Below are 559,683 nucleotides of genomic sequence, written 5' to 3'. Positions count from 1 at the left end.
GGAGAGCTGTTTTCACAGGAAACATCTCACGCAGCTAGATGCCAGCTAGATGGTTGTGAGAACACATGGTGTTAGATGATACGGGTTTGAAATCCTTGCAGATCTGGTGTACAGATCAGTATTTGCATGGTAAATAGTTTCAGTAGCAATACTAATTAGATTCAGGTTTAGATTTATTTATCACGTCTACATGGAAACATACAATGAAGTGTGTCGTTAACAACCAACATAACCTAAGAATGAGCTGGGGGGAGGTTGGGGACTGCAAATGTCACTACACATTCCGGCACCAACACAGCATGCCCACAATGCTTGGCGTTGTTAGAAATGATGTTTCTTTCCAACTGTGTTTTTAAAAGATTAATATTAATAATTTTACAGGTTTTCTGAAATGCTTCATTTATATCAACCTCTCTGTTATACTTTAATACCAAGCAGATTTAATATCACCAGCATATGTCATGAAATTTGTTATGGCAACAGTACAATGAAATATCTGATAAATGATTATTGAGAAAAAGACTGAGTTACGTTAAGTATATGTATGTCTACTAAATAGTTAAGTTGAAATAAGCTGAGCAAAATAACAGAAATAAACAAGTAGCGAGGTAGTGTTCCTGAATCGCTAAATGTGTGCCTTCAGGCTTCTGTACTAATTTGCAAGGGGGATGGAGCGATGGAGCAGTGAAAGAAGTGCATGGAGTAAAGCCAGATCTAACATACAGAGAGGCTTTGAGGAAAGAGAAGCAGAATAAAGGGTGTAAAGGTAGAAGAGCTAAAGTGTGTGTACTTCAATGCAAGAAGTACAGGAACAAAGGTGATGAACTGAGAGCTTGGATACATACATGGAATTATGATGTAGTGGCCATTACAGAGACTTGGCTGGCACCAGGGCAGGAATGGATTCTCAATATTCTTGAATTTCAGTGCTTTAAAAGTGATAGAGAGGGAGGAAAAGGGGAGGAGGGGTGGCATTACTGGTCAGGGATACTATTACAGCTACAGAAAGGGTGGGTAATGTAGCAGGATCCTCTTTTGAGTCAGTATAGGTGGAAGTCAGGAACAAGAAGGGAGCAGTTACTCTATTGGGAGTATTCTATAGACCCCCTGGTAGCAGCAGAGATACCGAGGAGCAGATTGGGAGGCAGATTTTGGAAAGGTGCAAAAATAACAGGGTTGTTATCATGGGTGACTTTAACTTCCCTAATAGCGATTGGCACCTGATTAGTTCCAAGGGTTTAGATGGGGCAGAGTTTGTTAAGTGTGTCCAGGACAGATTCCTGTCACAGTATGTTGACAGGCCGACTAGGGGGAATGCCATACTAGATCTAGTATTAGGTAATGAACCGGGTCAGGTCACAGATCTCTCAGTGGGTGAACATCTGGGGGACAGTGACCACCGCTCCCTGGCCTTCAGCATTATCATGGAAAAGGATAGAATCAGAAAGGAAAGAAAATTTTTTAATTGGGGAAGGGCAAATTATGAGGCTATAAGGCTAGAAGTTGCGGGTGTGAATTGGGATGATGCTTTTGCAGGGAAATGTACTATGGACATGTGGTCGATGTTTAGGGATCTCTTGCAGGATGTGAGGGATAAATTTGTCCTGGTGAGGAAGATAGAGAATGGTACGGTGAAGGAACCATGGGTGACAAGTGAGGTGGAAAATCTAGTCAGGTGGAAGAAGGCAGCATACATGAGGTTTAGGAAGCAAGGATCAGGTAGGTCTACTGAGGAATATAGGGAAGCAAGAAAGGACCTTAAGAAGGGGCTGAGAAGAGCAAGAAGGGGGCATGAGAAGGCCTTGGCGAGTAGGGTAAAGGAAAACCCCAAGGCGTTCTTCAATTATGTGAAGAACAAAAGGATGACAGGAGTGAAGGTAGGACCGATTAGAGATAAAGGTGGGAGGATGTACCCCGAGGCTGTGGAAGTAAGCGAGGCCCTCAATGAATATCTCTCTTCAGTATTCACCAATGAGAGGGAACTTGATGACGATGAGGACAATATAAATGAGGTTGATGTTCTGGAACATGTTGATATTAAGGGAGAGGAGGTGTTGGAGTTGTTAAAATACATTAGGATGGATAAGTCCCCGGGGCCTGAGGGAATATTCCCCAGGCTGCTCCACGAGGCGAGGGAAGTGATTGCTGAGCCTCTGGCTAGGGTCTTTATGTCCTCGTTGTCTACGGGAATGGTACTGGAGGATTGGAGGGAGGCCAATGTTGTTCCCTTGTTCAAAAAAGGTAGTAGGGATAGTTCGGGTAATTATAGACCAGTGAGCCTTACATCTGTGGTGGGAAAGCTGTTGAAAAAGATTCTTAGAGATATGATCTATGGGCATTTAGAGAATCATGGTCTGATCAGGGACAGTCAGCATGGCTTTGTGAAGGGCGGATCGTGTCTAACAAGCCTGATAGAGTTCTTTGAGGAGGTGACCAGGCATATAGATGAGGGTAGTGCAGGCCTATGGAGAAAGAAAAGGGGGAGGAGAGAAGCCCAGAGGATGGGCAAGGGTTATAGTGAGAGGGACAGAGGGAGAAAAAGGAGAGAGAGAAAAAGAATGTGTGTATAAAAATAAATAAATAACGGATGGGGTACGGGGGGGGGAGGTGGGGCATTAGCAGAAGTTTGAGAAGTAAAGATGAAGCCACACTCAGGTTGGAGGAATGACACCTTATATTCCATCTGGGTAGCCTCCAACCTGATGGCATGAACATTGACTTCTCAAACTTCCGCTAATGCCCCACCTCCCCCTCGTACCCCATTCGTTATTTATTTATATACACACATTCTTTCTCTCTCTCTCTCTCCTTTTTCTCCCTCTGTCCCTCTGACTATACCCCTTGCCCATCCTCTGGGTTTTCCCCCCTCCCCCTTTGCCTTTTTCATGGGCCTCCTATCCCATGATCTTCTCATATCCTTTTTGCCAATCACCTGTCCAGCTCTTGGCTCCATCCCTCCCCCTCCTGTCTTCTCCTATCATTTTGGATCTCCCCCTCCCCCTCCCACTTTCAAATCTCTTACTAACTCTTCCTTCAGTTAGTCCTGATAAAGGGTCTCGGCCCGAAATGTCGACTGTACCTCTTCCTAGAGATGCTGCCTGGCCTGCTGCGTTCACCAGCAACTTTGATGTGTGTTGCTTGAGGTAAGGAGGCCCAGGTTTTGAAGCTTGTTGATTATTACTGATGGTGTTGAATACTGAGCTGTAATCAATAAATAGCAGCCTGTCATACGTAGGTATTGCAATTGTGCAGATGATCCAAGGCCATGTGGAGAACCAATAAAATTACATCTGCTATTGGGCTATTACAGTGATAGGCAAATTGCAGCAGGTCCAGGTCCTGGCTTAGGCAGGTATTGATCAACTTTATCATAGCAGGTGTGAGTGCAAGTGTGCAATAGTCATTAGGGTAACTCACGCTGCTCATCTTGGGCACGGGTATGATTGTTGCTCTTTCGAAGCGGGTTGGAAACTCCTACTGCAACACTGAAAGATTGAAGATGTCCTTGAAAATGCCTGTTAGAGCGAGTTTGGGTAGATGATTCATTTGCACTTAAATGACTTTGGCCACCAGTCTTCTGTTTCACAAGTACTGTGGACTGAGTTCACAACAATGCATTTCCTAAAAGCTGTACGTACCAGGATACTCGCCCAGACACTGCGGATGGAAGTGTGAAGTTTACAGGTAGTTTTGAAGACAGCCTTATCTATAACTTTATAAATATGAATTGTCCTCTATGTTAGCAGGTTATTTTACAAATAAATATATTGTGGATTTAACTTGCATTCCTAAAGGCTGTGAGTACCAACCCAGACATGCGGGCGTCAGGAGGAAAGGATGAAGTCAGAAGGTGTGATGTTTTGTATGTGGCTTCAAAAGAAAGCATTGTCTATAACTTTGTAATTAGGGATTGCCCTTTGTGTTTAGCAAATAAATATCCAGCCCACATTGGGCTAGCAGCCCTTTCCGCCAAAGGGTCTCTGTCCGTATGATGCCTGCTGTACCTTGTTGTGTCGAATAAAGAAGCTGCTTTGTATCTACCAGTAACTCTGTCTCTCTGGTGATTTCATCCACGCCACAACAACACCTACTACTTGGTTGGCACAGGTTTTCAGTGCCATTCCAGGTACGTCAGCAGGGCCCGATGCCTTGCACGGGTTCAATCTCCTGAAAGATATTCTGACATTGGTCTCTGAGACAGAGATCGTGGGGTCACCAAATGCTGTAGTGATTTGCACAGGTAATTTTATTCTCCCTTTCAAAGTGTGCTTAAAAGGCATTAGCTCATCTGGGAGTGAAGCATCACAGCTATTCATGATGTTAGGTTTCACCTCGTAGGAAGTAATGGCCTGCAAACTCTGCCAAAGCATCTGACATAATCAAAGACCCCACCCACGATGGACCTTCTCTCTTCTCTCCCCTCCCATTGGGCAGAAGATACAAAAGCCTGAAGCAGCTATAACAGCTTCTATCCTGCTATTATACGACAATTGAGCAATCCCCTAATACAATGAGATGGACACTTGAGCTTGTTATGACCTTGCACCTTATTGTTTAGGTGCAGTACACTTACTCTGTAACTGTAACACTTTATTCTGCATTTTGTTATTGTTTTACTTTGATCTAACTCAGAGCACTGTTATAATGAATTGATCTGTACTGATGGTATGCAAGCTAAGTTTTCCACTGTATTTTGGTTCATGTGACAATTACAAACCAATTTACCAATATAACATCCTTGGTGAGTCCACACTTGGGATATTATGCTCAGTTCTGGTTACGTCATTATAGGAAGCATGTGGAAGCTTTAGAGAGGGTGCAGAGGAGGTTTACCGGGATGCTGCCTGGATAAGGGGGTATGTCTTATGAAGACAGCCTGGGTGAGTTAGGACTTTTCTCTGTGGAGTGAAGGAGGATGGGAAGTGACTTGATAGAGTGTAGAAGATGATAATAGGCACAGATAGAATGGATAGCCAGAGGCTTTTTCCCAGGGTGGAAAGGGAGACAGTAATACAAGGGGATATAATTTTAATGTGATTTGAGGAAAGTATTTGGGGGAAGTGAGAAGTAAGATTTTTACACAAAGATTGGTGGGTGTATAGAAATTGCTGCCCGAGGTGGTGGTAGAGGCAGATACACTGGGGACATTTAAGAGACTCATAGATAGGCATGTGGATGATAGTAAAATAGAGGTTTATGTTGGAGGGGAGTGTTAGATTGATCGGAGAGAAGGTTAAAAGGTTTGTACACTGTGCTGTCCTGTTCTAGGTTTTATGTTCTAACATGTATGATGATATGGAGAATGAGCAGGGACTCATACATGGGATGTAATACATGTCATAACTGAGAGATAAAAACATGCATCTACATAAAGCTTTTAATATAGTAACTCATTTTCAATGTATAGTCAACCATGGTCTCTTCAAGATTGAGAAAGATGTATAAGCGAAATCTGATCCATCATTAAGGACTCCAATCGCCCAGAGGATGCCCTCTTTTCATTGCTACCACCAGGGAGGAGGTATAGGAGCCTGGAGGCACACGCGCAACGTTTCAGGAACAGCTTCTTTCCCTCAGATTTCTGAAAGGACATTGAACCCATGAACACAATTTCACTACATTTTTTCTTCTCTTTCTGCACTACTTATTTAACTTTTCAATATATATATTTACTCTAATTTATTTTTATTATGTATTGCAATGTATTGCTGCCACAAGATAACACATTTCACAACATATGCCAGTGATAATAAACCTGATTCTGATTGCTCTGCTCGCTCTTAATGACCTGACGTATTTTCTGATGAGTGGCAGAAAACACAAGGAATTTTCTCCCCGTCCCACTTTTCTCTTTATCCCCTCCCTGTTCTGGCTCCCCTCTTATCCCTTCTCTTCTTTTCACCTGCCTATCACCTCCCTCTGGTGCTCCCTGCACGTTCCTTTCTCCCACGGTCCACTCCCCTCTCCTATCAGATTCCTTCTTCAGCCCTTCACCTTTGTCCATCACCACAATAGGTGTGAGTTGATGCAAGCCCAATGGCTCTTCACGTGGCTTTGGAGCACCTGGACAATACAGGGTGCTGTTAATTGATTATAGCTCAGCGTTTAATACCACCATTCCTACAATCCTGATTGATAAGCTACAGAACCTGGGGCTCTGAACCTTCCTCTGCCATTGGATCCTTGACTTGCTAACCAGAGGACCACAATTTGTGTGAATTAGCAATAACATCTCCTCTTTGCTGATGAGCAATAGTGACCCAACTCAGGGGTATGTGCTTAGCCCACTGATCTATTCTCTCTATACCCATAACTGTGTGGCTAGGTATAGCTCAAATGCCATCTACAAATTTGTTGATGACACCACCTTTGTTGGCAGAATCTCAGATGAAGACAAGAGGGCGTACAGGAGTGAAATATATCAGACATTTGAGTGCTGTTGCAGCAACTACCTTACACTCAATGTCAAGAAGACCAAAGAGCTAATAGTGGAGTTCAGAAAGAATAAAATGAGGGAATATGAACCAGTCCTCAAAGAGGGATCAGAAATGGAGAGAGTGAGCAATTTCAAGTTCCAACATATCAATGTAGCTATCGAGAAGGCAAGACAGTGACTATACTTCACTAGGAGTTTAAGGAAATTTGGTTTGTCACCTAAAACACTCAGATGTAACGTGGAGAGCATTCAGACAGGCTGCATCATTGTCCAGTAAGGGGCCGGGGGCAACTGCAAAAGATCAAAAGAAGCTACAGAAAGTTGTAAAATACTTAGCTCCATCATGGGTACAAGTCATCTTCAAGGAGTGGTGTCTCAGAAAGATGACATCTGTTATTAAGGACCACCATCGCCCAGGGCATGCACTCTTCTCACTGTTACCTCAGGAAGGAGGTACGGAAGCCTGAAGGCACACACTCAGCAATTCAGGAATAGCTTCTTCCCCTCTGCCATCTGATTTCTGAATGGACATTGAACCCATGACACTACCTCATTTTTTAAATTTCTGTTTTTGTACTATTTGTATATTAACTATTTAATACACATACTTATTGTAATTTATTTACAGTATTTATTTTTCTATCTTAATCATGTAGTACATGTACTGCTGTCGCTAAGTTAACAAACTTCACAACACATGCCGGTGATATGAAACCTAATTCTGATTCTGACCTGTCACCTCCCAGCATTCTACTTCATTTCCTCTTCCCCCCACCCACCCACCTTCCCCCTCACCTGCCTTCACCTATCACCTGCCAGCTGGTACTCCTTCACCTCCCCACACCTTCTTATTCTGGCTTCTGCCCCCTTCCTTTCCAGTCCTAAAGAAGGTTCTCAGCCCGAAATGTCGAGTGTTTATGTACCTCCATAGATGCTGCCTGACCTGATGAGATCCTCCAGCATTTTGAGTGTCACTCTGGATTTCAAGCTTCTGCAGAATCTGTGTTTATTTATAAAGGGAGAAATTCTGAAAGGAAAATCGAGGCTACCAAGAGGAGAGCATTAAATTTGCAGTGTTATTGAACCAAGAATCAATGGAAGTCACCCAGATTCACGAAGGGACAGGAATGAGTGGAAGTTTGGATGAGTTTAATTTTTAAAAAATTTTTTTTATTTGGAAATGCAGGGCGTAATAGGACCTTCCGGCCCTTCAAGCACAACACCCAGCAATACTGATTTAACCCGAGCCCAATCATGGGATAATTTACTATAAACAATTCCAGCCCGAAACGTCGACCAATCTTTTCCACGGATGCTGCCTGACCTGCTGAGTTCCTCCAGCGTGTTGTGAGTGAAACAATTAACCTACTAATCAGCATTCCACGGGGAGGATCTACAGACTCCTTACAGATACCAAATTACCAAACAACCACTGGCAGACCTTTCATCAAGTATGATCAGCAAAGACCATCAGAACAAAATAGCAAATAAATAATATATTACTGATCAGACCAGTTGTACCACTCATTTGCTCTACTGTTGTATGTTTATTCTTAATATTATATTATTATTCAAAATCTCCATTGATAATTATGCAAAATTACCAAAGGTTCTAAACATAGACCCTATAGGTTCTGCAGATGCTTAACTCCAGAATAACACACACCCGTGTTTTACTCAGCAGTTTAGCCATGGAGAAGGATGAAGTTTAGGCCGAGACCCTTCATATGCCGCGTTTCACAAATTGAACTCGTCAGTGTACTGCTCTGGAGATATGCCGCTTCGCCCCAGAAATTATGTTCTGCTGCCACTGCTGTTATGCCCAATAGATCATAAGACCATAAGTTATAGGGGAAGAATTTGGCCCGTCGAGACTGCTTCGCCCTTTCCTTCAGCCCCCAATCTCCTGCCTTCTCTCAGTTTCACCTCGTGTCCTAACGAATCAAGAATCTATCAACCTCTCCCTTAATACATAGTAAAGACTTGGCCTCCACGGCCGCCTGTGGCAAAGAATTTCAGATTCACCACTCCCCAGTGAAAGAAATTCCTCCTCATTTCCATTCTAAAAGGACGCCCCTGTATTATAAGGCTGTGCCCCTCTGGTCTTAAAACTCCCCCGCTGTAGGAGGAAACATCCTCTCCACATCCACTCTGTCCAGGCCTTCCAAGCCTGGTAAAATTGGATTTAAAAATATCACCCATTCAATCTGGAATTGCAAAACCCCCCACAATGTTTGAGTCTTGGTGATCTCCCAGTCCGGCTGCAGAGCGCGGCTGACGTGTTCCCCGGAGCTGAGGGCAGACCCGAGGTGCGTCTCGGATTGGGTTCGAGGAGCTGGGCGGGGCTGGGGGCTGGAGCGGAGTGGAGCGGACCGCTGCGAGTTCGGGTGTAAATAGAGCTGAGAAACTTTCATCGGAGACCGACACCGAGAGCAAGCGAGGGAACTGGAGGGCTGCGAGCACGTTTTCCTTTCCGTGACAGAACGTAAGAAAGCGAGGCAGCGCTTCGAGATTGAGCGGCATAACGCAATGCTTGTTTTTTAGAAAAGCTGGCTTTAGATAGGGGGGCGAAAAAGGAGGATTGTATTTGTTTTTCAAAGGCATCGCTGTGGAAAAAAATGAAGAGATTTAGAAAACATAATATTTACGTCAGGATCAAGCGGTGCTATGGAATTTATAGCTTGATAGCAGAGTTAAACGTAAGATTCAGTGAATTATGCATGAAATCTTGAAGAGAGTGCTCTTCAGGGGCTGTGTTGTGTTGTGTGCGCGCTGGATTTATTGTGTTTCGGGTCGGCATCGGGTCAGGAATTCTATTAACATTCCTGCCGATGTTTGAACGGAGGTTCAATGCAGCAAGGATTGAACGTCAAAACAGAACACCGGCATGTCTTAACGAGCCGCGCTGCACAAAACCTTATTTGTATCAGGGTTAATAAAGAACGGGAGTGATTATATCGACAGCGAATATTTGATTTGGGGGTTTAATTGAGATTTGGCGAAGGGCCACGCGGTGTGCGATTCCGTAGCCCTGTCTATGGAATTGCGTTCTGTTGAGAGAGACATTGTATTTAAGCAAAATAATCGCTGAGATACTATCTGGCAATTCCATGCGAGGTGTTTGGTGTCGGCGTTGTAACTTATTGTGGCTGTTGGCGATGAGGGCTTTCTCGTCTCTTCGCCAGGAAATCCTCCCATGCTGGGGCATATCAACTCGTTTTTTTCCCCCTTCCTTTTCCTTCCCCACAAGGCGCAGCAATCGGTCCCGGAGACTTCCTCGAAATGGAAGGAGCTGGCAACGCGGTGCAGAAGAAAACTGCTGATCTGGAGCACATGGCCGAGGTTTTAATCACTGGCGAGCAATTAAGGTAAGGGGCATCCAGCCACAGTCAGGCCTGTGGAAAGCGTCGGTATCACTTCCCTCTTCTAAAAAGAAAATAAGGAAAAGATTTTGGTTTTGACTTGACAAACTTCTATTTATACACAAGCTGATTTTTTTTTTGGCTGCGTGAGTTTGGCCAGTTCGGTTAGGCTCAGAGCCGCAGTGTCCTTTTGTGGGGCGCGCTTGCGGTTCTTGGTGAAATTGTTGACTACCGTTCTCTGATTTTAACAGCGCTATTTCAATGGGGCTTAGCTTTCAACTACCGAACGATTTTCACGTCGCAATTAATTTATAGGAAGGATTTACGAAGGATTTATCTTTGCAAAACAGAGTGCTATTAATGTAAAGTAACACACAAAATGCTGGAAGAACTCAGCAGGTCAGGCAGTATCTATAGAGTCGACCCTTAAACGATATGAATATAAATATTTGAGTACTACTTTGACAATAATTTTCATCGTGTGGAAATGATTATCTCTTGAACCTGGCTCTTCTAATCAGAATGGAACGTTCTTTCCTTAATTAGTGGAAATGCTTGATGCCAACTATTGCAGTTTTTACAAGTTCGTGAAAATTGTATTTTGGCCCCTTTCAGTAATTCCAGAATTGCTGGAAACTAGTGTTACTTGCAGCTGAATTCTAAAATTTGACCCTTAAAAATTGTACTTAAGCTGATGTAAAGTGAATGATTAAATATCTATCTAATTGGACAGTGCCACAGATTCTAAACACAAAATACTCTGCAGATGCTGGGCTCAAAGTAACACTGACAACACGCTGAAGGAACTCAGCAGGTCAGGCAGCATCCGTGGAAAAGATCTTTTCCACGGATGCTGCCTGACCTGCTGAGTTCTTCCAGCGTGTTGTGAGTGTTGCCAGAGATTCTAGTCTTGTTTCATGTTCAACACACACAAAATCCTGGAGGAACTCAGCAGGTCAGGCAGCATCAATGGAAATGAATAAACAATCGACATTTGGCTCAACACATTTATGCAGTTACAAGGCAGGCATGGCAGGAGTTTGAGGAGTCTTGGTATGTCACCAGAGGCACTCACAAATTTCTACAGGTGTACTGTGGAGAGCATTCGAACTAACTGCATCCCTGTCTGGTGTGGGGTTTGGCCATTGCACAGGATCAAAACAAGCTGCAGAAAGTTGTGAACTCAGTCAGCTCCATCATAGGCACTAGTCTCCCCAGCATCCAGTACACTTTCAAGGAGTGAAGCCTCAGAAAGGCAGTATCCACCACTAAGGACCCCCATCACCCAGGACATGCCATCTTCTCATTGCTACCATCAAGGAGGTGGTACAGGAGCTTGAAGACACACAATCATTGATTGAGGAACCCACCACTGTCAGATTACTGAATGGACAATGAACCCATTACTACCTCATTATTTCTTAAAAATCTGTTTGCACTGCTTATTTAATTTAACTTTGAGAAATATATATATGCTTATGTAATTTACAGTTTTTGTTATTATGTATTGCACTGTACTGCTGCAGCATTACAACAAATTTCATGACATATGCCAGTGATATAAAGCCTGATTCTGATTCTGACATTTCAGACTGAGACCCTTCATCAGGATTGGAAAGGAGGGGGGGAAACACCAGAATAAAACGGTGGGGGAAGGAAGGGAGGACAAGGTGTCAGGTGAAGCCAGGTGGGTGGGAAAGGTAAAGGACAGGAGAGGAAGGAATCTGATAGGAGAGGAGAGTGGACTATTGGAGAAAGGGGAGGAGGAGGGTCACCAGTGGGGTGGTGATAGGTATTTGAGGAGAAGGGGTAAGAGGTCTGTTGCGTATGTGGCCGTTTACACAACAATATCATTAATAAAAACGCTGGAAACTGGAGTTATGTGAACAGAGTTCTTTACTAACTGAACACACATATATACAGATCTATACACACATGCTCAATACGATGTATTACTACAACATAAAGTAGTCCTCTATTATGCAGTAGGCTATATGGTACACTCCTCCTCTTTTATTTTAATAGTGTATCAACTTTTTTTCCTGGGGGCACTACGCTAAACAAATATGTGTACCCTTAACATACAACACTTACCAATTATTTACTTTGTAATTTAATATCAAATTATAATAAAGTAACATAATAATAATTATAATTACAACTCAAGTCTCTGGGGGGGGTCTTCTCTGCCTCTCCAGGTAACATCTGCCCTGAAACATTTGCTTTGGGGGATTAGTCTCCACAGGTACATCAGGTGGGTCCTCAGCACTGATGACAGGCTTATCTGTGGATGAGGCTGATGTGGTCACATCAGGAGTGTTTGTTTCTATGTCCAGGGAGTCAGGGCAAGGTGTTGTGTTTTTCACCTGAGCATCCAGGATTTGATCCACATGACGTCTCCATACGTTCTGTCCCACCTGTATTCTATACATCAGTGGCCCGTCTATGGCGGAAATTGTACCCGGCTGCCACTTTTCAGTCCGGTAATCACGTGCAAGAACTGACTGTCCCACACTGAACCTTCGTGTTGACTTAGCATTCAAGTGTTTGAACTGTCTGTTCTCCATATCACGCTGTACATCTGGTTTGAGAAGATCCATGAGGGACCTCAGGTTCCTGTTCAGAAACATCACCGCTGGAGTCTGATTAGTGGTTGCATGTACTGCATTATGATGAGCAAGGAGAAATTTGTCTATCTTGTGTTGCAGTGGTCGATTTTCGCTGTCCATTGCCTTGATGGCTTTCTTGAATGTCTGTACAAATTTTTCTGCCAAGCCATTTGTGGATGGATGATAAGGGGCAGATGATGTAAAGTGCTTGATTCCATTGTTCTTCCTAAAATTTTGGAATTCTTTAGAGACAACTTGTCGTCCATTTTCTGTGCAGACTTGTTCTGGTATGCCATTCCTGGCGAACATGGTCCTCAGAACTGTAATGGTCTATTCTGATGTGGTTGACTTCATTTTGATAACCTCTGGCCATTTGTGCATCGACAGCGATTAAAAAAATAGAGTCCATGAATTGTCCAGCAAAGTCGATGTGCACTCGTTGCCATGGTGATGAGGGCCACTCCCATGGATGGAGGGGGGCTTGTGGTGGTGTGTTCTGGATCTTTTGACATCCAGAGCAGTTCTTGGTCAAGTCCTCAATCTGTTTATCGATTCCTGGCCACCACACATAGGCACGGGCAAGACCTTTCATCTTCACGGTACCCAGGTGCCCCTCATGTAGTTCCTCCCGCACTCTGGTGCGTAGCTTGGGAGGAATCACAACTCGTGAGCCACACATTAGTGTTCCCCGACGCACTGACAACTGCTCCTTCCTCGTTGAAAAGGCTGGAAACAGTGTGTTACCCCGCGCTGGACTTCCCTTTACCGTGATGTCATACACTTTTGACAACATAAGGTCATTGTGTGTTTCCCTTTCAGTAAGGCTATTTGTTACTGGTAATTGTTCAACTATTGTTGTGTGAAAGACCTCTGCTGAATCCGTTTGTGTAGTTACCTTGGAAGTGGGCAATGGTAAACATGACAACACATCTGCATTGCCATGTTGCTTGGTCCCCTTGTGTTCAATATCATACCTGTGACCTCCTAAGAAAAGAGACCATTGCTGTAGCCTTTGTGCTGTCATCACTGGAACACCTTTCCTTGGGTTCAAGATTGACATGAGAGGCTGATGGTCAGTCAACAGAGTAAACTTTTGGCCTTACAGGTATTGACTCCCCACATGGGGCTCTGTCAATCTGTGCGTAGTTGCGTTCAGCTGAAGTTAGCATTCTTGAGGCAAAGGCTATTGGTCTTTCTGAGCCATCTGGAAACTTGTGCGATAATGCAGCTCCTATCCCATGGGGTGAGGCATCACAAGATAGTCAGATAGGTAAGGAGAGGTCAAAATGCGCGAGCACCCCTTGTGAAGTTATGAGTCTTTTAGTTTCTTGAAATGTTTTCTCACAGCTCTCAGTCCACTTCCATTGTGTCCCTGCCTGTAATAATGCATTTAATGGGTGTAGGACTGTGGATAGGTTAGGCAAGAACTTGTGGTAGTAGTTCACTAGACCAAGATAGGCTCTCAGCTGAGACACATTTTCAGGTGGTGGTGCCTTAAGCACTGCTTCTATCTTGTCTTGAGACATGTGTAAGCCATCCTTGTTGATCACATGCCCACAGTATGAAGTTTCCTTTTTGAAAAACTCACATTTCTGTCGATTAGCTCTGAGCCCATATTCTCGTAACCTGGTGAGCACTTGTTTTAGGTTAGAAAGATGTTCATCGTCATCCTTGCCGGTGACAATGATGTCATCCGGGTAACACTGAGTCCCTGGAATCCCCTGCAGGACTGGTCCATTGCCCTTTGCCAGATTGCAGGAGCTGATGCTATCCCAAACACCAACCTGTTGTACTGGTAAAGTCCTTTGTGTGTATTTATTGTCAGGTATTTCTTGGATGCTTCCTCGATTTCCATTTGGAGGTAAGCCTGGGCCAAATCAATTTTTGTGAAATGTTCCCCTCCTGACAGGGAAGCAAAGGTGTCCTCAATACGAGGTAGAGGACACTGTACTGTGAGGAGAACTGGGTTAACAGTCACTTTAAAGTCATCACATATGTGCACCTTGCTTGGTGTTCCTGGTTTTGTGCTGGGGGTTTTCTTCATCACTGGAACAATAGGCGTGGCCCATTAACTCCAATCCACCTTTGACAGGACCCCAGTCTGCTCCAGATTTTTCAGCTCTGCCTCTACCGTTGGATAGATTGCATATGGCACTGGTCTGGCTTTGTAAAATTTTGGACATGCATTTTCCTCAATCTCAGTCTTTGCCTTCATGCCCTGATGTGCTCTATTCCTTTCATGAATACTTCTTCAGAGCCAGCAAGTATTTGTGACAGATGTAGCCTTGCTGCCCTCCTTTGCTGACCCATTTAGTGCCTTGATGGTGTGCCAATCCGACTGAATTTTCCTGAGCCATTTACGTCCCAGCAACGGTGGTCCTCCAATTTTCAGTACATAGAGTGTTTTGTCTCCATAGGTCACTGTCACATTAATTTTACCTTTGGGACGCGCTTTCTGTCCTGTGTAAGTCTTTAGCGGTAGTTTAGTTCATTTCAGAGGTATGTGAGAAAACAGTCGATTGTAGTCGTGTACAGAGATCACTGTTAAAGCTCAACCTGTGTCCAACTCCATTTTCAGGCTACGTCCACTAGACCAGATAATTTTGAAAACGGCGGTTTTGCGTAAAAACAATAGGCGTCCACACCAAGCATTTTTGAAAATACCTCTGAACATATTAAAATGGGTATTTGGGTGAATCTCCTCCTACTGGGCATGCGTAGGACACATCTACAGAATTCACCTGCCTCGACGAGTACGCCTGACTCCGACAGTTTGGACCAAGCAACAGGTGATGGCTGCGACATGTTTGGTGTCAAATCTCACAGTGAAAGACTTGGGGCGTGATTGTCCAGTTACAGACTAGAAAAACTTAAAAGGAAATTGCCAAACGACGGGACAGCTGTTGGCTCTCGCACAGGAGGACTTAAAATTAAAAAAACAAATACTCCAGCATATGGAGGCAACCGACAGGGAGTTCACGGCTGACGACGAACATTGAAAAACTGACTAACTCTGTCGCAGAGGGATTTGGAATATGATGGCTCCCCCCCAGTACTTTTCACCGCCACAATACCAGCCTCACAGCCACTACAATAGCGACACATACGGACACACAGACCCCCGGGTGGCCCCACCAACATCTTCCCCACTCCCACAGAGGGATCACCCTGGAAACATTTCCTACAGCCATAGTCTCTTCACCGATGAAAGGGCGACAGCTACAACTAAATGCAATAAGGCTTGTTACTGAGCAAAAGTGATATTTGCTGTTACCTCATTTGTTTGCCTTTACTTTTGCCATGTCTTTCTGTATTATTTTGCTGTATTTAACATAAACGAGTTACTGGGCAAAAGTGATTTTATTTTTACCTGAGTAAAAGTGAAACTTACAATTTTCCTTTTTTGGCCTTAACATTTCACGTCTATGCCAAACATAAGCTACTACTCAAAAATGACATTTTGGAAGTAGTGACAATTGCATCTATTGAATGTTTGCACAAGCAATACATTAATAAAACACCTCGTTAAATGTATAAAACATGTCTGCATCAGTGTTATCTTGTATTTCCATACAATGTTACATTAGGCTGTTACACATCTATTGTCAGAGAAGTACTTGCATAAATACGTAAACCACCTTCATACAAGCAAGGACAGAAAACAGGGCAAAGTGAGTATACTTATTTATTCAGTATTCAGTAAGTTATGGGTCAGAGTATTTGGTGAGTATATTTCTGACTCTTCTGGCTTAACCTCATTGCTGTCTGTCCTGAAATCGTTAGCTTATGTGGGGGAGGGGGGGGTTTGAAATTAGCGTAGACAATAAAGTGAACAACACATGCATGAAGCCATTCTTGTTGTGGTGTTGGAGGTTGTGTTCAAGAAAACAATGAAATGCAGCGCTGCCGCCACCATCTGTTCCGGCATGTCATGACGGCGGTTTTAAAAAGAGCCGGTTACCCCGTACACACTACACCGGCCGTTAGGCATTTTCAGATTTATTCACTTTTGGAGAGCGTTTCTGAAAAGCTTCGTTTTTGGGGGAGGAAAACGCCGTTTCAGTGCGGACGGAGGGTGAAAACGAAAAGAAAAAGCTTTGGTTACGGATTTATCCGGTCTAGTGTGGACGTAGCCTGAATCTCACGCCAGCCACTTGTGGAGTGATCCATATTTCTCTTCAATCATCTGTGTCTTTCACGTTGTGAAGTTGCAGACAAGACAACTCACTTTTGTCTGAGTAGTTTTCATCAGCATTGTTTTCTTTCATTTTGTGCACATTGTCGTATTTTCCTTTCTGGGGTTTCTTGTTTCTCTGTATTTTGTCCTTTTTCTGCTTTGCATACTCTGCCAATGTGGCCCTGTTTGCCACAGTTTCTGCATTCTTTATCTTTAAATCAACAATCATCAGGGTCATGTGACCTGTTTCTTTCCTTCATTTCTGTTCAGTGACATTTTATTTGTGGCATATTCCATAGATTTTTGTTGTGTCTTGGAAGCGTATCATGCTGCTGTTTCCGTTGATATTGAGATGTTTAGCACTTTCTCGAATGTAAGGTCTTTTTCACACAGGAGCTTCTTCTGTGTGGTTTCACAGTGCATGCCACACACTAACCTGTCCCTCAATGTGTCTGATAGACCAGCTCCAAACTAACAGTGTTCTGATAATCTGTGCAGTTCAGCACAATATTCTAGACAATATTCAGAAATGCTTTTATTTTTGCTCTGATTCTGTTTATGGAATTTAAATCTTTCAGCAATGACCAGCAGTTTGGGGTTTAAATGCTGTTGGAGAGTGTCTACTGTTGGCTTGAATGTTTTGTCAGCTGGCTTTTCAGGGGTTAACAAGCTCCGTAGCAGGACGTATGTTTTCGCGCCCATTACACTATGAAAGACGCTGGCTTTCTTTTCTTCATTGATTCATTAGCATCACAATATAACTCTATTCTTTCAATATAAATTGCCCAGTCTTCAATGCGACTATCAAATGCTGTAATGTTTCCAATTAACACCATCCTTGTTATGTTAATTTAGCCCCAGGCCCTTGTTTTCTTTTTGACTCACGTGACCTTTTTTTTTGCTAGCATTGCAAGTGTACTCTGGCTAGATGTGTGTGTCGCTCCTTTTTTTTTATCTCCGTTCTGGGGCAGGCAGACCCTCAGCCCCTGGGGTCAGTGCTGGCTGTGGTCTCTTGGTCTCCCGATGTGCGGCCGCTCTGACTGTGTCTCCAATTCCTTTCGGACTCATGGCCTCCTGCTCCTTGGCTTGTACCTTGCTCTCTTCTTCCAAGTGTTGTTATCACTTACAACGCGGCATTCCGATACGGTGTAGGTTCATTAACCTCATCGCCAATTTGTTGTGCATGTGGCTGTTCACACAACAATATCATTAATAAGAATGCTGGAGACTGGAGCTACATTAACAGGGTTCTTTACTAACTGAAACCGAACTGAACACACATATATACAGATCCATACGCGCCCAATAGTGCATGCTCAATACGATGTATTACTACAACATAAAGTAGTCCTATATTATACAGTAGGCTATATGGTACAAGATCAGAGTGGGGAATTGAAGAAGAGGGAAGGGAAAAGAAAAAAGAATAACTGGAAGAAGAGATTAATATTCATGCCATCCTGGCATTTCCATGGATGCTGCCTGACCTGCTGAGTTCCTCCAACATTTTGTGTGGGTAGCTTTGGATTTCCAGCTCAGCAGAACCTCTTGTATTTCTGCATCTTGTTTGTGCTCTCCATTCCTAGGTTCCATTCGGTCAGCAGCTCCCCCAGCTAGGTGGCAGCTCTTTGGTAAACTGTTATAAATCGCAACAGCACAGGAACAGGCCCTTCAGCCCATCTAGTCTGTGCCAAACTATTATTCTGCCTAGTCCCATCGACCTGCACCCAGACCATAGCCCTCCATACCCCTTCCAACCATGTACTTATCCAAATTTCCCTTAGATGTTCAAATCGATCCCACATCCACTATTTCCTCCATTAGCTCATGCCACACTCACCACCTAATGAGTGAAGAATTTTCCCCTCGTTCCCCTTAGACATTTTACCTTTCACCCTTAACTCCTGACCTCTAGTTCTAGTTTCATCCAACCTCAGTAGACAAGGTTAAATCTCAAATAAAGAGTATGAATACAGGTGATCATGAAATTAATGGAGCATTGCAGGAACCTTTCTGGTTGACCAAAGGCTGGAGGAACTCAGCAGGTCAGACGGCATCTCTGGAAATGATAAAGGTCAATGGTTTGGGCTGACACCTTCCTCTAGACTGGAAAGAAAGGGGGAAGAAGCCAGAGTAGATAAGTGAAGGAGCAGAAGCTGCCAAAGATTTGGCTGAATTTCGGTGGGGATAATGTTGGTTGGAGTTATTTAATTATTTAGAGATGCAATGCAGAACGGGCCTTTCTGGTCCTTTGAGCCACGCCACCCAGTAACCCACCTATTTAAAACTAGCTTAATCACAGGAAATTTTACAAAGATCAATTAACCTACTAACTGGTATATTGTCGGTCTCTGGGAGGAAACCAGAGCACTGGGAGGACACTCATGCGGTCACGGGGAGAACGTACAACCTCCTCACAGACAGTGTCAGATCTGACAGACTACATCATTGTCTGATATGGTGAGGGGCATGACCGAAAGAAGCTGCAGATGATTGTAAATTTAGTCAGCTCCACCTTGGGTACATCCATCTTCACTGAGAAGTCAGAGGACATGAAAAGATGGCAAGAACACTTCCACGAGCAGCTGAACAGACCAGGAACCATCACCGATGAAGCACTGGGCAGAGTACACCCTCGACCCATACTGTTCGAGCTAGATACTCCCCCTACTCTTCATGAGGTCATCAAAGCCATCAAACAGCTAAAGCCCAACAAAGCACCAGGGCCTGACGGTATCACAGCTGAGATCTACCCATATGGTGGGCACACACTGACATCATGCCTGCACCAGCTGTTCACAAAGTTGTGGAGAGCTGCAGAACTACCACAAGACTTCAAAGACGCATCAATCGTGACCATCTACGAGACAAGAGAGACTGCAACAATTACCGTGGCATCTCTCTTCTGTCAGTTGCGGGAAAATGCCTCACAGAGATCATCCTTAGACACTTGATGTCCAACATCAGTGACAACATCCTTCCAGAAAGCCAGTGTGGTTTCGAACAGGCTGTAGCACAGTGGACATGATCTTTTCACTGAGGCAGCTCCAAGAGAAATGTGTTGAGCAGCAGAGAAGTCTCTATGTCACATTTGTTGATCTAACCAAAGCATTTGACACTTGGTAGAGATGGCCTGTGGGAGCTCCTACCAAAATTCGGTTGCCCCCCACGACTGAGCATCTGTCAGTTCCACGAAGGTATAGAAGGCTGCATCAACATGTGTGGTGAGTTGTCAGATCCATTTTCCATCAGCAACGGCGTAAAACAGGGTTGTGTTCTGGCTCCTGCTTTGTTTGAACTATTCTTCGCTGCTGTTCTTCAGGATGCCACATCAGACCTGAAGTTAGGGGTCTTCCTACAAACGAGGGCTGATGGCGGGCTCCTCAACCTCGCAAGACTGAGACCAAAAACAAAAGTCAGGGACATTGTGGTGCATGAGCTACAGTTTGCTGATGACTGTGCACTGGTTGCCCACTCTCTCGAAGACTTATGGGAGATCACCAGTCGTTTTGCCAGTGCAGCCAAAAGCTTCGGACTGACAATCAGCCTGAAAAGGACGGAAGTTTTGTATCCACCGGCTCCTGGCTCAAGCTATGAAGAACCAACTGTCCTCATTGATGACACTCGTCTCAATGCTGTCAACAAGTTTTGCTACCTGGGCAGCATAATAACATCCTCAGCTTCTCTGGATGTAGAGATTGAGTCGAGAACCAGTAAAGCCTGCGTTGCCTTTGGTCAGCTGAAAGATCGAGTTTGGTCACAGAACGTCAGGTTGGCCATCTAATACAGGGTATACAGGGCCGTTGTCGTATCAACCTTGTTATACGGATGTGAGACATGGTGCCCATATCAGAGTCACTTACGCCAGCTTGACCAACTGCAGCAGCGTCACCTACATTCTCTGATGAAGATCACCTGGCGAGACAAGGTCTCCAATACCGAGGTCCTCTCTCGAGCCGGAATGCCAGCGTTTCAACCTTGGTGATGTCAGCCCAAATGCGCCAGGCAGGACATGTTGTCAGAATGCCTGACGGAAGACTGCCCAAGGACATCTTGTACGGCCAACTGTCCAGCGGTACCTGAAGACGAGGAGGCCAGTTGCCCCATCAACATGGGAGGATCTGGCTCAAGATTGCTCACAGTGGAGGGACGCCATCAGAAAAAGTGTGGACGCTGCTGAGAACAAGCTGAACGAGGCAACAGAGGAAAGGCACAGGAAGCGCCACAACAGAGCTTCTACCCCCTCTGTCCCTCCAGGCCTCACCTGCCAAGTATGTGGCAAGCAGTGGCTGTCAAGGATCGGCCTGTACAGTCACTCCAGAACAAACATATCAAACCCCACTAAATGACTGAAAGGAACCATCATCATCCTACGGGATGGATAGCCAGAGAGAGAGGGTACTAGCCTACAAAGTATCCAGGACATCTTTAAGGAACAGTGTCTCAGAAAGGCAGTGTCCTTTATTAAGGACCTCCAGCACCCAGGACATGCCCTTTTCTCACTGTTACTATCAGGTTGAAGATACAGAAGCCTGAAGGCACACACTCAGCGATTCAGGAACAGCTTCTTCCCCTCTGCCATCCGATTCCTAAATGGTCTTTGACCCCTTGGACACCACCTCGCTTATTTAATAGATAGTATTTCTGTTTTTTTGCATGTTTTTAAATCTATTCAATATATGTATACTGTAACTGATTTACTTTTTCACAACACATGCTGGTGATAATAAATCTGATTCTGTAGTCGAATCTGCAATGCCCGGGTTGTAACAGTGTCGCAGTAACTGCTATGCTACCATGATACCCTCTGGGTAGTATTAATAACCAATACAACAGGAATTCTGCAGATGCTGGAAATTCAAGCAACACACATCAAAGTTGTTGGTGAACGCAGCAGGCCAGGCAGCATCTCTAGGAAGAGGTACAGTCGACGTTTCAGGCCGAGACCCTTCGTCAGGACTAACTGAAGGAAGAGTGAGTAAGAGATTTGAAAGTGGGAGGGGGAGGGGGAGATCCAAAATGATAGGAGAAGACAGGAGGGGGAGGGATGGAGCCAAAAGCTGATGGTGATTGGCAAAAAGGATATGAATGGAGCATGGGACAGGAGGTCCGGGGAGAAAGACGGGGGGGGGGGGAGAACCAGAGGATGGTCAAGGGGTATAATCAGAGGGACAGAGGGAGAAAAAGGAGAGAGAGATATAGTCAGAGGGACCAATAGTAAGGTTAACTGTCTGTCATGTTTGCTGTTGTGTGCTGGGGCTGCAGGCTGAGGGTAGCAGACACCAACAGAATCAACAAACTCATTCGTAAGGCCAGTGATGTTGTGGGGATGGAACTGGACACTCTGATGGTGGTGTCTGAAAAGAGGATGCTGTCCAAGTTGCATGCCATCTTGGACAATGTCTCCCATCCACTACATAATGGACTGGTTGGGCACAGGAGTACATTCAGCCAGAGACTCATTCCACCGAGATGCAGCACAGAGCGTCATAGGAAGTCATTCCTGCCTGTGGCCATCAAACTTTACAACTCCTCCCTTGGAGGGTCAGACACCCTGAGCCAATAGGCTGGTCCTGGACTTATTTCCTGGCATAATTTACATATTACTATTTAACTGTTTATGGTTTTATTACTATTTATTATTTATGATGCAACTGTAACAAAACCAATTTCCCCTGGGATCAATAAAGTATGACTATGACTATGAAATGTCAAGAAAGCACATTATTTTGAATCAAAAGTTGGTTTATTTTCACAGACAAATGTGAAATCTGTTGTCTTGTGGCAGCAGTACAGTGAAAATTTACAATGATGTTGCCGGGACTTGTCCTGAATTATGAGGAAAGATTGAATTAGTCAGGACTTTATTCCTTGGAACGTAGAAGATGAAGAGGAAATTTTATACGGGTATAGAAAATTATGAGGGCTATAGATAGGGTAAATGCGAGCAGGCTTTTTCCACTGAGGTTGGGTGGGACTACAGTCAGAAGTCATGGGTAAAAGGTGAAATGTTTAAGGGGAACATGGTGGTGAGAGTGTGGAACGAGCTGCCAGCACAAGTGGTTTGATTTTAACATTTAAGAGAAGTCTGGATAGTTGTGGAGGGTTATGGTCTGCATGCACTTCACTGGGAATAGACAGCTTAAATGGTTTGGAATGGACTAGAAGGACCTGATTCTGTGCTGTACTTTTCTATGACTCTATGTCTTGGATGGTGAAGGACTTTAATGATGAATGCCGCCTTCTTGGGGTTAATTGAGGAACAGGCAGTGGATTGATTAAGATATTTGTTCGTGAATGGGTCAGGGTTTATTTATTTATTGAGAGATATAGCATGGTAACAGGCCCTTCTGGCTCAACTAACCCACGCTGCTCATTTGCACCCATGTGCCATTAACCTACTAGCCCAAGCATTAACCTCCTAGCCCAGACGTTAACCTACTAGCCCAGACGTTAACCTACTAACCCAAACGTTTACAAAGTAGCCCAAACGTTTTTGGAAAGTGGGAGGAAACCCATGCAGTCTCAGGGAGACTGTGTAAATCCTAACAGACAGCAAGCACCTGGAGGTCATGGTGAGGGTGTACGAACTCCTTGCAGATGGTGCTGGAAGTGAAGTCTGAACACCGACCCTGAACTGTTATTGAACCTGGGTCAGTGGTGCTGTAATAATGCTACGCCAACCAGTACGCTACAGTGCCACCCCAAGGTCCGAGTAATGTTGTTGACAGAATGATTGTTGGCTCAATGAGTTTCTAGAAGGAAATCTGCTAACTCGCCCTCTCTAGTTCATATATCGCTCCAGACTCTCACACAGATACAGTCTGGGAATAGGCCCTTCGGGCCATCAGGTCCATACTGGGAGTCAATCATACAGATGCACCAATTCTACGCTAATCCCATTATTCTCATTTTCCCAGCAGTTCTTCCCAGATTCTACCCCTCACCCACACACTAGGGCAGGGGATCCCAACCTTTTTTTGTGCCATGGACCACTACCATTAACCAACGGCCTGTGGACCCCAGGTTGGGAACTCCTGCACTAATTGGAATTTACCCACTGACCAGCAGTGGTGCTTGATTACCACTCCTGAATCCCCTATCCAATGGATCCAGACTTTGCTTTGTCAGTTCAGTGTGGCAGGCATCCCTTGTTCAAAAGAGTTTGTGTTTGAACAACCCCTGGTCTTCAGGAGTGGAGTGAGACCAAGCCATTGACCCTTTTGTGCTGCCCAAGAAAGAAGCAGAACTGTAACCAAATGGATCACACACAAAGTGCTGGAGAAACCCTGGAGATCAGGCAGCCTCTGGAGGGGAATAAGCAGTCCATGTTTCATTCTGAGACCCTTCACCAGGACTCGGCCCGAAATCTCAACTGTGTATTCCTCTCTTTCAATGCTGCTTAGCCTGCTGAGTTCCTTCAGCATTTTGTATGTGTTGCTGTGGATTTCCAGCATCTGCAGAACATCTTGTGTTTGCAACCAATGGCAAAAGTTTTTTTATCCATGCAAACTTTTTTAAAGTTAACAACAGAAGATTGCAATGGCATTTTTAATACAGAGTGGTGGAGGAACTCAGCAGGTCAGACAGCATCTACGGAGGCGAATAAACAGTTGATATTTTGGGCCGAGACCCTTTAGGACTGGAAACAAAGGGGGGAAGAAACAGGAATTAGAAGGTGGGGGGGAGGGGAGGCATGCAAGTTGGCAGGTGATTGGTGAAACCAGGTTAGGGGGAAGGTATGCGTGGGGATGAAGTAAGAAGCTGGGAGGTGATAGAAGGAAGAGGTCAAAGGCTGAAGAAGAAGGAATCTAACAGGAGAGGAGAATGGACCATGGGAGAAAGGGAAGGAGCAGGGGAACCAGAAGGAGATGATGAGCAGGTAAGAGAAGGGGTAATAGGGGAAACCGGAATGGGGAATGGAAAAAGAGAGAAAGGGGACGGAATACCACAAGTTAGAGAAATCAATTTCCATGCAATCTGGTTGGAGACTACCCAGATGAAGTATGAGGTGTTGCTCCTCCAACCTGAGAACACTCCTTCTTATCATCAGAATTGGAATTGGAAGTCAAATTGAAATGGTTGGCCATGGGCACATCTTGCCTTTTGCAGCATTCGGAGCAGAGGTGCTCGACGAAGCGGTCTCCCAATCTATGTTGGGTCTCACCGATGTAGAGCAGGTCACACATGTTTCTAATGTAGAATTTGCTTTGAGATGTTCATCGTTGACAACTAGAGATGTTCTGCCATTAGACAATGTTGCTTATGTTCAACCTGGCTCTGTCACTGTGTAATTCAAGTGATGTTGCTCCGGACTGCAACAGAGTATCCTGTGGCTTGCACTGAAAAGTGCCTCATTTTGCAGGAGAATGTTGAGAGTGAAAATATTCCTGTCAGATTGGTGGTTATAAGAACCTGCAGACTAGCTTCACGTACTTTCAGATGGTCTATGGATAACGATCATTTGACCGTACAGTACGTGAATGGGTGCAGACATGCGCTGACAATGGCATTAAATTTAGATGTGAGGCCATTGGAAATTAGCAGCTTCTCTGCCAAGTTGGTGTTTGTATTTTACCCGCAACATTAACATTCTGAAAATGACATTGTAAATCAAGTAAGGATCACTGGGCTGTTAGTCAGAGCAAGAAGCAACAAACTGTCAGCAATGCAAATTGTGTCACTCACCACTTGTAATTTATTGGTATGTTCCGAAGAAGACAGTCATAATCACCGTTCACTTTGAGCAGCCACACAGTAACTGAAATGCTCCCGTACATGTAGCCTTTGTGGTCACGCAGCTGGAATAAAACCTGACGAGAAAAAGTTGTGCTGTATTTCATTGTACTCTTTATAGCCGCGAGGTACAGCTATATATCAGACCCTACTTGGAGAGCTGTGTTCAGTTCTGGTCACCTCACTACAGGAAGGTTGTGGATACTATAGAAAGAGTGAAGAGGATGTTGCCTGCATTCGCGAGCGTGCCTTATGAGAATAGGTTGAGTGAACTTGGCCTTTTCTGCTTGGAACAACGAAGGATGAGAGGTGACCTGATAGAGGGGCATTGATCGTGTGGATAGTCAGAGGCTTTTCCCCAGGGCTGAAATGGCTAACACGAGGGGGCATAGTTTTAAGGTGGTTGGAAGTAGGTACAGGGGGATGTCAGAGGTAAGTTTTTCACACAGAGGTTGGTCGGTGCGGGGAATTGACATGGAGCTACAAATAGAGGGCTATGTGGTAGGGAAGTTTTAGGCAGTTTCTAGAGTAGGTTAAATGGTCAGCACAACATTACGGGCCAATGTGCTGTAGATTTCTGTGTTCTATGTTCCTTCAATTAGTAAGTAAAATCAGAAGTATGTAATTCTTCAATTTTTATTCTAAATATTCATAGCATGAATATTACAAGAAAACATTTAAAGTGCCACACAGTTTTCGGGCTATGTAAAAAAAAAGAGAAGAATAAATAAATAAATAAACAAACAAACATTTAAATGAATAAATTGCTGTTCAGAGCAGTGGTTGGTCTACACAGCAGTAAAGACAAATTAGGGGGAATGTTGGATAACTTATCCTTACTTACCTCTTGGCACAATAAGTCTCTACCAATACAACAAGGTCTTCCTGTAATGTAGCGATCAGAGTTACAGTATTTGAGCTGTGGTTTGAATAGCAGTCCACAGAGCTCCTAAATAGCATAGTGGATAGCATGACAACTCTGGGTGTTGGAGTTCAATTCCAGCGCCGTCTGTAAGGAATTAGTATATCCACTCTGTGAATGTGTGTTTCCTCCGGGTGCTTTGGTTTCCTATTCCGAGGGTATACCAATTTTCCCTGGGATCAATAAAGTATGACTATGACTATAACAGTTAGTAGATTAATTGGCGATTGTAAATTGTCCTGTGAATAGGCTAAGGTTGCTGGGCGGTGCAGCCAATTGGTCCAGACGGGCCTGTTCAGCGCTGTGCTTTTAAAATAACAAAGGCCAATGTAAAATAATCTTGCTGCTCTTGTATTCTTTGTTTTGGCTAAGATTTTTCACAAAAGCTTCTTGCATTTTTAAAATGATCTTATTATCTGTTATCTTTTTGTGGCAGAAGCTCCTAAATCTCTTTCTTCCTCCACACCATGCAATACATCCCATTTATCGTATATTCCCATGTCTCCCCACATGCATTAGTTCACAGTTCTTGAAACTAAATTCCATTTGCCACTTTTTTTGCACAACCGATCTGTATCTTCTGTAGATTAAAGCTTTCCAATAGGACAGTAGCGTAGCAGTTAGCGCAATGCTTTGGGATGGGGGCTCAATTTCCACCACTGTCCATAAGGAGTTTGCAATCTCTCCTTGTGACCGCGTGGGTTCCTTTCAGGCACTCTTTCTTCCCCACCCCCCATATTCCAAAGATGTAAGGGTTAGGGTTAGTGGATTGTGGGTATGCTATGTGATGGCACGTGGCCAAGTGGTTAAGGCGTTCATCTAGTGATCTGAAGGTCGCTAGTTTGAGTCTTGGCTAAGGCAGCGTGTTGTATCCTTGAGCAAGGCACTTAACCACACATTGCTCTGCAACGACACTGGTGCCAAGCTGTGTGGGTCCTAGTGTCCTTCCCATGGACAACATCTGTGTCGTGGAGAGGGGAGACTTGCAGCATGGGCAACTGCTGGTCTTCCATACAACCTTGCCCAGGCCTGCGCCCTGGAAACCTTCCAAGGCGCAAATCCATGGTCTCATGAGACTAACGGATGCCTATATAAATATATATTTTGGTTCCAGAATCATGATGACACTTGTGATCTGCCGTCAGCACAATCGTCGCTGATTTGAATCAACACAGATAATGCATTTTATCGTACATGTTAATGTGTATGTGAGAAATAAAACAAACTTTTAAATCTTTTCCTGACATCCGTACTACAGTGAGGCAATGTGTGAAACATTGTATGGGGAGAAACATAGCCAGAGAAGAGCTGTGCATCAGTTTAGCCCCTGAGAAATGTGCCAGGTTGTTAAAAGCAGAAATGGAAGGAATTATGGAGACAATTATTTGTCAATTTTCCTGGTTGAAGGATTGATGCCAGTATTGTATCCTTTAAAAAGGAAAGAACAGCCCAATTAGAATAACTTCAGTGGTTGCTGACCATAGAGCTCTAGCAACCCAGGTTCAATCCTGGTAAACATGTAGATTCATTAGATTAGATTATTGTCGTTTAGACATGCATGCATTAAAAAATGATACAATGTTCCTCCAGTATGATATCACAGAAACACAAGACAGACCAAGACTAAAGCTGACAAAAAACACATAATTATAACATATAGTTACAACAGTGCAAAGCAATACCGTAATTTGATAAGAGTAGACCATGGGCACGGTTAAAAAAACGTCTCAAAGTCCCGATAGCCTCATCATCTCACGCAGACGGTAGAAGGGAGAAAACTCTCGCTGCCATGAGCTTCCAGCACCGCAAACTTGCCGATGCAGCATCCTGGAAACACCCGACCACAGTCCGACTTTGAGTCTGTCTGAAAACTTCGAGCCTCTGACCAGCCCTCTGACACCGAGCACCGGGCACCATCTCTGCCAAGCGCTTTGACCTCGGCCCCGGCTGCCTTCCCCTCCGGAGATTTCGGATCATACAGTAGCGGCGGCAGCGAAACAGGCATTTCAGAAGTTTCACAAGATGTTCCTCCATGCTCTCGCGTCTGCCTCCATCAAATCAGGATTGTGCACGGCACCCTACTTGACAGATAACAGATATTCATCACTGGAGAGGCTGCGTGCGCTGCGTTGCGCCGCCATCTTCTCCTCCTGTAATATGTAATAATTACATATTACTCATTATGTAATTAAAGTTGAATTGCTCCTGGCTATGAATCTCAGGGTTGTATGTTGTGAAATATATGTACTTTGGTAATAAATTTACTTTGAACTTTGAATTCTTCAGTCATATGCAAAACTCCTTCATGCATGTGTGGATGTTGTAGGGATTAAATACCAAGCCCCATGGAACCTACTGGTCAGGATCATAATCACCAGCATATGTCATGAAACCTGTTAACTTTACAGCAGCAGTAAGATGAAATACATGATAGATATAGAGGATAAAAACCTGAGTTACATTAAGTGTATATATGTGTGTGTGTCTATATAATAAACAAAAAGACCAGAAATAAAAATGTAGTGAGGTAGTGTTCATGGCTACAATGTCCATTTAGGAATTGGATGGCAGAGGGGAAGAAGCTGTTCCTGAATCACTGAGTGTGTGCCTTCAGGCTTCTGTACCTCCTACCTGATGGTAACAAGGAGAAGAGGGCATGTCCTGCATGGTAGTGGTCCTTAATGATGGGCGCTGTCTTCCTAAGGTACCGCTCCTTGAAGATGTCTCAGATATTCATGATGGAGCTAACTCATTTTACAACTGTCTGCCGCTTACTTTGATCTTGTGCAGTATCCCCCTTGTACCAGATAGTGATGTAGCCAGTCAGAATGCTCTCTATAGTACATTTGTAGAAGTTTTCAAGTGTTTTAGTTGACAAACCAAATCTCCTCAAACTCCTGATGAAATATAGCCGTAGTCTTGCCTTCCTTATAGCTGCATCAAAATGTTGAGCTCAGGTTAGGTCCCTCAGAGATATTGACAGCCGGGAACTTGAAATTGCTCACTCTTTCCACTTCTGATCCCACTATGAGGGTTGGTTCGTGTTCCCTCGTCTTGCCCTTTCTGAACTCCACAATCAACTCTTTGCTCTGCTGATGTTACGTTATTGCTGTGACACCACTCAACTAGCTGGTATATCTCACTCCTGTACGCCCTTTTATCGCCATCTGAAATTCTGCCAATAATGGTTGTAACATCAGCAAATTTATAGATGGCATCTGAGCTGTACCTAGCCATACAGTACTCCAGAAAGGTTAGACTAGAAGAACACTATGGGTACATGAAGGACAAGGAGGATGACTAAAGAACTAGTAAGGTGTGTCAGAGGCCAAAATGGTATCATGGAAGTATGTGGAGACAAATAATATAGATAAGATTCTTTCTGAATGGCCAACTGAAAATCATAAGATGGAAAAATACTAGCAACAGAGGCATATAGGACCCTAGCAACTTTTTAAAAAGTTCAAAGTAAATTGTAGAAGACATCAGGTTTATGGAAAATATACCCCAAGTTTGTTCACAGTAAAAAATGAAACAAAACTGGAGAATTGTTTTTCCACTTTTCCTGATTAAAGGAGTGGTGCTAAAGGATTGGAGAATAGATATCGACCTTACAAAAAGGGTATACTTAAAAACAAAAGGACAGGCCAGTCAGACTGATACATTTAAAATGCTGGAGGAACTGAGCAGGTCGGGCAGCATCTATGGAGAGGAACAAACATTTGATATTTCAGGCCAAAAACCTTCATCAAAACAGTCAGGCTAATTTCAGAGGGAGACTAGTAATCTTGACCTTGCATGTTGTCTGAGAAAGAGAATGAACATAGATTGCAGTGAAATAAAGGTGGAAAATGGTGAAAGGCTTTGACAGAGTGGATGTGGGGAGGACATTTCCTGTGGTGAGAGAGTCTAAGACCAGTGGATCCAGCTTCAGAATGGTTGGGCATTCTTTTAGAACAGAGATGAGGAAGATTTTTTTTAGCCAGAGAGTGGTGAATCTGGACTTCTTTGCCACAGGCAGCTGTGGAAGCCAACTCTTTATGTATATTGATGGAAGGCGGGAGATTGGGGCTGAGGGAAAAATTAGATCGGTCCTGAAATGGTGGAGCAGACTTGATGGGGCAAGTGGTCTAATTCTGCTCCTATAGCTTATGATCTTACAGTCTCATAATTCACACAGACCGTAATTGAGTTGTGTTCACGTTAAGAGATGATCAGTGTAAAGTGACCTCTTTTGTTGGAAATGGAAGTAAAGGGATCCAGCTTTTGTTAAGCACATAACATGACTCTCAGATGTTTTATTCACAAAATCCAACAGTGTAACTGACTTTCTTTGATAATTTGAACGAGCCTACTAAAATGGTTTGAACAGGAAAATAAAAGTTCTGACCAGTGAAGCAATTGAATTTGAAAACCGGTGTTCGGCTGGAGTGAGTTCTTATTTTGGATCAGAAATATTTCTACCGTTGTATTCTAAGTGCTATGTACCGTAGATGTATCAGAATGAGGTTTAATTTCACTGATATGAAATTTATTGAATTATGGCAGCAGTACAGTGCAATACATAAAAATACTATAAATTGCAAAAAAAAAATCATGTGCTGGGTCGGTATGATGTGGTTGATCACGATCTTCTACCTGTCTTTAATCAGAGAAGTTCTGAGAAGTTCCTCAAAACTTCAGAAAAGGAAATAAGCTGCAGACAGTTATAAAATTAGTCAGCTCCGTCATGGATCCCCACCACCCAGAACATGCCCTCTTCTCATTGCTACCGTCAGGAAGGAGACACAGGAGCCTAAAGGCACACACTCCCTGATTCAGGAACAACTCCTTCCCCTCTACCACCTGATTTTTGAATGGACATTGAACCCTTGACTACTTTTTAAAATTTTGTTTTTGCACTACTTATTGTAATTTAACTATTTAATATACATATGTACTTACTGTAATTCAGTTTTTCTCCTCTATTCATCGTGTATTGCAATGCCTTGCTGCTGCAAAGGCACCAATTTCACGGTAAATGATGGTGATATTGAAACTGATTCTGACTTTTTTTTTCCTGTCCATCCCTTGATGTAACTCATGAATGTCATGCACTGTCGACCACAACTTTCTCGGTCATCAGTTCTACAGACAGACAGACACACACACACACACACTTTTATAACTCAATAAGAATTGCAAAAAGAGGGTAAAAGTAATGAGCTAGCGTTCATATGTTGGTTCATTGTCTATTCATCTGTTGGCGAAGGAGAAAAAAATCTGTTCCTAAAATGTTGGGTGTGTGCCTTCAAGCTCCTGTACCTCCTCCTTAGTGAGAAGAGGGCATAAACTTTGTGATGGGGGTTCTTATTTGTGGAGGCCGCATTCTTGAAGCATCACCATTTGAAGATGTCCTGTATTTTGGAGAGGCTAGTGCCCTGGATGCAACTGGCTGAATTTGTAACCCCCTTCCACTTTTTCTGGTCCCGTCCGGGATCCCTCCATTCTAGACATTGATGCAACCAATCAGAATTCTGTCCACAGTACATTGGTAGAAATTTGCTCGAGTCTTTGGTGACATATCTGTGCAATAAGTGAATGACTTGTGTGTTCTTTGACATGAGGTGCCCATTTGTGGTACTGATATACACATACCCTGATATATCTCTTTGTGGATAATTATTTTTAAAGGAAGTGCTGGTAATTGATGTAATATTGCAGAAGAGTGAATAACCACGATGACATTGGAATATCAGTAACGATGATCATAATTCACTGTTACAACTCTCAAAATAATCTTAAAATCAATTTTCTTTAAAAATAACTCTGTGTATAATGTGAATGCTCTTTCCTCTTCGTGCCCAAAGAGGGATGAAGAAATATTGTGGATCCTATCTGGAGAATGTTTTAGTGGGGAAGTGTTTAGGGAAGTTATCTCATAGTCATAGTCATACTTCATTGATCCCGGGGGAAATTGGTCCATAATATCAAAAGATTTGGAAGGAGAATTTTTCCCAGAAGAAGCTTTAAAATTGTCCTTTTTTATTTCTGATGAATACATTAATGCTCAGGTTTATAGGAAAGGCATGGTTAAACTGGCAAAAGTGCAGAAAAATATTATGAGGATGTTGCCAGGGCTAGAGGGCTTGCGTTTTAGGGAGAGCTATCTTACTTACATCTTTTCCTCATGAGATTGAAAGAGTACAGAGAAAATTTACAAGGATGTTGCCGGAACCTGAGGACCTGAGTTATAAGGAAAGATTGAATAGGTTGGAATTTTATTCCTTGGAATGTAGAAGATTGAGATGAGATTTGATAGAGGTATACAAAATAATGAGGGGTATAGATGGGGTAAATGCAAGCAGGCATTTTCCACTGAGGCTGGGTGAGACTACAACTAAGGTTGAAAGCTGAAAAGATTTAAGGGGAGCAAAAGGGGAAACTGCTGCACTGAGAGTGGTGAAAGTGTGGAATGAGCTCCCATTGGGAGTGGAGGGATCCAATTCGATTTCAACATTTGAGAGAGGTTTGGAGAGCTACATGGATGGCAGGGGTATGGAGGGCCATGGTTTGGGTGCAGGTAGATAGGACTAGGCAGAAAACTGGACCAATATGAATTAACTGAACTAAAGGACCTGTTTTTGTGCTGTAGTGCTCTATGACTCTTAAGATGCATACAGGATATTGTAGCCTTCTACGACCATTCATTCACTCACTTCTCCACTGTTGCTTAGCAAAAGCAGTTTTTTGGCAGTGGTATTGAGTTATGATTAGTCGGATGTACCAAGATACAGTGAACAGATTGTCTTGTATACTGTTCGTACAGATCAAATGATTAGACAGTTCATTGAGGTAGAACAAAGTAAAACAATAACAATGTGGAAATAAGGTTGTAAAAAGCTACCAAAAAAGTGCAGTACAGGCAAACAATATAAAATGCAACATCATATCGAGGTAGATTGTGAGGCCAAGAGTCCATCTTATCATAGGAGGTCCATTGAAGAGTCTGATAACATCCTCGAGCCTGGTGGTATGTGCTTTCAAGCATTTGTATCTTCTGCTTGATGGGGTGGGGGGGGAGAGAAATGTCCAGGGCGGGTGGGGGCTGTGATTACGCTGGTTGCCTTACTGAGGCAGTGAGATGTATAGGCAAAGTCCATAGAAAGGAGGCTGGTTCCTATATACAATTTTGACTGGCTAGAGCAGCAATTCATCACCATTCCCTCCAGAGCACCTTCCAAACCCACAAACACTACCAGCTAGAAAGCAAAGGGTGGAAAAAGCATGAGGGACCACTAGCCCCTGGAGGTTTCCCTCCAAGCCACACACCAAGCTGAGTTGAAAGTATAATGCTGTTCCTTCGCCATCGCTGGGTCAGGGTTCTGTGTCTCCCTCAACAGCAGCATGGTTGTACACACAGCTCAGGAGCTACAGTGGTTGGAGTAGAAAGCTCACCACTACCACTACCTTCCCAAGGGCAGTCGTATGCTGGTTCAGCATGAGAAGGCACATCCATTGAATGAATATATACGTACAGTACAGTGTAAAATATATAAAGGGATATATGACTTCCGCAAAGTAGGCAAAAGCCATTTGGTTCCAAGCAGCTGGTTTATTGATCAATACAGAATAGAACATAGAGTAGTACAGCACAGTACAGGCCCTTCGGCCCACAATGTTGTGCTGACTCTCAAACCCTGCCTCCCATATATCCCCCCACCTTAAATTCCTCCATATACCTGTCTAGTAGTCTCTTAAACTTCACTAGTGTATCTGCCTCCACCACTGACTCAGGCAGTGCATTCCACGCACCAACCACTCTCTGAGTAAAAAACCTTCCTCTAATATCCCCCTTGCACTTCCCACCCCTTACCTTAAAGCCATGTCGTCTTGTATTGAGTAGTGGTGCCCTGGGGAAGAGGCGCTGGCTATCCACTCTATCTATTCCTCTTATTATCTTGTACACCTCTATCATGTCTCCTCTCATCCTCCTTCTCTCCAGATGTCTTTCTGTTACTTCCTGCTCCCTCCCCTCTCCCTTCCCCTTTTCCCAACCACGATTCCCCTCTCCCTGCCCCCTTCCCACTCTCAGTCCACGATATAGACCCATATCAGAATCAGGTTTATCGTCACTCACATCTGTCATGAAATTTTGTTTTTTTTTTGTGGCAGCAGTACAATGCAATACATAAAATTACTACAGTACTCTGCAAAAGTCTTAGGCACCCTAGCTATATATATGTGCCCGAGACTTTTGCACAGTATCGTATATTCAGTATTTATGCAGTACAGAGCAAAGACAGAAAATTACTTTTACTTTCAAATCCCTCTCCTCCTGGAGTAGGGGACTGCCCAATGTTCTGGTACTCGAGTGTTGCTCTGAAGGAAGTTATCTGATTGGTCTGCGAGTCCACTGGAGGCACAGCCTCAGGATAGAGGGTCGTCCATTTAAAACAGAGATGTGGAGAAATTTCTTTAGCCAGAGGGTGGTGAAGTTGTTACCGCAGGCAGCTGTGGAGGCGTGAGTTTCAGGCAGAACTTGAAAGGTTCATGCTGCTGCTCTACCTTGTGCCCACTGTTGGAGTGGGAGGGCTGACTGCCTGTGTATGTGAGCAGGTGGGTGGTCGGCAGGAAGAAAGGGATTTGTTTTGCTGTAGTTGTTTTGTTGCTTGATGTGTTCTGTGTTGTTTTGCTGAGCATTGCTATGTTGGTGCTGGGATGTGCGGTTACACTTGCGAGCTGCCCCCAGCACATTCTTAGGCTGTACAGGTTGTTAATACAGATGATGCATTTCACTGTATGTTTTGATGTTAGTTACTGCATGTTACACAGCTGGCATTTTTTAGATTTTTAGATTATGAGAACACTCAGTTGTCTTTTATTGTCATTTAGAAATGCATACATGCATTAAGAAATGATACAATGTTTCTCCGGAGTGATATCACAGAAAACAGGACAAACCAAAGACTAACACTGACAGAACCTCATAACTATAACATATAGTTACAGCAGTGCAAAGCAATACCATAATTTGATGAAGAACAAACCATGGGCACAGTAAAAAAAGTCTCAAAGTCCCCGAGTCGATTGGCTCCCGAGTCCCCGATAGCAGGCGGCAAAAGGGAGAAACTCCCTGCCATAAACCTCCAGGCACCGTCAACTTGCCGATGCCTTGAAAGCAGCCGACACTGAGTCCGTCTGTCCGAAAACTTCGAGCCTCCGACCAGCCCCTCCGATACAGCCTCCCGAGCGCCATCCTCTGCCGAGCGCTTTCGATCTCGCTCTGGCTGCTGAAACAAGCAAAGTTGCTGCCTTTAGTCTGCCAGACCCTGTCCACCTGCTTTCACTGATGCCCAGTATATGAAGCTTGCCAGTGTTGTACATAGTTGGTACATTTCAAAAAACAGTTTTGGTCTTGGTCTTGGCCGGTACATTCCTCTCTGTTTTCACTACTGTCAGTCATCCAAGTCCTAGATGGAGACTCAGAAATACCGTCACACACAGATATAAAAGGATTCTTCATTGCTGTTTCTGTAACAATGTTTTTTTGACCAGTCTGGTTTGTTAGCCATGAATTGAACCACCGAACCTGAAAGACCAGTGGACACACTCTTCGTTTGGCCTCTACCCTTTGACCCTACCATGAGTCAAAGCACAAGGCCCCGACTCGAGCCATCATAGCTCTCCGGGTCATTGAGGCACGCGGCCTCCAGCCCCCACGACATGGTTGTGGAGGATGTTTTGATGTACCTGTGATAAATAACTCTGAATCTGAATTTTGTGGGGAGATGATGAGCAGGGATGTGATGCTGAGGCTTTATAATGCACTGGGGAGGCCTGACCTTGAGTATTGTGTACAGTTTTGGGCTCCTCATCTAAGAAAAGATGGGTTGGCATTGGAGAGGGTTCAGAGAAGTTTCACAAGAATGATTCCCGAAATGAAAGGGTTATCATATAAGGAACGTTTGCTAGCTCTGAATCTGTACTTGCTGGAATTTAGAAGGATGAGGGGGTTCTCACTGAAACCTTTCGAATGTTGAAACGACTAGACAGAGTAGTTGTGGAAAGGATGTTTCCCATGGTGGGAGAGTCTCGGGCAAGAGGGCACACCCTCAGGATAGAGGGGCACCCTTTCAAAACAGAGATGTGTAGAAAGTTCTTTAGCCAGTGGGTGGTGAATTTGTGGAATTTGTTACTACGTGCAACTGTAGAGGCCAGGTCATTGGGTGTATTTAAGGCAGAGATTAATAGGTTCTTGATTGGACATGGCATCAAAGGTTACGGGGAGAAGGCTGGAAAATGAGGTTGAGAAGGAGGGAAAAATGGATCAGCCATGATTGAATGGTGAAGCAGACTCGATGGGCCAAATGGCCTAATTCTGCTCCTATATCTTTTGGTCGTATAGGTATTGTGAGTGGATGGTGTGTGACCTTTCCTGGGATGAGTTGGTGCATGATTCACTATTTCTCTGAGTCAGCTATAAACACAGAACGTTAACACACAGTGGAACCCTGCTGATCAAGGAACACAGGTAGAACATAGAACATAGAACAATACAGCACAGTACAAGCCCTTTGGCCCACAATGTTGTGCCGACCCTCAAACCCTGCCTCCCATATAAGCCCCCACCTTAAATTCCTCCATATACCTGTCTAGTAGTCTCTTAAACTTCACTAGTGTATCTGCCTCCACCACTGACTCAGGCAGTGCATTCCACGCACCAACCACTCTCTGAGTAAAAAACCTTCCTCTAATATCCCCCTTGAACTTCCCACCCCTTACCTTAAAGCCATGTTCTCTTGTATTGAGCAGTGGTGCCCTGGGGAAGAGGTGCTGGCTATCCACTCTATCTATTCCTCTTATTATCTTGTACACCTCTATCATGTCTCCTCTCATCCTCCTTCTCTCCAAAGAGTAAAGCCCTAGCTCCCTTGATCTCTGATCATAATGCATACTTTCTAAACCAGGCAGCATCCTGGTAAATCTCCTCTGTACCCTTTCCAATGCTTCCACATCCTTCCTAGCGTGAGGTGACCAGAACTGGACACAGTACTCCAAGTGTGGCCTAACCAGAGTTTTATAGAGCTGCATCATTACATCGCGACTCTTAAACTCTTATCCCTCGACTTATGAAAGCTAACACCCCATAAGCTTTCTTAACTACCCTATCCACCTGTGAGGCAACTTTCAGGGATCTGTGGACATGTACCCCGAGATCCCTCTGCTCCTCCACACTACCAAATATCCTGCCATTTACTTTGTACTCTGCCTTGGAGTTTGTCCTTCCAAAGTGTACCACCTCACACTTCTCCGGGTTGAACTCCATCTGCCACTTCTCAGCCCACTTCGGCATCCTATCAATGTCTCTCTGCAATCTTCGACAATCCTCTACACTATCTACAACACCACCAACCTTTGTGTCGTCTGCAAACTTGCCAACCCATCCTTCTACCCCCACATCCAGGTCGTTAATAAAAATCACGAAAAGTAGAGGTCCCAGAACAGATCCTTGTGGGACACCACTAGTCACAATCCTCCAATATGAATGTACTCCCTCCACCACCACCCTCTGCCTTCTGCAGGCAAGCCAATTCTGAATCCACCTGGCCAAACTTCCCTGGATCCCATGCCTTCTAACTTTCTGAATAAGCCTACCGTGTGGAACCTTGTCAAATGCCTTACTGAAATCCATATAGATCACATCCACTGCACTACCCTCATCTATATGCCTGGTCACCTCCTCAAAGAACTCTATCAGGCTTGTTAGACACGATCTGCCCTTCACAAAGCCATGCTGACTGTCCATGCTCAGACCATGATTCTCTAAATGCCCTGAGATCCTATCTCTAAGAATCTTTTCCAACAGCTCTCCCACCACAGACATAAGGCTCACTGGTCTATAATTACCCGGACTATCCGTACTACCTTTTTTGAACAAGGGGACAACATTTGCCTCCCTCCAATCCTCCGGTACCATTCCCGTGGACAACGAGGACATAAAGATCCTAGCCAGAGGCTCAGCAATCTCTTCTCTCGCCTCGTGCAGCAGCCTGGGGAATATTCTGTCAGGCCCCGGGGACTTATCTGTCCTAATGTATTTTAACAACTCCAACACCTCCTCTCCCTTAATATCAACATGCTCCAGAACATCAACCTCACTCATATTGTCCTCACCATCATTAAGTTCCCTCTCATTGGTGAATACCGAAGAGAAGTATTCATTGAGGACCTCGCTCACTTCCACAGTCTCCAGGCACATCTTCCCACCTTTATCTCTAATCGGTCCTACCTTCACTCCTGTCATCCTTTTTTTCTTCACTTAATTAGTGCATGACTGACATCCCTGGGCATGTGTGTACAAAGGCAATATGCAAATCCTTATTGCATTGGCAACATTTACGGTCAATGTCTAATTAACACAAAATAACTTGACTGAAATAGGGGCATAGATATGTTACTGATTATCAGTGATGAGAACTGAAAGACAGGAGCACTTCATTCGGAATCAGCTTTATTATCACTGGTATATGTTGTGAAATCTGTTGTCTTGCAGCAGCAATATAAGTACAAGACAAGAAATTAAAGTTGAAGGTAAATTTTAATATCAAAGTACATGTATGTCACCATTTACAACCCTGGGATTCATTTTCTTGGAGGCATACTAGGTAAATCCAGAGAATAATAACCATAACAGAATTGATGAGAAACTTCCCAACTAGGGTTTTATAGATGACTACAAACTCTACAAATACAAAAGAAAGAAGACTAATAATAATAAATAAGTAAGCAATAAATATCGAGGAGATGAGTTAAAGGGCCCTGGAAAGTGAGTCCGTAGGCTGTGGGAGCATTTCAATGATGGGGCAAGTGAAGTTGAGTGAAATTATCCCCTCTGGTTCAAGATCCTGATGGCTGAGGGGTAATAACTGTTCCTGAACCTGGTAATGAGAAGCGAGCGTGTTCCGGAGAGTGAAGGTGTGTAATGATTGAAGCTGTCTTTTTGAAGCATCGCCTTTTGAAGAAGTCCTCAGTAGTGGGGATGCTAGTGCCCATGATGGAGCTGTCTGGGTTTACAACTTTCCTGTACCTACGTTTCAGTCAGGCAACTGGTGCTTGTGTTTGTTCTGCTGTCTTTTCAACACTTCCTTGATTTAAAAAAAAAATCTTTTTACAGTGGTCTCATTTCATCATGAAGGCATGTCAAGAACAGGGGGGCATAGGTTTATTAATGAGTTTGGTTGACATCTGAAACGGGCTTTTAGAGGAGGTGGCAGAATCAGATGGCTATTCTGATTTAAATCGGCAGAGTCAAAAAAGGATAATGTGTCAATGCAGGGAAAATCAGAAACAAGTTTAGTATCACTGGAATATATATCATGAAGTTTGTTGTTTTGCAGCAGCAGACACAGTGCAATATAAATTACTGCTAGTTTCAGTAAGAAATATATAAAAATTAAACACGTAGTGCAAAAAGTGAGGGAGTGTTCATGGACCATTCAGAAACCTGATGGCAGAGGGGAAGAAGCTGTTCCTACATTATTGTGTGTGTCTTCAGGCTCCTGTACCTCCTCCCTGATGGTCATAATGAGAAGAGGGCATGTCCTGGGTGATGGGGGTTGTTAACGATGGGTCATTAATGATAGATGCCCACCTTTTTTGAGGTGTTGCCATTTGTAGATGGCAAAAGGGGTGAGTGTAGATGGGCAAAACTAAAATATCAGAACCGATTATAATGGGCTGAAGGGCCTGTTTCTGTGTTGTATAACATTCCTCCTGGAGAGATTTTTTTCTCCTTTCTCTCTCCCTTTTACGTGTTCCATATGTTAATTTTGCAGTAAGTTTATCAATCCGAGATGGCAGTTCTTCAGATTCTGTCTGATCTGCGGTCACTTAAAGCATTTTCTGCTTTGATTTAGCTGTTGTTAGTGTTATGTCTTGTAACTCCAAAACAAAACTAATCGTAAGAAAAACAAAGGGAGCCGGGGAAGGATGTCCACTTGGTTTTCACTTTTGTAGGGTTTTGTGAATAAAACATGTGTGAGTTATTTTATATGCTGAACAAAAGCTGCAGCCTTCTACTTCCATCACGAACAAACCAAATTCAGTCACCTTACACTGACGTCATTATGTCAGACACTGTCACTTAAAGTGAACACAACAACCTCAGTGATGGTGTTTGTGAATTATGTAGAACAGTTTCTATTATGAACAGTATGTGTCATCAGTTACCCCTCACATTACCCTGCACTTCAGTGAGGCACTCAAGTATGATTTGTGGTGTAATGACGTACTTCTCACATATAACCCATAACGATTTGCGCACACAAACAAGGAACATTTAATCAAATGATACATTTACAATATTAAAGTTAGCCTCCATAACGTGAAAAACCTGTATGCTTATAAGAGAGTTTCACTGTATGTATTGAATTCTATAAAACATCTGTGTGTCTTAGCCTCTATCTGTCCTGTGTTGTCAGAGCCAAGACTGCTGTTTGAAAACGCTGTGCACTGGGCTTCTGTGGTTGCACAAATTCTGGCCATTCAGAAGCCAAGTCTGACCACGTTTGGTTTCTTGAAACCATGTTGTTAAGGCTTATTGTGTAACACTGTATTGTCTGTACTGTGCTTTTGAAGTGACAGACTTCCTCTGGGCAATGTACGTGCATAGACATGCTCGGCAGAAGACTATTAACCAGCATATTGAACTGGACGCAATTTATGAACCTATGCGTCTGTGGGATCAGGGCTGAGAGGAGAGCCATGGACACCCAATGCTCACAATGACTGATAACCAGGGATACGGGCCAGTGGAGATCACTTAGCTCTCTGGTTGACTAGGACCCAGTGGAGACTAGCGCCCATTGCGATGGCCAACTAATCAGAATGAATCAGACCAACATAAACCCGAGTGCCTGCGAAATCAACACTCAATTGTGCACTGATAATGCCACCTCGACTGGTGATGAAATGTTCGTGACCTAACCTCCAGGCTTAGTGAGCAACTCTACAAACATGCATGTGTAGCAGTTAGCGCCCTGCTTTGCAGTGCCAGTGGTAAAATTGAGGTACGATTCCCACAACTGCCTGTAAGCAAGTTGTGTGGGTTTCCTCACGGTGCTCCAGTTTCCTCCCACATTCCAAAAAAAGATGTACGGTTAGAGTTAATGAGTTGTGATCATCCTATGTTGGTGCCAGAAGTGTGGCAACACTAGCAGAATCCTCATAGACACATTTCCCTATATGGTCCAATGTATGTGAGAAAATAAATCTGAATCAGACAATTAAAACTAAACTTCTTTATTTTCTCCCTGAGCCAGGAGGAACTATTTCATGAATTCCTGACACATGTGTTTCTGTGCAGAAACAAGTGATGGTAATAGACAGACATTTGTGGTATCGCTGGACAATGTTGCAATGGGAGCATATGTTTTGTGACTAATTGGATTTTCCCTTTGGTAATAAATTTTCTTCGAACTTTGAAAACCCTTCAGATATCCAAAGTACAAATATGTCACCGTATACAACCCTGAGATTCATTTTCTTGGGGACGTAATAAAAATCAAAGCAAGATTGCACCGACTTGGCCGTTCAACCAGTGTGCTAAAGACAACAAACTGTGCAAATACAAAGAGAAAGAAATAATAATAAATAAATAGGCAATAAATATCGAGAACAGGAGATAGAGTTCCTGAAAGTGAGTTCATAAGTTGTGGGAACATTTCAATAATGGGGCAGGTGAAGAGTTGAACCCTTTGGTTCAAGAACCTGATGGTTAAAGATTACTGTGAGTTATCACCAGGAATACTTTACTTTATATTTTATTGTCACCAAACAATTGATACTAGAACGTACAATCATCACAGCGATATTTGATTCTGCGCTTCGCGCTCCCCGGAATACAAATTGATAGTAAATATTAAAAATTTAAATTATAAATCATAAATAGAAAATAGAAAAGGGAAAGTAAGGTAGTGAAAAAAAAACCGAGAGACAGGTCCAGATATTTGGAGGGTATGGCCGAGTTCCAGGTCAGGATCTGTTCAGCAGTCTTATCACAGTTGGAAAGAAGCTGTTCCCAAATTTGGCCGTACGAGTCTTCAAGCTCCTGAGCCTTCTCCCGGAGGGAAGAGGGACGAAAAGTGTGTTGGCTGGGTGGGTCGTGTCTTTGATTATCCTGGCAGCACTGCTCCGCCAGCGTGCGGTGTAAAGTGAGTCCACGGACAGAAGATTGGTTTGTGTGATGTGCTAGGAATATAAATACATAATGTGAGCAAACTAGTGACATAGTGTTCATGTGTTTATGGATTGTTCGGAAATCTGATGGCAGAGGGGAGGAAGCTGTCCCTAAAATGTTGAGCCACAAACAAGAGAAAATCTGCAGATGCTGGAAATCCGAGCAACACACACAATATGCTACTAAAGGGTTTCGGCCCGAAACGTCAACTGTACTTTTTTCTATAGATACTGCCTGGCCTGCTGAGTTCCTCCAACATTTTGTGTGTGTTCCTAAAATGTTGAGTGGTGTGACTTCAGTCTCCTGTACCTCATCTTTGATGGTAGCAATGAGAAGAGGGCACATACTGGGTGATGGGGGTCCTGAATGATGGATGCCATCTTCTTGAGTCACCGCCTTTTGAAGGTGCCCTCAGTGGTGAGCAGGCTAGTGCCCATGATGGAGCTGGCTGAGTTTACAACTTTCTGCAGCTTTTTCCACATCCTGTGCAGTTGCCCCTCCACACCAGATGCTGGTGCAGCCAGTTATAAAGCTCTCCGCGGTACATCTGTAGAAATTCGCTGTTGTCTTTGGTGATATACCAAATTGCCTGAAAATCTGAATGAAATATAGCTGTTGTTTTGCATCAGTATGTTGGGACTAGGATAGATCCTCTGAGATTTTAACACCCAGGGAATAAATCTCAGGGTGACATATATGTAGTTTGATAATAAATTGACCTTGAGCTTTGAACTCTTCCTACAGACACTTCCTGACCTCCCTGAGCATCTAGCATCTCCTGATCTTACTTCATACTTCCAAAATCCTGCAATTGATTTTTTAAAAAAAATTAGTAAATGATATCTTAGTTACAAGGGAACTTGTGCTTTCATGTGTGCGGTAATTTGGGAGAGGATGTGGCTGAGATGGATGACGGAGGTAGTTAGCGTAAGGGTGGGGGAGGGTACGTGCTTGAAAACGGAACAAATCAGGAGCACCTGGAGAGAAAAGGGTGCTTTGGTGGCATAGTGCTTAGAGTGATGCGATCACAACTTGGGACATCGGAGTTCAGATCTGGTGTCATCTGTAAGGTGTTTGTTCCTTCTCCCCGTGTGTGTGTGTGTGTGTGTGTATGTTTCCTCCGGGTGCTCTGGTTTCCTCCCACATTCGAAAGGTGTGCTGATTAGTAGGTTAATTGGTCGTTGTAAATTATCCTGTGGTTAGGCAAGGATTAAATTGGGGGATTGCTGGGCAGCGGGGGTCGAAGAGATGAAAAGCCTGTTCCCCACTGTATCTCTAAATGAAAAAGATAAACTGAAGTACATTTTTAAAAAAGAAGTCCTGGTGAGAATGTGCTTGTTCTACACAGGCACTGCCTACAGTCAGAATTGAACCTGGATCTCCGGTGATGTGAGGCACTGCTGCTCATATAACTTTGCGCAACACAGTCTGATTTCCATTTTGTCCAGGATCCACTTGCTATTGGGTCATGACCATGTGGCTGTTGGTGTGTAACAGCCACCTGGCATTACAGGAATTTGTGCACAGGCATCTTCCATTCCTCTTAACTGGAATGGAATTAATTTATCCTTCACCCTGATGGACTGCTGGAGAATAAAGGTAACATCTATATTATCTTTACTTCCTACTGTGCAAAAGTTTTAGCTATATACAGGTGCACAATCCCTTATCCGAAATCCTTGGGGCCAGTTGCATCTCAGAATTCAGAATTTTTTGGATTTCAGACCCCCCTCCCCCGATACCGAAAAACACGTCTGCTCAAGTCCCTTGTTTAACCTGACTCAGTGCAGTAGACTTTAGGACTCGGTGCACCAAACGTACGCACATCCTCCTGTATACTTTAAATCATCTCTAGATTACTTATAATACCTAATACAATGTAAATGCTGTGTAAATAGTTTTTAGCAACACACATAAAAGTTGCTGGTGAACGCAGCAGGCCAGGCAGCATCTCTAGGAAGAGCTACAGTCGACGTTTTGGGCCGAGACCCTTTGTCAGGACCCTTCTGCAGATTTCCTCGTGTTTACGTTTTTAAATAGTTGTTACACTGTATTGTTTAGGGAATAATGACAAGAAAAAAATTATTTCCAACAAAAACAGTCAATAAAACATAAAAATTTACAGCTTGAAACGAACCGAATCAAACACATGGTAAATGACTTATTGGAATAAATGTAGAACGTCACAGTCACTGTCACTATAAAACTTCAGTGACTTGTCTTTCTGTTTATTTAAATCATATACAGTGGTAGTTCCGACACTATTTTCTTCAGTAAGACGCCGCACAGACACACCACGATCAAGTTTCTGCAATAACTCCACTTTCTGTGTTATTGATAATGATAGATGCTTCCTTCTCTTTTTCTCATTGTTACCCATAGGGGTATCTGCAGCTCTTTTTGACATTTTCACAGTGAAATTAAACACAAAGTCAGCAGTATCAGGGAACAGCAAATGCACGTGTAACCAGTACAAGCGCTGAGCCACAACTGATGTCTGGCGGCCTCTGCAAGTGCTGCCACGTCACACCTGAGTGACGTCAGCTGTCGGCGAAAAAACTTCGGTTTTCGGAGCTTTTTGGATTTCAGAATTTCGGATAAAGGAATGTGCACCAGACATTTGCACAGTACTGTAGTATCTTATGTGTATTGCACTGTCCTGCTGCAGCAAAAGTAAACAAATTCATGACATGTGAGTGATGATAAATCTGATTCCGACGTGGATCTCTATTGTGGACTGAGAGTGAGAAGGGGGCAGGGAGTGGGGAATCATGGTTGGGGAGGGGGGAGGGAGCGGGAAGCACCAGAGAGACATTCTGTGATGATCAATAAGTCAATTGTTTGGAATCAAATGACCTTGCCCAGTGACTCAGGGCTGGGTGTGTCTGCACACTTGCCATCCCCCTGTCCCTGGCACTCCTCTGCCACCTGTCCCACACCCCTTCCATGGTGCTCCACCAGACTTACCAACATCCTTTGCTTCCATCAGATATACAAGCTTGCTCTTTGCTTCATGGTGACAAATACAGAACTGTGCAAAAGCCTTATGCACTCTAGCTACATACATATATCTAAGACTTTTGCACAGTACTGCATATTGGTAGTATCATGTAGAGATGTAAAGATAATTGTTCTTTTACTCATTTATTTTCCCTCTCAACCTCATTCTCCAGCCTTCTCCCCATAACCTTTGACAACCTTACTAATCGAGAACCTATCAGCCACTGCTTCAAATATACCTAATGAACTGACCTCCGTATCAGTGTGGTAAGTCCTCCAATCACTTTAAAATTATGACCCCTTGTCTTCGCCATTTCCCCCAGGGGGAAAAGTCTCCGGCTGTCTTTACGATCTGTGCCTCTTATCATCTAGCTCCGCTCTATCAAGTCACCTCTTACCCTCTTCTCCAAAGTGAAAATGCCCAGGCTCACTCACCCTTTCCTGACAAGGCATTGTTGAACAATAGTGTAAACAGAACCAGAGGTACGATGGAAGAGAACATGATGGAAAGCTCCTGAAGTAGAGTCTTGCTCGGAAACATCGACTGTTTATTCATTTCCATAGATGCTGCCTGACCTGCTGAGTTCCTCCAGTGCTTATTTAGAACCTCAGAACACTACAGCACAGAAAACAGTCCATTCGGCCCTTCTAGTCTGTGCTGGAACTTTATTCCGCTAGTCCCATTGACCTGCACCCAGTCCGTAACCCTCCAGACCTCTCCCATCCATGTGTCTATCCAATTTATTCTTAAAACTTAAGAGTGAGCCCGCACTTACCACGTCAGGTGGCAGCTCGTTCCACACTCCTACCACTCTCTGAGTGAAGAAGTTTCCCCTAAACCTTTTCCCTTTCACCCTAAAGCCATGTCCTCTCGTATTTATCTCTCCTAATCTAAGTGGAAGAAGCGTACTCGCACCTACTCTGTCTATACCCCTCATAATCTTGTAAACCTCTATCAAATCTCCCCTCATTCTTCTACGCTCCAAGGAATAAAGTCCTAACCTGTTCAATCTTTCCCTGTAACTCAACTCCTGAAGACCCGGCAACATCCTAGTAAACCTTCTCTGCACTCTTTCAATCTTACTGATATCCTTCCTATAGTTAGGTGACCAGAACTGTACACAATACTCCAAATTTGGCTTCACCAATACAACATCCCCATAATATCCCAACTCCTATACTCAGTACTTTGATTTATGAATGCCAGGATGCCAAAAGCCTTCGTTACAACCCTGTCTACCTGTGACACCACTTTCAGGGATTTATTGGGCTACAGCACGGTATCAATCCCTCTGCTCCTTGGAGCTACGCTGCCCAGCGATTCCCCCCCCCCCCCAATTTAATCCTCAGCCTATTCATAAGACATTTTACAATGACCAACTAACCAGTATGTCTTTGGACTGTGAGAGGAAACCCACGCAGTCATGGGGAGAAGGCACAAACTCCTTACAGACAATGGTGAGCATTGAACCTGGTTGCCCATACTGTAAAGCGTTGTATTAACCACTGCACGACTGTGTTGCCCCATTTTGTGTGTGTTGCTTTTGTGATCACAGAGTTTGCTTGCCACTGCTATATTTATGATTTATACCTAAAATATAATACACTTCAAGGAATTGGATTGACCCATGGGTCTGTCTTAGTTTCTCATTTTAGTGAGAACACAGTTAAAGCTGTGGAAAAATGGGCTAACCAGAGCAAAGCTGACCTGTTAAAATGCATGGTCTAAGAATGCAGGATAAAGGAAAAGGAAGTTGTGACAGCACCTTGGGGCGCCCTGAAGTGCTCAGCAGCCAAAAATAAAGGTTTATTTTTATACGGTCATTGGTGTGAAAGGAAATCGGCCATTAATTCATGTTGTGTTAGTTATTTGCAAATACCATTGAAGGGGTTAGCTATCTCAGCTGTGATGTGACTCAGGTGTAAATGTTGGATCGAACACGTGATTGTCTGCAAAGCACAGAAACGAAGACAAAGAAGAGTTGGAATGAAGTTCAAGTTCCAAGTTCAATGTAAATTTATTATCAAAGCACATAACTGCCGCCATATACAACCCTGAGATTAATTTTCTTGCGGGCATTCACAGTATATCCAATATCCATAATAGAATCAATGAAATACAACACCAACTGGACGGACTTACAACCAATATGCCATTGAGAACAAACTGCACAAAAACAAAGGAAAAAAGGGATAATAATAATAATAATAATAATAATAAAATAAGCAATAAATATTGAGAACATGGGATGAAGAGTCCTTGAAAGTGAGTCCATAGGTTGTTGGAACAGTTCAGTGTTGCGGTGAGTGAAGTTATCCCCTCTGGTTCAAGAGCCTGATGGTTGAGGGGTAATAACTGTTCCTGGACCTGGTGCTGTGAGTCCTGAGGCTCCTGTACCTCATTCCTGTTGGCAGCAGCGAGAAAAGAAAATGGCCTGAGTGGTGGGGGTCCCTGATGATGGATGCTGCTCCATGTAGATGCGCTCAGTGGCGGGAGGGGCTTTACCCGTGATAAACTGGGCCAAATCCACTACTTTTTGTAAGGTTTTCTGTACAATGGCATTGTTGTTTCCATACCGGATAGTGATGCAGCCGGTCTATATACTCTCCACTAAACATCTTTAAAAGTTTGTTAAAGTTTTAGCAGTCATGCTGAATCTTTGCAGACTTCTAAGGAAGTAGTGCATTGCTGTGCACTAAAAGGCGGGGAGCAGAATTATGTCATTCAGCACATAAAGTCTACTCTGCCATTCCATCAGGCTGACTTATTTTCAGCTCAACCACATTCTCCTGCCTTCTTGTATTCAAGAACCTATCAGCCTCTGAAATAAAAACAACCTTTTACAACAGCTGGTGAACTTTCTCTAAGGGTGCTTGATACCCAGTGTGCTGTCACCTTGAATCTTTCAGTGGTGAGTATACTCTGTACCCACGAGCTTTGTGGATGAAGGAGAGTTCTGGTTCATTCATTCGTTGCGTTGAGTTCTATCAATAAGATGCAACTGAGCAAAGGAGAAAAAAAGTCACCGGTTCTAGTTTGGCATTTTCTGGAAAGTGAATTAAGCAACATATGGATGGCAGGCAAGATGCTGCTTTGGCATTGATTCCTGTACAGTAATAGAAGCTGTATTGTTGTCAATTGGACACACTTTCAGAATGTTTCTGAAAGTGAGGCTCGTGCCATGTGCACTGTGGCCATTGAGTACATCCCCAGTGTTCCAAAGATCTTCTCGTTAATCATTTTGAAATAAAGTTTGTACAGACCAAGCAAACCGTTTGCATGTGTGAGATCTCACCAACAGATGTTATGAATAGTGTGATTAATCTATTCTTTATGGATTTAAGGAATTTGTTGGTTGTGATATCGGGATAAGTTTAAATATTAGCATTAGTTTGCCAATATCTATTTGAACTGAGAACAAGACCATAAGACATAGAAGCAGAATTAGCCCATTTGACCCATCGAGTCTGCTCCGCCATTCAAATATAATCCCTCTCAACCCCATTCTCCTACCTCTTCCCCCCGTAAGTTTGATGCCCTGACTGATCAAGAGTCTATCAACCTGCGACTTGAATAGACCCAATGGTTTGGCCAACACAGCCGCCTGTGGCAAAGAACCCCACAGATTCACTACCCTCTGACTAAGAAGGTCCTCCTCATCTCTGTTCTAAATGGGCATCCCCCTATGTTCTGAAGCTGTGCCCTCTGGTCATGGGCTCACCTGCTATAGGAAACATCCTATCCATATCTACACTATCTAGACCTTTCAATATTTGATCGATTTCAATGAGATCCCCTCCTTATTCTTCGAAACTCTAGTGAGTACAGGATAACTCCTTTAAGAAAGTAGCACCCCGGACTAGCATCTGACCCTTTTTTTTCAGGCTTTGATTTCTGGTTGTTGTCACCACTGCCAGGAAAAACTTCAACTCTGAATATTTCCTGTCAAGTGCTGCAAAAATTTCATGTACTTCATTGTTCACCTCATTTCTTCTTCTCTGATTTATATAGGCCCTGTCTACTTAATCACTCGTTGTTTGACCATGCTGTCCTGTAGAAGTTGTGGCAAGGCAAGGGTTAAGAATGTTCAAGCAAAGATAGTTTACAGATAGTGTGCAGTCAGCCCTGGCAAGCGCATCTTTGAAGAACAGGAGACTGGAGCAATGTGGCATACCAAGACAAGATAAGGATGCAAACAGAGGATACTAGGGTGACAGTTACTGTTGGTCAGTACTTTGCTAATTTTGAAGTATCATTGGTCTTTGACATATAGATTCTAATGGCTGTTAACAGCAGTATTATCAAATACGGTAAGGGACCCAACCGACTCTCGGGTGAAGTGTCGCCTCATCTGGAAGGACTTTTTGGGGCCATGAATGGTGGTGAGGGAGAAGGTGTCGGGACAGATGTAGCACTGGTCCCCCTTGCAGGGGTAAGTGCCAGGAGGGAGGTCAGAGACCAGATCTAATTCTGATAAGTCTGTCTGTGTCTCCTCTACTGCTTCAATGAGGTTGGAGGAGCAATACCTGATGCTCTGTTTAGATAGCCTCCTATCTGATGACATGAACACTGATTTTTCTAACTTCCAGTAATTTCTCCCCCCCGCCCCTTTTCTCCTCTTTTTTTTTGCAGTCCCCAGTCTGGCTTACCTCGTGTCCCTTCTCCTCATCTGCCCATCACTTCCCTCTGGTGCCTGTCCCGTTTCCCTTTCTCCCAAGGCCCATTCTTCTCCGCAGTAAGATTCCTTCTCCTTCCGCCCTTTACCTCTTCCACCTGTCACGTCCCAGCTTGTTACTTCATCCCCATCACCTGGTTTCACCTGTCATCTTCTAGCTAGCCTCCTTCCTCTCCACGCACCTTATTCTGGCTTCTTCCCCCTTCCATTCCAGTCCTGATGAAGTGTCTTGGTCTGAAACGTTGATTATTTATTCCTCACCATGGATGCTCTCTGACCTGCTGAATTCCTCCAGCATTTGTGTTACTAAATACTAGCTTTATTTGTCATATATACATCAACACATCAAAACAAAATACCGTAGGACATAGGAACAGAATTAGGCTAGTTGGCCCATTGAGTCTGCTCTGCCATTCAATCCTAGCTGGTCCTTTCACCCCCCTCTTCAAACCCACTCCCCGGCCTTCTCCCGGTAACCTTTGATGCCATGTCCAATCAAGAACCTTATCAAGCTCTGCCTTAAATACACCCAATGACCTGGCCTCCACAACTACCTGTGGTAACAAATTCACCACCCATCCTTTCCACATCGACTCTGTCTAGGACTTCCAACGTTCAAAAGGTTTCAATGAAATTCCCCCCCACCACCAATCTTTCTAAATTCCAGTGAGTACAGACCCAGAGCTATCAAACATTTCTCGTGTGATAACCCTTTAATTCCCAGAATCATCCTTGTGAATCTCCTCTGGACCCTCTCCAATGCCAGCACATCTTTTCTAAGATGAGGAGCCCAAAACTGATCACAATCCTCAAGGTGAGGCCTCACCAGCACCTTATAAAGCCTCAGCATCACATCCTTGCTCTTATATTCTAGACCTCTTGAAATGAATGCTCACATTGCATTTGCTTTCCTCACCACTGACTCAACCTGCAAGTTAACCTTCAGGGTGTTCTGCACAAGGACTCTCAAGTCCCTCTGCATCTCAGATTCCTGGATTTTCTCCCCGTTTAGAAAATAGTCCACACATTTATTTCTACTACCAAAGTGCATGACCATGCATTTTCCAACATAGTATTTCATTTGCCACTTTCTTGCCCATTCTCCTAATCTGTCTAAGTCCTCCTGCAGCCTACCTGTTTCCTCAGCACTGCCTGCCCTTCCACCAGCCTTCAGATCATCTGCAAACTTGGCAACAAAGCCATCCATTCCATCATCTAAGTCATTTACATATAGCATATAAAGAAGCTGTCTCAACACTGTTTCTTGTGGAACACCACTAGCCATTGGCAGCCAACCAGAAAAAGATCCTTTTATTCCTACTCGCTGCCTCCTACCAATAGGCCAATGCTCTATAACCATGTTACTAGCTTTCCTGTAATACCATGGGCTCTTAACTTGGTAAGCAGTCTCATGTGTGGCACCTTGTCAAAGGCCTTCTGAAAGTCCAAATATACAACATCCACTGCATTCCTTTTATCTATCCTACTTGTAGTCTATATGACCATATAACCATATAACAATTACAGCACAGAAACAGGCCATCTCGGCTCTTCTAGTCCGTGCCGAACGCTTACTCTCACCTAGTCCCAACGACCTGCACTCAGCCCATAACCCTCCATTCCTTTCCTGTCCATATAGCTGTCCAATTTTACTTTAAATGACAACATCAAACCTGCCTCAAGCACTTCTGCTGGAAGCTCGTTCCACACAGCTACCACTCTCTGAGTAAAAAGTTCCCCCTCATGTTGCCCCCAAACTTTTGCCCTTTAACTCTCAACTCATGTCCTCTTGTTTGAATCTGCCCCACTCTCAATGGAAAATGCCTATCCACGTCAACGCTATCTATCCCCCTCATAATTTTAAACACCTCTATCAAGTCCCCCCTCAACCTTCTACGTTCCAAGGAATGAAGTCCCAACTTATTCAGCCTTTCTCTGTAACTTAGGAGATGAAACCCAGGTAACATTCTTGTAAATCTTCTCTGTACTCTCTCAATAATCGCCTCAAAGAATTCCAACAGGTTGGTCAGGCAAGATTTTCCCTGAAGGAAACCATGTTGACTTTGTCCTATCTTGTCCTATGCCACCAAGTACTCCATCACCTCATCCTTAACAATTGACTCCAACATCTTCCCAACCACTGAGGTCAGAATCAGAATCAGAATCAGGTTTATTATCACCGGCATGTGACGTGAAATTTGTTAACTTAGCAGCAGCAGTTCAAAACATAATCTGACAGGGAGAGAGAAAATAAATAAAATAATAAATTAAATAAATAAATTATGTATATGAATAGATTATTAAAAATGTGCAAAAACAAGAATACTGTATATTAAAAAAGTGAGGTGTCCAAAGCTTCAATGTCCATTCAGAAATCAGATGGCAGAGGGGAAGAAGCTGTTCCTGAATCACTGAGTGTGTGCCTTCAGGCTTCTGTACCTCCTACCTGATGGTAACAGTGAGAAAAGGGCATGCCCTGGGTGCTGGAGGTCCTTAATAATGGACGCTGCCTTTCTGAGACACCGCTTCCTAAAGATGTCCTGGGTACTTTGTAGGCTAGTGCCCAAGATGGAGCTGACTAGATTTACAACTTACTGCAGCTTCTTTCGGTCCTGTGCAGTAGCCCCTCCATAGCAGATAGTGATGCAGCCTGTCAGAACGCTCTCCATGATACAATTTTCTTAAAGAGTAGAGTGACATTTGTAATTTTCCAGTCCTCTGGCACCATGCCAGAGTCCGGTGATTTTTGAAAGATCATTACTAACGCATCCATGATCTCTAACGCTACCTCTTTCGGAACCCTAGGGTGCAGTTCATCTGGTCTGGGTGACTTATGTACCCTTAGGTCTTTCAGCTTTTTGAGCACCTTCTTCCTTGTAATTGTAACCACACTCACTTCTCTTCTTTCACACACTACAACATCTGGCACACTGCTAGTGTCTTCCACAGTGAAGACTGATGCCAAATACTCTCCTTGTCCCCCGTTATCATTTCTCCATCTTCATTTTCTAGTGGTCCTATAACCACTCTCATCTCTCTTTTATTTTCTTAACATACTTACAAAAGCTTTTACTATCTGCTTTGATATTGTTTGCTTGAAACAATATATCACATACATCGATACAGTGAAATGCATCCTTCACGTAATGACCAACACAGTTCAAGGATGCGTTAAGACAGTCCCGGAATTGTTGCTGTGCTTCCAGTCCCAACATACCTACAACTTAGTAATCCTAACCGTACATCTTTGGAATGTGGGAGAAAACCAGTCATGAGGAGAATGTACAAGCCCCTTATAGACAGTGCCAGGAATTGAACCCAGACTGCTGATGCTATAAATCATTGCTCTAACTGCTTCACTACTGTGCCAACCCATGCCATGTTATGCTTTAGATGTGATACTAGGTGATTGTCCAGCCATCAGCTTTGAAGTTGGGCGTTGAGTTGGGCATAACCCCCGCCCAGTTGGTCCAGTGATGCGGTTACCTATATCAGACACTGAAAAGCAATGAGAAATTATGAAAAATTACTAAACTTTTAGAAGGATAGTAAAGTTGAAAGAGAACACTTGTTTATTTGTCACATGTAGAGTGCTGTGCAAAGGTTCTGTGGACAGATGAGACAAAAGTTGAACTTTTTGGCGGAAATGCACATTGCAATGTTCGGAGGAAAAAGGGCACTGCACACCAATGCCAAAACCTCATCCAATGGTGAAGCATGGTGGAAGGACCTGGACAGCTTGCAATCACTGAGGGAACAATGAATTCAAAATTGTATCAAGACATTTTACAGGAGAATGTCAGGGTAGTGGTCCATCACCTGAAGCTTATTAGAAGTTGGATAATGCAACAAGACAATGATCCAAAACACAAGAGTAAATCAACAACAGAATAGTTTAAAAAGAAAAAAGAATTGTTTTGGAGGGGGTCAATCTGACCGTAACCCAATAGGAATGTGGGGAAGGACCTGAAGCAAGAGGTTCATGCAAGGAAGCCCAACAAGCCCAACAGTTGAAGTAGTTTAGTAAGAAGGAACGGCCTAAAATTCCTCCAAGCCGATTTGCAGGACTGATCAACAATTACCAGAAATGTGTGGTTGAAGTTATTGCTGTTCGGGGGTCACACCAGTTATTTAAAGCAAAGGTTCACCTACTTTTTCCAACAAATACATGTAATAGTGGATCAATTTCCTCAATAAATAAATGAACAAGTTTAATGTTTGTATGTTTAATGTAACTGGGTTCTCTTTATCTAGTTTTAGGACTTGCATGAAGATCTAATCATTTTAGATCATTTTAAAGGAGAAATATATAAAACTCTCCAGGGTTCACAAACTTTCTAGCACCGCTGTAGCTAGGGTGCAGAGTACTGTATTTGTCAATGTGGAGTAGGGAGAGTGAGCTTGTAAATCTGGTGGGAGCAAAGGATTTTGGGAATGGCGAGGCTGGAGGCTGTGGGAGGGGTGTGGGACAGGTGGCAGGGAAGGAGTGCTAGGGGTGGGGGTGGTGCAGGAGCAGACACACCCAGCCCTGAGACACCAGGCAAGGTCATTTGATTCTAAACAATTGGTTTATTGATTATTACAGAATGTCTCTCTGGTGCTTCCCACTCCCTTCCCTCTCCCTTCCCCTTTTCCCAACCATGATTCCCCTCTCCCTGCCCCCTTCCCACTCCCAGTCCACAATAGAGACCCATATCAGAATCAGGTTTATCATCACTCACAGATGTCATGAAATTTGATTTTTTTTTACCGCAGCAGTACAGGGCAGTATATAAAATTACTACAGTACTGTGCAAGAGTCTTAGGCAAGTTAGCTATATATGCCTAAATCTTTTTCACAGTAGTGTACATGGAAATATTGAAGCATACAGTGAAATGCGTTGTTTGCGTCAATGATGAGTGCATATCAAGGATCTTCTGGGTGTAACCCACAAGTGTCAACCATGCTTCCAGTACCAACGTAACTGTTACTGCGCCAACAACCCGGGTTCAATATCCACCACTGTCTGCAAGGAGTTTGTACGTTCTCCCCGTGAATGTGTGGGTTTCCTCCAGATGCTCTGATCTCCTCCCACAGTCCAAAGGTGTACCTGGTTAGTAGGTTAATTGGTCATCTGGGTGTAATTGGGCAGAACGGACTGATTGTGTCTGAAGGGCCTGACAGTTGAAAGAATAGCATGCACACGACCTAATAACCAACCCTCTCCAATACGTCTTTGGAACGTGGGAGTAAACCAGAGCACCTGGCGGAAACACATGCGGTAATACTACTTATAAAACTATATACCATGAACGTCACCTGCGAATCTGCTGCGGTCCTCTATTGTGCCTGGTGCTCCCGACGTGGCCTACTCTGCATTGATAATACCCGTCGTAAATTGGGAGACATCTTTCTTGAGCACCTCTGGTCCATTCACCAAAACCACTATTTCCCCGTTGTCAAACGTTTTAATTCCAATTCCCATTCCCATTCCAACACGACTGTCCATGGCGTCCTCTTGTGCCAAGATGAGGCCACCCTCAGGGCGGAGGAGCAACAGCTTACAATCCGTCTGGGTACCCTCCAACTTGATGGCGTGAAAATAGATTTCTCCTTCCGGTGAACAAGTTATAGCCCACCCCTTCCTCTATTTCCCACTCTGACATTTTACCTTTTCTCACCTGCCAATTACTTTCCCCTGGGTCCTCTCCTCCTTCCCTTTCTTCCATGGTCCACCCTCCTCTCCTATCAAATTCCTTCTTCTCTATCCCTTGACCTTTCCTACCCTCCTGGCTTCACCTATCACCTTCCAGCTGTCCTCTTTCCCCACCCCCCCCCCCACATTTTTATTCTGGCGTTTTCCCCCCTTTCTTAGTCCTGATGAAGGGTTTCTGCCTGAAATGTCAACTGTTTATTCTTTTCCATAGATGCTGCCTGGCCTGCTGAGTTCCTTCAGCATTTTGTGTGTGTTCCTTTAACCATGGGAAACGGTTGTAATAATTTTATGACAATTCCAGAATGTAAAATAAACCCGGAATAGTTTCCAATGGCAATGTAGGATGCAATTTGTGACTAAAATTGATTCCTTTTGAGGAGATGTGAGGGGATGGAAGGGTTAATCAGCTCATGAGAAATGATGGGAAAGGATGTTGGGTTATCGAAAATATTTGGTGAGAACAAGAGCTGGTCTTTGGGGACAATCACCTTCAAGGGGGCCTGAGGGAAGATCCGTGAAACGAGTGTCCTGGTATGAAGTTACTCTTTGTGCAGTAAAAATTGAAATTCAAATTACAGCCCGTCCAATTTGCAAGGTTTTGTGAAATGTCAAATAAAGTCACCCTTATATAGGCTGGAATGAATATAAAGTGCTCATTATGGAAATGGCACTCAACAGTGAGTAATGAATGCGAGATTGTGTTACGATCTTGGGATGTAAGGGAGGTACAACAGACAACTTTATCCATTGCACAAGAGATTCCGCAGACCCTGGAAATCCAAAGCAACACACTCACAAAATGCTGGAGGAACTCAGCAGGCCAGGCTGTATCAATGGAAAAGAGTTAATAGTCAGGACCCTTCATCAGGACTGGAAAGGGGGGGGCGGGAGAGTCAGAATAAGACGGTGGAGGTAGGGGGAGGAAGAAATACGATGTGGTGGGTGACAGGTGAAACCGGGAGAGGGGGAGGGGTTGAAGAGAAGATCTGTGGTTGATTAGTGAAAGAGATAAAGGAGGAATCTGTTGGGGGAGGGGCACCTGAGAGAGGTGATATGAGACAAGGACACAGGAACGGGGAATGGTGAAAGAGAGGATGGGGGTTTGGGGGGGGGAAGGTTGTGAGTAACTACCAGAAGTTTGAGAAATCATGTCATCAGGTTGGAGGCTTCCCGGATGGAATATAAAGTGTTACTCTGCCAGCCGGAGTGTGGCCCCATCGTGGCAGGAGAGGAGGACAGCCACGGACTGACATGTCGGAATGGGAACCAGTATTGAAATAAATGGCGACCGGGAGATCCTGCTTTTTGTGCCAGACTGTCCCTTGACCTCGCCCATTTCTGTCTGGAGATTGTTTTCGCTGTTGGAAGTTGCCGTCCATTTGATCTTGCTTCAAATTAGTTTATCAAGTTTTCAAGCAACGATTGGAACGGAGTGTATACTAACTGCCCCATCCTCTAACCTAAGCGGAGAATGGCTGTGTGTTACTTGGTTTAACATGGGGAGGCTGATGCACAGGCAGCGACCACGCAGTCATTGACAGATCAGGGTCAAGACTCAATGGTATGGAATGCAAGACTGGGGGCCCTTCACTGCCATTGTGATGTGTCATCATCCTCCACCAGCTCCACTGTCAAGGTCTTGATTGGATCACTCTTTGTTTGGAACCTCCCCCCTTGACCTTACCAGCAGGGGTGACCCTACCAGGATCTAATTTCCAGACTGCCGAGCTCTCGGGATCTGAGGAACACACAAGCCTCTTCAAGGTGATGATCCTCAAAGTAGTATCCTCTGACCCATCACCAGAGTGATGGGGCATTTGGTATACCGGTAGCTCCAGTGTGTAGAGAGACGGTGAGGAAGGATGGGTAGCTGATTGGGCAAAAGTGCAGTCAGTGGGATGAGTTAGAAATGCACGAAGTATCAGCGGCAAGGCTTATGAACTTGGGAACATTGGTCAATACATGGAATGGTGATTCCTGATCTGTTCTGGGATATAGCAAGCAAGACATTTAATTGCTTAAATAAACACCAAGTATCTTACTTCATGAAATGTTTGTAAATGATATGTAGCTTTCTAAACAGGACTACATTTTGTCAATTGCCTTTTGGGTAGTTTTGAAGTTGCAATTACTACAAATAATAAATTATTCATACACTCAATCTTTCTAATGTTTTAGAGTCATAGAAAAGTACAGCACAGAAACAGACTCTTTGGCCATCTAGTCCATGCTGAACCATTTCACCTGCCTACTCCCATCAACCTTCACTGGGACCATAGCCCTCCATATCCCTTGCATCCATGGACCTATCCAAACTTCTCTTAAACATTGAAATTGAGCTTGCATGCTCCACACTCTCGCCCCTCTGAATGAAGAAGTTTCCCCCATGTTCCCCTTAAACTTTTCATCTTTCACCCTTAATCCATGACCTCTAGTTGTATTCCCTCTAGTTTGTGGACCTCTGGTTGTACTAAATTGTTCCTAATTTTTCATTTATTACTGTTTATTTTTATCTATTCTATGCTTTTTGGATCATGAGAACCTCTGCCTAGATGGACTAAAGTTAACTTGTCTATATATTTATTTATTTATTGAGCTATAGTGTGGAGTAAACTTTTCCAGCCCTTTGAGCCACACTGCCCAGCAATCCCCCAATTTAACCCTAGCCTAATCGCAAGACCATTTACAGTGACCAGTTAATCTACTGACTGGCACATCTTTGGAAGGTGGGAGGAAACCGGAGCACCTGAAGGAAACCCATGCGATCACATGGAGAACGTATAAACTCCTTACAGACAGAGGTGGAAATTGGACTCAGTTCATCTGTATTGTAAAGCATTGTGCTAAGCACTACACTAACGTGCTTTTGTCAATATGAATACATGTTGCCCAATTCTAGTGTGTAGCTGTCTCTATCTGTTAGGATACATTTAAGAATCTTGAAAGCTGTACTCAATGTTATTTTTCCCCCAAAAGCAAACGTGGAGTTAGTTGCAGGAAAACAAAGCAAGTGTTCATATGTACATCGAAACATACAGTGAAATGTGTCATTTGTGTTAACCACCAACACAACCTCAGAATGTGCTGGGGGGGGCGCAGCCCGCAAGGGTCGCCACACGTTGCAGTGGCAACAAAGCGTGTCCACAATGCTCAGTAGAACAACGCACGTGTACGCGCACGCAGTCCTCAGGATAGGCCACCCAGTGGGGTCGCAGACTTGCTCTTATTTGGCCCCTGACTTCCCCAGTAATCTCAGGGCTTCAACCATCAGGCCTCGTCTTCCGGATCGAGCATTTGAGTGGGGATCTCGTTTATAGATGAAAGAATTTGAGCCTGGGGTTTCCACTTTCTACCCTGCTGCTAGTGCTTCAAGAGCAGAATTCTAGGTAGACTTGACTCTTACAAACTTGACTCTCTCTTACTCGAGTACTTGACAGTACTCCTTGGAGTCTGATTTGTCACCGGGGATTTCCCCACTATTTCTGGCTGGATGTTTCCTGATCTGATAAACTTTAATGAGTCTGCAAATTGCATCAAAATCTCTTGTCGCCCAGAGTCATTAATTGTATTTGCCTTGCCAGTATTCTCCTTGTGTACCTTCCCATATTACTTATGTGTTCCTTTTCCCATTTATTTAGCCTTTCTTTCTACTGATTTGAAACTTGCCCTCCTTCCCCAACTTGACTGTTTCCTTGCTCAACAATCATTTACGTGCAAGTAAAATGCTATCCTGCTGCATTCCCCCAAATGTTTCTCTGAATTCCCAGTGTTTGCTCAGTGTCAGCTAGATTTCAGTAAACTTAGAAATTAGTCAAATTCATGATTTGCTGCAACCTTTTTTTTGATGCCTTACTGCAATCTAAACATTATAGCCAACCAGCTGTTGGCAACCAGCTCCATTGATTCCTGAATAAATTGTAGAAAACTTTATTAAACATGACTTTATAGCCAAGGCAGACCTTGTTTCCTTTAAAACCTGTTTTTGTTTATTGTGGTAGCTCAGCCTCTGTCGTGCAGATTCTGCACACAGCCTTCTCTCTGAAATGGGAAGGAAGAATTCAAGTTTTTGTATTTAAATTTGCTGGGCTGTATAAGAGGGCAGCACCATAGTGTAGTAGTTAGTGTAGCACTTTACAACAGCCAGCTGGAAGGTTGTAGTTCGATTCCCACCGCTGTCTGTGAAGAGTTTGTTCGCTCTCTCCGTGACCCAATGGGTTTCCTCCGCGTGCTCCAGTTTCCTCCCAAACTGTACGGTTGGGGTTTGTGAGTTGTGGGCATACTTTGTTGGCGCTGAAAGCTTGGCGATACTTCCACCATCCTCGCCGATTAGATTTCATGCAAAATGACACTATGCTTTGAGTTTTCTTGCTGTGACTGTACGAGGGGTGATAAGTTCATAGCCTAAGATACAAGGAGTCAATCTTAGAAAACCTAGCACATTTATTTTTCAACATACTTAGTCCAGCAGTCGTGGAGCATACGGATCCCTTATTTGTAGAAGTGGTCCACAGCAGGGGTGATTTGTAACTTTGTGGCCTAAGGTACAAGGAGATGAGTTATTAACTTCAAACTTTCTGCATTATCACTCAAAGAATTGAACTGCACGTGCATGTAACGAGAGCGTCTTGGCCCTCCAGGTGGTCCAGAGCAGGGGTGATTGATAAGTTTGTGGCCTAAGGTAGAAGAAGATGAGTTATACAGCTCTTGTTACGTGCACGTGCAGTTCAACTCTTTGAGTGAAAATGCAAAAAGTTTGAAGTTAATAACTCATCTCCTCCTACCTTAGGCCACAAACTTATCAATCACCCCTGCTGTGGACCACTCCTGGAGGTCCAAGACGCCGACTTCTACAAAGAAGGGATCCGTATGCTCCACGACCGCTGGACTATGTGTGTAAATGTAGGAAAAATAAATGTGCTAGGTTTTCTAAAATTGACTCCTTCCACCGTAGGCCACGAACTTATCAATCACCCCTTGTTTTTGTTTAACTATCTCTAACTAATCCATTCGTACTGAATGAGCCAGAGAGGATCAGTTTATTTTCTCTTGTTCTATGATTTCTTTAGGTAGCTCTGGTGACTGCTCAGTCCAGAAAATATTGTTTAAAATCTTCATTAAACTGTTGCAATTCTGCTTTCAGGCTGCGACTTCACGAGGAAAAGATTATCAAGGATCGACGATATCACCTTCGAACTTATCCAAATTGTTTTGTTGCGAAGGAGTTAATTGATTGGCTTCTCGATCACAAAGATGCGACTGACAGGGAAACTGCAATCAAGTTGGTACAGAAGCTGCTAGATCACGGAGTGATCCATCATGGTAAGCTCACAAACGTTTAATCATTTTACTGGGTTCTTGTTACTTCGTTATTCATGGTGACCAGGTGGAAATGTGTCTGTACCAAAAAAGGTGTAAAGGTGCTCCTTCCTCTGCTAGCCTGCAGGTCATCCTAGGGCAAATTATAACACCTGTCCCCCGATCAGGGTCACGTGAAGCCACAGGAGGAGGTGGTGGATGGTCGTATGAGCAGCGGGTGCATGTCACAAGTCCTGGTTATGTGACCACTGATGCCAGGCAGACAATCACGGACGAGTATTGATAACGGCTGGGGTCACCGATCTTGTAAAGACACTGCCCAGAAGAAGGCAATGGCAAACCACTTCTGTAGAAAAAAAATGCCAAGAACAATCATGGTCGTGGAACAACCATGATCAACCACGTCATGCAACCCGTGTGACACTTCGGCTCGTTAGGAAAAGTGAAGCAGTGATGGAATGGAGTTACAGGGAGGTGGTCATCCCAAGGCTATAGGAGACAGATAATTGGGTGACTGTCAGGGGAGGGAAGGGAGAACGTCAGAGAGTTTAGAGCACCCCTGTGGCTGTCCCCCTCAACAATAAGTGCCCCATTTTGAGTACTGTTGGGTGGGGGACGCCCTACCTGGGAGAAGTAACAGCAGCTGTGCCTGTGTCACTGAGTCTGGTCCTGTGGCTCAGAAGGGTAGGGAACGGAAGAGGATGGGACAGATAGGCGATTCTGTGGATGTGAAAAGGAAAAACTGATGGTAATTTATCTCCCAGGTGCCAGGGTCTGAGATGTTGCTGAATGCGTCCACGAAATCCTAAAAAGGGAGGGTGAGCAACCAGAAGTCGTGGTACATATTGGTACCAACAACATAGGTAGTAAAAAGGAGGAGGTCCTGAAAAAAGAATACCGGGAATTAAGAAGGAAGCTGAAATGCAGGACCTTAAGGGTAGTAATCTCGGGATTGCTGCCTGTGCCACGCGACAATGAGTATAGGAATAGAAGAGGTGACAGGTAAATGCATGGCGGAAGAATTGGAGCAGGGGACAGAGGTTCAGATTTCTGGATAATTGGGACCTCTTCTGGGGCAGGTGGGACCTGTACAAAAGGAATGGGTTGCACTTGAATTCAAGGGGGACCAATATTCTTGTGGCAGGTTTATTAGAGCTTTTGGGAGCGATTTAAACTAATATGGCAGGGGGCTGGGAACCAGTATGATGGAGCTGAGAAAGAGCCAGCAGGTTTACAAGTAGATGATGGGTGTAACATGAATGTAAGGAAGGACAAGCCAATGACTGGGTACAAATGCAGACAGAGCAAAGCGTTCAATTGTACCACAGAGGCAAAATTCAAAAGGGTGAAGAATGCAGGGCTGAAGGTGCTGTATTTAAATGCACGTAGCATTCGGAATAAGGTGGACGAAATTATGGTGCAATTAGAGGTTGGTCGGTATGATGCTGTGGGTATCACTGAGTCGTGGCTGAAAGAAGACCATAGCTGGGAGGTTAACAACAAAGGATACACTTGGTATTGAAAGGCCAGTCAGGAAGGCATAGACAGTGGTGTGGTTGTGTTGGTAAGAGATGGAATTACATCTTTAGAAAGAGGCAGTATAGGGTCAGAGAATGTTGAATCTTTGTGGGTAGAGTTAAGAAACTGCAAGGGTAAAAACACCATTATGGGAATCATATAAACCTCCAAGTAGTAACCGAGATGTGGGGTTGAGATTGCTAAAGGAACTGGAAAAGGCATGTAAGAAGGGTAACGTCACAATTGTAATGGGGGACTTCAGTATGCAAGGGAATTAGGAAAATCAGGTTGCTGTCGGATCGCAAGAGAGAGAATTTGTTGAATGCGTATGAGATGGCTTTTTAGAGCAACTTGTGCTTGAGCCTTCTCAGTGAAAGGTATTGTGTAATAACCCAGATCTTATTAGTGAACTTAATGTAAAGGAACCTTTAGGAGGTAGTGATTGAATTCATACTGCAATTTGAGAGGGAGAAGCGTAAGTCACACTGGAATAAAGGGAATTACAGAGGCATGAGAGAGGAGCTTGCCCAGATGGATTGGAGGAAAATACTGGCGGGAATGACAGCAGAGCAGAGATGGCTGAAGTTTCTGGGAATAGTTCACAAGGCGCAGCATAGATATGCCCCACAGAGGAAGTTCTCAAATGGCAGGGATAGGCAACCATGGCTGACAAGAGAAGTTAAGGACTGCATAAAGGCCAAGGAAAGGGCATATCAAGTAGCAAAAGTGAGTGGGGAGTTGGATGATTGGGAAGCTTTTAAAATCCAACAAAAGGCAACTAAAAAGCGATAATGGAATTGATGACTTTGTGGCAAAGTTTGTGGATGATAGGAAGTTAAGGGGAGAGGTAGGTAGTGCTGAGGAAGTAATATGCTTGCAGCTGGACTTGGGCAAATTGGAAGAACGGACAAAAAAGTGGTAGATGGAATACAGTGTTGGGAAATGTATGATAATGAGATTCCCCCTCATTTTTCTGAATTTCAGTGAGTATAGGCCCAGTGCCATCAATTGGTCCTTATATGTAACCCTTTCGGTCCTGGAATCATTCTCATGAACTTCCTCTGAACACTCTCAAATGTCAGCATATCCTTTCTTAGATAATGGGCCCAATACTCCAAGTGAGCCCTTACCAGTATTGTATAAAGCCTCAACATTACATCCTTGCTTTTATATCCTCTCAAAATGAATGCTAACATCGCATGACCCTTCCTTACCACAGACTATCCCACTCATTTAACTTGCTGCCTGTTACGCCACTGTCCAAGGCAGCATGTGACAGCCCTCCACTTGTCTGGTCTTGGCCATCTTCTGATACCATCGTGCACAGGTATAGAAGGGTTCTTCATTTGCTATTTCCGTAACAGTTTTGTTTGGTTAGCTCTGAGCCGAACCCCAAAACATGGGGGACTAGTGGATCACTCTTAGTTTGGCCTCCACTCTTGGACCTGTTTGGCATGGGTGACCCTACTAAGAGCCAAAGCACAAGGCCCTGACTCCAGCCAGAATAGATCACTGGGTCATTCAGGCACTCACTGCCCATTATGCCACTGGCAGTTTAGTGCAGCAATGAAAGTTCTTCATCTCTGGCAGTGTGCATGGCTTCCTTCGTCACGTCTGTAGCTACCTCTTGGTTTTCACGACTGTCAGCTGTGCAAGTCCCAGGTGGAGACTCAGGAATATCATCACAATCAGATGTAGAAGGATTCTTCATTGCTGTTTCTGCAACAATTTTGTTTGACCAGTCAGGGTTGTTAACGCTGAGCTGAACTTCTAAACCTGGAGGATCGGTGGACCACTCTTAGTCTGGCCTCTACCCTTTGACCTGTTTGGTATGGGTGACCCTACCAAGAGCCGAAGCCTACGGCCCTGACTCCAGCCAGCATATCTCTCCAGGTCATTGAGGCACGCAAACCTCTAAATCCTACAAATTGTTGTGGAGGGTGCAAGTTTAAACTATTTTGAAATCATTATGGTAGAAACGAATACATTAGTTTTCTGATTTGTCATTAATTACACTCAAGTGGTCATTAATCGAGTACATGTTTTTGGTTAGTTTGAATGTGGATAAACTGCAGGGTTGATTGAAAATCTCCAGTACATTCACATGGTCTGTCAATTGTGTAAATACAACACTTTTTATGACCTCAAGCAAACCGTTCCTGTAACAGCCTGGCAGTACTGGCTCATTCTGTCTCCACAAAGTAGACCACTTCTTTTTTCTGTGCTTTCTTTTTAGTTTGCGATGAACACAAGGAATTTAAGGATGCCAAACTTTTCTACCGCTTCAGAAAAGACGATGGCACTTTCCCATTGGATAGTGACGTGAAGGTTTTCACCAAGGGCCAAAGGATATATGAAAAGTAGGTAAATTCTATTTGTTTTAATGTCTTCATCTTCAGCCTATTCCTTACTGGAGCATTGGCCGCTGACGTTGGCTCGCCGGAGTCCTCTGTCTTTCAACTTGTCCCAGGTGTGGCCTATTGAAGATCCTTCCTCTCCCAGGGAAGAGCTCTTTGGAGCTTCTGTTGGTGTTTCTGTAGCTCTGGGTTGTTACGGGATGGGGTCGCTAGCTCCACGCCCAATCCTCCATCAATCAGTTCCAAGCATGGGACTGTGCTTGACGGAGTTATTGTTGTAAGACGGAGAGACAATACAGTTGGCCCTCATCCGCGGGGGATTGGTTCCAGGACCCCCTGTGGATACCAAAAAAATGCGGATGCTCAAGTCCCGTATATAAAATGGCGTAGTATTTGCATGTAACCTATGTACATCCTCCCATACACTTTAAGTCATCTCTAGATTACTTATAACAGTGGTCCCCAACCTCCAGGCCGCGGACTGGTACATTGCCGCAACGAATGCAGGGGTGCAGCAGTGGCCGGAACACACCCAGCACATCTTTTAAGCCGAAATAAACAAGGTAATTAATTAGGTGCCGCCCGGCACGTAAATGTCGGCCCAGATCAGAGGATCTGATTAATCTTGAGCAGCACCTAATTAATTAGCTTGTTTATTTCAGCTATTTTCTTAAAGATGTGCTGGGTGTGTTCCAGCCACCGCTGCACCGCTGCATTCTTCGTGGCAATGTATCAGTCCGTGGCCCGGAGGTTGGGGACCACTGACTTAAAATACCTAATACAATGTAAATACTATGTAAAATAGTTATTATACTGTATTGTTTAGGGAATAATGACAAGAAAAAATGCTCAAACAACGAGCGCTGGAGAGAGAGCTTCTGGGTTTTCCCGATCCGCGGTTGGTTGAATCCGCGCATGCAAAAACCCGCGGGTAAGGAGGGTCGACTGTATATGTGAATTGTGGTAATCTTTATCGACTTAATAATGCAGGAAATGATGGTACAGGGGTCAAGTTGCTTCAATGCCAGCAGCCAGATCTTAATTACTGTTTTAAACGTTGCTACAAAGGTTATAAGTATTACATATCGACAGCCCTATATCCTACATGTTACTTTTACATTATTTGAGCTATCTTCTGGGAGTATCTACAGCAGGGATTCCACAGACTCCCTCTGTTATTAGCATAAAAAGAGGATGGGAACCCCTGATTGGAAGAAAGAAGTGAGAGAATATGTTAAAATTCAACTTTAAAGTAGATGGTGGAACACTAGTGTGCTGGGGACAATAGAGTGTTGTTTTCTTAACCCAGCCTCTGCAGTAGCAATCAAATCAAATCAGGTTTAATTATCATTCAAACCATACATTGGTACAGCTGAATGAGAGAGCATCCCTCTGGAGCCAAGGTGCAAGACATTCAAAGTAGCAAGCAAACAATTCCAAATAGCAAGTAACATTCAAAATAGCGAGTAACACAATTCAAAATTTCAAGCAAAGAAGCATACTCACTTGAGGAAAAAAAAACATATAGTCTAATACCCTGAGTGACAACGTCTGGCAATCGATGATACAGTCTCCCAGCAGTGCACAGGTGCACACAATCCAGCCCGTCCTTCCACCACTCGAACACAGGAAGGCAGCGCCAAAGGGAGACACCAGGCCCCAGCCGAGCTCAGTCATGCTGTAGCACTTCCATGCCACTCACCTGGTCTGCAGCAGCAGGCAAACCCAAGGCTTGAGGCCTAGTTCTTGCTGCACCTGAGGCTACATAGCTCCCATACCTTCTGTCCCTCCACCGACAAGGGTAACAGGGCTTCAGCGGCTTACAGTGCCTATAGAAAGTATTGACCCCCCCCCCCCGGAGGTTTTCGTGTTTTATTGTTTTACAGCATTGAATCACAGTGGCTTTTTATTGACTCCAATCAACAGAAAAAGACTCTTTCGGGTCAGAGTGAAAACAGATCTCCAAAAACTGATCAAAATTAATTACAAATATATAACACAAATTATTTGTTTGTTTAAGTATTCACTCCCTTTAATATGACACACCAAATCATCACTGGTGTAGCCGATTGGTTTTAGAAGTCACATAATTAGTTAAATGGAGATCACCTGTGTGCAGTCAAGGTGTTTTGAATTGATTGTAGTAAAAATACCCCTGTATCTGGAAGGTCCAACTTACCCCATCTTCTTCCAATGACTTCAGTCAATTTTAGGTTAATGACGTCCAAGGATCCTGATATGCCTAAGAGTCCATTGGTTCATCAATATTGTGAGGAAAATTATTGTGATATGCTAATCATTTAAACTGGTGGATCAAAGATAATTTAATAAAGAATATTGGTGTTACTGTTTTTGTGCCTGAATTACAGGTAACAATACAGAAACTTCTTGTGAACCATTTATCAATATATACAGCAGATTTGGTTGCCATCATTTTGTGCTTATAGTGGGAGGAGGAAATTTGTCCTTGCAAAGTTATAATTTGTTCAGCTTTTTTGGTTTTGATTAATCTTAAAGCAGGTCATTCTAGCAATGGTCAGGTTTGCTGTTGGAAGCTCTTCAAATTTTATTTCATATTCAAAGCAATGGTCTACATGTCCTCTGCTTATGGGTCCCTGAATGGGAATGAGTGGGTTCATCGTTCAGCCAAAAAAGGCTGTTAAGATTCAACTGTTTCAAGATATTGACCTTCCACTTAGCAAATCAGAAGCAAAGGGGCTGGCCAGGCTAAGAATAACAGGATTATGGCAAGACCTGAGGGGTAATAGACAAAAGGGGTGACCCCTTTACAGAATACATAAAACTGTTGGGTTGATGGGAGAAGGAAGTAAGACAAGAAGGGAAGGAATTGTATTGACTCGACTTAGAATTGGGCATACTATGCTTAATTATTCCCTGTATCTTGTTGAAAACATCACTCTGGGGTATGTAGTTTCTGTCATCATAATGAAACAGTTGACATACTTCCTCCCTTACCACCATTCAGGGCCCCAGACAGTCCTTCCAGGTGAGGTGACACTTCACCTGTGAGTCGGCTGGGGTGATATACTGCGTCCAGTGCTCCCGATGTGGCCTTCTATATATTGGCGAGACTCGACGCAGACTGGGAGATCGTTTCGCTGAACACCTACCCTCTGTCCGCCAGAAAAAGCAGGATCTCCCAATGGCCACACATTTTAATTCCACATCCCATTCCCATTCTGATATGTCTATCCACGGCCTCCTCTACTGTAAAGATGAAGCCACACTCAGGTTGGAGGAACAACACCTTATATTCCGTCTGGGTAGCCTCCAACCTGATGGCATGAACATTGACTTCTCTAACTTCCGTTAATGCCCTTCCTCCCCCTCATACCCCATCCGTTATTTATTTATATACACACATTCTTTCCTTCTCTCTCCTTTTTCTCCCTTTGTCCCTTTGACTATACCCCTTTCCCATCCTCTGAGTTCCCCCCTCCCCCTTTTCCTTCTCCCTGGGCCTCCCGTCCCATGGTCTTCTCAAATCCCCTTTGCCAATCACCTGTCCAGCTCTTGGCTCCATCCCTCCCCCTCCTGTCTTCTCCTATCATTTTGGATCTCCCCCTCCCCCTCCCACTTTCAAATCTCTTACTAGCTCTTCCTTCAGTTAGTCCTGACGAAGGGTCTCGGCCTGAAACATCGACTGTACCTCTTCTTAGAGATGCTGCCTGGCCTGCTGCGTTCACCAGCAACTTTTATGTGTGTAGCACATTCTTCTACAATGTTTGCGTATAAGGTTGAAAGAAAAAAAATGTAGGCTTCACAACTATCTTTGGGGGCTGATAGTTTACATTTAAAAACTTATGGAAGTGACATTAATTTAATTCACAATATTGTCTTTCATTATTTACAATCTATGGGGCATTTTGGGGTAATTTAGTTTTCATTCGATAAAGAACTAGTAGGGGTTTTATTTCCCAACTCTCTACACCACAATCCAGTCCGGTTGGTGGGTGTAATACACCTTTACGTCGGACTGCCAACCATCATTAAAACTCAGAAGAAGCTCCAACTGCTGATGAGTCAGTATCCTGGCAAAAACCACACCATGAAGACAAAAGAATGCCCCAGGCAACTTTGTGAAAGGTTATTGAAAAGCACAAGTCAGGAGATGGATGCAAGGAAATTTCCAAGTTACTGAATATTCCTTGAAGTACGGATAAGTCAAGAAATGGAAAGAGTATGGCACAGCTGTAAATCAGTCTAGAGCAGGCCGTCCTCAAAAACTGAGTGACCGTGCAGGAAAGGGACTAGAGGGGGAGACCACCAAGGAAACCTTTGACAACTCTGGAGGAGTTACCAACTTCAGTGGCTGAGATGGGAGAGGCTGCACATACAACAACTGTTGCCCAGGTGCTCCACCAGTCGCAGCTTTATGGAAGAATGGCAAAGAGAAGGCCTTTGTTTGAAAAAAAAAACTCGCATGATATCTTAGCTAGAGTTTGTGGGATACTCTAAAGTCAGCTGGAAGAAGGTTCTATGGTCTGATGAAACCAAAATTGATCTTGTTGGCCATGAGATTATAAACGCTATGTTTGGCGTTAGCCAAACACCGCACAACATCAAAAACACACCATCCCTACTCTGAGCACGGTGGTGGCTGCATCGTGCTGTGGGGATGCTTCACTGCAGCAGACCCTGGAAGGCTTGTGAAGGTAGAGGGTAAAGTTAATCTAAAATACAGGGAGATCCTGAAGGAAAACCTGATGCAGTCTGGTCTGCAAGAGAACTTGGGAGAAGATTTGCTTTCCGGCAAGATAATGACCGCATACATAAAGCGAAAGCTACACAGGAATAACTTAAAAACAACAAAGTTAATGTCCTGGAGCGGCCAAGTCAAAGTCCAGACCTCAATCCATAGAAACATAGAAAACCTACAGCACAATACAGGCCCTTTGGCTCACAATGCTGTGTTGAACATGTACTTTAGAAATTACCTCAGGTTACCCATAGCCCCCTATTTTTCTAAGCTCCATGTACCTATCCAGGAGTCTCTTAAAAGACCCTATTGTATCTGCCCTCACGACCATTGCCGGCAGCCCATTCCATGCACTCACCACTCTGTGTAAAAAAACTTACCCCTGACATCTCCTCTGTACCTACTTCCAAGCACCTTAAAACCGTGCCCTCTTGTGTTAGCCATTTCAGCCCTGGGAAAAAGCCTCTGACTATCCACACGATCAATGCCTCTCGGCATCTTATACACCTCTATCAGGTCACCTCCCATCCTCTACCGCTCCAAGGAGAAAAGGCCGAGTTCACTGAACGAATTCTCATAAGGCATGCTCCCCAATCCAGGCAACATCCTTGTAAATCTCCTCTGCACCCTTTCAATAGTTTGCACATCCTATTGAGAATTTGTGGCTGGACTTGAAAAGGGCTGTTGACTCATGATCCCCATGTAATCTGACAGAGCTTGAGCAGTTTTGAGCAGAATGGGGAAAATTGCAGTGTCCAGATGTGCAAAGCTGATAGAAACATATCCACACAGACTCAAGGCTGTAACTGCTGCCAGAGGTGCATCTGCTAAATACTGACCTGAAGGGGTGACTAATTATGCAATCAATTTTTTTGTGTTTAATAATTGGCATAAATTTAGACCAATTTGTAGAAATTTGTTTTCAGTTTGACAGGAAAGAGTCTTTTCTGTTGATCAGTGTCAAAAAAGCCAAATTAAATCCACTGTGATTCAGTGTTGTAAAACAATTAGACATGAAAACTTCCAATGGGGGTGATACTTTTTGTAGTCACTGTACATTATCAATGTCCAGCAGAGCCTTGCGATCGCAAGTGTAACGTCGGCAACAATCTCCCACGGTTACACTGCCCCAACTCTGATGCTTCTGAGTAACAGGCAGCAACATGGTCTGCAGCCAGGTCAGCTAATTCGCTCCCAAACCGACTCCTCCAACACACTGGCGGGCTGCTTCGATATCCTGACCGGCTCCTCTGTTATCCCGACCAGCTGCTCTGTTATCCCGACCGGTTCCTCCGACACACTGGTGGGCTGCTTCGATATCCTGACCGGCTCCTCTGTTATCCCGACCAGCTGCTCTGTTATCCCGACCGGTTCCTCCGACATACTGGTGGGCTGCTTCGATATCCTGACCGGCTCCTCTGTTATCCCGACCAGCTGCTCTGTTATCCCGACCGGCTCCTCCGACACACTGGTGGGCTGCTTCACTATCCTGACCGGCTCCTCTGTTATCCCGACCAGCTGCTCTGTTATCCTGACCAGCTCTTCCGACACACTGGCGGGCTGCTTCGCTACCCTGACCGGCTGCTCCGTCGACACCAGTCCAGCTACTCTGATCAACGAGCAGCTCGTTGATGGAGAAGCCCTGCAGTACCTGATGTTCTTGGAGTGGAAATTTCTTGTGATCATGAAAAAACAAGTTTTACAAAGGGAAAATCAGCTTTGGTAGGCCCCCGCGAGGCTGCTGAGTTTGCAAGTGCTGCCATCCAGAAGTACTTGCATTTCCTGAGCTGTTCAGTTGAATTAGTTTTGTGATTAGTTTTTTGAATTAGTTTTAGCATCCAAGTTACCTCTGCATTTCAGTGGGTCTAAGAGAAAGATTAAAGATGAGTTTTATTATATATCAAAACATACCATGAAATGCAGTGTTGTAATAATAGCTAATACAGTCTGAGGATTGTGCCGGGGGCAGCCCGCGAGTATGAAGCCAGGGAGATGTAGAGGAACCTTTGGCAAGTTGGTGAAGGCAGTGCGATGGAAGGTAAAGCTAAAACAGCTGAGAAGAATTCCCTGACTGAGTGCGGAAAAAAAAGTTCAAAGTACATTTATCATCAAAGAATGCACACTATATACACCCTTGAGAATTGTCTCCTTACAGGCGGCCACAAAACAAAGAAACCCAAAAGGACCCATGAAGGAAAATGTCGAACACCCAATGTGTAGAGAGAAAAAAAGCAAATCGTGCAAACAATAAAAGTAAGCAAATGGCATTCAGAAGTGAAGTTGACCAAAGTGAGACTGTCCGTAGACACCAAGCCACACCCTCAGTTCAGTGCAGAGCTGAGTAAGTGTCGAAGAGCAGCGAGCTGAACTAGTCCATCCCTCACCCCTGGCCCCGACGCTCTGACCTTTTCAATCCAGACCACCATTTAACTCATCCAAACATTGGGTTGTTCCTCGCTGTTGGACCAGGCCTTGCCGCTCCGATATGGGCCTGTCTTTGAGTGAGGAAAGAGCTGAGGTTTGAGCGCCGGGCTGAATTGGAAATACAAGAACATCTGGGTCTTTATACAGTTAGGCCACAGATAGAATACTGAAGAATGCCCATTGAGTCACTGTCAAAGGAAGTTTGTGATTGGATGAGAGTCCATATAAAAAATGGAATTGTAAAGATGTTGCCAAGTTGAGAGGTTTTGTCTCTGATGATTGGGTAGGCCAGAATTTATTTCTTTGGAACAGATGGGATTTAGTTAAAATAGATCACAAAAATAAATTTATTATCAAAGTATGTGTATGTCACTACAGTGGCTTTGCTTTGGGCCCTCTTCCTTTTTTTGTTATTTTGAAACTGTAAAAGATGGAAATAAAACAAGTTTTCTTGCTTAAAATATTAAAGAAATGTGTCATCTTTAACTTTATACCTTTTGGAAATCAGTTCATCTTTTACTGGCTTAGCTGTTCACAGTAACAGAAATTTTGACAAAGGGTGCCCAAACTTTTGCTTGCCACTGTGTATATATAATCCTGAGATTCATTTTCTTGAAGGCGTTCAAAGAAACACAATAGAATCAATGAGAACCCACACACAAGACTGACAAAAGACTGTGCAAAAGACAAATTGTGGAAATTCTAAGGAAAAATAATCAAACAAAATAATAATAAATCAATAAGCAATAAATATCGATAACATGAGATGAAGAGTCCTTGAAAGTAAGTCCAAAGGTTGTGGGAACAGTTCAGTATTGGGCTGAGTGAAGTTTTTCCATCTGGTTCAGGAGCCTGATGGTTGAGGGTTAATAGCTGTTTTTGAATCTGGTGGTGTGGGTCCTGTGGCTCCTGTACCTCTTTCCTGATGGCAGCAGCGAGAAGACAGCATGGTCTGGGTGGTGGGGGTTTCTGATGATGGATACTACTTTCCTGTGACAATGCTCCGTGTAGATGTGCTCAGTCATGGGGAGGGTTTTACCTGTGAGGGACAGAGCCGTAACCACTACTTTTTGTAGGATTTTCCATTCAAGGGCATTGTCATTTCCATATCCCTCTGAATCCCATTTCTTCTACCTGTAACCTTTCAAGAACCTATCATTCTCAGTTTTAAATATACCCAATGACCTAGCCTCCTCAGCTGTCTGTGCAATAAATTCCACAGATTTGCCACCCTCTGGCCTCGTCTCTGTTCTAAAGGGACATTCTTCTATTCTGATGCTGTGCCCTCTGGTCCTCGACTTCCCTCACTATTGGAAACAACCTCTCCTCATCCACTCTCTGTAATACTTGATAGGTTTCAATGAGATGCCCTTAACCGACAGTTGGTTGAAAGTAATTTAAATAACACTGGACAACAAATATTTTGCTTCCTGAATAATTTGGGTGTATCTTATGGATTTTGGGCTGTTGATCATGAAAATCACCATGAAATTTACCTATCACACTCCTTTTTTTTAAAATTGACTAGATTTGTTATTTCTATTCATAATACATGTCTATTAAAATGTTGCTCACAATGTAAGCTGAAAAGTTTTCTATCTTGTCCAGACATGCCTGGGCGTGTTTAGGCAGGGCGGATGCTGCATGACAGGACAGGTTTTAAAAAGGCTATAAAAGCACCATGCACACACTGTTCTATGTGTTGTGCTTACATGTTTATCAGTTTGCGATCGCATTGATGTGCATGTACTTATTATAATAAAGCAATTGTATTTTCAGCAGTATTTGTGATAGCAAAATGTTTCACCAATATTGCAATAGCAGCAATACCTCCTTTATATTTGGGGCGAGTAGACACTTAAATCTCAAAGATGGAGCATGACTCATGGAGCATAAGAAAGCCTATGAGCTCAACTTTGTGTGTAAAGTTGGTGACCTAGACAAAGCTTGGGCTCCTTACATTTGTTGCATAACATGTGCTGCCGATCTCAGAGCTTGGCTCAGAGGTACTCGGAAGTCAATGATATTTGCTGTCCCGATGATATAGAAAGAGTCGAATGATCATGTGATGGACAGCTACTTCTGTCTGATCAGTATGTCTGGATTCTCTGTGAAAAATAAGAAATCCATTCAGTACCCCAGTCTTCCTTTAGCCATGAGACCTGCGGCGCATGATGATAGCCTTCCAGTACTGAAGCCACCAGAGACATGGAGTCTAGAGGAGGCAGACGAAGATGCCGTGAATTACGAGCCAGGAGTGGAGAAGAACACTGATACTGATACAGATTTTGAACCCCTTATGTTGAGTGAATCTCATCTGATAACTCAGTCTGAGTTAAATAGCGTGGTCAGAGACTTGGGTTTGCCAAAGGCAAAAGCAGAATTACTGGGTTCAAGACTACAAAGAGGGTATTTGCTGTCATCAGGCACAAGAATTTCAGTGAAAGGTTTTGATATTTAAGACAAGTGTTACCCAGAATAACTAATTAAGGAAGACATTTTTGTTGATCCACAAATCAAAGAGGTCATCAAAGACAGGCAATTTGAAGAACTTGTAGTGGGATCGGAGAAAATCACATGGATGGCATTCAAGTATGTTATTGAAAGTTTTCTTGGCAACCACAGAGCACCAAACTATGTGCAGCTGGTTGACAACATGCTTCAAGCATTCAAAACCATGAAGTATAAAATGTCACTAAAGATTCATTTTTTACATTCCCATTTAGACTTCCTCCCTGCAAATCTTGTTGCTGTCAGTGACAAGCATGGTGAAAGATTTCACCAGGATATTGCAGTAATGGAGAAATGGTATCAGGGCAACTGGAATCTACCAATGCTGGCAAGAAGCCTCAGACACTGAGTACAAATGAAAAGAGTTAACAAAACACTTTTAGCTTGGTTAAACTATTGCAGAGGATCACTGCTATTATGCAGTTAAACACATTATATTAAACAATAGAACCATAGAACACTACAGCACAGAAAACAGGCCATTCGGCCCTTCTAGTCTGTACCAAAATTTATTCCGCTAGGCCCATTGACCTGCATCCAGTCCATAACCCTCCAGACCTCTCCCATCCATGTAGCTATCCAATTTATTCTTAGAACTTAAGAGTGATTTACCACGTCAGATGGCTGCTCATTCCACACTCCCACCATTCTCTGAGTGAAGAAGTTCCCCCTAAACCTTTCCCTTTTCACCCTAAAGCCATGTCCTCTCATATTTATCTCTCCTAATCTAAGTGGAAAGAGCCTATTCACATTTACTCTCTCCATATCCCTCAAAATTTTGTAAACCTTTATCAAATCTCCCCTCATTCTTCTAAGCTCCAAGGAACAAAATATAAGTTCTTGCTTCTCCAAATTCCTACGTTCTACAAGTAATCTGAAATTGTATTTGTGTTCAGCTTCAGGTGGTCTATCATAGCCAAAAAACAAAATTGAGGAAGCAACACTTTTGGAGAAAAGTGTTATGCTTGGAGAAAAGTGTTAAGTGAAATGCTAACCAGTGTAATCTTTCTGAAATGGTGAAATGAAAAAGACACCTTTAAATTCCAGTCATGATGAAGGGTCTCAGCCTCAAACATCTGCTGCTCATTTCCCTCCATAGATGCTGCCTGAGTTCCTCTGGGATTTTGTGTGTCTAGTTGCAGCTTTCCAGCATCTGCAGTGGCAGTCTCTTTTGTATCTATATTCAAGGTTTTAGATGTGTTCGAAAAGAAGTGGAGTTTTTCTTCAACGTAGAAACACAATTGATCCAGTGGCTTCCTAATTACGTAATGAGTTCTGATTACGACAGGGCTACTGCACGGGATCGAAGTAAGCTGCAGAAATTTGAAAAATTTGTTAGCTCGATCATGAGTACTAGCCTCCATAGTATCCAAGACATCTTCAAGTAGTGGAACTTCAGGGGGGTGGCGTCCATCATTAAGGACCCTTGTCACCGAGGACATGCCCTCTTCTCACTGTTACCATCAGAAAAGAGGTACAGAAGCCTTAAGGCACACACTCAGCGATTCAAGAACAGCTTCTTCCCCTCTGCCAGCCGATTCCTAAATGAACATTGAACCCATGAGCACTATCTCATTAGTTTTTAAAATTTATTTCTGTTTTTGCACTACTTCATTTCAATTTAACTATTTAATATACACGTACTTACTGTATGTACTGCTCATCTAGGAGAAGGAAAACTCTGATCTCAAACCTCAGTTGCCTTGCGGCTATGCCCACTCATGGGGAAGGCTTCAGGAGTAAACCCCGAGGGGAAAAATCCAGAGTTGCAGCCCCTAAGGCAGTTCTGCGTTGAGTTCAACGCTGACTGGCAACTCCTGTGACGCTGCTAGTACCAAACTGTATCGGTTTCTCCTGTGGGTTCATCAGACGCATACAGAGGGGGAGCCTGATGCAAGGGCAACAGCTTCCCTCTCCATATCGTACTGCCCAGCGTTGTATATCTCGACAGCTAGGACACCTTATCTTTGGTCACTCTGACCGACAGAGACCCTCAATATACTTACTGTAATTCAGTTTTTTCCTATATTTATCATGAGCTGCTTTGTACTGCCTCCACAAAGTTAACAAATTTCACAACAAATGCTGGTGATATTAAATCAGATTTTGATTCAGTGAACTGTGCATGTCACACATACATTTATTCATCATGTGTACATCAAAACATACAGTGGAATTCATCGTTTGAGTTAACAATACAACCAAAGATGTGCTGGGGGCAGCTGCAAGAGTTGCTACATATTCCAGCGTCAACATAGCATGTCCACAATGTTCATCAGAACACAACAAGTAACAAAACAACAAAACTAGATGCTTTCCTCCATACACACGGTATTCAACCAATATGTGTTTATTGATTAACTTGGGCAATGGAGACTCTTGAATAAAAGGATTAACTTATAAAGAGCATTTAATGACTGTGCGATGTTTTTCTGTAGTGGGGGAGTCTTGGAGCCGAGGGCACTGTGTCAGAATAGAGGTATGTCCATTGGGAACAGGGATGAGGAAGAATTTCTTCAGCCAGAGGGTAGTGACAATGAATCTGTGGGTACACAGTGGCATACAGTTGCAAGAAAATGTTTATGAACCGTTTGCAATTACCCATTTTTCTGCATTAATTACTCAAAAAATCAGGTCTGATCTTCATCTAAGTCACAATAATGGGCATAAAAAATAACACACAAACAATTGTATTTTTCATGTCTTTATTGAAATTATTGTTTCACTATTCACAGTCCAGGCTGGAAGAAGTATGTGAACCCTTGCACTTAATAACTGGTAGAAACTTCTTTAGCAGAAATAACCTCTGCCGAGTGTTTCCTGTAGTTGCTGATCAGACTTGCACAACACCATTCCTCCATACAAAACTCTTTCAGTTCATCAATATTTCTGGGATACCATGCATGAACAGCTCTTTTCAGGTCATGCTACAGCATCTCAATTGGGTTAAGGTCTGGACTCTGACTTGGCCATTCTAAAACACATCTGTTTTTTCTTTTTAAACTATTCTGTTGTTGATGTACTCTTGTATTTTGGATCATTGTCTTGTTGCATCATCCAACTTCTATTGAACTTCAGGTGATGAACCGCTACTCTGACATTCTCCTGTAAAATGTCTTGATTCAATTTTGAATCTGTGGCTCCCTCAAGCTGCCGTGAGGCAGCATGTTCTCCCAAATCATGATGCTTTTTCCACCATGCTTCACAGTTGGGATTGAGGTTTTGGTGTAGGTGTGCAGTGCCCTTTTTCCTCCAAAAATGGCACTGTGCATTTCTGCCAAAAAGTTCAACTTTTGTCTCATCTGCCCACAGAACATTGTCCCTGGAGCATTGTGGAACATCCAGGTGGTCGTTTGCAAACCTGAGATGTGCAGCAATTCTTTTTTGGAGAGCAGTGGTTTTCTCTGTGGTGTCCTTCCATGAACACCATTCTTGTTCGTGTTTTTCTTATAGTGGACACATGAAAAGAGACTTCTGCAAGTTCTGGAGATTTCTGCAGGCCTTTTGCTGTTACCCTTGGGTTCTTTTCACCTCCTTCAGTATTGTACATTGTGCTCTTGGTGTGATCTTTGCAGGATGCCCACTCCCCGAGGAAGAGCAGCAACCATATTGAATTTCCTCCATTTGTAGACATTTTCTCATACTGTGGACTGATGAATATTCAGGTCTTCAGGAATGGTTTTGTAGCCTTTTCCAGCTTCATGCATCTCTACAATTCTTCATCGGAGGTCCTCTGAAAGTTGTCTTGATCAAGGCATGGTGCACATAAACTGATCTTTCTTGAGAAGAGCAGACTCCATCAGTAACCTGACCTTGTGTGTCTTTTTTATAGGGCAGGTCACCTCTACAATCCACACTCCAATCTCATCTTACTGATTGGAACACCTGATTCCAAATAGCTTTTGTAGAAGGCATTACCCCAGAGGTTCACATACTTTTTTGAACCTAGACTGTGATTGTTAAATGGTGTACTCAGTATTAACGAGATGAAGTACAATTGTTTGTGTGTTATTAGTTTAGGCAGATTTTGTTTATCTATTATGGTGACTTAGATGAAGATCAGACCATATTTTATGATTAATGCAGAAAACCAGGTAATTGCAAAGGGTTCGCAAAATTTTTCTTGCAACTGAATAAGTACTTTGATAATAAAATTAACTTTGAACTTTGAAATTGAGTGAATCTGTGGAATTCATTGCCACAGACAGGCCCCCAACAAGCTTCCAGGCATCCAGTCTCCAGTCAGTATTCTCACAGTTAAGATTACTCAGATGTACTTGTTTCTAAAGTTTTTAAGGTTAGTTTTCGGGTCAGGGAGGGGGGTTAGTGGTCAAGTTAAGGTTTAGGGACAGGACTGTGGGGGATCTAGAGGTCAGTTTGGGGATTAGGGATAGGGAGCAGCCCCTCCTCCTGTCCCACCTGTTCTCAATCACACAGGCCAACGAGTTAAGGCTGATTTATACTTCTGCGTCAAATGGACGCCGTAACCTACACAAGTTACCTACGCGCGTTGTGAGCATTTATTCTTGTGCGTTGGTGTGTCTGTGTCGCTCTGCAATTCAGGCACGTCGTGCATGCGCACACACCTGCCCACGCAAGGCTTCATGGTCATGGTAGTCTTTCTTGAGGTAAACAAATTTAAAGCAAGCGTCTTTTTTCGTAAAAGCGAAATGAGTCCTCCATAATTTCGGAGGTATGGAAAGCATTGCAGCCAGAGTTCCTTCCCTGCCCTTCAGTCGCCCAATGGGAAGCTATTGCAGCGTAGGAGGAAATGCAATGCTACCAAGTAGACCAATCACAGTTGTTGCAGTCTGCATTGCTGCGACGCGTACATTTTGGGAGAGGTGCGCATTAGGCTACGGTGTAGGGATCCGTGTAGGCTCTGTGTAGGGTTCGCGGTGACGCCGTACCTACGGCGTCGATTTGATGCAGAAGTATTAATCAGCCTTCAGATTCATCCCACTTACTGTGGCCAGATCTCTTGCAGAAGTACCTTTATTTGAGTTTCATTCATTGAAGGAAATATCGTCTAAAATGTATTTGAAAACTGTCTTCACTTTGGGTCAAGTACCTCATTAATTTAAATGTTACAGTTGGCTGACTTTCAAATTCAGTGACAATAGATTTGTGCAGAGCTTTAACTAGGAATTGAGTTACTTTGGTCTGTTCTTTGGCCAAGTCTTCGCACAGAAATCAAAAGGATTGTTGGCAGGGAGGTGAATATGATAGATACGGGGAAAATCCAGCAGGAGCTGCTGATTAAAATAACTTGACCTCACTCAGCTGATAAAACACTCAACATTGTGAAACCCACAACCAAGTTGGAACTCAAGGACTCTGACAGTTTGCTTACTAATTATCTGACAATTATTATGAATACTATGAAATGCTTATCCCATTTAAAAGTTGCTCACTTCCATTTTGTTAGTGATCAAGATAATTGGGATCTGTTTCTAAGTGAATTATGGTGAGGCCTTTAATTTGTTTACTGATTTTTATTTAGTTCAGGGGTTCCCAACCTCGGGTCCATAGACCCCTCGGTTAATGGTAAGGCTCCACCGCATAAAAATGGTTGGGAACCCCTGGTTTGGCCCTTTAAACCGCATCACTCAGCAACCAGCTATTTAACACTAGGCTAATCATGGGGCAATTTACGATGACCAGTGATCCTACTAACCGGTACGTCTTTAGATTGTAGGAGGAAACTGGAGTACCCGGAAGAAATCCACACAGAAACAGGAAGGATGTACAAATTTTCTTCAGAGGACGCTGGAATTGAACTCTGAACTCCAATGCCCTGAGCTGGGGTGGTACTGTAGTGTAGTGGTTTGCAGAGTGCTTTACAGTACCAGCGACCCAGGTTCATTTCCCACCGCTGCCTGGAAAGAGTTGGTATATTCTCTATAGACAATAGGTACAGGAGTAGGCCATTCAGCCCTTCGAGCCAGCACCGCCATTCACTGTGATCATGGCTGATCATCCACAGTCAGTACCCTTTTCCTGCCTTCTCCCCATATCCCCTCACTCCGCTATCTTTAAGAGCTCTATCTAACTCTTTTTTGAAAGAATCCAGAGAATTGGCCTCCACTGCCTTCTGAGGCAGAGCATTCCACAGAACCACAACCCTCTGTGTGAAAAAGTTGTTTTTCCTCAACTCGGTTCTAAATTGTCTACCCCTTATTCTTAAACTGTGGCCTCTGGTTCTGAACTCCCCCAACATCGGGAACACGTTTCCTGCCTCTAGTGTGTCCAATCCCTTAATAATCTTATATGTTTCAATCAGATCCCCTCTCATCCTTCTAAATTCCAGAGTATACAAGCCCAGTCGCTCCAATCTTTCAACATATGACAGTCCCTCCATCCCAGGAATTAACTTTGTGAACCTACGCTGCACTTCCTCAATACCTAGAATGTCCTTCCTCAAATTTGGAGACCAAAACTGTACACAATACTCCAGGTGTGGTCTCACCAGGGCCCTGTACAACTGCAGAAGGACCTCTTTGCTCCTATACTCAACTCCCCTTGTTATGAAGGCCAGCATGCCATTAGCTTTCTTCACTGCCTGCTGTACCTGCATGCTTACTTTCCGTGACTGATGAACAAGGACACCGAGATCTCGTTGTACTTCCCCTTTTCCTAACTTGACACCATTCAGATAGTAATCTGCCTTCCTGTTCTTGCTACCAAAGTGGATAACCTCACATTTATCCACACTAAACTGCATCTGCCATGCATCTGCCCACTCACCCAACCTGTCCAAGTCACCCGCATTCTCATAACATCTTCCTCACATTTCACACTGCCACCCAACTTTGTGTCATCTGCAAATTTGCTAATGTTACTTTTAATCCCTTCATCTAAATCATTAATGTATATTGTAAATGGCTGCGGTCCCAGCACCGAGCCTTGCGGTACCCACTAGTCACTGCCTGCCATTCTGAAAGGGACCCATTAATCCCTACTCTTTGTGTTCTGTCAGCCAACCAACTTTCTATCCATGTCAGTACCCTACCCCCAATACCATGTGCTCCAATTTTGCCCACTAATCTCCGATGTGGGACCTTATCAAAGGCTTTCTGGAAGTCCAGGTACACTACATCCACTGGCTCTCCCTTGTCTATTCTCATAGTTATATCCTCAAAAAATTCCAGAAGATTAGTCAGGCATGATTTCCCCTTCGTAAATCCATGCTGACTCGGACCGATCCTGTTACTACTACCCAAATGTGCCGCTATTTCATCTTTTATAATTGACACCAGCATCTTCCCCACCACTGATGTCAGGCTAACTGGTCTGTTTTCTCTCTCCCTCCTCTCTTAAAAAGTAGGATAACATTAGCTACCCTCCAATCCTCAGGAACTGATCCTGAATCTATAGAACATTGGAAAATGATTACCAATGAGTCCACGATTTCTAGAGCCACCTCCTTAAGTACCATGGGATGCAGACCATCAGGCCCTAGGGATTTATCAGCCTTCAGTCCCATCAGTCTACCCAACACCATTTTCTGCCTAATGTGAATTTCCTTCAGTTTCTCCATTACCCTAGGTCCTCCGGCCACTATTACATCTGGGAGATTGTTTGTGTCTTCCCTGGTGAAGACAGATCCAAAGTACCTGTTCAACTCGTCTGCCATTTCCTTGTTCCCCATAATAAATTCACTCGTTTCTGTCTTCAAGGGCCCAACTTTGGTCTTAATTAATTTTTTCCTCTTCACATACCTAAAGAAGCTTTTACTATCCTCCTTTATATTCTTGGCTAGCTTACCTTCATTTCTCATCTTTTCTCCCTGTATTGCCTTTTTAGTTAGCTTCTGTTGCCTTTTAAAAGTTTCCCAATCCTCTGGCTTCCCGCTCATCTTTGCTACGTTATACTTCTTCTCTTTTATTTACAGGAAAGATTCTAGCATGGATAAAGCTGTGGCTTATTGCCAGGAGGCAAAGAGTGGGAATAAAGGGAGCAGGGAGGTACTACTGCAGTTGTACAAGGCCTTGGTGAGACCACATCTGGAGTATTGTGTGCAGTTTTGGTCCCCTAATCTGAAGAAAGACATCCTTGCCATAGAGGGAGTACAAAGAAGGTTCACCAGATTGATTCCTGGGATGGCAGGACTTTCATATGATGAAAGACTGGATGAACTAGGCTTATACTCGTTGGAATTTAGAAGATTCAGGAGGGATCTGATTGAAACGTATAAAATCTTAAAGGGATTGGACAGGCTAGATGCAGGAAGATTGTTCCCGATGTTGGGGAAGTCCAGAATGAGGGGTCACAGTTTGAGGATAAAGGGGAAGCCTTTTAGGACCGAGATTAGGAAAAACTTCTTCACATAGAGAGTGGTGAATCTGTGGAATTCTCTGCCACAGGAAACAGTTGAGGCCAGTTCATTGGCTATATTTAAGAGGGAGTTAGATATGGTCCTTGTGGCTAAAGGGGGTATAGAGGGAAGGCTGGTACAGGGTTCTGAGTTGGATGATCAGCCATGATCATACTGAATGGCGGTGCAGGCTCGAAGGGCCGAATGGCCTACTCCTGCACCTATTTTCTATGTTGCTATGTTTTCTCATCAGCTGCCAGTGACTAGTGGTGTTCCACAGGAGTCCATTGGGACTGATTTTTTTATGTTATATGTGAATGATTTGGATGATGGAATTGATGTCTGTTGCAAAGTTTGTTGAAGATAGTTGGAGGGAAGGTAGTTTTGAGGAAATAGGGAGACAAGGGAAAGACTTGTAAAATGGGCAAAGAATTGGCAGATGAAATACAGTGTCAGGGAGTGTATGGTCATGCACTTTAGTAGATGAAGGGGCTGAGTATTTCTAAATGGAGAGAAAATACAATGATTGAAGGTGCAAATGGATTTGGGAGTCCTTGTGCAGGATTCCCTAAAGGCTAATTTGTAAGTTGAGTCTGTGGTGAGGAAGGCAAATATGATGTTAGCATTCATTTTAAGATGACTAGAATATAAAATCAAGGATGAAATGTTGAGACTTCATAAAGTACTGGTGAGGCCTCATTTGGAGTATTGTGAATAGGTTTGGTCCCCTTATCTTAGAAAGGATGTGCTGAAACTGGAGAGGGTTCAAAGGAGGTTCACAAAAATGATTCCAGAATTGAATGGCTCGTCATATGAAGAGCGTTTGATGGCTCTGGGCCTGTATGCACTGGAATTCAGAAGAATGAGGGGTGACCTCATTGAAACCTATCAAATGGTGAAAGGCCTTGATAGAGTGGATGTGGAGAGGACAATCAAAATAGAGGGATGTCCTTTTAGAACAGAGATGAGGAAGAATTTCTTTAATCAGAGAGTGGTGAGTCTGTGGAATTCTTTGCCACAGGTAGCTGTGGAGGCCAAGTCTTTATGTATATTTAAGGCAGAAGTTGATAGATTCTTGATTGGTCAGGGCATGGGGGATATGGGGAGGACACAGGAGATTGGGGATGAGAGGGAAAATGAGTCAGCTATGATGAAATGGTGGAGCAGATGTGATGGCCTAATTCTATTCCTATATCTTACGGTCTTATGTGACAAATAAATCCAATTTTTTATCTTTAAAATCATTTTCTTTTTCTCCATCCCCTTCCCTCAATCTTGGTTACGTCAGTTGCTAAGCTGACGTGGTGAATAATGTGATTCTTGTCTGGATGTTGATAAGTTTGTTTGGAGGAGTCACTGACCTCAACAATGTTGATTATTTCATTGACACTGTCTCCTCATCGGTAACATTCTTGCAAGAAATAGAAAAAGAAATCTTACTTTTCTACTTCTAGGAATTCCCAAGATTTTATTCCTAAAATTCCATATATTGTTCCTCGTAATGCTGGGCTCCACTGTTGGGAAAATGACTGCTGAGTGCATTTTGAAAGCCATTGGCTGTTCTGTGGCAGATTAGGGGACTGCTTTTGCTGTTAGATGCAGTTATCCGCTATCTCTTGTACACAGTTGATAAAAGTTTACTTTATGATGTACATGCAGGAAGCAAAGTCTGTTGAGAAGTTTCCCGTTTTGAAGATATTGTTTTCACTGATTTTACAGTATTGGCTTTGTTCGTAGTGACGTCTAGAACAATAAATAGAGCACTGAGTCAGCTGACCAAATTATTAACAATCAATAAAACGTTATCAGGTGGCATAAGTCAATATTAGGAGCCTCTTTGGATTCTGTTTTGCTATATGAATACACAATTTAACTGAAAATTCATTCCTAATGTGGAGTTTATGAAAAAGACATGCAAATTATTCCCTCCAAAACCCATTGTGTAAGAGTTTCAAAACTGTACCACCCTAAGTAAAAAGATATTACCTTGTCTTAGATGAGTGACTTTTGTTTTAAACAGCAAGCCAGAAGTTCTAGGTTCCCCTACAAGAAGGAAGAACCATCCTCTCCATATCCACCTAGTCAAGATCTTGTATGTTTTCACCAAGTGCCCTCCAGCAGATATAGGGTTGGTTTGCTCATGAGACAAGTCACCCATTCCTGATATTACTTCGGTATGGTCAGTCTCTGAACTACTCCCAATGCGTTGACAAGGTTCAGGTACAGATATTACTCCACAACCTTCAAGCTGCTGAATGGGTGTGGATAAATTCACTCACCTCAACACCAAACCGATTCAATGGCCTTTCGACTCACTTTCAAGAACTCTTTGCAACTCATGTTCTCAGTATTTTATGTGCACAGATTGTCTTCCTTTGCACATTGGGTGTTTGTCAGTCTTTGTTTATGCATAGTTTTTAGTAAATCCTGTTGTGTCCAACACACAAAATGCTGGAGGAACTCAGCAGGTCAGGAGGGGAATAAACAGTCAACGTTCTGGGCTGTTACTAACCTGTCTTTGCAAAGGCATACTTGCCTGTGTTCTTTTTACTTGGGTGTACGTGTATAAAAGTCCACTGGCTGCGCAGAAATGAGTAAATTGAAGCTTTAACTTTTATGCTTTTCTATGTTACTCATTAAGTGGGTATTTTCTGGAATTTGGTCATCACCTTATTGTTCATTTCCTTCCATGTAAAACTTGCATGCCAATTTCAGGTGATGGTTAACACAACAGTTTAGAGTACCAGCGACCTGAGTTCATTTCCCACCCGCTGCCCGTAAAGAGTTTGTATGTTCTCCGTGTGACCGTGTGGGTTTCCTCCAGGTGCTCCAGTTTCCTCCCACAGTCCGAAGGCGTATCTTAGGTAGGTTAATTGGTCATTGTAAATTGTCTTGTGAGCAGGCGAGGGTTAAATCAGGAGGTTGCTGGGTGTTGCGACTCAAAGGGCCATAAGGGCCTGTTCCGTGAACCTGGTTGCCTTTGTAAAAGCTTCTATGCCAGGTTTTCCCAACCTGGGGTGCCATGGACCCCTCGGTTAATGATAAAGGCTCGTGGAATGAAAAAGGTTGAAGTGCCCTGTTCTATGCCAACTCGTGTATGGTTAAATTCAAGAATAATTGGCTGAGGAAGCCTGAAAGCTCTCCTGTATTGTGGCTTAGATTTAAGAGTACTGCTGCTACATTCTCTTTTGTGAAGACCCTTTCTTCGTAAGACAGCTGCTGTTTAAACTGTTTGGCTTTCCTCCAGGTGCTCTGGTTCCTCCCACATTCCAAAGGGTTATGGCTTAGAGCTGGTAAATTGCTGCAGGGTGCCCGGCCCAATCCTCTGGTTTCATTCAACGCAGACGATGCAGTTGACTGTTCAACGTTTTAAACACAGTCAATGTTTTAGAAACAACATCTTTTCCCCTGCCATGCCACTGTGACAAAACAACAAATTTCACAACTTATGTCAGTAACCTAATACTGATGTTTCGGGTGTTGGGGTGAGATACGTCTCTACCGAAGGAGGTGTAAGATGCTCCTCCTCTCCGCTGCCCTGCAGTCACCCTCCGGCGAGGTGTAGCTCCAGCGTTATCCCCCCCTTCCCAATCAGGGTCATGTCAATCCATGGGAGCAGGTGCTGGATGGTGGTATGAGCAGCTGGTATAGATCACAAGTCCTGGTTATGCGACCATTGACACCAGGCAGACAATCTCTCAAGAGTATTGATAATGGCTGGGATCACCCGTCTTGTAAAGACACTGCCCAGAAGTCAATGACAAACCAATTCTGCAGAAAAATTTGCCAAAGACAATCACGGTCCAAGACCGTGATCACCTCATGTCATATGACACGGTGCATGATGATGATGATGCTTTGAGGTACATGTGCCAAATAAAACTAAACTTTATAAACTGTTTTAAGTTGATTGTTGTATTTTTATCTTTATTGTGATAGGTTGCTGAGTACTGAAAACTCCCTGATGCAGACAAGGGAGGAGGAAGGGGTGAAGTACCAGCGGGCATTCGTGGCACGTGAATTTATTGACTGGCTGGTACAAGAAGGGGAGGTTACCATGAGGAGCGAAGGGGAACAGCTCAGTTGCAGACTGCTTGAGTATGCCATCATTCAACATGGTGAGAGCTTGGTTATGTTTTTACCTTTTGTAGTGCTATGTGCTGTGGTTTTATCTGCTGAAGTTGTAATTAGATTTTAAATACCGAAATGTTAGCTGGCTTTCTGCTCCCTGGTCAGCTGTTGAATTTATGGCCTACCTTTGACTGTGTATTTGTCTATAATAGCTTCTTTGTGCTAGATGTTGATGTCAAAGTAAATTTATTATCAAAGTATCCCTTTAGAACAGTGAGGAGGAGGAATTTCTTTCAGCCTGAGGTGGTAAATCTATGTAATTTATTACCACAGATGGCTATGGAGGCCAAGTCATTGGGTATATTTAAAGCAGAGATTTATAGGTTCTTGATTAGTCAGGGTGACAGAGATTACGGGGAGAAGGCAGGAGAATGGGGTTAAGCGGGGCTTATGAATCAGCCATGAAGGAATGGTGGGGCAGACCCGATGGGTCGACTGGCCTAATTCCACACCTATGTTTCTTCACTTAGACTTCACAATGCTAACAACACATGTCACCACACACGCCCTTGAAATACATTTTCTTGCAGACAAGCACAGGGAAGTAATGACACCCTCAAGAATCAAGAGCCTATTGACCTCCACTTTAAATATAGTGAATGACTTGGCCTCCTCAGCCACCTGTGGCAATGAATTCCATAGATTAACCACCCTCTGGCTAAAGAAATTCCTCCACATCTTTGTTCTGAAGGGATATAGAACTTAGAGCAAACTATTGCAAAACAAAGACTGACAAAGTGCAAAACCAGACGAACTGTGCAACTAAAAACTAAATAAATAAAACTGAGAACATGAGTTGTTGGGTCTTTGAAAGTGAGTCTGTGGGTTGTGGAATCAGTTCATAGTTGAGATGAGTGAAGTTATCCATGTTGGTTCAGGAGCCTGTTGTTTGTAGGGTCATGACTGTTTCTGAAATTGGTGGTGTGGGACCCAAGTACCTCCTGCTCGATGGTAGTAGTGACAAGAGAGCATGGCCTGGGTGGTGGACATCCTTGATGATGGATGCTGCTTTCTTGTGGTCGTGCTCCATGTAAGTGGGCTCAGAGGTGGCGATAACAAGCAAGCTTTTGGTTTAATCTGGTCAGGAGTACATAGCACACTTCAATTAGAGGAGCTACATTCTGGATTCCTGCCCCTAATTTATGTTCTTTATGGCCCGAAAGGGATGACTTGGGGTTGATTGAAAGTGGGTTGTTTGCAAATGTGACACCCATTACTCTTTCTGCAGAAAATCGAGAGCACGCTTGTGCATGGCTGCTAGCCTGTTAAGAACTTCAGTAACAATTTTAAAGATTCAAAGACTCTTTATCTTTAAACACACAGATGCAGGAGATCCAGAACAACACACACAGAACGTTGGAGGAACTCAGCAGGGCAGGCAGCATTTATGGAAAATGAATAGCAGAAAGGTGGTAGGCAATTTATAGGAATAGTCCAATTTTACCAATTTTCTAGAGCTATGAAGTTCAATCTAGTCAAAATCAAATAACCAGAACAACTTCTATTGAATGGTCTTTCCTGATTGTGCTTCTGTGCCTTTTGCTCTGGATTGGCTGTCCATTCAGTGTTCAGTTTCTGTTGTATTGCTTTGACAAGCAGTTTCTGTAAATAGTTCAAACTGTATCACCAGTCAAATGATCCTCTTCCCGTACTGCACACACAGTGGCCAACAAACATCACTTTGTGGACGGTAACCTCTTGTATCAGTTCCGCATGAACTTCCGCAGAAGGCGACGGCTGGTGGAGCTGCTGAATGAAAACCCACCTTTGGTGCCTGACAGCCATGAGAGCCCATTTTGCTTACGCAAACAGAATCCTGACAACAGCAGCTCCAACTTTCTGTCAGGTAAGGATGACTTGCTCTGTCATTTATGGTCTATTTCAATGCTATTCACTGTCGTTTCTCATCACTATTCCTCTAAGCTGCACGGATGCATGGCCGCGCAGTAACTAAAATGCTCCCGTGCACATAGCCTTTGTTGCTGCATAGCTGGGATTTTATTTTGTATAAATTTAATATAATTTTGAAATCTATGTTAATATAATTGTGTAATACCCTGTAATTATGTATTGAATATAATCCATAAATTTTCTAAATAATAATTGTACCATAACTTTTACTTTGAAACATTTTAGAGCTTCATTTACATTTTCAAGTTACAACACTGTTACAAATTGTAACAATAAACACAGAATGGAAGTCAATATCTGATTAATAAACCGACGGCTTGCTGAACACTGACGCCATCTAGTCAAAACATTTACATTTGCCATTGCGCCTGTCAGTTATTTTGGCTGCCTGATGTCGTTTACTTGTGTTGTGAGTTGTGGTTTGTGTTTGTCTTGATACGCATATTACAAAAAAAATGTTTAAAGTGCTGCGCAGCTTTCAGGCTGTGTAAAAATTTCCTGCTCAGAGCAATGGTTGATCCATGCAACTGTAAAAAAAAACACAGGGAACATTATTTCTCATGATGTCTTATCTCTTTTGACTGACCTGGCTTGGTTTAACATTTGTCCTCTGTCATGCTTTATAATCAGAAAGCTTGTTTCTGTATCTAACATTGCTTATACAGTAATTCCCTCTGTATTCCATCTTTGAATTGTACAAACAAATTCTACTGACGAGTTTGAGTATTATTTTCTTACTGCTCTCAACACCAAATGACGTAGGAGCACAATTAGGCTATTCAGCTCATAGAGTCTGCCCCGCCATTCATCATGACTGATTTATTGTCCCTCTCAACACTTTTCTCCTGCCTTCTCCCTGTAGCATTTAATGCTCTTCCTAATCAAAAGCCAATCAACCTCCACTTTAAATATGCTCAATGATTTACCTTCGCAGCTGTCCGTGGCAATGGATTCTACAGATTCAGCATTCTCTGGCTGAAGAAATTCCTCCTCATCTCAGTTTCAAATATTCCCTCACTGTAGGAAATGTCCTCTCTACATCCACTCTTTCTAAGGTTGTCAATCTTCGGATAGGTTTCAATGAGATCCATACCACCTCTTCCCAAGATCCCTCTGATCCATTCTTCTAAATGCCATTGAGTACAGGACCAGAGCCTCAAACGCGCCTTGTACATTAACTCTTTCCTTCCCAGGATAATTCTTATGAACCTCTGCTGGACCAGACCTTCTGCAATGTCAGCACAGTCTTTCTGAGATAAGACGCCCAAAGCTGCTCACAATACTCCAGGTGTGGTCTGACAAATTTAGAGAGCCAAACATGGCTGATTTATAGAAACATAGAAAACATAGAAAACCTACAGCACAATGCAGGCCCTTCGGCCCACAAAGTTGTGTCGAACATGTCCCTACCTTAGAAATTACCAGGCTTACCCATAGCCCTCTATTTTTCTAAGCTCCATGTACCTACCCAAAAGTCTCTTAAAAGACCCTATCGTATCCACCTCCACCACCGTTGCTGGCAGCCCATTCCACGCACTCACCACTCTCTGCGTAAAAAACTTACCCCTGACATCTCCTCTGTACCTTAAACCTGTGTCCTCTTGTGGCAACCATTTCAGCCCTGGGAAAAAGCCTCTGACTATCCACATGATTAATGCCTCTCGTCATCTTATACACCACTATCAGGTCACCTCTCATCCGCTGTCACCCCAAGGAGAAAATGCCGAGTTCACTCAATCTGTTTTCATAAGGCATGCTCCCCAATCCAGGCAGCATCCCTGTAAATCTCCTCTGCACCCTTTCAATGGCTTCCACATCCGTCCTGTAGTGAGGTGACCAGAACTGAGCACAGTACTCCAAATGGGGTCTGACCAGGGTCCTATATAGTTGCAACATTACCTCTCGGCTCCTAAATTCAATTCCACGATTGATGAAGGCCAATACACGGTATGCCTTCTTAACCACAGTGTCAACCTACGCAGCTGCTTTGAGCGTCCTATGAACTCAGACACCAAGATCCCACTGATCCTCCACACTGTCAAGAGTCTTACCATTAATACTATATTCTGCCATCATATTTGACCTACCAAAATGAACCACTTCGCACTTATCTGGGTTGAACTCCATCTGCTACTTCTCAGCCCAGTTTTGCATCCTATCAGTATCCTGCTGTAACCTCTGACAACCCTCCACACTATCCATAACACCTCCAAACTTTGTGTCATCAGCAAACTTACAAACCCATCCCTCCACTTCCTCATCCAGGAAGAGGTGGTAAATTGGATTAGTCATTGGCTCAATGGAAGAAGCCAAAGAGTGGTAGTAGAGAATTGCTTCTCCGAGTGGAGGCCTGTGACTAGTGGTGTGCCACAGGGATCAGTGCTGGGTCCATTGTTATTTGTCATCTATATCAATGATCTGGATGATAATGTGGTAAATTGGATCAGCAAATTTGCTGATGATACCAAGATTGGCGGTGTGGTAGACAGTGAGGAAGGTTTTCAGAGCCTGCAGAGGGACTTGGACGAGCTGGAAAAATGGGCTGAAAAATGGCAGATGGAGTTTAATACTGACAAGTGTGAGCTATTGCACGTTAGAAGGACAAACCAAGGTAGAACATACAGGGTTAATAGTAAGGCACTGAGGAGTGCAGTGGAACAGAGGGATCTGGGAATACAGATACAGAATTCCCTAAAAGTGTCATCACAGGTAGATAGGGTCGTAAAGAGAGCTTTTGGTACATTGGCCTTTATTAATCAAAGTATTGAGTATAAGAGCTGGAATGTTATGATGAGGTTGTATAAGGCATTGGTGAGGCCAAATCTGGAGTATTGTGTTCAGTTTTGGTCACCAAATTACAGGAAGGATATAAATAAGGTTGAAAGAGTGCAGAGAAGGTTTACAAGGATGTTGCCGGGACTTGAGAAACTCAGTTACAGAGAAAGGTTGAATAGGTTAGGACTTTATTCCCTGGAGCGTAGAAGAATGAGGGGAGATTTGATAGAGGTATATAAAATTATGATGGGTATAGATAGAGTGAATGCAAGCAGGCTTTTTCCACTGAGGCAAGGGGAGAAAAAAACCAGAGGACAGGGGTTAAGGGTGAGGGGGGAAAAGTTTAAAGGGAAGATTAGGGGGGGCTTCTTCACGCAGAGAGTGGTGGGAGTATGGAATGAACTGCCAGACGAGGTGGTAAATGCGGGTTCTTTTTTAACATTTAAGAATAAATTGGACAGATACATGGATGGGAGGTGTATGGAGGGATATGGTCCGTGTGCAGGTCAGTGGGACTGGGCAGAAAATGGTTTGGCACAGCCAAGAAGGGCCAAAAGGCCTCTTTCTGTTCTGTAGTTTTTCTATAGTTTCTATGGTTTTCTTTCTATTATAAAAATCACGAAGAGTAAGGGTCCCAGACAGATCCCTGAGGCACACCACTGGTCACCAACCTCCATGCAGAATATGACCTGTCTACAACCACTCATTGTCTTCTGTGGGCAAGCCAGTTCTGGATCCACAAAGAAATGTCTCCTGGGATCCCATGCCTCCTTACTTTCTCAATAAGCTTTGCATGGGTTACATAATCAAATGCCTTGCTGAAATCCATATACACTACATCTACTGTTCTTCCTACATCAAAGTGTTTTATCACATCCTCAAAAAATTCAGGCTCGTAAGGCACGACCTGCCCTTGACAAAGCCATGCTGACTATTCCTAATCATATTATATATCTTCAAATGTTCATAAATCCTGCCTCTCAGGATCTCCTCTATCAACTTACCAACCTCTGAAATAAGACTCACTGGTCTATAATTTCCTGGGCTATCTATACTCCCTTTCTTGAATAAAGGAACAACATCTGCAACCTTCCAATCCTCCGGAACCTCTCTTGTCCCCATTGATGATTCAAAGATCATTGCCAGAGGCTCAGCAGTCTCCTCCCTCACCTCCCACAGTAGCCTGGGGTACATCTCATCCAGTCCTGGTGACTTATCTAACTTGATGCTTTCCAAAACCCAGCAAATCCTCTTTCTTAACATCTACATGCTGAAGCTTTTCAGACTGCTGCAAGTCATCACTACAATCACCAAGATCCTTTTCCATAGTGAATACTGAAGTAAAGTATTCATTAAGTACCTCTGCTGTTTCCTCCGGTTCCATACCTACTTTCCCACTGTCACACTTGATAGGTCCTATTCTTTTACGTCTTACCCTCTTGCTCTTCACGTACTTGTAGAATGCCTTGGGGTTTTCTTTAATCCTGCCCGCCAAGGCCTTCTGATGGTTCCTTCTGGCTCTCCTGATTTCCTTTTTAAGCTTCTTTCTGTTAGCCTTATAATCTAGATATCTAACATTACCTAGCTCTCTGAACCTTTTGTAAGCTTTTCTTTTCTTCTTGATGAGATTTATAACAGCCTTTGTACACCACGGTTCGTGTACCCTACCATAACTTCCCTGTCTCATTGGAACATACCTATGCAGAACTCCACACAAATATCCCTTGAACATTTGACACATTTCTTTCGTACTTTTCCCTGAGGACACCTGTTCCCAATTTAAGCTTTCAATTTCCTGCCTGACTGCCTCATAGTTCCCCTTGCTCCAATTAAACACTTTTCTAACATGTCTGTTCCTCTCTCTCTCCGATGCTGTTGTAAAGGAGATAGAATTATGATCACTATCTCCAAAATGCTCTCCCACTGAGAGATCTGACACCTGACCAGATTCATTTCCTAATACCAAATCAAGTACCAGTCTCTCCTCTTGTTGGCTTACCTACATATTGTGTCAAGTAACCTTCCTGAATGCAACTAACAAACTCCACCCCATCTAAACCCCTTGCTCTAGGGTGATGCCAATCGATATTTGGGAAATTAAAATCTCCCATCATGACAACTCTGTTATTATTACACCTTTCCAGGATCTGTTTCCCTATCTGCTCCTCGCTATCCCTGTTACTATTGGGCAGCCTATATAAAGCACCCAGTAAAGTTATTGACCCCTTCCTGTTCCTAACCTCCACCCACAGAGACTCCGTAGACAATCCCTCCATGACACCACCTTTTCTGCAGCCGTGACACTATCTCTGATCAACAGTGCCACGCCCCCACCTCTTTTGCCTCCCTCCCTGTCCTTTCTGAAACATCTAAAACCCGACACTTGAAGTAATCTTTCCTGTCCCTGAGCCATCCAAATCTTTGTAATGACCACAACATCACAGTTCCAAGTACTGATCCACGCTCTAAGCTCATCCACTTTGTTCACAACACTCCTTGTGTTAAAATAGACACATCTCAAACCGTCGCTCTGAGCTTGTCCCTTCTCTATCACCTGCCTATCCTCCCTCTCACACTGTCACTCAGCTTTCTCTATTTGTGAGCCAACCGCCTCTTCCCCAGTCTCTACAGTTCGGTTTCCACCACCACCCCCCCAATAATTCTAGTTTAAACTCTCCCCAGTAGCCTTAGCAAACCTCCCTGCCAGGATTAGATTAGATTAAATTATGAGGACACACAGTCCTCTTTTATTGTCATATAGTAATGCATGCATTAAGAAATGATACAATATTCCTCCGGTGTGATATCACAAAACACAGGACAGACCAAGACTGAAAAACTGACAAAAAACACATAATTATAACATATAGTTACAACAGTGCAACAATACAATAACTTGATGAAGAACGGGCCATGGCACAGTAAAAAAAAGTTCAAAGTCTCTCGAAAGTCCCACATCTCACGCAGACGGGAGAAGGAAGAAAACTCTCTCTGCCATACCCGACCACAGTCCGACTCTGAATCGTCCGAAAACTTCAAGCCTCTGATCAGCCCTCCGAAACCAAGTACCGAGCACCATCTCTATTCAAACGCTTCGACCTCAGCCTCGGTCGCCAGCAGCAGGCAAAGCCGGGGATTTTGGGGCTTTCCCTCCGGAAGATTCTCGGTCGCACAGTAGCAGCGGCAGCAAACCGGCATTTCAGAAATTTCTCCAGATGTTCCTGTGTGCTTTCACATCTGTCTCCATCAAATCAGTATTGTCCACGGCCCCTATTTAACAGATACGATATCACTTCACCGGAGAGCTGCGCGCGCTGCGTCGCACTGCCATCTTCTCCTCCCGCCTCCCCCGGGATTCAAGTGCAACCCATCCTTTTTGTACAGGTCACACCTGCCCCAAAAGAGGTCTCAATGATCCAGAAATCTGAATCCCTGCCCCCTACTCCAATTCCTCAGTCACGCATTTATCCTCCACCTCATTTTATTCCTATACTCACTGTCACATGGTACAAGCAGTAATCCCGAGATTACTACCTTTGTGGTCCTGCTTCTCAACTTTCTTCCTAACTCCCTGTAGTCTGTTTTCAGGACCTCTTTCCTTTTCTTACTTATGTCATTGGTACCAATATGTATCACAACCTCTGGCTGTTATCCTTCCCACTGCAGGATAACTTGGACGCGATCTGAAACATCCCGAACCCTGGCACCTGGGAGGCAAACTACCATCTGAGTTTCTTTCCTGTGTCCATAGAATCGCCTGTTTGAACCCCTAACTATAGAGTCCCCTATCACTACTGCCTTTCTCTTCCTTTCCCTACCTTTCTGAGCCACAGAGACACAGCCACTGTTGCTTCCCCCAGGGTAGGCTGTCTCCCCCCCCCCCACCCCCGCCAAGAGTACTCAAACAGGAATACTTATTGTTCAGGGGGACAGCCATAGGGGTACTCTCTAGTACCTGACTCTTCCCCTTCCCTCTCCTGACTGTGACCCACTTGTGTGCCTCCCGTGGCCCCGGTGTGACCTCCTGACTATAACTCCTTTCTATCACCTCCTCGCTCTCCCTGACCATACGAAGGTCATCGAGCTGCATCTCCAGTTTCCTAATGTGGTCCCTTAGGAGCTGCAGCTTGACACACCGGGTGCAGTTATGGCCATCCGGGAGGGTGGGAGACTCCAGGACTTCCCACATTTGACACTGAGCACAGAACACCGGCCTCACACACATACTGCTTCCTTTCTGTAATTAACACAGGTAAACCTACCTCGCCTCATTACCGCCTGAGCCTGTGGAGCCAAAGCCCTATCACTCTGCTACCCTCACTACGCTGCCCGCTGGATATGGCGGTCTTCTTTTTAAACTTTTCCTGCTCTACTGTCTGACATCACGCGCCTGCTCAGTCTTGCCTCTCTTTTACCCCGAGTAGTAAAATGCCTTCGCTCCGGAAACCCTGAGCCATTCCATTCGCAGCTTTCTTGCTCCGAATTCAAAATAAATAACATGAATTTCTCTTTTTTTAAATTTTATTTTTATTTGGATAAGGAATTCACAATTATCATGTACTTTTTTCACACATATAACCTTTTCCATTTTTTTGTATGTATAAAACTACAATTATTTATACATTCTTAAGTACACATTGAGATGATATAAAAGCAAAATAAACATTTAAATAGATAATTATGTACTGTGGTAAATCTAACCTATTAGGCTAAGTAATGAAATTAGTTGTTAAGAAAAATGGTAATAATAGTTTCCATACAACCCTTCTGGACCATTTCCACTGGTCCAAAATGTTGCATACAAGCCTATATACCAACCATTGGAGGTGTTTATATCCCAATTTGTTCATGCTTGTTCCTGCCTGCAGACATAATTATCCAATCCCTATGTACTTATTTACTTAATTTTTTCATTTTTTTTATCCCTTTCCCAAATCTTTCCCTTGTGTTAATTCTCTATTTTCTAAAAAAAAACAACAAACATTTAGACTAGGGGTGCTTACGTTAGCAATATTACTGTGTTGATGAGAAGAGCAATATAAATCATTAGGAGAGTCATCTAAAGTCTGCTCGCATTGGGGTTATATATTCAATCCATTTATTCCAGATTTGATAAAATGTTTCTTTTTGAGTTCTCAGGGAGTAGGTCAACTTTTCCATTTTAAATATTTCCAAGATAATTTCGTACCAATCTTCTAATGTAGGTGGTATTGGATTTAGCCATTTTCTAGTGATTGATTTCTTACTTGCCGCTAAGAGGGCCTGCAGCAACTTTATATCTTCCTTCTGTTCAAGGAACAATACATGCCCCAAATAGAGCGTCTCAAAGTTCAGAGGTATCTGGGACCTAAGTACCTTAACTAATATTCTATGAATACCTTCCCAAAATAGACTTAATTTAGGGCAATCCCAGAAAATATGAAAATGATTTGCCTCCTTGGAGCCGCACCTTCTCCAACACATCACATTTGTATCTTTATATTTTTCCTGATATGGGATCTTGAAGTATCTTATAATGTTTTTCCAACAATGTTCTCTCCAAGTCAAAGAATTAGTCGAGGACCATTGAAAGCTGCAGGTTTTCCCCCAAGCCTCCTCTGAAAGTACCAACCCCGCTTCTTTCTCCCACTTCTCTTTAATATACAGTGTATTTACATTTTTAGCATGGGAGAGTGCATTATATAGGCGAGAAACTGATTTACTAGGTATTGAACTGCAAGCTGAATTCAGAATCTTGAAAAATTCTAATTCTACTGTTGATAGGTCTGTATATCTACAACTCTGGTTAACATAGTTTCGTATTTGAAGGTACCTAAAAAAGTCATTATGTTCTAGGCCATGTTTGTCCTGCAGGATTTGGAAACTTTGTAATACTCTTTTATCTATAAATGAGAGGTAGGTTGTAAGACCTTTCTTTATCCATAGCTCAAATCTTTTATCTCCTCTGTTGGGAAGGAATTCGGTATCATATGCACACCATCTAAAGAGTTTTAACATGTTATTAATTCCACATGAATTAACCACCTTCTGCCATACTTTTAATGTAAGATTTATCCAAGCATTATTAAATTTTTCCAACTGGGCCATCAATCCTTTGTCAGCTATTGAGGCCTGAAGAGGAAAACTGTCAACTAATCCAAATTCTATTTCCTTCCATCAAGCCTTATATTCCCTATTACACCAATATAACAGAGGGGTTATCTGTGAGGCATAAAAATAATTTCTCAGGCAAGGAAGAACCATACCTCCTCCTTCCTTCCCTAACTGTAAGGTGTTATATCGAATTCTAGGTTTCCTTCCTTGCCAAATGAAGCAGGAAATCCATTTGTCCCATTCCCTGAATTGATTATCATCCACCTCCACTGGTAAAGTACGGAAAAGATATAATAACCGAGGAAGAATATTCATTTTTATAGTATTTATCCTTGAATTTAAACTTAAAAAGGGGATAAGATTCCATCTATGCATATCTGCTTTTATCTCTGAGATTAATGGCCCATAATTTACCTGTGACAGTGTTGAAAGATCCTTCGGCAGGGTTATTCCTAAATATTTTAATGATTTAGCTTCCCACTTAAGATCGTATGTATCCTGCAATTTTTTGGATGGTGTATAATTTAGGGACATAACCTGCGTTTTCTTTACATTTGTTTTATAACCTGATATTTTCCCAAAGTCATCCAACAGTGTAAACAATCCTATAAATGATTTTTCTGGTTCACTCAGATAGACCAAAACATCATCTGCGAATAACGCCACTTTCTGTTCAAATAACATGAATTTCAGTACTGAGAAGTGACAGTAATACACCAAATTGCCAATAAATTACCAATCATCTCTGAACTTCAATGCTTCCTGTAGTTGGGCAGTTTAGGACTAGAGGGAAATCCTAAGTAAAACACAACATGCTGGAGGGAAATCCTGCCTGTTTCACATGTAGTCAAGTCAAGTCATTTATTGTCATTTAACTATATACATGTATCTAACCATATAATGCATATGGAAGCGAGACAACATTTCTCTGAACCAGGGACTAAAGCACAGTGGTACACATAATTCACATCGCACTCGATAACTTACAAAGGTAAGGAAAAATCTACAGGTGAATTACACACAAATAACATACCAAAGTGCATTAATATTAAATATTGTAAGGTATGGAACAGATTAACCAGTGACACTTTGAATACAATGAGGCAGAGAATTCAGAAGCCTAATGGTCTGGGGGAAGAAACCGTTTCTCACCCTGACCGTTCTAGCTCCTATGCATCATGGTCTCCTGCCTGATGGTAAAAAGTCAAAGAGGATGCTGGATGGATGGGTGGGATCCTTGATAATACTCAGGGTCCTGCGTATGCAGTGCTCCTGATAAATGTCCCTGATGGATGGAAGGGAGACCCACATGATCCTCTCGGCTGTTCTCACAGTCCTTTGTAGCGACTTCTGCTCCAATGCTTGTTGTGTTCTTTACACTAACCGTGGGTTACTAAGAACAAACCATATCCTGGAAGAATTGAAACTAGAACATTTATTTACAACAACAAACAGCAAGCATGTCTTTAACATACAGTTTCTGGATCATTCTGTAATTTCTGAGCATACTCCCGACTCTATCCAATCACATTCTTACACGTGACAGGTGATATCACCACATCTTCCTTTCCTTAAAATGAAAAACAATTAGCAACATTACACAAACATGCATAATTTAACATGTCTCTATCAGTCTCTCTGGGGGTTTACGAACACGAGGAGACATTCTAAGTGGTTCACACAGTTCTTGTGTTTGGTTGTTATTTCCTTGTTTTGTCTGGCCTGCATCAGTTAACTAAAACTCTGAAGTTGGCTCTTTCTTAAGGTCTTTGCGAAGAAATCACAATTCATTCATTAACTGTGTAATCTTTTTTATGCTGAGACTTCATCATTTCAATAAACTTCTCAATTCCTTCACTTGTGCTTTCACTTCTTCAATTGGATCCTGATTCTTGTCACTGTTTCGCTTCAGATCCATATTGTACTGTTCCGGCAAGTCTGGCCTCTGTCCACTGTATTCTGACTCTGTACACTCTCCAGGACTAAGACTCTTTTCCAGTTTTCAGCTATGTTTCCAGTCAGCTGAAGCGATGATGGGGGTTGCAAAACTTCCATTTTTAAAGCTGTTAGCAAACAACGAAAACATTTGTGCTCTTTTTTTTCGATTATCTTCGCTTTTCCCGTGTTTGTGAAACAAATTATTCTTCCAGACCGACTTCCGACACCATGTTGTGTTCTTTACATGTACCGTGGGTTACTAAGAACAAACCATGTTCTGGAAGAATTAAAACTAGAACGTTTATCTGCAACAGCAAACAGCAAGCACGTCTTTAACAGGTAGTTTCTAGATCATTCTGCCATTTCTGCTCATGCTCCCGACTCTGTCCAATCATGTCCTTACACGTGACACCTGATATCACCCCAATGCTCACTTGCTCCCATACCAGATGGAGATGCAACTTGTCAGGATGCTCTCAATGGTGCTCTTGTAAAACGCATTTAAGATGGAGGAGGGGAGACTTGCTTGCCTTAATCTTCTTAAGAAATGGAGGCGCTTCTGTGCTTTCTTGTTCCGGGAGGTGATATTAAGGGACCAGGTGAGGTCATCTGTGATGTAAACTCCCAGGATCCTGGTACACCTACCTCTCTCTACGGAGGAGCCATGTATTTGCAGAGGGGGATGGTTCATCTGCACCTTCCTGAAGTCCACAATGATGTCATTTGTCTTCTCCGCGTTCAGGCCTGTGTTGTTCTTCTCACAACTATTCACCAGCCGCTCCACTTCCTCTCTATACTCCATCTCGTCACCGTCCTTGATAAGGTCAACCACTGTTGTGTCATCCACAAACTCGATGACAGAGTTTGTGCTGGATCCTGCGACAGTCATGCATCAGCAGTGTGAATAATTGTGGGCTGAGCACACAGCCTTGGGGAGTGCCAGTGCTCAGCGTAATGGGACGAGAAACATTGCTGCCCACACAGACTGAATGAGGCCTCACTGTTAAGAAGTATCCAATTGCAGAGGGAGGTGTTCAGACCCAGCGAGGACAGTTTCCCCACCAGTTTCTGGGATATGATATATGCAAAGGTGATAGTAACCTGCCCAAATGACTATCGTCTGGTGCCATTTATATTAACCATTATGAAAGGCTTTGAACGGCTAGTCATGGAGCACATTAAAACCTTTCTCCTGACTACACTGGACCCTTTCCAGATCATTCATTGCTCAAATTGATCCACTGACGATGCAATATTCTTTGCCTTCCACTCTGTCCTGTCCCACCCGGAAAATGGGGTCTAATATGCCAAACCGCTGTTTATAGACTTCAGTTCACCGTTCAACACCATCATACCTCAGAAATTGGTGGAGAAACTGTCCTCACTGGGTCTGAACGCCTCCCTCTGTAACTGGATACTGGACTTCTTAACAGTGAGGCCTCATTCAGTCCGTGTGGGCAGCAATGTTTCTCGTCCCATTACGCTGAGCACTGCACTCCCCAAGGCCGTGTGCTCAGCCCACAATTATTCACACTGCTGATCCATGACTGTCGCAGGATCCAGCTCAAACTCTGTCATCGAGTTTGTGGATGACACAACAGTGGTTGACCTTATCAAGGATGGTGACGAGATGGAGTATAGAGAGGAAGTGGAGTGGCTAGTGGATAGTTGTGAGAAGAACAACCTAAGCCTGAACGTGCAGAAGCAAAGGAAATCATTGTGGACTTCAGGAGGGTGCAGATGAACCATCCCCCTCTACAAATACATGGCTCCTCCATAGAGAGAGGTAGGTGTACCAGGATCCTGGGAGTTTACATCACAGATGACCTCACCTGGTCCCATAATATCACCTCCCTGAACAAGAAGGCACAAAAGCACCTCCACTTCCTAAGAAGATTGAGACAATAGTCATAGTCATACTTTATTGATCCCGGGGGAAATTGGTTTTCGTTACAGTTGCACCATAAATAATATATAGTAATAAAACCATAAATAGTTAAATAGTAATATGTAAATTGTGTCAGGAAATAAGTCCAGGACCAGCCTACTGGCTCAGGGTGTCTGACCCTCCAAGGGAGGAGTTGTAAAGTTTGATGGCCACAGGCAGGGATGACTTCCTATGACGCTCTGTGCTGCATCTCGGTGGAATGAGTCTCTGGCTGAATGTACTCCTGTGCCCAACCAGTACATTATGTAGTGGATGGGAGACATTGTCCAAGATGGCACGCAACTTGGACAGTATCCTCTTTTCAGACACCACCGTGAGAGAGTCCAGTTCCGTTCCCACAACATCACTGGCCTTACGAATGAGTTTGTTGATTCTTTTGATGTCTGCTACCCTCAGCCTGCTGCTCCAGCACACAACAGCAAACATGATCGCACTGGCCACCACAGACTCGTAGAACATCCTCAGCATCGTCCGGCAGATGTTAAAGGACCTCCTTTCCCAAGCAAGGATCGCCTCTCCCATCAGAACTGTGTTTTACAGGAGCACCATTGAGAGCATCCTGACAAGTTGCATCTCCATCTGTTCTGGGAGCATCGGACCAGAAGTCCCTACAGAGGACTGTGAGAACAGCTGAGAGGATCATAGGGGTCTCCCTACCATCCATCGGGAACATTTATCAGGCGTGCTACGTAGACAGGGCCCTTATTAAGGATCCCACCCATCCATCCAGCATCCTCTTTGACTTTTTACCATCAGGCAGGAGACTACGATGCATAAAAGTAAGAATGGTCAGGAGGAGAAACAGTTTCTTCTGCCTGGCTATTAGGTTTCTGAACTCCCGGCCGCATTGTATTTGAAATGTCACTAGTTAATCTGTTCCGTACCTTATAGTATTTAACATTAATGCAATTTAATTTGTTATTTATGTGTGATTCATCTGTAGATTTTAGTGGCACCAGAAGGTGTATTCTACAACTACTATCCTTAACTTCATAACATACTGTGTATTATGTGTACCTCTACTGTGCTTTATCCCTGGTTTGAAGAAACATCTCATTTCTATATACATTATATGGTTATATACATGTATGTAGTTAAATGACAGTAAACTTGACTTGACTTGAAAAGCAGCCCCCAGCCTACTTCGGGTCTCACCAATATTGAGAGCGCAACTGTTTATTCCTCTCCATGGAATCTGCTTGACCTGCTGAGTTCCTCCAGCATTTTGTGTGTTGTTCTGCATTTCCAGCATCTGCAGAATCCCTTGTGTTTGTGGCTAATCTTTTATCTCACTGCCATCCTTCTGCAAGTACCCTATTCCTTGATTTTCCTAAAGCTCTAAAATTCTGTCAGCCTCAGTCTCCAATATACTTGGCCACTGAGCCCCGAAACTCTCACTCTTCATTTTCCTTTAAGTTTATACACTTCTGCTTTAAGTTTTGTTCTAGTTCTGAGATGTGTTGCTGTATCTGTGGTTGAAGGGTTGATCTGTCAATGCAGCATCCGGCAGGACTTCTCTCAGTGATAAAACAATGCTTTGTTAGCTCGACTGAAAATGTAGCAGCTGGTTTCTTCCTGTCAAGCAGGATTAAAAGTAGGAATGGTCTTCTGAAAATTAGACAGATTCTAATTCAATGTAGAGAGCAGCAGGGACTGAACGTTTGTATCTGAGGCAGGGGTTCCCAACCTGGGGTCCATGGACCCCTCGGTCAGTGGTAGGGGTCTATGGCGTAAAAACGTTGGGAACCCCTGGTCTAAAACATTAGTATTCTGTGCTGTATCTCTAAATCAGGAGTTCCCAGCCTTGAGTCCATGGACCCCTTGGTTAATAGTAGGGGTCCATGACATAAAAAAGGTTGGGAGCCCCTGATCTTAGGCATATCCACTTTTCAGTACTTAAATTTCAGCGCTGGTAGAACATAGAAAACCTACAGCACAGTACAGGCCTTTCGGCCCACAATGCCGTGCCGAACATGTACTTATTTTAGAAATTACCTAGGGTTACCCATAGCCCTCTGTTTTTCTCAGCTCCAGTAGTCTCTTAAAAGACCCTATCCGCCTCCAGCGCTGTCACCGGCAGCCCATTCCACGCACTCACCACTTTCTGTGTAAAACAAGTCACTGCTGACATCTCCTCTGTACCTACTTCGAAGCACCTTAAAACTGTGCCGTCTCGTGTTAGCCACTTCAGCCCTGGAAAAAGTCTCTTGAGGTATTTAATGAATACTTTACTTCAGTATTCGCTACAGAAAAGGATCTTGGTGATTTTGTAGTGATGACTTGCAGCGGACTGAAAAGCTTGAGCATGTAGATATTAAGGTAGAGGATGTTCTGGAGCTTTTGGAAGGCATCAAGTTGGATATGTCACCAGTACCGGACTGGGTGTACCCCAGGCTACTTTGGATAGTGAGGAAGGAGATTGCTGAGCCTCTGGCAATGATCTTTGCATCATTAATGAGGTTGGGAGAGGTTCCGGGAGATTGGAAGGTTGCAGATGTTGTTCCCTTATTCAAGAAAGGGAGTAGGGATAGCCCAGGAAATTATAGGTCAGTGAGTCTTACTTCAGTGGTTGGTAAGCTGATGGAGAAGATCCTGAGAGGCAGGATCTATGAACATTTGGAGAGGCATAATATGATTTGGAATAGTCAGCATGGCTTTGTCAAAGGCAGGTCGTGCCTTATGAGCCTGATTGAATTTTCTGTGGATGTGACTAAACATGTTGATGAAGGTAGAGCAGCAGATGTAGTGTATATGGATTTCAGCAAGGCATTTGATAAGGTACCCCATGCCAGGCTTATCGAAAAAATAAGGAAGCATGGAATCCAAGAGGACATTGCAAGGGGACATGATCGATGCCTCTCATCATCTTATACACCTCTATCAGGTACCTCTCATCCTCCGTCGCTCCAAGGAGAAAAGGCCGAGTTCACTTAACCTATTCTCATCAGGCATGCTCTCCAATCCAGGCAACATCCTTGTAAATCTCCTCTGCACCCTTTCTATGGTTTCCACATCCTTCCCGTAGTGAGGCGACCAGAACTTAGCATAGTACACCAAGTGGGGTTTGACCACGGTCCAATATAGCTGCAACATTACCTCTTGGCACCTAAACTTAATCCCACGGTTGATGAAGGACAATGCACAGTATGCCTTCTTAACCACAGAGTAATGGAGTTTTATTACTAAAGTTGGATTTTTCTTTTGATTGCATTGTATTTTAAGACCATAAGACAAAGGAGCAGAAGTGGGCCATCCAGCCCATCGAGTCTGCTCCGCCATTTTATCATGAGCTGATCCATTCTCCCATTTAGTCCCACTCCCTCGCCTTCTCACCATAACCTTTGATGCCCTGGCTACTCAGATACCTATCAATCTCTGCCTTAAATACACCCAATGACTTGGCCTCCACTGCTGCCTGTGGCAACAAATTCCATAGATTCACCACCCTCTGACTAAAAAAATTTCTTTGCATTTCTGTTCTGAATGGGCGCCCTTCAATCCTTAAGTCATGCCCTCTTGTACTAGACTCCCCCATCATGGGAAACAACTTTGCCACATCCACTCTGTCCATGCCTTTCAACATTCGAAATGTTTCTATGAGGTCTCCCCTCATTCTTCTAAACTCCAAGGAATACAGTCCAAGAGCGGACAAACGTTCCTCATATGTTAACCCTCTCATTCCCGGAATCATTCTAGTGAATCTTCTCTGTACCCTCTCCAACGTCAGCACATCCTTTCTTAAATAAGGAGACCAAAACTGCCCACGGTACTCCAAGTGAGGTCTCACCAGCGCCTTATAGAGCCTCAACATCACATCCCTGCTCCTATACTCTATTCCTCTAGAAATGAATGCCAACATTGCATTCGCCTTCTTCACCACCGACTCAACCTAGAGGTTAACCTTAAGGTTATCCTGTACGAGGACTCCCAAGTCCTGTTGCATCTCAGAACTTTGAATTCTTTCCCCATTTAAATAATAGGCTGCCCATTTATTTCTTCTGCCAAAGTGCATAACCATACTCCTTCCATCATTGTATTTCATTTGCCACTTCTTTGCCCATTCTTCCAATCTATCCAAGTCTCTCTGCAGACTCTCTGTTTCCTCAGCACTACTGGCCCCTCCACCTATCTTCGTATCGTCAGCAAACTTAGCGACAAAGCCATCTATTCCATTCCATAATCCAAATCGTTGATGTACAATGTAAAAAGAAGCGGCCCCAACTCGGACCCCTGTGGAACACTACTGGTAACCGGCAGGCAACCAGAATAGGATCCCTTTATTCCCACTCTCTGTTTCCTGCCAATCAGCCAACGCTCAATCCACGTATGTAACTTTCCCATAATTCCATGGGCTCTTGTTAAGTAGCCTCATGTGTGGCACCTTGTCAAAGGCCTTCTGAAAACCCAAATATACAACATCCACTGCATCTCCCTTGTCTAGCCTACTGGTAATTTCCTCAAAAAATTGTAATAGGTTTGTCAGGCAGGATTTTCCTTTAAGGAATCCATGCTGAGTTCTGCCTATCTTGTCACATGCCTCCAGGTACTCTGTAACCTCATCCTTGACAATCGATTCCAACAACTTCCCAACCATCGATGTCAAGCTAACAGGTCTATAATTTCCTTTTTGCTTCCTTGCCCCCTTCTTAAATAGCGGAGTGACATTTGCAATCTTCCAGTCCTCCGGAACCATGCCAGAATCTATCGACTTTTGAAAGATCATCGCTAATGCCTCGGCAATTTCCACAGCTACTTCCTTCAGAACACGAGGGTGCATCCCATCTGGTCCGGGAGATTTATCTACCTTTAGACTATTCAGCTTCCTGAGTACTTTCTCTGTCGTAATTGTGACTACGCTCACTTCTCTTCCCTGCCACCCTTGAGTGTCCGGTATACTGCTGATGTCTTCCTCAGTGAAGACTGATGGAAAATACTCGTTCAGTTCCACTGCCATCTCCTTATCTCCCATTACAATTTCTCCAGCATCATTTGCTATCACTCCTATATCTACTCTCACCTGTCTTTTACTCTTTATATACTTGAAAAAGCTTTTAGTATCCTCTTTGATATTATTTGCTAGCTTCCTTTCATTGTTAATCTTTTCCCTCTTAATGACCTTCTTAGTTTCCTTTTCTATTTCCAGTTGTAATTTGTAGTCCACATCCCTGCAGCTGTTTGGAGGCCTATAAATAATTGCCATCAGGATCCTTCTACCCCTGCGATTTCTTAGCTCAACCCATAAAGATTCTGCACCTTCCGATCCTATATCACCTCTTTCTAATGATTTAATATCATTTCTTACCAATAAAGCCACACCTCCCCCTCTGCCTACCTTCCTATCCTTTCGATACATTGTGTATCCTTGGACGTTCAGCTCCCAGAGACATGCATCCTTTAGCCACGTCTCAGTGATGGTCACAATATCATACCTGCCAATCTGTAGCTGTACAACAAGATCATCCACCTTATTCCTTATGCTGCGTGCATTGAAGTATAACACTTTAAGACCGGTACTTGGTACATTTCACTTTGATTTCACTGCAACTTTATTGCACTGCAACTCATCCCAATGGCTACAAATCTGCCCCATCACCTGCCTGTCTTTCCTGACATCTTTACTGCTGACTATCTTAGATTTATTTCTGTTTTCCCCTTCCTCTGCTCTGTCATTCCGGTTCCCATCCCCCTGCAAATAAACCCTCCCTAACAGCTCTATTAAACTTTCCCGCCAGGATATTAGTCCCCTTCGGGTTCGGGTGTAACCTGTCCTTTTTGAACAGGTCATACTTCCCCCAGAGGAGATCCCAATTATCCAAGAATCTGAAGCCCTGCCCCCTGCACCAGTCTCTTAGCCACGCATTCATCTGCTTGATCCTACTATTCTTGCCCTTGCTAGCACGTGGCACAGGTAGCAATCCTGAGATTACTACCCTGGAGGTCCTGCTTCTCAGCTTCCTTCCTAACTCCCAGAAATCTCTCTTCAGGACCTCCTCCTTTGTCCTATCTTATGTCATTGGTACCAACATGTACCAAGGCAACTGGCTGCTCGCCCTCTCCCTTCAGAATATTTAGGACCCGATCCAAGACATCCCGTACCCTGGCACCTGGGAGGCAACACACCATGCAGGTATCTCTATCAGGCTCACAGAATCTCCTGTCCGTTCCCCTGACTATGGAATCCCCCATGACTACCGCATTTCTCTTCTCCCTCCTTCCTTCCTGCACAACAGCGCCAGGCTCAGTGCCAGAGACCTGGTCGCCGTGGACATCCCCTGTCAGGTCATCCCCCTCAACAGCATCTAGAACAAGGTATTTGTTGCTGAGGGGGACAGCCACAGGGGTGCTCTCCACTATCCAGGCATTTCCCTTCCCTCTCTTGACAGTCACCCAGTTTTCTGACCCCTGTAGCCTCGGGATGACTACTGACTCCTGTAGCCTAGGAATGTCTACCTCCCTGTAGCTCCTGTCTATCACCTCTTCACTTTCCCTGATAAGCAGTAGGTCATCAAGCTGCAGCTCCAGATCCCTAACACGGTCTCTGAGGAGCTGCATCTCGGTGCACCTGGCGCAGATGTGGCCATCAGGGAGGCTGGAGGTCTCCCAGGATTCCCACATCTGACACCCGGAACAAAGCACTAACCCTGCAGGCATGCTACCTAATTCTACAGGAATGAAACAGGAAAAATAAGTCTACTCACCCACTTACCTCACCAAACAGACGAACTTTTTAAACCATTAGCTTTGAGAGCCCTGCTGTTCCTGTCTGTCGGGGCTGATTCGCGAAAGGGCGGGGGGAGAAAAAAAGAGTTGGCGCTTTGCTCTCGCCTCTTCCCGTTTACCGCCAAAGCCCTACACTCTGCTACCACTCATTGCGCTGCCCTCTCCGACAGCTGCCCACTGTATAGGGTGGTCTCCTTATTAAACTCTCCGCGCTGTCCTGTTGACGTCACGCGCCTGTGCAGTCTCGTCCTTCTTGCACTCGAAGAAGTTTTTTTTAAAAACTGCCTTACTTCAGAATTCAGCTCCCACGACGCTCTGTAGTCCAGATCTTTTGTGTGCAAGATGATAAGAGGCATAGATTGAGTGGACAGCCAGAGACTTTTTCCCACAGTGGAAGTGGTTAACTGGATGGAGCATAACTTTAAGGTGATTGGAGGAAAGTATAGGCGGGATGTCAGAGGTAGGCTTTTTACTCAGTAGTGAGTGTACTGGAATGTTCTGCCAGCGTGGTGGTTGAGACAGATACATTAGGGGCTTTTAAGACACGTTTAGATAGGCACATGGATGATAGAAAAATGGGGGGGCTATGTCAGAGGGAAGAGTTAGATCAGGGCAGGGGTCTGGTTAATGGCAGGGGTCCTTGGATAAAAAAATCTGGAACCTCTGGGCTAGATTGATCTTAGGATCAAGACTAAGAGTCTGTACCAGCTGTAGTGTTCTAATATTCTATTCCAAAATGAACAGTTTTTCATGTTTACTTTAAAACATGTAAAAATAGTTTTCTCAATTGCAGTTTATAGAGCTGAACAGCCTTTATTCTTGCAGACATACATCTGACAGTATTTTGCCTCGAGAATGTGTAGCACAAGCATATGGGAACCCTCTGTTTACCCAGCCGGTAGCATGCCCTTCTGGAAATTCCATGCCTGTGTTGTCATTACAATGCTAACTGAACAGAGCTCTGCAGTGAAACATCTGTAGTTTCCCTGACACTAAATATTTGGTAATAGTTGTGAATTCAAAACCAAGATTCAAGATAGTGTATTGTCATTCTTCAGCACACAAGTGGAAAGGAGAATGAAATGATTGCTAGTCTGGATCTGTTGGCAGCATTAAAGAAACACAATAAGCATAAAGTATACATTAATAAAAATTACAATAAATATAAATATATAAGATTAGCTTTTATTCGTAGACTGATTTCTGTGTACAGAAGTGTTGCCACATGAGGTGACTCTGACATGGGTGGTGTGGAGAGGGGAGACTTGCTGCATAGGCAGTTGCAGCTCTTCCATACAACCTTCACCATTTTATTAATGTGTACTTTATGCTTATTGTGTTTTTTTAATGCTGCCACCAGATAAGGTAGTGGTGGGTGGGTTAATGTGTGTAGTTGTTGATCAGCCTTACTGCTTGGGGAAAGTAACTGCTTTTGAGTTTTTGTGTCTCGCGTTCCTAGCGTGGAAGGCGAGTTGCCTTCCCCCTGATGGGAGTGGGAGTGCGGATGAAGAGTACAGACAGGGTAAATGCAAGTAGGCATTTTCCACTGAGCTTGGGTGAGACCAGAGCTAGGGGTCATGGGTTAAGAGTGAAAAGTCAAATACTGAGTTGGGGGGGGGAGATTTCTTTACTTGAGGGTGGTGAGAGTGTGGAATGAGCTGTCAACAGAAGTGGTGGATGCAGGATTGATTTCAACGTTTAAGCAAAGTTTGGATGGGTACATGGATGGGAGGGGTATGGTCGGGGTGCAGGTCTGTGAGACTAGGCCAGAGAAAGTTGTCTGAACGAGTGTGATGCTGTTGAGGAGAAATATTAAGTAATGATCGTGAATATATTCTTTATCTCAAACTTCCCCCTGCCCCACCAGCCGGACGGTATGAAAACTGAAAGGGAGCAAGTGAAAAACCTGCCTGTGCGTACATTAACGGTGTGACCAGGTTCCGGTTCAGATTCGGATGTATTTGTCTCTTCTACATCAAAGCCTACAGTGAAATGTGGCATTTGTGTTACCAGCCAACAAACAGCCCTTGTTCAAACCATTGCAAAGGAAGAACCCACAGATACGGAAGTCCTGAAATAAACGCTTTAGGTACACAGCAGGTCGGGCAGTATCTGTGGAGAGGGCACACTTCAGCATTTTCCAGAACATTGACTTCATTAACCAAAGGCAAATTTAGTATGATTAAGCTTTTTTTTTGCTCTTGGATTTTACTGTACAGAAGGGTAATGCTGTAGATGGTAACGCCATGGATTTTTAGAAGGGCTATGATGAAAGGGCAGAGTAGAGATACATCTCTACCAAAGGAGGTGGAAGGTATCCCTTCCCTCTGCTAGCCTGCAGCTCACCCTTGGGCGAAGTGTAGCACCTGTTTAGCACCCCGCTTCCCCTCCCCCCCCCCATCAGGGTCATATGGGGCCTTGGGAGCAGGTGGTGGATGGTCGTATGAGTAGCCGGTGCATATCACAGGTCCTGGTTGTACGACCACTGACACCAGGCAGGCAATCTCTGAAGAGTATTGATAATGGCTGGCGTCACTCGTCTTGTGAAGACACTGCCCAGAAGATTTTCCAATTCTGTGGAAAACTTTGCCAAGGACAATCATGGTCATGGAAAGACCATCATACAGCATGGCACATGATGATGATCTGGCTGCCAGAATTATGGCTGATGGCATTAGAAGGTCTGTTGGAACCTGCTCTCCATGAGTAAACCCTGGATTATAGTTAGCATTCCCTCTGTGTTATTTAAAAATGCAAAGGAAGGGGCTTCCCTTCCTCCACCATCAACTCTGCTCTCAAACGCATCTCTCCCATTTCACGCACATCTGCTCTCACCCCATCCTTCTGCCACCCCACTAGGGATAGGGTTCCCCTTGTGCTCACCTACAACCCCACCAGCCTCAGTGTCCAACATATAATTCTCCGTAACTTCCGCCACCTCCAATGGGATCCCACCACCAAGCACGTCTTTCCCTCCGCCGCCTCTTTCTGCTTTCTGCAGGGATCACTCCCTACATGACTCCCTTGTCCATTCGTTCCCCCCCCCCCCCAATCCCTCCCCATGGATCTCCCTCCTGGCACTTATCCTTGTAAATGGAACAAGTGTTACACCTGCACTTACACTTCCTCCCTCACCACCATTCAGGGCTCCAGACAGCCCTTCCAGGTGAGGCGACACTTCACCTGTGAGTCGGCTGGGGTGATATACTGTGTCCTGCTCCTGGTGCGGCCTTTTTATATTGGTGAGACCCAACGCAGACTGGGAGACCGTTTCGCTGAAAAATAAATCAGCTATGAAGCAATAATGGGGTAGACTTGATGGACTGAATGGCCTTTGGTTTATTATTTTGTTTAGCATCACAGCGAAAAGAAAGCTAAATATTGAAGCTTCCAAAGGTGTGACGAAGTTTTTCAGTACCATTTAGCCATGTAAAGGTAATCATTACAGCATGAATTTACTCTTACCATCCATCTTGACATTGCCTCACTGATGGGATTGAATTGACTTTTGCTCTGATCGTATAGTGAGCCCGACAAAGGAAATCAAGATTATCTCAGCCGTCCGACGATGTAGTTTGAGCAGTAGCGGGGGCAGCAGTGGTTACTACAGCAGTAGCCCCACGTCCAACAACAGCCCTCCGGTCCTCTCCAATCCAAAGTCAGGTAAGGCTGCAGATCTTCATGCCATCTTCTCAGATTCCTCACAACGCTGCAAACTGGAATAAAGGAAAGAATCATCTGACTGGGGTTTACACGTGTCACTGACATATGTTGTGAAACTTGTTGTTGTGCAGCAGCAGTGCAGTGGAAGGAATAAATTTACTGTAAGTTACAATAAGCCATAGTGCAAAGTAGTGAAGTGGTGTTCATGGGTTCATTGTCCATTCAGAAATCTGATAACAGAGGGGGAAGAAGCTGGTCCTAAAACATTGACTGTGTGTCTTTGGGCTCCTGTACCTCCCTGATTGTAGTGATGAGAAGATGGCATGTCCTGGATGGTGAGTGTTCTCAATGATGAATCTTGAGGCGTCACCTCTCAGAGATGTCTGTCCTCGGTGGGGACATGGGACCATGATGGAGCCGGCTGAGTTCACAACCCTCTACAGCCTTTTCTGATCCTGCGCACTGGCCTCCCCACACCAGGCAGCATGCTCTCTGCTGTACATCTGTACAAACTTGCTGGAGTCTTTGGTGACGTACCAGATCTCATCGAACTTCTGATGAAGTATAATTACCGTCATGCCTTCTTTGTAATTTCATCAATACGCTGGGCCTGGGTAGATCCTCAGAGATGCTGGCACACAGGAACTTGAAACTGTTCACCCTTTCCACTGCTGATCCCTCAATGAGGACTGGTGTGTCTTCCCTCGACTTCCCCTTCCTGAAGTCCACAATCAGTTCCATGGTCTTACGCTGAGTGCAAGGTTGTAGCAACACCACTCGACCAGCTAGTCTGTCTCACTCCAGATCTTCACCATCTGAAACACTGCCAACAATAGCTGTATCAGAGGCAAATCAAATTAGTTTGATCAAAACAGATTCTTCACTGTGTATTTGGACAAAGGCCCAACAATTGTTATTTATTTATTTATTTAACAATGCAGCTCACGGTAGGCCCTCCCAGCCCTTCAAGCCAGACCGCCCCAGCTATTTAATGTCCAGTTCGGATGGTCCCAACTGTTTTTCAGCTAATAATACTGAATTATGGAATGCACAACCCTTAATTTTCACATAGCAGACTTCCACAAGAGCACTGTGAGAATGATTAACTGTTTTTATGAAGTGTATTCACCAGGGAAAAGTACCTTGGCAATTGTGGGGATGACTAACAGCCGACTGAAAAGCTTGAGCATATAGACATGAAGAAAGAGGATGTACTGGAGCTTTTGAAAAACATTAAGTTAGATAAGTCACTGAGACCGGACGAGATATACCCCAGGCTACTGTGGGAAGTGAGGGAGGAGATTGCTGAGCCTCTGGCGATGAGCTTTGCATCATCAATGGGGATGGAAGAAGTACTGGAGGATCGGAGGGTTGCAAATTTGTTCCCTTGTTCAAGAAAGGGAGCAGGGATAACCCAGGAAATTATAGACCAGTGAGTCTGACTTCAGTAGTGGGCAAGTTTTTGGAGACGATCCTGAGAGGCAGGACTTATGAGCATTTGGAGAGACATTATATGATTAGTCATAGTCAGCACATCTTTGTCAAGGGCAGGTTGTGCCTTACAAGCCTGATTAAAGTTTTTGAGGATGTAACAACAGAATTGGCTTGCCCACAGAAGGCAAAGGGTGGTTGTAAATGGTTTGTATTATGCATGGAGATCGGTGACCAGTAGTGTTCCACAAGGATCTGTCTTGGGACCTCTCCTTCTTGTGATTTTTATAAATGGCCTGGATGAAGTAGAAGGGTGGGTTAGTAAGTCTGCTGATGACACAGAAGTTGGGGGTGTTGTAGATAGTCTGGAGGGCTGTCAGAGGTTATAGCAGGACATTGATAGGATGCAGAACTGGGCTGAGAAGTGGCAGATAGATTTCAATCCAGATAAGTGTGAAGTGGTTCACTTTGGTAGGTCAAATACGATGGCAGAATATAGTATTAATGGTAAGACTCTTGGCAGTGTGGAGGATCAGAGGGATCTTGGGGTCTGAGTCCATAGGACACTCAAAGCTGCTGCACAGATTGACAGTGTTGTTCAGAACGTGTATGGTATGATCGTCTTCATCAACCATGGGACTGAGTTCAAGAGCCGTGAAGTAATGTTACAGCTATATAAGACCTTGGTCAGACCCCAGTTGGAATACCATGTTCAATTCTGGTCATCGCACTACAGGAAGGATATGGATACTATAGAGAGAGTGCAAAGGAGATTTACAAGGATGTTGCCTGGATTGGGGTGCATGCCTTATGAGAATAGTTGAGTGTACTTGGCCTTTTCTCCTTGGAGTGGTGGAGGATGAGAGGTGACCTGATAGAGGTGTATACGATGATGAGAGGCATTGATCATGTGGATAGTCAGAGGCTTTTTCCCAGGGCTGAAATGGGTAACGCGAGGGGGCACTTAAGGTGCTTGAAAGTAGGTGCAGAGCGGATGTCAGGGGTAAGTTTTTCACACAGAGAGGTGGGTATATGGAGTGGGCTGCCAGCGACGGTGGTGGAAGCAGATATAATAGGGTCTTGGAGACTCTTAGATGGGCACATGGAGCTTAGAGAAACAGAGGGCTCTGCAATAGGGTGATTCTAGGCAGATTCTAGAGTAGGTTACATGGTCAGCACAATCTGGTGGGCTGAAGGGCCTGTAATGTGCTGTAGATTTCTATGTTCTATGTTCTAGGGATAAATATCCGGTAGCGTGTCAGGGATAAATTTTTTGCTGTTTATTTAATGCCTTGGGATCTTGTCCCATCCATGGGAGTTGTACTACTCCATAAACCAATGTATGAATTTAGGAAGGTCACAGTGCAAAGTGTATGTATGTGTGTGTGTGTGTGTGTCTGTTTCTAAATACAACCATCACAGGGAGTGCTAGCAACGACCCAGATGCAAGGAACGACAGACTCCCATTTAGACGTGGAAACAAGAGGTTATACTTAGGAATACTAACAGAGCATCGGCGGCTCGACTGAGCAACATTGGGAGACGAATCACTGTCAACACAAGGACCCCGTGGTGAGTGCTATACGGGGCCCTGCATTAAATAATAAAAATAATAAACATTAAATAAATGTGCCAGTCACAGTTAACTTGGCAAGATTAAACCAAAAGCACAAGGGCTGAATGATTCTAGTGAAGACAACAATTAGTAAATACAGGTGCTTGAGAAACCTAACAGCCCACACTCTACGGTTTGTCACAGAGGCCTGCAGGGCTCATGACAACAACATCACCTGAGTAAAAATAACTACAAAATTAGTTAGGTTTATTAATTATGTTGAAAGGAATAGTTTTTGAATTTCTACTTACTTGATAGGTGATAAACGGTTTCTGTTTCCACAGATGTTTTCTGACCTGCCATTTGTGGGTTCTCTCGTTTATTTATTTATTATGATGAACCATAATAGAATCAGTTAAAGACCGCACCAACTTGGGCATTCGACCAGTGTGCAAAAGGCAACAAACTATGGAAACACAAGAAGAAAGAAAGAAAGAAATAATTAATTAATAAACAAACAAACAAATAAATAAATAAGCAAGCAAGCGATAAATATCGAGAACATGAGATGAAGAATCCTTGAAAGTGAGTCCATATGTTGTAGGAAAATTTCAATGATGGGGCAAATGAAGTTGAGTGAAGTTATCCCCTTTGCTTCTATAGCCTGATGGTTGAGGGGTAATAACTGTTCCTGAACCTGGTGGTGTCAATCTGAGACTTCGATACTTTCTTTGTGATGGCAACAGCAAGAAGAGGTCATGCCCTGGGAGGTGCTAGTCCCTTTAATATTTTCACTGTCTTAGAAGTTGAAGTGAGCAGTTAAATTGAAGACCTTGCTTTAGTATTCCTGGTGGCATGGTGCGAAGACAATAACCTATCCCTCAACGTCAGCAAGGTGAAGGAATTGGTTGTTGACTTCAGAAGGAGTAGCGACCGCACGACCCCATTTACATCGGTGGTGCACAAGTGGAACAGGTCAAAAGCTTTAAGTTCCTCGGGGTCAATATCACAAATGACCTGACTTGGTCCAACCAAGCAGAGTCCACTGCCAAGAAGGCCCACCAGTGCCTTTACTTCCTGAGGAAACTAAAGAAATTTGGCCTGTCCCCTAAAACACTCACTAATTTTTATAGATGCACTGTAGAAAGCATTCTTCTAGGGTGCATCACAACCTGGTATGGAAGTTGTCCTGTCCAAGACCGAAAGAAGCTGCAGAAGATCGTGAACACGGCGCAGCACATCACACAAACCAATCTTCCGTCCTTGGACTCACTTTACACCGCACGCTGTCGGAGCAGTGCTGCCAGGATAATCAAGGACACAACTCACCCAGCCAACACACTTTTCGTCCCTCTTCCCTCTGGGAGAAGGCTCAGGAGCTTGAAGACTCGTACGGCCAGATTTGGGAACAGCTTCTTTCCAACTGTGATAAGACTGCTGAATGGATCCTGACCCGGATCTGGGCCGTACCCTCCAAATATCCGGACCTGCCTCTCGGTTTTTTTGCACTCCCTTACTTCCCATTTTTCTATTTTCTATTTATGATTAATAATTTAAAATTTTTAATATTTACTAATTTTAACTATTTTAATATCTTTAATATTTAATATTTGTAATCCAGGGAGTGTGAAGCGCAGAATCAAATATCGCTGTGATGATTGTACATTCTAGTACCAATTGTCTAACGACAATAAAGTATAAAGTATTGTTTGTTTCAGTGCTGAAGAGGCCGGTAACTATAGAAGAACTTTTAGCCCCTGGAGCACCCTATACAAAGAAGACACTGACAGTAAGTAATGTTACATAATTTATATACGATACTCTATTTAATTTTAGCCAACTATAAGTACTCTCTGTAACTCTACAAGACTTTCAACTTTGGCAGTTGAACAAACCTTAAGATTCTGATGCATGTAGAACAAATTGTGTGGGTAGCATTGTGATTAGTGTAATTGTATTACTGAACCATAATGGATTGATTGTCAGTTTGATCATTGGGGAGGACTGTCTCTCTTTTTCGTCTTGGCAAAGCTGGTGCCCAGAGTGTTTCTGAGAGTGTGCATGTTTTTGTCTTGGTGGGCCCAGCTTGCAGCTCTCACACGTGGTGTGTACTAACATGACTCAGCAACAATGTTTAATCATTCTACTCCTAAGTTACCCAACGTGCACTAACATGACTCAGTAAAAACGTTCAGCCATACTACTCCAGTGTTGCTCTCACTGCCCGTATATAACAATTACGGTGCCAGACACCTACGCGAGTTCAGTTCCACCGCTGTCGGTGGAGTTTGTATCTTCTCCCCGTGACTGCATGGGTTTCCGCCGGCGACTCCAGTTTCCACCCACAATCCAAAGATTTAAGGTTAATTGGCCACAAAGGTGTAAATGGGCAGCTTGACCTCATTTGGCCAGAAGGGCCTGTATCTCGAAATATTGCTTTGAATCTATTAAGAAGCATCCGCAAGCCTTATTTTAAACATGTTTGTTGTGACTGTCGGAAGATGTGGTGACTGTGTGCATTTGGAAAATCTTCCTGAGGAGCACAGAAGCTGGTTTAAACAACAGGAATCTAAAGATGACCTTTGGTTAAGGACTTAATGTTTATTTTTTTAAAATGTGGCTGTTTTTCAGATTGTGGGAGATGCAGTTGGCTGGGGATTTGTTGTACGTGGAAATAAACCATGTCATATTCAGGCCGTGGATCCCACTGGCCCTGCTGCTGTAGCTGGAATGAAGGTAATGCTTTTTCCCTGGCACGCACAACAGACAGATGGCTCAGTGCTGAGAGTTCGAGCGTTCCCAGTTTGCACCATAGTTTAGACCACAAGTGTGGCTACATACACTCAGTGGCCACTGTGTGTACCGCCTGTACCTAATAAAGTGACCACTGAGTTTATGTTCATGGTCTTCTGCTGCTGTAAACCATCCATTTCAAGCTTCGGTGTGTTGTGTATTCAGAGATGCTCTTCTGCCCACCACTGTTATAACGTGTGGTTATTTGAGTTACTGTCACCTTCCTGTCAGCTTAAACCAGTCTGGCCATTCTCCTCTGACCTCTCTCATTAACGAGGGGTTTTCGCCCACAGAACTGCCACAGATTTCCACTAATGTCCCACCTCCCCCTCGTACCCCATCCGTTATTTATTTATATACACACATTCTTTCTCTCTCTCTCTCTCTCCTTTTTCTCCCTCTGTCCCTCTGACTATACCCCTTGCCCATCCTCTGGGTTTTTCCCCCCTCCCCCACTTGTCTTTCTCCCTGGGCCTCCTGTCCCATGATCCTCTCATGTCCCTTTTGCCAATCACCTGTCCAGCTCTTGGCTCCATCCCTCCCCCTCCTGTCTTCTCCTATCATTTTGGATCTCCCCCTCCTCCTCCCACTTTCAAATCTCTTACTCACTCTTCCTTCAGTTAGTCCTGACGAAGGGTCTCGGCCCGAAACGTTGACTGTACCTCTTCTTAGAGATGCTGCCTGGCCTGCTGCGTTCACCAGCAACTTTGATGTGTGTTGCTTGAAATTCCAGCATCTGCAGAATTCCTCGTGTTTACATTTTTAAACTCACTGGATGTTTTATGTTTCTCAGAATCAGGTTTATTATCACCGGTGTGTGTCGTGAAGTTTGTTAACTTAGCAGCAGCAGTTCTATGCAATACATTATTATAGAAGAAGACAGATAAATAAGTAAATAAATAAATAAATTTATTTTAAACGTCGTGCAAAAACAGGAATAATATATATTTTTTAAAAGTGAGATGGTGTTCATGAGTTCATATCCAAATCATTCACACCATTCTCTGTAAACTCTAGGAGATTGTTGTGTTTCAAAATCCCACAAAATCAGGAATCTGATAGGAGAGGACAGAAGGCCATAGAAGAAAGGAAATGGGGAGGAGCACCAGTGGGAGGTGATTTGAGGTACCAAGGATCATTCCTCGGTCAAAGTCACTTAGATCACATTTCTTCCCCTTTCTGATGTTTGGGCTGAACAACAACTGAACCTCTTGACCATGTCTGCATGCTTTTGTTCATTGAGTTGCCACAACGTGATTGGCTGGTTATATATTTGCATTAATGAGGTGTACAGGTGTACCTAATAAATTGGCCACTGAGTCTACAAATTAATGGTACCACTTAAAGAGCATTTTGAACCAATTGCGAACACAGCGATCCCCATTTATATAGTTATATGTTTACGGTTTTCAGGATCAACACGGATATTCAGGTAAACGATCTTTGGTTGGAATTCTTAAATGTCGAATAACAGAGGTCCCCCCCTCCCCCTCCTGTTCTGTGATGGCTCTGGGCCTGTACTCACTGGAGTTTAGAAGAGTGGGGGGGGATCTCATTGACGCTTCGTGAGTATTGAAAGGCTGAGATAGAGTGGATGTGGAGATGATGCTCCTATAGCACAGTACAACAGAGATGGGGAGGATTTTATTTATTCAGAGGATGGTGAATCTCTGGAATTCATTGCCACAGATGGCTGTGGAGCCCAAGTTATTGGGTATGTTTCAAGTGGTGGTTGATAGGTTTTTGATTAGACAGGGCATCAGAGGATATGGGGAGAAGACGGGCAAATGGGGTTGACAGCCGAGGTGGAGCAGAATGGCCTAATTTGCTTCTGTCTTTTGGTCTTCTGGTCTGAAACAAATGGTGTTTTTCCACCAGAGTGTCAGAAGTCCTGAAAAACACAAAATAGTTTTTGAAAACCGTACAGCCAGCTGATAAGATTTATTAGTGAACACTGTATTGACAGATACATAAAAAACACTGCTTGCAGGGATTTGTAAGTAAATAATGGATACTAAAATTCTAAAAAGAAATTGCCAGACGTTCTGGCACTAATGTATTTCTGTGGAATTTTTTGTAGGCTTTTGTTGCTACATAAAAATGGTAAACAATTAAAGCTAGGGATCTTTCTCTGAAAATAATGTGGGTTTCCCCATAACATTTCTGCACATCGAGATGGTTCATCATCATCATCAGGTGCCGTGCCCAGTTTGAGCTTTGACTGCCATGGCCCACACACTCCTGTTTCGGGTCAAGTGGGTCAATTCATTGCTATTCATTTCCAGTTCTCTGGCTGCAGTCTCCATCATCATTTGCCTTTGTCTTCCTCTTGCTTTCTTCCCTTCAATCTTCCCCATAGTTACCGCGAATTCTAACTCTTCTTTCCTAATCACATGTACAGTGAAGTTACGTTGCCTTTTCATGATCTCATACATTATTTCTCTTTTTGTGTTTGCTCTGTTCATGACATTCTCGTTAGATATTCGTTTTGTCCATGATATTCTTTGCATCCCCCTCAAAAACCACATCTCTGCTGCTTCAATTCGTTTCCTCATATTACTAGATATTGTCCAACATTCGTGATGGTTAATGTGTCAGTTTATGGTTTGCAGTGTTGCCAAGAAAGGCTAGCTTAAGGACTGGGAATGTTTCAGAATTTGGCAAAGAAGAATAGAGACATTGATAAGGCAAATTACAAATCAGGTGTCTCTCAGAGGAACACAGGCTGCATGATCATCTACAGAACGGTAAACAGGAAAAGTGTAGCAAAACTTACTGTGGGTTCCTTAAAGACTAAACTATGAAAAACTACACTCAGCAGCCACTTTATTAGGTACAGCTGTGCACCTGCTTTTTGATGCTAATGTCTAATCAGCCAATCATGTGGCAGCAACTCTTGGTTGACATGGTTGAGAAGTTCAGTTGTTCAGACCAAACATCAGAATGGAGATGAAATGGGATCCAATTGACTTTGACTTTGGAACGATTGTTGGTGCCAGAGGGACTGGTTTGAGTATCTCAGAAACTGCTGATCTCCTGGGATTTTCACACATAACAACCTCTAGAGTTTACAAGGCATTGTGTTAAAAATAGAAAAAAAAACATTCAGTGAGCAGCAGTTCTGTGAGTATAAACACCTTGTGTTAATGACAGAGGTCAGAGGAGAACGGCCAGACTGGTTGAAGCTGACAGGAAGGCGACAGTAACTCAAATAACCTCACATCACAACAGTGGTGTGCAGAAGAGCATCTCTGAATGCACAACACATCAAAACTTGAATTGGATGGGCTATGGCAGCAGAAGACCTCAACGAGTTCCACTCCTCTACATAATAAAGTGGCTACTGGATATATATTGAGGGAGAAGGAAATGCAGAGCCATTGAATAGATCGGCTTTCTCAGAAGTTGAGACAAAAAGACAAAGGTGATGCTTCCCCATTTCATACTGTGTCACAATATCAAGTCTCTGCTCAAGTATGATCACGCATTTTGGTATAATTGCAACAGCAAAAAATGAAATAGTTTCAAGTGGACCATCAGTAATCAAGTTGAATATTCCTTGTCTTGATGAGTTTCAATTTCAAAGATTTTCAGGAAACACGACGCCTGGCAGCTGAACAGACTGGCATCCAATCTACCAACACTAACATGCTTTTCTCTGCCACCCGTACTCATGGCAGCGGTATGTTCTGCCTATACAGAGCAGTGTATCAACCCGCCATGGCTGCTTGAGTAGCACCGAGCAGGCCCACAGCCAGGAACTGCTCATTCCTTTATTGAGATTCACTGTGGAACAGACCCTTCCCCCGCTTCGAGTTGCACCACCCAGCAGCCCCCAGCTTAACCCTCGCCTAATGACGGGACAATTTACTTTGACAACAACCAGCACATCTTTGGAACGAGAGCACCCAGAGGAAACCCATGTGGTCACAGGGAGAATGTACAAACTCCTTACAGGCAGTGGCGGGAATTGACCCCGGGTTAGCGGTCCTGTAAGGCATTGTGCTGACCATTAGACCATAAGATACTTGTATAGGAGCAGAATTAGGCCAGTTGGCTCATCGAATCTGCTCCGCCATTTCATAATGGATGTTCCAGTTTTCCTCTATGCTTCTCCCTGTCTCACTTCAAGCCCTGACCAGTCAAGCATCTATCAACCTCTGCCTTAAATAAACATAGAGACTTGGCCTCCACAGCTACCTGTGGCAAAGAATTCCACAGATTCACCACTCTCTGACTCTCTGGCTAAAGAAATTCCACCTCATCTCTATTCTAAATGGATACCCCTTTATTCTGAGGCTGTGTCCTCTGGTCTTAGATTCTCCCACCATAGGAAACATCCTTTCCACATTCGCTCTGTCAAGGCCCTTCACCATTCAATATATTTCAATGACGTCACCCCTCATTCTTCTGAATTCAGGTGAATACCGGTCCAGAGGCATCAAACTTTCTTCATATGACAAGCCATTCAATCCTGGAATCATTTTCGTGAACCTCCTTTGAACCCTCTCCAGTTCCAGCACATCCTTTCTAACCTGCTCACAATACTCCAAGTGAGGTCTCACCAGTGCTTTATAAAACATCAACATTACATTCCTGCTTTTCTATTCAAGTCCTCTTGAAATGAGTGCTAACATTGCATTTGCCTTCCTCACCACAGACTCAACCTGCAAGTTAACCTTTACGGAAACCTGCACAAGGACTCCCAAGTCCCTTTGCATCTCAGTGTTTTGTACTTCCTCTCCGTTTAGAAAATAGTTAACTCTTTTGTTTCTTCTACCAAACTACATGACCATACACTTCCCGACATTGTATTCCATCTGCCATTTTTTGCCCATTCTCCTAATCTGTCTTAAGTCCTTTTGTAGCCTCTCTACTTCTTCAAAACCACTTGCCCCTTCACTTACATATTGTACGCAAGCTTTGCAATAAATATCAATTCCATCATCCAAATCATTGATATATAACGTAAGAAGAAATTAATCCCAACACAAGCCCTTGTAGAACACCAGAAAAGGCTCCCTTTATTCCCATTCTTTGCATCCTCCCATTCAGCCACTGCTTTACCCACACTAGAATCTTTCCTGTAATACCATGGGCTCGTAGCTTGTTAAGCAGCCTCATGTGTGGCACCTTGTCAAAGGCCTTCTGAAAATCCAAGTGCACAAAATCAACTAATTCTCCTTTGTCAACCCTGCTTGTTATTTCTTCAAAGTTTTCCAACAGATTTGCCAAACAAGATTTTCCCTTGAGGAAACATGCTGTCTATGGCCTATTTTATCATGTGCCTCCAAGTACCCTGAGACGTCATCCTTAATAATAGACTCCAACATCTTCCCAACCACTGAAGTCAGACTAACTGGTCTATAATTTCCTTTCTTCTGCTTTTCTCCCTTAAAGAGTGGAGTGACTTTTGCAATTTTCCAGTCTTCTGGAACCATACCAAAATATAGTCATTCTTGAAAGATCATTACTAATGCCTCCACAATCTCTTCAGCCACCTCTTTCAGAACCCTGGGGTGTACACCATCTGGTCCAGGTGACTTATCTACTTTCAGACCTTTCAGTTTTCCGACCGTGCTACACTGCCACGCTCCTTGCAGCAGGCACAGAAAACACAAAACGCGGGAGGAATTCGACAGGCCAGGTTGCATCTATGGAGGGGAATAAGCAGTCGACGTTTCAGGCTGTGGCCTTTTATTAGGATGGAAAGGAAGGAGAAGAAACCAGGACTGGAACGTGGTGATGGTGTTGGGGGTGGGAGCGGGGGCGAGTACAAGCCGGCAGGTGATAGGTGAAGCCAGGTGAGGGGGATGTTGGGTGGTGGAGGGGTGATGAGGTAAAATGACAGGATGGGACAGGTGGAGGTAAAGGGCTGAAGAAGGAGGAATCTGATAGGAGAGGAGAGCGTTCTATGGAAGAAAAGGAAGGAAGGGGGCACCAGAGGGAGGAGAGGGACAGGAGAAGAGAAGAGAAAGTGTGAGAGAATAAGTAGAATGGTGAATGGAGACGTGTTACCTCACCTGGAATGATTTTTTTTTGGAGCCCTGAATGGAGGAGAATGGGCAGGTGTGGCAGTTCTGCTTGCAGGGATAAATACCAGGACGGAGATCTGAGGGAGGGGATGGATGCTCCTTAAGGGTGAAAGGTGAAATATTTAAAGGGAATCTGAGGGGGAGTTTCTTCACTCAGAGGGTGGTGCGAGTGTGGAACGAGCTGCCAGCAGAAGTGGTGGATAAGGGTTTGATTGCAGTATAAAAAAAGAAGTTTGGATAAGTACATGGATGAGAGGGGTATGGAGGACTATGTGGGCCGATGTGACTAGGCAAAATAACTTCAGCATGGACTAGATGGGTCAAAGGGCCTTTTTTCTTGCTGTCATGCTACGAGAGTTTGACTGAAAACATCACTATTAAATATAAATATGCACAGGGTTCCTGTCAACTGTAATGTTAAAATTCACTTTACAGAATTTCTTATTCATTTTAATTATTTTATGTAGCGATACAGTGCAGTGTAGCCTCTCCAGCAACGTCCCACAACCCCTGACAACCTCGATTTAACCCGAACCTAATCACGGGACGATTTACAATGACCAGTTAACCTACTTGGTAAACCTTTGGACTGTGGGAGGAAAAGGAGGACCCGGGGAAAACTCTGCATTCCACAGAGAGGACGTACAGAGACTCGTTACTGAAGATCGCCGGAAATAAACTCCGAAGCCTGAAACGCCCCGAGCTGTAATAGCATCATGCTGACCGCTACACTGCCGTGGGGCCCAGTAAGTCAGGGTCTTTCTGTGTAGAGACGTCTGGCACTCGCACCAAGTGTTAAAGCTGAAGTTGTGCAGGGGTCAGTGTCTATGTGGAAAGCAGCCAAGCAGGTATACTGCCCGACTGGAGATAGAAAATGAACAAATGTTTAACCTGATCCCCGTATGATCGAGTTTCATTGCAATAGTTTTGTTCAATCAAAACTTGAGCCTGCAATAAAAGCTGAGGCTTGCCCATGAGCAGCGGCCTTTGAGGCGAAGCACCAGATGGTATCTGGAATAAATAGAATCAATGCCTTCTGCTTGGTGGGGGGAGAGATGATATTGATTTTTCTCTCTGCAGGAAGTTTGCAATTCCACTTTAATTAAAGTCTGAATCCAAACAAGTGATTGGAAATTATGCTGTATAACCAGGGTTCACTTCTGTTTTGTGCTCTTTCTCGAAGGTTGATTTATGCTTTCTTTTTGAATAATATGCTTGTGATTAATCTATTTTGGAAGATTAGCCTCTCTCATGTTCAGGCCAAGAGTATTGTTGATGTCCAGCATCTAACAGCAGGTGCTGATTTGTCACGGCAGTGCAATAGGTCAAAATGGGTCATGTCAACAGTGTTGGATCCTGCCTGTGGACCTGCACTGATCTCGCACAGTAATCACAGAGTATTGAACAGTACAGGCCCTTCGGCCCACAATGTTACACTGACCTACTAACCTACTGTAAGATCAATCTAACCCTTCTCTCCTATATTGCCCTCCATTTCCCTATCAGCTCTGTACCTACCTTAGAAACTTACAGACTTAGAAACTCACTCAATCTATCCTCATAACACGTGCTCTCTAATCCAGGCAGCACCCTGGTAAATCTCCTCTGCACCCTGTCGAAAGCTTCCACAGCCTTCCTATATTGAGGCGACCAGAACTGAAGACTATCCCAAGTGTGATCAGTGTAACCAGGGTTTTATGGAGCGGCAATATTACTTTGTGGCAGTTAAAAATTGGGAGAGTATTAAAAATGGGAATCACGGTTCCAATTGTTGATGCTCTCCACTTGCATCATTTATCCTTTGCTGTTGTACCTGGCAGGTCTGGTTAAACGTGGTGGTGGTCCATCATGTCCAGTGATAACGGGAAGCCTGTGCGGGAGAGTTTTAAAGTGGAGACGCCGTTGCAATGGGGCAGTTCCACTCTCTCAACTTCAGAAGTCCGGGTCTAGGGTATGAGGAAGCTTCACAAACTGAGGTCTTCCTTGGTTGCAGTGGATGACCTTGATTTCTCCTGTGCCTCGTCATGTCTTTCGATTTCCACAGAGTGCCTTCCTAGCCAGTAGATCTCATCCGCCCAGTCCGCCGGAGTTAACTTCCCATCCTAGGAAAGGCATGTCCCTATCTCACTGGGGTGTGGCTCCTGTACCCATTTATCACCACAAGGATTTAGAATACTTTCAGTGGGTTGGTGCCCCAGTCAGTTTAAATTGTTTTTCACCTTCCAGAAGACATTGGAGCTGAATTAGGCCATTCAGCCCATCAAGTCCACTCTGCCACTTATCTATCTATCTATTTACAGTGGCTATGAAAAGTATTCAACCACCTTGGAAGTTTTCATGTTTTCATGTTTTGCAACATTGAATTTCAGTGGATTTAATTTGGCTGTTTTTTACATTGATCGACAGAAAAAGACTTGTGTCAAAGTAAAAACAGATCTCTACACAGTGATCTGAATTAATTACAAATATAAAACACAAAATAATTGATTGCATAAATATTCAGCCCCTTCAAGTCACTATTTAGTAGATACTCCGTTGGCAGCAATTACAGCCTTGAGTCTGTGTGGGAAGGTCTTTATCACCTTTACACATCTGGATACTGCATTTTTTTTGAATTCTTTACAGAGCTACTCAAGTTCTGTCAAATTGCATGGGGATCATGAGTGAACAGCCTTTTCAAGATGCTGGAAATCCAAGCAACGCACACACAAAATGCTGGAGGAACTCAGCAGGCCAGGTATCAGTGCTGGCTCTGGATCTTTTCATTGCCAGCTGCTGACGGGACATCAATCGTCTCAATTTCACCGCCCCCCTCTCCAGTTCCAACCTCACTCTCCAGCCTCTCTGAACTAATTCTTACCTCACCATCAAACACGCAGATAGGAGGGGTGCTGTAGTAGTCTGGTGGACTGACCTCTACCTTGCTGGGGCCCAGCAACAACTGTCAGATACTTCCCCTTACTTACCCCTTGAACTGGATCCCACCAGGCAATTATCTCCCACACCATCACTGACCTTATTAGCTCGGGGGATCTCCCATCCACCTCATAGTTCCCTCATCCAGCACCTCCCATTTCCACCTCTTACCCAAGATCCACAAACCTGCCTTTCCAGGTAGACCCACTGTTTCAGTTTGTTTCTGCCCCACTGAACTCATCTGTATTGTTCAACTCAGTTTTATCCCCCCAGTTCCGTCCCTCCCAGCCTACATCCATGACAAATTTCATGATTCAAGCCCCTGAGCATCTTATTTTCACCATGAATGTCCAGTCCCTATACACCTCCATCTCCCACCAGGAAGGCCTCAAAGCTCTCAGTTTCAGTTTCTTTCTAGACACCAGACAAGTTCCCCTCCACCACCACTCTCCTCTGTCTGGCGGAACTTATCCTCACTCTCAATATTTTTTCCTTTGGCTCCTCCCACTTCCTCCAAACTCTCGCATGGGCCCCAGCTATGCCTGCCTTTTTGTCAGCTATGTGGAGCAGTCTATGTTCCAAGCCTACACTGGTGTCACTCCCTTTTCATATACTACATCGACGACTGCATTGGTGCTTCTTCCTGCACCCATGCAGAGATCGTCAATTTCATCAACTTTGCCTCCAACTTTCACCCTGTCCTCAAATTTACCTGGTCCATTTCCGACACCTCCCTCCCCTTTCTCAATCTTCTCCATCTCTCTGTCTCGATCTCTGGAGACAGCTTATCTACTGATGTCTATTATAAACCCATGGACTCTCACAGTTACCTGGACTAGACCTCTTCCCACCTTATTTGTAAAAACGCCATCCCCTTCTCTCAATTCCTCCGACTCTGTCACATCTGCTCTCAGGGTGAGGCTTTTCATTCCAGAATGAAGGAGATACCCTCCTTTTCTAGAGAAACGGGCTTCCCTTCTGTTACCATCAACACTGCCCTCAACCACAGCTCTACCATTTCGCACATGTCTGCCCTCAACCAATCCTCCCATCACCCCAGCAAGGGTTCCCCTTGTCCTCACCTACACTCACTAGCCTCCACGTCCAGCACGTAATGCTCTGGAATTTCCACCATCTGCAGTGGGATCCCACCCCCAAGCACATCTTTCCCTCCGCCCCACTTTCTGCTTTCTGCAGGAATCGATCCCTATGCAACTCCTTTGTCCATTTGTCCCTCCCCACTGATCTCCCTCCTGGCACTTATCCTTGCAAGCGGAACAAGTGCTACACCTGTCCCTACACCTCCTCCCTCACTACCAGTCAGAGGCCCAAACTGTCCTTCCAGATGAGGCGACACTTCACCTGTGAGTCTGCTGGGGTCATATACTGTGTCCGGTGCTCCCCGTGTGGCCTCCTGTATATACCCGACGTAGATTGGGAGATCACCTCACCGAGCACCTGCACTCCGTCCACCAGAAAAAGCGTTATCTCCCAGTAGCCACCCATATTAATTCCCATTCCCATTCCAACATGCCAGTCCATGGCTTCCTACAGTCGCGATGAGGCCACACTCAGGGTGGAAGAGCAGCACTTGCAACCTGATAGCATGAACATCAATTTTTCAAACTTCTGGTAATAGTCCCCCCATTCCCTTAACCATTCCCCATTCCTCTCTCACCTTACCTCCTTACCTGCCCATCGCGTCCCTCTGGTGCTCCTCCCCCTTTTCTTTCTTCCATGGCCTTCTGTCCTCTCCTCTCAGATTCCTCTTCTCCAGCCCTGTGTGCCTTTTGCCAATCAACCTCCCAGCTCTCTACAATGCACAAAAAGTGCTGCAGTATCCATGGAAAAGAGTACAGTCGATGTTTTGGCAGAGGCCCTTCATCAGGCCTTGGAGAAGAAAAGATGAGGAGTCAGAGTTAGAAGGTGGGAAGAGGGGAGGGAGAACCACAAGCTGATAGATGAAACTGGGAGGTGGGGAGGGTCAAAGTAAAGAGCTGGGAAGTTGATTGCTGAATGAGATACAGGGATGGAGAAGGGGGAATCTGATAGAGGACAGAAGACCATGAAGGAAAGAAAAGGGGGAGGAGCACCAGAGGGATGGGGAATTGCAAAGGGGGGACATTACCAGAATTTCAAAAGGTCAATGTTCATGCCATCGGGTTGGAGGCTATACAGACGGTACAAGGTGTTGCTCCTCCAACCTGAGTGTGGCCTCATCGTGACAGTAGAGGAGGCCATGGACTGACATGTCCCAGCTCTTCATTTCACCCCTCCCCCCCCATCTTCTCACTCTGACTCTCTGACTCCCCATGTTTTTTTCTCCAGTGCTGATGGAAGGTTTTGGCCCGAAATATCGGCTGTACTCTTTTCCATAGATGCCGCTTGGCCTGCCGAGTTCCTCCAGCATTTTGTGTGCCTTGCACTTTTCAAATCCAGACACAAATTCTCAATTGGATTGAGGTCTGGACTCTGACTTGACCACTCCAAGGCATTAACTTTGTTGTTTTTAAGCCATTCCTGTGTAGCTTTGGATTTATGCTTGGGGTCATCCTCCTTCTGGAAAACAAATCTTCTCCCAAGTCACAGCTCTCTTGCAGACTGCATCAGATTTTCCTCCAAGATTTCCCTGTATTATGCTGCATTCATATTACCCTCTACCTTAATAAGCCTTCCTGGGCCTGCTGCAGTGAAGCATCCCCACTGCATGATGCAGCCACCACCGTGCTTCATGGTGGGGTTGGTGTGTTTTCGATTATGTGCGGTGTTTGGCTTATGCCAAAGATAATGTTTAGTCTGATGGCGAGAAAGCTCAATTTTGGTTTCATCAGGCCACACAACCTTCTTCCGGCTGACTTCCAAGTATCCCATAAACTCTAGCTGAGATTTCATGTGAGTTTTTTTCAGAGGCTTTCTCTTTGTTTAAGGATTAAAGTCTGTCACGAGCCTTGTGGCCATCAGGCCGGTGCTTATGCCGGTTTCCATGGCGTGAAGTGAATGAGGGTTTGAGACTCCCCCCCGGATAGGACGCCGGTCTATCGCGAGGTTAACCCCCAGCATTTTTGCTGGTACCCATTCTCAGTAGGGTAGACTGGAACATTGTGTGGTTAAATGCCTTTTTCAAGGACACACATGCTGCCTCAGCCGAGGCTCGAACCCACGACCTTCAGATCGCTAGTCCAATGCCCTAACCACTTGGCCACGTGTCACAGCTTTCTCTTTGTCACTCTCCATAAAGCTGCAATTGGTGAAGCACCCAGGCAACAGTTATTGTACGTGCAGTCTCTCCCATCTCAGCCACTGAAGCTCGTAACTCCTCAGAGTTGTCATAGGTCCCTTCATGGTCTCCCTCACTAGTCCCCTTCTTGTACAGTCACTCAGTTTTTGAGGATGGCTTGCTCTAGGCAGATTTCTAGCTGTACCATATTCCTTCCATTTCTTGATGATTGACTTTGCTGAACGCCAAGGGATATTCAGTGACTTGAAAATGTTCTTGTATCCATCTCCTGGCTTGTGCTTTTCAATAAACTTTTTGTCAAGTTTGTTGGAGTGTTCTTGTCTTCATGGTGTCATTTTTCGCCAGGATACTGACTCACCAGCAATTGGCACAGGTGAGACACATTTAACTCATTATGTGACTGCTGAAACCAGTTGGCTGCATCAGTGATGATTTGGTGTGTCATATTAAAGGGGGTAAATACTTACGCAATCAATTATTTTATGCTTTATATTTGTAATTAATTTAGATCACTTGGTAGCGATCTGTTTTCACTGACACAAAAGTGTATTTTTCTGTTGACCAATGTCAATAAGCCCAAATTAAGTCATAATCATAGTCATAGTCATACTTTATTGATCCCGGGGGAAATTGGTTAATTTCAGAGTCCATTTTGTGAAATTCAGTCCACTGTGATTCAATGTTGTTAAACAATAAAACATGAAAACTTCCAAGGGGAGTGAATACTTTTTAGAGACACTGTATATACCTTTACACAGAGAGTGAAAGGGCATTTAAGATGCTTGTAGATCAGCACATGGGTGAAAGGGAAAAAACAGAGGGCTACGTTAGAGTGATCTTAGAGTAACACACAGAAAATGCTGGAGGAACTCAGCACGTCAGGCAGCATGTATGGAGAGGAATAAAGCGTTGACGTTTTGTGTGGAGACCTTTCATCAGGCGTCCTAATGAAGGGTCTTAGCCCGTAATTCCTCTCCATAGATGCTGCCTGACCTGCTGAGCTCCTCCAGCATTTTGCGTGTGCTGCTCTGGATTTCCAGCATCTGCAGAGGCTCGTTTCAATTGATCTTGTGTAGGTTAAAGATGTCCGCATGACATCATGGCCCAAAGGGCCATGCACTGTGCTGCAGTCATCTACGTTTCTGTGAAATAACTGCTGGAATGATATTGTTTGTTTCTCAACTTTGTTTTAGATTCGGCAATTTGTTGTTTCTGTGAATGGTCTAAATGTCCTTCACCTGGACTACAGAACTATCAGCAACCTCATCCTCACTGGCCAGCGCACCGTCGTAATGGAGATCATGGAGGAAGTGAACTCTGAATAGGAGAAGTTGCCAGTCATGAAGTGTGATGGGAATATTGTGTGAAACTGGAAGAAGGGAACGTATACTGTAGCTTTTTAGGGTTATAACATTGCCTTGTTTAAAAAACTTCATTTTTGTTGAGAACTGCCTCATTTGAATGTTTAAAGTTTTCTAAACACTGGAACTAGGATATGCTTTACATGAAATCTGTTGTCGTAGTAATATATTAGAAACTTAGAAGCATGTTTTGTACATAATTATTTTGTCTTTTGTTTACATTAGGGTGTAGGATGTAACACGGTGTTTTATTTTACATGCAGAAGAAATACCTCAACTCTGGAATAAATGATTTGTTTGTTTTACCACCAAAAGCAAAGGGCTTGCACTCTGAGCTCGCTCCCTCTGGGGTCACTATCACTTTAACAGTATTTGTGCAGTGAAGTAAGTGAGAATATGCAGTCTTGTTATGGTATACTGGATGGGGCTTTAAGAGCTGATGGCATCAGCCTCCCTGAAATTGGAACTCCTGCTGACCTTAATACCAAATACTCTCTTCTCTGAAAAAGAAGAAACTAAGAGTTGCAATCTCTTAAGTTGTGAATATAAAACTGATTTTTGTTTTCTTCCTCTTTGAAAAATTTACCCCATTTTTATTTGGGAAAAGCTGGTAAATAAAATTTCAGTTGAAATAAGCAGCTGGACTTTTAACATATTGGGAGTTAATTCCAAACTCTGTGGCTGACTGTGTTTGTCCTTTGCCCAGTCCACCTGCAAGTCCCTCCCCAGCCCCCCCCCCCCACCGACTTCCCTCTCCACCCTCCCACCCCCTCTGGCACCATGTGGATTAAGCTACAGCTTGCCTGATCAAAGATGAAGCAAGCAGCTACCAGCATTTGAACTCTGAGGGTTTATTTGACAGCAGGATCACTCGTTGATTGTCATTGAAATGTTCGATTCTATCAGTGTTTCTCCGTTTAGTGTTTTTAGTTTTAACTGTATTTTGTTTTCTTGAGCTGTGACTTAAATTTTCTAGAAACTTAATTCATTGAAAAAGATGGTGCACCTTGTAGCCTGTATTTACCTCAGTCATAACACTTCATGCAGGCACATTTTGAGGCTTTGAATAAATTTGATCTTGTATGTATTTTTAGAATTGGTGTTTGGTTCTTAGTAGTCAACCAGGCTATGATACAGATTTGCAAAAGCGCAGGAGTTCCTGCAGATGCTGCAAATCAAGATTAACACAATAACACACAGAGTGCTGGAGGGGCTCAGTAGGTCAGACGGCATTGCGCAGAGAAATAAAGTGCCAACGTTTTGAACTGAGATGCTTCATCAGGACTTTCAAGTCTCTTCTGTGGTAACGGAAGTTCTAAATGAACAGTGGACATGCTGGCGGACTTGTTAGAGTTAATATAGCAAATCAATTTTGTTGTACAAATCTATTTATTTTTTGAGATACATCGCAGATTAGGCCCTTCGAGCTGCTCCGTCCAGCAATCCCCCGATTTAATCCTAGCCTACTTACAGGATCTTTTACAATGAGCAACTGGCCTATCAACCAGTACATTGTTGGAATGTGGGAGGAAACCGGAGCACCCGGAGGAAACACACGCGGTCACGGGGAGAACGTACAAACTCCTCACAGGCAGCGGTGGGAAATGAACCCCATGCCACCCCAAAAAACAGGAACAGGTACAAAGAAGCCATTTAGTCTGTCAAAAGCTTTTGGCCACTAGCTGTGTTTCATCCTGCGGGTTATTAGGTTTCAAAAAATATTAAAATATAATCCCGTTGATTAAAAAAAAAGTCACACTTTAATAGGTATCACAGTACTTCAAGAACTTAACAATGTTCACAATCTTCTGCTGTGCTCATTTGGTTTTGTTGTAAAGACAAAGTTTGACAATGACATACAGTGTTGATGACTGTAGAGATTGTTCTGGGAGGGGTGCTGATCAGGCCAGGTTGCTGGGACAACATTACTCTTTTAAATTGGCTTGGAGTTATGAAGCAGAGAGTGGTAGCACTGGAAATCAAAGCGTTTGTTTCCTGAATACTTTTAGGTGGATTTTGGACTGCTGATCATGAAAATCACCACGAAATTTACGTATCATGCACCATTTTTAAAAATTGCCCATATTTGTTATTTCAATACATAACTCAAGTTATTTAAAATGCCCACAATGTAAGCTGAAAAGTTTTCTAACTTGTCCAGGCATGCTTAGGCAGGGTGGATGCTGCATGGCAGACAGGTTTTAGAAAGGCTATACATTTTCGTGAAGGATTTCAATATTTGAGACAGATGTTTCCCAGAATAACTGATGCCAAGATTAAGGAAGGTGTTTTTGTTGGTCCACAAATCAAACAGGTCATCAATGACAGGCTATTTGAAGAACTTCTGGTGGGACTGGAGAAAACAGCATGGAAGGCATTCAAAGATGTTGTTGGAAGTTTTCTTGGCAACTACAGAGCACTAAGTTTAATGCAGCTGGTTGACAACATGCTTCAAGCATACAAACCCATGAAGTGCAACATGTCACTAAAGATTAATTTTCTGCATTCCCATTTAGACTTCTTCCCTGCAAATCTTGGCGATGTCAGTGATGATCATAGTCATAGTCATACTTTATTGATCCCAAGGGAAATTTGGTTTTGTTACAGTTGCATCAACCAAGAACAGAGTATAAATATAGCAATATAAAACCATAAATAATTAAATAATAATATGTAAATTATGCCAGGAAATAAGTCCAGGACCAGCCTATTTGCTCCGGGTGTCTGACCCTCCAAGGGAGGAGTTGTAAAGTTTGATGGTCACAGGCAGGAATGACTTTCTATGACGCTCTGTGCTGTATCTCGGTGGAATGAGTCTCTGGCTGAATGTACTCCTGTGCCCAACCAGTACATTATGTAGTGGATGGGAGACATTGACCAAGATGGCATGCAACTTGGACAGCATCCTCTTTTCAGACACCACCGTCAGAGAGTCCAGTCCCATCCCCACAACATCACTGGCCTTACGAATGAGTTTGTTGATTCTGTTGGTGTCTGCTACCCTCAGCCTGCTGCCCCAGCACACAACAGCAAACATGATCGCACTGGCCACCACAGACTTGTAGAACATCCTCAGCATCGTCCGACAGATGTTAAAGGACCTCAGTCTCCTCAGGAAATAGAGACGGCTCTGACCCTTTTTGTAGACAGCCTCAGTGTTCTTCATGGTGAAAGATTTCACCAGGACATTGCAGTCATGGAGAAACGGTATCAGGGTAACTGGAATCCATCAGTGCTGGCTGATTAGTGTTGGACATTTAAGTCAGAAGCCTCAGACACAAAATACAAATGAAAATCATCAAAACATTTTTAACTTAGTTGAACTATTGCAAGGCATCAACACCATTATAGTCATACTTTATTGATCCCGGGGGAAATTGGTTTTCGTTACAGTTGCACCATAAATAATTAAATAGTAATAAAACCATAAATAGTTAAATAGTAATATGTAAATTATGCCAGGAAATAAGTCTAGGACCAGCCTATTTGCTCCGGGTGTCTGACCCTCCAAGGGAGGAGTTGTAAAGTTTGATGGCCACAGGCAGGAATGACTTCCTATGACGCTCTGTGTTGCATCTCGGAGGAATGAATCTCTGGCTGAATGTACTCCTGTGCCCACCCAGTACATAATGTAGTGGATGGGAGACATTGTCCAAGATGGCATGCAACTTAAACACATATGCAATTAATCACATTCAAAAAACTTAGTGTTTCTCCAAATTCCTACATGATACAAATAGTCTGAAATTATATTTGTTCAGCTTCAAATGGTCTATCATTATTTATATTAATGTCTTGGACACAAAATTCACAATAAATTTATTATCACCATATACTGCCCATTCAGTTTCTTGTGGGAATTCATAGTAGATACAAAGAAATACGATGCAATCAATAAAATTTACACACCAACATAAATGGACAAATAGCCAATGTGCAAAAGACAGACAGTGTAAATACAGAATAAAAGGTTAGCGCAACACTATTACAGCTCAAAGCATCTGAGTTTAGTTCCGTCATCCTCTGTTGACAGTTTGTATTTCCTCCCCATGTGCTTGTGGGTTTTCTCCCACGGTCCAAAGGTACACTGGTTAGGTTATTGATCATTGTAAATTGTCCTGTGATTAGGCTAGGGTGACATTGGTGGGTTGCTGGGCAGCATGGCTTGATGAGCTGCGAGGGCCAGTTCTGTATCTCTGAATAAATAAACTAAATAACAAGTAACATTGAGAACGCAAGTTGTAGTGTCCTCGAAAGCGAGTCACTGCACGGGGTTTGATCAGCAAGTTCAGAAATGACGTGAAATTCGAAGGTGGTTATTGTGGATTACAGGGGGGGTCTTTGATCAGTTAGAGAATTGGGCTGAGGGGCGGCACGTGGGTAAGTGAAAAGTATTGCACTTTGGGAAGTCCAACCAGCACAGGACTTGTGGTAGAGCGCAAGGGAACAGAGGGACCAAGAAGTACAAGTGTGTCATTTGTTGAAAGTAGTGTCACAGGTTGACTGGTTGGTGAAAAAAGCCATTTTGCATAAACACAAGAGATTCTGCAGATGCCGTAAAGCCAGAACAACACACACAAAATGCTGGAGGAGCTCAGCAGGTCAGGCAGCGTCCAGAGGAATGAATAAACAGTTGGCGCTTTGGGCCGAGACCCTTCTTCAGGCTGCATGCTGGTTGTCGTCAGTCAGGGCATTGGGTATTTGAGATGGGAGATTATGTTGCTGTTGTATAAGTCACTAGTGAGGCTGCACTTGAAGTACTGTGCATGGTTCTGGCCACTTTAATGTTGGAAAGATGTGGTTAAACTGGAAAGAGTGGAAAAGATTCACAAGGGTGTTGCCAGGATTAGAAAGGAACGGTTCACAGACTAGGCCTTCATTCCCTGGAGCATAACGAGTGAGGGGTAGTCTTATTCACCAAGGTTTATAAATTATGAGGGCATAGATAAGATGGATGGTAACTATTTTCCCCAGGGTAGAGGAGTCCAAATCTAAGGGGTCTTAATTTAGAGTCAGGTTTATTAACCTTTGGGTTTTGATCTTCAATATCAAACCCTCGCCATGGCTGTGATTTCCTCTCACTGCCGCCAGCAGGAAGAAGGTACAGGAGCTTCAGGATCCACACCACCAGGCTCAGCAACAATTACTACCCCTCAACCATCGGGCCCTTGAACTAGAGGGGATAACTTCTCTCAACTTCACTCATCCGATCATTGAACTGCTCCCACAAACTATAGACTCACTTTCAAAGACTCTTCATCTCACGTTCTTGATTTATTTTGCTTATTTATTCATTTACCTTTTTCCACTATTGTGTGCTTTGTACATTGGTCGTCTGTCCATCCTGTCGGGTGCGGTCTTTTATTGAATCTATTATATTTCTTGTGTATACTGTGTATGCCTACAAAAAATGAATCTCAGGGTTGTATATGGTGACATATATGTACTTTGATAATAAATTTACCTAGAACTTTGGACTGGCCGATGACGGAACCTCGACTGCCGAGCTCACTGACTCACCCATCCTCATGCCCCCTACTCAGACAACCAGTAGTGGCAACACTTGCCAGCTGCCCCCAGCATACCTTTGGACTGTGTTGGTTGTTAACGCAAACGACACATTTCACTGTATTTTTTGATGTACATGTGATAAATAAATGAATCTCAATTGTTTTTTGTGAGTTTGTGTGTAAACTGACGCAGTTTTTGGGGTAATCTCACTGGGAGGGGGCACACAGTTAAGAAAGATGAAGTGACAAATGTTAGACAATTGAAGGATGCCGGAAGTACAGGGCAGGAACAGGAAGCAATGAGATTTGTTGATTATGCTCTTGCTGTGATGGTACAAGTCAGATCTCAGCCATATGACCGTAGTTCTGTCCAAATCAGAAACAGAATAGGGTTTATTATCATTGTCTGATGAGGTGTGACCTCCAAGCAGACTACAATCTTGTCGAGGTATGGAGATTTGTGTGCCTCAATGACCCGGAGAGCTATGCTGGCTGGAGTCAGGGCTTTATGCTTTGGCTCTTGGTAGGGTCACCCGTGCCAAAGAGGTCAAAGGGTAGGGTCACCGGTCTTCCAGGTTCGGAGGCTCAGCTCGGGGCTAACAACCCTGACTGGTCAAACAAAACTGTTATGGGAACAGCAGTGAAGGATCTTTCTATATCTGTGTCCGACGATATTCCTGAGCCTCCACCCAGGACCTGCATGACTGACAGTAGTGAAACAAAGAGGCAACTACTGGCATGATAAAGCCCCTGAAGGGCAGAGAAAACGCAGGCGACCAAATGCAACTTGGTGCCAGACTGTAGAGGCTGAAATGAGGACCCGGAACCACATCCGGGTCACAATAGAGAAGATGGCCAAGGACAGACAGAGACGGAGGATCTTCATTGCTGCCCTAAATGCCAGCAGTGTCACAGGCAGCAAGTTAGTAAGTAATATAACATGATTTTTCTTGTTGAACTCCTGCAGTCGTGTTGGTTGTTATCACAAATCACACATTTCACTGTAAGTTTTGATGTACACATGACAAATGAATCTGAAACCACACACATCAAAGTTGCTGGTGAACGCAGCAGGCCAGGCAGCATCTCTAGGAGGAGGTACAGTCAACGTTTCGGGCCAAGACCCTTCGTCAGGACTAACTGAAGGAAGAGTTAGTAAGAGATATGAAAGTGGGAGAGGGAGGGGGAGATCCAAAATGATAGGAGAAGACAGGAGGGGGAGGGATGGAGCCAAGAGCTGGAGAGGTGATAGGCAAAAGGGATATGAGAGGATCATGGGACAGGAGGCCCAGGGAGAAGGAAGAGGTGGGGGGGGGTGGGGAATGAATTTGAATCTATTTTGCAGTCATGGAAAAGTCGAGTAGTTAACCATCTTTAAAAGCTACATATGTGCACGAGGGGAAAGAGCCATAAAGATAAGAAATTATTTATAAAGAAAGTTTGAAAGTTAGGTCTTTAATCCCTGGAATGTAGAAGAATGAGGGGAGATTTGACAGGGGTATACAAAATTATGAAGGGTATAGATAGGGTAAATGCAAACAGGCTTTTTCCACTGAGATTAGGTGGGACTAGAGGTCTTGGGTTAAGGGTGAAAAGTGAGATGTTTAGCAGGAAGATGAGGAGGAACTTCACCCTGGGTGGTGATGGTGTGGAACGAGCTGCTGGCGCAAGTGCTGCATGCGATGTTGATTTCAATGTTTGAGAAGTTTGGATAGTTACATGGATGGGATGGTAAGGAGGGCTATGGTCTGGGTGCAGATCGATGGGAGTAGACAGTTTAAATGGTTCGGCATGGACTGGATGGGCAGAATGGCCTGTTTCTGTGCTGTAATTGTTTATAACGATGAGATACAGAAACAGCCCCTTCGGCCAACTCGGCCATGCTGACTAATAAATTAATTACTTGAGCCAGCCCCACTTGCCTGCATTTGAACGGCCTCCATTCCCACCCCTGTTATGTACATGTAACCATCTAAATCTCTTTTAAATATTTTAAATTCTCCCTGCCTTAGCCACTTCTTCTGGCAGCTCATTCTGTGGCCTCACCTTCCACTGCCTGGAAAACATGCCCCTCAAGACCCCTTTACATTCTCCTGTCTGACCTTAAACCTGTGTCCTAACCAGATTTAGACTCCCTTATCCCGGAGAAAAAGACTGTGACCTCTTATCGTTTAGTCCTGCCCAAGCAAGGACCTGGACTCTCTGCAGCTTGCCCACCACCACTTCAGGTTGACAGCGAATAAAACTTCAAAACTCTGACATGGTACTCCTGCCACTGAAGCTCATTGTCATTCTACTGTACACACATGTACGGCCAAATGAAGCACCGTTCCTCCGGACCAGGGAGCAGAGTACACTACGTATAACTCACACACAACATGTAAAGCAAAATTACCACAAATAACACAAGTAAAGAACCCTTGTGAGAAACCGATTTTGGGAAGCCCTTGGAAGACATTTTAATCACACTCACATATTTGCAATTTGAAGTAAATATTAGAGGGGTCCAAACATGGAATTCTTGACAAGCATAACAGGGCGGCAACAGCAGAGTAAGAGAAGGGGAAGTGGGGGGTGGGGTTGAGGATTGAATGGTAGATGAGTCTTCTGCGAGGACATTGTCACGGTGGAGAGACTTGTAAGTTCCTGACATCCTGAAAACGATGCCTCCTGGAGTTTAACTCCTGGTGAGGTTAAGGAGGAGGTTCCAGACAAGGAGCACTCTAACTAAGACCTCAACGATGGAGCTGGCGGAAGATAATCATAGTCATACTTTATAGATCCCGGGGGAAATTGGTATACATTATGATGATGATGACACATCACAACAGCAATGAAGATGGAGGAAGGCCACAGCAATGAAGTGTCCCCAGTCCTCTTGCATTCCATGTCACTGGACCCTGACCCCGATCTGTCAAGGACCGTGTGGTGGCTGCCCGTACATCAGACGCCCCACGTTAAACAAAGCCTTGCACAGGTGTTCTCCATTTAGGGAATCCACACTCACAACCCGGTTATCTGAACCCCAGACTGGCCTCTACAGCCACCAATAGACAACCCTTTGGAGAACATCCCACCCAAGTGATCGCAGTACTCAGAGGTTGAGTACATTGGGTTTGATTTTAAAGAGAAAATTTCTAATTCAGCTGAAGTGGAAACTAGGAAGGGAAGCTGAGTAGTTAGAATGGCAGTGGGAATAAATCCATGGTGCTCAAAGATGGAACAATGCAGATGAGGGGAGAAAGTGGAGAAAACTGAGTAGATAGAGTTGCAAAGAGAGCTTTTGGCACGTTGGCCTTCATAAATCAAAGTACCGAGTAGAGGAGACGGGATGGTATGATGAAGTTGTATAAAATGTTGGTGAGGCCCTAATGAATGCAGTTCTGTACACTTTTTGATAGGAAAGTTGGAAAAATGCCAATAAGGTGGAAAGAGCAGATAGAAAGTTTACAAGGATGTTGCTGGCACTGGAGGAACTGAGTGACAAGGGAAGGCTGGATAGGTTGGGACTTCGTTCCGTACAGTGTAGGAGAATGAGGGGAGATTTGATAGAAGTATACAAAATTATAGGGTAAATGCAAGCAGGCATTTTCCAGTGAGTTTGGATGAGACTAGAACTAGTGGGTTAAGGGTTCCAGGGGAACATGAGAAGGACCTTCTTTTCTCAGAGAGTGGTAGTGTGTGAAACAAGCTGCCACTGGAAATGGTAGATGTGAGTGTAATTGCAATACTTCTACGGATGTTGGATCGGTACATGGATGGGAGGGGTATGGACGGCTGTGGTCCGGGTGCAGGTCAGTGAGACTAGGCAAAATAAGGGTCCAGCATGGACTAGATGGGCAGAAGGGCCTACTTAGAGCTGTAGTACCATAACAGTCCCTTCAGGCCAAGTGAGTCCTTGCGGCTCAGCTGCACTTGTGACCTGTTAAACTACTAACCGGAATGTCTTCGGAATGGGGGAGGAAACCGGAGCACCAGGCGGAAACCCACCGGTCACGTGGAGAACGTGCTCCTTCAGAAAGGTTAATGTGATCAGTTCATCTCACATGAGACAAAGTTGTAAAATTATGTTCCAACACAACTAATGTATTCTGAAATGTAACTATACAACAAACAATTGGGGCAAAAGTAATCAACTTGGTTAGCACTTTCTTCCCTCAAACATAGGAGATTGAGGGGAGATCTGATGGTGGTGTATAAAATTAAGGTGTATAGATGGGGTGAATGCATGCAGACTGCTCCCCCTCTGGTTGGGTGAGACGAGAACTCAATGTCATACGTTTAAAGTGAATCTGAGGTAAACATCTTTGCTCAGAGGATGGTGCGAATGGGGAAGGAGCTGCCAGCAGATGAGTGGATGCAGGCTTGTTAACAATGTTTATATTTTTATTTTTTAATTTAGCGATTCAGCCCAGGATAAGCCCTTCTGACCCTTAGAGTTACACTGCCCCATCAACCCTGACAACCCTGACTTAACCATAACCTAATCACAATGACCAATTCACCTACCAAGTAAATCTCTGGGACGTCATGGAGGGAAACCAGGGGAAACCCACGTATCGCCCAGGGAGGACGTACAGAGACTCCTTACAGTGGACACCGGAATTCAACTCTGAACTCCAACGCCTTGAGCTGTAATAGTGTTGTGCTGACCGCTACATCACCATAGGAGAGGTTTGGATAGGTATATGGATGGGAGGGGTTAGGCGAGATATGATCCAGGTACAGGACGATGTGACTAGGCAGAAGGTCAGGTCAGCATGGACCAGATGGACCAAAGGGCCTGATTCTGTGGGGTAGTGCTCTTTAACTATTACGGCTAAGGTAGAGACACAAAGTGTGAACAAATCAGGAGTGATGGTCAGTTACTTGGCCCTTCAATATAAATTAATAAAATAACATTTCAGCTGTCGGAGCCTGAAATAATATTGTTCCTCAAGGGTAATCTGTCTAAACTAAGCTCTGCTTTCTCATCTATCCACTGTTATCTCACTATATTAAGCCTCTGTCTTAAAAATATGGTGGATTCCAGTTAATTGAGACACATCAGGACCAGTACATTTTGGCCTAATTAAGTGACTGCCCCAATTAGCTGAAGTTTCATGGAAATAGTTAAAAAGGTAACAAAAATATAAATTACTACTTAACTGAGTAACAATTTATGTATTTAAATGAAATACAGAACAAATTAGAACACTATCAATATACCACATTACGATAAAACTGTATTAGATCCCAATAGTTATTGACAGAGGAATTCATCTATCATATCCTTATGATTGACTGTAAATGAACAAAATCAGTGCAGACACCTAGTGCAAATAATGGAATGTCTTCATACAATGCTTTAGATGATTGCATCATTCAAATTTTCATTTTTAATGTAACATTCAAGATGATTTTTGCTACCTTCAAATTCTTCATAGTTCGTAGTTTGTTGAAGTAGTGGAATAGTTTCCTTTCCACTCCCAGCCATTTCTGGTACAGTATATCCAAGCTTGAATGCTTGCAACTGCAGTGAGCAAAACAGTTCTGAATTGTCTTATTGCTTATTACTCACCAACTATCAGTGACAAAAATAATTGGTTTTTTTGAACACAAGCAAACATAACTAAATCATTCGTAAGGCCAGTGATGTTGTGGGGATGGAACTGGACTCTCTGACGGTGGTGTCCGAAAAGAGGATGCTGTCCAAGTTGCATGCCATCTTGGGCAATGTCTCCCATCCACTACAAAATGTACTGGGTGGGCACAGGAGTACATTCAGCCAGAGACTCATTCCACCGAGATGCAACACAGAGCGTCATAGGAAGTCATTCCTGCCTGTGGCCATCAAACTTTACAACTCCTCCCTTGGAGGGTCAGACACCCTGAGCCAATAGGCTGGTCCTGGACTTATTTCCTGGCACAATTTACATATTACTATTTAACTATTTATGGTTTTATTACCATTTATTATTTATGGTGCAACTGTAACAAAAACCAGTTTCCCCCGGGATCAATAAAGTATGACTATGACTATGACTATCTGTTTAAAAACTAATCACTCAATGCACTGTGTAGCATCTAATGGCCACACAAGTGCATGCAGCTGAAGCAAGGTTGAAACTGTTTGGCAACAGTCTCCTGCCCCAGTTAAGTGTATAGTGTCCTAAACAAATGAAGGGAATTTATTTTTATTCTTTAAGAGTGTCCTAAATAAGGAACTGCCCTGATTAACCAATGGCTCAATTAACAGGAATCCACTATATTACAAGTCTTCTCCCACTCTGACGTGGACAAGCAAGGACGAATCTCTCAGAACAATGAAGAAAAAATTTTATATCCACAACGGAGACAAATACAATCATTAACATACCATGAGTATTGCTGATGAACAACCTACCAATCTGGTCCAATAGTTCCTTGTTTTTCTCTCAGCACCCTGCACATCAGTCAAGATGGGTGGTCTCTACTTCTTTCAACTGGGACTTTTCGTCGCGTCCACTGGTGGAGTGTAGCCTGCGCTGAGCTAATGGCTCCCCTGTGCCTGATCTTCTGAAAAGCTGAGGGGGAAGAACCTGCATGCATTGCCCCTATGTATACCCCTCATTATTTTATACACCTCTGTAAGATCTCCCCGCTTCTCCTGTACTCCAGGGAATAAAGTCCTAACCTGTTCAATTCCTGATAATACTTTTTGTCCCAGGTGTTTACTGTGTAGTTACGTTTCAGAACACTTTAGTCCTGGTGAAGTTGAACATAATTGTATAACTTTGCCTCATGTGAGATCCCCTACAGACTGTTCACAGTAGCTATCCCAAAGTAGCAAGTTTGCTTTACTTTATTTTATTTTTTATTGATTGAGATACAGCGCAGAATAGGACCTTCTGGCCCTTCGAGTCACGCTAGCCCAGCAACCCCAACAACCCCAATTCAACACTAACCTAATCATGGGACAACATACAATGGCTAATTAACCAACCTGGTACTTTGTTTGGCTGTGGCAGGAAACTGGAGCACCTGGGGAAAACATGGGAGCACGTGACCACGATTGCTACAGTAAATTCTGCAGTGAAACGTGGTGAGAGCCAAGGATGCACTGAGACCAAGGGTCCTCAGTGAGTCCTGGAGCAGAGAAGAGATCCAAACCCTGGTGAGTCTCGGATGAGTTTCAAGAGTTGTGTGGGCCTCAGAGAGTGTTCGGGGAGAGCGGCAACCACCCATGGGTCAATGGTGTAAAACTCTGTCGGCTAATCCAATAACCACAGCACTACCATATCATGTCTGAAGGGACCACAGCACTACCATATCCTATCTGTGCTGACACTTCCTACTGAAGAGACCGTTAATCTTGCAAGACCATGGATCTGCGCCTGGAAAGTCTTCACCCTCCAGGGCGCAGGCCTGGGCAAGGTTGTATGGAAGACCAGCAGTTGCCCATGATGCAAGTTTCCCCTCTCCAGAACACCAATGTTGTCCAAGGGAAGGGCATTAGGACCCATACAGCTTGGCACCGGTGTCGTCGCAGAGCAATGTGTGGTTAGGTGCCTTGCTCAAGGACACAACTCGTTGCCTCAGCTGCGGCTCGAACTCACGACCTTCAGGTCGCTAGTCCAATGCCTTAACCACCTGGCCACATGCCCACAGCACTACCATATCCTGTCTGAAGGGACCACAGCACTACCATATCCTGTCTGTGCTGACACTTCCTACTGAAGGGACGCGGCCCGAAACGTCAACTGTTTATAGATGCTGCCTGACCTGCTGATTTCCTCCAGCATTTGGTGTGCCTTGTTCCGATTTTCCAGCATCTGCAAAATCTTTGTTGCCTTAGGCACATGGAAGACAAAGAAATATCGGGCTATACTGGAGGGAATTGTTAGGTTGATACTGGAGCAAGTTAAAAAGTAGGCACAACATTGATTCAGATTAAGATCATTTATTTATCATGTGTACATCGAAATTTACAGGGGTGGGGAATATGTGGCAGGTGCCACAAAGTGCCTTTCAAAACAAGAGCCAGTTTTCTGTTCTGGGTGTCAGATGTGGGATGTCCGGGAGACTCCCAGCCTCCCTGATGGCCACAACTGTACTGGGTGCGTCGAGCTGCAGCTCCTTAGAGACCGAGTTAGGGAACTGGAGCTGCAGCTCGATGACCTTCAACTTGTTAGGGAAAGTGAAGAGGTGATAGACAGGAGCTACAGGGAGGTAGTCACCCCGAGGTTACAGGAGACAGATGAATGGGTGACTGTCAGGAAAAGGGAAGGGAGAATGTCAGATAGTGAAGAACACACCTACGGCTGTCCCACTCAACAATAAGTGCTGCATTTTGAGTACTGTTGGGGGAAGCAACAGCGGCCGCGCCTCTGGCACGAAGTCTGGCCAGAAGGGTAGGGAACTGAAGACGATGGCAGCAGTAATAGGGGACTCTATAGTTAGGGGGACAGATAGTCCACTTTGTAGATGCGATAAAGAAACACGGATGGTAGTTTGCCTCCCAGGTGCCAGGGTCCACGATGTTTCTGATCAGGCCCACAATATCCTGAAATGGGATGGTGAGCAGCCAGAAGTCATGGTACATTTTGGTACCAATGACATGGAAAGAAAAAGAGAGGAGGTATGAAAACAGACTACAGGGAGTTAGGAAGGAAGCTGAGAAGCAGGACCTCAAAGGTAGTAATCTCAGGACTGCTGCCTGTGCCACGCGACAGTGAGGATAGGAATAGAATGAGGAGGCAGATAAATGTGTGGCTGAAGAATTGGAGCAGGGGGAAGGATTCAAATTTCTAGATAATTGAGACTGGTTCTCGGGCAGGTGAGACCTGTACAAATTGGACGGGTTGCACATGAATCTGAGGGGGACCAATATTCTTGCTGGCAGATTTACTAGAGCTGTTGGGAGTGGTTTAAACTAATATAGCAGGGGATGGGAACCAGTATGATAGAGCTGAGGACGAGCCAGCGGGTTTACAAGTACTGTAGATGATGGGTGTAATCTGAACGTAAGGAAGGACAAACCAATGATTGGGTACAAATGCAGACAGAGCAAAGAGTTAAATTGTACCACAGATGTAAAATTCAAAATGGCGAAGAATACAGGACTGAAGGTGCTGTATTTAAATGTATGTAGCATTCGGAATAAGGTGGACGATCCCATAAGGTGGACGATGTCTGCATTTGTACCCAATCATTGGTTTGTCCTTCCTTACGTTCAGATTACACCCATCATCTACAGTACTTGTAAACCCGCTGGCTCGTCCTCAGCTCTATCATACTGGTTCCCATCCCCTGCTATATTAGTTTAAACCACTCCCAACAGCTCTAGTAAATCTGCCAGCAAGAATATTGGTCCCCCTCAGATTCATGTGCAACCCGTCCAATTTGTACAGGTCTCACCTGCCCGAGAACCAGTCTCAATTATCTAGAAATTAGTATGACATTGTGGGCATCACTGAGTCGACTGAAAGAAGGCTACTGTTGGGAGCTTAACGTCAAAGAATATGCTTCGTATCGAACGGACAGGCAGGAAGGCTTAGGTGGTGGTGTGGCTCTGTTGGTAAGAGATGGAATTACATCTCTAGAAAGAGGTGACACAGGGTCAGAGAATGTTGAATCTTTGTGGGTGGAGTTAAGAAACTGCAAGGGTAAAAATACATTACGGTAATCATATATTGGCCTCCAAATAGTAGCCAAGATGTGGGGTTAAGATTGCAAGGGGAGCTGGAAAATGCATGTAATAAGGGTAATGTCACAATTGTAACGGGGGACTTCAATATGCAAGGAGATTGGAAAAATCAGGTTGGTGTTGGATCTCGAGAGAGAATTTGTTTAATGCGTACGTGATGGCTTTTTATAGCAGCTTGTGCTTGAGCCTACTCGGGGAAAGGCTATCTTAGATTGGGTGTTGTGTAATAACCCAGATCTTATTAGGGAGCTTAACATCACGGAACCCTTAAGAGGCAGTGCTCTTAATATGATTGAATTCTTACTACAATTTGAGCGGGAGAAGCACAAGTCACATGTATCAGTATCGCAATGGAATAAAGGGAATCACAGAGGCATGAAGAGGAGTTTGTCCAGGTGGATTGGAGGAGGATATGGGTGGAGGTGACAGCAGAGCAGAGATGAGTGGGAAGTTTTTAGAATTCAACAAAAGGCAACGAAAAAAACTGTAAGAAGAGGAAAGATGAAATATGAGGGCAATCTAGTCCATAATATAAAGCAGGATACCAGAAGTTTTTCACTTATATAAAGAATAAAAGGAGGTGAGAGTTGATATTGGACCATTGGAAAATGATGCTGGTGAGGTAGTAATGGGGGCAAAGAAATGGCAGATGAATTTAATGCAGCACATGCAAACTGCTGGAGGAACTCAGCAGACCAGGCAGAATCTACAGAAAAGAGTACAGTCAACATTTCGGGCAGAGACCCTTCATCAGGACTGGAAAAGAAGCTGAGGTGTAGATTTAAGAGGTTGGGGAGAGGGGGAGAGGGAAACACAAGGTGATGGGTGAAACCAGGAGAGGGAGGGGTGAAGTAAAGAGCTGGGAAGTTGATTGATGAAAGAGATACAGGGCTGGAGATTGGGGAATCTGACAGGAGAGGACAGAAGGCCATGGAAGAAAGAAAAGGGCAGAGGAGCACCAGAGGGAGACGATGGGCAGTCGAGGAGATAAGGTGAGAGAGGGAAAAGGGGATGAAGAATGGTGAAGGTAGAGGGCGGGCCATTAGCGGAAGTTCGAAAAATCAATGTTCATTTCATCAGGTTGGAGGCTACCCAGATGGAATACAAGGTGTTGTTCCTCCAACCTGAGTGTGGCCTCATCATGACAGTAGAGGAGACCATGGATAGACATATTGAAATGGGAATGGAGAGTGGAATTAAAATGGGTGGCCACTGGGAAATCCCACTCTTGGCAGATGGAGCATAGATACTTTGCAAGACGGTTTCCCAGTCTAGGTCAGGTCTCACCGATATACAGGAGACCACACTGGGAGCACTGGTTACAGTAGATGACCCCAACAGACTCCCTGGAATGGTAGTGAGGCAGGAGGTGTAGCACTTGATCCGCTTGCAAGTTAAAGTGCCAGGAGTGAGATCAGTGGGGAGGGACGAATGGACAACAGAGTTGTGTAGGGAGCAATCCCTGCAGAAAACAGAAAATCGGGGGGTGGGGGGATGAGGGAAAGATGTGCTTGGTGGTGGGGTTCCATTGCACATGGCGGAAGTTACGAAGAATTATATGCTGGGTGCAGAAGCTGGCAGGGTGTTATCTATGTCCCATCTGTCAGTATCTCCCAGTGCCACCCGTTTTGGTAAAAGGAACAATAGTGCAGACTATTACCTAGATGGGAGGAAAATTCAGACATCAGAGATGCAGAAGGACTTAGGAGTCCTGGGACAGGATTCCCAGAAGGTTAATTTACAGGTTGAGTCTGTGGTAAAGAAGGCAAATGACATGTTGGCATCAATTTCAAGGAGGAATGGAATAAAGAAAAAACGAGTCCTGTCAAAGGATTTCAGCCGGAATTGTCCCCAGTACTTCTCTCCACAGATGCTGCCTGGCCTGCTGAGTTCCTCCAGCATTTTGTGTGTGTTGCTTTGGATTTCCAGCATCTGCAGATTTTCTCTTGTTTGTGAAAGTAAGGAGATAATGCTGAGGCTTTATAAGACACTGGTCAGGCCACACTTGGAGTATTGTCAACAGTTTTGGGCCCCTTATCTCAGAAAGGACATGTTGTCATTGGAGAGAGTCCAGAGGAGGTTGGCAAGGATGATTCCAGGAACGAAGGGGTTAACATATGAGGAGCATTTGGCAGCTTTGAGCCTGTACTCACTGGAATTTAGAAGAATGTGGGTGAGGGTGGGGGGAAGGATCTCATTGAAACTTACCAAAAGTTGAAAGGAGTGGATAGGGTTGGTGTGGAGAGGATGTTTCCTATAGTGCAGTAACCCAGAAATAGAGGGCACAGCCTCAAAATTGAGGGGTGACCCTTTAGAACAGAAGTAAGGATGGATTTTTTTAGCCAGAGTAGTGAGTCTATGGAATGGTCTGCACAGATGACAGTGGGGGCCAAGTCTTTGAGTATATTTAAGGCAGAAGTTGATAGTTTCCTGATTGTAAAACGCAGATGACAGGAATTCTGCAGATGCTGGAAATTCAAGCAACACACATAAAAGTTGCTGGTGAACGCAGCAGGCCAGGCAGCATCTGTAGGAAGAGGTACAGTCGACATTTCAGGCCGAGGATTCACCAGCAACTTTTATGTGTGTTGCTTGAGTTTCCTGATTGGTCAGGGTATCAAAGGATATAAGACCGTAAGAGATAGGAACAGAAGTAGGCTATTTGGCCCGTCAAGTCTGCTCCGTCATTCTATCATGGGCTGATCCAATTCTTCCAGTCATCCCCACTCCTCTGCCCTTTCCCCATTTCCTTTGATGCCCTGGCGAATCAAGAACCTATCTATCTCTGCCTTAAATGCACCCAGCTGCTCGCGGCAACAAATTCCACAGATTTACCACCCTCTGACTAAAGTAATTTCTCTGCATCTCTCTTCTAAATGGACATCCTTCAATCCTGAAATTGTGCCCTCTTGTCCTAGACTCCCCTACCATGGGAAATAATTTTGCCATATCTAATCTATTCAGGCCTTTTAATATTTGGAATGTTTCTATGAGATCCTCCCTTATTCTCCTGATCTCCAGGGAATATAGCCCAAGAGCTGGCAGACGATCCTCATATAACGAGAGGATTCGAGTACAGGAGCAGGGAGGTACTACTGCAGTTGTACAAGGCCTTGGTGAGACCACACCTGGAGTATTGTGTGCAGTTTTGGTCCCCTAATCTGAGGAAAGACATTCTTGCCATAGAGGGAGTACAAAGAAGGTTCACCAGATTGATTCCTGGGATGGCAGGACTTTCATATGAAGAAAGACTGGATGAACTGGGCTTGTACTCGTTGGAATTTAGAAGATTGAGGGGGGATCTGATTGAAACGTATAAAATCCTAAAGGGATTGGACAGGCTAGATGCAGGAAGATTGTTCCCGATGTTGGGGAAGTCCAGAACGAGGGGTCACAGTTTGAGGATAGAGGGGAAGCCTTTTAGGACCGAGATTAGGAAAAACTTCTTCACGCAGAGAGTGGTGACTCTGTGGCATTCTCTGCCACAGGAAACAGTTGAGGCCAGTTTATTGGCTATATTTAAGAGGGAGTTAGATATGGCCCTTGTGGCTACGGGGATCAGGGGGTATGGAGGGAAGGCTGGTGCAGGGTTCTGAGTTGGATGATCAGCCATGATCATACTGAATGGTGGTGCAGGCTCGAAGGGCCAAATGGCCTACTCCTGCACCTATTTTCTATGTTTCTATGTTTCTATATGGTAACCCTTTCACTCCTGGAATAATTCTCATGAATCTTCTCTGAACCCTCTCCAATGTCAGTATATCCTTCCTAAAATAAGGAACCCAAAACTGCACAGAATACTCCAAGTGTGGTCTCACGAGTGCCTTATAGAGCCTCAACATCACATCCCTGCTCTTATATTCTATACCTCTAGAAAAGAATGCCAAAATTGCATTCATCTTCTTCACCACTGACTCAACCTGGAGGTTAACCTTTAGGGTATCTTGCACAAGGACTCCCAAGTCCCTTTGCATCTCTGCATTTTGAATTCTCTCCCCATCTAAATAATAGTCTGCCCGTTTATTTCTTCCACCAAAGTACATGACTATACACTTTCCAACATTGTATTTCATTTGCCACATCTTTGCCCATTTCTCTAAACTTTATAAGTCTCTCTGCAGTCTCTCTGTTTCTTTAACACTACCTGCTCCTCCACCTACCTTTGTATCATCGGCAAATTTAGCCACAAATCCATTAATCCCATAGTCCAAATCATTGACAGACATCGTAAAAAGCAGCGGTCCCAACACCCACCCCTGTGGAACTCTACTGGTAACCAGCAGCCATCCAAAATAGGATCCCTTTATTCCCACTCTCTGTTTTCTGCCGACCAGCCAATGCTCCACCCTCGCTACTAACTCCCCTGTAATTCCATGGGCTCTTATCTTGCTAAGCAGCCTCATGTGTGGCACCTTGTCAAAGGCCTTCTGAAAATCCAAAAACACCACATCTACTACATCTCCTTTGTCTACCCTGCTTGTAATTTCCTCAAAAAATTGCAGTAGGTTTGTCAGGCGGGATTCTTCTTTCAGGAAACCATGCTGGCTTTGGCCTATCTTGTCATGTGCCTCCAGGTACTCTGTTAACTCATCCCTAACAATTGATTCCAACAACTTCCCAACCACTGATGACAGGCTAACAGGTCTATAGTTTCCTTTCTGCTGCCTCCCACCTTCCTTAAATAGTGGAGTAACATTTACGATTTTCCAGTCATCCGGTACAATGCCAGAATCTATTGATTCTTGAAAGATCATTGTGAATGCCTCCACAATCTCTCCAGGTTCTTCCTTCAGAACCCAAGGGTGCATTCCATCAGGTCCAGCAGATTTATCCACCCTCAGACCATGAAGCTTCCTGAGCACCTTCTCAGTTGTAATTTTCACTGCACATACTTCACTTCCCTGACACTCTTGAATATCTGGTATACTGCAGATATCTTCCACTGTGAAGACTGATGCAAAATATGTATTCATGTCCTCTGCCATCCCTGTGTCTCTTATTACAATATCTCCGGCGTCATTTTCTATCGGTCCTATATCTACCCTCAACTCTTTTACCCTTTATATACTTAAAAAAGCTTTAAGTATCTTCTTTGATATTAGTCACCAATTTCCTTTAATTATTCATCTTTTCCTTCCTAATGACCTTCTTAGTTTCCTTCTGAAAGTTTTAAAAAGTTTCCCAATCCTCTATCTTCCCACTAGCTTTGGCTTCCTTGTATGCCCTCTCTTTAGCTTTGGCTCTGACTTCACTTGTCAGCCACAGTAGTGTCCTTTCTCCATTTGAAAATTTCTTCTTATTTGGAATATATCTGTCTCGCACTTCCCTCATTTTTTTGCAGAAACTCCAGCCATTGCTGCTCTGCTGTCCTTCCTGCTAATCACCCTTTCCAGTCAATTTTGGCCAGTTCCCCTCTTATGCCATTGTAATTTCCTTTATTCCACTGAAATACTGACACATTGGATTTTATTTTTTCCCTCTCAAATTTCAATGTGAACTCAATAATATTGTGATCACTGTTCCCGAAGGGTTCTTTAACCTTAAGCTGTCTTATCCCCTCCGGATCATTGCACAACACCCAATCCAGTACAACTGATTTCCGCTAGTGGGCTCAACAACAAGCTGTTCTAAAAGGCCATCCCTTAGACACTCTACAAATTCTCTCTCGAGGTCCAGTACTGGCCTGGTTTTCCCAATCCACTTTCATGTTAAAATCCTCAATGATTATCATGACATTGACCTTCTGACACGCCTTTTCTATCTCCTGCTGTAATTTGTAATCCACACCCCGGCTGCTGTTTGGAGGCCTGTATACAACTGCCATTAGGGTCCTTTTACCCTTGCCATTTCTTAACTCAACCCATAGAGTCTACACTTTAATCCTATGTCATCTCTTTCTAATGATTTAATATTATTTCTTATACAGAGGAACACACCACCCCCTCTGCCTACTAACCTATCTTTCCAATACACTGTATATCCTTGGACGTTCAGCTCCTAATGGCAGCCATCCTTTAGCCAAGTTTGATATGGCAAGAAGGCAGGTGTATGGGGGTTGAGTAAGATCCGGGATCAGCCACGATGAAATGGCGAAGCGGACTCGATGGGCTGGATGGCCTACTTCTGCTCCCATGTCTTGTGGTCTTTTGGTCTACTGCACTCTACTGTTCTATGTTCTATGTTTTAATATCTCGTTCAAGATTCAAATTTATTTCTCAAATGTACATCAAAACATGCAGAGAAATTTGCGTTAAAAGCCAACACTCGCAAGGATGTACTGGGGCAGCCCGCAATTGTCGCCAAACATTCTGGCGCCAACAGAGCTTTCCCACAATGCTTGGCAGAACCACACAGAAAGCAACAAGCAACAACACAACAACAGCAAAACGAGTAACGTTCCTCACTCCCATCAAAGCCCTTTATCTATTTAAAGACACAACTACTGGACAAAAGGCATTTCAAGTCTGTTTTTTTTTGTGGGGCTTGTTGAAATTTAAAGACCAGGGCCGCCCTCTGGGCTCTGCCACCATAACATCTTTCAAACTGACATCAGAAACAAAGTCAGATCAAAGTTCCAAGTAAATTCATTGTCAAATACATATCAACACTGAGATTCTTTTTTTTTGTGGGCATACACAGTAAATCCAATAGAATCAATGAAAGACCACACCCAACAGCATGGACAAACAACCAATGTGCAATGTCTGGGTGTCAGGCCACTTCCTCTGGGAAGGAGGGTTACTGGTGATGAGGACACACACTGCATAAACAATTCACAGAGGGGCTCATATCTGCCTTCTCCTATTCACCATGAATGCATGAGTTCATTAGCTAACAGTTTAACCTGTTTGAGCTCTTTTGTCAAATCCTCATCTTTCTTCTCAATGCATGTTGGAATGTTGTTTGCTTTGCTTTCATTGTTCTCCCTGCAGAAGGAATTCTAATCTGGAGGCCACCATTGAAGAATGTGTCTTCTGCACAGCTGCTGCACAAAAAACAGAGACATTCTGTATTTTTTTAACAAAATGAACTTTATTCACAATACACATTTTTTTAACGAGAATAAACAGTTCAATACCTTTCCATTCTTTACAGACTATTTTCTAAATGGGGAGAAAATCCAAAAATCTGAGATGCAAAGGGACATGGGAGTTCTTGTGCAGAACACCCTGAAGGTTAACTCGCAGGTGGAGTCAGTGGTGAGGAAGGTAAGAGCCACGTTAGCATTCATTTCAAGAGCTTAGAAGACAAGAGAAAGGATGCAAAAAACAAGACTGTTTTTTTGCACACAGACTGGGACATATTCAAAACAGCAGCCTCCTATGATGACCGTACAGACATTGAGGAGTATGCGGGGGCAGTAATCAGCTACATAGCCAAATGCACGGAAGATGTCACTGTGATGAAAACCTTCACTGCACGTGGTTATAAAAAGCCATGGATGACAACAGCGGTGCGTTCACTACTGTCGGCCCGTGACAGCCTACAGATCGGGGGACAGGAGTGCGCTTCGCTCAGCCAGGTCTGCACTTTCACTAGGGATCAGGAAAGCGAAAAGGGCCTACGCGGGCAAAATACATGGACACTTCTGTGACACAGGTGACACCAGACGGATGTGGCAGGGAATTAAAACTCTGACAGACTACAAGATCAGGCAGAAAACTGATGACAGTGACGCCTTTCTACCAGACAGGCTTAACAATTTCTTTGCCGCTTCGAAGCATCAAACACTACAGCAAGGGGGAGAGCCAGTCCCTTTTTACCATCTGACCAGCCGGCTCCAATCATTGATCCAGAGCAAACACGGAGGAACCTTGACAGGGTCAACCCACGAAAAGCGGGAGTTCCAGACAACATCCCTGGACATGTGCTCAAGGAATGTGCTGATGTATTAGCAGATGTCCTGACAGACATTTTCAACATCTCCTTTAGTCAAGCTATTGTCCCCAGATGTTTCAAAACCGCCACAATCATCCCTGTAGCAAAGAAATCAGTTGTAGCCTGTCTGAATGATTACCGTCCCATTGCCCTGATCCCCATAGTGATGAAATGTTTTGAACGGCTTGTCAAGCCTCATATCACAGCCAGCCTCCCCTCCTCACTGGATCCTCTACAGTTTGCTTATCATCCAAATCGCTCTACGGAGGACCCAATATCCACCACACTGCACACAGTTCTCTCTCACTTGGACAACAAAGACACTTATGCCAGAATCCTGTACATTGATTCCGTTCAGCGTTTAATACCATCATCCCGCAGAGACTAGTGGAGAAACTGTCGCTGCTTGGCCTTAACACTGCCATGTGTCGCTGGATTCTGGATTTCTTGACAGAGAGACCACAGTCAGTCCGTGTTGGCAGGAACATCTCTGACTCCATCACACTGAGCACTGGATCCCCACAAGGCTGTGTGCTTAGCCCATTGCTGTTTACACTGCTAACACATGACTGTGCAGCCAGATTCAAGGAGAACCTGATCATTAAATTTGCACAGTGGTGGGACTCATCAGCAAAAATGATGAAACTTGATGCTTAATGTCACCAAAACCAAGGAGATGATCGTCGATTTCAGACAGTCTCAGCCTGAACACACACCCCTCAGCATCAGCGGCTCCACAGTGGAGAGAGTGGAAAACATCAAGTTCCTTGGGGTGCAGATCTCGGACAATCTCACCTGGTCCAGGAACACCACTGGGATTGTGAAACAGGCCCAGCAGAGATTGCACTTTCTGAGGAAGCTTAAACAAACATCACTCCCACTAACATCTTAACTACATTCTACAGAGGCGTGGTTGAGAGTGTGCTGACCTTTTGCATCACAACCTGGTACTCCAGCTGCAGTGCTGTCGACAAAAAAGCCTTGCAGAGGGTGGTTAGGGAAGCAGAGAAGGTTATTGGGGTCTCCCTACCTTCTGTCCAAGACCTCTTTCAGAGTCGATGCCTCCAGAAGACACGGTACATCATTAAAGACCCCTCACACCCTCTCCATGAACTGTTTGTTCTTCTGCCATCAGGCAAATGTTACAGGAGCATCAAAACTAAAACCACAAGGCTACTAAACAGCTTCCTCCCACAGGCAGTCAGACTGCTAAATAGCTGCTCTACCTGGCTCTGCTTTGGACACTTTTAACTTGCACTGGATACTTATAACTGATTTTAACTGACATGTGGCTGTTGTGTTTTACTATTTATTGTTAAGTTTATTATTTAGTGTTGCGTTATGTTATGTTATGATTGCACTGCTCCTGGGAAACGCTGGCTCATTCTGCCCTGCAGAGCTGATGTACGGTTAGAATGACAATAAAGTTTTTTGAATCTTGAATCTTTGAATCTTGATGCTGAGGCTTTATAAGGCACTCACCTTGAGTATTGTGACCAATTTTAGGCACCTCATCTTAGAAAAGATGTGCTGTCATTAGAGAAGGTCCAGAGGACATTCACTAGGATGGTACTGGGAATGAAAGGGTTATCATACGAGAAATGTTTGATGGCTCTGGGTCTGTACTTGCTGGAATTTAGAGGGGGGGGGCGGGAAGATCTCATTGAAACCTTTTAAATGTTGAAAGGCCTAGACAGAGTAGATGTGGAAAGGGTGTTTCCCCTGGTGGGGGAGTTTAGGACAAGAGGGGACAGCCTCAAGATAGAGGGGCATCCATTTAAAACAGAGATGTGGAGAAATTTCTTAGCCAGAGGGTGGTGAATTTGTGGAATTTGTTGCCACGTGCAGCTGTGGAGGCCAGGTCGTTGGGTGTATTTAAGGCAGAGATTGATAGGTTCTTGATTGGACACGGCATCAAAGGTTACGGGGAGTGGGGCTGAGGAGGGGAAAATGGATCAGCCATGATTGAATGGTGGAGGAGACTTGATGGGCCAAATGGCCTAATTCTGGTCCTATACCTTACGGTCGAATGGTCTCGCATGGTAAATTCTATCCATGTGATTCTTACACAGCCGCCACTCATGTGGTACCCTGGGGTTTTCTATTAAATATTACAATAAATGAGGGGCTTCCTCTCCCCACCTGGCCCTCCCTCTCCCATAGGTGAAGAATCCTATATCATGGTCCTTCCCCGCCGAGCCCTTGTGGAGGCTGTACCAAGCTTCAGTGCGCCCCTCAGCACGTATCAGAGCCGTACTGTATAATACAGATTAGTTTTCATTTTGGGATGAAACGTCGCATAATTGTGGGGTAGCATAGTAGCGTAGTGGTTAGCACAATGCTTTGTCGTACAAATTCCCGCCACCGCCCGTGAGGAGTTTGTACCTTTTCCCCGTGACCCTGTGGGTTTCCTCCGGGTGCTCCCGTTTCTTACCACAGTCCAAAGATGTACCGGTTGGTGGGTTAGTTGGTCATTGTAAATTCTCCCGTGACAAGGCTAGGGTTAAATTGTTGGGTTACTGGAAGAGCTGGAAGGTCCTGTTCTGCTCTGTATCTCAATAATATAAAAAAGTAGGACTATGATTCTATCACTATTCCATGGCTGCCCTGCTCTTGCAAAATGACAAGTCTGAAAAATCCTGATTTGTAAGTTAATACAGGCAGGTCTTGAAATAATCTCGTGCAATATTAGCATCTCATATTTTAACATGCCTATCGGAAATATTTCTCCTCATTAATTCAGCATGTGTTCTAAACGAGATAATGACAATGTTTATGCAGTGCAGAGAGAAAGATTTCAACAAATACAATAAGCATTTGTACACATTGAAATGATTAATGACTCTGACTCCGAGAGTGACATTTCAGATGCATAGATCAAGTACTTTAAAGGGGGAGCTCACTGGCTTAGTTTCACAACCTCAGTGCATTAACCACTGATTGATTCATTTTTGTTGTTCATCATAGATTCAAAGAATCGTAGAAAAGTACAGCCCAGAAACAGGCCCTTTGGCCCATCTAGTCAGTACCAAACCATTTAGACTGCCTACTCCCATTGATCTGCCCCGGACCATAGCCCTCTATACCATCCCATTCGTGTAACTCTCCAAACTTCTCTTGAAGGTTGAAATCAAACCTGCACCCACCACTTGCGCTGGCAGCTTGTTCCACACTCCCAGCAGCCTCTGAGTGAGGAAGTTCCCCCTTAGGTTCTCTTAAACGTTTCACCTTTCACCCTTAACCCAAGCCCTTAACACTTAATTCTCAGGGGAGAGGTGAGGACTCTAGCTCATCTTCCAATAAGAGACAACCTTTCTGGCAGCAAAGAGGACAATTTATAACTCATGTTTTCAGTATTTATTTATTATCATTAATGTTGTATTTTTATTTTTCCTCGGCCAAAGCTGGTGAAACCCGAGGCACGGGCATAGCCAAGCACACTCATTTCTCAATTGCTAGGAACTTTCTGACTATTCTAGTGGTGTTTAGTATTGTGCCTTTCTGATAAGTATTATGCGTAGGCCTGAATTGTTTAGCGCTATTGTGTAGTGCCTTTTGGATGATACCAGTGGCTATTGGGACAAATTATACCCTGTTCATGTTCCATAGTCTTTCAATTTCCTCTTTTAATTCAACACATTTCTACTATTTTTCACTTACTGATTTCTGTATGTTATGTGTGTTTGGAATGGTTTTAGCTATCAAGTAAATTGTTCTTGCTTGTTTATCCTGTATTATTATATCCAGACGGTTATTATGGATTGTCGTATCTGTAATAATGGATGGGTTGTAATATAATTTATAGCACTCTGACTCTAAGACTGGATCAGGCTTATATTTATATGAAGTTATGGTGTCTTTTATGAGTTTGTATTCTAAGGCAATATTTTGATGAATGATGTTTGCCACTTGATTTTGCCTGTATAAATAATCAGATTGAGTTAAACTGCTACAGGATCCTGTAATGGGTTGAATTCTTTCTGGTTTCTCTTGGCATTTTCTGCATTCATCATTTGAATTTGTTGGTCTTTTATTATGTATTTTTGATCATTTTTGTGTTAACCACCTGGTCCTGTATTGCCACAAGGAATCCCCCTGTTTCTGGGAAGGGGCCTCCCAATCTGAGCTGGGTGTTCAACACTTCCTTGTCAACATCTAGTCTGTTCAGATCATGAGGATGTCTTCCGTGGAGGGTCATGATCTTCCTCTGGTTAACTTTTTCTTCAATAGTGATAATGTCTTCATTTTTCTAGGCTGTACTCTCATTTAAGTTTAGTGGTATGCACTTCTTATCAGAATTGCATATGCTGAATCCTGTTTTCACTGATGAAAATATATTATTATCGTTTTTTGTGTTTGCACAGATTTTGTATATTGGTTATTTGTCAGTCTTTGTGTGAGGATTTTCACTGATTCTATTTCAATTCTTTGTTCTATTGTGAATGCCTGCAAGAAAATTAATCTCAGGGTTGGAAATGGTGGCACATATACTTTGATATTAAATTTACTTTGAACCTAGAATCTATTATAAAAAATTAACTTGGAGGCATGTGAGAAAAGTACAAAAAAAAAACCAAAAACCCTGAACCTTCCTCCTGCAAGAAAAGATTTATGTGTTTCTCTTTTTGCCTAGGGGGAACATCGACTCAGACCATGAGAGGTCTGCGTCGGGCATTTTTATGCCTTACAAGGTGCCTAGAGGTACTAAATATACGTAGAAATTGGCCGAATTATTATGACAGCTGAATCTGAGGAGGGGACTCCACAGGTTCTTGCAGTTCATGAAGTCAAAGTCTTCAGTGAACTCATTGGGCCATTTATTGCGGTTGGTGTTTGTTATAAGTGTTTACTACTCAATAACACTGATCAGATATGGAATACTTGCTTTTATTAGTCGAGGCATTGAGTTCAAAAGTCAAGAGGTTATGTTGCAACTTTATAGAACTTAATAGTTTTTCACATCTGCATACAGTTCTGGTTGCCCCACTATAGGAAGGATGTTGAGGCTTTGGAGAGGGTGCAGAAGAGGTTTACCAGGATGCTGCCTGGTTTAGAGAGTATGTGTCATCATGAGAGGCTGGATAAACTTGGGTTGTTTACTCTGCAGTGTCGGAGGCGGAGGGGAGATCTGATAGAGGTTTATAAGATTATAGATAGAGTGGACAGAGAGTATCTGTTTCCCAGAGATACCAGAGAGCATGCATTGAAGGAGAGAGGAGGGAGGCTCAAGGGGGATGTGAGGGGCAGGTTTTACACTCAGAGTCATGGACGCCTGCAATGCGCTGCCTGCTATGGCGGTAGAGGCAAATACATCAGAGGCTTTTCAGAGACATTGGATAGGTACATGGATTCAAGGAAGACGGAGGGATATCAGAATCAGGTTTATTATCACTGGCGTGTGGCGTGAAATTTGTTAACTTAGCAGCAGCAGTTCAATACAATACATAATCTAGCAGAGAGAGACAAAAAAAACATAATAAATAAACAAGTAAATCAATTATGTTTATTGAATAGATTATTAAAATGTGCAAACAGAAATACTGTATATTAAAAAAAATTGAGTTAGCGTCCAAAGCTTCAAAGTCCATTTTGGAATCGGATGGCAGAGGGGAAGAAGCTGTTCCTGAATCGTTGAGTGTGTGCCTTCAGGCTTCTGTATCTCCTACCTGATGGTAACAGTGAGAAAAGGGCATGCCCTGGGTGCTGGAGGTCCTTAATAATGGACGCTGCCTTTCGGAGACACCGCTCCCTAAAGATGTCCTGGGTACTTTGTAGGCCAGTGCCCAAGATGGAGCTGACTAGATTTACAACCTTCTGCAGCTTCTTTCGGTCCTGTGCAGTAGCCCCTCCATACCAGACAGTGATGCAGCCTGTCAGAATGCTCTCCACAGTACATCTATAAAAGTTTGTGAGTGTATTTGTTGACATGCCAAAATCACTTCAAACTCCTAATAAAGTATAGCTGCTGTCTTGCCTTCTTTATAACTACATTGATGTGTTGGGACCAGGTTAGATCCTCAGAGATCTTGACACACAGGAACTTGAAGATGCTCACTCTCTCCACTTCTGATCCCTCTATGAGGATTGGTATGTGTTCCTTCATCTTTCCCTTCCTGAAGTCCACAATCAGCTCTTTCATCTTACTGACGTTGAGTGCCAGGTTGTTGCTGCGGCACCATTCCACTAGTTGGCATATCTCAGTCCTGTACACCCTCTCATCACCATCTGAGATTCTGCCAACAATGGTTGTATCGTCAGCAAATTTGAACATGGTGTTTGAGCTATGCCTAGCCACACAGTCATGTGTATACAGAGAGTAGAGCAGTGGGCTAAGCACACATCCCTGAGGTGCACCAGTATTGATTGTCAGCGAGGAGGAGATGTTATCACCAATCCACACAGATTGTGGTCTTCTGGTTAAGAAGTCGAGGATCCAATTGCAGAGGGAGGTACAGAGGCCCAGGTTCTGCAACTTCTCAATCAGGATTGTCGGAATGATGGTATTAAATTCTGAGCTACAGTTGATGAACAGCATCCTGATGTAGGTGTTTGTGTTGTCTAGGTGGTCTAAAGCTGTGTGGAGAGCCATTGAGATTGCATCTGCCGTTGACCTATTGTGGTGATAGGCAAATTGCAATGGGTCCAGGTCCTTGCTGAGGCAGGAGTTCAGTCTAGTCATTACCAACCTCTCAAAGCATTTCACATGCACATGGTGTATTTTTGTTTTTTTTTGATCTGATCTGCTTTTTCACTGGCTAGGTATAACATTGTGGGCCGAATGGCCTGTTCCTGAGCTGTACTCTTCTATGATCTATGTTCTAGAGTGGCACAGAGAGAATCTGTATTTAGCAACAAGTACCTTTATTGTCCCAACTAAAAACCACATGAATTTACACAACCAAATACGTATGTGCGAAACTATCAAGTTACCCCAACCCTCCGTGAGCAAAGCATAGAAACGGTAATACCCAGGAAAGGAGTCAGCATTTGGTCAGATATGTCTCGTTTCCAGTTGAATCTCCATGTGTCCATGGGTACTCCACGTTTGCGCTGGTTGGTCTCTGGATAGTTGTTGCTACTTTGAATTCAAAACTCCTTACTTGAAAAATTCTTATCAGCAAATGTTGTGCCTCCATCCCTTTAGCTCAAGGTCACCTGACCTACCCCGGTCACCTTCTTTTTGGTTCTAGTGCAGGGCTACAAGCAGCATTGATCTATGTTCTTTGCCCTCAGCCTTATGCCTTTTGTTCTTTTGAACTCTAATTGCTACAAATCAGTTAAACCAGGTGACCCAGACACTGAGCATCCTCCTGTAAGCCTGACACTTTATATAGAAACATAGAAACATAGAAAAATAGGTGCAGGAGTAGGCCATTCGGCCCTTCGAGCCTGCACCGCCATTTATTATGATCATGGCTGATCATCCAACTCAGAACCCCACCCCAGCCTTCCCTCCATACCCCCTGACCCCCGTAGCCACAAGGGCCATATCTAACTCCCTCTTAAATATAGCCAATGAACTGGCCTCAACAGTTTCCTGTGGCAGAGAATTCCACAGATTCACCACTCTCTGTGTGAAGAAGTTTTTCCTAATCTCGGTCCTAAAAGGCTTCCCCTCTATCCTCAAACTGTGACCCCTCGTTCTGGACTTCCCCAACATCGGGAACAATCTTCCTGCATCTAGCCTGTCCAATCCCTTTAGGATCTTATACGTTTCAATCAGATCCCCCCTCAATCTTCTAAATTTCAATGAGTACAAGCCCAATTCATCCAGTCTTTCTTCATATGAAAGTCCCGCCATCCAATCAATCTGGTGAACCTTCTTTGTACTCCCTCTATGGCAAAGATGTCTTTCCTCAGATTGGGAGACCAAAACTGCACACAATACTCCAGGTGTGGTCTCACCAAGGCCTTGTACAACTGCAGTAGTACGTCCCTGCTCCTGTACTCGAATCCTCTCACTATAAATGCCAGCATACCATTCGCCTTTTTCACCGCCTGTTGTACCTGCATGCCCACTTTCAATGACTGGTGTATAATGACACCCAGGTCTCATTGCACCTCCCCTTTTCCTAATCGGCCACCATTCAGATAATAATCTGTTTTCCTATTTTTGCCACCAAAGTGGATAACTTCACATTTATCCACATTAAATTGCATCTGCCATGAATTTGCCCACTTCTCAGGTTTAGCAGGTCATTTGCAGAAACCTCCCTGTGTTCACATTCCAGTGCTCTGGTTTAATTAACCCAGAGCAAGAAATCAGTTCAAGCCGTTCACAAAATGGGGGCGACAAGGAAAGCTTCGCAAAATGGCCACTGCCATATCTGTTCACCCATTGTCATTGCTTCTGGCCAACAGTGCTGCTCCCTCCATTTCTCTTGAAGGCAGTACAGTATTATTAAGCCTTAAAATGGGAATATACAAGAATGCCACCCTGTACTCCAGCCAGCAATTATTTTTTATTTTGCTTGTTAATTCCTGAAGGTATTCCAACAGATTTGTTGGGAAGATTTCCCCTGAAGGAAACCATGCTGACTTTAACCAATTTTCTCACATGTCTCCAAGTACACTGAGATGTCATCCTTAATAAAGGACACCAACATCTTCCCAGCCACTGAAGATGGAACAATTAGATCATTTCTTCTGCCTCCCTTACTTCTTAAAGAGTGGGGTGACTTTTGCAATTTTCTAGTCCTCAAGAGCCATTCTAGAAACAAGTGATTCTTGAAAGATCATTGCAAATGTCTACACAATTTTTTTTGGCTACCTCTTTCAGAAATTTGGGATGTAGTCCATCTGGTCCAGTGACTTGACTACCTTCAGACTTTTCAACTTCCCAGGCACCTTCTTCTTAGTAATAGCAACTATACTCGTTTCTGTCCCCCCACAGCCTCAAATTTCTGGCATACTGCTACTGTCTTCCATAGTGAAGACTGATGTAAAATACTTATTAAGTTTATCTGCTATTTCCTTATCCCCCATTACTGCTTCTCCTGTGTCATTTTTTTGCAGTCTGATATCCACTCTTGCTTCTCTCTTACTCTTTATATATAGTTGAAAAACTTTTGGCATAATCTTTTATATTATTGGATAGCTTACCTTCATATTTCATCCTTTCTCTCCTTATGGCTTTGTAGTTGCCTTCTGTTGGTGTAACAAGAGTCCTTGACGAGGATGATTTAGACCCAAAGGCTGGGGTATCTGAAGCAAGGTTTGAAACACGGTATCAAACTGGATCTGAGCACAAGACGAATGCTAGACAATATCACTAGTAGGCTTGTGACTGAGCATCAAGCTGCAGCTCAGGTGTTCCTTAAATACTTGATTCTTCACGCCCAAAACATGATTACCGATTAGTGGGACCTTCCTGAACCCTTAAAGGGGCCGGGTCTGATATTGGTACTCCAGGGAGTTTGAGCGTCTAAATCCCAGAATCTGGCGAGGTTGGGGGGCACATCATTACAGGGGCCCCTCCCCTACGGCCAAATCCTGATGGCCCTGGCTGCTGGGAGAGGTGGTGATGATAAATCGAGGATGAGAGCTGGATCCAAGATGTCTCTTTCAGGCACCCAGCACCTCTCTTCAGTTCCAAATCCTTCCCAGTCCACCAGTGTTGCTAAACCCCTCGAACAGTACGTGAGTCTGAAAGTTCTTTTACCATGAAGACCTGTTACCCCTCAATAAACCTGGGTGTTGGCGGGGCTGATGGTGGTGGGGCCAAGGAGCTGGTGCGGGCAGCTTTTAATTTGGAAATGTGGAAGCTGGGATTGATCTTTAGGGTCTAGGGCAGCTTCAAGGTGTAAAACACCAGGTTTAATTTCCTCAGGATTGTAAAGTGAACTCGGGCACCAACTTTCTAGATTCCACTGGGAGAGGCAAATCATGAACGTGCACCCAGACCTATTGCCCCGGCTGTAAAGCAGGTCCCTGACTTCTCTCGCGGTTCACCTTCATCTCCGCTTGCTGGGTACAGCCCAGGATAATCTCTCTTGCCCAAATCCACTTTTTGCTTGCAGTGCTGGATGAAATCTTCGGCTGTAGAGACCCCAACCTCGGCCTCTTGTTCCGGAAAGAGAGGCGGAGGATAATGAAACTGGCAGGCGAACGGTAACATCTCGTGCGCCGAATGCTGTAAGGTGTTTGGGTGACCTCTGCCCACATCAAATGGTCACACCACCCTTCCGGTCTTTCTGAAGTCAGGCATCTTCTAAATCCTGGTTAGTCTGCTCCGCCTGGCTGTGGACTGTGGGTGAAAGGCGGTGGAAAGCCTTGCTATTGCCCCTGTCAGAACACCTTCCAGAAATGTGATGTGAATTATGGACCACGATCCGAGACAATGTTCAACGGGAATCCGTAGATCTTGAAGACCTCGTCCAGGACAATTTGGACTGACTCCACCACAGGTGGTAGTTTTTCCAAGGCAATGAACTTGCTGTCTTTCAAAAACTGATTGAGAATTACCATGTTGACCAAATTCCCCATAGATAGCTGGAAACCCATGACAAAGTCTGTGGAGATGAGTGCCCAAGGTCATTCCGGAACAGGAAGGGAATGAAGGATATGGGGTTCCTTGTTCTAGGTGCACACCTCACATTCCTGCACATACTGCTGAACCTCTTTTGTCATTCTGGGCCACCAGTATCTCCTCATAATAAACTCGAGGGCCCTGGCTATCCTGGCGTGCCGTCATTCTTGATGAATGTCCCCACTGGAGTAGCTGAGACCTGACAGAACCTGGGATGAACAGCTGACCTGGAGGACCATTCCTCGGAATCTCCCCTTGCACATGGGCCTTGAGAACAAGAGTGTCAATTCCCCAAAGAATTGGCACTACCAGTCTGGCCTGGAGCAAAATAGTGGTATGCTGCTCCTCTCACTTCGGAACATCCGGGAGAGGGCATCCTTTGATTCTCGTCAATAGGTCAGGATGAATTCAAAGCGATAAAGAACAAAGACCACCTGGCCTGCCTGGAATTCAGCCTCTTGGCCTCCTGAATATGTCAGGTTCTTGCGGTCAGTCAAAATGGTGAAATGTTCTTGGCCCTCTCTAGCCGGTGATGCCATTCCTCCAAGGCTAACTTAACCGCAAGAAGCTCCCAGTTTCCGATATCATAGTTCCTCTCTGCTGGAGATAGTCAACTGGAGAAGAATGCACAGAGATAAAGAGGAATTTTTTTTTTTTAGCCAGAGAGTAGTGAATCTGTGGAATACTTTCCCATAGACTTCAATGGAGGCCAAGTCCGTAGGTATATTTAAAGTAAAAATTGATAGTTTCCTGAATGGTCAGATTATCAAAAGCTATGGCAAGAAGGCAGGTGTATGGGGTTGAGTGGGATCTGGGATCAGCCACGATGGAATGGTGGAGCAGTTTTGATGGGCTGAATGGCTAATTCTGCTCCAATATTTTCTGGTTTTATGGTCTAGATCCAATGATTACTACTGCAGAGGTCCTGCTTTTCAGCTTCCTACCTAAAGAATAGTCCTGACGATGGGTCTCAGCCTAAAAAAATCTATTATTTATTGATTTCCATAGATGCTGCCTGACCTGCCGATTTCCCCCAGTATCTTGTGTTTGTAACTCCCCATATCCCCTCTTCTGCACCTCCTCCCTTTACCTTCCTGCTGCCTTTGGTAGTAATTTGTACGACTTCTGGATACTCCCCCACCACCTTAGAGTGCTGTGCACCCAATCTGAGTCATCTGTTAACCTGGCCCCTTGCGAGGCAAAGTACCACCTGGGTTTCCTTTTCATGCCCACAGGATCTCCTGTCTGCTCCTTGAATCATGGAATCCCCTATCACTATTGCAGTCCTCTCCTCCCCACTTCCCTTCTGAGCCACAGAGCCAGAGACCTGCTTGCTGTGGCTTCTCCCTCTCGGCCATTCCTCCCCAACGGTATCTAAGGCGGTCTACTTATTATTGAGGAGAAGGGCCCTAATACTAATTGGGCTGGTTTCCAACCTTCCACTGTACAATCATCTGACCAAATCTTCCAAAGATGGTTTCTTATTAAATTATTATTTGAGTGCCAACACCTTGCCTTGTGTGTTTCTGATATCCCGAGAGCAAAGCTGTCTTTCGCTTAGCTCCTGGTAGGGTCACCCATGGCGGTAAGGTCAAGGGAAGTTTCCAAAGGGTGTCCAATCAGGACTTCAATGGTGGAGCTGGCAGAAGATGATGACACATCACAACAGCAGTGAAGACAGAGAAAACCTGCAGCAGAGAAGGGTCCCCAGTCACCTTACACTCCATCCCACTAGATTCTGACTCCAGTCTGTCACCCACTGTGTGATGGCTGCCCATACATCTGACGCCCCATGTTTAACAAAGTAACACACAGGCATTAAGGGACTAACCCCTTAGGAGAACATCATACTCAACTTAAGTGATCACACTAGTACTAGAATTATTTGTTTTGCATTTTTTTTAAGCTGCTAAATGGAATCATTTCCTTTGGGTGTTAAGCACGGGACAGGGAACCAGCTGCTGACCAGAGAAAATATGCCTTGCCCTGTTCAAAATCTTGGCAATGAAACGGCTGACGTACTCTGCTGTTTTGCTGGCTGGGCAGATTGAATACCAGAATGCTGCTGCCAAGTATCAATCTTGTTTTTCACACTTCTTGAGCACTCTGAGATCTGAACTGTACTGCAGCCTGGCAAGCAGGGAGGATGTTTCCAATAGTGGGTGAGTTCAGGACCAGAGGGCACAGCCTCGGACAAGAGGGGCATCTACTAAAAGTGAAGGTGAGGAGGAAATTCTCTGGTCAGAGGGTGGTGAATCTATGGAGTTTATTACCACAGGTGTCTGCGGAGGCTAAGTCATTGCATATATTTAAAGCAGAGCACGAAAGGTTCTTGATTTTTCAGGGCAGAAGGCAGGAGAAAATGGGGTTGAGTGGGATAAGAAATCAGCCATGATAGAATGGCGGAGCAGACTCGACAAACCAAATGGCCTAATTCTGATCCTATGTCTTATCATCTTAAGATTTAAATTTTTGAGCTTGGCCCCAGCAAATCTGAGACAGTGCTGGATGACAGATGAATAACTCCTGTTTCCCACAGCTGGTGAACATGTTAGCAGAAGCTGTTAGCGATCGCGGTCTCCAGTGTGGCTCAAGATGACATAATTTGGCTCTGGACTGTACTGCAGTTGTGAACTCTTCACACATTGAACTCATTATGAGAAGGCCAGTGTGAAGGGAGGCACAAGACAAATGACAAGGCACTCGAGAGCAAAAAAAATTAGATCTGTTTTCATGCACTTACTTAATGCTGCTCTTATATTCTGTGTTGTGAAAATAGGCTGTAAAAAATCAAAGTGAAATTAAATTTATTATTAAAGTACCTACATATGTCACTACCAGCTACCTTGAGAGCTAATATCCTGCAGGCATTCACATGAAAATAAAGGAATATGGTAGCATTTATGAAAAACTACACATGAGTAAAGACTGCCCCTTAAAACTGACAGGACTGACAATGATTCTGAATGGGCAATGACACAAAATGCTGGAGGAACTCAGCAGGTCAGGCAGCATTGATGGAGAGGAATAAACAGTGAATAGGTGCAGTTAATGTCAGAGAAATGAATACAATATACATCCTGAATTTTTTTTCTTAGCAGACATCCATAAAAACAGAGGAGTGTCCTAAAGAATGAATGACAGTTAAACGTTAGAACTCCAAAACTCCCCAGCTCCCCCCTCCTATGCACATGCATCAGCAAAGCAATGATTGCCCCCTCTCCCACCAGCAAAAAAGCATCACGGCACGTCCCCACCGAGCACTCAAGCACGCAGCAAAGCATCATTAAAGACACAGGCTTGTAGTACCCAAAAGACTACTCGTTCACCTGGTAACTTGATATACCACAGGCTCTCTCTCTCCTTAATAAGGGAGAAAGAGCTGTTCCCGTTTCACAGCGAGAGGGGAGACATAACAAACAACTCGCTGGTTTACGATGTTAAAAGTCCATTGCAGCACTTTTTCCGAGCACTGTGGGCACCAAGAAGGTGCAGCAACCCCCGGCAGCTATCCCGCTGCTCCCGATGTTCCATGTTCTCCCGCGATGCTTCAGTCAGGGGCACCGGCCTAGAATCAGCCCTTCTCCAGAGCCAGGAAATCCTGCAACCCTGAAGGCACATCCTTGGGATATAAAAAAAGGTGGCCGGTCGTGAGGCCCTGAGAGCGAGTCCCATTCCCATGAAGAACCAAACTCAGAGTGTAACGCCAAGTCAGAGTCTTCAGAAGAACCCCCTGCACCCTGAAAATGAAAAAAAAAGAGTTGTCAAAGATAGCTCTAAAGCTATTTCCGAAGATGAATGTAAAGGAGTTGCCATTTCTCCCGGGAGCGGGGAGAAGATGACGGCGCGGCAACAGCACGTATCTGTCCACATATCTGTTATTTGTCAAGTAGGGGATCATGAACAATTCTGATTTGATGGAGACAGACGTGAGAGCACAGCAGAACATCTGGAAAACTTCTGAAATGACTGCTTTGCTACTGCTGTTACTGTGTGGTAACCGGAATCTCTGGAGCTGAAGGCCCCGAAATCCTCGGCTTTGCGTGTTTCAGCGGCCGGGGAGAGGTCGAAGGCGCTCGCAGAGGATGGCGCTCGGGAGGCTGCTCGGAAGCTCGGAGTTTTCGGATGGATGGACTCAGGGTCGGCTGTGGTCAGCTGCTTCCAAGGCATCGGCAAGCTGACTGTGCCTGGAGGTTTATGGCAGGGAGTTTCTCCCTTTTGCCACCTGCTATCGGGGACTCGGGAGTCGATCGACTCGGGACTTTGAGAATTTTGTTTTACTGTGCCTATGGTCTGTTCTTCATCAAATTATGGTACTGCTTTGCACTGCTGTAACTATATGTTATAATTATGTGGTTCTGTCAGTGTTAGTCTTTGGTTTGTCCTGTTTTCTGTGATATCACTCCGGAGGAACATTGTATCATTTCTTAATGCATGTATGCATTTCTAAATGACAATAAAAGAGGACTCAGTATTCTCATAATCTAAAAAATTTAGCACCATCTTAACTTAACAGTCAACATTTCAGGCTGAGACCCTTCATCGGGACTGGAAAGGAAGAGAGCAAAAGCCAAAATAAGAGGATGGAGGGAGTGGGGGAGTGCAAGCTGGCAGGTGAGGGTGAAGGTAGGTGGGTGGGGAGGAGGATGATGTAAGAAGCTGGGAGGTGATAGGTGAGAAAGATAAACGGCTGAAGAAGAAGGAAGCTGATTGGAGAGGAGAGTGGACGATGGGAGAAAGGGAAGGTGGAGGGGCACCAGAGGGAGGTAACAGGCAGGTGAGGAGAAGAGAAGGGGTGAGATTGGAACCAATGGGGAATGGAAAAAGAGAGGGAGAGGGAGGGTGAGGAATTACTAGAATTTAATTAAATCGACGTTCATGCCATCAGGTTGGAGGCTACCCAAATGGAATATGAGCTGTTGCTGCTGCAACCTGATGATAGCAGTGGAGGAGGCCATGGACAGGCACGACGAATGGGAATGGAAAGTCAGATTGAAATGGGTGGCCATTTGTGGTGGGCCAAGCAGATGGAGTGAAAGAGCGGCCCCTCAGTCTGTATCGGAGCTCACTGGTGTCGAGGGGGCCGAACCGCGAGCACTGGATCCAGTAAATGACCCTGATAGCCAGTCCTGACGAAGGGTCTCGGTCCAAAAAGTCAACTGTTTACTCTTTTCCATAGATGCTGCCTGACCTGCTGAGTTCCTCCAGCATTTTGTGCGTGTTGATCTGGATTTCCAGCATCTGCAGTATCTCCTGAGCCTTATCATCGTCACCACCATTATATACCATGTTGAAAGACAAGGGCAACCGTGGTCTTGCTGCAAATTTCTCTACAGAAGTGGTCTGCCATTGCCTTCTTCTGGGCAGTGTCTTTACAAGACGGTCTCTTCAGAGATTGTCTGCCTGGTGTCAGTGGTCGCATAACCAGGACTTGCGATATGCACCAGCTGCTCATACGACCATCCAACACCTGCTCCCGTGACTTCCCGTGACCCCGATCGGGTGGGGGAGGCTCAGCAGGTGCTGCACCCTGTTCAAGGGTGACCTGCGGTCTCGAAAGGAAGGAGCACTTTACACTTCCTTTGATAGAGACATACCTCCACCCTGCCTCAAGTATTTACTCTTCCGATTTCTCTTTATTTTGACGTGGGCTCGTGAGCACAGATTTGGAGTGATTAGGTGAGGAGTGAGAATTCAGCGTAATCTTTGAAGGTAACTCGTGTACGGACTAGGTTACAGACACGGTTGTATGAAATGCTACATGCTAGATCAAAAATTGATTGTAAATTTGAATTCACCAGCCACAAGGTATGGTTGCAGCTCTCTAAAGCCCTTGATAGACCACACTTGGTACATTGTGTTCAGTTCTGGTCACCAATTTACATCGGTGGTGCGCAAGTGGAACAGGCCAAAAGCTTTAAGTTCCTCGGGGTCAATATCACAAATGACCTGACTTGGTCCAACCAAGCAGAGTTCACTGCCAAGAAGGCCCACCAGCGCCTTTACTTCCTGAGAAAACTAAAGAAATTTGGCCTGTCCCTTAAAACTCTCACTAATTTTTATAGATGCACCGTAGAAAGCATTCTTCTAGGGTGCATCACAACCTGGTATGGAAGTTGTCCTGTCTAAGACCAAAAGAAGCTGCAGAAGATCGTGAACACGGCCCAGCACATCAGACAAACCAATCTTCCATCCTTGGACTCACTTTACACCGCACGCTGTCGGATCAGTGCTGCCAGGATAATCAAGGACACGACCCACCCAGCCAACAGACTTTTCGTCCCTCTTCCCTCCGGGAGAAGGTTCAGGAGTTTGAAGACTCGTACGGCCAGATTTGGGAACAGCTTCTTTCCAACTGTGATAAGAATACTGAATGGATCCTGACCCAGATCTGGGCCATACCTTCCAAATATCTGGACCTGCCTCTCGGTTTTTTTGCACTACCTTACTTCCCAATTTTCTATTTTCTATTTATGATTTATAATTTAAATGTTTAATATTTACTAACTTTAACTCTTTTTAATATATTTAATATTTGTAATCCAGGGAGTGGGAAGCGCAGAATCAAATATCGCTGTGATGATCGTACGTTCTAGTACCAATTGTTTGGCGACAATAAAGTATTATAGGAAGAATGCAGAGGAGATTTATCAGGATGCTGCCTGGATTAGAGAGCGTGTTTTATAAGGATAGTTCAGTGAGTTAGGGCTTTTCTCTTTGGAATGAAGGATGAGAGGTGACTTGATCGAGGTGTACAAGATGATAAGATCAAGTGGACACACAAAAGACTTTTTCCCAAGGTAGAAATGGCTAATACTGGGAGGAAAGTATAGGGGAGGGGGAATGTGAAAGGTAGTTTTTTTACAGAGAGTAGTGGCTGCATAGAACCCACTGCCAGGGGTACTGGTAGAGGCAAATACATTAAAGGCATTGAAGAGACTCTTAGGCAGGCATATAGATGATAGAAAAATGGAGGGTTATGCAGGAGGGAAGGGTTAGATTGATCTCTGACTAGGTTAAAAGGTCAGCTGTGAGCAGAAGGGCTAAAATATTCTGTGTCCTACATTCTGATTGTCCATTTTGACCTGCTGCTACGAAGGTAAATCGGATTTCTTCTGACAGTTTAAGTCCATCTTCTCCTGCCTGTCACAGCTCCTGCTGTCTTCCCCGCTGCACGAACAGGATATACCCAGGGATTGTCGTGAGGCAACCTGTCTAGGATGACTGCATCCATGATGGAATATAAAATAGAGAAGTGCATGGTTATGCAGTTTGGCAGAAGGAATAAAGGTGTGGACTATTTTCTAAATGGAGATAAAATTCAAAAATCAGAGGTTCAACGGCACTTAGGAACCCTCGTGTAGGATTCCTTAAAGGCTTCCTTGCAGGTTGAGTCAGTGGTGAGGAAGGCAAATGCAATATCAGCATTCATTTTGAGAGAATTAGAATATAAAAGCATGGATGTAATGCTGAGGCTTTATAAGGCATCGGTCAGTCTGCCCTTGGGGCATTGTGAGCGGTTTTGGCCTTCTTATTGAAGAAAAGACGTGCTGGCATTGGAGAGGATCCAGAGGAGGCTCATGAGAAAGATCCCCGGAATGAAAGGGTTAACATATGATGAGCATTTGATGGCTCTGGCTCTGTACTTGCTGGAATTTAGAAGAATGAGGGAGGATCTCATTGAAGCCTATTGAATTCTGAAAGGCCTAGATAGAGTGGAAGTGGAGAGGACGTTTCCAATAGTGGGAGAGTCTAGGATCAGAGGGCACAGCCTCAGAACTGAGGGACGTCCACTTAAAACAGAGATGAGGAGGAACTTCTTCAGCCAGAGGGTGGTGAGTCTGTGGAATTCGTTGCCACAGACAGCTGTGGAGACCAAGTCATTGGGTATATTTAAAGCAGAGATTGACAGGCTCTTGATTAATCAGGGTGTCAAAGGTCATGGAGAGCAGACTAGAGAACTGGGTTGAGAAGGATAATAAATCAGCCATGATGGAATGACAGAGCAGACGCAATGGGCCTAACTCTGCTCTTATGGTCTGATGTTAAGTTGTTGCTTGACTCGTCTCCTGCAGATATCCCAGTTTAGCCATTCATGCTCAGGTTTCAGTCAGCGAACCACAGCACAGAGAGGCCGTGACCAGCAACCTCAGGCTCAGCACTGATGCCGATAGGGGCTCAGTTCTAATTCTCCTATTGCTAAGTGATGCCTTCAACACAACTGACCGCAACATTCTCCTTCTGGTAGTGCCCTTAATTGGTTTTGCTCATATCATGTGTGCGGTCGAATGACAATGAACTGTGGTTGACACTGAACTTGAGCTTGAAATCTGCCATTTGCATTAACAACCCACACAACCCAAGGATGTGCTGGGACAACCCGCAAGTGTCGCCACACATTCCAGCAGCAACATAACGTGCTCACGGTGCTCAGCAGAGCAACCCAGAACACAGCAAAAGAGAGTACAACAAGCAAACAAACAACAGCAAAACAAGCCCCATTCCTCCCTCCTCCCACCCACTCACAGACGGTCCTCCAAACCCAGTACAGTACAGGTCTTCGGGCCTCCTGCCTCCAGTGCACTCACAGACAATGAGCTAACTTCCCCAGCGGACTCAAAGCTGTGGACCCACACGTTGGCCATTGGGTTTCAATGTCCTGACCTCGTCAACCTTCAGGCCTCAAAAAATGGTGGAACTTTTGGCATGATTTATACTGTTTTGTGATGGTAGATACCACCATCATATTAACAGATTGCAGATGACGTGGTGTCAAGAAAACAACCTCTCCCTCAATGTCACAAAAACAAAGGAGCTGGTTGTGGACTAGAGGAGCAATGGAGACAACATAGTCCCTATTGACATCAATGGATCTGGGGTTGAGAGGGTGAACAGCTTTAAGTTCCTCAGCATAAACATCACCAAGGATCACACGTGGTCTGTACATACCGGCTGTGGGGTGAAAAAGGCACAACAGCGCCTTTCACCTCAGACGGTTGAAGAAGTTTGTTATGGGCTCCCAAATCCTAAGAACTTTCTACAGGGGCACGACTGAGAGCATCCTGACTGGCTGCATCACTGCCTGGTATGGGAACTGTACTTCACTCAATCGCAGGACTCCGCAGAGAGTGGTGCGGACAGCCCAGCACATCTGTAGATGTGAACTTCCCACTGTTCAGGACATTTACAAAGACAGGTGTGTAAAAAGGGCCCAAAGGATCACTGGGGATCTGAGTCACCCCGACCACAAACTGTTCCAGCTGCTACCATCCGGGAAACGGTACCGCAGCATAAAAGCCAGGACCAACAGTCTCCAGGACATCTTATTCCACCAGGCCATCAGACTGATTAATTCATGCTGACACAACTGTATTTCTATGTTATATTGACTATCCTGTTGTACATACTATTCATTATAAATTACTATAAATTGCATATTGCACATTTAGATGGAGATGTAATGTAAAGATTTTTACTCCTCATGTATATGAAGGGTGTAAGAAATAAGGTCAATCCAATTCAATGATCTGGTGTGGTGATTTTGTTTCTCTGATTTGATTCGTGGTCAAGTCCTGAACGTTTTAAAACTTCATTAGGCATATGGAATCGAAGACCTCAGTGCCATCCTGAATGTTTCCTCACTTCAACTTTTCATGGACCAGAAATCCACCTGAATTACGGTGATTTTCCTGAAGAAATCCTTGAATCTCTTCCTCTGTCCTTCTCGTCATCTTTTGAGTTAGGACCTAGAATGTAGTGATTTGCTTCGGAGTGTCTGGCGTCTGGTGTCAACCACTTACCCTGATCAATGTGTCTGACTGAATGAAATTAGGGCCTCAAAGTGTGGATGTTAGCCAAGGTGTACTTATCCTTTCAGTGGATCAGTTGGATTTGGCAGAGACAGCATTGGTGGCATCCTTCCAATGTCTTGAGGTGCCTGTTGTAAATGGTCCCTGTCTCAGAAATATACAGAGAATCAGATTTAATATCACTGACGTATTTTGTGAAATTTATTGTTTTGTGGTAGCAGGATAATGCAATACCTTTAAAAAGTATATCACTGTACCACCTCCTTGATGATAATAATGAGAAGAGGGGCTTGTCCTGGGTGATGGGGTTCTTACTGATAGACATCACCTTCTTGAGGCATCGTTGTTTGAAGATGTCCTCGATCATGACGAGGTTAGTGTCAGTGATGGAGCTGGCTGAGTTTACAACTCTCTGAAGCTTTCTCCGATCCTGGGCAGTGGCCCCTCCATTGCAGTGATGCAACCAGCTAAAATGCTCCCCACAGTACACCTGTAGAAAATAACAATCTCCTCAAACGCTCAATTAAATATAGCTGCTGACGTGTCTTGTTTGTAATTGTATCCATATGTTGGGCCCAGGATAGATCTTCAGAGATGTTGATACTGAGGAACTTGAAATGGCTTAGCCTTTCCGGAGGAGAGTTCTCTGCTGCTAAGAACACCGGGAGCTTCCTGCCAAATCTAAAATACACATCTTTAAATCGGAGGTTGAGTGGGTGTCTTGGCGTTATGGTGGAATGGTGGAGCAGATCCAATGGGCTGAATGGCCTAAATATGCTACTATGTTTTGTGGTTTTACCATATCAGAGGTTATGTACCTGGACCAGCATGTGAGTGTCATCGTAAAGAAGGCATGACAGCGCCTCTACTCTCTTACAAGTTCGCGTAGATTTGGCATGCCAACAAACTTCTATAGACGTGCAGTGGAGAGTGTCCTGATGGCTGCATCATGGCCTGGTATGGAAACACCCATGTCCAGGAATGGAAAAGCCCAGAAAAATCGGGTGGACACAACTCAGTCCGTCTTGGGTAAAGCCCTCCCCAACAGTAAGTCCATCTACAAGGAGAGCTGTCACAGGGAATGAACGTCCATCGTCAAGGAGCCCCGTCACCCAGGCCATGCTCTCTTCCTGCTGCTGCAATTGGGAAGGAGGTACTGCATTCTTAGGTCCTACACCTGCACGTTCAGGAACAGTTGTTATCCCTCAGCCATGAGGCTTTTGAATCAGAGGGGTAACTTCACTCAGCTCAACACTGACCTGATTCCACAGCCTATGGACAAACATTCAATGACTCTAGAACACATATTCTCAGTATTATTTATTTATTTATATTTATTTTCACCCTTTTATCTTTATTTTGCACATTGGTTATTTGTCGGTCCTTGTTTGGGTGTAGATTTTCATTGAATCTATTGTATTTAGACCATAAGACCATAATTAGAGTTAGCCATTTGGCCCATCGACTCTTCTCTGTCATTTCATCATGGCTGATTCAATTCCCCCTCGTCCCCAATCTCCTACATTCTCTCCATATCCTTTCATGCCCTGACTAATTAAGAATCTATCAACCTCTGCCTTAAATATACGCAGTGACTTGGCCTCCTCTATTCTGGGGCTGTGCCCTCTGGTCCTAGACTCCCACACCATAGGAGCCAATCACTCCACATACACACATCCACTCTATCGAGGCCTTTCACCATTCGATAGGTTTCAATAGATCCCAGCAACACACACAAAATACTGGAGGAACTCAGCAGGTCAGGCAGCTTCTATGGAAAAAGGTAAACAGTCGACATTTTGGGCCAAGACCCTCATCAAGATTCAGTGAAATTCCCTTTCATTCTTCTGAATTCCAGTGAGTACAGACCTAGAGCCATCAATTAGTCCTCATATGGTAACCCTTTCACTCCCGGAATCATTCTTGTGAATCTCCTCTGAACCCTCTCCAATGTCAGCACATCTTTTCTAAGATAAGGGGCCCAAACCTGCTCACAATACTCCAAGTGAGGCACTACCAGTGCTTTATAAAGTTTCAACATTACATCCTTGTTCTTATATTCTAGTTCTCTTGAAATTAATGCTAACATTGCATTTGCCTTCCTCACCACAGACTCAACCTGCAATTTAACCTTTAGTACTTCTAAAATATTCCATTGCCTTTTCTGTACATCGAACACTTCAGCACAAGAACAGGTTTTTCTTCCCACAATGTCTGAACCAGCCAAAATGACAAATTAAACAAACTTCTCTGCCACAATAAAATACAGATTGCTTCGATCCCTTGTTTTCATTCACCTGTCTAAATGCCTCTTAAATGCCACTGTCTGCTGCCATTGCACACACCTCCTTTAAATTTCCCTGTCTCTTATCTTAAGGCTATGTTTGCTGGTAATACCATTTCTGCCCTAGGAAAAGGACCCTATATACCCTATCTACACATCTGATTATTTTATAAACCTCCATCAAGTCTCCTGTCAGTCTCCAGTGCTGCAGAGAAATTAATTTAAGTTTGATCTACATTTCCTTACAGTTAATACTCTATAATCCAGGCAGCATACTGGCGAATCTCTTCAGTTGCTCTCTGACGACTCCACATATTCCTGCTAAGGGGTGATCAGAATGCATACCATACTCCAGTGTGGCTTAATCAGTCATACAGAGCTGCACATTGACTTCCTGGCTCCTAGACACAATGCCCCCACCACTGAAGCTTCTTCACTATCCTGTCTAGTTGTAATGCTACTTTCAAGGAGCTCCTGAAGTCTACAATCAATTCTTTGATCTTATTGACATTGAGTCAGAGGTTGTTGTTATTACACCACTCAGCCAAGTTGTCAGTCTCTGTTTCATCACCCCGTTTGATACAACCCACAACAGTGTGTCATCAGCAGACTTGTATATATTGTTGGAGCTGTACAGTCATAGGTGTAAGGTGAGTAGAGCAGAGGACTGAGTATACATCCCTGCAGTGCTCCCATCGATAAAGTGGTTAAGAAGGCTTATGAAATGCTTGTTTTTAATAGTTGAGGCATTGAGTTCAAAAGTCAGGAAGTTATGTTACAACTTTATAAACCTCTGGTTAACTCTAGAGTATTGTCAGTCCTGATGAAGGGTCCTGGCCCTTTACGCTTACTTGAATGTTTACTCACTTAGACCTTAAGATCAGAACACGTTAGAAGTAGAATTAATCCATTTGGCCTATCGAGTTTGCTCTGCCAGTTAATCATGGGCAGATTCTTTTTTCTCCCCTCCTCAGCTCCTCTTCCCGTAATCAAGAATCTATCAAGCTCTACCTTAAATACACTCAACAACCTGGCCTCTACAGCTGTCTGCGGTAATAAATTCCACAAATTCACCACCCTCTGGGTAAAGAAATTTCTCCATATCTTTGTTTTAAATGGATGTCCGTCCATTTTGAAGCTGTGCCCTCTTGTCCTAGATTCCTCCACCATGGGAAACATCCTTTCCACATCAACATCTGAAAGGTTTCAATGAGATCCCCACTCATCCCTCTAATTTCCAGTGAGTACTGACCCAGAGCCATCAAATGTTCCTCGTATGATAACCCTTTCATTCCCGGAATCATCCATGTGAACCTCCTCTGGACCCTCTCCAATGCCAACACATCTTTTCTTAGATGAGGAGCCCAAGACTGTTCACAGTACTCAAAGTGAGGCCTCACCAGTGCCTTATAAGTCCTCAGCATCACATCCTTGCTCTTGTACTCTTTGAATGCTAACATTGCATTTGCCTTCCTCACCACCAACTCAACCTGCAATTAACCTTTAGGGAATCCTACACAAGGACTCCCATACACTTTGCACCTCTGATTTTTGAATTTTCTCTGCACTTAAAACAATTCTTTGTTCCTCTGTGAATGCCTGCAAGTAAATGAATCTCAAGGTAGCATATAATGAGTTGATGCACTGGCATTTCCCATTCCTCATAACTGGAGTGGAATTAATTTATCCACGACCCGGATTGACTGCTGAAAGATAAAGATAATAAGATAGCCACTTTATTAGGTACAACCTGTACTCCTGCTTGTTACTGCAAATATCTAATCAGCTAATCATGTGACAGCAACTCAATCCATGAAAGCATGCAGACATGGTCAAAAGGTTCATTTATTGTCCAGACTAAACACCAGAATGGGGAAGAAATGTGATCTAAATGACTTTGATTGTTGGTGCCACATGGGTGGTTTGAGTATCCCAGAATCTGCTGATCTCCTGGGATTTTCATGCACAACCGTTTCTAGAGTTTACAGTGAAAGGTGTGAAAAAAAACATACAGTGAGTGGCAGTTCTGTGGATGAAAATGCCCTGTTCATGTGAGAGGTCAGAGGAGAATGGCCAGAATGGTTCAAGCTGACAGAGAAGGAGACAGTAACTCAAATAACCACAGGTTACAACAGTGGTGTGCAGAAGAGCATCCTTGCACCTTGAAGTGGACGGGCTACAGCAGCAGACGACCACAAACATACACTCAGTGGCCACTTTATTAGGTACAGGAAATATCTATTTTACTTTGGAATTTGAAAATGAAACTTTTTACCTTCCCTCCCACCCCCAAATTCATTCTGGCTTCGCTCTCCTTCCTTACCAGTCCTGATAAGTGGTCTGAAAAAGCTTGCCTTCATTTATAGTAATCTGTAGTAATCTCTGGATTGCAGTGGCAGTGAGGGTGAGAATAGGATGATTTGGCAGGTGAATGCATGGCCAAGGAATTGGTGTAGGAGGCAGAGTTGCAGATCTCTGGAGTATTCGGATCCCTTCTGGGGAAGGTATGTCCTGTACAAAAAAAAATGGTCATACCTGAACCCAAGAGGGTCCAATATCTGTGCGGACAGGTTGGCTGGAGCTGTTGGGGAGGGTTTAAACTAATTTGGCAAGAGGAACCGGAATGACAGAGCAGAGGATGGGGCAATTGTCATACAGGAAGATGCAGTGTGTAGTGAGACTGTGAGGAAGGACAGGCAGATGATGGGGAAAATTACAGTCAGCGGGATGAGACGCAGTGTGACGTGGGGGCAAAATCAACAAGGGTGATGAATACAGGACCGAAGGTGTTGTTATTTGAATGCTTGCAGGTGGTTTTTGTAGCACAGTTAGAGATTGGCAGGTATGATGTTGTAGGGATCACTGAGTCATGGATGAAAGAAGATCACAGTTGGGAGCTTAACATCCAAGGGTACACATTACGTTGAAAGGACACACAGGTAGGCAGAGAGGGGTGGCGTGGCTCTGTTAGTAAAAAACGAAAACAAATCCTTAGAAAGAGATGACATGGGATCAGAAGTGTAGAATCCTTGTGAGCAGAGTTAAGAGGTTGCAATGGGTAAAAAGAGTTATACACAGCTCCTGAATAATAGTCCAAATGTGGGATACAGATCAGAAAGGGAGATAGAAAAGCTGTGGGGGATTTCAATATGCAGGTAGCTTGGGAAAATCAGTTTGGTGTTGGGTCCCAAGAAGGGGAATTTGTAGAATGCCTGCAAGATGGCTTTTTAGAGCAGCTTGTGGTTGAGCACAAAGGGAATTCCGGATTGGGTGGTATGTAATGACCCAGATTTGATCAGGGAGCTGAAGGCAAAGGAACTCTTGGGAGGCAGTTGTCATGATATGACAGAATTCACTTTACAGTTTGAGAGGGAAAAGATAAAGTCAAATGTTTCAGTAACACAGTGGAGTAAAGGCATGTACAGAGGCATGAGGGAGGAGCTGGCCAAAGTTGGTTGGAAGGGGACACTAGCAAGGATGATGGCAGAAGAACATGACTGGAGTTTCTGGGAGCAGGATAGATACATCCCAAAGAAGAGGTACTCTAAAGGCAGGATGATGCAACCGTGGCTGAGAAGGGAAGTCAAAGACAGCATAAAAGCAAAAGATAGGGCATAAAATATGACAAAAAGTTAGATGATTGGGCAGCCTTTAAAAATCAACAGAAGACAACTAAAAAAGTCATAGGGAGAGAAAGATGAAATATGAAGGTAAGCTAGCCAATAATATAAAAGAGGATTCCAAATGTTATTTTTTTCAAATATAGGAAGAGTAAAAGAGAGGTGAGAGTGGGTATCGGACCACTGGAAAATGACATTGAAGAGGTATTAATAGGGGACAATAAAATGGATGAGGAACATAATATGTGTTTTGTGTCAGTCTTCACTGTGCAAGATACCAGCAGTATGCCAGAAATTAGAGAGCATCACAGGGCAGTGTTGGCACATAGCCAAGTGGTTAAGGTATCAGTCTAGTGATCTGAAGGTCGCTAGTTCGAGCCTCAGCTGAGGCAGCGTGTTGTGTCCTTGAGCAAGGCACTTAACCACACATTGCTCTGCGACGACACCTGTGCCAAGCTGTGTGGGTCCTAGTGCCCTTCCCTTGGACAACATCGGTGGCATGGAGAGGGGAGACTTGCAGCATGGGCAACTGCCAGTCTTCCATACAATCTTGCCCAACCTGTGCCCTGTAAACTTTCCAAGGCACAAATCCATGGTCTCATGAGACTAATGGATGCCTATAACACAGGGCAGAAGTAAGTTCAGTTGCTATTATTAAGGAGAAGATGCTTGGGAAGCTGAAATGTCTGAAGGTTGATAAGTCACCTGGACCAGATGTTGTACACCCCAGAGTTCTGAAGGAGGTGGCTGAAGAGATCATGAAGGCATTAGTAATGATCGTTCAAGAATCACTAGATTCTGGAATGGTTCTGGAGGACTGAAAAATTGCAAATGTGACTCTACTCTTCAAGAAGGGAGAGAAGCAGAGGAAAGGAAATTATAGGCCAGTTAATCTGACCTCAGTTGGGAAGATGAAATCAAGAGGAATTCTGCAGATGCTGGAAATTCAAGCAACCCACATCAAAGTTGCTGGTGAACGTAGCAGGCCAGGCAGCATCTCTAGGAAGAGGTACAGTCGGTGTTTCAAGCCGCGACCCTTCGTCAGGACTAACTGAAGGAAGAGTTAGTAAGAGATTTGAAAGTGGGAGATCCAAAAGGATAGGAGAAGACAGGAGGGGGAGGGATGGAGCCAAGAGTTGGACAGGTGATTGGCAAAGGGGGTATGAGAGGATCATGGGACAGGAGGCCCAGGGGAAGGAAAACGGGGAGGGGGGGAAAACCCAGAGGATGGGCAAGGGGTATAGTCAGAGGGACAGAGGGAGAAAAAGGAGAGAGAAAGAAAGAATGTGTGTATATAAATAAATAATGGATGGAGTACAAGGGGGAGGTGGGGCATTAGCGGAAGTTTGAGAAGTCAATGTTCATGCCATCAGGTTGGAGGCTACCCAGACGGAATATAAGGAGTTGTTCCTCCAACCTAAGTGTGGCTTCATCTTTACAGTAGAGGAGGCCGTGGATAGACATGTCAGAATCAGTTCCCCTCTACCACCACTCTGCTCCGTCTAGCGGAATTAGTCCTTACACTTAATAATTTCTCCTTTGACTCCTCCCACTTCCTCCAAACTAAAGGTGTAGCTATGGGCACCCGTATGGGTCCTAGCTATGCCTGCCTTTTTGTTGGCTTTGTGGAACAATCTATGTTCCGAACCTATTCTGGTATCTGTCCCCCACTTTTCTTTCGCTACATCAATGACTGCATTGGCGCTGCTTCCTGCACGCATGCTGAGCTCGTTGACTTTATTAACTTTGCCTCCAACTTTCACCCTGCCCTCAAGTTTAACTGGTCATTTCCGACACCTCCCTCCCCTTTCTAGATCTTTCTGTCTCTATCTCTGGAGACAGCTTATCCACTGATGTCTATAAGCCTATAAGCCTACTGACTGTCACAGCTATCTGGACTATCCCTCTTCTCACCCTGTCTCTTGCAAAAATGCCATCCCCTTCTCGCAATTCCTTCGTCTCTGCCGCATCTGCTCTCAGGATGAGGCTTTTCATTCCAGGAAGAGGGAGATGTCATTCTTTTTAAGGAAAGGGGCTTCCCTTCCTCCACCATCAACTCTGCTCTCAAACGCATCTCCCCCATTTCACGCACATCTGCTCTCACTCCATCCTCCCGCCACCCCACTAGGAATAGGTCTCCCCTGGTCCTCACCTACCACCCCATCAGCCTCCAGGTCCAACATATTATTCTCCGCAACTTCCTTCACCTCCAACGGGATCCCACCACTAAGCACATCTTTCGCTCCCCCCGCCAGCTTTGCGCAGGGATCGCTCCCTACGCGACTCCCTTGTCCATTCGTCGCCCCCATCCCTCCCCACTGATGTCCCTCCTGGCACTTATCCGTGTAAGCGGAACAAGTGCTACACATGCCCTTACACTTCCTCCCTTACCACCATTCAGGGCCCCAGACAGTTCTTTCCAGGTGAGGCGACACTTCACCTGTGAGTCGGCTGGGGTGATATACTGCGTCCGGTGCTCCCGATGTGGCCTTCTATATATTGGTGAGACCTGAAGCAGACTAGGAGATCGTTTTGCTGAACACCTACGCTCTGTCCGCCAGAGAAAGCAGGATCTCCCAGTGGCCACACATTTTAATTCCACATCCCATTCCCATTCTGACATGTCTATCCACGGCCTCCTCTACTGTAAAGATGAAGCCACACTCAGGTTGGAGGAAGAACACCTTATATTCCGTCTGGGCAGCCTCCAACCTCATGGCATGAACATTGACTTCTCAAACTTCCGCTAATGCCCCATCTCCCCCTCGTACCCCATCCATTATTTATTTATATACACACATTCTTTCTCTCACTCTCCTTTTTCTCCCTCTGTCCCTTTGACTATACCCCTTGCCCATCCTCTGGGTTTTCCCCCGCTTCCCCTTTTCCTTCTCCCTAGGCCTCCTGTCCCATGATTCTCTCACATCCCTTTTGCCAATCACCTGTCCAGCTCTTGGCTCCATCCCTCCCCCTCCTGTCTTCTCCTATCATTTCGGATCTCCCCCTCCTCCTCCCACTTTCAAATCTCTTACTAACTCTTCCTTCAGTTAGTCCTGACGAAGGGTCTCGGCCTGAAACGTCGACTGTACCTCTTCCTAGAGATGCTGCCTGGCCTGCTGCGTTCACCAGCAACTTTGATGTGTCAGTTGGGAAGATGTTGAATTTGATTGTTGAGGATGAAATTTCAGAGTCCTTGGAGGCACATGATGAAATAGGCCGTAGTCAGCATGGTTTCCTTCAGGGGAAATCTTGCCGGACAAATCTGTTGGAATTCTTTGAGGAAATAACAGGCAGGAATGACAAAGGAGAATTGGTTGATGTTGAATACTTGGATTTTCAGAAGGCCTTTGACAAGGTGGCACACATAAGGCTGCTTAACAAGTTAAGAGCCTGCGATAGATTCTAGCGTGGATTGAGCTGTGGCTGATTGGCAGGGGGTAAAGAGTGAGAATACAGAAAACCTTTTCTGGTGGCTGCCGGAGAATGGAGGTGTTCGCAGGATTTGGTGTTGGGACTGCTTCTTTTCACGTTATACGCAAATTATTTGAACGATGGAATTGATGGTTTTGTGACCAAGTTTGTGGATGGTATGAAGGTAGGTGGAGGGGCAGAAAGTGTTGAGGAAACAGGGAGACTGCAGAAGGACTTAGACAGATCAGGAGAATGGGCAAAGAAGTGTATAAAGGTTATTATAAATCATAGTAATTTGGTGGGAGTGTAACTGTCTCAGAGACATGTTTCATTGAGATGTTTATTTTATATGTTTCTGTCATAAATTCATGATTATTTGAGTTCATATAGCCGTAAAAAAAGATTTAAAATGTAATAAATAAGATGTTAAAAAGGTAACATCGATAAAAAATTTGTTTAAAACATATCACCTTAAAATATTGTTTGATTAAGAATTTTGTGCTCTTTATGTAAGGTTTTATTTAATGTAGAGTGTAATGGGTCACATGACCAGAAAGCATTACTGTGGCATTATGGGTCAGAACCAATATGAATGCAGAGAAAGATGTGGCCAAAATAACCGTATTCTGCATGTGGTCCAAGAGCCGCACACGGTAATTGTTTTCATTTGTTTTATATTGTGTATAATGTTGTTGATGTGCCTTTACATGGACAGTGTGATACGTTTTCAGTGTTTTTATATGACTTCAGCACACATCTGTTGTACTAACGTGTTTTGGGCCTGTTTATCTGGAGTAATTAGATGAGGCGTGAAAATTCATAGAAACATAGAAACATAGAAACCCTACAGCACGATACAGGCCCCTCGGCCCACAGGATTGTGCCGAACATGTCCCTACCTTAGAAATTACTAGGCTTACCCATAGCCCTCAATTTTTCTAAGCTCCATGTACCTATCCAAAAGTCTCTTAAAAGACCCTATCATATCCGCCTCCACCACTGCTGCCGGTAGCCCATTCCACGCACTCACTACTCTCTATGAGTTAAAAACTTACCCCTGACATCTCCTCTGTACCTACTCCCCAGCACCTTAAACCTGTGTCCTCTTGTGGCAACCATTTCAGCCCTGGGAAAAAGCCTCTGACTATCCACACGATCAATGTGTCTCATCATCTTATACACCTCTGTCAGGTCACCTCTCATCCTCCGTCGCTCCAAGAAGAAAAGGCCGAGTTCACTCAACCTATTCTCATAAGGCATGCTCCCCAATCCAGGCAACATCCTTGTAAATCTCCTCTGCACCCTTTCTATGGCTTCCACTTCCTTCCTGTAGTGAGGCGACCAGAACTGAGCACAGTATTCCAAGTGGGGTCTGACCAGGGTCCTATATAGCTGCAACATTACCTCTCAGCTCCTAAATTCAATTCCACGATTGATGAAGGCCAATACACCGTACGCCTTCTTAGCCACAGGGTCAATATGTGCAGCAGCTTTGAGTGTCCTATGGACTCAGACCCCAAGATCCCTCTGATCCTCCACACTGCCAAAAGTCTTACCATTAATACTATATTCTGCTATCATATTTGAGCTACCAAAATGAACCACTTCGCACTTATCTGGGTTGAACTCCATCTGCCACTTCTCAGTCCAGTTTTGCATCTCTCAATTTCCCACTGTAATTTCAGCCCTCCACATTACCCACAACACCTCCAACCTTTGTGTCATCAGCAAAATTACTAACCCACCCCTCCACTTCCTCATCCAGGTCATTTATAAAAATCACAAAGAGTAAAGGTTCCAGAACAGATCCCTGAGGCACTCCACCATCTCTACTCCCTTTCTTGAATAAAGGAACAACATCCGCAACCCTCCAAACCTCCGGAACCTCACCAGAGGCTCAGCAATCTCCTTCCTTGACTCCCACAGTAGCCTGGGTTACATCTCATTCGGTCCTTGATGCTTTCCAAAAGCTCCAGCACATCCTCTTTTTTAATATCTACATGCTCAAGCTTTTCAGTCTGCTGCAAGTCATCTCTACAATCACCAAAATCCTTTTCCATAGTAAATACTGAAGAAAAGTATTCATTAGGTACCTCGGTTTTCATGCATACTTTTCCACTGTCACACTTGATAGGTCCTATTCTTTCATGTCTTATCCTCTTGCTCTTCACATAATTGTAGAATGCCTTGGGGTTTTCCTTAATCCTGCCCACCAAAGCCTTCTCATGGCTCCTTCTGGCTCTCCTAATTTCCTTCTTAAACTCCTTCCTGTTAGCCTTATAATCTTCTAGATCTCAAACATTACTTATTCTCTGAACCTTTTGAAATCTTTTCTTTTCATCTTGACTAGATTCATACACCACACCTTGGTACACCACAGTTCCTGTACCCTACCATAACTTCCCTGTCTCATTGGAATGTACCTATGCAGAACTCCACACAAATATCCCCTGAATATTTGCCATGTTTCTTCTGTACTTTTCCCTGAGAACATCTGTTTCCAATTAAAGCCTCCAATTTCCTGCCTGATAGACTCGTAATTCCCCTTGCTCCAATTAAAAGCTTTTCTAACTATGGCCAAGTGAAATAGGAACTGATATGGGAGGTCAGGGGAGTAATGAATTAAAAGTATTGTATATGAATGCACGGAGTATAAGAAATAGAGTGGATGGGCTTGAGGCTCAGTTGGAAATTGATAAGTATGATGTTGTGGGAATAACAGAGACATGGCTTCAAGTGGACAGGGCCTGGGGAATGAATATTCAAGGGTATACGTCCTATCAAAAGGACAGACTGATGGGCAGAGGGAGTGGGGTGGCTCTGTTGGTGAGGAATGATATTCAGTCCCTTGCGAGGGGGGACATAGAATCAGGAGATGTAGAGTCAGTATGGATAGAACCGAGAAATTCTAAGGGTAGAAAGACCCTAATGGGAGTTATCTACAGGCCCCCAAACAGTCGTCTGCATGTAGGGTGTAAGTTGAATCAAGAGTTAAAATTGGCATGTCGCAAAGGTAATGCTACAGTTGTTATGGGGGATTTCAACATGCAGGTAGACTGGAGGAATCAGGTTGGTACTGGACCCCAAGAAAGGGAGTTTGTGGAGTCCCTCCGAGATGGATTCTTAGAACAGCTTGTACTGGAGCCTACCAGAGAGAACGCAATTCTAGATTTAGTGTTGTGCAATGAACTGGATTTGATCAGGGACCTCGAGGTAAAGGAGCCATTAGGAGGTAGTGACCATCATATAAGTTTTAATCTACAATTTGAGAGGGAGAAGGGAAACTCAGAAGTGTCAGTATTACAGTTGAACAAAGGGAACTATGGTGCTATGAGGGAGGAGCTGGCCAAAGTTCAATGGAACAATACCCTAGCAGGGACGACAGTGGAACAACAATGGCAAATGTTTCTGGGAATAATGCAGAAGGTGCAGGATCAGTTCGTTCCAAGGAGGAAGAAAGATCCTAAGGGGAGTAAGGGGAGGCCGTGGCTGACAAGGGAAGTAATCGACAGTATAAAAATAAAAGAAAAGAAATATAACATAGCAAAGACGAGTGGGAAGCCGGTGGATTGGGAAACTTTTAAAGAACAACAGAAGGTAACTAAAAAGGCAAGGCGCGGAGAAAAAATGAGTTATGAAGGTAAACTAGCCAAGAATATAAAGGAGGATAATAAAAGCTTCTTTAGGTATGTGAAAAGGAAAAAAATAGTTAAGACCAAAATTGGTCTTTGAAGATAGAAGCGGGTAAATTTATTATGGGGAACAAGGAAATGGCAGACAAGTTGAACAGGTACTTTGGATCTGTCTTCACTAGGGAAGACACAAACAATCTCCCAGATGTAATAGTGGCCAAAGGACCTAGGGTAATGGATGAATTGAAGGAAATTTATATTAGGCAGCAAATGGTGTTGGATACGCTGTTGGGTCTGAAGGTTGGTAAGTCCCCCGGACCTGATGGTCTGCATCCCAGGGTACTTAAGGAGGTGGCTTTAGAAATCGTGGATGCGTTGGTAATCATTTTGCAATGTTCTATAGATTCAGGATCATTTCCTGTGGATTGAAGGGTGGCTAATGTTGTCCCTCTCTTCAAGAAGGGAGGAAGAGAGAAAACAGGGAATTATAGACCGGTTAGCCTGACGTCGGTGGTGGGAAAGATGCTGGAGTCAATTATAAAAGATGAAATTACGACACATCTGGATAGTAGTAACAGGCTTGGTCCGAGTCAGCATGGATTTATGAAGGGGAAATCATGCTTGACTAATCTTCTGGAATTTTTTGAGGATGTAACTATAAAAATGGACAAGGGAGAACCAGTGGATGTAGTGTACCTGGACTTTCAGAAAGTCTTTGATAAAGTCCCACATAGGAGATTAGCGGGCAAAATTAGGGCACATGGTATTGGGGGCAGAGTATTGACGTGGATTCAAAATTGGCTGGCTGACAGAAAACAAAGAGTAGCGATTGGCGGGTCCCTTTCGGAATGGCAGGCGGTGACCAGTGGGGTACCGCAGGGTTCAGTGCTGGGACCGCAGCTGTTTACAATATATATTAATGATTTAGATGAGGGAATTAAAAGTAACATTAGCAAATTTGCCGATGACACAAAGATGGGTGGCAGTGTGAAATGTGAGGAGGATGTTATGAGAATGCAGGGTGACTTGGACAGGCTGGGTGAGTGGGCAGATGCATGGCAGATGCAGTTTAATGTGGATAAATGTGAGGTTATCCACTTTGGTGGTAAGAACGGGAAGGCAGATTATTATCTAAATAGAGTCAAGTTAGGAAAAGGGGAAGCACAACGAGATCTAGGTGTTCTTGTACATCAGTCACTGAAAGCAAACATGCAAGTACAGCAGGCAGTGAAGAAAGCTAATGGCATGCTGGCCTTCATAACAAGGGGAATTGAGTATAAGAGCGAAGAGGTCCTTCTGCAGCTGTACAGGGCCCTGGTGAGACCACACCTGGAGTACTGTGTGCAGTTTTGGTCTCCAAATTTGAGGAAGGACATTCTTGCTATTGAGGGAGTGCAGCGTAGGTTCACAAGGTTAATTCCCGGGATGGCGGGACTGTCATATGTCGAAAGATTGGAGCGACTGGGCTTGTATACTCTGGAATTTAGAAGGCTGAGAGGGGATCTTATTGAAACATATAAGATTATTAAGGGAATGGACACGCTGCAGGTAGGAAGCATGTTCCGGTTTATGAGTGAGTCCAGAACCAGAGGCCACAGTTTAAGAATAAGGGGTAGGCCATTTAGAACAGAGTTGAGGAAAAACTTTTTCACCCAGAGAGTGGTGGATATATGGAACGCTTCGCCCCAGAAGGCTGTGGAGACCAAGTCTCTGGATGCTTTCAAAAAAGGGATGGATAGAGCTCTTAAAGACAACGGAATCAAAGGTTATGGGGATAAGGCAGGAACTGGATACTGATTGTGGATGATCAGCCATGATCACAGTGAATTGTGGTGCTGGCTCAAAGGGCCGAATGGCCTACTCCTGCACCTATTGTCTATTGTCTATTGTCTAACTTGTCTGTTCCTATCTCCCTCCAATGCTATTGTAAAGGAGATAGAATTATGATCACTATCTCCTAAATGCTCTCCCACTGAAAGATCTGACACCTGACCAGGTTCATTTTCCAATAACAAATCAAGTACAATCTCTCCTCAGCACACAGCTTTTCCCCACAAGTCTGTGTGCTTAGCCCCCTGCTAAGAATCAGCATACAGGACGGAGATTGAAAATCTGGCTGAGTGGTGCCACACAAACAACCTCACACTCACTGTAGCAAGACCAAGGAGCTGATTATTGACTTCAGGAGGAGGAAAACGGAGGTCCATGAGCCAGTCCTCATCGGGAGATTAGAGTTGGAGAGGGTCAGCAACTTTAAATCCCTCGATGTTATAATTTCAGAGGATCTGTCTTGCATTCAGCACAGAAGTGCCTTCACAAAAAAGCATGGCATTGCCTCTACTTTCGTAGAAGTTTGTGAAAATTGAGCATCTAAAACTTTGTCAAACTTCTGTAGATGTGTGGTGGAGAGTACGTTGACTGGTTGCATCATGGCCTGGTATGGAAACACCATTGCTCTTGAATGGAAAATCACTCAAAAAGTAGTTCAAAATTCAAAATTCAAAGTAGTGGATACAGCCCAGTCTATCACGAGTAAAGTCCTCCCCACCATTGAGCACATCTACACAGAGCGCTGTCGCAGGAACGTAGCATCCATCATCAGGGACCCCCACCACCCAGAACATGCTCTCTTCTCTCTGCTGCCATCAGGAAGGAGGTACAGGAGCCTCAGGACCCCCACTACCAGGTTACTATCCCTCAACCATCAGGCTCTTGAACCGGAGGGGATAACTTCACTCACCCCAACACTGAACTGTTCCGACAAACTATAGACTCACTTTTAAGGACTCCTCATCTCATGTTCTCGATATTTATTGCTTATTTATTTATTATTATTAATTTGTTTCTTTGTTTTCTTTTTGTATTTGCAGTTTGTTATCTTTTGCACATTGGTTGTTTGTCCTTCTAGTGTGTAATTTTTTATTGATTTTATTGTTTCTTTGTGAATAACAAGAAAATGAATCTCAGTGTCATATGTGGTGACATATATGTACTTTGATAATAAATTTACTTTGAACTTTTGAATTTACATTTCCTTGTTTACCTGCACTGATATTTTTTGGTAACCTTTACACTTTATTCTGCATTGTTATTGTTTTACTTTGTTCTACCTCAGTGCACTGTGTGATGAATTGATCTGTTTGCACAGTAAGCAAGGCAAACTTATCACCGTATCTTGGTACTGGTGACAATAATAAACCAATGCCAAAATCTGCCACGTTCAAATATTCAAAAGCCAGTGGACTGACTAAAACATGAACTGCGCTGCCCAACGTGAGACTGGCTCCTGTAGTTCAGAAGGATGTTTGCATTCCCAGAGAACGCACACAAAATGCTGGAGGAACTCAGCTGGTCAGGCAGCATCTATGGAAAAGAGTAAACATTTTGACATTTGGGGCCAAGACCGTTCGTCAGGACATCCTCGCATTTCCTTGCACTTTGTCTGGTTGACGCAGAGCTGCCTGTTTCTGGTTTGTTTAGATATCAGCTGTCTCCTGATTTTAGAAGGTAGGAAATGAGTCATTCTCAGCTCCCACTCCAGGTCACTGGCTGGTGTTTCCTGCTGGAAAATCTCTTTGCTGATATCGTCTGAAGAAACGGTTGGGCACAGTTGTGATGTTCAGACAGAGCGTTTGTCACTATCTCCAAAGATGAACGGCTAAAGTCACCAACTGGCAATGATGCTCATTTCCTTCAGAAAGAGAGGTGAAAAAAGGTGCAATATGGCAACCAAACCTGTTCATCTCTTAATTGTGACACAACTATAGAACATAGAACAGTAAAACACAAGCAATTGTCCAAATCAGGGTAAAATATTATATTGCACCTAGTTTAAATATTTCATCATAAGTCATAGAACATTACAGTACAGTACAGGCCCTTCAGCCCACAACGTTGTGCTGACCCATTAACCTACTCCAAGACCAATCTAACCCTTCCCTCCTACCTAGCTTTCCATTTCACTATCATCCATGTGCCACAGTTTCTTAAATTCCTCTACCACCACTGCGGGCAGCACGATCCACACACTCTGTAAAAACACACACCTTCCTCTGACATCTCTCCTGTACTTTCCTCCAATTACCTTAAAATTATGCCCCCACGTACTGCGTTAGCCACTTCTGCCCTGGGGCCCTCACTGGATCTATGCTTCATCATCTTGTACACCTCCATTAAGTCACCTCCCATCCTTCTTCGCTCCAAAGACCTATCCTCATAATGCATGCTCTCTAATCCAGGTAGCATCCTGGTAAATCTTCTCTGCATCATTTTGAAAGCTTCCACATTGTTGCTATAATGTGAGATGAAGAGAACCGGTAATGTACACAATAGCTTGTGTGTGGTCTCACTAGGGTTTTATAGAGCTGTAACATTTCCTTGTGGCTTTTGAACTCGATCTCCTACTAACGATGGCCAACACACCATACTGCTTCATATCAACTGTATCAACTTGATTGGCAGCTTTGAGGGATCTATGCACGTGGACTCCAAGATCCCTCTGTTCTTCCACATTGCTAAGAGCGCTATCGTTAATCCTGTATTCTGCCTGTAAATTTGACCTTCCAATGTGAATCATCGCACACTTCTCCCAGATGAACTCTATCTGCCGCTTCTCAGCCCAGGATTACTACCTTGAGAATTTCAGAAACCTTTTCAATGAACTTGCAGTTGCTGTTGTCCATGTTATTTTTATTGTACAGCATATCCAATGTTCCTGTGTGTCCATGTGTGGTACAGAAGGGATAATTCTCCAAGGATTGCCACCTTGTGGAGAGGCTTGTGAGTTCCTGAGATCCCAGGACTGATGACGTCTGCTGCTCAACTCCGGGTAGAGTCAGCCTTGGTCGTAAGATCAAAGGTGAGGTTCCAGACAAGGAGTGATCCAATCAAGACTTCAACGGTGGAGCTGGTGGATGACGAGAACACATCACAACATCAGTGAAGGTGATGTCAATGGTCTCACTTGACTACAACTGCCCTTTGCCCGGATGTTGTCTTTAACCCTTGTCTTACCGCAACTCCCACACTCCCTTTTCTTTGTTCTGTAGAGGACAACATCGATCTGACTGAATTTCAATGGTGCAGAGTCTCTGAAAGTCTGTGACAGTTCCATCAAGGACAGTTGGCTGCTCGTATCAGGGATGCACGTACAACACTCCTGGATGATAATGGCACAAGTATCACCTCTCTCAGACAACAGAAAATCCAGTGCTAGTCGAAGGGCTGCCCAGCGATGTAGTGGCATTTGCACTGGACATTGAGTGAGTGGTCATGGGTTCGAATCTGGCCAGTTCCTTGCACGCATTCCATCTGTGCTGGGCTGAGCATCAAGCAAGTAACTCGGCTTCATAAAACAGACAAACACGAAATAAATAGCAAAGTTGCTGCCCGATGCGCCAGTGAGGCACGGAAGGATGTGTTGTTATTGTTGCATTTTTATTTTTTCTCAGCTCAGGCTGGTAAAACCTGAGGAACGGGCATAGACAAGCACACTCATTTCTCAATCGCTAGGAACTTTCTGACTATTCTAGTGGTGTTTAGTATTGTGGCTTTCTGGAGGTTTATATAGATATTATTGTGTAAGCCTAATTGTTTAATGCTATTGTGTAGTGCCTTTGGGATGACATCAGTTGTAGATATTACTATCGGGACAATGTATACCCTGTTCATGTTCCATAGTCTTTCAATTTCCTCTTTTAATTCAGCATATTTCTGGTGTTTTTCACTTATTGATTTCTGTAAGTTTTAAGTGTTTGGAATGGCTACATCTACTTAAGTAAGTTGTTCTTGCTTGTTTATCCTGTATTATTGTATCCAGACAGTTATTACGGATTGTCCTATCTGTAATAACTGAACTGTCATAATATAATTTGTGGTATATAACTTGATCAATCTTGTGTTTATAGAAAGGTGTGATTGCATTTATGAGTTTGTATTTTAAAGCAAGATTTTGATGAATGATGTTTGCCCCTTGATTGTGCCTGTATAAGTAATCAGATTGAGTTAAACTGCCACAGGACCCTATAATGTGTTGGATTGTTTCTGGTTTTTCTTGGCACTTTCGACATTTATCATCTTGAATTTATTGGTCTGGCCCCATATTGCCACATGGAACCCTTCTGTCTCTGGGAAGAAGTCTCCAGTTCTGAGCCAGGTGTTCGATGCTTCCTTGTCAACATCTAGTCCGCTTAGATCATGGGAACGTTTTCCATGGAGAGTCACGCTCTTCCATTGGTTATCTTTTTCTTCAATAGTGATAACTTCTTAATTTTTCTGTGTTGTGCTCTTCTTTAAGTTTAGTGGTGTGTACTTATCAGAATTGCAAATGCTTATTATTATTATTATTATTATTACTACTACTTTGTGGATTGCCAATATTTAGGCAGTAATTTTCTGACAGCCTGCCCTGTACCATGTAGTGCTAAGGCTGTCACTATCATTAGCTGATCTCTCTAACAGTGTTGCGTCCATGTTAATGCCTTTGCCAGCCAGTCTGGTGGGCTCCCAGAACAGGAATGTTACAATCTAGAAACACTCAGTCTCCATAGTGCTTCGATAGCAGCTGCACACAGTGGGATTAGAGAGAGAGAGAGAGGGTAGGCAGGTACTACATGGGCCAGATAACAACAATCCCTCCATGGATTCGGTTCAAGCCAAAGATCCCATTTTAGAAGACAGCCAGTAATGGGCCTGTCGGCCACATAAGTATCATTACCAGTAGTACAGACATTGCACGTACTGTTACCCACATTTAGTCCTGTCCCTTGATGGTCACAGTTGGATACTTCACCCCATCCGCTTGAAGCAGCTCCAGAGCGACCGGGTTAGGCAAGGTAGCTGTTCCACTTCAGCTGGTAGATGTGACACTGGCAAGGATAGAGCAGTGGCTGGCTGGCAGCAGGCAGCGAGTGGGAATAAAGGGGGCCTTTTCTGGTTGGTTGTGGTGTTCCACAGGGGTCAGTGATGGGACCGTTTCTTCTTACATTATATGTGAGTGATTTGGATGACGAAATTGATGGCATTGTGACCAAGTTTGCAGACAACATGAAGATAGGTGGAAGGGCAGATAGTGTGGAGGAAACAGGGGATCTACAGAAGGATCTAAACAAATTAGGAGAATGGGCAAAGAAGTGGCAGATGGAATGCAGAGTCAGGAAGTGTATGGTCATGCACTTTAGGAGAAGGAATAAAAGGGTAGACTGTCTTCTAAATGGAGAGAAAACACAAAAATCAAATGTGAAAAAGGACGTGGGATGTGGGAGTGGTGAGGACGGCAAATGCAATGCCAGTATTCATTTCTAGAGGACTAGAATTTAAAAGCAAGGGTGTAATGCTGAGCCACTTTTGTAATAAATCTTTTTATTGATTTAAAAGAAACATAAATACAAGTGAGGAGAATTATCTCAAATATATATATATCAATAACAATACAAACCAAGATTGAGATAGACTTTATCAAATTCATACATAGTGTTAAGCTAGTGTATAATATATAATAAAAAAGAAAACAGCAATTCTCCTCTTATCAGTTCGTAAAGAGGAAAGAAAAAACTTTGAATTTTAAACGAAGAAAAAAAAACCACTACACTATACAAAAAAAAGAAACAAAAAAAAAAAGGGACTGGGCAGTCCATTCTGTGCATACGACCAAAAAAAAAAGAAAGACTTTCTGGTCAAATCTAAAACTTCAAGAAAAAAATAATTGGAAGAGTAATAAATCAAATTAAATGAAAATATTAAATAAAAGGTCACCAGATTTGCTCAAATTTAAAGGATGTATCAAATATCCCGCTTCTTATTTTCTCTAAACTTAAACAGGACATAATGGAGGAGAGCCATACGTGGATTAGAATCCTTCCACTTCAATAAAATGGCTCTCCTAGCCAGTAAAGTCGAAAAGGCTATCATAGGTTGAGCGGAAACAGGAATGTTTCCTGCTTCCGATGGGATAATCCCAAAAATTGCCATAAGCAAATTAGGTTGTAGATCCAGATTCAAAACTTTTGATAGTGATTTAAAAACATCTCTCCAAAAGTTATCTAGCTTTATACAAGACCAATACATGTGAGTTAAAGTGGCCACCTCAATATTACATCTGTCACAAATAAGATTGATATTGGAAAAAATATGCGCTAGTTTATCCTTTGACATATGGCCCGATGCACTACCTTGAACTGCTGAGGCATTATAAGACACTGGTGAGGCCTCACTTGGAGTATTGTGAGCAATTCTGGGCCCCTCATCTTTAAAAAGATGTGCTGAAACTGGAGTAGTTCCTGAGGGTGTCCGTGAGAATGATTCCAGAATGAAAGGGTTCATGCATGTGGCACGTTTGACGATCTGGACCTGTACTTGAAAGAGTTTAGAAGAATGAGGTGGGAATCTCATTGTAACCTATCAAATATTGAAAAGTCTGGATAGAGTGGATGTGGAGAGGATGTTTCCTACAGTGCAATCCATGTTCAAGTCTGACGATTGGTTGGTGAAGTTAATATTTGCTAAATCCGTTAACTCCAGAATATGCCCTAACAAAGATCATAACGAGGCAGACTGAGAGGGCAAGAGACTGTCCAATTTCTCTTGTCTATCTAGTTTGAGCTAGCTTTCAGTATAAAGATCGAGAATGAGGCGAGGTTCTTTGTTCTCTCCTCCCTCCCTGAACTGGAGGGAGAACTTCACTCACCCAACACTGAACCGATCCACAACCCATGGACTACTTTCAAAGACTCCACAACTCGTGTTCTTTGTATTTATTGCTTTATTATTATTATTATTATTGAGGCCTTCCATTGGTCAGGATCAATGAGACCCCACCCCTTATTCTTCTAAACTCCAGCGATTACAGGCCCAGAGCCAAACGCTCCTCGTGTTAACCCTTTCGATCCCAGAATCATTCTTGTAAACCTCTCTCAACCTTTCCATTGCCAGCACATCTTTTCTTAGATAAGGGGCCCAAAACTGCTCACAACACTCCAAGTGTGATCTGACCAATGTTTTATAACGTCTCAACATTGCATCCTTGCTCTTTTATTCTCATCCTCTCCAAATGAATGCTAACATCGCATTTGCCTTCCTTACCACTGATCAACCTGCAAGTTAACTTCTAGGGAATCCTGCACAAGGACTTCCAAACACTTAGCACCTCTGATTTTTGAATTTCTCCCCACTTAGAAAGTAGTCTACGCCTTTACACCTTCTACCAAAGTGCATGACTACACACTTTCCTACACTATATTCCATCTGCCACTTGTTTGCCCGTTCTCCTAATCTGTCCAAGTCCTTCTGCAGACTCCTTACTTCCTCAACACTACCTCCCCCTCCACCTATCTTTGTATCGTCTGTAAACCTGGCCACTTAGCCATCAATTCCATCATGCAAATGGTTGATATATAATGTGATAAGAAGCCACCCCAATATCCACCCCTGTGGAACAGCACAAGTCACCATACAGAAAAGGCTCCTTTTATTCCCACTCTTTGCCTCCTGTCATTCAGCCAACTATCTATCCATGCTAATAACTCTCTTGTAATACCAAAGGCTCTTAACTTGTTAAGCAGCCTCATGTTTGGCACATCGTCAAAAGCCTTCTGAAATTCACAAGTACACAACATCCACTGATTCTCCTTTGACTATCCTGCTTGTTATTTTCTCAAAGAATTCCAACAGATTTGTCAGGCAAGGTTTCCCCTGAAGGAAACCATGCCAACCATACCAGGCCTATTTTATCATGTGCCTCCAAGTAGCCCGAAACCTCATCCTTAATAATGGGCCGCAACATCTTTCCAACCACTGAAGTCAGGCTAATGGACCTATAATCTCCTTTCTTCTGCCTCTCTCCCTGCTTAAAGAGTGGAGTGACATTTGCAATTTTACATTCGTCCGGAACCATTTTAGAATCTAGTGATTCTTGAAAGATCATTACGAATGCCTCCATTATCTCTTCAAACACCTCTTCCAGAACCCTGGCATGTAGTCCATCCGGCAGCTCGTGGGAGGTGAAAATGTAGCAATGACCTTGACCACATGTGATCTCTGAACTCCTTTCTGCCCTGGGGGCTGGACTCCAGCATTCTCCAGCTTTCTTTCTGACCTGTCCACAATTTTCTCATATGCTGTGTCAGAGGAATGGGGTCGGAGGGAGGGGGTGGGGGGGGTGGGAGGGACGAGGAAATATCCAAAAAAAAATTCCTTCTCTAATTCCTGATGCCTGAAACTTCAGATGCATATTCTTTTCCATAGATGCTGCCTGAACGGCTCGTTACAAACCGGCAGTTTGTGTGTGTAGCTTCCATCAGTCATTTGAACATTTTAATTCAAACTCTCATAGCCCATAAGACATAGGAGCAGAAGTAGGCCATTCGGCCCATCCAGTCTATTCAATCATATATTGACTACGACTGTCAAAACATGGAAGGACCTTCATAACCTCCCTGAGCCCCCAGTGACCCTGTGGTTTCAGTCTAAGGCCAGCGTGCAAGGAGCCTTCTGGAGGGTGAATCCAAGGAAAGTATCCGGCCCAGGCGGGGTACCTGGCCAAACACTGAAGGCCTGTGCTGACCAACTGGCTGGAATGTTCACCGATGCCCTTAACCCCTTCCTTCGGCAATCTGAGGTACCCACTAACTCAAGCGGCTTCAGTTACACCGGTAGCCAAGAAGAACATGACAAGCCACCTCAATGACTAACGTCCAGTAGCACTTACGTCCACTGTGATGAGGTGCTTTGAGGGGTTGGTGAGGAAACACATTAACTCCTGCCTGAGAAGTGACTTGGATCCTCTCCAATTTGCCTACCGGCCCAATAGGTCCAATGCAGATGTCATTTCATTGGCTCTTCACTCAATCCGGACAGCAAAGATGCATACATTAGGATGCTCTTTATTGACTACAGCTCGGAATTCAACACTTTCATCCCCTCAGAACTAATCAATAAGCTCCAAGAAGGCCTCAATACCTCCCCGTGCAATTGGATCCTCGATTTCCTCACTTGCAGTCCCCAGCCAGTTCGGATTGGCAACAACATCCCTACGATTTCCCTCAGCACGGATGCATCACAAGGCTGCGTGGTTAGCCCCCTGCCCTACTGGCTTTATGACTCTGAGACTACGCACAGCTCCAATGCCATATTTAATTTTGCTGACAACACCTCTTTCATAGGCCAAATCAAAGTCGGTGGCAAATCAGCATACAGGAGGGAGAGTGAAAATCTGGCTGAGGGGTGCCACAGCAACAACCTCTCACTCGGTGTCAGCAAGACCAAGGAGCAGATTATTGAGTTCAGGAGGAGGAAACCGGACATCTGTGAGCCAGTCCTCATCAGGAATCAGAGGTGGAGAGGGTCAGCAACTTTCAATTCCTCCATCTTATCATCTCACAGGACCTGTCCTGGGCCCAGCACGTAAATGCCTTTATGAATAAAGTGTGACAGACTCCTCTATTTCCTTAGAAGTTTGACATGACATCTAAAACTTCAACAAGCTTCAGTAGATGTGTAGTGGAGAGTATGCTGCATTGCAGCCTGGTATGGAAACACCAAAGCCTTTGAACTGAAAATCCTACAAAGACAGTGGATATGGCCCAGTCCTTCATGGTAAAACTCTCCCCACCACTGAGCACATCTACCCGGAGCGCTGTCACAGGAAAGCAGCATCTATCATCAAGGATCCCCACCGCCTAGACCATGCTGTCTTCTCACTATCGGCATTCGGAAGGAGGTACAGGAGCCTCAGGACCAACAACACCACATCTAGGAACAGTTATTACCCCTCATTAGGCTCTTGAACCAACTTCACTTGCCTCATCACTGAACTGTTCCACCACATAATGAGCCCTCCACAAACTATGGATGCATTCTCAAGGACGTTTCTCCTCAGGTTCTCAATATTTATTGCTTATTCATTATTATTATTCCTACTACTTTTCTTTTGTACTTGCACAGTTTGATATCTTTTGCAGATTGATTGTTTGCCCATCCTGTGGGGTGCTGTCTTTTATTGATTTTATTGTGTTTCTTGGATTTACTGTGAATGGCCGCAAGGAAAAGAATCTCAGGATTTAATATTGTGACATATATGTACTTATACATATATGATAATAAATTTACTTTGAGCTTTGATATATCCACAGTTACCTCACGATTAAATTACCACATTTTAAAATAGATGAGGGATTTTTGTGTAGGTTTGACAAAATCTTTCTTGTGGTGCTAAACCTTGCATATTTAAAAGCTCAGCATTTAATACCATCATTCCCACAATCCTGATTGAGAAATTGCAGAACCTGGGCCTCTATACCTCCTTCTGCAATTGGATTCTTGACTTCCTAACCACAGTCTGGATGGATTAGTGATAATATTTCCTCTTTGCTGACAATCAACACTGGCGCACCTCAGGGCTGTGTGCTTAGCCCACTGCTCTACTCTCTGTATACACATGACTGTGGGGCCAGGCATAGCTCAAATACCACCTATACATTTGTTGATGATACGACCATAGTTGGTAGAATCTCAGATGGAGACGAGAGGGCGTACAGGAGTGAGATATGCCAACTAGTGGAGTGGTGTCACAGCAGCAACCTGGCACTCAATGTCAGTGAGACAAAAGAGCTGATTGTGGACTTCAGGAAGGGTAAGACGAAGGAACACATACCAATCCTCAGAGGGATCAGAAGTGGAGAGAGTGAGCAGTTTCAAGTTCCTGGGTGTCAAGATCTCTGAGGATCTAACCTGGTCCCAACATATCGATGTAGTCATAAAGAAGGCAAGACAGTGGTTATACTTTATTAGGAGTTTGAAGCGATTTGGCATGTCAACAAATACAGTCAAAAACTTCTATAGTTGTACGGTGGAGAGCATTCTGACAGGCTGCATCACTGTCTGGTATGGAAGGGCTGCTGAACAGGACCGAAAGAAGCTGCAGAAGATTGTGAATCTAGCCAGCTCCATCTTGGGCACTAGCCTACAAAGTACCCAGGACATCTTCAGGGAGCAGTGTCTCAGAAAGGCAGCACCCATTATGAAGGACCTCCAGCACCCAGGACATGCCCTTTTCTCACTGTTACCATCAGGAAGGAGATACAGAAACCTGAAGGCACACACTCAGCGATTCAGGAACAGCTTCTTCCCCTCTGCCATCCGATTCCTAAATGGACATTGAAGCTTTGAACACTACCTCACTTTTTTTAATATACAGAATTTCAGTTTTTGCACATTTTCTTTAATAATCTATTCAACATACATAATTGATTCACTTGTTTATTTATTATGTTTTATTTTATTTATTATTTTTTTCTCTCTCTCTGTTAGATTATGTATTACATTGAACTGCTGCTGCTAAACTAGCAAAATTCACGTCACATGCCGGTGAGAATAAACCTGAGTCTGATATTTAATCGAACGTCTTGAAACGTTTACGCAATGCATTGGCGCCACCTAGTGGCATCTAATCAGTGCAGCAGCTCGCCACAGTTTTTTATACATTACCGAAAGATCAGGATCAGAATCAGATTGATTATCACCGGCATGTGACGTGAAATTTGTTAACTTAACAGCAGCAGTTCAATGCAATACATAATCTAGCAGAAAATAATAATAATAATAATAAATAAACAAGTAAATCAATTATGTATATTTTAAAAGTGCAAAAACAGAAATACTATATATTAAAAAAAGTGAGGTAGTGTCCAAACATTCAATTCCATTTATGAATCAGATGGCAGAGGGGAAGAAGCTGTTCCTGAATCGCTGAGTGTGTGCCTTCAGGCTTCTGTACCTCCTCTCTGATGGTAACGGTGAGAAAAGGGCATGCCCTGGGTGCTGGAGGTCCTTAATAATGGACGCTGCCTTTCTGAGACACCGCTCCCTAAAGATGTCCTGGGTACTTTGTAGGCTAGTGCCCAAGATGGAGCTGACTAGATTTACAATCTTCTGCAGCTTCTTTCAGTTCTGTGCAGTGGCCCCTCCATACCAGACAGAGTTGGACAGAGTTGGTTTGATCATAAAATAAAGGAATTCCAGTTGTAGTGGCTTAAGTTGCAGTTGAAAATCTCATTGCTGCTGGCAATTGAAAGATGAAAATGAGATAAGCAAAACAAAAAATTAAATACATAAACAAGGGAAAATCTGCAGATGCTGGAAATTCAAGCAACACACACAAAATGCTGGAGGAACTCAGCAGGCTATCTGTCAGGCTATATCAGGCTATAGTCATAAGATATTGGAGCTGAATTAAGCCTTTCAAAGTTCAAAGTAAAATTTATTATCATACATATGACCACATACAACCCTGAGATTCTTTTTCTGTGGGCATACTCAGCAAAACTATTGAACAGTAACTGTAAACATCAGGAACTGTCAACTGTAAATTGTGCAAATGCAGATATAAATAAATAGCAATAAATAACGAGCATGAAATAGCAATGCAATAGGGTTCTTAAACGAGTGTAGCTATCCCCGTCTGTTCAAGAGCCCGATGGTTGAGGAGTAGTAACTGTTTCTGAACCTGGTGGTCTAAGTCCTGAGGCTTCTGTACCTTCTACCTGATGGCAGCAGCGAGGAGAGAGCATGGCCTGGATCGTGAGGATCTTTGATGACAGATGCTGCTTTTCTACGGCAATGTTTCATGTAGATGTTCTCAATGGCTGGGAGGGTTTTCAAGTCTGGCAACCCAGGTCTGTATCGGAAAACCATGTAAGGCTTGCAAAGGGCTTTTTCAAGGGCGAAAAGACAATTTCGAATGAGGTTGGAGGCAACATTGGATGTATGACAACCCTGGCAGGGTTTGCAGGACATTACTTCCTACAAAGCAAAACCCAATAGCATGAATGGCAGCGATGCTTCACTACCAGATGAACTCATCGCCTTCTACGCGTGCTTTGAAAGGGAGAACACAACTACAGCTGTGAAGATCCCTGCTGCACCCGGTGACCCTGTGATCTCTGTCTCAGAGGCCGATGTTAGACTGTATTTAAAGAGAGTGAACCCTTGCAAGGTGGAAGGTCCCGATGGAGTACCTGGTCAGGCTCTGAAAACCTGTGCCAACCAACTGGCAGGAGTATTCAAGGACATTTTCAACCTCTCACTGCTACGATCCAGGCCATGCTCTCTTCTCGCTGCTGCCATCAGGTAGAAGGTACTTGCCTCAGGACTTACACCACCAGGTTCAGAAACAGTTACTACTCCTCAACCATCGGGCTCTTGAACAGACGGGGATAGCTACACTCGTTTAAGAACCCTATTGCATTGCTATTTCATGCTCGTTATTTATTGCTATTTATTTATATCCGTATTTGCACAATTTACAGTTGACAGAGATTTGATAGAGGTATATAAAATTATGATGGGTATAGATAGAGTGAATGCAAGCAGGCTTTTTCCACTGAGGCAAGGGGAGAAAAAAACCAGAGGACACGGGTTAAGGGTGAGGGGGGAAAAGTTTAAAGGAAACATTGGGGGGGCTTCTTCACACAGACAGTGGTGGGAGTATGGAATGAGCTGCCAGACGAGGTGGTAAATGCTGGTTCTTTTTTAACATTTAAGAATAAATTGGACAGATACATGGATGGGAGGTGTATGGAGGGATATGGTCCGTGTGCAGGTCTAGGCAGAAAATGGTTCGGCACAGCCAAGAAGGGCCAAAGGGCCTGTTTCTGTGCTGTAGTTTCTATGGTTATATGGTTTCTATGGTTCCCACTTGCTTCAAAAATGCAACAATTATACCAGTGCCTAAGAAGAATAATGTTATTTCTTCAAAGAATTCTAATAGGTTTATCAGGCAAGATTTTCCCTTCAGGAAGTCATGCTAACTACAGCCTATTTTATCATGTACCTTCAAGTACACCGAAACCACATCCTTGACAATCGATTCCAACATCTTCCCAACTACTCAGGTCAGACTAACTGGCCGATCATTTCCATTCTTCTGCCTCTCTCTCTTTAGCCACCTCTTTCAGAACTCTGGGGTGTACACCATCTGGTCCAGATGACTTATCTACCTTCAGACCTTTCAGTTTCCCAAGAACCTACTCCCTAGTAGTGGTAATTTCATACACGTCATGACCCCTGACACCGGGAACTTTCATCATACTGCTGATGTCTTCCACAGTGAAGCCTGATGCAAAATACTTATTCAGTTTGTCTGCTGTAATGTATGGATCTATTTCTTTTAGAGTAATGACTCCCCTTATCACTACGTATGATCTGTTGTCTACACACACACATTGTTTCTCTCTCTCTCTCTCTCTCACACACACGCACACGCACACACTCATTCATGAGCAGGAATCGGAGATCTTGCATAGACCTCCTGAAACCAGATCTATGGAGGGAAGTGCAGTTCAGCCAGTTGTCAAGCGAATCAGCAAGCAGCTTTGAGGGTGGGCAGGAAGTACGTGATTACCAAGAAGACAAGTGGACACCCAGTAGGATAGATCACAAACAAGAGAAAATCTGCAGATGCTGGAAATCTGAGCAACACACACAAAATGCTGGAGGAACTCAGCATTTTGGCCCAAAATGTTGACTGTGCTTTTATCCATAGATGCTGCCTGGCCTGCGGAGTTCCTCCCCCATTTTGTGTGTGTTACCCAGTAGGATAACTACAAGAACTGGGCTACTGACGTACACACTTCTTCCTCTTTGGGATGTGGATATCCCATGCCTTTATGAATTGCTTCCGGAAATTCCAGCCATTGTTGTTCTGCCATCATCCCTGCCAGTGTTCTTTTCCAATCAATTCTGACCAACTCCTTTCTTATGCCTCTGTAGTTCCCTTCACTCCACTGTAATACTGATACATATGACTTTAGCTTCTCCTTCTCAAATTTCAGAGTGAATTCAATCATATTATGATGACTTACCCTTAGGGGTTTCTTTACCTGAAGCTCTCTAATCAATTCTGGTTCATTGCACAATACCTAATCCAGAATAGTTGATCCCCTAGTGGACTCAACCACAAGCTGCTCTAAAATGTCAACTCATAGGCTTTCTAGAAATACCAACTCTTGGAATTCAACACCAACCTGATTTTCCCAATCTACCTGCAGATTGAAATTTCCCATGACTGTTGTGACATTGCCCTTTTAGCTTGCATTTTCTATCTCCCATTGTAATTTGTAGACCACATCCTTACTGCTGTTTGGGGGTCTGTATATAACTCCCATCAGGGTCTTTTTATCCTTGCAGTTCCTTAATTTTATCCACAACGATTCAACACCTTCCGACGCTATGTTATCTCTTTTTAATTTCATATTTTTACCAACAGAGCCACACCAACTCTTGACTTCCTGCTGTCCTTTTGATACAATTTGTATCTTTGGACATTAAGCTGCCAGCTATAATCTTTTTTCGGCCATGATTCTGTGATAGCTACAACATCATACACGCCGATCTGTAACTGTGCTACAAGTTCATCTCCTTTAGTCCGTATACTGCATACATTCAAATATAACACCTTCAGTCCAGCATGCACCCTTTTTGATTTTGTCCATCTTTCACGTTGCAACTCATCCTGTTGACTCAATTTTGCCCTCTCATCAGCCTCTCCTTGCTAGAAGCGTCACTACCCATTGCCTCTGTTTGTAAACCAACTACCTCATCTTCAACACTGTCACTCCAGTTCCCATCCCCATGCCAAATTAGTGTAAACCCACCCAAACAACTCCAGCCAACCTGCCTGCAAGGATATTGGTCCCCCTCGGGTTGAGGTGTAACCCATCCCCTTTGTACAGGTCACACCTTCCTCAGAAGCGATCCCAATGATCCAGAAATCTGAACCCCTGCCCCATGCGCCCTTTCCTCAGCCACGCATTCACCTACCAACACATGCTATTCTCATCCTCACTGACATGTGGCACAGTCAGCAATCCAGCGATTACTATCCTGAAGGTCCTGTTTCTCAGCTGTCTGCCTGCCTCCCCAAACAACTGAACCTCTTGACCATGTCGGCGTGCTTTTGTGCATTGAGTTGCTACTACACGACTGGTTGATTAGATATTTGCATTAATGAGCAGGTGTACTGGTGTACCTGATAAAGTGTATGTTTGCATAATCCCCGGTAAATATTCAGTGCAGGAGACTCGGAATCTCGGATCAGAGGGCACAGCCTGAGAAGAGAAGGATGTCCCGTTAGAACAGAGATGAGGTGGAATTTCTTTAGCTAGACGACAGTAAATTTCTGGAATTCATTACTATAGATGGCTGTGGAGCCTAATTCATTTGGTACCACAGTAGCATGGTAGTTGGTGTGCTCAGGGCATTGAAGTTCGGAGTTCAAATCTGACACCATCTGTAGGGAGTCTATACATCCTCCCCATGGGATGCATGTGTTTTCTCTAGGTGCTCTGATTTCCTCCCACAGTCGAAAGGCATACTGGTCAGTAGGTCAATTGGTCATTGTAAATCACCACTTGATTTAAAATTTAAAGGCATCCATTAGTCTTGTGAGACCATGGATCTGCGCCTGGAAAGTCTTCACTCTCCAGGGCGCAAGCCTGGGCAAGGTTGTATGGAAGACCAGCAGTTGCCCATGCTGCAAGTCTCCCCTCTCCACGACACCAATGTTGTCCAAGGGAAGGGCACTAGGACCTGTACAGCTTGGCACCAGCGTCGTCACAGAGCAATGTGTGATTAAGTGCCTTGCTCAAGGACACAACATGTTTGCTCGGCTGGGGCTTGAACTCACGACCTTCAGGTCACTAGTCCAATGCCTTAACCACTTGGCCGCGTGCTCACACACCACTTGATTAGGCTAGGGTTAAATTGGAGCTGCTGGGCTACATGGCATGAAGGGCCAGAAGGGTCTATTCTCAATCAATATATAAATTAAATAAACAGAGAGATAGATAAATAAATAAATAAACAAGTAGAGAGATAGCTAGAAAAGTAAATAAATTCAAAGCAGAATTTGATAGGGCATCAAAGGATATGGGGAGTAGGGAGTTGAGAGGGATAATAAGTCAGCCATGAGTGAATGGTGGAGCAGCCTCAATGGGCCGAGTGGTCTCATTCTGCTCCTGGGCCATGTGGTACATGAGTAACAGAGTGGAAAATCAATTCGAGTATCAGGTGAAGGAAAGCTGCTCTCACCATGTTCAGTTCTCAGCACGAGCTACATGCCCAAATCTCAAAGGGGTTTGGAGACGACAGTGTTATCACGAAGCCAAGGCAATTTGCCTGAGAGTCACATGACTTGAGTCATTTCTTAGAACTTTCCGTTTTGGGATTTCCTATGATTATTGCCTCGTCGTCAGACAGCACTGAGATCAAAGAAAGTAACAAAGAACCACAAGGCAGCTTATCTGCAAACAATTGTTAGGGAATGCTGGGATCCATTACTGAAGAAGAGTCAACAGGTCGCTCCAAATCACGAAGTAAACAGGCAGAGTGTCAGAAGGAAGCAAAGTCTTTTTGACAGATCGCATATGCAGCAGCTTGTGGTAGACTTTCAGTAAGATGCCTCCCTGCGTCCAATCAATTGTGCATTCTTCTCGTTGTTTTTACAATCACAAAGTCACTGCTGGGTACTAAGCACATTAAATGCTGGACGACTATTCCACCAGCACATGGAGCTGGACTTATCGATGTGTTATTACCTGAACTTGTTACATACTGTTGTGCTGAGACGGCATGCAGTCCAACAAACACAGCGAGTGATTATCTTGAATTTTTTATTGTGATCGCAAGACCCATTTAGGCATTGGTAACGTGGAATCCTGCAAGCCCACTTCACTGGTTCATTGGAGAGACCAACATCAGGGAAGCTGTGTTGCTGTGGGTTTTGCCATCAGGTAGAAGGAACAGGAGTCCGAGGACTCACACCACCAAGTTCAGGAACAGTTATTACCCCTCAATCATCAGGCTCTCGAACCAATCTTCACTCATCTTCACTCGCCCCAACACTGAACTGTTCCCACAACCTATGGACTCACTTTCAAGGAATCTTCACCTCATGTTCTCCATATATATTGCTTATATATTATTATTATTTCTTTTTTTTCTTTTTGTATTTGCATTGCTTGTTGTCTTTTGCACACCGGTCCTCTGCCCTGTTGGTGTTGTCTCTCACTGATTCTAATATGGTTATTGCATTTTCTGAGTATGCCTCCAAGAGAATAAATCTCGGGGTTGTTCATGGCGACATATATCTACTTTGAACTTTGAGCTTTTGAAATTTGACAACCAACTGCACAGTGCACATAGCACAAAGCAACACTCACAACACGCTGGAGGAACTCAGCAAGTCGAGCAGCATTCCAACTTTCAGTAATTCCCTCCCCCTCCCTTGCTCTATCCCTATTTCACTCTGCACCCTCCCCCAGCTGCCTATCACCTCCCTCATGGTTCCGCCTCCTTCTACTACCCATTGTGTTTTCCCCTATTCTTTCTTCACCTTTCCTGCCTATCCCCTCCCTGCTTCCCCTCCACCACCCCTTTATCTTTCCCCTTACTGGTTTTTCACCTGGAACCTACCAGCCTTCTCCTTCCCACCCTCCCCCCACCTTCTTTATAGGGCCTCTGCCCCTTCCCTCTACAGTCCTGACGAAGGGTTCTGGCCTGAAACGTTGACTGATTGTTTCCACGGATGCTGCCTGACCTGCTGAGTTCCTCCAGCGTGTTGTGAGTGTTACTTTGACCTCAGCATCTGCAGATTATTTTGTGTGCACATAGCACACATGTGTGCTATAGTTACGATAGTAGAACAACATATAATCACAAGGAAATAAATAATATAGCCCAAGTTCCTGAGTAGCATGACTGTGTATTGACGGTAAATTGTCCTAGTCCAGATTGTTCTTTCACTGAGCAAACACTGGAGGGCAGCACTGAGCAAACACACACACACACACACACACACACACACACACACACACACACACTTCGGAGGGCAGCACCCACAGGAGGGGCCAGACCTCCCAACCCAGTACAGATTCCACAGAGGTGCCTGCTCTCTCCTGCACCTCCCTGGCATCTCCTTCCCTGAGCATGCCGTGGTGTCGCCTGTTGGAGCTGCCCAAGGGAGGAGATGCCAAGGTGGAAAATAAAATGTGAAATATTTAAGGGGAACCTGAGGGCGAGCTTCTTCGATCAGAGGGCGGTGAGAGTGTGAAACAAGCTGCCAATGGAAGAGATGTGTGTGGGTTCGATTTTAACACTTAAGAGCGAGTTGCATAGGTATAGTTACAAGAAAAAGTTTGTGAAGACTTTGCATTGGGGTTGACGATGGTGTCATCTTCCTGCAGAACAGAGCCTACTCCTGTCTGGATAAGCAAGGCAGCACATTGAGGATTATGTTTTCTGATTTCTCAAATGCCATCAATACCATACAAGCCTCATGGCTGGGGAAAAGCTCTGTTCAGTGCAGTCTGGGACTTCCATTGTATCCTGGAGAATGGACAACCAGACCACAGTTTGTGCGGCTTCAGAGCTGTGGGTCAGACATGGCGATTAGCAGCACTGGGGACCCACAGGGGACTGTACTGACCCCCTTCCTGTTTACCCTCACCCGGACGAATGCTGAGGATTTGATCTCAGGTATCCCAGACTCTGGCACCTGGGAGGCAACATACCGTCCCGGAATTTTGTTCTCATCCACCAGGACCTCCTGCCCATTCCCCTAACCAACAAATCCCCTATCGCCACAGCACGCCTCTTCTTCCCCCTTGCTACCTGAGTCACAAAGGCAGACTAAGTGCCAGAGACCCGACTACTGTGACTTTCCTCTGTTAGCTCATTCCCCATGACAGTATCCACAGTGATATGCCTGTTGTTGAGAGGGATGGCCACAGGGGTACTTGCACTGGGTTCTTAACCCATTTCCCCTTCCTGACTGTCACCCAGTCTCCTGTGTCCTGCACCTTGGGTGTAACCACCTCTCTGTATATCCTGTCTGTCAGCCCTTCAACCCCCCCACTGATCCAGAGTTCATCCGGTTCCAGCTCCAACGCCTTTACAGATTGTTAGAAGCTGCAGCTGGATGCATCTCTCACGGTTGTAGTGGTCAGGGACACTGAAGGGCTCCCTGCCTTCCCACATCCCGCAAGAGGAACATTGCACTATCCTGACTGACATCTCTACCTAGCTGAGCAGATATAAAGAAGAGAATGAAAGATGAACATTTCTTTCCTTTACTTTCTCTAAGCCTTGAAGAACTAAATCCACTCTGACAGTGTCTGCTGCACGTGCCCCTGCCTTCCTTTAATTCGCCCTCACTAATTAATCCCAAATGCAGATCGGCTGCTTGTCGAAGCTTTATTACACTGCCAAGGACCGCTCCTGCCTTTTACACTCAGGCAGAGGACCTGATTGAAATCCCCTCCTCTCCAAACCTCCACTGTCCAGATTGGCTGCTGCTCAAAGCTCCATGTCTTATGGTACTTTGTATGTGCCAGAGGATCCTAAGACACTTAATGGCATGAAGACATCATTCCTTTTGTACTGTGCCTTCCCAGCAGAAGGAATCCCCAATGCCATGTTCTCCTGCCTGTTGTGTCCCACTTGGTCAACATCAATTTGAATTGCCTGGTTATAGTCGTAGAGCATTACAACACATAAACAGGCTCTTTGGCCCATCTATTCTGTGATGTATTGTTATCCTGCCTGGTTCCATTATCTTGCACCTGAACCATAGCCTTCCATACCGCTCCCATCCATGTACAGTTGAAAGAAAAAGTTTGTGAACCCTTTGCAATTACCCGGTTTTCTACATTAATTACTTACAAAAGGTTGTCTGATCTTCATCTAAGTCACAATAATAGACAAATACAATCTGCCTAAACTAATAACACACAAACATTTGCACTTCTCATGTCTTTACTGAACACATTGTTTAATCATTCATAGTCCAGGTTGGAAAAGGTCTGTGTATTTAATAACTGGTAGAACCTCCAACAAACATTTCCTGAAGCTGCTGATCAGGCTTGCACAGCGGCAAGAAAAAATTTGAGACCATTCCTCCTTACAAAACTGTTTCATTTCGTCAATATTTTTGGGATACCTTGCATGAAAAGCCTTCTTCAGGCCATGCCACAGCATCTCAATTGGTTTAAGGTCAGGGCTTGGACTTGGCCATTCCAAAACACAAATTTTCTTGTTTTTAAACCATTCTGTTGTTGATTTACTCTGTCGGATCATTGTCTTGTTCCATCATCCAACTTGTATTAAGCTTTAGGTGACAGATTGCTACCTCAACATTCTCTTGTAAATAGTTTCGATACAATTTTGAATTCATTGTTTCCTCAACAATCGCGAACTCTCCAGGCCCTGAGGCAGCAAAGTAGTCCCAAATCAAGATGCTCCTTCCACCAGGCTTCACAGTTGGATGAGGTTTTGGAGTTAGTATGCAGTGCCCTTTTTCCTTCAAGCATGGCAATGTGCATTTCTGCCAAAAAGTCTCATCTGTCCAGAGAACAATTTACTAGAAGCATTGTGGAACATCCTGGACTCCGGGTGGGTGGGGGGGGGGTGGGTAGGGGGTGGCGTGGAATTTCTAGGGTGCCTACGAGATGGCTTTTTAGAGCAGCTCATGGTTGAGCCTACTAGGGGATCGGCTATTCTGGATTGGGTGTTGTGCAATGAACTGGAATTGATTAGAGAACTAAAGGTAGAAGAAACCTTAAGGGCAAGTGATCATAATATGATCAAATTCACACTGAAATTTGAGAAGCGGAAGCTAAAGTCAGCTGTACCAGTATTACAGTGGAGTAAAGGGAATTACAGAGGCATGAGGGAGGAGTTGGCTAGAATTGATTGGAAAAGAACACTGGCAGGGATGACAGCAGAGCAGCAATGGCTGGAATTTCTGGAAGTGATCTGGAAGGCACAGGATATATACTTCCCAAAGAGGCAGCAATATTCTAAAGGAAAGGTGACACAACTATGGCTAACAAGAGAAGTCAAAGCCAAAGAGATGGCAGACATAATAAAAGATTAACACATAGAACATAGAAATCTACAGCACATTCAGCTCACAATGTTGTGCTGATCATGTAACCTACTTTGGAAACTACCTAGAATTTCCCTACTGCACAGCCCTCTATTTTTCTAAGCTCCATGTACCTACCTAAGAGTCTCTTAAAAGATCTTATTGTATCCGCTTCCACCACCATCGCTGGCAGTACATTCCACGCACCCACCACTCTCTGTGTGGAAAACTTACCCCTGACATCTCCTCTGCACCAACAGAAGACAACTAAAAAAGTCGTCAAGAAGGTAAAGGTAGAATAATAAGGTGGAATAAGCTGGCCAGTAATATTAACAAGGATACTAAAAGTTTCTTCAGTTAGATAAAGTGTAAAAGAGAGGTAAGTGTGGATATTGGACCACTAGAAAACAATGCTGGAGAGATACAGTAGTAATGGGGGATGAGGAATTAACAGACAAACTGAATGAGTATTTTGCATCAGTCTTCACTGTGGAAGACACTAGTAGTATGGTGGAAGTTCCAGGTGTCAGGGGGCATGAAGTGTGTGAAGTTACCATAACTAGAGAGAAGGGTCTTGGGAAACTGAAAGGTCTGAAGGTAGATAAGTCACTTGGAACAGATGGTGTACATCCCAGAGTTCTGAAAGAGATGGCTGCAGAGATTGTGGAGGCGTTAGTAATGATATTTCAAGAATCACTAGATTCTGGAATGGTTCCAGAAGACTGAAATTTATAAATGTCACTCCACACTTCAAGAAGGGAGAGAGGCAGAAGAAAGGAAACTATAGGCCAGTTAGTCTGACCTCAGTGGTTAGGAACATGTTGAAGTCGATTATTAAGGATGAGGTGTCAGTTTACTTGGAAGCACATGATAAAATAGGCTGTGGTCAGCATAGTTTCCTCCAGGGAAAAACTTTCCTGACAAATCTGTTGGAATTCTTTGAAAACATAACGAGTAGGATAGACAAAGGAGAGTCAGTTGATGTTGTGTATTTGGATTTTCAGAGCGCCTTTGACAAGGGGTCACATGTGAGGCTGGTTAACAAGCTATGAGCCCATGGTATTACAGGAAAGATTCTAGCACAGATAAAGCAGTGGCAGATTGACAGGAGGCAAAGAGTGGGAATAAAGGGAGCCTTTTCTAGTTGGCTGCCGGTGACTAGTGTTGGGACCAATTATTTTTACATTATATGTCAATGATTTGGATGATGGAATTGATGGTTTTGTTACAAAGTTTGCAGACAATATGAAGATAGCTGGAGGAGCAGGTAGTTTTGAGGAAGTAGAGAGGCTACAGAAGGACTTAGATTAGGAGACTGGGAAATGAAATGGCAGATGGAAAACAGTGTTGGGAAGTGTGTGATCATGCACTTTGCTAGAAGAAACAAAAGGGTTGACTATTTGCTGGATGGAGAGAAAATACAAAAAACTGACGTGCAAAGGGACTTGGGAGCTCTTGTGCAGGATTCCCTAAAAGTTAATTTGCAGGTTGAGTCTGTGGTGAGGAAGGCAAATGTAATGTTCCCATTTATTTCAAGAGAACTAGAATATAAAAGCAAAGATGTAATGTTGAAATTTTATAAAGTGCTAGTGAGGCCTCACTTGGAGTATTGTGAGCAAGTTTGAGCCCGTTATCTTGGAAAGGGTCTGCTGAAACTAGAGAGGGTTCAAAGAAGGTTCACAAAAATATTTCCAGGATTGAATAGCTTGTCATATGAAGAGCTTGTGATGGCTCTTGGCCTGTCTTCACTAGAATTCAGAAGAATGAGGGGTGACCTCATTGAAACCTATCAAATGGTGAAAGGCCTTGAAAGAATGGATGAGGAGAGGATGTTTCTTGTGGTGGGAGGGTCTAAAACCAGAGGACACAGGCTCAGAATAGAGGCATGTCAATTTAGAATGGAGATGAAGAGGAATTTATTTAGCCAGAGAGTGGTGAATCAGTGGAATTCATTTCCACAGGCAGCTGTGGAGGCCAAGTCTTTATGTATATTTAAAGCAGAGGTAGATAGATTCTTGATTGGTCAGGGTGTGAAAGAATTGAGGGAGAAGGTTGAAGATTGGAGCTGAGAAGAAAATTGGATCAGCTGTGATGAAATGGTGGAGCAGACTCGATAGGGCCAAATGGCCGAATTCTGCTCCTTTATCTTAAGGTGTTATGGAAGCAAAATTAGGCCACTCAGCCGATAGCGCCTGCGCCACCGTTCAGTTGTGGCTGATTTATTTTCCAGCTCAACCCCAGTCTCCTGCCTTCTCCCTGTAATCTTTGATGCCCTGGCTAATCAAGAACCTATCAACCTCTGCTTGAAATACTGTATCCCCAATGACTTGTCAGTGGCAACTAATTCCTTAGATTCACCACCCTCTGGATAAAGAAATTCCTCCCCATCTCCATTCTAAATGGATGTCCCTCTATTCTGAGGTGGTTCCCTTGCAGGCTAATTGACCTCTCTTCTCTTTCTGGAAACCTCCTTAATATCTGCTCCTCCTCTATTACATACCACTCTCCTTTTGCTTCCGACACACTTTAATGTCCTACCTGTTCAATTTTCTTTCCCTTTTTCTCAGAAGAGTGTGAGACCACTGGAACTGGTTCCTCCAGTTCAGTGTTTCTGCTTCCTGCTCCACCTCTGGGACTCCTATCAGACCATAAGAACAGAATTAGATGACTCAACCCATCGAGTCTGCTTATGGCTAGTTTGTTATTCCTTCCCAAGCCCATTCTCGTCTTCTCCATAACCTTTAACACACTTACGTATCAATTTCTGCTCCAAATGCACCCAATGACTTGGCCCGCACAGCCATCTGTGGACTGAATTCCGCAGATTCACAATCCTCTGGATAAAGAAAATCTCTGTTCTAAAGGGACGTCATTCTATTCTAAGGTTGTGCCCTCTGGCCCTGGACTATTGGAAACATGATGGAGCTTAATGTGGAATGTGTGTGTTCACACACTTTAGTAAATGGTTAAAAGGCAGATTATTATTTAAATGTTCGAGTTCCTAGGTGTCAACATCTCTGAGGATCTAACCTGGGCCCAGCATATCGATGCAATTACAGAGAAGGCATGCCAGTGTCTATATTTCATTAGGAGTTTCAGGAGATTTGGTATGTCACCAAAGACACTCGCAAATTTCTACGGATCTACTGTGGAGAGCATTCTAAATGGCTGCATTACCATTTGGTATGGGGAAGGGTGACTGCACAGGATTGAAATAAGCTGCAGAAAGTTGTGAACTCAGTCAGCTCCATTATTGTCACAAGCCTCCCCAGCATCCAGGGTATCTTCAAAGAGTGATGTCTCAAAAAGGTGGCACCCATTAGTAAAGATCCCCACCATCCGGGACATGCCCCCTTCTCATTGCTACCATCAGGGAGGAGGTGCAGGGGTCTGAAGGCACACACTCAATGATTCAAGAACAGCTTCTTCACCTCTACCATCAGATTTCTGAATGGACATTGAACCCATGAACTACTATTCCTTTTTCTTTTTTTGCACTATTTATTTAACTTTTTTAATATATACACAGTGCCTATAAAAAGTATTCACCCACTTGGAAGTTTTCATGTTTTATTGTTTTACAACATTGAATCACAATGGATTTAATTTGGCTTTCTTTGACACTGATCTACAGAAAAAGACTCTTCCATGTCAAAGTGAAAACAGATCTCTACAAAGTGATCTAAATTAATTACAAACACAAAACACAAAATAATTGATTGCATCCCCTTCAAGCCAGTATTTAGTAGATGCACCTTTGGCAGCAATTACAGCTTTGAATCTGTGTGGATAGGTCTCCATCAACTTTGCACATCTGGACACTGTAATTTTTCTGCAATACAAAACTGCTCAAGCTCTGTCAGATTGCATGGGGATCGTGAGTGAACAGCCCTTTTACAGCTGTTCCATATCTTTCCATTTCTTGATGTTTGACTTAACTGTACTCCAAGGGATATTCAATGAATTGGAAATTTTCTTGTATCCAATTCCTGACTTGTGCTTTCCAATAACCTTTTTGTGGAGTTGCTTGGGGTGTTCTTTTGTCTTCGGGGTGTAGTTTTTGCCGGGATACTGACTCACCAGCAGTTGGACCTTCCAGATACAGGGGTATTTTTACTACAATCAATCGAAACACCTTGACTGCACACAGGTGATCTCCATTTAATTAATTATGTGAATTCTAAAACCATTTGTCTGCACAAGTGTTGATTTGGTGTGTCATATTAAAGGAGGTGAATACTTATGCAATGAATTATTCTGTGTTTTACGGTTGTAATTAATTGAGATCACTTTGTGAAGATTTGTTTTCACGTTGACACAAAAGAGTCTTTTTCTGTTGACCAGTGTCAAAAAAGCCATCGTGATTCAATGTTGTAAAACAATAAAACATGAAAACTTCTGGGGGGGGGGCGCGGTGTGATACCTTTTATAGGCACTGAATAGATAACTACTGTAATTTACAATTTTTTAGTGTGCATTGTAAAGTATTGCTGCCACATAACAATAAATTTCATGACATATTGTATGCCAGTGATGTTGAACCTGATTTGATTCTGAAATGAAGAGGGACTGTAGATAAGAGGAGTTTCAGGGCTTTGGACACATGGACACAACACAGTGGCAGTAATGCAGAAACAGGCCATTAGTGCGTTTGCTCCCAACCCTGGAAGCTCAGGCGATGCCAAGGAGAAATTCTATTTGTCCCTTTAAGGAAACCCTGGCCCAGGATGCCGAGGAAGACAAGCTGCGGGCCAGCGTACCTCAGCTTGGTGAGTTGCTGCCTCACTACTCCAGAGACCAGTGTTAATCCTGACCTCAGGTGCTCTCTGTATGGAGTTGGTACGTCATCCCGATAAATCATTTGATATTCCTGTGGGGACGCTGGTTTACTCCCACACACTGTTCCCTCGAAGCTGCATGGGTGCAGGGCCTTGCAGTATCTGAAATGCTCCCACACACATAACCATTATTGCTGTGGGGCTGGAATTAGACGCAGCCTGGAAAAGCTCACGAAACGTGAAAGACTTTCTTTGTTGTCCTCTCATTATATCCTTCAATTAACAAACTGAATGAATGGATGCCACTGTGGCATAGTGGTTAGTGCGACATGGGGCATTCCGGAGTACAGAGTTCAATTCCGGTGCCATCCTGTGAGGAGTCTGTATGTCCTCCCTGTGGAATGTGTGAGTTTTCCCTGTCCAAAGATGGACTGGTCAGGTTAACTGTCCCGTGATTAGGTTAGATTTAATCAGGTTTGTCAGGGGTTGTAGGATGAAGGACTGGTTTGACCATAAGACATAGGAGCAGAAGTAGGCCACTCGGCCCATTGAGTCTGCTCCACCATTCAATCATGGGCTGATCCAATTCTTCCAGTCATCCCCACTCCTCTGCCTTCTCCCCATACCCTTTGATGCCCTGGCTAATCAAGAACCTATCTATCTCTGCCTTAAATGCACCCAGTGACTTGGTCTCCACAGCTGCTTGCGGCAACAAAATCCACAGATTTACCACCCTCTGACTAAAGTAATTTCTCTACGTCTCGCTTCTAAATGGACGTCCTTCAATCCTGATGTCGTGCCCTCTTGTCCTAGACTCCCCTACCATGGGAAATAACTTTGCCATATCTAATCTGTTCAGGCCTTTTAACATTTGGAATGTTTCTATGAGATCCCCCCATTCTCCTTTTTCAAGTGTGTCGCACCAGACAGTCAGCCATTCTTGTCTGGCGCGTGGTGTCAGGATTGGTCAGGATTAACCGGGTCACAATATGAACATTCCTCACTCAGCCCCTGTTTTTTATGAGGTTGAGTGGCTAGCTCGACGCTCAACCCGGCACGGATGGAAAGCGTGCTCGAGGGGTGGCCTGACTTGGATTCGAACACGGGAGCCTTCGCTCCGGAGTCCGGCGCTGATGCCATTGCGCCACCAGCCAGCCCTCATTCTCCTGAACTCCAGGGAATACAGCCCAAAAGCTGCCAGACGTTCCTCATAAGTAACCCTTTCATTCCTGGAATCATTCTGGTTAATCTTCTCTGAACCCTCTCCAACGTCAGTGTATCCTTTCTAAATTAAGGAGCCCAGAACTGCACACAATACTCCATGTGGTCTCACGAGTGCCTTATAGAGTCTCAACATCACGTCCCTGCTCTTACATTCTGTACCTCTAGAAATGAATGCCAACATTGCATTCACCTTCTTCACCACTGACTCAACCTGGAGGTTAACCTTTAGGGTATCCTGCACAAGGGCCCCCAAGTCCCTTTGCATCTTTGCATTTTGAATTCTCTCCCCATCTAAATCATAGTCTGCTCATTTACTTCTTCCACCAAAGTGCATGATCATACACTTTGCAACATTGTATTTTATTTGCCACTTCTTTACCCATTCCCCTGAACTATCTAAGTCTCTCTGCAGGCTCTCTGTTTCCTCAGCACTACCCACTCCTCCACCTATCTTTGTACCATTGGCATACTTAGCCACAAATCCATTAATACCATAGTCCAAATCATTGAACTATCTCGTAAAAAGCAGCGGTTCCAACACCGACCCCTGTGGAACTCCACTGGTAACTGGCAGCCAGCCAGAATAGGATCCCTTTATTCCCACTCTCTGTTTTCTGCCGACCAGCCAATGTTCCACCCTTGCTACCCTGTGATTCCACGGGCTCTTATCTTGCTAGGCAGCCTCATGTGCGGCACTTAGTCAAAGGCCTTCCGGTTGGGTCTAATCTGTGCTGCATTCTGAATAAATATGTGATTATTCACTTTTCATTCTAAATATTCATGGTGTGCATATTACAAAAAAAACATTTGAAGTCCCATACAGTTTTCAGGCCATGTAAATATTTTCTGCTCCATGCAATGGTTGGTCTGCGCAGCAGTGAAGAAAATTAGAGGGAACCTGGCTCCCACATCTCAAAAATGTATGGGTTGGTAGGTTAGACAGGCACTTTTCAAATTGTATAGGTGAATGGTAGAATCTAAGGGAAGTGGATGGGAATATGTGAGGAACAAAATTGGGCTAGGATAGGATTAGTGTAAAAATGGATGCTTGGTGGATAGCGTGAAGTAGATGGGCCAAATAGCCTTTTTGCATGCTGCACCCTCTTGGTAATCCTGCTGGATGAATTCAATACAAACCTCTGGAATGATCAGTGAGCAGAGAGATCAAACCGACTTCACTGGAGTCCTCCTGCAGACAAAATAGTTGGAACATGGCTTGTCATATCCAACACTCAAGTACAAGTACAAAGCTGATGGTAATGTCTTTCATGCAGGCACCGGCACTTGTTAAGTAAAGTCTATGTCTCGGGGTCTTGCTGAAGTGAGATAGAACACCCGGCTGAGTGCTGTCACAGCAACATCTCGCTGAATGTCAGTTGGACTATCGATTTGTAATGCAGGGAGCGTGAAGCGTAGAATCAAATATCGCTGTGATGATTGTACGCTCTAGTATCAATTGTTTGGCGACAATAAGGTCATAAAGTAATAAAAGTAATAAAGTAATAGTGTTGTTTGGTTGATGTTGAGCAGGTCAGTGTCAGCTAAATCAGGTGAGAGTGGGCAGTTGCGCAGAACGTGTTTAACGTTCTGCACCCTTTCACAGGATTCGCTGGTCTTTAAACCCCACTTCACCATATTGTTTCCCGTCCTACAAACTCCCGCTCTCGCTCTGTTGAGAGTGCCCCACTTCCGTCTGTCAAGCAGTGCCCCGTCTGTTAACATTTCTGTGGGGTCTTGCACTGTATTGTTTGGTGGGATTCTGGCTTCTGTTTGTTGCCAGAGGTCAATCCTGTATGTTTGGGGGGATGTTCCGTGCGGTAGTTCCTCCACTGTAGCAAAGCTTTTCCTCGATTTTAGGCGGCTGGAAACTGGCACATGATGATGTAGTGGGTGCCGTGGATCCGAGTTCTGTTTACCTTTTTCAATTTTTGTTGTAGTGTGTCTTTGGATCTCTGGGGGAGCAATGCCTGCAAGTCTGTAAATGATGTTAGTGGGTGTGGGGCGCAGTGTGCCCGTGATTATTCGGCAGGCTTCGTTAAACAATGGGTCTATTTTCTTCGCATGGGCTGATCCGCCCCACACAGATGCACAGTACTCTGCAGGTGCATAGCAGAGCGCTAGGGCAGTTGATCTAAGTGTGTGAGCATTAGCTCCCCATTTCGTGCCTACAAGAGAGAACTGCGAGAGCCAACCTTCCCTCAGAGTTTTTGGATATGGGTGGCAAATGAGAGCGTCCTATCCAGTGTTACGCCCAGGTAAATTGGAGTCGGATGGTGTTCGAGCTCCTTCTCACACCAGAAGATCTTGAGTTTCCGAGCTGCTTCTCGATTCCTCAGGTGGAATGCACACACCTGAGTTTTTGATGGATCTGGGTTCAGAGACCATTTTTCATAATACTGCTTCATTGCTTCGAGGACTGCTGTAAGTCGTACTTCAACTTCTTGGAAGGAGTTAGCTTGTGTTGCTATGCATAGGTCGTCTGCGTAGATAAACCTGCGCGTGTTAGGAAAGGTTGGTTGGTCATTTGTGTAAACATTAAATAGTAGAGGTGACAGGACTGATCCCTGTGGTAGTCCGTTCTTTTGTGGACGCCATCTGCTCTTAATTTCATTCATTTCTACATAAAATCTACGATTTTCTAGGAGGCTTCTTATTACTTTGACTGTGGTTTCATTCTTTAACATTTTAGATAATTTCAGTAGAAGGCCTCTGTGATTCACAATGTCGTATGCTGCTGTTAACTCAATGAATACTGCCCCTGTAATTTGTCACATTTCAAAGCCATCCTCAATACACTGGGTTAAGTTCAGGACTTGACCTCAGCAAGAGCGGCCTGGCCTGAACCCGGCTTGGTCTGGTGTTAGGAGATCTTTGACTAAGGGGGATATTCTTTTCAGTATGAGTCTCTCGTAGAGTTTATAGAGGGTGCAAAGCAAGGAAATCGGTCTGTAATTTTTTGGAATGTTGGGGTCTTTATTGGGTTTTAGGAGAGCAACAACTTTGGCTCTTCTCTACTTTTTAGGTATTTTTAATGATCTTCGGCAACAGTTAAAAAGGGACAGAAGCCAGTGGAGTGCTTTTAGAACCATAGAACCATAGAAACTGCAGCACAGAAACAGGCCTTTTGGCCCTTCTTGGCTGTGCCGAACCATTTTCTGCCTAGTCCCACTGACCTGCACACGGACCATATCCCTCCATACACCTCCCATCCATGTATCTGTCCAATTTATTCTTAAATATTAAAAAAGAACCCGCATTTACCACCTCGTCTGGCAGCTCATTCCATACTCCCACCACTCTCTGTGTGAAGAAGCCCCCCCCTAATGTTCCCTTTAAACTTTTCCCCCCTCACCCTTAACCCATGTCCTCTGGTTTTTTTATCCCCTTGCCTCAGTGGAAAAAGCCTGCTTGCATTCACTCTATCTATACCCATCATAATTTTATATACCTCTATCAAATCTCCCCTCATTCTTCTACACTCCAGGGAATAAAGTCCTAACCTATTCAACCTTTCTCTGTAACTGAGTTTCTCAAGTCCCGGCAACATCCTTGTAAACCTTCTCTGCACTCTTTCAACCTTATTTATATCCTTCCTGTAATTTGGTGACCAAAACTGAACACAATACTCCAGATTCGTCCTCACCAATGCCTTATACAACCTCATCATAACATTCCAGCTCTTATACTCAATACTTCGATTAATAAAGGCCAATGTACCAAAAGCTCTCTTTACGACCCTATCTACCTGTGACGACACTTTTAGGGAATTTTGTATCTGTATTCCCAGATCCCTCTGTTCCACTGCACTCCTCAGTGCCTTACCATTAACCCTGTATGTTCTACCTTGGTTTGTCCTTCCAACGTGTAATACCTCACACTTGTCAGTATTAAACTCCATCTGCCATTTTTCAGCCCATTTTTCCAGCTGGTCCAAGTCCCTCTGCAGGCTCTGAAAACCTTCCTGACTGTCTACTAGACCTCCAATCTTTGTATCATCAGCAAACTTGCTGATCCAATTTACCACATTATCATCCAGATCATTGATATAGATGACAAATAACAATGGACCCAGCACTGATCCCTGTGGCACACCACTAGTCACAGGCCTCCACTCAGAGAAGCAATTCTCTACCACCACTCTCTGGCTTCTTCCATTGAGCCAATGTCTAATCCAATTTACCACCTCTCCATGCATACCTAGCGACTGAATTTTCCTAACTAACCTCCCATGCGGGACCTTGTCAAAGGCCTTACTGAAGTCCATGTAGACAATATCCACTGCCTTCCCTTCATCCACTTTCCTGGTAACCTCCTCGAAAAACTCCAATAGATTGGTCAAACATGACCTACCACGCACAAAGCCGTGTTGACTCTCCCTAATAAGTCCCTGTCTATCCAAATGCTTGTAGATTCTGTCTCTTAGTACTCCCTCCAATAACTTACCTACTACCGACGTTAAATTTACTGGCCTATAATTTCCTGGATTACTTTTCGATCCTTTTTTAAACAACGGAACAACATGAGCCACTCTCCAATCCTCTGGCACCTCACCTGTAGACAGCGACATTTTAAATATTTCAGCCAAGGCCCCTGCAATTTCAACACTAGTCTCCTTCAAGGTCCGAGGGAACACCCTGTCAGGTCCCGGGGATTTATCCACTTTAATTTTCCTCAAGACAGCAAGGACCTCCTCCTTTTCGATCTGTACAGTTTCCATGATCTCACTACTTGTTTCCCTTAATTCCATAGACTTCATGCCAGTTTCCTTAGTAAATACAGACGCAAAAAACCTATTTAAGATCTCCTCCTTAGTAAAGGTCCAAGATGTTTAAGGAATTCATTAAGAATCCCATCTATGCCAGCAGCTTTGGTGGATTTTAGCTGTGATACTTCATCCTTTAATTCTTCTAGGGTGAGAGGTGAGAAGTTGTTACTCCCGTTTGAGAGAGCTGATTCCATCTCCTGATGTTGCTTTTTCTTTTGCCTCCATTCCTTGTTATTTGGTCGACCATTTAGTATTAGTTGGTGGGCAACCTGATTGGGTGTTACAACAGCAATTCTCTGTGGTGGTCTATTGTCTGAGTTGAGTTTCTGAACGGTTGCCCATGCCTTCTTACTGTTCTTGGACATGTCTGTGTTTTCTATCAGTTGCTGCCAACGCTGTTGTCTCTTTTGGCTCAGTAGGGACGGAACTGACTCTCCCATTTCAATTGTATCTTGATAGTATAAGTTGACATACTCATCATAACTTTGCTTGATATCACGAGTCAATCCCTGAATATATTTGGTTCTGTAGCCTCGAGGTATGTTCTGCTGCGCTGCTTTCCAAATTAGTCAGATAATTTCATCAGAACGATCAGGTTCTGTTGGTATAGTATCGATAAGTTGATTAAGGGATTCTGTGAAAGATGTCCAATTCGCTTTTCTCGGGTTAAGTCTTGGTTGGTACTTTGATGGTACAGGTCTCAGAGCGGCAAGGGATTCTACCTCGACAGGACAGTGTTGGGATTTGGGTATATGTTGGAGGACTGTTCGTGCGAAGAGGTTGGAGCTTGCCGAGGTAACAAAGGCAAGGTCTGGGTTGTATCCTTTGCTCCATCTGGCACTTGTGAAGGTAGGGGTGTTCTTTGACTCACTCAAGGCTGTTGTTTAGAGCCCATGGTACAACTTCTCCATTTACATCATCATCTTCATATCCCCATTTGGTGCTATGGCTATTAAAGTCACCAATAATGAGGTACATTTTGTCCTGGAGATCTAGGTTAGGTGGCCACATGAATGATTCATTAGGGGATTTGTAGACCGAGATGATACTTATGTGTTTTGTTTCAACTTTCAGAAGTTCCATTGAGCCAGCTTGGATGTTTGCTGTGCTCATTACTATAGATTTATCTTTTACAAACATTGCCCTTCTACAAGCTTGGCTCGGGGTGTCAATAGCCAAGTGCATTCCTGGCACATAGTTGGATGCATCAGCAAGGGAGATGAGGCTGAGTACAGGGCTACGGTAGGAAACTTTGTCACATGGTGTGAGCAGAATTATCTGCAGCTTAATGTGAAAAAGACTAAGGAGCTGGTGGTAGACCTGAGGAGAGCTAAGGTACCGGTGACCCCTGTTTCCATCCAGGGGGTCAGTGTGGACATGGTGGAGGATTACAAATACCTGGGGATACGAATTGACAATAAACTGGACTGGTCTAAGAACACTGAGGCTATCTACAAGAAGGGTCAGAGCCGTCTCTATTTCCTGAGGAGACTGAGGTCCTTTAACATCTGCCGGACAATGCTGAGGATGTTCTACGAGTCTGTGGTGGCCAGTGCTATCATGTTTGCTGTTGTGTGCTGGGGCAGCAGGCTGAGGGTAGCAGACACCAACAGAATCAACAAACTCATTCGTAAGGCCAGTGATGTTGTGGGGATGGAACTGGACTCTCTGACGGTGGTGTCTGAAAAGAGGATGCTGTCCAAGTTGCATGCCATCTTGGACAATGTCTCCCATCCACTACCTAATGTACTGGGTGGGCACAGGAGTACATTCAGCCAGAGACTCATTCCTCCGAGATGCAGCACAGAGCGTCATAGGAAGTCATTCCTGCCTGTGGCCATCAAACTTCACAACTCCTCCCTTGGAGGGTCAGACACCCTGAGCCGATAGGCTGGTCCTGGACTTATTTCATAATTTACTGGCATAATTTACATATTACTATTTAACTATTTATGGTTCTATTACTATTTATTATTTATGGTGCATCTGTAATGAAAACCAATTTCCCCCCGGGATTAATAAAGTATGACTATGACTATGACATAGGGTCGGTTGTTCAGCCTATGAGTTTCTTGCATGCACGAGATGTCCAGTTTTAAGTTTCCCAGGATTTCTGCTTTACTGTGGCTGAAGCCTTCGATGTTGTGGCTAACGATTTTCATGATTTCCAGTGGGCAGAGGGTTTATCCTTTTACCACCCACTGGATCACTTGGTCTGGCACATAATGTCAGGATTAGTCTCCTTTTGGATTAACAGGGTCACGGTGTGAACATTCCTGACTGGTCAGGAGCTACAGAGGCCTGAGGTCCCACACCACACAGTTAAGGATAGCAATTTCCCTTCAAGCAACTGGCAAATCCCTAATCAATAAAGTTTAGTGATACTAAGGCTAGTTTGATCACTTTGCAATGAAATGGACTAGTTCTGTTCTGATTGTGCTCTTCCTTGTAAACGTTAAGTATAATTTATGTTACCTGTGAATATTTATTTATTTATTAAGATACAGCATGGTCCTTCCAGCCACACCATGCAGAGATCCCCTGATTTCTTCCCAGCATCATCACAGGACAATTTACAATGGTCAATTATCCTACCAACCGGTGGAAGGAAACCGGAGCACTCAAAGGAAGCCCACACGGCGATGGGGAGAAAGTTAAAACTCCTTACAGACTAACTGCTACTTTACTGTGCAGCCCCATATTGCTTATGTACCTGTGTTGCACCTGCTGTAAGGAAAGCTCTTCATAGCATCTGTGCAAAGATATACTTCTGCAAGTTCAAGTTTGTGTTTATTTTCGTCTGACTATACAGCCATTCTCTGGACTACAGTGCACCCACAAAACATATATCTGTGTGACTGCACATAAAACACTACCACAAATAAGTTAAAATCTAATTCAAAATACACGTGAAGTGCGCAGCACAGGTAAACAGTAAACAGCAAAAAGCTCGCTGTCCTAGTAACGAGACCTCTGTGGTGACAGGGCATTCGTTAGTCTCACAGCCTGAGGGAAGAAGCTGCTGCCCAATCTGGCAGCCCTAGTCCTGATGCTCTTGCAAGAGGTTGGAGCTTGGAGAGAGGTGGGAGAGAGGCTGGAGAGTGGTTGGAGAGAGGCTGGGGGTTGGAGAGTGGTGGGAGGGAGTTTGGAGAAAGGTGGGATGTTGGAAAGAGGGGGAGGTTGGAGAAATAGGGGGATTAGGAGAGAAGGAGAAGGGAAGGGGAGAAAGGGGAGAAGGAGGAGGGGGGAGAAGGGAGGGAGAGGGGAGAGACAGGAGACGGTTGGAAAGGAAGGGAGTGGAGGGGGAATGACAGGAGGTGGGTGGGGAGGGAGGGAGAGGGGAAGGACAGGAGATGGTTGGAAAGGAAGGGAGTGGAGGGGGAATGAAGGAGGTGGGAGGGGAGGGAGACGGGGGCAGGAGACGGTTGGAAAGGAAGGATGTGGAGGGGGAATGAGAGGAGAGGGGAGGAAGGGGAGGGAGGGAGAGGGGAGTGGAGGGGGAATGACAGGAGGTGGGAGGGGAGGGAGACGGTTGGAAAGGAAGGGAGTGGAGGGGGAATGACAGGAGGTGGGTGGGGAGGGAGGGAGAGGGGAAGGACAGGAGATGGTTGGAAAGGAAGGGAGTGGAGGGGGAATGAAGGAGGTGGGGGTGAAGGGAGAGGGGGCAGGAGATGGTTGGAAAGGAAGGGGGAATGAGAGGAGGGGAAAGGGGAGGAAGGGGAGGGAGGGAGAGGGGAGTGGAGGGGGAATGACAGGAGGTGGGTGGGGAGGGAGAGGGGGGCAGGAGACGGTTGGAAAGGAAGGAGGTGGAGGGGGAATGAGAGGAGGGGAGAGGGGAGAGGGGAGGGAGGGAGAGGGGAGAGGGGAGGGGAGGGAGAGGGGAGAGGGGAGAGGGGAGGGAGAGGGGAGAGGGGAGAGGGGAGAGGGGAGGGAGGGAGAGGGGAGAGGGGAGGGGGGGAGAGGGGAGAGGGGAGGGGGGAGAGGGGAGAGGGGAGGGGGGAGAGGGGAGAGGGGAGGGAGGGAGAGGGGAGGGAGGGAGAGGGGAGAGGGGAGAGGGGAGAGGGGAGGGGGGAGAGGGGAGGGGGGAGAGGGGAGAGGGGAGGGAGGGAGAGGGGAGAGGGGAGAGGGGAGAGGGGAGGGAGGGAGGGGGAGTGGAGGGGGAATGACAGGAGGTGGGTGGGGAGGTAGGGAGAAGAGGTTGATTGATTCTGCGTGATGACGAAAGCAGTCGAGCGCAGACGCGCTGCGCGAGTGTTACGTGGTGACGTTGCACCGCCGCCCGCAAAGTTTGTGCTGGAGCCGGGGAGAGGGGGATCTGCCGGTGGGAGCGGGAGAGTGGCCGTCACCGCTCCAGCAGGTAGGAGGCCTCCGGGCCGGGGAGCTCTGGTACTTCTGGCGGACTGCCGAGGAACACACGGCGCCCGCAGTGAATAGAGGTCGGGGACGAGAGGGGAGGAAAGACCTCAGTGAGGAGGAGCGGAGAATTGGAGGGTAACGCCGGCTTTGCCCCCATCCGCATCCCCTCCTCACCCCCGTATTTCTTCCTGTGTGTCTCCTTACTGCTCTTCTTTGTACCATTGCCCCATCTGATGTGCTAAAGGCTAACTTTTTGCATGCCCCATTCTATAACTCCTCGATCCTGAAGTCAGTCATTTCAAGTTGTCATCTTCAAGTATCAGGCTCGGGTGTTCTTAATTACGAACGAGCAGGACACAGGGACACATGGAATTAATGCAGATGGGTGGGATCAGTCTAGACGACTGTGATGGCTTGCATAGAGATAACGGGCCAAATGGCATAACTGTATATCTACTTTTAACCCCAAGCAAGTCTTTATCTGCCCGCCCTCCAATAACCTCCATCCCCTTGATCTCATCACACCCTTGATCTCATCATAACCTCGAGGTTGAGTCAGTAGTGAAGAAGGCGAATGCAGTGTTGGCATTCATTTCCAGAGGAATAGAGTATAGGAGCAGTGATGTGATGATGAGGCTCTATAAGGTGCTGGTGAGACCCCACTTGGAGTACTGTGGGCAGTTTTGGTCTCCTTATTTAAGAAAGGATGTGCTGACGGAGAGGGTACAGAGAAGATTCACTAGATTGATTCCGGGAATGAGAGGGTTAACATATGAGGAACGTTTGTCCGCTCTTGGACTGTATTCCTTGGAGTTTAGAAGAATGAGGGGAGACCTCAAAGAAACATTTCGAATGTTGGAAGGCATTCACAGAGTGGATGTGGTAAAGTTGTTTCCCATGATGGGGGAGTCTAGTACAAGAGGGCATGACTTAAAGATTGAAGGGCGCCCATTCAGAACAGAAATGCGAGAAATTTTTTTAGTTGGAGGGTGGTGGATCTATGGAATTTGTTGCCACAGGCAGCAGTGGAGGCCAAGTCATTGGGTGTATTTAAGGCAGAGATTGATAGGTATCTGAGTAGCCAGGGCATCAAAGGTTAAGGTGAGAAGGCGGGGGAGTGGGACTAAATGGGAGAATGGATCAGCTCATGATAAAATGGCGGAGCAGACTGGATGGGCCGAATGGCTGACTTCTGCTCCTTTGTCTTTACAGTGGACAGATGATCTCAGAATCAGGTTTAATATCACCAGTATATGTTGTTACTGTGCAAGCAGTACAATGCAATACATAATAAATCTGTGAATTACTGTATGCATGTGTATGTATGTGTGTATCTCACTGTGCTTGGGATCCTAGGGGGGAGTGGAGCAGATACTCCAGAGGTTGAAATACTGGGAAGGGGACAGCCTCTCCTTCAGGCACCTCTACCTCCCTCCTGATGGTAGCAATGAGAAGAGGGCATGTCTTGGGTAATGGGGTGGGGGGGGGGTCCTTCGTGATGGATGCCTCCTTTGTCAAGCATCGCTCCTTGAAGATGTCCTGGATGCTATGGAGGCTGGTGGCCATGATGAAGTTGACGGAGTTTACAATTCTCTGCAGCCTCTTTCAATCCTCTGCAGTAGCCACCCCTGCCCCATACCAGACGGTGGTACAGCCAGCTAAATTGCTCTCCACGGTACATCAGTAGAAATTTGTGAGTGTCTTTGGTGACATACCAAATCTGCCCAACTCTCTAAGAGATATAGCTGCTGTTGTGCCACTTTCTCTATCCTAGGAATTTTTAAATGAAATAAGGGAAAGCTGTTTCAAGAATTGTAGGGCTAGGTAGAGCCAGAAGGAGGAATTATTCCCTGTGCAGATGGTTGTCCTGGGATTTGCATGCCATTATGTTTCTCTGCAGTTGCCTCATTGCAGAGTCTCACAATGTTTAGGCATGGAACATCAAGAAAACAGTGGAAAAATACTTTTCCCCCCAAAAGTCCAAATTGATTTTGGGAATACAATGTTTGGGAGCAATTTTTTAACAGGAACAATAGGTCTGTTGCCTCAGTTTTCACATTTCTGGATACGAGTAACATTGCAAATTCTAGGATCTTGAAAGAATTGGTTTGTAGATTGTTAACACAAAAGGTTCTGCAGCTGCTGGAAATCCAGAGCTTGTAGATTGCTGATACATTGAGTTTAATGTTCTAGAATTTATTAAGGTTCCATTGGTTTGGAGAATAGAGACTAGCTCCTCGATTTTTTTAAAAAAAGAGCAGAAGTGGGAAGCTACAGCCAAGTTGGCTAAATGTGTTGCAGAGAAAGGGATGCAAAAAAAAAGATTTGTTTTATTTAGAGCAGGGGTTCCTAACCTTTTTATCCCTTGGACTCAGACCATTAACCAAAGGATCTGTGGAACCCGGGTTCAGAGCCCCTGATTTAGAGGTACAGCGCAGAATAGATCCTTACAGCCCTTCGAACCGTACCACCCAGCAACGCCAGACAACCCCGATTTCATCCCAATGTAATCATGGGACAATTTACAATGGCCAGTTAACCTACCTGGTACATCTTTGGACCGTGGGAGGAAACCGAAGCACTCGGAGAAAACCCATGCATTCCATTTGGAGAACGTAGAAAGACTCCTTGCAGAGGATGCCAGCAATGAACAAAGTCTGATGCCCCCGAGCTATAATAACATTGCACTAACTGCTGTGCTACTGTGGTGCCCTGAAATTGCCAGTAAAACAGGGCCATTAGAAATATTAAAAGTTGTTAGGCTAAGTCGACATCGTTTTGTGCAAAGGAGATTGACACATTGATTGCACTTCTTTTGAGAAGTGATATGTGGTGTAACTAAAGAGCATATAAAGGGTCATAGAGCATTACAACACAGAAAAAGACCATCTAGTCCATGCCGAAATATTTTTGCACGAGTATGTGATGCAGAAGGGAAAAGGGGAGAAGAGGGGAGCAGTAACGATAGGGGACTCAGTAGTCAGAGGAGCAGACAGGAGATTCTGTGGACGTGAGCAGGGCACCCGGATAGTATGTTGCCTCCTAGGTGCCAGAGTCAGGGATGCCTCGGATCGTGTCCACAGCATTTTGGAGGGGGAGGGGGAGGGAAAGCCGCCAGGTGACTTGGTACGTGTTGGTATCAGTGACATAGGGAGGAAAAGCAAAGAGATTCTAAAGAGAGAATTCAGAGAGCTAGGCAGAAAGCTGAGAAGCAGGACCACCAGGGTAGTAATTTCTGGATTGCTACCTGTGCCGCACACCAGTGAGGGTAGAAACAGGATAATTTGGCAGATAAATGCATGGCTGAGAAGCTGGTGCAGAGGGCAGGGCTTCAGGTTCTTAGATTATTGGGATCTCTTCTGGGGGAGGTATGTGTTTGCTCATCGTCGACGTCAATGAGGAAGGACCTCGACACCATTATGATGATGATGGTATCGAGACTAGCGCGTGATTTGGATTTAAGTGAGGGAGAGTTGCGCAGCATCAGCCTCACTCTCTCTTCCCAATTCCCATCTGGATCCAGTGGCAAGACAGAGTCGAGACGGCTGGAGATGGGACTAGGCGCAGTGGATGACCAGGACGTCTTCTGTGTCTTGTCCTGCTCTACACGTTCCACCACGCTTGCAGAGACCGCCTTCTTGACCGTTGGACCTTCCATGGGTCTCGTCCGCTCAATCCGCCGGAGTCTGTCTTCACATGCTGGGATAGACAACTCCCTATCTCACCGAGGGTTTGAGACCCGTCGGCTACCCTCACCTGGTTTAGCCGGCTTGTCGAAGCCGTTGCCCGCGGTGTGGCCGCTGTCGCATGGGAGGTATGACCTGTACAAAAAGGACATGTTGCACCTGAACCCGAGGGGGACTGATATTCTTGTGGGCAGGTTTGTGAGAGCTGTTGGCGAGGGTTTAAACTAATTTGGTTGGGGGTTGGGAACTGTAGTGAAGGGACTCGGGATAGGACGGATGGTAAAAAAGCAAAGATAGCATGCATTCAGACTGTCAGGAAGGGCAGGCAGGTGACGGGATGTAATTGCAGCCAGCAGGGTGAGTATCAGAGCATTAGAGATGCAGAATCAAGAAAGTATTCAAAGTGTTATATCTCAATGCACAGAGTATAAGAAATAAGGTGGATGATCTTGTTGCACTATTACAGATTGCCAGGTAGGATGTTGTGGCCATCACTGAATCATGGCTGAAGGATGGTTGTAGCTGGGAGCTGAATGTCCAAGGTTACACATTGTATCGGAGGGATAGGAAGGTAGGCAGAATGGGTGACGTGGCTCTGTTGGTAAAGAATGGCATCAAATCAGTGGAAAGATGTGACATAGGATTGGAAGACATTGAATCCTGGTGGGTTGAGTTAAGGAACTGCAAGGGTAAAAGGACCCTAATGGCAGTTATATACAGGCCTCCCAACAGTAGCTAGGAGGTGGACCACAGATTACAAAGGGAAATAGAAAAGGCGTGTCAAAAGGGCAATGTTATGATAGTCATGGGAGACTTTAACATGTAGATCGATTGGGAAGGTCAGCTTGGTAATGGATCTCAAGAGAATAAGTTTGTTGAATACCTACGAAATGGCTTTTTAAAGCAATTTGTCATTGAGCCTACTGGGGATCAGCTATATTGGATTGGGTGTTATGTCATAAACCGGATGTGATTAGAGAGCTTAAGGTAAAAGAACCCTTAGGAGGTATTGATCACAATATGATTGGGTTCAACATGAAATTTTATAGTGAGAAAGTAAAGTCTGACATAGCAGTATTTCAGTAGAGTAAAGGAAATTACAGTGGTATGAGAGAGGAGTTGGCCAAAGTAAATTGGAAGGAGATGCTGGCAGGGATGACAGCAGAGCAACAATGGATTGAGTTTCTGGGAAAAGTGAGGAAGGTGCAGGATAGATGTATTTCAAAAACAAAGTGAAGTTTAAGAGACTACTAGACAGGTATATGGAGGAATTTAAGGTGGGGTTATATGGGAGGCAGGGTTTGAGGGTCGGCACAACATTGTGGGCCGAAGGGCCTGTACTGTGCTGTACTATTCTATGTTATATTAATAACAAAGAAATATTCAAATGGCAAAATAGTACAACTGGGGTGACAAGGGAAGTCAAAGCTAATGTAAAAGCAAAAGAGAGGACATACAGCAAAGCAAAAATTAGTGGGAAGATGGAGGATTGAGAAGCTTTTCAAAACCTACAGAGAGCAACTAAAAGAGTCATTAGGGAATAGCTGAAATATGAAAGCAAGCTAGCAAACAATATCAAAGTTGACAATAAAATCTTTTTCAAGTGTGTAAAAAATAGAAGAGAGATAAGAGTGGATATAGGGCTGCTAGAAAATAAGGCTGGATAAATAATAATGGGGGACAAGGAGATGGCAGATGAACTAAATGAGTGTTTTGCATCAGTCTTTGCTGTGGAAGACAATAACAGTATGCCAGATGTTGAAGGGTGTGAGGGACGAGAAGTGAGTGCAGTTATTATTACAAGGGAGAATGTGCTCAAAAAGCTGAAATACCTGAGGGTACATAAGTTACCCGGACCAGATGAACTGCACCCTAGGGTTCTGAAAGAGGTAGCATTGGAGATTGTAGAAGCGTTAATAATGATCTTTCAAAAATCATTGGACTCTGGCATGGTGCCAGACGACTGGAAAATTGCAAATGTCACTCCACTCTTTAAGCAAGGAGGAAGGCAGCAGAAAGGAAATTGTACTGATTAGCCTGACTTCAGTGGTTGGGAAGATGTTGGAGTCAATTGTTAAGGATGAGATTATGCAGTGCTTGGCGACACAAGACTAGATAGGACAAAGTCAGCATGGTTACCTTAAGGGAAAATCTTGCCTGACGAACCGGTTGGAATTTTTTGAGGAGATTACAAGTGGGATAGATAAAGGGGATGCAGTGGATGTTGTATATTTGGACTTTCAGAAGGTCTTTGACAAGGTGCCACACATGAGGCTGTTTACCAAGTTAAGAGCCCATGGTATTACAAGAAAACTACTAGCACGGTTGGATCGTTGGCTGGTTGGCAGGAGGCGGCAAGTGGGAATAAAAGGATCCTTTTCTGGCTGGCTGCCAGTGACTAGTAGTGTTCTACAGGGGTCGGTGTTGGGACCACTTCTTTTTATGCTGTATTTCAGTGATTTAGATGATGGCTTTGTTGCCAAGTTTGCAGATGATATGAAGATTGGTGGAGGAGCAAATAGTGGGATGTAAGGAAGAACACTAGCAGAATGCTTTTTATTGCTGGAGGAACTATATAGAAAAGTAGGGGGGGTTCAAAGTAAATATCAAATTAAGTATACCTTCAGATTAAATTTTTTGCAGGTGTTCACAGTAGAACAGAGAAATACAAAAGAAGCAATGAAAAACTACACAGAAACAAACTGACAGGCAACCAAAGTGCAAAAGAAGAGAAACAGTGCAAATAAATTTAAAAAAAGTAAATAATACTGAGCAACACACATAAAAGTTGCTGGTGAATGCTGCAGGCCAGGCAGCACCTCTAGGAAGAGGCGCCTGGCCTGCTGCGTTCACCAGCAACTTTTATGTGTGTTGCTTGAATTTCCAGCATCTGCAGAATTCCTGTTGTTTGCGTTTTTAAATAATACTGAGGTTATGTTTCAATATAGAAGCAATTGGTGAGGTAATCTAGAATACTTTATACTTTATTGTCACCAAACAATTAGTACTAGAACGTACAATCATCACAGCGATATTTGATTCTGCACTTCACACTCCCTGGATTACAAATATTAAATATTAAAAATATTAAAAATAGTTAAAATTAGTAAATATTAAAAATTTAAATTATAAATCATAGGAAATAGCAAAATGGAAAGTAAGGTACTGCAAAAAAACCGAGAGGCAGGTCCGGATATTTGGAGGGTACGGCCCAGATCCAGGTCAGGATCCGTTCAGCAGTCTTATCACAGTTGGAAAGAAGCTGTTCCCAAATCTGGCTGTACGAGTCTTCAAGCTCCTGAGCCTTCTCCCGGAGGGAAGAGGGACAAAAAGTCTGTTTGCTGGGTATAATATAATATTATACAATATACAAGACTGTTCTCTTCATTTGAAAAGGTGTGTTAATGTTTCAGAAGATGTTTAAGAGGTTTACTCAATGATATCTGGAACTGGTTGGTTGTTAGATGACCATGCCAGCCTTGTGTATGTGTGAGTTTAACAGAGTGAAAGGTGACCTGATTGAAGCGCATGTCCTGGGCTGTCTTGAGAAGATTAATGCTGGGAGGATGTTTCCTCTGGGAGAACCTGTATCTAGAGTTCACTGTTTTAAAAGGACTTGCCCATGCAAGACAAAGGTGAAGCAACTTTTTTTCCCCTGAGAGCCTAGTATTTGTAGCTCTAAGAGAGGGAAGTGTGTTGCAGAATCTGCTTATTTTTAAGACAGAGGTAGATTGATTCTTTGTGAGCAAAGGGGTGACCAATTCCTGGGGACAGGCAGGGATATGGAGCTGAGATTGGATTTGATCAGATCAATAGCTTTTAGAATCATAGATACAACATGGATACAGGCCCTGAAGCTTATCAAATCTGCATGGACCTTCAACCACCCATTACACTAATTATACGTTAATCCCATTCTCCTGGCATTTATCAATTCCCTTATACTGCCGTTCATATTCCCAGGGGGCAGTATGCAATGGCTAATTAACTGGCACTTCTTTGGCATGGAGGAGGAAACCAGAACATTTTGGAGGAAACCTTTGTGTTCGCAGGAAGAACGTGCAAACTGTACACAGACAATACCTGAGGTCAGGAGTGAGCCTGGCTCTCCAGCTCTGTGAGGCAGTGACTCTGCCAGCTGCACCACTTGAGCCCTGAGCACCCTGTCGCTGTGTGGCAGAGCAGGCTTGGAGGGCTGAGTAGCCTAATCCTTGATTATTTGATTGCTCGTAGTCATGGTTTGAAGTTAAAGCTACAATCTGACTAAAGAAAAACTATAGAGGAAGGCTATCCATCTATCCCTCTCCACCTCTCTTTCCCTTATCCCTTCTGGCCCCACGTTACCCCAGAAATCCCCTGATTTAATCCTAGCCTAATCATGGGAGAATTTACAAAGACCAACAAACCTATCAATAGGTCTGTCTTTGGACCATGGGATGAAACCGGAGCACGCGGAAGAAACCCACGCAGTCACAGGGAGAACTTATAAACTGCTTCCAGGCAGTGGTGGGAATTGAACCTGGGTTGCTGGTACTGTGAAGAGTTAGGACAACTGCTATGCTACCGTGGGAGATCCTTCTTCTTCAGCCCACCCCTACTGGGGCAGAGACTGCCAACAGCAGATCGCTGTCCTGGGCTGAAGGTTGGTCAGCCCTGTGGCTTCTGCTTTCACCACACAACATCATATGTCTTCAGGGTGAAGATCCTTCCTCCCACAGGTTTGGGGTCTTGGGAGTTTCTGTAGCACTGGGCATTAAGGAATGGGGTTGCTGGCCCCATGCCCCATCCTCCTTTCACAGTTGGGCTTGGGACTGTCCATGGCAGATTTATTATAAGATACTGCAAACTTAATCTTTGGAACATAGAAGACTGAATGAGATTTGATAGCGGTATAGAAAATTATGAAGGGTATAGATAGGATAAGTGCAAGCAGGCCTTTTCCAATGAGGTTGGGTGGGACTGCAACTAGAGGTTATGGGTTAAGGGTGAAAGGTGAAAAGTTTAAGTGGAACATAAGGGGAAACTTCACTCAGTGGGTCGTGAGAGTGTGGAATGAATTGTCAGAGCAAGTCGCCCATGCAAACTCAATTTTAATGTTTAAGAGAAGTTTGAATAGGTATATGGATAGTAGGGATATGGAGGGCTGTGGAGTTGGTGCAGGTCACTGGGAGTAGGCAGTTTAAATGGTTCAGCATGGACTAGATGGGCCAAAGGGCCTGTTCCTGTGCAGTACTTTAATAATTTTGTAATGCTGCTGTGAATTGGTATTTGTGTCCCTAAAGGAGAAGTTCATAGCAAGTATTGGCTTGATGTACTTTTGAGATATGCAAACAAAATGATTCTCTCGTGAGGGAAGATTGGCTGGGGATGAGACAGTTTTGTTTTTGAAATGTTCGTGTTTGATTATTATTTGCCAAGTGTCCTCTTTTCTGAGTTTGTAACACTTCTGTGGTTTTGCCTGGTCACAACCAGAATTTGTTTATGCCCCTTCATGTGGGAACGGTTCGAATCACAGAATTGGCAGAGACATTTTTGTTTTAATTTCTGTTTACCATACAACTAAATCCACAGAGGAAAGTGAAAAGCTAATACTTAGTGATCTAAAGTTTTCCATTAATTAACATTTTTAACATTGCAGAGTCTCACAGTGTGTGTTCTGTGTTGCTCTCTCGAGCATTGTGGCCATGCTATGTTGGTGCCAGAATGTGTGGTGACAATTGTGGGCTGCCCCAGCACATCCCGGTCATGTTTTTGTTAGCATAAACAACACTTTTCACTGCATGTTTTGATGTGATTAATAAATCTGAATCTGATTCTAAGGGCAACAGTGGGTATCAGCGTGCAGGTAGAGGATTGACCAAGCATTTATCTAGTGAATGTCTTAAACTCTGCATTTGAATGTTATACTTTTGAAGTATGCAATATTTGAAATCCCCTTTTTGCCGAAATCCTTCTTCACAGTGTCTTTATGTAGATTCATATAATTTGATTCCTTTCCTCTTCTCATCTGCCCATAACTCCCCACCCCCCCCCACGTCCCTTTCTCCCATGGTCCACTCTCCTCTCCTATCATATTTCTTCTTCAGCCCTTAACCTTCCTCACCCACCTGGCTTCACCTATCACCTTCTTCTCAACTCCCCACCTTTTTATTCTGGCATCTTCCAACTTTCTTCTCAGTCCTGAAGAAGGGTCTCGGGTCCAAAAGGAAGACTATCTTTTCTTTTCCATAGACGCTGTCTGACCTGCTGAGTTCATCCAGCATTTTGTGTGTTGCATTGGATTTCCGGCATCTGCAGACTTTCTTGTGTTTATAGTATGCTCTGAGTTTAAATAGTATACCAAGCTGAAGTTATATGAATTGATATGCTTATAATATTTCTGAAAATTCTCGAGGCACTTGCACACAAGAATGTCAGAACCTTTGGCACTCTGAGTCTGTCCTACTGTTGAATTATGACTGATCTACTGTTCAATTTCATTTACTTAAATTTACTGCATTTTGATTTTGTGAGGTGTGGGTAAGCCCTACTCACAAATCCCTTTGACAGCTGGCGAACCCCCATCCTTGTTGTTTGCTAATACTGTCAAGGATTTCCTTCTGAATATGTGGGATTCAGAAAAAGAAGTTTTTTTTGCAAACTGGGACGCCGTGGTAGCGTAGCAGCCTGGAAGAACTGTTTGGGGCCCTGGCTGGCAGTGAGGGCATTGGTGTGGCACTTGTTGCAAGGATAAGTACCAGGAAGGCGATCAGTGGGGAAGGACCAGTTTGAAGGTTAATTGGTCATTGTACAAACGTAAATGGTCCTGTGATTAGGCTTGGGTTAAATTGATGGGTTGCTGCGTAGTGCGGTTTGGTGGGTCTGTTCTGTGCTGTATCTCTAAACAAATAAAGTAAACATTATCAAATTAAAGAAAGTAAAGCTACAATGTTAGAAAATATTAATTAAGAATCAATAATTCGCTGCTGTTGTTACTGCGCGATCGGGAATCTTTCGGAGGGAAGGCCTCAAAATCCCCCGCTTTGCCTGCTGTTGGTGACTCAGATTGAGGTCGAATCGTTCGGATAGAGATGGCGCTCAGTAATCGGTGTCGGAGAGCTGATCGGAGGCTCAAAGTTTTCGGACGACTCAGAGTTGGACTGTGGTCAGGCATGGCAGGGAGAGTTTTTCTTCCTTCTCCCGTCTGCGTGAGATGTGGGACATTTGAGAGACTTTGAACTTTTTACTGTGCTGATGGACTTCTTCATCAAGTTATGGTATTGTTGCACTGTTGTAACTATATGTTATAATTATGTGGTTTTGTTAGTTTTTTTCAGTCTTGGTCTGTCCTGCGTTTTGTGATATCACACCGGAAGAAATATTGTATCATTTCTTAATGCATGCATTACTAAATGACAATAAAAGAGGATTGTGTGAATTTAATAATCTAATTAAGAACAGTAGCGTAGCAGTTAGCGTAATACTATCACAGTGCTAGCAAGCCAGATTCAATCTTGCTGCAGTCCGTAAGGAGTTTGTACGTTCTCCCTGTGACCATGTAGGTTTCCACTGGGTGCTCCAGCTTCCTCCCAGTTCCAAGGACTGCGGCTTAGTTTTTTTATTTGTTGGGATACAGTGCGGAACAGGCTCTTCCAGCCCTTCGAGTGGCTCTGGCCAGCAATCCCTGATTTAACCCCAGCCTAATCATGGGACAACTTACCCGGAGGAAACCCACGCATTCCACGGGGAGAACGTACAAACTGCTTACAGACAGTCGTGGGAAAATTGGTCACATCAGTGTAATTGGGCAGCGCAGGCTCGTTGGGGCAGAAGGACCTGTTACCTTGCTTAATCTTTTTTTGAAAAAAGCTATAAAATCAATCATTAATAATAAAAATACGGCAAGTTCCATTTTTTTGTGGCCTGATGATAATTACTTTTGAAATCAGTGGCCTTTAAAATCCATTCCTGGCACAAGCTCTGAGGATGAAAACTGCCACAATTTACGCTGAGAAATACAGATTTCTTTTAAGATTACACGGTCATGCTGTGGAATAGTTTCTCTATATCTGTCAAATCCTGCTGGCATTTGAAATTAAATCCCCACTTAACCAGCTACGTTCAAGTTAGTACATTAAATTTAAACCTGTCCTTGTTATTCAAGTCAGCCCTGGTGAATTTGTGCTGTTCTTCCACTAAGAGCAATATTTTGTCCCTTGAGTGTGGTGCCCAGAAATCTCTAATAACTGAAGCAAGCTTCCTCAGTTTCCAGTCTCCTTGTGATAATAGCTAACTTGTCACTTGGGCTTTTTCTTCTGTGCATTAACTTGGAAATTAGTGGAATTGGGCATACAGATTTTTTTCTCTCTCACTCTTTTTTTGCCATTATGCAAAGCGAATTGAAGTCTCCGTTAATTGTCTTTTCTCTGTTCCAAATAACAATGGATTAGTGAATTGCTAAATGCTCCATTATCTCTTTTGGTGTTGATGTTTTGTTAGTTCAGATAGCTACCTTCAACTTTCTAATGTTTTTTAGTTGAGGTAGTTGTCTGTTTATGATAAAAGTGCAACTTAGCTTCCTGCTTCTTGGTTATGACCAAAGAAGAAAATTGGATGTTGATAGTACATCTTACTGTTTATCACATTAAACCAATTGACACTTAAGTTGAGAATCAGGTTTAATATTACTGGCACATATTGTGAAATTTGTTTTTGTGGCTCACTTTGTTTATGTTTTATACTGCTCACTGCTGTGCTGCCCACTTAACACACACTTGTCCTCCTCCCACAGTCCTGCAAAATGTGTTTTTCATGTACTTGCTTCTCTTCAAGCATTGGGACTGAATCTGCGTCAACAAAACTTTCTGCAGAATATTTAAAATCCTAACATTGTGGGCCGAAGGGCCTGTACTGTGCTGTACTATTCTATGTTCGATGTTCTAACCATGATGAATATTATTTGTTATGTTGTTTTTCACATTTGAGTTTTGCCCATCACCTCCTAGGTCTCCTGCAGCTCTTTTCATCTCAAGTTTGCTCTGAACTCCTCATGGGGGATAAAATCAGACGAGCTTCACAGAGCAATACTGCTCTTAACTCTCAAACAGTTCACTAAAACTTGACCAAATGACACAAACACATAATAAAAGTATTACACATGATAATACATGAAATTCCTGAAGGTTTGAGATAAAATATTACAAATTCTTGCAGTCTAACAGGACCCTTGCTTTAACCTTTGAATGCAACTGGTGGTCCATCCCACCCTGTTTGCTGTTGTGTTGCAAGCTGCACTTTTAATATAATTGATTTTCTAACACTGGATATAAGACCATAAGATGTGGGAGCAGAATTAGGCTATTTGACCCATCGAGTCTGCTCTGGCATTTCATCGTGACTGATCCAATATTCCTCTCAGCCCCAACCTCCTGCCTTCTCTCCGTATCCCTTCATGCCCTGATCAATCAAGAAACTATCAAATTCTGCCTTGAATATACATAGAGTTGGCCTCCACAGCTGCTTGTGGCAAAGAATTCCACAGATTCACCACTATACAGATAATGTTCACTACGATACATCTGTAGATATGATATATCTGTAGATAAAACATATCATGCCCACCAGTCAGGTTGTTCTCCCCCTGACTTTGTAAGATGTCCCTTACAACACTTTAACTTTTAATTGTAGCTGCTTCTTTCTCAATAAACACTTTTATAATCCGAAAATCACCCTTGCAATAACTTAATTTAACACATTTTTTATATTCTATGACCTCCTTTCTATTTGTCCATTGTGAGAAGTTTGATATGCTCCCGTTAAGACAACGAAGTTACTTAGGTGGATAAAAGTTTTATTTTGAGTCAACGGTCTAAAACTTGTTTGTTTCAACATGCAAACACTCGATAAGCACAAAGCTAGAAACTGAAGACAGAGCATGGAACATGGAAAAGTATAGGCCCTTCAGCCCACAATGTTGTGCTGACCCATTTACCTGCTCTAAGGATTTATCTATCTTTCCTCCAACAAAGCCCTCCTTTATCTTCTATCATCCATGAGTCTTTTAAATTCACTAAATGTACCTGCCTCTAACTCAGCCCTGATAGCCCATTCCACGTACCCACCACTCTCCATGTAGAATAAAACTCAGCCCTGACATTTCCCCCATACTTTCCTCCAATCGCCTTAAAATTATGCCTCTTTTTTTAACCCACTTCTGCCCTGGAAAAAAGTCTCTGGTTGCCCACTCTATTTGTTCCTCTTACTATCATGTACACATCTATCAAATCACCTTCCATTCTCCTTCGCTCCAAAGAGAAACTCCCCAGCTTGCTTAGACTTTCTTCGTAAGACAAGCTCTCCAACCCGGGCAGCATCCTGGTAATGTCCTCTGCACCCTCTCTGAAGTTCCTTGTTATTTTAAACAGTAGGTTTTTGCTTTGGTGGCATTGTCACGGCATGCAAGTCCAGCCGAAAAATTGGCTTTTTAAACTAACAGATACCGAAGGATTTCTTTTCAGTTCAGTCTCTTTTAAATGCTCAGCTCTGACACTGGGACCTTGGGATAGCAATTTCAGTCAACATTGGTCATTTTTTTGGTTCAACATGGGTTATACATTCTTACTACACCTCCATTCTTTGTCCTTCAGTTTTGACCCTTCTGCCAATTTCCATTTACTCCCTGCAAACTTCATGATCAGATTGTTTCATGAAGTATAGTTGCATCTTCCGTCGCTCCTGATAACAAGACTGTCATCCCTATCAATGGTTTCATATCTTTCAATACTTGTTTGAATATCTTGCTCTGATAAGACGATAAGATTCAGGAGCAGAATTGGGCCATTTGATCCATCAAATCTGCTCCACCATTTCGTCATGGCTGATCTATTTTTGATCCATTCATGGGTAAGAAGTATTCTTGTGTCGTAGTTACAGTTGCAAGAAAATGTTTGTTAACTCCTTGCAGTTATCTGTTTTTTCTGCATTAATTACTCATAAAATGTGGTCTGATTTTTATTTAAGACTCAGTAATAACCAAACACAATTTGGCCAAACTAATAAAACAGACAATTGTGGTTCCTATCAACACTGAGTACACCATTTAAACAATCACAATCTAGGTTCAGAATATGTGGGGTAATGCCTTCGACAAAAGCTATTTGGAGTCAGGTGTTCCAATCAGTGAGTTAAGATTGGAGGTGTGGGTTGTAGAGATGCACTATTCTATAAAAAAGACACACAAATTCAGGTTCCTGACAGAGCCCGTTCTTCTCAAGAAAGATTTGTTTATGTGCACCATGCCTCGATTAAAACAACTTTCAGGGGACCTTAGGAGAAGAATTGTAGAGCTGCATGAAGCTGGAAAAGGCTGCATAACCATTTCTAAAGGCCTGCGTGTTCATCAGTCCACAGTAAGAGAAATTGTCTACAAATGGAGGAAATTCAGTACTGCAAAGATCACACCAAGAGCACAACATGCAATGTTGAAGGAGGTGAAAAAGGACCCAAGGGTAACAGCAAAAGACTTGCTAAAATGTCCAGAACTTGCTAAAGTTCTGTTGATGTGTCCACTGAACAAGGATGATGTTCATGGAAGGACACAATGGAAGAAACAACTGCTCTCCAAAAAAAAAATTGCTGCACGTCTCAAGTTTGCAAAAGAACTCCTGGATGTTCCACAATGCTCCTGGGACAATGTTTTTTTGGACAGATGAGACAAAAGTTGAACTTTTTGGCAGAAATGTACACGCAATGTTCGGAGGGAAAAGGGCACTGCACACCAACACCAAAGCCTCATCCCAATTGTGAAGCATGGTGGAAGGAGCATCTTGGTTTGGAGCTGCTTTGCTACCTTGGCCTGAACAGCTTGCAATCATTGAGGAAAAAATGAATTCAAAATTGTATCAAGACATTTTACAGGAGAATGTCTGCGTAGGCCTCAATCACCTGAAGCTTATTAGAAGTTGGATGATGCAACAAGACGATCTGAAACACAAGGGTAAATCAACAACAGAATGGTTTAAAAAGAAGAAACTTTGTGTTTTGGAATGGCCAAGTCAGAGTCCAGACCTTAACCCAATTGAGATGCTGTAGCAAGACCTCAAGAGGGCTGTTCATGCAAGGTATCCCAGAAATACTGATGAACTGAAAGATTTTTGCATGGAGGAATGGTCTAAAATTCCTCCTCACCATTGTACAAGTCTGATCAGCAGCTTCAGGAAATCTTTGATAGATAGAGGTTATTGCTGCTAAAGGAGGTTATACAGAAGACCCACAGCACAATGCTGTGCCCAACATGAACATACTTTAGAAATTACCCAGGGTTACCCATAGCCCTCTGTTTTTCTAAGCTCCATGCACCCAATACAGGAGTCTCTTAAAAGACCCTATTGTATCTGCCTCCACCACAGTTGCCGGCAGCCCATTCCAGGCACTCACCACTCTCTGCGTAAATACAACAACAACAACAACAACAACTACTTAACCCCTGACATCTCCTGTGTACCTACTTCCTAGCACCTTAAAACTCTGCCCTCTCGTAAGCCATTTCAGCCCTGGGAGAAAGCTTCTGACTATCCACATGATCAGTGCCCCTCATCATCTTATACACCTCTATCAGGTTCTACTGGTTATTAAAAATAAAGGTTCACAAATTTTTTTCTGGACCGTGAATGATGAAACAATATGTTCATTAAAGATATGAAAAGTACAATTGTCTGTGTGCTACTAATTTAGGTGGTTTGTGATTGTCTATTATTGTGACTTAGATGAAGATCGGAACACATTTTGAGGAATTAATGAAGAAAACTAGGTAATTGCAAAGGGTTTACAAACTTTTTTTTGCAACTGTGTAAGAGCATTGACATGGGAACAGGTAATTTGGCCACTTGAGTGGCTTCATACAGGAAGGTATTGGCGGATTTATTATCTCAATGTCACTTTTCTACTCTAACCTTGTATCCCTTGATTCACATAAGAAAGGTATATTTGACATCAGTGACTGAATTCCTACACTCTTTTGAGTGGAGAATTCCAAAGACTCACCAGCCTTGGTGAAAAACTATTCCAACTCCTATGGATAATAAATAATGCTATTACAATTCAGGATGTTGGAGTTCGGAATTAAATTCCAGCGCTGACTCGGGGAGTTTGTACTTTCTCCCCATGGCTGCATGGGTTTCCTTTCATAGTCCAAAAATGCACTGGTTAGTAGGTTAACACGAGGAAATCTGCAGATGCTGGAATTTCAAGCAACACACATAAAAGTTGCTGGTGAACGCAGCAGACCGGGCAGCATCTCTAGGAAGAGGGGCTTCCCTTCCTCCACCATCAACTGTGCTCTCAAACGCATCTCTCCCATTTCACGCACATCTGCTCTCACCCCATCCTCCCGCCACCCGACTAGGAATAGGGTTCCCCTGGTCCTCACCTACCACTCCACCAGCCTCTGGGTCCAACATGTAATTCAACGTAACTTCCGCCACCTCCAACGGGATCCCACTACTAAGCACATCTTTCCCTCCCCACCTCTGCTTTCCACAGGGATCGCTCCCTACGCGACTCCCTTGTCCATTCGTCCCCACCGATCTCCCTCCCGGCACTTATCCTTGTAAGTGGAACAAGCGCTACACATGCCCTTACACTTCCTCCCTCATTACCGTTTAGGGCCCCAGACGGTCCTTCCAGGTGAGGCGACACTTCACCTGTGAGTCGGCTGGGGTGACATACAGCATCCGGTGCTCCCGATGTGGCCTTCTATACATTGGCGAGACCTGGCGCAGACTGGGAGACCATTTTGCTGAACACCTACGCTCTGTCTGCCAGAGAAAGCCGGACCTCTCAGTGGCCACACATTTTAATTCCACGTCCCATTCCCATTCTGATATATCTATCCACGGCCTCCTCTACTGTAAAGATGAAGCCACACTCAGGTTGGAGGAACAACACCTTATATTCCGTCTGGGTAGCCTCCAACCTGATGGCATGAACATCGACTTCTCTAACTTCCGCTAAAGCCCCACCTCCCCCTTGTACCCTATCCGTTATTTTTATATATATATATATATATATATATATATATGTGTGTGTGTGTGTATGTATATATATGTATTCTTCTTTTCTCTCTCTCTCCTTTTTCTCCCTCTGTCCCTCTGACTATACTCCTTGCCCATCCTCTGGGCTTCACCCTTCCCCTTTTCTTTCTCCCTGGGCCTCCTGTCCCATGATCGTCTCATATCCCTTTTGCCAATCACCTGTCCAGCTCTTGGCTCCATCCCTCCCCCTCCTGTCTTCTCCTATCATTTTGGATCTCCCCCTCCCCCTCCCACTTTCAAATCTCTTACTAGCTCTTCCTTCAGTTAGTCCTGATGAAGGGTCTCGGCCCGAAATGTCGACTGTACCTCTTCCTATAGACGCTGCCTGGCCTGCTGCGTTCACCAGCAACTTTTATGTGTGTGATTAGTAGGTTATTGTATATTGTCCTGTGGTTAGGCTAAGGTTAAATGGTGGGTTGCTGGATGGCGCGGTTCTTTGTGCGGGTTCCATACCATACCTCGAAATAAGTAATTAAAAAATATATAATCTCAACCCTGGATGGCTCACACTTAATTTGTTTTTCTTCCAGCAGAGGGAAAAAAAATATCATTGCATCTCTCCTGTCAAACCTAAATGAATTTTGTATGTTTTAAACGGATTGCCTTTCATTCTTCTGATCAGGAAAAAGCTGGTAGTCTGCTTAATCTTTGTAAGCAAACCATGATTTGAGATTCCAGATTGTTTAATGCCAGTTGGGGTGGTGTGGTAGCGTACTGGCTAGCACAATGCCTTACAGTGCCAGTGACACAGATTCGATTCCCCCTGCTGCCTGTTTGTATGTTCTCCTCGTGACCACTTGGGTTTCCTACAGGTGCTCTGGTTTCCTCCCACAATCCAAAGACCTACTAGTTGGTAGCTTAATTGGTCCTTGTCAACTGTCCCATGATTAGGCTAGGATTAAATGGGGGGTTGCTGGGAGGCTTGGCTCAAATGCCCAGAAGGACTTGTTCTGTGCTGTATCTCAATAAATAAATAAATTCAGTACAAGTGTAACAGAGAACAAAATAAATGCAGCTCAAAAAAACACAATAAATATCAATACATAAGTAAACTTATATACATTGATATGCTAGGCATAGGAATGTTCTGACAGGAAATGATAAAATAGTGGTGCTGGGGGTGTGTGCAGTAGTGGGTTTGTGGGTGGGGGTGTTGATCAGTCTTACTACTTGGGGAAGTAACTCTTTTTGAATCTCGCAAACACGAGGAATTCTGCAGATGCTGGAAATTCAAGCAACACACATCACAGTTGCTGGTGAACACAGCAGGCCAGGCAGCATCTCTAGGAAGAGGTACAGTTAATGTTTCAGGCTGAGACCCTTCGTCAGGACTAACTGAAGGAAGAGCTAGTAAGAGATTTGAAAGTGGGATGGGGAGGGGGAGGTCCAAAATGATAGGAGAAGACAGGAGGGGGGGGGGATGGAGCCAAGAGCTGGACAGGTGATTGGCAAAAGGGATATGAGAGGATCATGGGACAGGAGGCCCAGGGAGAAGGAAAAGGTGGGGGGGAACCCAGAGGATGGGCAAGGGGTATAGTGAGAGGGACAGAGGGAGAAAAAGGAGAGAGAGAGAAAGAATGTGTGTATAAAAATAAATAATGGATGGAGTACGAGGGGGAGGTGGGGCATTAGCGGAAGTTAGAGAAATCAGTGTTCGTGCCATCAGGTTGGAGGCTACCCAGACGGAATATGAGGTACTCCAACCTGAGTGTGGCTTCATCTTGACAGTAGAGGAGGCTGTGGATAGACACGTCAGAATGGGAATGGGATGTGGAATTAAAATGTGTGGCCACTGGGAGATCCTGCTTTCTCTGGCGGACAGAGCATAGGTGTTCAGCAAAACAATCTCCCAGTCTGCGTCGGGTCTCGCCAATATATAGAAGGCCACATCGGGAGCACTGGACGCAGTATATCACCCCAGCCGGCTCACAGGTGAAGTGTCACCTCACCTGGAAGGACTGTCTGGGGCCCTGAATGGTGGTAAGGGAGGAAGTGTAAGGGCATGTGTAGCACTTGTTCTGCTTACAAGGATAAGTGCCAGGAGGGAGATCAGTGGGGAGGAACGAATGGACAAGGGAGTCGCGTAGGGAGCGATCCCTGCGGAAAGCGGGGGTGGGGGAGAGGGAAAGATGTGCTTAGTGGTGGGATCCTGTTGGAGGTGGCAGTTACGAAGAATTATATGTTGGACCCAGAGGCTGGTGGGGTGGTAGGTGAGGACCAGGGGAACCCTATTCCTAGTGGGGTGGCGGGAGGATGGAGTGAGCGCAGATGTGCATGAAATGGGGGAGATGCGTTTGAGAGCAGAGTTGATGGTGGAGGAAAGGAAGCCCCTTTCTTTAAAAAAGGAGGACATCTCGGTCGTCCTGGAATGAAAAGCCTCATCCTGAGAGCAGATGCGGCGGAGACGGAGGAATTGTGAGAAGGGGATGGCATTTTTGCAAGAGACAGGGTGAGAAGAGGGATAGTCCAGATAGCTGTGAGAGTCAGTAGGCTTATAGTAGACATCAGTAGATAAACTGTCTCCAGAGATAGACAGAAAGATCTAGAAAGGGAAGGGAGTTGTCGGAAATGGACCAGGTAAACTTGAGGGCAGGGTGAAAGTTGGAGGCAAAGTTAATTAAGTCAACGAGCTCTGCATGCGTGCAGGAAGCAGTGCCAATGCAGTCGTCGATGTAGCGAAGGAAAAGTGGGGGACAGATACCAGAATAGGTTCGGAACATAGATTGTTCCACAAAGCCAGCAAAAAGTCAGGCAGAGCTCGGACCCACGCGGGTGCCCATAGCTATAACTTTAGTTTGGAGGAAGTGGGAGGAGCCAAAGGAGAAATTATTAAGAGTAAGGACTTTTCCTTCTCCCTGGGTCTCCTGTCCCATGATCCTCTCATATCCCTTTTGCCAATTACCTGTCCAGCTCTTGGCTCCATCCCTCCCCCTCCTGTCTTCTCCTATCATTTCGGATCTCCCCCTCCCCCTCCCCCTCCCCCTCCCCCTCCCACTTTCAAATCTCTTACTAGCTCTTCCTTCAGTTAGTCCTGACGAAGGGTCTCGGCCTGAAACTTCGACTGTACCTCTTCCTATAGATGCTGCCTGGCCTGCTGCGTTCACCAGCAACTTTGATGTGTGTTGACTTTTTGAATCTGGTGTTTCGGTCGTGGATGCCACGCAGCCGCCTCCTGTTGGGAATGGTACAAATGGCAGGAATGGTGAGATCCTTTATGACATGACTGGACCTTTTCTGGCAGCTTTCTGCACATACAGTGCCTATAAAAAGTATTCATCCCCTCTTTGGAAGTTTTCATGTTTTACTGTTTTACAGCATTGAGGGATTTAATTTGGCCTTTTCTGACACTGACAAACAGAAAAAGACTCGTGTCAAAGTGAAAACGGATCTCTACAAAGTGATATAATCACAAATATAAAACAAAATAATTGATTGCATAAGTATTCATCCCCTTCAATACAACACACAAAATCATCACTGGTGCAGCCAATTGATTTTAGAAGTCATAAGTTAGTTAAATGGAGATCACCTGTGAGCAGTCAAGGAGTTCCAATTGATTGTAGTAAAAATACCCCTGTTTCTGGAAGGTCCAGCCGATGGTGAGTCAGTATCCTGGCAAAAACTGCACCATGAAGACAAAAGCAGCTCCACGAAAAGGTTATTGAAAAGCACGTCAGAAGATGTATACAAGAAAATTTCCAGGTCACTGAATATCCCTTGGAGTTTAGCTAAGCAATCATCAAGAAATAGAAAAAATATGGCACAGCTGTAAATCTGCCTAGAGCTAGGCCGTAGTCAAAAACTGTGTGACTGTGCAAGAAAGGGACTAGTGAGACCTATAACAACTGGAGGAGTCACTAGTTTCAGTGGCTGAGATGGGAGAGACTGCACATACAACAACTGTTGACTGGGTACTTCACCAGTCTCAACTTTATGGGAGAGTGGCAAAGAGAAAGCCACTGTTGAAAGAAACTCACATGAAATCTTGGCTAGGGTTTGCCAGAAGGCATGTGGGAGACCTCTGAAATCAGCTGGAAGGATGTTCTATGGTCTGATGAAACCAAAATCTAGCTTTTTGACTAATAGACTAAACACTGCACATTATCAAAAACAAACCATCTGTACGGTGAAGCTTGGTAATGGCTGCATCATGCTGTGGGGATGATTCACTGCAGCAGGCCATGGAAGGCTTGTGAAGGTAGAGGGTAAAATGAATACTGCAAAATACAGGGAAATCCTGAAGGAAAACCTGATGTAGTCTGCAAGAGAATTGTGACTTGGGAGAAGATTTGTTTTCCAGCAAGATAATGACCCCAAGCATAAAGCCTGGATGGCCAAGACAGAGTCCAGACCTCAATCCAAATGAGAATTTGTGTCTGGACTTGAAAAAGGCTGTTCATTCACGATCCCCATGCAATATGACAGAACTTGAGCAGCTTTCTGAAGAAGAACGGGGCAAAATTGCAGTGTTTAGATGTGTGAAGCTGCCAGAGACCTATCCACACAGGCCCAAAACTGTAATTGCTGCCAAAGTTGCAGCTACTAAATACTGACTTGATGTGGGTGAGTAATTATGCAATTGATTATTTTGTTTAATAATTGTAATAAATTTAGATCAATTTGCAGAAATTTGTTTTCACTTTGACAGAAAAGAGTCTTTTTCTGTTGATCAGTGTTAGAAAAACCAAATTAAATCCAATGCTGTAAAACAATAAACTTGCCTTGGGGGTGAATACTTTTTTATAGGCTCTGTATGTCCTTGATGGGAAGTGAGCTGATGCCAGTGATGTGTTGGGCAGGTAGAGCCTTTCTGTCCACCAGCATGCAGTTTCCATACCATGCAATGATGCAGCCTGTTAGGGTGTTCTGTAATGCATATCTGTAGAAGGGCGTGAGTATAGAGATTCATAGTCCAGCTCTCTTTATCTTCCTCAGAAAGTAGAGGTGCTGAGTTTTCCTGATTGTGTGTGATATGTTCTCGGACCATGAGAGATTGGCAAGATATGCGCTCCTGAATATCTGACAGTTTTGTATGCAATATTTCAAATAAGTTTCACCAGAACCCATTTGTAAATGGGTCAAGGCATCTCTACTCGTATTGCCAATTACTTATTCATTGTTGGATGTGAATGTTGGCTGGCAGTGATTAGTGTGTAAGTACCCTGATCACACTGTGGATCAACATGACAGGGTAGCATAGTGGTTAAGTAACTGTTTAGTATTTGGGACATAGCACTGGTGACAATTTCAAATCCTACCTCAGCAACTGAGACGAGGGTTAATCAGGGATGTGGATATCCTCCAGTACTTTTGTCTTTTGTGAACACACATCAAATATTTGTGAAATTTTGTTGGCAGTTACATATTCTGTAAGTAATTTCTCCTTTCTAGGTATGCAAGTGATGAAAGTAACTTTTAATTACACTGAACAGTTATTTCTTCAGTGGTTTGATCGGGGCATGACTGCGCAAGTGCGTGGACATCAGCCAGTGAGAACAGCGAGAAGAGTTTAAAAGGAGACGGCATTATAGAGCGGGCGCCAGAGTAGAGGAAGGGAGAGTAGGAAGGCTTTGTCTCAACAGGGCTTTGGCAATAACGGGTCGAGACAAGTTAGGTTGCCTGTGTAGAATACAGACTGGAAGAATGTGTGTGAGGCTAGTGTTTTGTGCTCAGTGTCAGATGTGGGAAGTCTGGGAGTCTCCCAGCCTCTCGGATGGCCACATCTGTACCAGGTGCGTCGAGCTGCAGCTCCTTAGGGACCGGGTTAGGGAACTGGAGATGCAGCTCGATGATCTTCGTCTGGTTAAGGAGAGTGAGGAGATGATAGAGAGGAGCTATAGGCAGGTAGTCACACCGGGGCCTGGGGAGACAGATAAATGGGTAACAGTCAGGAGAGGGAAGGGTAAGAGTCAGATACTAGAGAGCACCCCGTGGCTGTACCCCTTGACAATAAATACTCCTGTTTGTGTACTGTTGGGGGGGGGGGAAACGGCCTGCCTGGGGGAAGCAACAGTGGCCACACCTCTGGCACAGTGTCAGAAGGGTAGGGAAAGGAAGAGGATGGCAACAGTGATTGGGGACTCTATAGTTAGGGGGTCAGACAGGCGATTCTGTGGATGCAGGAAAGAAGCATGGATGGTAGTTTGCCTCCCAGGTGCCAGGGTCCGGGATGTTTCGGATCGCGTCCACATTATCCTGAAGTGGGAAGGTGAACAGCCAGAGGTCATGGTACATATTGGTACCAACGACATAGGCAGGAAAAGGGAGGAGGTCCTGAAAGCAGACTACAGGGAGTGAGGAAGGAAGTTGAGAAGCAGGATCACAAAAGTAGTAATCGCAGGATTACTGCCTGTGCCACAAGGCAGTGAGTATAGGAATGGAGTGATAATACGTAGCTGAGAAATTGGAGCAGGGGGCAGGGATTCAGATTTCTGAATCATTGGGACCTCTTTTGGGGCAGGAGTGACCTGTACAAAAAGGACAGGTTGCACTTGAATCCCAGAGTGACCAATATCCTGGCGGGGAGATTTGCTAAGGCTATTGGGGAGAGTCTAAACTAGGATTGCTGGAGGGTGGGAACCAAACTGAAGAGATGGAGGAAGAGGCGGTTGGCTCACAAATAGAGAAAGCTTGTAGACAGTGCGAGAGGGAGGATAGGCAGGTGGTAGAGAAGGGATGGGCTCAGACCGATGGTTTGAGGTCTGTCTAATGCAAAGAGCATTATGAACAAAGCGGATGAGCGTAGAGTGTGGATCAGTGCTTGGAACTATGATGTTCTGGCCATTACAGATACTTGGATGGCTCAGGGGCAGGAATGGTTACTTCGAGTGCCAGGCTTTAGATGTCTCAGAAAGGACAGGGAGGGAGGCAAAAGAGGCACTGTTGATCAGAGATAGTGTCACGGCTACAGAAAAGGAGGAAGATATGCAGGGATTGTCTACGGAGTCTCTGTGGATGGAAGTTAGGAACAGGAAGGGGTCAATAACCCTACTGGGTGTTTTTTATAGACCATCCAATAGTAACAGGGACAGCGAGGAGCAGATAGGGAGACAGATTCTGGAAAGATGTAATAATAACACGGTTGTTGTGGGAGATTTTAATTTCCCAAATATCGATTGGCATGTCGCTAGAACAAGGGGTTTAGATGGGGTGGAGTTTGTTAGGTGTGTTCAGGAAGGCTTCTTGACACAATATGTAGATATCCCTACAAGAGGAGAGGCTGTGCTTGATCTGGTATTGGGAAATGAACCTGGTCAGGTGTCAGATCTCGTAGTGGGAGAGCATTTTGGAGATAGTGATCATAATGCTATCTCCTTTACTATAGCATTGGAGAGGGATAGGAAAAGACAAGCTAGGAACGCGTTTTAACTGGAGTAAGGGGAAATATGAGGTTTTCAGGCAGGAACTTGGAAGTATAAAATGGGAACAGATGTTCTCGGGGAAATACCGTTTATGGAAGAAATGTGGCAAATGTTCAGGGGATATTTGTGTGGAGTTCCACATAGGTACATTCTAATGAGACAGGGAAAGGATGGTAGGGTTCAGGAACTGTGGTGTACAAAGGCTGTTGTAAATCTAGTTAAGAAGAAAAGAGGAGCTTATGAAAGGTTCAAAAAACTAGGTTATGATGGAGATCTAGAAAATTATAAGGCTAGCAGGAAGGAAGTTAAGAGAGAAATTAGGAGAGCCAGAAGGGGCCATGAGAAGGCCTTGGCGGACAGGATTAAGGAAAACCCCAAGACATTGTACAAATATGTGAAGAGCAAGAGGATAAGATGTGAGACAATAGCACCAATCAAATGTGACAGTAAAAAAGTGTGTATGGAACCGGAGGAGACAGCAGAGGTACTTAATGAATACTTTGCTTCAGTATTCACTACAGCAAAGGATATTGGCGATCGTAGGGATGACTTGCAGCAAACTGAAAAGCTTCAGCATGTAGATGTAGCCCCCCTGACCAGCCTCAGGGTCGCTCGGCTCGCTGTCATCTAGGGAAACAGCCCTCGGCCCTGGCAAACTGGGTAATAAGTTTGTGTGGATGCTGTGTGATGTACCCCACCCCACCCAAATAACAGACAATACACCAGATATGATTAAATGATTTACAGTTTATAGATATTACTGGAACTATATAATTAATAGAGAATAAAATATAAAAAGAAAATGAAAGGTGCCACACTTATCAAAGTTCAATCTCTTCGTGCACAAACAGTAGGAGCTCAGGACCCCTCTTCACCCTGCGACCCCTCGGACCACCTCGACCGTCCGACTGGGATCAACAACAGTGGTCGACCAGACGCTCTACATGAGTCCGTCTCCGTCTCCTCTCCTCTCCTCGCCGGACGCCTTGCTTGGGGTCCGACCCTGTACAGCACCTGGTCCATCCTCTCTCTCTCTCTCTCTCTCTCCCGCCTTCTCCCCCAAAACCCCGCGCATACAATATCTTCAAATACACCAAAAACATAGCAACTATCCCAATTGGTTCGTAACGTATTCTTATCACACTCTAACCCAAAACAAGCTGCTAGCGCAAGAACTTTCTCAGCGTTTAACGTAACAAAGAAGCATTCCCAAGTTAACATAACAAAGAAGCCATTTTAATTGGCCTACGCAGTAACATAAAAGACGAAACCCCCTTACATAGATATTAAGGAAGAGGATGTGCTGGAGCTTTTGGAAAGCATCAAGTTGGATAAGTCACCAGGACTGGACAAGATGTACCCCAGGCTACTGTGGGAGGTGAGGGTGGAGATTGCTGAGCCTCTGGTGATGATCTTTGTATCATCAATGGGGTTGGGAGAGGTTCCAGAGGATTGGAGGGTTGCGAATGTTGTTCCATTATTCAAGAAAGGGAGTAGAGATAATGGAATAGATGGCTTCGTAGTGAAGTTTACAGATGATACAAAGATTGGTGGAGGGGCAGGTAGTGTTGAGGAAACAGGCTGCAGAAGGACTTAGACAGATGAGGAGGATGGGCAAGAAAGTGGCAAATGAAATGCAATATTCTCCGTTCCCTCTTTTGACAGACACCCATTTATCTGTCTCCTGTAGCCTTGGGGTGACTACGTCTCTGTAGCTGCTGTCTATCATCTCCTCACTTCTCCTAACAAGTTAAAGGTCATCAAGCTGCCCCTCCAGTTCCTTAACACCATCTCTAAGGAGTTGCATCTCGATGTACCTGCTACAGATGTGGCCTTTGGGGAGGCTGGTAGTCTTCTGGAAATCACACACCTGACACCTAAAACAGAATACTGGCTCTGTAGATCTGCCCCCTATTCTCTCAAAAGCTAAATCAGAAAAACAAAATAAGGAATGAACTTGCCTGCTTTTCTTGCCTCCCCTGTAGTCGCTGAAGCCCTCTTGTGCCAAAGCCTTACCACTCCGACACAGACCACTCCCACGATGACCGCTCTGCCAAATGGTACCCCTCTTTAATGGAGACTGAGTTTTTAAAGCTCTTCGGCAGGCTTGCATGGGACACTTCTACTGTGTCTGTGCAGTACTCTAATTAAAGACTGCGCGTCGATCTTAGAGCTTGGCTCAGAGGTACTTGGAAGTCAATGCCGTTCACTGTCTGGATGATAAGGTGAGAGCAGAAGGATCATGTGGCAGACTGATGCTTCTGCCTGACCAGTGTGTTTGGTTTATCTGCTAAAAACAAGAAATCCAGTGAATACCCCATCTCCCTTCGGCCATGGGATCTGCACCACATGATGATAGTCTTCCAGTATTGAAGCCACCAGAGAGAGACCTGGTGTCTACTGGAGGGAGATGAAGATGCCAGGATGCACAAGCCAAGAATGAAAAATGGTACTGGCAGACTTTGAACCCATTATGTTGAGTGTGCCTCATCTGATCGTGCAATCCGAGTTAAATGAGTTTGGGTTTGGGTTTAAATAAGTTTGCGTTTGTCAAAGGCAAAAGCAGAATTACTGGGTTCAAGACTGCAAGGATATCACCAGGCACAAAAATTTCAGTGAAGAATTTTGATATTTGAAACAGATGTTTCCCAGAATAACTGATGCCAAGATTAAGGAAGGTGTATTTGTTGGTTCATGAATCAAATAGGTCATCAATCACAGGCAATTTGAAGAACTTCTAGGGGGACTGGAGAAAATCACACAGAAAGCATTTAAGGATGTTGAAGTCCAATCACAAACAAGAGAAAATTTTCAGATGTTGGAAATCCAAGCAACACACGCAAAATATTGGAGCAACTCAGCAGGCCAGGCAGCATCTATGGGGGATAAAAAAAGTACAGTCAACATTTTGGCAGGACTGGAGAAAAAACGCTGAGGAGTAGATTTAAAAGGTGGGGGAGGGAAAGAGAAACACAAGGTGTTAGGTGAAACCAGAAGTGGGAGGGATGAAGTAAAGAGCTGGGGAAGTGATTGGTGAAAGAGATACAGGGCTGGAGAAGGGGGAGTCTGATAGAAGAGAACAGAAGGCCATGGAAGAAAGAAAAGAGGGGTAGGAGCATCAGACAGAGGTGATGGGTGGGCAAGGAGATAAAGTGAGAGAGGGAAAAGAGGATGGAGAAAGGTGAAGTGGGGGCATTACTAGAAGTTCAAGAAATCAATATTCATGCTATCAGGTTGGAAGCTACCCAGACGGAATATAAGTGAAGTGGTCTCCCAATCTACATCAGGTCTCACCGATATACAGGAGGCTGCACCGGGAGCACCAGACACAGTATATGGGGCTCTGAATGGCAGTTAGGGAGGAGGTGTAGAGGCAGGAGGGAGATCAATGGGGAGGGAGGAATGGACAAGGGAGTCACCTAGGGAATGATTCCTGTGGAAAGCAGGAAGTGGGGGTGTAGGGAATGATGTGCTTGGTGGTGGTATCCCGTTGGAAATGGCGGAATTTGCCTAGAATCATGTGCTGGATGTGGAGGTGGGTGGGGTGGTAGGTGAGGACAAGAGGAACCCTATCCCTGGGAGGGTGGCGGGAGAGTGGGGTGAGAGCAGATGTGCGTGAAATGGAAGAGATGCGGTTGAGGGCAGCGTTGATGGTGGAGGAAGGGAAGTCCCTTTCTTTGAAGAGAATGAAAAGCCTCATCCTGACCCTGCCCTCAGTTTAACCTGGTCCATTTCAAACACCTCTCTCCTCTTTCTTGATCTCTTGGTCTCCCTCTCTCTCTAGAGACAGTTTATCTACTGATACCTATTACAAACCCACGAACTCTCACAGCTAGCTGGGCTATACCTCTTCCCATCTTTGTAAAAACGCCAACCCCTTCTCTCAATTCCTCCATCTGTGCTGCATCTGCTCTTAGGATGAGTCTGTTGGGGTCATGTACTGTGTCCGGTGCTCCCGGTGTGGCCTTCTGTATTTTGGTGCCTTGCCAAGTGCCTATGCTCTGTCCGCCAGAAGAATTGGGATCTCCCAGTGGCTACCCATTCTCATTCCCATTCTGATATGTCTATCCATGGACTCCTCAACTGTTGTGATGAGGCCACACAACACACACAAAATGCTGGAGGAGTTCAACAGTTACCCTGCCGAAGGGTTTTGGCCCGAATCGTCATCCTAGATGCTGCTGTCCTGCTGAGTTCCTCCAGCATTTTGTGTGTGTGGCAAGGATGTAAGTTTTCTGGCAGCTACTTGCAGCTGGTTGACAACATGCTTCAAGCATACAAAACCATGAAGCGCAACATATCACGAAAGAGTCACTTTTTGCATTCCCATTTAGATGACTTCCCTGCAAATCCTATTTACACAGAAGCTTTTGCAGTTTTTTCTTTCGTCACCAGATTTCTCTCATATTCTACATTCTGTGCCAGGGTCTTCCAAAAGTTTTGGAGTGCTTTGTTTGGCAGCATTACAAGTATTTTCCTTTGATGTAATACTGTTGTTTATTTCTGTTGATAACCAAAGCTGGACCATTTTTCCAGCTTTTGCCTTGGAGATTTAATTTCTTTGTACTTCATATTCTAGTCATTGTTTGCTTATCATCATATCTTTTAATGAAGTTTCCCAGTGTACCATAGCTAGGCAGTAACTCATGTATTGGTAGTTTGCTTAATTGATTTCAAGTCTTTGGTTTTGGGTTTGACTAAATTGCTTTTGAGTTTCATATGGAATTCTGTCATCTGTTGATGACTCTTCAAAGTTCAAAGTAAATTTATTATCAAAGTATATACACAGTGGACACTTTATTAGGAGTGCATGTTTGTGGTCTCCTGTTGCTGTAGCCCATCCACTTCAAGATTCAAGTGCAGAGAGGCAGAGGGGTGTAAAGTGAGGGTAGAAGCAAAAAGTAGTAAGGTGAAAAGTAAAAGTGGCAGGCAGGCATATCCAGGGCAAAAATCAAAAAGGGCCACTTTTCAGCATAATTGTATAAGGGCTAAGAGTGTTGTAAAAGCGAGCCTGAAGGCTTTGTGTGTCAATGCAAGGAGCATTGGTAACAAGGTGGATGAATTAAAAGTGCAGATTGTTATTAATTTATATGATATAGTTGGGATCACAGAGACATGGCTCCAGGGTAACCAAGGATGGGAGCTCAACATTCAGGGATATTCAATATTCAGGAGGGATAGACAGGAAAGAAAAGGAGTTGGGGTAGCATTGCTGGTTAGAGAGGAGATTAACGCAATAGAAAGGAAGGACATTAGCCGGGAGGATGTGAAATCGATATGGGTAGAGCTGCATAACACTAGGGGGCAGAAAACACTGTTGGGAGTTGTGTACAGGTCACCTAACAGTAGTAGTGAGGTTGGGGATGGTATTAAACAGGAAATTAGAAATGCGTGCAATAAAGGAACAGCAGTTATAATGGGTGACTTCAATCTACATATAGATTGGGTGAATGAAATTGGTAAGGGTGCTGAGGAAGAGGATTTCTTGGAATGTATGCGGGATGGTTTTTTGAACCAACATGTCGAGGAACCAACTAGAGAGCAGGCTATTCTAGACTGGGTATTGAGCAATGAGGAAGGGTTAATTAGCAATCTTGTCATGAGAGGCCCCTTGGGTAAGAGTGACCATAATATGGTGGAATTCTTTATTAAGATGGAGAGTGACATAGTTAATTCAGAAACAAAGGTTCTGAACTTAAAGAAGGGTAACTTTGAAGGTATGAGATGTGAATTAGCTAAGATAGACTGGCAAATGACACTTAAAGGGTTGATGGTGGATATGCAATGGCAAGCATTTAAAGATCGCATGGATGAACTACAACAATTGTTCATCCCAGTTTGGCAAAAGAATAAATCAGGGAAGGTAGTGCACCCATGGCTGACAAGGGAAATTAGGGATAGTATCAATTCCAAAGAAGAAGCATATAAATTAGCCAGAAAAAGTGGCTCACCTGACGACTGGGAGAAATTCAGAGTCCAGCAGAGGAGGACAAACGGCTTAATTAGGAAAGGGAAAAAAGATTGAGAGAAAACTGGCAGGGAACATAAAAACTGACTGTAAAAGCTTTTATAGATATGTGAAAAGAAAAAGATTGGTTAAGACAAATGTAGGTCCCCTATAGACAGAAACAGGTGAATTGATTATGGGGAGCAAGGACATGGCAGACCAATTGAATAACTACTTTGGTTCTGTCTTCACTAAGGAGGACATAAATAATCTTCTGGAAATAGTAGGGGACAGAGGGTCCAGTGAGATGGAGGAACTGAGGGAAATACATGTTAGTAGGGAAGTGGTGTTAGGTAAATTGAAGGGATTAAAGGTAGATAAATCCCCAGGGCCAGATGGTCTGCATCCCAGAGTGCTTAAGGAAGTAGCCCAAGAAATAGTGGATGCATTAGTGATAATTTTTCAAAACTGTTTAGATTCTGGACTAGTTCCTGAGGATTGGAGGGTGGCTAATGTAACCTCACTTTTTAAAAAAAGGGAGAGAGAAACCGGGGAATTATAGACTGGTTAGCCTAACATCGGTGGTGGGGAAACTGCTGGAGTCAGTTATCAAAGATGTGATAACAGCACATTTGGAAAGCGGTGAAATCATCACAAAGTCAGCATGGATTTGTGAAAGGAAAATCATGTCTGACGAATCTCATAGAATTTGTTTTGAGGATGTAACTAGTAGAGTGGATAGGGGAGAACCAGTGGATGTGGTATATTTGGATTTTCAAAAGGCTTTTGACAAGGTCCCACACGGGAGATTAGTGTGCAAACTTAAAGCACATGGTATTGGGGGTAAGGTATTGGTGTGGGTGGAGAATTGGTTAGCAGACAGGAAGCAAAGAGTGGGAATAAACGGGACCTTTTCAGAATGGCAGGCGGTGACTAGTGGGGTACCGCAAGGCTCAGTGCTGGGACCCCAGTTGTTTACAATATATATTAGTGACTTAGATGAGGGAAGTAAATGTAGCATCTCCAAGTTTGCAGATGACAAGAAGCTGGGCGGGAGTGTTGGCTGTGATGAGGATGCTCAGAGGATGCAGGGTGACTTGGATAGGTTGGGTGAGTGGGCAAATTCATGGCAGATGCAATTTAATGTGGCTAAATGTGAGGTTATCCACTTTGGTGGCAAAAACAGGAAAACAGATTATTATCTGAATGGTGTCTGATTAGGAAAAGGGGAGGTGCAACGAGACCTGGGTGTCATATACCAGTCATTGAAAGTGGGCATGCAGGTACAGCAGGCGGTGAAAAAGGCGAATGGTATATTGGCATTCATAGCAAGAAGATTCGAGTATAGGAGCAGTTGTACAAGGCCTTGATGAGACCACACCTGGAGTATTGTGTGCAGTTTTGGTCCCCTAATCTGAGGAAAGACATCCTTGCCTTAGAGGGAGTACAAAGAAGGTTCACCAGATTGATTCCTGGGATGGCAGGACTTTCATATGATGAAAGACTGGATCGACTAGGCTTATACTCGTTGGAATTTAGAAGATTGAGGGGGATCTTATTGAAATGTATAAAATCCTAAAGGGCTTGGGCAGGCTAGATGCAGGAAGATTGTTCCCGATGTTGGGGAAGTCCAGAACGAGGGGTCACAGTTTGAGGATAAAGGGGAAGCCTTTTAGGACTGAGATGAGGAAAAACTTCTTCACACAGAGAGTGGTGAATCTGTGGAATTCTCTGCCACAGGAAACAATTGAGGCCAGTTCATTGGCTATATTTAAGAGGGAGTTAGATATGGCCCTTGTGGCTAAAGGGATCGGGGGTATGGAGGGAAGGCTGGTACAGGGTTCTGAGTTGGATGATCAGCCATGATCATACTGATTGGTGGTGCAGGCTCAAAGGGCTGAATGGCCTACTCCTGCACCTATTTTCTATGTTTCCATGTAAGATTCAATGTGCTGTGCATTCACAGATGCTCTTCTGCACACACTGTTATAATGCGTGGTTATTTGAGTTATTGTTGCCTTCCTGTCACTTTGAACCAGTAGGCCATCCTCCTCTGACCTCTTTCATTAGTCATAGTCATACTTTATTGATCCCAGGGGAAACTGGTTTTCATTACAGTTGCACCATAAATAATAAATAGTAATAAAACCATAAATAGTTAAATAGTAATATGTAAATTATGCCAGGAAATTATGAAATAAGTCCAGGACCAGCCTATTGGCTGAGGGTGTCTGACCCTCCAAGGGAGGAGTTGTAAGGTTTGATGGCCACAGACAGGAATCACTTCCTATGACGCTCTGTGTTGCATCTCGGTAGAATGAGTCTCTGGCTGAATGTACATTAACAAGGCATTTTTGCCCACAGAACTACTGCTCACTGGGTGATTTTTTGTTTTTTGACTATTTATAAACTCTAGAGATTGTTGCAGGTGAAAATCCCGGGAGATCAACAGTTTCTGAGACACTCAAACCACTCCATTTGGCACCAACAATCATTCCATGGTCAAAGTCACTTCTTTCATGTTTCTTCCCCATTCTGATGTTTGGACTGAACAACAACTGAACCACTTGACCATGTCGACATTGATTGGCTATCATGGCTTGTGGGGGGATCTTAACCAGCTGGAAAAATTGGCTGAAAAATGGCAAATGAAATTTAATGCCGACAAGTGCAAGGTGTTGCACTTCGGTAGGACCAACCAGGGTCGGACTTGCACAGTGAGTGGTAGGGCACTGAGGAGTAGAACAAAGGGATCTGGGAATACATTTTGAAAGTGGCTTCACAGTTTGATAGGTTTGTAAAGAAAGCTTTTGGCTCATAAATCAAAGTATTGAGTACAGGAGATGGGATGTTATGTTGAAGTTGTATAAGACATTGGTGGTGCCGAATTTGGAGTATTATGTGCGGTTTTGGACTCCTACTTGCAGGAGAGATGTAAATAAGGTTGAAGGTGTACAGAGAAAATTTACAAGAATGTTGCTGGGTTTGGGGGACTTGAGTTACATGGAAAGATTGAATAAGTTAGGACTTTATTCCTTGGAATGTGGAAGATTGAGAGGAGATTTGAGATAGAAGTATACAAAATTATGATGGGTATAGAAAAGGTAAATGCAAGCTGGCTTTTTTCACTGATGTTGGGTGGGACTATTACTAGAAGTCATGGGTTGAGGAGAATATGAGGAGAACCATTTTCACTCAGAGGGTTGTGAGAGTGTGGAATGAGCTGCCAGCTGAAGTGGTACATGCAAGCTTGATTTCATTGTTTAAGAGATGTTTGGATAGGTATATGGACGGTACGGGTATGGAGGGGTAAGGTCCTGCTGCAGGCCGATGGGAGTAGGCAGTTTAAATGGTTTGGTATGGACTAGATAGGCCAAAGGGCCTGCTTCAGAATCAGGTTTATTATCACCAGCATGTGTCGTTAAATTTGTTAACTCAGCAGCAGCAGTTCAATGCAATACATAATATAGAAGAAGAGGAAAAAAATAATATAAGTAAATCAATTACAGTATATGTATATCGAATCATGCAAAAAAGGGATATAATATATATATTTAAAAACGTGAGGTAGTGGTCACATGTTCAATGTCCACTTAGGAATCAGATGGCAGAGGGGAAGAAACTGTTGTGTGTGTGCCTTCAGGCTTCTGTACCTCCTACCTGATGGTAACCTACAGACAGCCCAGCACATCTGTAGTTGTGAACTTCCCATGATTCAGGACATTTACAAGGACAGGTGTGTAAAAAGGACCCATCGGATCATTGGGGACCCGAGTCAACCCAACCACAATCTATTCCAGCTGCTACAATCTGGGAAGTGATACTGCAGCATAAAAGCCAGGACCAACAGTCTCCGGGACAGCTTCTTATACCAAGCCATCAGACTGATGAACTCACGCTGATTTGAGTATACTCTATATAACATTGACTGTTTATTTATTATAAATTACTATGATTGCACATTTAGATGGAGATGTAACATAAAGATTTTTACTCCTCATGTATGTGAAGGATGTAAGAAATAAAGTCAATTCATTTCAACAGTGAGGAAAGGGTATGCCGTGGGTGCTGGAGGTCCTTAATAATGGACACTGCCTTTCTGAGACACAGCTCCTTGAAGATGTCCTGGGTACTTTTGTAGGCTAGTACTCAAGATGGAGCCAATTAAATTTACAACCCTCTGCAGATTCTTTTGGTCCTGTGCAGTAGCACCCCACCCATACCAGACAGTGATGCAGCCTGTCAGAATGCTCTCCACAGTACGTCTATTTAAGTTTTTGAGTGTATTTGTTGACATATCAAATCTCTTCAATCTCCTAATGAAGTATAATCGCTGTCTTGCCTTATTTATAACAGTGTCGATATCTTGCGACCAGGTTTGGTCCTCAGAGATCTTGACACCCAGGAGCTTGAAACTGCTTACTATCTCCACTTCTGGTCCCTCTATGAGGAGTGGTATGTGTTCCTTCGTCTTGCCCTTCTTGAAGTCCACAATCAGCTCTTTGCCTTACTCACATTGAGTGCCAGGTTGTTGCTGTGACACCACTCCACTAGTTGGCATATCTCACTCCTGTACACTCTCTCATCACCACTTGAGATTCTACCAACAATGGTTGTATCGTCAGCAAATTTATAGATGGTATTTGAGCTATGCCTAGCCACATAGTCATGGGTATAGTGAGAGTAGAGCAGTGGGCTAAGCACACACCCCTGAGGTGCGCCAGTGTTGATTGTCAGTGAGGAGATGATGTAATCACTCATCCACACAGATTGTGGCCTTTTGGTTAGGAAGTCGAGGATTCAATTGCAGACGGAGGTACAGAGGCCCAGGTTCTGTAACTTTTCAATCAGGATTGTGGGAATGGTGTTGAATGCTGAGCTATAGTCGATGAACTGCATCCTGACATAGGTGTTTGTATTGTCCAGGTGGTCCGAGGCTGTGTAACGAGCCACTGAGATTGCATCTATGGTTATCCTATTGTGGCGATAGGCAAATTGCAATGGGTCCAGGTCCTTGCTGAGGCAGGAGTTCAGTCTAGTCATGACCAACCTCTCAAAGCATTTCAACACTGTAGATATGAGTGCTGCCGGTTGATAGTCATTAAGGCAGCTCATGTTATTCCTCTTAGGCACTGGTGTAGTTGTCTTTTTGAAGCAAGTATTGTGCTTTTCTATCACTACTCTAATAGGCCCTTCGAGCCATGCACCTAGCTATCTCTCAATTTAACCCTAGCCTAATCACGTGACAATTTATGATGACCAGTTAACCTCCCAACCTGAACGTCTTGGGACCGTGGGAAGAAATTGGAGCACCTGTAGGAGATCCACACCATCACGAGAAGAATGTACAAACTCCTCACAGGCAATGGCCAGAATTGAACCTGGGTCACTGCAAGTCGTTGTGCCACTGCAAACTGAAGGTAATATCAGAAGGAACACACACAAAATGCTGGAGGAACTCAGCAGGCCAGGCAGCATCTATGGAAAAGAGTAAGGATTGACATTTCGGGCTGAGACTCCAGCAGGACCGGGAGTTCCTCCAGCATTTTGTGTTGCCAGCCACAATTGATGAGCCCCAACTGCTTGAAGCAACTGGTTTTAAAGGTGCCAGCACTACAGCTTTAACGACTTCAAATGACCACCAATGTTGTGTAACTTCTCTCTTCCTTCTGCCAAAAATTCTTAGATGTTGGTAGCTTTTTCTTCTGCATTGTGTTCTCTTGTTTTACTTGTGCAAATTCCTTAAGGTTGTCATATACAGGGTGGGTGGGTGGGGGAGGCCTGGTAGTAGGGGTATTGCTTATTACAATGGTGTGTGTCTCAAATAGCCTCTAACAACCAAGTCGTGCTCCTGGCCTTCACATGTGGCTTAGCTACTAAGCCTGGCAAAACTGTTTCTACTAACAGGAGAAGAGGCAAAGGTGGGTTACTGGCACCTTTAAAATCAGTTGCTTCAAGCATTTGGGGGTCATCAGTTGTGGTTGCAGTTTATTTAGGAGAAGGAAAACTCTGATCTCAAATATATTACAAATACTGGTATATTACAAATATATTACAAATACCTGGGGATACGAATTGACAATAAACTGGACTGGTCAAAGAACACTGAGGCTGTCTACAAGAAGGGTCAGAGCCGTCTATTTCCTGAGGAGACTGAGGTCCTTTAACATCTGCCGGACGATGCTGAGGATGTTCTACGAGTCTGTGGTGGCCAGTGCAATCATGTTTGCTGTTGTGTGCTGGGGCAGCAGGCTGAGGGTAGCAGACACCAACAGAATCAACAAACTCATTTCTAAGGCCAGTAATGTTGTGGGGATGGAACTGGACTCTCTGACGGTGGTGTCTGAAAAGAGGATGCTGTCCAAGTTGCATGCCATCTTGGACAATGTCTCCCATCCACTACCTAATGTACTGGTTGGGCACAGGAGTACATTCAGCCAGAGGCTCATTCCTCCGAGATACAGCGCAGAGCGTCATAGAAAGTCATTCCTGCCTGTGGCCATCAAACTTTACAACTCCTCCCTTGGAGGGTCAGACACCCTGAGCCAATAGGCTGGTCCTGGACTTATTTCCTGGCATAATTTACATATTACTATTTAACTATTTATGGTTTTATTGCTATTTAATTATTTATGGTGCAACTGTAACGAAAACCAATTTCCCCCGGGATCAATAAAGTACAACTATGACTATGACTAAACCTCCACTGCCCTGTGGCTACATCTACTCATGGGGAAGGCTTTTGTAATAAGCCTCAAGGAAAATCCAGAGCTGGAGTCCTGAAGGAAGTCCTATGTTGAGTTCAGTGCTGACTGGCAACTCCTGAGATGCTGCTGATCTCTGCCCATTCCTTTGTATTCATCAGCTGCGAGGAGAGGGGAAGCCTGTTACATGGCTCACAGCTTGCTCTCCATATCGTACTGTCCTGGCTTGCGTATCGACTGAATATAGTTAGCTAGGATGCAACATCCATGGTCAACCCCGACCAAAGGAGGGACTCAACTTGCTGTGCATTAAATTCTTTTTTCCCTTTCCATTTGTATTTGCACCTTTCTAATCTGTAGTCTCTTGTCTACCTAGGAAACGGTGTGCTGCAGAAATGTGCTGATTAGTGAGGGATTTGAGGGAAACATAACGGAGATGTTGTATATTTACGGAAATTTGCAGCATATACTGCAATTACTTGGTGCATTGCGTCCGTGTCAGTTAGATATACACTCAGTGTCATTTCCCTTCCCAGTTATTGATTTATAGGACCAGGCTCCTCCGGTTTTCTTGGAGTATTTGTAAAATGCCCTCTTGGATAGTGAATTTTTGCCTCCCCATCACTTGCTAAGTGAAATCCTTTCTTATGCTTAGACTAATTAACTGAGATCTGTTTCTGTAGTTACCAGCCTTTGTGCTAAGCAAATACAGGCTTTCTGGTTTCCTTTCTAGTTGGTGTAGTTCAACCTCTCGTCAGTTTCTGTTGTGCATAAGAAAACATTCTCAGCCAAGTTACCCTATCTTCATAATCAACACACACACAATGCTATGGGAACTCAGCAAAGTGGCATCTATGGAGAGGAATAAATAGTCAACACTTTGGGCCTTTATTAGGACTCTCTTCTTAATTATAGTTTATCTCTTGATTTTGGAGCATTCTTGTAAATTTCACCTTTGCATCCTCTCCAATACCATCATATCCTTTCAATTGTATGTCACCATATAAGACCATAAGACATAGGAGCAGAATTATCCATTTGGCCCACCAAGCCTGCTCTGCCATTCAATCATGGCTACTCCTTTTTTTTTCAATCCTCTCCTTAGCTCCACTCCCCAGCCTTCTCCATGTAACCTTTGATGCCGTGTCCAATCAAGAACCTATCAAGCTCTGCCTTAAATGTATCCAACAACCTGGCCTCCACAGCTGCCTGTGATGCTAAATACCTTAGTTCACCACTCTCTGGCTAAAGAAATTTCTATGTATCTCTGTTTTAAATGGAAGCCCTCTATCCTGAGACTGTGCCCTCTTGTCCTAGATTCCCCGACCATGGGGAACATCTCCACATCTACCATGTCTAGGTCTTTCAACATTCGAAAGACTTCAATGAGATACTCACTCATTCTTCTAAATTCCAGTGAGTACTGACCCAGAGCTATCAAACGTTCCTCGTATGATAACCCTTTCATTCCCAAAATCATCCTTGTGAACCTAAAGGTTCATAGAACCATGAGATTCATTTTCCTGTGGGCATACTCAGTAAATCCAATAAACAATAGAATCAATGAAAAACTACACTCACCAGGACAGACAAAAAACTATTGTGCAAAAGCCATCTGTGCATGTACAAAAGCAAGAGAAAAATAAATAAGCAATAAATATCAATTCTGATTTGATGGAGAATGGACGTGATGAAAGCACAGAGGAACATCTGGAGAAATTTCTGAAACACCCATTCGCTGCTGTCATTACTGTGTGGTTGGGAATCTTTCGGAGGGTAGGCCTCAAAATCCCCGGCCTTGCCTGGTTTTGGCGACTGAGAAGGAAGTCGAATCGTTCGGACAGAGATGGTGCTCAGTACTCGGTGTCAGAGAGCTGATCAGAGCTCGAAGTTTTCGGATGACTCAGAGTTGGACTGTGGTCGGCATGGCAGGGAGAGGTTTTCTTCCTTCTCCCATCTGCGTGAGATGTGGGACATTTGAGAAACTTTGAACTTTACTGTGCTCATAGGCTTCTTCATCAAGTGATGGTATTATTGCACTGTTGTAACTATATGTTATAATTATGTGGTTTTGTCAGTTTTTTCACTCTTGGTCTGTCCTGTGTTTTGTGATATCACACCGGAGGAAATAATGTATCATTTCTTAATGCATGCATTACTAAATGACAATAAAAGAGGACTACGTGTCTTCATAATCATATTGAGAACATGAGATGAAGAATCATTGAAAATAAGAACATAGGTTATGGGAACATTTCAGTGATGGGGCTGTTCAACAGCCTGATGGTTGAGGGGTAATAACTGTTCCTGAACCTAGTGGTGTGGGTCTTGAGGCTCCTGGACCTCCTTCCTGCTGGCAGCAGTGAGAAGAGAGCATGTCCTGGGTCCTGGGTGGTGGACACTGCTTTGCTGCAGCACACTCCGTGAAGATGTGCGGAGTGGTGGGGAGAGCTTTACCCGTGATGGACTGGGCTGTATCCACTACTACTTGTTAGATTTTCAGTACAAGGGCAATGGTATTTCCATTCTAGGTTGTGATGCAAATAGTCTGCTGATGGAGATTGTGAAGGAGATGTTGTTGCCAGACTGAACTGACTGGGGTCTGCAAGTGAGGAAATCGAGGATCCAATTGCACAAGGAGGTATTGAGGCCAAGGTCTTTGAGCTTATTGATTAGTTTTGAGTGGATGATAGTATTGAATGCTGAGCTGTAGTTGATAAGGAGCATCTTGATGTATGCATCTTTGCTGTTCAGATGTTCCAAGGTTGTAACTTGAAACACTGATGATGTAAGTACATTGAAGCTCTAAAATATCTCAAAGTAAAGGTTATGGTATGTTTATTATTTTAAAAAAAATTATGGATTACGTTCATTAACACGTAATTAATTATAGGGTATTTCACAATTATATTAACCTAGAATTCAAAATTATATTTCCATAATTTCAGAATTATGTTAACCTAATTTGAAAAGTAGGTTAATAGTATATAAGAGAAAATTCCAGCTGTGCGGTAACAAAGACTATGTGTGCGGGAGCATTTCAGTTACTTTGCAGCCACACATCTGAGCAACTTAGAGGGAATAGTGATCCTGATGTATGCATCTTTGCTATCCGGATGTTCCAGGGTTGAGTGAACAGCCTGCTGTCTCTGTAGGCAAATTAGAGTGAATCCAAGTTTCTTCTCAGGCAGGAGTTGATAACTTTCATCACCAGGTTCATCACAGTGGATGTAAGTGCTACTGGATGGTAGTCATTGAGGCCAGTCACCATGTTCTTCTTAGACACCAGTATAATTGAAGCCTGCTTGAAGCAGATGGGTAGCTTGGACTGCCGAAATATAAAGATATATGTAGCATCATAGGTAACTAGGAGTATCTGCACCCTCTGATACCATCATAACCTTCCTGTTGTGTGCATTTACACCTTTTCCAATGCCAGCGTACCCTTCCTGTTGTATTTTGTATAGATTATACAACACTAATAACTGTATAAAGCAGTAGTTATGCCACAGCTATACACCTTCTAGTTGTGGCATAATAATCCTTTCTGCAGTTCTAGCATGATTGTTCTGCTGACGTTTCAAAGTTCAAAGTAAGTTTATTATCAAGGTACATGTATGACCGTATACAACACTGAGATTTATTTTCTTGCGGGCATACTCAATGGATTCAGTAACCACAATAGAATCAATGAAAGACTGTACTCAGACAGCCAGTGTGCAGAATAAAACAAACTGTGCAAATACAAAAAAGAAAAAAAGAAATAATAATATATAAGCTATCAATCTCGAGCATGAGATAAAAGTGAGTCCATAGGTTGTGGGAGCAGTTCAGTGATGGGGTGAGTGAAGTTATCTCCTCTGGTTCACCTGTGGCCATTCCCCTCAAAAAACAAGTGTACTGCTTTGGATACTTCTGTGGGGGATGACCTCCTGGGAGAATGCCATGGCGACTGGGTTATAGGCACTGAGCATGGGTCTGTGGTGCAGAGGGGAAAGAGAGAGAAGAGGGGAGTGGTAGTGATAGGGGACTCAGGAGTGAGGGAAACAAAACAGGAGATGCTGTGGATGTGAACGGGATACCCAGATGGTATGTTGCTTCTCAGGTGCCAGGGTCAGGACATCTTAGATCACGTACACAACATTTTGGAGAGGGAAGGGGAACCCTCAGATGTCTTGGTACATATTGGCACCAATGACATAGGAAGGAAAAGCAAAAAGGTTCTGAAGAGAGTTTAGAGAGCTCAGTAGAAAGCTGAGAAGCAGGACCTCCAGGGTAGTACCTTCTGGATTGCGACCTGTGTCACCCACCAGTGAGGGTAGAAACAGGATAATTTGGCAGATAAATGCATGGCTGAGAAGCTAGTGCAGGGGGCAGGGCTTCAGGTGCTTGGATAACTGGGATCTGTTCTGGGGGAGGTGTGACCTGTTCAAAAGTGATGGGTTGTACCTGAACCCAAGTGGGACCAATATTCTCCCGGGCAGGTTTGTTGGAGCTGTTGGGGAGGGTTTAAACTAACTTGGCAGGGGGGTGGGAACCAAAATGAAGTGACTCAGGATAGGACGGATGATAAAAAAGTAAAGATAGCGTGCAGTCAGACTGTCAGGAAGGGCAGGCAGGTGATGGGACTTAGTTGCAGCCAACAGGGTGAGTATCAGTACTTTAGGGATATAGAATCAAAAAGGGTAGCAAATACGGTACTCAGGGTGTTGTATCTCAATGCGTGTAGTATAAGAAATAAGGTGGATGATCTTGTTGCACTATTACAGATTACCAGGTATGATGTTGTGGCTGAAGGATGGTTGTAGTTGGGAACTGATTGTCCAAGGTTACACATTGTATCAGAGTGATAGGAAGGTAGGCAGAGGGTGTGGTGTGGCTGTACTGGTAAAGAATGGCATCAAATCAGTAGAAAGATGTGACATAGGATTGGAAGATGTTGACTCCTTGTGGGTTGAGTTAAGAAACTGCAAGGGTAAAAGGACCCTGATGGCAGTTATATACAGGCCTTCTAACAGTGACGGGAGGTGGACCACAGATTACAAAAGGAAGTAGAAAAGGCAAGTCAAAAGGACAATATTATGATAGTCACGGGAGATTTTAACATGCAGGTCAATTGGAAAAATCAGGTTGGTAATGGATCACAGGAGAGGGGGTTTGTTGAATGCCTGGTGTAACAGAATTAAAATGAAGAAATCAACCAAGTAATTTATTCCGAACACAAAGTTAGACTTCATTGTTAGAGAAATTGCTGCACAGTAAATGTCCATGGATCCTGTATCTAGTTATTTGGAAATCACACTGATTTACCATAAGACATAGGAGCAGAATTAGATCAATGAAATGCCCCCGCATTCTTCTAAATTCTAGTGAGTACAGGCCCAAAGCTGCCAAATGTTCCTCGTGTGTTAACCCCTTAATTCCTGGAATCATCCTCATGAACCTCCTCTGGACTCTCTCCACATAACAATACATCCTTTCTGAGATACGGGGCCCAAAACTGTTGACAATATTCGAAGTGCGTCCTGCTTAGTGTCCAATAAAGTCTCAACATTATCTCCTTGTTTTTCTATTCTATTCCCCTTGAAATAAATGCCAACATTGCATTTGCTACCTTCAGCACAGACTCAACCTGCAAATTAATCTTCTGGGAATCTTGCACGAGGACTTCTAAGGCCCTCTGCACCTATGGTGTTTGAACCTTCTTCCCATTTAGGTAATAGCCTGCACTATTTACCAAAATCCATTATCATACATTTCCCAACACTGTGTTCCATCTGCCATTTTTTGCCCATTCTTCCAATTTGTCTATGTTCTGCTGCAATCGCATTACGTTATGGTGTAATCTCTTGAACAGTAATGCATAATATCCAGTGGTCTGTAAAATCTGCCAAACCAGCACCTCCGAGGCTCTTGTAATTTTACTGTAAGTGTGGGAAAATTTTTAGATTTGTGCATTTAAAACATGATAAAACTATGCTCAGTATGCAATAGGATCCAGAGATTACCATTATTTTTTAGCTGATGCATGATCTCTCTCTGCTAGACAACTCTCTGAAAGACCCCTCTTGTAGGCCTCTCTTTCTGGTTTGTACTTGCTACATTTTTACGTTAAATCAGAGACTCCTCAGGAAACTAGGTTGAATGATATGCAACACACAAAATGCTGGAGGAACTCAGCAGGTCAGGCAGCATCAATGGAACTGAATAAACAGTCGCTGAAACCTTCCTTCAGGACTGAGAAGGAAGGGAGAAGGTGCCAGAATAAAAAGTTGGGGGCAGGGGAAGGAGAATAACTGGAAGGTGATAGATGAAGCCAGGTGGTTTGGAAAGGGCAAGGGTTAGAGAAGAATGAATCTGATAGGAGAAGAGAGTGGACTATTGGAGAAAGGGAAGGAGGTGAGACCCAGGGGTAATAAGTAGGTAAGAAGAAGTAAAATGTTAGAGTGAGGAATAGAGGAAGGTATGGAAATTTGTTTACTGGAAGGAGAAATCAATTCATGCCATCTGAACGGAATATAAAGTGTTGCTCTCCCACCTCATCTTGGCACAAAAGGCCATAAACTGACATGTCGAAATGGGATTTAAAATACTTGGCCACCGGGGAAGTCCCGCTTGTAAAGAAAGGTGCAGTGCTGCTCGAAGAAGTGGTCCCCTAATTTATGGCAGGTCTCACCAATATAGAGCTTTTTGTCCCAGTCCTGCTGAAGGGTCTCGGCCCAAAATGTCGACTGTACTCTTTTCCATAGATGCTGCCTGGCCTGCTGAGTTCCTCCAGCATTTTGTGTGTTGCTAAAGTACGTTTGGTGGTAGAATTCCTCTGGAGATGACAGAAGTTGTGGAGGATTATGGGGTAGTAGGTTAGGACAAGAGGGTCGCTATCACTTTTAAGGCGGCGGGAGATGGAGTGAGCATGGATGTTTGGGAAATGGAGGAGATGCAGATGAGGGCAGCATCAATAGCAGAGGGAAGGAAACCCCATCCTTTAAAGAAGGATGGAAAGCCGCATCTGGGAACAGATGTGGCAGAGGCGAAGAAACTTGAGAGAAGGGAACAGCATTTTTACCGGAGAGAGGATGGGAAGAGGTATAGTTGAGATAACCATGGGAGTGAGTAGGTTTATAAAATATGTCAGTTGACAGTTTGTCTCGAGAGATGGAGGCAGAGATTGAGAAAGGGGAGGGAGGTGTCAGAGATGGAGCAGTTGAATGTAAGGGCCATCCTGACCAGTGGAGGGTCTCTGTCTGCTTTCAAAGTGCATTCTGCATGCAAGGTGACAGACCTTTCTAATGTATGTATCTTTCCTCACACAGGTAAATATTCTCAACTAAGTTCAGATGGAACGGCTTGTGTAGACTTCTGTGAATATTTCTAACAGGGAATCAAGTTAATAAGTTATTGATTGTAAGGATTTTTTCTTTTATTTTGCTATAGTTTTCTCATTAATATTTTCCTTTACTCTTTGAACATTAAGTGGGAAAGAAAGATTTGAAAATATTAACGATGATCTAACCCCCTAAAGCTGCACGAAGAAATTAGATGGATGAACTTGAATAGACATATTCATTCACATTTGCATGTTTTTTTTGCTAGTTCTCCTTTGGACCTTGTTTGTTTTACAGATAGCTGTTAGTAACATGGGAACATCTTGAAAGCGAATGAAATGTACAATAAAATAACAGTTCATGCTATTATCAGCTGTCTTCATTTGCAAGCATTTGTTAATGCATGACTGAGTTGCGAGAAAGTCAAAAGACAACATTTGGAACCACAGGTAACTCTGATGGGGGGGGTTGAGACTCCTTCAGAGTGTTGTTGGAGCCAGGGAAAGTTCCTATTCGTAATGGATCAGGGAATAGAGAAGTGTCACGAGTCTGCACCTGGATGTTTGGGTCTTGCTATGACAATGGAGCTTGTTAAGAACTCTGTGGGTACATCTCGGGCTTGTCTGGTTAAATGAATTCACCAGAAGACTGTGAGATATTGAAGCACAGTTAGGTAATTCGGTCAATAGAGTCGTGGCTGATCTATTATCTCTCTTAACCCCATTCTCCTGTCTTCTCTCCGTAACTTTTGATGCCCTGACTAATCAAGAATCTATCGACCTCTGCATAAAATATGCTGAATGACTTGACCTCCACAGCCATCTGTGGCACAGAATTCCACAGCTTCACCACTCTGGCTAAAGAAATTCCTCCTCGTCTCTGTCCTAAATGTTCTGTTCTGAGGCTGTGCCTTCTGGTTGTAGACTCCCCACTATAGGAAATGTCCTCCCCACATCCACTCTATCGAGACCTTTCAATGAGATTTCATCCCCCACCCCCATTTTTCTAAACTCCAGTGAGTCAGGCCCAGAGCCGTCAAATGCTCCTCGTACATTAACCCTTTCATTCCTGGAATCATTCAACAGGATATAGTCATAGTCAGTATTCGGGTTACTGTCTCTGATTATTCTCTGCACCCATGTAAAGCTATGTATCTGGATCTAGTTGGTAAAGAATTTTATTACTGTTTTGTCCATATGCACATCATTTGTAGTTGAATTTTTTTTTTGAATAATTAGATTCGAGTAATTTAATTTCTACTTTATACTATATTGTCGCCAAACAATTGGTACTAGAACGTACAATCATCACAGCGATATTTGATTCTGCACTTCCCACTCCCTGGATTACAAATATTAAATATTAAAAATAATCAAAATTAGTAAATATTAAAAATTTAAGTTATAAATCATAAATAGAAAAATGGGAAGTAAGAGTGCAAAAAAACCGAGAGGCAGGTCCGGATATTTGGAGGGTACGGCCCAGATCCGGGTCAGAATCCGTTCAGCAGTCTTATGGTTAATATACCTCATGGAAACAATGATGTCTTGATTCCAGAAATGTGAGGATCATGCCATTTTGTATAACTGGCAACTTTTTATTTAGTTTAATTATGATATCCCTCTAAATCAGAGTATTTTTCTTCCAGCAGAATATTATACTTTATAAATCACTGCGGTGGAGGTACACCTTCAGCAAAGTAGGTATAAGGCACTCCTCACCTCCGCTAGTCTGTAGACCACCATTGGGCAAAGTGTAGTACCTGCTTAGTAACCCTCCCCTCCAGTTAGGGTCATGTGAAGCCACGGGAGCAGGCAGTGGGTGGTCATATGAGCAGCTGGTGCACATCACAAGTCCTGGTTATGCAACCACTGATGGACTCCAGGCAGACAATCCCTGAAAAGTTACATCAGTGGTGCTACAATTGCAACCGAAATTGTTGATTATGGACTGATCTGCCAATCTGATTTAAATGTGGCACCAGAGTTTATGTGCAAACTGTGCACAGGAATAGGCCACCTAGTTCATCAGCAAAATTTAAAAAATGTTATTGTCGGGTCACACCCTACAGAAGGAGGTCACTTAATTCATTGAACCTCTGCCAACCCTTTCAAAGTTCATCTCACTCCATGGCACTTTCATATGCACGGAGCAGATTTTGTCCTTCAACTATTTATCACATTCACTTCTAAGAACAGTTATTGAAAATTTCTCTGTTCCAACAGGCATTGCATTCCAAATTCCCATTCAAAGAAAGTTACTGGGGAAAAAATATTGAGCTGCTGCTGCAATATGCTGTAGCTGGACTCCCGCAGTTATGAACACTTTCAAACATGTGGCTTTAATTTTAGCTTTGAAGGACTTCTTTTTAGAAAAGGAACAATTAACTACTTATTGTGCTTGTTGGAAATTTCCCAAGCGTTTTGATTGCATGAGAAATGGATTAACCCATTCAGCCAGTTAGAGGGAGCCTTCCAGATTTACACTTCTCAATATGAGGGGCAAAAATTACTGATTCCCAAGTAGCTTGCTTTCAGATTTTGACATATTTTGTTCTAAAAATAATATGTTGTAAATGCATGATTGGTTACAAATATTTTTATGAAAAATGCCAAAAGATTGTGCTTTGTAATCACACAGCCGAGCATCTTGATTGATATGCTGTTTCAATGTCCACTTACTGGTGACAAACTTCGATTTTATTTTTTAATTTTATTTAGAGATATAGCATAGCAATCAGCCCAACATCCCAGCATTGCCCAATTGCAGTTATGTGACCAATTAACTTACTAACCTGTATGTCTTTGAACTGTGGGAGGAAACCCATGCAGTCACAGGGAGAATGTACGAGCTCTTCACGGGAGGGGGGGGGGGGTTGGGTGATGTTGTAGCAACTACTTGAATACAAACTAAAAGTCTCTGAGAGGCTAAGTGAAGGAGTATCACACTGTATGAAGTGCTTTCAATTAACACAATTCCAAATTGAAGAAGTACATTTAATCCTTTATTACAAACCAACAATAAAATCATTTGACTTCTGTAATTCATGTAAAGCAAAAGTGAACATAATTGGATCAAATTCAAACAAGGATGAGCAGTCAACAAAAAACACACTCTCTACTTGTCTCCTCTCTATATGCCACCCTGCAGGTGAGCGGGGACTGTTTATTTCTACCACCACCCAAAGCGACGCAACAAACCCACATGACAAATTACCTTAGCTCAGTGAGGATAAGCAACACAAATCCAATAGAGATGGGCAATAAGTCGATATGTGGCTCCTACAGTGGGAATTGAGCCCAATTTCTAGCGCTGCAATTGTGTTATGCTAACCTCTATGCTGCTGGATGGTTCATGAATTCTCTTTAGTGTGGAATTTAAAAGGATATGTTGTTGAAATGGGTTTGGGAAAAAAAAGTGCAAGGAAATGGACAAGTCATGCTGCCAAGTTTTAAATCTCTCCTGTGAGTGATTGTCCAGTGATTGAAAAATGGTACGGGGTACTTTGCGTTGCAAAATATCAGAGAATGATAAATGTTTGCACAGCGGATTAAAATAACAAACATGAAGGGTACAAAGTGAAAGAGTGTGGTTGGTATTGAAGTATGAAAGAGGAAGAAAAGTATTTAACAAGTTCTCTTTTTCTGTATTACAGAGCAAGAGGGTAAATGGGACCCTCCGGGAGATGCTACCTTCTACAACCATCATTGGTAAATTTACAAAATAGCTGTGTCCTTTGTCTGCAACTGAAAGATGGTGATAATTTAATTGATCATAATTCTAATTTATTTGTACTATCTTTGTGTCTCGATCATATAACATTTCTAATGTTGTTTTATTTAATCAAAATCATGAACCTGGTGGGTGGTAGAAGTCTCCTGTGTAAAACAAAGTCCAGTTGAAATCTCATCTGAATGATGTGAGTAGCAAAACTCTGGAATATAAAAGAGCATCTATCATCTTACCCAAATCATTGTTAAACAAAATCAACTGATACCCAAGCTTAACCAATCCTAATCCCATGGTTAGGTTGGGGTTAAATAGGGTATGTCGGGGGTCGCTCGGGTGGCATGGTTCAAAGGGCCAGAAGAGCCTACACCGTGCTGTGTCGCTAAATAAAATACAACACCGTTGGTGATTGCACTTATTTATCATGTATTTCATTGTTCTACTGCTGTAAAGTTACAAATGTCATTACATAAGAAGAAGAAAGCCTTAACTCTGAGTGGAGTCAGCGGGACACCGTCATGACGGCGGTTTTTTAGCAGGCTTTCTTATTTTTACAAGGCTGAATTGCTAGCTTGACGCTCAGCCCAGCACGGATGGAAAGCGTGCAAGGGAGCCGGCTGGATTCGAACTCGAGAACCTTTGCTCTGAAGTCCGGCGCTGATACCACTGCGCCACCAGCCGGCCTATGTCATTACATATTCCGGTGATATTAAATCTGATTCTGACTTAAATATGCAAACCAGCCCCTCCACTTCCACTCTCTGACTTCCGGCACCAAGCCAATTTTGTATCCATTTTGTTCTCTCAACCATCTAACCTTGCAATCCAGACGACCTTGCAAAAGTCCTTGTTAAAGTCCAAGGTAGATAATACCTGTACCCCTTTCCTCATTAATGCTCCCAGTCACCTCTGCAAGAGAAAAGGTTCAAATTTGTGGACATGATTTCCCACAAAACGAGTTAGAAGCAGGTTTATTATCACTGACGTATGTTGTGAAACTGGTTGTTTTGTGGGACCAGTACAGTACAATGTAAGTTACAATAGCAAATGTATAAAAAAATAAATAGAACAACAAGAGAGCAAAATGGTGAGTCATGTTCATGGGACCAGTCAGAAATCTGATGGCGGAGGGGAAGAAGCTGTTCTAAAAATGTTGAGTGAACATCTTCAGGCTCCTACACTACCTCCCTGATGTCTGTAATGAGAAGAGGGCATGCCCTGGATCTTGAAGGTAATGAAAGCCACCTTCCTGAGGCTCCACCTTTTGAAAGTCAATCCTTGCCTACCTAATTGCAAAGAAGTCCTGGCCCTCAGGACCCCTTCTAGTAACTTTTACCCCACTGTCTCATTTGTAGTTTCCTTTTTTTTTGCATGCAGCTCTCCTTAAATAAAGGCACTATGTATATGAACCCCCCCCCCCCCCATCTTCTGGTACCTCACTTTGGAGGTACAAAAATCCTTGTTTCAGTTCTGGCAATCACCTGCCTTGCTTTCCACGTCTCCCAGGATACAACTAGTCAGTCTCTGGGCATTGTCCACCTTTATGTACGTAAAGACCATCAGCACCACCTCCATGATGTTGATATGTTTTCTTCCCTCCATGTCCTTTGTGGTAGGTACAAAAGTGAAATATTCATTTAAGACTTCACTCATCTCCTGTGGCTCCACACTTAGATTGCCACGTTGATCTGAGTGTACATTCTATCTCCGTAGTTACTCTAACATAATTGAATGTATTAGCATTTTGTCTCCCAACAATGTCTCTTGTCCCTCCTAATCCTTCCTTATTTCCTTCATCTGTTCTACTTCCCAAAGAACTTGCTGATCCCAGTTCCTATGCATAACACATGCCTCTTTTTTTTCCTGACTAGAGCCTCAATAACAGTTAGCCTAACGCTTTACAGTGCCAGTGACCCGTATTTAATTCCCTGCACTCTCTGTAAGGAATTTGTATGCTCTCCTGGTGACCAGGTGGGTTTCCTTTGGGTGCTCCCAAGGTGCCAGGTTAGTAAGCTTTGTGCATGATGTGTCAGCACCAGGAGCATGGTGACCCATGTGCTGCCCCTGCATATCTTTTCACTCTGGCCGTTGGCTCAAGCAAAGCGTATCAGAAGTACCGGCATGTGTCGTGAAATTTGTTAACTTAGCAGCGGCAGTACAATGCAATACATGATAATATAGAAAGAAAAATAAGTAAATCAATTACAGTAAGTGTATATGTGTATAATGAATAGATTAAAAATAGAGCAAAAACAGAAATAATATATATATATTTTTTAAAAAGTGAGGTAGTATCCAGGGGTGCAATTTCCATTTAGGAATCATATGTCAGAGGGGAAGAAGCTATTCCTGAATTGCTGAGTATGTGGCTTCTGGCTTCTGTACCTCCTTTATGATGGTAACAATAAGAAGAGGGCATGCCCTGGGTGATGGGGGTCCTTAATTATGGACGTCATCTTTGGACCATAAGAAAAGGGAGCAGAATTAGGCTGTTTGGCGCATTGAGTCTGCACCGCCATTCAATCATGGCTGATCCTTTTTTCCCCTCCACTCCTCAGCCCGCTCCCCGGCCTTCTCCCAGTAACCTTTGATGCCATGTCCAATCAAGAACCTATCAATCTGTGCCTTAAATACATCCAATGACCTGGCCTCCACAGCTGACTTAGTAGCAAATTCCACAAATTCCCCACCAGTTTTAAATGAATGCCCCTCTATCCTGAGGCTGTGCCCTCTTGTCCTAGACTCTCCCACCATGGGAAACATCCTTTCCACATCTACTCTTTCTAGGCCATTTGATTTGTTTCAATGAGATCACCCCTCATCCTTCTGAATTCCAGCGAGTACAGACCCAGAGCCATCAAACATCGCTCATATGATAACCCTTTCGTTCCTAAAATTTGTTCACTGTACTCAAGGTGAGGCCTTGCCAGTGACTTGTAAAGCTTCAACATCACATCCCTGCTCTTGTATTCTCGACTTCTTGAAATGAATGCAAACATTGCATTTGCCTTCCTCACCACCAACTACCTGTAAGTTAACCCTTGTGATGTTCTGCACAAGGACTTCTAAGTCCCATTGCATTCAGGTTTTTGGATTTTCTCCCCATTTAGAAAACAGTCTGCACATTTATTTCTACTCCTGAAGTGCATGACCGTGCATCTTCCAACATTGTATTTCATTTGCCACTCTCTTACCCATTCTCCTAATCTGTCTAAGTCCTTCTGCGACCTTCTTGTTTCCTTAACACTGCCTGCCCCTCCACCAATCTTTGTATCATCTGCAGACTTGGCACCAAAGCTATCTATTCCATCATCATAACTCATTTATATAAAGCATAAAAAGAAGTGATCCTGATACCGACCCAAGCGGAACACCACTAGTCACTGGCAGCCAGTCAGAAAAGGATTCTTTAATTCCCACTCGCTGCCTCCTACCAATCAGCCAATGCTCTAACCATGCTTGTAACTTTCCTGTAATGCCATGGGCTCTTAACTTGGTAAGCTGCCTCATGTGTGGCACCTTGTCAAAGGCCTTCTGAAAGTCCAAATATACAACATTCATTGCATCCCCCTTATCTATCCTACTTGTAATCTCCTCAAAGATTTATAACATGTTCGTCAGGCAAGATTTTCTCTTAAGGAAACCATGCTGACTTTGTCTTTCCTTGCCCCATATCACCAAGTACTCCATAACTTAATCCTTAACAATTGACTTCAAGGTCAGGCTAACTGGTCTACAATTTCCTTTCTGCTGTCTCCCTCTGTTCTTAGGGTAGAATGACACTTGCAATTTTTCCAGCCCGCTGGCATCATGCCCGAGTCCAATGATGCTTGAAAGATCATTACTAATGCCTCCACAATCTCTACTGCTATCTCCTTCAGAGCCAAAGAATGCAGTTCATCTGGTCTGGGTGACTTGTGTATCTTTAGGTCTTTCAGCTTTTTGAGCACCTTCTCCCTTGTAATAGTAACTACACTTACTTCTCTTCCCTCGCACCCTTCAACACCAGGCACACTACTAGTGTCTTCCACAGGGAAGACGGATGCAAAATAATCATTTAGTTCATCTGTTATCTCCTTGTCCCCCGTTGTTATTTCTCCAGCCTCATTTTCTCACAGCCCTCTAACCACTCTCATCTTTCTTTCATTTTTTACATACTGGAAAAAGCTTTTACTATCCACTTTGATATTGTTTGCTAGCTTGCATCTTTTTATCTTTTCCCTCATAATGGTTCTTGATGGTCTAATGCTGAGCTATATTCAATGAATAGCATTGTGACGTAGGGGTTTGTATTGTCCAGTTGATCCAAGGCCTTGTGAAGAACCATTGAGATTAAGAACTTGCAGGTTCAATTTCAACATTAAAGAGAAATTTGGATAAGTAAATGGGTGGAGGGATATGGAGAGTGCGGGTCGAGGCACAATAACAGTTTGGCACAGACTAGACGGACTGAAGGCCTATTTCTGTGCTATAATACTCTGACGCCATGGCTCTGCTGTCATGCAGTCAATGCATCATGAAGAATCAGCGCTATTACTTCCTTCATAATTATTTTATCAGATTTATTCATAGAAACATAGAAACATAGAAAATAGGTGCAGGAGTAGGCCATTTGGCCCTTCGAGCCTGCACCTCCATTCAGTATGATTATGGCTGATCATCCAACTCAGAACCCTGTACCAGCCTTCTCTCCATACCCCATGATCCCTTTACCCACAAGGGCCATATTTAACTCCCTCTTAAATATAGCCAATGAACTGGCTTCAACTGTTTCCTGTGGCAGAGAACTCCGCAGATTCACCACTCTCTGTGTGAAGAAGTTTTTCCTAATCTTGGTCCTAAAAGGCTTCCCCTTTATCCTCAAACTGTGACCCCTCGTTCTGGACTTCCCCAACATCAGGAACAATCTTCCTGCATCTAGCCTGTCCAATCCCTTTAGGAGTTTATATGTTTCAATAAGATCCCCCCTCAATCTTCTAAATTCCAGCAAGTATAAGCCTAGTTGATCCAGTCTTTCATCATATGAAAGTCCTGCCATCCCAGGAATCAATCTGATGAACCTTCTTTGTATTCCCTCTGTGGCAAGGATGTCTTTCCTTAGATCAGGGGATCAAAACTGCACACAATACTCCAGTTGTGGTCTCACCAAGGCCTTGTACAACTGCAATAGTACCTCCCTGCTCCTGTACTCGAATCCTCTTGCTATGAATGCCAGCATACCATTCGCCTTTTTCACCACCTGCTGTACCTGCATGCCCACTTTCAATGACTGGTGTATAATGACACCCAGGTCTCGTTGCACCTCCCCTTTTCCTAATCGGCCACCATTCAGACAGTAATCTGTTTTTGCCACCAAAGTGGATAACCTCATATTTATCCACATTAAATTGCATCTGACATGAATTTGCCCACTCACCTAACCTATCCAAGTCACCCTGCATCCTCTTAGCATCCTCCTCACAGCTAACACTGCCACCCAGCTTCGTGTCATCCGCAAACTTGGAGATGCTGCATTTAATTCCCTCGTCTAAGTCATTAATATATATTGTAAACAACTGGGGTCCCTGCGCTGAGCCTTGCGGTACCCCACTAGTCACTGCCTGCATTCTGAAAAGGTTCCGTTTATTCCCACTCTTTACTTCCTGTCTGCCAGCCAATTCTCTATCCACATCAATACCTTACCCCCAATACCGTGTGCTTTAAGTTTGCACACTAATCTCCTGTGTGGGACCTTGTCAAAAGCCTTTTGAAAATCGAAATATACTACATCCACTGGTTCTCCCCTATCCACTCTACTAGTTACATCCTCAAAAAATTCTATGAGATTCGTCAGACATGATTTTCCTTTCACAAATCCATGCTGACTTTGTCCGATGATTTCACCGCTTTCCAAATGTGCTGTTATCACATCTTTGATAACTGACTGTAGCATTTTCCCCACCACTGATGTTAGGCTAACCGGTCTATAATTCCCCGGTTTCTCTCTCCCTCCTTTTTTAAAAAGTGAGGTTACATTAGCCACCCTCCAATCCTCAGGAACTAGTCCAGAATCTAAAGAGTTTTGAAAAATTATCACTAATGCATTCAGTTTATTGTTGGGTAAGGAAAGTAGTTTTGGACATCTGTTAGTATCTCGTACTATTTAATGTGTTTGGTTTAACACAAACCTGTTTTGACTTCCCTTTTGAATGGGTCTTCAATCTGAAATATTAGTTCTTTTCTCTCCCTGCAGATGCTGCCTGACCTGAGTAGTTACAGCGACATCATTGTTCCACCACATACCTCAGTGGTGAGTTGAGTGAAGAAGTTTGCTCAGATGTGTCCACAAATGAGCTTCAGCTTGTCTCTGACTGCTGTATTTTAATTCAGAAGATGGAAAAATCAGAGACAAGCTGATCTATAAAGAGGATGTTACTGCCAGTAGTACTTTACTGAACTGCAGCCAGAGTTAAATACATTTGGCCTGATCTTTTGACAGAATTGCATGCCTCAGCCTTAATCTGAGAACGACTGCCACACGTCAGCCTGCCTGTTTCTCTGATTTACAGAAATCAAATGCTAACTTGTGCTTAGTTATTTTATTCACATTAGTAATTAAAATTTCTGCTCTTAAAGAAACAGGCAACACTAAACAGAGCCGTGTTTTAGCAGTAAGTTTTTGCACGATCACAAAATTGAGTTTTCTTGTTGGTTACAAAGCAACGTGATATCACTGTTTTGAAAGGAGAGTGTGAGTGAGATTCTCGAGTACAAGGGTTCCCAACCCGGGGTCCATGGATCCCTTGCTTAATGGTATTGGTCCATGGCATAAAAAATGTTGGGAACACCTGCTCTAGCGATCTCGTGACTGTGTTTAAGAAATGCAAACTGTTGATTACTGATGAATTGTTTCCTTGTTTTGCAGTAGCCTTTTCCTCATGGCCTACAGCAGCAGGCTAGCAGTTTCGTTACTATTTTTGGTGCTGATGATCTTCAGATGTGGAGCTGAAGGTACGTTATTTTCCTGTGCAGAGCAGTCAACTTTAATCCCTCTTTGTTCATATCTTTCACAAATGCCCAGAAAATAAAAAGGAGTCATCAATTGGCACATTTTGAGAAATCCTACAAGTTACAAAACGCTTCATATTATCTTGTTAAAAGTCTTGTTTTTAGGTTATTTGTCTAGAATTGTTAAAACTCTTGTTTTTAGGTTATTTGTCTAGAATTGCAAGAAGTTGTATCTCCAATCAGTTGAACTTCGTTGAGGAAAATGGCATTTAAATTAAATGCCATCGGTGGCAGATTTGCACAAGGTAGAATGGAAAGACAAAGCTTGTCTTTGTGGCTTTAATTGGGGAGTTATAAATTTGGTTGAAAATTTTTGAAGTAACAAAAGATATTAATATTTATTTTTGATTGATTGAGATACAGTGTGGAATAGGCCCTTCTAGCCATTTGAGCCGTCCTACCTAGCAATCCCCTGATTTAATCCGAGTCTAATCTTGGGACAATTTACAATGACCAATAAACTTACCAACCGGAATGAATTTAGAGCACCTGGAGGAAACCAACACAGTCAGGGAGGGAATGTGCAAACTCCTAGTGGGCAGTGGCGGGAATTGAACCCAGGTCACTGGTACAGTAAAGCATTCTGCTAACCACTGTGCTATTGTGCTGCCTATGGTTGCCTGGGTCAGTATGGCTAATGTACTAAACACGAACTTCAGCAGGACCTTTGTTAAAGTCTCAGATGGCAGACCTGGGCTGGAGGGAACGTTGGCAAATTGGATCTAAAATTGGCATGGTAATAGGAGAGAGAATGATGGTGGAGAGTTTTTTGTGATTGGAAGTCTACAATACCACAGGGTCTTGCTGTTATGTACATTATCAATTTGGATGTGAATGTAGTAGCCCTCTGTAAGTCAAGGTTGACCATGGATGTTGTGTCCTAACTGTCTATATATACAAGCCAGGGCAGTACAATGTGGAGAGCAAGCTGTGCAGCAAGCACCCCATCTTCACACATCTGATGAACCCAAAGGAGTAATAGAGACCGATACAGTTTGGCAGCAGAGGTGCGCAGGAGTTGTCAGTCACATTGAACTCAATATAGGCAACACACATCAAAGTTGCTGGTGAACACAGCAGGCCAGGCAGCATCTCTAGGAAGAGGTACAGTCGACGTTTTGGGCCGAGACCCTTTGTCAGGACTAACTGAAAGAAGAGCTAATAAGAGATTTGAAAGGGGGAGGGGGAGATCCGAAATGATAGGAGAAGACAGGAGGGGGAGGGATGGAGCCAAGAGCTAGACAGTTGATTGGCAAAAGGGATATGAGAGGATCATGGGACAGGAGGCCTAGGGAGAAAGGAAAGGGGGAGGGGGGAAGCCCAGAGGATGGGCAAGGGGTATAGTGAGAGGAACAGAGGGAGAAAAAGGAGAGAAGGAAAAAGAATGTGTGTGTATATAAATAAATAAATAACGGATGGGGTACAAGGGGGAGGTGGAGCATTAGCGGAAGTTTGAGAAGTCGATGTTCATGCCATCAGGTTGGAGGCTACCCAGACGGAACATAAGGTGTTGTTCCTCCAACCTGAGTGTGGCTTCATCTTTACAGTAGAGGAGGCGGTGGATAGACATATCAGAATGGGATGTGGAATTAAAATGTGTGGCCACTGGGAGATCCTGCTTTCTCTGGCAGACAGAGCAAAGGTGTTCAGTGAAACGGTCTCCCAGTCTGCATTGGGTCTCGCCAATATATAGAAGGCCGCATCAGGAACGCCGGACGCAGTATGTCACCCCAGCTGACTCGCAGGTGAAGTGTCGCCTCACCTGGAAGGACTGTCTGGGGCCCTGAATGGTAGCATCTGCAGATTTCCTCGTGTTTGCAAACTCAATATAGGTCTCCCTTAGATAGATAGATATACTTTATTGATCCTGAGGGAAATTGTGTTTCGCTACAGCCACACCAACCAAGAATAGAGCATAAATATAGCAATACAAAAACCACAAACAATCAAACAACAAAATGCAAAATATGCCGGATGGAAAAAAGTCCAGGACCAGTCTATTGGCTCAGGGTGTCTGACTCTCCATGGGAGGAGCTGTAAGTTCGATGGCCACAGGCAGGAACAATCTCCTGTGCCGCCCAGTGTTGAATCTCGGTGGAATATGGCCGAAGTCCAACAGTAAAAAGTTCAATATCTGGTCTACAAACACGTTCCTCGATCGTAATATGACCCAGATTGCACCATCCGTTGTTAACCAGAACAGTAAACACCCAACTGCTTTACGCTTACTGCTCTCAATGCACTTCCAGTCAGCCGGAACGGTCTGGAAACGGTCCATGGAGAAGTGGGCTCCAGCTCCAGATTTTTCCTCAGGGTTTTAAGGCTACAGTAACCTGCCTTTGCCCCTTCTCCTGTTAGTAGAACCGGTTCCGTTGGGTTTAGTAGCTAAGCCACATGTGAAGGCAGGAGCTGGACTTGTTTATCAGAGGGTACTTGAAATCCTTGCCATTGGGAGCATTTAATAAATAGTGGGACCTTATCGCTATTACCACCCCCGGCTATAACAATCTTGAGGAACTGGATGTGAACGTAGATTTGCAATAACATGAAAACTGGTGTCGATAAGTGTGAAGGATTATATTAAGGTATCTAAATGTCACTCCACTCTTCAAGAAGGGAGAGAGGCAGAAGAAAGGAAACTATAGGCCTGGTAGTCTGACCTCAGTGGTTGGGAAGGTGTTGGAGTTGATTATTAGATTAGATTTGATTATGAGGACATGTATTAAGGAAGAGATCTCAGGGTACTTGGAGCCATGTGAAAAATCAGGCCATAGTCAGCTTGGCTTTCTCAAGAGAAAATCTTTCCTGACAAATCTATCAGAATTCTTTGAAGAAATAACAAGCAAGGTAAACGAAAGCGGAATCGGTTGATGTTGTGTATTTGATTTTTTTTTAAGAAGGCTTTTGACCAGGTGCCACACATGAGGCTGCTTAACAAGCTATGAGCCCATGGTATTACAGGAAAGATTCTAGCATAGATAAAGCAGTGGCTGACTGGCAGGAGGCAAAGAGTGGGAATAAAGGGAGACTTTTCTGGCTGGCTGCCGGTGACTTGTGGTGTTCCATAGAGGTCTGTGTTGGGATCGATTCATATTACATTATATGTCAATGATTTGGATGATGGAATTGATGCTTTTGTTACAAAGTTTGTAAACAATATGAAGATAGGTGGAGGACAGGTAGTTTTGACGAAGTAGAGGGGCTACAGAAGGAATTGGATTAGGAAAATGGGCAAAGAAATGGCAGGTGGAATAAAGTGTCAGAAAGTGTATGGTCGTGCACTTTGGTAGAAGAAATTAAAGGGTTGACTATTTTCTAAATGGAGAGAAAACACAAAAAAACTGATGTGCAAAGGGACCATAAGACCATAAGATACAGGAGCAGAAGTAGGCCATTTGGCCCATTGAGTCTGCTCCGCCATTCCATCATGGGCTGATCCAATTCTTCCAGTCATCCCCACTCCTGTGCCTTTTCCCCATACCCTTTGATGCCCTGGCTAATCAAGAACCTATCTATCTCTGCCTTAAATACACCCAATAACTTGGCCTCCACAACCACTTGTGGCAATAAATTCCACAGATTTACACCCTCTGGCTAAAGTAATTTCTCCGCATCTCAGTTCTAAATGGACGTCCTTCAATCCCTGAGGTGGTGCCCTCATGTCCTAGACTCCCCTAGCATGGGAAATAACTTTGCCATATCTAATCTGTTCAGGCCTTTTAACATTTTGGAATGTTTCTATGAGATCCGCCCCCTCATTCTCCTGAACTCCAGGGAATACAGCCCAAGAGCTGCCTGATGTTCCTCATACAGTAACCCTTTCATTCCTGGAATCATTCTTGTGACACTTTTCTGAACCCTCTCCAATGTCAGTTTATCCTTTCTAAAATAAGGAGCCCATAACTGCACACAATACTCCAAGTATGATCTCACGAGTGCCTTATAGAGCCTCAACATCACATCCTTGCTCTTATATTCTATACCTTTAGAAATGAATGCCGACATGATATTCGCCTTCTTCACCACCAACTCAACCTGGAGGTTAACCTTTAGGGTATCTTGCACAAGGACTCTCAATTCTTTTTCCCTCTCTGCATTTTGAATTCTCTCCCAATCTGAATAATAGTCTGCCTGTTTATTTCTTCCACCAAGGTGCATGATCATACACTTTCCAACATTCCCCTAAACTTTCTAAGTGTCTCCGCAGGCTCTCTGTTTCCTCAACACTACCCTTTCTAAACCTCCTGCCCATGCCTTAAACCCATCTCCTCTGGTTTTCTACACTTGCTAAGGATCATACTATCCATCCTATTCAGCTCTCTCAAGTTTGTATACACTTCCATCAGGTCCCCTCTCGGACTCCCCTGCTGCAAGGAAAACAAACCAATTCAGTCCCTCCTCACAAATGAAACTTTCTTTTCCCAAGTATGTATGATGCAAGCAGGTATGACGTGGCCATCTCTGAAACTTGGCTAAAGGATGGCTGCCATTGGGAGCTGAACATCCAAGGATATACAGTGTATTGGAAAGATAGGTTAGTAGGCAGAAGGGGTGGTGTGGCCCTGTGTATAAGAAATAATACTGAATCATTAAAATGGAATGATATAGGATCGGAAGGTGTAGAGTCTCTATGGGTTGAGTTAGGAAATGGCAAGGGTAAAAAGACCCGAATGGCAGTTGTATACAGGCCTCCAAACAGCAGCTGGATGTGGATTACAAATTACAGCAGGAGATAGAAAAGGCGCGTCAGAAGGTCAATGTCATGATAATCGTTGGGGATTTTAACATGAAAGTGGATTGGGAAAACCAGGGCAGTACTGGGCCTCGAGAGAATTTGTAGAATGTCTAAGGGATGGCTTTTTAGAACAGCTTGTTGTTGAGCCCACTTGGGGAAATCAGCTGTGCTGGATTGGGTGTTGTGCAATGATCCGGAGGTGATAAGAGAGCTTAAGGTTAAGGAACCCTTCGGGAACAGTGATCACAATATCATCGAGTTCACTTTGAAATTTGAGAAGGAGAAACTAAATTCCAATGTGTTGGAATTTCACTGGAATAAAGGAAATTACAATGGCATGAGAGGGGAACTGACTAAGGTTGAATGGAAAGGGACACTAGCAGGAAGGACAGCAGAGCAGCAGTGGCTGGAGCTTTTGCAAAAAGTGAGGGAAGTGCAAGACAGATATATTCTAAATAAGAAATTTTCAAATGGGAGAAGGACACTACCGTGGCTGACAAGTGTAGTCAGAGCCAAAGTAAAAGCAAAAGTGAATGCATACAAGGAATCCAAAGCTAGTGGGAAGATAGAGGATTGGGAAGCTTTTCAAAACTTGCAGAAGGAAACTAAGGAAGGTCAGTAGGGAAGGAAAAGATGAACTATTAAAGAAAGCTGGTGACAAATACCAAAGAAGATACTGAAAACTTTTTTGACTATATAAAAAGCAAAAGAGAGTTGAGGGTAGATATAGGACCAATAAAAAATGACGCTGGAGATATTGTAATGAGAGATGCAGGGATGGCAGAGGAACTGAACGCGTACTTTGCATCAGTCTTCACAGTGGAAGACATCTGCAGTATACCGGACATTCAAGAGTGTCAGGGAAGTGGAGTATGTGCAGTGAAAATTACGACTGAGAAGGTGCTCAGGAAGCTTCATGGTCTGAGGGTGGATAAATCTCCTGGACCTGATGGAATGCACCCTTGGGTTCTGAAGGAAGAACCTGGAGAGATTGTGGAGGCATTCACAATGATCTTTCAAGAATCAATAGATTCTGGCATTGTACCGGATGACTGGAAAATTGCAAATGGTACTCCACTATTTAAGAAGGGTGGGAGGTGTCAGAAAGGAAACTATAGAACTGTTAGCCTGACATCAGTGGTTGGGAAATTGTTGGAATCGATTGTTAGGGATGAGATTACAAAATACCTGGAGGCACATGACAAGATAGGCCAAAGCCAGCATGGTTTCCTGAAAGGAAAATCCTGCTTGACTAACGTACTGCAATTTTTTGAGGAAATTACAAGCAGGATCGACAAAGGAGATGTAGTAGATGTTGTGTACTTGGATTTTCAGAAGGCCTTTGACAAGGTGCCGCACATGAGGCTGCTTAGCAAGATAAGAGCCCATGAATTACAGGGAAGTTAGTAGCAAGGGTGGAGCATTGGCTGATCGCAGAAAACAGAGAGTGGGAATAAAGGGATCCTATTTTGGCTGGCTGCTGGTTACCAGTGGAGTTTCACAGGGCTCGGTGTTGGGGCCGCAGCTTTTGACGATGTATGTCAATGATTTGGACTATGGGATTAATGGATTTGTGGCTAATTTTGCTGATGATACAAAGGTAGATGGAAGAAGAACACCTTATATTCCGTCCGGTTACCCTCCAAACTGATGGCATGAATATCGATTTCTCCTTCTAATGAACAAATATCTCCCATTTCTCCCCTCCCCCGCCATTCCCTACTCCGACCGTTCACTTCTCATCTGCCTGTTGCTTTCCTTTGGGTGCCTTCCTTCCCTTCTCTATATATCCACTCTCCTCTCCTATCATATTCTTTCTTCTCCAGTCCTTGACCTTTTCCACCCACCTGGCTTCATCTATCACCTCCAGTTAGCCTCTTTCCTTTCTCCCCCACCTTTTTATTCTGGAATCTTCCCCCCCCCCCCAGTCCTGAAGAAGACACTGGACCGAAACGTCGACTATTTACTCTTTTCCATAGCTGCTGCCTGATGTGCTGTGTTCCTCTAGCGTTCTATATATGTTGCTAAGAATTTTATCTGTCAGTGAGTGGTTGGAATCTGGAACTCTGCCTGAGGGGATGAAGGTGGCAGTGATTCTCATAATATTTAATTATTTAGGTATCTACTTAAATTGCTGAGGCAGGCCAAGTGCTGGAAAGTTGGAGTACCCTATATGTGTGCAAGGCTTACTTCTGTGCAGTATGACTCTGGCTCTGCTTCTGGATACTAGTCTACAATGTACAGTAGTAGTACTATCTAACCTTTTAGGATTCAGGGTTTATTGATAACTATTTCTAGCCTTTGCTATTGACTTTATTGTTCAAAATTGGAGATTTCAGAATTTTCTATTCAGAAAGTTAAAACTTCCCTTTTCTCCATCCTGATTCGCCAACATAACCATGCCCACAATACTCAGCAGAGCAACAAAGAACACAGCAAAATAAACCCCCTTCCTTCCGCCCTCGCACCTGCATGGGATGTCCTCCAACTCTAGCGAGGCACTAGAAAGGGCCACGGCCTGTAAGGAGTTTGTACGTTCTCCCTATGACTGCGTGGGTATCCTCTGGGCACTCTGGTTTCTTAATATAGTCCAAAGACATATCGGTTGGCATTGTAACTTGTCCCGTGATTTGGCTAGGGTTTCATTCGGGGATTGTTCGGTGGCGCAGCTCAGAAGGATGGAAGGGACTATTCCGCACTGTATCTAAATAAATAAACAATCAGACAAACTCAAATTCATGCTTTCATGACCAGAATGCTCTATTAATTGTTGCTTTCAGATGCCCTTTCCCACATAAAATTTCTGCATCTGTTATTCGTGACAGCAAATTTCCACTGAGAATATTATCCAGTTTTTAAATCAGAGCTTTGATCCATTCTAATTGACTTATTTCTTTGAGCTGACTTGTTTGTTTATTTCCTCACTGTTGGATCCAACCAAGAATGTCCATCTCGCACAATTTCATTGCATCCACCTGTTATTGGACTATTTGTTGTTTATTATTCTGTTGTAGAATTCTGTCTTTGAAACTGCTTGACATCTGTCTCCCACAGATCTTCAAAAGCCTGGAACACTTATTTTTAACCATACCTTCATTTGGTCCAAAGATTTTTGTGTTCTTCCTTTTAAAGCACTTTTGTCTTGACTAGTAGTTTGTGTGAGGAATTCTTATGCAATGTATGTTTTTGCCCTCAGCCCATTTTTTAGTTGAAAGCAACTGTTGTTACTATGGTGTGTGTTGGTCAAGGATCAAAGTATGTCTCGTTGCCAAAGTTTGCATTGTCTGTTTGCTTGATTGGCATGAACATCACCATTACGAATTTGCACAGGCAAGGTTCGTCTCAAAGTACATTATTGGTCAGAGCTCAATGTGAAGTCTATTTAAAACATCAGTTACTATTAACAATAAAAACCTTTTGCTTCAGTGATGCCACTTGAATTTATATAATCGCATACTGGTTAAAATTAGTGAGTCCAAAAGCACTTTGCAGGTAAGTTTTGCACAACAGATACTAAATTTAGAGATGAAAATGTCTGAATGAGATTGAAAGTTTCAAAGTACTTTATTATCAAAGAATGTATTATTTATATAACCTTGAAGTTTGTTTGCTTACAAATGCCAAAGGCAAAGGCCCCGAAAGAACCCAATTAAAAAAAATAAGACCAACCCACCCCCCCCGCCCATGCCCACAGAGGAGGGTAAAAAACACGAAACAAATCATATAAACAATAGAAGCTAACACCATCAACAGCATTCTGAAGCAAATTGAGTCCTTGGACCCAAATCCCCGGCGTAGGCCCAAAGCCGATGTACTGAGTTCATCATATTAGCAGGGCAAATCACCGCGAAGTTCGCAGACGCGAAGCACAGCGGCCTGGGGGTTGGGGGGGGGGGGAGTCTCACAGCCTTGGCGTCGTGGAGAGACTGTCTTGGCTGGCGTTTAAATTGTCTGAACCTGGCACTAGGGTCTGGGCCTGCCGCCGGCGAATTGCTCTGGGCCTAGATTTCGCTGTCGAAGGAGCCGTTCTCGACCTCTCCAAATCAGATTGGTGCTCAGAGCAATCCATCTTTCCCTTGTTGAAGTAGTGAAATCATTTCAGTTTTACTCCTGGCCAATTCTGGCATCTCCAAGCCTGAATGTTTGAAACTGCAGTGAGCAAAACAGTTTGGAATTACCTTACTGCTTATTTCTCACTAACTATCAGTGACAAAATATCATAGCTGTTTGAGCACAAGCATATGCAACTGACGCTATTTAAAAACTGTTCTCTGTAAGTACAGTGTAGGGTCTAACAGCCACACAAGTGCATGCTGCTGATGTTGCTTCCAGTTGAGTGGCAAGGTGTCCCAATAAACTAAGGGAATCTCGGCAATTTTCTTTATTAGTTTTTGTTTTTTTAAGAATTGTCCCAAATAAGCGGCTGTGCTGATTAACCAATAGCCCAATGAACTGAAATCCATTGTATTGTCAAGTTGTTATTTTTTTTAATTGTTGATTTATCTTGGAGCATAATGTTAATTGCTTTGTTCTAACAGGGTCATCTACCCAAAACATTCAGCTCTTTCTATGAAAGCAAAAAAAAAAAAATCCCTGCAAAGTACTTGAAACCTTAAACTAAATGGTGGACGTATTCGGTAGATTTGGTAACAGATGTGGAAGGAGAAAGATCAATATTGTTTAGAAACATAGAAAACCTACAGCACAATACCACAGGCCCTTTGTGCCAAATGCTGTGCTGAACATGTACTTACTTTAGAAATTACCTAGGGTTACCCATAGCCCTCTATTTTTCTAAGCTCCATATACCTATCCTGGTGTCTCTTAAAAGACCCTATCGTATCTGCCTCCACCACTGTTGCTGGAAGCCCATTCCACGCACTCACCACTCTCTGCGTAAAAAAACAAACAAACAAACAAACGACTTACCCCTGACATCTCCTCTGTACCTGCTTCCAAGCACCTTAAAGCTGTCCCCTCTATTGTAAACACGAAGAATTCTGCAGTTGCTGGAAATTCAGGCAACACACATCAAAGTTGCTGGTGAATGCAGCAGGCCAGGCAACCTGATGGCATGAGCATTGATTTCTCAAACTTCCGCTAATGCCCCACCTCCCCCTCGTACCTCATCCATTATTTATTTATATACACACATTCTTTCTCTCTCTCTCCTTTTTCTCCCTCTGTCCCTCTGACTATACCCCTTGCCCATCCTCTGGGTTCCCCCCCCCCTTTCCTTCTCCCTGGGCCTCCTGTCCCATGATCCTCTCATATCCCTTTTGCCAATCACCTGTCCAGCTCTTGGCTCCATCCCTCCCCCTCCTGTCTTCTCCTATCATTTTGGATCTCCCCCTCCCCCTCCCACTTTCAAATCTCTTACTAGCTCTTCTTTCAAATCTCTTACTAGCTCTTCTTTCAGTTAGACCTGACAAAGAGTCTCGGCCCGAAACGTCGACTGTACCTCTTCCTAGAGATGCTGCCTGGCCTGCTGCGTTCACCAGCAACTTTGATGTGTGTCCCCTCTATTGTAAGCCATTTCAGCCCTAGGAAAAAGCTTCTGGCTATCCACACGATCAATGCCTCTCATCATCTTCTATGCCTCTGTCAGGTCATTTCTCATCCTCTGCCGCTCCAAGGAGAAAAGGCTGAGTTCACTCAACCTGTCCTCATAAGGCATGCTCCCTAATCCAGGCAACATCCTTGTAAATCTCCTCTGCACCCTTTCAATGGTTTCCACGTACTTCCTATACGGAGGCGAACAGAACTGAGCACAGTAGTCCAAGTGGGGTCTGAACAGGGTCCTGTATAGCTGCAACATCACCTCTTGGCTCTTAAACTCAATCCCACGTTTGTTGAAGGCAAATGCACCATAAGCCTTCTTAGCCACACAGTCAACCTATGTAGCTGCCTTGAGTGTCCTATGGACTCGGAAACCAAGGTCCCTCTGATCCTCCACACTGCCAAGAGCCTTATCAGTAATGCTATATTCTGCCATCATATTTAACCTACCAAAATGAACCACCTCACATTTAACTGGGTTGAACTCCACATTCCACTTCTCAGCCCAGTTTTGCATCCTATCGATGTCCCGCTGTAACCTCTGACAGCCCTCCACGCTATCCACAACACCCCCAACCTTTGTGCTGAAAAAACAAGACAGAAACAAGTATTTTCCCTCTTTCATTCTCATTTTGCTGTTTCAGAGCGGAAGAGGTGTTGTTGCCAAGCACTAATTTAAAAAAAAACACATAAACACGAAACCATATCTGATAAAGGAAAGCTCTTTGTTGGTGGGATGAGCTTTGACACAGACAAACAATCACTGGAGCAGTTATTTTCCAAGTATGGTGAAGTTTGTGATGTCCTTGTGATCAAAGATAAAGAGACAGACAAATCTAGAGGGCTTGGTTTTATTACTTTTGAAAATCCTAATGATGCAAGGGATGCCATGGCCTTGAATGGAAAGTCAGTTAATGGTCGGCAAATTCGTGTAGACCAAGCAGGAAAAGGCTCTGGAGAGCGAGGACGTAGTTAACAAGGTGGTTACTCATGAAGTTATGGATTCCGTGGTGTGAGAAGTAGCCGTGAATTTTAGAGATGATGACAGAAATGGATGAAACAGTTATGGAAGTTATTATTATAGGAGCCGAAGCTCAAGCATGTATGGCTATAACAGTTCAGCTGGAAGGTCTTATTGGGATGACTACGACAGTTATGCTACAAATGAGTTGTTTGTTTTCCTCAGAACTAGAACAAAGAGAACACAGGCATGGTTGAGATATAGAGAAGAGGGAAGGGAGACTTTTACTTTGTATTTGTTAAGCTTTAATTTTAGATCTCTAATATGCACTAATCTCCTCGGTACTTTGATGTCCAAAGGAATTTATTATGTTGAAAAGTTGCATGATTAAAGGAACAGTCAAATTATAAAATATAAACTGTTAGTTTGAAAGGAGAGGGGCTTTGTTGCCTTTTTATGAGGTGGCACTCAAAATCAGTTAAGCAAATTGTGCATCGAGTTAGTCAGATTCTAATGCCATACTTGCAGATTGTGTGCTGTGTTGGAACATGAACAAAGTCACAGGAGAGAAGTAGGTGGTGGGCATGAAGTAGTCTTTTATTCAACAAAGTGAGACACAGATATCATATTGAGACACTTGCAGAGGAAGAGGCCTGCTCCACCCTGCATCACGTGTCATTTTATATGCTAAAAATCAAAGGACAATTCTATATTGCTATGTATTTACAATCCTTTCTTTGAATTACATATAACTTTCACACCACCTCCTTATCACCACACTATAGCCACTCAAAGTAGATTAGATTAGATTCAACTTTATTGTCATTGTGCCGAGTAGAGATACAAAGCCAATGAATGCAGTTAGTATCTAACCAGAAATGCAAAGAACAGTGTTACTTACAAAATAACTGCAAATAAAAAGTAAATGCTACAGCACACAAATATAAAAGAACTGAGACAATATGGGTGCAGTACTGCTTAGCGCTGCGATGTGAGGTTCAGCAGGGTCACAGCCTCAGGGAAGAAGCTCTTCCTGTGCCTGCTGGTGTGGGAGTGTTAAATTGGCATTGTCTGGTCTTCCAATTAAGTGTGGTCCACGGCTCTTAGGAGCCTATTGTCCAGAGTGGCATTTTAAATATTCATATCTGAAGATCGGTGGCTGAAGTTAAATTTTTGCACTACAGCCCAAGTCCAGAATATGCTCCAACATGCTGAAGGACATTAGTATAAAATGTAAACAACAAACTAGCATAGCAGTTAGCACAATGCTATTACAGCTTAGGGCATTGGAGTTCAATCCCACTGTTCCCTGTAAAGAGTTTATGTGTCCTCCCGTGGGTTTCCTCTGGGTGCTCCGGTCTCCATACCTGGTAAGTTAATTGGTCATTGTAAATTGGCCAGTGATTAGGCAAAGGTTGAATTGAGGAGTCGCTGGTGGCGTAACTCCAAGGGTTCCATGCTGTATCTCCAGATAAAATAAAATCTGCTGGAGGAACTCAGAAGATCGAGCACCTAGTGGGTGTGGGGTGGTGGAGGGACGGGTGTGGAGGGGAGAGGAATTGGCAACATTTCTGGTCAAGACCCTGCATCGAGACTGTATGTATGTCAGTGGTGGGTATTCTGATTTTGACTGAATGCATCCTGTAAAACTGAAGTTAATGTGTTGGTATTGATTTATTACTGTCACATGTATCAACATACGGTGAAAAGCTTGTCTTGTATATTGTTTATACAGATTAAAACACTACACATTGAGGCAAAACAATAACAATGTAGAATAAGATATAAAAGCTACCAAGAAAGTACAGTGCAGGTAAACAAAGTGCATGATTGTGATGAGAGGAGACCAAAAGTCCATCTTATCTTACAGGAGTTGGATAATGCTGGGATAGAAGTTGTTCTTGAGCCTGGTAATCCATCCGATTGGAGAGAAGAGAGAATGTCTGGGTTGGGTGGGATCTTTGATTAATGTGCATCAGAAGGAAAAACACCTGAGTAGTTCAGGGGTTTCCAACCTGGGGTCCAGGTTGGGAACCATGGCTTAATGGTATTGGTCTGTGATATAGAAAAGGTTTGGAACCCCTGGAGTAGTTTTAGTCATAGAAACTATGACTGTTAATTGGGGTGCGACCTCTGAATGGCCTTTATGTACTTATCAATCAGCTGATTGGTCATCACTTCGGAAAGACAATTGGTGATTAAATGTTTGCAAGTAAATTGCCAAGGTTGGAGAACAACTCAACCCAACTAACTTTGTCTTTTAGAATGTGTGAGCAAACCAGAGCACCTGCAGGAAACTCATGCAGTCAAAGGGGCATGTCTTACAGCCAGTGATGGGAATTGAACTCCAATTGGAGTATCGTGAACAGTTTTGGGTACCTTTTCTGGAAAATGATGCACTGGCATTGGAGAGGATCCAGAGCAGGTTTACATGAGTGACCCCAGGAATGAACGGGTTACTGTACAAGGAGAGTTTGACAGCTATGAGTCTGTACTTGCTGGAATTTAAAAGAATGAAGGGGAATCTCATTGAAACCTACCGAATATTCAAAAGCTCAGATGGGCAGGACTTGGAGAGGATGTTTCCAATAATGAGTATGGGACCAGAGGGCACAGTCTCAGAATAGAAGTACAGAAAGAGGGACATGCATTTAGAACAGTGACAAGGAGGATCTTGGCTGGAAACATTGACTGTACTCTTCCGTAGATGCTCATTGGCCTACTGAGTTCCTCTGACATTGTGTGTGTTGCCAGAAATTTCTTTAGACAGAGTGTGGTGAATCTGTGGAAATCATTGCCACATGTGGCTGTTGAAGCCAAGTCATTGAGTATATTTAAAATGGAGGTTGAGAAATTCTTGATTAGTAAGGGTGTCAGCAGTTATGTGGAGAAGGCAGGAGAATGGAGGTTGAGAAGGATAATAAGTCATCCATGGTAGAATGGCAGAGCAGGCTTGATTCTGCTCCTATGTCTTATGGTGTTATGGCATTCGACAGGAACAATACCAGCTTCAGGTCTCTCTGGGTTATGGAATACTTGCCCTATGGAAATCTGACTTTATATATTTGCCCATAAATTTAAAACAGTAATAAAATATTTTGTTATTCATCATCAATTGGTAAAAAATGTGCATTCTGTTACTTAAAGTATGGATTGTATTAGGGTAAATAATGAAATGCAGGTATTATTGGAAGTGTATGCAGAACAATGCAATATGGGTAGATACTAGAAAGCAGACATTTCTGACTTGTGGGAAAACTGGCTTGCATACAGTTCTCAGAAAGGAAACTCTTAAGTAACCTGGTGTCTGCCTGTTGTAGCTTGAAGAAGAAATAATGAAAACCTAACATTTGATGTTCTGTTCTTAATTCTACAGAAGCATCATGTTGTTACCAAGCAAGAGAATATCCAATTTGCAGAGATGTCTGTGATCAGGTATGACATTTGATAATCTTTATACAAATGCTGTTTAATTAATAGAAGTTGAAATAATATGCCAATGGTTATCTACTGTTTTTCTCGTCAGTAACTCTGATTTTCTCCCTTGTGTTACATTAGCCTTAACATCTCACCCTTCTGACATGCATGTAAATTAGTAGAACTTTGTGAGACTTCCTCATGTTCTTGGAGCAACACAGCAGCATAGTGGTTAGTGCAATTGCTTTACAAAACCAGCAATCACCGGTCGGGGTTCAATTTCCATTGCTGCCTATGAAGAGCCTGTATGCTCTCCCTATGACAGAGTGTGTTTCCTCTTGAGTGCTCCAGTGTCCTGCCACATTGCAAAGACGTATGAATTAGGGTTAATAAGTTGTGGGCGTGCTATATTGGCACCGGAATATGTGGTGACTCTTGCAGTCTGCCCTCAGCACAATCCTGGGACTGTGTTGGCATTTCACTCTTTGTTTCGACCTTTTGATGTTCATATGAAAGTTGATGCTGATCTTTGGGTGCTATGGTGGCGCAGCGGTTAGTGTGACGCCATTACACCTCGGGGTGTTCTGGAATTTGGAGTTCGATTCTGGCGCCCTTCTGTAGGGAGTCTTTGTTTGTCCTCTCTGTGGAATGTGTGGGTTTTCTCGGGGTCCTCTGGGTTCCTCCCACAGTCCAAAGATGTCCCGGCTTGGTTAATTGGTCATTGTAAATTGTCCCATGGTTAGGGTTAGGGTTAATCAGGGTTGTGGATTTGCTGGAGTAGCATGGCTCGAAGGGCCAGAAGGGCCTATTCCGCGATGTATCACTAAATAAGTAAATAAAATAAAATTCACCAGGTGTCTTGGAATGTCAGCCTCACAGACCTATGTGCCCTGTTTATGAGCCTCTGCATACTTTTCACAACCTTAAAACATCTTGTCTCTCTGGAATCTAACCTTCCTTAAATTGCCCTGTCATCTCTTTCTTCTCCTGTACCTCAATCTTTCCTAATGAAGTTTGTCAAGAGTGCTATATTTTGATTTTTCTGTAGCAAGCTAATTATAGCGATGGTCTAAGAAGCAACTTTCATGTGAGATTGAATCTAGTAAGTGATAACTTGTCACTCACCTGATCTGTGAGCATGTGAAGATTTTGTGATTAGAAAACAGAAATTATACTTGTTTACAATCTCTTCAGGATGGAAGAATGTCTTGTCTGTTGTCCTTTGGAGCAATGTGGAAGTGACTCACTGGTACCAGTAGAAAATGACTTTGTTCCCACTTAGCTGACTGTCAAACTTGGCCTCCCTGTTCCGTTACAGCTGACCATAAGTGCTGCTGTCTCAGAAGCAGTTCATAAAACTCAACCTCTAGTTCCCTGAAACTCTCAGTGCATTTTTAACCGTTCCTCAAGCATGCTACTGCAATTCCGTTTGAATGTCACCAATCATGGACATGCTCCATCCTAGTCTTTCCTGGCCTTGCTGCGCCCACTGACACGATTGTTAATGACATCCATTTCCAATTTTGCCTATCCATAACCAGTCATAATCAGAAGATTTTGTGAAATGGCTTCTCCTCCTGTCCTGAATCTCTACCCCATGTAAGTACACTTAACCCCTTCCCCCACACAGTACTTCGACCAGAATCAGGCTATTTGGCTCATTGACTTTGCTCTGCCATTCAATCTTGGCTGATTTAGATTCCCTTTCAACCCTATACTCCTGCCTTCTCTCTGTAACCGTTGATGCCCTTACTAATCAAGAACTTACCAAACTGCTTTAAATATACTCATTGACTTGGCCTCTGCAGATGTCTGTGGCAATGAATTCCACAGGTTCACCACTCTCTGGTTAAAGAAATTCCTCCTCATCTTTGTTCTAAATGGACATCTCACTATTTTGAAGCTGAGATTTCTGGACCTAAACTCACCCACTATAGGAAATTTCCTCTCTGCATCCACTTTAACAGGGCCTTCCAATATTTGATATGTTTTAAGAAGATCTTTTCTCATTCTTCTGAACTCCAGCAAGTACAAGCCCGGAGTCATCAAATGCTCCTCCTACATTAACCCCTTCATTCGTGGGATTTGTATTAACATGATCCAGCAATATGATGCTCCATCCAAAGTGTGTTGTGATGACTCTGGCACCTCACAATGGTATCCATTTTCCTTTATTTAAAGGTGTGAATGCTAAAACTGTTGTATCTGGTTGCCACCACATAGTTTATGCCTTCATTGATTCCACCTTTCCCCTTTGACCATTTCTCAGAATCCTCTGAACTAGTTGTAGAATAGTTGCCACATTTGAATCAGAGCATCCACTAACACCATTTATCATCAGATTAAGATATACCTCCTTGACTCAACCTTCACAGATGGATTTGAAGAGCTGTTACTTCTTTAGAATTAAGGGTCAAAATAAACTGCCCCCAATTTAAGACAAAAAAAGAGGTTGAGTTTTTTCGAAGTCTTTGTCCAGAGCTGTGGAAGCAGAGTTGGTGAACGTTTCTTAGGTAGAGGCTGGTGGGTATCTGATAAACAAACCAGCAAAAAGTGACTGCAAATAGGTATTAGTTGCAGAGTTGAGTTTATAATCAGATCAGCAATGACCTTAAATGATATCTCTTTTTATCAAGCCTTAAAGATATTTGCTTAGTGCGCATGCACCGGTCGTGCATGCAGCCTGGTACAGCCATTCCGATCTATTCTTTCTTCTTCTTACTTTTTAATTTACGTTATTTTTTGTATTTTTTTTTCTCACGGTAACACGTTGAAGCTGCACCCTCTCTAACATGCTGGTAGAGAGAGTTTTATTTGGGTTTTCTTTAGCGCTGGAAATGGTTACATCCCGACATGCGGGACAGAAGCAAGGTCGCATTGTGTATTCCACGGAACAGCAAATACCGGCCAGTTTAGCGAACAGAACGGCGGACACCCCTGCTGAAATCCGGAGGAAAACACACAGAGGATGCAAAGGGGGATCACAAAGCCGAGGAAAGAGGACCGGGTCGAGACAACAGAGACTTTTGGAGAAGGGGAGTTCAGTGGGTAATACCGTTCCGGCCGACCGGAAGTGCACTGAGAGCGGTAAGCGTAAAGGAATTGGGTGCTTACTGATCTGGTTAACAACAGATGGTGCAATCCGGGGCATATTGCGATCGAGGAGCGTGTTTGCAGACTGGATATTGAACTTTTTACTGTTGGACTTCGGCCACATTCCACCGAGATACAACACTGGGCGGCACGGGAGGTCGTTCCTGCTTGTGGCCATCGAACATGCAGCTCCTCTGTGGAGGGTCAGACACCCTGAGCCAATAAACTGGTCCTGGACTTATTTTCCATCTTGCATAGTTTGCATTTTGTTGTTTGATTGTTGGGGGGTTTTGTATTGCTATATTTACGCTCTATTCTTGGTTGGTGCGGCTGTAACAAAACCAAATTTCCCTCGGGATTAATGAAGTATATCTATCTATCTATCTTATGTGTTTACATGTGCTAGGAATTTGCTCTGGTGTGTTGGTCAGGATGTGATATGCAACAAAAAACAACATTCAACGTATAAAGAAATATATAAATAAAAGTTAGAGGTTCAAGTACGGATATGGAATAAAATTCATAATGGAATGGCAGAACAGCCTCCATGGGCCAAATGGCTTACTTCTGTTCCGATATGCATCTATGACTCTCGGAGGAGGAGAAGGTGGCGGCGCGACGCAGCGTGCTTGGCCTCTCCGGTGATGAATATCTGTTATCTGTCAAGGAGGAGGCCGTGCACAATTCTGATTTGATGGAGGCAGACATGAGAGCACGGAGGAACATCTGGTGAAACTTCCGAAATGCCTGCTTTGCTGCCGCTGCCACTGTGTGTTCCGAAATCTCCGGAGGGGAAGGCCCTGAATCCTCGGCTTTGGCTGTTGCTTGGCGGCCGGGGTGAGGGTCGAAGCGCTTGGCAGAAATGGTGCTCAGTGTCGAAGGGCTGGTCGGAGGCTCAAAGTTTTCAGACGGACTCAGAGTCGGACTGTGGTTGGGTGCTTCCAGGATGCTGCATCAGCAAGTTTGCGGCACTGGAAGCTCGTGGCAGGGAGAGTTTCTCCCTTCTACTGTCTGTGTGAGATGTTGGGCCTAGCAGGACTTTGAGACTTTTTTTTTACTGTGCCCATGGTCTGCTCTTATCAAATTACGGTATTGCTTTGCACTGTTGTAACTATATATTATAATTATGTGGTTTTTGTCAGTTTTAGTCTTGGTCTGTCTTGTGTTTCTGTGATGTCTTACTGGAGGAACATTGTATCATTTTTTAATGCATGCATTTCTAAATGACAATAAACGAGGACTGAGTGTCCTCATAATGTAATCAAATATCTTGTTTTTAAAATGTGCATAAATACATTAAGTGCCGGCATATTCACTTGACAGCAACTGATAGGAATGCATGCATGTTTCCTGAGTTTACCTGGTTCTGCTTGATGTTTTTGCCGACCAGTTCTATACGTAACTTCTGAGATCAGGATAGTAAGAAAGTCTGTTTCAGAAGATTTTTTCAACTTGTTTTGGAATCTGCGTTTTTGTTTAGTATATCCATTCTAATGCCCGTAAATGGGTACACTGAGTCTGGTGCTGTGGCTCATAAGAGCAGAGTGTTGAAGAGGACTGCAGTGGTGATAGGAGATTCATAGCCAGAGGAACAAAGGCAATGTTTTGTGAGGGTGATAGAGACACCGAAGGCGGCATGTTGCTTCCCAGGTGCCAAAGTCAGGGATGTCTTGGGTTGGTTCCACAATATTCTAAAGGGGGAGGATGAGCAGGTGTAAATCTTGGTGCATAATGGCACCAATGACATAGGTAGAAGAGGTGAGAAGATCCTGAAGAGAGATTTTGGAGCTAGGTCGAAAGCTGAAAACCAGGACCTCCAGGATAGAAACATAGAAAATAGGTGCAGGAGTGGGCCATTCAGCCCTTTGAGCCTGCACCGCCATGCATTATGATCATGGCTGATCATCCAACTCAGAACCCTGTACCAGCCTTCCCTCCATACCCCCTGATCCCTTTAGCCACAAGGGCCATATCTAACTCCCTCTTAAATATAGCCAATGAACTGGCCTCAACTGTTTCCTGTGGCAGAGGATTCCACAGATTCACCACTCTCTGTGTGAAGAAGTTTTTCCTAATCTCGGTCCTAAAAGGCTTCCCCTTTATTCTCAAACTGTGACCCCTCGTTCTGGACTTCCCCAACACCGGGAACAATCTTCCTGCATCTAGCCTGTCTAATCCCTTTAGGATTTTATACGTTTCAATAAGATCCCCCTTCAATCTTCTAAATTCCAATGAGTATAAGTGTAGTCAATCCAGTCTTTCATCATATGAAAGTCCTGCCATCCCAGGAATCAATCTGGTGAACCTTCTTTGTACTCCCTCAATGGCAAGGATGTCTTTCCTCAGATTAGGGGACCAAAACTGCACACAATACTCCAGGTGTGGTCTCACCAAGGCCTTGTACTACTGCAGTAGTACCTCCCTGCTCCTGTACTCGAATCCTCTTGCTATAAATGCCAGCATACCATTCGCCTTTTTCACCGCCTGCTGTACCTGCATGCCCACTTTCAATGACTGGTGTATAATGACACCCAGGTCTCGTTGCACCTCCCCTTTTCCTAATTGGCCACCATTCCGATAATAATCTGTTTTCCTGGTTTGCCACCAAAGTGGATAACCTCACATTTATCCACATTAAATTGCATCTGCCATGAATTTGCCCACTCACCTAACCTATCCAAGTCACCCTGCATCCACTTAGCATCCTCCTCACAGCTAACACTGCCGCCCAGCTTTGTGTCATCCGCAAACTTGGAGATGCTGCATTTAGTTCCCTCATCCAAGTCATTAATATATATTGTAAACAACTGGGGTCCCAGCACTGAGCCTTGTGGTACCCCACTAGTCACTGCCTGCCATTCTGAAAAGGTCCCGTTTATTCCCACTCTTTACTTCCTGTCTGCCAACCAATTCTCTATCCACATCAATACCTTACCCCCAATACCATGTGCTTTAAGTTTGCACACTAATCTCCTGTGTGGGACCTTGTCAAAAGCCTTTTGAAAATCCAAATATACCACATCCACTGGTTCTCCCCTATCCACTCTACTAGTTACATCCTCAAAAAATTCTATGAGATTCGTCAGACATGATTTTCCTTTCACAAATCCATGCTGACTTTCTCCGATGATTTCACCGCTTTCCAAATGTGCTGTTATCACATCTTTGATAACTGACTCCAGCAGTTTCCCCACCACTGACGTTAGGCTAACCGGTCTATAATTCCCCGGTTTCTCTCTCCCTCCTTTTTTAAAAAGTGGGGTTACATTAGCCACTCTCCAATCCTCAGGAATGAGTCCAGAATCTAAAGAGTTTTGAAAAATTATCACTAATGCATCCACTATTTCTTGGGCTACTTCCTTAAGCACTCTGGGATGCAGACCATCTGGCCCTGGGGATTTATCTGCCTTTAATCCCTTCAATTTACCTAACACCACTTCCCTACTAACATGTATTTCCCTCAGTTCCTCCATCTCACTGGACCCTCTGTCCCCTACTATTTCCAGAAGATTATTTATGTCCTCCTTAGTGAAGACAGAACCAAAGTAATTATTCAATTGGTCTGCCATGTTCTTGCTCCCCATAATCAATTCACCTGTTTCTGTCTGTAGGGGACCTACATTTGTCTTAACCAATCTTTTTCTTTTCACATATCTATAAAAGCTTTTACAGTCAGTTTTTATGTTCCCTGCCAGTTTTCTCTCATAATCTTTTTTCCCCTTCCTAATTAAGCCCTTTGTCCTCCTCTGCTGAACTCCGAATTTCTCCCAGTCCTCAGGTGAGCCGCTTTTTCTGGCTAATTTGTATGTTTCTTCTTTGGAATTGATACTATCCCTAATTTCCCTTGTCAGCCACGGGTGCACTACCTTTCTTGATTTATTCTTTTGCCAAACTGGGATGAACAATTGTTGTAGTTCATCCATGCGATTTTTAAATGCTTGCCATTGCATATCCACCGTCAACCCTTTAAGTGTCATTTGCCAGTCTATCTTAGCTAATTCACGTATCATACCTTCAAAGTTACCCTTCTTTAAGTTCAGAACCATTGTTTCTGAATTAACTATGTCACTCTCCATCTTAATGAAGAATTCCCCCATATTATGGTCACTCTTATCCAAGGGGCCTCTCACGAGAAGATTGCTAATTAACTCTTCCTCATTGCTGAATACCCAGTCTAGAATAGCCTGCTGTCTAGTTGGTTCCTCGACATGTTGGTTCAAAAAACCATCCCGCATACATTCCAAGAAATCCTCTTCCTCAGCACCTTTACCAATTTGGTTCACCCAATCTATATGTAGATTGAAGTCACCCATTATAACTGCTGTTCCTTTATAGTAATCTCTAGATTGCCACGTGCCAGCGAGGGTAAGAGTAGCATGATTTGGCAGGTGAGTGCGTGGCTGAGGAACTGGTGCAGGGGATCGTGGGTCAGATTTATGGATTGTTGTGACCTCTTCTGGGGAAGGTACAAAAGGGATAGGTTACACCTGAAGCCAAGGGTTGCTAGAGCTTTTCAGGAGGGTTTAAACTAATTTTTTAGGGGGATGAGAATCAAAATGATAGTGCTGAGGTTGAGGTAGTTGGTTCACAGACAGAGTTGGTGTGTGGTGAGACTGCTAGCAAGGGGAGGCTGATGAAAGGGGAAAATTGCAGTCAACAGGATGAGTTGCAACATAGATGGTGGACAAGATCAGAAAGGGTGAATGCAGGACTGAAGGTGTTATATCTGAATGCACGCAGTGTATGGAATAAGATAGATTAACTTGAAGCACAGTTACAGATTGGCATGTATGATGTGGACATCACTGAATCATGGCTGACGGAAGGTTATAGCTGGGAGCTTTAACATCCAAGCATACACGTTGTATCAAAAGGACAGGCAGGTAAGCAGAAGAAGTGGCTTGGTTCTGTTGTTTTAAAAAAAAATGAATTTAAATCGTTACAAAGAGATGACATGGGTCGGAGGGTGAGTCGTTGTGGGTAGATTTGAGGAACTGCAAGGGTAAAAAAGACCCTGATGGGAGTTATATACAGACCCCCAAACAATAGTGACGATTTGGTCTACAAATTACAATGGGAGATGAAAAATGCATGCCAAAAGGGTGATGTTATGATCGTCATGGGGAATTTCAGTATGCAGGTAGATTGGGGAAAATCAGGTAGGTGCGGGATCCCAAGAGGGGGAATTTCTAGAATGTCTATGAGATGGCTTTTTATAGCAGTTCATGGTTGAGCCCACTAAGGGGTCAGCTATTCTGGATTGGATGTTGTGCAATGAACCGGAATTGATTAGAGAGCTTAAGGTAAAGGAACCCCGAGGAGGCAATGATCATATTGATCAAATTCAGCATGCAATTCAGAAGGAGAAGCTAAAGTTAGATATATTAGTATAAAAGTGGAATTACAGAACCATGAGAGAGGAGCTGGCCAAGATTGATTGAAAAGGAATACTAGCAGGTATTATGGCAGAGCTGCAGTGGCTGGAATTTCTGGGAGCAATTTGGAAGGCACATGTTATATACATCCTAAAGAGGAAGAAGTATTTTAAAAGCACAATGACACAACCGTGGCTGACAAAAGTCAAAACTTCCATAAAAGTCAAAGTACAACACAGCGAAAATTAGTGGGAAGTTTGAGGATTGAGAAGCTTTTAAAAACCACAGAAGGCAACTTAAAAAGTAATAAAAGAGGAAAAGATGGATACAAATTTAAACTAGCCAATAATATTAAAGAGGACACTAAATTTTCTTCAGATAGTAAAAGAGAGGCAAGAGTAGATATTGCATTGCTAGAAAATGATGCTGGAATGGTAGTAATGGGGGACAAGGAAATGGCATCTGAGCTGAATAAGCATTTTGTATCAGTCTTCAGACAGACGTGCAAGCCAAGACATTGGGTGAACTAAAGGTGGAGATTGATAGGTTTTTGATTTACTAGGGCATCAAAGGAGCACAGGTTCACCACCCTCTGTCTAAATATTTGTTCTTCATTTCTGTTCTAAATGGTCGTCCCTCAAGTCTGAGGCTGTGTCCTCTGGTCCTAGACTCCCCCAATATAGGAAACGTCTCTCTACATCCACACAATCTAGGCCTTCCAATATTCGATAGGTTTCAATGAGATCCCCTCTCATTCTTCTGAGCTTCAGTGAGTACAGGCCCAGAGCCATCAGAAGCTCCTCGTGTATTAACCCTTTCATTCCTGGGATAATTCTCATGAGCCTCCTCCGGACCCTCTCCAGTGCCAGCGTTATATAACTTGCTTTTTCCAGCACACTGAGCTCTGCTGCCCCTCAGGGTTGTGTGCTCAGTCTGCTGTTGTTAACACTGCTGACTCACGAGTGCGCTACCAGATTCAGCTCAAACTGCATCATCCAGTTCGCTGATGGTCCTCCAGTGGTTGGCCTCATAAGCAACAACGATGAGTCGGTAGCGAGGCTTGTCAAATGGTGTGAGAACAACAACCCCAGTCTCAGTGTTGACAAGACAAAAGAGATAGTTGTGGACTTCAGGAAGGCACAGCTCCATTCTTCAATGCACATCAGTGGCTCTGCTGTGGAGAGAATGAAGAGCACAAAGTTCCTTGGTGTGCACATAATATACAATCTAACCCGGACCCGCAACATCTCACCAGTCAGGAAGGCACAGCTAGATAGAATGCCATCTTAAAAGTGCATTGCTAAATCTTCATTTTATGTGCCCTACACCGAGGCTTTTTTCCAGCTATAGAAAACTAAAGCAAAGATCATTCTCCCATTATGCATCACCCTTGTAGATAGTATTGTATATAGTTCTGGTCACCGAATTGTAGGAAAGATGTCAACAAAATAGAGAGAATACAGAGAAGATTTACTAGAATGTTACCTGGGTTTCATCTCCTAAGTTACAGAGAAAGGTTGAACAAGTTAGGTCTTTATTCTTTGGAGCATAGAAGGTTGAGGGGGGACTTGATAGAGGTGTTTAAAATTATGAGGGGGATTGATAGAGTTGATGTGGATAGGCTTTTTCCATTGAGAGTGGGGAAGATTCAAACAAGAGGACATGAGTTGAGAGTTAAAAGGCAAAAGTTTAGGGGTGACATGAGGGGGAACTTCTTTACTCAGAGAGTGGTAGCTGTGTGGAACGAGCTTCCAGCAGAAATGGTTGAGGCAGGTTCAATGTTGTCGTTTGAAGTTAAATTGGATAGATATATGGACAGGAAAGGAATGGAGGGTTATGGGCTGAGTGCAGGTCAGTGGGACTAGGATAGGATAAGAGTTCGGCATGGACTAGAAGGGCCGAGATGGCCTGTTTCCGTGCTGTGATTGTTATATGGTTATATAGTTCTATTTTGCAAGTTAAAAGATGTAAACAGGTTGAGGAACACAGCATTTGCTGCTTATGGCAGAGTATAGTGTCACAGATTGTAGTGTTATTGGTTCTGATAAAAGGTAAAGGGTCCTGGGCCTGAATCAAGCTGTTCCAATTTCCACAGAAGGCTATTGATTGAGATAGAATGCAGAATAGGCCCTTCGAGCTACGCCGTCGAGTTGTCTGGCCTGCTGACTGTTTCTGGCATTTTGTCTTTGTTGTATCAGATTTTTCGCATCTTCATCATTTGTTTTTACTTTCATATTTTGTTGCAAGTTTCTTGTATTTATTGCCACAGACGGTTGCAGGCCAAGTCATTGGGTATATTTAAAGCTGTCATTGATTGGTTATTGATTTATCAGGGCATCAAAGGTTACAGGGAGAAGGCAGCAGAATGGGGTTGAGAGGTCTAATAAATCAGACATGATAGAATGGCAGAGTAGACTGGATAGGCCAAACGGCCTAATTCTGCTCCTTTGTCTTATGGTCTGTTACGTTTATAACAATTGTAAAGCTATACAACCTGTCCTGAAGAAGAGGCTCGGCCTGCAATGTCGACTGTCTATTAATTTCCATAGATGCTGCCAGACCTGCTGAGCTCCTCTAGCATTTTGTGTGTGATGCTTTGGATTTTGAACAACTGCAGAATTTCTTGTGTTTATTATAGGCTGTCCTCACAATGAAATCAGGACCTTGTTTCATTTTGTGGTTAGTCTGTCAGTGACAGATGCATCCTCCACAGATAAATTGGTAAGTATGAGGTCTAGTAGACTTATCTACTGTTATTGTTCAGCACTACTAGCCGTTGACCCAGGCTGACAGTTACGTTAATGAGGACTGGGTCAGTGCTGATGCTATTAAGCCAGCATTACTGATGGACAGTGAGTTCCAGCATCCAGTGCATCATCAAACCATTGCTTGTTATAAGGAACACTGGTGTTTAGGCCAAAGAAGGAGAGCAGTTAGTCATCTGGAGGTTGCCCATGCTTGATGATGTTTTAAGACCTCTAATGTCAATACTTGGTGGTCTGTCATGTTGGATGTTGTGGTTTGAATGTAGGGCTGATGGTGAAATTGAGTTACTGTGGATGCTTGTGTATCTATTTCAGAGCAACACACACTCACAAAATGCTGGAGGAACACCAGGCCAGGCAGCATCTATAAAAATGACTCGGGCTCTTGGCCCGAAACATTGACTTTATTTATTTCCACAGATGCTGCCTGACCTGTTAATGATGAGATGATCCAATAGGTTCTCTTTTCCAAACCAGATTTAGAATTGGCTTTAAATTCCATTTGAATTTGAGTGTCTGGATTGTTGGTCCAGGCATCTGGAGAATGACTGTAGCAATCTATCACCTCCCGGCTTCTTACTTCATCCCCACTTCCCCACTTCCCCAATCACTTACCCACCTTCCCTCTCACCTGGTTTCACCAATCTCCTTCCATCTTGTCCTCCTTCCCCTAACCCCACCTTACTCTGACTCCCTCCTTTCTTTCCAGTCCTGATGAAGTCTTGGCCTGAAACTCTGACTGTGTATTACTTTGTACGTTTTGCTCAAGATTTCCTGCATTTACAGAATCTGTTGTTTGTCTAATAAATGGCCTTGTTGGCCTGGATCCTGAAAAAGGAATGAATAGAAAATAATGGCATAGAAGGAAAAGTATTAAACTAATAATTTAAAAAGAAACCTTATTGCTGGCTCGTCTGCGGGCCTGGAATCTCCATTATCATCTGTTAGGTCTCTGATCCTGTGCCAAGCCTGGGCTGTCAGAGGATTGGAGAAGCACTTTCCATGTGGACTCGATTAGTGGAATGTGGTGACAGATGTAATGCCATCTGTCACACAGTGAGCTTCAGATTTCTGTTTGGAAGTGCAGCAGCGGAAGCTGGAGACTAAAATTATACTGAGACCTTGAACGGCTCAGGAGTGTAGCAGTTAATGTAGCACTTTACTGAGCCAGTGACCCTGACCCGGGGTCAATTCTCCCCACTGTCTGAAAGGAGTTTGTACGTTCTCCCCGTGACAGCGTGGATTTCCTCCAGGTGCTCCGGTTTCCTTCCAGTTCCAAAGATGTACGGGTTAGAGGGTGAATTGGCCATATGGATGTAATAGGTGGCATGGGCTTGCTGGGGTGGAAGAGCCTATTTCTGTGCTGTATCTCTAAATAAATAAGTAAATAAAAGAATCACTGCAGCGCTTTTAATTTTCAGAGGTTGAGAACGGATTTGGGTCAGGTGTATTATTTTGAAGGTGTTTGTGGATGAATATTTCATTTGCAACTACACAGAAGATATACGGCTCCGAAACCTGGGTCTTGTACTGCAAGCAAATCCGGTTGCTCGAGAGCTTCCATCCTCGCTGTCTCCGCTCCATCGTGGGTATCGGCTGGCAGGATCGTGTCTCCAACAACGAGGTCCTGGAGAGGGCTCAACTTCTAAGCACTGAAGGCACTTTGTTGCTCAACCAGCTCCGCTGGTCGGGCTGTGTGTCTCACACCGACAGCTCCAGGTTACCGAAAGCAGTACCCTATGGAGAACTCTGTCAGGGCAAGAGAGATCCTGGTGCCCTGCGCAAGAGGTACAAAGACCAACTTAAGCAGTAGCACTTTCAGGCAAATATCGAGGTCAGCGAGTGGCAGCAGCTGGCTTGTGGCAGAGAATCTGATCCAGGGAGCAGACAAAAGTTTTGAGGAAGACAGAAGAGGAGACCCAGGGAATGATCCTACGACCCAAATGCCTGCAACCTGGCCCTTTCTGTGTCCCTACTCATCCAGAGTCTGCAGATCCAGAACTGGCCTCTACAGCCGTAGCTCTTGAGCAGCGGTCCCCAACCACCGGGCCGCAAAGCATGCGCTGCCGGGCCACGAGGAAACGATATGATTTGGTGATATGAGTCGGCTGCACCTTTCCTCATTCCCTGTCATGCCCACTGTTGAGCTTGAACGCACGCGAGGTCATTACCCGCGCGTCATCCATGTTAGCGTGGGAAGATCAACTCCTCGAGCTTGCAAATGACGGCGGGCTGAAAGGTATATTTGACATAGCATCCCTGCCGGCATTCCGAATCAAAGCCAAGGCTAAATATCCTGAGATAGCCACGAAAGCACTGAAAACGTTGCTTCCATTTCCAACATATCTCTGCAATGAATGCAACGAAAACTAAATTGCGGAATAGACTGGACATAAGGAACCCCCTTTGAGTATCGCTGTCTCCCATCACCCCTCGATAGGACCATCTTGTTGCAGGGAAACAAGCCCAGGGCTCCCACTGATTCAGCGATATTGGTGTGTTGCAATGATTTTATATGTTCATAAGGGGAAAATATGTGCCGTGTGTTTAATATCCAAATGTTACTTAAAATGTTATGATGCTATTGACTTACTTATATAACCATATAACAATTACAGCACGGAAAAAGGCCATCTCTGCCCTTCTAGTCCGTGCCGAACGCTACTATCACCTAGTCCCACCGACCTGCACTCAACCCATAAGCCTCCATTCCTTTCCTGTCCATATACCTATCCAATTTTTCGTTAAATGATATCGAACCTGCCTCTACCACTTCTACTGGAAGTTCGTTCAACGCTTACTTCAAGCTCCCCTGTCCTCCCCTGATAATTGACTTATCACTCCTCGTGAGGAAAATATGCGCTGTGTGTTTAATATTAAATTCGTTAGATAAACCCTTTTAGAAATGAAATTGAGTGTATTAGCCACTTATCACCTATATTCCGGTCATGATTAGCACCCCCCTCCCCCGAACAGAATCGCCAAAAACGATTTGTAGAAAAAAATCGGCACGAACACGCATGCGCAAATCACACATGCGCACTGGTGTCCGCGCAGGGCTTCATGGTCATTGTAGTCTCTAGGGGTAAACAACGTATTTGACTGCTACTCTTGTCCGTTGGCAACCCTACCACCCCCCCGCCCCCCGGTCGGCCGGTCCGCAGTGCAAAAAAGGTTGGGGACCCCTGCTGTTGAGGACTCTTCTTCCTCTCCTGATCTTCGCAAGAGGAGAACCAGCCATCATCATCATACAGAAGACGGAGCTGGTCCTTCAGTCATTTTTTAACGACAACCTGTAAGCCTTTTCCTGTCCATAAAGGACTTTTCATTGAATGTGTGTTAAACTTTTATTGTTGATCTGTGGATTTCCATTCTCTGTATTTGTAGCCCAGACAGCTCCTGAGATCTGTGTGTCCTCCATTTTGCGTGTCTTATGCAAATATCCCCCTCCCCACAACAACTTTTGCCCTTTTCTTGGGCAGCACTTTGCTTCCATTATTTGTCTTTGCTAGTTTCAATTTCTTCACAAAATTGAATTTAGAATGAAAAAATACTGTGTGGTATATATGTGTGTATCCCTTCTAAGGTAAGGGGCCTAAACCTGCTCACAATACTCCCAAGTGAGGCCTCAGCACTGCTTTATAAAGTTTCAACATTACATCTTTGTTTTTATATTCTAGTCCTTTTGAAATGAATGTTAACATTGCATTTGCCTTCCTCACCATAGACTCAACCTGCAAATTAACCCTTAGGGAATCCTGCATAAGGACTCTCAAGTCCCTTTGCAAATAAGTTTTTGTATTTTCTCTCAATTTAGAAAGTAGTCAACCCTTTCATTTCTTCTACCAAAATACATAAACATACACTTCCCAACACTGTATTCCATCTGCCATTTCTTTGCCCATTCTCCTAATCTAAGTCCTTCTGTAGCCTCTGTACTTCCTCAAAACAACCTGCCCTTCCACCTATATTCATATTGTCTGTAAACTTTGATTCAAAGCCATCAATTCCGTCATCCAAATCGTTGACAAATGATGTAAAAAGAATCGGTCCCAACACAGACTTTTGTGGAACACTACTAGTCGCTGGCAGCCAGTCAGAAAAGGCTGCTTTTATTTCCAGTTTTTGCCTCCTGCCAATCAGCCACTGTTTTATCCATGCTGGAATCTTTCCTGTAATACCATGGGCTCATTGCTTGTTAAGTAGCCTCGTGTGACACCTTGTCAAAGGCCTTCTGAAAATCCAAATACACAAAATCATCCAATTTTCCTTGGTCTATCTTGCTTGTTAGACCATAAGACATGGGAGCAGAATTATGCCATTCAGCCCATCTCATCATGGCTGATCCCTGATCCCACTCAACCTCATACACCTGCTGTCTCACCATATCTTTTGATGCCCTGACAGACCAGGAAATGATGAACCTTAAATCTACACATGGACTTGGCCTCCATTGCAGTCTGTGGCGGAGCATTTCACAGATTCACTACTCTCCAGTTTAAAAAAAATCCTCCTTACCCCTCAAGGTTGCTCCTCAATTCTGAGGCTGTGCCCTCAAGTTCTGGATAGCTGCACGTTCACCTGGTCTAGACCTTTCAACATTCGGTAGGTTTCAATGAGATCCCCCCCACATTCTTCGAAATTCCAGTGAGTACAGGCCTAAAGCTGCCAAACACTCCTCATATGTTAACCCCCTTCATTCCCAGAATCATCCTCATGAACTTCCTCTGGACTCTCTCCAATGATGACACATCCTTTCTGAGATACGGGGCCCAAAACTGTTGACAATACTCCAAGTGTGGCTTGACTTGTGTCTTACAAAGCCTAGCATTATCTCCTTCTATTTTCCTTGAAATAAATGCCAACATTGCATTTGCCTTCTTTACCACAGACTCAACCTGTAAATTAACCTTCTAGAAGTTTTACACGAGGACTCCCAAGTCCCTCTGCACCCCTCTGATGTTTGAATTTTCTTCCCATTTAGATAATAATCCACACTATTGTTCCTTTTACCAAAATGCATTATCATAGACTTCCCAACACCATTCATTCTCCCACTTTTTTGCCCATTTTTCCATTTTGTCCAAGTCCTGTTTCAATCGCATTGCTTCATTGGCACTATCTACCCATCCACATAGCTTCGTAGCATCCACAAACCTATCAATTCCATTATCTATATCATTGACAAAGAATGTGAAAAGTAGCGGTCCCAATACTGACCCCTGAGGACCCCTAGTCACTGGCAGCCAACCGGAAAAGGCTTCCTTTATTCCCTCTCACTGCCTCCTGCCTGTCAGCCATTCCTCTATCCATGCCAGTGTAGGATTTTATCATGTGAGGCACCTTATCAAACGCCTTCTGAAAATCCAAGTAAATGACATCCACTGCCTCTCCTTTGTCCACCCTGCTTGTTACTTCCTAGAAGAACTCTTAACAGATTTGTCAGGTAAGATTTCCCTTTACACAAACCATGCTGACTCTGGTTTATTTTATCATTCGTCTCCAAGTATCTGCAAAATGTCATCCTTAATAGTAGACTCCAACACTTTCCCAACCAACCACTGAGGTTAGGCTAATTGGTCTATAATTGTCTTTCTTTTGCCTTCCTCCCTTCTTAAAGAATGGTGTGACATTTGCCACCAGTACCTCCTCCAGTTGACCTGGGCAAGCTCCTCTCTCATGCCTCTGTAATTCCCTTTTTTTTCATTGCAATACTGATACATGTGACTTATTCTTCTCCTCCTCAAATTGCAGTATGAATTCACTCGTATTATGATCACTGCCTCCCAAGGGTTCCTTTACATTAAGTTCCCTAATAAGATCTAGGTTATTACACAACACCCAATCTAAGATAGCTTTTTCCCTAGTAGGCTCAAGCACAAGCAGCTCCAAAAAGCCATCTCGTAGGCATTCAACAAATTCCCTCTCTTGCAATTGATACCAACCTGACTTTCCCAATCTCCTTGCATATTAAAGTCCCTGTTACAATTGTGACATTACCCTTATTACATGTCTTTTCCAGCTCCCTTTGCAATCTCAACCCCACATCTTGGCTACAATTTGGAGGCCTATATATGATTCCCAAATGGTTTCTTTACCCTTGTAGTTTCTTCACTCCACCCACAAAGATTCAACATTCTGTGATCCTATGGCACCTCTTTCTAAAGTATATCCTTTGATGTTAGGTTCCCAACTGTGGCCTCCTTTCAGCCACGACTCAGTGATGCTCACAATGTCATACTGACCAATCTCTAATTGTGCCGTGAGTTTGTCCACGTTATTCCGAATGCTACGTGCATTTAAATATAGCACCTTCAGTCCTGTATTCTTCGCCCTTTTGAAATTTACCTCTGTGGTACAATTTAACTCTTTGCTGTGTCTGCCTTTGTTTCAATAGGTTTCAATAGGTACAATTAATGTCACAGAAATGTATACAATATACATCCTAAAATTCTTTTGATGTGTACTATAGGCCAGTCATCTGTACCCAATCATTTGCTTGTATGTGTTTACATTCATGTTACACCCATCATCTACTTGTAAACCTGCTGGCTCATCCTCAGCTCTTTCATACTGGTTCCCATAACCCTGCCATATTAGTTTAAACCACTCCCAACAGCTGTAGTATACCTGCCGCCGAGAATATATCGGCCTCCCTCGGATTCAAGTGCAACCCATCCTTTTTGTACAGATCACACCTGCCCCAGAAGAGGTCCCAATTATTCAGAAATCTGAATCCTTGCTCCCTCTTCAATTCTTCACCCACACATTTATCTGCCACCTCACTCTATTCCTATCCTCACTATCACATAGCACAGGCAGCAACACTGAGATTACTATCCTTGAGGTTCTGATTCTCAACTTCCTTCCTAATTTCCTGTATTCTTTTTTCAGGACCTCCTCCCTTTTTCTGCCTATGTCATTGGTACCGATATGTAACATGACTTCTGGCTGCTCACCTTCCCTTTTTCAGGATATTGTGGATGTGTTCAGAAACATCGCAGACCTTGGTACCTGGGAGGCAAACTGCCATCCATGTTTCTTTTTTCCATCGAAACAATTGCCTATCTGTTCTGCTAACTATAGAGTCCCCTATTAATGCTGCCATCCTCTTTGGTTCCCTACCCTTCTGAGCTACAGGGCCAGACTCTGTGCCAGAGGTATGGCCGCTGTTACTTCCCCCAGGTAGGGCGTTCTTTGTTTCTTCAAAGAATTCCAACAGATTTGTCAGGCATGATTTTCCCTTGAGGAAACCATGCTGACTATTGCCTATTTTGTCATGTGCCTCCAAGTACCCTGAGACCTCATCCTCAATAATCGACTCCAACATCTTCCCAACCACTGAGGTCAGACTGACTGGCCTATAGTTACCTTTCTTCTGCTTCTCTCCCTTTTTGAAGAGTGGAGTGACATTTACAATTTTCCAGTCTTCCGGAACCATTCCAGAATCTAGTGATTCTTGAAAGATCATTATTAATGCCATCACAATCTCTTCAGACACCTTTTTCAGAACTCTGTGGTGTACACAATCAGGTGCAGGTGACTTATCTACCTTCAGACCTTTCAGTTTCCAAAGAACCGTCTCTCTAGTTATATAACTTCACACACTTCATACCCCCTGACATCTGGAACTTCCACCATACTGCTTGTGTCTTCCACAGTGAAGACTGATGCAAAATACTTATTCAGTTCATCTGCCATTTTGTTGTTCCTGAGTACTACCTCTCCAGCTTCATTTTCCAGTTGTCCATTATCTGCTCTCGCCTCCCTTTTACACTTTATGTTTCTGAAGAAACTTTTGGTATCCTCTTTATAATATCGGCAGGCTTACTTACGTGTTCCATCTTTATCTTAATAACTTTTTTTAGTTGCCTTCTGTTGGTTTTTAAAAAAAAACTTCCCAATTTTTTTTTAGATTATGAGAACACTCAGTCCTCTTTTATTGTCATTTAGAAATGCATACATGCGTTAAGAAATGATACACTGTTTCTCCGGAGTGGTATCACAGAAAACAGGACAAACCAAAGACTAACACTGACAGAAGCACATAATTATAACATATAGTTACAGCAGTGCAAAGCAATACCATAATTTGATAAAGAACAGACCATGGGCACGGTAAATAAAGTCTCAAAATTCCCCGAGTTGATCGACTCCTGAGTCCCCGATAGCAGGCGGCAAAAGGGAGAAACTCCCTGCCATAAACCTCCAGGCACCGTCAACTTGCTGATGCCTTGGAAGCAGCCGACCACAGCCGACACTGAGTCCATCCGTCCAAAAACTTTGAGCTTCCGACCAGCCTCTCCGATACAGCCTCCCGAGCGCCATCCTCTGCCGAGCGCCTTCGACCTCGCTCAGGCCGCTGAAACACGCAAAGCCGAGGATTTCGGGGCTTCTGCTAATTCTCCAACTTCCACTAATTTTTGCTCTATTTTCTACCCTCTCTTTGGCTTTTAACTTCTCTTGTTAGCCACGGTTGTGTCCTCTTTTCTTTAGTATACTACTTCTTCTTTGGGATGTATATATCCTGTGCCATGCAAATTGCTTCCAGAAATTCCAACCTTTGATGCTCTGCTGTCTTCTCTGCCAGTGTTCTTTTCCAATCAATACTGGCCAACTCCTCTCTCATGCCTCTGTAATTCCCTTTGCTCTACAGTAATACTGATGCAGGTTTCCCCTGCTATCCGAGGGTAGAACTTGCCTATGAAATGGTTCGTAAGCTGGAATGTCGTAAAGTGAATAAGCAATTACCATTTATTAATATGGGAAAAATTTTTGAGCGTTCCCAGACCCAAAAAATAACCTACCAAATCATACCAAATACCACATAAAACTTAACAGTAACATATAGTAAAAGCAGGAATGATATGATAAATACACAGCCTATATAAAGTAGAAATACTTTTCTGCAGCACTGTCCAGCGCAGCGAAAATCTCACGGCGGCACTCTCGGTGGAAGCGCTCTTGGCAGAAACTCTCTCTCCAGTAACCTTTAAGCTATGAAGCTGCCAAATCATACCAAATAACAGATAAAAATACACAGCCTATACAAAGTAGAAATAATGTATGCAGTGTAGTTTCACTTACTGCAATCAAGAAGACTCCAATAAATTGCAGTTTCGTCACTTGCTTATACGCGTAACCACTTTCTGTAATTATTTTCTTCATTTCTGCTGGGAACTTTTCGGCAGCTTCAGTATCAGCGGAAGCACTCTCTCTGGTAAACGTTAAACTATGAAGCTGCCCTTGCCTCAGAAACCGATCAAACCACCTATGACTACCTTTAAATTCCACTTTCACAACACTTTCATCACCATCGTCCATTGCTTTCTGTTTCAGCTTGTTAAAAAGACTGACTGATTTCTCCTTAAGTATAAGAAACCTTAACGGAACACCACGGTTTCGACACCCATCAATCCATTCAAGCAATAGACTTTCCATTTTATCCATTATTGGATGCCGACTAAGAGAGACCACTTTGCTACGAGCAGAACCAACAGTAACATCGGCAGCTTTCAAAATTCTTTCTCTCTGCGTATAAATAGTGCGAATGGTGGACGCAGGCAAGTTCAACGCGTGGACAATTTCCTTACTTCGTTCACCACGATTGAAGCGCTTAATTATGTCTAGTTTCATGCTAAGTGTAACACCCTTACGAGCTCTTTTAGGATTTTCCGATGCCTTAGAACTCACCTTGCTAACGGATGCACAAAATAAATCGGGATAAAGCACGTGTTTAAGCAATGGCGGCTCGAATCCGTTCTGGGGGAGGAGCTTGGCTGTTCAGGCGCATGCTGCCTTTTTTCGTAACCGTGAAAACACCTGTTAGCGAAAACAGCTAACTAATGAATGTAGGCCTTTCGTAACAGCAAGGTGTTGTAAAGCGAATGTTCGGAAATTGGGGGCCACCTGTACACCTGATTTACGGACAGCACAGCTATTCAAAAATTCACGTTGAGCTTATTTTTTATTAAAATAAATCTTTGCTCTCAGGATAAGAATTTAGAATATGTAAATGTTGGATAAAGAAGGGTGTACTATAGTGGTTGCGTGGCAGCGTGGAGATATGTCTCTACCAAAGGAGGTGTAAGTTGCTCCTTCCTTCCTCTAGCCTGCAGGTCACCCTTGGGCAAAGTGTAGCACCTGCTTTGCTCCCTGATCAGGGTCACGTGAAGCCATGGGAGCAGGTGGTAAATGGTCATATGAGCAGCCGGTGCAGATCACAATTCCTGTTATGCGACCACTGACACCAGGCAGACAATCTCTGAAGAGTATTGATAATGGCTGGGGGTCACCCACCTTGTAAAGACACTGCCCAGAAGAATGCAGTTTGCCAAGAACAATCATGGTCATGGCCATGATCACCCATGCTATACAACATGGCACATAATGATGATGGCTAGGATGGTAGATATGTTGGGTAGTATGGTGCAGTAATCGTTGCATTGCTGCTTTGCAACTTTAGGGTCCTGTATTCGATCCTGTCCTCAGGTGCTGTCTGTGTGGCGTTTACATGTTCTTTGCAGGACCATGTGGGTTTTCACAGGTTGCTTCTCTTTTCTCCCACATTCAAAATATATCGGCTCATTTTCTACTGTAATTTGCCCCTTAGAGCAGGTAGGTGGCAAAAGCATTAATGAAGGTGGTCATGGGCGTGTGAGGGAGGAAGAATCATTTGTGAGATCATAAAGAAATGAGGAATTGGATTGATGGGATTGCTGTGCTGGCAACCAACATGGATTTGATGGGCTACATGGCACCAGTGTCGTAATAAATAAAAAAATAAAATCTTATGCTTAAGTTCAAAGTAAATTTATTATCAAGGTACTTGTATGTTACTATATACAACTTTGAGATTCATTCTTTGCAGCCATTTAAAATATAGAAGTGCAATAGAGTTTATGAAAAACTACATAAATACTGACATTCAATGTGCAAATGAAGACAAATCGTGCAAGTAAGAAAAGTAGAAATAAGTAGTAAACAATTAATACTGAGAGCATCAGTTGCTGAGTACTTGAAAATGAGTCCATGGGTTGTAGAATCAGTTCATTGTTGAGTGAGTCATCCACGCTGGTTCAGAGCCTGATGGTTGAGGGGTAATAACTGTGGTATGGAACCTAAGGCTCCTGTACCTCCTGCCTGATAGCAGTAGTGAGAAGAGGGCATTCCCTGGATGGGGGGGGGGGTGTCTTTGATGACAGATTCTGGTGGGGAGGCCTTTGCCTCTAATGAACGGGGCTGTACCCACTGTACTCGACTGGGGCAGCAGGCTGAGGGTAGCAGACACCAACAGAATCAACAAACTCATTCGTAAGGCCAGTGATGTTGTGGGGATGGAACTGGACTCTCTCACGGTGGTGTTTGAAAAGAGGATGCTGTCCAAGTTGCATGCCACCTTGGTCAATGTCTCCCATCCACTACATAATGTACTGGTTGGGCACAGGAGTACATTCAGCCAGAGACTCATTCCACCGAGATGCAGCACAGGGCGTCATAGGAAGTCATTCCTGCCTGTGGCCATCAAACTTTACAACTCCTCCCTTGGAGGGTCAGACACCCCGAGCCAATAGGCTGGTCCTGGACTTACTTCATAATTTACTGGCATAATTTACATATTACTTTTTAACTATTTATGGTTCTATTACTATTATTTATGGTGCAACTGTAACGAAAACCAATTTCCCCCAGGATCAATGAAGTATGACTATGACTCTACATGGAGTGTACATTTAATCCAGTCTGTGTTTAATTTTATGTCACCAGCTTACATCCACAAAAAGTGAAGATCGATTGAAGTATCTGCTGCAGCGGTTGCCTGGCTACTGTCCCGAGTCAATGGTAAGAAGGATGTAGTCCATTGCAATTCATTTTGTATTTCTAATTTACTTGCTGCATATCATTGTCAGTACTGAAAAGCTGAAATTAAGAGGAATGAATAGAGTGGATAGCCAGCGCCTCTTCCCCAGGGCACCACTTCTCAATGCAAGGTGACATAGCTTTCAGATAAGGGGTGGGAAGTTCAAGGGAGATATTAGAGGAAGGTTTTTTTACTCAGAGAGTGGTTGGTGTGTGGAATGCACTGCCTGAGTCAGTGGTGGAGGCAGATACACTAGTGAAGTTTAAGAGACTACTAGACAGGTATATGGAGGAATTTAAGGTGGGGGGTTATATGGGAGGCAGGGTTTGAAGGTCGGCACAACATTGTGGGCTGAAGGGCCTGTACTGTGCTGTACTATTCTATGTTCTATGAAACTAAAAGTCTGAGATGTTTTCTGGTTAGACGATGATGGAAAGTGAGCCCCGTGTTGTCTTTCGTTTGTGAAAGTGCATAAAGTCATTTTTATCTGGAATGATTTAAAGAATGAGATGAAAATATTTTAATGCTCTTTATATGTGTTGTTTTTCAGCTTGATTTCTGGGTTTGCATCAACGCTTCTTTGCCTGGTAAGTCATGTTGATTGTAACTGAGAAACATGAGCCAGTGAACTTTGCAGATTAAAGGAATTTAACTTGAAGTAAATGCATATGTTGGGGCCAAGTTCAATAGATTGTACATTCTTGACTTTAACCAATTTGATGTTGGAAATCCAGAGCAACGCATACAAGGGTGGCAAGGTGGCCTAGCGGTTAGCATAACGCAATTACAGCACCAGTGACCATGGCCCATCTGATGTTGGTCTCAGTTCCATTTTCTTGCCTGTTTTCGTCAAAGCCTGGAGGACTGTTCGTGTCAGTGGATGAGTGGGTTTCATTGAGGAAGAGGTCTTGTTTTGTTGCTGTTGTTTTGTTATTTGTTGTGTTCTGTGTTCTGTGAGCGTTGTCAGCATGCTATGTTCGTGCTGGAATGTGTGGCATCATTTGCAGGCTGTCCCAGCATATCTCTAAGTTGTTTTGGTTGTTTACACAAGTGATACACTTTATTATCACAGCTTTGTGGGCCAAAGAGCCTGTATTGTGCTGTAGGTTTTCAATGTTTTATGTTCTATTATATGTTTCAATATATATGTGATAAAAACGAATCTTGTATGTTAACCTGTTTTCTTATAACTGGTACTGTTCTTATCTTGTCTTTGACTTTATTTTTTAAAAAATCTGTATTTCTTTCCCATGCATTATCATCTTTGTCTTTTTAAATAGAGAAGTGCTTTAATCTTTTTCTAGCAAAAGAAATCTGTAGTGTTTTTGTTTTTACAAATGCTGTTAATTTATTGTTATATAGGCAATTCCCATTTTATGGGAGGGTTGGTGTTCTGCTCCTTAAAAACTCTCCATATTGTGATTTTCTGTAATGTGAATCCATGTTGACTGTACATGCATCAAGAAATATAAATTCTCTTATTGACTTCTTTTGCACAGATAGTGGCAATGCTGGGTTTGAATTTAGAGATACAGAATGATGACAGACACTACCAGCCCAGCAAGCCTGTGCCACAGAGACTAATTTGCATTCCTGTTTCAGCGATAGAAGGATACTAGCTCCTGCTTAAGGAATTTGTGTCAGTGCTATATTTATGATTTCTCCTCCTCTGTATCCTATCACCTCTTGTAAAGTTAAATCAAACAACAAGGGCGATAGCAGGCTTTGCCTCCAGATGAGCTCAATGCCTCCTCTGCTTACTTTGAGTCTCAAAGCATGGATCATGAACTCCCATGGCCCTCGGCGACCCCGTGATTTCAGTCTCTGAGGCTGACATGTGAACCCACAAAAAGCATACAGCCCAGATGGGGTTCCTGGCCAAGTACTGAAGACCTGTGCTGATCAACTGACTGGAGTGTTCACCCAGACCATTAACCTCTAGCTTTAGCAGTGTGTGGTACCTAACTACTCCAAGCAGGCTTCAATTATACCGGTGTCTAAGAAAAAAGTGGTAACTTGCCTCAGTGACTATCATCCAGTAGCATGTACATCCACAGTGATGAAGTGTATTGAGAGTTTGATGATGAAACACATCATCTCCTGCCTGAGAGGTGACTTGGATCTGCTCCAATTTGCCTACCTGCACAACAGGTCCACAGCAGATGCCATTTCATTGGCTTTTCACTCAACCCTGGAACGTCTGGACAGTAAAGGTGCATAACAGGATGTTTTTTTTATATCAACAACAGCTCAGCATTCAATACCATCATTCCTCAAAACTAATCAATAATCTGCAAGACCTTGGCTTCAATTGTGCAACTGGACCCTCGTTGTGGAATTGGATCCTATTTTTATCAATTGCAGACACCAATCAGTTTAGATTGCCGCAACATTTCCTCCATAATCTCCATCAGCACAGGTGCACCACAAGGCTGTGTGCTTAGTCCCCTGCTCTACTCGCTTTATACTTGTGACTAAGCACAACTCCAATGCCGTGATTAAGTTTGCTGATGACACCACTATTATTGGCTGAATCAAAGGTGGTGACAAATCAGCATATAGGAGGGAGGTTGAAAAGCTGGTTTCATAATAATGACCCCTTCCTCAGTGTCATCAAGACCAAGGGGCTTATTATTGATTTCAGAAGGAGGAAACAGGAGGTCTTTGAGCCAGTCCACAGTTATTGTTTTGGAGGACCTGGCCTGGGAAAGCATGCCAACTCCTCAACTTGAGTTTGCGAAGATTTGGCAGGACATCTAAAACTTTGACAAATTTCTATAGCTATGTATTGGAGAATACTTTGGTTGCATCACAGTCTGGTGTGGAAACACCAATGGCCTTGAATGGAAAATTCACCAAAAAGTAGTGGATATGGCCCAACACCATCACAAGCAAAGCCTTCCCCACCAATGAACACATCAACACAAAGCGTTGTCGCAGGAAAACAGCATCCCTCATCAGGGACCCCCACCACCCAATTCATGCTCTCTTCTCATTGCTGCCATCAGGAAGAAGGTATAGGAGCCTTAGGGCTCTCACCACCAGTTCAGCAACAGTTATTATCCCTCAACCAAAGGGGACAACTTCATTCAACTTCACTTGCCCCATCACTGAAATGTTCCATCATTGAAGGAATCAATTTCAAGGACTCTTCATCTCATGTTCTCAATATCTATTGCTTTATTTATTTATCTTTTTCTTTTTGTATTGGCACAGTTTGTTGTTTGTTGCACATTGGTAGGACGTCCGAGTTGGTGCGGTTTTTTAGAGGTGGAGGAGGTAGAGTATGTTTTCTGATTCACTCATTGTGCTGCTCAAACGTGGCGGTTCTGTCTCAGTCCTGCTCACTGGACCTGGAAAATCTAGTGGTCCAATGTTGTCCATTGTATCTACCGAAGAGTTTTCTGCCATCACGTTGATAGTGGTGTACATCCCTCCTCAGGCCGATATTGGGCAGGCACCGGAGGAGCTGAGCAACATAATTATCAGGCACGAAACTGCGCACTCTGATGCCTTTCCTATCATTGTAGGGGATTTCAACCAGGCCAGCTTGAAGAAGTCTCTGAATAACTACCACCAACTTATCACCAGTGGAATCAGAGGAGGCAACGCCCTTGACCCCTGTTAAAAGACCATCAAGAACACTTAACATGCCATTGGAAAGTCTGATCACCTGGCACTATTTCTACTGTCAGCATATAGGCTGCAAAATCAGTGGTAAGAACCAATAAGGTATGGTCAGGGTTTGCTTTGAGTTGGTGGACTGGATTCAGGGATTCATCTTCAAGTCTGAATGAACAAGTCATAGTTGTTGCTGACTTCATCAAGACCTGTGTGAATGAGTGTGTGCCTTTGAGAACGTACTGGACATACCCAAGCCAAAAGTTGTGGATGAACCAGGAGATTCGTTGTCTGCTGAAGGCTGGATCTGTGGCATTCGAGATCGATGATCCAGTAATATATAAGAAACCCAGATATGACTTACAGAAGACTATTTTAAGGGGATTAAAAACAATTCTGATTGAGGTTAGAGATGGAATCAGATGCACATTAGTCCTAGTAGGGGTTGCAGGACATTACTACCTGCAAAGTGAAACTTAACATCATGAATGGCTGTCATGCTTCACTCCCAGATGAGCTCAACACCTTTACTTCATGCTTTGAAAAGGAGAATAAAACTATACTTGTGCGAATCCTTGTAGCATCTGGTGACCCTGTGATCTCTGTCTTGGTGGCTGAGGTGAGAGCATTGCCCTCTTCTCATTGCTATCATCAGGAAGGAGGTACAGGAGCCTGAAGACACACACTCAACATTTCAGGAATAGCTTCTTCCCCTCTGCCATCAGATTTCTGAATGGACGTGGAACCCATGAACACTACCTTGGTATAATTTTCCCCCCTCTTTTTGCACTACCTATTTAATTTTATTTTTATGTCTATTTACTGTAATTTATAGTTTTATTATTATGCATTACAATATACTGCTGTCACAAAACAACAAACTTCACAACATGTGATATTAAACTGGATTCTGATTCTGAGAGTGGTGGTGCTGTGGAGGTTGGGGGGGGCGGAGGTGGCAGGGCATTCAGAGAGAGTGCACAGTACATGTGTGCTGGGGGTAGCAGGGTGTTAAGATGTCTAAACTTCAACTTGCATATGGAACTAAGTAAGACCATATTTTCCTTCAGTGATTGGATAGCATCTTGATTGGGTGATAACCAGAATGCACATCAAAGAACGATGATCAAGAACTCTGTCATTCAAGTTGGCATTAAGCATTAGTGTGTTTTTGATCTTGTACAAAACATTAAAACAGGTGTTTAAAATATGTCGAACACGAGATTCCGCAGATGCTGGAAATCCAGAGCACGCACACAAAATGTTGGAGGAATATCAGAGGTCAGGCAGCATCTGTGGAAATGAATGAACAGTTGACATTTCGGGCAGAGACCATTCATCAGGACTCTTCATCTAAAATATGAAAATGTTACATGCTGAAATATTTAAACAGAGTGGGATAGAACCACAAGGTATCAGATTTGTACTAGATGTCGAGTTTTAAAAATAGTCACTGGAAGGCCAATTACAAGAGCCAGACTGCAGCCACATTAAAAATCACCACACAGACTAGTACTTTATTCAACTACCAGATGGACTGTGTTCAACAGGTCTGCATTGAAAGTATATCGACATAATCAGAAGGGTATGCGCAATGTTTTTTTTTCGCTATCTGGTCTGTGTGTAGTTACAATAGTCAAAATACAAAAATACGTAAGGAGAAAAATGATGAATAATAAGGAAAGCTAATCAATAATATAAAAGAGGATGCCAAAAGTTCTCCAGATATATAAAAAGAGAGGTGAGAGTGGATATTGGACCACTGGAAAGATAGTAATGAGGGACAAAGAAATGCCAGACAAACTTAATAAGTATTTTGCGTCATTCTTCACTGTGAAAAACACTAGCACAATGCCAGATATGCGAGAGTGTCAGGGGATGGAAGTGAGTGTCATTTTTATTACTAAGGAGGAGGTGTTTGAGAAGCTAAAAAGTATGAAGGTAGATAAGTCACGTGGACCAGATAGACTACACCTCCCTCAGAGTTCTGAAAGAGGTAGTTGAAGAGATTGAGGAGGCATTAGTAATGATCTTTCAATAATCACTAGATTCTGGAATGTTAACCATATAACAATTACAGCACGGAAACAGGCCATCTCGGCCCTTCTAGTCCGTGCTGAACTCTTACTCTCACCCAGTCCCACTGACCTGCACTCAACCCATAACCCTCCATTCCTTTCCTGTCCATATAGCTGTCCAATTTAACTTTAAATGACAACATCAAACCTGCCTCAACCACTTCTGCTGGAAGCTCATTCCACACAGCCACCACTCTCCGAGTAAAGAAGTTCCCCCTCATGTTACCCCTAAACTTTTGTCCTTTAACTCTCAACTCATGTCCTCTTGTTTGAATCTCCCCCACTCTCAATGGAAAAAGCCTATCCACGTCAACTCTATCTATCCCCCTCATAATTTTAAATACCTCTATCAAGTCCCCCCTGAATCTTCTACGCTCCAAAGAATAAAGACCCAACTTGTTCAACCTTTCTCTGTAACTTGGGAGATGAAACGCAGGGAACATTCTAGTAAATCTTTTCTGTACTCTCTCAATTTTGTTGACATCTTTCCTATAATTCATAGAACGTAGAATAGTACTGCACAGTACAGGCCCTTCGGCCAACAATGTTGTGCCGACCCTCAAGCCCTGCCTCCCATATAAGCCCCCACCTTAGATTCCTCCATATACCTGTCTAGTAGTCTCTTAAACTTCACTAGTGTATCTGCCTCCAGCACTGACTCAGGCAGTGCATTCCACGCACCAACCACTCTCTTGAGTAAAAAACCTTCCTCTAATATCCCCCTTGAACTTCCCACCCCTTACCTTAAAGCCATGTCCTCTTGTATTGAGCAGTGGTGCCCTGGGGAAGAGGCACTGGCTATCCACTCTATCTATTCCTCTTATTATCTTGTACACCTCTATCATGTCTCGTCTCATCCTCCTTCTCTCCAAAGAGTAAAGCCCTAGCTCCCTTAATCTCTGATCATAATGCATACTCTCTAAACCAGGCAGCATCCTGGTAAATCTCCTTTGTACCCTTTCCAATGCTTCCACATCCTTCCTATATTGAGGTGACCAGAACTGGACACAGTACTCCAAGTGTGGCCTAACCAGAGTTTTATAGAGCTGCATCATTACATCACGACTCTTAAACTCTATCCCTTGACTTATGAAAGCTAACACCCCATAAGCTTTCTTAACTACCCTATCCAGCTGTGAGGCAACTTTCAGGGATCTGTGGACATGTACCCCCAGATCCCTCTGCTCCTCCATACTACCAAGTATCCTGCCATTTACTTTGTACTCTGCCTTGGAGTTTATCCTTCCGAAGTGTACCACATCACACTTCTCCGGGTTGAACTCCATCTGCCACTTCTCAGCCCACTTCTGCATCCTGTCAATGTGTCTCTGCAATCTTTGACAATCTTCTACACTATCTACAACACCACCAACCTTTGTGTCGTCTTCAAACTTGCCAACCCACCCTTCTACCCCCACATCCAGGTCGTTAATAAAAATCACAAAAAGTAGAGGTCCCAGAACAGATCCTTGTGGGACACCACTAGTCACAATCCTCCAGTCTGAATGTACTCCCTCCACCACGACCCTCTGCCTTCTGCAGGCAAGCCAATTCTGAATCCACCTGGCCAAACTTCCCTGGATCCCATGCATTCTGACTTTCTGAATAAGCCTACCATTCGGTGACCAGAACTGTACACAATACTCCAAGTTTGGCTTTACCAATGCCTTGTACAATTTCAGCATTACATCCCAACTCCTATACTCTATGCTCTGATTTATAAAGGCCAGCATACCAAAAGCTTTCTTCACCACCCTATCCACATGAGATTCCACCTTCAGGGAACTATGCACCATTATTCCTAGATCCCTTTGTTCTACTGCATTCTTCAATGCCCTACCATTTACCATGTATGTTCTATTTTGATTAGTCCTACCGAAATGTAGCACCTCACATTTATCAGCATTAAACTCCATCTGCCATCTTTCAGCCCACGCTTCTAACTGGCCTAAATCTCTCTGCAAGCTTTGAAAAACTACTTCATTATCCACAACTATCTTACTATCATCTGCATACTTACTAATCCAATTTACCACCCCATCATCCAGATCATTAATATATATGACAAACAACATTGGACCCAGTACAGATCCCCGAGGCACACCACTAGTCACCGGCCTCCAATCTGACAAAGAGTTATCCACCACTACTCTCTGGTGTTTCCCACCCAGCCACTGCTGAATCCATTTTACTACTTCAATATTAATACCTAACGATTGAACCTTCCTAACTAACCTTCCGTGTTGAACCTTGTCAAAGGCCTTACTGAAGTCCATATAGACAACAACCGCCGCTTTACCCTTGTCAACTTTCCTAGTAACCTCTTCAAAAAATTCAATAAGATTTGTCAACCATGACTTTCCACGCACAAATCCATGTTGACTGTTCCTAATCAGACCCTGTCTATCCAGATAATTATATATACCATCTCTAAGAATACTTTCCATCAATTTACCCACCACTGACGTAAAACTCACAGGCCGATAATTGCTAGGTTTATTCTTAGAACCCTTTTTAAACAGTGGAACAACATGAGCAATACACCAATCCTCCAGCACCATCTCCGTTTCGAATGACATTTGAAATATTTCTGTCAGAGCCCCTGCTATTTCCACACTAATTTCCCTCAAGGTCCTGGGGAATATCTTGTCAGGACCCGGAGATTTATCCACTTTTATATTCCTTAAGAGCGCCAATACTTCCTCTTCTTTAATCATCATAGTTTCCATAACTACCCTACTTGTTTCCCTTACCTTACACAATGCAATATCCTTCTCCTTAGTGAATACCGAAGGAAAGAAATTGTTCAAAATCTCCCCCATCTGTTCTGGCTCTGCACATATCTGTCCACTCTGATTCTCTAAGGGACCAATTTTATCCCTCACTATCCTTTTGCTATTAATATAACTGTAGAAACCCTTTGGATTTATTTTCACTTTACTTGCCAAAGTAACCTCGTATCTTCTTTTAGCTTTTCTAATGTCATTCTTAAGATTCTTTTTACATTTTTTATATTCCTCGAGCACCTCATTTACTCCAGGCTGCCTATATTTATTGTAGATCTCTCTCTTTTTCCGAACCAAGTTTCCAGTATCCCTTGAAAACCATGGCTCTCTCAAACTTTTAACCTTTCCTTTCAAACTAACAGGAACATAAAGATTCTGTACCCTCAAAATTTCACCTTTAAATGAGCTCCATTTCTCTATTACATCCTTCCCATAAAACAAACTGTCCCAATCCACTCCTTCGAAATCCTTTCGCATCTCCTCAAAGTTAGCCTTTGTCTAATCAAAAATCTCAACCCTGGTTCCAGTCCTATCCTTCTCCATAATTATATTGAAACTAATGGCATTGTGATCACTGGACCCGAAGTTCTCCCCAACACATACCTCTGTCACCTGACCTATCTCATTCCCTAACGGGAGATCCAACACTGCCCCTTCTCTAGTTGGTACCTCACAACCTTCCGAACCAAATTGAGTCCTCAGATCTGAATCCCAGAGCATATTAAAGTTTCACATTTCAGAAGTCAAAATACAAAAATTCATTGCTTTATGGTTTTAAAGCAGACTGTTTTCGTCAGGTTGTGATGTTTAAAACCCATTTTTATAAACTTTTTATGAAAACCTTTATTTTGTTAGATTCCTTTGCAGTTTTGTTCTATCAAGCAATTCATCATCAGATACAAATCTCTCCTGTATTCACATTGTAGGAGCACCAAGAAAGTCAGAAGGCTGGGTTGGCCTGGGGTGTTGTGAACTCGCCATTTCCTTGGACTGTCGACGTGCATGTAAGCAGGTAATGCACCTCAGCTGTGTGTGGCTTTCAGATGGCTCTGTACTGAAATATACAATGTTTTTAAAGTTTATTATTTCTTTTTATTTATTGAGCCAAGCCGCCCAGTAATCCCCAATGTAATCCTAGCCTAATCACCAGACAATTTACGATGACCAATGAACCTACCAATCAGTACATCACTGGACTGTGGGAGGAAACTGAAGCATCTGGAGGAGATCCACTTAGTTACGGGGAGAACGTTCAGACTCCTGACAGACAGCAGCGGGAATTGAACCCGGGTCACTGGTTTGTAAAGTGGTGTGCCAACCACCACACTATCGTGCCGCCCCCTCGTTATTAAGATGGCAGAAGTTGCTTTTATTTACAAAAGCAGTAAAAGCATTTTATAATGTGCTGAGGATGCTCATGTTGATGGTTAATTACTTTTGGCAGCAGTTAGTGTTCACATGTAGGCAGATGTAGAGAATGGGACTGACACCACTGCTCTACAAAAGTCAGGCTTAGACATTATGAGCTAAATGAGGATTGTTTAAAAGATCTAAAGATTAGCTTTATTTGTCATGTGCACATCAAAACATAAAGTGAAGTACGGTGTTTTGCATCAGTGACCAGCACAGTCAGAGGTTGTGCTGGGGGTGGCGGGGGGGGGGGGGGGGCGCAGCTCGCAAGTGTCGCTACACTTCAGGTGCCATCATAGAATGGCCACAACTTACTGACCCGAACCTGTATGTTTTTGGAATGTGGGAGGAAACTGGAGCACCCAGAGGAAACCCACGTGCTCAAGGGGAGAATGTGTTTTTAACTCCTTACATACAGTGGCAGGAATCAAAGCCCGATCAGTGATCGCTGGCACCATAAAGGGATTGCACAAACTAGAACATAGCCTCACATAATCCATTTTATTTTATTTAAAGATAGAGTAGGCTGTTCCAGCCCTTTGAGCCGCACCATCCCGCAAGCCCTGACCACCCCGATTTCACCCTAACCCTTACCTAATGGTGGGACCATTTACAGTGACCAGTCTTTGGATGTACAGGCTCCTTAAAGATGATTTCCCTTTTAATTTCACACATCTCAAAATCACAAATCAGCAAATACCCAGTTTACTTTTCTGATATTACACGTTGAAGGATAATTGTTGATCTGGTCATTTCACGATGCTTTGGACATTACATGGGAACATGTGATCTAATGCATTTTGATATGCTGCCATTTTAGGACTGACAGCAGAAGATATCAAAGTGCTTTCATTGACACATTACAACAGATATTAGTTAATGGCCTATATTAGTCAATTGGTCTCAGCCTGCAACATCAAGACCATAAGACATGGGAGCAGAATTAGGCCATTTGACCCATCAAGTCTGCTCCGCCATTCAATCATGCTGATCCTTTTTTCCCCCTTCAGCCCCACTCCCCGGCCTTCTCCCCATAACCTTTGATGCTGTGTCCATTCAAGAATGTATCAAGCTCTGCTGTAAATACATCCAATCACCTGGCCCGCACAGCTGCCTGTGGTAATAAGTTCCACAAATTCACCACTCTCTAGCTAAAGAAATTTCTCTGCATCTCTGTTTTAAATGGACGCCCCTCTATGCCCTCTTGTCATAGACTCTCCCACCACGGGAAACATTCTTTCTACATCAACTCTGTCTAGGCCTTTCAGCATTTGAAAGGTTTCAAGGAGATCCCCCCTCATCCTTCTGAATTCCAGCGAGTACAGACCCAGAGCCATCAAATGTTCCTCGTATGATAACCCTTTACTTTCCAGAATCATCCTTGTGTACCTCCTCTGAACCCTCTCCGATGCCAGCACATCTGATGTTAGATGAGGAGCCCAGAACTGTTAACAATACTCATTGCATCTGTAGATGTGAACTTCCCACCATTCAGGACAATTACAAAGACAGGTGTGTAAAAAGGGCCCAAAGGATCATTGGGGACCCGAGTCACCCCAACCACAAACTTGTTCCAGCTCCGGGACAGTTTCTTCCACCAGGCCATCAGACTGATTAATTCATGCTGATACAATTGTATTTCTATGTTATATTGACTGACCTGTTGTACATACTGTTTCTTATAAATTGCACATTGCACATTTAGATGGAGACGTAACGTAAAGATTTTTACTCCCCATGAGACTTTATAAGGCACTGGTGAGGCCTCGCCTTGAGAATTGTGAACAGTTTTGGGCTCCTCATCTTAGAAAAGAAGCACTGGCATTGGAGAGGGTCCAGAGGAGGTTGACGAGGATGATTCCAGGAATGAAAGGGTTATCATACGAGGAACGTTTGATGACACTGGGTGGAATTCAGAAGGATGAGGGAGGATCTCATTGAAACCTTTTGATTGTTGCAAGGCCTAGACGGACTAGATGTGGAAAGGATGTTTCCCATGGTGGGGGAGTCTCGGACAAGAGGACATAGTCTCAGGATAGAGGGGCACCCTTTCAAAACAAACATGCGGAGAAATTTCTTCAGCTGAAGGGTGGTGAATTTGTGGAATTTGTTACAATGATCCGAAAATCTTATGCCCTGCCAACTCCTTAGCCACGTATTGAACTGTACAATCTTCCAAGTTCTAGCCCCACTAGCATGTGGCATTGGGTAGCAATCCTGAGATCACAACCTTGGAGGTCCTGCCCTTTAACTCCCTATGCAGAACCTTGTCACTCGTCCTACCCATGTCATTCATACCTACGTAGATCACGACTTCTGTCTGTTCACCCTCATACTTAATGCTGTGGACTCGATCTGAGATGTCCTGGACCCTGGCACCCAGCAGGCAACGTACCATCCGGGAATCTCGTTCTTGCCCTCAGTACTTCCTGTCCATTCCCTAACTAACGTTTACCACAGCGAACCACAGTGTGTTTCCGGTTCCCCGTTCCCCCCCACTTTCTGTCTGAGTCAAAGAGGCAGGCTCAGTGCCAGAGACCTGACCACTGTGACTTTCCTCTGTTAGGTCATCCCAGTCGACCCTATCTGAAGTGATTTAGCTGTTGTTGAGGCGGATGGCCACAGGGGAACTCAACGCTGGTACCTCAAGACCTTTCCCCTTCTTGACTGTCACCCAGTTTCCTTGGGTGTAACTACCTCTCACTAGGTCCTATCTGTCATCTCTTCAGCCTCACAAACGACCCGGTGCTCATCCAGTTCCAGCTCTAACTCCTTAACGCTGTTTGTAGAAGCTGCAGCCGGATGCACTTCTCGCGGTTGTAGTTGTCAGGGACACTGGAGGTCTCCCTGTCTTCCCACATCCTGCAAGAGGAACATTGCACAATCCCACCTGTCATCCCTGAGTAGATATAAAGAAGAGGGGAAATGGAGCTTTTTTTTCCTTTGCTTTCTCTGACCGAAGCCTTTCTTTGCTGAATCCTTGAACAACTTAAAGCCTTAAGATCACCACTATATTTTATGGTCTTCTGGTCTCAGGTCTTTGTAATTCATTCCCTAACCTTATTTGTTTCTACCTACACCTCCTCAATAGTTCCATTTAATATCAGAGAATGTATGCAATATACAACCGGAAATTTTTGTTCTTTGCAGATATCCACAAAAACAGAAGAGTGCCCCAATGAATGAGTGACAGTAAAAAAACATTAGAATCCCAAAGCCCCCTCCCTCACTCAAGAAGCAGCAAAGCATCGACCCTCCACCTTCCCCCTTACTTCCACAAAAACAGTCAGCACTCCCCACCCACCAAGCAAACCATAGCATAGCCCCGAATAAAGACCACGATCTGCAGTGCAATGAGAACTAAATATTCGCTCAATAACTCGACATGCCACAGACTCTATCTGTCCCTAATGATGAGGCAGTGGTGTCACTTGAAAGCATTCCTTAAAATTCATCTCTGATCAACTATTCATAGTCATAGTCATAGTCATACTTTATTGATCCCAAGGGAAATTGGTTTTCGTTACAGTTGCATCATAAATAAATAATAATATGTAAATTATGCCAGGAAATAAGTCCAGGACCAGCCTTTTGGCTCAGGGTGTCTGACCCTCCAAGGGAGGAGTTGTAAAGTTTGATGGCCACAGGCAGGAATGACTTCCTATGATTCAAGTACAAAGTGAAAATTTTGGAGAGAAATAAAATAATTAAAACCTGTTCTGGATATTTGAATTTTTATTATGGATTTACTGTGATTACCCACAAGAAAATGAATTGCAGGATTGTACATAGTGACATATGTGCTTTGATAATAAATTTACTTCGAACTTTAAATATTGCTGAGGTTTAATTTCTCATACGAGCTGTAGTACAAAATGAGTTGCAAATATCAAACTGTCAAAGTTATTCCTTGCATAAACTTTAAAACCATGTTCATGGAACAGCAAAATCAAACACTGTGTTGTGTACAGTGAACTTAGAGATACCTGCATAATATCGAGACCCATAGCAACAAACAAGTGAATCTATTGTTTATTGAATAAAGAAAAACTTACATTTAACTTATGACTTCTGTGACGCAAGAACACCCAAATGTTTTTCGGTTGGTAAAGTACCACTTCTGTCAAAAGTAATCACAACATCCAATATGTTCATGGAAGTGTTATCATTTCTGTTACTGTTTTGATTACATGTGTGTTAATTTGTTTCTTTTAGGCTTCTTCAAAGAATGATCTTAAGGACTGTCGAAAGGAATTTGAGGTCAGTGTAGCCAAATATTAATAAATGTAGCACAATATTGAAATTAAACAATTTCTCGCTGTAAAAGGGGGAATAAAAGAGACTGTGGCTAAAGAAGGCAGGTGGTGGTTCACAGCTTGTGAACCAGAAGGAAATGGACTGCTCTCTCCAGGTCCTCAAGGAAACTTCACTCTACCAATCACTGTAGTTCCCTCCCCATCACAAAACTCTTTCCTCCTCAATCCAGGCCCTGAATATGTTATTCATTTTTAGCCACAAATTGCAATATACTGTGTATGTACAGTATATATAATATGTAGTACTCTGCAAAAGTCTTTTTTTCTCTCTTGTATTTGCACATTTTGTTGTCTTGCACATGGGTTGCTTGTCCATTCTGGTGGGTGTGATCCTTCATTGATTCTATTGTGGTTCATGGATTGACTCAGTACAGTACTGTGCGAAAGTCTTTGCCAGATATATAGTGCCTAAGACTGTTGTACAATACTGTACTTGTCTGTGGATAAAGGGCAAGTTTGTAAATCTGGCAGGCGCAAAAGATGCTGTGAATGGTGTGGTGGAGCACTGTGGGAGGGTTGTGGGACAGGTGGCAGAGGAGGAGTGCCAGGGGTGGGGTGTGATACAGGGTCTGCTCCTCTATCTTATAAGGAAAAACAATTACTTAAAGTGGAGAGAGAGACTAGCTCTGCCATTATTAGAATTGTGTATGTACATCAGACATTTGAATATAATAATATTATGGGAGCTCATTCATATGTAGGGGAGTCATTAATTTGGTCATTCAACACACAGGTGTGGCTGTATATGTGAGATAGCATAATATGAAGGTGCAAAAAAAATCCAGAGGTACAGGTCGCTTTTTAAATATACATACGTAGCTATATATTGAGATGATCATTGAAGGTCAGATAGTAGTGGAAGAAATTCTCACATTTGAAAGTAGTATTTTCTCATGAGTAATTTGCAATTCTGATAACACACGTCAAAGTTGCTGGTGAACGCAGCAGGCCAGGCAGAATTCCTCGTGTTTACGTTTTTAAATTTAGATGCTGTCTGGCCTGCTGCGTTCACCAGCAACTTTGATGTGTGTTGCTTGAATTTCCAGCATCTGCAGAATTGTCGTATTTACATTTGCAATTCTGATGTTCTCTTTTAATATTTGTTTTTCAATTGGTGGCTGATGACTTAAAGACTGAATAAAATGATCACAGATGAGGGGAAAAAAGGAAAACTAACATCATTGAGAATTGTAATGACTTGTAATTGCAACTGCTATTTCAGCTTTCTGATACGAACTTTATACTTAGTTTAAAGTGTGTAACATTCTTGTGCTAGCACATTGTCATGAAATGTAAACTAACCTCTTAGAGGGCTCTTAATCCTTCAGCTATATTTATTTTAATCCTTTAAGCATTGCATTTTTGAGAATACTTGTTTACCATTAAATCGGGTGAAATTGTTTTAGGGCATTAACTTTAAATTGTCAATCATCAGGATAAGTACATGCATTTACATGGATTTAAACTGGCTGTATTTTTTATAGGTCTTGCTGTGACTGCTTCAAGATTTCCTCTCTCTCCCCGAGGTCTTTAATCACTACTTTTTTCTTTACTGCAGTCCTGTCTGTAAATACCCACTATAATTTCCACTGCTTTGTTCTTACTGTCCACACATCTTTTGACACTTCATGGTCTACACCAACTACATCTAAAATTTTGGTTCTTGTATAGTTGTGACCAGACCATCCAGTTTGTCTTATTTCTTTACACATTGCATTGACATTTGGCTCCAATGTTTTCAGGAAAAAAAAATGGAAATTTGTTTCTTTTGGTTTTGTTTTGGGTATGGGGTTTATGTGGCTTTAATAAGTGTCTTCTTGCAGCATAATATGTGGTAATATAATGTTAACTATGCAGGAAATATTTTTAGCCTAGAACATTTAAAGTTTGTGTTGTTATTTGACCACTGACAGAACAAAGTTCAGTTCTTAGCTAAAGGCTAATATAGGAATGCTTCAGATTTGGGGCACATGGGGAGAAGGGCGAGTAGCAGATGACAAAATGAAAGTATTCTGCAAAATTACTGCAGTGCCTGACTGGAAATATAATTGTTAATGGCATGGCACGCATTCATGTTGAAGGAGGTTGTGGTAGCATGGTTTTGTGGGATACTTGTGGTATAAAATGTTTTTTTTTCAAATTCCTTGTCTCACTGTTACTAATCTAAGTGTTGTTCTTTGTTTTTATTTCAGACTGCATTTTTCAGTTGCGTCAACAGAAATGAGAGTAAGTTTCCTTCTCCTAAAACTAGGAAATTATGCTGTGTTCTATTAAATGTATTGACACGGAACATGAGCTAATTGACTTTTTGTGGCGGGGTGGAGACCTGTCTGTACCGAAGGAGGTGTAAGGTGCTACGCCCCTCCGCTAGGCGGCAGGACTCCTTGGACAAGGTGAAGCACCTTCTCAGACCCCCCTCCCTATCCACCCCCAATCAGGGTCCTGTGAAGCCATGGGAGCAAGTGGTGGGTGGTTGTATGAGCAGCCGGTGCAAATCACAAGTCCTGGTTATGTGACCACTGACGCCAGGCAGACAGTCTCTGAGGCGTGATTGTAAGTGATCACAATTCTATCTCCTTTACCATAGCATTGCAGAGGGATAGGAACAGACAAGTTAGGGAAACGTTTAATTGGAGTAAGGAGAAATACGAGGCTATCAGGCAGGAACTTGGAAGCATAAATTGGAAACAGAATGTTCTCAGGGAAACGTACAGAAGAAATGTGGCAAATGTTCAGGGGATATTTGCGTGAGGTTCTGAGTAGGTATGTTCCAATGAGACATGGAAAGGATGGTAGGGTAGAAGATCCGTGGTGTACAAAGGTTGTTGTAAATCTAGTCAAGAAGAAAAGGAGCTTACGAAGGGTTCAAAAAAACTAGGTAATGATATAAATCTAAAAGATTATAAAGCTTAACAGGAAGGAGTATAAGAATGAAATTAGGAGAGCCAGAAGGGGCCATGAGAAGGCCTTGGTGGACAGGATTAAGGAAAACCCTAAGGCATTCTACAAGTATGTGAAGAGCAAGAGGATAAGATGTGAGAGAATAGGACCAATCAAGTGTGACAATAAAAGAGTGTGTATGGAACCGGAGGAAACGGCAGAGGTACTTAATGAATACTTTGCTTCAGTATTCACTATGGAAAATGATCTTGGTGATTGGAGGGATGACTTGCAGTGGACTGAAAAGCTTGAAAATGTAGATATTAAGAAAGGGGATGTGCTGGAGCTTTTGGAAAGCGTCAAGTTGAATAAGTTACCGGAACAGGACGGGATGTACCCCAGGCTACTGTGGGAAGCGAGGGAGGAGATTGCTGAGCCTCTGGCAATGATCTTTGCATCAGCAATGAGGATGGGAGAGGTTCCAGAGGATTGGAACCTCTGGAGGATGCAGATGTTGGTCCCTTATTCAAGAAAGGGAGTAGGGATAGCCCAGGAAATTATAGGCCAATGAGTCTTACTTCAGTGGTTGGTAAGTTGATGGAGAAGTTCCTGAGAGGCAAGATTTATAAACATTTGGAGAGGCATAATATGATTAGGAATAGTCAGCATGGCTTTGTCAAAGGCAGGTCATGCCTTACGAGCCTGATTGAATTTTTGATTTGAATTTATGATAAACGCATTGATGAAGGTAGAGCAGTAGATGTAGTGTATATGGATTTCAGCAAGGCATTTGATATTGTACCCCATGCAAGGCTTATTGAGAAAGTAAGGAGGCATGGGATCCAAAGGGACATTGCTTTGTGGATCCAGAACTGGCTTGCCCACAGAAGGCAAAGAGTGGTTGTAGATGGGTCATATTCTGCATGGAAGCCGGTGACCAGTGGTGTGCCTCAGGGAGCTGTTCTGGGACCCCTACTCTTTGTGATTGTTATAAATGACCTGGATGAGGAAGTGGATGGATGGGTTAGTAAATTTGCTGATGACACAAAGGTTGGAGGTGTTGTGGATAGTGTGGAGGGCTGTCAGAGGTTACAACGGGACATTGATTGGATGCAAAACTGGGCTAAGAAATGGCAGATGGAGTTCAACCCAGATAAGTGTGAGGTGGTTCATTTTGGTAGGTCAAATATGATGGCAGAATACAGCATTAATGATAAGACTCTTGGCAGTGTGGAAGATCATAGGGATCTTGGGGTCCGAGTCCATAGGACGCTCAAAGCAGCTATGCAGGTTGACTCTGTGGTTCAGAAAGCATACGGTGCATTGGCCTTCATCAATCGTGGGATTGAGTTTAAGAGCCGAGAGGTGATGTTGCAGCAATATAGGACCCTGGTCAGACCCCATTTGGAGTACAGTGCTCAATTCTGGTTGCCTCACTATAGGAAGGACATGGAAACCATAGAAAGATTGCAGAGGAGATTTACAAGGAAGTTGCCTGGATTGGGGAGCATGCCTTATGAGAATAGGTTGTGAACTTGGCCTTTTCTCCTTGGAGCGATGGAGGATGGGAGGTGACCTGATAGAGGTGTACAAGATGATGAGAGGCAATGATCATGTGGATAGTCAGAGGCTTTTGCCTAGAGCTGAAATGGCTAGCACGAGAGGGCATAGTTTTGAGGTGTTTGGATGTAGGTACAGAGGAGATGTCAGGGGTAAGTTTTTTCACACAGAGAGTGGTGAGTACGTGGAATGGTCTGCTGGTGGCGGCGGTGGAGGCGGAAACGATAGGGTCTTTTAAGGGACTCCCAGGTGGCTACATGGAGCTTAGAAAAATAGAGGTCTCTGGGCGAAGCCTAGGTAGTTCTAACATGGGACATGTTTGGCACAGCTTTGTGGGCCAAAGGGCCTGTATTGTGCTGTATGTTTTCTATGAGTATTGATAATGACTGGGGTCACCTGCGTTGTGAAGACACAGCCCAGAAGAAGGCAATGTCAAACCACTTCTGTAGAAACATTTGCCAAGAACAATCATGGTCATGAGACCATGATCCCCCATGTCATACGACAAGGACACTGCATATAATGATGATGATGCCTGGAATGGGCCTCCAGGGTAGTTATGGAAGCAGATTGAATAGTGGCTGGAAGAATGTGCAGGAATTGGATCATGGTGTAGGTGTAAAAGATTGGTTGAATTTGTCATTGTGGTTGCAACAGACATTGTAAGCTGAAAGGCCTGTTCCTGAGTTGTACGTTTCAATGTTCCATTCTGAGACTCTGTTTTAAGTCATCACTGACCACTTCACTGAAGTGTACAAGAGGATAGATTTTGTACTGAACTTTCACTGCCACACAGAACTGCCCCCAACAATCAAGATCCCTAGAAAAACCCTGGAAGATGTTCCTTTCCAAATCCAATAAAATGTTGGAAATCTTCCCATGGCTCTCTAAGGGCAATGTCACCATTGTGGAGACTGATCACGTGGAGGTGGTCCCTATAATGGTTGACATTATTGGCATTGTGGGCACCTGAGTCAAACACTCTACTTCAAAGTCTGTTCCAGCAGGAGACCTTAAGGACAGAAAATACTTTAAGAACCTTCTGCAAGTTTCGAAAGAGGAAAAAATTGTAACATCTCTAAAGTTCCATGGCCGCTCAAAATGGGCAAGGAGCATCGGGAAGTTCAAAAGCCACATGTCTTTCAATAATAGGCTCATCGAATAAACAGCAATATATGCACACTAACATCCCCGACTACCCGCCCACACCCTTCTTTATCCACCACCCTGTACTCCACCTACATCAGAGTTTTTGGATTTTCCTTTGGCCTCCAGCCACCTCAGAAGTCACAAAGTCATCAGTCCTCGGAAGCAGCATCTGAGAAAAAAGATGGGGGGGGTGTTGGCTGCGGGTAGAGCAGGGGTTCCAACTGCCTTATGCCATGGACCCCTACCATTCACCGAGGGATCCATGGACCCCAGGTAGGCAACTCTTGAGGTAGAAGTTGATGTTGTGGTGTACTGCCAAGCGTTGTGGGCATGCCATGTTGGCACTGGCATGGTGGTGACTTCTGTGGACTGCCTCCTGCACACTGTCGGGTGTGTTAGTTGTTAACTCAAATGACACATTTCACTGTATGTTTTGATGTACTTGTGACAATCTTGAATCTTGAAATGGTCATTCGGTGTTTTCAAAGTGAGAAATTGTCAGATTTTCTGAAGTATGTCAGAAAAAGATCTATATGCTCAATGAACAAATAGGGATCTTTAAACTGATGAATGAATTACAATCTGCTTTTGTTAAATTACAGTGGGATCTTTATGCTGCAGCTATGCGGGTCGGCATACAAACTGTCGAGAATACTGCCACGCTATTTTCCGGACAGATTCTTCTCCCACACAATCGCAGATTAAAGCTGTGGAAAACTATTGTGCCTCCATCAGCCCACAGCTTATTCAATGTGTTGACAATTACACTCGCTCGTATCCAATGAAAAATCCTGTTGATAGTAAGTATGAATCCTTCAAACTATTCCAGTGATTCTCACAGGAAATGCCCTCTCCTCATTGTCTATTTTACCCGTCTCTGTTACGGTCGACAGCATGCGCGTTGCAGCTTTGTGATATGGTGTCACAGAAAACTACAGCACAGAAGCAAACCCTTTGGACGATCTAGTTCATGCTGAACCATTTGAAATGCCTATATGAGTCCTAATGAAGGATGTCGGCCTGAAATGTTGACTCCTCCTTACATGCTGCCTGCCTTGCTGAGTTTCTCCAGTGTTGTGTGTGTGTGTGTGTGTGTGTGTGTGTGTGTGTGTTGTTCTGGATTTCCAGCATCTGCAGAATCTCTTATGTTTATGTGTCATGGTTATTAATATCATATTAAGCACTGAACTGTCATTGCTGTTTTTGCCTTGATTTTTATGCCAAGTCTGAGCATTCTCTTGTTTCATTTTTGTTTTTTTTTTAGCTGAGTTCCTGCTTATCTATTAATTTCTCTCTTGTCTGCCAATATCCTTATCAGATTTCTTGTGTGGGATAATGGATAACATCTCTGTAGTTTGTGCTCATGACCTGTTGTGCAATAGGGCTATTCTTCCAAACTATTTCCATTTTTATAAAATAGTTTGAAATGTTTGACTGCAAGTGACTTTTACTGGCAGCTGTAATTGTCTTTTTTTTTATCAGTTGTAGAGTCATAGTAAAGTACAGCACAGAAACAGGCTCTTCGGCCCATCTAGTCTGTGCTGAGCCATTTAAACTGCCTACTTCCATTGACCTGCACTGGGATCATAGCCTTCCAAACCTCTCCCGTTCTTGTACCTATCTAAACTTCTCTTTAACGTTGAAATTGAGCTTGCAATGCACCACTTGTGCTGGCAGCTCATTCCACACACACAAGACACTATGAGTGAAGAAATTTCCCCTCGTGCTCCCCTTAATCATTTTGCCTTTCACCCTTAACCCATGACCTCTAGTTGTAGTCTCACCTAGCCTCAGTGGAAAAAGCCTGCTTGCATTTACCCTATCTATACCCCTCATAATTTTGTATACCTCTATCAAATCTCCCTTGAATCTCCTACGTTCTATGGAATAAAGTCCTAACCTATTCAACCTTTAATTTGTATGTATTTGATGCTCATTAATGAAATACTGTGGAGGCATGTGCATTTTATGCATTGGTGCATGAGCATGGTTATGCATTTTCCACCTTCTGGACAAAGTATTGTGTTCACTTCTGGTTGCCTCATTATAGGAAAGAAGTGGAAGGTTTAGAGAGGGTACAGAGGAGACTTGTAGGATGATACGTGGGTTGGAGAACATGTCTTATGAGGATAGGTTGAATGAGCTTGATCTTTTCCCTCTGGGGCAAAGGAGGGTGAGAGAAGTTTACAAGATGATAAGGGGCATAGAGTGAATAAACAGCCAGAGACTTTTTTTTCCCTCCATGCCGAGCACAAGAAAGCCAAACTTTAAGGTGTTGGGAGGAAAATATGGAGTATCTTCAATATCCCATACATAGGTCAGAGGTGGGTTTTCTACAGAGGGGTGGGTGTGTGGAATGTGCTGCCAGTGGTGGTTGCAGAGGCAGATACATTAGGTACTTTCAGATAGACATATCAATGAGGGAAAATGGAGGGTTGTGTGCGAGTTAACGGTTGGATTGATTTTAGAGTGGGTTAAAGTGTTGGCACAACATTGCAAGCAGAATGGCCTGTACTGTTCCACGTTCTAAAATAAACTCATGGCAAAATTGCCTTATGGATGTTTGAAAATGAACCGGTCCATCGTCCCGGGATAACCCATATTGTACAGATCCAAATACTGTTGAGGGCCGTGTGGGGTATGTATCTCCCCAAATGGAGATATTGTACAGATCCAAATTCTGCTGAGGGCCTTGTGGCATATGTTTTGGTTTGTACTTAAAATCTAAGCAAATCAGGGTTTTGATATTTTGTTTTTAAATCCAAGCTTGGCTCTTGCTGTTGGTTGATTTATATTTATTCTCTCTTATATTTTTCAATCTACCATGCGCTGGGATGTGTCTCAGGCAGGTGTCCCCAAACTTTGTATGCCATGCAGCCCTACCATTAACTGAAGGGTCTGTGGACCCCAGGTTTTGACCCCCTGATCCCTAGCTTCTCTGTTTAGTGGAAGAATCCTTTCGTGTTCATCTAAAGGCAATATGTGAATGCATTTACTCGTGAAGTCCCACAACAAGCTTTTTGTCGCAAAAGCCATTGGAAAATTTAAATTACCGTAAACAAAAGGAACATTGCAGCACAGTACAGGCCATTCGGTTCACAATGTTGGGCCAACCTTTTAACCTGCTCTACGATTAAATAACCCTTCCCTCCCACATCATCTCCATTTTTCTATCATTCTTGTGCCTGTCCTGGACTTCCTTAGATACCCCCAATGTATATGTATGTCTCGCAACAGGCACCCACCACTCTTTTTTTTAAAAAAAAGTAAACACAAAACAGCAGCTAACTAATGATTATAGATTCTTGACTAACTTTCTTGTGCGTTCTACTTGGCTGTCACTTTCCTTTATCAAAGGCAGTGCAATATTTGCTAATTCAAAAAATCTAGCATGAATGACAATTCCAGTTTAAGTGTGGAGTAAATCTAATTAGTACTGTTAAATTTCCCAATTCTTCAGGTTTATACTGCTGTGACAGAGCAGAAGACTTTGCTTGTCAGACCACATGTCGAAAAGTACTGATGACAAAGTCCACTGATCAAGAAATTGTTGATGGACTTATCGAAGGCTGTAAGAAAATGCCTCTGCCTCAGGATCCACTGTGGCAATGCTTTTTAGAAAGTTCCGGATCAAGTAATCCAGATAACAGCACGAATGGATTGCCTGCCACAGCTGTTGATGGTGCCAAATTGCACTGTTGTTCCAAAGCAAATACTTCCATCTGCAGGTTGGAAAAATTGTTTCTCTGAACTTAATATTTGAAAGTAATTCCTTCCCAGAAAGCGTGCAATTGGATTGACTCCTGTTATTAATTCGGATTTGTGGAACTGTGCAGTTTCACTAGGAATTTTGTAGACAGTGAGGTATTTGATGTTTTCATACTATGTTCTTTCAGAAGTCAGAAAAGGGACACAAAACTTGTTTCATGATCATTTTATTAAGTGTTAATGCAACAAAGAGAAAATTGATAGAGGTCTACTAAGTGAAAGGAGAGATAAAGAACTAAGTTGGCACCCGGCATGGAGCAGCTATTTTTAATACCCATAGATGAGGAAAATTCCATTCTATTTCTTAAGAGTCAACACTTAAGAGAAAACACTTGTTCAATTAATACAGTACTGAGAGAAGCTAACGTAATTATACTTTGTATAATCACTAGAGCAGGGGTTCCCAGCCCTTCTTTTGCTATGGGCCCCTGCATTAACTGAGAGGTTCATGGACCCCAGGTTGGGTGCCCCTGCATTGGGGAACAAGTTGAAGTTGCATATACATATTGTGACCACCAGGAAGCATAATAAACAGTTACATGCATATAAAAGCTACTTAAAATAGGAGCAGATAATTAATTGTTACACTGCAAAGAAAATAACAATGAACAGTCAGATCCAACAGTAGTCAGCAGACCAGAGAAATCGGTGGGGAGAGAAATCAGATGAATAGTTCACACTGAAAAGTTAACTTTGTTTCTTTCTTGACTCCTTTCTGCTTTACGTAGGAATCGTTCTCTCCATGACTCCCTTGTACACTGGCCCCTCCCTACCCCAGAACTCTCCCTTGTCACCTTGAGGTGTAACACTCATCCCTACCCCTCCTCCCTAACCGCCATCCTTTCTTTACTTGTAGAAACGTAGAAACATAGAAAATAGGTGCAGGAGTAGGCCATTCGGCCCTTCAAGCCTGCACCGCCATTCAGTGTGATCATGGCTGATCATCCAACTCAGAACCCTGTACCAGCCTTCCCTCCATACCCCCTGATCCCTTTAGCCACAAGGGCCATATCTAACTCCCTCTTAAATATCGCCAATGAACTGGCCTCAACTGTTTCCTGTGGCAGAGAATTCCGCAGATTCACCACTCTCTGTGTGAAGAAGTTTTTCCTAATCTCGGTCCTAAAAGGCTTCCCCTTTATCCTCAAACTGTCATCCAAAAACATTGAGATCATCATGGTGCTCCAGCTCTTTTTTATTATTTAGAGATAAATAGTCATTAAAAAAATTACAGCACAGAACAAATCCTTCAGCTCACCTAGTTCATGCCAAACCATTTTAACTGCCTACTCCCATTGACCGACACTGGGACCATAGCCCTCCTTACCATCCCATCTATGTACCTATCCAAACTTTTCTTAAACGTTGATATCAAAATCACATCCACCACTTGAGCTGGTAGCTCGTTCCACACTCTCACCACCCTCTGAGTCGAGAGGTTTCCCCTCGTGTTCCCCTTAAACATTTCACCTTTCACCCTTAACCCATGACATCTAGTTATAACCCAACCTCCCTGGAAAAACCTGGAATTGTTTTAATGGTTCTTGGAAAGCTTTCTAGAACCACCTGTTTTCTCTTCTGATCCTCTGTAAATGTGACTAAAGTAAGTGACTCCAATATTCATTCATTCAGTTGTTATGTGTCGTGTCATATGACATAGGCGATCATGTCCTTTCCATGGCCATGATTGTTGTTGGCAAATTTTTCTACAGAAGTGGTTTGCCATTGTCTTCTTCTGGGCAGTGTCTTTACAAGACGTGTGATCCCAGCCATTATCAATACTCTTCTGAGATTGTCTGCCTGGTGTCAGTGGTCACATAACCAGGACTTGTGATCTGCACCAGCTGCTCATACGACCATCCACCACCTGCTCCCATGGCTTCATGTGATACTGATCGGGGAGTGGGGGGAAGCAGGGGGCTAAGCAGGTGCTACACCTTACTCAAGGGTGACCTGCAGGCTAGTGGAGGGAAGAAGCACCTTGCATCTCCTTTGGTTGAGATGTATCTCCATTCTCACACCCCAGACTATAGAGGCAGTACAACTGTGTACATTCCTATGCTGTCATATCTGGCAATATACTTTGTCCAAGTTGTCTGTCGAGTTGAATGTGTCAAGATTATTCCCATTTCGCTTGTGAACTTCACTAGCTGGAAACGGATCAGACTTGGTTTCTGAATATCATCTGTCTGCATCTTATGTGTGGGGAACTGGCTAGAAGTCCATTGGAACACTATACACATGTTTCTCATTAATTTAAGCAGCGCACATCACTGTATGTCTTGACAAATAAAACAAATAGCTTTGTAACCATATTTGTGGATGAAATGAAGGTAGGTGGGTGGAAGGTAGTGTTGAAGGAGCAGGGAGAATTCAGAAGGACTTAGGCAGGAGTGAACCCTTGCAAGGCGGCAGGCCCAGATGGAGTACCTGGGAACGCTCTGAAAACTTGCGCCAAGCAACTGGCAGGACATTTTCAACCTCTCACTGCTACAGTTGGAAGTTCCTACCTGCTTCAAAAATACCAGTGAAATACCATCAGTAATTTACTGATGATACCACTGTTACTGGTGGAATCTCAGATGGAGATGAGAATGCATACAGGAATGAGATATTCCTGTCAGTTGAATGTTTCTCAGCAGCAACCTCACACTCAGTGTCAGTAAGATGAAAGAGCTGATTGTGGACATCAGGAAGGGTAAGACGAGGGAACACAAATCTATCCTTATAGGATAGTGGAGTGAGTGAGCAATTTCAAGCTCCTTGGTGTCAAGATCTCTGAGGATCTAACCCAGTCCCAACTTATCGATGCAGAAATAAAGAAGGCAAGACAGTGGCTATATTTCATTAGGAGTTTGAAGAGATTGGTTTGTCACCTAAAACACGTGAAACTTCTATAGATGTACCGTGGAGAGCATTCTGACATGCTTCATCACTGTCTGGTATGGGGTGGGGGGGGGGCCTACTGCACAGGCATCTTCAAGGGTGCCTCAGAAAGGTGGTGTCCATCAGTAAGGACCCCCAGCACCCAGGACATGCCCTCTTCTCATTGCTACCATCAGGGAGGAGGTACAGAAGCCTGAAGGCACACACTCAGTGATTCAGGAACAGTTTCTTCCCCTCTGCCATCCGATTCCTAAATGGACATTGAACCTGTGAACACCACCTCACTTTTTATTTATATTTTACTTCTATTTTACACTATTTTTAATCTACCTAATGTGCATAATATGCTTACTGTAATTGATTTACTTATTTATTTTTTCTTTCTATATTATGTATTGCATTGAACTGCTGCTGCTACATTAACAAATTTCACGACACATGCTGGTGATAATAAATCTGATTCTGATTAGGGAATGGGCAAAGAAGTGGCAGATGGAATACAGTGTCAAGAAGTGTATGGTCATACACTCTGGGTAGTAGGAATAAAAGTGTAGACTATTTTCTAATTAGACCATAAGACAAAGGAGCAGAAGTCGGCCATTCGGCCCATCGACTCTGCTCCACCATTTTATCATGAGCTGATCCATTCTCCCATTTAATCCCACTCCCCCGCCTTCTCACCATAACCTTTGATGCCCTGGCTGCTCAGACACCTATCAATCTCTGCCTTAAATACACCCAATGACTTGGCTTCCACTGCTGCCCGTGGCAACAAATTCCATAGATTCACCACCCTCTGACTAAAAAAATTTCTTTGCATTTCTGTTCTGAATGGGCGCCCTTCAATCCTTAAGTCATGCCCTCTCATATTAGACTCCCCCATCACGGGAAACAACTTTGCCACATCCACTCTGTCCATGCCTATCAACATTCGAAATGTTTCTATGAGGTGTCCAAGGAATACAGTTCAAGAGCAGACAAACGTTCCTCATATGTTAACCCTCTCATTCCCGGAATCATTCTAGTGAATCTTCTCTGTACCCTCTCCAATGTCAGCACATCCTTTCTTAAATAAGGAGACCAAAACTGCCCACAGTACTCCAAGTGAGGTCTCACCAGTGCCTTATAGAGCCTCAACATCACATCCCTGCTCCTATACTCTGTTCCTCTAGAAATGAATGCCAACATTGCATTCGCCTTCTTCACTACTGACTCAACCTGGAGGTTAACTTTAAGGGTATCCTGTACGAGGACTCCCAAGTCCCGTTGCATCTCCGAACTTTGAATTCTTTCCCCATTTAAATAATATTAAGTAATTGGGGAGAAAATTCAGAAATCTGTGGTGCAAAGGGACTTGGGAGTCTCGTGCAGGATTCCCTAAGAGTTAATTTGTAGTTGAGTCAGTGGAGAGGAAGGCATTTGGTGAAGACTAGAATATAAAAGCAAGGATGTAATGCTGAGGCTTGATAAGACACTGGTGAGTCCTCACTTGGCATATTGTGAGCAGTTTTGGGTTCCTTATCTAAGAAAGGATGTGCTGACGTTGGAGAGGGTTCAAAGGAGGTTCACAAAAATGATTCCAGGCATGAAAGACTTACTGTATGTGGAGTGTTTGATGGTTCTGGGCTTGTAGTTCCTGAAATATAGAAGAATACAGGGGGATCTCGTTGAAATCCATTGAATGTTGAAAGGACCAAATACAGTGGATAAGGAGAGGATCTTTCCAATGAAAGGTGAGTGTAGAACCAGAGGGCACAACCTCAGAATAAAGGGAATTCCATTTAAAATGGAGATGAGGAATTCCTTTAGCCAGAGATTTGGTGAATCTGTGGAATTTGTTACCAGAGGTGTCTGTGGAGGCCAGGTTATTTGGTGTATTTAAGGTGGAGGTTGATAGATCAGGATATGAAGGGTTACAGGGAGAAGGCAAGAGCAAAGGGTTCAAAGGGAAATGGATCCATCATGATGGAGCAGGCTGAATGGGCTGAATGGAGTAATTGTGCTCGTATGTCTTATGGTCTAATCTTTATCTTTTATCTTTTGAAATGTCTTAAGAAGGGCAAAAATAATGGAAGTGCAATAATTTTTATGCTCACATATAAGATACCAGGAAAATCAAATATCAGCTGATAGCTTTTGCATTACAGCACAGAGTTCTGGCACAAGGCAAACAAACGTTTTCAAGGAGCAGCACACTAAAAGTTGTCATTCCATTGTACACACGTTTATCACTAAACAAAACTACATTCCTTCGGACAAAGGTACACAACCCATAAAGTAATATTACCACAAATAAATTATAAACAATAAGGTGCACTTCTGACTCAAGTTTAAAAAAAATTAACAGTATAATGCTACTGGTATTTGTACCTGGTGCTGGCAGGGCCTGAGGAAGAAGCTGTTTCCTAACAGTTCTTGTCCTAATGATATGGTATCTCCTGCCTGAGGGTAGGAGATCAAAGAGGCTGTTGGACAGATAGGAGGGGCTCTTGACAATCCTAAGGCCCTGTGTACACAGCACTCCTGATAAATATCTGAGATGTGGGGGAGAGAGACCCTGATGGTCCTCTCAGCAGACCTCGGAAAGCTGGACAAACTGAGTAGTTCAGATTGCTTCTGTTTTCTGTACTGTGGAATTGAATTGTAGAATAAAATTGAGCACTAAGTGTGATTGTCACCATGCTGTATCAGGCGGTTTGGTAAAAACGATTGGTGTAATAAAAGCCCATCAGCTCTTCCTCTGTAGAATTGCTATGTTTAAGAGCAATGCTTGTTCATTATTGGGCACGAGCTGGATGGCAGAAACCAGCCTTGCATCTGCCCTTTTGAGACGATGCTTAACTACCTGAATGTAAATTGTCTGGTGATTAGGTCAATGTTAAATTGGTGGGTTGCTGGGCGGTGGGGGCTCTTTGGATCGGGAGGACCTGTTCTGCACACTACCTCTAAATAAAAATAAATAAAGAAAAATGATTGTTTTTCTGTTTGTAGTGAAGGAGGATGAGAGGCAACTTGAAACAGGCGTACAATATTAGAGGCTGATACATTAGAGATATTTAAGAGACTCTTGGATAGGAACATGGATGATATAGAAATGGAGAGCTGAGAGCTATGTAGGAGGCAAGGGTTAGATTGATCTTAGAGTAAGTTAAAAATTCAGCACAACATCGTGAGCCGAAGGGCCTGTACTGTGCTATAGTGTTCTATGTTCTATATTAATTGTGTGTAGTTGTTAAAGGCAACCATTCAGAACTTTGCAACAACAGTGATTTCTGACATTAGCAGTGAAGCCATCTGGTTGTGCCTGTGCCTCCTCCATGACAGGGATCAAATTCAAAGCCTCCCTCAGAGAAAGAGCAAATCTGGAGGAGGAATGGGGTTTTGACCTGGCCAAGTGGAGACCCATTAATCAAATGCCTGCAGTACAAACGGCACAGTTGTCAACCTAGTGGATAACAGTCTTATTGACACAGCTGCACCCTGTGGCCTAGGGGTTAGATACCATTCACTGTTACACTATCATTGTGGGGTATGGTAGAAAAGAGGGGAGTTATACAGTACGGAATCAGGTCCTTTTTGATTACTGGTAATAGTTTCTACTAATTCCAGCGGTATTTCCTCCTCCTCCCCCCTTCCCACCCATTCCTGAACACTGTCTCCCCTCCCCCTCCTCCAATCCCTACCCCTGCCCCCTCATCTCCGAATCCCCTTCCTCCTCCCCCTCCCCCCTTCATAAGATCAAAAGTGTGCAATTGGTCGCACACTGTCAATTCTAAAGAGGGAAGACTTCATGTTTGCATGCAGCAAAGTCAAAGCAACATTAAGATATCAGCCACTAAACCACAAGGCAATAATTGCCTGTAGCATTCTCATTCCAACATGCCAGTCCATGGCCTCCTCTACTGCCGTGATGAGGCCACACTCAGGTTGGAGGAGCAACATCTTATATTCAGTCTGGGTAGCCTCCAACCTGATGGCATCAACATTGATTTCTCAAACTTCTGGTAATCGCCCTGCCCCTCTCCTTCACCATTCCTCATTCCCATTTCCCTCTCTCAGCTTATCTCCTTACCTGCCCATCGCCTCCCTCTGGTGCGCCTCTTCTTTCCCTTTCTTCCATGGCCTTCTGTCCTCTCCTATCAAATTCCCCCTTCTCCAGCCCTCTGTCTCTTTCACCAACCGACTCCCCAGCTGTTTGCTTCACCCCTCCCTTTCTTCTGGTTTCACCTATCACCAACTACCTTGTACTTCCCTCCACCTCCCCCCACCAACCTTCTTACTCTGACCTCACCTCTTTTTTTCCAGTCCTGATGAAGGGTCTCGGCCTGAAATGTTGTTTGTCCTTTTCCATAGATGCTGCCTGGCCCAGTGAGTTCCTCCCTTCATTCCCAGAATCATTCTTGTGAACCTCCTTTGAACCCTTTCCAGTGTCAGCACATCCGTTCTAAGCTAAGGGCCCGAAACCATTCACAATGCTCCAAGGCCAAAGCAGTGCCATATAAAGCCACAATTTCTTTGAAGAGGTTACAATGAAAAGAAACAGGATAATTTAGGGATATAAGAAGTATTTCAGTGTCTGGGATAATTCAAACAAGCTTCAGAAAACTGCAAGAATCGATGTTACTATTCATAATTATCCTTCTCTAATTAAAGACAGCAATTTGCACTAATTAGACTTATTATTAAATGAATTTTATAGTTTATAGAAGGAATTGCTGTGCGTATTCCTGGTTTATGTTCTAATCTTAAGACTATTTCCTCTTTGAAATGTTTTCTCTCTCAATTTGGCAGAGATCTGTGTATCAAGTTGTACAGCACCAGATGGGGGAGCACAACTCACTGGCAAGAATTTGACAGAATCTGTGAATATAACCGTCTGGAAGCCGCCATGTTTACATGTCTGGCTGATATACGAGAGCCGTGTCAACTGGGTTGTCAAAATCTCAAATACTGCACTAATTTTAATAACAGGTAAAGCTTTCCTTAGTGATTTAACAATTTGCAAACACTAGCCATGTTTAGAAACAAAAGATAAACACAAGAGATTCTGCAGAGGCTGGAAATCTGGAGTACCACGCACAAAATACTTGAGGAACTCAGTAGGTAGGGCAGCATCAATGGAAAGGAATAAACAGTTGATGTTTTAGGTTGAGACCCTTTGAGTCTGAAATGTCGATTGTTTGTTCATTTCCATAGATGCTGCCTGACCTGTTGAGTTCCTCCAGCATTTTGTACTTGTTACTTCAGAGACAAAAGACACTGTGGATAATGGAATCTGAGCCAAACAAAAAGCCCTGGAGGAACTTGTGTAATTAATATTTGAGCAATCTTGTAAATATATTGTTTGATGAAGCATTCTTTGTTATTTATATAATTCATTATAGTTATATGTAAAAATACGTGAATTGCATATGTCATGACACTACCACGTGTGCACCTTGCTTAGGTAAACACAAAGTTAGACTCACATTCAGACTCCCATGTCTTCCTTGAATTAGTTTTTGAAGTTACACAACATAACAGAACTCAGTAGATCAGAGAACATCTATGGAGGGATCCCACCACTAAGCATATCTTTCCCTCCCCGCCTCTCTCTGCATTCCGCAGGGATCGCTCCCTACACAACTCCCTTGTCCATTCGTCCCCCCCATCCCTCCCCACTGATCTCCCTCCTGGCACTTATCCGTGTAAGCGGAACAAGTGCTACACATGCCCTTACACTTCCTCCCTTACCACCATTCAGGGCCCCAAACAGTCCTTCCAGGTGAGGCATCACTTCACCTGTGAGTCGACTGGGGTGATATACTGCGTCCGGTGCTCCCGATGTGGCCTTTTATATATTGGTGAGACCCGACGCAGACTGGGAGACCGCTTTGCTGAACATCTACGCTCTGTCCGCCAGAGAAAGCAGGATCTCCCAGTGGCCACACATTTTAATTCCACATCCCATTCCCATTCTGACATGTCTATCCACGGCCTCCTCTACTGTAAAGATGAAGCCACACTCAGGTTGGAGGAACAACACCTTATATTCCGTCTGGGTAGCCTCCAACCTGATGGCATGAACATTGACTTCTCTAACTTCCGCTAGGCCCCACCTCCCCCTCGTACCCCATCTGTTACTCTTTTTAATGCACACATTCTTTCTCTCACTCTCCTTTTTCTCCCTCTGTCCCTCTGAATATACCTCTTGCCCATCCTCTGGGTCACCCCCCCCCCGTCTTTCTTCCCGGACCTCCTGTCCCATGATCCTCTCGTATCCCCTTCTGCCTATCACCTGTCCAGCTCTCAGCTCCATCCCTCCCCCTCCTGTCTTCTCCTATCATTTTGGATCTCCCCCTCCCCCTCCAGCTTTCAAATCCCTTACTCACTCTTCCTTCAGTTAGTCCTGACGAAGGGTCTCGGCCTGAAACGTCGACTGCGCCTCTTCCTATAGATGCTGCCTGGCCTGCTGCGTTCACCAGCAACTTTGATGTATGTTGCTTGAATTTCCAGCATCTGCAGAATTCCTGTTGTTTATGGAGGGAAATTGTTAGTTAATGTTTCGGGTCGAGACTCTTTGCCTGGACTGAACGATGGGGGGAGATGGCCAGTGTAAAAAGATGGAGTGAATGGGTTGAACAAGAGATTGTGGGTGGATCCAGGTGAGGTAATAAACAGATGGGGAGAGTAGGAACGGCATCCGAAGCGTGGAATGCACTGCCTGAGTCAGTGGTGGAGGCAGATACACTAGTGAAGTTTAAGAGACTACTAGACAGGTATATGGAGGAATCTAAGGTGGGGGCTTATATGGGAGGCAGGGTTTGAGGGTCGGCACAACATTGTGGGCCGAAGGGCCTGTACTGTGCTGTACTATTCTATGTTCTATGTGATTGGTAGAAATGACAAAGAGCTGAAGATGATGGAATCTGTTAAGATCAGAATCAAATTTATTATCACAGACATATGTCATGCTGTTTTGCGGCAGTACTATAAGTTCAATAGGAAATGTAAAAATAAATAATTAAAAGAATATAAATAAGTAATGCTTTAGAAGAACAACATAGTGAGGTAGTGTTCATAGGTTCGTGGATCTTTCATTAATCTGATGCCTGAGATAAAATTAAATTAATGATTAACTTTATTTGTCACTTGTCATCAAACGTGCAGTGAAATGCATCGTTTACATCAAATCAGAGGATTATGCTGGGGGCAGCCTGCATGTGTCGCCAGGTTTCCAGGGAACATGGGAGGAAACTGGAGCATCTGGAGGAACCCACACCGTCATGGGGAAAATGTACTAGGTCCTTATTGACAGTGGCAGGAATTGAACACTAATCTTACTGCTGGCAGGTGTAAAGTGTTACTCCAACTGTTTCGCTACTGTACCAGGTGGAGGGGAAGGTGCTGTTCCTAAAATGTTTAGTGTTTCTTCAGGCTCCTACGCCTCCTCTCCAATGGTAGTAACGAACTGGGCAAGTCCACGGTGAGGCTCCATTTGAAGATGTCCTCTATACTGGAGAAGCTTGTGCCCACGATGGAGCTGGCTGAGTTGCCAACTTCCTACAGTTTTATCCGAATCTGTTGCAGTGGAATACAGGAAAGGAAGCCGGAGCATGGATTATGACATCAGTCACTGAAAGCAAGCATGCAAGTACAGCAGGCAGTGAAGAAAGCTAATAGCATGCTGGCCTTCATAACAAGGGGAATTGAGTATAAGAGCAAAGGGGTCCTTCTGCAGCGGTACAGGGCCCTGGTGAGACCACACCTGGAGTACTGTGTGCAGTTTTGGTCTCCAAATTTGAGGAAGGACATTCTTGCTATGGAGGGAGTGCAGTGTAGGTTCACAAGGTTAATTCCCGGGATGGCAGGACTGTCATATGTCGAAAGATTGGAACGACTGGGCTTGTATACTCTGGAATTTAGAAGGCTGAGAGGGGATCTTATTGAAACATACAAGATTATTAAGGGATTGGACACGCTGGAGGCAGGAAGCATGTTCCCGCTGATGGGTGAGTCCAGAACCAGAGGCCACAGTTTAAGGATTAGGGGTAGGCCATTTAGAACGGAGTTGAGGAAAAACTTTTTCACCCGGAGAGTGGTGGATATATGGAATGCTCTGCCCCAGAAGGCTGTGGAGGCCAAGTCTCTGGATGCTTTCAATAAAGAGATGGATAGAGCTCTTAAAGATAGCGGAATCAAAGGTTATGGGGAGAAGGCAGGAACTGGATACTGATCGTGGATGATCAGCCATGATCACAGTGAATGGCGGTGCTGGCTCGAAAGGCCGAATGGCCTACTCCTGCACCTATTGTCTATTGAGTAGGAAGGGGGGGAGAGGAGAACCTGGTTTACTCTTCTGTGAAGGTTTATAAAGTCAGTGACCTATCAGAGTGTCAGAAAGTTAGTTTCTGTAATTGATAGGGTGTCTGGAATATCAGAAAGAGCAGAGGAAATTCCATAATTTAGTGATATATCTTTTAAAAGCTATTTTAAAGCTCCCAAAGCTTGGGCGCAGTCGTGTAGCAATTAGTGCAATGCTTTACAGCCCCAGTAATCACCAACTGTGGTTCGATTCCTGCCACTGGCCTGTAAGGAGTTTGTACGTTCTCCCCGTGACTGTGTGGGTTTCCTCTGGGTGCCCCAGTCTACTCCTACATTCCAAAGACATCCAGTTGGGGTTTGATATTTGTGGGCGTGCCATGTCGGCACTGGAGCCGTGGTGACACTTGCGAGCTGCCCGAACACAATCTTTGGACTCTGTTGGTTGTTGACGTAAACAACATTTCACTGTGTGTTTTGGTATACACCTGACTAATAAAGTTAATCTTTTCATGAGGGGAAAAAAAGATGTACCCTAGTAACTCTGACTTCAGTCGGCCTCTTTCTGCTTAACTGGGCTGCTTTGGGAAGTTCGAGGCAGATGAGAGTGAACTAGAAACATTAATCTTGACACAAGAAGTGTATTTGTTCATGGATGTGGTTGTGGATAGGAATTCTGGCACTTCTGGCAATCCTAATTGCTCCTAAACTAAGGAAGTAGTGTAGAGTAATACATATCAGCAGGTCTGTGGTCATGCATGGATGGGACAGGTAAGGAGAGCCTATTTTCTTCCCTGGAGGATAGTAGCAAACAGCTGGGTTGTATGATAACCTGTAGTTGCATGCACATCATGAGGAAGTTTAGCTTTTTATAACATTTCAGATCTAATTATTTGAATTTAAATTTTCCAGAATTTGACTTGGTTAGTGATACTTATTACAGAATTTAATGCCACTGTTCCGTTTAAGCAGGTCAGTAGTACAGGTCAAAGCCTGTATAAGCTGACGTGCTGATAAAGCTGTGATGGATATTTTTACTGTTAAATGTTTCTCTCTCTAAAAATGAATCTCTCTTGTAATACAAAAGAGATTCTGCAGATGTTGGAAATCAAGGGAAACACACAAAATGCTGGAGGAACTCCGCAGGTCAGGCAGCGTCTATGGAAAAGAATAAGCAACCCATGTTTCAAATTGAGACCCTTAATTCTCTGTTATAATAACTGTTGTCCAATACATTTTTGAATAATTTTTATTTGACCTTGAAGGTTCTGTCCACTGGTTTCAATTGATAAATTTAGCAGTTCTTTTAAAAAAAAATTACTTTTACAGTAATGTAAATTTATTGTATAAAATGAATGTGTGAATGAAATTATATATTTATACAGTTCTTTGATCACTGTCTCAAATTGCATTAAGGCTTCATTCTTACTGAATTCTTTTCAAAAGCCTAGAGACATAAAGTTGATAATTTATGGAGAGCTGAAATGCAGTGAGCTAGATTTGATTTTATCCAATTCAATTTATGTCTAATCTTGTGGAATGTACTGGTACAATTTAATTAGCACTCCTGAAGAGAGAAAATACTAAAGGAGGCCAGGTCAATAAGGAACACAGTAATTGACCTTTTATTACAGAATGAAGTATGGCACTATTTCACTTCCAGTTCAATAGTGGGTGAAGGATATTTGAGAAATGGACTTCCTTTACAGCCTAGGAGGAGGCTATTCAGCCCATTGAATCTCTGCTGACTCAGACCAAAGATGTTGCAATACTAATTTTCCTTTCATTCCTATTAATCTTACCACCCATACTATTACCATGGGCAATAGCAGAGGGCAGGCCCTTAAGGTGAGAGGGCAGTAATTTCAAAGGAGATGTGAGGGGCAACTTTTTTACACAGAGGGTGGTGGGTGCTTGGAATGGTGGTAGAGTTAGATACATTAGAGACTTTTAAGAGATGTTTTAGATAGGCACATGAATGTGAGGAAAATGGAAGGATGTGGATATTGTGTAGGTATTAGGGATTAGATTAGTTGGCCATTTGATTGCTAATTTATTTGGTTTGGCACAACATTGTGGGCCGAAGGGCCTGTTCTATGTTGTAATTTACAGTGACCAGTTAATGTAGCACTTTGTGTGTCTTTGGAATGTGGAAGGAAACTGGAGAGCCCGGGAGGAACCCACGAAGTCACAGGAAAGTGTTTCCAGACAGCACTGGACGTCAAGATTGCTGGAGTGTCAGGGAGCAGCTGTGATAACAGCACCTCATTGTGGGCATGCCTTGTCGATGCCAGAACGTCTTACAACAGTTGTGGGCTGCCTCCTGCACATCCTCAGATTGTGTTAATGTTAACGCAAATGATGCATTTCACTGTACGTTCTGGTGTTTATGTGATTTAAAAAATAAGTCCCAGTAAATTTATTTTCAAAGTATGTCTGTGTCACCATTTACTACCCTGAGCTTTATTTTCTTGTAGGCATTTGCAGGGAAAAAAAGAAGTAGAATAGAATAGAGAAACTATACATAAACAAAGACTGTCAGGCAGTATACAGTACTGTGCAAAAGTCTTGGGCACCCTAGCTCTGTGTGTGTGTGTGTATGTATGTACCTGCACTCACTGAAATTCAGAAGAATAAGGGGAAATCTCGTTGAAACCTATTGAAAAAAGAAATCCAATGTTGAAAGGCCTCAAAATAGTGGATGTGGAGAGGATGTTTTATGGTGGGGAAGTCTAAGACCAGAGGCGACAGCCTCTGTTAGAGGGGTGTCCTTTTAGAACGGGGATGAGAAAGAATTTCTTTAGCCAGAGGGTGGTGAATCTATGGAATTCATTGCCACAGGCAGCTGTGGAGGCCAAGTCATAGAACCATAGAACACTACAGCACAGAAAACAGGCCATTCGGCCCTTCTAGTCTGTGCTGAAACTTTATTCCGCTAGTCCCATTGACCTGCACCCAGTCCATAACCCTCCAGACCTCTCCCATCCATGTACCTATCCAATTTATTCTTAACATTTAAGAGTGAGCCCGCATTTACCATATCAGTTGGCAGCTCATCCCACACTCCCACCGCTCTGAGTGAAGAAGTTCCCCCTAATGTTCCCCCTAAACCTTTCCCCTTTCACTCTAAAGCCATGTCCTCTCGTGTGTATCTCTCCTAATCTAAGTGGAAAGAGCCTACTTGTTATAGCAGGTTTCCCCCGCCATCCGAAGGTAGAGCGTTCCTATGAAGTGGTTCGTAAGCCGGAATGTTGTAAAGCAAAGAAACAATACTATTTATTTATATGGGAAAATTTTGTGAGCGTTCACAGACCCAAAAATAACCTACCAAATCATGCCAAAATAACACATAAAACCTAAAATAACAGTAACATATAGTAAAAGCAGGAATGATATGATAAATACACAGCCTATATAAAGTAGAAATACTTTTCCACAAACATTGCTGGCACTGTCTGCCGTAGCGAAAATCTCACGCAAGCGCTCTCGGCAGAAAATCTCACGCAAGTGCTGGCAGCAAAAACGCTCTCTCCAGTAACCTTTAAGCTATGATGCTGCCAAATCATACCAAATAACACGTAAAAATACACAGCCTATATAAAGTAGAAATAATGTATGTACAGTGTAGTATCACTTATGGGAATCGGGAAGACAGCGCAGAGCACACTGGTGATGGTGTGTTAGGCTGAGTCGTCGCAGGTTGGGGTGATGCAGTGGCCCCCACCCTCCAGGCAGCGACCTGATACCGATCCACGAAGCATGCAGTGGTGCAGCGGTAGCCGGGAGGCACACAGCACATCTTTAAGAAAAAAGCCGAAATAAACAAGCTAATTAATTAGGTGCCGCCCGGCACGTAATTGTCGGCCCAGATCAGAGACGATTGCCGATTACATCGCCTCTGATCTGGGCCGACATTTACGTGCCAGGCGGCACCTAATTAATTAGCTTGTTTATTTCAGTTTTTTTCTTAAAGATGTGCTGTGTGCCTCCCGGCTACCGCTGCATTCTCCACGAATCGGTATCTGTCCGCGGCCTGGGGGTTGGGGTGGTGGGACGCTGGGGTGTCATCTCATTGTCGATCAGGGCAGGCAGCTCATCTTCTCCTATGACTGCCCGCCTCGATGTTGAAGGTCGAGGTTCATCGTCTGCTGTGGCTGATGTGGAAGGCTTGCTTGACTGCTGAACCTCATGCATTTTTCTATCATACAGTTCTTTGTAAGCACTCAAACCATCTTGCAAATATCCGCTAAACCTACGTACCCTTTCAAAATTAAAGTCGTACTTTATCATTGCAGCGAAAATCTCACGCAGTTGCTTCACGTTCAGTTCGCTACTGCATTCGGTTTCAATTGTTATCCTTTCCTCTTCCAATTGCATCAGCTCTTCATCTTTCAGTTCTTGGTCATGGGATGCCAAAATCTCTTCAACATCATCTTCGTCAGCTTCCACAAGCCAAACTCACGTTGTCCTTACTTTGTTCACCATGATCAAAAAGCTTAATTATGTCTAATTTTACGCTAAGTGTAACACCCTTACGAGTTCTTTTAGGCTTTTCTGATACCTTAGAACTCTTGCAAATGGCTGCTCACAGGCACGTGTTTAAGCAATGCCGGCGAGAATGCCGTTCTGAATCCGGGGGAGAGTGGCTGCTCGGGGTGTGCGGCGCGCTGCCTTTTATCGCGCGCTGTTTTTTTCATGCGCTGATTTTTTTCATAACAGTGGAAACATCTGTTAGCGAAAACAGGGAACTAATGTAGATCTTTCGTAACAGTGAGGTTTCATAAAGTGAACGTTCGAAAAGCGGGGGACACCTGTACCCTGTCTATACCCCTCATAATTTTGTAAACCTATATCAAATCACCCCTCATTCTTTTATGCTCTAAGGAATAAAGTCCTACCTGTTCAGTCTTTCCCTGTAACTCAACTCCTGAAAACCTGGCAGCATCCTAGTAAATCCTCTCTGCACTCTTTCAATCTTACTGATATCCTTCCTATAGTTAGGTGACCAGAACTGCACACAGTTCATTCCACAGTTCTGCCTTTATGTATATTTAAGACAGAGGTTGATAGATTCTTGATTAGTCAGGGAATGAAGGGATACGGGGAGAAGACAGGAGATTGGGGCTGAGAGGGAAATGGTTCAGCCATGAGGAAATGGTGGAGTAGACTCGATGGGCCAAATGGCCTAATTCTGCTCTTATATCTTACGGTCTTATACAGAGAAAGGAGGATATCACATGAAGAGGACATCGATGAAGTTTGATACAATGAGAGTAAAATTATTTTAATATGAAGAAAGTTGCTGCATGAATATTTAGTTGTAAACATACTTTATGCCAATTAAAATTTCTGCTGTGATCCCTTTATCACCTCTGTGTGGATCCTGCCTTAACATTGCACGGAAGACAGCAGTGTATTTCTATTTTCTGTAGGTGTATTGATTATAATTATACCTGCATTTATTTAGAATCAACTGAATTTAATATAATTATTCATTGAGGGCAGTGAGTGGAGCTGCTGTCTCACAGGCCCAGTGACCCAGGATTAGCTCTGGCCTCCCGTGTTGTCTGTGTGGAGTTTGGTTTCCACGTCTCCCTGTACTGCATGGGATCCCTCCCCCTTCCCAAACACACAGACGGTCTGGTTAATTAATTGCCTGATTGTTCTGGTGATTGGCAGAATGTGGGAGAGAGTGTCGGATTAATGTAAGCAGATGGCTGAGAGTCGGTGTGGACAGAGTGGGCCGAAGGCTCCATACTTTATGATTAAGTATCAGTAAAAGTGACAAATCATTTCTGATTATTGGAAATAGATTTGAGATTCAGAATCAGGATTAATATTATTAATATTGCCGGCATATGTCGTGAAATTTGTTAACAGTGGCAGCAGTACAATGCAATGTATATTATAGAAAAAAACTATTTGTTACAGTATATATATATATATATATAATAAGTAAATAATTGGAAATAAGAAAGTAGTGAGATAGTGTTGGTGGTTTCAATGTCCATTCAGATGGCAGAGGGGAAAAAGCTTCTCCTGAGTCATTGAGTGTGTGCCTTCAGACTTGTCTCCTTCCTTCATGATGATAGCAATGAGAAGAGGGCATGACCTGGGTGATGGGGGGGTGGGTGCGCGGGACAGGGTCCTTAATGATGGATGCCACGTTTTTGAGGCATCGTCCTGGATACTACAGAGGCTAGAGCCCATGATGGAGCTGACTAAGTTTATAACTCTGCAATTTGCAGTACAGTACTTCCCTCCTGTGCAGTAGTGCCCCCCCACCCCGTATCAAATGGTAATGCAGCCTGTTGGAAAGCTCCCCAACGTACATCTGCAGAAACCTGCAAGTGTTTTTGCTGGCATACTAAATCTCCTCAAACTGCTACTGAAATAAAGCCGCTGTCTTGCTTTCCTTATGGCTGCTTTGATGTGTTGGGTCCGGGTTAGGTTTTCAGATATTCAAATCAAGGTTATTTGATGTCATTTCATTACACAAGTGTAAAGGAGAACAAAGTAATTGTTACTCCGGATCCAATACAGCACCAAAAAAATCACAATAAGATAAAGAACACAATAAAAAAAAACAGAATAAATATAAGTACATAAGATAATTTATATACATTGTATGTTTATAAAATGACACTAGGTACAGGAGTGTCTGTACTGAAGGTGACAGACAGGAAATGATAAAGTAGTGGTGGCTGGCGGTGTGGAGGGGTGGGTTAGTGGGTAGTGGTGTTGGTCAGCCTTGCTGCTTGAGGAGAGTAACTATTTTTGAGTCTATGTAGCCTCCTCCCTGATGGGAGTGGGACAAAACAGTCCGTGAGCAGAGTGGGTGGGATCCTTCATGATGTTACTGGCCCTTTTTAGACACCTCTCTGTATATATGTCCTTGATGATGGTTTAGGCTGGTGCCTGTGATGTACTGGGCAGTTTTGACCACCCATTGAAGTTCCGGTCCACTGCAGTGCAGTTTCCATACCATATAATGATGTAGCATGTTAGGACGCTCTCTAATGTGCATCTGTAGAATGACGTAAGTATAGATGTGCACTGTCCAGCTGTTTTCAGTTTCCTCAGAAATCAGAGGCATTGATGAGCTTTTCTGATTGTGCTGGATGTGTTCTGGGACCACGAGAGGTTGTATGTGATGTGTACTCCCCGGAGATTGAAACTGCTTACAGTTTCCAGTGCTGCGCCCCTGATGCACAGAGGGATGTGAGTAGTGTGAGTTCGCCTCACTATAGGAAGGGTGTGGAAGCACTGGAAAGGGTACAGAGGAGATTTACCAGGATGCTGCCTGCTTTAGAAAGTATGCATTATGATCAGAGATTAAGGGAGCTAGGGCTTTACTCTTTGGAGAGAAGGAGGTTGAGAGGAGACATGATAGAGGTGTACAAGATAATAAGAGGAATAGATAGAGTGGATAGCCAGCGCCTCTTCCCCAGGGCACCACTGCTCAATACAAGAGGACATGGCTTTAAGGTAAGGGGTGGGAAGTTCAAGGGGGATATTAGAGGAAGGTTTTTTACTCAGAGAGTGGTTGGTTTATGGAATGCACTGCCTGAGTCAGTGGTGGAGGCAGATACACTAGTGAACTTTAACAAACTACTAGACAGGTATATGGGGGAATTTAAGGTGGGGGCTTATATGGGAGGCAGGGTTTGAGGGTCGGCACAACATTGTGGGCCGAAGGGCCTGTACTGTGCTGTACTGTTCTATGTTCTCCTGAAGCCGATGACCATCTCCTTTACCTTGTTGACAGTGAAGAAGAGAAATATAAGTTCAGTGTAGTATAACAGGAACAACTTGATCAAAGAATTCTCAGCAACATTGGTAATGTGCTGTTCTGTGTGAACATGTTCTGTTGTTCAGACCCACAGAGTTGTTTCGAAGTTGCAATGCTCAGTCAGATCAAGGAGCCAAGAATGACATGAAACTGTGGGAGAAAGGGACCATCAAAATGCCATTTATGAATATTCCTGTACAAGATATTAAGACCTGCCAGCCGGAAATGTGGAAAGCTATTGCCTGTTCCTTACAGATCAAGCCATGCTACAGCAAGTCTGGAGGAAGCATCTGCAAGTAAGTTCAGTTTTACTGGGCCATGAAACCACTTCAAGAAAATTGTTGGTATCTGTTAATGACTTGTATTTTTACACCCCTTTCTCTCTTGTCTTTTATATGATTTTACTAAGTTGTATGCATCGTTTCATTTTTTAAAGAAGCTAATCTTTTCCATCAAAATGGCTCATCTTTCCTCACAAATGAACTCCTAGCATCTTGAGGAGCAGTTGGTACTTTGGATTACTGGTTGGATAAAATTACTAAGGCTGGTAGAATATGCACAGCTGTTTGATTTTATTGATTTTGGAGCCTTTTAGAGTTGTGTGTGTTTTGTCACTTTAATTGAAAACAAAAGTTGAATTATTTTTATGCATATATACAATATTTTAACAGCATGGGCATGATGGCCTTTAGTACTGTATATTTCTATGACTTCAAGTTAGTGGCATGTTAGTTGAAAAATTGGGACACTCGTCTCTTAGGTTCTTAATTCTCTTAAGAACATACAAAATAGGAGCAGTAGGCCATCTGACCAGTCGAGCCTGCTCTGTCATTCAATAAGATAGTGGCTGATCTGGCCACGGACTCATGTCCACCTACCTGCCTTTTCCCCATAAACCCTTAATTCCCCTGCTCTGCAAAAATCTATCAAACCTTGTCTTAAATATGTTTATTGAGGTAGCCTCCACTGCTTCACTGGGGACAGATTCACCATTCTGTGGGAAAAGCAGTTCCTCCTCATCTCTGTCCTCCCCTGAATATTGAGGCTGTATCCTGTAGTTGTAGTCTCACCTACCAGTGGAAACAGCTTTCCTGCCTCTATCTTATCTATCCCTTTCATAATTTTATGTTTCTATAAGATCTCCTCTCATTCTTTTACAGTCCCAGGCAACTCAATCTCTCCTCATAGTCTAACCCCCTCATCTCTGGAATGAACCTGGTGAACCTCTTCTGCACCACTTCCAAAGCCAGTATATTCTTCCTCAAGTAAGGAGACCAGAACTGCACACAGTACTCCAGGTGTGGCCTCACCAGTACCCTGAACAGTTGCAGCATAACCTCCCTGCTCTTAAACTCAATCCCTCTAGCAATGAAGGCCAACATCCCATTTGCCTTCTTGATAGCCTGCTGTACCTGCAAAGCAACCTTTTGTGATTCATGCACAAGTACTTCCAAGTCCCTCTGCACAGCAGCGTGCTGCAATATTTTACCATTTAAATAATAATCTGCTCTTCCATTTTTTCTTCCAAAGTGGATGACCTCATATTTACCAACAGTGTACTCCATCTTCCAGACCCTTGCCCACTCACTTAACTTATCTATATCTCTCTGCAGACTCTCCATATCTTGTGCGCAATTAGCTTTTCCACTCAATTTAGTATCATCAGCAATCTTAGATACACTATACTTGGTCCCCTCTTCCAGATCTTAGATAAGAAAACGTACATTAGAGGGCACTACGGTAGTGTAGTGGTTACACCTTGAGACATTCCAGAGTTTGGAGTTCAATTCCAACACCATCTGTGAGGAGTTTGTACGTTCGTTCTACCTGTGTGCTTCAGTTTCCTCCCACAGTCCAAAGATGTACTGGTTAGTAGGTTAATAGGTCATTGTAAATTGTCCCGTGAATTGGTTTGGGTAAGTGGGTGGGTTACTGGGTGGCACATCTCAGTGAGCCGGAAGGGTCTATTCTGTGCTGTATCTCTAAATAAAAATAAAATACTGGCCAGTTTTTTGATATTGATAATATTGGCTTTGTGACTCAATATTTGCAAGTTAAATTTGTATTGTTTTAATTGTGAATAATTTAATCACACAGTTCCTTGTAAATAGACTTTGTAGAATCAGTGTGGTACAGGGATTACTTGCTTCATCATCTACATGCCAGGCAAAGGTTGCTCAGTTAATTCCACATCCCGGCTCTTGGTCCTCATGACCACATAGACTAGAATCCAGGACATCACTGTACCCCTCAAACTTGTGTCATTCTGTATCATTGTGGCTGATCTCATGGTAATCTCACCTGATATCTGTGACAACCTTTCACAACCTTGCTTACCAAGAATATATTTTAATTTATCCTTTCATTTCTTTAACTATCTACCTGTCTGCCTATCTAGTCATCTACCTGGCTATCTAACTATCTACCTATCCTGATGAAGGGTCTTGGCCTGAAACATCGACTGTTTACTTTTTTTCATAGATGCTGCCTAGCCTGTTGAGTTCTTCCAGCATTTTGTGTGTGTTGCTTGGATTTCCAGCATCTGCAGAATTTCTCGTGTCTAACTATCTAGTGATCTGTATGTTTGGCGACCTGCCTGCCTGGCTGGCTGGCTGGCTGCCTGGCGACCTGCCTGTCTGGCTGGCTGCCTGGCGACCTGCCTGCCTGGCTGGCTGCCTGGCGACCTGCCTGCCTGGCTGGCTGCCTGGCGACCTGCCTGCCTGGCTGGCTGCCTGGCGACCTGCCTGCCTGGCTGGCTGCCTGGCGACCTGCCTGCCTGGCTGGCTGCCTGGCGACCTGCCTGCCTGGCTGGCTGCCTGGCGACCTGCCTGCCTGGCTGGCTGCCTGGCGACCTGCCTGCCTGGCTGGCTGCCTGGCGACCTGCCTGCCTGGCTGGCTGCCTGGCGACCTGCCTGCCTGGCTGGCTGCCTGGCGACCTGCCTGCCTGGCTGGCTGCCTGGCGACCTGCCTGCCTGGCTGGCTGCCTGGCGACCTGCCTGCCTGGCTGGCTGGCTGCCTGGCGACCTGCCTGCCTGGCTGGCTGCCTGGCGACCTGCCTGCCTGGCTGGCTGGCTGCCTGGCGACCTGCCTGCCTGGCTGGCTGGCTGCCTGGCGACCTGCCTGCCTGGCTGGCTGCCTGGCGACCTGCCTGCCTGGCTGGCTGGCTGCCTGGCGACCTGCCTGCCTGGCTGGCTGCCTGGCGACCTGCCTGCCTGGCTGGCTGCCTGGCGACCTGCCTGCCTGGCTGGCTGCCTGGCGACCTGCCTGCCTGGCTGGCTGCCTGGCGACCTGCCTGCCTGGCTGGCTGCCTGGCGACCTGCCTGTCTGGCTGTCTGCCTGCCTGCCTGCCTGCCTGGCGACCTGCCTGCCTGCCTATCTGGCGTTCTGTCTGGCGACCTGCCTGCCTGCCTGCCTGGCTGGCTGCCCGTCTGGCTGGCTGCCTGGTGACCTGCCCGTCTGGCTGGCTGCCTGGCGACCTGCCCGTCTGGCTGGCTGCCTGGCGTTCTGTCTGGCAACCTGCCTGCCTGCCTGCCTGGCGACCTGCCTACCTGCCTGCCTGCCGACCTGCCTGGTAACCTGCCGACCTGCCTGCCTGCCTGCCTGTCTGCCTGGCGACCTGCCAGCCTGGCTGGCTGGCTGCCTGGCGACCTGCCTGGCTGGCTGGCTGCCTGGCGACCTGCCTGGCTGGCTGGCTGCCTGGCGACCTGCCTGTCTGGCTGGCTGCCTGGCGACCTGCCTGTCTGGCTGGCTGCCTGGCGACCTGCCTGTCTGGCTGGCTGCCTGGCGACCTGCCTGTCTGGCTGGCTGCCTGGCGACCTGCCTGTCTGGCTGGCTGCCTGGCGACCTGCCTGTCTGGCTGTCTGCCTGCCTGCCTGGCGACCTGCCTGCCTGCCTATCTGGCGTTCTGTCTGGCGACCTGCCTGCCTGCCTGCCTGGCTGGCTGCCCGTCTGGCTGGCTGCCTGGCGACCTGCCTGTCTGGCTGGCTGCCTGGCGTTCTGTCTGGCGACCTGCCTGCCTGCCTGCCTGGCGACCTGCCTGCCTGCCTGCCGACCTGCCTGCCTGCCTGTCTGCCTGGCGACCTGCCAGCCTGGCTGGCTGGCTGGCTGGCTGCCTGGCGACCTGCCTGGCTGGCTGGCTGCCTGGCGACCTGCCTGTCTGGCTGGCTGCCTGGCGACCTGCCTGTCTGGCTGGCTGCCTGGCGATCTGGCTGGCTGCCTGGCGACCTGCCTGTCTGGCTGGCTGCCTGGCGACCTGCCTGTCTGGCTGTCTGCCTGGCGACCTGCCTGTCTGGCTGTCTGCCTGCCTGCCTGGCGACCTGCCTGGCGACCTGCCTGCCTGCCTGCCTGGCTGGCTGCCCGTCTGGCTGGCTGCCTGGCGACCTGCCCGTCTGGCTGGCTGCCTGGCGTTCTGTCTGGCGACCTGCCTGCCTGCCTGCCTGGCGACCTGCCTGCCTGCCTGCCTGGCGACCTGCCTGCCTGCCTGCCGACCTGCCTGCCTGCCTGCCTGTCTGCCTGGCGACCTGCCGACCTGCCTGCCTGCCTGCCTGTCTGCCTGGCGACCTGCCAGCCTGGCTGGCTGGCTGGCTGGCTGCCTGGCTGCCCTGCCTGGCTGGCTGGCTGGCTGCCTGGCGACCTGCCTGTCTGGCTGGCTGCCTGGCGACCTGCCTGTCTGGCTGGCTGCCTGGCGACCTGCCTGTCTGGCTGGCTGCCTGGCGACCTGCCTGTCTGGCTGGCTGCCTGGCGACCTGCCTGTCTGGCTGGCTGCCTGGCGACCTGCCTGTCTGGCTGGCTGCCTGGCGACCTGCCTGCCTGCCTATCTGGCGTTCTGTCTGGCGACCTGCCTGCCTGCCTGCCTGGCTGGCTGCCCGTCTGGCTGGCTGCCTGGCGACCTGCCCGTCTGGCTGGCTGGCTGGCGTTCTGTCTGGCGACCTGCCTGCCTGCCTGCCTGGCGACCTGCCTGCCTGCCTGTCTGTCTGCCTGGCGACCTGCCGACCTGCCTGCCTGCCTGCCTGTCTGCCTGGCGACCTGGCTGGCTGGCTGCCTGGCGACCTGTCTGGCTGGCTGCCTGGCGACCTGCCTGTCTGGCTGGCTGCCTGGCGACCTGCCTGTCTGGCTGGCTGCCTGGCGACCTGCCTGTCTGGCTGGCTGCCTGGCGACCTGCCTGTCTGGCTGGCTGCCTGGCGACCTGCCTGTCTGGCTGGCTGCCTGGCGACCTGCCTGTCTGGCTGGCTGCCTGGCGACCTGCGTGCCTGGCTGGCTGCCTGGCGACCTGCCTGCCTGGCTGCCTGCCTGCCTGCCTGCCTGGCGACCTGCCTGCCTGTCCGGTGACCCGTCTCTCTAGTGATTTATTTAGCAAAATAGGGCGGAGTAGGCCCTTCTGGCCCTTTGAGCCATGCCACTCCAGTAGTCCCCGACCACCCTGATTTCACCCTAACCTAATCACGGGACCATTTACAGTGACCAGTTAGCCTCCCCAGTATGTCTTTTGGACTGTGGGAGGAAACCAAAGGACCCGGAGGAAACCCACACATTCCATGGGGAGGACACACAGAGACTCCTTACAGAATGGCGCCAGAATTAAACTCTGGAAGTTCCTCTCATAAGTGGATGAAGATTATTTTTCAGCAATGATCCCTGGTTTTTCATTCAACCCCAATCTTGCAGCCGGCGCTGGAAGGTGTTGCACTTGCCGTTCGGCTGCCATATTGTTCCTTGACAACATTACACATGGTGTGGATAGAGTGGTGTTGGTGGATATACTTCTGTACTTGCCAGAAGGCTGCAGTGTAAAAGGTTATTGAGAGAAAATAAAATCTCTTAGCATCAGACGTGCTGTGTTAGTGTACTGGCAGGAAACAGTGCGTAATTTTCTGCAATGTGACTGCATAGGTTTCCTCCGGGTGCTCTGGTTTCCTCCCACATTCCAAAGGCGTAGATTAATTGTCACATGAGTGTAATTGGGCAGATTGGGCATGTTGGCTTGGAAAGGCCTGTTACCTTGTTTGGGTCTCTCAATAAAAGAAAAGTGAAAATAAGTTCCACAATTGTCAGATAAATGGTGTGCAATTGATCTGTTGTCCTGTGGAAATTCCTGTCCTTCTAATGCTAACAATTGAATCATTGGATGCGATGTGGATCTGGGTTTAATATTTCAACTCACTGATTAATATTGCTCCCCTGGCAATGTCATGTGAACAAGGAATCAGTTCAGTGTTGGGATGAGCGAAGTTAGCCACACTGGTTCAGGAGTCTGATGGTTGAGGGTTAATAACTGTTCCTGAACCTGGTGGTGAGGGACCTGAGGCTCCTGTTTCTCCTTCCCAATGGCAGCAGTGAGAAGAGAGCATAATCTGGGATGGTGGGGATCCTTGATGATGGATGCTGCTTTCTTGTGGCAGCACTCCTTGTAGATGAGCTCAAAGGTGGAGATGGGCTTTGCCTGTGATGGACTGGGCTGTGGCCATCACTTTTTCGGATTTTCCATTCAAGGGCATTGGTGTTTCCATACCAGGCTGTAATGCAACCAGTCAATATACTCTCCACTGCACATAATAGAAGTTTGTTAAAGTTTTAGATGACATTCCAAATTTGTACAAACTTTTAAGAAAGTAGAGGCACAGCCATACTTCTTTGAAATGGTACTTGCCTGCTGGTCCCGCACAATGCCGCCATATATATTGACAAGCCATCTTTTGCTAGGGACAATGTTGAAGCCCCACTCTCAGAAAAGGAGTTTAGTTATAATGAAATCTGAGTGAGGCTTGAACATTCTGCTTCGCATCCTCAGCTTGCGTGTTCCCGTGACAGTTATGGATGTTGTCTCAGTTGACAGCTGAGCCTACATCATCCCATAGCATTTTGTGGATTGATGTCAACAAATGTACGGAGAAATATGGTAGCTTTTAACACACAGTTAGAATTGCAATTGCTCAATAATTGATCTGGTACACATTTCCCTAGCGTCTCAGTTTTTCAATGTCACGAGTATAATCTCAAGCTTTGACACTTTTTTGCTTACAAAATCTGTGCTCCAACTTTAGGTCAGACTGCGTAGAAATTCTTACAAATTGCGGAGATCACAGTAAATTTCCAGCTGGACAAACTGCCGAAACCATCTGCAATCAATTATCCCCAAATGATGACCACAAGAATTGCATCCCGCTGAAAAATTACCTTGGTATGTTTGCTGCACAATCATTGAGCGGTTATGGTTATTTCCAATTTTTTTCTTTGAAAAGTAGGTGTTGAGAAGCGAAGGATCAATTTAGATTTAATGTAAGTACATTGTGATATCCTTGGGATGTCTCAAAGAGCCAAGTTACCAAGCACCAAGTTACATTTTGAATTGCTTTTCCTTTAGATGTGTACTTTATTCACACAATTTACAAATATTAAGCATTCATAGGCCATCATTGACAGCACAAAACATTGTTCCATTACATCAGGTTGATCTCAGTCTTTCCCTCATGGATTCCATGTACAACAAGTGCTGGTCCTCGAGATTCCAGGCCCTGGCTGTGCATTGTTGAGAGGGTTTTAATCTTGACCCTGACCCTGCACACTGTTTCTTGATGTTGCACTGAGTTGCAGTGTGTCTCTTGCAATGCAGTAACCTAGCGAGCTCCTTGCTCTGAATGACGTAATCTTTCCGCAGCAGTTGTTTCAGTGTGCACCATGAGAACCACGCATGCAGTCTCTGATGTTGTGTAGCAGCCACTTGTGAAGGTAGCAAGGTCATGTGAACAGTAAATGAGGTAAATAACTACTTCTTTTTGGTGGTAGTGATTAAAGGATGTACAATCAGTGGCCACTGAGTGTATATTCATGGTCTTCTGCTGCTGTAGCCCATCCACTTCAAGGTTCAATGTGTTGAGATAGTGATGTACAGAAGAGATCATTTGTACTGTACCCTACAATATTTAATCTATGCTCTTTATTTTGATTTTATCTAATTATTGAGGGACAGTACGAAATTGGCCCTTCTGGCCCCTTGAGCTGCACCACCCAGCAAGTCCCCAATTTAACCGTAGCCTAATCACAGGACAATTACAATGCCCAATGAACCTACCAACTGGTACATCTTTGAACTGTGGGTGGAAACTGGAGCACCCGGAGGAAACCCACACGGTCACGGAGAGAACGTACAGACTCCTTACAGATAGCAGCAGGAATCAAACCTGGGTTGCTGGTATTGTAATCCAATCACAAACAAGAGCAAATCGGCAGATGCTGGAAATCCAAACAACAACAACACACACAAAATGCTGGAGGAACTCAGCAGGCCAGGCAGCACCCACGGGAAAGAGCGTATCTGTGTGTAATTCATTTGTAGATTTTACTCTAAGTTATTGTGTGTCATGTGTACACCTGTGCTTTACACTCTGGCCTGGAGAAGCATTGTCTTGTTTGACGGTATACATGTATATAGTTAAATGACAATAAACTTGACTTGACTTGAGTTGACTTTTACACATGACTATTGTGGCATGTGTTTATTTGTGTTACTGTCGTCTTCCTGTCGGTTTGACCCGATCTGACCATTCTCCTCTGACCTCTCATTATCAAGGTATTTTTGCCCACAGAACTGCCGCTCACTGGACCTCTTCCTATAGATGCTGCCTGGCCTGCTGCGTTCACCAGCATGTTTTGTGTGTGTTGCTCACTGGATGTTTTTTGTTTTCTGCACCATTCTCTGTAAACAGCAGAGACGGTTGTGCGTGAAAATCCCGGGGATCAGCAGTTTCTGAGGACTGAAACCAGCCTGTCTGGCACCAACAGTCATTCATATTTCTTCACCATTCTCGTGTTTGGTCTGAAAAACAACTGAACCTCTTGACATGTCTGCATGCTTTTATCCATTGCGTTGCTGTTGAATGATTGCATTAATGAGCAGGTGTACGGGTGCAACTTACGAAGTGGGCACTGAGTGTATATTGACAAGAACACTCAGATTTAATACTCTTTGATTAATGGTAGAGGGTCACAGAATTCTACATCTTCTGTTTCTAGATGCCTTTCATGTAGTTAAACAACCTCGGCACAAATGCGTAATGTGGTGATGCGTAATGTTTTCCACATTATTAAGACAAGTGAATGGAATCAATGAGGCACATTCTCAGGAGATGGGAAAGAGAAGTTGATGACAAAAATATGAATAAAGATTAACAAACAACGCTGAAAGAACTCAGCAGGTCAGGCAGCATCCCTGAGGGTGCGGGGGAATATATGTTTGCTAATGGTGGAATAATAGACAAGTCTATTGAATATGGTGGACAGTAGGATGAATGGTGAGGACAATGAGAATTCTTTCCTTGTTTTGCCTGAGGAGGGGTGGGGGGGGGAAGTGAGTGATGTGTTTGAAAGTTCTGTCAAAGGGAAAATTAAGGAAAATGGAAGGCACCTCAAAAACAAGACCAACTCCAACGTCATCATAAAACTTGCTGATCAGGATGGTGTTATTGGGGTTTGGCAAAGTTCGAGTTTAATTGTCATTCATCCATACAGGAACAGAGCCAAATGAAACAGCATTCCTCCAGGGCCACATTGCAAAACGTATTGCCTACAGCACACTGCACATGGCACATATCACGTATGGTTATGATTTCATAAAAACATAGTCACAAAATAAAATATAGCCCAAGTCTTTAAGTGGCAAGACTGTAGATTGTTCTGGTCCAGCTTGTTTATCCACCAATCAGACACTGGATGGCCAAACATCAGCTTTCAGATAGCTCCCCATACATCTCTCTGATGCTGCCATTGAATCACAGACCATTAAATCTTCTAGAAACATTGTTGCTGCCTGCTCGTGACCCATGTAATATATTTCCTGTTGCCATGAATTTAATCTCTCTTCCTTTGTCCTGTTCTATTCCACTCGTCTTTATCATTGATGATCATACCACATGAGCTTGTTCTGAAGGTCCTGTACTACTATCTTAAATCAAGGCTGAACTCCTTCAGTCATTGCTGCCTGGTAGCAGAACTTACTCTTGCATTGAACAACTTCTTCAATTGCACCCAGTTCCTTCAAGTCAAAGTTAAAGTCAAGAGAACTTGCATGTGCCAAAGCTGTCAGACCCTATGTAGAATATGTGAATCAGTCCATGTTTCGGTTTCTTTAGCCACTACCCTATCTATTTCTCCACAATAGTGATGACTGTCCTCCTTTAAGATTCTGGTACGTGTTGTTATTTGCCTGAGCTACTCTGAAAGAATTTACTAAACTCATGACCTTGACCACTAAGATTAATTTGGGATTAATGTGGATTTTTCAATGAAAAGATTAACATTTGAGGAGCATTGGATGGCTCTGGCCAGTACTCACTGCAGTTTAGAAGAAAAAGGATGGGGGGTGGGGAGAATCTAATTGAAATTTACTGAATATTGAAAGGCTGTAAGAGATGGGACCTGGAGAGTTTGTCCGCCATTTTGTTGTCCCCCATTAATACCTCTCCAGCATTGTATTCCAGCGGTCCAATATTGACTCTTGCCTCTCTTTTACACTTTATGTATCTGAAAAATCTTTTGGTATCTGTAGAAGTTTTTGAGTGTTTTAGGTGGCAAACCAAATCTCCTCAAACTCTGAATGAAATATAGCCACTGTCTTGCCTTCTTTATAGCTGTATCGATATATTGGGACCAGGTTAGATCCTCAGAGATCTTGACACCCAGGAACTGAAATTGCTCACTCTCTCTGCTTCTGATCCCTCTGAGGATTGATTCATGTTCCCTCATCTTACCTTTCCTGAAGTCCAGAGTCCACAATTTGGTCTTACTGATGTTAAGTGCAAGGTTCTTGCTGCGACACCACTCAGTTAGCTGGCATATCTCACTCCTGTACGCCCTCTCGTCTCCATCTGAGATTCTGCCAACAGTGGCTGTATCATCAGCAAATTTATAGATGGCATTTGAGCTATGCCTAGTCCCACAGTCATGGATATAGAGAGGAGTAGAGCACACATACTTGAGTTGCACCAGTGATGATCGTCATCGGCAAGGAGCTATTACCAATCCGCACAGACTGCGGTCTCCTGGATCCAATTGCAGAGGGAGGTTCTGTAGCCTATCGATCAGGACTGTAGGGATGATAGAGCTATAGTCAACAAACAGCATCCTGACAAAGGTGTTTGTATTGTCCAGGTGATCTAGGACCTTAGGGATATAGGAGCAGAAATATGCCATTCAGTCCATTGAGTCTCCTCTGCCTAATCATGGCTAATTAATTATCCCTCCTAACCCCATTCTCCTGGCTTCTCCCCATAACCTTCAGCACCCTATTAATCACAAAGTTATTAATCTCCGCTTTAAATACACCCATTGACTCGGCCTCTGCATCTGTCAATGGAAATGCATTCTGCAGATTCATGACCTTCTGGCTCAAGAAATTCCTCCTCATCTCTGTTCTAAAGTTGCAAAGTAGAGTAATAGTTGTACCTTAAACATAACTTTATACAGGATATAATAAATACAAGAGATTCTGCAGATGCTGGAAATCCAGAGCAACACACACAAAATGCTGGAGGAACTCAGCAGGTCAGGCAGTTTCTATACTGAGGAATAAACAGTCAACATTTCGGGCCTAGACCCTTCAAAAGGACTCAAAAGTATGAAAGCGCTTATCCCTTAAAGTGGAAGAAGTGCTACGCCCACCTGTTCATCTTAAAATGAACGTAGTGTGCCGCGTTGTGGCACACCAGGCAGCATCTTACGAGGCTGAGTTGCTCGCTTGTTCAACCCAGCACCGATGAAAAGTGTGCAGGTGGCCAGCCGGATTTGAACCAAGGACTACTTGCCTCATAGTCCAGTGCTAATGCCACTAAACTGTTGGCAGCTAAACAGTAAACATTAAACAGCTCTCTGTCCTTGTGATGAGACCTTGGTGGTGGCAGGGTAGTCTCACAGTCTGTGTTGCACTTTATACAGGATGACATTTTAATTCTAATTTTCCAGTGATATATTTGAAAAATATTAGCTATATAGTGCTTGGAGTCACTCTCAAGTCATGAGTACCATTTATCACGTTAAAAATTGTGTTTTAATCATGGAACTGTTGTGATTTGATTTGTCCATCACGTACAAAATAACATGCTGGATGCCAAAATCCAGTTTCAACTGGTGCACTGATTTTGTGTTTGTGGGTAAATTTGGAATACTTCCAAGATTTAATCTTAATCTGTCAAATAGATGACAAAATTTGGTAGGTAATTCTCAGCCATTTTTCCATTACGTGTTTTTGACAGCTCCTAGTCCATTCCACAGTACTGTGGCAGAGGTGATACATCCATGTAATCCAAACGCCTGTCCCAACAACTATGTGTGTGAAGTAAATCGAAAGGGTTGCCAGGCTGGACAAGATTGTCTTCCCTATTTGTGTGTCCCAGGTGAGTAGTTCCAGTGAGAAAGGTAAAATGGTTCCTTTCTTCAGTTCTAGTTTTGGAAGATGACTCTCGTGTACAATGTCAATATCGCTAAAAAAACAAAGATATTGTCATTATCTAATGAATATTTATGGGAATTTTGTATGTCAATTATCTCCTGTACTTCATTGATTGCAGAGTACCTTGGGTTATGCTGAAGTTTAGTGCATGTAAATCTTCTGGACCTCCGTGCTATGCTGCTGTATGACTCTTTAACCTGTTGACCTAAGCTTTGAAAGCAGTGGCTTTGAAGAATGTCAAAGTATATTTGTGATCCTCTAAAATAGATTCAAGGCTCAAAGTAAATGTATTATTGAAGTACGTATATCACCATGTGCAACCCTGAGATTTATATTGTCACAAGCAATTTCAGTAAATTCAAGAAACACAATAGAATTAGTGAAAGATAGCATCAACAAACAATGTGCAAAACAACAAACTGCAAATACAGAAAGTGTTTGTGGGTACTACTTGGTCTGAGAAGAATGTAAATTAATTTTGAAAGGACATGAAAAGATATGTGGTTGGACTGTCAAGACGACCACATCAAAGACTATTGAACAAAATTACTGTGTGTGGGATTATGGTAATTTGCTGACATGGATTGAGAATTGATTCAGGGATTGAAATCAAGGGGTCAGTTTCAGTTATGGAGGCTGTGATTACTGGGGAGCCACAGGAATTGGGCAAACAGTGTCTTGATCATTCTTGCCAGAGTATTCGACTTTTATTTAGCACTACTCAACATCAATGGATTGCAATGAAGGTTCACCAGGTTGATTCCCAGGATATTAAAGGTGGTTCGTAGACAGGGTCTTTGTTCTCTTGAAGATAGAAAAATGAGCTCCCGATCTGGCAAAGCTGGCAGAGAGATTGTCAGGACTGACTGACTGACCAGCTGACTTGGATTAACAGTTTGAGGAGATTTGGTATGTTACCAAAGACTCTAGCAAATTTCTACAGATGTACCATGGAGAGCGTTCTGACTGACTGGTCTGGAGACTGAACAGTTGGATAAAAGAAATTTGCAAGTTCCTCATACTGATTTCAATTTGGGGCCTCCTTTCAAGATTTTCTGTTCAATGAGCAAACGTGCTTGATTAGAATGCTAGAATTTAGACTGCATACCGGTTTTCTTCCCCAAAGTCTCTGCGAAAATGAGCAAAGCAGAACTGAGCAAGACCATCCTAAAATCTGGCACTTTGCATGTGAATCCATTGGGATCATTTATTGTACAGGTTTCCCCCGCCATCCGAAGGTAGAGCGTTCCTATGAAACAGTTCGTAAGCCGAAATGTCGTAAAGCGAAGAAGCAATTACCATTTATTTATATGGGAAAATTTTGAGCATTCGCAGACCCAAAAATAACCTACCAAATCATGCCAAATAACACATAAAACCTAAAATAACAGTAACATATAGTAAAAGCAGGATTGATATGATAAATACACAGCCTATATAAAGTAGAAATACTTCTCTACAACAATTGCCTGCACAGATCTCCGTAGCGAAAATCTCACGCAAGCGCTGTTGGCATAAACGCGCTCTCCAGTAACCTTTAAACTATGAAGCTGCCAAATCTACCAAATAACACGTTAAAATACACAGCCTATATAAAGTAGAAATAATGTATGTACAGTGTAGTATCACTTACCGGAATTGGGAAGACATCAAGCACACTGATGATGGTGTGTTAGACTGAGTCGTTGCAGGCTGCGTGATGCAGTGGTCTCCACCCTCTGGGCCGCCGACCAGATACATTGCCGCAAAGCACGCAGGGGTAGCTGGGAGGCACACAGCAGATCGTTAAGAAAAAAGTCAAAATAAACGTGCTAATTAATTAGGTGCTGCCCAGCACGTAAATGTCGGCGCAGATCAGAGGGGATTGCCAATTGCATCGGCACTGACCGGGCCGACAATTACATGCTAGTCAGCACCTAATTAATTAGCATGTTTATTTCAGCTTTTTTCTTAAAGATATGCTGTGTGCCTCCTGGCTACCGCTGCATTCTCCACGAATCGGTACAGTACCTGTCCGGGGCCCGGGGGTTGGGGTGGTGGGACGCGGGGGTGTCATCTCATTGTCGATCAGGGCGGGCAGCTCATCTTCTCCTATGACTGCCTGCCTCGATGTCGAAGGTCGAGGTTCGTCATCTGCTGTGGCTGATGTGGAAGGCTTGCTTGACTGCTGAGCCTCGAGCATTTTTATATCATACAGTTCTTTGTAAGGACTCAAAACATCCTCCAAATATCCCCTAAACCTACGTACCCTTTCAAAATTAAAGTCGTACTTTATCATTGCAGCGAAAATCTCACGCAGTTGCTTCACTTTCTGCATTTGGTTGAATTCAGTTTGGATTGTTATTCTTTCCTCTTCCAATTGCATCAGCTCTTCATCTATCAGTTCTTGGTCATGGGATGCCAAAACCTCTTCAACATCATCTTCGTCAACTTCCACAAGCCAAACTCACTTTGTCCTTGCTTCGTTCACCATGATCGAAATGCTTAATTATGTCTAGTTTTACCGTAAGTGTAACACCCTTACGAGCTCTATCAGGCTTTTCCGACACCATAGAACTCATCTTGCAAACGGCTGCTCACAGGCTTGTGTTTAAGCAATGTCGTTCCGAATCCGGGGGCGAGCGGCTGCTCGGGGCGCGCTGCCTTTTATCGTGCGCTGCCTTTCTTCGTAACAGTGAAAACACCTTCTGAGAGCGAAAACAGGGTACTAATGTAGGTCTTTCGTAACAGTGAGGTTTCGTAAAGCGAACGTTCGAAAAGCGGGGGATACCTGTATTTGATGCTCCCGGTGCAGCCTCCTCTTCAGTAGTGAGACCTGACGCTGATTAGGGGACTGCTTTGTCGAGCATTTTTGCTCAGTTCGCTGACACAACCAGGCTCTCCTGGTGGCCAGCTATTTTAATTCCTCTTCCCATTCCTACACTGACATGTCCCTCTATGGCTTGTTCCACTACCACGTTGAGGCCAGACACAGATTGGAGGAGCAACACCTCATATTGCATTCTGGTCATCTCCATCTTGACATCGTCAACATTGATTTCCCTAACTTTGGTTAACTACTCACCTCTGTCTCTTCCTCTCCCCTTTCTTTTCCTTTATCTCTCTAGCCCCCTTAACCCTTCTGTTTTCCCTCCCCCACCCTGCCCATTACCTACACCTTCTTCCATCTGGTTCCCATGTTCTTTCCTATAATTCCATGGTCTACTGCCCTATCCTCTCTGATTTCATCTTCAGTCCTTTACCTCTTGCACCTATCATCTCCCAGCTTCTCACATCATTCACTTTCCCCACCTTCCAACCTATCCTGCTCACCGGGATTCACCGGTCACCCACCAGCTCACGTCTACGAAGGAGCTGGCTGAGTTTACAACCCTCTGTAGCTTTTTCCGATCCTGTGCATTGACTCCTCCGTACCGGATGATATGCAATCAATCAGAACGCTCGCCACAGTGCATCTGTAGAAATATGCCAGAGTCTTTGGTGACATACCAAGACTCCTCAAACTCTGAATGAGATGTGGTTGCTGGCGTGACTTCTTAGTAATTGCATCCGTATGTTTGGCCCAGAGATGTTGACACCCGGGACCTAGGTGCTGCTCACCCTTTCCACTGCTGACCCCTCGATGACTTCCCCTTCCTGAAGTCCACAATCAGTTTCTTGTGTATCATAACGTTAAGTACAAGGTTGTTGTTGGGACACCACTCGACCAGTTGTGGCTATCCCTCAAGGTCGAGGATGATGGTCTTCGTTCTGTTGATCTACTTATGGGCTCTCACGTGGCTTATCTCACTCCTGTTTGCCGCCGTCTCCTTTGCTGTGCTGTAACTGCTATAGGTTTCAGTATATTTTCAAATACAGCATCAAACAAGCTCTCATTTGAAATTTTAAGTTTATTTCATGAATGGTGTTTATTACTGTCTACATTAAATAGGGTGTTTTGCTTTGTTAAAGGATGCAAGCTGGGGGAAGCTTCGGATTTCCTGGTGCGGCAAGGCACCGTCATTCAGCTACCTGTCACGAGCGGAGAAATGGGTTGTTACAGAGTGTGCACGTGTGGCCCAAGTGGACGGCTGGAAAACTGTTTGGAGATGCCCTGTATTGATGTGCAAAAGACTTGCATAGTTGGAGGCCAGAGGAAAAGTATGTTTTTAAAAAAGTGTGTATTATTTAGTACTTGTAAAAAATATATATTAAGTATAAGCAAACAACAGGAATTCTGCAGATGCTGGAAATTCAAGCAACATACATCAAAGTTGCTGGTGAACGCAGCAGGCCAGGCAGCATCTATAGGAAGAGGCGCAGTCGACGTTTCAGGCTGAGACCCTTCGTCAGGACTAACTGAAGGAAGAGTGAGTAAGGGATTTGAAAGTTGGAGGGGGAGGGGGAGATGCAAAATGATAGGAGAAGACAGGAGGGGGAGGGATAGAGCCGAGAGCTGGACAGGTGATAGGCAGAAGGGGATACGAGAGGATCATGGGACAGGAGGTCCGGGAAGAAAGACGGGGGGGGGGGGTGACCCAGAGGATGGGCAAGAGGTATATTCAGAGGGACAGAGGGAGAAAAAGGAGAGTGAGAGAAAGAATGTGTGCATTAAAAAGAGTAACAGATGGGGTACGAGGGGGAGGTGGGGCCTAGCGGAAGTTAGAGAAGTCAATGTTCATGCCATCAGGTTGGAGGCTACCCAGACGGAATATAAGGTGTTGTTCCTCCAACCTGAGTGTGGCTTCATCTTTACAGTAGAGGAGGCCGTGGATAGACATGTCAGAATGGGAATGGGATGTGGAATTAAAATGTGTGGCCACTGGGAGATCCTGCTTTCTCTGGCGGACAGAGCGTAGATGTTCAGCAAAGCGGTCTCCCAGTCTGCGTCGGGTCTCACCAATATATAAAAGGCCACATCGGGAGCACCGGACGCAGTATATCACCCCAGTCGACTCACAGGTGAAGTGATGCCTCACCTGGAAGGACTGTTTGGGGCCCTGAATGGTGGTAAGGGAGGAAGTGTAAGGGCATGTGTAGCACTTGTTCCGCTTACACGGATAAGTGCCAGCAGGGAGATCAGTGGGGAGGGATGGGGGGGACGAATGGACAAGGGAGTTGTGTAGGGAGCGATCCCTGCGGAATGCAGAGAGAGGCGGGGAGGGAAAGATATGCTTAGTGGTGGGATCCCGTTGGAGGTGGCGGAAGTTACGGAGAATAATATGTTGGACCCGGAGGCTGGTGGGGTGGTAGGTGAGGACCAGGGGAACCCTATTCCTAGTGGGGTGGTGGGAGGATGGAGTGAGAGCAGATGTACGTGAAATGGGGGAGATGCATTTAAGAGCAGAGTTGATAGTGGAGGAAGGGAAGCCCCTTTCTTTAAAAAATGAAGACATCTCCCTCGTCCTAGAATGAAAAGCCTCATCCTGAGAGCAGATGCGGCGGAGACGGAGGAATTGCGAGAAGGGGATGGCGTTTTTGCAAGAGACAGGGTGAGAAGAGGAATAGTCCAGATAGTTGTGAGAGTCAGTAGGCTTATAGTAGACATCAGTGGATAAGCTGTCTCCAGAGACAGAGACAGAAAGATCTAGAAAGGGGAGGGAGGTGTCAGAAATGGACCAGGTAAACTTGAGGGCAGGGTGAAAGTTGGAGGCAAAGTTAATAAAGTCAACGAGTTCTGCATGCGTGCAGGAAGCAGCGCCAATGCAGTCGTCGATGTAGCGAAGGAAAAGTGGGGGACAGATACCAGAATAGGCACGGAACATAAGATTGTTCCACAAACCCAACAAAAAGGCAGGCATAGCTAGGACCCATACGGGTGCCCATAGCTACACCTTTAGTTTGGAGGAAATGGGAGGAGCAAAAGGAGAAATTATTAAGAGTAAGGACTAATTCTGCTAGACGGAGCAGAGTGGTGGTAGAGGGGAACTGATTAGGTCTGGAATCCAAAAAGAAGCGTAGAGCTTTGAGACCTTCCTGATGGGGGATGGAAGTATATAAGGACTGGACATCCAAGGTGAAAATAAAGCGGTGGGGGCCAGGGAACTTAAAATCATCGAAAAGTTTAAGAGCGTGAGAAGTGTCATGAACATAGGTCGGAAGGGATTGAACAAGGGGTGATAAAACAGTGTCGAGGTATGTTGGTGAGACCCGACGCAGACTGGGAGACCGCTTTGCTGAACATCTACGCTCTGTCCGCCAGAGAAAGCAGGATCTCCCAGTGGCCACACATTTTAATTCCACATCCCATTCCCATTCTGACATGTCTATCCACGGCCTCCTCTACTGTAAAGATGAAGCCACACTCAGGTTGGAGGAACAACACCTTATATTCCATCTGGGTAGCCTCCAACCTGATGGCATGAACATTGACTTCTCTAACTTCCGCTAGGCCCCACCTCCCCCTCGTACCCCATCTGTTACTCTTTTTAATGCACACATTCTTTCTCTCACTCTCCTTTTTCTCCCTCTGTCCCTCTGAATATACCTCTTGCCCATCCTCTGGGTCACCCCCCCCCCCCGTCTTTCTTCCCGGACCTCCTGTCCCATGATCCTCTCGTATCCCCTTTTGCCTATCACCTGTCCAGCTCTTGGCTCCATCCCTCCCCCTCCTGTCTTCTCCTATCATTTTGCATCTCCCCCTCCCCCTCCAGCTTACTCACTCTTCCTTCAGTTAGTCCTGACGAAGGGTCTCGGCCTGAAACGTCGACTGCGCCTCTTCCTATAGATGCTGCCTGGCCTGCTGCGTTCACCAGCAACTTTGATGTATGTTATTAAGTATAAGCCTTGTGATTTTGAAATATTACATTAATTTCCTCGGGATTAATAAATAGCTTTTGACCTGGGACTTGTTAAGCTCAAGCACTCCCAGCAAGCTGGACTGAAGTTATGAATGTCCATGTTACTTTTACGATTTATTTTGTGAACAGCACTAACCAGTATTTCTCTTGCTTCTAAACTACAGTATCAGAGTCTGCTTTATGTATAATTCCAATGGAAAAGAATGAAAATTTAAACCGTTGATTTGGACGTTGATGGCATTTAACCAATTTGCTGTTTTTAAATTGTATTCAGATGCTTGAAGAGTATTTGTTAAAGTTTCATAATTTCCACAAACTGCTACAAAATTCTACCACCTCCTTCCTTTCAGCATTTTGAACATAGGCCATAGAGCATTATGTCACAGTACAGGCCCTTTGGCCTACAATGTTGTGCTAATCTTAATTAAAGGTCAGTCTAATTCTTCCCTCCTGCATAACCCTTCATTTTTCCATCATGCATTGCCTATCCCAGAGTTTCTTAAATGCCGGTAATGTACCCGCCTCTACCACCATCCCTGGCAGGGCATTCCATGCATCCACCACTCGGTGTTTAAAAAAACACTTGTCCTGGGCAAAAGTTGCTGGCTGTCCATTTGATCTGTGCCTCTTATTATCTTATACACCTTTATCAAGTCACCTCTCAACCTCATTTGCTCCAAAGAGTGAGCTTGAGCTCACTCGTCTTTGCTCAGAAGACATGCTCTCTAGTCCTAGTAGAGTCCTGGTAAACTTCCTCTGCACAATCTCTAAAGCATCCACATCCTTCTCATAATGAGCTGACCAGAACTGAACACAATGTTCCAGGTGTGGTCTAACTTGGGTTTTATAGAACTGCAACATTACCTCATGGCTCATGAAATCAAATCCCCAAGCTGTCAAGGCCAACACACCATACACATTCTTAACAACCTTATCAACTGTATTGATAGGATTTCTCATTTGCAACTCTCTGGTCTACTCTTTCATCCCTTCCAACCACCCTCTGTCAGATGGTAAATCCCCAGGCAACTGCAGGCCTTGTGGCGTCTTTTCCCTTGCCGTCATTTAGCTATTGCTTTTCCGGATAGCACAAATGAGATACTAATTCTAAAAACTAATTCTAAACTTATTATTGAAGGGTAGAATTTTGATCAGCACAAATAAAAACTTGCTGCTGTTCAGTCAGTGCCTTGGGATATAAGACATAGTATGTTAGACAGGAGCTTGGATTAGATCGGGTATGATGAGCTGTAGAAGAGTCATCAACCTCAAATATCAATTCTTTTCTCTGTACAGATACTAACTACCTGACTTGCCAAATATTTCCAGCATTTTCTTACTTTGTTTTATTCCAAGTTTCCTGTACCTGCAAATTTGCTTCTTGATTATAGTTTGTAAATGATCCCTTTGAAGTTCTTGTTGATTGAAACGTCAAGCTTTTTCTGAACATATTAATCCTCTTTTTGTTCCTGTATCCCGCAGGCCATGGGACATCTTTTAAAGTGGACTGCAACACGTGCTCATGTTTTGCAGGGGTGCTGATCTGTTCAAACCGTCAGTGTTTGACTGAATACAGTTCTCTAATTGATCGGACAATGTTCACAGGTCAGAATTTAATACAGTACTATGCAGAAGTCTGAGGCATGGTTGTACAACTAGGGTGCCTAAGAGCTTAGCACAGTTTGTTTGTTTGTTATGTGCCATTTTGTATGATGTAGGCAATCGCGGTCTTTCCATGACCATGATTGTTCTTGGCAAATTTTTCTACAGAAGTGGTTTGCCATTGCTGCCTTCTGGGCAGTATCTTTACAAGATGGGTGACCCCAGCCGTTATCAATACTCTTCAGAGATTGTTTGCCTGGTATCAGTGGTTATATAACCAGGATGTGATGTGTACCAGCTGCTCACATGACCATCCAGCACCTGCTCCCATGGTTTCACGTGACCCAGATCAGGGGCTACACCTTGCCCAAGGGTGACCTGCAGGCCAGCAGAGGGAAGTAGTACCTTACATCTCCTTTGGTAGAGATGTATCTCCACCCCGTCACCTAATTTTTCACAGCACTGTAGCAATTTTATGTATTACGCTGTACTGCCTCAACAAAAAAACAAGAACAAGTTTCATGATGTACGTAAGTGATGATAAACCTGAATCTGATACGGGTCTCTGGTGTGGACTAAGAGTGGGAAGGGGGCAGACGGATGGGAATTATGTTTGGGAAAAGGGGAAGGGAGAGGGGAGGGAGTGGGAAGCACCAGAGAGACATTTTGTAATCATCAATAAACCAATTCTTTGGAATCAAATGACCTTACCTGGTTTCTCAGGGTTGGGTGTGTCTGCACCCACACCACCACCTGCCCCTGGCACTCCTTCTCTACTACCTGTCTCACACCCCTTCCGCGGCACTCCACCCTCACTATTCCCAATATCCTATGCTCCCACCAGATTTATAAACTCGCTCTCCGCTCCATGTTGACAAATACAGTACTGTGCAAAAGTCTTAGGCTTTCTAGCTATGTACAGTATATGTGTCTAAGACTTCTGAACAATGCTATATGTATAGCATGCTTTCTGAAAATGAAGGTTGTAGAACAAAATTCTTAATTACTCATACAGGGATCTCTTGGGGAAATTTAAATGCTGGATTCAAATCTTTCTAACTTTCCACAGTGGAAGAAGCAACCAGCTTGATGCCAGCACACATTACAGAATCAGGTTCAAGGTTAAGTTTTGGCCGAGACCCTTCGTCAGTCCGAGTGAAGGGTTTCAGTCTGAAACGTTGATGGTTTGCTCTTTTCCAAAGATGCTGCCTGACCTGCTGAGTTCCTCCAGTGTTTTGGGTGTATTCCTGCAGATCTCCAGCACCTGCAGACTGTCTCATGTCAACCATACAGACATATAGCTAAACGAAACATTATTCCTCTGGGGCCAAGGCGCAAAACACAGTCATACAGTCACACACAGCACATATAGTTACAATCCATACAGTCACACACAGCACATATAGTTACAATCCATACAGTCACACACAGCACATATAGTTACAATCCATACAGTCACACACAGCGCACATAGTTACAATCCATAGTCACACACAGCACATATAGTTACAATCCATACAGTCACACACAGCACATATAGTTACAATCCATACAGTCACACACAGCACATATAGTTACAATCCATACAGTCACACACAGCACATATAGTTACAATCCGGTACATACAGTCACAAAACAGTATCAACACAACTCCGTGAGTGACATGGCCTGAATATTGACATGTTGACATAAAGTGTGAGGTGCCGGTTTATGTAAGACAAGGTAGTATTACTGGCACTATTATAATAAAACAGACAATTGTATAAAACAGCAGCAATAAGAGATGAAAAGTGACCAATGCAGGATGAGAGTTTGGGAGTGGGGGAGGAGGGGGCAGGGCATTCAGACAGGGTGTACAAGAGTGCTGGGTGGCAGCAGGGTGCAAGTTAAGTCCAGCAGCCTGGGAAAGAAGCTGTTACACAGCCTGAAAGTTCTGATTCTTGTGCTGCGTTACCTCCTGCCTAACGGCAAGACGTCACAGAGATTGTGGGAAGGATGGGAGGGGTTTTTGGCATTGATGTCGGCGTTGCGTATGCAGTGCTTTTGATACATGTCCTGAATGGGGGATGGAGAGCGACCCCGGTGATGTTTGCTGCGGTCCTCACTATACATTGCAGGGTCTTGTGCTGCATTGCAATTTCATACCAGATGGTGGTGCATTCAGAGTCAGAGCACGGCACACTGATGGGCCTGAGCACTAACAACTGAAATGAGATTCGCAGCACTGCTGTTTCTTCCAGAGTCTGTAATTTAAAAGCACTTGGTAAATCCAATGGATCATCATGATGTGTAAGGCAAAGTCTCCCCAATTCCAACCAGGATTCTTTAAATCATTGACATTTACTTACCAGCACATTTGCCAAAGGCAGGAATATTATCTTGTCTACCCCAATAAGAGCATTTTGTCCATTAACCTTCTTAACTCAAAGAAGTATAATCCCAGTTTCTCTTGTCCTGCCAAAAGGAGCCATAAATAGAAGCTAGTTAAAGACATTTGCCTTGTTATATTTGCAAGTATTAAGCCACCAGGCTCAAGGACAGCTTCTATCCCAGTGTAATCAGACCCTTAGATGGACCTCTTCTATGATGAGGTGTATTCTCGGCCTCACAATCCACTTTGTTATAACCTTGCACTTTGGATCTTAAACTGGATATTTTAGACCCCAGTTCAAGATTTTAGCTAAGTTAACTTGCATGACTGAAAACTGGGTGATAGATTTTATAACAATGAACAGAAAGAAAATGCTAATCTGTTTATTTTGTGCTGTGAATGAATGTGATTTTCAGTATGAATATTCCCAAGTAAATTATTCATCCCTTGTCTTCTATAGGTCTACCATGTAATTGTGCTGACCAGTTCGTTCCTGTTTGTGCCCACAATGGACGTACTTACCCAAGTGCCTGTATCGCACGATGTGTTGGATTGCAGGATAGTCAGTTTGAATTTGGATCCTGTGCATCCAAAGACCCGTGCATCTCTCATCGATGTTCCAAAAGTCAAAGGTGCCAATGTTTTTATGTTCAAATATATTTCACTCTTCAGAGAAAGTGGGTATGGATCTTAACAGTTACAGATTGGTATGGGTTTATCATTTTGCACTGCCTGCCTATTATGAATAATATAGGTCTTTGTGCTCAGTATCAGCTACCAGACTTGTGCTTCATAATCGTCAGTCATCGGACTTCTTGGTGCTAATGCTGCACTTTTCTGATCTGTTGTCATCAGCTAACTGGATGGGATTAGATTTATTAAACACATGTACATCGAAGCATTCGGTGGAATGTGTCATTTTAACGTCAACAACCAGCACGGTTTGAGGGGTGTGCTGGGGGCAGTCCGCAGGTGTCGCCGTGCTTCCAGCGCCAGCGTAGCAATCGCACAATTTTCAGCTCAACAACATACAAAAAGACACACGCAACAGCAGCAGGACAAACACCTTCTTACCTCTTCTCCAGGCCAGGACACCATGATCTCCGGAATAGTTGCTCTCACAGTATTACCTGGCTGTCCCAATGACACAGGTATCTGCAGTAATAAACAAATGAAGTCCCTCGATCTGGGCATGCAGACACAAAGATTTAGTACCTCAGTTCTTTTCCGTGGGCCTAGCAACGCTGCGTATCACAGTCTGTAAACAGAAAAGGAGTGCATTCTTCCTCACTTCTATTTTGCTTTGAAGTCAGTCAGAGCAACTTGGCAATACTAGCCTCCTTCCTCCTTTTCTGTTTCATTCTTCAATTTATTTTTGACATTGTTAGGGAAAACATTAACATTCTCACATTATTCCTACTTCCCCTCACTCCCCCACCATCCCATCTTCTTTTCCTCCCCTAGATTCACCTATCACCCACCAACTTGTGCTCCACTCCTCCACCTTTTTATTTTGGCTTCTGCCCTATTACTTTCAAGTCTGATGAAGGGTCTTAGCCCAAAGTATTGATATTAATTTCCCTCTGCAGCAGTTACTTGAAAGCAAACCAAAACAGCTGAGAGAATGAGTATTGGAGTATTGAACACTGTATGATGCGCTTCCAAAATAATTAAGCTCCAAAATCTAAGAAGTACCATTTAAATAGCTGTGGTGTGTTCTTCGACCCAGAGTCTCCCAGGGAACTATATCTGCGTGAAGTGCATCCAGCTACAGCTCCTTGAAGACCGCGTTAGGGATCTGGAGCAGCAGATGGATGGCCTACGGCTTGTACGGGAGAGCGAGGATATAATTGATCAAAGTTACAGGGAAGTAGTCACACCGAAGTTGCAGGAGGTGAGTAGCTGGGTGACTGTCAGGAGAAATGGAAATAGGCAGTTAGAGCGGAGTACCCCTGTGGCCATTCCCCTCAAAAAAGAAGTATACCACTTTGGATGCTTTTGTGGGGGATGACCTCCCAGGAAAATGCCACGGGGACTTGGTTACAGGCACCGAGCATGGGACCGTGGTGCAGAAAGGAAAGAGCGAGAACAAAGGGGTGGTAGTGATAGGGGACTCGATAGTGAGGGGAACAGACAGGAGATTTTGTAGACGCGAATGGGACACCCGGATAGTATGTCGCCTCCCAGGTACCAGGGTCAGGGATGTCTCAGATCGTGTTCACAAAATTTTGGAGCGGGAGAGGGAGCAGCCAGTTGTCTTGATACGTATTGGTACCAATAACATAGGAAGGAAAAGCAAAGAGGTCCTGGAACGAGAATTTAGAGACCTAGGTAGAAAGCTGAGAAACAGAACCTCCCAGGTAGTAATTTCTGGATTGCTACCAGTGCCACACGCCAGTGAGGGTAGAAACAGGATGATTTGGCAGATAATTGCGTGGCTGAGAAGCTGGTGCAGGGGGCAGGGCTTCAGGTTCTTGGATAACTGGGATCTCTTCTGGGGGAGGTATGACCTGTTCAGAAGTGATGGGTTGCACCCGAACCCGAGGGTTTAAGCTAACTTGGCAGTGGGGTGGGAACTGGAGTGAAGGGACTCAGATTAGGACGGATGATAAAAAAGTAAAGATAGCGTGCAGTCAGACTGTCAGGAAAGGCAGGCAGGTGATGGGACTTAGTTGCAGCCAACAGGCTGAGTATCAATTCATTAGGGATGCAGAGTCAGAAAGGATAGCAAATATGATACTCAAGGTGTTGTACCTAAATGTGCGTAGTATGAGAAATAAGGTGGATGATCTTGTTGCAATATTACAGATTGCCAGGAATGATGTTGTGGCCATCACTGAATCGCGGCTGAAGGATGGTTGTAGTTGGGAGCTGAATGTCCAAGGTTAAACATTTTATTGGAGGGATAGGAAGGTAGGCAGAGGGGGTGGTGTGGCTTTACTGGTAAAGAATGACATCAAGTCAGTAGAAAGATGTGACGTAGGATCGAAAGATGTTGAATTCTTGTGGGTTGAGTTAAGAAACTGCAAGGGTAAAAGGACGTTAATGACAGTTATCTACAGGTCTCCCAACAGTGACTGGGAGGTTGCCCACAGGTTACAACAGGAAATAGAAAAGGCTAGTCAAAATGGCAATGTTATGGTAGTCATGGGAAATTTTCGGAAAATTAGGTTGGTAATGGATCTCAAGAGAGTGAGTTTGTTGAATGCCTAAGAGGTGGATTTTTAGAGCAGTTTGTCGTTGAGCCTACGAGGGGATCAGCTGTACTGGATTGGGTATTATGTAATGAACCAGAGGCGATTAGGGAGCTTAAAGTAAAAGAACCCTTAGGAAAGAGTGATCACAATATGATTGTGTTCAACATGAAATTTGATGAGGGAGAAAGTAAAGTCTGATGTAGCAGTATTTCAGTGGAGTAAGGGAAATTACAGTGGTATGAGAGAGGAGTTGGCCAAAGTAAATTGGAAGGAGCTGTTGGCAGGGATGTCAGCAGAGCAGTAATGGTGTGCGTTTCTTGGAAAAATGAGGAAGGTGCAGGACATGAGTATTCCAAAAATGAAGAAATACTCAAATGGTAAAATAGTACAACCATGGCTAACAAAGGAAGTCAAAGCTATTGTAAAAGCAAAACAAAAGGACATACAACAAAGCAAAAATTAGTGGGCAGATAAAGGATTGGGAAGTTTTTAAAACCTACAGAGAGCAACTAAAAAATCATTAGAAGGGAACAGATGAAATATGAAAGCAAGCTAACAAATAATATCGAAGTGGAATGTTTTTTCAAGTATATTAGAAATGAAAGAGAGATGAGAGTGGATCTTGGACTGTTAGAAAATGAGACAGGAGAAATAATAATGGGGGACAGGAACATGGGTGATGAACTACAGTCTGTAAATGAGTATTTTACGTCAGTCTTCACTGTGGAAGACACTAGCAGTATGCCTGATGTGTGTGAAGGAAGAAAAGTTGGTGCAGTTAGTTACAATAGAGAAGGTGCTCAAAAAGCTGAAAGACCTAAAGGTACATAAGTCACCTGGACCAGAGGAACTGCACCCTAGGGTTCTAAAAGAGATAGCGTTAGAGATTGTGGTGGCACTAGAAGTGATCTTTCAAAAAATCATTGGACTCTGGCACGGTGCCAGAGGACTGGAAAATTGCAAATTTTACACCACTATTAAAGAAATGAGAAAGGCAGCAGAAAGGAAATTATAGACCAGTTAGCCTGACCTCAATGGTTGGGAAGATGTTAGAGTCAATTGTGATGGAGGTGACGGAGTACTTGGTGACACAGGACAAGATAGTACAAAGTCAGCATGGTTTCCTTCAGGGAGAATCCTGCCTGATGAATCTGTTGGAATTCTTTGAGGAGATTACAAGTGGGATAGATAAAGGGGAAGCAATGGATGTTGAATATTTGGATTTTCAGAAGGCCTGTGACAAGGTGTCACGCATGAGGCTGCTTTCCAAGTTAAGAGCCCATGGTATTACAGCAGGGATGTCAAACTACCGGCCCGCGGGATGATTTGGGGAGAAAAAATGTATATTCATGACTATTTATTATGTATCTGTACGGCAGCCACTCTCTCTCCCACCGCTGTCTGTGCTGCCTGCTGCGCCAGCAGCTTGCTGTGTGTACTTAGAAAACAATAGGCGGCAGTTAACCACCCGCCGTGCATAAACAACTACCAACCCCGCACTGAAGACCACGGGGGCCCCACTTACATCGTCAGACAACACACAGAGTACTCAGGTAAGTAACACCTGTAGCAAGGCTGAGACTATTTGCTGCTGTGGTTCAAATAGAAAAGAAAAGTTGACATCGAAGGTTGGATATTCAATGATATTTGGAAAGATCTTTTTTTCTTCTGTGAGGTCAACGGCAAACCTGTGTGTCTGATATGCTGGCAACAAGTGACTGTGGCAAAAGAATACAATATCAAACGACACTGAGATGTCACACGGAGAAAAACATGACAAGTACGCAGGACGATTCAGAATGCAAAAGGTAAATGAGCTTGAAGCAGCTCTGAAAAAACAGCAATCAGTGTTCACCAAAAGTCGAGAGACTCATGATGGAGCTGTCAAGGCCAGCTATATTATTGCCAACAAAATAGCTGCTGCACCAAAGCCATACTCAGAGGGAGAATTCATCAAAGCATGCATGCTGACGGCGGCTGAGCTGGTATGCCCTGAGAAGAGACAGACTTTTGGTAATATCAGCTTGTCAAGAAATACTGTGGCAGAGAGAATCGGGGACCTTGCAGGAGATTTGAACAGTCAACTAAAAGACAAAGTGAAGTCATTTATTGCCTTCTCTATTGCAATTGATGAGAGCACCAACATGGCTGATGTAGCTCAATTGGGAATATTTTTTCGTGGTGTTGATGCATCTTTGACCGTCACCGAGGAGTTTGTGGAGATGGTGCCCATGACAAACACCACAACGGCAAACGACGTTTTCTCCAGCCTCGTCGAGGCCTTGGACAGACTGGGGATTGACTGGAGTCACACTGTCAGCGTGGTCGTGAAAAAGACAGGTGTTGTTGCGAAACTCAGAGAGAAAGTTCCGACAGAGAATCCAGAGCAGAAATTCTGGATTTTTTATTGTATTATACACCAAGAGGCGTTATGTAGCAGGAGCCTGAAAATGGACTATGTCATGGATGTAGTAATCAAAACAGTTAATTTATTAGAGCCAAGGGATTCAACCATCGGCAATTTGACACTCTTTTGTCCGAAAATAATATTGGGCACGGCCTACCCTACCACACTGAAGTCCGCTGGTTGAGCAGAGGGATTGTGCTCAAACGTTTTTTTCAATTACGTGCGGAAATTGGACTATTCATGAACGAGAAAGGGAAGTCAGTGGCAGAGTTGGATGACCCAGACTGGCTTCATGATCTGGCATTTTTGGTGGATATAACAGAGCACTTATATGTACTTAATGTTAACATGCAAGGCTGCAACAAACTTGTTACGGAATACTACGACAGCATTCTTGCCTTTCAAATTAAATTAGGCCTGTGAGAGATGCAACTACCCTGGAACAACCCAGCTCATTTCCCCTCTTTGCAGTCTGTGCGTGTCACTGATGGGAATAATGACAACATGGACAGGTACAAGGTCAAAATATCACAGCTGAAAAGTGAGTTTCAGAATCGTTTCCAAGTCTTCACTCAGCTTGAGAAGGAATTCTCACTATTTTGCTCGCCGTTTGCTGTCAACACAGCATCAGATGTGCTGGAGGAACTCCAAATGGAACTAATTGAAATTCAGTGTAACTCGGCTTGGAAATATAAATTTGAGACTGTGGGTCTGGACTCATTCTATCAATACCTGGGACCGATGTACCCCAAGATGACAGACTTTGTCTCAAAGAACCTTTGCATGTTCGGGACAACATATCTCTGTGAGTAGGCGTTCTCCATAATGAACATTAACAAATCCAAACTGTGCTCGCAGCTGACACACAGACATCTAAATGATATGAAAATCATAGCTGCCCAGAAACTGGTCCCTGATGTTGGCAGGCTGGTTAAAGCCAAGAGATGTCAGGTGTCTGGAAGCAGCAAGTGAAAAATGAGTGACACTGGTCAATGCACTGCGACATGTAAGCAAAATGCATTATGAAATATTCAGTGTCATAATATTGTGATTCATTTTCTGACTATTCTATTATAGTAAATATGGTCACTTAAATAAAAATTAGAGGCTAACTGTGTTCACTGTCTGGGTTTGATTGCTGGAAGCAGGCTAATAAAAATTAGGTGCAATTGTGTAGCCTACATTTACAATTTGTTTCGTTAGGTCTACATTTGTGTCTGCTAATGTTCGATTTCAAATGGTTTATTAATGGAAAGGGTGTGGCTCCCAAAACAATCTTAGCCAAAATAGCATAGTTTTTTCTCTCTCTCATCACAACTTTCTTGTAGCCTACGACTGTAAGTTAATACCAATCATAAAAATAAAGCAAAACACTTTGTAGTTATAGCAGAGACTGAGACACATGAGAGCAGGTTGAAAAAACAAAGGCAACGAAAGCTGTGGGAGCATGCGCGCGCACAACTGATCCGGCCCGCATGAAGTCGCATTTTGCCCAATCCGACCCGTGACCTAAAATGAGTTTGACACCCCTGTATTACAGGAAAGTTACTAACATGGTAACACAAGGATGATTCCAGGAATGAAAGGGTTATCATACGAGGAACATTTGATTGGTCTGGGTCTGTACTCGCTGGAATTCAGAAGGATGAGGGGCGATCTCATTGAAACCTATCGAATGTTGAAAGGCCTAGACAGAGTAGATGTGGAAAGGATGATTCCCATGGTGGGGGAGTCTAGGTTAAGAGGGCATAGCCACAGGATAGAGGGGTGCCCTTTCAACACAGATATGCAGACATTTTTCTTTAGCCAGATGGTAGTGAATTTGTGGAATTTGTTGCCACATGCAGCTGTGGAGGCCAGGTTGTTGGGTGTATTTAAGGCAGAGATTGATAGGTTCTTGATTGGACATGGCATCAAAGGTTACAGGGAGAAGGCCAGGAACTGGGGTTGAGGAGGAGATTTAAAAAAAAACGGATCAGCCATGATTGAATGGTGGAGCAGACTTGATGGGCCAGATGGCCTGATTTTGTTCCTATGTCTTATGGTGTTATTGTCCGTTCAATCCTTTATTACGAAACCAGCAAAGACGAGTGACCTTATCGCTATAAAAAAACTAACAAAACCAAATTACTGATATAACAAAATTAACGAAATAACAAAGTTAGCAATCTCAACTATACAATAGTTCTGATTAGCGTAACTGAGCAAAGTTAGTGTTCCAACTATCTGTCAACAAAAAAAAATCACCCCCTTTCAGAACTAGACTAAACTCACCTAAGACGGAGTGAAGATGTAACTGTACTGTACTTATTTGCTCCAGCACACCTCCACCCACGTGACAAATTATCCATAATAAATGCACAATAGCAAATAAAATATGGACAGTCAGAAAATAGATACGTCTCATGTGTTCGTCCATCATTGACGTCGATGAGGACCTCGATACCATTATGATGGTGTCGAGACTAGCGCGTGATTTTGATTTAAGTGAGGGAGAGTTGCGCAGTGTTGGCCTCACTCTCTCTTCCCAATTCCCATATGGATCCAGTGGCAAGACAGAGCTGAGATAGCTAGAGATGGGACTAGGCGCAGTGGATGACCAGGACGTCTTCTGTGTCTTGTCCTGCTCTACACGTTCCATGCCGCTTGCAGAGACCGCCTTCTTGACTGTTGGACCTTCCATTGGTCTCGTCCGCTCAATCCGCTGGAGTCTGTCTTCACATGCTGGGATAGGCAACTCCCTATCTCACCGAGGGTTTGAGACCCGTCGGCTACCCTCACCTGGTTTAGCCGGCTTGTCGAGGCCGTTGCCCGGGGTGTGGCCGCTGTCGCATGCAAACAGCTACGGGCAGCCACAGGTGAGAGCTGAGTGCCAGGTGGGGACCAAAGGTGGACTAACCGCCTTGAAAAGGACACAACATGTTCCCCCACCAAAGGTGTTACCCCTCCCTGACACCCCTACACGTCTCATACACCCTTCATAGATGTTGCTTGATCCAGTCCATAACACCAGGGCAGAATTAGGCCATTTGGCCCGTCTGCTTTAACATTCTAACATTTTTTTTTATCCCTCTCAACCCTATTTTCCCGCCTTCTTCCTGAACTGAAAGGTTGACTATTTTCGAAGTGGAGAGAAAATACAAAAACCTAAGGCGCAAAGGGACTTGGAAGTCCTTATGCGGATTTCCTAAAGGTTAATTTGCAGGTTGAGTCTGTGGTGAGGAAGACAAATGTGATGCTATCGTTCATTTTAAGAGGACTGGAACATAAAAGCAAGGATGTAATGCTGAGACTTTATAAAGCACTGGTGAGGCCTCACTTCGAGTATTATGAGCAGTTTTAGGTACCTTATCTCAAAATGTGCTGAAATTGGAGAGGGTTCAAAGGAGATTCACGGAAATGATTCCAGGATTGAATGGTTGTTATAGGAAGAGCATCTGATGGCTCTGGGCTTCTTTTCACTAAAATTCAGAATAATGAGTAGTGTCCTCATTGACACCTATCAAATGGAGAAAGGCGTTGAAAGAGTGGATGTGGAGAGGATGTTTTCTATGGTGGGAGAATCTAAGACAAAAGGACACAGCCTCAGAATAGAGGGGCATCTTTTAGAATTGAAATGAGGAGGAATTTCTTTAGCTCGAGAGTGGCAAGTCTGTGGAATTCTTTGCCACAGGCAGCTGTGGAGACCAAGTCTTCATGTACATTCAAGGCAGAGGTTGGTAGATTCTGGATTGGTCAGGGCATGAAGGGATACGGGAAGAAGGCAAGAGATTGGGACTGGGAGGAAAATTGGATCAACCATGATGAAATGGCAGAGCAGACTCGATGGGCCTAATGGCCTAATTCTGCTCCAATATCTTATGGTAACCTTTGATGCCCTTACTAATCAAGAACTTCTCAACTTCTGTTTAAAATGTACCCAGTGACTTGGTATACACACAGTGACCAACTGTTGCAATAAAGTCTATGGATTTGCCACTCTGGATAAAGAAATTGCTCCTCATCTGTTATAAAGAAACATCCTTGTATTCTGAGACTGTTCCCTCTGGTCCTAGAGTCCTCCGCGATAAGAAACACCCTCTGCATGCACACTATTATCTAGTTCTTTCAATATTCAGTTTGCTGAGTTCTCCCAACATTTTGCTCCAGACTTCTAGCATTTACTATGATTATTTGCTGTTCAATTCTTTAGAAGATCCCCAAGTATTTAATAAAGCACTTTTGAAGGATGGCCATTTTTGGAAGAATTGAAAAAAAAAATTGGGAATATGTTGCCACAATGACTTCGTAATCTGTCCTGGTTGATCTTTGCTAAGATGCTGGAAAGATGGTCCTGCTCAGAAATGTGGAATTTCTTATGCATCTCAGAGAGCCAATGTAAATGTGGATTAATATTTCAGTTGAAAGCCATTATTTGCACTAGTTCACACTGATTCAGAGCTGACTTACAAAGATACCCCAGCTTAAGTGCTTACGTGTAGCAGTGGGGATTCATTCCTTGATCTTTTGATTTGGGAATGAGGGTTCAACTCTGCAGCTTGAAGTAGATGTGCAAATGATAATTGAAACTCTCTGTATATCCATCATTACTTCGTTTCTCCAGGAGAATGAGCTGTCTTTGAAAATCCATGAAGAGTTCAAGCAGAACAACTGCTGGATAATAACTGTAGTCTAATTTACAATGATAGAATGTAGACTATTATAGCCCTTTGGTCCACAATGTGCTCCCTTTTAACCCACTCAAAGATCAATCCAGCCCTTCCCTCCTACATACCCCTCCATTTTCTTTCATCCATGTGCCTATCTAAGAGCTTTTTAAATGCCCCTGATATTTTTAAATGCCTCTACCACCACCCTGGCAGGTGCTCCACACACTCACCACTCTCTGTGTTATTTTTTAAAACAATTCCCTCTGACATCCCCCCCATATACTTTCCTCCAATCACCTTAAAATTATGCCCCCTTGTACTAGCCATTTGATGCTGGGGAAAAGTCGAAAGACTGGTTGGTAGGTTATTGTAGGTTGTCCTGTGATTCGGCTAGGATTAAATAGTGGGTTACTGGGGTACAGCTTGAAGGGTCAGTAGGACTGATTCTGCACTGTATCTCAATCAATCAATTAATTGAGTATTTTGTTTTCAAAGGTGTATTCCAAAGCCAAAAGTTTGTCTGACCAGCATTGAACTATTTGAATGTGATCAGTACGAGTGTATCTCAAAATTAGTGAACTGTGAGCTGCTTCCTGTTGAACCGGTTTGTGATACAGAAAATATAGAACACTCCAATCGATGTGCCTTGTACCAAAGATCCAAATCTTTGTCCTATGTGGGCCCATGCCAGGTATGAACACACACATTTCACATTCTAAAAATATACTGTTACTAAAACTGTGAATTTGAAGACTAATTCTGTATTGTTTCCTACTGTGACTGGGGAGAGGTGGGGTTTTGGAGAACTAATTATTTGGATTTATTGTAAAGTAATACACACAAAATACTGGAGGAACTCAGCAGGTCAGAAAGCATCCATGAAAGGAATGAACAGTTGACCTTTCAGGCCAAGACCTTCATCTCCCACCTATCAACTCCCAGCTTCATACTTCATCCCCCCTGCCCCAGTTAGCCACCCAGTCTCACCTCTCACCTGCTAGCTTGTACACCTCCCTCTCCCTCCATCTTCTTATTCTGGCTTCTGCCCGCTTCCGTTTCAGCACTGATGAAGCATCTTGGCAGTTTACTCCTCTCCGTAGATGCTGCCTTTGTGCATGTTGTTCAGGATTTACAGCACTTGCAGAATTTCATGTCTTTATTATTCCCCTTTTTGTCTCTTTAGATCAGAGGCTCCCAATCTATTTTATGCCATAGACCAATACCATTAAGCAAGGGGTCCGTGGAGCACAAGTTGGGAACTTTAGATGGTAATTTGGCCCCACTCACCATCAATTAACGGCACCCTTCAAAACCTAGCATCTCTCTTTTTCTAAACTAGACCATCTCTCACACCCCCCCCCCACCCCAAATGTCCCATTATAGTTATCTGCATGAACTGAGCTCAGCAATTCCTGCAAGGTCTGTTTCCACCACACCTCGTGAGCTTATTGCTTTGCACACAATGATCCTGAGACTCCCCGTGCTGGGATTACTTGTATCAGGAGATTTTCAAAAATGGGATCGCACTGTCTGAATAAGCATACTTATAGAAGCCTTGTCACAAAAGGTAATTTCAAGTCTGAACATCATAATTATTCCTATTCTGAGGTGTCGATCAATGGCCTCCTCTTGTGCCAAGATGAGGCCACCCTCGGTGGAGGAGTAACACCTTATATTCCATTTGGCTGGACTCTAACCTGATGACATGAATATCGATTTCCCCTTCCAGTTAGCAAATATCTTCCCCCACCACTCCACTTCCTCTATTCCCCACTCTGACCTTTACCACCTTCTCACCTGCCTATTATTTCCCCCTAGGGTCCCCTCCTTTTTCCTTTTCTCCTATGGTCCACTCTGCTCTTCTATCAGATTCTTTCTTCTCCAGCCCTTGACCTTTCCCACCCAGCTGGCTTCACCAATCACCTTCCAGCCATCCTCCTTCCCCTCCCCCAGCCTTTTTATTCTGGCCCGAAACATCAACAGCCTGTTCATTGCCATAGATGCTGCCTGACCTGCTGAGTTCCTCCGGCATTTTGTGTGTGTTGCTTTGGATTTCCAGCATTTGCAGACCTTCTTGTGTTTACCATAATTTATTTACTTAGTATTACTTTCTGTTATTTAACATGTCCAGAGCATTAAATATTACACCACAATAACTGGCCCTGCAGCCTATAATGTTGAGCCGACCCTTTAACCTACTTCGTCATCAATCAAAGCCTTCCCTCCTACGTAGTTCTCCATTTTTCCATCATCCATGTGCCTTTCTAGGAGTCTGCTAAATCTCCGTAACGTATCTGCTTCTCCCACCACCCCGGCAGTGTATTCCACGTACCACACCCACCACTCTCTAATAAAGCATACCTCTGACGTTCACCCTCTGCTTTCCCCCAATCACCATAACATTATGTCCGCTCACATTAGCCATTTCCAACTTGGGAAGGAGTTTCTGGCTGTCCACTCAATCTGTGTCTCTTATCATCTTGTATCAAGTCACATCTTCTCCTCCTTCACTCCCAAGAGAAAAGCCCCAGTTCGCTCAACCTCATAAGACATGCAATGAAAATTAAAATTTTCATTTGGAAGGGTCTATTTTGCTCAACTGCAATCAATGGAATAATGTGGAACTGCAGTGGAACTCAGTTGAAATGATGTGTATGTGAATAAAGGGGCCGAATCTGCTTGGCTGCCTGTTCGACAGGGGTCAGTATTTTCACATGATATGTCTGTGATTTGGGTGATGGAATTGGTGGTTTGTAGGCAAGTTTGCAGACATTACGAAGATGGAGGGGCACAGTTTGTGCAGAAGGACTTGGACAGATTGGGAGAATGGGTAAAGAAGTGATGGACTATCATGTCAGGAAGTGTATGGTCATGCACTTTGGTAGAAAGAATAAGGGACTATTTTCTAAACGGGAGAAAATTCAAAAATCAGAGGGACTTAAGAGTCCTCATGCAGGATTCCCTAAAGGTTAATTTACAGGCTGAGTTAGTGGTGAGGAAGGCAAGTGCAATGTTAGCATTTATTTGACAGGACTAGGATATAACAGCAAGGATGCAATGCTGAGACTTTATGAGACCACAGTATTGTGAACAGTTTTGGGCCCTTTATCTAAGAAAAAAGTGTTGGCATTGGGGGACCCAGAAGTATGATTCTAGGTATTAAAGAGTTAACATATAAGGAGCATTTGACGGCTCTGGGCCTATACTTGTTGAAATTTAGAAGAATGGGGGGGGCAGATCTCATTGAAACTGATGGAATATTGAAAGGCCTCAATAGAGTGAATATGGAGAATGTTTCCTATAATGGGGGAGTCTAGGACCAGAGTGCACAACCTCAGAATAGAGGAACGTTCATTTAGAACAGTGATGAGGAGGAACTGCTTTCACTAGAGGGTGATGAATCTGTGAAACTCGTTGCTACAGAGAGCTGTGGAGGCCAAGTGGTAGAGTATATTTAAAGTGGAGGTTGATAGGTTCTTGATTAATAAGGGTGTCAAAGGTTACAGGAAGAAGGCAGGGGAATGGGTTTGAGAGGGAGAGTAAATCAGCCGTGATGGAATGGTGCTGCAGACTGGATGGGCTGAATAACCTAATTCTGCTCCCATGTCCTGCAGTCTTGTGGTATTTGAGGGAGAAAGTGCAAGGCGAGTTTTTCACCAGAGTGGTAGGTAGTACCTTGGGACTGCTGGAAGCAGATATGATAGTGGCATCTAGGAGTCTGTTTGATAGGCACATAAGTATGGAGAGGATACAGTAGAATAAAATTTGGTTTAATTTGGCATCATGTTCGCTGCAGACATCTTGGGCCCAAGTGCCTCCTCCTGTGCTGTACTGTTGTATGCTCTAAGTATGATATCTTAATACATCTCCATCTGCCGTTATCTTTTCAAATCCGTCTTTCTCTATCTTTGTTTCTTTTCCATGATAAAGTGTTGCATTCTGCCTTGCCCTACATTTAAGCCTTGTGCTGTTCATTCAATACCCATTCAGCCGACTTGATTAAAGGTTTAACACACACAAAATGCTGGAGGAACTCAGCAGGCCAGGCAGCATGTATGAAAGAGAGTAAATATTGACTGTTTATTCATTTCCATAGATGCTGCCTAGCTGAGTTCCTCCAGCGTTTTGTGTGTGTTGCTTTGGATCTCCAGCATCTGCAGATTTTATTTCTTTTAAATTGTTTGATCAGTGAGATTGTGGATGCCCTGTAGGGGGCAGTTATGTCACTAGAGAGGTTGAATACTGAGACTGCTCTCTGGAGTTTGGAGGAATGGGAGGAGATTTCATTGAAACAGACAACATTATTACAGATATGGGAAGGCTACATAGACAGAACTTCAGTGTTTGAAAGTTTTTCTCTTGGATGTCTGAAGGGCTCGTCATTGATTTCTGAACGTAGCACAGTACAGGCCCTTCGGCCCACAGTGTTATGCTATCCTTTCCTAGGATCACAAACAAGAAAATCTGCAGGTGCTGGAAATATGAGCAACACACACAAAATGCTGGAGGAACTCAGCAGGCCAGGCAGCATCTATGGAAAAGAATGGTATCAACTTTATTTGCTATATATATATTTACATTTACAGGTATTAGGAGTTTGCATGTCAGGACATGACATGCAACAAAAAACTTGCAACATTCAACAATTATAAAAAATTATAAAAAAAATAAATTTAGAGGTTAAAGTACAGATATAGAATTAAATGTGCATAAGCATTATCCTCCTTCCTCCTCCCCACCTTTTTATTCTGGCATTTTACCCCTTCCTTTCTTGTCCTGATAAAGGGTCTGAGTACAAAACATCGACTGTTTATTCATTTCCATAGATGCTGCCTGACCTGCTGAGTTCTTCCAGCATTTTGGTCTGTTACAAAAAGTGGTTTAAAGTGTTTGCAATGCCGCGATGGGGGTAACAGATAGACGGGGTAGGGGCAGCTAACTAAAATGGTTGATGAGATTAAGTGCCTTGGAAGGAACTAACAACATGGTGTGATTTTTTTTGTGTTTAAATAGTCCTATAATAGCCTTTTAACGTACTCTAAGATCAAACTAACCCTTCCCTCCCACGTAGCCCTCCATTATTCTTTCGTTCATAAACATTAACATAAAACATAAAACATAGAATAGTACAGTACAGGCCCTTCGGCCCACAATGTTGTGCCGACCCTCAAACCCTGCCTCCCATATAAGCCCCCACCTTAAATTCCTCCATATACCTGTCTAGTAGTCTCTTAAACTTCACTAGTGTATCTGCCTCCACCACTGACTCAGGCAGTGCATTCCATAAACCAACCACTCTCTGAGTAAAAAACCTTCCTCTGATATCCCCCTTGAACTTCCCACCCCTTACCTTAAAGCCATGTCCTCTTGTATTGAGCAGTGGTGCCCTGGGGAAGAGGCGCTGGCTATCCACTCTATCTATTCCTCTTATTATCTTGTACACCTCTATCATATCTCCTCTCATCCTCCTTCTCTCCAAAGAGTAAAGCCCTAGCTCCCTTAATCTCTGATCATAATGCATACTTTCTAAACCAGGCAGCATCCTGGTAAATCTCCTCTGTACCCTTTCCAATACTTCCACATCCTTCCTATAGTGAGGTGACCAGAACTGGACACAGTACTCCAAGTGTGGCCTAACCAGAGTTTTATAGAGCTGCATCATTACAACGCGACTCTTAAACTCTATCCCTCAACTTATGAAAGCTAACACCCCATAAGCTTTCTTAACTACCCTATCCACCTGTGAGGCAACTTTCAGGGATCTGTGGACATGTACCCCGAGATCCCTCTGCTCCTCCACACTACCAAGTATCCTGCCATTTACTTTGTACTCTGCCTTGGAGTTTGTCCTTCCAAAGTGTACCACCTCACACTTCTCCGGGTTGAACTCCATCTGCCACTTCTCAGCCCACTCCTGCATCCTATCAATGTCTCTCTGCAATCTTTGACAATCCTCTACACTATCTACAACACCACCAACCTTTGTGTCGTCTGCAAACTTGCCAACCCACCCTTCTACCCCCACATCCAGGTCGTTAATAAAAATTACGAAAAGTAGAGATCCCAGAACAGATCCTTGTGGGACACCACTAGTCACAATCCTCCAATCTGAATGTACTCCCTCCACCACCACCCTCTGCCTTCTGCAGGCAAGCCAATTCTGAATCCACCTGGCCAAACTTCCCTGGATCCTATGTCTTCTAACTTTCTGAATAAGCCTACCGTGTGGAACTTTGTCAAATGCTTTACTAAAATCCATATAGATCACATCCACTGCACTACCCTCATTTATATGCCTGGTCACCTCCTCAAAGAACTCTATCAGGTTTGTTAGACACGATCTGCCCTTCACAAAGCCATGCTGACTGTCCCTGATCAGACCATGATTCTCTAAATGCCCAGAGATCCTATCTCTAAGAATCTTTTCCAACAGCTTTCCCACCACAGATGTAAGGCTCACTGGTCTATAATTACCCGGACTATACCTACTACCTTTTTAGAACAAGGGGACAACATTCGCCTCCCTCCAATCCTCCGGTACCATTCCCGTGGACAACGAGGACATAAAGATCCTAGCCAGAGGCTCAGCAATCTCTTCTCTCGCCTCGTGGAGCAACCTGGGGAATATTCCGTCAGGCCCCGGGGACTTACCTGTCCTAATATATTTTAACAACTCCAACACCTCCTCTCCCTTAATATCAACATGCTCCAGAACATCAACCTCACTGATATTGTCCTCACCATCATCGAGTTCCCTCTCATTGGTGAATACCGAAGAGAAGTATTCATTGAGGACCTCGCTCACTTCCACAGTCTCCAGGCACAACTTCCCACCTTTATCTCTAATCGGTCCTACCTTCACTCCTGTCATCCTTTTTTTCTTCACATAATTGAAGAATGCCTTGGGGTTTTCCTTTACCCTACTTGCCAAGGCCTTCTCATGCCCCCTTCTTGCTCTTCTCAGCCCCTTCTTAAGCTCCTTTCTTGCTTCCCTATATTCCTCAATAGACCCATCTGATCCTTGCTTCCTAAACCTCATGTATGCTGCCTTCTTCCACCTGACTAGATTTTTCACCTCACTTGTCACCCATGGTTCCTTCACCCTACCATACTTTATCTTCCTCACCGGAACAAATTTATCCCTTACATCCCTCAAGAGATCTCTAAACATCGACCACATGTCCATAGTACATTTCCCTGCAAAAACATCATCCCAATTTACACCTGCAAGTTCCAGCCTTATAGACTCATAATTTGCCTTTCCCCAATTAAAAATTTTCCTGTCCTCTGATTCTATCCTTTTCCATGATAATGCTAAAGGCCAGGGAGCGGTGGTCACTGTCCCCCAGATGCTCACCCACTGAGAGATCTGTGACCTGACCCGGTTCATTACCTAGTACTAGATCTAGTATGACATTCCCCCTGGTCGGCCTGTCCACATACTGTGACAGGAATCTGTCCTGGACACACTTAACAAACTCTGCCCCATCTAAACCCTTGGAACTAATCAGGTGCCAATCAATATTCGGGAAGTTAAAGTCACCCATGATAACAACCCTGTTATTTTTGCACCTTTCCAAAATCTGCCTCCCAATCTGCTCCTCTGTATCTCTGCTGCTACCAGGGGGCCTATAGAATACCCCCAATAGAGTAACTGCTCCCTTCCTGTTCCTGACTTCCACCAATATTGACTCAAAAGAGGATCCTGCTACATTACCCACCCTTTCTGTAGCGGTAATAGTATCCCTGACCAGTAATGTCACCCTTCCTCCCCTTTTCCCGCCCTCTCTATCCCTTTTAAAGCACTGAAATCCAGGAATATTGAGAACCCAACCTGCCCTGGTGCCAGCCAAGTCTCTGTAATGGCCACTACATCATAATTCCATGTATGTATCCAAGCTCTCAGTTCATCACCTTTGTTCCTGATGCTTCTTGCATTGAGGTACACACATTTGAGCCCTTCTACCTTACTGTCTTTCCACCGTTTATTCTGCTTCTCTTTCCTCAAAACCTCTCTGTATGTTAGATCTGGCTTTACTCCATGCACTTCTTTCACTGCTCTATCGCTCTGGGTCCCATCTCCCTCGCAAATTAGTGTAAACCCTCCCGAACCACGCTAGCAAACTTACCTACAAGGATATTGCTCCCCCTCGAGTTCAGGTGCAACCCATCCAATCTGTACAGGTCCCACCTTCCCCAGAAGAGATCCCAATGATCTAAAAATCTAAAACCCTACTCCCTGCACCAACTCCTCAGCCACGCATTCAACTGCCATCTCCTCCAATTCTTCCCATCGCTGTCACGTAGCACTGGCAGCAATCCTGAGAACGCCACCCTTGAGGTCCTGTTCTTCAGCCTTCTGCCTAGTTCCTGAAACTCACACTTCAGGACCTCATCCCTCTTCCTGTCTATGTCGTTGGTCCCAACATGTAACACGACTTCTGGTTGCTTTCCCTCTCGTTCTAGGATGTCGTGCAGCTGGTCAGAGACATCCCGGACCCTGGCACCCGGGAGGCAACAAACATGCGGGTGTCCTTCTCGCATCCACAAAATATCCTGTCTGCTCCCCTGACTATAGAGTCTCCAATGACGATAGCTCTCCTCTTCTCCGTCCCACCCTTCTGCACCACAGGATCAGACTCAGTGCCGGAGGCCCTGCCACCGTGGCTCACACCTGGTCGGTCGTCCCGCCAACAGTATCCAGGGCGGTAAACTTATTATTCAGGGGAATGGCTACAGGGGTGCTCTGCACTACCTGTCTGCTCACCTTCGCTTTCCCCCCTCTGACTGTCACCCAACAACCTGCCTCCGACAGCCTAGGTGTGACTACCTCCCTGTAGCTCTCATCTATGACTGCCTCATTCTCCCTTATGAGTCGAAGGTCATCCAGCTGCTACTCCAGATTCCTTACACTGTCTTCCAGATCGCCCAGCCGTATGCACTTCTGGCTGATGTGACTCTGCGGGAGAGGGGAGTTCCCCCAAGACTGCCACATCTCACATGAGAGGCACATCACCGTCTCAGGAGACATTGTAGAAACTAACTGCGAGCTAGCTTGTCCTCCGCCTCTTCTCGTCGAAGCTTCTCGAGTCAAAGCCTCAAAGCTCCACTCCTTCACTGGCCCACTCACACACTGGCCGCTTTCCACTAGAAAGGGGATGAAGGAACTTTTAGATATTTTACCAGTGAAAAGATTAAAGTGAACGGGAAGCCATGCCAAACAGCATACTCCTGCTCTTATTTCTTATGATTTAAACACTTCCAGTACCAACCCATAAAATATCAGGAAGATTAAGCACACCAGTTTCAGTAAATGTGGGTTCCTTTCATTTGTCAGTTCAGCCAGGGTTTCATCAGTTGTGTTAACTCAATGAATTCACTTAAAGTGAATCAGAATCAGGTTTAATATCACCAGCATATGTTGTGATGTTTGTTAGAACATTAGAACATAAGAACATAAGAAATAGGAGCAGGAGTCGGCCATCCGGCCCATCGAGCCTGCCCTGACATTCAATAAGATCATGGCTGATTTGTCCGTAAACTCAGCTCCATCTACCTGCCTTTTCCCCATAACCCTTAATTCCCTTACTGTGTAAAAACTTATCTAACTGTATCTTAAATATATTTAGTGAAGAAGCCTCAACTGCTTCCCTGGGCAGAGAATTCCACAGATTCACCACTCTCTGGGAAAAACAGTTTCTCCTCATCTCCGTCCTAAATCTTCTCCCCTGAATCTTGAGCCAATGTCCCCCAGTTCTAGTCTCACCTACCAATGGAAACAACTCTCCTACTTCTATCTTATCTGTCCCTTTCAAAATTTTGTATGTTTCTATAAGATCCCCTCTCATTCTTCTGAATTCCAGACAGTATAGTCCCAGGCAGCTCAATCTCTCCTCATAGGTTAACCCCTTCATCTCTGGAATCAACCTGGTGAACCTCCTCTGCACTGCCTCCAAAGCCAGTATATCCTTCCTCAAGTATGGAGACCAGAACTGCACACAGTACTCCAGGTGCAGTCTCACCAGTACCCTGTATAGTTGCAGTGTGACCTCCCTGTTCTTGAATTCAAGGGAGAGCCAGTGGATGTAGTGTACCTGGACTTTCAGAAAGCCTTTGATAAGGTCCCACATAGGAGATTAGTGGGCCAAATTAGAGCACATGGTATTGGGGGTAGGGTACTGACATGGATAGAAAATTGGTTGGCGAACAGGAAACAAAGAGTAGAGATTAACGGGTCCCTTTCAGTGACTAGTGGGCTACTGCAAGGCTCGGTGCTGGGACCGTAGCTATTTACAATATACATAAATGATTTCGATGAAGGGATTAAAAGTAACATCAGCAAATTTGCAGATGACACAAAGCTGGGTGGCAGTGTGAAATGTGAGGAGGATGTTGTGATAACGCAGGATGACTTGGACAGGTTGGGAGAGTGGGCAAATGCTTGGCAGATGCAGTTTAATGTGGATAAATGTGAGGTTATCCACTTTGGTGGCAAGAACAGGAAGGCAGATTACTATTTGAATGGTGTCAAGTTAGGAAAAGGGGAAGTACAATGAGATCTAGGTGTCCTTGTTCATCAGTCACTGAAAGTAAGCATGCAGGTACAGCAGGCAGTGAAGAAAGCTAATGGCATGTTGGCCTTCATAACAAGGGGAGTTGCGTACAGGAGCAAAGAGGTCCTTCTGCAGTTGTACAGGGCCCTGGTGAGGCCATACCTGGAGTATTGTGTACAGCTTTGGTCACCAAATTTGAGGAAGGACATTCTTGCTATTGAGGGAGTGCAGCATAGGTTCATGAGGTTAATTCCCGAGATGGCGGGACTGTCATATGTTGAAAGAATGGAGCGACTGGGCTTGTATACACTGGAATTTAGAAGGATGAGAGGGATCTGATTGAAACATATAAGATTATTAAGGGATTGGACACGCTAGAGGCAGAAAACATGTTCCCGACGTTGGGGGAGTCCAGAACCAGAGGCCACAATTTGAGAATAAGGGGTAGGCCGTTTAGAATGGCGTTGAGGAAAAACTTTTTCACCCAGAGAGTTGTGGATCTGTGGAATGCTCTGCCTCAGAAGGCAGTGGAGGCCAATTCTCTGGATGCTTTCAAGAAAGAGTTAGATAGAGCTCTTAATGAAAGCGAAGTCAAGGGATATGGGGAGAAGTCAGGAACGGGGTACTGATTGTGGATGATCAGCCATGATCACAGTGAATGGCAGTGCTGGCTCGAAGGGCCGAATGGCCTACTCCTGCACCTATATCTGTTGTCTATTGTCCCTCTAGCAATGAAGGACAATATTCTGTTTTCCTGCTTACTAACCTGTTGTACCTGCAAGCCAACTTTCCGGCAGCAGTACAATTAAATACATAGTAAGTAAATATCGAGAGAAAAACAGTTATACAAAGTATGTATATGTCTATTAAATAGTTAAATTAAAAAAGTACTGCAAAAAAAAAACAGAAATAAAAACAGTAGTGAGGTAGTGTTCATGGGTTCATTGTCCCTTCAGAAATCAGATGGCAGAGGGGAAGAAGCTGTTCCTGAATCGCTGAGTGTGTGCCTTCAGGCTTCTGTACCTCCTCCCTGATGGTAGCAATGAGAAGAGGGCATGTCCTGGGTTGCGGGGGTCACCTTCCTAAGGCAGCATCCTTGAAGGTGTCTTGGATACTATAGAGGCTAGCACACATGATGGAGCTGACCAATTTTATAAGAACTTCCAGCTTACTTCAATCTTGTGCTGTTGCCCCCCCCCCCCCAATACCAGATGGTGATGCAGCTGGTCAGAATGCTCTCCATGGTACATTTGTAAAGGTTTTTGAGTGGTTTAGTTGACAAACCAAATCTCCTCAAACTCCTGATGAAATATAGCTGCTGTCTTGTTGCATTGATATGTTGCAACCAGTATAGTTCATCAGAGATATTGACAGTCAGGAACTTGAAATTGCTCACTCTCTCCAATTCTGATCCATCTATGAAGATTGGTGTATGTTCCCTCGTCTTACCCTTCCTGAAGTCCACAATCAGCTCGTTGGTCTTGCTGACGTTGAGTGCCAGGTTGTTGCTACGATAATCTAACAGTATATATCAAATAAATGATGCACTGGTTTTGTATTTTCTTGGAAGGATATGTGTGGAAAGCAACCAGTTTGTGGCCACAACGGTGAGACCTACGATAACGTGTGTGCTGCCTACTCGGATCGTGTGGCAGTGGACTATATCGGACTTTGCCAAGCTGTGGGCATTCGTCCCGAATATAATTCTCACCCCGAGTGCTCAAATGTCATCTGTTCACCACTGCCTAGCAATGGATGCAAGCCCGTCACTCCACCTGGTATGGGGACAAAGTCTTTTCTGACAACTTTTAATCTGATTTTGGTTTTTTTTTGTTTAACTTTGCTGACCGTGTTCCTTTGCTCAAACTCATAATATCCTCAGCTGGTTTATTTTACATAGTTAATTTGTAATGCTTGCTTGAAGGAATCCCCTCAGGTGGAACACATAGACAGAAACCATGTCAGCACAATCGCATGCTGAATCCAAGTCTGGGGCTGGTTGTTTTTCTTTTTTGAATATTCCAAACCCCCCCCCCCCCACCTCTCCATATTCAGGCAATCTTTAATATGATAAAGGATCTGGTGCTTGCCCGGTTATATGACGAATAAACTCTTTTCGGGCTTCTAGCCAAGTGCAGGTATCGATTACAACTGATGTTTTGATGACAAACTCTCCCATCTTCATCAGGAATGATGCCTGGGCATGTCTAGTCCCGTGGTATTTATCTCCCCATAGTCCTTCTCTCCTGATTGATTAGTCCTTATCTAATCAGGTTCTCTGCTCTTCCACCTTGTTTACAATCGAATTCCAGTTCTTCCTTGGAGCGAAACATTTGAATATCGGTCACATGGGACGCACGGTGGAAACCCACGTCAAGGAGCACAGGAGGCGTATCTATTTGAATTACGTGGAGAAACTGGTGGCAGCAGAACATTGCATTCACAATGACCGTAGGAATGACTTTGATGGCATAAAATTACTGTTTCTCACCAGCGGCTTTTGGAACCACCTGGTAAAGGAAGCCATTGAAATAAAACTAGAGGAAAAGTATTTTAACAAAGTTGAATGTCTCACTCTAAGTAAGAACTGGAATTCGATTGTAAACAAGGTGGGAGAGTGGAAACCTGATTGGATGAGAACTAACCAATCAGGATGGATGGACTACAGGGGTATAAATTCTGCCAGACTAGAGATGCCCAGGCGTCATCCCTGATGAAGATGGCAGAGTTTGTCATCGGGACATCAGTTATAATCGATACTTGTGCCTGGCTGGAAGCCCAAGAAGAGTTTATTAATCCTTAATATTTGAACGGGAACTTATGAGACTATAAATTCAAAGTAAATTTATTATCAAAGTACATAAATGTCACCATATACAACCCTGAGATTCATTTTCTTTTGGATATACTCAACAAACCTATAGAGTACTAACCATAATAGAATCAATGTAAGGTTGCCCAACTAGGACATTCAGCCAGAATGCAGAAGACGACAAACTCTGTAAATACAAAAAGAAGAAATAATAATAAATCAATAAGCAATAAATATCAACAACATGAGATGAAGAGTCCTTGAAAGTGAGAACATTGGTTGTGGAAAAAATTCAATAATGGGGCATAATGATGAGACTATAAGACATAGGAGCAGAATTAGGCCATTCGACCCATTGAGTTTGCTCTATCATTCCAACATTGCCCCTCTCAACCCCCATTCTCTTGCCTTCTCCCAATTATCTTTGACTGTTCTGACTAATCAAAAACATATTAACCTCCGCTTTAAATGTACCCAATGACTTGGCCTCCACAGCCTTCTATGGCAATGAATTCCACAGATTCACCACCCTCTGGCTAAAGAAATTTATGTAAGTGAATCGCTTCAGTTCACTTCAGTAATCCCTTAAACAGTTTACCATAAAAGCTGAACACAAGGCTGCGTTAAAATATATTACTTGCCTAACACTGGTCCATAGGTGTAATGCTTGTCTCTGCAATTTAGGTGCCTGCTGTCCATTATGTGCTGGAATGCTGCGGGTATTATGGAGCAAGGACCAGCTGGACAGCCTTGCCAAGGTAGGTCCTAAATACAGGGTCAAAACAAATAGCTTTTGTATAATTCGGAATAAAATTAACCAAGTGATGACCTTTAATACAATTAATTTCAGACACGACTGTTTAGGAGAAACACTTCAATTATTTTCTGACCTAACTTGCCACCAGCGTTTAGGGCAGCAAATAAAGTCTTCCATCTCTGTCTGTCCTTGGCCACCTGGATATAGAAAGATTCTTCATTGCTGTTTCTGTAACAGTTTTGTTCTACCAGCCAGGGTTGTTAACCCTGAGCCAAACCCTCGGTGGACCTCTCTTAGTCTGGCCTCTACCATTTGACCTGTTTGGCATGGGTGACCCTACCAAGAGCCAAAGCATAAAGCCCTGACTCCAGCCAACATAGCTCTCTGGATCATTGAGGCACACAAGCCTCCAAACCACAATGAGAAGCAACTGAGACAGAATATAGTTTTATTACCTATTCTTCAGATGCACATCCTTGGCTGTGTTAATTGTTGGTGCAAATGACTTATTTTACTGTATGACGTAAATAAATCTGAATCTTTATTCTTAAAGATTTTCAGATTGGCTGATATATCCTGAAATCCAAATGAATTTCCATTAGCTTTATTCCCAAGGAACATATTGGGTGGAAAAATAAGCCCATTCACAATTTCTGGGCAAATAATTTTTGGAATAGACTAACTGGTTTCTCAGTTTCAGGTTTGGCTGCTGCTTGGGCTATAGTTGAAAATTTCTGGATGATAATAGGACATACACTCAGTGGCCAATTTATTATGTACACCTGTACATCTGCTTGCTAATGCATATATCTAAGGATCGTTGGAAAATTAATTTGTAGTCCATTATGAGAATAATGGTCTTACTTGGCATTTCTTTGTCCTTGTAGTTAAATGGAGGAAGACCAGTTTCTGTACACGACATCCTTTACACTTTACGAATCCACGTATCGGTGCCTCAGTGTGATGTCTTTGGATACCTAAGTATAGAATCAGACCTTGTCATCCTCATCATTCCAGTTGACCAAGGTCCAACAACACTACAGGTATGTTTCAAACACTGCCTTTCATTTTTGGACTGACAGAGAAATGCAGAGGAAAACGTTTTAAAGTGAAATCAGTTGCATTTGACATTCACCAAAAGACTTGCATCTGATGCACATTCTTTGTCACACCTTACTTAAAGTGTGATCTGCACAGTGATGGGTGCATGAAATCCTCTCCCTGGGGTGGTGGTAGAGGCAGATACATTAGGGACATTTAAGAAACTCTTAGGTATGTCAATGGTAGAAAAATGGAGGGTGTTTGCAAGAATGTAAGGTTAGATTGATATAAGAGTAGGTTAAAAAGTCAACACAACATCATGGGCTGAAGGTCTGTAGTGTTCTGCGTTTTAACTGTCACACCTAGGAACGTAGGACAACCTGACCTTTTGTTTGCTCTACCATTGTTACCTGCACATCACATAGCCATATGAACATTATTTGGTTGAAATTACTGCTTACCTGTCAGTTACCAATCCAATATTTGATTGACAGTATATAAGTGAACTAAAAACAATTTGTTGGAACTGGGATAAATATTGGGCAAGTGACCAAGACGAGGTCAAAGCACAGAGTGTAAAGGAAGCTTTTGTAAATGTGAAGACATCCTGGTGCATGGATTGTCTCTGCCACAGATCACAGAGCAGGACTCTGCAGTGTAATTCATGTAATCCAGTTGTTGAAGAGGATCTGACCAGCGGCTGTGGATTACAGGAGATTATCAAGGCCATCAAGGGATTTCTGAACTTGGACGGACATTTTAAAATGGTTTTGTTAAAGGATTGACAGCAAGTGAATGTCAATCAAGACACCAGTAATGGTTTGATCAATTTTGAAGTTCTGATAGTGGGATTAATCTCAGAATAAGTAAAATTGGAGGTATCATTATGTGCTGAGTTGTATGATGTGGGTGATCATTGTCTCAGGACCATGATTGTTCTTTGCAAATTTTTCTACAGAAGTGGTTTGCTATTGCCACCTTCTGGGCAGTGTCATTACCAGACGGGTGACCTCAGCCATTATTAATACTCTTCAGAGATTGTCTGCCTGGTGTCAGTGGTCGCATAACCAGGACTTGTGATATGCACCAGCTGCTCATACCACCATCCATCATCTGCTCCCATGGCTTCACGTGACCCTGATCAGGGGAGGGGTTCTAAACAGGTGCCACACCTTGCCCAGGGGTGACCTACAGGCAAGTGGAGGGAAGGAGTGTCCTTTACCACCTTTGGTAGAGACATATCTCCACCCTGCCACTTTAGGACTGCTGGTTGTGCAGATATTTCAGAGGATTGAAGGAGATGGAGATTGCAGATGATGGCTTCAGTTCTTCCATTATTTAGTTGGAGCATTCTTCCTACTTTTGCACTGGATGGTGGTCAGGCAATCTTTCTTTATTACTTATTTACTGCTTGTTACATCTGCTAGCATTTAGGTGCTCCATCTCTCTCTGTCCTCGGCCATTGATCTTGGCGGTGTTCAGGGCTTCCTTTATCACTCCAGCACCTTCCTCTCGGTTTTCACTACTATCGACAATGCAAGTCCTGGGTGGAGACTCAGGAATACTGTCGCACTTGGATGTGGAAGGATTCTTCATTGCTGTTTCCATAACAGTTTTGTTGGTGCGAGCCCCCAGAATGTGCATGCACTCAAATCCTTTTGTTCTCCAGACCTGCTGTGCAGACCCTACTGGCTGCCTAGGGAGTTCACGGCTGTTATCATCACAGCGGTGTACATTCCACCACAGGCTGATACCGACCTGGCTCTCAAGGAACTGTACGAGACCATCAGCATCCTGGAGACTGTACACCCAGAGGCTGCTTTCATCGTTGCCAAAGACTTTAATAGAGTGTCGCAGTCTAAAGTCTCCCCGCCACCTTCCTCACCACTGACTCTACTTTCAAGTTAACCTTTGGGGAATCCTGCATGAGGACTCCCAAGTCCCCTTGCATCTCAGATTTTTGATTTTCTCCCTGTTTAAAAAATAGTCTGCTTATTTATTTCTTCAACCAAAGTGCATGACCATGCATTTCCCAACATTGTATTTCCTTTGCCACTTTCTTGCCTATTCTCTTAATCTGTCTAAGTCCTTCTGCGGCCTATCTGTTTTCTCAACACTACCTGCCCCACCGCCAATCTTTGTATCATCTGCAAACTTGGCAACAAATCTATCTATTCCATCATCATAATCATTGCTAAAGAGCACAAAAAGAAGTGGTCCCAACACTGACCCCTGCAGAACACCATTAGTCACTGGCAGCCAACCAGAAAATGACCTTTTTATTCCCACTTGCTGTCTCCAACTAATCAGCCAATGCTCTATCCATTCCAGTAGCTTTCCTATAATACCATGGGCTCTTAACTTGGTCACCAGCCTCATGTGTGGCATGTTGTCAAAGGCCTTCTGAAAGTCCAAATATACAACATTCACTGCATCCCTTTTTTAAAAAAAATCCTATTTGTAATCTCCTCAAAGAATTCCAATAGGTTTGTTAGGCAAGATTTTCCCGTAAGGAAACCACACTGACTTTGTCCCATCTTGCCGTGTGTCACCAAATGCTTCATAACCTCATCCTTAATAATTGACTCCAACATCTTCCCAACTGCTGAGGTCAGGCCAACTAGTCCATAATTTCCTTTCTGCTGCTTTCCTCCTTTCTTAAAGAGTGGAATGGCATTTGCAATTTTCCAGTCCTTTGGCACCATGCCAGAGTCCAATGATTTTCTTAAACAAGGGCTTCAATTACCTATAATACACCCACCTAAAGGTGCCTGAACTTTTCATGAATGACTGAAGTCAGTTCTAATTTTCAAGTTCAAGTTTAATTGTCGTTCAACCATACATGAATATAGCCAAAGTAGTGTGCCTTTAGGGCCAACGTGCAAAACACATTACCATCAGCACACAACACACTACAAACAGCGCATAGCACAAATAGCACATACAGTGCCTATAAAAAGGTATTCACCACCCCTTGGAAGTTTTCATGTTTTACAACATTGAATCACAGCGGATTTAATTTGGCTTTTTTGAAACTGATCAACAGAAAAAGACTCTTTCGTGTCAAAGTGAGAACAGGTCTCTACAAAGTGATCTAAATTAATTACAAATATAAAGCACAAAATAATTTTGCACAAGTATTCAACCCCTTCAAGTCAGTATTTGGTGGATGTGCCTTTGGCAGCAATTACAGCCTTGAGCCTGTGTGAATAGGTCTCTATCAGCTTTGCATATCTGGACACTGCAGTTTCTCCCCATTGTTCTTTACAAAACTGCTCAAGTTCTGTCAGATTGCATGGGGATCATGAGTGAACAGCCCTTTTCAAGTCCAGCCAGAAATTCTCAATTGGATCAAGGTCTGGACTCTGACTTAGCTGCTCCAGGACATTAACTTTGTTGTTTTTAAAGCCATTCCTGCGCAGCCTTGTCTGGCTTAATGCTTGGGGTCATTGTTTTGCTGGAAAACAAATCTTCTTCACAGTTTCAGTTCTCTCGCAGACTGCATCAGGGTTTCTGCCGGGATTTCCTTGTATTTTGCTACATTCATTTTACCCTCTATTTTCATAATCCTTCCAGGGCCTGCTGCAGTGAAGCACCCCCACAGCATTATGCAGCCACTATCATGCTTCACGGTAGGGATGGTGTGTTTTTGATGATGTGTGGTGTTTAGCTTATGCCAAACATAGCGTTTAGTCTGATGGCCAAAAAGTTCAATTTTGCTTTCATCAGACCATTGAACTTAAAGTTTCCTACATGCCTTCTGGTAAACTCTAGTCTAGATTTCATGTGAGTTTTTTTTCAACGGTGACTTTCTCTTTGCCACTCTCCCATAAGCAATGACTGGTGAAGCACCCGGGCAACAGTTGTTGTATGCGCACTCTCTCCCATCTTGGCCACTGAAGCTTGAAAGTCCTCTGGAGTTGTCTTAGGTCTCTTGGTGGCCTCCTTCAGCAGTCCCGTTCTTGCACAGTCACTCAGTCTTTGAGGATGACCTGCTCCTGGCAGGTTTACAGCTGTGCCATATTCTTTCCATTTCTTGATGATTGACAACTGTACTCCAAGGGATAATCAGTGACTTGGAAATTTTCTTGTATCCATCTCCTGCCTTGTGCTTTTCGATAACCTTTCCACAGAGTTGCTTGGGGTGTTCTTTTGTCTTCATGATGTGCTTTTTGCCAGGATACCAGCAGTTGGACCTTCCAAATACAGGACTATATTTTTACTACGATCATTTGAAACACCATGACTGCACACAGGTCTCAAAAAACAGATCTCCATTGAACTAATTATGTGACTTCTAAAACCAAGTGGCTGCACCAGTGATGATTTGGTTTATCATATTAAAGGGGGTGAATACCTATGCAATCAATTATTTTATGTTTTATATTTGTAATTAATTTAGATCACTTTGAAGAGATCTGTTTTCACTTTGACACAAATGAATTTTTTCTGTTGATCAGTGTCAAAAAAAGCCGTATTAAATCCAATGTGATTCAATGTTGTAAAACAATAAAACATGAAAACTTCCAAGGGAGGTGAATACTTTTTATAGGTACTGTACGGTTACAATTTCAGAAAAACATACAGTCACGAAAAAATATTCCCCAAGTCCCTGATTGTCCTGGTCCAGCTTGTTCTACCACTGAGCGAATACTGGAGGGCAGCACTGAGAGGAAGGGCTAGCCTCCAACATAGCACGATTCCAGCACGGCCCACAGAAGCCCCTTCTCTCTCTCCTCGGGGCAGCTGCAACAGGCTGCTGTGTCCTCACCACTACCGAGGCAATGCAGCCACCCCAGCATTGGTTATAGAGTCATAGAGATGTACAGCACAGAAACAGACCCTTCAACCCATCTAACATGTGCTGAAGCCACTTAAACTGCCCACTCCCATCGACCTGCACTGGGACCATAGGCCTCCGTGCCCCTGCTATCCATATACCTATCCAACTTCTCTTAAACGTTGAAATCGAGCTCACATGCAACACTTGTGTTGGCATGTCATTCCATGCTCTGACGACTCTATGAGGTCCTACCAATGAATGGACGGACTTGCAGTATTGTATGTTACCAGTGTCTAACAGGGTCTTGCAATCCCAATAAAAACTTCGAAGGCTGACTCACACTGACAACCGTCTCGGCACAATGGTACACAGCAAGTCCAGGTGATGACACGATGACACACAAAAAGTCCAGTTCAGTCGCTATCGAGTGATTTGCTGATGGGATCGTCCTGCAGTACTCAATGTTCTTGTAATTCAGCCGTGGCTTGCATCATAAGAAAAGACATACAAGACGAACGAATGCACCTTTGATTGGACCCTGAGTGGCCGCCGCATCTGAGCGTGCTGTGATCCTACAGGAAGTCAATGATTGACTGCCTCTTTCTATATTTACTTGAGTTACGCAGTGATCGTTGTCCTTTCTTTGACCTTGAGTCTCAGATAAGACACTTTCTAACCACTTAGAGTCACAGTATCACAGGACACTACAGCACAGAAACAGGTCCTTCAGCCCACCAAGTACATGCCAAACTATTTTACTGCCTAGACCTATCGACCTGCACCCGGACCATAGCCCTGCATACCCCTCCCAACCACATACCAATTCAGATTTCTCTTAAGTGCTGAAATCGAACTCCTCATCCACCACTTCTGCTGGCAGCTCATTCCACATTCTCTCCATCCTCATGATGAAATTCTCCCTCGTGTTCCCCTTAAACATTTCACCTTTCACCCGTAGACCATGAGCTCTAGTTCCAGTCTCATCCAACCTCAATTGAGAAAGTCTGCTTGCAGTTACCCTATCTATATCCCTCATAATTTTGTATACCTCTATCATCTCCTCTCATTCTCTCACACTCCTAACGTACAGTACTGTCGAACAGTCTTGGGCACATATATGTAGCTATCGTGCCTAAGACTTTTGCACAGTACTGTATTTGTCATATTTGTCAACATAGAGTGGAGAGTGAGTTTATAAATCTGGTAGGAGTAAAGGATATTGGGAATAGCGAGGGTAGAGCAGTGTGGGAGGGGACTGGGACAAGTAGCAGAGAAAGTGTGCCAAGGGTGGGAGGTGGCACCAGTGCAGACACACCCAGCCCTGAGACACCAGGCAAGGTAATTTGATTTCAAACAATTGGTTTATTGATCATTACAGAATGTCTCTCTGGTGCTTCCCATTCCAACATATCATTCTCCAAAGGTTCTGCCATCTCCAAAGGGACCCTACCACCAAATGTACCTTTACCTCCTCCCCCACCTCCACCTTCCACAGGGATCACTTCCTTTGTCCATTTGTCCCTCCAGGCACTTATCCCAATGAGCGGCCTATGTGCTACATCTGCCCATTCATCTCTTCCCTGACTTCCATTCAGGCCCCAAACAGGCCTTCCAGGTGAGGCAACACTTCACCTGTGAATCTGCTGGGGCCAACTATTGTGTCCAGTGCACTCAATGTGGCCTCCTCTACATCGGTGGGACCCATCATAAATTGGGGGACTGCTTCATTGAGCACCTCCGCTCTATCCAACAAAAGCAGAACATCCGGTGGCCAAACATTTTAATTCCCATTCCCATGTCGGTCCGTGGCCCCCTCTTGTGCCACGATGAGGCTACTCACAGGTATGTATATGTACTCGATATGTATGTCAATTTCTTCCTCTGCTTTAAAAAAAAATCCTCTTTTTTTTTCTTCCCCACTCTGTCCCTTTACCTCTCCTATCACCTGTCTAACACCTCCCCTGGGTCCTTCCTCCTTCCCTTTCTCCCATGGTCCACTCTCCTCTCCTATCAGATTCCTTTCTCTCCAGCCCTTTACCTTTCCCACTCACCGGGCTTCACCAATCACCTTCTAGCTATGCTCTTTCACCTCCCCCACCTTTTTATTCTGGTGTCTCCCCGCTTCCTTTCCGGCCGTGAAGGGGGTCTTGGCCTGAAACGTCATTCACATAGATGCTGCCTGACCTGCCTGCTGAGTTTTGTGTGTGTTGCTTTGGATTTCCAGCTTCTGCAGATTTCTCGTGTTTGAAGTTTTAGCTTGCTTTAGCTTTCTTGGTGACGTTTACATTGAAACACACACTGAAATAACCAACACAGTCGGAGGATTGTGCTAGGGGCAGCCCACAAGTGCCAACGTAGCATGCCTGCTACTTACTAACCCTCACCCATACACCTTTGGAATGTGGGAGGAAACTAGAGCAACTGTAGGTGTCAGGGGAAACCTACAAACTTGTAGATATTGATAGGAATCGATCCCCAAATGCTGTAATCATTTTCAGTGAAAGTCTGGCCAGTCTTTTACCTTCGTTCCCTGGCATTGCAATAACTTGGTCAATCTGATTCCCTTCAGATTTAAAAATCTCTCTTGAATATACAGCACCATGTCTCCACAGCCCTATTTGGTCAAAGGATACTAAATCTACCCAAATAGATTGAATCTGGAAATGTTTTCTCTGTAAAATTGTAATATTATCCTTGGCCAATATTCTGGTCATTAACCAAATACAGATTTTAAAAGAAAGTATACAAAATAACCAGTCAGGAAGGCTAAGAGGACAAGGGTAAATATTTGTATTAAAAGAGGGCTCATAGTGGATATAGAGCATTCAAAAATGAGAGATTTGGGGAAATTGCAGCCAAGGCTCAGTTTGTAGCCAAAGACGCTTCTGAATCATAAAGGTGTAGATTCAGGCCCCAGTCCAGAGACGTGAGTCATGCAGTCACGGAGTCATACGGCCTGGAAACAGGTCCTCTGGGCCAACTGGTCCTTACCAACCATGATGCCCTGAGAGCTATCCCATTCACCCATGTTTAGTGCACATCCCTACTTATCAGGTGCTCCCAACCTGCAGGGCACAGACCCTGTGGTTAATGGTAGGGGTCCATGACATTAAAAAAGGGTTGGGAATCCCTGCTCTGTATCCTTCCTATCTGTATACTTATCCACATGTCTTCTGTATGTTGTTATGGGTCCTGTCTCAACCACCTTCTCCGGCTGCTCACTTCACATATAGAAAAACGTAGAAAATAGGTGCAGGAGTAGGCCATTCGGCCCTTTGAGCCTGCACCGCCATTTATTATGATCATGGCTGATCATCCAACTCAGAACCCCGCCCTAGCCTTCCCTCCATACCCCCTGATCCCCGTAGCCACAAGGGCCATATCTAACTCCCTCTTAAATATAGCCAATGAACTGGCCTCAACTGTTTCCTGTGGCAGAGAATTCCACAGATTCACCACTCTCTGTGTGAAGAAGTTTTTCCTAATCTCGGTCCTAAAAGGCTTCCCCTCTATCCTCAAATTGTGACCCCTTGTTCTGGACTTCCCCAACATCGGGAACAATCTTCCTGCATCTAGCCTGTCCAATCCCTTTAGGATTTTATACGTTTCATTCAGATCCCCCCTCAATCTTCTAAATTCCAACAAGTACAAGCCCAGTTCATCCAGTCTTTCTTCATATGAAAGTCCTGCCGTCCCAGGTATCAATCTGGTGAACCTTCTTTGTACTCCCTCTATGGCAAAGATGTCTTTCCTCAGATTAGGGGACCAAAACTGCACACAATACTCTAGGTGTGGTCTCACCAAGGCCTTGTACAACTGCAGTAGTACCTCCCTGCTCCTGTACTCGAATCCTCTTGCTATAAATGCCAGCATACCATTCGCCTTTTTCACCGCCTGCTCTACCTGGATGCCCACTTTCAATGACTGGTGTATAATGACACCCAGGTCTCGTTGCACCTCCCCTTTTCCTAATCGGCCACCATTCAAATAATAACCTGTTTTCCTATTTTTGCCACCATTCAGATAATAACCTGTTTTCCTATTTTTGCCACCAAACTGGATAACTTCACATTTATCCACATTAAATTGCATCTGCCATGAATTTGCCCACTCACCCAACCTATCCAAGTCACTCTGCATCCTCTTAGCATCCTCCTCACAGCTAACACTGCCACCCAGCTTCGTGTCATCCGCAAACTTGGAGATGCTGCATTTAATTCCCTCATCCAAGTCATTAATATATATTGTAAACAACTGGGGTCCCAGCACTGAGCCTTGCGGTACCCCAGTAGTCACTGCCTGCCATTCTGAAAAGGTCCCGTTTATTCCCATTCTTTGCTTCCTGTCTGCCAACCAATTCTCCATCCACATCAATACCTTACCCCCAATACCGTGTGCTTTAAGTTTGTATACTAATCTCCTGTGTGGGACCTTGTCAAAAGCCTTTTGAAAATCCAAATATACCACATCCACTGGTTCTCCCCTATCCACTCTACTAGTTACATCCTCAAAAAATTCTATGAGATTCGTCAGACATGATTTTCCTTTCATAAATCCATGCTGACTTTGTCCGATGATTTCACCGCTTTCCAAATGTGCTGTTATCACATCTTTGATAACTGACTCCAGCAGTTTCCCCACCACCGATGTTAGGCTAACCAGTCTATAATATGCACCACCTTCTGCATGAAGAAGATTCTGAATCAAGTTTTATCTTCACTGATATTTATTGTGTGTGGCAGCAGCACAGTGCAAAACATAATTACAGTAAAAATTAAATAGTGCAAAAGAGGAATAGTGAAGTAGTGTTCATGGTTTCATGAACTGTTCAGAAATCTGATGACGGATAATGTTTGTGTGTTTGTAGACTGTTCAGAAATCTGATTCTTGAAGAGAAGAAGCCATTCCTAATATGTTGAGTGTAGGTCTTCAGGCCCGTGTACCCCCTCCTTGATGTTAGTAATGAGAAGAAGGCATGTCCAGCATGGGGAGTGTTCTTAATGATGGAAGATTTCAAACGTCTCACTTCCCATCTTAAACCTTTGCCCTCTAGCTTTTAGTCACCTTTCCTGGAGAAAAGACCCAGTATGATTTCATACCACTCAATCTCCTACACGCTGTTATGCCATCCCTCATCAGAAAGGCAACTACCCCTCTTCCCTTACCTGCACTTCTATCACACCTGCAGCAGGCATACTGGAACATTGAGCTGCCAGTTGTGCCCTTCTGACACACATGGTCTAGGCTGCTACTCTATGGCAGCCTTAAGAGTGTGCTGCACTCTCAGTGGTAGCTTCTCTCAGACAAGAAAGCTAAGACTAAATCTGCTTTCTTGAGTGGATGTAAGATTCCACAGCACTATTTCGAATAGATCAATGGAGTTTCCTTCAATGTCCTGAAAAAGCCTTAATTTACTAAAATTTACGATTCCAGTTGCAAAGTAAGAATGCAGTAGCTGACGCCATTCTCCTTGGAGCACAGATGGTTGAGAGTCCTGATGAAAGGACTCGGCCCGAAACGTCAACTGTTTACTCTTTTCCATAGACGCTCCCTGGCCTGCTGAGCTCCTCCAGCATCTTGTGTGCTGGTTGAGAGGGATTTGACAGAGCTGGACAGGTTTTCATGGGCTAACCAGACAAAAACTACTTATTATTTTATATAGAGACGCAGTGCGGAATAGGCCATTCCATCCCTTCCAGCAAGTTGCTTTGAACTTTGAGAAGTTGTGAAATTTGTTGTTTTGCGGCAGCAGTGCAATGCAATACATAGTAGTAAAAACTATAAATTACAATAAGTATATATAAAAATTATATTAAATAAGTGCCAAAAGAGAGGGGAAAAGTACTGATGAAGTGTGTCTTTGGACACACCTTTTGAAGGTGTCCTCAGTATTGGGGAAGATGGAGCTGGCTGGGTTTACAACTTTCTGCAGCTTTTCTTGATGATGTGCGATGGTCCCTCCATACCAGACGGTGATGTAGCCAGTTGGAATACCCTCCAAGGTGCTTCTGTAGAAACTTGTGACTGTCTTCGGTGATGTTTACGTTCTTTACAGATAGTGATGGGAATTGAACCTGGATTGTCAGTGCTGTAAAGTGTTACATTAACCACTATGCTGCCATGAAACCTATTACACCATGCCACCTATTTACAGTAATTAAGGAAAAGTAGTACACTTTGATTGAAAAGGACTCTTATCAATAAATCTAATGGAAAAATAATGTGACATGATTTTAAAAGAGTACATTGCTGTATGTCTAGAAAAGTGAATGCAGGGCAGAAACCAAACGCTATGGCTAGGTTTGATCGGCTGGAAAGATGTTGGTGGTGTTTTGCTTTGTCAATTGAGATCATATACGTTGGATGCACGATGACGTTGACCCTCATTCTGAAACAAGTGTATCATTTGTTTTAAGATCCCAACATTAAGGGTAGCTGCACCTGGAATGTGAGGAAGACTTGCCTTAGCTATCTAGCCACAAAAGTAGGAGTATAGAAACAGTGCTGAGATTTATTTTACATTAAAATACACATTGATTGCTTAAGGATATATATTGAAAGGGATCTATGAGCCACTAGGATTCCCTGACACTAGGTGGAAACAACTTCCATTTATTGGAAGCGGGATTTTGGAGGTAGAGGTCAGGAGAAGAAGGAATCTGATAGGAGAGGAGAGTGGACCATAGGAGAAAGGGAAGGAGAAGGGGACTCAAGGGGAGGTGGTCAGCAGATGAGAAGAAATAAAAGGCCAGAGTGGGGAATAGAAAAAGAGGAGAGGTGAAGGGAAGGATTTTTTTACTGGATTAATGCCATCGTGTTGGAGGCTATGCAAGCAAAATATAAGGTGCTTCTCCTCCACCCCGAGGGTGGCCTTATCTTGACCCAAAGGGCCATGCACTGACATGTCGGAATGGGGCTTGGAATTAAAATGTTTGGCCACTGAGAAATTATGCTTTAGGCAGATGGAACAGAGTTGCTTGATGAAGCTATCCCCCAATTTATGACAGGTCTCACCAATGTAGAGGAGGACACATCGGGAGCACAGGACACAATAGACAACCCCAGCAGATTTGCAGGTGAAGTGTTGCCTCACCTGGAAGGACTGTTTGGAGCCCTAAGTGGAGGTGAGGGAGGAGGTGTGGGCAGGTGGAGCACTTAGGTAGCTTGCAGAGACGTGCCAGGAGGGAGATCAGTGGGAGGGATGAATGGACAAGGGAATCGAGGAGGGAGTGATCCCCATGGAAAATGGGAGATAAAGGTATGTATAGTGGCAGGATCCCTTTGGAGTATGCAGAAATTACAGAGGATATGTGTTTGATGCAGAGGTTTATGGGGTGGCAGGTAAGGACAAGAGGAACTCGATCCTTGTTAAGACAACAGGAAGATGGGTGAGCGCGGATGTTCAGGAAATGGAGGAGATGCAAGTGAGGGCACCATCAACGGTGGAGGAAACAAAACCCCAACCTTTTAAGAAGGAAGACATCTGTGATGTTTTGGAAAGGAAGCCACATCCTGGGAACAGATGCGGTGGAGACAAAGGAACTGGGAAAAGGGAATAGCATTTTTACTGGAGACGGGGTGGAAGAGGTCTCGTCAAGATGTGGGAATTAGTAGGTTTATAAAGGCTGCTGGTTGACAATTTGTTTACAGTGGTGCTATGTAACTGATGCTATGTAAAAACTGTTCACTCTAAGCATGGTGTAGCATCTAATGGCCACACGAGTGTGCATGACTGACGCTAGTTAGAAACTATGTGGCAAGTCTCTTGCCCCAATTAAGCAGCATAGTGTCCCAAATAAATTAAAGGAATCCCGTTGATTTTCTCAATTTTTAAAAAATTTTTTACGAGTTGTCCCAAATAAGTGGCTGCCTTGATTAATTGGAATCCACGGTATTCATGTTTATTGAAACAAAATTTCACTCGCCTGAATCCAGTCGTCCATGTTACAGATTATATTGTAGGGCAAATGTGAGTTTTTGTCAGATTTGGGAACAGCTTCTTTCCAACTGTGAATAAGACTGCTGAACGGATCCTGACCCGGATCTGGGCCGTACCCTCTAAATATCCGGACCTGCCTCTCGGTTTTTTGCACTACCTTATTTTCCCTTTTCTATTTATGATTGATAATTTAAATTTTTAATATTTACTATCGATTTGTACTCCAGGGAGCGCTAAGCGCAGAATCAAATATCGCTGTGATGATTGTACGCTCTAGTATCAATTGTTTGACGACAATAAAGTAAAGTATAAATTCCATTCACTTTTATTGTGATCCAAACTCTTCCATAAGATCTGCTTGAGGATTTTTAAACTATTCCCACTAAGCCCTGTCCATCATGATTAAAGCCCTCCCCCACTCTTGAGCAGATCTATATGGAGTGCTGTCACAAGAAAGCAGCATCCATCATCAAAGAGCCTCAGGACCCACACCATCAAGTTCAGGAACAGTTAGTAGCCCCCAACCATCAGGTTCTTGAACCAAAGGGGATAACTTCTTTCACCCCACCACTGAAATCTTCCCACAACCTATGGAATCTCTTTCAAGGACTCTTCATCACATGCTCTCAATATTTATTGCTAATCTATTATTATTATTTTTGTTTCCTTGTATTTAGTGCAAATGCCTGCAAGAAAATGAATCTCAGGGTTGTGTAAAGTGATATACAGTATATGTACTTTGATAATAAATTTACTTTGAGCTTTGAGATACTTCTAACTGCGTTGGTTTTGAATTGCAGATTGAAGCTTGCAATAAAGAGGCTGAAAAGATAGACTCTCTGATCCAATCTGCCAGTCCAGCTCTAATGGCCCACGTCCCGCTGTCAGCACTCACTACCTCACAGGTGCAAGTTTCGTCAACAGACTCGTCTGACACTGCAGTGACAATCCTCTCCTCAGCTGCACTTTTACTAAACCTAATTGTTGCTTTGTCGGGGTTATTATAATTCCAGTTGTTTTCCTACCCGAGCAAGGCTACATTCACTTTGCCTTTGAACTACAACCAGAAGGTGTACTTTAATGACTGAGCTACAAATCTCAACATAGAAACAAAAGAGGTAAAAAAAAAAGAAAGCCAATGAGATACACAAAGCTTAAACTTCAGTACTTTTTAAGTAGTAGTCCAAAATATATCTTTATACAAACCTTTTAATGAAGGGTGTGTCTATTGTATTTAAAATGAAAGCTGTTCAAGATAGCTAATAATTTTAATGTGTTTATTTTTGTGAGAAGTTTGAAAGAATTTGCATCTTAGTGTACAGCAATTTGCAAGTGCAGAGTGCAACAGGGAATTGGGCCTAAAGTAAGAAATAACCGAGCTCACTACCTTTACTAATTTATCAATTCTACCAGCAGATCTGTCAAGCACATTGAAACTTTAACGGAGGTACACTCAGTGGCTACTTTATTAGGTACAGAAGTGGAACCTGGTTTGGTCTTCTGCTGCTGTAGCCCATGCACTTCAAGGTTCAATGTGTTGTGTGTTCAGAGATGGTGTTCTGTTGTAATAGACATTGTTATTTCGGTTTCTGTCGCCTTCCTGTCAGCCTGAACCAGTCTGGCCATTCTTCTCTAACCTTTCTCATTGACAAGGTGTTTTTGGCCACAGAACTGCCACTCACTGGATTTTTTTTGTTTTTTGCACCACTGTCTGGAAACTCTAGACACTGTTGTGTGTGAAAATCCCAGGAGATCAGCAGTTTGAGATACTCAAACCACTGCGTCTGGCACCAACAATCATTCCACGGTCAAAGTCACTTAGATCACTTTTCTTCCCCATTCTGATGTTTGATCTGTACAACAACTGAACCTCTTCACCATGTCTGCATTGAGTTGCTGCCACATGATTGGCTGATTAGATTTTTGCAGTAATGAGCAGGTGTACTGATGTAACTAATAAAGTGGCCACTGTGTGTAGTTTATACTTTCAGACCCACAGTTACGTAGAATATACAGCATAGAAACTGACCATGTGGGCTAACCGGTCTGCGTCGTGTTTAAACTTCACATGAACTTCCTGCTATCCTGCCTGCTGTCTTGTCTATTCTTTACATCTGTTACTGGTTTCTACTTCAGAGTTCCCTATTCTCAACACTTTGTTAAAGGTCACATAAATTGGAAAAAAAAATTTTAAAAATATTTAATTTTATTCCACCAAGTAAAAAAATATACTTTTCCATCATATATTTTGACCATTACCAGAATTTCTTTCAAAACAAATATGATTAATTCTCCTGGAATAAGCCATATTACTAATCAGTTAATGTACAAGGATACCACATGCTCTATGGTAACCTCTTCCAATGCAGTACAATCCAATGTATGTTCTGTACAGAACTCCACTTATAAGCTACCTTCTTTATTTGACTTCAACCTATTTATTTTACTTTTTTTGTTTTGAATTTGTATTTAAATCATCAAAACTTCTTCACAGTATTAATTCCATTTTACTGGCTGCTTTCCACTTTCTTTCAATTGATTGCATTCAGCATTCACTGCCTTTACTATGAGTTTTTCTTGAAAATTGTTTTTTACTGTTAATTTTAATATCCTTCTCTTGGCCTTATCGTATTGATCCTCGTGCTATAATTGCTTTAGCTGGTGTTCCTCCTGTATCATGTTTAATCGTTATAAAACTCTAAAACTGCGTTTTTTAGAGTCTCTTGTTTAGAAATTCCGATGGTTCGGCATCAGGCTCTCCTGGTTGTTCCCCATGTGTGTATCTCGTACTTCCTTTAAAATCTCCATGAACACTGGAAAAGTTCTTATACTTAAAAAAAAATGAATTTGGGTATTTTGTGAAACTTTTCTAATAGGGAATTAACCTTTCCTCAGGAAGTAGAACTAGGTTAAATCAATTGTGATATCCGGTCCTCCAAAAAATCTCCAAAGTCCTGAGGGTTCAAAGTAAATTTATTTGGGTGTCAGATTGTTGGAGTTTTCCTTAAATCTTCATATTAGCTATTTTGTTTTAAACTATCAATTTTGCTGTGCCATTAGGTCACCGCTACTGTTTGTCCGACTGTCTCTTTGGTCTACCCTATCTCTTTTAAAAGACATTACTTTTCAGCTTTCAAAATACACGTCCACTTTCCTTTTGTATTTATTATTCAAAACTCGAAGTTCCCAATGAATTTCATAAATGCTGCACATAGCCTTCAACCACACAAAATGCTCGAGGAATTCAGCAGGTCAGGCAGCAACTATGGAGGGAAAATGAACAGTTGAAGTTTCAGGCTGAGACCCGTCATCAAGGCTGAAGAAGGATCTCGGCCCAAAATATCAACCGTTCATTTCCCTCCATTAATGCTGCCTCACCTGAGTTCCTCCAGCATGTTGTGTGTGCTGCTCAAGATTTCTAACATCTGCAGAATCTCTTCTATCTGTGTAGTTATAAAGATTTCTTTTAAATCTTGACTTTGAAATAAATAATGATTGAATGAATAATTCTGTTTCTAAGTGTGCTTCTACAATCTATAGACAAATCTGGCTATCTGCATCTAGAATAAGGAGTTATAGTAATCTGAAATATGCTGCTGAAAAGCAGATGGATTAATATTTAAATGGGAAACGGATAAACATTTAAAGAAAAATATTTGTTGGATTGTAAGGAAAGTGCAGAGGGACGAGTTTAAGTACATGTAATAAATTGGAACAGATTCAGGTTGTGCAAATCATAAACAGGAGATTCTGCAGATGCTCAGCAGGTCAAGCAGCATCTATGGAGGGGAATAAACAAGTTAACGTTTTGAGCCGAGATGCTTCGTGACTGTTTATCCCTCCCCCTTAGATGCTGCCTGACCTCCTGAGTTCCTCCAACATTTTGTGTCTGTTACTCTGGGTGTGCATTATACTTTTATTGCCAGGATAGAAAGGATAAATTTCATTTTTGACTCACAAGAAGGTTAAAAAAATTGTGGCTTGGGTGGAAGTTTATTTAGGGTCAATGGAGAGTAGAACATCTATTAAAGCAGAATTCTTTGGAACCAAATTGCTAACTTTTGGCAGATAAACCATTAATGGAATTTAAGAAATTTGACATCAATCTGACTACTCTTTGTTTCAGTAGCTAATTCCGTTAATTCTTCACTGACGTGGGCTCTGTGTAAGTTCAGTGTTTTCAACACTACCTGTCGTCACTCAACCACAACTCAGTAATTTTGTGCTCTCTTTAACTTTATGTAGTTTTTCCTAGAAATATATATATGTTTATTATCATTGTACTAAAGAGTTTACATCCTAATCAGTATTACAAGCGAAGTTATGTTTGAAGGAAATGGTAGCACTTTTATTGTAAAGAGCATGAACAAGTTTATTATTAATGACTGTGTATGTATATCCTCATAGTCATCGCCACCTGATCCCTGAAATAGCAAAACTCATATGAAATAGAACACTACCGATGAGTTCCGATCTTTAACTGGTGCCATTTTTACCTTGCGTTTAATTTGGACAAAATCCTTACAATGTGGATTGATTTTTAAGAGCTGTTACTTCCTTGACTCAATATGCCCCAGGTCATTGTGAGCAGAGTAGGCCGTAAGGGTTCGTGTGATGTGCTGTGATAAATGAAGTAAAATGCAACCCAAATAACTATCTCACTTGCTTCCTCGTCAGGACATGAGTTCAGAATCCAGGCGCATTGATATAGTTGCAGCACTAAAAAAATGTTAGTGTTGTCTTGCAAAAAAGGACTTAAAATTTGAACATTTTTGTTGAAGTTAATGTAAGAAATAAATTGGCACTATTCCAAAAGACATAGTTTCAGAATTAGGCCATTTGGCCCATCGAGTCTGTTCCACCATTCCATCATGGCTGATTTACTATCCCACTCAACTGCATTCTCCTGCCTTCTCCCTGTAACCTTTGACACCCTTATTAGTAAGTAGTAATTGAGAGCCTATGGACCTCTGTTTTAAATATACTCAATGACTTGGCCTCCACGCCTGTCTGTGACAATGAATTCCACAGATTCATTATCTGGCTAAAGAAATTCCTCCTCGTCTCAGCCCTAAATGGACATTCTGAGGCTGTGACTTCTCATCGTAGACTCACCCACCATAGGAAACATTGTCTCCACATCCACTCTGTCTAGCCCTTTCAGTATTTGACAGGTTTCATTCTTCTAAGCTCCAGTGAGTACAGCATCAAATACGTACTAAAAGCAAACTAATTTAGTTCCTCATGATTCTGATCAACTTTTTTTCCCTAAACCAATACAGACGGAAAAACTATCTGGCTATTTATATCATTACTGTTCACTAAACAAAGTGCAACTTACCACATCATTCACCAGTATGACAGCAGTCATTATCATTAAGTGCCATGTCGTATGACATGGGCAATCATAATCTTCCATTTGTCTTTAATCTTAGAGGTTCTAATAAGTTCCTCAAGAGTTCTTGCCCGTCCATCCCTTGATGTAACTCACAACTTTTTCTTCCATTAGTAACAGTAGTAACATTTGTAAAATATTTTCACTACCTGGAGAGTGCTTTAAATTGACTTAAGCATGTATAAAGTGCTACATTAATTCAAGTTCTTTCCTGGATGTTCTCTTTCCAGAGAAGTGTTCTAAATTACAGACAGGAATTGTAAGCAATGCTCCAATCCCTAGCCATAATCCTCAGAATCTTCAACCATAACAATACGTTTAAACACAAAGTACAATTGCACTACAGCTTTGAATTGCGTAACAATGTTAATACCTTTCTGTTTACTACAGATAACTGTGCTTAGGCTATCTTTTAATTATTTACAACATGATGAAATAATTTAATTTTTATTTGAAACAGATAGAAAGTATAATTACCATTTCCCTAGTGTGTAGTCACAGCAGTGGACTTGAAAGCACTACAATGAAGTTGCGAAAACACCACTATCTAATGTAGTTATTAAGAATTAAGGTTAGGAATATCAAACCCATCTAACTATCTTCAAAACTGATCATATTTTCTATGAATTATATTCATAGGAGCAGTGTTAATTGTGTTTCATATCTCTCTGTGCTTTTAAAGCAGAGGTTCCCAACCTTTTTTTTAAGCCAAGGACCCCTTGGGGTCTGTGGACCAGACCGCAGGCTGGGAATCCTTGATTTAAAGGTTGTTCTGAGGACCAGAAAGTTTCACGCACTCTACAGACTCTGGTGGGTTTCACAAAAGACAGAAATTCGAGTATGTTCAGGCAATGTAACCCAACCTTTCCCAAATCCTACATCTAACAGCTTGAGCACCTCGTGTAAAATTATCAGAAGCCAATTCCATTCCATACCCATGATTGGTTTTGATAATCTATGCAATGTGCAGCTATCATACTTTGAGTCTGCACATAACTCCCAAATATGACCAAAATAATACTTCAGAAATTTAGTATTAATCCTTCCCATTGTAGAGTTTCAAAATGTCCTAAATCGGGTAAGACTCTTATAATCTTGGTATTGAAACCCTGATGGTTCAAGCATTACCCCAGTAATGTCTGTCATTATTGAGAATCACCAGGTGCACTCACTGAGGCCTCTGCTCCCTTCTCTCTCACTGGGGCCCCAGATTCCATTCTCCTTTCCCAACCACAGAGACCCTGGTTTCCATGAGCCCTTCAACATACCAGAGTTACCTTTATTACACTGCTGCCCTAGTTCTCACATTCCCTTGCCCTCAATGGAATCATGATGTCCACACTCTCAGAGGCCACAGTTCCCAAGCTCTCTTCAGTCCTGCTCATGCTTCCCCCTGCTGCCCTCCAACTTAACTGGTCCATTAGAAAATTTATCCTTCTCTGTAATGTCTTAAAAATGGTTAAAATGATTTCCACTAGTCCAGAAAATCTGTCAGTCTGGTGCCACCGAGGTCCCCACATGCCAGATTATTGGAGTTTAACTGTATTGGAATGTAATAACTACTCTGGTTTACCGTGATTAAATGTGAACTTCTGTGAAATGTCAGTAGGCACTATGTCAATATTTTCACCCAAATATCCCTTAATGAAAGCAAATCACTTAAATTATTTAATTAAAAATCAACATTAACAGCTCAACAGATCACTAGTGTGTCCGGATGAAGGGTCATGGCTCAAAATTTCAACTGTTTATTCCCCTCTATAGATGCCCCCTGATCTACTGAGTTCCTCCTGCATTGTGTGTGTGTTGCTGTAGATTTCCAGCATCTGTAGAATCTTTTGAGTTTATCAGTTTCCTGATTTATCTGCATAGCAATAAGTTATGAAACTTCAAAATGCAAATTCAGGTTTACTGCGGTGCCCGCCCTTTTCTAGAGTTCACAAAATTTGGAGGAAGTCATACACAGCTTTTAAACTTCTTACGTAAAACTACACCTCACATGGTTCCATTGTTTTCTCCTGATGTGAGGCAGCTAAAGTAATCTTCATGCAAATTGCAGTGCATTTGTAGCAAATCAATTCAACTGTCAGCCACACAGAACCAAATCATTCCTTCTAAACTCGGGCCACCTATTCCTGACAACATCCTCTTTTGTGCACTTTCCCGTACACTCTTTCATTGAGAGCATTTCGGTTTTCTGTTTTCTTGCAAAATCTCACTATTAGACCATAAGACTTTAAGACATTGGAGCAGAATTGGGCCATTTGTCCCATTAAGTCTGCTCTGCCATTCCATTGTGGCTGATTTATATATGACATTAATTCAATCCATCTAAGGATTTTGTACAAAATCAAGTTTTATTTGAAATAAGATTTAGGTGCTTCTTCTTAAGAAAAAAGATTTGTTCATGCTCCTTTAAGTGATACCAAAAAAAGAAAATAAATTAAACCATGAAATTTGATTAGAATGGAATACATTTTCTGCAAATATTTGAAATGAAATATATTGAAGTTTAAGAAGACTTGTAATGAAGGAGAGTTTTGCACAGTAATTCACCAGTGTTGCCTTTTTAAAAGTTTTAATTGATATTTGTACATTGCAGAAAATGTATTTTAAATGGTTGCTTTTTCAGTTAAAGGGGAAGGAATGCAGGGAGGGTGGGAGATATTAAATATATATATATAGAAAATTTTGAATATGTAACTTTCCTTCCCCTTTAAGAATTACAATTTTTACTCAAGTAGTGAGTTTTGAAGGTGTGAAAATATTTTTTTGCTGTATTTTAAGGCCATTATATATCTATAACAGCACACAAATGCAGGATCTAGCAAATTTCCAGATTCTTGCTTCATTTTAAATGAATTTTTCCAAGTTTATCAGAAAGCGTCCCTCTCTTTGAGTAACAGAATTGCTCTCTACTTTTGCTCAGAGCCATGGCTATAGTATGACAATCATTTAAATGTATAAAATAAGCTGGAATTTATTATTTTAATTATCCTTGAAAGGTAAAAAAAATGAAGTGTTAATTAATGGGCTGGAGCTGAAATATTTATAGTGTATATGATATTTAAATTCTTATGAAGGTTTTGAGATACAACTTTATGAAGTGCCATATGAAAGTATTAATGCGTGCTAACTGATGGAGCATTTTCAACTTCAATCCATTTCTAAAATGAGTGACATTGTACTGTCAAGCTGAATGTTGTGCACCATCTTCACCTCTACCTTTTGCTCTTTATTTTTGTACCTGGTGCGCACACGAGCCTGTCTTTTATATGAAGTCAGTTTTATATCTTCAGTATTATTTCATAAGTACCTTCCAGAAAATTTGTTTTCAAATGGAAGATGTGCAAAAAAAAAGATTTTTGTCTATTTTTAGATTTTGTGAACTTGTAGGCACTTAATGTAGACAATGTATCACAGTACAAGGACTAGTTTTCCTTGGAAAAATACCAGTATTTATGTTATATATGTTAATTCTAATAAAGAGGTATTTTAAATAATTGAAATGATTTTTGTTTTGATGTGGATTCTTAATAGTTATTCAGAATACTCCTGTAACTTCTCTAACCATAGCTGATTGTTACATTACTGTTACAGATATGATGAAACTTTCCTGGAGTTTGCATTTCCACACGTACTTTATTGCTGATGTTGACATTATTTTGTGTAGGACTCCTAACATTGGTTGTCTCAATTAAGTGCTTACATTCTCCCCTCCTCCTTCCCTTTCTCCCAAGGACCTATCATCTTTCCCTTTCTCCATGGTCCACTCTCATCTCCTGTTAGGATCCACTTTCAGCCCTTTACTTCTTCCATCTCACTTCTCACTTCATCCTCCTTCCCTCATCCCCATCTTCCCCCTCACCTGGTCTCATCGACCAGCTTATAATCCTTTCCCTCCCCCCCACCTTCTTCCCCCTTTCCTCTCCAGACTTGATGAAGGGTCTTGGCCCAAAACATCTCCATAGATGCTGCCTGACCTGCAGAGTACCTCCAGCATTTTCTGTGTGTTGCTCTGGATTTCCAGCATCTGCAGAACCTCTTGCATTTATATTCTCAAAAGCGTGAATAATGCGGTATTGAAAATTATGGCCCTCGTATTAAGCTGGAGCTCGTAATATTGTGTGAGGATGAAACTACAGCATTAAACAGTGTCTGGGTCTGGTTGATTTTAAATGAGGCTTTCAGTTGGATGTGCCTATGGGAATGTATTGTTATTCTTCTCAAGCCCATTGCCCCCTCTTGGGGCATAGGGTGCCGACAAGCTGCTCACCAGTCCTCTGACCTGGGCCTGTAGAAGGTTGATTGGCCCTGTTGGCTCCTGCTGTCATCACACAACTTCGTGTCATCTTGGCAAAGCCCCTTCCTGTCCCAGGTGTGAAGACTTTGGATTTTCTATTTCCGTTTCTGCAGCACTGGGTTTTTACAGGGTGGGGTTTCCAGTCCCTTGCTCAACCTTCCTCCTTTCACAGCCGGGCTGGGACTGTCCATGGGGTAGTTAATGTATTAGTGTTGCTTTTGGTTTATTATTCACATGTACCAAGATACAGTGCAAAGCTTGTCTTGCACACTTCATACGGATCAAATCATTACACTGTGCTTTGAGCTAGAATAAGGTAAGACACTAACAATGCAGGATAAAGTCTAACAGTTACAGGAAAAAAAAGTGCTGTGCAGGTCGATGATAAAGTGCAAGATCATAATGAGGTAGGTTGTGAAATCAATTGTACAAGAGGTCCAATTAAACGTCTGATAACTGGGACAGAAACTGTCCTTGAGTGGAGGCTGGTTCCTGTGATGTGCTGAGCTGTATCCACCACCCTCTGTAGTCTTTTGTGACCACCCGTAGAGCAGTTGATTTCAGGTCCTATGAACTGTTCATAACACCCCATTGTTTATATTGCGATTTACATTACCTTGACTGCACTTTAATAGTCTCTAATTTAGTTTTCTTTCTAAGTTCCTCTTTGTTCCATGTATTTTCAGACAGTAGTATTTAACCACAGCTCTGTGACTTAGTGATTCCCTGTAACACTTGACTGTCTGTCTGCAACTCTTCAGTTTCACTTACCTTTCTGTTGGAAGCTAAAAACATCAATTTTTAGCATTCAACTTTACTTCTATTTTTGTCTAATTTAGCATGGTAACAGGCCCAACGAGCCTCCAGTGCCAATAACACCCATGTAACCAATTAACCTAGTAACTCTTATGTTTTTGGAATGTGGGAGGAAACCAGAGCACCTGGAGGGAAACCCATGTGGCCACAGGGAGAACATACAAACTCTGCACAGAGAGCAGCGGGAATTGAACCCAAGTTCCCGGTGCCGCTATCTTATACCTGACCTTTCAGATCATCCTACAGATTTCCTGTGTACCCTTCTTGACATTTTCCGAGCTTCAGTTAGCATCCTCCAAAGGACCCATGAGATGCCGCTTATTGCCTCCCATCGAACGGCAGCCTCAGTTATTTAGCCCTAGTTGTTACCTGTCTTGTGTTTCTGCCATCTTTCCAGCCTCCCTCACATCCTATTCACTGTCCTGCAGCTCCTGCACCCCAGTCCAAACTTTGCTTCGTAATGGAGCTTTAGGTCACACGCCACCAGGTTCTGTTTAGTGTAACAGCCTGGAACAGGCCCTTCCGACCCAGCAACCCACCAATTTAATGCTAGCCTAGTAACACAATTTTACAATGACTGATTAACCTACTAACAGGTACATCTTTGGATTCTGGCAGGAAACCAGAGCCACCCGGAGGAAACCCATGAGGTAATGGGGAGAAGATACAAATTCCCTACAGACGCAATCTGAATTGAACAAACTCCGGTGCCCTGAGCTGGAATGGCGTCACGCTAACTGCTACTCTAAGTGGCGCTTGCTATTCACTTTCAACCATGAACTGCTGAGGCGTGGTTAACTTCACTCACCTCAACACAACCGATTCCACAACCTATCAACTCACTTTCAAAGACTCTGCAACTCATGTTCTCAATAGTGTTCTTTTGTCTATTTATGTGATTATTTAGTTTTGTTTTTCAAAGTTCATAATAAATTTACTATCAATGTACACGTATGTCACCATGTACAACAGATTCATTTTTGTGTTTGCAGTTTGTCTTGTTTTGCACCTTGGTTGTCTGTCAGTCTTTTGAACTTGGACAACTATATTGATGTGTTGGAGCTCATGATACTTTTCCAGACAGTACAATAGCATCAGTCTCTTGGATCAATTCCAGCTGCAGCTCAGCACATCACAGAAACCAGCCTCCACTCTATGGACCATTCAGTCGTTCCCGTACAATAACATGGGTTCCTAACCTGGCCATTCACCCCGTTATAATTTTGCACCTTATTTGCCTGCACTGTAGCTGTAAAACTATTCTGCATTGTCCTGCTGAAGGGTCTCGGCCTGAAACGTCGACTGTTCACTCCTTTCCACAGATGCTGCCCGGCCTGCTGAGCAACTCCAGCATTTTGTGTGTGTTGCTCGGATTTCCTGCACCTGCAGGTTTGGCTCCTCCCACTTCCTCCAAACTAAAGGTGTAGCTATGGGCACCTGTATGGGTCCTAGCTATGCCTGCCTTTTTGTTGGGTTTGTAGAAGAATCTATGTTCCGTGCCTATTCTGGTATCTGTCCCCCACTTTTCCTTCGCTACATCGATGCTGGCGCTGCTTCCGGCACGCATGCAGAACTCGTTGACTTTATTAACTTTGCCTCCAACTTTCACCCTGCCCTCAAGTTTACCTGGTCCATTTCCGACACCTCCCTCCCCTTTCTATATCTTTCTGTCTCTGTCTCTGGAGACAGCTTATCCACTGACATCTACTATAAGCCTACTGACTCTCACAGCTATCTGGACTATTCCTCTTCTCACCCTGTCTCTTGCAAAAACCCCATCCCCTTCTCGCAATTCCTCCGTCTCCGCCGCATCTGCTTTCAGGATGAGGCTTTTCATTCTCGGACGAGGGAGATGTCTTCCTTTTTTAAAGAAAGGGGCTTCCCTTCCTCCACTATCAACTCTGCTCTTAAACGCATCTCCCCCATTTTACGTACATCTGCTCTCACTCCATCCTCCCGCCATCTCACTAGGAATAGGGTTCCCCTGGTCCTCACCTACCACCCCACCAGCCTCCAGGTCGAACATATTATTCACCGTAACTTCCGCCACCTCCAACGGGATCCCACCACTAAGCACATCTTTCCCTCCCGCCCCCTGCATTCCACAGGGATCGCTCCCTACACAACTCCCTTGTCTATTCATCCCCCCCATCCCTCCCCACTGATCTCCCTCCTGGTACTTATCCGTGTAAGCGGAACAAGTGCTACACATGCCCTTACACTTCCTCCCTTACCACCATTCAGGGCCCCAAACAGTCCTTCCAGGTGAGGCAACACTTCACCTGTGAGCCGGCTGGGGTGATATACTGCGTCCGGTGCTCCCGATGTGGCCTTTTATATATTGGTGAGACCCGACGCAGACTGGGAGACCGCTTTGCTGAACATCTACGCTCTGTCCGCCAGAGAAAGCAGGATCTCCCAGTGGCCACACATTTTAATTCCACATCCCATTCCCATTCTGACATGTCTATCCACGGCCTCCTCTACTATAAGGATGAAGCCACACTCAGGTTGGAGGAACAACACCTTATATTCCGTCTGGGTAGCCTCCAACCTGATGGCATGAACATTGACTTCTCTAACTTCCGCTAGGCCCCACCTCCCCCTCGTACCCCAGCTGTTACTCATTTTTATGCACACATTCTTTCTCTCACTCTCCTTTTTCTCCCTCTGTCCCTCTGAATATACCTCTTGCCCATCCTCTGGGTCACCCCCCCCCCCGTCTTTCTCCCTAGGCCTCCTGTCCCATGATCCTCTCGTATCCCCTTTTACCTATCACCTGTCCAGCTCTTGGCTCTATCCCTCCCCCTCCTGTCTTCTCCTATCATTTTGCATCTCCCCCTCCCCCTCCAGCTTTCAAATCCCTTACTCACTCTTCCTTCAGTTAGTCCTGACGAAGGGTCTCAGCCTGAAACGTCGACTGTACCTCTTCCTATAGATGCTGCCTGGCCTGCTGCGTTCACCAGCAACTTTGATGTGTGTTGCTTGAATTTCCAGCATCTGCAGAATTCCTGTTGTTTGTTACCAGCAGGTTTTCTCGTGTTTGGTATAAGACTAGATCTGTCTAGATGGGCCGATCGGCTTTTATCTCGACAGAACGTGACATTCTGCAGATGTCGCTGAACGTCTCCCGAATTTCCTGAATTACGAATCTTTATGGGTTCGGGACTCGGGTTGCGGAAAACTCGCCGAAGTCGAGCGAGGACTAGTGCGCGTGCGCAGAGCGGGAGCCTCTCCGCCGGTCTTCTAGACACGTGACCTTCCGCGCGTCTGTTGCGAGGTGACGCTTCGTCTGCCGCGGGGACGTGTTGACGCCACGACCGGGCATGCGCGTTTCCGTCGCGACGCTCGGTGCGGAGCTGAAGTTTGGGCTGGAGCCGGAGGGGAGAGGGTCGGCTGCCGGATCCCGGGCGCTGGGCCGCGCCGCGCCCTCAGGTAGAGGCGTCTGCTCGAGCCGGGGTGCGGCCTCCTCGGTCAGACATGGGGTGGGGAAAGGATCGGGATCACTGAGATGGGGGGGTGTATAGGGAGAGACCGGGGTAGGGGGAGAGATTGGGGGGAGGGGGAGAGGGAGAGACCGTGGAGGAAGAAATAGGGGTGAGGGGTAGGGGGAGTGTGGAAGGAGAGAGACGGGTTTGTTGCAGAGACCTGGTCGGGGTAGAGACGGTTGGGTCTGGGGGAGGGGAGACAAATGGGAGTGGGCGGGGGAGGGGAGAGAGTCTGGGTGGGAGGTGGGGAGGGGAGAGGGATGGGGAGGAGAGAGACTGGGTGCGGAGAGGGGAGAGTCTGGGTGAGGGGTGGGTGGGGAGAGGGGAGAGTCTGGGTGAGGGGTGGGTGGGGAGAGGGGAGAGTCTGGGTGAGGGGTGGGTGGGGAGAGGGGAGAGTCTGGGTGAGGGGTGGGTGGGGAGAGGGGAGAGTCTGGGTGAGGGGTGGGTGGGGAGAGGGGAGAGTCTGGGTGAGGGGTGGGAGGTGGGGAGGGGAGAGGGATGGGGAGGAGAGAGACTGGGTGGGGGATGGGGAGGGGAGAGACTGGGTGAGGGGGTGGGAGGTGGTGAGGGGAGAGGGATGGGGAGGAGTGAGATGGGAGAGAGTGAGAGAGACTGGGTGAGGGGTGGGGAGAGGGATGGGGAGGAGAGAGACTGGGTGAGGGGGAAGCGAGACTGGGTGAGGGGGTGGGTGGGGAGGAGTGAGATGGTGGGAGAGAGTGAGAGAGACTGGGTGGGGGGTGGGGAGGGGAGAGTCTGGGTGAGGGGTGGGAGGTGGGGAGAGGAGAAGGATGGGGAGGAGAGAGACTGGGTGGGGGGAAGCGAGACTGGGTGGGGTGGGAGGTGGGGAGGGGAGAGGAATGGGGGTGGGGAGGAGTGAGATGGTGGGAGAGAGTGAGAGAGACTGGGTGAGGGGTGGGGAGGAGTGAGACTGGGTGAGGGTGTGGGGGGTGGGGAGGGGAGAGGGATGGGAAGGGTGAGAAGGGTGAGGAGAGAGTGCGAGAGACTGGGTGAGGGGGTGGGAGGTGGGGAGGGGAGAGGGATGGGGGTGGGGAGGAGTGAGAGACTGGGTGAGGGGGTGGGAGGTTGGGGGGAGAGGGATGAGGGTGGGGAGTGAGAGAGACTGGTTGAGGGGTGGGAGGTGGAGAGGCGAGGGATGAGGGGGAAGCGAGTCTGGGTGAGGGAATGGGAAGTGGGGAGGGGTGAGAACGGTGGGGGAGGGGAAGAAAGGTGGCGGGGAAATGGCAGACAGGACGGGAAAGAGAAAGGGAATTGTTGGAGATGGGGAGGGAGGGTGAAAGTGGAAGACGGAGATGGACAGAGGAGAGATGAGGTAGGTGAGGAAAAGGGAAGACAAGGAGGTGGAGAGATGGGAGGGGGATGATAGAGGAGAACAACAGAACAGGTAGTGGGGGAGAGGGAGTGACACATGGAAAGAGGAGGTGGGGTGACTGGAAGGGGCAAGGGTGAGAGTGGGTGTGGGGGAGAGAGAGTCGGCGGGGGTGCAGGGTGAGAGAGAGATGGGAAGATGGGAGAGAGGGTCAGGGAACAGTGATAGATGGGCTGTGATATAGGGGAAATCATCGGGAGCAAACATTGGGAGAGGGGTTGTGTGAATTGTCGGAGGATGAGAGCTTGGGAGAGAAAAAAAATCCACACCTCTTCACTACAGGATGTTCTGAATCAACAGCTTTCAGGTATTGGCTCTTATGTTATCTGGCATCTAGACCAGTAGGAGCCAAAATCTCCAACTTTTAGGAAGATCAAAGCCTTCCTTCCTGCTATTTTGTTGACTCTTTATGTGTTGACTGGTGAGGGTCATCTGAACTGTATGTGGTGTTGGTAGTAGATGCAAATACATTGGGGACATTTAAGGAATTCTTAGATAGGCACATCGGTGACAGAAAACTGGAATGGGAGGGGGGATAGGTTGATCTTGGAGTAGGTTAAAAGGTCAGTACAATATTGTGGGCACTGTAATGTTCTATGCCTTCTGGTTCTATGTTTTCTAGTGAACAGCCATCAATGTTAAAAGATGACAGTTTTCCTCAGCATTTCCACCATTTCAGGTTTTCAACATAACCCAATATATTTTTGTTCTTGTAGCTCTGTATATGATGTGTATTTTAATAAAATCAATAGGGTAGATAAGTTATTTCTACAGTTTGTAAATGAGCAGTAGGTGGGCATACCACACGTATTGGCAATTGAAAGAAAATGTTTGATTTGTTGTTAACTTATTGGATGATGAAATCCATACACAAGCAGAGATCTTAATGTATTTTGTTGGGGGGGAAGGGTAACTATTTCATACAGTAAGAATGAGGACAAAACTAACTCTATTCAGGACAAAATCTGCGGAATGATGACAACCACTCAGTATTGATTCACCATTCACGGGATGCCCGGATATCCGAACAAGGCGAGCTGGTTGGGGCATGCCATCGCTAGATCCAGCATTTGCATTTGTCTGAGTTCATGAACACAATGGTATCAAGCAGTACTGTGCACGTTTGCCGTTGCACTGAGGCTGTCTGAACACTGATGCAAGTCTGAAGTCGACTCATCATTCTTTAACCATTCTATCCTGTGTGGGAAGCTGAAAGAGGATTTTCCTGGGCAGGTATTGCTTTAAGTTTCTCGTGTTACTGGTTGTGTCCACCCACACCTCACATCTGAAGTCCTCAACATGCATTCCATAAGCATTTGTCTTAGAAGCATTTTACGTCTTCTTTCCCCTCCATCAGATTTCTGAACGGTCTATGAGTCCACAGGCACTCCCTACTGGTTCCAGAGTCTGTAGAATCTCTTGTGTTTATGAACACTACCTCAATAACTTGCCTTATTTATGATGAAGGTTCTCTGCCTGAACCTCTTGTCTTATATTTAAATATACTCTCAGTAGCCACTCTTATTAGATGCCACCTGTACCTAATAAAGTAGACACTGAGTGTTTGTTCATGGTCTTCTGCTGCCGTAGCACATCCATTTCAAGGTTTGATGTGTTGTGCATTCAGAGATGCTTTTCTGCACACCACTGTTGTAACACTGGTTGTTTGAGTTCCTATCATCTTGAACCAGTCTGAGCATTCTCCTCTGCCCTCTCTCATTAACGAGGTATTTTTGCCCACTGAACTGGATGTATTGCTTATTTTACATAGCATTCTTTGTAAACTCCAGAGCAGGCGTTCCCAACTTTTTTTTCGATTCCATGGACCAATAGCATTAAGCAAGGGGTGTATGGTCTTTTGGTTGGGAACCCCTGCCCTAAAGATGGTTGTGTGGAGATCAGCAGTTTCTGAGATACTCAAACCACCCCGTCTGGTACCAACAGTTGTTCCATGGTCAATGTCACTTAGGTCACATTTCTTCCCCTTTCTGATGTTTGGTCTAAACAACAACTGAATCTCATGACCATGTCTGCATGCTTTTATGCATTGAGTTGCTGCTACATGATAGTACTCATAGAACATAGAATAGTACAGCACAATACAGGCCCTTCGGCCCACAATGTTGTGCCAACCCTCAAACCCTGCCTCCCATATAAGCTCCCATCTTAGATTCCTCCATATACCTGTCTAGTAGTCTCTTAAACTTCACTAGTGTATCTGCCTCCACCACTGACTCAGGCAGTGCATTCCACACACCAACCACTCTCTGAGTAAAAAACTTTCCTCTGATATCCCCCTTGAACTTCCCACCCCTTACCTTAAAGCCATGTCCTCTTGTATTGAGCAGTGGTGCCCTGGGGAAGAGGTGCTGGCTATCCACTCTATCTATTCCTCTTATTATCTTGTACACCTCTATCATGTCTCCTCTCATCCTCCTTCTCTCCAAAGAGTAAAGCCCTAGCTCCCTTAATCTCTGATCATAATGCATACTTTCTAAACCAGGCAGCATCCTGGTAAATCTCCTCTGTACCCTTTCCAATGCTTCCACATCCTTCCTATAGTGAGGTGACCAGAACTGGACACAGTACTCCAAGTGTGGCCTAACCAGAGTTTTAGAGCTGCATCATTACATCGCGACTCTTAAACTCTATCCCTCGACTTACGAAAGCTAACACCCCATAAGCTTTCTTAACTACCCTATCCACCTGTGAGGCAACTTTCAGGTATCTATGGACATCTACCCCGAGATCCCTTTGCTCCTCCACACTACCAAGTATCCTGCCATTTACTTTGTACTCTGCCTTTGAGTTTGTCCTTCCAAAGTGTACCACCTCACACTTCTCCGGGTTGAACTCTATCTGCCACTTCTCAGCCCACTCCTGCATCCTATCAATGTCTCTCTGCAATCTTTGACAATCCACCACACTATCTACAACACCATCAACCTTTGTGTCGTCTGCAAACTTGCCAACCCACCCTTCTACCCCCACATCCAGGTCGTTAATAAAAATCACAAAAAGTAGAGATCCCAGAACAGATCCTTGTGGGACACCACTAGTCACAATCCTCCAATCTGAATGTACTCCCTCCACCACCACCCTCTGCCTTCTGCAGGCAAGCCAATTCAGAATCCACCTCGCCAAACTTCCCTGGTTCCCATGCCTTCTAACTTTCTGAATAAGTTTCTGAATAACTTTCTGAATACCGTGTGGATCCTTGTCTAATGCCTTACTATAATCCATATAGATCACATCCACTGCACTACCCTCATCTATATGCCTGGTCACCTCCTCAAAGAACTCTATCAGGCTTGTTAGACACAATCTGCCCTTCACAAAGCCATGCTGACTGTCCCTGATCAGACCATGATTCTCTAAATGCCTATAGATCCTATCTCTAAGAATCTTTTCCAACAACTTTCCCACCACAGACGTAAGGCTCACTGGTCTATAATTACCCAGACTATCCCTACTACCTTTTTTGAACAAGGGAACAACATTCGCCTCCCTCATCCTCTGGTACCATTCCCGTAGACAACGAGGACATAAAGATTCTAGCCAGAGGCTCAGCAATCTCTTCTCTCGCCTCGTGGAGCAGCCTGGGGAATATTCCGTCAGGCCCCGGGGACTTGTCTGTCCTAATGTATTTTAACAACTCCAACACCTCCTCTCCCCTAATATCAACATGCTCCAGAACATCAACCTCACTCATATTGTCCTCACCATCATCAAGTTCCCTCCCATTGGTGAATACCAAGAGAAGTATTCATTGAGGACCTCGTTCACTTCCACAGCCTCCAGGCACATCTTCCCACCTTTATCTTTAATCGGTCCTACCTTCACTCCTGTCATCCTTTTTTTCTTCACATAATTGAAGAATGCCTTGGGGTTTTCCTTTACCCTACTCGCCAAGGCCTTCTCCTGCCCCCTTCTTAAGCTCCTTTCTTGCTTCCCTATATTCCTCAATAGACCCATCTGATCCTTGCTTCCTAAACCTCATGTATGCTGCCTTCTTCCACCTGACTAGATTTTCCACCTCACTTGTCACCCATGGTTCCTTCACCCTACCATTCTTTATCTTCCTCACCGGGACAGATTTATCCCTTACATCCCACAAGAGATCTCTAAACATCGACCACATGTCCATAGTACATTTCCCTGCAAAAACATCATCCCAATTCACACCCGCAAGTTCTAGCCTTATAGCCTCATAATTTGCCTTTCCCCAATTAAAAATTTTCCTGTCCTCTTTGATTCTATCCTTTTCCATGATAATTATAAAGGCCAGGGAGCAGTGGTCACTGTCCCCCAGATGCTCGCCCACTGAGAGATCTGTAACCTGACCCGGTTCATTACCTAGTACTGGATGGCATTTCCCCTGGTTGGCCTGTCCACATACTGTGACAGGAATCTGTCCTGGACGCACTTAACAAACTCTGCCCCATCTAAACCCTTGGAACTAATCAGGTGCCAATCAATATTAGGGAAGTTAAAGTCACCCATGATAACAACCCATGTTATTTTTGCACCCTTCCAAAATCTGCCTCCTCATAAAGTGGCCAAAGTGTTTGCATTTTTAATATAATTTGTAGTTATTTTTTTATGTATTGCTGTTTCAAAACAAATTTCACTGACATATGTCAGTGATCATAAACCAGATTCTGATTCTCAAATATTTTAAAAAAAAAGCAGATGCTTGGAATCTGAACTGTCAAAACCATAAAATACTGGACACGTAGCGTCTTTGGAAAGTGGAACAGGATCAATATTTCCTGTAGCTTAGTTCTTGAGTGGACGTAGCGAGAATGTTTGCTATAGTGGGAGAATCTAGGACCAGAGGGCACAATCTCAGAAAACAATGATGTCCCTTCAGAACAGAAATGAGGGGTAATTTCTTTAGCCAGATGGTGGTGAATTTGTGGAATTCATTGCCACAGACGGCTGTGGACGGGGTATGGTGTTGAGAGGAAAAAAAATAAACCAACCATGATCAAATAGTGAAGCAGACTTAATGGGCCAAATAGCCCAATTCTGCTCCTATGTTTTGTGGTCTTTTAACAGTGCAAACAGCTAGGTAGGTCAGAGTTGCAGTATTAAAGTGGAGGCAACTGATTCTTCAGTGTCACTCCTACAGATGTTCCAGCCTATCTGTATTTGGTTTCTCCAATGCAGAAGAGGCCATAGTGTGAACACTGAATGCAGTACAGGTCGTTGGACTGGGGAACTGTTGCTTCACTTGGAATGACTGCTTTGTGGATGGTGGGAGGGGAACAAATGATGTAACTCCTGTGAATGCATGAGAAAGTGCCAGACATCCGGGAAAGGTTAGTGAAAATAGAAATATGCACCAGGAAGTCATGGGGGGTGGGGGGGGTGAGCTCTTCAATTGCCAAAGGGTGAGAGCAAAATTGGTGTGTTACTGGAATCTAGTAGGTCATGAAAGCTGTTATATTCAGAGGATTCTGGTTAATTGGGACACGTCAGAACCAGTAGTTTTGGCCCAATTAAGCAGCATGGCCCAATTATCCAAAGTTTCATGGAAATAGTTAAAAAGATATAATCAAGACAAACTGAGGTCACAAGTTATGTATTTAAAGGAAATACAGAACACATTAGAACACTACCAGTACTACGGTACTATAAAACTGTTTATTAGTTCATAATACTTATTGACAGAGGAATTCATCCAGTGTATCTTGCCGCCTTTTGATTGGCTGTAATGAACAAAATTTGCGCAGACACCTAGTGAAGACAATGGACTGCCTTCGTCCGATGCTGTTCACGACTCATCCTTCAGATTTTCATTGTTGCATTCAAGGTGATTGTCAATGCCTTCAAATTCGTCATAGTTCCTAACTCACTGAAGTAGTGAAATTGTTTCATATTAGCTCCCAACCATTTCTGGTATCTCCAAGCCCGAATGCTTGAAACCACAGTGAGCAAAACAGTTCTGAATTGTCTTACTGCTTATTTCTCACCAACTATCAGGGACCAAAATCACTGCTTTTTAAAAACTGTTCACTCTACTCATGGTGTAGTGTCTAATGACCACATAAGGGATGTGTCTGTACTAGTTAGAAACTGTTCAGCAACTGTCTCCTATCTCAATTAAGCAGCATAATGTCCCACATAAACAAGGGGAATTCTGGCTGTTTTCTAGATTAGCTTCTGTTCTTTCAGTTGTCCCAAATGAGTGGCTATCCCAATTACCCAATGGGTCAATTCACTGGAAACCACTCTATTATATATTTATATCTGTATATTATTTATGTATACTGCTGAGATGCATCCTTGGTCTATGAAAAAGGATCTAGTGCTTTCCCGGTGTATATGATGAATAAACTCTTTTCAGGTTTTTGGCTAGGTGCAAGTATCAATTTTAACTGATGTGTCGATGACAAGCAAAAGAACATAAATAGGAGCAGGAGTTGGCCATCTGGCCCGTCGAGCCTGCTCCACCATTCAATAAGATCATGGCTGATCTGGCTGTGGACTCATCTCTATCTACCTGTCTTTTCCCCATAAACCTAATTCCCCCACTATGTGAAAATCTATCCAACTTTGTCTTAAATATATTTACTGAGGTAGCCTCCACTGCTTTATTGGGCAGAGAATTACACAGATTCACCACTGTCTGGGAACTTTGATCTTTCGGTTTGATCATTTTCATTCTCGTTCATCTGCATGTACACGTATGTAGCAGACCTGTAGTGGGTAATGAAGATTGCCGGAGCTTTTGCACATTGTCCATATGTGATTTACTTGCTAAATGACACCTTTTTAAAAAGACAAGTTTCCCAACCTTCCCACTTGCAAATTCTCCAGCAACCTTTGCATCGCGACAATACATGCAGGTAACAGCATTTTCTGTATTGTACATAAACATTTCTCGTAGCTGCATGTTCCTGACCTCATGAGCTTTCGGTGCAGCAGCTTCTACTGTTTCACTGAGCCATTCTGCTTAAAGTGAACTAGTAGTTCTTTTGCAATTCACACCCTTTGCTTCTTTGGAATTCGACATAGTGAATCAATAATTTCTTCAATAAAACAGTATAAATAAACCAGTTCTAGAATCTGCAGACAAACCATCGCAAACTCCACATTGTCAACACTGTCGGCATCAGAAACTTGAAAAGGAAATGTGATCGTGTACGATCGTGAAATATACTTAACATGCCAACGAGGTAGAGGGTGGCAACCTTTTGTATGCAGTTTAAATTCCTTGTACGCTAGTAACAAAAGATGTGTGTGCGCATGCACACCTTAGAGTGAACATTGATCCCAATCTATCTCATTGTATATTGCAAAATCAGAAATGCTGGTAGCCCCAAGCACTTTTTAAATAATGGGTACTCAACGTGTGTGTAAGACACACACACACACACACACACACACACACACACACACACACACACACACACACACACAGGTTTCCCCTGCTATCCGAAGGTAGAGCATTCCTATGAAACAGTTCGTAAGCCAGAATGTCGTAAAGTGAATAAGCAATTACCATTTATTAATATGGGAAAGCTTTTTAGCGTTCCCAGACTCAAAAAATAACCTACAAAATCATGCCAAATAACAGGTAAAACCTAAAGTAACAGTAACATAGTAAAAGCAGGAATGGTAAGATAAATACACAGCCTACATAAAGCAGATATACTTTTCCGCAAATTGCAGCACTGTCTAGCGCAGCGAAAATCTCATGGCAGCACTCGCGGCGGAAGCACTCTTGGCAGAAACATGGTGGAAGCGCTCTCAGCGGAAACACTGTCCAGTAACCTTTAAGCTGTGAAGCTGCCAAATCATACTAAATAACACATAAAAATACACAGCCTATATAAAGTAGAAATAATGTATGTACAGTGTAGTTTCACTTACTGGAGTCGGGAAGACATAGTTTCCTCCAAATGCCATTTCTCATCGAGACTGTTAGCCTATCGAGAGCATCTCCAACGTTGGGGCGATTGCCAATTTTATATTGTATTCTTTCCAGATCTCTCACAAAGACGCTTCGGAATTGCCCTCTCTGTCAATGGTACTACAATAAAATGCATCACATTTTGCGCGTAGTAAGCCTTAATTGTGGCTATTAGGCCTTGGTTGCACGGCTGCAGCAACGATGTCGTATTCGGCGGTAAGAACGCAACACGAATGTTACTGCCATACTTGGTAATGCCAGGTGGATGAGCAGCACAATTATCAACAATCACAAGACACCTATTATCAAGGTTATTTTCTCTACAGTATTTTTCAACAAAAGGACTAACGTGTCCACTCATGTACTCAGAAAAAAGCACTTGGGTATTCCAACCACTTGGATGTGAACAGAACACAATGGGAAGTGTTTTCTTATCAACGCATTTAAGTGCCCTCGGATTTTCTGTATGGTACACTAGTAGAGGCTTAAGGACAGCATCACCAGTGGCATTAATAATAGGCATTAGGGTAAACCTGTCCTTTGATGCCTTGTGTCCCTTAGCCTGCTTTTCTTCTATCGAAATGAATGTCTTGCTCAGCAATTTTTTCCAATAAATTGCAGTTTTGTCACAGTTAAACACTTGCTTGTACGAATATGCACCTTCTGTGCTGGGAACTTTTCGGCAGCTTCAGTATCAGCCGAAGCACTGGGTCCGGTAAACATTAAATTATGAAGCTGCCCTCGCCTCAGAAACCGATCAAACCACCCATGACTACCTTTAAATTCCACTTTCACAACACTTTCATCACCATCGGCCAGTGCTTTCTGTTTCAGCTTATTAAAAAGACTGACTGATTTCTCCTTAAGTGTAAGAAAACTTAACGGAACACCACGGTTTCTACACCCATCAATCCATTCAAGCAATAAACTTTCCATTTTATCCATTATTGGATGCTGACTAAGAGAGACCACTTTGCTACGAGCAGAACCAACAGTAACATCGGCAGCTTTCAAAATTCTTTCTCTCTGCGTATAAATAGTGTGAATGGTGGACGCAGGTAAGTTCAACACGTGGACAATGTCCTTACTTCGTTCACCACGATTGAAGCGCTTAATTATGTCTAGTTTTATGCTAAGTGTAACACCCTTACGAGTTTTTTTTAGGCTTTTCCGATACCTTAGAACTCATCTTGCTAACGATGCACAAAATAAATCGGGATAAAGCACGTGTTTAAGCAATGGCGGCTCGAATGCAGTTCCGGGGGAGGAGCTTGGCTGTTCAGGCGCATGCTGCCTTTTATCGTAACCGTGAAAACACCTTCTGTTAGTGAAAACAGCTAACTAATGTAGGTCTTTCGTAATAGCGAGGTGTCGTAAAGTGAACGTTCGGAAAACGGGGGCCACGTGTGTGTGTGTGTGTGTGTGTTTATATATATACACACACAGTCAGAGGCTATTTGAGGTGCATGCCGTGAGGAACACTTTTAGGTAGTGGAAAAATAGTGTGGTAATGTTCATGCATAGGTCATTGTCTGCTCAGAAATCTGAGGATGATGGGGAAGAAGCGTTGAGTGTGCATTCAGAATTCTGTATCCACCCCACTGGTGGTAATGAAGAGGTCATATCCGGGGTGATAGGGGTCCTTAATGATGGATGTTGCCTTGTTGAAGCATCACCTTTTGCAGATGTCCCGGATGGTGGGGAGGCCAGTGTGCATGATGGAGCAGTGATGGAGGATCTGGGAGAATGGAATATCAATGTTAGAATATCAAAGGGTTAAATCGTCAGTTAATTTTATTCGTCCCTGTTTACCTGTCTGGTAGTTATACTGGTTAGCACAACAGGTGACATGGTAGTATAGTGATGAGCACAATGTTTTACAGTGCTGGCAACCCAGATTCAATTCCTGCCACTGTCTGTAAGGAGTTTGTATGTTCTGCCTGTGACAGCATGGGTTTCCTTCAGGTGATCCAGTTTCCTCCCACGGTCCAAAGATGTACAGGTTGGTAGGTTAATTAGTCTTCGTAAAGTGGATTAAATCGGGGATTGCTTGGCAGTGTGGCTGGAAGGGCCAATCCTGTGCTGTATCTCAGTAAATATATACGGAATGACTTGCAGTGTTTGAAATCCACTGCATTCTCAACGTATAATTTTTAATATCTATTCAACTAATTTTTGATAAATATCATTGTGACCAACCCATCTGAACATGCAGTGTAGTTGGACAGGCTGAACAGCTCGCAAACCACATTCTGAGTCTGCTTCTATTACTGCCTGGTTTGGCGTTCCAAGATGGTTAGCCAAGTTTGTATTAATTATTAAACTGTTTAGCTATGTCTCCACTGGCTGCTATATATCCTGCTATTTACTGGAAGTTGACAAATGACAGGAATCTGAGCTTTCTGGAGGAGATTATTTGTTTAAGCACTGTTTTGGGATGTTTGCAAACTGATCTGTACCAGGAAGGTAGAACTCTAGTTCTGCACATTAGAATATTGCTGATGCTGCACCTAGGGACACTGGCAGTGAGCAGAAGTACAAACAGATGTCATAGTGAGAAAAATCAGTGCTGTGCATGCTATGACTTAACGTACTAATTTGTATTGGTTGCAAGATCTTGTTTGAGTACAATTGCTTCTCTTGAAATGGTATACAGAAGGAAAGTAAATGTTGGAATTAAAATATGAAAGGTATGTTAGTTACATTTTTATGAAATCCTTACTGGGCTTTTTTTTTGCTTCCCTCAGCAGTTATGCATTTGTTTCTGAATTGTTGAAATGTTTTTAAATGTGCATATTAAAGGAGTACACTCTGGCTACTACTTTATTCCTGTACACTGGGTGTACGTTAGACCATAAGATACAGGAGCAGAATGTGAGGAGTTGCACTTTGGGAGGACCAGCTAGGGTAGGTCTTACAGAACAAATATAGGTCTATAATTCACTGGAAGTGATGTCACAGGTAGATATACTTTATTGTCGCCAAACAATTGATACTAGAACGTAAATCATCACAGCGATATTTGATTCCGCGCTTCACACTCCCTGGATTACAAATCAATAGTAAATATTAAAAATTTAAATTATAAATCATAAATAGAAAAATGGAAAGTAAGGTAGTGCAAAAAAAGCGAGAGGCAGGTCCAGATATTTGGAGGGTACGGCCCAGATCCATTCAACAGTGTTTTTGGAAAGAAGCTGTTCCCAAATCTGGCCATATGAGTCTTGAAGCTCCTGAACCTTCTCCTGGAGGGAAGAGGGACGAAAAGTGTGTTGGCTGGGTGGGTTGTGGCCTTGATTATCCTGGCAGCACTTCTCCGATAGCGTGCGGTGTAAAGTGTCTCTAAGGACGGAAGATTGGTTTGTGTGATTTGCTGCACTGTGTTCACGATCTTCTGCAGCTTCTTCCGGTCTTGGACAGGAGAACTTCCGTACCAGGTTGTGATGCACCCTAGAAGAATGCTAGGAGAATCCTAGAAGAAGGTTTTAACGAAAGCTTTTGTCACGTTGGCCTGCTAGTATTGAGTACATGAGATGGGATGTTATGTTCAAGTTGTACAAGATGTTTGTGAGACCTAATCTGGAGTTTTGGTCACCTACCTACAAGAAAGATGTAAATAAGATTGAAAAAGAACAGAGAAAATTTGCAAGGATGTTGTGGGGACTGGAGGACCTGAGTTATAAGGAAAGATTGAATAGGTTACAACTTCAATCACAAGCAAGAGAAAATCTGCAGATGCTGGAAATCCAAGCAACAAACAAAATGCTGGAGGAACTCAGCAGGCCAGGCAGCATCTATGGAGAATAGTTCAGTTGACGTTTCGGGTCTTGCCAAAGGGTCTCGGCCTAAAACGTCGACTGTACTTTTCCATAGATGCTGCCTGGCCTGCTGTTCTTCCAGCATTTTGTGTTTTCCTAGAACATAAAAGTTTGAGGGGAGATTTGATAGTAGTATGCAAAATTGAGGGGTATAGATAGGGTAAATGTAAGTGGGCTTTTTCTACTGAGGTTGGGTGACACTGGAACTGGAGGTCAAAGGTTACGGGTGAAAGGTGAAATGTTTAAGGATAAATTTGGTGGTGAGAATGTGGAACAAGCTGTCAACGCAAGTGGAGCATGGGATTTCAATTTTAACATTTTAAGAGAAGTTTAGATTGGTACATGGATAGTTGGGCTATGGTCTGGGTGCAGTTTAGCATGGACTTGATGGGCCGAAGGGCCTGTTGCTATGCTGTAGTTTTCTGTGACTCACCCACTATATCCTCTCCACTTCTACTCTATCTCAGCCTTACAATATTTGATAGGTTTCGATGAGATTCCTCCCTTGTTCTTCTAAATTCCAGTGAGTATAGGTGTTAAAGGTTTGGGAGAAGGCCTGAAAGTGGAGTTGAGATGGAAAATAAATCAGCCATGATCGAATGGTGGAGTAGATTTTGGCCCGGATGCCCTGCCTTGCTCTCGTATTTTATGGAATAGATTTAGGGTGAGTGTGAGAAGTTGCCTTTCCCAGAGAGTAGTGAATCTGGAATTTTCTGCCTGGAAAAGCAGTAAAGGCTACCTTATTAAATATATTTCAGATACAGATAGCCTTTTGCATAGCAGGGAAGTGAAGGGTTCTGGGGACATGGCAGACATGTTGAGCTGATTCCTGCTCCATTTCTTCTGTTATGTTAACGGTATCCTCACACAAAGTCAATGACTGTCTGCTCTCAGGATGACGGTGATCTCAGGCAGGGCCTTCAGTTCCGTCAATACAGTGACCTCATGCTGTGATGCAGCTATTTTTTATTATTGAAGAGATGCAGTGGAACAGGCTCATCCGACCCAGTGAGCCGTGCCACCTAGCAGCCCACCTGTTTAACCCGAGACTAACCACAGGCCAGTTAACCTCACTAACCAGTATGTCTTTGGACTGTGGGAGGAAAGCAGAGAAAACCCACATGGTCAGAATCAGAACCAGATTTATTATCACCAGCATCTGATGTGAAATTTAACTTAGCAGCAGCAGTTCAATGCAATACATAATCTAGCAGAGAGAAAAAGTAATAAATAAAATAATAATAATACTTAAGTAAATCAATTATGTATATTGAGTAGATTAAACAAAACGTGCAAAAACAGAAATACTGCATATTTTTTAAAAAAGTGAAGTGTTCAAAGATTCATTGTCCATTTAGGAATCGGATGGCAGAGGGGAAGAAGCTGTTCCTGAATCGCTGAGTGTGTGCCTTCAGGCTTCTGTACCTCCTACCTGATGGTAACAGTGAGAAAAGGGCATGTCCTGGGTGCTGGAGGTCCTTAATAATAGACGCTGCCTTTTTGAGACACTGCCCCCTAAAGATGTCCTGTGTACTTTGTAGACTAGTACCCAAGATGGACCTAACTAGAATTACAACCTGCATCTCCTTTCCGTCCTGTGCAGTAGCCCCTCCATACCAGACAGTGATACAAGCCTGTCAGAATGCTCTCCACCATACAACTATAGAAGTTTTTGACTGTATTTTTCGACATGCCAAATCTCTTCAAACTCCTAATAAAGTATAGCCGCTGCCTTGTCTTCTTTATAACTACATCGATATGTTGGGACCAGGTTAGATCCTCAGAGATCTTGACACCCAGGAGCTAGAAGCTGCTCACTCTCTCCACTTCTGATCCTTCTATTGTGGCGATGGGTAAATTGCAATGGGTCCAGGTCTTTGCTGAGGCAGGAGTTCAGTCTAGTCATGACCAACCTCTCAAAGCATTTCATCACTGTCGATGTGAGTGCTACTGGGTGGTAGTCATTAAGGCAGCCCACATTATTCTTAGGCACTGGAATAATTGTTGCCATTTTGAAGCAAGTGGGAACTTCAGCCCAGTGAGAGTTTGAAAATGTCCTTGAATACTCCTGCTAGTTGATTGGTACAGGTCTTCAGAGCCTTACCAAGTACTTCATCAGGACCTCTGTCTTGCAAGGGTCCATTCTCTTTAAAGACAGCCTAACATCGGCCTCTGAGACAAATCACAGGATCATCAGGTGCAGTAGGGATCTTCACAGTGGCCATGGAAGGCGTTGAATTCATCTGGTGGTGAAGCCTCGCTGCCATTCATGCTATTGAGTTTCGCTCTGTAGGAAGTAATGTCTTGCAAACCCTGCCGGAGTTGCTGTGCATCTGATGTCGCCTCCAACCTCTTTCAAAATTCTCTCTTCGCCCTTGAAGTAGCCCTCTGCAAATCATACCTGGTTTTCTGGTACAGACCTGGGTTGCCAGACTTGAATGCCATGGTTCTAGCCTTCAGCGGATGACGTATCTCCTGGTTCATCCACGGTGTTTGGTTGGGGAATGTACAGTAAGTCTTTGTGGGCCACGGTGAGAATATTAAAACTCCTTACAAATAGTGCTAGAATTGAATGCTGAACTCTGACAACCCAAGCTGTAGTAGTGTCGCGCTAACAACTGTGCTACCTTATGAGACAGAGCTGCTATGGCTGCTTGCAACCATCCTGTAGCAAGGAAGATGAGTCAGTGTGACTTTGATCCCGTAGAGAAAACAGACTGGAGGTGTTCAAGATTGTTCCAGACTCTATTGTTTAATGTCATTTCCTACATACACACACACACACACACACACATACAGAATTAGGCCATTTGGCCCATCGAGTCTGATCTATCATTCAATCATGGCTGATCCTTTTTCTTACCCCACCTCACCAACCCCATTTCCTGGCCTCCCTGTAACCATTAATGCTGGGTCCTATCAAGAACCTGTCAAGCTCTGCCTTAAATATACTCAACCACATGGCCTCCACAGCTGCCCGTGGTAACGAATTCTACAAATTCACCACCCTCTGGCTAAAGAAATTTCTCTGCACCTGTTTTAAGTCGACGCCCCTCTACCTTGAGGCTGTGTCCTCTTGTCCTAGACTCCCCCACCATGGGAAACGTCTTTTCCACATCTGCTTTGTCTAGGCCTTCCAATATTCAAAAGGTTTCAATGAGCTTCCCCCCCCCACCCCATCTTTCTAAATTCCAACGAGTAGAGGTCCAGAGCCATTAAACATTCCTCGTATGATAACCATTTCGTTCCTGGAATCATCCTTGTGAACCTCCTCTGAGCTATGTATTTTATGGATATACAATCTATGTAAGCTATCATATATTTAATGGGTTTTTAAATTATTATTTAAATAATTTTAAAAACACAAATATAAATACATAAGATAGCTTATATAAATAGATTGTATGCCCATAAAGTGTCACTAGGTGCAGGAGTGTCTGCACGTAAGGTGACTCTTGACAGGAAATGATAAAGTAGTGGTGGTAAGGGATGTGGAGGGGTGGGTTAGTGGGAGGAAATGCTGATCACCTTTTCTGCTTGGGGAAAGTAATTGCTTTTAAGTCTAGTGGTCTTAAGTGGATGCTACATAGCCTTCTCCCGGCTGGGACTACGACAAACAGTCCATGAACAGGGTGGGATCCTTCATCATGTTACTGGCCATTTTCTGGCACCTTTCTGTATACGTGTTCTTGATGGCGGCTAGGTTGGTAGGCCAGTGATGTGAATTAGAATCAGGTTTAATAGACTGTTAAAATTGTTGTCCTTTGTGGCACCAGAACAATGCAATACATAATGGCGGGGGGGGGGCAGGGACTGAATTACAATATAACATTTTAAAAGAAAGTAGTGAGGTAGTGTTCATGGGTTCAGTGTCCATTCAGAAATCAGATGGCAGAGGGGAAGGAGCTGTGCTGAATCGTTGAGTGTGTGTTTTCAGACTCCTGTACCTCTTTCTTGATGGTAGTGACAAGAAGGGGACAAGTCCTGGGTCATGGGGGTCCTCAATGATGGATGCTGCCATTTTGAGGCATCGCTTCTTGAAGATGACCTGGATACTCTGGAGGCTGGTGACCATGATGGAGGTGGCTAAGTTTACAGCTTTCTGGAGCTTATTTTGATCCTGTGTAGTAGCCACCCCCCACCCCCACAAACCAAATGGTAATACAGCCAGTTAGAATGCTCTCCACAGTATGTCTGCGGAAATTTGAGAGTGTCTTTGGTGAAACACCAAACCTCCTCAAATTCCTCATGAAATATAGGCACTGCCTTGCTGCCTTTGGTATGTTGGGTCTAGGACAGATCCACAGAGATATTGATACCCAGGAACTTGAAATTGCTGCAACACACATCAAAGTTGCTGGTGAACGCAGCAGGCCAGGCAGCATTTATAGGAAGAGGCGCAGTAGACGTTTCAGGCCGAGACCCTTCGTCAGGACTAACTGAAGGAAGAGTGAGTAAGGGATTTGAAAGCTTTCAAATCCCTTACTCACTCTTCCTTCAGTTAGTCCTGACGAAGGGTCTCGGCCTGAAACGTCGACTGCGCCTCTTCCTATAGATGCTGCCTGGCCTGCTGCGTTCACCAGCAACTTTGATGTGTGTTGCTTGAATTTCCAGCATCTGCAGAATTCCTGTTGTTTGAACTTGAAATTGCTCACTGTTTCCACTTCTGATCCCTCTGAGGACTGGTGTGTGTTCCCTCGTCTTATACTTTCTGAAATCCACAACCAGTTCTTTGATCTTACTAACGTTGTGTGCAAGGTTGTTGCTGTGACACCACTCAACTAACTGATATATCTTGGTCCTGCATGCCCTCTTGTCACCATCTGAAATACTGCCAACAATATTTGTGTCATTAGCAAAGTTATAGATGGCATGTTATAAATGATCTGGATGAGGAAGTGGAGGTATGGGTTAGTAAATTTGCTGATGACACAAAGGTTGGGGGTGTTGTGGATAGTGTGGAGGGCTGTCAGAGGTTACAGCGGGACATCGATAGGATGCAAAACTAGGCTGAGAAGTGGCAGATGGAGTTCAACCCAGATAAGTGTGAGGTGGTTCATTTTGGTAGGTCAAATATAAAGGCAGAATATAGTATTAATGGTAAGACTCCCAGTGTGGAGGATCAGAGGGATCTTGGGATCCGAGTCCATAGAACACTCAAAGCTGCTGCGCAGGTTGACTCTGTGATTACGAAGGCATATGGTGCATTGACCTTCAACCGTGGGATTGAGGTTAAGAGACGAGAGGTAATGTTACAGCTATGTAGAACCCTGGTCAGGCCCCACTTGGAATACTGTGCTCAGTTCTGGTCACCTCACTAGAGGAAGGATGTGGAAACTTTCGAAAGGGTGCAGAGGAGATCTAGAAGGATGTTGCCTGGATTGAGGAGCATGCCTTATGAGAATAGGTTGAGTGAACTCGGCATTTTCTCCCTGAAGCTATGAAGGATGAGAGGTGACCTGATAGAAGTGTATAAGATGATGAGAGGCATTGATTGTGTGGATAGTCAGAGGCTTTTTCCCAGGGCTGCAATGGCTAGCACGAGAGGACACAGTTTTAAGGTGCTTGGAAGTAGGTACAGAGGAGATATCAGGGATAAATTTTTTATGCAGAGTGGTGAGGGCGTGGAATAGGCTACCGGTGACGGTGGTGGAGGCAGATATGATAGGGTCTTGGATAGGTACATGGAGCTTGGAAAAATAGAAGGCCGTGGGTAACCTTAGGTAATTTCTAAGGTAAGGACATGTTCAGCACAACAATGAGGGCCGAAGGGCCTGTATTGCGCTGTAGGTTTTCTGTGTTTCTATCTACTTGTTCTAGAGCCTTCCTGTGCACCGCAGTGCAATTTCCGTACCGCGCAGTGATGCAGCTTGTTAGGATGTTCTCTACTCTGCTTCTGTAGAATGATGTGAGTATAGATGTGCATAGTCAAGGCTTCTTCAACTTCAGCTTTCTTCAGAGTAGAGTCTGTTTTCTGGACCATGTGTTCTGTGATTATGAGATTTCCAAAAAACATCGGATGTTTCTGTGATAACCCTGGAAAAGATCACTTGGAACTGGATCCAGGATAAGTTGTGGTGTCCTTGAAAGTGAATGGCCGTGGCCTGCTCCAAAGCTCTCACCTTGTTCTGTGCATCTAATTATTGCTGCACCAGTTCTAAGAATAATGGAAAGTTGTCAGCCGTAGAAACAAAAGAGATTCTACAGAAATCTTGAGCAACCCTGAGTTTTAATTTTCCTGCGGGCATACTCAGCAAATCTATAGAGTAGTAACTATAACAGGATCAATGAAAAGTGAACCAGAGTGCAGAAGACACCAAGCTGTGCAAATGCAAATATAAATAAATGGCAATAAATACCGAGAACATTAGATAACAAATCCTTCAACTGAAACCATTGGTTGTGTAGGAACATTTCAGTGATGCGGAAAGTGAGTGTAGTTAGCCCCTTTTGTTGAAGAGCCTGATGGTTGAGGGGTAGTAACTGTTCTTGAATCTGGTGGTGCATGTCCTGAGGCTTCTGTACCTTCTACCTGATAGCAACAGCAAGTAGATAGTATTATTTGGGTGGTGGGGATCTCTGATAATGCTGCTTTCCTATGCCTGCATTTCATGTAGATGTGCTCATTGGTTGTGAGGGCTTTACCTGTGATGTACTGGGCTGAATCCACTAACTTCTGTCAGATTCTCTTGAATTGTGCACAGAAGTCTCTGCTACAGTTTACCACTCTATCTCAGAAATAATTACCAGCATGATCTAACACAGGTTAACTCATTTTTATGTGCAGTTAAGTATGTGCTAATTGATCCAATTTCTGTGTAGCTGATTTGTTCACACGTAATTGTGTTAGAACATCAACTTGAGCCATGAAATGTTTGGACAGATGGGAGGGAAACACTGTATGTATTTAAATTTGGGTGAACTAGACAGAAAACCATGGGATTTCTGTGTGCCTGTAGTGAAGGTATGGATTTTTTGCACAGTGAATGACAAATAGGTTATGGTGTAAGGGAGTCTAAAGAAAATGTTTTAAATAGATGAAGGCATGAGATGAATGTGAACTAGCAACTGCTCTTGTTTTCCAGTAACCTTTTCCCGATGGCCCAATGCAGTGTCCTCGTTCTTCTACTTCTGACTCCAAAGGTCTTTCGATGTGGAGCTGAAGGCAAGTTGAATACCTGGGAAAAAAATTAAATCTTTGCTTCCTGTTTTGTTTATTTTTAATTATGGATTTGTCCACTGCATATTAATTGTTAATTATTTTTGCTATTTAAACCAGATAAAATTTCACTGCAGGTATGTGCAGTGTTGTATGACGTGGGTGATCATGCTCCTTCCATGACCGTGATTGTTCTTGGCAAATTTTCTTACAGAAGTGGTTTGCCATTGCCTTCTTCTGGACAGTGTCTTTACAAGACTAGTGACCTTAGCCATTATCAGTACTCTTCAGAGGTTGTCTGCCTGGTGTCAGTGGTCACGTAACTAGGACTTGTGATATTCACCAGCTGCTCATATGATCATCCACCAGCTGCTCCCATGGCTTCACGTGACCCTCATTGGGGGTGGGGGAGGGTTACTAAGCAGGTACTACATTTTGTCCAAGGGTGACCTGCAGGCTAGCGGAGGGAAGGAGCGTCTTGCACCTTGCAGTATCTCCACCCCACAGTGCCCTAATATTGGTATAAATTGCTAAGTGATGATTGGCAGGGGCATGGTGGGCCAGGAAATGATTGGGGGTGGGGGGGGTTGAGTAAATCAGTTTGCTCTTCTTAGATGGGGTTCACTTTCTTCATAACTGAAGGAAGGAAATATTAGCGTTCTCCATCCTTGTCTACCTTAAGGGTACAGAGTTAACAATGGTAAGAAACTGGAACCATGGTATTCTCCACCCTCTGGCTAAAGAATTCCTCCTCATCTTTGTTCTAAAGGGATGTTTTTGTTTTCTGAGGCTGTGTCCTCTGGTCCTAGACCCAATTTCTCATTCATAAAATTTGACTATGGATCTCAGTGGTACTTGTGCTTTGAACTAGGTACCTGATGGTGTTAACAAAGTGTTATAATTAAAGTGTTTTAACATAGGTTGGCGAAAGAACAGATTTTTTTAACTAAATTAAAAAGGGGAGGTATTTTTCCAGAATAATTCGAACACGAGATTCTGCATGTGCTGGAAATCCAGAGCAATACACACAAAATGCTGAAGAAACTCAGTAGGTCAGGTAGCATCTATAGAGAGGAATAAACATTTGACATTTTGGGCTGAGGCCCTTCATCAGAACTGGAAAGGAAGGGGGAAGATGTAGAATTAAAAAAGTGAGGGGAGGAGAAGGAGGATGAACTAGAAGGCAATAGGTGAAGGTGAGTGGGAAAGGTAAAGGGCTGCAGAAAGAGGAGTCTGATAAGAGAGGAGAGTGGACCATGGGAGAAAGGGAAGAAGGAGGGACACCATCTGGAGGTGATGAACAGGTGAGAGGAGGAGACAAGAGACCAGAGTAGGGAATAGAAGAAGAGGATCTGGGGAGGGAAGAATGAAGAGAAAATTACCAGAAGGAGAAATCGAGGTCCATGCCATTAGGCTGGAGGCTACCTAGATGGAATATGAGGTGTTACAGCTCCACACTGATAGTAGGCTCATCGTGGCAGAAGAGGATGTCATGGACTGACATGTCGGAACAGAAATGAGGATAATTTGAAGCTGGTCTAGGACTGGCCTTTTGGTGGGGGATTGTTGGTTTATCTCACATTTGGAACTGATATATTGTTCTTCTGTTGGAATAGTATGATTTATCTAGGCTACGTTGGCAGGGAGATGTATTCATTGCTATATTCCCTTCTGTGGTTGAAAAGAATGCCATTTACAATTGGTACAAATGACAATGCTTTTGTTTAAATTTTAATATTGTTTGAAAATTGTCTGTGATCTAGATGTTGTATGAATTTCAACTTTTTTTGTATGTTAACAGATAAAGACAATCCAGGCCAGTTTCAGTGTGTCTGTGAGGACAATTCATGTGGGAGGCCAGTATGCTACGGCCAGTCATGTTTTGCTTCAGTTACACAAAACGGAGAAGTTCCTGTGTACAGGAAAGGTTGCTTCAACGACGATCAAAGTGGACTTATGTGCAAGACCCTCCCCTCTGAAACCCAAGTAGTGCAGTGTTGCAATGGAAACCTGTGCAATAGGAATATTACGGCAATGCCACTTCTTTCTCAAGGTAAGAGCTTGGATTTTTTGTTCCTTTACTAGTAGGCTGAATATTGCCACTTCCCTGAATGGCCTTGTTCCCAAAAAAAATCTAGTTGACAACTTTCAAAGGTCTTGAGCATTCTTTGTCTTGTCAGTAATCTTGTGCCACATATTTTGAATCCTTTGTAGTAAAACTTAACTTCAATCTATATATAATACTTTCATTTTTACTTTGGCAATAATGTTGGTTGGTGATATGGAGTCATCGTCGTACAGTGAGTAAATAAGCCCTTCAGCCCAACTTGTTTGTGCCAACCAAAATAAATAGTATTGATATATGAAACTCCTTTGTGATTTGTAACAGACCTGTGTGAAGAAAAGCTTTTTTGTTGTTGTTGTAATAATTTTTCTGTGTTGCCTTCCCATGTTTCCCGTTCTTGCTCTGTATCTGATCCATTTATGCATGTTGGGAACTGTAGCTGTTCAAAGTTCCCTGAACTATTACCAAAAAGAAATAGGTCCTATCATTGAAATAATCTATATTTTGGAAGCAAAATATAGGTCACATTTGAATTAAAAGAAATGCTGCAGTAACTCAGCAGGTCAGGCAGCATCCATGGAAAGGAATAAAGATTTGACGTTTCAGTCCTGTCTGGGTTTTCAGCATCTGCAGAATCTCTTGTGTTAAGGGTCTCATTTGAAGTTTTTACTTAAACTTAAAAATTTCTTATTTTACTGAATCACTTTGCAAGCGTTAAATCACTTGCAAGTATTTTACACTAAGTTTTGAAATACTTGAGATCTGGCAAAAAGTGCAGCAGTTGGCGATCAAAGACAGAGGAGCCATCAGACCTGTCTTAAAATGAGGATATCTTTCATCAGGTAAATGGTCTGAGCAGGCAGAGAATTACGTTGGTTTCCTAGAACAGTTTATTTTGCAGGGTCTCCCTTGGCCCAGCCTTGAAGCCAATATAACATACCACTCAGATGGCCAACCGTCTGGTCATGTAGACCGACTACAGGCTGTATATACCTTTGCTTGAAAGTGATTTAGACAAAAAAAAAATCACCCACTGAGTAAAATATTGTTGAGTTATTTCAATGTAAATGTGAGTTCCAGCAGTCATTTATTTAATATTTATGAAACATTATAAGTTTGTGGTATGTATAGCTAGGGTACCAAAGACTTTTGTACAGTACTGTAGTAATTTTATGTATTGCATTGTACTGCTGCAAAAAAAATTCATGACATATGTGAGTGATAAATCTAATTCTGATAGAGATCTGTATTATGGACTGAGAGTAGGAAGGGGACAGGGAGAAGGGGAATCATGGTTGAGAAAATGGGAAGGGGGGGAAGGGAGCAGGAAGCACCAAAGAGACTCTGTAATGATCAAAAAAAACAATTGTTTGGAATCAAATGTCCTTGCCTGGTGTTTTCAGGGCTGAATATGTCTGCCCCCTGCACTCCTTCTCTGCCACCTGTCCCACAGTGCTCCCGTGGCACTCGACTCTTGCCTGCCCCAACTCACTTTGCTCCTGCCAGGTTTACAAACCTGCTCTCTGCTCTACATGAACAAATACGGTATTATGCAAAAGTGTTAGGCACCCTGGTCAGCAGTGCTTTACCAAGAGGGATTTTCTGCAGGTCGGCGGCGGTTATTTAAAAAGGGAGCTTCGAGAGCGTTTGTCCGTTGTACGTGACCTATCAGCGGCTATAACCAGAGCACCAATCATGAGTTGGATAGTAAGGAAGGTTCAGGCATGAAAGGGAGACACTGCCTAGCGGAGCGGTCATCAATGGAGTGATCTGAGGCAGGGTGGTGGGACTTTGGCTCATTCGGGCTTCGGCAATAACGGGTCAAGGCGAGGTAAGTTACCTGTGAGGAATAGAAACAGGAAGTATGTCTGTGAGGCCGGTGTTCTGTACTGGCTGTCAGATGTGATATGTTCGGGAGACTCCCAGCCTCCCTGACGGCCACATCTGTGCCAGGTATGTCGAGCTGCAGCTCCTAAGGGACCGCATTAGGGAACTGGAGATGCAGCTCGATGACCTTTGTCTGGTCAGGGAAAGTGAGGAGGTGATAGAGAGGAGCTATAGGCAAGTAGTCACACCGGGGCCTGGGGAAGCAGATAAATGGGTAACAGGAGAGGGAAGGGCAGGAGTCAGAGACTATAGATTACCCCTGTGGCTCAGAAGGGTAGGGAAAGGAAGAAGGCAGCAGTAAAGGGGACTCTATAGTTAGGGGGTCAGACAGGTGATTCTGTGGACGCAGGAAAGAAACATGGATGGTAGTTTGCCTCCCAGGTGCCAGGGTCTGGGATGTTTCTGATCGCATCCACGGTACCCTGACGTGGGAAGGTGAACAGCTAGAGGTTGTGGTACATATTGGTACCAATGACATAGGTAGGAAAAAGGAGGAAGTTCTGAAAACAGACTACAGGGAGTAAGGAAGGAAGTTGAGAAGCAGGACCTCAAAGATAGTAATCTCGGGATTACAGCCTGTGCCACGCAACAGTGAGTATAGGAATAGAGTGAGATGGAGTATAAACGTGTGGCTGAAGGATTGGAGCAAGGAGCAGGGATTCAGATTTCTGGATCATTGGGACCTCTTTTGGGACAGGTGGGACCTGTACAAAAAGGACGGGTTGCACTTGAATCCGAGGGGGACCAAAACCCTGGCAGGGAGGTTTGCTAAAGCTATTATGGAGAGTTTAAACTAGAATCACTGGGGGGTGGGAATTGAACTGAAGAGACAGAGGAAGAGGCGGTTGGCTCACAAATAGAGAAAGCTTGGAGACAATGCAAGAGGAAAGATAGGCAGGTGATAGAGAAGGGATACACTCAGACCAATGGTTTGAGATGTGTCTGTTTTAACGCAAGAAGCATCATGAACAAAGCAGATGAGCTTAGAGCATTGATCAGTACTTGGAACTATGATGTTGTGGCCATTACAGAGACTTGGATGGCTCAGGGGCAGGATGGTTAAGACCATAAGATATTGGAGCAGAAGTAGGCTGTTCGGCCCGTCGAGTCTGCTCTGCCATTCGATCGTGGGCTGATCCAATTCTTCCAGTCATCCCCATTCACCTGCTTTCACCCCATACCCTTTGATGCCCTGGCTAATCAAGAACCTATGAATCTCTGCCTTAAATACGCGCAATGACTTCGCTTCCACATCCGCTCGTGGCAACAAATTCCACAGATTTACCACCCTCTGACTAAAGTAATTTCTCCACATCTCAGTTCTAAAAGGATGTCCTTTAATCCTGAAGTCATGCCCTCTTGTCCAAGAATCCCCTACCATGGGAATAACTTTGCCAAATCTAATCTGTTCAGGCCTTCCTTATAACATTGAGAATGTTTCTATACAATTTCTAACATTGTATTTCATTTGCCATTTCTTTGCCCATTCCCCTAAACTTTCTATGTCTTTCTGCAGGATCTCTGTTTCCTCAACACTACCTGCTCCTCCACCTATCTTTGTATCATTGGCAAATTTAGCTACAAATCCATTAATCCCATGGTCCAGTTCAATGACATACATCGTAAAAAGCAGTGGGCCCAACACGGACCCCTGTGGAACTCCGCTGGTAACCGGCAGCCAGCCAGAATAGGATCCCTTTATTCCCACTCTCTGTTTTCTGCCGACCAGCCAACGCCCCATCCATGCTAGTAACTTCCCTGTAATTCCATGGGCTGTCATCTTGCTAAGCAGCCTCATGGTGCAGCACCTTGTCAAAGGCCTTCTGAAAATCCAAGTACACCACGTCTACTGCATCTCCTTTGTCTACCCTGCTTGTAATTTCCTCAAAGAAATTTAGTAGGTTAGTTAGGCAGGATCTTCCTTTCAGGAAACCATGCTGGCTTTGGCCTATCTTGTCATGTGCCTCCAGGTAGTCTGTAATCTCATCCCTAACAATCAATTCCAACAACTTCCCAACCACTGATGTCAGATTAACAGGTCTATAGTTTCCTTTCTGCTGCCTCCCACCCTTCTTAATTAGCGGTTATTTAGAGTGCCAGGCTTTAGATGTTTCAGAAAGGACAGGGAGAGATGTAAAAGAGGTGGGTGATCGAAGATAGTGTCATGGCTGCAGAAAAGGAGGAAGTCATGGAGGGATTATCTACTGAGTCTCTGTGGGTGGAAGTTAGGAACAAGAAGGGGTCAATAACTCTACTGGGTGTTTTTTATAGACCACCCAATAGTAACAGGGACATCGAGGAGCAGATAGGGAGACAGATTCTGGAAAGCTGTAATAATAACAGGATTGTTGTGATGGGAGGTTTTAATTTCCCAAATATTGATTGGCATCTCCCTAGAGCAAGGGGTTTAGATGGGGTGGAGTTTGTCAGGTGTGTTCAGGAAGGTTTCCAGACACAATATGTGGATAAGCCTACAAGAGGAAAGGCTGCACTTGATCTGGAATTGGGAAATGAACCTGGTCAGGTGTCGGGTCTCTCAGTGGGAGAGCATTTTGCAGATAGTGATCACAATTCTATCTCCTTTACAATAGCGTTGGAGAGGGATAGGAACAGACAAGTTAGGAAAACATTTAATTGGAGTAAAGGAACTATGAGGTTCTCAGGCAGGAACTTGGAAGCATAAATTGGAAACAGATGTTCTCAGGGAAACGTATGGAAGAAATGTGGCAAATGTTCAGGGGATATTTGCTTGGTGTTCTGCATAGGTATGTTCCAATGAAACAGGGAAAGGATGGTAGGGTACAGGAATTGTGGTTTACAAAATCTAGTCAGAAGAGAAGAAAAGCTTACGAAAGGATCAAAAAACGGTGATGATAGAGATCTAGAAGATTATAAGGCTAGCAGGAAGGAGTTTAAGAATGAAATTAGGAGAGCCATAAGGGGCCATGAGAAGACCTTGGCAAGCAGGATTAAAGAAAATCCCAAGCCATTCTACAAGTATGTGAAGAACAAGAGGATAAGGTGTGAGAGAACAGGACCAATCAAATGTGACAGTAGAAAAGTGTGTATGGAGCCAGAGGAGATAGCAGAGGTACTTAATGAATACTTTGCTTCAGTATTCAATACGGAAGAGGACCTTGGCAATTGTAGAGATGATTTACAGCAGATTGAAAAGCTTGAGCATATAGATATTAAGAAAGAGGATGTGTTGGAGCTTTTGGAAAGCATCAAGTTGGATAAGTCTCCGGGACTGGACGTGATGTAACCCAGGCTACTGTGAGAGGCGAAGGAGGAGATTGCTGAGCCTCTGGCAATGATCTTTGCATCATCAATGGGGACGGGAGAGGTTCCAGAGGATTGGAGGGTTGCAGATGTTGTTCCCTTATTTAAGAAAGGGAGTAGGTATAGCCCCGGAAATTATAGACCAGTGAGTCTTACTTCAGTGGTTTGTAAGTTGATGGAAAAGATCCCGAGAGGCAGGATTTATGAACATTTGGAGAGGCATAATATGATTAGGAATAATCAGCATGGCTTTGTCAAAGGCAGATCGTGCCTTATGAGCCTGATTGAATTTTTTGAGGATGTGCCTAAACACGTTGATGAAAGTAGAGCAGTAGATTTCAGTATGGCATTTGATAAGGTACCCCATGCAAGGCTTATTGAGAAAGTAATGAGGCATGGGATCCAAGGGGACATTGCTTTGTGGATCCAGAATAGGTTTGCCTGCAGAAGGCAAAGAGTGGTTGTAGACAGGTCATATTCTGCATAGAGATCGGTGACAAGTGGTGTGCCTCAGGGATCTGTTCTGGGACCTCATCTCTTTGTGATTTTTATAAATGACCTGGATAATGAAATGGAGGGATGGGTTAGTAAATTTGCTGATGACACAAAGGTTGGGGGTGTTGTGGATAGTGTGGAGGGCTTTCAATGGTTACAGCAGGACATTGATAGGATGCAAAACTGGGCTGAGAAAGTGGCAGATGGAGTTCAACCCAGATAAGTGTGAGGTGGTTCATTTTGGTAGGTCAAATATGATGGCAGAATATAATATTAATGGTAAGTGTGGTCGATCAGAGGGATCTTGGGGTCCAAATCCATAGGACACACAAAGCTGCTGCTCAGGTTGACTCTGTGGTTAAGAAGGCATACGGCGCATTGGCCTTCATCAACCATGGGTTTGAGTTTAAGAGCCGAGAGGTAATGTTTCAGCTATATAGGCTCCTGTTCGGACCCCATTTGGAGTACTGTGCTCAGTTCTGGTTGCCTTGCTGCAAGAAGGATGTGGAAACTATAGAAAGGGTGCAGAGGAGATTTACAAGAATGTTGCCTGGATTAGGGAGCATGCCTTATGAGAATAGGTCGAGTAAACTCAACCTTTTCACCTTGGAGTGACGGAGGATGAGAGGTGACCTGACAGAGGTGTATAAGATGATAAGAGGCATTGATCGTGTGGATAGTCAGAGGCTTTTTCCCAAGGCTGAAATGGCTCACATGAGGGGGCATAGTGTTAAGGTGCTTAAAAGTAGATACAGAGGAGATGTCGGGTAAGTTTTTTACGCGGAGTGGTGAGTGCGTGGAATGGGCTGTCAGTGACGGTGGTGGAGGTGGATACGATAGGGTCTTTTGAGAGACTCCTGGGCAGGTACATCGAGCTTAGAAGAATAGAGGACTACATGTAACCCTAGGTAATTTCTAAAGTAAGTACATGTTTGGCACAGCATTGTGGGCCTAAGGGCCTGTATTGTGCTGTAGAGTTTCTGTGTTTCTGTATGTTTTGAAGTCTTTTGCACAGTGCTGTAACTGAGGTGCTGTACACCATAAGTGGACTTATAAATTTAAATCGCTGCTTAACTATACAGAATGCTGGGAATGTTTGTCTGTTGCTGGGCTTAAAATGATCATGAAAGCACTTTTTGGTATACCCCAGTATCCAAGAACAATTTCCGTAAGATGATGGCGATCTGAAGTAAACCTAAAAAGGTAATTGGAAGACACTGTAGAGAAAGGAATGTGGGCAATGGTACCCCAGTTCCACTGGAAATATCCAGCACTGTTGAAGGCAGTGTATGTTATTTGCAGTCTGGAATTTCCAGTTGGCCAGTTTTTCGTCAGCACCGACTCAAAGTTTGCATGTATCTGGCGGTAATTTTGCCAGATCAGGCCCAATGAAGGTTCACAGTCCAAAGCATTGGTTCTTTATTCCTCTGCATAGATGTTGTCTGACCTACTAAGTTCATCTAGTATTTCTTGTGTGTTGCTCTGGATTTCCAGCTCATCTTATGTTAATTATACTCTATATTGCATATTGTACCTTGGAGTGAATTGTTATGTATTGCAATGTACTGCTGCAAATAACAATCTTCCTGACATACTGTATGTCAGTGACAATAAATCTGATTCTGAAGCATCTGGAGTACTGTGTGCAGTTCTGGTCTCCTTACTTGAGGAAGGATATACTGACTTTGGAGGTGGTGCTGAGGGTGTTCACCGGGTTGATTCCATTAGACTGTGAGGAGAGATTGAGTTGCCTCGGGTTGTACTCGCTGGAATTCAGAAGGATGAGAGGAGATCTTATAGAAACACATAAAATTATGAAAAGGATAGATAAGATAGGGGCAGGAAAGTTGTTTCCACTGGTAGGTGAGACTAGAACTAAGGAACAAGATTCCGGGGAGTAAATTTAGGACAGAGATGAGGAACTGTTTTTCCCAAAGAGTGGTGAATCTGTAGAATTCTCTCCCCAATGAACAGTGGAGGCTACCTCAGTAAACATATTTAAGACAAAAGTTTGATAGATTTTTGCATAGTAGGGGAAATAAGGGTTATGGAGAAAAGGCCGGTAGATGGAGATGAGTCCATGGTCAGATCAGCCATGATCTTATTGAATGGCGGAGCAGCCTCAGTGGGCCAGGTGTCCAACTCCTGCTCCTATTTCTTATGTTCTTTTTTTGAAATCCCCCTTGACTGTTCTGGCATTGCTCTTTTGGCATGCATTTTCTATCTAATTTGTAGACAACATCCTTACTACTGTTTGGGGTCTGTATACAATTCCCATCAGGGTCTTTTTACCCTTGCAGTTTCTAGCTCTATCCACAATGATTCAACACCTTCCAACCCTGTGTCACCTCTTTCTAATGATTTGATTCCTTTTTTTTAAATTGAACAACACTGCCCCCTCTGCCTTCCAGCCTTTTCTTTCAGTACAATGTGTATCCTTGGACATTACGCTCCCAGCTATAATTTTCTTTCAGCCATGATTCAGTGATGCCTGCAACTGTGCTGCAAGTTCATCTACCTTAGACCATATACTGCGCGCATTCATATATAACACCTTCAGTCCTGCATTCATCTTTTTCAATTTTGTTCGCCTTTTACGTTGGAGCTCATCCTTTTCACTGCAATTTTGCTCTATCAACAGCCTCTCCTCACTACACATTGCCTCTGTTTGTAGACCAGCTACCTCATCTTCAGCACTATTATCTGCCTTTCCTATCATACTTTTTGCATTGAAATATAGGCAGCTCAGAACACTAATCGTACCACGCTCAAACTTTTGATTCATAATCCACATCTCCAGCAACTATTCTAGCATTCTGGTTCCAATCCCTCTACAACTCTAGTGTAAACCCCATCATGCAGCGTTAACAAGTCTTCCCGCTAGGATATTAGTCCCCCTCCAGTTCAGGTGCAAACCATCCTTTCTGTACAGGTTGCACCTTCCCTGGAAGGGAACCCAATGATCCAAAAGTCTTATGCCCACCCTCCTACAGCAACTCTTTAGCCACATATTAAACTGTGTAATCTTTCTAGTTCTGGTCTCACTAGCACGTGGGATGGGTAGCAATCCTGAGATCACAACCCTGAAGGTCTTGTCCTTAACTTAGCACCTAACTACCTGTACCTTGGGTGTAACTACACCACCCTTTGACTAAAGAAACTTCTCCGCATCTCCTTTTTAAATGGATGCCCCTCTATCCTGAGGCTGTGCCCTCTTGTCCTAGACTCTCCCACCATGGGGAATATCTTACACATATTCTCTGTCTAGGCTTTTCAACGTTCAAAAGGTTTCAATGAGATGCCCCTTCATCCTTATAAATTCCAGTGAGTGCAGATCCAGAGCCATCAAACGATCCTCATATGATAACCCTTTCATTCCCAGAATCATCCTTGTAATGTGTTGTTATTTGAGTTAGTTTCACCTTCCTGTCAGTTTGAGCCAGTCTGGCCATTCTCCTCTGACCTCTCATTAACAAGGCATTTTCACCCACAGAACTGCTGCTCTCTGGATGTTTCTTGTTTATCTCAGTATTCTCTGTAAACTCTAGAGACAGTTGTGCCTGAAAATCCCAGGAGATCAGCAGTTTCTGAAATACTCAAACCATCCCGTCTAGCACCAACAATTACTCCATCGCATGTCACTTAGATCACATTTCTTCCCCATTCTGATGTTTGGTCTGAACAACTGAACCTTTTGACCATGTCTGCATGCTTTTATGCATTGAGTTGCTGTCCACATGACTGGCTGTTTCAATATTTGTATTAACAAGCAGGTGTATATGTGTACCTAATTAAGTGGCCTTTGAGAGTCATTTTATAGTTTTGTTAATATCAATTTGGTACATATGTGTGTGTTTTTAATAAGCAGGAAAGTTGTTAAAATAAACCTTAAAGCTATTTGTAAATGGACAATGAGTTGGATTTATTTGTTTCATTTCAGCACCAGAAGGAGAGCCAATTGAGTACAGTGCAGAGACGCTGATCATTTTTGCTGTTAGTACAGTCATAGTGCTGATCGTTTTGTCGCTTGTTGCTGTCCTGATTTGTCGGAAAATTCACCGCAATAGGATGGAGCGGCTACATGCTCATGATGCCGAAAATGGAGCAATTGATGGCCTTATAGCTTCCAATGTGGGAGATAGTACACTTGCGGTAATAAATTTTTGCTGTTTTAATCATTCCCTTGTGTAATTGTGCAAAGATGAGTGTATGTTGCAGTTGCTGGATTGGGTTGTCTTGATCATTGATTACATAGTCAAAATTCAGTTAAAATGTTTGGATGCATCTTCACTGTACACACAGGAATGATGTTTTAAAAACAACCTTAAGTTTCAAAACTATAAGTTGAAAGTAAATTTTTTATCAAATACATTTATGTTATCATATACATCCCAGAGATCCATTTTCTTGTGGGTATACTCAACAGATCTATAGAATAATAACTATTAACAGAATCAATGAAAGACTAACCAACCAGGGCATTCAACCAGAGTCAGAAGACAACAAACTGTGCAAATGCAAAAAGAAGAAACATTAATATAATTAAATAAACAATAAATATCAAGAACATGAGATGAAGAGTACTTGAAAGTGCGCCCATTGGTTGTGGAAACATTTCAGTGAGGGAGCATGTGAAGTAAGTGAAGTTATCTCCTTTGCTTCAAGAGCTTGATAGGTAGTGACTTTTCCTGAACACGGTTATGCAAGTCCTGAGGGTCCTGTGCCACTTTCCTGATGGCAGCAGTGAGCAGAGTAATGAGGGTCCCTAATGACGGATGCTGCTTTCCTGTGGCAGTGTTACATGTAGATGCCCTCAATGGTTGGCAGGATGGGCTGGGCCATATCCACTACATTTTGTAGTATGTTCTTCAGCCAGTCAATATACTCTCCACTGCACATCTGTAGAAGTTTGTTAACATTTTAAGTGCTATGCTGGAATTGCATGACACCTAAAACGTTAAAGATATTAATAACTACTTGTAAAAGAAAATCTTTGATTTATTTGTGCTTTCATTACAGCTGAATACAACAACCCCACAGCAGACAAATCTGATTTACCTTAACAACAGAACTGAATCTTTAGAGGAATAACGTTCTTCTTAGTCTGCTCTTGTATATATTTAAAAATAAAGTTTAGAACAATGATAGTTTCTTTAGAACACCTACCTCCCAAGTGAAATTGAGACCAAGATCAGCGCAGTCTGGGCCTTATAGAATAATAGGAAAGGTCTGAGGGACCATATAACCTCCTCTCCTCACGTTTCTCAGTCCAGGTAGGATCTCATAGGCATGTTCCCTATTATTTTTATCAAGATGTGTAGTACTGGAGTAAGCTTTCCTGTACTGTACAGTCTGTAGTTTATAATTTTCCCACTTTTTTTTATTCAGATACTGCTCCCTTTGAAGTTTTCCATATTATTCAGGTAGATTCAGCAAACTTAGTTTTTTTTCATTCCTTTATTCATGAAGATTGGAATATACTGGACACATTGTTGGGAGTCCAAATTCGAAGTTAGACAAGCATTTTCAGAACCAAGAAATAATACAGGCACCTTTTTATGCACCTTATGTTGCCTGTGCTTGGTGAAGTACCTGAGTGTCAGAAATAATCCGGCTAACTTTGCATTTCAGCTTTTGATTAATATTCCCTCCAGTTCTTTTCACAGCTGCGCAGCACTTTAATTTTTTCTGTAATATGCATGCTATGAAATTGAAAAATCACGTACATTTTTATTAATTGATGAAATACAGTACAACAAAGAAAAGCTTGAACATTTTGAAAACTTTTTCTAGCTGCATCCAATTCCAGTTACACAGCAACAAAGGCTATGTACGTGGGAGCATTTCAGTTACTGTGTGGCCACGCAGCTTAGGGGGAACAGTCCTTGAAATACTAGTTTTTGACAGAACCAAACACTTCCTTTGGAGATGAAATTTCCACCACTGACATCAACTGTATTAATGCAGCTGTCATAATAGCTAAATGCAGACTGCAAACTACAAGCCAGACATTTATTTGGAGGTGGTTAAATTTGGTCCATTTGAACAAACTAAATCCTGTCTCTTAATTATGCTGGTAGCTCCTTCTGAATTGCTTGTCAAATTGGATCACACTGTAATTCCAATTCTGAGTACGCTGTCATTTTTACAAAATGTTCAATTTTTTTGCAATTGGAAATTTGTGTTTATGGCAAAATTCCTGTCAGAATAAACAATATTTTTTTGCTTCTGAGGTAGCTTACTGCCAGGTAATGCACAAATTATAGAGACGTTGCTCAATCCCATATTTGGTAAGTTTTCTCATTTCAATTAATGATTATTTTAATGTTGTAATAGTTTTTTTTTCCATAACATTCCCATATCTGCTTCAACTTGTTCTTCAAAGCACACAAACATTGTGCTTTTCTCTCTTTTCATTGAAAGAACCTTCATCTCATGTTTCTGATACTTATTGCTTATTTATTATTATTTCTTTCTTTTAGTACTTGCACAGTGTGTCTTTTGCACATTGGTCCAAGTTTAAAGATTCACAGTACATTGATTATCAAAGTTATATGCACTATACAACACTGAGATTCATCTTCCCACAAACAGTAACAAAACAAAGAAAACTATGGAACCCCTTTAAAGAAAACGGGGATGGTGCTGGAGGATTGGCGTATTGCTGATATGGTTTCATTGTTTAAAAAGGGTTCTAAGAGTAAACCTAACAATTATCGGCCTGTGAGTTTGACGTCAGTGGTGGGTAAATTGATGGAAAGTATTCTTACAGGTGGTATATATAACTATCTGGATAGACAGGGTCTGATTAGGAACAGTCAACATGGATTTGTGCGTGGAAGGTCATGTTTGACAAATCTTGCTGAATTTTTTGATGAGGTTACTAGGAAAGTTGAGGAGGGTAAAGCGGTGGATGTTGTCTATATGGACTTCAGTAAGGCCTTTGACAAGGTTCCACACGGAAGGTTAGTTAGGAAGGTTCAAACATTAGGCGTTAATATCGAAGTAGTAAAATAGATTTAGTGTAGAATAGAGTAGTGGTGGATAACTGTGTGTCAGATTGGAGTGTAAGCGCAACTTTGCTAGATCAAGTAACGACAGCACAAAAAGATCGTTACTTATCTTTTCACCCGTTTATTTCTTCGAGCTCAGCCAGCGAGTGAACTTGGACCCGACATCATGGAGAGACCCTTTCTCATCTCCCCGGCGGTTCTACAAGTTCACTGCTCAATGTCAGAATTGTCAGAAGTTATAAGGCCACCGATACAAAAGAACAATCAGTTTGATAACCATTCCGGTCAAGTCAATAGACTATTGATACAGAGAACAATCAATTTGTTAGACACTCCAGCCATCTTAATTAAAGAAAAGAATGTCCTACCTGGTTTGCTGGAGCCACAACTTAATGACAAAGATAAGAACATCCGTCAAATTTATGCTTTAATTAAGAAAGGAATGTTCTGTCTAATTTCCATCAGGTACTGCTTTTTATCAAAATCAAAAGGTGTGAAAAGCCCAAAGACATCTGATGTGGATCTGGGTGAACTTTAATCATCTTGTTCCAAAGAAGGCAGCTGTGAGACATTATTCAAACACACTGCAGTCACAGACATAGTCAGTACTTAATTCATTGTTTACGGGGATCTGAAAATCCCCCATTCCCTTAAACTTTATCAGGAGGACGCTGTGTAGCGGTGTGCCTCAGGGATCTGTACTGGGTCCAATGTTATTTGTCATATATATTAATGATCTGGATGATGGGATGGTAAATTGGATTAGTAAGTATGCAGATGATACTAAGATAGGTGGCGTTGTGGATAGTGAAGCAGGTTTTCAAAACTTGCAGAGAGATTTAGACCAGTTAGAAGAGTGGGCTGAAAGATGGCAGATGGAGTTTAATGCTGAAAAAATGTGAGGTGCTACATTTTGGTAGGACTAATCAAAATAAGACATACATTGTAAATGGTAGGGCATTGAAGAATGCAGTAGAACAGAGGGATCTAGGAATAATGGTGTATAGTTCCCTGAAGGTGGAATCTCATGTGGATAGGGTGGTGAAGAAAGCTTTTGGTTTGCTGGCCTTTATTAATCAGAGCAATGAGTATAGGAGTTGGGATGTAATGTTGAAATTGTATAAGACATTGGTAAGGCCAAATTTGGAATATTGTGTACAGTTCTGGTCACCAAATTATAGGAAAGACGTCAACAAAATAGAGAGAGTACAGAGGAGATTTACTAAAATGTTGCCTGGGTTTCATCTCCTAAGTTACAGAGAAAGGTTGAACAAGTTAGATCTTTATTCTTTGGAGCGTAAAAGGTTGAGGGGGGACTTGATAGAGGTGTTTAAAATTGAGGCGGATTGATAGAGTTGACGTGGATAGGCTTTTTCCATTGAGAATGGGGGAGATTCAAACAAGAGGACATGAGTTGAGAGTTAAAGGGCAAAAGTTTAGGGGTAACATGAGGGGGAACTTCTTTACTCAGAGAGTGGTAGCTGTGTGGAATGAGCTTCCAGCAGAAGTGGTTGAGGCAGGTTCAATGTTGTCGTTTAAAGTTAAATTGGACAGATATATGGACAGGAAAGGAATGGAGGGTTATGGGCTGAGTGCAGGTTGGTGGGTCTAGGTGAGAGTAAGAGTTCAGCACGGACTAGAACAGCCGAGGTGGCTTGTTTCCATGCTGTAATTGTTATATGTTATATGGTTTGTTATATAAAAACATCAAACGCCTAACATGCAAAAAAAAGGAACAAATCGCAGAAACAGCAAAAAACCCAAAAAACACAGAATACAAAACACCAAATCACAGAGACATCTCAAAAGACGTGAGGTGTATTCAGTTCAATCCTGCGCCATGTCCCTTATTATCTGCAGGCCACAGTGCTGGTCTGCCCTGATCAAAATGGGATGGTCTTTCATTGATTCTATTATGGTTAATACTCTATAATGGATTTATTGAGTGTTCCCGAAAGAAACATTAATCTCGGGGTTGTATATGTAACTTTGATAATAAATTTACCTTGAACTTTGAACTTTCTTTAGTACGAGTCCTCTGACTGAGCAAAGTCAATGATAATTTGTTGGGAGCTACTAGCTAGTAATTGGGAAGTCTGGCATCAGTCCCAAAATTATGAGCAAGATGCACCTCATTTAGATGTTTGATTTGACTGATGTCATAAGTGAATAGAGTTGAAAATATAGGATTAAAATTGAGTTAATTAAACTGGAAACTGGTAAATTAAAGGCATCCGTTAGTCTTGCGAAACCGTGGATCTGCTCTCCAGGGCGCAGGCCTGGGCAAGGTTGTATGGAAAACTGGCAGTTACCCATGCTGCAAGTCTCCCCTCTCCATGACACCAGTGTTGTCCAAGGGAAGGGCAAGGGCCGATACAGCTTGGCACCAGTGTCATCGCAGAGCACTGTGTGGTTAAGTGCCTTGCTCAAGGACACAACACGTTGCCTCGGCTGGGGCTCGAACTCACGCCTTCAGATCGCTAGTCCAATGCCTTAACCACTTGGCCACGTGCCCACGTGGTAAATACAGTAGAAGAAAATGTCTTCAGTGGACTTCAATTTTTAACCCCCAAGTTCATCAGTTGAAAATTTTTTTATCTTGGAGTCAGATGGAAAGGTCTGTGACCCTATGAATTAATAAATAACCAGACATCTGGAATACTGTGGAATTTGAGACCAGCTTCTGCACAACGATGGTGTAGTTTCAGTAACAAATCTCTGAAGGGCGGGAGACATCTTTGTCTCAGTGCATTTTTTTAAAAGACTAAATAGGATTTTAGACATAAGACGTAGCAGCGGAATTAAGCCATTTGGCCCATCAAGTCTGCTCTGCCATTTGATCATGGCTGATTTATAATCCTTCTCAACACCATTTGGCTGCCTTCTCCTATAAGCTTTCACTCCCTGACTAATCAAGAACCTATGAACCCGCTACTTTAAGAAACCCAGTGACTTGGCCTTCACAGACTACTGTGCCAACAGATTCCACAGATGCACCACCCTCTGGCTAAAGAAATTCCTTCTCATCTTTGTTCTAAAGCAGGACTTCCAAACCTTCTTTATGTCATGGAGCCTTACCGTTAGCCAAGGGGTCTGGGAACACCTTCTCTAAAGGGACGTCCTTCTATTCTGAGGCTGTACCCTCTGGTCCTAGACTCCCGTACCACAGGAAACATCCTCTCCATGTCCATTCTATCTAGGCCTTTCAATATTCAATAGATTGATTTTAATTAGAAAAATAATGAGGTTCAAAGTATGACCAAGAGTTCTACAATATTTTAACTCATAAGGTCTTGTGTGTTTAGTTTTTTGTCTGGTCAGGTGAGCTAGCTGGGTGTTAAAAACACACATGTTTAGTATCTAGTCTTTAAATTGAAATAACAATCTCATTCTGGTCTCCTCTTTAATTAGAGTTTAATTATGACCTTTTCGCACCTCGCAAAACTATGCTAAAGTTCCTTCCTCCAAAATCAGCTGACTTAGTTGCGAGGATGAATGGTGTTAACTAACTGCTGTGAGAATAGGCTGAAGATGAAGTAATTAGAACAAAGGAAACACGTTTTTAATTGTTCTGAAATGATGCAGCCAGTAGGCTTGATGTTGTGACCTACATTAAAACTAGGTTGCTGAAGGATGGTAAGTGGACGGACATGTTTACAGGAAAAGATTGAAATTGGACAATTTTGTGTAAGGGCAGGGGCATACCTACGGAAAATAGCGCCTATGGCAAGCACTGAAATTGCGCCCCTGTCCAAACATCTGACACCCATCTTTTAGAGAACTTTACCATAATATCAGCTTAAAAATACAAGTCAAGCTCGTTAATCTTTTAATTAACAAATTATGGCACTACATGAAAATTATAACTGCACCTTCCTTGCTTTCACTGATGCAATTTGGTCTATGATGTGATTAAAGTCAGTTTTTTGAGTTTCTTCTCTTTCTACACTCAGCAGAGCAAGATCACAGAGTTTGCCTTGACCCATGGAGGCTCTCAAATACAAAAGTATGAGTTTTAACTTGCTGAATGATCTCTCACAGCTGGCGATGGAAACTGCGATGGTTAGCATTATCTGAATAGCAATGTGAAAATTGGGGAAGACGCTCTCATCTCCATACTGAACAATAAGGTCAAGAAGCTCTTCAGGTCTTGATATTTTCATGTTGACCCACCTTGACAGCAACATTCTGCAATCCAAAAATTTCTTCATATAGCTGCTGTCCATCAACATCAGAGCTGTACAATTCACCCAAATTTTCGCACTTCTTCTTTAGGTCGTTACTGTTGGCACCATAACACAGTCCCTCGACATCAAGAAGGAACTCAAACTTGGCGTCAGTGTTGTGCAAACAAGCGAAACTTTCATCCATTTCTCTGTGAAGATGGTCGAGTGTTCCCTTCATGACTCTTTCCATTTCCTCCTTAGCTGTTAACCCAGCGTCTCTCGAGTTCTCATCAGCCATTCGTTTCTTTCGTCTCTGACGTCTTTCAACTTCAGTATTCCATTCTTGACAGAGACTGACTCCTTCGAGTGACTCACTGAGCAACACTTCTCTTTCATCATAAAAATGATTTTGGAGAGCTTTCAAATCCAGGGCAGCATCGTGGAAGTTCATGCTAGGATCCTGCAGCCTCTTTTGAATACGGTCAATGCGAATGAGTACTTTGTTCCAAAATCCTAGCAAAATCGGAAAATCTTAACTCAACATGCGGTTGTACAGCTGCCTTGCATCACTTCTTGTTTCACTGGTCTCGTTTTCATTGTCTATCTTGTCCTGGAGAACTTGAAGTATCTCCTCAAGGTACTTGTTGACGGGCTTCACTGCTTCTGTCCTTGCACTCCACCTGGTTTCGGACTCCGACTTAACAACCACAGGCACGCCATTTTTGAGTTTTTCCCAGTGCTGTGTTGAATGAGAGAAAAACACGTAGAGAGCTTCGATGGTTCCAAAAAACATGACCATCATTGTATCCTGCTTGGCTGCATGTACATCCACCAAGTTGAGTGAGTGATTGTTGCAAATCACAAACACTGCCAGGTTGTTTTTCTCACTTATTCTTTGATGAACACCACTTCTGTGTCCAGCCATCACAGCAGCGTTGTCATAGCACTGTGACCGACAATCTTGTAGCTCCACTTCGTCCTTCTCTAGCTGTTTCAAGATGCCTTCAACCAAGCTCTCAGCATCCTCCTGGCTAATCTGGATAAAACCAAGGAAGGACTCTCTAACAGACTTTTCCTCTCAAAATGAACTTCCACATACCTCACTACTCACGGTGTGCCTGATCAGGAGTCGAGTCGAACATGAGACCATAGTACTTGGCTTTACGAATGCTTCTCAGTAAGCTCTGGCGAACAATGGATGCCATCATGTGGATGATTTCATTCTGGACACCCTATGAAAGATAAGCCGTGGATCCAGGATGACTTTCCAAATGAGTGAGGTGTTCTTTTATGACAGGGTTAAAGATGGCCAGTAGTTTCAGTAAGTCAAGCAGATTTCGCACATTGGAGTCATCGTCTAGCTGAAGTGACTCCCTGTGTCCTCGCAAAGCCAGGTTCTGAGTCACAAGGAACTTTATGCAGTGAAGGATTCTCGTCAAGATATCACACCACGTCTGCTTTTCCTTCTCAATCTGTGACTGAAATACCGCGTCAATAACTCCTCCGTTTCCAGCTAAATTTCTTTCCGGTTTTTTCCACTGTGTGAAGCATTCCTGATGATTCTTGGCATTTTCATGAACACTAATCCTTTCAGGTGCTTTCCACTGGTTGGATACACTTTCCTGTTCCAGTGAGGATTGATGGTCTGACCGGGAATATGGAAAAGACAACAGATACAAGATGCAGACTTTTTAGAAGGGGAATAGACCAGCCATGAGCAAGTCACTTCCTCACCACGACCATTTTCCAATTTCCTCTTGAACCAAGTTTTGTTCATTGAGCGGTTATTTGTTGGTAGGAAAGGCCCCTCACTGTTCTGGAAATACTTGGAACCCAGCTTTATTATTTCTGTTCTCAACACGTCAGGCAGAATTGCTTTCCCAGTGTCCTTGTCGAACTTCAGAAGTCCAATATCATGCTGTTCAATCACTTCTGATATGACAATTTGAGGCTCTTCGACACCATCGGGTTCACTAGGTTCAGTGTCATCAGTTAAAATCTCGTCAATAAACTCAACATCACCCCACCACCAGCGTCTTCTCTTCCTGTCATGTCCACATTCTCTGTGGCAGCCTCACTCTTAATCTCATCATACTCGGATTTATCTGACTTGACTTCTTCCTCGGCTTGTGACGCATTTGTACTTGATCCACCTTCGGATTCTAACAAACGTAGCAGGTGCAGGCAACTCCATGGAATATGTCGAACTACTTGTTCTGGGCTTTTCAAAGAAGGGCATGAAGAACTTGCTCGACTTCTTGGCTTCCTCCGTCTCCAGCTTTCGTCTCTTCCGTCCTTCTTCCTCCTTCTTTGTGAAGAAACATTTCATGGTCTTCTTACACAATGCTCTGAAATAAGGCCATCCTAGTGCTTCTCGCCCATGATAATCAAAGACAGATCATACATCTGAAAAAAATTCTTTTTTCACTATCCGAGGATGGCTTGTCTGACTTGAATAGAAACTGCTCAGTGGCGCTCCCCTTCAAGTGGCGCCCAGGGCACGTGCCATACCTGCCATACCTTAGATACGCCACTGTGTAAGGGGTAGAGGAGGAGGAGTGAAGATGAGAGAACAACAGAACAAGGGCAAGATATAGCAAAGATCCAATTTCTGGGTGTGGGCTCTAATTCTGGTGCTCAATCCTGGGGTTTGGTGTGATTCCTTGGACACTGGCTTAGGGTACTGCCACGTTTGGCACAACTTAGGCCTGGTGATAACCATTTCCATGCTGAATCTGCAGGTTCAGCTGGATCTATGTATAATCTAGGCTTAAAGCATCATTCACATTGCCCTGAAAATTACTTTTGAATTGATGACCAAATCCAGTAAGGCAATAAAACAAAGGAGCTAAATTAGTTCGTTCAGCCCATAAAGTATGTTACACCACTCGATCATTGCTAATTTACTTTCCCTCTCAACCCTATTCTCCCTGTAACCTTTGATGCCTTTACTAATCAAGAACCTATCAACCTCTGCTTTAAGTACACTGAATGACTTGGCCTCCACAGTTCTCTGTGGCAATGAAGTCCACAGATTCACCACCCTCTGGCTAAAGAAATTCCTCCTCATCTCTTCTGAAAGGATACCCTTTCATGTGAGGCTGTTCCTTCTGGTTCAAGGCTCCTCCACTATTGGAACCATCCTCCCCACATACATTTTATCCAGAGCTTTCAATATTTGATGACTTTCAATGAGATTCTTCTCTCCCCCACCCCCATCCACCCAATTCTAAACTCCAGCAAGTATAGACCCAGACCTTCATAATCATGACTCTCACTGCTCTCCACCTAAATCTATTTTTTGGTTTCCCCTCATCTTGTAGCATTTAACGGGAAAAAACATTCTCATTGATTATACCTATTGCTGATTCATCCAATCTATTCAATAATGAGTCTATTTGGATCATGAAAGTTAAGGGGTATCAGTAAGCTCAGGTTTGGTGGAGCATGGAGATATGTGTTACTGAACTAAAAGATGTAATCGAAGAGGAAGAACATAGAAGTTTAAATATCAGAATTTGAAATTACATCTTTAAGTTATAAAGGAATGGCATTATTCATTCGAACATTGAGGTATATTGCTATTCTGTGCAGAATAATATAGGTCCTTCTGGCTATGATGTTGTGCCCAACCTTTAACCTAGTCTAAGATTAATCTAACCCTCCATTTTCCTATCATCCATGTGCATAAGCCTTTTAAAAGTCCCTAATGTGTCTTCCTCAAATACCACCCCTGACAGTGTGTTCCACACAGAAGCCACTCTCTATGTAAAAAAAAAACCTCCCTTCTGACATTCCCCCTATGCTTGCCTCCCAACACCTTAAAGTTATGCTCCCTTATATTAGCTATTAAGCTCCTAGGAAACTGTGCAATTAAATCTGTGGTCAGCTTGGGACTAGTACTTGTCATCTCTCAGAAGCCCTAATTTTAATGATATAATAGTGATTGTTTCATTTTCTTCATTCCTAGGATTTGCTTGATCATTCGTGTACGTCAGGCAGTGGATCAGGTTTGCCATTTCTGGTCCAACGCACAGTTGCCAGACAGATTACCCTGGTGGAATGTGTAGGTATGTAAAATAACTCAAATCTCCAGCCACATGTAATCAATTTGATCAAAGCTATAAGTGAATACTTCAAATTGTTTGTTGGCAAGATGGCTGGGTGCACTTTTCATTTGAAGGTTACTAGTAATATTTCTCCTCATTGGGCTGTGGTTGTCAGTGTTCGCAGCTTGGGCATGTGACAAATGTGAGAAAACTGGCCCTCTTGCATATTCAAGTATTTTGTTTAAACCTTTGCTTCTGAAATGGCTTGTGGAACAGGAAACCTGAGTAAGAAGAGAGAATAATTTTACATTTAGCAAAAGGGGGGAAAGCGCCAATAGCTTTAAAAATCCAGAACTGAATAAATATATTTTTTAAATTTACATTGATAATTTGTCCTTGGTGTTTTAGTTGTAAAGAGTTACCATAATGGTATATTGGGGAAAAACAAAATATTTGTTATCCTGAAGAGGCACGAAATCCTTATAACTATCTAAAAGGCTATGCCTTTCATTACAAAGTGACCAAACATACATCTTGAATGTTTGCAAAACTGTCTGAGTTTAGTACACCAACTTCCAAAAAATATTTTGGCTGACAGGAATATCCAAAACCATCTCACTGGAAAAGCTTACATAAACGGTTTTTGGCATGTTATCCACTGTCAAACCAAATGCAGCAATGCAGACAGTACAGGAAAAACACCTAGCAGACGATTGTTTACATTAAGGCTTCCATGCTTCATGTTGCAGGGTCTTGTGGGCAAAATCAAATCAGAAGGGTATCTCAAAGAAATTAATAAAGCTAGAACCGTAAATAGTTTAACGACCTATGTCATTGGGAATTTAAAACAAAGTCTGCAAGTGAACAAAGGCATTGGAGAAACTTTCTCCTGTATGCCTACATGTAGAACACATGTATCCTAGAATAGAATGTTAGAAAACACAGCCAAAAAAAAATTTAAGAAAAGCTATAAAGCATTATGCAGTAGGACTATGTCAGTAAGTTCAATAGTGTTCTGGTCACCTGTCAAATACAGTGGATTCCAGTTGATTGGGAAGGCTGGGACGACCCTTAAAGAGCAAAAGCTAATTGAGAAAATAGCCAGGATTCCCTTGAGACCCTGTGCCGCTTGATTAGGGCAGGAGACGTGGAACAGTTTCTAACTAGTGTCAGTCGAGTACACGTCATGTGGCCATTGGACACTACACCATGCTTAGAGTAAAGTTTTTAAATAACGTCAGTTGCGTGTTTTTGTGTTCAAAAAGCAATGATTTTTGGCACTGGTAGTTTGACGAGAAATAAGCAGTAAGGCAATTCAGAACTGTTTGGCTCATTGCGGTTTCAAGCATTCAGACGGGGATGCCATTAACGACTGGGATGAAAATGATTTCATTACTTTAAGTTAGGAACTACGAAGAATTTGAAAATGTCAACAGTCATCTTGAATGTTACAATGAAAATGAAGATTTGCAGGATGGAATCGTCGATATGAAGGCAGTCCATTAAATACACACAAAATGCTGGAGGAACTCAGCAGGCTAGGCAGCATTTTGTGTGTATTACTTCAGTTTCCAGCATCTGCAGATTCTCTCTTGTTTGTGAGTCCATTATCTGCACTACGTGTCTGCGCTGATTTTGTTCATTTACAGTCCATCAAATGAAGGCAGCAGCGTACTCTGAATGAATTCATCCATCAATAACTATTAGGAACTAATACACAGCATTTTGGTACTGCAGTAGTATTGATAATGTTGTGTATTTCATTTAAATACATAATTTGTTACTTAGTTAAATGGTAGTTTTTTATATATACCTTTTTAACTATGTCCTTGAAATTGGGGCAGCAACTTAATTGAGCCAAAATGCCTTGGTCCCAATGTGTCCCAATGAACAGTAATCCACTGTATTTCAGTAAGGATAGTCAAGAAAGGAAACAAGCATTCCTTACCCAATCATATAGTTTAAAAACAAAATTAAAACCTTTCCTTTTACTCCACCTCCTCCTCCCACCACCGCTCTGAAACAGGAAAGGGTCGTTATGGCGAAGTTTGGAGAGGCCAGTGGCAAGGTGAAAATGTTGCTGTAAAAATCTTCTCATCTCGAGATGAAAAGTCCTGGTTTCGAGAGACGGAAATTTATAATACGGTTCTTCTTCGTCACGAGAATATCTTGGGTAAGAAGTAATATACACCCTCATGAATTCAAATTTTGTTTTGCTTTATTGTATCTGATAAAATACTGTTAGCAAGAAGAGTTGGAGGGGATATAGCATTTTGTGTTAATCAATTAAAAATTGTATTTGCCATGCACCTACCTTGTAATGTCAGTAAATTGTTTTACTGACTAAAGTATCTGTCGATGCTACGTCAATAGCATCCCTGGAGAAAGTTGATGGTATGAGCAAATTTATGAATCAAGCAAGTATCCATCTGAATTTAAAATTTTGATCTTAAGATCTAGGCTCTGATTAAAAGAAAGGGTTGAAATCAAAGGTTTCTCATTTGTAGTGTGCATTGTTAAGCAGGTAATAGTTCTGCAATTCCAAAGACCAGTGCTAGTCATCTCTGGCTATGAAAGAGATGCTAGGTTTGTTGAATTCCATCAGTCACGGAAGGGATATTGTCAAAGCACTGTCAAGATTCAGCAGAACCCTCTGCACCACACAACCCTGAATTCTTACTTTCAATATTTCATGCTTAGTCGAGGCTTAAAGGCAGAAGGTAGGAGATTGGAGCTGAGAGATAAATGGATCAGCCATGATGAAATGGCAGAGCAGACTCGATGAGCCAAATGACCTAATTCTGATCCTATATCTTGTGGTCTTATAAATCATGAAAAAAAGTAACACGCGCTATTCTGCACCATACTACCAAACAAACTCTACCCAGTAAAAGGAAAAACACATCAGCAGGGGATACTACAGAATCAAGTTAAACTAAAACCATAAGAGGCAAATCCTATTTGCAAATCCACCTTTGTAAAGATAAGATACAGTATATATTTCAGAGTGGTAAAAGTAATAATTCTAAAACTCCGGTATACTTCTCCAGTCAAACCAAAGGTCAGAGCATTTGTTTTCTGTCATTTAGTAATTTTCTAACAGTGCCAAAATCCTTTTAGGGATGTGTAGTTAAAGAGCTCTTTATAAGCTATTCATATTGCTTTAAACCTTGGTGCGTTTGCATTTTCGATCTTAACAACTCTGAGTATGAAGACTTGTGATGGAATAGTAGTTTGCAGTGAGTAGTAAGCATTCCTTAGTATAAATAACTTGTTTACACGTTAAAATATAAGTACCTCCAGATAAATAAATTGATGATTCTTTGCCAGATATCTGATTACCACCCATGCAGTTTAAACAAAAAACTTTGCTTTTTTGACCTTTTATCTGCATTTGGTATTGAGGCTTTGGTGGGGAGTTTCTCTTTTCTTTAAGAAAGCATGAAGCAGAAGGAATATACACTCAATGACTCATTTATTAGGTGCAGGAGTGAAACTCGGTGTGGTCTACTGATGCTGTATCCCATACACTTCAATGTTTGATGTGTTGTGCATTCAGAGATGCTCTCCTGCACACCACTGTTACAATGAGTGGTCTTTTGAGTTACTGTCACCTTCCAGTCTTTTTCATATTATTTGTTTTTGCACTATTTATAATTTAACTATTTAATACACAGGGTTACTGTAATTGATTTATTTTTCTATATTGCATTTTACTGCTGCTGCTAAATTAAATTTCTTGATAACTGGTGATTTTAATTCTGATTCTGTCAGCTTCAACTAGTTGGGTCATTCTCCTCTGGCCCCTCTCATTAGTATGCCATTTTCACCCACAGAACTGCTGCTCGTTGAATGTTTTTTGCTTTTGGTACCCGTAGCCCACTCACTGGGCTCATATGCAAACTTGGCTCATTAGCCAGCTCTGTTAACAGCCATATGACTCAGCGCCCTTTCGTAAACAATATACTTCTAGGGGCGGTATGGTCTGGGGTTCAACCAAGCAGGAACGTTGTGATATTCTGATTAACAGAACACTGATTTGAATGAATGCTGTGTAAATACTCCCCATACACGATTATCAGTCAGCAAGGTATAACAGATCGTACACTGCATACAATGAGAAAGAAAATATATTTGCTAATTTCAGCTTTATCAAACAGTTAATAAGAGAACAAAAAGAAAAGTATAAAAGGGCCCATTACAATTAAATCAGTCTAAATGTGCACATGCGTTGGAGTTTGTATCGTCCAAAAGCTGGGTATGACCATTTCTCACGGTGCTGAGTTCTCATCACCAATCACCGGTACAACTTCCCATCTTGGACTCCATCTCGCAAAGCACTCCTTGCAACTGTGTCTTTCTGTCGGATCAAATCCTACGGCCGTCTCTCCCGATCTTCTTTGTGTCCCCTGCCAAAAAGACCACAGACCCCACGAGTGTCCATCACAAAATCTCTCTCCGCCCACCTCTTTCTAGAATATTCTCCCAATTCCACCATCCTGATTGGCTGACACAGCATTCCTAAATTGAACATCGTAGCCCCTTATCTTTAGCCCAGTGGTCCCCAACCACCGGGCCGCAAAACGTGCTACCGGGCCGCGAGGAAACGATATGATTTGGCAATATGAAACGATACGAGTCAGCTGCACCTTTCCTCATTCCCTGTCACGCACTGTTGAACTTGAAATAACCTACCAAATCATACTAAATAACACATAAAACCTAAAATAACACTAACATATAGTAAAAGCAGGAATGATATGATAAATACACAGCCTATATAAAGTAGAAATAATGTATGCACAGTGTAGTTTCACTGAACAGAATCAGAAAGCTTAAGCCAAAACCGATTTGTAGGGGAAAAAAATCGGCACGTACATGCATGCGCACACAGGTGCCCGCGCAAGGCGTATTGGTAGTCTTTCTCAGGGTAAACACAAGTGTCCTGTATTTGACTGTTACTTTTGTCCCTTATTTAGGAGTGAGAAAGTTGGCAACCCTACTTGAACACACCCCCCCCCCACCACCCCACCCCCCCCCCCGGGTCGGCCGGTCCGCAAGGATATTGTCAATATTAAACCAGTCCGCGGTGCATAAAAGGTTGGGGACCCCTGCTTTAGCCAAAACCAAAATATTCTGCCAGCAGGACACTCAGCTTTTACTAAAAGCTACTAAGTGAACTACCCCACAGCATTAGCAGTAGAGATCTTAACTAGGGCATTACACATCATGATCTGTAAACTCCAGAGACTGTTATGTGTGAAAATCCTAGGAGATCAGCAGCTACTGAGATATTCAAACCAGCCCGCCTGGCACCAACAATCATTCGACTGTCAAAGTCACCATCCTGAAGCAACGTGATCAACTTGATTAGATATTTGCACTAATGAGCTAATGTACCTAATATAGTCAGTCCTGGGTATAACTCTAAACTGCAACCGGTGATGAGGCTCTGACTGGGGACTTTCAGAGCTTTGGGGAAAGTGGTGTTACCCGTAGTCATTCATTGTTCCCAGGGCCGCTCTGACTTGGAACGGTAGCACCTGCTCAGGATACGAGCGAAGGCCAACGGCAGATCCGGCAGGTTCAGTAGCTGAACTTATGACGGAGAAGGTGGATGAGCTGGGACCTCAAATGTCAACGGCTATAGTACAGGTGGATGAACATTTGGGAAGAGAAATGGCGATTTCTTTAGTTCGCCCAACGGTAGGCAATAGCAAGCCACCATTGCAATTTGCTAAGGAAACCACAGTCAAACTCACAAAATGTATCACACAACAACAGCGTCAAGAGGATCTTTGAGACAACTCAAGGTGTTTCGCTCGGTAGGGTTGATTCTGGCCAGCAGGGGATCCCCAACCATCATCAAGCTACTGCTCGTAAAATTAAAGTAACACAGAAGAAAATTATTGCCACTTGGAATGTAAGAACCCTATATCAAGCAGGAAAATTGGACCTTGTGATAAATGAAATGGAAAGACAAAAGATTAATATCATGGGAATTAGCGAAGTTCGTTGGATAGGTGCTGGAACATGTCAGATTAGAAATAAAACACTAGTTTATTCTTGTGGAACATCCCATACTAATGAGTAGGAATTCTTATGGATGAAAACATGGCAAAAAGTGTTTTAGGACATTGGGCAATATCAGAAAGAGTGCTCCTTGTTAGATTCAGAGGACAACCATTTGATTTAGCAATCATACAGGTATATGCACCGACAACAGATGGAACAAATGAAGATATAGATAAATTCTATGAAGAGCTTGAACAAGCAAAGAATGGATGCAAATCTCAAGATATTGTTATTGTCATGGGAGATCTAAATGCTAAAGTAGGACAAGGTGCTGATGGAAATACCATAGGAAAATTTGGACTGGGGAAAGAAATGAAAGAGGTGAGAAATGGGTAGAATGGTGCAAGATGAATAATCAGGTCATTATGAATACCTACTTTAAAAACCATCCAAGACGCTCGTGGACCTGGAGAAGTCCAGGTGATAACACTGGAAATCAAATTGACTTTATTACTATAAACCAAAGGTTTAGAAACTCAGTGACTCAATGCAAAATATATCCAAGTGCAGACTGTAATAGTGACCATAACCCAGTAGTATGTCATGTAGAAGTAAAACTTAAAAAACTAAAGAAGCAAATACCTGAACAATTCCTTGACTACTTGCAATTAATTAAAGAAGAAAACTTCAGACAAAAATTTACAATTGAAGTAAGGAATAGATTTCAAAGTCTAGAAATAGAATCTGTTAGATGATAGCAATCATGTAGAAATGAAATTTAACTCTCTAAAGGATACTTTGGTAGAATCAGCAAAGTCAGTGATTCCTAAAAAAGAAAAAAGCACAAAGAATAAATGGATGACAGATTAAATCAAAAATCTAATGGAATAAAGGAGACGGAAGAAAGCAAATCCTATAGAATATAAGTCCTGAGATAAAAAAGTTAAAAGCTTATGTCAAAAAGCCAAAGAAGAATGGTTAAACCAGGAATGTGAGCAAATAGAAAGAATCCCTGTTACTGATCCAAAAAGGTTACATCAACAAATCAAGAATACCACTGTTAAAAAGCTCCTCTGTTCTTCAGGTGGATGTTTGAAAGCAAAGGACGGTACCATTATCATGGAAAAAGAGATTATGAACAGATGGACTGAGTATATTCAGGAATTGTTTGAAGACGATCGAGGCGAAAAACCAGAAATTAAGAAAAACATTGAAGGTCCAAGTATTTTAAAATCTGAAATTCATAATGCAATAAATAAGATGAAGAAAGGAAAGGCAGCAGGTCCTGATGAATTAGTAATAGAACAAATTATTGCCCTTGAAGATTATGGAATTGAAAAACTTCCTGATGTAGTCAATGACATTTATGAGACTGGAATAATACCAGAAGAGATGAAAAAAATCAATATTTATCACTCTTCCTAAGAAAGCTGGAGCAATAGAATGTGAATTACATAGGACCATAAGTTTAATGAGTCATATCACCAAGATACTTCTAAGAATTTTGATGACTAAAGCTAAAAGTAAGATACAAGTTGAAATAGGCAAAGAACAATGTGGTTTTGTGAAAGACAAAAGACAAAAAATGTAATATTGATGTTAAGGATACTATCAGAACGAGCTATTCAAGTGCAAAAAGATTTGTTTGTTTTATCGAGTACACAAAAGCATTTGATAAAGTGAAGCACAATAAGTTATTTGAAATATTACAGAAAACTCTAGATCTAGATTCGAAAGATCTCCGCCCAATCAAAAATCTGTACTGGGAACAAACTACCGCTGTAAGAATAGATGGAGAAGTGAGTCAGTTTACGAAAATCAAGAGAGATGTTAGACAAGGGTGTGTTTTCTCCCGATTTATTTAATGTGTACAGTGAAACAATATTACAAAAAATAAGAGACATCTTGGGAATCAAAGTTGGCGGTGAAAACAATAATTTCAGATATGCAGATGACACTGTGTTAATTGCAAGTACGGAGGAAGAACTACAAAACTTAATTGATATAGTTGTTGAAGAAAGTGCAAAAATGGGTCTATTTATCAACTGCAAAAAGACAGAATGTATGGTGATATCCAAAAAGAAGAAGAATCCTATCTACAGGCTGAGAATAAATAGGGAAGACATAAAACAAGTGAAGAACTTTTGATACTTAGGAAGCTGGGTGACATCAGATGGCAGGTGCGACTTGGACATCAAAAGAAGAATAGGGATGGCAAAAGACACCTTCACGAGAATGAAGAGTATACTGACCAATACTAAACTAGGCATGACAACCCATCTCAGAGTACTGAAATGTTACGTTTATCCAGTTATGTTATATGGCTCAGAATGTTGGACAAGATCTAGTAACATGAGGAAACAAATTGTAGCAGCAGAGATGTAGTTTTTGAGGAAGATGCAAAGAATATCATGGACGAAACGAATATCTAACGAGGTCGTCATGAACAGAGCAAACACAAAAAGAGAAATAATGTATGAGATCATGAAGAGGCAACGTAACTTCATTGGACATGTGATTAGGAAAGAGGAGTTAGAATGCATGGTAATTATGGGAAAGATTGAAGGGAAGAAAGCAAGAGGAAGACAAAGACAAATGATGATGGAGACAGCAGCCAGAGAACTGGAAATGAATACTAATGAATCGATCCACCCAAAACAGGAGTGTGTGGGCCATGGCAGTTAAAGCTGAAACTGGGCACGGCACCTGATGATAATGACCTAATGAAGTGGCCATTAATTGTATATGGATCTAAGGTTAATGGAAGTGGAAGACTGACTGTGGAGGGATCTGAGTGAAGGTTGCTGCAGTACCAAGCCAAAAGCACAAACTAGTATCAGGATGGGGTGGTGATAAAACTGCTAAGATCCACAATTTTCATGGAGCTCTTACTTGCAGACTTCATTTCTTGGCAAATGGCTTAAGGAGTTAAACAAAACAAGCTCTCGGTGCAAATTTCTTCCATAAACTTGGACAAAATTGAGATAATGAAGTGTCAAGTCTGCATTTGGCGAAGTGTTGATAACACTGGACAACAAGTGCTGCTTTGTCAGAATTTTTTTGCTTAAAGCTGAATACAAATATAATTTCAGACTACTTGTATCACATAGGAATTTGAAGAGATAAGAAATTAACTTTTATTTGAATATAATGCATTTAATTGCATTACGGTGCTGACACTTTACAATAGCTTCAACTAAGCTTAAAGCTTTTCATTGATGATTTTTATTTGTACTCACTGTCTGCGGCTTCTCGCTTTAGTGTCCAACAATAATCAGCCAGCATTGATGGATTCCAGTTGCCCTGATGCAGTTCCCCCATGACGGCAATGTCCTGGTGAAACCTTCCACCGTGCTCGTCACTGACAACACCAAGACTTGCAGGGAAGAAGTCTAAATGGGAATGCGCAAAATGAATCTTTAGTGACGTGTTGCATTTCATGGTTTTGTATGCTTGAAGCATGGTGTTAACCAGCTGCACGTAGTTTGGTGCTGTGTAGATGCCAAGGAAGTTTTCAACAACATCCTTGAATGCTTTCCATGTGATTTTAGAAACACAGAAGCATAGAAAACCTACAGCACAATACAGGCCCTTCGGCCCACAAAACTGTGCTGAACATGTCCTTACCTTAAAAATTACATAGGGTTACCCATAGCCCTCTATTTTTCTGAGCTCCATATACCTGTCCAGGACTCTCTTAAAAGACCCTATCATATCTGCCTTCACCACTGTCACTGGCAGCCCATTCCACACACTACCACTCTCTGTGGGGATAAAAAAACTTACCTCTGACATCTCCTCTGTACCTACTTCCAAACACCTTAAAACTGTGCTCTCTCGTGCTCGCCATTGCAGCCCTGGGAAAAAGCCTCTGACTACCCACACAATCAATGCCTCTCATCATCTAATACACCTCTATCAGGTCACCTCTCAGCCTCTATCTCTCCAAGGAGAAAAGACTGAGTTCACTCAACCTATTCTCATAACGCATGCTCCCCAATTCAGGCAACATCCTTGTAAATCTCCTCTGCACCCTTCCTATAGTTTCCACATCCTTCCTACAGTAAGGCGACCAGAACTGAGCACAGTACTCCAAGTGGGGTCTGACCAGGGTCGTATATGGCTGTAACATTACCTCCCGGCTCCTAAACTCAATCTCATGACTGATGAAGGCCAATACATCGTATGCTTTTTTAACCACAGAGTCAACCTGCGCAGCAGCTTTGAGTGTCCTATGGACTCAGGCCTCAAGATCCCTCTGATCCTCCACCCTGCCAAGAGTCTTGCCATTAATACTATATTCTGTCATCATATTTGACCTACCAAAATAAACCACCTCACACTTGCCTTGTTTGAACTCCATCTGCCGCTTCTCAGCCCAGTTTTGCATCCTGTCAATGTCCCGCTGTGACAGCCCTCCACACTATCCACAGCACGCCCAACCATTGTGTCTTCAGCAAATTTACTAACCCATCCCTCCACTTCATCATCCAGGTCGTTTATAAAAATCACAAAGAGCAGGGGTCCCAGAACAGATCCCTGAGGCGCACCACTGGTCACTGGCCTCCATGCAGAATATGACCCGTCTACAACCACTCTTTTCCTTCTGTGGCCAAGCCAGTTCTGGATCCAGAAAATAATGTCCCCTTTCATCCCATGCGTCCTTACTTTCTCAACAAGCCTTGCATGGAGTACCTTGTCAAAAGCCTTGCTGAAATCCATATACACTACATCTACTGCTCCACATTCACCAGTGTGCTTAGTCACATCTTCAAAAAATTCAACCAGGCTCGTAAGACACGACCTGCCTTTGACACAGCCATGCTGACTGTTCCTAATCGTATTATGCCTCTCCAAATGTTCATAAATCCTGCCTTTCAGGATCTTCTCCATCAACTTACCAACCTCTAAAGTAAGACTCACTGGTCTATAATTTCCTGGGCTATCTCTACTCCCTTTCTTGAATGTGAACAACACCTGCAACTCTCCAATCCTCCGGAACCTCTCCCGTCCTCGATGATGCAAAGATCGTCGCCAGAGACTCAGCAATCTCCTCCCTCGCCTCCCACAGAACTCTGGGGTACATCTTGTCCGGTCCTGGTGACTTAACCAACTTGATGATTTCCAAAAGCTCCAGCACATCCTCTTCCTTAATATCTACATGCTCAAGCTTTTCAGTCTGCTGTAAGTCATCCTTACAATCGTCAAGATCCTTTTCTGTAGTGAATACTGATCCAAAGTACTCATTAAGTATTTCTGCTATCTCCTGCGGTTCCATACACACTTCTCCACTGTCACACTTGATTGGTCCTATTCTCTCACATCTTATCATCTTGCCCTTCACATACTTGTAGAATGCCTTGGCGTTTTCCTAAATCCTGCCCGCCAAGGCCTTCTCATGCCCCTTCTGGCTCTCGTAATTTCTTCCTTTAGCTCCTTCCTGCTAGCCTTATAATCTTCTAGATCTCTATTATTACCTAGTTTTTTGAACCTTTCGTAAGTTCTTACTTTTCTTCTTGACTAGATTTACAACAGCCTTTGTACACCACGGTTCCTGTACCCTACAGTCCTTACCCTGTCTTATTGGAACTTACCTATGCAGAACTCCACACAACTATCCCCTGAACATTTGCCACACTTCTTCCGTACATTTCTCTGAGAACATCCGTTCCCAATCTATACTTCCAAGTTCCTTCCCGATAGCCTCATATTTCCCCTTTACTCCAATTAAACACTGCTGTGGTAAAGGGAATAGAATTGTGATCACACTATCTCCAAAATTCTCTCCCACTGAGAGATCTGACAACTGACCAGGTTCATTTCCCAACACCAGATCAAGTACAGTCTCTCCTCTTGTAGGCTTATCTACATATTGTGTTAAGAAACCTTGAACACACCTAACAAACTCAACCCCATCTAAACCCCTTGCTCCAGGGAGATGCCGATCAATATTTGGGAAATTAAAATCTCTCACCACGACAACCTTCTTATTATTACTCCTTTTCAGAATCTGTCTCCCTATCTGCTCCTCGATGTCCCTGTTACTATTGGGTGGTCTATAAAAACACCCAGTAGAGTTATTGACCCTTTCCTGTTTCTAACTTCCACCCACAGAGACTCCGTAGACAATCCCTCCATGACTTCCTCCTTTTCTGCAGCCGTGACACTATCTCTGATCAACAGTGCCAAGCCCCCACCTCTTTTGCCTCCCTCCCTGTTCTTTCTGAAACATCTGAAGTCTGACACTCGAAGTAACCATTCTTGCCCCTGAGCCATCCAAGTCTCTGAATGGCCACAACATCATAGCTCCAAGTACTGATCCACGCTCTAAGCTCAGCCGCTTTGTTCATAATACTCCTTGCATTAAAATAGACACATCTCAAGTGCCTTCTCTATCACCTACCTATCCTCCCTCTCACACTGTCTACAAGCTTTCTCTATTTGTGAGCTAACCGCCCCTTCCTCCATCTCCTCAGTTTGGTTCCCACCCCCCAGCAATCCTAGTTGAAACTCTCCCCTTAACAAACCTCCCCACCAGGATATTGGTCCCCCTGGGATTCAAGTGCAACCCATCCTTTTTGTACAGGTCACTCCTGCCCCAAAAGAGATCCCAATGATCCAGAAATCTGAATTCCTACCCCCTGCTCCAGCCACGCATTTATCCTCTACCTCACTGTATTCCTATACTTACTGTCACGTGGCACAGACAGTAATCCCAAGATGACTACCTTTGAGACCTGCTTCTCAACTTCCTTCTTAACTCCCTGTAGTCTGCTTTCAGGACCTCCTCCCTTTTCCTGCCTATGACATTGGTACCAATGTGTACCACAACCTCTGGCTGTTCTCCTTCCCACTTCAGGATATCGTGGACGCGATCAGAGACGTCCCGGACCCTGGCACCTGGGAGGCAAACTACCATCCATGCTTCCTTCCTGCGTCCACAGAATCACCTGTCTGACCCCCTAACTATAGAGTTCCCAATCACTGCTGCCATCTCTTCCTTTCACTACCCATCTGAGCCACAGGGCCAGACTCTGTGCCGGAGGCACGACCACTGTTGCTTCCCCCCGGCAGCCCCCCCCCCCCCCCAGCAGTACTCAAGCAGGAGTACTTATTGTTAAGGGGCACAGCCACAGGGGTACTCTCTAGCCTCTGACTCCTGCCCTTCCCTCTCCTGACTGTTACCCACTTGTCTGTCTCTTGAGTCCCCGGTGTGACTACCTGCCTATAGCTCCTCTCTATCACCTCCTCACTCTCCCTAGCCAGACGAAGGTCATCGAGCTGCATCTTCAGTTCCCTAACACTATCCCTCAGGAGCTGCAACTCGACGCACCTGGCACAGATGTAGGTGCCTGGGAGTCTCCAGGACTTACCATGTCTGACACCGAGCACAGAACACTGGCCTCACACACATATTTCCTGTCTGTAATCTACACAGATAATCTACCTCACCTCGACCCATTATCACCGAAGCCCCGTTCAGCCAAAGGCTTTCTACTCTGTCTCCCTCTCCTCTGTTGCCCGCTCTATAAAGTTGTCTCCTTTTAAACTCTTCTTGCTGATCTCACTGGCTGACGTCCATGTGCTTACACAGTTGTGCTCCGATCAAATCACTGAAGAAATAACAGTCTCCTTTTAAACTCTTCTCACTGTCCTCAGTGGCTGATGTCCACACACTTGCACAGTTGTGCCCCTATCAAACCAGTGAAGAAATAATTTACTCTGGTTCCACAAGAAGTTCTTCGAATTGCCTATCATTGATGACCTGTTTGATTTGTGGACGAACAAAAATGCCTTACTTAATCTTGGCACCAGTTATTCTGACTCGAATTATGAATTGAAATAAGAAATACAGGCAATCTCAAAACAAAAAAAAGTTGCGTGACAGGAAATTTCATGGTGATTTTCGTGATCAGCTGCCCAAAATCCGTAAGATACACTCAAAAGTATTTAGGAAGCAAAATCTTTGTGGTCCAGTATAATTTCTATTCAGGGTGCTCAGCTGGTCCTGGGATTGGAAGCTCGTTTGGGTGAGTGAGTGGGGTTGAGGGATGGGAAAGGCGTTTGTTTTGCTGATCCTGTTGGAATATTGTGGATTTGCTATGTTGGCGCCAGAATGGTGACACTTATGGGCTGTATCCATCATATCCTCAGATCGTGTTGGTTGTTAACATATTTCACTGTATGTTTCAATGTTCATGTGGTAAATGAATTTGAATCTGGGTTTAAGAATTTCATTCAAGGTTTTAAGTTTTGCAAGTTAGAGAGAAAAAGATCTTAAACTCAAGTGAGGAAAAGTTCTTAAAAAAAATACAAAAGTTGGTTAAAAAGGCCATTTTGTTATTGATTGTACCAGTTTAAGTAAATTCATTACTCTATTGCTGTTTTCAGAATTGTGATGTGAGATATGATGATTGTCCATTTCAAAAATGTTAAAGACAGTGTGCTAAAACCTAATTCAGAATGATGAGAATGAATTGGAAAGGTTCAACAAATCAATGCACTCCAGGGAGTCTGGAAAAGGTTCCTAAGTACATATGGCTGAAATGTACTCTCAGTAGCCACTTTATCATGTCTAGGAGTGGAACCGTTTGTAGTCTTCTACTGCTGTAGCCCATCTACTTTAAGGTTCGACATGTTGTGCATTCAGAAATGCGCTTCTGCACACCACTGTTGTAACGTGTGGTTATTTGAGTTACTCTTGGCTTCCTATCAGCTTGAATCAGTCTGGTCATTTTCCTCTGATCTCATTAACAAGATATTTTCATCCACAGAATGGCCCCTCACTGGAAATGTTTGGGGTTTTTTTTGTACTATTCTCTGCAAACTCATGAGAATGCTATGTGTGAACTCTCAGGAGATCAGCAGTTTCTGAGATATTCAAACCACCCCGTCTGGCACCAACAATCATTCCACAGTTAAATTCACTTAGGTCACATTCCTTCTCCATTCTGATGTTTGGGCTAAATGACTGATCCTCTTGATTTTGTTTATATGGTTTAATGCATTGAGTTGCTACCACATGATTGGCTGATTAGATATTTGCATTAACGAGCAAGAGTGCTGGTGTACCTAATAAAGTGGCCACTGAACAAGGTTCCCTCTTTAGGTGTGCGCACACACACGTCTTTTGCTGATAACGCACAAAGGAATTAAAACTGCTAAAAGGTTGTCACCCTCTACCTTATGTTAAGTATATTTCTCAATTATACAAAATCACATAAAGCAGAATGGCTTAATGAAACAGTAGAAGCTGCTGCACCAAAAGCTCATGAGGTCAGGAACATGCAGCTGCGAGAAATATTTATGTACAATCCTGAAACTGCTGTTACCTGCGTATTGTCGCAATGCAAAAATTGCTGGAGTATTTGCAAATGGGAAGAAGTGGAGTGATATTTGGAAACTTGACTTTTTAAAAGTGTCCTTTAGCAAGCAAATCACATATGGATAGGGTGCAAAAGCTCCAGTGAGGAAATTCTTCATTACTTGCTGAAGGCCTGCTACGCAAGTTCTCTGGGAGTGCAGATGAATGAGAGTGAAAATGATCAACCCCAGAGGAGATCAAAGTTCTTGTCGGCAGTGTTTTGCTGGCTGTTAAAAGGAATACTTCTATATATAAAATTCAACACACACATGTTGTTGGCACTGGGCTGGTCATTACAAATGAGAGGGAACATTGCCACTGAGTGTGTGTAACGTCTGGACAAAAGTACAGTCGATATTTCGGGTCGAAATGTCGACCGTACTTTTTTTCATAGATGCTGCCTGGTCCGCTGAGTTTCTTCAGCATTTTGTGTGTGTTGCTCAGATTTCCAGCGTCTGCAGATTTTCTCTTGTCTGTGTGGTAAAATGCAATGAGTACAGCATACGCAAAGGTACTTTGCACTTGTCCATGCATTCTTTATATATTCAGATTCCTCTTTATGCCTTAATTTCGATATTTATACGTTTCATTTTCTTGTTATTGATAGTAGATATTTTGATTTTCTTGAAGGTTTCATTGCGTCAGATATGACTTCGAGGAATTCGAGCACTCAGCTGTGGCTCATCACTCATTATCATGAAAATGGTTCACTTTACGACTACTTGCAACGTAACACAGTGGACACTGTGGTCTGCCTCAATTTTGCCTTGTCTATCGCCAACGGACTGGTACACCTCCACAATGAAATTTTTGGAACTGAGGGAAAACCTGCAATTGCTCACAGGGATTTGAAAAGCAAAAATATCTTAGTTAAAAAAAATCTGCACTGTTGCATTGCTGATCTTGGTGAGTTTTTAAAAATGTCACCTTATCAACACTTTTGAAGAAAATGACTAAATGATGAGGAAGGCAAATGTAATGTTAGCATTCATTTTGAGAGGACTAGAATATAAGAGCAAGGGATGCAATGCTGAGGGTTTATAGGGCATTGGTCAGACCACAGTTGGAGTATTGTGAGCAGTTTTGGGCCCCTTATCTAAGAAAAGATGTGCCGGCTTTGGAGAGAGTCCACAGGAGGTTCCAAGAATGAAAGGGTAAATGTGTGAGGAGCGCTTGATGGCTCTAGGCCTGTACTTGCTGGAGTTTAAAAGAATGAGAGGGGATCTCGTTGAAACATGTTGAATATTCAGAGGCCCAGAGGTTTTCAGTAATGGGGTAAGTCTAGGACCAGAAGGCTCAGCCTCAATGCAAAGACATATGAGGAGGAATTTCTTTAGCCAGACGGTGGTGGAGTTTGCTCACAGACAGCTGTGGAGGCCAAGTCATTGGGTATATTTAAAGTGGAGGTGGATAGGTTATTGATTAGTAAGTGTGTCAGATGTTACAGGGAGAAGGGAGGAGAATGGGGTTGAGGGGGATAATAAGTCAGCTATTACGGAATGGCAAAGCAGGTTTGATGAGCTGAATGGCCTAATTCTCCTTTATGGTTTATGGCAGGGTTTCCACCGTTATTGGTAGGGGCTAATGGTTGGGAGCGAGTGTTTTATGAACTAAATGATAATTGTGTTAAACACCTGTCTCTCTTTGTAGGATTAGCAGTGATGCATTCACAAACCAATAATCAATTAGATGTTGGAAATAATCCGAAAGTGGGCACCAAACGTTACATGGCTCCAGAGGTACTTGATGAATCTATTCAAGTTGACTGCTTTGATGCCTACAAACGTGTGGACATCTGGGCATTTGGACTTGTTTTGTGGGAAGTAACGAGAAGAACATTCAGTAACGGTGAGCATTACTACAACCACTAAAACTTTTTTGTTTACTGGTCATCATAATAAATTGGAATTTTATGAAAAGTAAATTACTTGAAGAGAAAATACTGCTGCATAACAGCATAGTATCAACTGGTTGTATTCTTTCAAAATTCTGTCATAGCAGTTACTGCAATGGTTTGCAGTGCCCGCTGTAAGGTTCAGGGTTCAGTTCCCGCTGCTGTATGTAAGGGATTTGTCCTCTCCGTTCTTCTGGGTATTTCAGTTTCCTCCCACTCTCCAAAGACTTGTGGGTTAGGGTGCGTAAGTTGTGACCACTGGAAGCATGGCGAGACTTGCGGGTTGCCTCCAGCACATCTCATTGACACGAGCAATGCATTTCACCGTTTCAGTGTATGTGTGACAAATACGGGGCCTATCAGTGGCGTCAACAGAGCTCTACGAAGAGCTAGTTCTCGCAGGTCAGCGGCGGTTAATTAAAAAGGGAACTTCAAGAGCGTTTGTCCATTGCATGGGGCCTATCAGTGGCATCAACAGAGCTTTACAAGGAGGTATTTCTCACAGGTTGGCGGTGGTTATTTTAAAAGGGAGCTTCGAGGGCGTTTGTCCATTGCATGGGGCCTATCAGCAGCACCAACAGACCTCTACGAACAGAAGGATAAGTGGAACAGTCATTGTCAGGAGTAAGCCAGTGGCGAGAGTAGAAGCGACAGGCTTTGGCTCAAAGGAGGCTTCGACTCTGTGTAAAGCGTCTGTTAAAGTTTCCTTTTTACTTTTTTTCTTCTTTTACCATACCATTTCTATGGCTGTGGTGTGCTCTTCGTGCCAGATGTTGGAGTTTTGGGAGACCTAAAGTCTCCTGGGTACTACGTCTGCATGAAGTGCATTCACTGCAGCTCCTTGAAGACCATGTTAGGGATCTGGAGGAGCAACTGGCTGACTTTCATCTTGTACGGGAGAGTGAGGATATGATTGATCAAAGTTACAAGGAAGTAGTCACCCCGAAGTTGCAGGAGGCAAGTAGCTGGGTGACTGTCAGGAGAAATGGAAGTAGGCAGTTAGAGCGGAGTACCCCTGTGGCTATTCCCCTCAAAAACAAGTATACTGCTTTGGATACTTCTGTGGGGGATGACCTCCTGGGAGAATGCCACGGGGACTTGGTTACAGGCACTGAGCATGGGTCCATGGTGTAGAAGGGAAAGAGAGAGAAGGGAGCAGTAATGATAGGGAACTCAATAGTGAGGGGAACAGACAGGAGATTCTGTGGACGTGAACGGGACACCCGGATGGTATGTTGCCTCCCAGGTGCCAGGGTCAGGGATGTCGCAGATCGCATCCACGTTTTGGAGAGGGAGGGGTGCAGCCAGATGTCTTGATGCATATTGGTACCAATGACATAGGAAGGAAAAGCAATGAAGTCCTGAAACGAGAATTGAGAGAGCTAGGTAGAAAGCAGAGAAGCAGGACCTCCCGGCTAGTAATTTTTGGATTGCTGCCTGTGCCGCGCGCCAGTGAGGGTAGAAACAGGATGATTCGGTAGATAAATGTGTGGCTGAGAAACTGGTGCAGGGGGCAGGGCTTCAGGTACTTGGATAACTGGGATCTCTTCTGGGGGAGGTATGACCAGTTCAAAAGTGACAGGTTACACTGAACCAGAGGGGGACCAATATTCTCGTGAGCAGGTTTATTAGAGCTGTTGGGGAGGGTTTACAGGGGGGAGGGAACTCTATTGAAGGGACTCATGATAGGACGAATGGTAAAAAAGTAAAGATGGCGTGCAGTCAGACTGTCAGGGAAGGCAGGCAAGTGATGGGACTTAGTTGCAGCCAACAGGCTGAGTACCAAATCATTAGGAATGCAGATTCAGAAAGGATAGCAAATACAGTACTCAAGGTGTTGTATCTGAATGCACGTAGTATAAGAAATAAGGTGGGTGATCTTGTTGCAATATTACGAATTACCAGGTAAGATGTTGTGACCATCACTGAATTATGGCTGAAAGATGGTTGTAGTTCGGAGAGATAGGAAGGTAGGCAGAGGGGGTGGTGTGGCTCTACTGGTAAAGAATAGCATCAAATCAGTAAAAAGATGTGACATGGGATCAGAAGATGTTGAATCCTTTAAGAAACTGCAAGGGTAAAAGGACATTGATGGCAGTTATATACAGGCCTCCCAACAGTGGCTGGGAGGCTGACCACAGGTTACAACAGGAAATAGAAAAGGCTAGTCAAAATGGCAATGTTATGGTAGTCGTGGGAGGTTTTAACATGTAGGTTGATTGGGAAAATCAGGTTGGTCATGGATCACAAGAGAGTGAGTTTGTTGAATGCCTAAGAGAGCTTTTTAGAGCAGTTTGTCGTTGAGCCTACTAGGGGATCAGCTGTACTGGACTGGATGTTATGTAATGAACCAGAGGCGATTAGGGAGCTTAAGATAAAAGAACCCTTAGGAAAAAATGATCACAATATGATTGTATTCAACATAAAATTTGATAGGAAGAAAGTAAAGTCTGACGTAGCAGTAATTCAGTGGAGTAAGGGAAATTACAGTGATCTGAGAGAGGAGTTGGCCAAAGTAAATTGGAAGGAGCTGCTGGCAGGGATGTCAGCAGAGCAGCAATGATGTGCATTTCTGGGAAAAATGAGGAAGGTGCAGGACATGTGTATTCCAAAAATGAAGAAGTACTCAAATGGTAAAATACTCAAACCATGGCTGACAAGGGAAGTCAAAGCTATTGTAAAAGCAAAAGAAAATGCATACAACAAAGCAAAAATTAATGGGAAAATAGAGGATTGGGAAGTTTTTAAAAACCCACAGAGGGCAACTGAAAAAAAATCATTAGAAGGGAAAAGATGAAATATGAAAGCAAGCTAGCAAACAATATCAAAGTGAATAGTATATTAAAGATAAAAGAGAAATGACAGCGGATATAAGACCGCTAGAAAATGAGGCAGGAGAAATAATAGCGGGGGACAAAGAGATGGCTGATGAACAAGTGAGTATTTTGTGACAGTCTTCACTGTGGAAGACACTAGCAGTATGCCTGATGTGTGTGAAGAAAGAGAAGTTGGTGCAGTTAGTTACAATAGAGAAAGTGCTCAAAAAGCTGAAAGACCTAAGGGTACATAAGTCACCTGGACCAGATGAACTGCACCCTAGGGTTCTGAAAGAGGTAGCATTAGAGATTGTGGTGGAATGATGCCAGAGGTCTGGAAAATTGCAAATGTCACTCCACTCTTTAAGAAAGGAGGAAGGCAGCAGAAAGGAAATTATAGACCAGTTAGCCTGACCTCAGTGGTTGGGAAGATGTTAGAGTCAATTGTTAACGATGAGGTGATGGAGTACTTGGTGCCACAGGGCAAAATAGTACAAAGTCAGCATGGTTTCCTTCAGGGAAAATCCCACCTGATGAATCTGTTGGAATTCTTTGAGGAGATTAGAAGTAGGATAGATAAAGGGGGTGCAGTGGATTTTTTTTTTAGGCATCCGTTAGTCTCGTAAGACCATGGATTTGCGCCTTGGAAGGTTTCCAGGGCGCAGGCCTGGGCAAGATTTTATGGAAGACCGGCAGTTGCCCATGCTGCAAGTCTCCCCTCTCCATGCCACCAATGTTGTCCAAGGGAAGGGCACTAGGGCCGATACAGCTTGGCACCAGTGTCGTCGCAGAGCAATGTGTGGTTAGGTGCCTTGGTCAAGGACACAACACGCTGCCTCAGCTGAGGCTTGAACTAGCGACCTTCAGATCACTAGACCGATGCCTTAACCATTTGGCCATGCGCCAACACTGGATGTTGTATATTTGGACTTTCAGAAGAAGAAGATGCCACACATGAGGCTGCTTACCAAGTTAAGAGGCTATGGTATTACAGGAAAGTTACTAGCGTGGTTAGAGCATTGGCTGATAGGTAGGAGGCAGCGAGTGGGAATAAGAGGATCCTTTTCTGCTTGGCTGCCAATGACTAGTGGTGTTCTGCAGGGGTTGGTGTTGGGACCATTTCCTTTTTGCTGTATATAAATGATTTCAATGATGGAATAGATGGTTTTGTTGCCAAGTTTGCAGATGATATGAAGATTGGTGGAGAAGCAGGTATTGTTGAGGAAACAGGTAGGATGCAGAAGAACTTGGACAGATTAGGAGAATGGGCAAGAAAGTGGCAAATGAAATACAATGTTGGAAAATGCATTGACATACACTTTGGTAGTAGAAATAAATGTGCAGACTTTTTTCTAAACAGGGAGAAAATCCAGGAATCTGAGATGCAGAAGGACTTGGGAGTCCTTGTGCAAAACACCCTGAAGGTTAACTTGCAGGTTGAGTTGGTGGTGAGGAAGGCAAATGCCATGTTAGCATCCATTTCAGGGACAGAGAGTATCTGTTTCGCAGTGTAGAAGTGTTTAGTTCTAGAGTGCATGCATTGAAGGTGAGAGGGGGTAGGTTCAAAGGGGATGGATGTGAGGTGTAAGTTTTTTTTTTAAACTCTGAGTGGTGGATACCTGGACTGCACTGCCTGGTATGGTAGAGGCAAATACATTAACAGGAGAAAATCTGCAGACGCTGAAAACCCAGAGCATCACACACAAAATACTGAAAGAACTCAGCAGATCGGGCAGCAGTGGAAAAGAGTAACAGTCAATATTTCGAGGGTCTCAGCATGAAATATGGACTATTTACTCTTTTCTGTAGGTGCTGGCTGGCCTGCTGAGTTCCTCCAGCATTTTGTGTGTTGCAAGTACACTAGAGGCTTCTAAGAAATGTTTAGATAAGCATGTGAATATGAGGGAGATGGAGGGATATGGACATTATGTTGGTAGGAGGGATTAGATTTTGAGGATTTTTGATTTACTTTTTAGCTGGTTTGGCACAACGTAGTGTTCCTGTGTTGTACTCTCACGCAGCAGTTGTTGTGGGTTTAAAAACGCACAGCTATAAGCTATCTTATGTATTTATACCTATTAATTGTATGTCCATAAAGTGACGCTAGGCACAGGAGTGTCTGTTCGTAAGGTGACTGGCAGGAAATGATAAAGTCGTGGTGGTTGGGGGTGTGGAGGGGTGGGTTAGTGGGTGGAGGTGTTCATCTGACTTACTGCTTGGGGAAAGTAACTTCCTGAACCTAGTCTTCCTGGCGTGGATGCTCCGTAGCCTCCTCCCTGATGGGAGTGGGGCAAACAGTCCATAAGCAGAGTGGATGGAATCCTTCATGAAGTTACTGGCCCCTTTTCGGCTCCTTTCTGTAAAGTATACTGCAGTGTAATATGTAGAAAATAGTAGAATTAAAGAAGTAGTAATAGCTATAGGATTAAAGAAATAGTAATTGGTATTCAGAAAATGATAGTAGGATTGGGGAGTTATTAAAGGGAATCGATGCTCAATAAATCCATTAGTCTGAGGTTGTACAAATAGGATTGGAGGGAATAGATGGATTGGGTGTGTTTTGGCTTTTGTCTTCAAGAAGGTGCCACACATTAAGTAAAATTTGAGAATCTGATATTGGAATAATCTGCTGACATGGATTGAAGATTGATACTGGAAATCAAACAGCACAAAGAGGTCATTGTGTGGTTGTAGCTGGTGGGGTGCTACGGGCATTCTCCTGAGTCCCAGCTGTTTACTGGCCAGGATTTGGATGAGAAGACCCAAGTGAAGTATAATCAATAGGAACTCGTTGAACGGGTGAGACGTGGACAGTGGATGTGGCTGAAGGTGTGAAGCCGTTCGCTTCGGCAGAAATGACGGCAAAGCTTTTATTAATGGTGAAGGATTGGAGGAACCTCTATTCCTAGCAATGAAATAATGACAGTTAACAATCGGGCACGTGTGATTAGGAGAGCAAATAGCATCCTGTCCTGTATTGCAGGTTACATTTTACTATGTGACTAACAAGTCATTCTGTAGTTAAATAGTGCTGTGGTGGGACCATACCTGTGGATGCGAGGGTTCCATCTTAAAATACTTGCAGTAGAGGGAGTACAATAATTCCATGAATATGGATTGTCAGATCAGCTGAAATAAAACCATAGGATATAGGAGCAGAATTAGGCCATTTGGCCCATCTAGTCTGCTCTTAACACATTCTCTCAGGAGCTGCGTCTCGATGCACCTGGTGCAGATGTGGCCATCGGGGAAGCTGCAAGTCTCCTGGAAATCCCACATCTGACACCCAGAACGGAACACTGGCTCTGTAGATATACCCACTATTCTCAAAAGAGTTGAATAAGAAATAGGAATGAACTTACCTAGCTTCCACCTGTTCTTGCCGAAGCCTTGCTGCTCTGACTCAAGACTACTTCGAAGACTGCTCCGCTAGGCGGTATCTCTTTTGTAGAGACTGGGTTTTTAAAAGCTCTTTGTTGAACCTGCATGGGAGTGCTCCTGTTGGATCTCTGCAGTACTCTAGTCAATGACTCTCATCAAAAAACGTTGCTTTTTCAAGCTGTTTGTTGGACCTGTTGCATCTGCACAGTACTTAAATCAATAATTGGAATGATGTTCTAGTCCTCTTGAAATGAATGTTAACGTTACATTTGCCTTCCTCACCGTCGACTCAACCTGAAAATTAACCTAGTCTGTCCTTCCTTCTACCAAAGCACATGACCATACACCTCCCAACACTATATTCCAATTGTCACTTCTTTGCCCATTCTTCTGATCTGTCTAAGTCCTTCTTTAGCCTACTCACAAACAAGAGAAAATCTGTAGATGCTGGAAATCTAAGCAACACACACAAAATGCTGGAGGAACTCAGCAGGCTAGGCAGCAGCTCTGGAAAAGAGTACAGTTGATGTTTCAGGTAGAGACCCTTCAGGAGGACTGGAGAAAAAAGATGAGTTAGAGTTAGAAGATGGGGGGGAGGTGGGAGGGAGAAACACGAGGGGATAGGTGAAAGTGGGAGAGGTGAAGTAAAGAGCTGGGAAGTTGGTGAGAGATACAGGGTTGGGGAGGATCTAACAGGAGAGGACGGAAGGCCATGGAAGAAAGAAAAGGGGGAGGAGCACCAGAGGGGCATGATGGGAAGGTAAGGAGATGAGATGAGAAGAGAGGGACAAGGGGATGGGGAATGGTGAAGTGGGGGGTGTCATTACTGGAAGTTCAAGAAATTGATGTTCATGTCATCAGGTTGGAGGCTGCTCAGATGGAATATAAAGTGCTCCTCCAGCCTGAGTGTGGCCTCATCGCAACAGTAGAGGAGGCCATGGATTGACATATCGGAATGGGAATGGGAGTGGAATTAAAATGGGTGGCCACTGGGAGATCCTGCTTTTTCGGGCAGAGGGAATGTAGCTGCTCGGCGAAGTGGTCTCCCAGTCTACATCAGATTTCACCAATATACAGCAGGCTACACTGGGAGCACCGATTGCAGTAGATGACCCCAAAAGACTTGCAGGTGAAGTGTCACCTTACCTTGAAGGACTTTTTGGAGCCTTGAATGCTAGTGAGGGAGGTGTTGGGGCAGGTATAGCACTTGTTCTGCTTGCAAGGATAAATGCCAGGAGGGAGATCAGTGAGGAAGGAGTCAAGTAGGGAGCGATCCCTGCAGAAAGTTTTGGGGGTAGGGGGTAAGATGTGCTTGGTGGTGGGATCTCGTCAGAGGTTATGGGGAATTATGTGCTGGATGTGGAGGCTGATCAGGTGGTAGGTGAGGACAAGAGGAACCCTATCTCTGATGGGGTGAGGGCAGACGTGCGTGAAATGGAAGAGATGTGGTTGAGGACAACATTGATGGTGGAGGAAGGCAAACTCCTTTCTTTGAAGGAGGACATCTCCATAGTTCTGGAATGAAAAGCCTCATGCTGAGAGCAGATGCAGTGGAGATGGAGGAATTGTGAGATTGGGATGACATTTTTACAAGTAACAGGGGGTAAGAGATATAATCCAGGTAGTTGTGAGAGTCGGTGAGTTTATAATAGACCTCAGTAGATAAGCTGTCTCAAGAGATAGAGACAGAGAGATTGAGAGAGGGTAGGGAGGTGTCGGAAATGGACCAGGTAAATTTGAGGGCAAAGTGGAAGTTCGAGGCAAAGTTGATGAAGTTGACGAGCTCCACGTTGGTGCAGGAAGTAGCACCAATTCAGTCATCGATGTAGCCTAAGAAAAGTGGAGGAGTGACATCAGTGTATGCTTGGAGCATAGACTGTTCCACGTAGCCGACAAAAAGGCAGGCGTAGCTGGGACCCATACGATTACCAGTGGCTGCAACTTTTATTTGAAGGAAGTGGGAGGAGCCGAATGAGAAATTATTAAGATTGAGGACAAGTTCCGCTAGACGGAGGAGAGTTATGGTGGAGGGGAACTAGTTGGGTCTGGTGTCCAGAAAGAAACGGAGAGCTTTGAGGCCTTCCTGGTGGGGGATGGAGGTGTATAGGGACTGTACATCCATGGTGAAAATAAGATGATGCGGGCTAGGGCACATGAAATCATTGAAAAAATCAAGAGCGTGTGTAGTGTCATGGATGTAGGTAGGAAGAGACTGAACCAGGGAGGATAAGATATTCTACTTCTCTAGCTTCTCTAGTTCCTCAAAACTACCTGCCCCTCTACCTACTTTTGTGTCACTGCAAACTTTGCAAACAAAGTGATCAATTCTGTCATCCAAATCATTGACATACATCGCAAAAATAATCGGACCCAACACAGACCCCTGCAGATCACCATAGTCACTGGCGGCCAACAGGAAAACGCTCCTTTATTCCCACTCTTTGCCTCCTGCCAATCAGCCACTGCTTTATCTACGCTAGAATCTTTTCTGTAATATCATGGGCTCTTAACTTGTTAAGCAGCCTCATGTGTGGCACCTTGTCAGAGGCTTTCTGAAAATCCAAGTCTACAAGAATGGTCAAGAATGATGAGCTTGGAGAAGGACATAAAGATACGGAAGGCGCGGGCATGGAGGGCTATGACCGACATGAAGGAAATCTAGAAGTCGAACCTGACCAGAGGGCTTAAAAAGAGGATTTTCATAGCAGTCATAGAGTCCATTCTCACGTACGGATGCAAGACGTGGACACTCACCAAGACTATGCGAAAGTCTCTAGATGGTTGCTATACATGAATGCTCCGGATGGCTCTTGACGTGAGTTGGCAACAGCACATGATGAATATCAAGCTCTGTAACAACCCACCGATGCTCACCACAAAATCGAGGCGAGAAGACTGCAACTAGTGGGGCACCGTCTACACCACCCCGAGCTACTTGCCAGCCTAGTCATCATATGGGAGGATGAACCCTGGGTGCCATCCCAAGACTATGGTCAACAGGCTCCTAGAAGACACTGATGAGGGAGAGGGAGAAGTGGAGGGTCTGTCATTGTGCCCGATGTCAGCCCCCTAGGCCTGAGTCGCAAGAGTGAGTCAAGTCCACAACATCAAACAATTCTAGTTTGTCTATCTTGCTTGTTATTTCCAAAGAATTCCACCAGATTTGTCAGGCAAGGCTTTCTCTTGAGGAAACCATGCTGACTACAACCTCTTTTATCATGTGCTTCCAAGTACCCCGAAACCACATACTTAACTATCGACTCCAACATCCTCCCAACCACTGAGTTCAGACTAACTGGCCTGTAGTTTCCTTTCTTCTGCTTCTCTCCCTTCTTGAAGAGTGGAGTAACACTTACAGTTTTCCAATCCTCCAGAACCATTCCAGAATCAAGAGATTTTTGAAAGATCATTACTAATCTTATTTTGAATGTTATGATGAGGTTGTATAAGGCATTGGTGAGGCCGAATCTGGAGTATTGTGTTCAGTTTTGGTCACCAAATTACAGGAAGGATATAAATAAGGTTGAAAGAGTGCAGAGAAGGTTTGCAAGGATGTTGCCGGGACTTGAGAAACTCAGTTACAGAGAAAGGTTGAATAGGTTAGGACTTTATTCCCTGGAGCATAGAAGAATGAGGGGAGATTTGATAGAGGTATATAAAATTATGATGGGTATAGATAGAGTGACTGCAAGCAGGCTTTTTCCACTGAGGCAAGGGGAGAAAAAAACCAGAGGACATGGGTTAAGGGTGAGGGGGGAAAAGTTTAATGGGGACATTAGGGGGGCGCTTCTTCACGCAGAGAGTGGTGGGAATGTGGACTGAGCTGCCAGATGAGGTGGTAAATGTGGGTTTTTTTTAACATTTAAGAATAAATTGGACAGATACATGGATGGGAGGTGTATGGAGGGATATGGTCCTTGTGCAGGTCAGTGGGACTAGGCAGAAAATGGGTTGGCACAGCCAAGAAGGGCCAAAAGGCCTGTTTCTGTGCTGTAGTTTTTCTATGGTTTTCTATGGTTTAGTGCCTCCACGATCTCCTCAGCCACCTCTTTCAGAATTCTGGGGGATACACTATCTTATCCAGGTGACTTGTCTACGTTCGGGCCTTTCAGTTTCCAAAGAACCTTCTCTTGAGTAATGGTAACTTCACACACCTCATGACCCCTGACACCTGGAACTTCTACCATGCTGTTGTGTGTCTTCCACAGTGAAGGCTGGTGCAAAATACTTGTTCAGTTTGTCTGCCATTTTGTTCTCCTGCATTACTACCTCCAGCATCGTTTTCCAGCAGTCTGATATCCACTCTCGCCACTCTTTTACACTTTATGTATCTGAAGAAACTTTTGGCATCCTCACATAATGGATAATATTACTTTGTGAAAACTAAATTTCATTTGAATATTATTCTAATTTGGGTTGGCACAGTAGCATAGCGGTTAGTGTCACGCTATGGCAGCACCAGCAATCTAGGTTTAATTCAGCCACTGTCTGGAGGGAGTTTGTATAGTACATTCTGACAATGACTGCACAGATTTCCTCTGAGGGCTGCGGTTTCCACCCACATTCCAAAGATGTATGGGTTAGTAAGTTAATTGGTCACATGGGTGTAGTTGACCGGTGAGGGCTTGTTGGGCCAGAGGTGTCTATGACTATGCTGTATCTCCATCTAAGTACAAGTTAAAAATAAATATGTTTTTTTTTACTTTTGCAGGGATTGCAGAAGAATATAAACCTCCATTCTATGATCTGGTACCGAATGACCCTAGCTTTGAAGATATGCGAAAAATTGTATGTGTGGAACAGCAAAGACCAAATATCCCTAACAGATGGTTCTCTGACCCAGTGAGTTCAATACCCTAGGTTTTGAATAATAATACAGAATATCATTGCAGGGTGCTTTATGTGATCACACAGGAGTTCCCAGCCTGAGATCCGTGGACCCCTTGGTTAATGGTAGGATCCATGGCATAGAAAAGGTTGGGAACCCCTGGTATTGAAAAACCCATCTTTGCCTCCTCCCACCCCATCCCACCATCTTTCCCTCCAGTCACCTTAAAATTATATTCCCTCATTTCCACCCTACCCTGGGGCAAAGCTCTGAGTGTTTGGCTGGCATAGAAGTTCCAGCAAAAAAGAAAGCAAGCCACTGGACTGTTTCAACTCTTCCAGGTCACCTCCAATGTTGTTCACTTTCAGTTGCTCATGCAAAGGAAATGCTTTGTCCATATTCAGAGCAACACACAACATGTTGGAGGAACTCTGCTGGTCAGAGTTATTAAACAATTGATGTTTCTGGCCAAGACCCTTCATTAGTACTGGAAAGGACGGGGGAAGAAGCCATCATAAGAAGGTGGGAGTGATGGTTGAAGCCAGGTGGATGGGCAGTGGTTCGAAGTGAGCAGCTAGGAGGTGATAGGTGGAAAAGGCAAAGGGCTGGAGGGGAGGAATCTGATGGAGGAGAGTGGATCATGGGAGAAAGGGAAGGAAGAGGGGCACCAGAGCACGGTGATAGGCAGATGAGGAGAAGAGAGAAGGGGACAGGTGAAGAAAATTACTGGAAGTTAGAGAAATTGATGGATATACCATCAGGTTGGAGACTAGGAGACTACCTATATGGAAAATGAGGTACAGCTCCTCATTCTGAGAGTGTCCTCATCGTGGCAGAAGAGGAGGCCATGGAATGGGAACAGGGATAGGAATTAAAATGCTTGGCCACCGGGAAATCTTGCTTTCTGTTGATGGAGTGGAGGTGCTATGTTCATGTTATTCAGTTTCAATCAGTCCTGTGTCTAAAAAGCACTAGTGCCTTTGCACAGGAACGATGCAGAATATGGCAGCTTGGAAGCCCTCGGGATCAACCAAATCAGAGCAACAGTGGAGAATTCTGCTGCCATTAATTTCTAAATGCAGCAGAATTTTTAAACTTCATATTAAAACCCAGAAATAGTTGAAACAAACTTTGGATTAGCAAACATCAGTATGTAGATAGACATAAGAAAAACATCTTACATAGATAAGAGAACGAGGAATCAAACAACAGCTCCATTGATGTGCTCCAACATTTAAAGGCATTGAGACTATAAGACACAGGAGCAGAGTTAGGCATCTGTCCCATTGAGTCTACACCGCCATTCAATCATGGCTGATTCTCTTTTCTCCCCCCTCCTCAACCCCAGTTCCCAGTAGCGTTACCTTTGATGCCATGTCCAATCAAGAACCTATCAATCTCTGCCTTAAATACACCCAATGACCTGGCCTCCACAGCTGCATGTGGCAACAAATTCCACAAATTCACCACCCTTTGGCTAAAGAAATTTCTCTGCATTTCTGTTTGAAAGGGTGCCTCTCTATCCTGAGGCTGTGCCCTAGACTATCCCACCCTTGGGAAACATCCTTTCCGCATCTACTCTGTTTAGGCCTTTCAACGTTCGAAAGGTTTCAATGAGATTCCCCCCTCATCCTTCTGAATTCCAGCGAATACAGACCCAGACCCATCAAATGTTCCTCGTATGATAATCCTTTCATTCCTGGAATCATCCTTGTGAACCTCCTCTGGACCCTCTCCAATGCCTTATAAGATGAGGAGCCCAAAACTGTTCACAATACTCAAGGTGAGGCCTCACCAGTGCTTTATAAGGCCTCAGTATCACATCCTTGCTCTTGTGTTCTAGACCTCTTGAAATGAATGCTAACATAGCATTTGTCTTCCTTACCACCGACTCATCCTGCAAGTTAACCTTCAGGGTGTTCTGCACAAGGACTCCCAAGTCTCTCTACATCTCAGATTCTTGGATTTTCTTCCCGTTTAGAAAATAGTGCACACATCTATTTTTACTACCAAAGTGCATGACCATGCAATTTCCAACATTGTATTTCATTTGCCACTTTCTTGCCCATTCTTTTAATCTGTCTAAGTCCTTCAGCATCCTATCTGATTCCTCAACTCTACCTGCCCCTCCACCAATCTTCGTATCATCTGCAAACTTGGCAACAAAACATTGAAATCATTTATATACAGCAAAAAAGAAATGGTCCCAACGCCAGCCCCTGCAGAGCACCACTAGTCACTGGCAGCCAACCAGAAAAGGATCCTTTTATTCCCACTCGCTGCCTCCTACCAATCAGCTAATGCTCTAACCATGTTAGTAACTTTCCTGTAATACCATGGGCTTTTAACTTGGTAAGCAGCCTCATGTGTGACACCTTGTCAAAGGCCTCCTGAAAGTCCAAATATACAACATCCACTGCATCCCCTTTATCTATCCTACTTGCAGTCTCCTCAAAGAATTCCATCAAGTTTGTCAGGCAGGATTTTCCCAAAAGGAAACCATGCTAACTTTGTACTATCTTGACCTGTGTCGCCAAGTACTCCATCACCTCATCCTTAACAATTGACTCTAACATCTTCCCAACTACTTAGTCAAAATGTGGCTGATATTTGACCTCTGAATTGTTCTCAGATCCTTCCCTTCAAATCCAAAAATACTGATATTGCATTCTGATTATTCTCAACCATTCGCCACTTAGAGATTTGTAACCATTTAAGTCAAAGTTTCCAAACTAGGGTCCATGGACCCCTTAATGATATTGGCCCATGGCATAAAAAAGTTGGGAACCCCTGGTTTATGCGAAGGGTTTTCTTACCCAGTCCTCTGTGTCCTGTCTAAAATATGAATCATACTTTTTTAACGTGTAATACTTGCAGGTGGAAAAAGGCAAAAATTAGAAAATTGGTGAGGAGAACAGTGGTGATTGAGACGAAAGCCAACAATTTTTATATGTTTTAAGGAAGGTTTTCGGGTGGTGAGGCTGTGGCATTGAGTGTGAACAAATAATACGAATAACCCTAGCCGTAAGTCTGTAGTTGAAGGAAGGAGATGCAATGGGTTTGGCCAGAGATGGAAAAGCAGGTGCTACATGGAGATGTTTAGGCCAGGGAGAATGTATATTTAAAGCAACAGCCATAAGACGTAGGAGCAGAATTAGGACATTTGGTCATCGGGTCTGCGCCACCACTTCATCATGGCTGATCTATTTCCCTCTCAGCCCCAATCTCCTGCCTTCTCCCCGTAACCCTTCATGGCGGTTGATAGGTTCTTGATTAGTCCGGGTGTCAAAGGTTACAGGGAGAAGGTAGGAGAATGGGGTTGTGAGGGATAACAAACCAGGCATGATGCAATAGTGGAGCAGATTCAATGGGCCATATGGCCTAATTCTACTCTTATGTCTTATCACGTGCGGGATACAGGAGACTGAATTTTAAAAAGTAGCTGGGCTGAATTATAACACTACTGATTTATGTTTCAGACTTTGTCTGCTCTTGCCAAGCTGATGAAGGAGTGCTGGTACCAAAACCCTTCTGCGCGACTCACTGCATTACGTATCAAAAAGACTTTGGGGAAAATAAGCAACTCATTAGAGAAGGTGAAAATGGACTGCTGATTGGAAAGGAGAACCAATAATCTATCACTATCGACAAATACGAGGTCTGCTGCATAGGGTGAAAAGCAGACCTCAGGCTGCTCAGTGTTCGCTTTTTACAGTCGAACATACAGCAGTAACCGTGGGCAACTAGGGCACCGTGGTTTAATGGCAGATGAATCGATGCCTGTGACCAGACCAATCACTCAACCATGCCTGTTCCTCCTGATACATATAGGCAGTGGTTGCATCTTCACTGGCCACACTCTAATTTGAGTTCTATTTGGAAGGGGAAGTTTTGCACTAAATATTTTTGTTTTTGCATTGCTGTACAATTATCAAGTAGGCTGCAAATAGCCCTGACCTGTGTATTTATATTCCGTCTGTAAAATAGCATGCAGCTTTTCATTCTGAATAGGCAAAACATGATGGCTTTGTTACAGGAGAAACTAGAACCATCTAATGGTTTACTGGACTATAATATAAAGTGGTCCTTGTGTTTAAATGTAAAAGGAGGACACATTCACCAGCTAATAGTGGTGGTGCCTTGACACTAAAGATAGTTGTTTAAGGTTAAGTTATGCAACTGAGCTAAGGAGAAGTGTTCCGCAGTAGTACATGTATCATTTTAACGCTAATGTTCATGCAGATTGTGTGTGTTTGCCTTTGGTGCTGTATCCAAGATTTAAAATTATTTTTTATATTTTCATCATAGGAAGTAACAGTCCTTTGAGTTACAAGTTAGAATTGCTTTCTTTTATCTAGAATCACGCAGTGACTTCTGATTTTTCCTTATTGTTAACTACAGTTAAGAATTAGTTTGTCTTTATGTAAGTGCCCAATTACTTAACTTCAGTCATGGTCAGAACACTCCTGTAACGTCTTCCTGAAAATAATGACCGTGGAAAGTCAAGGAAATTGCTAATTTTCATCTTGTGTAAAGTGGCAAACACTAATCAGGACATTGTACAGGAAGGGGCCGAACGAAGCCTTCAAGCATCGCTTCCTTGTATAGTTGCTGGAAGATGAGGAAATTAGTCACAAATACGTAAAGGAACAAAAATCTGCATTGATGATAATTGTTCCCCTGAAATACTGTCATAGAATATTAATATGGTCTTTAATGTAAATGTATACAGCCTGCTTTATTACCTTTTTGTTATTATGTGTTTTAATTTGTGCAATGGTTCTCACAGAGCACTCAACATATTATGTTGTTTTAAACAGAAGAGCTTACTGGGTTATTTTTCTGTGAGAGTATGTGCATTAGTTAACAGGTAAATTTCATTTCATTTGGGACATCGGAGGTGCTTTAACCATTTGAATATCATTCTTGCACTGTTATACTTATCACTGAGGTATATTTGCTTTCAAAGAGCAATAATTGCATTTTAAAGCTTGCTACTCCTGCAGTTTTGTGCACAGACAAACCATCATGACAATAGCTGCAGCCCAAGTTAATGTCCCTCACTATGCTTAGTAACCAGTTTGGTTAAAGTATCCATTTGAATCTAACTTTTAAACAAAGTATTTCTGAGCAATATTAACTACAGTACTATGTCACAATTATTACGTGCTGCATTATACGATACCACAACTGTTTCAGTGCTCACATTATTTAAGCCTTAATTCTTAAGACTGGTGCAATTTTTTGCTACGTTAAAAATGCACCAATCTCAAAGGTTTTTCATTTAATTCAGAAACACTAATAAAGGTATGTCCTGTGTGTTACTCACTTCAGTCTTTGTTTCCATTATTTATCGTTAATTTACCCACTTCAAGATGCTGCAAATATTCAGTTTGGGATAGTAAATGTTTATAAGGTGACATTGCTAAAAGCTATTCTGCAATCAATATTGGGAACATAACACAAAATTAATGTCAGAGCTGGGAGTTTAAATTATGTATAACATAGAATAGTATAGGCTCTTCGAATCTCGATGTTTTGTTGAACTTTTAACCTACTCTAACATTAAGGACGTGTTTGGCACAGCTTTGTGGGCCGAAGGGCCTGTACTGTGCTGCAGGTTTTCTATGTTCAATGTACTATGTTCTAATCTAGCTTCCCACCTACCTATCCCTCCAATTTTCTATCATCCATTTAAGAGATTCTTAAATGCCCATAACGTATCTGCCTCTACCACCACCCTGGTAGAATATTCCACTCACTCACCATCTCTGTACCAAGAACTTGCCTCTGACATGCTCCTCCAATCACTGATTGCCTTAAAATGATGCCCTGAAGTATTGGACATTTCCACCCTGGGAAAAAGGTCTCTACCCACTTGAATTCGGACTCTTATACAGCTCTATCAAGTCACCTTTCATCTTCCTTCACTCAAAAGAGAAAAGCCCTTGTTTGCTCAACCTGTCTTCATACATGCCCTCTGTTCCAGACAGCGTCCTGGTAAATCTCCTCTGTACCCTTGCTAAAGCTTCCATGTCTTTCTTATAATGGGGTGACCAGAACACATTCCAAATGTGGTTTTATAGGGCAGCAGCATTACCTTGTGGCTCTTGAAATCTATTAATTAAGGCCAACACACCATGTTGATGGTCTTAACAATCCTATCAACTTGTGCGGCAAATTTAGACGTGGATCCCAAGATCCCTTTGTTCCTCCACACTGTTAAGAATCTGGCTACTAACCTTGTATTCTGCCTTCAATTTTGACCTTCCAAAATGAATCACTTCACACTTTAATGGGTTGAACTCCATGTGCCACTTCTCAGCCCTGTTCTGCATCCTGTCGATGTCCTACTGCAACCTACAACAACCCTCCTCACTGTCCACGGGTCCACCAAACTTTGTTTTAAAAAATCATAATATAGAATTTATTATTGGGAACAAACGTTGGATTACTTGCACATGTAGGCATGTATTATTCCACCTAAAAGGCTGCTGTTTAAAGTGGTGGATGAAAGATAGGAAGGTGCTGCACCTGAGACAGGGAAAGGATGGTAGGGTACAGGAACCAGGGTGTACAAAGGCTGTTGAAAATCTACTCAAGAAGAAAAGAAAAGTTTATGAAATGTTCAAAAAACTAGGTAATGATAGAGATCTAGAAAATTATAAGGCTAGCAGGAAGGAGCATAAGAATGAAATTAGGAGAGCCAGAAGGGGCCATGAGAAGGCCTTGGCGAGCAGGATTAAGGAAAACCTACAAGTATGTGAGGAGCAAGAGGATAAGATGTGAGAGAATAGGACCAGTCAAGTGTGACAGTGGAAAACTGTGTATGGAACCAGAGGTAGCAGAGATAATGAATACTTTGCTTCACAAGGCCAGATGTGATGTACCCCAGGCTACGGTGGGAGGCGAGGGAGGAGATTGCTGAGCCTCTGGCAATGATTTGCATCATCAATGGGGGCGGGAGAGGTTCCAGAGGATTGGAGGGTTGCAGGTGTTGTTCCCTTATTCAAGAAAGGGAGTAGAGATAGACCAGTGAGTCTTACTTCAGTGGTTGGTAAGTTGATGGATAAGACCTTGAGAGGCAGGATTTATGAACATTTGCAGAGCATAATATGGTTAGGGATAGTCAGCATGGCTTTATGAAAGGCAGGCCGTGCCTTCCAAGCCTGATTGAATTTTCTGAAGATGTGACTAAACACATTGATGAAGGTAGAGCAGTAGATGTTGTGTATGTAGATTTCAGCATGGCACTTGACAAGGTACCCCATGCAAGGCTTATTGAGAAAGTAAGGAGGATTGGGATCCAAAACACCTTGCTTTGTGGACCCAGAATAGGCTTGCCCACAGACGGCAAAGAATGATTGTAGACGGGTCAAATTCTGCATGGAGGTTGGTGACCAGTGATGTGCCTCAGGGATCTGTTCTCTGACCCCTTCTCTTCATTATTTTTATAAATGACCCGGATGAGGAAGTGGAGGGATAGGTTAGTAAATTTGCTGATGACACAAAGGTTGGGAGTGTTGTGGATAGTGTGGAAGGCCGTCAGAGGTTCCAGCAGGACCCGATAGGATGCAAAACTGGGCTGAGAAGTGGCAAATGGAGTTCAACCCAGATAGGTGTGAGGTGGTTCATTTTAGTAGGTCAAATATGATGTCAGAATATAGTATTAATGGCAGTGTGGAGGATCAGAGGGATCTTGGGGTCCAAGTCCATAGAACACTCAAAGCTGCTATGCAGGTTTGCTGGTTAAGAAGGCATTCAGTGTATTAGCCTTCATCAACCATGGGATTGAGTTCAAGAGCTGAAGGATAATGTTACAGCGATACAGGACTCTGGTCAGACCCCACTAGAGTACTGTGCTCAGTTCTACAGGAAGGATGTGGAAACTATAGATATGGGGCAGGGGAGATTTACAAGGATGTAGCCCGGATTGGGGAGCACGCCTTATGAGAATAGGTTGAGTGAACTTGGCCTTTACTCCTTGGAGAGACTGGAGGTGCTGATGGAAATGTATACAATGAGAGGCATTGATCGTGTGGACAGTCGGAAGTTCTTTCCCAGGGTTGAAATGGCTAGCATGAGGGGGCACAGTTTTAAGGTGGTTAGAAGTAGGTACAGAGGAGCTGTCAGGGGTAAGTTTTTCACACCGAGAGTGGTGAGTGTGTGGAATGGACTGCCGGCGACAGTGGTGGAGGTGGATACAATAGGGTCTTTTAAGAGACACTTGGATAGGTACATGGAGCTTAGAAAAATAGAGGTCTATGTGTAACCCCTAAGTAATTTCAAAAGTAAGTACTTGTTTGGCACAGCATTGTGGATCGAAGGGCCTGTATTGTGCTGTAAGTTTTCTATGTTTCTATAAGTTGCATCAGTGGGTGGCACTATAGTGTAGTGGTTAGTGTAACAATATTATCGTGCCAGCAAAGCGGGTTCAGTTCCACCCCCATGTGTAAGAAGTCTGAACATTCTCCCTGTGACCGTGTGGGTTTCATCCAGGTACACCAGGTTCCTCCAACGTGCTAAAGGTGTACTAAAGGGTTAGTATGCTGTTACGTTGATGCAGTAAGTGTGGTAACAATAACTGGCTGACCCCAGCACAATCGTCACTGATTGGGTTTGACACAAATAACCCATTTCACTGTTTTGATGTACATGCAACAAATAAATCTAATCTTCAAGTAATGTGCATTATAATTCTTCACATCTGTAGTCCTTATTTACAAGTATAAATTGGAAATTGTCAGAGTTCAGAAACAGACCCTTTGGCCCATCTACTGCATACTGAACTATTATTATTGACCTACACCTGGACCATGCCCCACCCATCCATGTACTTACCCAAGCTTTTCTTCAATGTTGAAATTGAATCCAACACTTGTGCTGGCAGTTCGTTCCGCACCTGACCAACCTCCAATGCTTCAACGGTGCCTTATAAAGCCTCAGATTACGTCCTTGCCTTTATATTCTGGTCCTCTAGAAATGAATGCTAATACTGCATTTGCCTTCCTCAACACCCACTTAACAAGCAAATTAACCTTCAGGGAATCCTGCACAAGGACTCCCAAGTTCCTTCGCTCCTTGGATTTTTCAATTGTCTCTCCATTTAGAAAATAGTCTATGCTTTTATTTCTTCTACCAAAGTACATGACCATACACTTCCTGACACTGTATTCCATTTGGCACTTCTTTGTCCATTCTCCTAATCTGACTAAGTACTTTTGCATCCTCCCTGCTCCCTCAACACTACCTATCTTCATATCGTCCACAAACTCAGTCACAAAGCCATCAATTCCATCATCCAAATTATTGACACACTGTGGTATGTATAAAGAAGTGGTCCCAACAATGACCACAGCTTCATGTGTGCCACCTTGTCAAAGACCTTCTGAAAATCCAAGTACATAACATCCACAATTCTGCTTGTTATTTCCTTAAAGAATTTCAACAGATTTATCAGGCAAGATTTTCCCTTAAGGAAACCATGCTGACTTTGGCTTATTTTATCATGTGCCTCCAAGTACCCCAAAACCACATCCCGAACAATCAACTCCAACATCTGAGGTCAGCCTAACTGACCTATAATTTCCTTTCTTCTGCCTTCCTCCCTTCTTGTAGAATAAAGTGGCATTTGCAATTTTCCAGTCTTCCAGAACCATGCCAGAATTTAGTGATTCTTGAAAGATCATTACTAATGCCTCCACGGTCTCTTCAGCCACCCCTTTCAGAACCCTGGGTCCATCTGGTCCAGGTGACTTATCTATCTTCAAACCTTCCAATTTCCCAAGCACCTTCTCCTTGGTAATAGCAATTGCACTCACTTCTGCCTCAACACTCTCAACCTCTGGCTTGCTGCTGGTGTCTTCCTCAATGAGGACTGATGCAAAATACTTATTCAGTTTGTCCACTATTTCCTTGTCCCCCATTATTACCTCTCCAGCATCATTTTCCAGTGGTCCAATATCTACTCCTGCATCTTTTTTACTCTTTATATATCTAATAAATATTTTGTATCCTCTTTGATATTATTGGTTAGCTTACCTTCATACTTCATCTTTTCCTCTTGTGGCTTTTTTAGTTGCCTCCTGTTGGTTTTTAAAAGTTGCCAAATTCTCTAATGTTCCACTATTTTTTCTCTATTATATGCCCTCCCTTTTGCTTTTATCTTGGCTTTGACTTCCCTTATCAGCCATTGTTGTGTCATCCTGCCTTTAGAATATTACTTCATCTTTGGGATGTATCTATCCTGCATCTTCGGAATTGCTCCCAGAAACTCCAGCCATTGCTGATCGTTATTGTCATCTCTGCTAATGTCCCTTTCCAAACAATTTTGGGCAGCTTTTCTCTCATGCCTCTGTAATTCCCTTTAATAGGCATCTGTCTGTCTCTTGAGACCACGGATTTGCGCCTTGGAAGGTTTCCAGGGCGTAGGCCTGGGCAAGGTTGTATGGAAGACAAGCAGTTGCCCATGCTGCAAGTCTCCCCTCTCAGGAGGTCTAGGGAGAACATAGCCTCCAACCTGATGGCATGAACATTGACTTCTCTAACTTCTGCTAATGCCCCACCTCTCCCTTGTACCCCATCCATTATTTATTTATATACACACTTTCTTTCTCTCTCTCTCTCTCTCTCCTTTTTCTCCCTCTGTCCCTCTGACTATACCCCTTGCCCATCCTCTGGGTTTTTTCCCCCCCTCCCCCTTTTCCTTCTCCCTGGACCTCCTGTCCCATGATCCTCTCGTATCCCTTTTGCCAATCACCTGTCCAGCTCTTGGCTCCATCCCTCCCCCTCCTGTCTTCTCCCATCATTTTGGATCTCCCCCTCCCCATCCCACTTTCAAATCTCTTACTATCTCTTCTTTCAGTTAGTCCTGACGAAGGATCTCGGCCCGAAACGTCGACTGTACCTCTTCCTAGAGATGCTGCCTGGCCTGCTGCGTTCACCAGCTACTTTGATGTGTGTTGCTTGAATTTCCAGCATCTGCAGAATTCCTTGTGTTTGCGTACTCTAAAGACTACTCGTTCACCCAGTAATTTGACGTACCACAGGCTCTCTCCCTATTAATTGAAAAAGAGGTGTCCCCATTTCACAGCGAGAGGGGAAACATAACAAACAATTCACTGATTTACAATGTTAAAGGTCTGTTGCGTCGCTTCTTCCGAGCTCTGTGCCCAAAGAACTTGGGTCTCTGGGCACACAGCCAGCAGCCAGCTTGCTGCTTTCGATCTTCCATCTCTCACGCCACACCGATTCCCTGCAGAGGCACCAACCTTGAGTCCGCCCACCTCCAGAGCCACGAAATCCCGGAACTCTGAAGGCGCGCTACTCTCGTAGGCCGTGTCCTTGGTATATCGAATAATGGCCAGTCGTGAGACCTGAGAGTGGGTCCCATTCCCACAAAGAACCGAAGTCAGTGTGTAAGGGAAAAATAAAGACACTAAAGATAAAAATAGAGCTGTTTCCGAAGATGCAAGCAGAGGAGTTGCCATTAGGCACCTTCGTCTCCTTTGCTCCCTTTTCAATTTTGTTCCCCTGTTAGACTACAACACATCCTACTGAGTACAATAATGCTTTTTCATCTGCCTGTCCTTCCTCACAGTCACACTACTCTCTGCTTCTTCGGATCCAGCTCCAACCAACAACCCCATCACTCCAGTTCCCATCGCCCTGCCAAATTAGTTTAAACCCTGGCCAACAGCTCTAGCAAACCTGCTCGCAAGGATACCGGTCCCCCTCAGGTTCAGGTGTAACCCATCTTTTTGGTACAGGTCATGCTTACCCCAGAAGAGATCTCAATGATCCAGAAATCTGAACTCCTCCTCCCTGCACCAGTTTCTCAGCCATGCATTCATCTGCCAAATCATCCCATTCTCACCCTTACTGGCCCGTGGCACAGGCAGCCATCCAGAGATTACTGCGCTGGAGGCCACGTTTAGCTCATCTACATATGGCTATCAAAGCTGTTGGTGAACACAGCAGGCCAGGCAGCATCTCTAGGAAGAGGTACAGTCGACGTTTCAGGCCGTGACCCTTCGTCAGGACTAACTGAAGGAAGAGCTAGTAAGAGATTTGAAAGTGGGAGGGGGAGGGGAAGATCCAAAATGATAGGAGAAGACAGGAGGGGGAGGGACCCCTCGATCGTGACCCCACTAAGGAGAACCAGGCCATCATCTCCCACACCAGCACTGACTTTATCTGCTCAGGGGATCTCCCATTCACTGAAGCCACACTCAGGTTGGAGGAACAACACCTTATATTCTGTCTGGGTAGCCTCCAACCTGATGGCATGAACATTGACTTCTCTAACTTCCGCTAATGCCCCACCTCCCCCTCGTACCCCATCCGTTATTTATTTTTACACACACACTCTTTCTCGCTCTCTCCTTTTTCTCCCTCTGTCCCTCTGACTATACCCCTTGTCCATCCTCTGGATTCCCCCCCCCCCTTGTCTTTCTCCCTGGGCTTCCTGTCCCATGATCCTCTCGTATCCCTTTTGCCAATCACCTGTCCAGCTCTTGGCTCCATCCCTCCCCCTCCTGTCTTCTCCTATCATTTTGGATCTTCCCCTCCCCCTCCAACTTTCAAATCTCTTACTAACTCTTCCTTCAGTTAGTCCTGATGAAGGGTCTCGGCCTGAAACCCCGACTGTACCTCTTCTTAGAGATGCTGCCTGGCCTGCTGCGTTCACCAGCAACTTTGATGTGTGTTGTTTGAATTTCCAGCATCTGCAGAATTCCTGTTGTTTACATATGGATATGTTGTCTTGATTATTTTGATGTATTTTTCTCTGTTATTGATTTTCTCCACTCTGACCTTTTACCTCTTCTCACCTGACTATCCTTCTCTCTGGGTCCCTCCTCCTTCCCTTTCTCTTAATGCCCACTTTTCACTCCTGTCAAATTCCATTATCTCCAGCCTTGACCTTTCCCACCCAGCTGGCTTCACCTCTCACCGTCTAGCTACCCTCCTTTCCCTCCCCCCACCTTTTTATTCTGGCATCTTCCCCCCTCCTTTCCAGTCCCGATGAAGGGTCTCCGACAGAAACATCGACTGTTTATTTATTTCCACAGATGTTGTGTGACTTGCTGAGTTCCTCCAGCATTTTGTCTGTGTGTGTCTCTGGATTTCCAGCATCCGCGGAATCTCTTGTGTTTACCTCATTATTCACGTTTTGCATTATTTATTTATTTTTGTAACTTTTGTAGTCTTTATGTCTTTCTAGGTGTACTGCTGCCGCCAAACAACACATTTCATCTCATATATCAGTGTTCTGAAGCCTGAAGACACACACTCAGCGATTCAGGAACAGCTTCTTCCCCTCTGCCACCTGATTTCTGAATGGACATTGAACCTGTGAACACTACCTCACTGCTTTTTTGTTTTTGTGTTTTTTTGCACTACTTTTTTTTACCTTAACTATTTAATAAACATATACATTACTTAATGTAACTCAGTCTTTTGCTCTGTATTTATCATGTACTGCTGCCGTAAAGTTAACAAATTTCACAACATATGCCGATGATATTAAACGTGTTTCTGATTGAAACACAGCAGGGCACGGAAATCCAGCGTAATCTCCTGCACGCAGGACAGCAGGAAGCAATGACTCTGTGCATTGCAGTGGCTCTCTTTTCACATCTCTGAATTCTTCACATCCCCGCCAGCAGAAGGCCTCACTCTCAGAGGTCAAATAACCTGACTGGCCTCTCTCTCGACCAGATTCACGTCACATGATCGGTCCTTTTAGTCTCCATCCGTAACACAGTTTATTCAAGAATCAACCTCAACAGCCATTATAGCCGGGGGTGGTAGTGGGGAGAAGTTCCCGCTGTCTGCTACCCCACTACCCCACTACCTATAAAATTCAAAGTCCAAAGTACGTTTATTATCAAAGTATGTATTCAGCCCTGAGATTCGACTTCCCACCGACAGCCACGAAACAAAGAAACATTGTTCCCGGTGATGTGCGTCTCAAACAGCCTCTGACAGCTGAGACCAGCTCTTGGCCTGTACGTGAGGTTTAGCTCCTAAGCCCGGCAGAATCGTTTCTTCTGACAGGAGAAGGGGCAAAGGTGGGTTACTGGTGAGTTAAAACCCGTCACCTCAGGCAGATGGACCTCGTTAGCTGTGGTTGGCAGCTCACCTACGGGAAGAAAAACTGATCTCAAACTTCCGTGGCCTTGTGGCTGTACCCACTCTTGGGGAAGTCTTTGGGAGTAAACCCGGAGGAAAAATCCGGAGCTGGAGTCCCTAAGGCAGTCGTACATTGAGTTCAACGCTGACTGGCAACTCCTGCGATACCACTGATGCCAAACTGTATCGGTCTCTGCTGTTCCTTTGGATTCATCAGCTGCGTGGAGAGGAGAAGTAAACACAAAATAATCTGCAGATGCTGGGATCAAAGCAACACTCACAACACGCTGGGGGAACTCAGCTCATGGCCTCCTCTACTGCCACGATGAGGCTAAACTCAGGTTGGAGGAGCAACACCTCATATACCGTCTGGGTAGTCTCCAGCCCCTTGGTATGAACATAGAATTCTCCAACTTCCGGTAATTCCCTCCCCCTCCCTTCCCCCATCCCTAAGCCAATAGGCTGGTCCTGGACTTATTTCCTGGCATAATTTACATGTTACTATTTAACTATTTATGGTTTTATTAGTATTTATTATTTATGGTGCAACTGTAACGAAAACCAATTTCCCCCGGGATCAATGAAGTATGACTATGACTATGTCACTCTGCCCCCCTCCCCCAGCTGCCTATCACCTCCCTCATGGTTCCGCCTCTCTCTACTACCCATTGTGTTTTCCCCTATTCCTCCTTCACCTTTCCTGCCTATCACCTCCCTGCTTCCCCTTCCCCACCCCTTTATCTTTCCCCTTACTGGTTTTTCACCTGGAACCTACCAGCCTTCTCCTTCCCACCCTCCCCCCACCTTCTTTATAGGGCCTCTGCCCCTTCCCTCTACAGTCCTGACGAAGGGTTCCGGCCCGAAACGTCGACTCATCGTTTCCACGGATGCTGCCCGACCTGCTGAGTTCCTCCAGCGTGTTGTGAGTGTTGGAGAGGAGAAGCTTGCTGCACGGGCAACAACTTGTAAGTTTCTGAGATCCCGAGAGCGATGCCGTATGGAGCTTAGGGTGATCCGTGGTGGTAAGGTCAAGGGTGAGGTTCCAGACAAAGAAAGATCCAGGCAAGACCTCAACGGTGGAGCTGGTGGAAGATGGTGAAGGCGGAGGAAGGCTGCAGGAGTGAAGAGTCCTCAGTCATCTTTCATTCCATGACACTGGACCCTGGCCCTGACCTGTCAAGGACCGTGTGGTGTCTGCCCGTGCATCAGCCTCCCCACGTTAAACAAAATCACGCACAGGCATTCTGCATGGAAGGAATCGCCCCTGGGAGAACATCAGACCCGACTCGAGAGATCGCATTACTACTGCTGAAATAAAGTACCCCAATGTATACTTAAGACAAATACAATTTCAAACAGCCTGAAAATTAACAAGCTCTGTGGAAAGAGCCTTTATAATTCTCAGTTAGATTAAATGAAATATTGTATATGGCATCAGGTGCAAATAGTGACCATCGAATATTTTAATTAACTTAATGAAATTGGTGAGAAAGATTTCCCTCGTCCATTAGTCTCCTTGTTTACCAGAGAAAGCTTACGCATTGGCGTCACAGGTAGATAGTGTCGTAAAGAAAGCTTTGGGAACGTTGGCCTTCACAAATCAAAGCACTGAGCGCAGGAGTTGGGTTGTTTTGTTGAAGTTGTATGATACGTTGGTGAAGAATAATTCGATGTATTGTGTGTATTTCTGGATGGAAACCATGACGACTGGAGCTGAAGGATTTGTTGCAGCCTTCATCCACCTCCACAGCCGTTGAGTTCGAAGTAACTTCGTCCACCTGTTCCACCGTTGAGGTCTTGGTTGGATTGTTCTTTCTCAGGGACCTCACCCTCGACCTTACCGCCATGGGTGACCCTACCAGGAGCATAGCTCCAGACGGCATTGCTCTCGGGATCTCAGGACCGCACAAGCTTCTCCACCACGACAAGGTGACAGTCCATGGAGAAGATCTAAACTTACCCTCAAAGCACAGCTGGTGATAACTTGAGTTTTTATTTTTATGTATTTGGAGATACAGCACAGTTACAGGCTCTTCCAGCCCAATGAGCCCGCACTGCCCAGTTACACCCACATGACCAATCAAACTACCGACCGGTACGACTTCGGACTGTGGGGGGAAACCAGAGCACCCGGAGGAAACCCACACCGTCGTGGGGAGAATGTACAAACTCCTTACATTCAGCAGTGAGAATTGAACGTGGGTCGCTGGCGCAGTAATAATGCTACGCTCTTATTTACATTACTGCGCTACCCCCAAAAGAAGCATAACTCAATTTAACTCAAATCTATATTTCACAATATAAATATATATTGCTAACACTGGTATTAATGAATACCTACAGGAGAATTACTGAATATACCCAGCACACATACTGGAAATGTATGTAAATTTCTAAAGAAAAAATTTTTAGAAATCTATTTTACTGGCTATTCTGCATATATTAAAATGGATATGAATACCCTGAGTATAAAACCATTCTGTGCCCTGTCACGTGACGTGGGCGATCACGGTTTTCAGTCTGTCTCATAAGCTCTTCAAAACTTTTTCCTGTCCATCCCTTGATGTAACTCATGAATGCCATGCACTGTCCACCACAACTTTCTCTTGCATCAACTTTCCTGTCACTGCAAGATGTTTGAGCTTCCCTTTCTTCAGTACATGTCCCAAAACGTTCCAGCTGCCACTTCCTAATTGATGATATCAACTCCCTTCTCACAACACCTCCGCACTTGTTACTCTGCCCTTCCGTGATACTTCCATCATTCTTCTCCAAAACCACATTCCCGCAGCTTCAAGCCTTCCCTCACTTTGCTTTGATATTGTCCAACATTCACTCTGTACGTCAGTGTGGAATGAACACAGCACTGCAACACCCTGAGTTTCACATCCAGGGAAATTACTTATTCTTTAGAATCTTGCTCAGATGCTTGAACATGTGGGAGAGCATTTTGGAGATAGTGATCACAATTCTATCTCCTTTACCATAGCATTGGAGAAGGATAGGTACAGACAAGTCAGGGAAACACACACAAAAGTTGGTGAACGCAGCAGGCCAGGCAGCATCTCTAGGAAGAGGTACAGTCGACGTTTCGGGCCGAAACCCTTCATCAGGACTAATTGAAGGAAGAGTTAGTAAGAGATTTGAAAGTGGGATGGGGAGGGGGAGATCCAAAATGATAGGAGAAGACAGGAGGGGGAGGGATGGAGCCAAGAGCTGGACAGGTGATTGGCAAAGGGGATACGAGAGTATCATGGGACAGGAGGCCCAGGGAGAAGGAAAAGGGAGAAGAGGGGGGAAACCCAGTGGATGGGCAAGGGGTATAGTCAGAGGGACAGAGGGAATAAAAGGAGAGAAAAAAAAAATTAATAATAAATAAATAAATAAATAACGGATGGGGTACGAGGGGGAGGTGGGGAATTAACAGAAGTCAGAGAAGTCAATGTTCATGCCATCAGGTTGGAGGCTACCCAGATGGAATATAAGGTGTTTTTCCTCCAACCTGAGTGTGGCTTCATCTTGACAGTAGAGGAGGCCGTGGACAGACATGTCAGAATGGGAATGGGATGTGGAATTAAAATGTGTGGCCACTGGGAGATCCTGCTTTCTCTGGCGGACAGAGCGTAGGTGTTCAGCAAAATGGCCTCCCAGTCTGCGTCGGGTCTCGCCAATATATAGAAGGCCACATCGGGAGCACTGGACGCAGTATATCACCCCAGCCGTCTCTCAGGTGAAGTGTCGCCTCACCTGGAAGGACTGTCTGGGGCCCTGAATGGTGGTGAGGGAGAAATCAATAGGGTCTTTTAAGAGACTCCTGGATGGATACATTGAGCTTAGAGGAATAGAGGGCTATGGGTAACCCTGGGTGATTTCTCAGGTACGGACATGTTCAGCACAGCTTTGTGGGCCGAAGGGCTTGTATCGTGCTGTAGGTTTTTCTATGTTTCTTCTATGTTTCTATGCATTTAGCAATCCCAATTTCAACATCAGCCCTATGGTCAGACATTACATACTCGCTAAGAAACTGAACTTCCCTTTTTGTTTAATGGCTTTGTTGCCCACTTTCAGTTCCCATTTCTGTATCTCTTTCTTCTTTGTAACAGAGTAACAGGCAACACCTCAGCAGGTCAGGCAGCATCCATGGAGAGGAATAAACAGCTGACGTTTTGAGCTTTAATGTCATGTAGTATAAATCAGCGTTACAAGAATATAAATTGATGCAAACGTTCCTGAATAGATCAATACATGTACAAAGCTTCCAGGCAGATGGGGCTCGTCAGCCGTGGTTGGCAGCTCATCTAGGAGAAGGAAAACTCCAATCTCAGGCCTCCGCTGCCTTGTGGCTAAACACGCTCATGGGGAAGGCTTGGGAAGTAAACCCCTGAGGAAAAGTTGGGAGATGGAGTCCCTAACACAGTCCTATGTTGAGTTCAACGCTGACTGGCAAAGCTGCTGGTGCCATAGTTAATTCAGAAACAAAGGTTCTGAACTTAAAGAAGGGTAACTTTGAAGGTATGAGATGTGAATTAGCTAAGATAGACTGGCAAATGACACTTAAAGGATTGACGGTGGATATGCAATGGCAAGCATTTAAAGGTTGCATGGATGAACTACAACAATTGTTCATCCCAGTTTGGCAAAAGAATAAATCAAGGAAGGTAGTGCACCCGTGGCTGACAAGAGAAATTAGGGATAGTATCAATTCCAAAGAAGAAGCATACAAATTAGCCAGAGAAAGTGGCTCACCTGAGGACTGGGAGAAATTCAGAGTTCAGCAGAGGAGGACAAAGGGCCTAATCAGGAAGGGGAAAAAAGATTATGAGCGAAAACTGGCAGGGAACATAAAAACTGACTGTAAAAGCTTTTATAGATATGTAAAAAGGAAAAGACTGGTAAAGACAAATGTAGGTCCCCTGCAGACAGAAACAGGTGAATTGAATATGGGGAGCAAGGACATGGCAGACCAATTGAATAATTACTTTGGTTCTGTCTTCACTAAGGAGGACATAAATAATCTTCCAGAAATAGTAAGGGACAGAGGGTCCAGTGAGATGGAGGAACTGAGTGAAATACATGTTAGTAGGGAAGTGGTGTTAGGTAAATTGAATGGATTAAAGGCAGATAAATCCCCAGGGCCAGATGGTCTGCATCCTAGAGTGCTTAAGGAAGTAGCCCAAGAAATAGTGGATGCATTAGTGGTAATTTTTCAAAACTCGTTAGATTCTGGACTAGTTCCTGAGGATTAGAGGGTGGCTAATGTAACCCCACTTTTTAAAAAAGGAGGGAGAGAGAAACCGGGGAATTATAGACCGGTTAGCCTAACGTCGGTGGTGGGGAAACTGCTGGAGTCAGTTATCAAGGATGTGATAACAGCACATTTGGAAAGCGGTGAAATCATCGGACAAAGTCAGCATGGATTTGTGAAAGGAAAATCATGTCTGACGAATCTCATAGAATTTTTTGAGGATGTAACTAGTAGAGTGGATAGGGGAGAACCAGTGGATGTGGTATATTTGGATTTTCAAAAGGCTTTTGACAAGGTCCCACACAGGAGATTAGTGTGCAAACTTAAAGCACACGGTATTGGGGGTAAGGTATTGGTGTGGGTGGAGAATTGGTCAGCAGACAGGAAGCAAAGAGTGGGAATAAACGGGACCTTTTCAGAATGGCAGGCGGTGACTAGTGGGGTACCGCAAGGCTCAGTGCTGGGACCCCAATTGTTTACAATATATATTAATGACTTGGATGAGGGAATTAAATGCAGCATCTCCAAGTTTGCGGATGACACAAAGCTGGGTGGCAGTGTTAGCAGTGAGGAGGATGCTAAGAGGATGCAGGGTGACTTGGATAGGTTGGGTGAGTGGGCAAACTCATGGCAGATGCAATTTAATGTGGATAAATGTGAAGTTATCCACTTTGGTGGCAAAAATAGGAAAACAGATTATTATCTGAATGGTGGCCGATTAGGAAAAGGGGAGGTGCAACGAGACCTGGGTGTCATTATACACCAGTCATTGAAAGTGGGCATGCAGGTACAGCAGGCGGTGAAAAAGGCGAATGGTATGCTGGTATTTATAGTGAGAGGATTCGAGTACAGGAGCAGGGAGGTACTACAGCAGTTGTACAAGGCCTTGGTGAGACCACACCTGGAGTATTGTGTGCAGTTTTGGTCCCCTAATCTGAGGAAAGACATCTTTGCTATAGAGGGAGTACAAAAAAGGTTCACCAGATTGATTCCTGGGATGGCAGGACTTTCATATGAAGAAAGACTGGATGAACTGGGCTTGTACTCGTTGGAATTTAGAAGATTGAGGGGGGATCTTATTGAAACGTATAAGATCCTAAAGGGATTGGACAGGCTAGATGCAGGAAGATTGTTCCCGATGTTGGGGAAGTCCAGAACGAGGGGTCACAGTTTGAGGATAGAGGGGAAGCCTTTTAGGACCGAGATTAGGAAAAACTTCTTCACACAGAGAGTGGTGAATCTGTGGAATTCTCTGCCACAGGAAACTGTTGAGGCCAGTTCATTGGCTATATTTAAGAGGGAGTTAGATATGGGCCTTGTGGCTACGGGGGTCAGGGGGTATGGAGGGAAGGCTGGGGCGGGGTTCTGAGTTGGGTGATCAGCCATGATCATAATAAATGGCGGTGCAGGCTCGAAGGGCCGAATGGCCTACTCCTGCACCTATTTTCTATGTATCGGTCTCGCCGTTCCTTTGGATTCACCAGCTGTGTGGAGAGGGTTAGCCTGCTGCACAGGCAACAGCTTGCTCTCCATATCATACTGCCCTGGCTTGCGTATCGACTGACAGTGCTGCACCAACAATGTCAACAGCTGAGTGGCAACACCCATGGTCAACCCCTACTGATCGGAAGTTGCTGAGTGGATAATGGGCTGAAGTTGCTCATTACAATTGAAGTTGGAATGTCGAACAGTTGAAAATTTGAAAAGAAACAGCAGGAGACGGGCTACGGTATATAGTTGTCTTCGTTGGAAAGGATAGTTGTTTCTGGCACGTTTATGAGAACATAGCGTTGTGTTTGTTTTTCATAAACATGGAAGATGTGTACATCATAAAGAACTTCACTTCCCAGCGGGCAATGTGAGGGCTTCACCCGGAACTGGAGGCTACAGTGCACATAGGGTCGAGTAGCAGTTCAGTGATAAAATGTTCAATGTAAACCCTCACCAAGTTTGTCCTCTATGTTAAAAGCTATAAATGGACATTCAATTTAAATAATAACACATTTCATTTGGATAATATGTGCTGATGAAAGGTCATTAGTCTGAAACATTAACTCTGTCTTCCTCCACAAATGCTGCCTGACCGCGTGAGCAGCTGCTCTTAGGTCTTTTTTACTCTTGATTGCCTTCTTACATAAATGACATCCTATAAAATTGTACATGTACACCAGGCTGTATCACAATATGTGCCTGATTTCTTATGAACGCCCAAGTGCCCATGATTGGACATTCAATTTTATATTTTTAAATATTTTTTGTGGGAGAGGTGGGATTTGATTAGATACACCATGTCTGATTAAAATGCAAAATTTACAACATGAATCGACATACAACCAAGTTACACACACACAGAATGGTGGAGAAACTCAGTGGGTCTGGCTGGGTCTACGGACAGGAACAGAGAGTGGACGTTTCAGACCGAGACCCTTCATCAGGACAATGCTTTCTCCAGCATTTTGAATGTTCAAAGTTCAGAGTACATTTATTATCAAAGTATGCATACATTATACTACTTGAGATTTGTCCCCTTAGAGGCAGCCACATAACACCCTTGTGTGTGTAACGTTGTTAGGTGTGTTGGTTGTTCTCTTGAGCCAGAACCTCTGTGACTTTAAAGAAGCTTATCTTAGGAACCAAGGTACCAGTAAAGGCAACTGACAAAAGCAATGTGGTGTACAGGATCACCTGCGGAGACTGCAACAAGAACTACGTCAGCCAGACAGGACGTAAACTCTCAACTCGTTTACAGGAACACACACACTGGCGGTATGGAGACATGATCCAATCTCAGAACACGAAGACCGAGAAGGACACCACCATGACAGGGGCACCGCGGAGAATCTAGCGCAGGCAAACTCGAAGCAGGCATGAAAATTCTTAGAAGCGTGGCTCTCGTCTGATAACACCGTAAACAATCATATCGAAATAGACAGCACCTACGAACCCCTATGAGCCAAAGAAACTCGAGCCAATAGAATTCAAAGGACAGTGGAAGTGGTAGCCAATCAGGACCGAGGTAAGTGAATGGGAGTGGGGGGGAGGGCTTTACAAACACGAGCACTCCTAGAGAAAAACACCAACAACTGCGCACTGAGGATGTCACCTCAACCAGTGATGAAACGTCTGCAAGCTGTTTGCCAAGCTCGGTGAACACCACAGCATTAAACACCTCAGCCAGAGCTACCAATATCCACCACCATCCTAAACGCATTCCACTCCATGTTTTACTGTACATCTCATCAATAAATCTGAATCAGAAATCTAAATCTTCTATAAATTAATTGAATATAGCCAAAAACAATATCAGGCATTCAATATTTTGAGAAAGACAGGCTTAATGGGAAAAAAGTGGGAGGGGGAGTAACACTGTGAAGAAAGGATGTTATCAGTATGATAATTAAACGGCGTTTGGCTTGGCAGTTTGTAATATATAATCAGATTGAATAGGAGGCTGCAGGAACACAAAGCATTAATAGGAGTTCTTCCTCGGCCTCCAAACAGTAATTGTGATATGGAGTTGGCAATAAATGAGGAAATTAGAGATGTTTGCTAATGGATAATCCAATAATCACAGGAAAGCTGAATCTGCAATCAGGCCAGCGACATGAAATTAGCAAGTAACTGTTGAAGAGAAGAGGTCCCTGGAATACACAGGAGACTGAGTTCAAAATCAGAATGTTGAGGAAGAATAAGGGAGAAGGCAATCTTAGAATTAGTACTGAGTAATTAGAATGAGCTAATTAACAATCTTTTTGCAATGAAGGCTCTTGGAACGAAAGGCAATAGAATATTACATTAACTTTGAAAATGATGTATTTCAATCTGAGACCAGGGTTTTCAAATTAACCAAAGGAAACTGCGAAATTATGAATCTCAGTGAGATCATATTGAAGTGGCAGGGCCCCGGGTCCAAGAGTGAGGTACACCCAGCTTGGCCAATTTAAGCGCTGGACCAGATTGGAAAGATCGGGTACAGGCTGAATCGAGGCAGTGGGACCTGGGCCCGAGAGCATATGACAGTGGCAGGGCCTGGGTTCGGAGCAAGGGATGACCTGCTGGTTAGCTGAGTTAGGGACGGGACGGGGCCAGATTGGAAAGGACAGGTATGGGCTGAATCCAGGTGGCAGGGCCTAGGCCCCAGGCCTGAGAATGTACTGAAGTGCCTGGGCCCAGGTCTGAGAGTGAGGAATAACCCAGGCTTTGGCTGATTTAAGCATCGGGCCAGATTGAAAAGGTCAGCGTTTTGGGGTCAGAGGCCAAAGTTCATCTCACTGGTCCGTGATACTTACTCATCTCTGAGCTGAACTGAGGCTGTGGCTTCTGAACCAGCTGCAGTGGTGACTGGCTTTGTGACTGGACTCACGTTCGAGAACTGCAGCTTTGAATGGTATTTGCCTACTTTTATTGCTTCCATGATTTTTTTCCTGCACCTTGGGTATTTGTTTTCTTTTTATAAAAATGGGTTCTTTTGGGTTTCTTTGTTTTGTGGCTGAATCTCAAAGTTGTATATAGTATACATACGATGATAATAAATGTACTTTGAATGTTGAACGGGAGATCCTGGCTATTCAGTCAACACATACGAAATGCTGGCGAAACTCAGCAGATCAGGCAGCGTCTATGGAGAGGAAGAAAGAGCTGACGTTTTGAGATGAGACCCTTCACCAGCTGCGGTTTGATGAATTATGTGTATGACAATAGACAAACAGTTGCTAATATTTAAAACAAAATACATAGTTTGGATATGTCCTTTAAGGCACAAACACACAGCAAAATAAATGGCCAAAACTTAGGTCGCATTCATTATCTAAAAGCTAATTGTTAGATCTTCCCTAGTTAAGTCAGGGGGGAAGGGCTGGGGAAGATAAACACGCCAAGCACCTTCACTCTGACCACAACAAGCAGGTGGCCAACTGTTTTCATTCCTCTCAGGGTGGAGGAGCAACACCTCATATTCCGTCTGGGTAGCCTCCAACCTGACGGCATGAACATCAATTTCTCTACCTTCCGGTAATTTTTCTCCCTTCCCCTTCTGTTGTCTTTGATTCTCTATTCTGTCTCCCCTTTTAATGCTTTCTCCTCTCCTCACCTTCATATACCTCCCTCTGGTTCCCTTCCTCCTTCCCTTTCTCCCATGGTCCACTCTTCTCTCCAATCAGATTCGTTCTTCTTCAGCCCGTTACCTTTTCCACCTATCGTTTCACAGCTTCTTACTTCATCCCCCCTCCCCCGTCCAACTGACTTCACCCATCACCTTCTAGCTTGCCCTCCATCCTCTTCCCCCACCTTCTTATTCTGGCTTTGTTCCGCTTCTGTTCCAGTCCTGGTGAAGGGTCTCATCAGACACATCAGCTCGTTACTCACTTCCATCGATGCTGCCTGACCTGCTGAGTTCCTCCAGCATCTTGTGTGTGTTGCAGAAGACAAACATGGGTCCTTCACTGCCAGGGACTGTTAGGAAGATTGAACCACCATTGTGTCTGCCTTCATGGAAGATAGAAAACTCTCACGGATGTACCAGCAGGCCAAGGGGCTGGTGCAAGTGAGGAAATAACTGGATCAGTACCAAGAAAAAGGCTACCAGGAGATTTACAAAAGGTGGCTACAGAGGTTCCTTGAGATTGTTATCACCAGGGGGTGGTAGTGGGGATGAGATCCTACTACCTATTGAATGCTCCCAATGGGGTATGTCTCAAGTAGCCTCTGACCAGCATCCACAGATGTTCTGACCCGGCCTCCACAGCTGCATGTGGCAATAAATTCCACAAATTCACCACCCTTTGCTAAAGAAATTTCTCCGCATTTCTGTCTTGAATGGACACCCCTCTATCCTGAGGCTGTGCCCTCTTGTCCTAGACCCTCCCACCATGGGAAACATCCTTTCCACATCTATTCTGTCCAGACCTTTCAACATTCTGAAAGAGTGGAGTGACATTTGCAATTTTCCAGTCCTCTGGCACCATTCCAGAGTCCAATGATTTTTGAAAAATCATTTCTAATGTCACTACAATCTCTAACACTACCTCTTTCAGAACCCCAGGGTGCAGTTCCTCTGGTCTGGGTGACTTATGAACCTTTAGTTCTTTCAGCTTTTTGAGCTCCTTCTCTCTTGTAACAGTAACTGCACCCACTTCTCTTCCTTCACACACAACATCAGGCATACTGCTAGTGTCTTCCACAGTCGCAAAATACTTACTTGTTCATCAGCCATCTCTTTGTCCCCCGCTATTATTTCTCCTGCCTCATTTTCTAGCGGTCCTATATCCACACATCTCTCTTCTTTTTTTACATACTTGAAAAGCTTTTACTATTATTTGATATTATTTGCTAGCTTGCTTTCATATTTCATATTTTCCTTTAACGATTTTTTAGTTGCTCTCTGTAGGTTTTTATAAATTTCCCAATCCTCTATCTTCCCACTAATTTTTGCTTTGTTGTATGTCCTCTCTTTTGCTCTTACAATAGCTCTCACTTCCCTTGTCAGCCACTTTGTACTATTTTGTCATTTGAGTATTTCTTCATTTTTGGAATACACATGTCCTGCACCGTCCTCATTTTTCCCAGAAACGCACGCCATTGCTGCTCTGCTGACATCCCTGCCAGCAGCTCCTTCCAGTTTACTTTGGCCAACTCCTCTCATACCACTGTAATTTCCCTTACTCCACTGAAATACTGCTACATCAGACTTTACTTCCTCCCTATCAAATTTTAAGTTGAACACAATCATATTGTGATCACTGATTCCTAAGGGTTCCTTTACCTTAAGCTCCCTGATCACCTCCGGTTTATTACATAATATCCAATTTAGTATAGCTGATCCCCTCGTAGGCTCAACTGCAACCTGCTCTAAAAAGCCATCTCTTAGGCATTCAACAAACTCACTCTCTTGAGATCCATTATCAACCTGATTTTCCCAATCAACCTGCATGTTAAAATCTCCCATGGCTACCATAACATTGCCATTTTGACACGCCTTTTCTATTTCCTGTTGTAATCTGTGGTCCACCTCCTAGCCACTGTTGGGAGGCCTGTATATAACTGCCATCAGGGTCCTTTTACCTTGCAGTTTCTTAACTCAACCCACAAGGATTCAACATTTTCCGACCCCATGTCACATCTTTGTACTGATTTGATGCCATTCTTTACTAATAGAGCCACACCACCCCCTCCGCCTACCTTCCTATCCCTCCGATACAATGTGTAACCTTGGACATTCAGCTCCCAGCTACAACCACCCTTCAGCCACGATTCAGTGATGGCCACAACATCCTACCTGGCAATCTGTAATAGTGCAACAAGATCATCCACCTTATTCCTTATACTCCACGCACTGAGATACAACACACTGAGTACAGGAGATGAGATGTTATGTTGAAGTTGTTTCCGACGGCGATGAGACCTAACTTGGTCACCTGTCTACAGGAAAGATGAAAACCAAGTTGAAAGAGTGCTGAGAAAATCTACAAGGATTTTGCCAGGTCTTGTGGACCTGAGTTATAGAGAAAGATTAAATAGGCTGGGACTGTATTCTTTAGAATGTAAAAGATTGAGAGGAGATTTGATAGAGGTACACAAAATTATGAGGGGTATCAATAGGGTAAATACAAGCAGGCTTTTTCCACTGAGGTTGGCTGGGATTACAACTAGAGGTCATGGGTAAAGGGTGAAAGGTGAAATGTTTAAGGGGAACATGAGGGGAAACTTCTTCACTCAGAAGGTCGTGAGAGTGTGGATCGAGCTGCCATCGCAAGTGGCCCATGTGAGCTCAATTTCGACGTTTAAGAGAAGTTTGAATAGATACATGATGAGAGGGGTATGGAGGGGTATGGTCCCGGAGCAGGTTGATGGTAGTCAGCAGTTTAAATGGTTCAGCGTGGACTAGATCAGCCAATGGCCTATTTCTTTGCTGTACATCTCTGACTTTCTCACTCTTTCTATCATCAACGTAATTAAGAGGGCTGTAATTAAGAGGCACAATAAAGAGGGCTGAGGGGTCTGTTCCTGTACTGCCCTGTTTGATGTTACCAAAACCTTTATTAGGCATTCCAGCACTTTCCCCACCACTGCTGTCAGGGTACAGGGTGGGAGGATGCAAAATCATGAAAGGGAAAGTTTGACCCATCCTTTGCAGCTCATTGAACATCTATCCAGTAAAATAAATCTGGAAAAAAAACGTGGGTGAAAATGTAATGAATACACGTATCCACAGATCAGCAGACACACTAGTTTCAGTATAAACAGATTGTTTAAAAGTTCAAAGTGAATTTATTATTCAAGTACATATATGTCACCACATACAACCTTGAGATTCATTGCAAACTCAGTAAATCCATAATAGAGTAATACGTAACCATAACAGAATCAACAAAAGACCGCATCAACTTGAGCATCCAACAAGAGTGCAGAAGACAAGAAAATGTGCAAATGCAAAAAAGGAAGAAGTAATAATAAGTAAGTAATAAATATTGAGAACATGAGATGAAAAGTCCTTGAAATTGAGTTCTCAGGTTGTGGGAACATATGACATGGCACATAACAAATGAGCAAATGAAGAAAATACTTTAATTTTTGTGCATGTTTCTCAGAGATAGTGTTCATGGGTTCATCGTCCTTTCAGAAATCAGATGGCAGAGAGAAGCTGTCTCTTAGTCATTGAGCCTTCAGGCTCCTGTACCTCTTCCTTGATGGCAGCAATGAAAATTTCCCGGGTGACAGGGGTCCTTAATGATGGATAAGATTTTCTGAGGCATCACCTTTTGAAGATGTCCTGGATGCTGGGGAGGTTAGTGTCCATGGGGGAGCTGGCTGAATTTGAAACTTCCTTCAGTTTTTTCCAATCCGGTGCAGTGGCCCCTGCACAGCAGATGGTGATGTAAACAGTTAGAATTACCCCAGAGTACCACGTGAATGCCAATAACGCTATTGGTGTGTAGGAATGTATACAACACTGTTGAAAGCATTGACTTCTATTGAAAGCGTTGACTTTGAATGCAAAGGATAAAAAGGCATTGCGCAGTTTATTCTTGTAAATATACATTTTTATTCTGAATAACGTTTATTTTGTTCCAAAAAAGTGTAAAGGGGCAGCCAGTGAGAGGTCACTGAAGATATCAGGGAGTGTTACCACAGACCCAGAGAAAAGACAAATGTTTACTCAGATCTACACTCAGTGATCACCTTATTAGACACACCTGTACACCTTCTCATTAATGCAAATATCTAATCAGCCAATCATTACGCAGCAACTCAATGCATAAAAGCATGTAGACATGGTCAAGAGGTTCAGTTGCTCTCAGACCCATCATCAGAATGGGGAAGAAATATGATCCAAGTGACTTTGACCATGGAATGATTGTTGGTGCCAGACAGGGTGGTTTGAGTATCTCAGAAACTGCTGATAACCTGGGATTTTCACACACAACAGTCTCTAGAGTTTACAAGGAATGGTGCAAAAAAAAACCCCAAAAAACCACCCAGTGAGCAGTCATTTGTGGGTGAAAATGCCTCATTAATGAGAACGGTCAGACTGATTCAAGCTGACAGGAAGGCAACAGTAACTCAAATAACCACACGTTACAACAGTGGTGTGCAGAAGAGCATCTCTAAACACACAACACATTGAACCTTGAAGTGGATGGGCTACAGCAGGAAATGACCACACCGGATTCCACTCTTGTACCTAATAAAGTGGCCATTCAGTGTATTTGACAGTGTTTAAGCTAAGAGCTAAGAAATTTAATTTGCTATGTATTTATTCAATGAATAATTAAAAGCCAAAAACTATTTAGGAAAACTAAAAATATTTGAATAAAACCAATTTCTAATGCAGTAGGTATACCAAGTTACACCGTGGAAAGGGCTTCTGCTTACACTGTGGACAATATAGTTCAGAATCAGTTGTGAAATTTGTTAACTTAGCAGTAGAAGTACAATGCCATACATGATAATATAGAAAACAATAACTAAGTATGTAAATTACAGTAAGTATATATATGTATATTAAATAGTTAAATTAAAAATAGTGCATTAAAATAATATATAAAAAGCGAGCTATTCAAGTGCAAAAAGATTTGTTTGTTTGTTTTATCAACTACACAAAAGCATTTGATAAAGTGAGGCACAATAAGTTATTTGAAATATTACAGGAAACTCTAGATCTAGATTCGAAAGACCTCTGCCTAATCAGAAATCTGTACTGGGAACAAACTGCTTCTGTAAGAAGTGAGTCAGTTTATGAAAATCAAGAGGGGCGTTAGACAAGGATGTGTTTTCTCCCCTGATTTATTTAGTACGTACAGTGAAACAATATTATAAAAAATAAGAGACATCTTGGGAATCAAAGTTGGCGGTGAAAACATCAATAATTTCAGATATGTGGATGACTGTGTTAATTGCAAGTACGGAGGAAGAACTACAAAACTTAATTGATATATTTGTTGAAGAAAGTGCAAAAATGGGTCTATTTATCACTTGCAAAAAGACAGAATGTGTGGTGATATCCAAAAAGAAGAAGAATCCTATCTGCAGGCTGAGAATAAACGGGGAAGACATAAAACAAGTACAGAACTTTAGCTACTTAGGAAGCTGGGTGACATCAGATGGCAGGTGCGACGTGGACATCAAAAGAAGAATAGGGATGGCAAAAGACAGCTTTAAGAGAATGAAGAGTATACTGACCAACACTAAACTAGGCATGACAACCCGCCTCTGAGCACTGAAATGTTACATTTATCCAGTTATGTTATTTGGCTCACAATGTTGGACAATATCTAGTAACATGAGGAAACAAATTGTAGCAGCAGAGATGTGGTTTTTGGGGAGGATGCAAAGAATATCATGGACGAAACGAATATCTAATGAGGATGTCATGAACAGAGCAAACACGAAAAGAGAAATAATGTATGAGATCATGAAAAGGCAACGTAACTTCATTGGACTTGTGATTAGGAAAGAGGAGTTAGAATTCACAGTAATTATGGGAAAGATTAAAGGGAAGAAAGCAAGAGGAAGGCAAAGACAAATGATGATGGAGACAGCAGCCAGAGAACTGGAAATGAATATCAATGAATTGATCCACTTGACCCGAAACAGGAGTGTGTGGGCCATGGCAGTCAAAGCTCAAACTGGGCACGGCACCTGATTATGATGATGATAAGTGTTCACGGGTTCAATAGTCATTTAGGGATCCGATGGTAGAGGGGAAGAAGCTGCTTCTGAATCACTGAGTGTGTATTTTCAGGCTTCTGTATCTCCTTCCTGATGCTAAAAATGAGAAGAGTGTTGGGTGATGGGGTACTTTATAATGGACGCTGGTTTTCTGAGACACCGCTCCTTGAAGATGTCTTGGTTACCACGGAGGTAAGTACCCAGGATGGAGCTGCCTAATATTACAGCTTTCTGTAGGCTTTTGATCCTGTGCAATAGCCAGCCCCCCGCATATTAGACAGTGATGCAGCCTGTCAGAATGCTCTTGACAGTACACCTGTAGAAGTTTTCGAGTGTTTCAGATGATAAACCGACTCATCTCAACCTCCTAATGATGTATAGTCTTGCCTCTTGCATCGATATGTTGGGACCAGGTTAGATCCTCAGAGATCTTGACATCCAGGAACTTGAAACTGCTCACTCTCTCCACTTCTGATCCCTCTATGAGGATTGGTATGTGTTCCTTCGTCTTACCCTTCCTGAAGTCCACAATCAGCTCTTTCATCTTACTGACGTTGAGTGCCAGGTTGTTGCTGTGACACCACTCCACTAGTTGGCATATCTCACTCCTGTACGCCCTCTCATCACCATCTGAGATTCTACCAACAATGGTTGTATCGTCAGCAAATTTATAGATGGTATTTGAGCTATGCCTAGCCACACAGTCATGGGTATAGAGAGAGTAGAGCAGTGGGCTAAGCACACACCCCTGAGCAGCACCAGTGTTGATCATCAGCGAGGAGGAGATATTATGACGGATCCGTTCAGATTGTGATCTTCCGGTTAGGAAGTCGAGGATCCAATTGCAGGTGGTGGTACAGAGGCCCAGGTTCAGGACTGTGGGAATAATGGTGTTAAACACTGAGCTATAGCCAATGAACAGCATCCTGACATAGGTGTTTATATTTAACTGCACATCTGTTACAAACTGCATGTACAACATAAAACATCACAGTTGTCCACAAATATCACATTACAGCACTCTACAGGCCCTTCAACCCACAATGTTCTGCTAACCCTTTCACCTGCTCTAAGATCAAACGGTGTGGAGTTGCCCCTCTGGCCCCTTTGATCCGTGCTGCCCCAGGAACATCAAAACCCCGATTAACCCTTCAGACCGTGGAAGCCGGAGTACCCCGGGCAAAACTGGCATTCCATGGGTGACGAGAGACCATGGCGAGGATGGTTCGGACCAAGTGCTGGAGTATCCAAGACTGGAATCAAGGCATGATACGAGACTGAAATGAGAAGAGTCATAACTAGAACAGAGTATCGTAGTAACTAGATGCTAGACGATAATCCAAGCAGAGCTGAGGATTGAGCACCGAACCTCGGTTCCAGTGCTCTTTAAATATAAAAATCCTGGCAGCCATACATGGCCGCTGATCAGCGGGGTGGTCCTGAATCTTTAAGGGGACTGCACCAGCTACGAATATCCCGGAGAGTTAGTGTGACTGGCATGGAGAATGGTGTGGTCCGGTGTGTGTCGTAACAGAACCCCCGCCCCCCCCCGCCGTACGGCGGACTCCTGACGGCCCTGGCTGCTTGGAGAGACGCTGACGGTAGTCATGGATGAGAGCTTGATCCCAGATGTCCCTTTCAGGAACCCTGCATCATCCTTCCCAGTCTACGAGGAACTGAGAAACACCCCAAACGGTTAGTGAATTGAGAATTCTTTTTACAGTGAAGACATATGAACCTGAGTGGTGGCTGGACTGGTGGTGATGGGGCAAATGGACTGGGGTTTATTGGTTTTAATTTAGAAATATGGAAAGGGAGATTGATCTTGAGGGTCTTGGGGAGCTGCAAGGTGTAAGCTACCTTGAAGGGTCCCATGAACTCGGGTGCCAATTTCCCAGACTCCGCCCAGCGAGGCAAATCCTGAGTGGACAGCCGGAAAAACTCTCAGTTGCTCCGATCGTCATACAGAACACCCTCCAAAAATGTGATGCCTATTAAGGACCACGATCTGATACAATATCCGCTGGGAATTAGTGGATTCCGAAGACCTGGTGCACAACAATTTCGGCCGTCTCCGCCACAGTTGGTAGCTTGTCCAAGGTGATGAATTTGCAGACCTTCAAAAAACGATCTACAATTACTATAATGGTGGCATTCCCCTTGGAAGATGGAAGACCTGTGATACAGTCCATGCTGCCGTACATATCATGGTCTGTCTAGAACAGGTAAAGGGTGAAGGAGCCCCTGAGGTTGGGTGTGTGGCTTCTTGTTCTAGGCCACCCCTCACATGCCCACACGGATTGTTGGACCTCCCTCACCATTTCAGGCCACCAGTATCTTCTCTTGATGAACTAGAGGACCCTGGCAATCTCTGGGTGAGCGGTCATTCTTGACGTGTGACCCATTGAAGTAACTGAGACCTGACCGGACTTGAGATGAGCAGACGACCCGGAGGACCATTCTTGGGAACCACCCCTTGCACCTGGGCCTTATGAACAAGTGCACTGATGCCCCAGCAAATTAGCCCTGTCACCTTGGTTTGGGGCACAATGGTGGTAGGCTGCTCCTCTGTTTTGGGTTCGTCAAAGTGATGGGACAAAGCATTGGGGTTCTGGTTCTTTGACCCTGGTTGATAGGTCAGGATAAAATTAAAACAGTTAAAGAACAGAGACCACCTGGCCTGCCTACAATACAGTCCTTTGGCCTCCTGAATATAAACCAGGTTCTTGTGGTATGCCCATAAAATAAAATGGTTCTTGGCCCCCTCAAGCCAGTGACACCATTCCTCCAAAGCCTACTCGGGCAGCTCTCTATTTCCATAGAAAAGAAACCATAGAAAAACTACAGCACAGAAACAGGCCTTTTGGCCCTTCTTCGCTGTGCCGAACCATTTTCTGCCTAGTCCCACTGACCTGCACACGGACCATATCCCTCTATACTCCTCCCATCCATGTATCTGTCCAATTTATTCTTAAATGTTAAAAAAGAACCCGCATTTACCACCTCGTCTGGCAGCTCATTCCATACTCCCACCACTCTCTGTGTGAAGAAGCCCCCCCTAATCTTCCCTTTAAACTTTTCCCCCCTCACCCTTAACCCATGTGCTCTGGTTTTTTTCTCCCCTTGTCTCAGTGGAAAAAGCCTGCTTGCATTTACTCTATCTATACCCGTCATAATTTTATATACCTCTATCAAATCTCCCCTCATTCTTCTATGCTCCAGGGAATAAAGTCCTAACCTATTCAACCTTTCTCTGTAACTGAGTTTCTCAAGTCCCAGCAACATCCTTGTAAACCTTCTCTGCACTCTTTCAACCTTATTTATATCCTTCCTGTAATTTGGTGACCAAAACTGCACACAATACTCCAGATTCGGCCTCACCAATGCCTTATACAACCTCATCATAACATTCCAGCTCTTATACTCAATACTTTGATTAATAAAGGCCAATGTACCAAAAGCTCTCTTTACGACCCTATCTACCTGTGACGCCACTTTTAGGGAATTTTGTATCTGTATTCCCAGATCCCTCTGTTCTACTGCATTCCTCAGTGCCTTACCATTAACCATGTAAGTTCTACCTTGGTTTGTCCTTCCAACATGCAATACCTCACACTTGTCAGTATTAAACTCCATCTGCCATTTTTCCGCCCATTTTTCCAGCTGGTCCAAGTCCCTCTGCAGGCTCTGGAAACCTTCCTCACTCTCTACTACACCTCCAATCTTTGTATCATCAGCAAATTTGCTGATCCATTTTACCACATTATTATCCAGATCATTGATATAGATGACAAATAACAATGGACCCAGCACTGATCCCTGTGGCACACCACTAGTCACAGGCCTCCACTCGGAGAAGCAATTCTCTACTGCCACTCTTTGGCTTCTACCATTGAACCAATGTCTAATCCAATTTACCACCTCTCCATGTATACCTAGCGACTGAATTTTCCTAACTAACCTCCCATGCGGGACCTTATCAAAGGCCTTACTGAAGTCCATGTAAACAATATCCACTGCCTTCCCTTCATCCACTTTCCTGGTAACCTCCTTGAAAAACTCCAAGAGATTGGTCAAACATGACCTACCACGCACAAAGCCATGTTGACTCTCCCTAATAAGTCCCTGTCTATCCAAATGCTTGTAGATTCTGTCTCTTAGTACTCCCTCCAATAACTTACCTACTACCGACGTTAAACTTACCGGCCTATAATTTCCCGGATTTCTTTTCGATCCTTTTTTAAACAATGGAACAACATGAGCCACTCTCCAATCCTCCGGCACCTCACCTGTAGACAGCAACATTTTAAATATTTCAGCCAAGGCCCCTGCAATTTCAACACTAGTCTCCTTCAAGGTCCGAGGGAACACCCTGTCAGGTCCCGGGGATTTATCCACTTTAATTTTCCTCAAGACAGCAAGCACCTCCTCCTTTTCAATCTGTACAGTTGTCATGGTCTCACTACTCGTTTCCCTCAATTCCATAGATTTCATGCCAGTTTCCTTAGTAAATACAGACGCAAAAAACCTATTTAAGATCTCCCCCATTTCCTTTGGTTCCGCACAAAGCCGACCACTCTGATCTTCAAGAGGACCAATTTTATCCCTTACAATCCTTTTGCTCTTAATATACCTGTAAAAGCTCTTTGGATTATCCTTCACAATTTCGTGGTTCACCTCTGCCGGAGATAGCCTCCTGGAGAGGAATGCACATGGGTGTAGTTTACTGTCCAAAGGTGTCCATTGAGACAACACTGTTTGTATTACAAATGGTCTTTGTGCTCCCAGGACTAGGCTGCGTTTAGGAGTCTTTCCTTGATTCAGGATCTTGCGGCTGGATCCCTTAGGTTAGCTGTCGGAGTTCCAGACAGCTTGGCACCTCCTTGGCTTGCTCCTGAACTAGAGCTCCCCTTTCCCTGGTCCCAGTGCACCCCCTGACTAGGCAGGGGTGGGACTCGCACAGTTCTGTTGGCCAGAGCCAGCTTGGCTGCCCCTGAAGGTAGGACTGGCTCTCTGAGGCTCGAGGTTATCCCAAGCAAAAGTCCACCCCGTCATTAACTGCTGGAGTCGGGAGAGTCTGGGGGTTGGAAGACCAAGCCGAAAACATACCTTCTTGCAACAACTGGACCATGCAATGATCCTCCCTCCCTTCCATAAGACCGTTAGATAGAGGAACAGAATCAGGCCATTTGGCCCATCGAGTTTGCTCTGCCATTTCACCAAGGCTGATCCATTTTTCCTGTCACTCCAAATCTCCTGCCTTCCCCCCATATCCCTTTATGTTCAACCAAGAATCTATCAACCTCTGCCTTAAAGATACATGAAGACCTGGCCTCCACAGCTGCCCGTGGCAAAGAATTCCACAGATTCACCACCCTCTGGCTAAAGAAATTCCTCCTCATCTTCTTTCTAAAAAAATGCCCCTCTATTTTGAGGTTGTATTCTTGTCTTAGACTCTCCCATCATAGGGAGCATCCTCTCCACATCCACTCTATCAGGGCCTTTCACCATTCGATGGGTTTCAATTAGGTCACCCCTCATTCTTTTAATTCGATTGAATACAGGCCCAGGTCCATCAAGCTCTCTTCATATGACAAGCTGTTCAAACCTGGAATCATTTTTGTGAACCTCCTTTGAACCCTCTCCAGTTTCAGCACATCCTTTCTATGATAAGATTAGATTAGATTCAACTTTATTGTCATTGTGCTGAGTACAGATACAAAGCCAATGAAATGCAGTTAGCAACTAACCAGAAGTGCAAAGAATAGTGTTATTTACAAAATAACTGTGAATAAAAAGTAAGTGCTACAGCACACAAATATAAAAGTACTGAGACAGTACAATACGGGTGCAATACTGCTTAGCGCTGTGATGTGAGGTTCAGCAGGGTCACAGCCTCAGGGAAGGGCCCAAAACTGCTCACAACACTCCAAGTGAGGCCTCTCCAGTGCTTTAAAAAGTCTCAACATGACACCCTTGCTTTTACATTCTAGCCCTCTTGAAATGAATGCTAACATCCCATTTGCCTTCCTCACCACAGACTCAACCTGCAAATTAACCTTCAGGGAATCCTGCACAAGGACTCCCAAATCCCTTTACACCTCAGGCTTTTGTATTTTCTCTCCATTTAGAAAATAGTCAACCCTTCCATTTCTTCTACCAAAGTGCATGACTATACACTTCCTGACACTGTATTCCATCTGCTATTTCTTTGCCAATTCTCCTAGTCTGTCTACATCCTTCTGTAGCCTCTCTACTTCCTCAAAAGTACCTGCCCAGCACCTATCTTCACGTGGTCTGCAAACTTTGCAACAAAGCCATCAATTCCATCATCCAAATCATTGACATATAATGTAAAAAGAATCGGTCCCAACACAGCCCCCTGTGGAACACCACTAGTCACTGGCAGCCAGTCAGAAAAGGCTCCCTTTATTCCCACTCTTTGCCTCCTGCCAATCAGCCACTGCTTTATCCATGCTAGAATCTTTCCTGTAATACCATGGGCTCATAGCTTGGTAAGCAGCCTCATGTGTGGCACCTTGTCAAAGACCTTCTGAAAATCCTAGTACACAACATCGACTGACTCTCCCTTGTCTATCCTGCTTGTTATTTCCTCAAAGAATTGCAGAAGATTTGTCAGGCAAGGTTTTCCCTTGAGGAAACTATGCTGACTACAACCTATTTTATCATGTGCCTCCAAGTACCCCAGCTTAATAATCCTTAACATTCAACTCCGACACCTCCCCAACCACTGAGGTCAGACTAACTGGCCCATAGTTTCCTTTCTTCTGCCTTTTCTCCCTTCTTGGAGAGTGAAGCGATGTTTGCAGTTTTTCAGTCTTCTGGTACCATTCCAGAATCTAGTGATTCTTGAAAGATCATTACTAATGCCTCCCTAATCTCTTCAGCCACCTCTTTCAGAACCCTGGGGTGTACACCATCTGTTCCAAGTGACTTATCTACCTTCAGACCTTTCAGTTTCCCAAGAACCTTCTCTCTGGTTATGGTAACTTCACACAGTTCATGACCCCCTGCCTCCTGGAACTTCCACCATACTGCTAGTGTCTTCCACAGTGAAGGCTGGTGCAAAATACTTACTTAGTTCATCCGCAATTTCCTTGTTCCCGATTACTACCTCTCCAGCATAGTTTTCCAGTAGTCCAATGTCCACTCTTTCCTCTGTTTTATACTTAATGTATCTGAAGGAAGTTTTGGTATCCTTTTTAATACTATTGGCTGGCTTACTTTCATATTCTATCTTTACCTTCTTAATAAGTTTTTTAGTTGCCTTCCCATCCCCCATTTTTTGTTCTATTTTATGACCTGTCTTTGGCTTTTATGTTGGCTTTCACTTCCCTTGTCAGCCCTGGTTGAGCCTTCTTGCCTTTAGAATACTTCCTCTTTGGAACATATATATCCTGTGCTGTCCAAATTACTTCCAGAAATTCTAACCATTGCTGCTCTGTTGTCATCCCGCCAGTGTTCTTTTCCAATCAATTTTGGCCAGCTCCCCTCTCATGCTTCCGTAATACTCTTTACTCCACTGTAATACTGATACACCTGAATTTAGCTTCTCCTTCTCAAATTTCAAGGTGAAGTTGATTGTATTATTGATCACTTTCCCTATAGGGTTCTTTTACCTTAAGCTCTCTAATCAATTCTGGTTCATTGCTGCTAACATCACAGTCCTCCCAACGCTGGGAGATCTAAGCAATTTCCTGATGGAGCTGCAGCTTCGGACATTCGATCCGCTGGTGACCTGCTTCCCCACAGTAATCGCAGCAACCCTGACTCCAACGCCGGGACCTCTCATCAGTGGAGAGTCTTGTGCAACCGATCTGCATGTGCTCGACAAAATCCTGAACTGGAGACAGGCCGGTCGCTTGTTGTCCAAGGTTGGGGAGTGGAACTGCGATGTGTTGAAGCTGGGGTCAGACTAGTCTTCTTCAACCTCTTGAGGTGTTTCCACTTTTTCTCCACCAGGTGATTATCGAGGAGATGGGCTGGTAAGTCCTCTACCTACTCCCCCAAGGTGAGGGTATGCTTTAGTTCATCTCGGAGTCCGTGGTAGGCCTTCTCGTTCCAGCCACTCTCTTGGTACAAATTCTGAAACTCAATAGCGGAGTTAGCCACCGACCGACAGCCCTGACACACCCTCATCAGATAGTCCGAGGCTCGGCTTGCTCTGGCAGGATGATGGAGCCACCTCCTCATGCTGGCCTTGAGTTCCTCCGAATCTGCGCAGATCTCCAACCACCGCTCCCAATGCATGGTGGCCCAAGCCAGCGCGCTCCTGGTCAGGAACGAGATCTTGAAGACCACTTTCCACGCTCCGCAGGGAACCGGGCCAGCTGGAGTTGGAACTGAGTAAGGAAGTCACATCAAGAGCCTGGGTCACCAGCAAATCTCCTTGGGATTGGAAGATGTATTGGCTCCGCAGAGAGACTGACAGCCTCACCCGAGCGACTCCAGATTCCTCCTGGTGATAGCTGGTGACCTGGAGGCCGTGTATCTCCAGGCTCTGTCTGGAAATCATCCGGCTGTGGCTGGCCGCAGTGGACAAGGGACTCTGATACCCTGCTGGGTCCATGTCTGGCTCAGTCGTACTGTGACGAGACCTAGGCGAGGACCCCAGTGCTGGAGCATCTGAGATTAGGATCAAGACGCAATATGAGACTGAAACACGATCAGAGTATCGTCATAACTAGACGCTAGACAATAATCCAAATAGAGCTAATGATTGAGCACTGAACCTCAGTTCTGGTACTCTATAAACATAAAAGTCCTGGCATCAAAAGATGGCTGTAATTAGCGGGGTGGCCCTGAATCTTTAACGGGACCTCACCTTATCTACAGCTTAATGTGAAAAAGACTAAGGAGCTGGTGGTAGACCTGAGGAGAGCTAAGGTACCGGTGACCCCTGTTTCCATCCAGGGGGTCAATGTGGACATGGTGGAGGATTACAAATACCTGGGGATACGTATTGACAATAAACTGGACTGGTCAAAGAACACTGAGGCTGTCTACAAGAAGGGTCAGGGCCGTCTCTATTTCTGAGGAGACTGAGGTCCTTTAACATCTGCCGGACGATGCTGAGGATGTTCTACGAGTCTGTGGTGGCCAGTGCTATCATGTTTGCTGTTGTGTGCTGGGGCAGCAGGCTGAGGGTAGCAGACACCAACAGAATCAACAAACTCATTCGTAAGGCCAGTGATGTTGTGGGGATGGAACTGGACTCTCTCACGGTGGTGTCTGAAAAGAGGATGCTGTCCAAGTTGCATGCCATCTTGGACAATGTCTCCCATCCACTACATAATGTACTGGTTGGGCACAGGAGTACTTTCAGCCAGAGACTCATTCCACCGAGATACAGCGCAGAGCGTCATAGGAAGTCATTCCTGCCTGTGGCCATCAAACTTTACAACTCCTCCCTTGGAGGGTCAGACACCCTGAGCCAATAGGCTGGTCCTGGACATTTCATTATTTACTGCCATAATTTACATATTATTATTTAACTATTTATGGTTCTATTACTATTTATTATTTATGGTGCAACTGTAACGAAAACCAATTTCCCCCGGGATCAATAAAGTATGACTATGACTATGACCAGCTATGCATATCCCAGAGGGGTAGAGCGTCTAAGCCCTGGAGGCTGTTGCCATCGGGTACATGGTGTAACACCATGTACAGAGACTCCTTCCAGAACAGGACTGGAATTGAACTCTGAACTCCGGGATCCCCTGAGCTGTAATGGTGTCCTGCTGACCACTACACTACCATAGTGCCCAAACACTCAGCCGTGCAGCCCTCCGTTGTTCTGTCATCCTTGTGTCTGACTAAGAGTTGCTTTAATGCCCCTAATATACCTGCCTCTACCACCACCCCCGACAAGGTGTTCCACACACCCACCCCTCTCTGTAAAACCTCAGACATCCCCCCCCCCAATACTTTCCACCAATCACCTTGAAGTTATGCCCTCACGTAGTATCCATTTGCACCCTGGGAATCGTCTCTGGCTGCCTACTCTATCATCTTGCATGCCTCTATCAAATCCCCTCTCCTCCTCTGCACCACAGAAAAAGGCTCCAGCTCGCTCAACCTAACCAACAAATAGTATGGCTATTACGGTAATTTCCTCTTGGGAACCTTGCTCTACAGAGAAAGGATCTACTCGCTCAACCTGTGGCTATTGCATTCACTTCCACCTGGGAACATTTATCTAGTTATATTGTGAAAGACATATCCATTTTGTGGCTGGCATATCTAACAATTTGTGGGTTGGTATATTTGGTTAATGTGGAGGATAAAGTCATTAATATGGCCTAGGTAGAGTGGACATGGAAAGGATGCTTCCTATAGTCGGGGAGTCTAGCACCAGAGGGCACAGCCTCAGAATAAAAGGACATCCATTTAGAAAAGAGATGAGGAAGAATTTCTTTAGCCAGAGGGTGGTGAATCTGTGGAATTCATTGCCACAGATTGCTGTGAAGGCCAAGTCATTGGGTATATTTAAAGCAAAGGTTGATAGGTTCTTGATTAGTAAGGGCATCAAAGGTTGCATAGAACATAGAGCATAGAAACCTACAGCACATTACAGGCCCTTTGGCCCACAATGTTGCGCTGACCATGTAGCCCACTCTAAAAACGGCCTAGAATTTCTCTACCGCATAGCCCTCTATTTTTCTAAGCTTCATGTACCTATCTAAGAGTCTCTTAAAAGACCCTTAAGGGAAGAATGTTGGGAGAATGGGGTTGAGAAGGATAATAGATCAGCCATGATGGGATGGTGGAGCAGATTTGATGGGCTGAATGGCTTCATTCTGCTCCTGTGTCTGATGTTGTATGAATATCAATTTTATCAATAGTGCATATAATTTTACTAGTGTGTTAAATTTCCTCCCCACACCCTGTTTGGCGCATTGGGCATCAATCTTGTCATTTCTTTAGCATTTGTCTGTTTTATGAGTTGCGAGCTCGACGCTCAACCCAGCTTGGATGGAAAGCGTGCAAGGAACCGCGCGGATTCGAACCCGGAACCTCTTGTTGTGTAGTCTGGGTACAGATACAACTACACCAGCAGCACAGACGTATTAGTGTGTTTGGTGCATGTAAATTCTGTTGTTTTATACCCTCACACTGGAAGCGTGGCAGTGTACTAAGTTGCACCAGCCTCTCTGGGTCCAAACAAAGGTGTAATTGTTCGTCCTTTGTGCTTTTTGCACGATCACAAGACACCGCTAGTTACCAAGAACATCAATTACTGCAGGTCTATCCAGTAGGCAGTGGCAGTGAATTGGAGCTTGTGCACGGGGGAGCCGCGTGGCCTTGGCTGTTGCAGGGATCAAACCCTCATCCTGTGCGGTTGCCGGCTGCAGCCGCCCAGGGTAGTGTGGGAAAGAGCTGGAGAGGGTGCTGGGTTGGGGGCTGACCCCTTCCCGTGATGCTGCTCTCCTGTGTTTGCTCGGTGGAAGACAAGCTGGGTTGCGTTCGTCTGCAGCTGCACCAGCGCACGACAAGCGTTTGTTCTTGCAGAAACGTGTCTGCAGGACACGATCCCATGCACCGTCAATCTGCAGGCCACAACACTCAGGGACTTGGCCTAGATTTGCTGTGACGGTACGTTTTTATGCTATCGTAAGTATATGTGCTGTGTGTGACTGTTGGTACTCTGTTTTGTACCTTGACCCCAGAGGAAAACTGTTTTGTTTTGGTGTATTCATCTGTATGGTTGAATGACAATTAAATTTGTACTTGAACTTGAATAAATGGGTGTAACCATAACACCATAAGACCTAGGAGCAGAATTAGCAGCTCATACCATCAAGTCTGATCCACCATTCCATCATGGCTGATTTATTATCCCTCTCAAACCCATTCTCCTGCCTTCTCCCCATAACCTTTGACACCCTGACTAATCAAGATCCTATCAACCTCCGCTTTAAGTATACCCAATGACTTGGCCTTCACAGCCATCAGTGGCAGAGAGTTCTACAGATTCACCACCCTCTTGCTAAGAAATCTCTCCTCATCTCTGTTCTAAAGGGATGCCCTTTATTCTGAGGCTGTGCCCTCTGGTCCCAGACTCCCCCACTATTGGAACACCCACTCTATCCAGACCTTTCAGTATTTGATAGGTTTCAATGAGATTTCCTCTTTTCAATGTACATCCTGTGGATATTGACAGAGGTACATATCTCTATATATTGTTACAACCCGTGGATAACATTAAGAGTATCCTCTAATATGCCATATAATTCTGTAAGATATAACCAGCACTAATTGTGATTGTTTAAAATAAAATTGGCTATATCTGATTATGTTGTGCTAACTACATCTAATTATACTGTGGCAGATGGTTTGACTATCATGAATTTTAAAGTGGGAAGGGGAATTTCCCTTGAGTTTCAAAGCAATAGTGATTTAGAGATCTGGAGTGTTTAAAATGAGCCAGCAAGAGGGAGATCCCAGACACAAGAGATTTTGCAGATGCTGGAAATCCAACTGGGTTTGATTGTACTTAGACTCTGAACTTTTATTATTAATGTATGTACATCATTACAACCTGGAGATTCATCTTCTTGCAGGCAGCCACAAATCAAAGAAACACAATAGAATTCATGAAAAAAACCCACACAAAAAAAGCAGTCAAACATCCAGTGAGAAAAAGACAGAACAAATTGTGTAAATGATTATAAGAAAAAGCAAAGGCAACAATCCACAGAGCATGAACCATATTGTACTTGAAAGTAAGCCCCACAACCACAGAACTAGTTTTAGCAGAGCCCGGATACAGAGCTGGGCTGAGAAGTGGCAGATGGAGTTCAATTCTGAGGAGTATGAAGTGAGTCACTTTGGAAGGTCGAACGTGGAAGTAGAATACAAGTTTAATGAGAGGATTCTGAGCAGTGTGGAGGAACAGAGGGATCTTGGGGTCCATATCAAGTTGGTAGGGTGGTTAAGAAAGTGTATGTTGTGTTGGCTTTCATTAGTCAGGGGATTCAGTACAAGAACCTCAAGGTAGTATTGCAGCTCTATAAAACCCTGATCAGATCACACTCGGAATATTGAGTTCAGTTCTGGTCACCCCATTATAGGAAAGATGTGGAAGTTTTAGAGAGTGTGCAGAGGAGATTTACCAGGATGCTGCTTGTATTAGAGAGCATGTCTCATGAGGAAAAGTTGAGCATTCTAGGGCTTTTCACTTTGGAGTGAAGGAGGATGAGTGGTGACCAAGGTGTACAAGATGATAAGAAGCATAGATACAATGGACAGCCAGAGACTTTTTATTTCCTAGTGTGGAAAATGACTAATACAAGAGCACAAAATTTTAAGGTGTTTGGGGGAATTACAGGGGGGGATTGTCAAAATATAGGGGAGATATAAGTTTTTGCACAGAGTGGTGAGTGCATGAGAACATTTAAGAGGCTCTTAGACAGGTACATGGATGATAGAAAAATGGAAAGCTATGCAGGAAGGAAGGATTAGATAGACTTGGAGTAGGTTAAAATATCAACAGAACGTGGTGGAGCAAAGGGCCTGTACTGTGCTGTAGTGTTAATGTTCTTTGTTCAATGGGACATGCTCACGGTTATAGAACAGCACAGAAAGGCCGAGAATGGAAAAGAACCATTAGTGAGAAAATTCAGTGGAACTCTCAGAATTTCAGAAAATTAATCTGAGAATTGCTAATGGAAACACAGCAGAACTTTGAAGTTTAAAAGTAAAAGCTGTGCCTTGCTATTATTTTATTAAAGCAATAATTTATAGTGGATGTAATACCCTGGTTTAAGACCATGCATTATTTTACTCGTACTGTTATGCTGTTGGGTATTTTCTGCAGATTTTCTCAAGATGCCAGAAATGTTCCGTTAATTACTTCATACAATCGAGTATTTCATTTGTTTTGCTGTTTAAAATAATAACTCAGTTGATTAAGTTTGGCTTGTTGAATTAGCCAATAGAATTTTCAAGAGAGTGTGGAAGAAGATCGGGGAAAATAGAAATGGACAACAAACATTGGAGAAGAACACATTGGAATGCTCACAGAACCCATTTGGAAGGGCAGATACAGATGTTGGAAAATCCTCATGTAGACTATGGTCTCACCGAGAGTGTACAAATAGCCTTTAGTTAGTTAGTTAGAACATGACTTTGAAGGAAGTTTGAGATAGTTTTTTTCACCTAGGACGTTGCTTGAATATTTATTTCCTGGGACAGGTTCTTCAACACAAAGCCATTTCAGTATCGTGAGCAAACAAAGTGAAGCAAACTGGATTGATCATGCAACAATGAACTCCAGTGATTACCTGCACGATATAGACTATTATTTATAGATACGATGGGGCCTTTTCTTTATTTTGTATTATATAACAATATTGTGTTTGTTATAGTTTAAAATATTTTGTCAGTACAATTTTGATCTAACTTTATACTGGCATGAGTTAAATGATTGCTTCCTGGCAAAAAGGATGGGCGTGTCAATATTCATCCAGTAGCTGCTCTCGTTTTCCTGAGAAGGAATGTTCAAACTTTTGTGTTTGTACTCACCTGGATCATATTTACCCTAAAAGTGTTTATTTAATGGAAATGACCTTTTGATCGTTATTTCCATGTTACTTTTAGGTTGAATTCACAGTAATAGCTAATTTATTACCAGCCTGTGGCGAGAGGTTACAAATTAAATTATGACTAAAAACACAAAGAAAGCTAAGTAATACAAACAGTTAGTTGCATAATGTATTATGGACAGATAATTATACATGTATATACCTATATATACGGTGATGGGGTAGAGATACATCTTTGCAAAAGGAGGTGTAAGATGCTCCTCCTCCCCCCATCCTGCAGGTCACCCTTGGGCGACGTGTAGCACCTGCTGAGCCCGCACCCCCCCGCCCCCAATCAGGGTCATGTGAAGCCACGGGAGCAGGTGGTGGATGGCCGTGCGAGAAGCTGTTGCAGATCACAAGTCCTGGTTATGCGACCACTGATGCCAGGCAGACAATCTCTGAAGATTATTGATAATGGCTGGAGTGACCGGTCTTGTAAAGACACTGCCCAGAAGAAGGCAATGGCAAACCACTTCTGTAGAAACATTTGTCAAGAACAATCATGGTCAACAGATGGAAGACCATGATTGCTCATGTCATACGATATGGCACATAATGATAATAATATATATCCATTTATAATGTAGATATATCCAGTTCCATGTGGTATGCACCTGTATTTATAGAACATAGAGTTTTACAGTACAGTCCAGGCCCTTTGAACCACAACGTCATGGCAATCTGTTAATCTACTCTAAGGTCAATCTAATCCTTCCCTCCCATAGAGCTCTCCACTTTTCAATCACCCATGTGCCCAAGAGATTTATAACGTTTGGAATATATCTGTCTCTACCACCTTCCCTGGCAGGGCGTTCCGTGTGCTTGCAACTCTGTGTGTGAAGAACTTACCTCTGACATCTTCCCCCCCCCCACCACCATACTTTCCTCCAATCACCTGAAAATTATGTCTCCTTACGTATGCTGTTCCAACACCGGGGAAAAAGTCTCTGGCTACCCACTCCATCCATGCTTATCATTTTGTACTCCTCTATCAAGTCTCCTCCTTTGCTGCAAAGAGAAAAATTAAACCTGATTTCATAAGACATAACCTCTAGTCCAAGCAAAACACTGGTAAATCCCCTTTGCACCCGCTCTAAAGTTTCCACATCTTCCCAATTAATTATTAATAACAATTAATAGCCCTATTAATTTATTAATGATTAATAATATTAATGTATTAATAACAATATATTATAGTGAAGGCTTTACTGTGATGTACTGGACCATCCTTCATGGGCTTTTCCGTTCAAGGACATTAGTGTCTGCATACCAGGCTGTGATACAGCCAGTCAATGTTCTCTCCACTACATAGAAACATAGAAAACCTACAGCACAATACAGGCCCTTCGGCCCACAAAGCTGTGCTGAACATGTCCTTACCTCAGAAATTACCTAGGGTTACCCACAGCCCTATATTTTTCTAAGTTCCATGTACCTGTCCAGGAGTCTCTTAAAAGACCCTATCGTATCCACCTCCACCACAGTCGCTGGCAGCCCATTCCACACACTCACCACTCCCTGTGTAAAAAAACTTAGCCCTGATATCTCCTCTGTACCTACTTCCAAGCACCTTAAATCTGTGCCCTCTCATGCTAGCCATTTCAGCCCTGGGAAAAAGCCTCTGACTATCCACACGATCAATGCCTCTCATCATCTTATACACCTCTATCAGGTCACCTCTCATCCTCTGTCACTCCAAGGAATAAAGGCCAAGTTCACTCAACCTATTCTCATAAGGCATGCTCCCTAATTCAGGCAACATCCTTGTAAATCCCCTGTGCACCCTTTCTATGGCTTCCACATCCTTCCTGTAGTGAGGCGACCAGAACTGAGCACAGTACTCCAAGTGGGGTCTGACCAGGGTCCTATGTAGCTGCAACATTACCTCCCGGCTCCTAAATTCAAATCCACGATTGATGAAGGCTAATTCACCATACGCCTTCTTAACCACAGAGTCAACCTGCACAGCTGCTTTGAGTGTCCTATGGACCTGGACCCCAAGATCCCTCTGATCCTCCACACTGCCAAGAGTCTTACCATTAATACTATATTCTGCATCATATTTGACTTACCAAAATGAACCACCTCACACTTATCTGGGTTGAACTCCATCTGCCACTTCTCAGCCCAGTTTTGCATCCTGTTGATGTCCCGCTGTAACTTCTGACGGCCCTCCACACTATCCACCACAGCCCCAAACTCAGCAAATTCACTAACCCATCCCTCCACTTCCTAACATCGAGTGAGAGGTTGTTGTTATGGTACCCCTCAGCCAGGTTTTCAATCTCCCTCCTATAAACTGATATATCACTACCTTTGATTTGGCCAACGACAGTGGTGTCATCAGTAAACCTGAATATGGCATTGGAGCTGTGCACAGTCACACTGTCATGAGTAGAGCAGGCGGACTAATCACACAGCCTTGTATATGTTTCTCACAGAACCCAGATACTAGACAATTTGGCAGGGGGATTGGGACCGGAGTGATAAGACAGAGGATGGGGAGGTTGATATACAGGTAGATGACTGTGAGGAAGGACAGGCTGTTCATAGGACAAAATTGTGGTCAGCAGGATGGGTTGAAGTGTGTCCTTAAACTAAGAAGTTCAGGTTCAGCAGGTTGGAAAAGTGAGGATAAAGTAAAATGGAAGGAGAGCAGAGGAGGGGTTATGGAAGTCTCCAGAATAAATCAAAAGAGGAAAAAGTTCAGTATAATGAGGGGGTGACCTCATTGAAACCTATTGAATCTTGAAAGGCCTAGATAGACTGGATGTGGAGAGGATGTTTCTTATGGGGGTGTCTAGGACCAGAGGGCACAGCCTCAGAAAAGAGGGACGTCCATTTAGAGCAGAGATGAAGAGGAATTTCTTTAGCCAGAGGATGGTGAACCCATGGAATTCATTGCCTCAGACAGCTGTGGAAGCCAGGTCATTGGGTGTATTTAAGGCAGATATTGATTCGTGAGTGTGTCAAAGGTTACAGGGAGAAGTCAGGGGAATGGGGTTGAGAGGGATAATAAAATCGGCTATGATGGAATCACAGAGCAGGCTCAATGGGCCAATGGCGTAATGGTGCTCCTCTGTCTTATGGCCTTACATAAGACCATATGACCTTAAGATATTGGAACAGAAGTAGGCCAATCAGCCCATCGAGTCTGGTCCGCCATTCAATCATGGGCTGATCGAATTCTTCCAGTCACCCCCACTCCCTGGCCTTCACCCCATACCCTTTGATGCCCTGGCTAATCAAGAACCTATCTATCTCTGCCTTAAATGCACCCAATGACTTGGCCTCCACAGCCGCTCGTGGCAACAAATTCCACAGATTTACCACCCTCTGACTAAAGTAATTTCTCCACGTCTCTCTTCTACATGGACGTCCTTCGATCCTGAAGTCATGCCCTCTTGTCCTAGAATCCCCTACCATGGGAAATAACTTTGCCATATCTAATCTGTTCAGGCTTTTTAACATTCAGAATTTTCCTATGAGATCCCCCCTCATTCTCCTGAACTCCAGGGTATACAGCCCAAGAGCTGCCAGACATTTCTCATACGGTAACCCTATCACAATAAAAAATATTGTATAACTATATAGTCTGAACATAGGTATAAATGGATATCTAGAAAAAATTAACATAAACCTAACTGAACATATCTAGAAGTATGATGCAAAAGTGAATGAAATTCACCAAGTTATCTAAAGTATGTGCATCCACACTGTAAAGCAATGTCAGCTTTATAAATGCTCAGTGAAAATGCACATCAGGGGTTAGAGCTGAGGTCAGGGGAGAGCAGAGGGTTGGAGCCGAGGTCAGGGGAGGGCAGAGGGTTGGAGCCGAGGTCAGAGAGGGCAGATGGTTAGAGCTGAGGTCAGGGGAGGGCAGAGGGTTGGAGCCGAGGTCAGGGAGGGCAGAGGGTTGGAGCCGAGGTCAGGGGAGGGCAGAGGGTTGGAACCGAGGTCAGGGAGGGCAGAGGGTTAGAGCTGAGGTCAGGGGAGGGCAGAGGTTTGGAGCCGAGGTCAGGGGAGGGCAGAGGGTTGGAGCCGAGGTCAGAGAGGGCAGATGGTTAGAGCTGAGGTCAGGGGAGGGCAGAGGGTTGGAGCCGTGGTCAGGGAGGGCAGAGGGTTAGAGCTGAGGTCAGGGGAGGGCAGAGGGTTGGAGCCGAGGTCAGGGGAGGGCAGAGGGTTGGAACCGAGGTCAGGGAGGGCAGAGGGTTGGAGCCGAGGTCAGGGAGGGCAGAGGGTTGGAGCCGAGGTCAGGGGAGGGCAGAGGGTTGGAGCCGAGGTCAGGGAGGGCAGAGGGTTGGAGCAGGTCTCTTTTTTGGGTGGTATGGTAGAGTAGCAGTTAGTACAATCTCCAGGGATCACTAATTGGTGTTCGATTCCTGCTGCTGTCTGTAAGGAGTTTTTACGTTCTCCCTGTGACTGCGTGAGTTTCCTCCGGGTGCTCCAGGTTCACCCATATCCCAGAGGTGTGCAGTTAAGGTTAATAAACTGTGAGCACGCTATGTTGGTGCTGGAAGCATGGTGACTGCCCCCAGCACAGCCTCGGACTGTGGTTGTTCATACACTTCACTGTGCGTACCAATATACCTGTGA

At 43.7% G+C, this 559,683-nt stretch overlaps 3 protein-coding genes and 1 pseudogene across 15 annotated transcripts; all 4 read left to right on the top strand.

Annotated features, from left to right (window-relative positions):
- The first annotated feature begins 8,790 nt into the window (after positions 1-8,790).
- On the top strand, positions 8,791-132,580 carry deptor (DEP domain containing MTOR-interacting protein). 2 transcript variants are annotated; one of them, XM_063042425.1, is made up of 10 exons: positions 8,791-8,921; positions 9,687-9,804; positions 60,974-61,152; positions 64,904-65,027; positions 86,936-87,114; positions 88,791-88,973; positions 112,038-112,175; positions 116,880-116,950; positions 117,793-117,897; positions 131,337-132,580. In XM_063042425.1, the coding sequence occupies exons 2-10, from the start codon at positions 9,719-9,721 to the stop codon at positions 131,466-131,468; spliced, it is 1,197 nt and encodes a 398-aa protein (XP_062898495.1). In that variant the 5' UTR covers positions 8,791-8,921; positions 9,687-9,718; the 3' UTR covers positions 131,469-132,580. The 2 variants fall into 2 exon arrangements, with proteins under 2 accessions (XP_062898495.1, XP_062898500.1); XM_063042430.1 differs by lacking the exon at positions 8,791-8,921 and adding an exon at positions 9,005-9,135.
- A 94,207-nt stretch (positions 132,581-226,787) lies between these two features.
- On the top strand, positions 226,788-433,269 carry reck (reversion-inducing-cysteine-rich protein with kazal motifs). 11 transcript variants are annotated; one of them, XM_063066967.1, is made up of 26 exons: positions 226,788-226,881; positions 271,961-272,051; positions 273,624-273,671; positions 275,628-275,682; positions 281,934-281,990; positions 282,606-282,691; positions 297,380-297,438; positions 320,420-320,494; positions 321,064-321,100; positions 329,925-330,010; positions 334,624-334,668; positions 336,917-336,950; positions 340,916-341,113; positions 343,774-344,041; positions 351,759-351,938; positions 363,147-363,356; positions 370,101-370,237; positions 375,303-375,443; positions 379,451-379,639; positions 383,761-383,883; positions 386,712-386,883; positions 397,000-397,195; positions 408,628-408,835; positions 410,554-410,627; positions 411,514-411,669; positions 425,190-433,269. In XM_063066967.1, the coding sequence occupies exons 6-26, from the start codon at positions 282,619-282,621 to the stop codon at positions 425,394-425,396; spliced, it is 2,868 nt and encodes a 955-aa protein (XP_062923037.1). In that variant the 5' UTR covers positions 226,788-226,881; positions 271,961-272,051; positions 273,624-273,671; positions 275,628-275,682; positions 281,934-281,990; positions 282,606-282,618; the 3' UTR covers positions 425,397-433,269. The 11 variants fall into 11 exon arrangements, with proteins under 11 accessions (XP_062923037.1, XP_062923017.1, XP_062923086.1 ...); XM_063066947.1 differs by having other exon boundaries at positions 273,621-273,671; XM_063067016.1 differs by lacking the exon at positions 273,624-273,671 and having other exon boundaries at positions 282,609-282,691.
- On the top strand, positions 289,961-294,618 carry LOC134356704 (cold-inducible RNA-binding protein B-like; annotated as a pseudogene).
- Positions 433,270-438,214: 4,945 nt separating the features above from the next.
- Positions 438,215-515,253, top strand: LOC134356176 (activin receptor type-1-like). Of its 2 annotated transcripts, none has more exons than XM_063066887.1 (10): positions 438,215-438,338; positions 458,603-458,682; positions 460,478-460,729; positions 470,346-470,557; positions 481,555-481,654; positions 483,660-483,806; positions 497,643-497,918; positions 498,663-498,860; positions 509,815-509,945; positions 513,411-515,253. In XM_063066887.1, exons 2-10 carry the CDS (start codon positions 458,616-458,618, stop codon positions 513,543-513,545), a joined length of 1,518 nt encoding a protein of 505 aa, XP_062922957.1. In that variant the 5' UTR covers positions 438,215-438,338; positions 458,603-458,615; the 3' UTR covers positions 513,546-515,253. The 2 variants fall into 2 exon arrangements, with proteins under 2 accessions (XP_062922957.1, XP_062922966.1); XM_063066896.1 differs by lacking the exon at positions 438,215-438,338 and adding an exon at positions 439,956-440,085.
- Positions 515,254-559,683: the final 44,430 nt, after the last annotated feature.

The sequence above is a fragment of the Mobula hypostoma genome, chromosome 1, assembly GCF_963921235.1.
Source record: "Mobula hypostoma chromosome 1, sMobHyp1.1, whole genome shotgun sequence".
In the NCBI taxonomy this organism is placed as follows: domain Eukaryota; kingdom Metazoa; phylum Chordata; class Chondrichthyes; order Myliobatiformes; family Myliobatidae; genus Mobula; species Mobula hypostoma.
This window is presented reverse-complemented; position numbering and strand designations above follow the sequence as displayed.

Coding starts and splice junctions, on each gene's coding strand:
- LOC134356176 (XM_063066887.1), top strand. CDS start 458,616: ATGGCCCAATGCAGTGTCCTCGTTCTTCTACTTCTGACTCCAAAGGTC. Junction 470,558..481,554: donor TGGGAGATAGTACACTTGCG/GTAATAAATTTT, acceptor CTTCATTCCTAG/GATTTGCTTGATCATTCGTG. Junction 509,946..513,410: donor ACAGATGGTTCTCTGACCCA/GTGAGTTCAATA, acceptor TTTATGTTTCAG/ACTTTGTCTGCTCTTGCCAA.
- deptor (XM_063042425.1), top strand. CDS start 9,719: ATGGAAGGAGCTGGCAACGCGGTGCAGAAGAAAACTGCTGATCTGGAG. Junction 61,153..64,903: donor TCACGGAGTGATCCATCATG/GTAAGCTCACAA, acceptor CTTTCTTTTTAG/TTTGCGATGAACACAAGGAA. Junction 87,115..88,790: donor GTATGCCATCATTCAACATG/GTGAGAGCTTGG, acceptor CTGCACACACAG/TGGCCAACAAACATCACTTT.
- reck (XM_063067016.1), top strand. CDS start 282,619: ATGGCCTACAGCAGCAGGCTAGCAGTTTCGTTACTATTTTTGGTGCTG. Junction 344,042..351,758: donor GCAAATACTTCCATCTGCAG/GTTGGAAAAATT, acceptor TCAATTTGGCAG/AGATCTGTGTATCAAGTTGT. Junction 370,238..375,302: donor CCCGCTGAAAAATTACCTTG/GTATGTTTGCTG, acceptor TGTTTTTGACAG/CTCCTAGTCCATTCCACAGT.